Genomic DNA, 460,895 nt, shown 5'->3' on the forward strand with positions numbered 1-460,895 from the left:
GATGCTTTTTCCTCAGTTCAGCATACAGGATGGCTTTCTCCTTCTCAGACATGGATTTCTGAGAGTTCATTTGTAGTTTCAGCCTCTCTAGGCTTATTTTATAACATGTTTGGCATCTAGACCACATTAGACCAGGTCCTGTGAAAAAAACTCTTAAACCTGGACTGAAATATTCTAAACAACATCTAGATTAATGATTGAAACTAGCTGAGGCAAGGCTGTTGGAAGCTGCTTCTTTGTGGCAAAGCCTCTGTGCACAGCTGATACCAGTAGAAGACGTGGTGGTCCATGGAGAAAGGTTCGCTGCTGCGTTGTGTGATGATGAGAACATGGATGTGGGCCACTAAAGAGACAGGGGGAGTAAAAATTTAACTTAAACATAATAAAACAGCTACTTTGTGCTGGAAAACTTGACAAATAAATAACAGCATATAAATGAGTAAGTGAATAATATCTAAATAATAAACCTTTTCAAAGGAACTGTTGTGTCAGTAAACTTTCTTGAATTATTTAACATTATGTAAGGGTTCCTGTTCCTTACAATTGCCTGATTCCAACAACCTAAACATGTAAATGCTGTCTAAACAAGGTAGTGATTTTACAGAAGATGAAGGTATAATTCATAAATACCTTTTACGTGGTAGAGTTTGACACTTTCACTGGCCCACTTGTCAAAATCACCCTAAAAATCACTAAAATCCTCACATCTTGGGGAAAAAGGGAGAAAAGAAACAACAGATTTGATAGAGGAGTAGATTATGCCAATATTATGCCACCAACATGTTTTTTTAAATTAAAGGTACACATTTAAAAATAAGCAAAAAATCATCCATCCATCCATCCATCCATCCATTTTCTGCCTTTTATCCGGAGTTGGGTCGCGGGGGCAGCTGCCTAAGCAGGGAAACCCAGACTTCCCTCTCCCCAGCCACATTCACCAGCTCATCCAGGGGGATCCCGAGGCGTTCCCAGGCCAGCCGAGAGATGCAGTCCCTCCAGCGTGTCCTGGGACTTCCCCGGGGCCTCCTTCCAGTGGGACATGCCCGAAACACCACACCAGGGAAGCGTCCAGGAGGCATTCTGACCAGATGCCCGAGCCACCTCATCTGGCTCCTCTTGATGTGGAGGAGCAGTAAGTCTACTCTGAGCCCCTCCCAAGCCACTGAGCTTCTCACCCTATCTCTAAGGGAGAACCCAGCCACCATGCGGAGAAAACTCATTTCGGTCGCTTGTATTCGCATTCCTGTTCTTTCAGTCACTTCCCACAGCTCGTGACCATATGTGAGGGTAGGAACGTAGATCGACCAGTAAATCGAGATATTTGCCTTTTGGCTCAGCTCCCTCTTCACCACAACAGACTGATGCAGAGTTCACATCACTGCAGACGCCTCACCGATCTGCCTGTCGATCTCCCGCTCCAGTAAAATAAAGGGGTTGACATGGTCCAGTCAACGTTCAGACCTCAACCTGACTGAAATGCTGTGGTGAGACCTTCAGATGCTGCAGGATCCAGTGCTGCAAATCTCAAGGAACTAAACAATGTTAGAAAGAAAAGTGGAACAAAATTCCTCCTCAGCCAGGTACGAAACTGATGGCATCATACAGAAACCTATTACTTTGAGTTAGAACAATAACAGGGAAGAAGTTACTTTTCAACTTGGAAATCTTTAGTTGGGGTACTGATCCAACAATAGCTGCAAGAATTACAAGGAAAAATAAAAGGTTAGCACATCTCAATATCCAAATGAAGGCAAGAAAAATACACCTGAGCCGTGTATTCATCTCAGGTTTATCTGGGTGCAAGCTGATTATTAATTTATTTATTGATTCACTATTTACTTATTTATTGAGATAAATACATTTAGAATATGTCCTGATATGTAAAATATTAAGTTATGATATAGAAATTTATTTAGATAAATATATTAGGAATAAATGAAAAATTAAAATACATGAATAAAATGTAAGTAAATTATTTGTTTTTACTCTTTTTTTTGTATTAGTTTAACTATTTATCCTATTTACATAAGTCTTCTGATGATGAGGATTAACCCTCACACACTGCTGCAGGCTGATGGATGATGAAGGTAGCACCAGTCTGCTGTTTGGTTGTAATATCAGAGCCATCAAGAAAACTCTCACTTACTGGGAGTTTTCCAGGTCAGAGCGTCTTTGTCTTAAATTTTTAACCCACTATGGCAAATGAATTTCTTATGCAGTGCAATATTTCCCAAGAGATATTCCCAGGAATAACAAAAATGTATCCCTTGTAAAAACATGCGCTTAACATGGCATGCCAATTGTTCAAAAATGTGCATACTGGGCATTGACAGTCCACAAGTCTTTGTTCCAGCTTCCTTATTGATGCTGCATCGGGTAAAAGAAAAAAAAACATAAAAAACTTTGTAATGTTCCCCAAGAAACTTAAAGCTCAACAAGGAGCGTGTCTGTACTTTATGATATTTTTATCTCTTGTGTCAGTACTATAGCATTCACACAATATTCCCTCAGGGAGTCGTGCTCCTGTAGTAATCAATATTGAGTTCACTGACAGTATGCAGCACCGGTCTCTGTCGCTTTGTTTTTACCCCCCGACTCTCCTGGGGAGTTCCCTACTAGAGGAGGGGAGGAGTAGGGTACAGAAAGAGCAATATCCCCCAACAAGGATCATATCTGACACAATGTAATTGCAGAAACACATGGCACGCACTTAAAAGCTCCTCTTTTTCCCACAAACACAGACACAAATGAGGGAAAACCATCGTGGGGATATTAACGGAGACAGACATAGATGGAGTCAATTGAGCTTTTAATAGAGCATCAACTCTTCCCCCTGTTTGAATAAATAATACAGCAGTCAGCAAATTTAGATCTAATAGATGATATTGACCTTTTGAAGTTTTTTTCCCCTTCAAGAGAGTGAGTACAAGCAGTGATTGAGAGAAGAGTAAAAAATATGGAGGTGGGAGATATGTGATGCAGAGGAATACGCACAAGTTGTCAATAGAAGCAGACAAAGCATCTTAATCAGAGTGCGACAAAGCGGTGATCGATCAAGGGGGTGAGGATGTAGCAGCAAGTCGCAGAGGCCCTGACCTGAGCTGCACTGCAGATGGAGCAGAGAGGCTGAACATGCTGCACAGATCCTCAGAGACTCTCTTTCCTCACTTTTATCCTGTCTTTGTCTCATCTTTTCTATCTTCATTCGTCCCTGCTGGCTGCATTGTCTTGCTTTATATCTCTGTATCAGCCTCTTTCCATTTTGATTACTGTCTGCTGCTTCATCTTTCTGCCCCCTCCCTCTTCTTTCCCTTCTTCCTATATTTCTGTCTGGTACCCACCATCTGTCATCCGTTGTCTTCCTCCATCACCCCCGCCCATCTCCTCCACTCATTTTCACAACCTCAATCCAATTCAAGGAGCTTTATTGGCATCATAAGATGAATTTTACTGTCTCTCTGTGTCCCTTTCTGGAACATTTGTCTTCCTATTACTAATTCTCCCCTTTTATTGTTGCTCCACAAAACTCCACTGTGAGCTGCACAGGCCATGGTCAGTCTGTACTGAGTCCAGTGCACTCTACAACATCAATATGAAAGTCAGGGAGCTGCATTCTTCATTACCTTCCCCTTGAAATATGCAGGGCGAAACTTCATGCAGCGCTTTCCAATTTAGAGGGATGTAAAAGAACAACCCATCTAATAAAATTACTTAAAAGTTGCAGTACAGTTTGAGGTGGCCTTCATGTGACATTTACGCAGACAGTGACACCATGTGGGGGGAAGCCAGAACAGATTTTAAACATTTGCATGAGGCTTGGCTGCAGAAATATTACGTTTTGTCCTGCAAATTCATACCTCAATAAGCATCCCAAATATAGATTTTAACCACTTCAGTTCTACTCAGAATGGGAACATATGTGTATGACCACAGACAGTTTCATAAACACATCTGTACATAAGAGCTGAGTGAATGAAAAGTGAAGTGGCTCCTCTTATGTTTGTCTGCACTGAATTGTCTGCACTAAATTAAATGGCCTAGCTGGTCTCCAAAAGAGGCCCATAGACCACTAAAGCGTACACCACAGGGATCACGCCACATAAAGAAAACAACTAAACTCTTTATGTACAGTAAATTTCTTGCTCCATGCCATTCAACTCAAATTTACAAAGAGAGATGAAAGGCTAAGATGAGAGAGGAGTGGCGAAAGGGAAATGTGCCATCCAGACTTCTCCAGGATAGAAGTAATCGTTCTTTCAGAGGGATTTTTGTTTGTATCCAGGAAGTGACGGTGAGGGCTCAGTGGGGTCGAAATTAGCCAAGGGAGGTCGTCCCAACCCCAGAGAGAGAGAGAGAGAGAGAGAGAGAGAGAGAGAGAGAGAGAGAGAGAGAAAAGTTGGGTTGCAAGAAAGATTTGTCAAGTTACACATCAACAAATGGAAGTCTAGAGGAAGTTGAAGGATCTGGCCTTCCAAATAATAGAGGTCTGAGCCCAGCGCTGCATTGCTTTACATGTGACCCGAATTGGAAGAAATCTTGGTTGAATATAAAAAGATCCTCTCTTGTCTATTTGTTCCCAAACTTCCAACGAAAGAAAGAAGTATTTAACAGATGGCATCTGTGCCTAACGTGTATAAAGGATATGCAAGTTATTTACATGTATCCTGACCAGTCAGTCTCTCAGGCACCATTGCAAGACTAGATAGACAATCAAATGTATTTATTTTAACTTGCTCTACAAAAACACAACATTGTTATTAATCATAATACAGCATTCATACAGAATTATCTTTCTGCTTGCTTGGATGATTGGAGGAATGCTTCAACTTATACTATCTTTCTGTTATGCAGTATGTTTGAAAAAGCCTCTGACTAAACACACGGTTGTTTTCTGTTGTAAAATCAGCTCCAGATGTGTCAAAAACACAAAGTCAGCCTTTTTCATTTTGGTTCTTGAAAGATAATATGGAGAAAAAACTTCCTGCTAACAGTTTGATGTCCTGAGTACAGATCTTTTCCTTCACCTTGACATGTCCAATTTAAAAAACACCACAGATTCCTTCTGGTTTTTTCTCTGCCTTGCTCTTAATTTAGTTTTTAACTTCTGTGGAATTTGGTTTGTTTTTATTATTGTTGTTACGTCCCTTATTATTTGGTTGTAGATAACTTAATCAGTCTTAACCCTTTGATGCATTGTGTCCTATTTAAAGACTGTTTTCTAGAATATGTGCGGGTATATATATTTGCAAATTAGCCACTTTATTGGACAGTTGTGAGTCTCCCAATATACTACAATTCACTAAAAGATAAATGGTTTTTTTATTTATTTTTTAATTAAGATATGAACTACCTGTTGAAAGGTTTGACTTGTTTTTGTCCATGTGTGTGTATACATTTAAATGACCAATTTTGTCTCAGTGAAGAGCAGGACAAGAAAATTATATAGCTGTATTTCTATAGAATATCTAATCATATGAATATGACAACACATTATATTTTATAGAGTGGATAAAAAATAAACTAAATAAACAATCAAATAAGATTAGAAGACATAAAGGTGTCAATATGCACATACTGTATGTTGAAGTACAAAGCTTGTTTATCAATAATTCATGCATGAAAGAGTTAAATATCACTTTGAATATTGTTGGCTATTTGCTTTACTTTCTTTCTTTTTTTTTCTTTTTTTTTTACATTGGATTACCATTTAAGTTGTAATAATCAGTCCACCCTAAAATTTTAGACCTTTAAAAATTAACTAAATGAATAAATAAATTCTAGGCCGGTACATATTGGATTTAATTTCCTTAAACGTATATTAAAAAAAGAAGAAACTGAGTCGTCCGTTTTAACATGGATTTATTTTGAAGGTGCGCACCGGAAGCTGAGCGTTACATCACGGCTCTTTTTATGTCCCGTGTGTGGGAAGGTGATTCTCCTGGTTGGAAAAACACTGTCCAGAAGAGCGACCGAAAGGGTCAATTTGTGTAATTTTGTATCCTCCATTTACACTTTCAGACATCTCTTAAACAAACGCTTAAACTCCAGAATCCACTCAAAAGTTTGCCCAGAAGGTCCTTGGTGGATTTGACTTGTTTGTCCTCGGGAGGAAAGTCGGGAAATTACGGGGTGAAAATGGAGAGCCCAGCTGAGTGAGAGTGGGGTGAGGAGGCTGGATTTGGCAGAAGTTGGGAGTCCTGCCCTGTTGCTAGCAGGCTAGTTAGCGTGTTAAGACGCTTCGTTGTCTCGGTGAAGTTAACAGGTGAGATTTAAAGTACCTTTTTACACTTTTTGATGGCAAAGTTGTAGCTTGAAAGTTTTCAAAGTTTGTCCAGATGTTGGCTTGAATTAAAAATACTGACGGAAAGGTTTTCAGCTGCGGAAGAAAACTTTAACATGAGTAAGGCCGGGGCTAAAAAAAAAGAAACAAATCATCTCAAATAACTTAAATTGAGCTGCTTATAAAGTTCTCAAAGAAACTGACTAGTTTATTTGTAATGTGTAGTTGTTTAAAAGGGGATTTTTGGATGTTTTAAATCACATTTTTGTTGTAAAACGTGCTTGAAATATTTGTACTATAGATTTTCAACTCAGAAATAAATGAGCCATGTGTGACAGTGCAGTCATTTTACCCATTTATCTTTTCTTTGCCCCTATAAATTGAATTAAACGGAAATAGCTATTTAACGTTGACTTTAAATTTTCCAGTACGTACAGTTTAACATTAGGATGTTGACAGAGTAGCTTTGACCAGATCATCAGGGCCTTCCATCTGTACAATCTGCTGCTTATAAGTGATGAGCTGCTAATCACATGTCATTGTTAACTACAATCAAATTTATTTTTTATTTTGCAGCTTTGCTCCTCTGCCGCCTGCGATTTTCCAGCGTAATCTGTAGGAAAACCACTGCTGACGTTGCCGTTTTTCTTTCCAATGGATCAAAGTATAGTTAATGAATTTATTTTTCATGGAAGTTCTGCATGATTCAGGAGGATCACTGCATTTCTTCTGGAGGGCCCCCCACTCAAACTTGTTTTGGAGAAACTCGATGTTCCTGGCAGCCCACTCCCACATCCCATATCTATCACATTTTGTGCTATAAGTGTCTGTACTTGCAGTTTTCTGAGATGAGGCTCTTGCTGGTTCCTCAAGGGGCTTAAGGTACGTCCTGCCAGTTGACCTTCCAGCCAGGTGTAAGAACACCATCACAAAAGACAAGTTCTTGCCGCAGGATTTGGGGAGACGCGGTGTACAAAATGGATTTGTGAACTTGTGGAAGTTTTATCTGGACTTATTGTGGTTGAAGAACTCTGGCTGCCTCTGCCAGCTCACTGGGACTTGAATGGGTGTAATTGGCTGGATTTACAAACACCTGTCTGAGTGTGGACACAGCCTGGATGTTGCATGTCCTGAGTGTGTTGGATCAGCTATTGCTGGAATGAGGAAGGGTTCCTGGTGGCCTGTGTGGCTGGCTGGCCAGGTGCCCCAGGTGATGTGATGGGGTGCCGGAACAGTAAGGTCCTCCCTGAGCCTCCAGAGGACGTTCAGTTGGACCTCGTCAAAAAGGTAATGGACACTGTTTTATTACTAATAAGAGTTACAGAAACTGATGCTGGACTGTTTGTATAATATCAGCATAGAAATTAAAATAAAATAAAATTGTGCAAAAGCAGAAAGAAGATATTCTGTTTTTAGACCAGGATACCCCCCCCCCTCAGTAAAACTGTTTGTGGTTTCCAAACAACTACACTGGACCTGAAGGATCAGATCCAGAAAACTGGAACTGGACTGAATCAAGTTGGTCCCAATGGCAACCATTTCACAGTTTATTGCTCTTTAATTCACTTTAGTTGGTTTCTGTTGCACCAATACACAACAAAAAGCATCTGAAGGCATTCAGTTAAATAATTTTAACCCAATTTAAATCCAGCTGTGTCTACTAGGATCCTGAGATGTTGTAGTTTGTATTTAAGGCTGTTTAATGGACAAGATATTAAATTAACTTAGAACGGGATCTGTGTGGAGGTGGGTAATTACTCAAATAGAAGTAAAACAAAGTCATCCAAAAAATTACTCAGGTATGACGAAAAGAAAAAGTATTGGGGAAAAGACTACTCAAGTACTGAGTAATTTTGATTTTAACATTTGATGTATTTTTTCAAAAATTATGTAAAGACACAGACATAAATGTAATGTGTAAAGATAAAAACTTTAAAACGTTTTTTAAAAAAAGTTTAAAGAACAATATTTTAATGCACAAAAACCACAAATGTTAAATTTCAGTTTTTCACAAGAACCCTCAGAACCGTCTGAGCTTTAAAACTGCAGTACCAGCTTTGTTTGACAGGTACTAGAACAACGGTTGGGATAAGTAAGCTCTTAAAAGGACCATAGAAGAAGACAGTACACATGTACACAATGTTACCTGTAGTGCAGTCATCACTGCACCTGAGGCTACTGGATCCACGCACAGATGAAAACCTGTTTATAGCTGGAAGAATTTTGGCCACTGATGGCCACCATCTATTCATGGCTGTGCTTGGCATTTAAAGTAATTTCTATGCCCTTCTTCGCCACTAGGTATCAGTAATTCTTACACCCTGTTCCCTTTAAAGTCTGGTTTGTGGTGCTGTACTTATCTAAATCACAGAATTCTGTAAAAACCATTGTGGTTACACATTTCTGTAAATATTTACAAACAGAAACTAAACTTTGATATGACAATGTCTTCCAATAAGTCTCTGACATTTCATACCTGGAGTCAGTTGTAATTTATTCCTCCATTAAAATGAATAGTTGTCTGATTAGCTCTTAGCTAAATGTTTACAAACACCAAAAGTGTTGGTATGAAAGAATGCGATGCTATAACCTAACAAGACTAGCATCCACCGAACCACAGCAAAAGGAACTTAAGTAAAACTTTGTGTGTTTACAAGACGACACATTTTATTGCTGTTCTTTTGAACTGTGTGTAAAGAAAACACACTTTATATGTGAGGGCAGGGCTGTTTGTCCTCCTCAGTTTTAACATTAAAAACACATGTCTCTGATACTATTCATGTGTTTATGTTCTGCTGAGGATGTTGTGTTTGTGCCACTGTGCTACCATGGTTTGGGTGCGTGGTCATGTGGCCATGCCTGACTGGTGAAACAGTCATGTGGGAGATCCACTAGCAGCATCTCTCTTGACAAAGTAAAGCATATCTAACTGAATATACTGAGGGTGGTAGCAAGTCGAGTGTTGCCCAGTGTAATGGAGTAAGAGTTTCCTCATCACAAAATTATTCAAATCTTAAAAACAAAAGATACACAAGCAAATATTTGTTGGTCGTACCCACCACTGGACCTGAGAAGTTGTTTTTGCTGTTTATTACTGTTCTTTGACAAGTATGTCATTTAACTGAGCAAATATTTGAACACATGGAAAAAATATATTTCAGTAGCGATAAATTTAAAAGTTATGCTTAAAAAACATCTATAACTGTAGGTAATAGACGCTAACAAGTCTTTAGCATATCTGATCTTTCTGTTTGTTTTTTTGCATCGGGGATGTTTGTTCATGTTTTCTTTAGGTGGATCCGCCCCAACCTCCTCAGACGGATATTTACAGGCACTTCATAGGAGGGGATGGCACCAGGAGCAAGATGAGTGTGGCAGGTGGAGCGGCAGGTGGAGCGGCAGGTGAAAAGCCAGACTTCACCTCACCGTACCAAGCCCAGGCGCAAGCGGCCACTCCCACCGCTTCAGCTCAGCACCCGAAGGACCCGCTGGAGCTGTCGGACCCTCAGCGGAAGAAGGTAGCAAAGTATCGAGCCAAGTTCGACCCTAGGGTCACAGCAAAGTATGACATCAAAGCTCTGATTGGCCGTGGGAGTTTTAGTCGTGTCGTTCGAGTGGAGCACAAGAGCACCCGGCAGCCGTACGCCATCAAGATGATAGAGACTCGCTACCGGGAGGGGAGGGAGGTGTGCGAGTCGGAGCTGTGCGTTCTGCGGCGTGTCCGCCACACCAACATAATCCAGCTGATGGAAGTGTTTGAGACGGCAGAGCGTGTCTACATGGTGATGGAGCTGGCCACCGGAGGCGAGCTCTTTGATCGGATCATCGCTCGTGGCTCCTTCACGGAGCGAGACGCCACGCGGGTGCTGCAGATGGTGCTGGACGGCGTCAAGTATCTCCACGCTTTGGGGATCACCCATCGAGACCTGAAGCCGGAGAATCTGCTGTACTACCACCCCGGAGCTGATTCCAAGATCATCATCACCGACTTCGGCTTGGCCAGCAGCAGGAAGAAAGGGGACGAGTGTCTGATGAAGACCACCTGCGGTACGCCGGAGTACATCGCCCCTGAAATCCTGGTGAGGAAACCCTATACCAACGCGGTGGACATGTGGGCACTGGGGGTGATATCGTACATCCTGCTGAGCGGAACCATGCCCTTCGAGGACGACAACCGCATGAGGCTGTACCGGCAGATCCTGAAGGGGAAATACAGCTTCTCTGGAGAGGTGAGGAGTGGGATCTGTTGCTTTTCTTCTCTTTTAGCCCAGCAAGACTTCACCCATATTTGGAATACATTCCTGACGCAGCAGGAGGTTTTGTCAACAGATTTCCAAGAAGTTCAGCTTCTCTGGAGATGACACAGTTTCCACACAGCTACACTTTTCTCCTCTCTTACTCCCCATGCCCACTTGTACATACATGTTCTGCACTTTCCTATATTATCTCCTCCAAATCAATATGTTTGCTTACTGAAAGCGCGTGCAGATTATAGATTTATGCTTGATGTGTGCACGTAGTTGGAAAATACGCTGAGTAGCCCGTTCCTTTGTTTCATAGCTTGGGATGTTGATGTTGCCAGTGAGCCTTTCAGAGAGGCCCTTGGTTAATGTTTGCCCCCACATGCAGCCACTCCAACACAAATAAAAACCGAGCAGTTTTGTAATATTTAATGAGAAGCAGTTGAGTCGTCTCAGTTTTCTGGGGTTTTGTCCAGACTTTAACTTTTCTGCCTGACAGGTAAGATAAGCTCAGACCCGAAACATTTAATAACTAAGATCACTTCCAGGGAGTTGATATTTTAGCTGAGGTTTGCAAGGACTGAAGCAGAACTTGTTGTGAGTCCAGAGAGTTTTTTTTTTAGTGTATCAGTGTTGTACATTGTGCATTTTTCAGGATGATGCAGTGTTTATTGAGGATTATGTTTGCAGGCTTTGTTGTGACAAAAACATCTTTGACACTTTAAACATGAACTGCATTGAGATTTATTTTGGGCTGTCTGGATGCACAAACCAAACGAAAATACATAAACATATGGTTCCTGTACTTCCAGCAGATAATAGAGCATCATTATAATTCAGTTTGCATCTCAACTTTCTTTATCTGCCAAATGGTCTCCCGTGCTTATTAGCTTGTTGGTAGATTTGTTGCTACAGGGCATGCAGTGTGTGGCATTTTTATGAATTTAGCTACAAACATCGGCCTCCTGCTGAGCAAAGCTCTGCAATGACATTTTTCATTGTTGTTGAAACAGACTTGATTATCTGTGTTTTAGACAATTCCTGTAGACTTGTACTTTTTTTCCACACTTCATTTTTCTGTTCATAAAGTGGTATGGAATAGTCATTTTTAGCACCTTTCCAGCACAACTGCGACTCAAAGTGCTTCACACTCACAAAAAACTGTTTCAAAAATGCAGTTAAAGATGACAGTAGCCATAAAACAATCAACAGGTAAAAGTTAATACACACAATAAAATATATTAATAAATTAAGTGAAACAATATTAAATCATATTTAAAAGGTAAAAGAATAGAAGGAATAACTAACCGAATACAAAATGCCAACAGGGAAGGTGGGTGGTGAGTCTGATGTCACCACCCAAAGTTTATTTATAGTCAAACTTTCATTACATGAGCTGCAACTTCTGTCTTGTCAAATTCTTACCGATTTCCAACAGTCTTTGTAATCATGGGGTTAGCTAACCTGATATAGTTTAATATATATATATATATATATATATATATATATTAAAGCTTTCAAAAATAACATGTTAACGGCGGTAACTGGTTTATGTAATGCGTTGCATGCACAGCATCTGTCATTTATGACGGCGAGACATGGAGGTGTCTAAAGGCAAGGTCAACTGACTGGCCCTATGGATGGATTTGAGGGTGTCACACCCATGGGGATGAGAATGTTTTAACACCAGCGCTTTTCTGTGTTCTTAAAAAAACTTTTCACGTAGTTTGCACAACTGCCACTGTTCTGGGGCCTCTTTTATCAAACTGTGCGTAGCAAAGCTGACTACAGGTGGCGTACGTAGGGAATAAAGGAAATGTGCTGCATAAAAACTTTCAGATTTATAAAGCCTGTTTCTGTTTATAAATTAGAATCGACTTGCCCCGCCCTTATGGTAGCTATAAGAGGTCAGGTCAACGCCTGCGTCCCTCTCTGCTCGGTCTTAGAATGAATGACCAAAGCTACTTCTCGCATTTTCTTTTATTAACAGGTTCATGCTGGCAGCAGACCATCTCATTTAGCTGAATGTATTTTATAACATGTAAGTTTTGTTTCACAATGACAGAACATATTTTAGAGGTTGAGGTTTGTATTAATATCATCTCCCTTTTCTTGTAAATCCTGTTTTAATTTTTTTTTTCTGAGCGACCACCCTTAGGATTGTTAAATTGAATATGCGTCTTTATTCATTTTTGCAAACAGCTTTCATATAAAACATGTTGTGAAAGATAATATTTGATTGTGCACCAATTTTTTACATTTCACCTCATTTTCTTGTTTTTTTCTGTGCCGTTGGTGTCGCAGTTTCCCATTTTTCCAGATTTTGTGCGTACAGGAGAGTCAGAGTTGCCGTGGAGATAGAAACATTCTCCAGCCAAGTTTGGTTTTTATAAACCCAAAAGTTGACTATAATCCGCGTACTCCAGTTTTTGCACCTATGCCAGCTTTATAAATGAGGCCCCTGGTCGTCTGTTTCTGCCCAGCATAGCAGCCTCCTCCTCCCTCTCCTGTGGTGAATTATGACGACTGCCGGTGATCAGCTGATTGGCTTTTCTGTCGCTAGCACCGTCTCTCTTGTTGCGTTTGTTTATTGTTCAGCTTAGAAGAAGGAAACTAGCGATTCACGATTCACACTGGCACATACTTATCCAAAAAGTATTGTTTTTGGACATGCTTGCTAAAGTAAGCAACATTTATCAGTTTCATGTCAGTCACGTCCATGTCACTGTCGCAGAAACAAGGTGACATCTTCTGTAAATCATCAGTGCTGAGCAGATGTTGGAGACATTTAGAAGCCATGAATGTACTGAGAGAAAATATAAACAGGTTCTGAGATAAAATTAGGGGAGCTCTCCTTTCTAATAAAGTAGTTGACAGGTGGTAGAAAGGATTTATATTTCAGATATGCAGGGGCGGGTCTAGAAAAGTTTGATGGGTGGCCAGGGTGGTGCAAATGAGACCTCTTTTTAAGGTCTTGATTTTATGTAATATTGAATTTATTATTATAACTAAAGTGATCATCTAATGTAAAAACCCAACTGAGCATTTGCTTGCTCTGCCATTTCAGGCATAGATTAGCAATGATTAATTATTTTGTATTATATGTATGTGTGTGTGTATACTGTATAGATATAATGGTGAGGTGTTTCAGGACTTTTTTACAGTGCTGGATGTTTCTTGGCATGTTTATGGATCCAGTGGCGTCTTCAGCTGCTCTCAAATGGATGTTGGGTTGTGGAGTGCCTCAAGAAACTTTCACCCAACTAAAACAACTTTTTATAGATGAACTCTATAAAATATACTTTATGTGCATACATTATGTACAGTTTTGTTTCTTATAATCTTAGAAAAACTCCTAAAGCTATTGTTCATGAAGAATGACTGATAGGAGGAGCCCTGATGGAGTCCGGCCTGAATGTGCTTCCCCCCGGGGACACGAGTCCTAACAGCTGTGATAAATAACGCTCACATTTACAGCTGCAGTCCAGGAACTAGTCACAGCCCAGACATTGCTTTAGGTGGGGAGAAATGTATGTCAAAGTGTTTTATATGTGTCATGTATCTTTAGCCAACCCTGCTGATTTACCTGCTGTGTGAAGACAGGGGTCAGCGGTGTACCGGGAGACTGAAAACACAGCTGGTTGCCAAGCAGGACATTGTGTGCAATCCGTGTGTGTGTGTGTGTGGAAAGACACACAGCACTGATATTCCCAATTCCTGTCTAAGTAGGGGGTAGAGTTTGACTCACTACCAGGCTCTTGTATTGGCCAGAGTTTACATTTCAATTTCTTAGAACATTTGCTTTATGACATTTTAGTTTAGGGAATGCGAGAATTTGTTTGGGCAAAATATACAAGAGGAAATAAATGGAAGGGCTCAAATTCTCTAAATGCATCCAGTTCTGACATTATCAGGGGATCAAGCTCCCACTGAGGTGCATTAACCGAAGATTGGGTGCAACTTGTCAGTTCGGAGCTCGTGTTACAGCCGTACTGGTGCTACACTTTCTGAGCTTTTTGCTTCTGCTGCCATCTTGTGTCCTAAGATCAAACTCTGCTTCAGGATGGTTCCAGATGTTTTATCTAACAAAGCTACAGCTGTTTATGTAGTAATAATTCGTCTTTGTGGTTCTGTTTATTAGAGGCCAAACTTACTTCTTCTACCCTCTTGTGTTTTAGATGAAATTATTGGCTGTTAGAAGCTGCAACCATATATTTCTGGGGGTTTCATATGCCTTTTCTCTGCTTTTAGCTTCTTTAGAAAGAATGTGGTATCCTCAGGTTTCACCGAGCAGCCAAATATTTAAATATTTAATATATTAAAATGGATCAAACGGAGAACTCACTATATATAGCAGGGGTGTTAAACATATGGCCCGGGGCCCGAAACCAGCTCACCAGAGGGTTCTGTCTGGCCCACGGGATGAATTTGGTAAATGTGAAAATGACATAGAAGACATTAACAGCATTTTTTCTGAAGGCTAATAAAATTTTGTGCTCCTTTATTCTCCATTGGGAAATTATGCTCTGCATTTTTCCCATCTCTAGATTTACTAGAGAGCAGTGGGCTGCCATATGCCAGCGTTGGGGAGCAGTTGGGGGGGCTAAGGGCCTTGTTCAGGAGCCCGCAGTGGTTCACCTCTGTTGCCACACCTAAGATTTGAACCCAGGTCCTACAGACTTTAGCCCACCTCCATAATTATCCACCTGAGGTTGCATTTTTTTATGTTTACACACACAATGTGTTGTATCTTTAGAACTTTCTTACTTAAAAGATCTGACTATATTTTGAGGTGAGATAGGTCAGGATTACTACACAGATATGGAGTATTTTTCATTTCCAGACGCCTGTGATTTCTCTTTAAGATCCCATGTTGTAATGCACATTTAGTGAGTGAATATGTAAAATAAGATATATATATATATATATATATATATGTATATGTATATATATATATATATATATATATATATATATATATATATATATATATATATATGTATGTATGTATATATATGTGTATATATATATATATATATATATATATATATATATATATATATATATATATATATATACAGACAAATTTTAAAGATGTGTCTGTCTATATGTATATATATATATATATATATATATATATATATATGTATATATATATATATATGTATGTATATATATATATATATATATATATATATGTATATATATATATATATATATATATATATATATATATATATATATATATATATGTATATATATGTATATATATATATGTATATATATGTATATATATATATGTATATATATGTATATATATATATGTATATATATGTATATATATATATGTATATATATGTATATATATATATGTATATATATGTATATATATGTATATATATGTATATATATATATGTATATATATGTATATATATGTATATATATGTATATATATATATGTATATATATGTATATATATGTATATATATGTATATATATGTATATATATATATATATATATATATGTATATATATGTATATATATGTATATATATATATATATGTATATATGTATATATATATATGTATATATATATATATATATGTATATATATGTATATATATATATATATGTATATATATATATATGTTGAAGTTGAACTTATTTATCAACTTTATAACTTTCATAAAAATGTCAGAAATAGAATAGAAATAAAATTGTATGAATTGAAAATAGAAAATTTTAAAGATGTGTCTGTCTTTATAAATACTTAATAAATATAAAAACATATAGTTACAAACATAGATAAATGAATAAAGTATGTAAATGATAAACTCAATCAAATTTTTTCCCAGAAATTTCAGGTTGTCAAAATCTTATGTTTTCTAAAGGGATTATTCATTAAATGGAAACATTTTTACTTTTTGGAAGTAAAACAAAGGAAATCCTTCTATTATTTTCCTGGTCTGGCTTTGGTTGTAATTAGAGGCGTTGATATGTCAAAAATCAGCAAGAATCGAACTGATCTGATGTCATCAGCATTTTTCATGTAATATCAGCTACTTTCTCTGACCTTTGTGTCCCACTTTATTCTCACTGTCACCCATGTTTAAAACTATTCATTATTTACTGTCAGCATTTCATTTTGAAGAAAAGTAGGGATATTAAACCATTTTACTTCAATTCAGCAGGTTTCCCGTTATGATTAGAAACTTAGTTTAACTTCTGTCTAGATCCTAAGATGAATCAAGATGATGAATTTGGGGGCTATACCTTGAATCTCCTGAATGATGATCGATAGAGGTGTCGATCATCAGATTCGGCTGATGGTTTCCTCAGATCTTTACCTGCGTGACACCTCTATTAAAACATCTGTAAAACTGCTCAGCTTTACTTTTTTAGCTTCTACTTCTGCAGTGTCTCATCAGACTTTGCTTTACTCGTTCCTACATGAATTTGGCAGCTATCTGCTTTTCTTTTAGGAGATAGACATTTAAATTTTCTACTGACAGTAACACATATCTGTCTTCTGACACTTCTGTAGTAATCTCACGTACCTCAGCTTTCTTTTGAGACTAAGATCATACACACAACCCTTGCAGTTGTGACGATGTTCTTCATTTATTTTGTGTGTCATTTTAGACAGGTGGCAGAAAAGATAGGGCTCAACAAGAAGTGGTTAAAATATGATGCAACTCTTATGTTGCCTCAGACTGGAGAAGTAAAAGCTTTTCATATTTTGCATCAGGTCTGAATGGGGTGAATTAACTCTTTGCTGTCTACATGCTTCCTGCTTTACAGTAATGACATTTTGGCTTTTGGTGGCAGAAACATCTTTCCTATACCAGATACATGTTAGATCCAGCAGTTGAAACTGCAGGTGCATACGCTTGTTTTTAGAAAAAACTAATTACCATCATTCTGTTAAACCAGTTTTTATCTGTCAGTGTGATGAATCTTAAATATGTCTTCCTCTCTGCAGCCTTGGCCCAGCGTGTCCAACCTGGCCAAAGACTTTGTGGAGCGCATCCTGACGGTGGACCCGAGTGAGCGTCTGACAGCAGGCCAAGCCTTGAAGCACCCCTGGATCGTCAGCATGGCAGCCTCCTCCTCCATGAAGAACCTGCAGCGCTGTATATCTCAGAACCTCCTGAAGCGAGCCTCCTCGCGCTGCCACAGCACCAAGTCGGCCCAGTCCACGCGCTCCAGCCGCTCCACCAAATCCAACAAAGCTCGCAGGGTGCGAGAGAAGGAGCTGCGCGAGCTGAACCGCCGCTATCAGCAGCAGTATAACGGCTGAAACTGAGACTGGACGCCAGCATCTGCATTCTCTTTCTGGGGGCAAATGACTCAGCAGTGACTAATTTCTTAATAATAAAAAAAAAAAGTCTACCAGCATTCTTGTTGGAGGCCAAAAACACCTTGAAATTATTGCTTTAAAACAAGGACAGTGACTTCAAAAGTAACTGCTGCCATTGAGACTAGAACTAATCAAAGCGAGGATAAATCCATGAGCTGATAAGAACGCAGCACACATTAATCAGTGCTGAGCTCCATCATCTCCAAACATCCTCCCAAACTTATGTTGTCAGCAGGATTTCACTCCTTTCTTTGTGTTCTTTCAATCCCTGTGTTGCTACATATTTATTTATTATTGTTGATTGTTGGTCTTTATTCTAATGGTCACTGGATAATGACCTTCCACAAGGATCTGTTGAACAGAGTTCTGGACACTGATGTTTTTAAGAAGAAAGGATTCTTTAAAGATGGGGGGAAACAAATTCCCCGTCACACATGTGCTGTGAATTTGTTATTGTACTTAATGTTGAAACCTTGTCTTAAGATGTCGGTAACCACGTCACACTGCAGCATAATCTCACTTTTGAAGGACAACATGAAGGCGTGTTTTCATTTGGCTCGAAGCTTATCTAATCTTGCCATCATTGCTCTGTTTGTTCTTTAAATTCTCTTGAACTGTCAGAAGATTGTGAAGCTGTTAGAGCTGAAGCTTAAATGTGTTGTATGAGACTGTAAGAAAGCCCCAAACCTCAGCCCCTCATGATGTTACCGTCCTCTTAAAGAACAAGCCATGAGCCGTTTCTGTCCTGAGCAGTGATAATTGTTCATGATGTAATGTGGCCCGCAAGTGTTTTTTTTTTGTTTTTTTTTTTATTCCCTTTGAATTTATAGATCAAACTTTGCCAAAATTAAGTACTTTCCAACATCCAAACTACCACTTACTGTATGTAGAGATAATACACAATTAAACAAAACAAACTGCTTTCGTTTCTTGGCCACTGTGGTTGAAAACAATTATTTGCATAGAAATCTGTTGGAACATAACTCATCTGATTTGTGCACAGTATACACATTTAATGAGATTATGGATTTGCACTGCTCAGAAGTGGGAATTCAGATGCATTTAATGCACATAATAAAGAAAAACATTGCAATTAACAGCTTGAGCATGGAATAGTTACATAAATCACTTCTCTGGAGAAACAAATGACCTATCAAAAGCTGCCTGAGACGGCATATCTCCACCAAAATCTCTAAGTTGAGCCAGTTGGTAAGATGTTTATGCAAATTAGTTTTTGATTGATTCTGCTAACAGACCAAGAAATAAAGTCAGTCGTACTAAAGGTACTTTCTCCAAAAATCTGACTCTTATCTCTAGTTTGACACTAAAGTAATGGAACGTGTCCATTTATAAGTTTTTATCACATTTGGAGTCAAGTTTGCCATAAATCCTATTTGTTAGAACAGTGTTGCGTTATCACTATAAAACAATTAGCCAGTAGAAGTGAACAATTCCCACAGTTCTGTCCTTTAACGTTAAGAGTTGATGAAGATAAAAGCCAAAATCTTGAAGGCAAACTTTTAAAATGTGAGTTCACAAACCAGCGTCTGATCCTACAGCGGCTACATCCATATAGAAGTATATCAGCATATATGATCAAACTAAGCTGAAATTAAGTCTACGAAATGGATGAAGGTTTAATCTTCTCCCCAAAGTCTTTTGGAAGACGCTCTCGATAATATGAAGCTACACAAAGTCAGTGTGCAATGGAGGTAATCGCAGATGTGAACCGATTTATGTGAAACAGCTGACAAAGTGGAACAAACTGCTTTAACCATTAATGTTGCCTTCGCTCAGCTGATCCCTCAACACCGCTTCACTGAGAGAAAGCACACACTGATGCGGCACTGAGCTTCCTCTGTGTTCATTACTGAAGAGGAACAGCAGAATGGCTGTATGAAGATATTTTTTAATTTTATTTTATTTTTTATTTTACACCAGTAACCTGAAAGGTCTAGTTGTGTAAGTTGTCCCATCTATCTGATAACAGAAACTCGGTTTAAAGACATCTAACTGAGAGAAAAACTTTGCTTAAAGATTGTTACTACTAAAACTTGCAGGTCCCTCTCTGCTGTGCTTCAGCTCTACTTCTGCAGAGGAGTGACAGCTGTAGTAGAGACATTGACTGACACCAGTTAAGCTACATTTAGTTCCAGAGTACTGGTTAGTGGATGAGGAAATTGATAGATTAACATTGCACCAGTTGCCGTTTGTACTGGTCCTTTTGAGGCATGTTGGACTTAAGTTTCTGACCTACTGAGCGCAAGACACGGACATACCCAAGAAATAACAGTTGGAGCATTAAAGGAAATATACCATTCATCTTCAAACACAACTACAGAGTATTAACTAGTTTTATTCCTTTAAAAAAGGATTTTCATGGTTTTTGCCATAATCACAAGTTTCTTGCTGCTCTTCCTGTTTGTTTTTTTTTTTTGTTTGTTTTGGGGTTTTTTTCATAGTTAAAAGAATCAGAAGGTGCACGATCAGATGAAATGACACCAAAACACTGCGTATATGTTTTGCAGCTCACCACTTTAAGAAGGGTGACCATGGATTTAAGACTTGTCGTGGCTCTGACTGGAGTTTCCACCACATCTGTTGGATTCCTGCATCAGGAGCCCCACGACGGGCCAGAGGAATCCAGATTTCTGTCCGTCAAAGATTTACGTGCCCTGGAAATGTGGCAAAAAGCTGTTTTGATTCGAGTCACCAACTTCTGCTTCAAGTTAAACTTGAGTTTAAAACTGGATTATTTTTTTGTGCTTAGATTCAGGAAAAGCTGGTGCAACCCCCATCTCCTCTGTAATGTGCTCCACTCTGTCAGGAACTGAAATCCCTTTAAACTTATCAATTGGAAAATTTTGAAGTCATCTTTAAGTAGTTTGTTTGGTCATATGGCAGATTTTTCTAGCAGTCCTCGCACATCTGGTTCTGAAAATGGAGCGCTTTGGTTGGACAGCACAGAGCTAAACTATCTGAGGTTTGCGAGCAACAATCCTCCATAAAGGATCCTGTGAAATGAGTCACTTCCTATCAGTGAACAAATTTCACAACATTATTTCTTAGAAACCATCAAGTTTTTGATTGCCCTTAATTCTGAATACGTCCTAAAGCTTCACACGGAAATTAAATTAATTTAATATGATCTTTACCAGCAGTAGTAAGAATATTAGTATTTCTCATGTTTGTATTCTGCATGCTCATTTTTTCATGTTTTCAACTGAATCATAAACATCCATCTACAAACTATTACTCTGCTCAGAGCTGAAATAAACAACACTAATGACACAAAGGTGCACAACCACAACTTTTAAATAATTTGTCCTGTTTTTAATTTTATTTTTTCTTTGGCAAATCACTTCATGTGCAGAGCTCAGTAGAATTTTCTTGAATTTTTCACATTTTCGTTGAACTTTTTTCTTGGTTTTCATGTATTTTGTCCCTCCAGAAGACTCCCAGGGTAAATCAGATGTTGTCTGATCACTCCGTCTTTGCTGTGATTTTTCTCCAGAGCTGGAAAAGTTTCCTGAAGTCGTGAACTTAATCGAGCCATGTCAGCTGACCTCAGTTTTTCCTTTCTTTCTCATCTCTTTGCCTTCACGTGTTCCAGGATGCTTTGTCATCTCTATGATGCAACTCTTGCCATTTTCTTTGATCCTTTTTCTGCTTTGACTTACTGCTGTTCTTTTCCCTGATATTTCACATCTTGGGAGTTTTTTTTTTTTTTTTTTTTTTTGAAAACACCTCAAATGAGACAACCAGATATCAGCACAAACTGCTCTACTTAGTCTACACATCAAAGTATTTTTTATATCAGACGCAGGACAAACTAACTCGATATTCGTACTGAGACAGCAGCTGTGGTCGTTTTTAATGATTTTGTGTGGCGGATCTCGTAAAGGTGTCGTACTTCCTGCAGTCAGTTACAGTCTATGTGAAGTAAAACTAAAAATGTCAAAAATAAGAATCACAATTACAAAAAATGTTTAAACTTGAGGGAAATGCTGTTGTTGAGTTGGTGCAGGACAGTGTGGAGAAGCCTGTCGTGTATCAGGCTCAACAGATAATCAATACATTTTTTAAATGTATATCCTGTTTTTACGTCTCTGTGATTTTCTATAAATGCTGTTGTTTTTAATGGAGTAGCCATTTCAACACTGTTAGCTGAAAACAGTTTGTATTTTCTCAGTGTTGAAATGAATGATAACACTATGATTCCTCTATCATTAACTTTTTTTTAAAGAAATGTTTTTAAACGGTGACTTGTGTGTGCCAATAAAACACTCGAACCTGATTCGATTTGAGGGTAGTCATTGATGTTATTGAGGTTATTGTTGATTTTACATGTTTTCTTCTTTTCCAATGTAACTTTTTCATACTATTTTTCCAAATTTCTTTTTTTTATTTTAAGCTTACGATAGGACACAGATCAGTCTGTCAGATTCAAAATGATAAAAAAAAGAAAGAGAAAATATAATTTTTACAAAAAGGGAGGTATTTTAGGTCAATTTACTAAAAATGTATGCAATGTCCTACCGGAGTCCTGGGAGCTTGAGGGTCCTGTTTAGTGTTTTTGCTCCTTGAATTGATCTCTTCTGGACTAAGATGTCTCATGTGTCTCCAGATATCTGTTGGAGCCACTTCTCCAATCTGGGGATCACATACCCCAGTGCTCCGATGATAACAGGTACTACCACTGCCTTCACCTTCCAGACTTCCAACAGCCTTGAGTTCTTGGTATTTCTCCAGTTTCTTGTGTTCCTTTTTCAAGATATTGACGTTATTTGGAATGGCTACATCCATCACATCACCTTTTCTCTACTCCTTATCCATGATTACAATGAAAAACAGGAAAACCGTGTTCCAATGTAATTAAAAATAGAGCTCATAAGGAAAAAAAAATCCTAAAAAGCTAAAATATGCTAAGTTATATTTAGGTATAGTAACAAAGTGTCTAACAATAAAATGATTGATTGGATTAAATTATTTTATTAATGAATTCCTAAGGAGTAAAAAAGCACAAAAACAACTATTGAATGAGACCAATTTAAATGATTACATGATTGCGTTAAATGATTAAATGAATTCAAGAACGCTGGACAGCTTGGAAAGAAAACAAAGTGAGGTCTCAAAAACATTTGCACACAGAAGTAAAATATTCATGACAAACTTTTAGATTTGTGCTGCATTTCATTTTAACTAAATCAGTGCAAAGAGAATAATGATCTTAATAACTATATTTAAAACACAATTTAAACAATAAAACCGAAAATAAAATACATTTTAGTAGAAATATATTTAATATTATTCAAAGGGAGCAAGTTCGTTTGGGCCTTCTTGTAAAACTGTCTCCTGACAGTAAACAGCGACCTCTGCTGGCAGACACGCGACGTCGCCCTGGAGGATGAACTGAAGCGATAGAAACAGGCCTGTTGGGTTGCCAGGTTTGACATAAGGCTTCATTTACCAATATCTGTGATGCCTTTCAACATGACAAAGCAGTGTCGTGTAAGAAACAAAATAATTATATGAATCATGACTAAATATCCACTGGAGAACTCAGTTGCTTCTTCATTGTTAAGAGTGAATAGATGAGTTAATCCGATCTGTGGATTTACGACGACTAGTTGGAGAAACCTGGCACCCCTTAGGAACCAGACGTCAGTTTTCCGCAGCTGTACGGTTTAGAGACTTCGTTGCTAGCCTTTGTTCGCTGGACGTTAAACTACAGACATAACAGCCATAAACACATCAGTAGTTGGTGTTATTGAGGGGATAAATATAAGCTTTGGTTGGTGTTGAGCTCGGTAAGTAAATACAGCACACGAACCACAAAAAGGTACTGCCAAATACCACTAAGCTAGCGAGCTAACGATGTGCATGTGAAAAACTATGGAGCTTAAAATCTTTTAGCATGGCTGTTTGTTTACTAAGCCAAATACTGGAGGCGAAATGAAGCTTTCGAGACATTTATAATGTATAAAACAATTGCTCTTCCTGCAGGTATATTTCTCCTGCTGATTCAGAGAGACATGGTGGTAAAGTCATGATTTTACTGATGAAATCGTTGTTACAAAGCTAGTTTTGTCAATTGGCTTAGTTATTTGATTAATTTGCCTTATTTGGGTTAAATGCTTAGTCTTCTTAATTAAAGATATGTCGCATTTGAAAACGATCAATTGTAATTTAAACGTTTTTGGACGATTAAAACTGACTTAAAATCATGCAAGCACGTTTCTCTCAGGTTTTAAATATGTAAACCATGTGCATTAGAGTGTGTATTTATTAGTGTTAAGTTTATTTAATTAGTGTACCACGATCTCAACATTGCACAAGATCAAGTTAGTTCCACATGGTAAGCGCAAAGATTAAGAATTTGTGTACCCTCCCCTCCTGTGTGACAGATTTTAGTAAACAAGGCAGTTGCAGTTAAACTCGGTTACTTTCTTACTGTTTGCATTTAGTCACACCAGTTGACCTCCTCTTACTTCGGATTGGACTGACGTTTTTGGTGGCTTTTGTGGCTCGGTGTCATGTTGACACAAGTGGTCCCTGGGCTGTTTATTACAGCCCAGCCCTATTCAGAGGGACTATTTTTACAGCCCTGGATCTAAACCAGTAGTCCTCAGATCTCTATTGTTTTCTCTCCCAAGCGTGGATCCGGCTCCAAGCCGGATCTACACACTGATCCTTCTCCTCCTCCTTTCAGAGTAGACCAACCAGGGGTTTTTAATTACATCATCTATACCATTACTACCTATAGTAAGTAGGCACATATCTACAGTAATTATCTACTCTGTGATTAAGAAGAGAGACATGCACACACATGCTTTGGAAGTAAGGATGGAGGTTTGATTTAACATCTAATTAATATGAGCATAAATACTTTTTAGTGTGTACTTTCATGTGTATGATGATTTAAATAAAAGGGAAAGAGAAGGGGAAAGAATTTGTGTGCATGAGTGATTTCTAGTACTAGTGGGCTGATAAAGGTTTGTTGGCTGGCAACACAGATTATTTAGAGAGCAGAGTAGCAGACAGCCACAAATGTTCATTATGAATTACCACCTTCGCTGGGTTTCCATTCAGTAGGGAAGCAAACTTCCCTTCCCTAACTTGGATCTTTCAAAAGGCCACAAAACCAAAGTGTGAATCACTTTTGAATAAACTAAGCTTATTGGCTAAACTTAGCTGAGTAATGTTGGATGAAGGTTGTGTTTTAGTCAATGTTAGTGGTTGTAATTCTCTTAAAGAGGTAGTGGTCTTTACTGGATTTAAAGCCTGAGTAGAAAGAATAAATAAATAATGAGAAACAAATGTGGTGGACATCCACAAGATGGTGTAAAAATATTTTTCTCATTAGTGGAGGTTTTTTTTTTTCTTCAGATTTTTTTTCATTTTCACCTGTCACATGTTTTTTTTTTCTTCTTTTTTGTGTTTTGCTATTTTGTTTCATAAATTAGATTAATTTTCATTTGTTCTTGGTGTCGATTTGATGCTAAGCTTTTAGGTTAGTTATATAGCACATAGCTTAATTTGATGGTTGCTTAATAGTTGCTATATGTGACTTAATGTGACTTTATTTGGGGTTAGGTGATCATAAAATTAGTGTACATTTTTTGCTCATGCTAGGAAGCACCAATCTTAACATGTGGCATAGCAGAATGATGGGGATTTAAAAAACATTTAAATAAAACATAATTCAAACCTCAAGAAAATTATATTGGCATGTAACAGAAACATGAAAACAGACCATGTTCACTTTAGAGCGTCTGGTAATTTCTCCACTTTGAGCAAACCACACAAACAAGGGGAGACACTGAGATCCAAAAACGGCAAATGCCCCGCAACTCTGACTACAGCTGTAGTTGCCGTTCCTGCAGCTGTAGTTGCCGTTCCTGCAGCTGTAGTTTGCCGTTCCTGCAGCGGTAGTTGCCGTTCCTGCAGCGGTAGTTGCCGTTCCTGCAGCTGTAGTTTGCCGTTCCTGCAGCTGTAGTTTGCTGTTCCTGCAGCAGTAGTTGTCGTTCCTGCAGCGGTAGTTTGTCGTTCCTGCAGCTGTAGTTAACGGCCAAATCCACTTCCCACCGGCAGTCACCAATCCCTCAGCTGTTTTCCACTGTGGGCTGGTCGCAGACCTTTAACAATAGCGGCAACTCCTAACGCCTGCGCAGATTTTGTGCCATTCACCCATGTTGACAACTAAAAGTGTGTAGGTTTGCACAGATTAATCTGCACTGTTAACTGGAAATAGAGAACACAAATGAAACAATGTAGGCTACACTTTATGTTCCTCTGCTGTCTGCATGTATGAATGACGCGCACTGACGCAAACACTCGCACGTGACACGAGAATGCGCTGCACTGTTTCAGTTCTGTTTACCGTTTAGCTCAGGCTAATTAAGTAGGGTAAATATGTGAAGATTTTTAGCAGGAGCCGGTAGGGCTGGGCGATTAATCGATAAAATTGATAAATCGAATTTTCCATTTCTGGAGATTAATTTTTTTGAAAATCGGGATTTTTTTCCATAGTTAGCTAGCAGCAGACTTAGCCCTCCCTCCACACCAGAACGGTGTTTGTCTGACAGATTTTCATTAAAGTGACCGTCACTCACGCCTGGGATTTAGCTGTGCGTATAACTGCAGTGAGAAATGCTGCACTCTATGAGATGCAGAAATCAACTTAACCCACAAACCCTAGTAAAGAGACAACCTTCATCAGGGGAATTATTTCTGCAGTGGATCCTGTATGATAAGGATCCAGATGGAAAGAGATCACGGATGCATTGTGTCGCATATTTCAATGTAAGATATGAAGTCGTTTATATGGTGGAAGAGCCATGACAATATATTCTTTATTTTTGCTAACATTCATCTATATAAACAAATGAATTTTTTTAATAAGTTTATTTATGTTTTGTAAAAGAAAAGGAAAAAAAATCGATTAAAATCGGAAATCGGATTTGGTTATAAAAAATCTGAGATTTTATTTTTAGGCCATATCGCCCAGCCCTAGGAGCCGGCCAGCTTTCCAAAAGAAAGCACGGTGAACTGGAGGATAAACCAGCAGAGCTTACAGCCCCAACCAGAAAGTTGGTGAAAAGTGATGGTTTGAATTTAGCGGCGCCTTCTGTCTGCTTTACGGCCCGGTTCCCCTCGCTTCTCACACGCCGACTGTAGGTGGTAACACACCGGTGTGTGTCGCGCTGTCAGCACAGCAGCACTCTGTTGGACCTGATGTTAGCCTATTAGCTTAGCTGAGCTGTTTTCAACCTGAAGGGTGACAACAGCTGCATAACGAGCACGACGTGACTCCGCGAGACTACGAACAGCTGTCAACCGATTAACTTATCAATATAATAATAATGATACATATTGTTATTGTATTGGTCAGTTATAAAGTTCATTATTATTATAAATCAGCTTTTATGGTTATTGATAAGCTATTTATATTCAATAACTGATTTCTTAGAGATACAGATCAATAAGCTTTAAATATATTATCAATTTTTGTTCAGTTTATTTTTTAAACAATAAAATAAAAAGCAAAAATCAAGGAGTATGATCCCACTGAGGCTGTAATGCTGTGGCACAAGGACTGTTAGGAGCAGGAGGCCAGACTTCACGGACTGTGTAAAAGCACGAAGAGTAGAGAGGGAGGAGTCTGATCAGGTTTTAGTTAATGAATTCAGACAATTCAATTTATCAAATAAAACCATTTTTCTTTTTGCCTTTGTTTAATGTTGCTGTGACTTCCACTTTAAGTTTGGATACAACACAACATAGTATTATAAAAAATAACATGTGCGTAGAGGTATGTGTGTGTAAAATAATGTAATAATTTGGCCAGTAAAAAATATGTTTGGCCGGTGGATTTTTCATCTCCCAGCCAACTTGGCCGGTGAGTCAAAAAAGTTCATTTCAGGCACTGAATGGGGGTACACATTCTGATCGCTATAAGAAATGGTGACCCCTGTGATCCTGACTATGTGAGGGTCACATTATATTAAAAGAGTCCAGACTATAAGACGGGTGACCTAAGTCACCATTTCTGATAGCCATCAGAATGTGTGCCTTTATTATTATTTGTAATAAACCCAAAGAAATACAAACCGCAAATGCAGCCTTCAACTGTAATAAATTAACCAGAACATCAGACGTATTATTGGTGTTCTGACATCACTTGGTAAGTAAGCGCCATCCTCTGACAGCAGTGTGTAAATGTGTGTTTGTTTTGGATTCCAGAGTTAGATAGTTAAAAACTTTGATGTTTACCACTGTGTAATATGTACACTATATTAACTCTATTGATAGCTATCAGAAATGGTGACTGAGGTCTCCCCCTCTTACTGTCTGGACTCGTAACATGTGATCCTCACATAATGATCACAGAGGTCACCATTTCTGATTTACTGTACCTGCATTGTAGTGAACTCTGTAATCTAGACTTGAATACAAGTGTTTTCAAGACTTTGTTCATTTTCCAAAGTCTGGTACACACAACAATTTTTGGGCTGTTTATGTCCCGATTTTGCCTCTTCCGGACCTCGGACGGCAAACGCCTGATCATTGTGAGATTTCCCTGTCCAATTATCATTTGCTCTGTGGTGTGTTACGAGTCGATTTGTCCAGATAATCCGCTCCAAAACAGGTCGTAGCCGACAATCAATCAATCAATCAATCAATCAAACTTTATTTATATAGCACCTTTCATACATACAAATAGCAACTCAAGGTGCTTTACAGATGGTAAAATCCCCCAGAACCCCAACCCAATAGCAGGAATTGGGAATATTGAACATGTTTAATATTTCAGAGCCAGTCTGTTATTTTTTTCAGTTCTTTGCTGATAAAATCACAAAGTGCTTTACAATAAAATCTATAAAAACAGAAAAAACAGACCATAAAAATTTGAATATAAAAAGATATAAATTAAACCAAATAAAATATCTATAAAAGGTTTTATATCAGAAATAGTGTCTGTCTTTTAGTTAATTGTCTTTTAAGTAATAAGAGAAATGGGCTTAAAACTGGCTGAGCTTTTAACATTGACTTAATTGTCAGCAGAATGGATATATATCTATATATATATAGATATATATATATATATATATCTCTCGCTAGGGCTGCAACGATTAGTCGACGTTTTCGACAATAGTCGACAGTAAAAATAGTCGACAATGAATTTACCCGCCGACTATTGTCGACAACAACAAAAAAAAACCCTACAGAGTGAGACACCATCTTTTTCTCTGCTGAGAGTTGCACATGCGCGATAAAGTCCCCAAAGTCTGAAAAACTTCACGTTAACTTACAAAATAAATTAAATACATGTGAGATTTGTGAAGCGGACCTTGTGTACCACGGAAGTACTTCTGCAATGCTTGAACATTTAAAGAGGAGGACTTGCATAACAACCTCATGCAAGATTTCTAAGCTGAAAGTGAAATATAATCCATTTAATAATTATGAGAAACATAAACTGATTGGTTGACTAGTCGTTTTAATAGTCGGTGACTAATCGACCATCAGAATAGTCATTAGTTGCACAAATTTCCTGTTGTGTAGTTTGCTATATTAATAAAATGTGCAGTATCAATAAAATAGTCTCAATTAATGGGAATATTCTACACTGTGTTTAGTGACTTTCAACTTTAAAAGACTGTTGCTCCACTCAAGAATAACAAGTGGATTCTTGTTAAGATGGCTTTTTTTGAAGAAATGAGGCATCTTTGGGAGAACCTGGTGCTGCATTATAATCAAGTGATTTGCTAATTACAAGCAGGTCTAAATATTATCACCACAAGCACACAATGATGCAGAACATGAATGAGAGTTGTTTACACCCCTACTGAGTCATGTAAATCTACTTTTTTGTTTTAGTCTTTTTATTCATACAAATCCAACTAACTATATCATCTGCTGTCAGACAGCATGTAAACACAGATTATAATAGTTTGTTTATGGAACAGTCTAGAACGCAGGTGACAGTCTGACAGTAGACAGTTAAAGCTTCCTGCTTTGCTGCCGTGCGGACGCTTCCTGCTCTGCTCTCCTTTCTGCTTGCATTTTTCTTCTTTTTTTCTTCTTTTTTCTTATCTTTACCGGCAAGAAATTTAGGAACAAGGACTCCTGGTCACTTATAAATCACTGGAACGAATATATTTTTTGATAAATTTAGTTGATTTCCATCGGAGAACTAGTGGAACGATGTCTCCTAACCCTGCAGTATCAGTGAGCTGCACTGAGTGTGAGCAACTTTCTTTGAGGATAACACAGCTGGAGAAGAGGATTGAAACACTGCAAGACATTCGTGTGAATGAAGAATTTATTGACTCTGTAGTAGCTTCTGTACAAGCTACTGAGTTGTCAAATGGATTGAGTCACATCTTCATACGCGAAGGCATGTCGAATGTGGAGCCTCCCGCTACAGACCTGGCTGATACACTTCCCTGGATGTGTTCAAATGACATTGGAATAGCTGAGGAAAATCCCAAACCGGACCATCAGACTGATCTCTCCTTCTGGAACACTGTTGGTGCCAGACCAAAGTCCTCAACCCCGGCCAGAATCTGGTCTGATGTTGTTCGTCGCAGAGGTAAATCCAGCAGGAAATTTAAAGCTCCAGCACTCACTCCACCATCTGAAGTCTCACTGCATAATAAATATGATGTGTTGAGTCATATTAAAATGAATGATGATGAATGTAATGCAAGGATTTATCAAAATTCAAGAAATAGCCCTAAAACTCAGCCCAGGGCTAACCAGACCAGGAGGAGAGGCCAAAATCCCACAAACAGGAGGACTCGAGAAGCTATCGGCGCCTCCACACAAAAACAAATAGACACAATTCTGATTGGGGACTCTATAACACAGCATGTGAGGATGGCAAAGACGGAAAATCTAACACTTTTTGATACATCAGTCAGGGAACTGACAGAGATGTTGCCGACCATTCTGTCTTCACATCCAGATGGTATGAAGATTATTGTCCACACAGGGTCTTTTGATATTCTGAGGAGGAAAATTGGCTCTGAGATCCTGAAAAAAGACTTTTCTCTGCTGTTGGAGAGACTGTGTCAGTTTGGAGCACACCATGTTTACATTTCAGGACCCATTCCTACAGCGGGTAAAGGAATTGAACTTTTCAGTAGACTTCTTGGCCTGAACACATGGTTATCAAACGCATGTATCACCCATGGGATGAAGTTCATTGATAACTTCAATATCTTTTGGAACTGTAAGGAGCGATTCAGACCTGATGGTGTGCATCCAAATCTAACTGGATGCAGATTACTTGGTGCACACTTGCGTCATGCTGTTGGGACGGCAAACCCAAACATGAGTGTACAGATAAGAGCGAAGGACACAGCAGAGAAGCGATCAACTGCCAGCTCTCCCCCCTCACCAGACCCTCTTCTCCACATCACCCAAGGTCTTAAAAGGATGTCTCTATCCAGGTCTGAACCCCAGCGACCACCATCTACCAAGAAATACAGGGCTCCCCCCCCTCCCCCTCCTCATCCTCCTATTAGATCATCTGTCCTGACCGAGCAGGGCATGGGAGGAGGTTCCCAGAGCAGCAGAATTCACAACAAAGATAACATGCCATGATGCGTTCAGGGTCCTTGCTGTAGTTTTGCTACTACTGACAGCTGTTCTGAGATCAAGCCTGGACCCAGTAGGATTCCTGTGTTAGTTAGTAAAATAAGGAATCGAACACGGTCAGCTTGTGGGGTGAATCGATCTAATCTGTTAACTGTACCTTGTATAACTCAGAATACAACAGAGACCAGTGCAAACTTCATAAAGCTAGCTGTACTAAATGTTAGATCTCTGTCCAACAAGTCACTGTTAGTTAATGACTTCATCATTTCTCACAGTTTAGATTTTCTTTTTCTGACAGAAACATGGTTAACAGAAGACACAAGTGCTACAGTTCTTAATGAAACAGCACCCCCTCATTTTAGTTTCATGAATAAATGTCGAAACGGGAGGAAAGGGGGAGGAGAAGCTGCCTTATTTAAAGATTCATTCCAGTGTAAAGAAATGTCATTTGGTGATTTTACTTCTTTTGAATATCTTAGTTTTATTTTAAGGGGCATTCCTAAAATCCTATTTCTAATCATCTACAGACGTCCAGGACACTGTGTAAATTTTATTGATGAATTTTCTGAATTATTGTCGGTTATCTCTACTGATTTTAACCATTTCATCTTAACTGGGGATTTTAACATTCACATAGATAACATGACGGATGGTAATGTCAAGGAATTTTGTTCCATATTGGACATGTTTGGTTTATGGCAACATGTAAAAGAACCGACCCACATTCGAGGTCACATTCTGGACCTGGTTATTTCAAAGGGTGTTGATATTTCTTCTGTTGCGGTCACTGACTTGGCCTTGTCTGACCATTTTTGTATTTTGTTTGATTTACTGATCACTCAGAATGTTCAACCAACCTGCTTCTCCGTTAGGAAGAGGTACATTAATGAAAGAACAAGTGCTAAGTTTGTGGAGGCCATAGCTATGTTACCAACAACCAGTGCAGAGTCAGTTGATAGACTCGTGGATAATTTCAATCTGAAAATCTTGAATGTAATGGATGCTGTTGCACCGATAAGAATCAAGAGCAACTTGAGCAAACAGAAAACACCATGGAGAAACACCACTGTGGTTACCAGCCTAAAAAGAGAATGCAGAAAAACTGAGCGGAAATGGCGGAAAAATAAACTTCAAATTTACTATGAGCTGTACAAACAAAGCCTGCGTAACTATAACAATGAGTTGTGCAAGGCCAGAGAGCTGCATTTATCTGAAATGATTAACAGGAATGTCAACAATTCTCGCACTCTGTTTGCTATGATTGAAAAACTTACAAATCCTCCTAAACAGATAAGCCCAGAGCTCCTTTCCACTGAGAAATGCAACCAATTTGCAAACTTTTTTAGCCAAAAAATTAAAACAATTAGGCAAAATATTAATTCCACACAGTCAAACAAGAAAATTAGTCTGTGTCTAAAACCCGGAAATAATTCTGATGTCATGTCGCAATTTAAAATGGTGAATTTAAAAGTCCTACAAGAAACAGTTTGGCATTTGAAATCAACAACATGCACTCTGGACATGATACCATCCGACTTTTTAAAAACAGTTTTTACCTCAGTAGAAAGTGATCTCCTACTGATAGTTAACAGCTCGCTGGCATCAGGCATTTTTCCCAAGTCACTAAAGATAGCTGCTATTAAGCCACTCCTAAAGAAAAGGACTCTAGACGCCTCTATAATGAACAACTATAGACCTGTCTCTAACCTCTCTTTTATTTCCAAGATTATTGAAAAAGTTGTATTTCACCAGCTTCATGACTTTTTAAATGAAAGTGGAAATCTTGATAAATTTCAGTCCGGCTTCCGACCTCATCACAGCACTGAAACAGCTCTGGTCAAAGTGTTAAATGACATTAGGTTGAATACCGATTCTGGTCAAGTATCAGTCCTGGTTCTGTTGGATCTCAGTGCTGCGTTTGATACTGTAGATCACAGAATCCTGTTGCACAGGCTGGAAAACTGGGTTGGACTTTCTGGAGCGGTCCTTAACTGGTTCAGGTCCTATTTAGAAGGCCGGAGTTATTTTGTTACGATCGGCAGCTATGAATCCGAACGAGTGGCCATGACTTGTGGAGTCCCCCAGGGGTCAGTCCTTGGACCTCTTCTGTTCAACTTGTATATGCTCCCTTTGGGTAAAATATTACAAAACTATAGCATTAATTATCAAAGTTATGCAGATGATACACAACTTTATGTGTCTCTGTCACCAGATGACTGCAGTCCAATAGACTTAATGTGTCAGTGTCTGGAGCAAATAAACACCTGGATGAGGGAGAATTTCCTACAATTAAATGAAGACAAAACTGAGATTATTCTGTTTGGTAGCAAAGAGAAGAGGGTCTGCATTGGTAAACACCTGGAGACTCGGGCTCTTAAAATTACCAACCAAGTTCGTAACCTGGGAGTGTTGATAGACTCAGATCTGACTTTCAGCAGCCATATCAAAGCTGTCACTAAGACAGCTTTTTACCAGCTCAGAAACATCAACAGAATTAAAAGTTTAGTCTCCCAGAAAGACCAAGAGAAACTCATCCATGCATTCATCTCCAGTAGACTGGATTACTGTAATGGTCTTTTAACAGGACTTCCTAAAAAGAGCATTAAACATCTGCAGCTCATCCAGAACGCTGCTGCTAGAGTTTTAACCAGGACTAAGAGATCTGAACACATCACACCAGTTTTAAAATCTTTACACTGGCTTCCAGTCAGTCACAGAATAGATTTTAAAACCCTTCTGATCATTTACAAATCCCAGAATGGTTTAGGCCCAGAATACATCTGTGATATGTTCAGAGAATATAAACCTAGCAGAGCTCTTAGATCCAAAGACTCTGGTCAACTAGTCCAGGCCAGAGTCCAGACTAAACATGGAGAAGCAGCATTTAGCTGTTATGCTGCAAACAAATGGAACAAACTGCCAGTGGAGATTAAACTTTCCCCAAATGTAGACATTTTTAAATCCAGGTTAAAAACTTTTCTTTTCTCATGCGCCTATGCATGAAATCTGCACGGTAACTTTTTTTTAACTTATCTTGCTTTTAATCATTTTAATGTAATTTATTATTTTATTGTGATTATGTGTTGATTATGTGTTGATGCCTTTTACTATTCTAAATATCTGTAATGTCTTTGTTTTATGTAAAGCACTTTGAATTGTCCTGTACATGAAATGTGCTATACAAATAAACTGCCTTGCCTTGCCTTGCCTAGAGTCGCTCGCGGCTGTGTAGACGTTCACCTCCTGGGCTTGTTGTACCGTGCTCTGTGCACATGGCAGGTTCTATGGATGTCACCATTACAGATTTTATTAGTACAATTATTGTCAGTGAAATAATCATGATATTACCATTATTCCAATTATTATTTATTAATTCCACAACTTGATGAATTAATGAAGTCGCATGAACACTGTAATAGATATTTAGGTTTTTAGGATCTTTTAAATCCCAACATAAAATAATATACCAACAAAGTGAAGTAACCAAGAAGTCTCATCCCAACTAAATCTCCTCTGCTCTGTAAAGAATAAATAAATACCACATATTAACTCTCAGAGAAAACAAGTGGAAAAGGTTACAGGACCTCAGCCTGGACTTGGGAGGCTCCTTCTGTATAAAAAGGAAAACCATCAACTAGCTTTGACTTCCAGCTGTCCTTTAGCAGAATAACTGCTGTTTGAGACATAAATAATACTGGAACAGTAGAAATACAGAAGATTCTTCTACATGCCGTTGCTCACTGACGAGAAAAAAATACATTGTGTTCACGTTTGAACAACAAAACTATCATCACAGAGTTTGAGACTTGTTTGTTTTTGTGAATCTGTATAATGTTACGTTCGTTGAAAGCTGCTTAACTCATCATGTTGTGCTTCAAGTTGCAAATGAAACTATAATATTCCATTTCAGTGTTATGAGATAAACATTAATGTCATTTAACCCAGTTACTGCATATTTGCCTTTACTTTGGGGTACAAATCCAGGTTTTTACCCTGCAGGTGGTGAAACAGGCTTTTACTGCTTCACAGGCTGTTGGTGAGCCGTCCTTCTCAATGACACCTTGTGCATTTCTTCCTATAACCAATGAAATCCGATCTGCCAAATTTTCCCACTCCGGTGTACCTTTTCTGCAGCTCACAAAAAATGAAAACAAACCTGAACAAAATTTTGTTCTTATTATTTATTATTATTATTTGCTGATACGGATATTGAGGGATTTTTATGATTAATGAATCATGGCGTTTAATACCGTGATTAAATAATCATGACGTCTGAGCCGGTTGTTTTAAAGCTTTTGTAATAAATGTGTTTGCCTCATAATGTCTTTCTAATTTCCTGACTTTTCCTCACATTTTGTGCCTCTACGATAAGAAATTACTCAACCATTTTTTTAACTGTTATTGTATAAATAGTCAATCGGTTCTTTGTTAAATCTTTGGTCTAACATGAATGAAGAGCAGTGAGGATGAAAGTAGTCTAAAACTTTCATTTTCAGACCTTCTGATGAATAAAAAATATTTTGATGGCAAAAGATTTCTTTGACCCCAAAGGACAACAAGGGGATATAAAAAAGATGAGCCAGTGAAACAGCACAGTTTGGTTTTTACTTCATGCTCTGGGATCTTTCTGTCATCAAGGTGTAAGACGGCTACTTCAGGCTCTGCAGGAAAGGAAGCCATTTTATGTAACCCAGTCCCAACCCTCAGTTCCTGCATATGAGTTAGTCTGATGACTGCTTTGTCCAATCCTCAGGCCAGAAGGAAATAATTCCTCCTCAGATTCAGCCCAGGAGCGGACAGGTGTGCATGTGTGTGTGTTCAGGAGTCATATATCACAGGCTGCTTGGTGTTTCTGTGAATCGGCTGCATGTGCCTTCCTGGTAAACAGATGTTGGAGGGGATTCAGAGCAGCTTAACTATGTTTCTGATGAGTCTTTGTGGTTTGAAAGCAGCTTATGGGTATCAGCTAAATGTTGAGTTGCTTCCTGGGTCTGTGGGAGCTAGTTCTGTAAAAACTCTGTGAGCTAGGTCATCTCTGCAGGTCATAATAGCTTTTATCTTGTCTACGTGCTCTATCTAGTAACAAGGGTGTTTCCTTAAGGACAGTACAAACTTCTCAAAGGTAGTTGAATGAAGAGGGAGTGGTTAATAGCTCATTGTACATCTCTCCACACCCAGCACCTCCCTTCCTTTCCCCTTTGCACAGCAAAGGAAACACTCCTCTATAAGATCAGATGGAAATCAAAGCAATGACTACTTCAGTTCGGTTGGTTTGCATATTTTTAAAAAAATATATGAAAGACTTTGCATGAACAGATACACCAAAGATCCAGGAGTGGTTGGGTAGATGAAGCCTGACTGATGTATCAGAGCATTTCTATGCTGGCAGATAAAAATGCACTGAAGTGCATTGAGGACACCTGATTTTCTAAAATGTCCCCATTTTTCCTAAGTGATGAAATTAATGTTGGTGGATGTGAGAGAAAACACTTTTAAACTGTCCACTGTGGGTAGATGTCTAACTGTTCATTATTTTCCTCTTTGCAGGTGAAAACAAAGCATCGAGTAAGAACTCCAGGTCAACTTCGGCTGCTTTCTCCGCCACCGCTTCCTCCAAACCAACCTCTACTCTTGCATGTTTGCCTGCCTCCTCTACTTGTAACCATGGCGACAGTGCTCCTGCTCTGGCCGTGTCGCTGAGCCGCCACCACGGACTACCACCATGGAGAGAAAGCGCAGAAAGAAATTAATCTAGCTGCTCCGGCCATTTGCAGTATGGACTCGTGTTTGGAGCTGTGGACCTGATCCTATAACAGCCGTTAGCTGCTGACACGCTTTCCACTACTTTACAACTCAAGATGCTCCTGTTTTCTGTGTTGGCGTCCACGCTTTTGGGGCTGCTTGCAGGATTCTTGCCTGCAGTGGGGACGGAGCCAGAACAAGGGGCCAAACCCGATTCCAATCACACCCCCAATGTGGAGCCCCTCCTCTCGTCACCTGGGTCCAACTGCTCCCACTTGACCCTTAAACTGGAGTTCTCTTCTGAAGTAGTGGAACACGGTAAGAAGCTGTTCAGATTGATCATGTTTTAATTTAGGTTACAAGATGTGGAAGCTGTTTTCTCATTTATAGTAAAGACAGAAATTTCTGAGTTTTCAGTTAGTTGAAAGATTTTACTTGATCTGTTAAGATCTTTTATCTGTGACGCACCATTCTAGATTATATAAATAAATTCAAAGTAGGTGAAAATAGTAAAATATAAAAACAAGACACAAGACCAGGTCCTGCTGAAAAACTACACTACTCAGATTGTTCAAATCTGGAGTGAATTTTTCTACAGAGCATGAAGATTTGTTAACTTAGTTTCTGATTGATGAAACCTGCATTCTGTTTTAAAAATGCAAATAAGACTTGTTTTTATATTTATGTTTATTTATTTGCTTGTTTCTTTGTTGGAACATCAGACTAAATCAGGTCCCGTTTATTGCATATTGCATTCAGATCTTTAGTCACAAAGGAAACAGTTATTTTAAAAGTTTTATTGCTAAAAATGAGTTTAGTTAGACACATACAATGAGACAGTTTGGTTTCTGGGATGATTCTTCCAGATAATCTCTTTAATTTCATAGTTGTAAACAGTCATTGGAATTTATGCATTGTTAAACTTTTTTTCTTTTTTTCTGTGCAGTTGTTCCACAAACAAACTCTTTTTACTGTAACTGGTATTTTGTGTTGGTTAGAACAGCTGGTTTTTCAAACATGTCGGCTGCTCTGTGTTTATGAAGTTTTCGCCTCACCTGGAACAAATTCAGAATATTTAGGGGCAATTTCTGTTTTTTTACTCTGTACATTATTTTGGCTGTTTTGAGATCAGCCAAATGTTTTAATTTCAGCTTTTTATTTAATAAAGTGTTAATTAGCTCATTCTGTGTTGGAGGTTTGTTTACTATTATTTTGCTAAATGCATATTGAATGGGTGTTTGTTCTGTAGGCGTTTCCCCACATCTCCACTGAAGGATCAGTACAGAGTGTACAAGGATTTTTGATTTATGAAAATAATTAACTTCATATAATATTGTACCAGTCTCAAGAGATTCGATTTCAGTTACTTTTTCTATTTCTATGTTGTTTATCGTCAGTTTCTTATTGGTTGTCGAATGATTTCCCAACATGAATTTGGTCTCACTTAAATTTAGTTTTAATTTATCATGATCAAACCAAGTTTTAATCTTATTTAGTTCATGTCCAGGAAGCTTTTTTTTACAATGCTTAAATGAATCAGTGTTAAGTAGCTTTAAAAAAAAGAAGAAAACATACTTCTGAAAGTGGTCGGGTACAAGGATTGGACTGAAAATGTGTTACAAAAAAAGTAGTCAATATCCAAAAAACTTTTAAAGAGCTTTAGAAAGCTGGAGAACTGTTTCTCTAAACCACTTACGAATAAGAAGAAAGTCTCACTACTTGGAAGCAAAAATAAAGAAATCATAGTGGCAGCTCAGACCCGGTCCAGTTTTTAAAAGAAAATGACAATTGGGTGATAATCAGTGTCACAACGAGCCGGCGTTTCCTCATTGCTGGCATTTGTTTTTATTGACTACAAAGACGAAGGTTGATTGGTAAACCTATTTTAATCTCTTAAGAGGAATGTTGAGTGATTACACAGAGTTTTAATTAATTGGTTTATTGGTTAATGGTGTGTGTGTGTGTGTGTTGTAGCAGAAGCTAGGAGTCTTCCATGTTATACTCACCTGCAAAGACAAGGTAGACTTGATTGGTTTGGCTAAGCAGCTAAGAAAAACAATGCATTCATGTTTTAAGTAAAGAAATAGGAAAATGATCTCATGTTTGTACTCTGGCTGGCAAAATATGTCCCCAGGTGTTCATGCAGCATTTATTGGTTGTGGGGGGAAGGAACTCAAGGTTGGAATTAGGTTAAAGGGGAGTTTGTGGGGAATACCTTTCTATAGTTTTCGTTAATCATTTGTTTGTTTAATTTAGTATGATTACTGGAGTAGTTTGGGTTTGTGTAAATATATGTATAGTATCTGAGAAACTTTAAATGTAAATATTTCCTTTATTTCTTTGTATATAGCTGTTTTGGGGAACATGTGGGAATGGTATGGTTCAGTTAAGCTTTTCTGGTCAGTTTTAGTCATTCTGGTTGGTTGGTGTAGGGCAGGGGTGTCCAAAGTCAGTCCTCCAGGGTTGCTGTCCTGCAGGTTTTTCTATGTTTCCCTGCTCCAACACACCTGACTCAAATTAAATGGATCCAACAGCCTATGAAGTTCTGCACAATAACTCATTAATTTTAGTGAGGTGTGTTGGAGCAGGGAAACGCTGAAAACCTGCAGGATCGTGGCCCTTGAGGACCGGAGCTGGGCACCCCGGTGTAGGGTGTCATGGTGAAAAATGTTGACATTAAAGTATCTTCGACATCATGCCCAGTCGTTTTGCCTCCTTTGTGCTTATCTCCATGATGTTTGCCTCCTAGACTGCGAAATGCAGCTGACACTCAGATATACATCCCTCTGAACTCTCCTCAACTCCCTGGCAGATTGTTTAGAGGACACAAAGTCCTCGATGGCCCTCAGCTTTTTAATCTATATGAAAACAAGGCCGAAGCTGTTGTGTTTATGCCTCCAGACTGCCATACTGCTCAGAAAATTGATTATGGTCTCTTGTATCCTTATAATAAAACTGCCTTGAAGAACTTCAGGGTTAACTTTTGACAAAGCCTTTAAATTTCACAAATATATAAATGCTGTGGTCAGAGACGGCTTTTTTCCGCTGTGAATTTTATGTTAACTCAACCGTTTCCTGATTTTGATGTTATCCATGCTTTCATTTCATCTAGACTTGACTGCTGTAACAGCCTCTGCTCAGGTGTGTCCCTTCTGTCTTGTCTCCAGTTGATCTAAAACGCAGCTGTTTGGATGTTAAGTGGCACTTATAAGAGAGACCAGATCACACCAGTTCTGGCTTCTTTGCACTGTCCAGTCATTTTGCCTCTTATGTGCTTTTCTCCATGATGAAGCTGACATTCAGGTCTTTGTATTAGAGTTGATTTTGAGATTTTATTGTTCGTTTTTAACTGTTAAAATGGGTTAGCTTCCTCTTTTCTCTCTAATATTTCACCTTTTTATGCTTCCTCTACATCGCTCAGATCTGCTAATCAGTTGCTCCTTCTTGTGTCAAGATTCTAGTTTAAACAAAGAGAGGATTGAAACTTTATGTTTTTTTTTTTCTCCAAGTGTTGAACAACCTCCCCCATCACATAACTTTCCCAGCCATCTTTCAGCCTAAGCTCCACTAAGCTCCACTCCTGAAATTTGTCAGATATTCTCACTTTGGCTCCTTTAAAGTGCCAAAAGATTGACGCAAAAGATGGATACAGATAATTTCGTGAAGTGCGGTTTTTCAGCCTTGGGATGTTGCTGGGCACGACTCCCGGAGTGTACATAATAAATGTAACTGTCCTTTCAAAACATGCCAGAAACACATATTTATAAAGTCATAAATAGAGCCTGACGATTGATCAGCCGGCCAATTATAGGTATTTTCAGAATAATCATAATCTTCCGGACTTTTGACGGTTAAATGCCGATATATTCTTAATTTCTGATAAAACAGTAAATGTTGTCAAGCGTCGGAGTCTTTCAAAATGATGTTATTGCCCCGTTTATCCACTAGATGGCGCTCTGGCTCCATTCAATTCTCAGTCCTCACTACTTTCAATAACTGCTGCAGCAGCTAGAGCCAGGCAGCGCTACACTACGGTACTACAACAGGTACATTTATATCAACATTGTAAAATTAAGAATGACTCAACATGTCTCCAGTTTTGGTTTAACTCTGTTTGCCACGTGTCACGATAGTGATCCTTGCGTCATTCATGTTTTTTATTTACGTTGCATTGCTAAAGTTATTTATGTTAGCAATAACATCGCTGTGGTTATGTCCACCTAGCATAGAGTTATCTAACAGCTTCAACCCCAGTAAGTAACTGCAGAAATAACATAAGTGTACAAAATATTAGAGTACAAAACGAGCGTTCATCACTCTGTCAGCTGCGAATTGAGATGCATTTAAGGAGGAACGATGTGAACGCAGAGAGGAGGGGAAAAGTTAAAATGATGAACATTACTGTGTCTACAGCAACTGTCATGATGTCACTCTTAGTTTTACTTTGTCAGAAAATACTAGAACGTGACTGGGACTGTAACAGCACCTTACTGTGTGTGTTGTCGTGGAGTAACATGAGTTCCAGACTATTTGTGACCATTATATGTTTAAAATGCAGCTCTGTTAAAGATGACACGCTTTGACATCTGAGAAAAACATCTCTAGTTTTCATTTTGGTTCATATGAGTCATGACTTCATGGCCTAGAAAATAATGGTGTAAAGAAAATGTGATTTAACATTAAAGGGCGTCAGAGGGTTGCATAAATAATGTTTTGCCAGTAACTTCACTCATTATATTGTTTATACATAGCAAACACCTATGGTCTACATCTAAATATAAATACTTCAGTATAACTGGTAGCTCTTAATGCATGCTCCATAGAAAGAGAAATTCACAGTGCAAATTTAAAATAGTACAAATAAAATATAAGTCATTTTATTCATACATATCTGGCTGATTTAATCAGTTATCAGATTTTTTTCTGCCAAATATTGGAATCGGCATCAATCTTAAAACATCTATATCAGTCGGGCTCTAGTCAAAGTTACATAGTGCTACTTTAATACCCTCACCAACAGTGGACATTTTTAAAAACTGGTTTAAAGAGACTTGTTAATTTTCTAGCCTTCAGATCAGACTGAGCTTTGGCTTTTCTGCTGATGTTTATTTTCATCCTTATCTTTCTACTGTTTGTACTTCTGTACATCTGTTTTAATGCTAATTTGTCCCCCATTTAATTAAGTTTTTATTAGTATTTTTATCTCCTTCATTAAAATTTGACCAGCAGTTTGGTCAGTGCCTGTTGTTTTTAAACACGCTTATAAATAAAGTTGACTTGACTTTTTACGCAGTTCTGTAGATGACTTTTGAATTTGGGTAAAAACCAAAATAACCAGCAGATTGTCAGCAGATTCTTATTGAAATGCAGTCGGTTCGACATTTAATGAGTTAGTGCTGCTGGGTTGCCACGGGATAATGTTATAAGCCAGCAGCAAATATTTAATGGTAGAAAATTCCATTGAAAATAGTGATGAAGGTAGATTTCTGTTAGTTTCATGCATCTGCTTGGATCAAATAGTTGCAGTCTGGAGATAATGTGATAACTGTGACAGGCCTGGCTGTGTCTTTCTTAGTTTAGCCCCCATTAAACACAGAAGAATCTAAATCTGACATTTTATTCAGGTTTGGAGAGCAAATAGACATTTATTTCGCTAAGTAGTAATGTGTTGGTGAAAAATAATTCTTCAGAAACCCCCCAATGCCAAATTATTAGTAATAACAGACACCAGGCACAGTTGCTTTGGCCATAAATCTTCACAGGTTTAAGTATCTCTGACAAAATGTTTTTTTACCCTAATAAACCCTTAAGCTCCCTTTTTCTGTTTTTCCAGAGTACATCGTGGGATTTACAGGGTATTTCTCCGCCAAAGCCCGCAGCCTGTACATCAGCAGCGCCTTGCGGACCGCTGCTGATGGCGGTCTAGAGTGGCACATCGTTCCCAGAGAAAACCCAGCCTCCGACTTCCCCAGTGACTTTGAGCTGGTCCACATCCGTCAAGCTTCCCCCAGCAGCCTGCTGACCTTAGAGGACCACCCTTACATCAAGAGGGTGACGCCGCAACGCAAAGTGTTCCGCACACTAAAATACATTCCCTGTAAGTCTGAGAATATGATGCTACTGTACCAGAATAAGGATCAGAGTCTCCAGGGTTGGCACGTCTACCTGAGAAATATAAAACTCAGGTGAAAAGCTGCTGCAGTTTACAGAATGTGTCTTTGTTTCTGATGTCAATGTGTGTGTTTTTTTCTGTAGCAGACGATTGTGTATCTTCATGTGAAGTGCAGGCCAGCTCAAGCGTGTTGATGCTGGATGGGGTAATAGCATGTGGTGTTCGGGGGGAAGGGAGGAATGACATAGAACTTCTGTGTTTGCTCACCGTGGGTGGAGTAGTGGAGTCAGTATGGTGGGTCCTCCCTGGATGATGGACTAGGGGTTCACGCCCTGAGCCTGGCACTGGATGAAAGACTTCAGTGTGCCCCCAGCCTGCATGCAGCGTCAGAATGGAGGTCGTCTAAACTGTTGTGTATTCATGCTTTACTGAAAAAAAGTTGGTGGCAGCTTTTACATTTGCAAGCCAAAAGGGTTTCTTGTAAAAAATAAACTGAAAAAATAGTTTCCTATTTTCACATGCTTAGATGAGTGATTTTTCATACATATAGCTGCTTCTTGTCGTCATCTTTCTCTGTCACACATACATAAACTGTAAGCATCACCATGTCGACAAAATAGTTCCCTTGGCTGTGGTCGATGTATGCTGGGGGGGGGGGGACTGCTCCTGGCCTGTCCTTCCCTGGGGGGCCTCCCAGGGAACTGGGGGCGACTACTGCCGCCAGCAGCTCACCTTCAGGAAGGAAGTTCGCTTCCTTCTGGACTTCCATCCCCAGACCCCTCTCCTTACCCGCTCTCTCTCATACACATGTAGGATGCTGGGAGACGTGGTGCCTCCCAACATCAAGCTGGGTGGAGGGGGCCTCGTTGGCTGCACCCTGCAGAGACTCGCCTCTCAGTTTTAATTACACTTAGACAACAAAACACGAGAAACACAACACACAAACAACTTTTGGGGGGCATACCATGTAGTGCATGGCGGGCGGGGCTGCTCATGTCGCCTCGTTCACAGCTCGGTGTGGTTACTGCCCTTCAATTTTATATGCAAATAACACACACTTCACAAACAGTCGTGAACAGAGGAGGTGAGGGCAATGGGGTCCTCTCACACCCCTGTTTCCTGATCAAGATCAACAAGTGAGCAGAAAGTTTTATGTGTCTGAAAGAACAAAAGTAACGGTCCTCTATGGCTGGAAAAAAACTAAGAAGATGTTTTTGATTCATGGTGGCGGCAAAAACCAACTGAGCTCAAGTTGGTTTTGTGAGGATAGCAGGTAAATGGTAACATAAATTACTATAAATAGTAAAAAAGAAAAAAACGAAAAAATGGCTTGGAGTTTTATTGGTGGATTCATAATATTTAAAATAAACCTGAGTAATCAGTGGAAATAATGCAGAGGAAGCTCTGCCATGTTTAGCTCAATAAGTTCCTAAATGGTTCATTAATTTATTTAAAGAGCCTCAGTGCATTTTAAAAGTGAGCGCCAGCATTACTGAAACCGCACTGAACTGATGAATCACAATCTATTCTTCAGGCATACACAGATTTCCGTTAATCTGGTGGGAGCTGAATGCTTGATGAACAAATAACCACCCTTTAGTAAGCGCTTTTCTGTAGCATTTCTGACCTAGGTTAAACCTTTTTACACACAACAAACGCAACTTTTTTGGCTAAATAAATGAATTAAAGAGATGGCATTCATTCATCCATACATTACGCACATTCCTGTTAATGTTCCCCACCCTCCATTCACTAAAAACCGTGTGTGAGACAGTCATAGTTTGTGCAAGAAGAAGTACAGCATAATATGGTTTTCCTTATAAAGTCATAGTTTCTCATGAAGTGGGGTGTAAAACAGCAGTAATAGATGGCAGCAGCAGAAAATATCACTTCCACAAGTTTGAGGTTATTAAATGTCTTACATGTTAATTTCACGTTAGGACACTGTCTCCTCATCGTCACTGCTGTACCACTTCATAAATCTCTCCAGGTCCTTTTTGAGTTAGTTTCAGTTGTGCAGTAAGAATTCATGTCAACTAATCAGCTAAACTGAGCTGATTTTATGTCAGATTGATCTGTTTTGAAAATAAAAGGTACGTGTATATATTACGTCATCCAACCTAGAAAGATTTCCATCTCAAAGTGTTACAGAAAGGTGTGGGGGTGTTAATTCAGATAGCACAAATGTGCCACTTTGAACACAATGTAAATAAGTAGTAATATCACAGACACTCACATGGCAGGGAGGGGGTTAATTTAGCATATGATCAGCTTATCAGAGGACTCTGACAGATGAGGTCATTAAGAGAAAGCACCAAGCAAACTTTACTCCTCCATGATTGTATATCTGAGATAATTAACTGCAGCTCTGAGAGCATTTCTCACATCAGCCAAGTCAAATAAACAAAGACAACTTTTGCTTCTGATGTCATAAATATTTTCAACTACTCCCATCCACCACTGGTTTATTTAACTCAATGCAGTGTGTGTGTGTGTGTGTGTGTGTGTTATCGTGATATGATTTTTTATGGTAAAATGTTAAGAAAACACTTGAACTCTGAAAGGATTAACAGAGTTTTACACAAACACTGCAGGTCTGACACAGTAAGATTAATTTTTATGGCAGTATAATGTATAAAACTGCAATCCTGTGAGGATTCTGGTCATTTATTTCACTTTATATGCTGTCCAGTGTCTGAATGATGCTGTGAGAAACATTAACAGAAAAGTTTTTGACTGAATGAGTTTTCCTTTACAGCTGGATGAAGCCTTTTTTTTTTACATGTCTAATATCTGAAAAGGGTTGTCGAGTCCATGATGCCCAGTAAAATAAAGACAGATGGAAAGAAGAATCTACCATCTTGACTGATTACGGCTTTGAAAAGCTGAGCCAGGATGATCATTTACTCCTTCTCATTGGTTTTGTTTGTGAACAGATAGGATTGAATTAAACTGCTGTGATCAGCCTCATCTCTGAGGCTGAAGAAATTACTTACAATGAGGGATCAGAGCTAGATGGGTGCGATTAGCTTAACATGAAGATTGTACTGTCTGCAGAGGGGGCTGGAACAGCACACAGCAATAACAGGATGTGTTAATGAAAGTGGACTTTATTACACATGGCAAAACAGAAGACTGAGAGATTTAATCATAAAGTGAGTTCAGTTGGTAGTTTTTATTTTTATCCTCCGTATTTACGGTTTCTGTGGTTTTGTCTCTGCAGCACCCGAACCTGCTGCTCCCTGCAATGCCACACCTGGGAACCAGAAATGGCAGTCATGGCAATCGTCCCGGCCTTTCAGACGAACCAGCCTGTCACTGGGCTCTGGTTTCTGGCACGCCACCGGTCGCCACTCCAGCCGGCGACTGTTGCGTGCAATTCCCCGCCATGTCGCCCAGATCCTGCAGGCAGATGTGCTCTGGCAGATGGGACACACCGGTACGAAAGTGGCCTCAAGATATCGTCTATAAATTTAATTTTAAGTTCAAGTCAGGCTGCCAGTCTAAACAACAGGTCCATTTTGTTTCGTCTTTTTTTTTTTTTTTAAACATTTTTAACATTTTAAATGAACATCCATTTGCATCGTACGCATGCTTGCATTTGAATCCACAGACACATCTACATTTCTGTATGAATGAAAGTAAATGGTGGTGCATTCAAAGACAAATGTGAAGTAACAGGACAAAGATGTCAGTTAAAGCTATATTATTCTGCTGTTTTCTCTGAGGCAGTTTTTTGTCTGCACTCATCAGCTATCTTTCATTATCATTAGCATGTAAGCCCATTTACACTCACAGTAAACACTAAACCAGACACACACACACACACATATATATATATATACATATATATATTTCATATTTAATTTAATTTAGATATTTGCATATTTACACATTCATTACAACTTCCAGATCACAATGAATCTACAAAACATTAAATCACAGGTATATGGAACTGAAAAATCCAGCATGTCACATCATGATCAGAGTAACCTTTCCAGATCTAGAAGATTTTAAATGTACATACATGCACATTTCCACATGTGTGTAGTAATTCTGACCACCTGAGCTGACTCACCTCATCATACAAACTGAAGTCAGATCTATTAAGTAAGAAAGATACGATAGATACAACAAGCTTTATTTTCTCATGAACCTGGAGTGTGTACAGTGTACACGAGAAACATTTCTCTAAAGCACAGAAAGTATTTTTTTGTCCTCTTGAAGACAGCTTCACCTCAGAGGTAACTAAATAAGACTGGTTCACTCTTGCATGTGCAGGTTCCGGTGTGAAGGTGGCAGTGTTCGACACAGGCCTGAGCGAGAAGCACCCACACTTCAAGAATGTGAAGGAAAGGACCAACTGGACGAATGAAAAGACACTGGATGATGGTGAGAAGGAAGAAAATCATAAAGCTGTTGATTAATTTTGATCTTTCTTGGCCTTCTCTTAATGCACACATTCAGGCTGTTAAAGCACCTAATGTTTTCCAGCCGCCATTACAAACCAGAAAGAACAGATCATTCTGTATTCTTTTAGTCAGTGGGTTTACTTTTTCCATGAACCAACATCCTAAAGATAAATAGTAGTGTAGTGTTAGTACTGAGTTCAGTAATCTCTCTAGAAACTCGCTTCTTACTGCAGCGGGGTTGCAGCATGTAAACTTGCTGCAGCGATAACCGAAGGCAGGGAGACACATCTGGATCTTTGCATCAGCAGGACCTTTGTCTCCTCTTCTGAGACACTGAACACAGTGTACAATTAAGATAACAGTTATCATAGATTGTGGACATTTCCGACATCTAACAACTGATTATGAGTAATCTGATTACCTCTGTCAGGATGTGTTTCTGGGGTGGAACCAGGTTGCGCTCTGCTGCCTTGTCCTAGACCATCAGTCCAAAACTGGCCCCTAATCTCTCTGTTCCACCTCCAAAATGATTAGAGAACCAGTCAAAATATTGGACACTTAGCTGAATGAAGAGGTGTGTTCAGAAATACTCCCAAGGTTACTGGTTACTGTACATTTGTAAATGGGAAATTTGAATTTGTGTTGAAAAGTAATTTTAATTTTAAATCATTACAAATCAGCTTAACTTGACTCCACCAGACTGGATAAAGTGTCAGGTTTAGTGTTTACTGTGAGTGTAAATGTGCGTTCATGTTAACAATAAAGAAAGATAGCTGATGATAAACTGCTTTCTCTTCTTTTTACCCCAGGCCTGGGCCACGGTACATTTGTAGCAGGAGTTATAGCGAGTATGAGGGAGTGTCAGGGCTTTGCACCTGATTCAGAGCTGCACATCTTCAGAGTGTTCACCAACAACCAGGTACATACAGCACATGCTCTGTGTACTGCTACCGTTTGGTCATTTTGGTGGAAAAAGACCAAATTTTCTGAAATTAAGCATCAGATTCTCAGACTTTTATAAATTAACTTATGATTTATGAATTGTGAGATTAACTGTCTCTCTTCCTATCTCCTAGGTTTCATACACCTCATGGTTCCTGGATGCTTTCAACTACGCCATCCTAAAAAAGATCGATGTTCTCAATCTCAGCATCGGGGGACCTGACTTCATGGACCATCCCTTCGTCGATAAGGTGACGTCCACAAATCCTCAGTGTTTCAGATGGTTAATTTTATCACAGATTGCAGATAAATAACCAGAATAATTCTCTAGCTAGCTTTTTGTCCTTCATGTTGCACAGTGTTGCATGCCAAAGTAAACAGAGATCTTTGCTTTTATTGTTGTGGTGTGTTTTCCCAATGAGATGGTGAATCATGACATCAAAAAGTGTAAAAATAATAGTAACGGAATTAGTTGTAGCACTGAAATTGAGCATATTCATTTTTCTGATCTTTGGTCTTAATTATAATAATAATAATGTTTATTTACAGACTACCTTCAGTGCTTTGCAACTCACAGAACAAGAAACTTTACAGTACAAAGTTTGATTAAACGTGTTGCATAAAACTAGTTCCATAGATAAAATACCTTCAACGGTGTAACATGACACAAGATTGATATGCCCTCGTAAAATGTATAAAACCAGCACCAGAATAACTCACAAAGATGTGAATAATAGCTTAAATAAAATCAGGAACTGTGCTCTGAAAAAAATGTTCTGTAAAAAGTCAGCTGACCTGATTTTCCCAGAACAAATCATTCCACAGTGTCAGAACAAAGACTGAGAACGCTTTATTACTTTTAGACGTCAGTCTGGTCGCCGTGACCTTTAAAAGACCTCTGCTCAAGGAACATGCAGAGCCAGAAGGACAGTGGTTTAAAAAGGCCAGTGATAAAGCCTGGGCAAAAAATATTAAGGACTTTAAAAATAATCAATAAACTCTTAAAAGCGACTCTAAAACCATACAGGTAGCCAATACATGGATGATCACGTTCCTAATTCCCATTAAAAGCCTGGCAGCAGCATTTTGCACCACCTGTAGCATGTCAGAGATTTTTGGTTCAGACGGGTAAAAAGGCTGCTGCAGTAATCCAGACAAGAAAAAAAAGGATATAAAATAATCCATGTCTCTTTAAAAGGCAAAAAAGTGAATGTTTAGATTGTTTCAGTAGGATGATAAAAACACAACTAGACAACTTTTGTGACAGTGTGACCAAATACCTGGTGTGTATTTCTTTACATTAAATAAATCCTTTATTCCTGTGACTGACAGGTGTGGGAGCTGACTGCCAACAAAGTCATCATGGTTTCTGCTATCGGCAATGATGGACCTCTTTATGGGTATGTTCAGTCAACAAACAGCTGTTTCAGTGGATGGCAATAACAAATATGCAACCAGTCGACCACTTTCTTAGACAAACATTTAACCTTTTATACTTCATTAGCTCGATTAAGTACATGCCGTACCAGGTTGAGGCCTCAAAGCAGACCAGAACCCACTGGAGAAATTAATGGCTCGGTTAGTTGCCATAGAGAGGATGGCTAGGGGAGAAAGAGGTCTGCTCCTCGCTCAGACAGTTGCACCACTACCCAATCCCACTTTTGTAACAGAAAATTGATGAATGTGATTACTCAGGCCTGGTCTGGTGTGATCTGGCCTGTAGTTTAGAGTGGCTCTGCTATATTTGGGAAAATGTTTCTCCATATTGCAAGTCACACTCTGTTTGTTGCTTTGAAGTCTCTATCCCATCTGTGCTGCTGTTACAGCATGTAGAGTTTAAGTTTAAAGCCAAACAGTGGTGGTACTGTTGCATAAATGGAGTTTGTAGCCACTGGAAAATAGATAATAGCATCTCAATAGATAATAGAGCATCTCCACTGTTTACCCCCCACTACAGCATTTCTAGCTAATCTCTGCTGTGTAGAGGTCTGTTCATGCAGGTTGAAAGAAAGTGGACACCCTTTTATCTTTTCACATAGGTCCTCTGATTTGTAAAGTCAACTGGTAGCCTCTATGTCTGGATGTAAACTCTTACATTGGCTTCCTTATGCTTGTGGTGTAAAAACCTGGCTGTATGATCAGTGGTGGAGCTTGAATTTATACATGGGATGACCAGAGGGTAGGCAAGACTATCAGGGGGCCATACAAAGAACTGTGTTCCTCTCGCTAACACACACTCACATGCACTGCTGTGATAGCTGTGGTCACATGACAGAGACATGAGAAATAAAACATCTTTACATTAATAATCTGGATCACCAAGTGGAAATATTTACAACAAGTTCAAAAAGGTCCATAGAGAGGTACGTTGTTTTTTCGGGATGCTTGATGTGGTAGTATGAGGATTAATGGCTTCTCCACCTGACTCCACCTGTTGGCAGACTGGATCCCAGGGTGAACCTGAATGACTTGTGATGCGTTGGAAACTGTAGGGGCTTCTGACACTGGGACTGGGGTCTGTCTCAACCTGAACTGTGTCCCTTCTCTTTGCAAAAAGTCAGAATATCCCCCTATGCAAAATTAAACTAGTTACAGCCCATATTTCAACATTTTAATGCTGTAACTTGCAGCCTTGATAGCCTCCTGTTTAAATCAAACTGAATCATGTAGCTCTAGCTTAGTCAGCGCTTAGAAACGTAGATACTGAGGTGCTCTTTGAGCATTTTTATGGTTTATTTTCAGCTCCAATGTGAAGATCTCAATTAACTGAGTTGATGTGTAGTCCCTAAATACACTAACTGAAAACTTAATGTGACATGGTTTCTCCACATCAGCTTAAAACTAATCTATAACTACCATATAACTAGATTAGCACTGCCGCGTAGCTTTATGCTAACATCAGGTTATTAGACTTACATAACATTAGTAGTTGTAAAAAATCTCTTCTAGAAATGTGCAGCCAAAAGCAATATATTTAAAGTTAGGAAACCAAGTTAAAATTTACTTCAAACTGGTGTAGTAATACTGGTGATCCAAGCTTGTCTAGAAAGATGCTTTTTTGTCCTCCTACAGTTACATGTCAGTCACCTGAGGTGGCATCAGGGTGTCCATTCAGATTTTAGGGGTGGTCGGCACCACCCCTCTAACTCCGCCTCTGCTTAAGATGAGCTCAAAGATCAGAGCAGTAGACCTGTATGTTGTTTAAAGCTCAATCCAGTTGAGTTTTCTTGTGAAATCTGGTCCCTACACACTGAAATTAACCAAAGGCAATCTAAGTTCCTATTTTGTAGTATAGTAGTGGTTGTAGAGCTGGTGCTTTTGTTTGTCTTAGTTACTTTTACACTTACCATCCGCCAGGTTTATCCCTAAACCAAACGTTTATCCAAATGACCCCCCAGTACGATACGTTTTATGATCCCAGTCTTCACTACAAAACATCTCTGTGCAGATAAAAACAAAGAGATTAAACTGCACTGTGCCTTTAGGACTTATTCAATATATTGTTTTTCATTAGCACCCTGAACAATCCAGCTGATCAGATGGACGTGATCGGAGTTGGGGGGATCGACTTTGAGGACAACATCGCCAGATTTTCCTCTAGAGGCATGACCACTTGGGTGAGTTAGTGCACACAGTCCGATTCACTCCACCACCACAGATTCACATACCTAGCCTTAAAATCAGCCCTCTGCTTTTTGAGCTAGTCAACCGTTTTGTAAGCTCTTGATCCCTCATCCACATCCCATCAGCCAGTTACCAACACACACACCTAAACACACATGTGTACTTTTCTTTTATCAGTCAGCCCTCAGCAGACATCTGTTTTGGGATCTGGTTAAGACTGATTCATTCAATTTCTTCGTCAGCCACCCACACAGCTTCAAACACACATGCATCAAAGCTTGTAAAAATTCAGCTTTTTTACTGTCTCCTCTTTCGATCCCTTTCTGTCTCTGAGATAATTTGGTTTTGTTTCTGTTGTTTGAATTTCTTGTTATTATCACATTTAAATGAGGTCTCACAGGAGCCTCGCATTTTAACCAGTCGTTTAACTCCACACTGTTGTCGTTATGACATGAAGTGAAACAAACATTTAACTCTGTGAATCAGAGGTATATTTGGACATGAAATGAACATTTTCGTCCTTGCTGTCTGGAAAGCAAAAGCTGTGTATAAACCCAGAAGTGGGACGGACAATTTTAAGTTGAACTAAGTGTGCCGTTTGAAAATGGTGTTATATAAACAAAACAGGATCAAAGTACATAAACTTACGTTAATTTGAACCTTCATCTGAAACATTTTAAAGCATGTTTTTCTTTTAATGAAAGGCTCCATGTTACATAAGAAAAAAAAAAGATTCAAACCAAACCTAATAAAAAAGGTCTTTGACTGGGTCTCATTTTGTGGTTATTTTCCAGCTTGTGTGTCTGTATCTCACTTTTCGTCTCTGTGCCTTATCTCTACCCAGGAGCTGCCGGGGGGTTACGGCAGAGTAAAGCCTGATATTGTCACCTACGGTTCTGGGGTTCGCGGTTCGGGGATGAAGGAGGGATGTCGCTCTCTGTCTGGCACCAGCGTGGCCTCTCCTGTGGTGGCAGGTGCTGTCACGCTCCTGGCCAGGTCAGTTTTACAAGCTACGTTAATCTGCTTGCTAAAATGATGAGTATTCTAATATTGTTATACTTCTCCTCAATATGGCTGCTGTTATACTAGAATAAAGTAATACAAATTCACATCAGACTTTTCAAAACTCAATCAACTTCCTCTGTAAAAATTATGAGATGGATTCCTTTACTTTCAGCATTTGTTGGTGTTTGATGCTTTTAAGCCCCTTTCAGAAGATTAATGGCTTTATTCAGACGGGACTGTGAGAGAAACAGAAAGAGGCAGCTCTCAGAAGGGTTTTACCCATGTTGGTGTCCTTCCACCCGTGTGGATTGCACCACTGAAATATGCTGCATTTAATGTCTTGATCATGTATTTTATATGCTTGCTAACTAGGCAGAATGATAAAAAACAAGACTCTGATTTTACACTTCCACTGTCCATCACTATGACTATACTGCAAAAGCAATCTAAGGGTGCTTTCACACTGGTTCTGTTTGGGCCGCTTTAAACAATCCCTGGTCCATCTCCATGGATAGTACAGTTTGTTTGGACCACTGTGAACGTGAAGTCAAACTCTGGCATTATGAAAACTGAGGGTTTCGGTTCACTTGCAAGTGAACTCTGGTGTGAATTGCTTACAGTGTGAAAGCAAATGAACCATCCAAAGAGAGGAAGTGACGTAGACCCTGTCATAGCGCTACATGGTGGATATCTAGCTGCCTCCCCTGCTGCTCATACTGGACAGAGTCTGGTGGAAAGTATATTGGGTTTGAACACTAAAGTAAAAGCAGAAACCCTGAGACCAAATTTCTTGTTGCCCCATTTTTTATTGGCAGTGAATAACCCGCTTTTGTTCCTGGCCAATCAATGAGCTGGATTTTCTTCCTCTTCTTGGTTAGTTGTCATTTTAGGGAATATCGCCCCCTAATAAGCAGTCGTTGTAACTGCATGACTTTGTTTAGGTGGTTTGGTTCAGTTGGGTAAAGTGCAGTGTGAAACAAAAACAAACCAATCGAACTGAGTCCCCCGGAATATCCTGGTGTGGATGAGCCTTAACTTAAATTGTGGTGGAATATGCACCGTGCAAAAAGTCTAGTTGTAATTTAGCCAAGGAATATTTCTCCAGACTTCTTGAAGGACTTTCCAAAGCTCTTTGGATGTTTCTGCCTTTTTTCTGTTCTTCTGGCTTCTTGACAGCCACCCTTCCACAGAGACCTGGTCTGATGAGGCTTAGACCAACAGACCTCTCAGACATCAATATCACAGGTGCATCTTTTACAAGATGACTTGGATTATTATCTATTTATATTATGTTGAGTTTCACTTCTGTTGACAACAGGAATAAAATTCTTTTACTCTTGTTCCCTTTGTAAGAACCTCTCAGGTCAGAGTCTGATAGAAAGCAGCAGCCAGTACAGGTGCAGTGTATTCTCTTCTCAGTGAGTGGGTGATCTAAACTTGAAGTCAGAATCGATTTTTCTGGTAACTTGGTTATGAAAACATGTCCCTCGCTACCTGATGAGTCACTGTAGTGTTTTTTAAGATAAAGTGTGGAGCTGTTTGAGGCCTACCTTATGTGGCTGAAAAGAGCTTTTACTCTCCTGTAGAGGAGTTTGTACTACAGGACACATGCAGTATAATACTGAAGCTTGACAGTTTAATTACCTCCAGTTTTTGTAATCCTGCTTGAGCAGGCAGTGAAATGTTTCCCAGAGGACTGAGGCGTTTCACTGATTAATGTTTGGTGTTATTCTCAGTCTGTCAGTATCCCGTCCTTACACGGTGAAAGCCTCCTCTTTGCAGAGCTGTAACTGAGCTGATTTGTCAGCTCACATTGCTGCGTTAAACATCACACCGCCCTTGTTAACAACAGGCACTTCTTCCTGCTCACAGCACAATCACATAATCACTGGCACATGAAAACCAGCCCAACCCTGTTCTTCCTTCCAGACTGAAGAAACTGACACCAGCACATTCACTGATGTAACTCGACCTGTTTGATTCTGTCCTGCAGCACCGTCCTGAACCGGGAGCTGGTGAACCCCGCCTCCATGAAGCAGGCTCTCATCGCCTCAGCCCGCAGGCTGCCCGGGGTAAACATGTTCGAGCAGGGCCACGGGAAGCTAGATCTAATTAGAGCCTACCAGATCCTCAACAGCTACAGACCTCAGGCCAGGTGAGATGTTCAGCGCAAGTAAAATCCACACAAAGTCATGGATGCAGAACTTGCACACACACAGACTTTGCAAAGAAGTTATGCTGCAGCTGTGAACATACACCCAGCAATGATGTATATGTGAGAGAGACCAACCCAGTGTTTCTCATCGCCCTGACTGGAAGAGAAGGTCAGGAGCCAACTGGCAGAATTACTCATCCCTTAACATCATACTTACTGACAATCCCTCTTTTGAATTCTACACCAACTGTAACAATGAGGCTCTTAACACCATGCAGCTTGGTCCATTATGTAGGGAAGCAGGTAAAATGAGTTTTTATAGCTGTTAAACTGGATCGCAGTGTCCACAGATCCAGAGGAGGACTAAAGATCCTAAATGCTCATCTATGTGAACCAGAGGTGAACTAATACAATAACAACTGTTAAGGGACTTTACCTCCTAAATGTGGTGATGCTTTTATTTCTTTCTTAAATGTATAACAGGGTAAACCCTAAATTAATTATATTTGAGTGTCATTTAAATTCAGATAAATTTCTTTTCTCATAAATATTAAATTTCAAAGCAGGATTTTTGTCTTCTTTCTGATCCTGTTGTATCTGGATACATCAGGGTCTGGGTAATGACATTTCTAAGGATTCATGTCATCTTAGTTATGTCGGTATTATGATACACAAACATGGCACCTTTCTGGTTTCAGTCATTTCCAGATCATTTTTAGTTTTTTCTTTTTTATTATTTTTATTTACCAGTTTATTTGCCAGGGACAGAGCATAATAAAAAAAAAAAGAACAATTCTGTAAATATGCCAGATAAAGCCTAAGGTTTACTAGTAATAGATTTTATTACTGTTACATGGTAAATTGAGCTTGATGTGGTTTGGTCATTACACTTATATTCTGTTTTTGATGGTTTTTTATTAGTGTTGCGCAACAATTCAATTTTTAATTGAAATTAATTGCATGATTACATGCAAAATTCAGTAATGAATTCATAAGTAAACTATTGCACACTTTTAAATTAAAAGCACTGCTACACAAAGTTCAGTATATTTTGGTTCACAGGCACTTTAAACAAATTAGCTGTTTTCTAACAGCACAGAAGCAGTTAAACATTGTAAATTTCAACTCAAACATTATAAAAATTAAATGTATTTGACAAAGAAGGATTTAGGATTTAGCTGTGTGAAGCTGCTCTCCTTTGTTACACAGAGGAAACTATCAGAGTGAATTTCCACCCCTCAGGTGTGTCTCCCTGCTGGAACAGACTACAAGCAGGATTTGATTCTCAGTATTGAAGAAGGAAGGGATTCAAGAGAAAAATAAAGACAATGACGGTAGAAGAGTTATTAACCCTTTAAGCACCAGAGTTTTTAAAGTTTTTAAGGGAACCAGTTTATGATGGCAGTAAAATTACTCATCTGATTTAATATTGTGGCAGCACAACTTGGCAGTGTATAATGTGTGTGTGTGTGTGTGTGTGTGTGTGTGTGTGTGTGTGTGTGTGTGTGTGTGTGTGTGTGTGTAAGTGTAATATATACTTATCGAAAACTGACCTTTAATGCAGTTTAATTTTTTGCATTTTTTTCTCCAGGGTAATTGAGTTTTCAAATGAGGAAATTATTTTATGATGTTTGCTTGTAGAAAATGTTTTCCCTTGAAACAACTATGAAAAGGAAAAATGCATATAGAGCCATAAGAAATAAATGTAACAGATCTGAACAGATTTTTTTCTTCTTATTTCTTTAATGATTATTGTTTTTTTATAGGCAATAACTAATTGGCTCTGTTAGTTCCAGGTTCAATGTGTGCATTAAGGTCATTTTAAAGAAGTTTTTAATGAACATTGAACCAGTCTGGCTCTTAACTGTAGGTCTCTCTAGAACACTTAATTTACCTGCACATCACCTGCAGGTATCATTTAACTTGGACTGCAAAAACATGTTTGGATCCTGCTGCAAAAGTGTTTATATGCCTTGTGTTCTAACCTTGTTACGGGAGGCACATAAAACCACAAAGTCCACAAGCAGAGTTGTGCCTTATTCAGCTCTGTTCTTGTTTCTTCACAGTCTGTCTCCCAGCTACATCGACCTCACAGAGTCTCCATACATGTGGCCTTATTGCTCTCAGCCCATCTATTACGGAGGAATGCCGACCATCGTTAATGTCACCATCCTGAACGGCATGGGAGTCACCGGCAGGATTGTTGACAAGGTGAGAAAAGAAGATGGCGGGAATGGAGACGGCCTGAAATTAACATCTTCTCTCTAAGCCTACTAAATGTTTTGCTCTTCCTTTCAGCCCATCTGGCAGCCTTACCTCCCTCAGAACGGCGACTACATTGATGTCGCCATCTCATACTCACCTGTGCTGTGGCCTTGGGCCGGTTACCTGGCTGTGGCCATCTCTGTGGCCAAGAAAGCTGCATCATGGGAGGGGATTGCTCAGGGTCATGTGATGGTCACGGTGGCATCACCTGCAGAGAACGACGTGAGTGGCTGCAGAAACAACTGAGTCATGTCTTCTAAATGTTGCTTTACTCAAGTAAAACTTGGTTTACTTTATCTGCACACACCTACAGGGGATATTATGTTTCTAGTATTTACTTTTAGTTAACTATTTAGGATATTTAGCTGTTTATTTGTATCAATAAGTTTAGCCCCTGACTTATTACACACCTGTGTATATTCTTGCAACTGTAGCATCACCAAAAGTCACCTTCAGGCTTATTATCTGAGTTTGTGGGGAGCAGAAGAGAGACAGTTGAGATGAGAAAACTGATAAGTTGTCCACAATCTTTAATGTTACACACAGATTTTTAATTTATTTTCTATATTCCTTAGTCTAGTTCATGGTTGCGGGGAAGCTGGAGCCTGTCCCAGCAATTAGCAGGCGAGAGGCAGGTACACCCTGGACTGATCTCCAGTCCATCGCAGGGCCAGCACAGAGTCAAGCAACCACTCACACACACACACACACACTCCTAGGGAGAGTTTAGAGTGACCAAATTACCTAACATGCATGTCTTTGGAGGGTGGATGGTGGGAGGAAGCTGGAGAGAACCCAGGCATACACGGGGAGAACATGCAAACTCTACACAGAAAAGGCCACTGTTCAAACCTCCCACGGGCCAAGACTGGAACCAGCAACCTTGCTGTGAGGCTGCGGTGCTGACCACCACACACCATGCAGCCCACACTTAGATTTTTATAAAATGTAGTAAATTTTCTTCATTCAAACAGACTCTTCCAGCAGACATCCAGGTTACAGCACTTTAATGATTTCAGCTGTTTCTCTTTGTCCTTTTCTGTTTCTTGCTGCTGAGGTAACATTATTCCATCTGTTTTACCTCACGGTCTCTGCTAACTCTGATGTTCTTTTTCATTCACTTTCACTGTAACACAAACATACAGTACTCTGCAAAAGTCTTGATCCAGCCCTCATTTCTTTATATTTTGCTCCTAGGCTTTGTTGTAGTCTTTTGAAGTGGTTTTGATCTGCAGTTCTTCTGCTTTCTGAAGGTCTTTCAGAGTTTTTCTTTGAACATTTTCTGCTTTTTACTCATTTTCAGTCCAGAGGAATGCGTTTTTTAAGCCACTTAATGTTGACCAATAAATCATTCAAGCTTAAAAAGGTTCTTAATGAACCAGTGATGTGTAAACCTGGCTTTTCTCAGCATAGTGTGCAGCATGTCTACTGCAAATGAACAGGATCTTAAGGAAGGGAAACAGGTATATGAGGTATGTCACATGACACAAGAACCGGACTGAAAATCACTGACAGCAGGTCTGATGGAGGGACCAGGATCCCCAGAACCTGGACCTCAACAATGTGGGATTATCTGGACAGAGAACTGAACAAAAAGCAGCTAAAATCCAAAGAAGAGCTTTGAAAAGTCTATTAACAGGCCTGGAGAACTATTTCTGAAGGACTAGTTAAAAAAATAAAAACTCGTCTAAGAGGGTTCAGACTGTGTTGAAGAATAAATCTTCTCGGAGCAAATATTCACTTTTTTCCAACAAATACTGTATTTTTATTTCAAATTGCTCATGATGGGACCTGATTCTTGTTTCCTTGTCGAGAAGAAAAAAGAAATGAAGCTTGGCTCAAGACTTTTGCACAGTTCTTCATTAGTGTGAGATGTGTTCTCTAAGGTCCTTCTATCCTTGTTGTTGTGAGGATATAGATCATCATTACACCACTTTTTATATTTGTGTCTTCAAGTTCCTGTGTGGAGTGTTTTGGATGATTCATCAGCAGAAATAAACCCGTAACGAGGCCCCTACGCTCTCTTTACTTTTCCCTTTTTGCAGTCGGAGGTGGGAGGAGAGCTGACATCCACAGTCAAACTGCCTATCAAGGTAAAGATTGTTCCCACTCCACCTCGCAGTAAGAGGGTGCTGTGGGACCAGTACCACAACCTGCGCTACCCGCCGGGCTACTTTCCCCGAGACAATCTCCGCATGAAGAACGACCCACTAGACTGGTATGTGTGTGTAGAAAAACTTTACATCTTGGGCTTCAGACGTTTCCCTCCTGAATCAACCTGAACAAGCTGTGGAAGGTTTGCGTTTGTCTTTCTATTTACAGGAACGGGGACCACATCCATACTAACTTCAGGGACATGTACCAGCACTTGAGGAGTATGGGGTACTTTGTTGAGGTGCTGGGAGCCCCCATCACATGCTTTGATGCCAGCCAGTACGGTACGACCACAGAGACTAAATCCACCCAGCAGCAAACATCTGAAACGCCGACGGACTCAGAAAATAGACTAACTGATGGACTGTTTGGCTTTTTGTCCCTGCAGGAACGCTGCTGATGGTGGATAGTGAGGAGGAGTATTTTCCTGAGGAGATCACAAAGCTGAGAAGAGACATCGACAACGGGCTGTCGCTCATCATCTTCAGCGACTGGTACAACACTTCTGTGATGAGGAAGGTCAAGTTCTATGACGAAAACACAAGGTATGCAACTCAACAACACTGTGACAGCGACGCTAATACTGTCATTTGTATGTCTGAGCAAAGCAGCTTTCACAATCCGTCAGAGTCACGTCGACAGCGTAAACAGTCGAGGTGTTACCGTATGTTAGTCATTTTCTGTTGAGGCTCCGGTTTTTAAGGGTTAAAGGAAAAGAGCAACAAACCGCAGAAACTGCACAAACATTACAAAGTCAGAAAGCCAAAGCATGAACAAAGCTTTAGAATTCATTGTCCTGGATGAGCAGCTCACCTCCGTTGTGAAAAACGTTCACTGCAAGTCTAATTCCAAGATTTTTTTAATAGAAATTCTTTGATTTTAGTTCCTCTACTCAAATATTTTAAAAGTTCTGTGACAATCTTTGTTTTTATGTGTTAATTGATGTTCCTATAGACACTGAATAATAGTCTATAGTAAATATAATTTATTTAAATGATAAAACTAATAGACTTCTTAATAAAATAACACGGGTATCGGATCGGCACTCGGTATCAGCAGATACCTAGATTGGATCTCTCTAGATACTGAATCGCTGATAGTGAGATTGTGGCAACTGCAGCCATGTTGTGTTTTGCTGCACACACTCATTGCTCATGAAAATATGAGCACAACATCACAATCTCCAGAACGTGCACATGCGTGTTAATCCCTGCACAAATGCAATCAGGTCTGTGCACACACACTTCACAATTGTTACACACCAACGCTTTTTTAACACAAAAATGATTACATCTGTGAGGTCTGCGATCTTCACAACTACAGGGCTGTACATATAGGAGACTGAAAATAAGCAAAATTCATCTAGGAATTGGTGAATTAGTAAAGTAATAAGTAACTGTGTAGAAGGATCTTAAAAAAAGGTGAAGTTGATCAGTTTTACAGATGTTTTAACAAAGGCATGTCCAGGTGGAACCACCAAAGCGATAACTACCCAAATTCACAGTAGAAACACTAACAACAGCCCAGAAAGAAGTCAACCGGAAGCCAGTGTACTGTACTGAGAGCGCACACTTCACCCGTATCTTTGTGATTCATTTCAAACTAACACATTACCAGAGTTTTTACAACTGGAATATAACTCTTTACCATAAACAGCCAAAGTAGGACATGATTTATGGTCTTGTGAAGGGCTTTTTGCGACTCTTTAGCTGTTTTATGGACTGAATCTTTGTTCCACAGTGATAAGATGTAAATATTTTTATGCTTATCTAAACACAAATTTGCAAGTACATGTGCAACTAGTGTTTGTCATTCATGTAATACACATTTATAACTGTAATGAGACTAATTTCACTCAATAAAAAAAAAGTACTAGTATAATAAAACCTTTATAAAGGTCTATGGAAAAATAGTATTATATAGATTTTGATGCATTTCATTCCCTGGTACAACATCTCTGACCTAAATGCTAACAGGTTAACTGTGGGCAGCTGTTACTTTCATTGTTGGCACAACCAATAGTATTGATCTCATTCTTCTCCATTTCTTTCATTCATATGCATAAATAATTCAGCACCAAATTTCATTAACCCTCGAACACCCAATCGGTTGCTGTCGACTCAACATGACGCTTGTCATCCTGTTTCTGGTACAGACCAGGTTAAACCTCAAAGCCCATCTTTACGGTGAATCCAAGCCTTAATTTTTCTCTATAACAGTTTTTTTTGTTGCACTTAGTTTAGATCTTTTCTGTTTGATACAGCCAGACTGCATACATGGATATGATGTGTTTAAACTCTTAAACCACTTTACTAATAGTCTAGTTATTCTTTTCCATTCACAGATTCTTCCATGAAACCCTCAATAGGGAGGCCTATGTCACACTTTCAGAACCACCGCTCTGTAAAATTAAATATTCCTGTGACTCTTAATCATTTGAAGCATCTCACCTTTTTTCATCCTCACATCTCTATATAACTACATGTTTCTACATTATCATATATAAATGCAATCAGTCTGAAACCATCATTTGATGAATCCTAAAAGAAAAAGCTTAATCTTTTCCCAGCATTACTGTAAACATGAACCCAGAGTTCTGGGTGGCAGTTTGGCTGCAGGTAGCAATCAGCGCTTCTGCTGAATAACTTCATTGATCTGTAGCTGAGAAACTTGTCAGAGATTTAATGATCCATTTCTCTCTCTGAGTTGAAGCTCACTGTTAAGTCTTGGCTGATTAGTTGGGCTGGCGGTGTTCCTGAAGGTTGCAGACGTTTGGCTAGCGTAAAAAAAAACAACATGCAAGTTCCACTTCTTTACAAATTGTGCTCATTATTTACTTCCTGCTTTCTGATTATAAAGTCAGATGTGTCCTGATGTCTGTCTGTGAGGCTAAATCACTGGTGGTTGTGTTTTCCTCTGACACATCATCCATCACATGTAGTTTTGGTATCCCATAGCAACTGCCTGTTTACTTTAGATGCATCTAAGAATTTGAGTTTCTTAACTGAGAGGTCATCTAGCTGTCTTTACACCTATGAAAGGAGCAAAAAGTTTGTCTAGATTTCCATCACTCGAGGTGAAAGGCTATTCTGATTAAATCAAAAACGTAATAAACTAGGGTTGTCACGACACTAAATTTCAAACCCGATACCGATACTAATGATGGTGCTCGATACTCAATACTGTTTCCGATAGTTTTTTTGTTTTTTTTATCAACGTCAAAACACCAAAAAAATAACACAATCTAAACAAAACAACAAAAAGTAATAATAAGTATAAGAAAAAGACAAACGATGTAAAATAATGCATTATTTTAAAGCTCTATTAGTTCGTGCAGAGAGTCTTCATACAGTCAAGAGTCAGACTTTTTGCTCACTGTGGTGCAAAAATACTACTACAGATTAGCTTTTAAATATTTTTGTCTACATTAAAAGGTAATAATATCGGACTGTAAGCCAGAGCATGATCAGGCCAGTAGCAGCTTCATGCAGTTTATCTGCAGGTTGATTATGGAGCAGAAGTCTTCTCCTCTTCCTCCTTCATCTCCTGCTCTTCCTGCAGCTCGGAGCTGGGCTGCTGCAGCTCGAGGACGAGACTCTTGCGAGCGCTTCTAGATGGGGGAGGGGCCTCCGGTAGCACTCGCAACTCATTCAGAAGAGCAAACAATAAGTGTTTTCATGTCAGTCTCAAAGTCTCCAGTAACACCAGAAAAAGTTGCTAAATTCAAGAAATGTGATGATGTTTGCACATGCCCATAGCGACAAGTTGCTAAGTTGGCAGCACTGTAAACAATAGATCCTCCAGAGAGAGGAGTGTAGGGGTGGGGCTACCCGCCGCCGTGCCTGTTTGAAATGGGTAGAGACGGGGAGTAACTCAGCCAAATAATTCTATAACTGTCATAAATCTTGTCTTATTTTTGCTGTTTTGTGGTCAAAACTGCTAATGTGTTCTCCTTTGACTCTGCCTTTGTTTGAAATGAATCATGAAGGTCCAGCTAGTTACCATGGAGATGAAGTATTCACTCTTCCTATCATAGACTATCTTGGGCTTCACTTCTTCCTGGATCCTGATTGTCTTTCTAAAGTGAATTTGGGGGCTATCACTGGATTCTAGATATTTACTTGCGTGGCACCTACCTTAAAACATCTGTAAAACTACTCAGGTTCATTTTATTTTATTTTTTTTTTAGCTTCTAGTTTTGCGCAGTTCCTCATCAGACATTACTTTACTAATTCCTAGGTGAAATGGCCTGCTATCCCCTGGTTTAACTGAATTTTATGTGGTTTAAAGTGGTAATCTCTCAAGTGATTTGTTTTGGCTTTCTTTGTAGAAACCAAATTTATACGTACAGTCCGCGTAGTTGTGAAGATATACTCTCATGGGTATGTCATCTTGGACAGGGCCTCAACAAAAAGAGGTTAAAGTTGTGCTAAGTTAAGGGCTAAAAATGTTTCAGTGTTCTGAGTTATTGGAAGTAGATTTCTAAAGGGAGATTGAGCAGATTCCTGCAAAACAACTCTGCAGCGGGAACTGCAGAGCTGTTTTGATTAATTGTCTCTCTAAAGAATGAGCTGTTTTTAGATTAAAAGAGGTTGTTGTGCACTTAGTTCCTCTCTTGCTTTGGTTTTTCTTATTTGTCCACTTCTTTAAAATAATCAGTATGTTCTGTTCCACTGTGCAACACCTGAATGATTAAACATCTATTACCCCATAAATGCTTTCACCAGGTGCATTTATCTTTTTGTAATGATGACAAGATAAAGTGTTACATAGCCCACAGCATCACAGATTTCTCTGACTCCCTCTTTGCAGCTTTATTTATGTGTCCTCGCTTTGTAATAGATGTCTCACATCACGACTTCCCCGATTCAGAGCTCCTCATAGAGCAATATCAATTACTCAGCATGCCTTGGTGCTCCATTCATATCCTGCCCAAGCTGTCGTCCAGTCTCCACAGATTTCACACAATTAAAAATAGTTTAATGGCTTCAAAATGTTATGCTAAGTAATTGAGTTTTAATTGACTGGGGATGGTTCATTTGAGAGCTTTTTAATCAAAGCTGCTTTTTTTTTTTTTTTACAAATCTGCCACATCCTCTACAGGGAAGTCAGTTTGCAGATTTTTTTTTTATCTTTTGAAGTGCATCGCTGTGTTTTTTAAGTTACTGACACAGTGTGAGTATTTTTTCCAGGCAGACTGTGTCGGAGTTTGATTCACTACTCTAAAAAGTTTTTTTTTTCCTAAATCACTCCTTAAATTTTGTATAACCTTCTAACAACAGCAGTAAATTTCTTTAAGTAGATGCTGTTCATTTAATGGATGATATGTGATGATTTCCATGCACCAACCTGCAGGCAGTGGTGGATGCCGGACACAGGGGGCGCTAACATCCCAGCTCTGAACGACCTGATCTCAGTGTGGGGGATGGCTTTCAGTGACGGGTTGTATGAGGGAGACTTCACCCTGGCTGATCATGACAGTAAGACATAAAAGACGTTGATTTCTATTGATTCCTCTGATACCACTAAGTACAACCCTTTTTTTTTTTTTTTTTACACTTCAGAATCTAATGGTTGTTTTGTCTCTTAGTGTATTACGCCTCAGGCTGCAGTATCGCACGTTTCCCAGAGGATGGAATAGTGATTGCAAAGAACCTGAAGGACCAAGGTACCAGCATCTCTGTTAAAGTATTAAAGCCAGCTTAACGTAGCAGAGTGTTGGCCAGCAGCCACCAGGCTGACAAGCAACTTTTTAATCTGTGTGTTGAGTAAAACACACCACTGTTGTGTATGTTCTTATGTGTGTTTTTACAGGTCTAGAGGTCTTAAAACAGGAGACTGCTGTGGTGGAGGAGATTCCCATCCTCGGTCTGTACCAAACGCCATCAGACGGGGGAGGTCGGATCGCTCTGTATGGAGATTCCAACTGTATAGATGACAGTCACAGACAGAAAGGTATCCTCTCCTTTTGCTCGGTTTCATACATCTCACCCAGAACTCAAAGTATTCCCTCACATATCGATTTGTTTTGTTTTCATTTACAGACTGTTTCTGGCTTCTGGACGCTCTTCTGCAGTATACGTCCTACAGTATGACCCCTCCCAGCCTCAGCCACTCCCACAGCAGAGTGGCACCTCCCACAGGTGCAGAGCGCCCACTGCCACAGAGGCTGGAAGGTGAGGAGGGAATTTACTCCCCGAGTCAGATGATTCAGCCTCAGTTTGGCCAAACATCAAAACTGCAGACTAGAAAGAATTTCCAAAACAAAAGTAAATTCTTTATTTTCTAGAGAATATTATTAAAATCCTCCCTCACATAAACATAAGTCGTGACCATCGGCTATCAATGTCACTTCCCATCTGGATGTTTATCTCAGTACACAATCTTCCTGTTGAAAATAAACACCACACACACCTTCGATTGTACAAACTGCATCCAGGCAGCTGTTAGCTCCTTTAAGGTCAGAAAAACGGGGAATTCTGTGTCCTGAAAGGCTTCCGTTTGTGTAACTGATAAATCAGTTTCCCATTCCCATTTTTCCCACTATAAGACTTCATATTAATCTCATCTTAATGATAAAAAGCTCTTTTCCAGGAAAAAAAAATTACCAATGTGAAACCACCATGGCTTCAAAGTTCATTAAAAACTGATCTTGTTTGTAGTTTATGGGTGTTGTAAACATGACTGTCCCAGTAAAGAAATTAGTTTTGGACTCAGGCGTCAGTCTGCTTCCATCTGATTCCCGTTAACATCCAGATATTTTTCTTCCATCCTTCAGGCAACCATCTCTACCGCTACTCTAAGGTCTTGGAGACTCACCTGGGAGACCCTAAGCCCCGCCCCCTACCTGCCTGCCCCCACCTGTCTTGGGCAAAGCCACAGCCGCTCAATGAGACGGCCCCCAGGTAAGTTTATTTTGAACGACCTTTCCCAGAAGTCGCTCAGATAGTAGGAAGCCTTTTTTTTGTGTGTGTGTGACTAAAAATGTCTTACTTGGTTTCTTTCATGGTAGCGTTCTTTATTCACACACACTTCCAACCTGTCATGTTTTGTAACTGGTTCAGAGAAGATCACGGTGTGTTTTCTTCTTTGTGTAACCTGCTCATCAACATTTATCCACACATCGGAGCTCCGTATGTAGTAGAAGTGTCTCTCAGTGGGAGGCGTGACTTATCTTAGTGACTTTAAAGCATCTGATTTTCACCACATGGATTTGGTTGCATTCTTTAACATTTCAAAAGGATGACTGATTCAAAAATGGGTTAAACCTGCAACAAATGCATGTTTCTACACATACACTGCTGACTGCTCATGTTTCTCCTCCCTGTCCTTTTCTCAGTAGCCTGTGGAAACACCAGAAGCTTCTTTCTGTGGATCTGGACAAAGTGGTTCTGCCTAACATGAAGTCGAACCGTCCCCAGGTCAGACCTCTGTCCCCCGGGGAGAGCGGGGCCTGGGACATCCCTGGAGGTAACGGAGGACAAAAACATTTTCCTTAATTTAGTTTTTATTTATATGGCACTTTTCAAACAGAATTGCAACCAGAAGTGTCTTACAGAGCAGAGACAATTCTCAAAAGAAGGGAAAAAATATCCGTACACACAGAGATAAAATACAGAGATAAATCATAAAAAGTCAAAATAATTTTAAAAAAAGAGAGGGGAAAAAGGGTTATAAAAGCATTGTGCAAAAAACTGTAGAAAAGGAATAAAATAGAAGTAACCTGAAGTTTTTTTTTGTAGAATTGATATTAACATTTCTCACCAGTCAGTTACATAAGTAAATGTATAACCATTTATTATTTATTTTTTTATTTATTATTTATTTTTTTTCCTTTTAAAATTTCAGTCAGGCATTGATTTTGTTGCTTAAAAATTATTTGTTTGCATTATATGAAGATATTTTTAGAGTTAGTTCTTTGTTAAATTAAATTGTAATGTTGTAGTAATGTAAGATATTTTTTAGATTTTATTTGATATATGACTTTATATTGTATTATGTATACGTGTATGTATATATATATATATGTGTGTGTGTGTGTGTGTGTGTTACATCATATACATATTTTTATATTAAAGAAATTCACATTATATATATTTAAATATTTATATAGTTTTGTACATAATCTAAATTATGAATTAGATATTTTCTTGTTTTTTTTTTTGTTTTGTTTTTGTTTTTTTTTTAAACAGATTTAACTTTGTTGTGTGTAGTTACCATGGTTACACATAAGGTTCATGGAAAATCTTAAACAGACAGAAAAGTTTTTAAACTGAGCATCTCTCCAGTGTTTCAGCTTTTCTGGTGTTAGCATTAGCATTAGCTGGCAGGAAATACATATTAGGAAAAGTTTTTTAAAAAGTGTATTATTAATGACAAAACACAGATTTATTTTTTTTTAACTAGACAGTGTGTACTCTACCGGCATTTAATAAGTTATTTGGATAAAATAAAGGGCCCCAATGTTTGATAATAAAGTTTCTTGACTTGGATAACCTCTGCCCTGCTCCTCCTCAGGGATAATGCCTGGTCGCTACAACCAAGAAGTGGGTCAGACCATCCCCGTTTTCGCCTTCCTGGGAGCCATGGTAGTCCTGTCTTTCTTCGTGGTTCAGCTCACCAAGGCCAAGAGCAAACCGAAACGCAGAAAACCCCGCATCAAACGGCCCACCTACCTCCAGCAGCAGCAGACAACGACTGGGAAAAACCCCACCGTGTGACTGTCTGACCTGCTGCCGGACCACTGCTTCATCGAGGCAGACATGGGACTGCTTTTAAACCTGCTGGACGTCCACAGACTCTGGGCATCTCCCGGAAACATTTTTCGTGCCTCTTGTGTCTGTTCAAGGCTGCCGTCAGTGTTTGTGTGTGTTTGTGGACCAACAAACAGTATTAAACAAACCCATAACATAAAACACACACCTGGTCTGGAGAATGCCTGTAGGAGTCCATGCAGACGTTTCCCTTCCTTTTCTCTGACCAAACAATTTCTTTATGAACGAAATGTCTTACTTTTATATTTATTATTGAATTTGTTCGTACCCTAAGACTCTAGAAATACATGAAAGCCGTCGCAGAGAGAGAAATCAGGATCAAAATGTTGGCTGAAACATACATGATCATGCAGGTATCTGCTGCATGTAGTCTGAGGTTTTCTAAATCATACCCTTATGTGTCAAAATCAGTCTTTTCATTGTTTTTATATTTTATATAATGAATGAACTTTTTTCAGGCCTGCTGTTAAAATTCTCATGGTCAGCAAAGAAGCATTGGCAGACTTGTTCAGATATATCTCATCAATTAAAAAAGCATAATCAAAGACACTTTAGTTGTTCTTTTTGTTAAATGTTTCATTATTTTGTGTTTCTGAAGTCGCTCCAGGACTGCAGGATTTACTCAGACACACAAAGGTTAGCTTGAGACTAGATCTTCAAAGTTGATGCAGAAACTGATTTCATAATCCAAATATTTTTGCTCTGTGTCAGAATATTCACAATTTTAAAACCCAAGTTCAGCATCCAGCTGTCACTGTCTATTTATTAGAGCCAGAAGGGACGAGAGTTGGATTAGAAAATTCAGCTGGACAAAAATTTTAAAGATACAAATGTTTCATGTGACTTATTTTTTACAAACGTGGTAAATGCACAGACAGGAAATCAGCATAATAGCGCCTTCCATGACTGTAGTCATCAATTTAAAGCAACGTTGTTGAGTTTGCACGAACCACATGAACAAAGTTCCTGTGAATGTGTTGCCTGGTTCGCCGTCTTTACAGCATGTAGACGCTGCCCACTCCAGCGTGGTAGTAGTGTTTAAAAATGGGCAACCAACATAAAATGACACATAAACTGAATTTAAATTAAATAAACAATTAACAGGGGTGGAGCATCTGTCCATCAAACTCCAAAGTAGCTGAACCTGATGGAACCTGATTGAACCACTCAGTGGGTCTGCTCTATTTACCGCCCGGGCAACCAAGCGGCTAGCCGGGTGGGCAGAGTTTTCACTCCATTCAGCAAGGTGACCTACTCTGATCCAGTGGGTTGTTTGGCAAAAAACCATGTGAGGAGGATAAATTAAAGTGGATTTGCAGAAAAACTTGGAAAAATGTTCCAAGCAAAACTATGTCCCAGTAAACTGGATTGTGTTACACTGTACAGACTACAACCTGAAACAAATGTGTGCAAAATTATGACTTTATTATTAACTTTTTATTATTTCTGTTATCAGCTTTGCTTGATTTATGCTTCCTTTGTTTTGGTAAAGCCTCTTTGCACAGGCAAACACTTTCCCCCTCCATTTAAGCAGCAAACTCCTCCTCCCCCGCCCGTCATCACTTCTCCCCAGGTGAACACTCAGCTGACTCAAAAGGAGCGGACCCAGTATTCTGCTCCCAAGTGATTGCTTTTGGGTGTGTGGTGTCACTAGAAGGTGGCAGTATGTGCTACGGTGCTAATAGATGTAATTCAGTAGAAGTCATTGTTTCAACTAGAGCCAAATCTTAAAACCCCACCACTGAACTATGGTAAATTTTCACACTGTGTAAACCCCCTAATGACGACTAATTCAGCATCTGTTTTTATCCTGTCTCTTCTCTGAGCTCTGTCCAGCCAGTAAAAGTCAGTCTGAGATTTGACATCTGATTTCTTGCTGTCTTTTTCTCTTTCTTTCCCTCTCTTCAATTTTTATCAATTCTTAATAATGTCCTCTTGGGTTTCATTGCTGGGTCAGCCGTGGTGCAGATCTGAAATGGCCAATGTGTTGATATCCAGTTGCTGGATTTTGGCGTAGCGCCATAAAGTGAAATGTGGCTGTAATATGAGGCTTCAGGATGGGGGGGAAAAAAGCTCTTAAATGTGGTTTTTCAGTTTTGGGACCCTGCAGGACAGCAATGACTCGAGGAATATACAAAATAAATGTCAGTGTATCATCAAAAAGAGTAAGAAGCAGAGAGTTTTAAGATCAGAAAGTTATGTAGTGCTACTTTTAAAGGTGCAGCGTGTAACAAAATCAAAGGTCAGTGGCAGAAACATTTTATATACCATTAAAACTGTGTTTCTATTACTATCTAAGGCCACTGGATCACCTCACAGATGAAAACATGTTTATGTCTGCAAGACTTCTGGCCACTGACAGCCAACGTCCAGTCATAACTGTGCTTGGCACTTGCAGTCATTGCTATCCCCATCTTTACCACTAGATGTCAGAAATTCTTACACACTGGAGTTAACAACTGTGGTGGACATCCACAAAAGCAAAACGCCAACTGGTTTTAATTACTTTTATCTCTGGGAATATCTGAGTTTTTATTATTTGGGATGATATTGACCAGTCATGAGAGTTTATTGCCCTACAGCGTAACAAGTCACTTTTTTTTTTATTTTAGGGATAGATAGCTGGTAACATGGATCATGAGATTTCAGCATCTTTACCTTTGTTTCTTACTTAATTTATTTTTTAGAAAATAAAATTCATACACTTCATAGATTTATAGTATAATTGGTGGTTCAATGTCTAAGTAACACTGTTTTATACTGTACAATGTATAATACTGTTTGTAGATGTCTTATGTCAATTTCTTTCAAGCAGCAACTGACTTGTCTTGTTTTTTTCTTGTTGATAAAGTTAATCTAAGCGAGAGTCAAACTAAAGTTGGTGACCATCAACACCTAAAACTAAAACCTTGAAAACCAGCATGTCTGTTTGTAGCAAGATAAATGAGATGCTTTTGGTGGAAAATGTTGAATTATCTGAGTTTTCTAGATGAAACAAAGACAAAAAGTTGAATTATGCTGAAGCCAGAAAACCTTTAACATATTTTATCAGCATATGCCCTGAAAATAACATCCCAGTGGGAATGAATGGAAAATGCTAAGCAGTCGCCATCCTACTTGGATCTCACATAAGCTCATTGCTTCAATGTTAGCATCATGAAAAAGCACCAAAACCTCCTGAATATTTGTCTACAGCCCCACAAGTCCTTCAGAGTGAGGTTGAATAAGAAGAGGTCTGACTTGTGCCACAAAGTAATTCATCCTTTTATTAGAACTTACTGAAATGTGTTTTGTCTGTTTTCTTGGCAAAGTGTTGAGAAAAAATTAATTGCATTCCTCTCCAACGAGTGATTACAGATTGGATGGACTAATTCCTTCTCACTCGTGGGTTTAGTATCGGTTGGAGGCTGAATTCAGTGATGCAGGTTGATTTCATCAGAGGTGAAGTGCCTCGGTGTGCTCGGGGGTTTGAGCTTTGGCTCTTTATCTGAGTCTAATTGGCCAGATCAGCCTGTGAATCTGTCACCTGTCCTCTTGGATGATGGCCCCACTCAAGAGCTAATCTCTCTCGGTACCTTGGGAAACTGGGAAATGACCCTGGAGCCAGCTAGCTGTGCTAACAAGATTTGGGAAAGCTGGTGGTGAGTGGAGGTCACATGCCCTCTTTCCCTCCCAGGTTCCCAGATGGAAGGACTTCCTGTTTGCCCAACCAGGTCATCTGGAAGAAACATGGCGGCAATTTTTTTTCTTCTTTTTCTAAGTCCTCCCTCAGCCTTTGTCCCATGAGGCTGTCCTGAACTGCCCTGCATCTGCACTCCTGCTTCCCTTCCAGTTCACATGTCTCCTTGTTGACCTGTAGGGCCAGGGACTGACTGCGTGGCTGGTCAGTTTAAGTTTAGAAAAGCTGCACTGAATGTGTGAAAACTTTATGAAAGGGAGTCGTGTGACCTACAGTCAGGTGACAAAGTAAGTGCCACCTCTTTCAGTTATAAGGTTGTATGTATCAAAGTGTGATAGAAAAGAATTTGGTCCTTAAAGGTCTGTAGATGATGTAAATACAACTTTGGACGAACAACTCATAACGTGTTACATCATGCCTTTATTTAACAAAAACTATAAAAACAGAGATTTTGTCAGTTTGGTGCTTTGGAGCAACCATGTTTCTGTTAACAAGGAGAAAAGACATCAGCAATGACTGTGAAGGAGCAGTTTATACTGCCCATTAATCTGGAAGGGGCTATGACAACATTTCCAAACTATTTTGGTCCATCAAACCACAGAGAGAAAAGTTAATCACAAATGGGAAACATTTTAAAGACAGCTGCCAATCTTCCCCGGAGTGGACGTCCCAGAAAGATCAGACCTTGCAATCAGCTGGACCATGAAATATTCTGGATACAAAGATGTCTGTAGTCATCTAACAGCTAAAGCTTTACTGAAATTGAATCATGCAACAGGGGATGACCACAAACACAGCAGCAGATCTACAATTGAATTAATAGATTTGGGATAGTTTTTGTCAAGTAATCACCCAGTGAAATATAATGTATCATGTTATACATGTAGTTTTATTTATATTATTTACATTTTTTTTTTAAGTTTTTTTTTGTCATGATTTTATAACATTATAACTAGAAGTGTTGTTTATCTTTATATAATAATAGGTAAATTTTGATTAAAACACAGATGTCTTATGGGTAACTTTCAACTAAGACAAAATATAAGACTTGTGTTAAAACGGGGATTCTGTAAGAGCAGTAAAGGAAGACATAAAACAGCTTCAGGGTTCAATAAAAAGAGTAAATCTTTGGTCAAAATTTGATTTGAAACATCCCTGCAGACAACTTTCTGGCAAAATACAATTATTCACAGTTTTTGTGTTTGTACGATATTGCATTTGTGTCAGTTTTGTATTAGATATACGTAGAAATCTGAGACATAAAAGAAAAAAAGACACCCAGTAAACCAGATTATTGTGGCCTACTCAAAGAGAATTTGATAGATTAATTTTCTTTCCCTCCATCTCCCCTTAATTGGGGTTATGCATGCAAATCAACAAATTATGTCTTGCTTCAGTCCTCTTTTCTTTTCCCTCAGAGAGCTGCCTTTAACCTGCAGGCTGCAATCTGTTACCCTGTCACTGAACTACAGAAAATTGATTGGTGTAGGTTTTTTCATTTCCATCTATGAAATTAAAAGTCAGAAATTCATTTCACAAGAGAAATAAAGTGACATTGGTGTGCATATATATATCACATTTTGACATTATCAGATCAAGACAACGACTAACAGATGACAAGTTATTGAGACATTGCCATTTTATCTTGTGGTGTACCCACCACTATTACATTTTGATTCAATAAATTGTTTGAAGGAATTAACATTATTATTCTAATTAAATTACAGTTATTCTACATTCTTGATATAATATCAGTGTAGCATGAACTTTTTTTCATTTTCTGTAAATTTTACTCTAAAGTTGAATATCACTAACTTTTTGTGATGCATAATGATGCCATAAACACTTACATATACATACATATCTATGTACACATACATTATTTTGAAAGTCTATATGTCCACTTGTTTAGACAGATATAATATAGAATATATGTATGGATGCTCATGTCCATACACAACTGTATATCTATCAATGTAATAGCTTGATGTTATGCTTTAAAAGATGCTGCCGTAACGATATGATAAACTCAAGTGTTCTTTTTTTTCTTGCTGTTTGGACATCCTGCCCACAGGTTTTTTCAAAAAGGTCTCAAAGACTCTGGAGCCAGATCTGGTACAGACTGTAAACTTGTCTTTTTTAAAACAGCTGTAATCAAGCCTCTGCTAAAAAAAAGGACAGTCTAGACAAGACACAAATGAACAACTACAGGTGAATCTCAAATCTTCCGTTTCAAAGTAAGATCATAGAAAATGCCGTTTTTCATCAGCTAAATGACTTTTTAACACAAAACAACTGAGGTTCTCATTAGTTGTCAGTAATAATAATCAAAATGAAAAGAAATAAACTTTTGAAATATGTCAGTCTGTGAGGAATAAATGTCTACATTATACAAGTTTTACTTTTTGAATGGAATAACTTAAATAAATCAACTTTTTCACGATATTCTAATTATATGATGAGCACCCATATCACCTTAAGAATATATCAAGGGTAAAAGATCTGATGTCTCAGCAGGACCTGGAAAAACTAGTTCTGCTTTCCTCTTTAGTCGGCTTGATTATTGTAACAGTGTTTTTACAGGTCTACCTAAAAAATCAATTAGACAGCTGTAGCTTATTCAGAACTTAACTGCTCAAGTCCTCACTAAAACCAAGAAAGTGGACCACATCAGTCCAGCTCTGAGGTCTTTACACTGGCTGTCTGTTCGTCAGAGAATAGACTTTAAAGTTCTGCTGCTGGTCTATAAAGCTCTGAATTTAGAAGTCCAGATCTGCATCTAGTTCTGTTAAGCTTGAATTATTAAACGTGATCATGTTTAATACTGAATCTGAATGTGCTAAAGAAAAAGAAAGTTAATATTTTTGTAATTCCATTTATTTAAATATGCTACACTTATCAGTCTTTAAAGTCTTAATCCTAATAATTTTTCTTCCAAGATTTGATTTATTTATCGAAGACGACAGCAAGTCCATTGCTATATTTGTTTTCTTTCTTTTTTCCCAACAAATTCCCACCAAAACTTATTTATTATTGTTTGAATTGTTAATTGTTGTAATTAATACTTTGGTTGTAACTTATACTTCTTGCTGCTTATTAGCAAGAACTCCCTTGCAAAAGAAGTTTTTAATCTCAGTGGAACGTCCTGGTTAAATAAACGTTAAATAAAATAAAATAAATTAAAAATCATTACTCAAAATGTTGCTGATCAGTAGTATAGCTTATTGGTAAACGAATTGATGATCTGACTATTGAATCTGAACGTACATTTTTTTGTTTATTTCAACATCATTACTAGAACTAACAAATGATAAGTTTCGATCTAAATGTGCAAACTTTTACTTTCCGGACAGTCCCTGAATGCAGCAGCGGCAGCCTTTCATCAGACCCACCCCTCCCTCCCTCACTTTGCTCAGCGCGCGGCTGCCATTCAGGCACACGCTGCGTGGTTCTGCTGCCTGTTGAAGCATGGAGGAGTTGGCCAGAGAGAGCATCACTCTGCTGGCTTCAGCCTCAGCCAAGCCGCCGCTGGACGTCGGGCCCCGGCTGGGCTCCATGGGGGCCATTTTCATCATGCTGAAATCCGCTCTGGGCGCTGGGCTCCTCAACTTTCCCTGGGCCTTCGAGAGAGCCGGGGGCATCCGGAACGCGGTCACCGTGGAGCTGGTGAGCAGTCACCTATTTAAAGATTGTGAGAAGACATCTACGGAGCTTCTCTGCAAATACATCTCTAACTTCGTTTAAAAAGATTATTTTTTCTATTTGTTGATAAGGTCAGAGAAGACGCGTCTTCCCTCCTGCGAACTGGTCCTCAGAGATCAATTAAAGTGATTGAGATCTGTTCCAGCTGACAGGAGAGTCCTAGAATTCACTTTCTGCTTATCAGTCTGACTTCTTTCCAGTTTGTTTGTAACTGGGACCACATCACTTCAGCTATGGACATATTGGAATATTTTGTTAACTTCAGCCTCTTGAGTCTGACTGAGTCATTTTCCACTAGGTTTTCAGGCTTCATTCATATTCAGCTGTTCACTTTTGTTAAACCATTTTCATATGTTACTTTTAATCTTTTATTCTGGGGACAAAATAAGGACCAGAGATGCTTAAAATTTCATTCTATATATATGAAACGACACCAGTTCAAAAATATTCCACCGCACGTACTCGACCTAATGTTTTATTGTGTCCTTTTATAGAGGTCAATTATATGTATTATAATAAACTACTATAAAAAGGTGTAAAATATTGCTTCAAAGTAAAATTTCCTTCTCTTATTTCACTCAGCAGAAACCTTCCTCAGGAAAATGACCATTTGATGGAACATTCAGTCTTTCTGAAGTAGCTTAGAAGAGATTTTATTATTTATGGTATTTGGATAAATCTTTGCTGAAAATCATGGTTAAATGGTGTGATATTCGAGCAGTGCTGCTTTAAAACAGTTTCTGTATCCTTCCTACAGTGCAGAGAGAAAAATATTCAGAAATGCCGGCACCCTCTCATGGGCCTGGGCTCGTTTAAGATGAAATGAAGTTTAGTGGAAAACTTTCCCGTGGATTGACCAGAGCTTTAAATCTTGATGGTTATCTCGGCTGCTGTAACCTTCAGGCTAAAAAATCAGAAAAAAGAGAAGAGGAAGCATTCAGCTGATCAGTTCTCAAGATTTGTGATGGTTTGTATGTGCATTAGTGCACGTGGGAGGTGTAACTTGCGTATCTGTGACTGCTTTGTTTTTGCTGACTAATAGCCAGTAAACAGATTTTTGAACAACAGCAGTGCAGCCCTGTCACCACTAAACACATACAGAGCATTATGAAACCCAAAATCAGACAAGAACGGAAACTAAAGGTAAACCTTAAGAAGTTGGTCTCCTAGTGCCTACAGGTGTGTATGTAGGATAATAAAAAACTCCTGACACAACTTTTTTGTGTTAAACTCAAAATAAGAGCATATTATAAGATAAAGTTTACACAATTTGCAAATCAGTACATTCTGTTATAAACTTGTTGGCCACTTTATTAGGTCCACCTTGCTAGTACGCAGGATTTAGCTCCATATTGACATGACAGCATCACACAGTTGCTGCACATCCATGATGAGAATCTCCCGTTCCACCACATCCCAAAGCTGCTCTACTGGACTGAGATCTGGTGACTGTGGCGGCCGTTGGAGGCCAGTGAACTCATGTTCTAGAAAGCAGGTGGAGATGATCTGAGCTTTGTGACATGGTGCATTATCCTGCTGGAAGTAGCATCAGAAGATGCTACACTGTGGTCATAAAGGGATGGGCATGGTCAGCAACAACACTCAGGTAGACTGTGGTGATTAAACCAGGCCACGTTGGTACTAAGGGGCCCAAAGTGGGCCTAGAAAATATCCCCCACACCATTACACCAGCAGCAGCCTGAACTGTTGATCCAAGGCAGGATGCATCCATGTTTTCATGTTGTTTTCACCAAATTCTGAGCCTAGCATCTGAATGCGGAGCTGAAATGAAGACTCATCAGACCAGCAACATTTTTTTAACCAGTTTAACCTGGTGTTTCTCGATCCTGGTCCTTGGGAATCCCCTGTCTTGCTTGTTTTAGATGTTTCCAACTCCAGCACACCTGATTCAGATGAACTAAACTGCTCCATCAAGTTCTTTGCAAGCCTGCTGATGAACCATTCACTTCAGTGAAGTAAAACAGGAGAAGCACTGGTTTAACCTAAACCTAGAGATAGGTGGTTGTGTGTGAAAATCACAGTAGATCAGATCAGAGTCACTTACATCCACTTTCTTCCTCATTCTGATGCTTAGATTGAACTTCACCATGTCTACATGACTAGTTGAGTTACTGCTACGTGATTGGCTGGTTAGTTATTTTAATGTAAGACATCAGTCTTAAAGCTGGACTGATTTATTCTTTAACAAGAGGATGTAGACATAATATCCACACTGATGCATGTGAAGACATATCTCACTTGCTTTTTCATTTCTAGTTTAGTTTGTGATTTAGACTTAATGGAAGCTTTTGTAATCTGTGTTGAGTGAGGGGAAACACTCAGATAAAATAATGTCTTTCTGTCTTCATTTAGTCTGGTTTTCTTCACCTCAGATCTCCCTGGTGTTCCTGATCAGCGGCCTGATCATCCTGGGCTACTCTTCGTCCATCTGTGGTCAGTGCACCTACCAGGCGGTGGTGAAGGAGTTGTGCGGGCCGGCTATCGGCCAGCTGTGCGAGGTCTGCTTCATCTTCAACCTCTTTATGATCTCTGTGGCCTTTCTGGTCATTGTGGACGACCAGCTGGAAAAATGTGAGGTTAAAGGAGTGACTCTGTGAGGTTGTTCTCTTTAAAATGTTTTTTTTTTCTTCCAAAAATACTTTCCATGCCATGAAATAAAATGTCTTTAGATGAGCAGGTTTTAATCTCATGATGCATAAGTCATGTTAGACCGGTTTGGATCATCTTCAGGTTGTTTTGATGTTTGAATGCAGAATAATGTTTTTAGTTTATGTAATGACACATCAGTTTCTTATAGTTGGGAATTACATGTTTCCAGATAAACCTCATGGTGGAATTACTGCTTCTGTATTGCAGACATTAAACACACAATAAGCAATTGTTGAAACGACACATCAGCTTAACCCCAGATGTTCTGACTGATGGAGGAAATCTGATAAAGATGCATTTTCTACCTGAACTACTCAAACACACAAAATTATGTAGATGCTAAATGCAGCTTTTGTTGCTCTGAGGCATCAATATTAGATTTATTTGCACTGGTTTATTTAATAATTTTTCTCACACAACCATCTCTAGGGTTTACAGAGAATGGTCTGAAGAAGAGAAAATATCCAGTGAGCAGCAGCTGTCTGGACCAGAATGTCTGGTTGATGTCAGAGGAGAGTGGGCAGACTGGTTGGAGATGATAGAAAGACAACAGTAACCAAAATAAGCACTGGTTCCAACCAAGGTCTGCAGTCCAACCTTGAAGCAGATGGGCTACAGCAGCAGAAGACCACACCGAGTGCCTCCTGTCAGCTAAGAACAGGAAACTGAGGCCACAATTCACACAGACTCACCAACACTGGACAATAGAAGATGGAGAAACGTTGCTGGTCTGATGAGTCTCCATTTCAGCTCCACATTCAGATGCTAGGCTCAGAATTTGGTGGAAACATCATGAAAACATGGATCCATCCTGCCTTGGATCAACGCTTCAGCCTGCTGCTGGTGGTGTAATGGTGTGGGGGATATTTTCTTCTCTCACATTGGGCCCCTTAGTACCAACCTGACCTGGTTTAACCACCACAGCCTACCTGAGTATTGTTGGTGACCAGATCATCTCCACCTGCTTTCTAGAACATGAGTTCACTGGCGTCCAACGGCCGCCACAGTCACCAGATCTCAATCCAGTAGAGCAGCTTTGGGATGTGGTGGAATAGGAGATTCTCATCATGGATGTGCAGCAACTGTGTGATGCTGTCATGTTAATATGGAGCTAAATCTCTGAGGAATGTTTCCAACACCTTGTTCAATCTATCACACAAGGAATTAAGACAGTTCTGAAGGAAAGTGGGTCCAACCCGGTACTAGCAAGGTGGTCCTGATAAAGATAATGAATGTATATCTTCAGGAATCCATGCACAACAGATGTATTACAAGGTCACTGAGACCCTTTAGGTCAGAACAAACTGACGTGCATCATTATAGTGACCCCTTATTATCTTCAGGTGTGACCCTTCACATCACTCACAGCTGGCAGCTCAATGCTGCGTCACCCGGCAACACTCATTACCCAGCCAACCCATTTTCAAACCACTAGCTCTTATAAACATATTTCCTTCTTTTACAAAGTACATTCTGCCTCTTTGGAAACTCTTCTCTGATTGCTGTTTTGTAAGTGTTTAAAAAAACAAAATGAGACAGATTTAGTTTAGACAACAGTCTGAACTAATGTCTAAATATTACTGAAAACACTTTATTGGTAACACGATTTATACTGCAAGAGAATTAATTTTAGTTCAGGTTCAGCCTTTTTAACTGGAACAAATGCCTCCTGCTGTAAACTGGAACCTACATTTAAGGAATATTTGAGTAGATTCAGGTCAGGTGCACGCAGCTGCAGATCGCTTCCTGTCCGTGCAGATGGTCATATTTTAATGTGCATCATATGAAGCAGATCAGTTGACTGGAAATGTCGAGGATCGGGTCCACTGAGGAAACAGACGGGCCCCTTTCTCTCCATCATGAGCTGAACATTTGTCTCCCTCTTGTGGAATTGACAGACATGTCTAGGACTGCATCATTAAGCTACATCAGTATTGAACCATATTTGTCTTCAGCATTGATTTCTTTCTGTTTAATTAACAAAGTCAAGAAGTGAAGGACTTAAGAACTCTGGGAGTTCTGTTTTTCTTTCTGGAGCATCAGACACTTGGACACTGCCTTGGTTTTTACACAACATTTCTAGTTGCTAAAACACCTTTTATCAGTGTAGTTCCTCCTTTTAAGCTAAGTTAGTCCTCAGGCTCAGTTTGAGGTATTTCCTGTAACGTGATGGAGATTTCAGATGATTTTGTTTCTATTCCACGTCCTTCAGTTTGCTGAATGATCTGTTGTGTCCATCAGTGTGTGACTCCCTGTATGAGGTGTTGACCGGTTTGCCAAAGTCGGAGATGCCGTACCACTTCTACACAGACCAACGCTTCGCCCTCCTGCTGCTCTGCGTCTTCCTCATCCTGCCAATGTCCATCTCCAAAGAGATCAGCATTCAGAAATATATCAGGTTTGATGCTTCACTTTTATTTCTCTTTGTATGTTTTTTTTACCCCACTTCAGTTGATGGAAATAAGATAATTACTCAGTGAGTGCATCTGCAGCTCTGTGTAGACGGCAGACTCATGCGTCTTTAAATCTGCACACCTTGCAGATACATGCAGTCTGAGGCCAACAAGCAGTTGCAGGGTCCTGAATCAAACATCATGCAGCGTGAAGGGAACAGTGTGACAGATTGTTCTGGAAAGGTTTTCATATCACTTATAAACCTTGTGGGGAGGGGGCAGCTGATGCTTGAAACTAACAGTCTGCAAAAAACCTCCGTTTCCTTTGTGAAGGTCATAATGTTCCATTTTTGCTGAATGTGTTTTGGCAGCATTGATTCAGCTTCATGGTAATTTTCCTAGTTGGAGTTTTGCTGACTTTAGTGCACATCATCTTGAAAGTTGTCATCCTGCCATTTTTTGTTTACTTTGAGGATGATAACCTTGATTCCTGCTCTGCATGTGCTTTACTTATTCCAGTAAAGCTTTGAGGGGCTGACCTTTGTATGTTTCTGCTTGTTAAGGTGTCGCAGTCTGAAGCAGCTGTTTTGTCTCTGTCCTCTTGCAGTGTTCTGGGAACTCTGGCTGCAACCTACCTGACCGTTGCCATCATCATCAAGTACCACACCAGGCCGGCTGGTCTGGTTTACAACACCCCACTCTACTCCACTGGGTACGAATGTGTGTGTGAGGGGACAAATGATGGTATCCAGGACTCTGATTAATTAATTTATTCCACTGATATCAGCAGTTGGTTTTGGCTCCATCAAAAGTGTGCAGCAAGTTAGGAATGCTTCCTTTTCAGAGCTTCAGATGGTGGGTAAATATTTTTTTTCTGAACCAGGACTCATAATTCAGTCTTTTTGTTTTCTTTTCTGAGAGGAGCTCCGTAATACAAGCTCACCTCCATTAAAAAAATGACTTTAACCTTCTTGACGAGAGTTCCCTGGACAAGAAGCAGCATGAGATACGTGCAGTACAGAAGATCTTAACTCACCAATCTCAACATGTAGTATACCTAAATAACCAATAATAATAACCACTCTGCTAAAAGACTCTACCAAACATCGGCATCCAAACCAAACACAGTCCAAACCCCAAGAAATTATACAAGAATGCAAGAAAACCATGAGAACAGCACTGTCCACTTTAGAGCTTCTGCTAATTTCTTCACACAAACAAGGAGTCTAATGAAAGCAGAGACTGTGCTGGTTACAAAGATGTCTGTCTCATCACTGTGGGACAGAATGTCTGGAGTTAGCAGCCAGGATCAGAAATCATGTCTTACTTTTGCTGTTTTGTGGGGAAAAGTTTGATTCCAGCTCTAAAAACTTTGCTAATGTTTCTCCTATGACTCTGCCTTTGTTTGAAATGACTCATGAAGGTCCTGCTGGTTTCCATGGAGATGAAGGAGGTTTTATAGTGAAGGGTTTACTCTTCCTATCATAGACTATGTTGGGCTTCACTTCTTTCTGGATCCTTATGGTGTTTCTAAGGTGAATGTGGGGGCTATCCCTGGATCCTCCTGACTCTGACCATTGATAGAGGCGTCCATCATCATCATCGGCCGATGGCTTCCTGAGATATTTACCTGCGTAACACCTCTAATAAAACACCTGGAAACCTGCTCAGGTTTACTTTACCTTTTACTGTAGCAGAGTTCCTCATCAGACATTACTTTACCCATTGCTAGATGCTCCTCTGGTTTTCACTGAAAGTAATCTGGTTTTCTTTTAGGAGTAGATAACATTTACAGTTCCTACTGCGTTCCACGTGAATTTACTCTGACACATTAACACATATCTTGATTCGGACACTTTAATCAATCTCACATGTCTCAGCTTTTTTATTTTTTAGACCTAGATTATATTTATGGCCCTTATAGTTGGGAAGATATATTTCTTTTTGTGTCATTTTAGACAGGAGGCAGAGAAAATAGGCCCCATCAATAAGAGGTTAATGAGTTTTGGCCATGAATCAGTCAATGAATCTAGGACACACCATCCTCTCCTTGAACCCCTGTGCAGCTATTAGGACGTCCTGTCTGGATTATTAACAAATTTTTCTTTCTCCTGTCAGCTGTGTGTGTGACTGACTGATGCTCTCTATGGAGAAGTGTTTCTAAATGCCATGACATTATCAGCGGTGCCCTAATAACAGTTGTGATCTGCAGAAAATGACAGATGAAAATGTGTCTCTGTGTGTGTGTAGGATCAGTTCCTGGGCCTCCATGTTCAGCGTCATCCCGACCATCTGCTTCGGTTTCCAAGTGAGTGCAACATGTACATCCGATCATTTGGGACGAAGTTGAGATGTTTGCAGCATTGTGCTGCTGTAAGGCTGCAGGCCACTGGGAATGCAGCTGCGTGTGGGGGAGGAGTAGGTTTCTGCTTCAGCAGGGAAACTCTGTTAAACTACGACTGGCTGGAAATGCACATGTGGGACAAACATGATAAACAGACCCAGGGCTTCGGTATCTTTTCAGATTTCTGTCATTTTTGCATTAAAAACAATAAAAAGTTAATGTTTTGACAATTTCAGCAGTGAAAATGTTGAGCTGCACAAAACTCCTAAACATTTCATTTTAAGCTTTCAGACGAACACTGTTCTGGTGAAGAGGGAGGGCTGAGTCCACTGCAAACTATGGAAGCCCAAGGAGAGCATTTGCTGTCCATATAAAAGAGGGGGAAAAAAAAATTCAGATTTTCGTAAAGATGTTATCGCTTAATCGCCCAGCCCTAATTCAGCATCATCACATATCTGTGAGGGAGAAGAAAAACAGCATCCATTGTTTTCTGTCCACGCAGAGCCTTCGATATTTACATATTAGAGCAATACAACATCAATCTGCCTTCTTATGAAAGTGTTGGTGCATTTTTTTGTCAGAGATGTTGACGCTGTTAATAGAGACTGGAAACATGCCTGAATAGACCATGTCAAGATGTGCACCCTGGCCATAACGAGAAATGCGAATGCTGTATTTCGCCCGAAAAAAACGCATAACTGAAAAATTTACAGCTGACATCTACGAGCTGATTTACAGAGCCAACATAACAACATCTAGCTAATTTTACAAGCAGTTTTCCTACATCATTAGGGCTGCATGAGAAGTTAAGGCCAGCATCAGAATTAAACATGATTTGGGAAAATATTCCATGTACTGTCATGATTTTTTAAAAAGCTTTTGATCCAGTTAATTTTTATAGATTGATTAAAAGTAGTAAAAGTTAAAATGTTCAATCCCCCTTTAAAGTAATGGTAAGAACATCTTTTTTTTTAGGTTTGTTTCTCCGTACAAAGTTAAACAATAGTTGATCAAGCTGTGAACAGAGATACTTAAAGGGCTACATAAATAAGCAGCTCTAGACATTCCTCCTGCTTTGCTCAGTAAGACTGCCCTGTACGGCCAACCAGCAGTTACATTTCTTTCTCATTTTTTCAGTAGTTGGGAGGAAGTTATTCTTCATGATCTCTTTGGGATTTTTGGAAATGTGGATACCTAAATGTGTTGTGGAGTCTTTAACAGGAATGTTGCACATAGGTTGAGGTAATTTAAGTGTAAAATTTTAGGTTGTAAACCTGATGTTTCAGAGAACTTTGACAATGTGGATACATCACAGGGAATTTCACCTGCACCCTTTATAAAAATGGTGGGTGGTATCATCAGCCAGCTGTGATAAGTTCTTTACCAAAAACAATAAATCCTTTTAAAGGGCTGTGTGATGTAATATTATCTGTAATATTAGGTAGTTTCAAGTTTGAACAACTAGAAGGAAAATATGTGGGGTTGATGGGCAACATTGTCGTACACCTCTATTTAAATTTCAGGGAAGTGTCATAAAGCTGCTTCACTGAGCTGTTCAGTGTTTCAGTAGAAGGTTTGAATTGCTGTAGAGTACAAGCTTCCTAGATTGAAAAGAGGATATTTAACATAAACTCATGTCAGATAGTGTCAAAACCAGGAGTTAGATTTCTGTAATAAACTAAATCTAAGACTAAGCTGAAATTATTGGAGATGTGGCGTCCAGGCATGAAACCACTTTGAGATTCATGAATTATGTCATTCATCCCATCTTTCAAACGTTTGGCTACAATGGAAGCAAAATTTTGTAATCAATGCTTAATGAAGTAATTCCTCGCCAATTATCGATTACCAGGAGGTCTTTGTTGGGCTTTGGAGTGAAAGTGATAAGCCCTTGTTTCACAGAGTGAGGGAGTTGATGGCTTCAGTGTATACAGCAAGAAAAAAATCTGACCTTTCATTGGAAAAAAAAACCAATAAAATTCAGAAGTCAGACCATCATTTCCTGGTGCTTTATTCATTATAAGATGTTTTATACCCCCACTTTATTTCTTCATTTGAAAACTTAATTAAAAATGTCCCTAAAATCAACACTGACTGCTTTAACAGCTTTCTGGTTACAGTTCTCCTCCTTGTAAAGGTTAGCATAAAATTCTGATACATATTTAGAGATCAAATCATAATCATCAGTCACCTTCAATTTAGAGATTTTATTTCAATTATTCTTTTTTTCCATGTTGGAAACATAGTCAATGTTGTTTTTCGTCGTTTTCAGTCCAATTCAGTCTTTAGGGATAAAAGCTCCCTTGGCTCCACCCTCTCAGATATCATCCAGCTTTTGCTGAAGCTTGTTAATATGTGAGAAGTCATCATCATCATCATCCAACATATTTAATGTAAATCAGAAATAGTTTTTAATAACATTAGATTTTCTTTTTGGCTAAATCTTTGCTGTAGTGAATAGCAAATTTTCTGATTTCACATTTGAACAATTCCCAATTTTTTTCCCAAAGTCATTGGATGATTTTCCAGTATTTTTCAATAAGTCTTTCGGCAGACTTAGTAAACATATAATAATTATGAAAACGATTTTATTTAATTTTCCGCTTCAGAATAAACGTAGAAGAGTGTGTTTTCTTGGTAATTTCGGGCTTTCTTGGAAGAGTGTGTTTAAATGCAGTTTAAAGGTCAGCAGGCAGCTCTGGCTGTGCTCAGTGGGAACTGTGCAGAGCTCTTCATTTATAATAGCAGGGCAGAGTAGCCACTCAAAGATCATTCTGCCTGTTTAAAGCAGACCGGACTCGTGTCTAACTTCCCAAGTTGCCAAGGTAACCTTCCTGAAGGCTGCAGGCGGCTGGATCTAATAAAGGAAAAGCCAAGTGCAACAGGATTGATGCATGTCCTCTCACACAAACACACACTTCCCTCAGGGTGAGTAATTGCATTGCAAAGAGTTGAAAAGGGAGCTGATGAGATCTTGAGAGGAGGTGACGGTGGTAGAGGAGAGAGGAGATTTAAAACCAGTGATGGCAGCTGGGATCAAGCTGAGGACAAGAGTCTGTATCCTTAAAATCTGAGCCATTGTGATGCTCAGAGCAGACTTCAGTCCATCACTCTGGCAGATGGATCAGAGGTGACACCAGTTTGATGCTCATCCTGCTCAGCGAGCTCCTAAAAAGGAAAGAAAAGGATGAGAAAAATCCATTGTGAGGCTTTCGGTCTGATCTGCAGCTCCTCCGTGGTTTAATGTCTTTCTGTCAGGAGATGTGCTGTTTGTCTGGATGTGGGGAATGTTACTGTCAGCTTCATCCAGACAGAGAGTTTCTCATCTGTCTTCCAGTGTCACGAGGCGTCCATCGCCATCTACAGTAGCATGGAAAACCAGCGGCTGTCTCACTGGGTCTTCGTCTCTGTGGTGGCCATGATCATCTGCCTTGTCATTTACTCCCTCACAGGTCAGACCACTTTCTGCTCCACTTCCCCTCTGTCTGACCCTGATTACTACACATCTATTTAAAACTCAAATTTCATGTTGTGTTTTCTTAGGAAATAAAACCATCAGCTTCAGATGCACCAGTCATTGTTGAGGGTCAGATAACGTAACCCTTCTGTCTGTGTTGCAGGGGTTTACGGCTACCTGACTTTCGGGAAGGACTTGAAGGCGGACATTTTAATGTCATACAGCAGCAAAGACATCCTGATGCTCATCGCAAGGTTGCTGTTCGGGATTTCCATCATCACCATCTATCCCATCACTGTGCTGCTGGGAAGGTCTGCAACTCAACCTTCAGAGTTTTAAATACAGGGTGTGCAGAATTATTAGGCAAGTTGTATTTTTGAGGATTAATTTTATTATAGAACAACAACTATGTTTGCAATGAACACAAAAGACTCATAAATATAAAAGCTGAATATTTTTGGAAGTTGGAGTGGGGCTTTTTTAGTTTTAGTATCTTAGGAGGATATCTGTGTGTACAGGTGACTATTACTGTGCATAATTATTAGGCAACTTAACAAAAACCAAATATATACCCATTTCACTTATTTATTTTCACCAGGGAAACCAATATAACAACTGAAAATTTACAAATATACATTTCTGGCATTCAAAAACAAAACAAAAACAAATCAGTGACCAATATAACCACCTTTTCTTGCGAGGACACTCAAAAGTCTGCCATCCATAGATTCTGTCAGTGTCTTGATCTGTTCATGATCAACATTGCGTGCAGCAGCAACCACAGCCTCCCAGACTCTGTTCAGAGAGGTGTACTGTTTTCCCTCCCTGTAGATCTCACATTTGATGAGGGACCACAGGTTTCTTTATGGGGTTAAGATCAGGTGAACAAGGAGACCATGTCCTTATTTTTTCTTCTTTTAGACCTTTTCTGGCCAGCCACGCAGTGGAGTACTTGGATGCGTGTGATGGAGCATTGTCCTGCATGAAAATCATGTTTTTCTTGAACGATGCTGACTTCTTCCTGTACCACTGCTTGAAGAAGGTGTCTTCCAGAAACTGGCAGTAGGACTGGGAGTTGAGCTTGACTCCATCCTCAACCCGAAAAGGTCCCACAAGCTCATCTTTGATGAGACCAGCCCATACCAGTATCCCACCTCCACCTTGCTGGCGTCTGAGTCAGAGTGGAGCTCTCTGCCCTGTACTGATCCAGCCATGGGCCCATCCATCTGGCCCATCAAGACTCACTCTCATTTCATCAGTCCATAAAACCTTAGAAAAATCAGTCTTATGATATTTCTTGGCCCAGTCTTGACGTTTTATCTTGTGTGTCTTGTTCAGTGGTGGTCGTTTTTCAGCCTTCCTTACCTTGGCCATGTCCCTGAGTATTGCACACCTTGTGCTTCTTGGCACTCCAGTGATGTTGCAGCTCTGAAATATGGCAAAACTGGTGGCCAATGGCATCTTGGCAGCTTCACGCTTGATTTTCCTCAGTTCATAGGCAGTTATTTTGCGCCTTGTTTTTTCAACACGCTTCTTGCGACCCTGTTGACTATTTTGAATGAAACGCTTGATTGTTCGATGATCACGCCTCAAAAGCTTGGCAATTTTAAGAGTGCTGCATCCCTCTGCAAGACATCTCACTATTTTTGACATTTCAGAGTCTGTCAAATCTCTCTTCTGACCCATTTTGCCAAACGAATGGAAGTTGCCTAATAATTATGCACACCTGATATAGGGTGTTGATGTCATTAGACCACACCCCTTCTCATTACAGAGATGCACATCACCTGATATGCTTAATTGGTAGTAGGCTTTCAAGCCTGTACCGGTTGGAGTAGAACAACATGCATAAAGAGGATGATGTGATCAAAATACTCATTTGCCTAATAATTCTGCACACAGTGTATAAATGAATAAAAAAATAGATAAACATAAAGTTATTAATCTATTATTAATCTATGATAACTAGATATAGTTTAGAAAGGATTTAAGCTCTATTGTCCCAACTTTTTTAGAAAGTGTTGCACACCTGAGATGCAGAATCTGATTTAAATGAACAAATGAAGTTAATTAGAATCTTGGAAGAACTTGTGTTTATACTGACAGCAGTCAGAATCACAGCGTTTCGTTTCTTACATTATAGGGCGGCAGCCCATGAGCATTTAAACAATGTTTACGTTACAAAACACGCTTGTGTGCGATTTTCTGCATGCACACTGATTCTTTATTTAAAATTTTACACCACAGACTTCAGTAACGGCAAAATGTGCAACAACATTTTTAGGAACGCAAAATATGGCTTTTGCTGTTTTTCTCCTTCTCTTCTAACTCTGAGTTTTGCATAAAGCCTCCTCAGCACCTGCACCGTGACTGGCTGTGTGTACAAATAGCGAATAAAATCTCTTGATCTACTCGCCTGCTTCCTTCATCAGATCGGTGATCCAGGACCCTCTGCTGAGCTGGCAGCAGCGGCGCGTTGGCGTGGATCTGGCGGAGTTTGAAAGCCGCAGCCGCTACACGCTGACAGTCCTGTGGATAACGCTAACCCTGCTTATCGCTGTGTTTGTGCCTGACATCAGCAAGGTCATCAGCGTCATCGGAGGGATCAGTGCCTTTTTTATCTTCATCTTCCCAGGTGGATGCTCGTTCTTGGTGCGCATTAGGTGGGATGTTTCCTGTTTCCCCTTAAAGACCGTGTTTGTGTTTGTGCAGGACTCTGTTTGATGTTTGCCATGCAGTCTGAGCCGGTATCCTGGAAAACCAGGTGAGGAAACGCTTAAAGTGTCCATGTGTACATCTGTAGTGTGTCCAAGTCACAGGACAGAAATGATAAATATGGAAGTGAACTCCTTATTGTTGCAAGAATATTCACTATTTTACCATGTTATAATTTCAGTTTTTTTATTTGAGTAGTTATTTGTTGAAATTAAATGGCATTTTATTTATTTTCTGTAAGTAAATAGAATAAATAATTTTAATAAATGTGTTTTACCCAACATGATAAACCATGTTTCTTTTTCTTCTTTAATTATATACACTACCCACTATGTGAAAGTGTACAAACTTTTAACTGGTTCTGTATTTTTTTAATATTTGTATTGTAAAAACTTAACAGTAAGCCCAATTATTATTATTAATATTGATTATTTAAATAAATCAGATTTTTAAAATGTATTTAGTTTATTACTTTATATGTGTAAATAGAATAGAAAATTAAATTAAGTTGTTTTTTGCACTGTAAAAGCTGTTACAGTAACCCACCAGTACACATCTCTGAAAAAGTATTTTTTTTTCAGTCCACTCATCATAGAAGTGCAACCATGTGCAGCATATGTCTGACAACCCAGTCAGGTTTCATTAAAGTTTGATGCTTTGTTTGTTTATGCCTCATTAAAGGTCAGACGATGTCCAGACTTTCTGAGGTCCTCAAACCTGATTAGATTAAGGAATATTGTTCATGTTTTTACTGAATCTCAGGGATGCATGCTTCATTTGCATCACTTCTTCACTGCTCATATCGTCTCCTCTACAGAGTCATCCTCAGCATTTGGGGAGTAGTGACCCTGATCTGTGGAGCCTTTATCTTCGGCCAGAGCACCACCATCGCTGTCATGCAGCTCCTAGGAAAGATCTGACTTTCAACTCAGCAATCCAGACATTTTTAGTCAGAAAACTGTTACTTCTCCTCCTGAGAACCTGTGGTGAGTGAAGGCTTGTAAACAGTGAACAACATGAATAATGAAGCTTCAAAACGAGTCTTCCTCTACAGCCGACTGAAGTCATTTGAACTTCCTGCCTCCTTCAGTGTTGAGGTTACTTTGACTTTGGTAACTCATTCCAGAGTGATGAAGCTCTCTGAAGGCCTCTGGCTGGAATCCTCAGGTATTTTCTGCAGTTTGTTGCAGTTTGTCATCACTTTTATTTATGATTTACATACAGTCTGTCTGCAAGATGAAGAGCTCCAAACTGTTTGGATTTTTATTCCCTCATTTACACCCTTTACATGTTACCACTGGAATATGTGAAGAGGAATGCCTGCCTGGGAATATTTTCAGGATTATTTTCTGCAGGGGAGCCATTATACACTGAAGTTGTGTAAAAGTGTTTACGGGGGGGGGGGTTTCCACCTCGTTTCCACCGGTGGGTCTGGATGGTTAGGGTGCGGATATGTCTTGCAAACTGTAATTTCTTTGTGTTCCCACAGCCGACCATAACCTTACCTGAGACATGGGGTATCAGCCGGATAGCGACAGATGCCTCAGCTACGTAACAGCTCGAAGCCATCGCAGCGCAGCGCCTTCCTTAAAGTAGAACCAAAACACAACTCAGAAACAAAGAAGAATACCGGTCATCCAACAGTTTGTGTTGTTTCTTCTAGGGCTGGGCAATTATTCGATAAAATCGATAAATCGAATTTTCCATTTCTGGAGATTAATTTTTTTGAAAATCGGGATTTTTTTCCATAGTTACTTAGCAGCAGACTTAGCCCTCCCTCCACACCAGAACGGTGTTTGTCTGACAGATTTTCATTAAAGTGACCCTTCACTCACGCCTGGGATTTAGCTGTGCGTATAACTGCAGTGAGAAATGCTGCTCTCTATGAGATGCAGAAATCAACTTAACCCACAAACCCTAGTTGGGAGACAACCTTCATCAGGGGAATTATTTCTGCAGTGGATCCTGTATGATAAGGATCCAGATGGAAAGAGATCACGGATGCATTGTGTCGCATATTTCAATGTAAGATATGAAGTCGTTTATATGGTGGAAGAGCCATGACATTATATGCTTTATTTTTGCTAGCATTCATCTATATAAACAAATGAATTTTTTTAATAAGTTTATTTATGTTTTGTAAAAGAAAAGGAAAAAAAATCGATTAAAATCGGAAATCGGATTTGGTTATAAAAAATCGGAGATTTTATTTTTAGGCCATATCGCCCAGCCCTAGTTTCTTCTTGGCGGTGCTTCGTAACAGCATTTTAAACTGAGATTTAATCAGCAAAAAGGAAACATGTTGCTCTAAACAAGGAGCCATTCCTGCTTTGTTTTTATGCCAGGTCGCATGGGAAGTGACTTTTTTTTCAACCAATCAACGGATTGCAGTGTGTCAAGCTCCACCCTTTTGGGCCGGATCATAGATTGATACCCCAACGGAAAGGTCCCAAAAAAGTAGGCCGGGCCAGGTCGGATAATAGGGTACCCTTCCCGGTTTTAGCATGTGGAACCACAAACAAAATGTGTCCTGACCACACCGACCTGTTGGTGGAAACAGGGCTTTAGATGTTTCTCAAGACCCATTTATGCGCCATTACGTATGTAAATAAATTGGGCAACTGCCCAACACACTCTCACAGCCTTTCTTCAAATGCCGTCTCTACAGTTGTTCTGTCTTTTTTTACTTCCTGTTTCTCTTCTTCTTCTCTGGTTTGCGCCTTTAGCTGATTTCATGTCATATACTGCTCAACACTGCCGCGGTGGTTTCCGGTGGTATTGCTCTGTTTGTTGCGTCAAGTGACAGATCCACAAGGCTTCCACAAAACAGATCAAATACTCGTGTAAATGACGCAGGAGACGGGTGAAAGTGTCCAACTGTCTGCGTAGCCATCTTCTGCGTTGAGCATAAGTGGGCCTTAAGGGGGAGAAGGAGCCTTAGATGTTTCTCTGTGTACAAATGGTCTGTTTTTGATGTTCAAAAGAAAAAAATCTGCATAAGTGATTATTATCATGTTAATGAAACGATAATGAATTAAAACCATTTTTTATAGAACTGTTTTTGTCAAACATGCTTCTGTTTGAGCAGGAAAGTGCTTACATGAATTTTTCCTCGACTTTGAGGAAGGAATGATTCCAGCATGTTGCTTTTAAACTCTATAAAGGTTCATCATGCAATATTTTAAAATTTATTACAGCAACAAAAACTGTCTGATTCCTCATGATCCTTCTCGTCAGTTTTGTGGCAGCAGGTCCGGTTGTGTTTGGATGTTTAAGCACATTTTAATTTTCTTTTTAAGTTTGCCATTTCAAACTAAAATGTCTCCTTAGCTAAGAGACCAGAGGTTGGATGGATGTAAAGATTTAGCATGGAATTTCCTAAAATTCATCCTTAGTTGAGGAAACTGTTTAATCAGCCCTGTGCCTTTTTTGGGCCTCTGCTGGAAAAATTACTCACAATAAAATGAGTATATTTCTTTAACCACAAGGTCTATTTGCATACTTTTGCCGATTGCTGGCAGCTGCGGCTCGTTGCTGCAGTTGATTTCCTGTGTGGAGGCTCTGTCTGGAGTGGCTGGGGCCGCACACCTCCTCCCCCCCCCGATTGGCTTCACTATGGACCAATCAGGCTGCAGCTTGTGACAGACTGAAAAGGCTGCAGCCGAAGCCAGTCGGGGAGGGGGAGAGCCGGAATGGCTCAGGCCGCTTTCCCTCTCACGCTGTGCACTGGGTGTGTGTCGTGGTAATCACCTTAGTGTGTTGTGGTGTTTAAGTTCAGTTGTGATTAGTTCTGTGTTGGGGTAGATTAGAGTGTTTTTGTTTGTGACGATGGTCACATTAGTTTATGGATCTGCTGCTTTTATTTGGTTTTAGGTTTCACCCCGAGTTGCAGTTATGTTGTGGGTTGCACTCGGTGGATTTCTGGGCTATGTTTGGTGTGTTTCTTTCAGCAGGTCCGCTAACCCCAGCACTTGTTTATTTTGTGTATCTTCTGTTACAGGTTTTCACTCACCGTTCACGGGTTTTAATAAAATGTGCTTATTTTTAATTAACCATCTGTCCTCAACGTTATTTTTTGTTGCACCCAACCATACCCCTTATTTTGGGTCGTAACAAATAGTAAAGGGAGATTTGTTAAGATGTGTAAATATCAGTGAAGAATAAATAAAGATGGCACATAGCACAAATGAAACAAGATTCCAGATTACCTAAAATAAAAAAATAAACAAAAACTTTCAGGATGGTTTGAGATGATGCAGCTGTAGCTCTAAACCTCTACTGGCTCACAGGACAATATGTGAACATTTTCTCTGAAAAGGCCAACTCTGATGAAGTGGAGCAGAACAATCTGGAAGATGGCTGCTGTGGTGCAGACAGTATGTGTGTTTACCAAAAAATGATCAGTGTCAGTTTAAAGAAACAATTTTATTCTTATGATTTCAAAGTAGACTGATAAAAGTTTATTCTTTCTGTTAATGAACTGATCCTCATGTTGTACGAACACTTCAGTCGTTACATGCTGTAGGAAAGCAGTGAGCTACCACTGCCCCCTCCACAGTGTTTGACAGTAATGAGCTAGACACACGGTGTTGCTCCTCCATTCGTTTCCTTGCGTAATGAGAAGAAAATTGCTGCCTTCCTCCAGCCAAGCGACAGGCGACATGCGACATTCGTGCATGTGAAAAGTTGCACTCGTTCACATAAGAATGGTACACACATAAGGATTATCGAGCTGTTTTTGTCCTGATTTTGCCTCTTCCCAACCAAGGACAGCAAACGCCCAAATATCTTGAGTTTTATAAGATTTTCCTGTACAATTATAATTTGGTCCGAGGTGTGTTACGAGCAGATTTGTCCCGATAATCCGCTCCAAAACGGGTCATAGCCAAGAGTCAGATATATTAAACATGTTCAATATTTACGGCCCGATATCTTCATATGTGTGAGGAATGCCGACGACTCATGAATTGTGACTGTGTGGATGGTGACGTGGTACAGAGTGTAGCCAATCAGAGAGCGAGCTGGCTGGGGAACAAGGAAGTAAATAAAATCTGTGTTCATGCCGTCTTCAGTCTGTTTTTTTCAGTTCTGGCTGTTCACGTATTTGCATACAATCGTGTCGGGCGAGAGATCACTATCTAACGGTTTCTTTTAAAACCTTCAACGGTCCCCGCAGCGAGTATCCAAATATAAGTTCTGCTGGACTGTATCCAAGTGACTCTTGAGGTGCTTCTCTCGCAGCAAAAACCACAAAAGGGATGCCTTCATCCCAGTTTCTGGTGTTCTCTAAACAATACTTTCTTAACATCGATTTAATTGTCTGATGCCATCTTTCCAGTGCGCCTTGGCTTTCTGGATGATAAGCTGTGCTGGTAACGTGTTTAATCTGCAGGTCTGTTAAGACCTGTTTAAAACAGCCTCGAGGTAAAGTTGCTACCCTGATCGGTCTGCACTAGTCTTGGCAACCCAAAGGTGGAAAAGAATTTCAATAAAGCGTTGGTTACCACTTTGGCAGTTATCCGGCGCAAAGGTATGGCTTCCGGATATCTGGTGGTAGCACACATCAACGTTAGCAGAAAACAGTTAACAGTTTTATACACAAAACAAAAATCTCCCGGACGAGCCCCCACTTTGTTACGACCCCTTTTTGAACCAGGGGTGATCGGGTCGTCAACAAAACAAACAGGACGAAATATAAAATAATAACAATTATTTATTTACAAACAACAAACGGGTTCAACATAAATCAGGGCATCTAAGGCCATCAATTGCAACAAAAGAAACGTAATTAACTCAAGGTGTCCTCAATCGAGGTAAACAATAAACCAATTAATAAACACAAACTCAAAAAGATTCCTATAAACCAAAATACTGCTCTAACAATTGTTCAAACTGGAGCTATGTTTAATCTATAATTAATATACCGTTAATTCAACAACAAAAGATGTCTGCTAAACCAAAATACACAAAGTAAAGAGAGAACGAGCGCAGAATCACAATCAAATCAATTACTCAAATGTCTTAACTAAAGGGAAGAAGAATGCTCTTACAAACCGCTATGGATCAATCAACCAACCACTACTACTGCAAGTCCCAAACTGGCGAACTGTGGGCCTGAAGGAACACAGCTGCCCTGATCACCGTCACCGCCTCCCTTTTAAGGACCGGTACTCCCGCTGGTTGGTCGCCGAGGAGGAAGCAGTGTGGCGGCGCTGTCCTGTAAGATGAATGGGGCGGGGCTCCCCTGAGCAGGTGGAACCGAGGACATCCAATCACCGTACAGGAGGGAACGAAGGAGGTCTCGCAGGCCAGGAGCAGGATTGCAGGATATGCAGCAGACATTCACATACACGTCCAGGCCAGAGGCCAGGGAACGTGACACTGGCTTTTTCTGTTAACAATAGTCCCAAGACCACCATCATTCCCTTGTCCTGTATATCCTCTTCCATGCTGTGTTGTGTTTTCCGGTTGTTACTATGTTTCTTCTTCGTTTTTTTGCCGGTTGTTGCTATGGCTCTTCTTCTACGTTCTTGTTAGATGACACTTGGTCACAGAGATGTCTGGCTCGGAGGACTAGATTGTAGATCAGTTGTGTGTGTGTTGTTCTGTGACGAGATTATCAGAGCACACAGTATGATCAAAACTGTTTAATGCCTGATTTTTGTCTTCCCGTGTGAGGTCTTGACGAGATAAAAAATCGCATAAAATTAAAAAAAAATCCTTATGTGTATACCAGGCTGTAGATGTGCACATGGGGGCTTGTGATGCGACACAACAAAATAGAAAAATGATAAATTTTTGTTGCCAAAACATGGCACTACAACCAACCAGTGAGGGGCTTCATGGACTGACCAGTGAGGGCAGGCTAGACAATGCAGTCTGCAAACACTTTCAACATGGAGGAACAGATCATTTTAGCTGCGTCTGACTTTCCCAACTTTACAATACATCACGCAAAGATTACAGAGATGTAAATAAAAAGACAACGTGTGGCGCCAGGGTGAATTTGTCCCAATGTAGGTCCTGGATTTTTCCGGATCAGCTTTGAGGTCCGCCATCAAATGATATTCACAATGCTGTTTCCTTGTTTGTAAAATGTAATGAACCCAGGGTTGTCTTTCTCTTTTGTACAATAGAGTCAACAGCAAGATTTCTGTCAATTTGAGCAAAATCTTCTGACTCTTCATCCTTCATGACTTGTCTGTCTCGGACTACTTTGAAAATATCAAAATTCCCTCCAATATCATAACCAATGACATTTCTTGGAGAAAAGTGATCTGAGAGCGCGATGTGCGACGCTGGCGCTGCTGCTGTTTATTGTGTCCAGTGTGTTGGGTTTCACCCGGATGACGATGAGTTTCGCCTGTCGCTGTGGTTGGTCGCCTCCCGTGTGTCGAGCCTATGAGACTGATTGACTCTTGGACTGATATTAAAAGCTGAGTGGAGCAACATTACCTGAACTGAACTGACTGAAAGTTCAGAGCTGTGAACAGTAGTTCTGACTGTAGCCAGTTGGAAACATTACATACTGTGAGCAGGTCCATCCTATAATGCAGAAATGTAGTTAAAAAGCAGCAATCAGTCAGATAGATTACTGCTGGATCCCATTCAATGATCCAGTTCCCTCTTTAAATAAGCCTCATTTCCAGAAAGGTTGGTAAATTTTCCAAAAGCCCACAGAAACTCTCTTTGGTGTTGACGACAATATAAAAAACAAAAAATTGGATTCAGAGGTCGGGGTAGATGAGTAGCGGTGCAGTAATCCTCCAAATTGTGGTCAGGAGAAAGCTCCAGTATTGTCATCATCCAGTGATTCACCACCTTATCTCACAAGGTGAGTGTTTTATTTATTGATGCTCAACAGACATTTGTTCAGTTTGACTTCCTCCTTATACCCAGGTGCTTTCAGCATCTTTTCAGAAACTGTGCACTGCGACCTTGCATATAACTGTTAAGCTCAGTAAAAATGTTATTAAGATCTGCAGGTTTGGAGACCCAGATGTGGTCGCTGTGCAGCAGCTTTGTGAGCTTCTGGAGAAGTGAAACTTTCCAGATAGACATGAGTAATTCCAGCCCACATGGCAACCCTATTCCATGTGAAAGCCATCGAAGTGGTTCAGGGGCTCAAGCACTCTTCATGACTATACTGATACCCTTCACCTTCACCTAAGGTGGAGGATATCTTTCTTGTGCTCATATATATTTTTTTTTTCTTTTTGGTTGAGTTATAAAACTTTGTATTTGTAGTTGGTCTGTAGTCTGTAGTTGGCTGTTGTGGATCCGAGCTGCAGGGTTTTAACAGGGATAACTGGATCTGACTGAATAAGATTTCTGAGAAGTAAATAATCTTGTCTTTTCTTTAAATTAATTTGTCTTGTTAATTTATTTTGTAAAGGTATCTTCTTTTCTGACAACACTGGTGTGTCCTGTGTTTTGGATCTTAGACAGCTGGTAACTGAATAAGCTCTCCAGCCAGTATGCAGCATGTGGTCTTGTAAGGCACATACTGGTACATATACCAGCACGTTTCACCTATAAAAGCTGCTTATGAGGAGGGTCATCATTTTTTGGGTGAATACACCATCAATATGTTAAATACAAAGGCATTTTCATTCCAAATGTTTTCTTTTTTTCTGTTAATTTGGTCCGTATTTAACCTTAAGACGGATTTTATAAAGTTAGTGAAAATAAAAAATGTTCCTGATAAAGATAACCTGAATTCTACACATAATTATTTCTGTAGAACAAATGCTTCAAAACTTAAATTCTTTTTCATGTAGGGGTTCAGAAAAAAAACGATTTTATTTTGATGCTAGCATCATCGGCTGGTTTGTTGCAGGTTATGTTTGACTAACATGCCCGAGCGCAGTTCAGTATGAACTGATGCTCTGTATCAGGTGAAGAACATTGTGTTTGGAGGAAAAATTCAGACAATTGATGTCTGGAGTGGGAATCTTTGCAACTGCTGGATAAAACCTGGAGGCTTAACTTAAGGGCTTCTATTATATTCCTCCTAGTAATGGAACAAGCTTCATCTAAAAGATGTAGCAAAAATAAATGGTCTGAATCCATCAATGGAAAAGTACCACCTGACTTTTTATAGTCCCAACTGGTTGTACAGATGATTTTTGTGCAGGCTGAAGAGAACGGTATGACTCAGAGTTCAGAAGCCAGAATCAGAACCACTCTGGATAATTAGAAAAGAAAAACTGCACCGTTTTCAGTTTCATAGATTTATTTAATTGCATCACTCTACATCATCTAGAATTTCAACAAGATATTCTTTTAAGACCAAATATAATACTTGCATCCCTGCAATAAGTCTCTACACTTGGAGAAAGCAGTTTTACTGAAACATACATTAAGAATTAATATTTCATTAAACATTGCCATAAAAGTGAGTGTTCATTCTTGTATACTATTTTTTTCTAGTTATATATATCTATCTATATATATATATAGATAGATATATATAATATTTCATATAATAGATTTTCATCTCTGTCTCCTTTAGAGGAATATTAGAAAAGAAAGAAGGTAAGAAACGCACAAAACCTATTGTAGAGTAGCATGGCCTAATACTACAGCAAAGAAGTTACTGGACATTCAGTTGACATGCACTCATTTGAAGGATAGAAAAGAACACAGCCATAGAAAGGAAGAGTTATGGCCTTGATGTTGGTCTGTTTGGCAAATTCCTGATTGGCTTTTGTATCAACTCACTTTCAATCCATTAGCTTCCCTACGGTTACAGACACAGACGTTCCCTGCAGCAGGCCTGATCAGCTCGCTGCGAGTCCTCAGTTGCTCTGGGAAACATTCAGTCCGGACTGCTGTCAGATACTTTAATGGCATAACTCTTTCGTTATATGACAAATCACAGGTTGCACTGAGGAGCAGGAGGATAGAAAAAGAACACAGTCTGAGGGACATTCAGGAATGTATCAACAGGTAACAGCATTAGCATTTCTGACAGTTCAGTCATTATCTACCTCATACACGACCCAACTGGGTACAATGAATGGAGAACCCTCGATTAGAGCACGTGGGCTGCACACAGCTGGACACTGTAAAGCTATGGCTGTCAGTACGCAACAGGTAAACACTCATCCATGCAGTATGGCGTCAGGCTTTCATTGACACGACAGCAGCTCCAGGTTGAATGCAGACACAAAGTTAAAGGTGCCTTGTGGAGGTTTTTCCTGGAAACATTCAGGATTGTGTGTTGTGCAGATGTGAGATGTCGCTGTTTTATCAGAGGCTAAAGCTGCTGTAAATGTGACAGAGCGTTCTACCTGAAAATGTTGGAGCTGTACAGACCTGACTGACATCTGATCATAGAGCAAGTCAGCGTTAAGTAAGCTAACAAAGAAAGAACATGGTTAGGTTAAAGGACTGGACTGAAATTAAGTGGAAAAAAGCAGAAAATGACCAAAGAAAAACAACAAAAAAAAAAGACCTTTAGAAACCTGGAGAACTGTTCAAATCCACTTTAAAAGATGAAAAATGTGACTGCTTGAGAGCAAAATATGAAGAAATGAGGCCTGGATTAATAGTTTTTGTTTTTTTTTACAGTAATGCATAAGAAATTTTTCTGTATCTTGAATGTATGAACTGAGTTTGGTGACAATAAACTCATGAATATTTGCTTTCTCACTGCTGCTTGAAAAGCTTAAATATGGGGCCTTTTGTCTCCAAAAAGAAGCAGAAAAAAAAAGAAAGAAAATGATTTGAATTTTGTTGACACAACTCAGTATAATCTCCCTCTAAAAGCATGAGCTTGGATAGCTATTGATATAATTATATCACGAAGAACTGGGAGAACATAAAAACACCTAAACTAAATCTTTCTCTGGATTTCTACATTCTTGACACTTTTTTTCTTCTCCTTAATGCACCTCCAACACACTCAGATGGAGCTGCATGCCAGTCGTACAAGCCTACTGTCAGATGTAATTGTGTCATCGGTGTGGTAATATCCACATCTTACAGTCCTGCTCTGCTCGGTGCAGCCTGGAGCTCTAAAAGAAGGCAATGGCGCTGGATCCACATCGGTACGAGTGTTTCTGGATCCCCGCTCTCTACCAAAGCACAGATGAGGTGAGGTGGATGGAAAGTACCGCGATATAAAGAAAGAGTGACTGAACGAGTCTTTAACCAGTTAAACAATAATAACTACCAATTTCTAAATACACTCATCGTATATGGAATCCTTAAGTCACAATATTAACTTTTTACATTGTGCTTTTTGAGTCTGATTGTTTTACAGTGGTGTTTTCATGTTGTGGAGGGGGGTTATTCCTGGTCTCAAGATGCACTGATTTGATCCACTGCAGAGGTTTCAGTCTTGTTAGGATTGCATGTTTGGTCAGTTTTTAACTCTGCACAGGAGGAAAGTTTGTGAAGTTTTCTCTTGTTTTAGAAGGGAATTAACTTCTGTTGAAACACCAGAATAATGTGCTCTGACATGAATGTCTTTAGTTCTTTTCATTACAGAAGAGGGGACTAGTAGTGGCAAGATGCTGTTTACGTGTTGATCTCTGATACAGTGTATTAAGTGTTTTTAGTGATAACTGAATTAGTCTGGTGCACAGAAATCAAGGTTTTGAGTAAATGTAAATGCCACAGAAATGTATGGTGTAGTCTGAAGGGTGTAACATGAAGCAACCTGAATCCAGACAGGCATTCTTTGAGCTTGCTGGCTCAATGGAACATAAAACTTAGTGATGCATGTACTAAGATGTACTAAAACTAAGTATCTGCTCTTGTTTTTGTTAACCCAGGCTTTCATCCTTATGCTCTATGCACGCACAAACAAATATAAGATGTTTTTTCTCTGCACAAAATAAACTTATCGCTCATAAGAAGAGCAGCTGTTTTGGTCAGGTGTCTGGAATTTAAGTATGTAATAAGGCAAAGTGCAACAGAACATTTACATGTTAGAGAAAATAGGATTAATGTGTTAAATTGAATTTTCTCTAAGTTGTAGCATCAAATCGAGGTAAAGCAGTTGGAAGTCAAGTTGCTCCTGCTTGTGTATGTTTAATATAAAACTGGACTAATGTTCAGCACATGCTTCACTGGTTTTTCACCCACAACTAGCTGAAAGCCGACCAGTTGGCAGCCCGACGTGGTCCAAACTGGCTTCAGCTTAATTTGGATCTTTTGATCTGTAATGTAAAATGTCAGAACTCTAATGGGTTGGATGAACTTTGGTGGATCGATTCCGCTCCTGCACTTGTTTACAAGTCTGATTAAATGGCCTAGTCGAGCTGAAACTGTAATCTATAGCAACACAGATTTCTTATCGAAGAGGGATTTTTGGTTTAGATTTAATAATGAAACAATATTGTTTAGTGATTAAAATGCCAACATTTGAACATCTAAATGGGAAATGCTAACAGCCCTGAAGATGGCGGCTGCTGTTGCTGATAACCAAATGCTTCTAGTTTGTGTCAACATAGAATCGATAGTTCTGCAAGTATCTGTGAAAAATGATGATTTTATCTGAAATTGGGAACATAAACTGCTGTGGAGCAGGTTCTATGTTCAGCCTAAGTTACCGTGGAGATTTAACCAGATCGAGAGATGCTGTCACGACTCTGAAACTTTCACCTGGCGTAGTGATTGAAGCTGTTAATCTCCCTTTGCACTGAGAAATTCTGCTCCAACTGAATTTTTATACCACCTAATGGAAAGAAGCAGTTTTCTGAAAACCTTCAAAACCCCCTGAACCATGCGGCGATGTTTAAGGCTTTTATTCACGTCATTCAGATTAATTGATCTGTCACTGATGGTGTCTGTTCTGATTCAGTGCCGAGAGGCCGCGGTGCCTCTAAAGCTACTTCCACTTTCACCAAGGAAAAAACTTGCACCATAGCACTAAAAGATGTCAATAAATACAAATATAATCATGATAGAACATTTTTCATATGTACAACCTCTACTAGACTCACACAGCTAATATAAGCTAGCCATCGCCAGTTCAGATACACAAACAGAAGGTCAAAATGAAACGATGTGTAACTGCATGAAGAGCAGTGAGATGCTGTTTTTTTCTTTAGTCTTTTTATTTTTAAGTCATATGTACTAGTCTTTTGTTAAATAAGCCTGATGTGAAAGTTCAGGGTTCTTCCAACCCCGATGTGTTTAGTGAAAAGAAAAATAAATCGAAGTTTGTGTCAAGCACACAAATCTTTGTAGGCTGTGACACCTGCTGGCCAGCTCCTCTCAGGTTATCTCACCGTGTGATGATGTCCTACTTCACCGAGGTCTAAAACAAATCTTGGTAGACATTACTCCCACAGCAGCCAGGACAAATATTACTGCTTAGTAAAACCTTCCTTCGGTCAGAGGCAGAGGTGGAAATGAGCATTTTAAAGCCAAACTGAAGACAACAACTCTGGTCATATAATGTTGCTCAGACTGAACTTTCAGTCTTTATTTCTCCTCCTAGAGAAGAGCTGAGATGGAGGGAAGTGATTAAATTTCACAAAACTCTGAATAGTTGGTGGATGCAACAGGTGATCAGCGTAGCATAGTAGCGGAAAACACCTGAGCGTTAGAAGGCAGAGTCTGTGCAGAGAATGATGGTTTATTCTGAATCTTTCTGAAGTGCTGAACTCGGGCGAATGTCTGACCTGTTACTGCAGCCAGTAATGAGGATCTTAACAATATTGATGTCTTACATATAACATTAATTCTCCTGTTAATTTAAATGTTATTTAAATAAATGAATAGGTTGGTGCTTTTAGAGGGCTGCCAACCTTTGAATTCAGTAAAGAGCGAATGTTTTCCGGATAAACAGGGTTTCTTTAAATATTTTAAAAGCCATCAAATATGCAGAGGTGACGTCACTGAACAATTAACCAGGATTACTTTAGGAACAGGATATGATTGGGTGGTTTAGAATGGAAAATTGTTATTAAAAATTGCTTTTTCTTATTGAAATGATATTTTATAACATTTTGTAGCCCATAATTGTCATGTTCAGACAATCAACCTATATAAACTTGTAAAACATCATGATTTTGGATCATTAAATGATGTTACACTTCAGAATTTTAATTCTAAAGACTCACAAAACCATCTTTAAAATAAAAAAATGGATGCAAAACATGTGGAAGTTTGGTGAAAGTGATTATTTTGACCATGTATGGAAATCAATGACTGTATATTCACAACTTTGCATGCTGGAAAAATGAAACGACATACCTACAGTTCGATTTGGCAACACAGAGCGTATAAACAAGAGAAATCAATTTTCCTTAACCTCACCAGGAAATACCGTTGGGTGGAGGAGGAATCCCTGATAACTAAACAAAAGCAAAGACACTGCAGGGGAAATTGGAGAAAACTGTGATGTGAAACCGCAGATGTTCAGTTAGTTTTCCTCAAAAAGCCCCTCAGTTTTTTTATCTTGTAATTTTACTGAGGCTGAATCGTATTTTAGGATAAGGTTGTTATCAAAGTTGGTAATTCAAAGAGGGAAAAGCAACAAAAAAGGAAAAACTTTTTCCCATGCAGCTAATGCTGGTGAAGCCATTATTTCCTTTCCTTTAATAAATCATTCTCTGGTGTTTTCCATGTTTTAGATATGACACAGGAAGCTTAAAGCTCCTTGCCTTTGTTGTTAGAGAATTTAATCAGCTCTTATCATGGCTTTCACGTGGATTTATCCAGATACGTCCCCGTGTACATCCTCCTGAAGTCTTCTGCTCCACTTTGTAACTACTTGATGAAACGGATGTGAGCCTTGAGAAGAAGTTTAATGAGAAAGATTCTTGCGCTTGATGCATGAAAGTTGGCAGCCCTTGTTTTTTTTGCATTCATTCACTGCCTGCCAAGCTGTCATTGTCTTCAGCGTATTATTTTTTTCTTTAAATCTCAGCTCTGTTACATGGGGACTATTTAGGCAGCTGTCAGAAATTCACTTTTCTGTTTTCCTGAGATTGCAAGCTGAACTGACAACGAAGTCTGCAGATAGTCCTCATGTACCGAGCCAAGGACGGCTGATGTGAGAGTAATGGGAGCGGCTACGATCTTTTACTTCCTGAAACGTAGAGCAAGCAGTCTACGTGGCTTCCAACCCAAACTTGTGAAAGAAACATAGTTCTTTTATGAATGGATAACCCAAAAACGGTAACCGCTACATGAGAAAGTCAACCTCCGGGTCCTCCGGCTACATGACAAACTTCACCCTGAAGTGGCTCAACGCTACTCGAAACATGAACTAATCCAACATCCTGAACCAGTGAACTACCACAGTAAGATGCAAACATGTTTCTAGTTTTCTTGCTGTAAAATGCACCGTTTGTTTTTACTGCAGTTGACACCATTCATTTGCACTATGTAAACATGTACTTACAAAAAGAGTTGGGGGGGGGGTGTGGGGGTTGGAAGGGGGAGAGGGGGAGGGACAGTATCAGGTTGGATGGGGACGTTAAAGAAGAAATGGGGAGTGTCCAGGAGTCGTGGCGTGTAGTTGAGTGTCTTCATGCTCAGTCTCTGTTCACACTGCACCAGGCGGCTGCAGAAACAAAAAGCAGGAAGAGTACAGGCCACCATGAGAAAATTAAGATGCACATCATCACATCTAAAGCACCTTTTTCCAGGCTAAAGGTTTTGATCTTTATCTCATCCCTTCATCATTCAGCTGCTGGATGTTTTACACTTGGGTTCAAAAACTGACATTTCCCCATGACAAGTAAAATGAATTAAAATGAAACGGTTGAACTTTTGTCTTAAAGTAATGCACATAAACTTTACTTGCAGCCATTTAGTAGCCCTTTTACTAACCTGGTACGGCTACAGACGACACAGCCTCTGGCTGGCACAGTGTGTCCACCTTCACATGCTGAAAGGCTTTGTTGGGAGCCGACTGAAGGTGCCTGGAATCAGAAAATTGGGGTGAGACACACAGATGCACGCACATTTGCACAGCACACTTGGCCTCAAACCTCTTAGCCCGGTGCATAGCTTTACTGTAAGGCCTGAAATATTAATGGCAGCGTGGTGCTGTGAGCAGCAGAGCAGAAAGTCAGATCAGCTGCTGCCACATCAGCAGCCTCTCCACGTCCCCTCCACCATCACTAAATCATAATGACCTGACGCAGATGAAGAATGATGAAGAATGCTAATTAAATGTGGAAGAAGGAATTTTTCCAACAGGCTCCTGACTGTAATGGAAGAGAAGTTAGCGCTCTTTTTATTTATCAGCAATCAATAAAAATGGAGGCAGACAGGAGCAGCACGCTCAGCTGCAAAATCCTTTCAGAGGAGCCTGAATGCTGACTCAAAGGTTTTTCTCTCAAACAATATGAATGTCTTCACTCTGTAATGACTTTTCATACTTCTAAGGTAGATCAGCATTGGGAATCAATCATTTCGCTGCACTGGGCTCTGCTCAATTGCAGATGTTTCATTCTGCCTGTTGCTTTGGATCAATTTTTTATTTAGAGCCCAAGAGTTTCAGGAAATCATTAAACATTTTTTATATTAACGTGAGGGACTGATATCACCCAGAGGGAGTTCTGACTTACTCACCTCTTCCACTCCTCCTCTCCGTCCCAGAACTCATAGACGACGAAGGACAAACCGTCCGGCAGACGCACTGCAGTCACACTGAAGCAGAAAGAGAGGATAAGATGCATATTTACGTTGGTTTGACTTTTGAGGAGGGAGGTAATAACAGAGGCAACAGAGGGGAGTAAATGAGGAGGAGGATGGAGCTGGGTGGATGAGTTGGCTTTATGAGCTAAAAGGAAACAAGTCCCAAGAATTGGACAAATAAAATGCAACAAGACAGAAAACACAAGATGACAGTTATCATGTAAATAAATCTCATCCTGCACACTACTGATGTTACACCAAAAAGTGGAAAATGACTTCTATAAAGGTGAACAGCGTGTGACCAGATGGGTGTTAATGGCAGATGTTTGTGACGGCTTTTATTGAGGCTTTTTTAATAGACCTCTCTTGGCAGGAAAGAACAAACTCCAACTCAGTGCTTCCAAAGGAGTATGTTTGAACCGTGTTTTCAACAAGGTGCTGAATATGATCTAAGTGGGCTCTTTGGTTGAGTGTTTAATAGAGCCACTCAGTTATCTCAGCAAGTGATCTCCCAGCTTCCCCTCCTACCCCACGTCCACCTGTCAAAAGGTCTGATTCCATCACAGCAGAGTTGAAGAGACTGCACCCCAGGAAGCCAGCTGGTCCCAACAGTCCTGAGATCCTGTTCAACGGGAATGAGGGAAACTCTCCAGCAAGTCTACAACCTGAGCCCGTACCCGGGGATGGTTCCTAGGGATAATGGAACCGAAGCCTTGTGAAGCACTGAATCGCGTTGACACATCTGCCGCGAAATCGACTCCCTGCTTCCAAGTGGACCATGTCAACATCTAGATTCTGGATTCCCGACCGTCTTCATTTTCCTCGATCTGAGTAAAGCTTTTGACAAAGTTTTGTGTACCATCCTCATTGACAGATTAGCTGCCATTTGACCATATAACACACCCCTGGAGTAGTTTAAATCATAACTTTCTTGCACTCAAGTTGCCCTTAAGACAAAAAAATAAAAAATAAATAAAATAAAATTGCAACGGCTTGGTGGAGCTCTGCTCTCTCTGAGTGCTTCTAGTTTTTCTTTCATTCAGTTGAATCTGTAGTTAACACCCAGTCATGCATGGCTAAAATATATAATACCACCAAATAGTATAAAACCAGTATAATATGAAAAATACAGCAATATCTTATATTGCTCCTGTTGGCCAGCAGTAGTGGAAGACCTCATGCACCATCCAGCTACCTTAAAAAGAGCAGAGAACTCTGTCTAAGATAGTCCCAGATTAAGACTCTCTGTCTCTGAGTGGCAGGCTGTTGTCATAGAGATGGATGCTCCATAGACAGACTCAGGAAATCATTTGTCCCTCTGAGTCATTAGACTGCACAACACAACTTTGGGAGAATGGGGGAGGAGGAGAGATGACTTGCTGACTGTTTGGATCCTAACATTTGAATCACAGCTTTTTTGCAACATAAATATGCACCTTGATGCCATAATTTACATGACTGTTAAATACCTTCTCACCTTTATATACTGCTTTGTATGGCAGAGCGTGTACATAGTTTTTCTTAATGCCCAATCAGTTTTTACTGTTTCCATTCACATTTCCATTTTTTGGTTGATGGAGAATGAAACTCCACGTTCTGGACCATCTGTAGAGGTTTATCTTTGCACACTGTGAAACCTGTTAGAGCGTTACAGCAGGCGAGGTGAGAGATAACTGTGTCCTGTACCAGAAGCGTGGTATGAAAAGATAATAAGGCACACGTGAGCCTGTTTTTCTAGCTGTAAGTGGGCCACCTGATAGCTGTGTTTATAGAAATAAGGCAGTGCAGTGCAATTTGTGCACCTTTTGAAACCAAACTATCCTTGCCCTTTAACTTCTGAATGCTGCCTCTTCAGACAAAAACAAGTATAATTTCTGATTTTGAAGATTTAATTTTTAAAATTGAAATTTTTACCTGCGATCACAGACTTCTCTAAAAACTTAACAATAGTTTGTTTATTTGTTAGATGAGTTTGATGAATAAACATACATCTAATTTGTATTTATTTATTTTTTCTTGGTGTAGAATCCTCAGGATGGATGATACTCTTTGTGTTAACTTTACTGTGTCAACTGAACTGTTTAGGCTGCAGAGCTTCTCAGGCAGAGTCAGTGTTTTAAATGACTTCATTATTCTGTGACAGGAACATGTTTGTCCTGCGACAAAAAAATCAAAACAAAGCGTGGTAACAGCTGACTGGACTCCTCCAGCCTGATAACCATCTGCTGCTCTGAGGCACAGATGAGGCATGCAGGTGTGATTGACAGTAACCAAAGATCACTCCATCCTCAATCTGCTCATGCCTTTCCTTTAGCTGATAGTTTTCTGTCTTTTTTTGTCACGAACATCCTTGCATGGGGAACTAAACCATGAGGATTAAAGAGTTCAGTTTCCAGTGACTCCATCATTTTATCCAGGCCTTCCTGGATCCAACAACTTTCTCCAGCTCATCCTCGGAGAGGAGAAAAACGAATGTCAGATGTTTGCTTTTGTGATCATGTTTTCTGTCTTAAACTGACAGTAAAAATGTACTAGTAAAAAAGTGGTACAATTTAGGCATTTTCACCCCTTCATTTTTCAGAGGTAAGGTTTTCTTTTGGAAGTTTAAAGAACAGCGACCATCTAACCATCCAAACAACCGCTGAAGCCACCGTTGATCCCTTAGAAGAAATGGGAACCTTCTCTCTGCAGAGCGGAGAGAAAAAGCCTGAAGCATGAACGGAGATTGAGCTGCATCCACTTCATCTCGTAATATGTTTCCTGCCACTTCTAAACAAGATTCCAGTTATGAAACAATCTTTTCTGTTCTTCTTAGTTATTGAAGTTTCATTCAAATAAATAATTTTCTCATAACAGTTTATTTGGTCTACAATTTTTGTTGGTCGTAACCTGCCTGTTCTTTTTGCATCGAGCTGGTTCAAACTTTTTGTTTGTGTGTGCATGCATGTGTGTGTGTGTGACTGTATGTGAAACAGACTATAATGAGTGTGTTTTTGAATTGCTTTGTTATCTATTTTGGTATGTGAAAGCTTGTTTTATTTTAATATGCATGAATTGTTTTTATCATGAAAAGCACTTTGGCATGAAAAGCACTTTATAACTAAAGATTTGATTTGATATAGCTCAGTGAATACTGAACTAAGCAGCTAGCTGCTAATATTGATAATGCACACATGCATCATAGTTATTCAGGCAGCTTTGTGCAGCCTTGTTATAAAGATATTTGGCTTGTGTGTTTTATTATGTTGCCTACAGATGCAGGCAGCTGAATAAGAGGCATTAAAATAGAACTTAGCTATCATAACATTAAAAATGAAAAAAGATTAGTCACCTATAATCGTTTTGATTATTTCACGATCATAATTATGCTTAGTTCATCGCATTAATTATGTTTTAAATATACATTATACTTCTTAAATTATTGCAAAAGTTTCATAATATACACTAAATTGATGATAAATGAAAATGGACAGTCTATGACGGTGACGTATCTGTGCAATTCTTCTCTGAACCTGTAGAGAGCAGTGTGGGCACTGCTACCTGCTTTACATCCCCCCATAGGGATACAGAAGCAATAACTTGGGTTTTGCAAGCTCTGATGCAGCTATAACAAAGTGTTCATGCGTGCAGCATACATGCACCCTAAAGATAATGAAGACAGAAGTAAATATAGAATAAACATAATAAATTACAGGTAGTTTGTAAAAGTTTAAATGAGGGAAGGTATGCAGTGGCATGTGAGAGATCAAGACAGCACAAGTAATGAGCTGGCTTCCTACAACAACACACCCTCTTCCCCTAATGCATTATTTAGTTGAGCTACAAACACTGTGCTGGCACAGATACAACAACAGCTGAGGATTTTAAATCAGTCAAAACCAAGAAAAAAACAACAGCGACGTCACAGCACTGTTGCAGCTGCTTGCCCCGTCCACCTGTGTGTTTTTTATTGACCACCACATTTCATACTTGTTCTCCTCCAGGAATGAAGTGTGAACTTGCTGTGAGTGATTGTGTGACTCAGATCTTAGTTTTTTTTTTTTATCAGTTGGAGCTGCAGATGTTAAAATTCCCACACAGCATGAAATAAAAGAAAGTTTAGCAATGCTAGCATCATCCTGAGTGCTGACAATTCTTCAAATACTCAGCATCATTTATAAATCAATAATTTTAACATGATCTCCCACTAAAATCGGTCTTGAACATAGTTTTATTTCAAACTACAAAAACAAGTCTTCTGCAGCAGCTTCGACTGGGGCTCTGCTTGGTCCAAACAGGTCCTCAGTTCAGGGCTCAAGAGCTGTAGTCCTGCAGGTTTAAGATGTTTCCCTTTCAACACACCTGATTCAAATGAATGAGGCACTGAGCAGAACTTTATAAGCTGATGGATCAATTTAATTTGAATGAGACGTGTTAGAGCAGAGAATCATTGAAAACCTGCAGGACTGCGGCTCTGGAGGACTGAACTTGCCTACCCCTGGACTAAAGAAACAGGACTTTTTTTCCAGGTCTCCCTCAGAACCAAGATTTTATCTCAAAGGACTTCCTGGTAAAATAAAGGTTAATAAATAAATAAGTTGTCAAAATACTTTTCTGCCAAAAGTTCCAGGAACTTTCCCAAAAAACTAAGAGTTGTTTTTTTTTTGTCTCTTTAATCCTGATTCTGCTGGACTCACATGGTAACACAAACTGTTTTGAAGTTGTTTTCTGAAGGAACTTTGGCCAGAAATGATGAAGTCACCAAATTTTTATTGAATGGAGAACTCGTAACTTGCAGAGAACCCAGTGTTTCCAGATTTTTAGATGGCTGCACCCAGTACCACCTGTAGTCCATCTTAATTTAATTTCTTTCTACATTTCGTTTCTTCTGTCTTCAGCTCCAAGTTGTTGTTACTGATAATTACATTGTTACAGTTAGTTGTTCGTGAATATGTAGCTTTTAACTGTTATTACCAAAATTGGCTGATGTCATGGTGTACGTTGGTTTGTGAATTTTTTAGTTTTTTGCAGAAGAATTGTAGATACTCAAAGATTTGTCAGTTTTTTCCAAGTTGGTAAGAGTTTTTGCTTGTAATGACATCATCTATCTCATGCACTTGGAATTACACAACAGTTTTAAAATCCGTCTACTGAACTCAACTCAGCTCTTTAAAACAACCACAGTTGCAACAAAGTGATGTACATAAACAGACAAAGCAACACAGAAAATACAACAATTAACAGGAAAATAAATAATATAATAAAATAATTGTTCATTGTTTTAAACTGTTTAAAAAAATAGACAACTTTAAAAGAATAAACAGATTAAAAAGATATAAAATCAATAAAAAAGACAAACCACAGCCCACTATAACAGAGTGTCATGAATGGGTTTTAAGATGAGTTTTAAATATGGAAATTGAGGAAGATTGTCTAATGTGGAGAGGGAGCTCCTTCCACAGTTTTGGACCGGCAACTGAAAAAGATCTGTTCCCTCTGAGCTTTGGTTTGGTCCTCGGTATGTCCAGGAGCAGCAGGTCAGCTGACCTGAGGCATCAAGCAAGAGCGTAGGAGTGGAGTAGCTCAGAGAGGTAAGCAGGGGCCAGACCATTTAAAGATTTAAAAACAAATAAAATTATCTTAAAATGAACTGTGTAGTGCACTGGCAGCCAGTGGAGGGAGGCCAGGATCGGGGTTACATGCTCCCTCTTACATACTCCAGCTGGAGACGTGCGGGGGAGGAATGGCTAACCCCAAAATTAAGAGAGTTACAGTAAACCAGCTGAAATGCAATGAGGCATGGATTACTGTTTTAAAGTGCCGTGGTTCAAGAAAAGATTTGACCTTAGCTAGCTGCCTAATGTGAAAAAAACTTCACTACAGAGCTGATTTTCAATTCCAATTTAAAATCACTGTCCATCTTAAAACCAAAGTTTGAGACTGCCAACCTGCCAATGGGCTCAAATCAACAGAGGGGTGTTCACAAAAGTCACAGTCTAAACAAAATCTCACAGAAACACTCGCATCCCGTCAGATCTGAGTCGGATTTCATTAAATACTTCCAAACATACCGCGGTTTGCATCTCCTAATCAGAAAAGCTGACTCCTCCGGGCTTGGAGGCATCTGTGATGGACTGTCACACCGTGGAAACATAAATCGTGTTCATTATTCTAAATCTTTTGATTTCATTTTTAGAAGATATAGATGCTGCATGTGCCAGGCTAAAAGACAAAAACTGTCTTACTATTATAAGCAACTGGTCCAAAAGAGGAGGCAAAGGGTTCAGGTGCCGGACTGGACACTCATTTATACACTCATTTATACACTGGTAAGCATGAACTGTTATAAATCACATCTTCCAAAGCTCCATGTTGGCATCCTTCTCTGTGACATCCGTTGAGGAGTCGGAGGGAAATTGCTTGTGCTCCTCCCTGGACTGATGGCTAAGACTGGAAACATTGCTGTTCACTCATTCAAGTTTGATCCACAGTTCTGTATGTGGAGCATTTTATTGATGTGCTTTGCACAAATAAAAGCTAAAAATATGTTTGAAGTACACTTATGAAAGTACAAAAGCAGAAAATAAAAATTCTTCAACAATACTCGGGAACGATAGGAAGCTTTGCTATACAGCAGTGTCATTGCAGATACTGCTTTGTCTAGTCAGACTTCGGTTGAAGATGATGCATCTTGGGTCCAGAGAGGAGACTGCATCCAGCACGGATGCTGTAATCCAGCTCAGTGATGATTGGATGATTGGGAAATGCCCAACATTTCTCCTGTATCACATCATTGACCTAAAACCCACTTGGACGTGCACCAGAATAGTTTTTATGCTGGTAACATCTCTGTAACACAGGTCCCAAATCACACCACAAATTTAATATGATCTCTTTTGGGGAGTGTTTCTGATCGGAAGTCGCTCTCAGATCAGCACGTTATCTGAAGACATGCTCCTGATCAGTGATGATCAGTTCTCATCAAAGGGGTCTTTTGCCTCGGCATAAACACGATTGCTAATTCAGTGATTATTGTTTTGTTTAGACAGAAATATTTGTGGATTTTGAGATGGTTGTGACAGCAGCAAACCTATTTACAGTCTCCCTGTTCTGCCCCTGGACTATGTGTAAGCAGGTCAGAGCTGTTCCAGTATACAAACACATTGCTAAATATACAAGTTACACACTTTGCTTGGAAATGTTTTTCCATGTGTGTAAGCACAGCTGATAAATGAGGGTCCTGATCTGTAGATAATGTTTAGAAAATGATCCTGTACTATAGTGTACTTTATGAGGAGCTAGCAGGAAGAACAGGATGCTTTGTATCCTCATTGCCTCAGTAATGAATGACAACGTTACCAAGAGGTAAAATCATGCCTGTCCCAACTTTTTTAGGATTGTTTTAATAGTTTGAAATACAAAAATGAAAATATATTTACAAATGAAAAATGTCTCCCTTGGATTTTTGATAACATTACAACATTTTCAGATTCTCCATGTGTTCAAATCAAGCTGCCGTTAGCATAAATAAAGCTCAGGAAATTCACTGTCACCAAGGATTTCTGTGTAATATTCTGAGGTCTTGAAGAACAGCCCTGACGTTACCGACAATATGATTTAAAATGTGATTTAGAAACTTTAAACTTCACCTCTCAGTTGTTCTGATCACCATTAAGGACAACTCTTTGCTAATCAATGAGCCATTTTCACTGCAAAGGTAAGAATGTTTCAGTGTTTCATTTACAGCTTTTTTCACTCAATTTTCATTTTGTTGGACCCTGTAATGAAGATTTTTGTGTTTAGTGGCTCTCCAAATCATTATGTATAAAGCATTTTGTTCTGTTAGGATTTATAGCACAGCTTTGTCCTTTCTGGAGACCTTTTACCTCCAGTCCAAACTCCAGTGTAATATAAAAAGTCATGCAGGAGAGCCAAAACCTTATAGTTTTGCCAAGGGCAAAAAAAAACAAAAAACTGAATATGACTCTGGACAATACACGCAGCATATTAAGTCTGGGACTTGGAGAAATCTCTCTGGATATTAGTGTTTCCCAGCATCTCGAGGCTCCGAGTGGGAGGCACAGGAGGTTCCTAATAGTTACAGCATATGTATAGCAGACAGCTTTTATATATTACGTATAGGGTATGCAGCACTGTTTTAGTATTTCAGTGATTTTAACCACCTGGGAGTTGCATCTTCCTCAGGCATAATGATGAAATACCAACTCAAAGCAGACATCACCCTGGTTTTGTTGTATAAGCTGGAGCAAACCTACACACACAAACCTGACAAAACCAGAGACCAGAGGAGGAAATGTGTGATGTAGTACTAAATAAAGTGAGGAACAATGTTCTGACAGAAAAACGGAGCACATGAAATATTCAGGAGGGTTGTAAAAATGTGAGGCATTAATGAGACTTACTGGAAGCAGTCTCTCTGAGCGGACACGTTCTTCAGGTACTGCTTCAGGGCCTCGCAGAACTCTCCGAGCTTCTTCTGGGACACCACCATCTCCTGACGAATCAGCAGCAAGGACTGGAAAGGAAGAGAGACATAGTGGTATGTTTATACTTCATTTTATTCTTCATTGGTTAGATCCAGATTTAAAATGATTGTCACATATGAAACTCTGAGTAACCAAGACATGACCACAGCTTCAGTTATCAGGCCCTTCTCTAATGGAACCAGCTCCTGGTTTTAATCAGGATGAAAACACCCTCTCTGCTTTCAAGATTAGGCCTAAAACTTTCCTTTTAGATATAGCTTATATAAAGGGCTAGTTCAGGTGACCCACAGCCATTCCTGTATTTATGCTGCTACAGTTTCAGGCTACTGGGAGACATCCCATGATGCACTGAACGCCTTTCTGCTGTCTTTACTCTTCAGGTGTAAATATTCTCTCAGCAGCAGGAGCTACAGCAGCAGAAAACAACACCGGGTGCCTCCTTTCAGCGAAGAACAGGAAACTGAGGCTACAATTCACACAGACTCACCAACACTGGACAATAGAAGATGGAGAAATGTTTCTGGTATGATGAGTCTCCATTTTAGTTCCACATTAAGATGCTAGGATCAGAATTTGATGGAAACAACATGAAAACATGGATCCATCCTGCCTTGGATCAACGCTTCAGGCTGCTGCTGCTAATGGTGTGGGGGATGTTTTCTTGGCTCACTTTTTAGTACCAACATGGCCTGGTTCAACCACCACATCCTACCTGAGTATAGTTGCTGACCATGTCCATCCCTTTATGACCACAGTGTAGCATCTTCTGATGCTACTTCCAGCAGGATAATGCACCATGTCACAAAGCTCAGATCATCTCCACCTGCTTTCTAGAACATGACAATGAGTTCACTGGACTCATTGTCCAGTGAACTCATATTCACTGGACTCACTGGACTCACTGGTGAGATCAGTCACCAGATCTCAGTCCAGTAGAGCAGCTTTAGGATGTGGCGGAACTGGAGATTCTCATCATGGATGCAGCAACTGTATGATGCCGTCATGACAAGATGGAGCAAAACCTCTGAGGAAGGTTTCCACCACCTTGTTTAATCTATCACACCAAGAATTAAGGCAGTTCTGAAGCGAAGGGGGTCCAACTTGGTACAAGTAAGATGGACCTAATAAAGTGACCAGAGAGTGTATGACATCACTGCTTTCATCAATTTGTATTTCTGTTTTTCTCCTGCTCAGCAGGTATCTCTGGCTTAGAGTGAGGTGCTTATTGAACCCTCTTTGCTGTCCTCTAAACTCCAACCAGTCCAGGCAGATGGCCGTCCCTCCTGGATCTGCTGGAGTTTTTTTTCCCTGTTAAAAGGGAGTTTTTCCTCTCACCTGTTTCACACTCCTGCGCTCAGGATGGGGGACTGAATCAATGAGAAGATTTGATGCAGTGAAATGGTTTCCTTAACTACACATCTTTTTTAAATTTATTTTTTAATGGATTAGTTTGATGTCTAATGTGAATTACATAAATTTGATATATGAGGTAGAGTTTATCATGAATTGTACTATACAAATACAGCTGAATTGAATTATATTTTACATCAAACATGCTATTAAAAATATTTTTAAAAATGTATTTGCTTATCAATGCCTAATAGTTTTTTCTCTTTACTTTTAAATATAATTTATACTGATGTTTGTAATGTTAATTTCCAACCAGATGTGACTGAGTAGACTATACATAAACATACTTTTGATGTCAAATGAAATGAAGTGTTTTTATGATATAGATCACACTATACATGCTCCACACATCAGAGTCTTTTTGGAAAGAAAGCCAGTAGGTAAACTTCTCCTGTGGTACTTTTTCCTGTGACACTGATGTAAAACTGGACATGTGACAGAGTGCTCCTCCACAGTTCACGTCACACAGCCTATAGAAATGTTTTGATGGGGCTCTCTGGGCAGATGAATGACAGCATCTCCACTGACCTGTAAGTGTGTGTTGTTGTGTGAGAAAATGCACAGCTTCTCTTGCATTCAATAACTGACTTCTTCCACATGGCAATGTGTCCTCGGGCCAGATACTGAACTCTACAGTGACCCTGATGTGTGCGTGTGTGTTAAATAGAGAAATGTGTTCAACGTATGGAAAAAGCCCTGCGTGAATGTTGGTGTGAAGGGGTGAATGCGACCTGTAAAGTGCTTTGAGTGGCCAACAAAGCTGAATGCAGTCCATTTAAATTTACTGTTGAATCCTGGAGGATTATTTGTTATTGCTGTGCATTTAGTTTTTTTTTTTTTAACCACGAAACAAACTCGATCAGATGTGGTAAGCTGTAGCCATCTTCAGCTGTGCATGTGTCATTGTTACTGTGGCTTACTACAGTAAAATTAAAAATTAATTCGCTGTGACCCAGATAACTCAAGCAGTGTCTCACAATAAATACAATACACATGGTCACACACACAGAGATGCCCACAGACAGCATCTATGAGCACAAAAAGACTGTTGGGTCATCATTTCCTCATCTATTATTCATTTTTTTTTATGAAGCTTTTAGTGTTAGCACGACACTCCCACTAAAAAGTAATTTCCAGCAAAATATTGTATGAAGCAGAAGTGACAGAATGTAACAAGCTTAAAATAATAAGATAAATATAAATTAATAATAAATTATAAAAATAAAAAATTAAATTAAAAACCTGGAAACATGCTGAAGTCCTTAATATACTATCAAACATTTGCTCGGCCATCTGTCCCTATAATTGCCAGAGCTATATAATACAATGTGACTTGGGCTTCTCTCAACCCCAGCTCTGTGCTATTTTTAAACTTACTTCACTTTTACCTTGCACCAGCCTTTTTCCAGTTATTCAAGCTCCTCCTCCTCCTCCTCCTCCTCCTCCACCTCCTGCTACAGCCTCTCCTTTGCCCTCATTCTGCTTCTCCATCAAAACACAGACGTGGCAAAACCCCGTTTATTTTAGAAGTTGAACCCTGGGGAAGCTGCTCCGTTTTAATCCACCCCCTTCACCCGGTAATTAAAATCTCTCTAATTGATTTCGGAAGTGCCTAACGCTGCTGTTAAGTTATTAAATATCACATTATGCAACTGTTGTATGCAACTCGTACAATGCATCCACCCATGTGCTAGTGAACATCCAATATTTTGTTTTACTGGCATGTAATGACTGTTTTCCTCTTGACATCACTGTTTATCGGCTGCCATTAACTTAAATTGCTGTCATGAAGCAAAGCACGGCTGCAACATTAAACTGCATGAATGAACACGTGGCTCTCGCTGCAGACTTTTGTTGTGTGTGTATGTAATTTACGAGGCAATGATAGCATGGGCATGTAAGCATGAAGTACCCATAAAGGTGATAAAACCTGGCAGACTTATAACCCATCTACTGCCTACAGTACCTAAAGACATGAACACACACGCACACACACACACACATCCACGAACATCCCACCAACTCAATTAGAAACACTACATTGATCAGGAGTCTGTGTTAATCTAATCACCACCACTCCATTAACCATCCTGCCTCCCTGACCAAATCACTGCGATTACATCTGCTCCCCTCTGACTCTGTGGCCCTGCAGAGGTGATAAATCTGGACCAACTCCCGCTGCGAGTTAATGGTCAACGTCAAACTCATATGGATGTGGATAACAGCCCAGGTAAACCACACTTATCTGAGAATATAACAAAGTCATAGAAAAGCAGACAGATCAGATGCTGCAATCCAAGAATGACTTGACTTACTTCTTGTCTTTCCTCCATAGCATTACTTACATCTATAAACTAATAGATTATCTATGTACTATAAGATAATTTGTCGTTAATTATGCATGAACTAAAAGAGCGTTTTCATGTTTTCAAATAACCATTGTGGTAAAGTTTACTAACCAGCTGTCTTGAGTTAGATTAGAAGAAGAAACCGACTGGTGTGTGTAAAATGAACTTATTTTAGAAAACAGAATAGAAACAGCTTGGTTTGTTGTTTGAGGAGTACAGGAAACAAGTAGAAGCTCCAAGAAGTCACAGTTTTCACCCATGAAATAGTCAGAGCACAAAACTCCCATAAAATCTACAACCTGTGGTTTCGACACTGGGGTTTGTACAGAATGGTTGGATTAAGTTGATTTGAGGTATTTTGAATCTTCTTAAGCTACAGGCTTGTGGTTAGTTGAAATAGGACTTTGTTAGGACTGATGTTGGCTGAAAACAAAAATGTAGTACATTTTGGGACCTTGTCATAAGAGCAGGAGAGGACAAATTAGTAGAAATACTACAAGCAACCGTTATGTTTGTTATCAAACATGTAATAAAACAGTAAAATAGTGACATTTTAGCTAGATTAATGACAAACCTTTTGGATTTCTTTATATATCTGGTACTTATTTTTTTTATTTAACCAGGAAGTCTCTTGAGACTATCACCTTTTTTTTGAGATCTGGCTAAGAAGGCAACACACATAAAACACAGCACACAAGAAAGCAACTCAATAAAACATATGCACATATGCTACTAGCAGCAGGTGATGGACACTGTGTTTAGGTGGTCTACTATGTCGTGAGTCAGTCATTTCATAGTGCTGGTCAAAATGTCAATCATAAATTCTTATCTACTATATATCGTAAGGGATGGAAGCTCAATGCCGAAGAAGCTAATGAAGAAAAGAAGCCAATGCTTGAAACATTTTTTGTTGTTATCTCACAATTAGAAGAAACTATCTCATTACCTCAAGATAACAAGGATTATTTTCTTGTGATAGCAGAATAATTTATTTTGTTACTTTAAAAACAGTTTTGTTTTCTCAAGATAACAGGTTAATTATTTCTTAAAACCTACAATAAAGCCAAGAGGTTGGTATATGAAAGCTGTTGTCAGGAAGCAAACAGAATAACACATTTATGTCTTAACTTACTCTTGTACATTCTGTACTTTTTATAAAAAAGACAGACATATATATGTTATATATATATTTACAATTAATTAAGGCTGGTTTAAAAAAGTTGATTTATCGATTTGAATTGATTAATATTAAATAAATCCGGAGATGAAAACAACAAAATATGTTACCACAGTTATGCTGATGACACACAAATCTACATAACCATCTCACCAGAAGACTACAGTTTGACTGATCACTGATCGACTGCATCAATCAAATTAAAGATGGGATGTGCCAGAACGTCCTTCAGTTAAATGAAGACAAAACTGAAATAATAGTTTTTGGAGTCAAAGAAGAAAGATTAAAAGTCAGTTTTCAGCTTCAAACAGCAAAGTTAAAAACTACCCACCAAGCCAGAAATTTGGGAGTAGTCCTGAACTCAGACCTGAATTTTAGCATAAGACAGTTGTGAAGTCGACCTGTTATCATTTAAAGAACATATCGAGGATTGAAGGACTGATGACTCAGCAGGATTTAGAAAAACTTGTCCATACATTTATCTTTACTAGACTGGACTACTGTAATGCTGTCTTCACAGGTCTCCTTAAAAAGTCCATCAGACAGCTGCTGTTAGTCCAGAACGCTGCTGCTCGAGTTCTGACTAAGACCAAGAAAGTGGATCATATAACTCCAGTTCTCAGATCTTTACACTGGCTTCCTGTCTGTCGAAGAACTGACTGCTGTTAGTTTACAAAGCACTGAATGGTTTAGGACCAAAAGACATTCAGGATCTTCAGGTTTGTCATGAACCAACCAGATCCCTCAGGTCATCAGGGTCAAATCTACCTTCTGTTCCCAGAGTCAGAACTAAACATGGAGTGGCAGCGTTCAGCTTTTATGCTTCTCACATGAGGAACAAACTCCCAGAAAACTGCAGGTCTGCTGAAACTCTCAGCAGTTTTAAATCAGAGTTAAAACTTTTCTATTTGCTGCCTTTTATCAAAACAACTGTTAAATTCCCACCACTGGAACTTTATTTCTTGCATTTTATCTATTTTATTTGAGCTTTTTTTTCTTTCTGTTCTATTTAATTTCTTTAATTTATTTTAAAGCTTGTTTTTAATGCCCTTGTTATTGCTTCCTGCACCCTGCTGCAATGCTTTTAATGTTTTATGTGACGATACCCAGCCCCACAATTAATAACATAATGCATAAAATTAATATTTTAACAATAAAATATAGTATACAACTGGATGAGTCAAGTCATAGAAAAAGGCTGGGTGCCCTTTAAAAAAAAAGCCAACATAGTCAAAAAATGTTTTAATATGGTCTAAACAGAATGAATGGAAGTTCCCTGTAGAAATAAAAAAAAGGTTCCTCTCAGCAGATCTCAGTTTATCACTTTATATCAGGTAAAAACAGCATTGATTTCTCCATATATGTGACATCTGATCTCCATAAGCTATTCCACATGTGTGTAAATGTGTATTGTCAGCAACAGGGTCATGTAATAGTACTTCACCTTGCACTCATTAAAAAAGAAATAAAAATCTGGTCTTTACTGCACACTGTGTGTAAATATGTCTGTTCACAATACTACTGACTCAGAGTCTTGTTTGATTGGAGAAACTGCTGAATGATGAACTGGGTTCATAGACTTGTAAAAATGTTATTGATTTCTCTATTTTCCTGCTTATTTAACCCTCCTTTTTTCCTTCTGCTGCCACCAGCTGCTAGCATTATGCGTTTTTAGCTCTGGCTCATGATTCAAAGAATCCCAGTGGAAGTAGTAAAAACTGTGCAAACTCAGACTGTGCACACTTAGATGCAGAAAATACTGAGATAAGACCTGTGTGTAGATTACCACTGAGAAAAAGTGATTAGCACGTTGTAAATGCATAACAATCTTGCTGAATACCAGATGGACTAGAACATTTCCTCATTCTGTGTACGATCATATGATTATTTAGTGTTCAAGTGATGCTCAGTCTGTTCCTTCTGTTTCTAATTAGTACAGCATGTATTGATTGAATACAAGTTTTTAATTGGTATAAAACCATTGTGCATGCATGCATGCAAAGTCTGGACCATGTTTTATGTGAGTCTGTCCAATAAAATACACCTTTCAGTCTGTTTCCGACTCCAAACTCATGGTTATATTTGAAATTAAGTTTGAGGAACATATGTTTCTACATGCCATTAGATGTGCAGGATTTCTACATATTGCTGGTGACTTCTCAGTCTATAAACTCTTGTGGTGAGTTATTGACTATAAATAAAGAAAGCATAACTAATCTTAGGCATCACAGTGGTGAAGATACTGGAGGTAAAAGAGTGACAAAAGATCTGCCAAGAACTTTATAGAGTTTCAGTGTTTGCCAAGCACACGGGAGTGGATATTAATAATATGCTGTTTACCGTCTTCATCCTGCACATGGAAGGATTCAGAAAAGTGACTCATATGAGATGAAAATTTGGAATTTTATCTTTTTATAGTAAAAGTATTTCTTTTCACATTCGATTAATAGTCCTAAACCTTTTGACATAGTTTAGAATTTAAAAACATGTTTGTTATTTCCCAACAAATTAGATTAATTCAATAACCCCACTATAAAGGCATCTCTCTATTTTTAGTGATTTGTGACCAGCATTGCAACTTTCTTTTTTCACGTAAAGCGTGTTCATCTGAAAAGTATTCAGGTCAAATAAATAAATAAAATAATGCAGCAGATCTGTTTCAAAGTTCAACGTTGAGCTGTGATTTAAGATTTTTTCTTTCTTTTTTAGATTAATTTAATGTGTTTCATGTGCATGACCTCCATAAGATTATCCCTTAAATAGAATGGAATAGAATATTGTTTACTGTTACTGTAAAATAGGCCAGTACAGTGCAACGAAACGGGTTTAGCAGCTCTGTCACATACTCAACAAATATCATTATTTGCAATAATAAAAACAATACAAAGGTATATTACTAACAAAAGTAGTTAAAAGACATATAACATTATGAACATTACTGAATTAGAGAAACAATTTAAAATCAAGGAAATAAAGTTAAAGCTAAAAGTGAGAAACGAGAGCAAAATGACTGCAGATGGGCCCTGAAATATTCCTGGAACCAGTAGCAGCAATAAATAGACATCCAAACAGTAGTAAAAGAAGTTAATTTTGGTACAATATGACTGTATTCCAGGTCTTCCTGAGTTGTGCAGTTCTTGCCTGATGCAGAGTGGACACAGGTCGGGGGATAAAGCTGTTCTTCAGCCTTGTGGCTGGAAAGGAGTGGGAGACATTTAAAGTGATGGTGGCACGGGTGCGTGGGTTAATCACAGCTGGCTGCTTTCGTGAGGCACCGTGTGGTGTAGATTTCTTCCTGGGCTGGGAGTTGAGTCCTTATCTTCTGTATGCTGGAAGAGACACACTGTACAGCAATTCTGTCGGCTGCAGTGTAGCGGCGGTACCACATGGAGTATGTCAGGACGTTCTTTATCCAACAACAGTAGAAAGTTAGAAGGAACTCCTGTGGCAGTCTGGCCCTGTTTAGTGTCCTCGGGAAAAACAACCACTACTGTTGCTTCTTTACCTGTGCAGTGGTGTTTGTTGTCCATTTGAGGGCCTCTGAGATGTGAACTCCCAGAAACCTGATGCTGGACACTCTTCATACTCTCTCTGTTGATAAAGACTGAAGAAGAAGCACTACTGAATTTTTTTCAGAGAGGCACCCCAATGACGGCTAATTCAGCTTCCATCTTGCATCCCACCTCTTCTCTGAACTCTCTCCAGCCAGTAAAATTTAGACTCTTGTCTCATCTCTTGTTTAGTCACTTTCTCTTCTTCTTTTCATCTCTTCCTCCAGCGTAGTCTGACTCTTTGATGAATCAGCCGTGCATTGAAAACAGCCTGTGTTTTAACCTCGTCTGTGATCAAATGCTAAAAACTGTCTGCCTAAACATTTTATGGTAAATTATAATTTAAATCATATAATATTTATTGAAAATATTCAGTAAATATATATAGCTTTGTGTGCTTTTTCTGTATGAGTGTTTGAGAGATAATGAATGATTAGGTGTGAGTTTTAAATTCACTTAGGTTGTATACTTGGGTATGTGAATAATTTTTTAATTTGATGTTGAAATTATCTTAATTTAATAATGAATTATTTCTGTTATGTAAAGCACTTTGTGCTGCTCTTGGTATGAAAAGTGCTGTAACAAAAGAATTTGATTGAATGATTTGATACATAATAAACAAATACAAGACAAACCCCTAGGAAGTTTTTAAAAAATGAGCTTCCAACCTAATTCTTGCAATTGTTCAGCTACAAAGCCTCTCAAGCTGCTTTTGTCAGACCTCAGAAGTGAGATTTTGGAAACTAATTTCATGTTATTTTTAAAACAAAGTGTGAAAAATATCATGACTGCCTCTGGGGTTGCTTTGTTTTTGTTTTTTTTTTATTAGAAAACAAATGTTTGTAGTTCACCTAACAGAAGACAGCAATGAGGTAAAATGCTCTAAAAATATTTCAATAACTTATTTTTACACAAAGAATAATAAGAAATGAAATATTTAACATGTATGGGGTAAGGGACATTTTTAGTAAATGAATAAAAGTGTATGAATCAGGTTTGACCAGAATAACCATCTTGGTAACAATTTGTGCTGTTTTGTCGAATTTGCTTTAGATGGAGTTTGGAAAATCTAAGTTTAATGCGGTCAGTGAATGCATCATCATATGCAGGGACAGCTTAGTCTTCTCCCATTTACATGTTTAACATCTTAACTGGACTACAGGTTGTTTGCTCTTTTACCTCGTGGTGGACATTTCTGTAGAAAAATAAAGTTGATTCACAGATTAAAAAACTCACTAGATTTTCATTAGATTTTTAAGCAGTTTGGTTTAATTTAAATGACCGATTCTACGTTTTTAAGCAGGACAACTGGCTCAAATTAACAAGTTAGCAGCTAACATTGTAAATAATGTCCCCTGCCAGGGAGTGGACTAATAGAAGCTGGATCAGAGCAAGGAAATGTAAAGCCAGTCTAAAATTTCTGTTTGTTTTTCTTACGTCTCATTTGAAACCATTCTGAAGCTTCACACTGAAAACAGTGGAGAAAATATACAAACATCACCATCTATCACTGGAAATATGTGTGTGTGTTTAGAAAGCTGTGGAGTGGGATGTTAAATCCCTCTGGCTGTGAAAATTAGAGCAGCAGAAGTAGTTTTCTTTTTTTTAAACAAGTGTAGGGGATTGGTCTAGTGTTACCATGGGAACTGGGAGATACCTAGTACCCATATACAGGTCTTCCTCCCAGTCCCTCTCTCAGTCTTAACCCTCATCTCTTGACACACTGCATCTTATTTTCCCCTTTCCTCGAGGCTTCCTGCTCTTCATCTTCTCCACTTCCAGTTTTTGACATCTCAAGACTCTGCAGGCTTCTTCCTTCTGCTTTTTCTGCAGCTGCCAATGTCCCTGTCTTTGCTCTCCCACTCATTTGTTCTTTTTCTTCATCACTTTCTCCTGCTGTCTCTCCATCTTGCTCTGAGCGTAAGGAATCCCTCGTTTATTCAAATGAGGAATAATTTGCATCTCTCCTTGGGCTGCGATAATCTGTGGGCCGGTGCCCTGCTGACTGCAGCAGTTACAGATCAACAAAAAGCGCCTTGCAAAGAGCAGCTCAGGTTCCCCGAGAGCAGAGGCTGACATCGTCTCTAAATATGATGCTTTTTGTTTTGCAGCAATTTGATTTACTCAGTGGGACAGCTCGAGAAAAAAGGCACTAAAAGCACAAACTTGATTCCCTAAAAAAGAATGAAGTGTAGATTACAGTAGCGCACAATTTAATAATTTTTAAATCATTCAAATCCCATACATACTTTTTACTTGGTAAGAAAGACAACATATTTCTTTTTATTTCTAATTTCCATATGATTTAATTTAAATATGCTCACTTTTAATTTGATACTAGCAACATGTTTAAAATATTAAATACAAAACAAAATAAATTAATTACTACAGTAACATGAAAATAAAATAAAAATGGAATAAAACATTGTAAAATAAAATAAAAATATGATGAAGTAATAGAATAAAAATTTAAATAAAAAAATAGATATGACTTTTTCATAGATTATTTTATCAGTGACTTCTCTTTGTTATAATTTTTCCTCTTTTATTTAACACAAAATTGGGCGTGTTCATTTGGTTGACTTTCCGTTCTGTTCTTGTTTATTTAAAGCCTCACCTGCTTCATATTTGTAGTTATTTCCATCAGTATAAACAGCTCCAGGTTTCTTTTCTTCAGTGCCAGATCCTCAGCTTTGTGTTAGTCTGTGTTTTTCTTCTATGCCAAGTTTAGTTTAGTTTCTTCAGTTTTCTTTGTGTTCTGCATCTCTGTGCTAGGGACTTTCTGCCTCTGCAGTGCTTTTCATTTTGGTAATAAAACTGCTGCCAGAGGCAGGAAATAAAGTCTGCAGTAAACATGAGGTTGGGGATCACCAACCATCTGAACTTAAAACTGCCAAGATTTCGGGGATCGTTATCATCTACAGCTGATATCATTAAAAGATAGAACAAAATCAGAGAGAATCCTGTACTCAAGGCTTAAAACCACTCTGACTGGTGATCTTCAGAATTACAATAAAAACAGACCCTGCAATAGAAAAAACTGCATGAACTAAAAATAAAATCATGTGTTTCATCCTCTGGAGAAAAGAGATGAGGGGACACCCAGCTATCATCTGTGATGTTGTGCAGGGGTTTCAAATTCAATTTAGTTTGGTGGCCACAAACAGCACCGGACTGGAAAAATAACATATTCTCCTAGAAATGAAGAAAACTCATATTTTTATCCCTTTGTTCTACAGTACAAGTACAGTATAAGCACTAAAGTACATTATCAAGGTCTTCACATTTAATCAACTAGCTTTTTAGAAAACAAAGTATGAAGACAAATATGCTGAAAAGGCCCAGAAATATCAAGTCGCCAAGACTGCAGCTAGAAATGACGAGAATTTAAATAATTTGCTAACAGCATTCTGTCTCCTCTGTTTTAATACACTCAGAGCAACTTTTCATATTTACGTATTTTGTTAATTGAAGCCAATAAATGATGTAATCCAGAGCTTGACATTTCATATTGACTCAGCAAACAGGAACTAATACAAATACTATAGCAAAAGGAGGGCGCTGCAGAGTTTAATATTTTCAATTTGCCAAATGACATTGTAGAATTTGAAGGATTAAACATGACTGTGACTCTGTGGAGCCATGGCCATGGTGGTGTCTGTGTCTGCTTCCTGTCCAAAAAACGAGTCCCAGCTGCATTTTCAGACAAATGATATCTGGAGGAGAATCAGACCTGAGCTTTTCAAATGGAAAACAAAGGCAACAAGAGGACGTATGAATGGAGCCAGGCTCTTGCTACAGGCTGCAGCTCCCAGATGTTATCATGTAGATTAAATATCCATGTCTGAGGCTGCTGCTGTGCTTTTAATTGAGACAACTTGCCTGGTAAAAGTAGGGTGAACAGCTGCATTGAACTATTTGAGGTTTCATAATGTGCTGAACGCTCACTCGCTTACTTTTTGCCCTATGAAATAACAACAAATCTCTTTAGACATGCTTCTATTTAAAGGACACTTGAGAAAACACTAAATGAAATAATAAATTATTATTAAAGAATTCTCCTTTATAGCGTTTAAACTGGCATCATCTAACCGGACAGGAGCGATAGATCACTGCATGTCAGTATTTGTAGTGAGCCCCTGAGTTGTCATCAAATTACCAGACAATTCAACAGGAAGCTGATTTTCTTAATAACACAACAGCAGCTGAAATATTTCCAGGATAAAACTTTTTTCATTTTTTTTGTTTATTGCTGCCACCTTCACTCAATTTTTTTTTTATCTGTCTCCTACCAACGAACACAACACCAACACATCCCATCTAAGCTGCTGGTGTGTCTTTTCCCCTCACATCTAAAGCACATATTTACCAGCATCCTGGCTGTACATGTATCCACTGGGGGTATCTGTGTTCCTGCTTTTTCTCTGTTGTCTTTCTGTACTCCTCCAGACTATGTTACCTAGTTTGTTTTTATGTACTGCTCAGCAGGCTGCATTGTAAGGACCCCCAGGCCGTTATCATGACTAAATAACTAAAAAGTCTTTAAATAAACACATTCAGAATATTCTTATATATTAGAACCCAGACGAAGATTTCTCCCTCCCTCTGCTTATGAATTCTGTGCTTCACTAAATTAATTCTGTTTTGTGTTTTTCCATCTGTCCTCCAAATTATTTCTGTCATCAATATTTACAGATCTTGGGAGTCAGGGACTTCTTTGTATGCATCCCCGGGTTAATTTACAACCAACATGCTCACTGAAATGTGTCTGATGGGTTTTCTCTGGCGTTTGGCCAGGGGAAGCGGGAATAATTTGAATTATAAAATGAAATTAATACCTGAATCTGATGGCTGAGCTAACAAAAATTAAAGTATTCATTCATATAAATCCTAATTATAGAAAGATTTACATGCTTAGAGAAGTATCTTGTGAAAATCATGATTTAAAGTGATCCTCTGTGACAGAGTAGACTTAAAAATATCTTTTATCATAAAGACAGATCAGAAATTTCTATCCCAAATCACTGGGAAATTAGTTCACTGCATATTTTGATGATTTTAAGTCTCAAAGATCACCACAAGAGAGAAAGAAAAAGAGAAAAAAGGTAATCTAAAATACCACAAAATTCCAGTTTTAGGTCATGTTTTACAAAACTTAAAAGATAAAAAACATAAAATGGGATAATAGAGAAGAACAGCTCTGGTTACTGTTACACCAGTACAGAAATATGATCAGTGCATGGCCTCTTAATACATAGTCTATGGGAGGATAACCTAGTCTGCCTACTAGCAGGCGATTTCTATCTTTAAATGGAGCAAACACCAGAAAAGGTTTAACAAACAGTTGTCATGATGAGGACGAAGGGAGGACCGATGCACGAGTTAGAGCAGCGCTTTAACTGGGAGTCCAGTTCAGGAAGAAGCAATTTATTTTATCAGCTTTCTTGTTGTTAATACTTATCTTCTGGTTTCACACACTCTTATGGATAACAACTGCTTGAATAAGGTAAACCAAAAACCAAAACTAGTTAATTTGGAAAAGTCATTACTGAATGTCACCACACTCAGGTGTACACAGGTACCCACAGGTAGGGAGAAATATCCACTGATATGATTAATGGAACGGGTTGATAATGGTAGAAAACAATGTTATGAGCACTTTAGCAGATGCATGTCACTGCAATCAATCAATCAATCAATCAATCAATCAATCAATCAATCAACCAAATCAATCAATAAATAACCCATGCTTCTTCAAAGTGACAATCTGAGCATATTTGTAAAAATATGAACTGATCTTAGAGGATGCAACCAGTCCCTTAACAAGATGGAAAACTAATTAGAATCAGGAAATCATTCCAACCTCAACCTGTTAAAACTGTCGTGATGGAATATAAACACACTGCTACCAGGATTGGTGGGAACTCGGATGTACCAGTACTGACACCAGTATTAGTTTTGGTCTGATACTATGTGCATGTACTCATGCTCAGCATTCATAAAAATGTTTCGATACTACAAATATAAAAAACTAGGGCTTTTAAAAAATGACGCAATGATGATTGTTGAAAATGATGAAAAGTAAAATGTGTAATTGTTGGAGAAAGCCAGGAACAATGGATGCTTCGGCTGGAAAATTACAAGGGCTTTCAGACAATTAGAAAGTTGGCTGGATAAAAGCCTGCAACAAAATAGCCAATGAAGTAAGTTGAAGAGAGAAGGGAGCAATAAAATCTATGTCAGAATATATGGAGTTGAAAGATAGACAGGACCACACATACTGAAATGTGTGTGCGTTAGACGCAGTGAGCAAGCTGTCAGGTTTGCAAGCCGATTGTTCTAAACTGTGTCTGAGCAGATCAGAGGAGGGAGGTAGAGAGGTAGGTGGGAGAAACAGGGAAAGACGGTGTGGGCTGGGATTGATTAATGCATGCAGGAGCAGTTATTGAATTTGCAGAAAAAAATCTACAGTGCCAAGACAAACAGCCACTGGGGAATTAAGGCCATTCAGGGAACAACTGCCACTATTTATACATCAAGACTGGACACAGTGTGACGATCCAGATCTCATAAAACTGTCTAAGAGTGAACCTGTCAGCTATGGCTCCTTTCGATGAGTCTTGTGACCTTGTCAGGTGTTTAAGGTTTCTACAATGTATAAAGACTGTCTGAATATCCCTTTTTACTCTGGTCAAAAACTTACACTTACACCCTTTAACATCTGGATTTTGAGTGCAGTGATGAGGCGTTAAATTAGCAATCAGCACCACGTTAAATGACTCCTGCAGTAGTAGGACGTATTTGTCAGCATCAATGGAAACATAAAGCCTGAGTGGAACCTACACACACTACAAGAGTGGACACAGCTGGCGATTCCTTTATAGAAACACACGTTTACCAGTGTTTGATTTAGAAGCTCTGAAACTGACAGCAACAGATGACATTGATTCATTATACTCATTTTAATACACACTCATCCACAGTCTGGACAAAAATAATAAAAAAGCCTAATTCATGTTAATAATAACTGGTCAGCCCAACTCAGCCTCTCTGATCCCAGGTGAAGCCATCACCTGACGGTGTCCTGGTTACAGGCCAGTCCCCTGGTATTAACTGGTACAAACTGGACTGATTCTCACTTCACTGCACTGAATGTTACTTCTTTTTACATAAAGAGGGAATTTTCATGGAATTGTTTAATGAAGAAATGAAGATTTTAATAAAATGTTCCTTTATTAAACTTCTAATTCTGATATTTCACATCCAGAACAGCTTGATTTGAGATTGGTCCAAATATGGTTTCAAAATAAGCTTTTGTTGAAGAAGTCCTGGTTCATGTTTTTGATCTGACACAGTTTACATTTTTCATCTCATTTGTTTTATTTTAATGATGGATTTCCCTTTGAGAAGCTTGACTCCTTGGTCAGGGAAGTCCTTGTAATAAATTAAAACACACAATTTAAAAAAAAATTAATATTTGTCCACACTAATCTGTGTTATAAAGTGTTTTCTGTATGACTTCAATAATTTTCTATATTTCTTTTAAGTAAAAACTGCTGAATTTGCACACTTCCTGGTGAAATACAGGGCCTGAGGTGCAGAAGTGGCGAGCCTCACCTCACCTCTGAATGCGCGATTCCTTACAAACTATTTTACACCATGACTTTCCACAGTGTGTGTGATGTCTTCAATGTAAGTGTGTGACATAATTATTCTTGCTGATTGGATAATAAACTGCAAAAAAAAAAAAAAAAAGAAGACAGACAGTATTCTGCCTCACCTAGAGACAATAGATGCATGATGTTAAATATTTTAGCTGAAGTCAGCAGGTCAAGTGGTGTTTATTTTCTGCTCTGTTTTGTCTGACCCCCCCACATGGAGGATTATGTATCTAAACTAAGCTGAAAAGACTGAAAACGTACAGTTGGAATAAAACTGATCGAGGACGACTTTTGTCTTGAGACTTTTAAAATGAAAAGAAAATGATCAGAGCTTTTCATGGAGAATGATACGTTCATGGACTTCAAATTAAGGTAAGACCACAAATGGTTTTCAGTTTTGTTTTTTGTTTGTTTGTTTTTATAATAATAAGAGAACAGAGCAAATTTGCTCTATTCATTGTCTCCTGCTGCTATAAAAGAAACGTTTTTTTCTCGGCCAAATATGTTCCTGAGTGAGAGAGAGAAGAACGCTGATGAGATATGAAACATTACCAGTAGTAAACATGCATGCTGCCAGGTGAATAGTGAATAAGATCCTCTTGAGTTCTTAAAATTGTAAATCTGACTTCTAAGTAGTCTGTCCTTCGCCAGCCAGACTTCACCGCACGTCTCTGAGCCAAATCTATGAAGCAACAACAACAAATAGTCTCCATTTATCGGGTGCTTTACCAAAACCAAAAGTTGAAGTATGCTTCATCTTTAGACTTTGCAGGAAGTCTTATATTCAGCCAGAATGCCGTTTTGATGTTGTTTTGTGTGTCATATGCTCAACAAGAGTAGATTGTGTGAGATTATTAATCGTGTTTTGAGAGTATGTCTTTTATTTCGTACTAACAAAATCTTAAAATTGTTCTCACTGAGACAGTTTGAGATCAAATTGTATCTTTCACATCCAAATTTACTGATCATGCATAAGAATAAAACAAGAATTCATGAACTGGTAGTGAGGCGGTGCACGTGGTTTATTTTGTCACAGTGGCTCAGGTGCTGCAGGAGGTTATCCAGCAAATACAAGGTTGGTGGTTCAACGCCCACTTCAGCCTGGTCATTTTGGCCCTTGGCAAAATATAAGGTGCCAGGCATAATGTGATGCTGCCCCTTCAGTAGAGGCTTTGTTAGTTTTTTGTTTAGATATTCTTGAATAGAATCATCTTGTTTAGGATGGAGGAACACAAAAAAAAAGCATTGACAGGCTGGTTTTGAGGGTTTTTTCACTTAATAATGGACTTGAAATGATTCACAACTTCTTTTGATGTGTCTTACTTTTCTAAAGTCTATTTTCTTATTTCAGGAAATGTTATTAATGTTATTATTTCATTTGATCATAGTCACAATTTTCTCAATTTAAGTATTATCCTCAAAGAAACCAAAAACGTCTGGTTGCCCTGCAGCGGGAGGCCAGAAGTCAACTGTCTTTCTTCAGCTCAAGGACACTTCAGCAGGGGAGGAGGTTCTTACTGTGCTCACTATTAACTTCCTGCTTCCTTCAACTTCTGATGTGGTTTGAATCACAGGGAAGAAACTATTTGAGCTAAAGCTGCTCTCTACAATGATATTAACAGCCTTTCTCCAGCAGGGCTTCACCCGTCACCATGTAAATATGACACATGAAAGGTCAAAATAAATATAGTTACAATGACAGATGCAACCCCAGCTTTACCCAACAGTAATATTCTCTGTGTTCTTTGATAATGAAACAGCAATCTCAGTCCAATAAAGGAATCATTTTTTATTCTTTTGTATTTTTCCCTCTACACTTTGATATAACCTTTAGATATTGATGATGGTGCTGTGTCTTATTGAAACTCTGAGTAAAGAATAAGTGACAGACCACTGGGCAGGTGGCCTTTCTGTGGCTCGTACAGTGGATTCATAAAGCTGCTTCCTGTAGAATAATAGCCTGGATATATTCAGGCTGGGGACTAAGTTGGGGGCTGAAAGCAGAAGAAAACAGCCCATGCAGAGCTCCACTTAGCAGTAAAACCTAACTTGTCTGTTGTGTGCTGCTTCATGTGAGAGAAAAGTGGTAACCTGATGTTTGAAGGAGTTGTCGGATGATGTAAATGCAGAAAATGAATGCGAGGAAACCTCTTCACGTAAACACGGTTACCATTGACGTGTCCTTGTGGGAAGCAGCTTAAATCAACTGCTTCACTGGAGCTCATCTGCAGACCTCAGAAAGTCTTATGTAAGACTTTTAAAACCCTTTAATTCTCTATACAACTAAAATTAAGATTAGTGTAAACTCTGAAAACAGTAGACTCAATTAAAATGGAGAAACAGAGGTCTGCTGACAGTTATCTGTTTTATGTTATATGCTAATCTGAATCTGATGCCTGCAACATGGTCTAAAAGACTGAAATAAAGGCAAAAAATGCTTTACTGTTAATCTTCTTAATAGAAAGATTTGCTAGCCCACATCATGATATTTGAAGATAGCAAATTATTTGATTTGTCTAATGGGGAATAAATGTTTTTACAAGCGTGACCAGCTGTTTAAATATCCTGTTTACCTCAGAGCATCCCTTAGATCATCAAGCATATGTTGATCAGCAATGATGGGGTCTTTCTAAGTGTGCAACCCATGCCGTGTGCACTAATCTACCCTGATACCACCACAGGTGCTGGCTTTTGTACAAACAAAAAGATGGCCGATCTCTCTCCTTTCTCTCCCGGAAGATGGAGCATCCATTGTTTTCATAAAGAAGCTCAGATTCCCACTGACCAGGTTTTCAACTTGCCTTAGTCCACGTTAAATGAGCTCAGAGAGGTGTTCAATAAAGCAAGATCAACACAGCCAGGCTTTCTTTGTGTTAGATTACAGAAACTGCTACGATATTTCTGTGTGGATTAAAAAAAAAAAGGCGTTTTATGCTTCTTCTGCAACATGCAGCAGCAGGTTGTATGAATGGAGAGGTGTGAAAAATAGAAACATCTCTACAGAGTTGCTGAAAATTAGTTGTGAAAATAAGTGAATCATTACATGTCTGCTGGCAGCTGCTCACACTGCTCTTAAAATGCATTTAGTAAGTGTTTTTTATCTCTGACACTGACCCATAACAACATGACAATCCGGTGACTCATTCATGACATGACTGAATATTTTCTGATATATACGCCTCGACTAATCAATTTTAATATCTTTCTTAGAACAGAGTAGAACTGACTTCTTGGTAAAAATGAGACAATATATATATATATATAAATATAATATTAAAATACATATTCTAGCTAATTCTGCATCATCAGCTAAGAGGATGGTTTCCATGGTAGACATAGATAAACCCAATTTTTGTGATGCTGTAGCATCAAAGCTTCTTTGACGTCATAATTTCAGGTTTGAAGTTTGGATATTCCACATAAATCCTTAGATGGAAAACTGGATCTGCAGCTGTTATTTCAAGACGAGTCCTGATAAAAAAGGATCATTTTTAGTTGGGATTAAAAGCCATGGTTGATGAAATAGTTAAAAAACAAACACTGGAAAGATGTAGGTGAGACATGTTTTATTTTAGGATGATGGTTGAATTGTTTTATTTCTGTCAACTATTTGACAAACTGACATTTATTCAGTGTGAATTAAGCATCTTCAGTTGTATCAAACTTCCAAAACTGCTGCCTGACAACTTTTAAAAGTTTGCTGTCTAGGATTTGTACAGGACAGGGATTACTAAACGATGATGCTTTTAATGAGTTCATCAGAAACCCTGCTATTGAGCAGCCATTCAGCCTATGTTACCATGTTGATGTAAAGCTAGAAGACAAGAAATCATGAATCATAGTACACCCCTCTGGCCCAGAGAAGGCTACGGTTTATGGATTTTGTTTAACTTTCCTTTCTTTGCATAGAGTTTTATGAACTGCGTTTACCGAGTGGTTTTCAGAACTGGTCCAGAGACCATTTAATTATTCTTCCTGCAGAATCAGGTCTGTTAGGGTGAGAAGATCTCCATCAGTCAATGTTTTCAGCATTAGTCCTTAATTTACAGAGGTTTATGCAGATAAAAAAAAAAAAAAGAAAAAAAAAGATCTGCTGTTCCAGCTTCATTCTTCTCAGCGTGGTGGGGGCTAAAGCTTGTCCTGCTGTGAGAGTGAGAGGCCGGGTGAACCATGAACTGGTCTCAGGTTCATCACAGATGAGCACTGACACAAACCCAACTCATCTTCACATCTTTGCAGTTTTACAGTCAGAAATGTTATTTTTAAAGTTATTGATTCATATTTTGGGACAGCTTTTGGCAGCGTTGTCCACATCATTACTTTTAAAGGCTCAGCTCTCTCTGAGGCTCTTTTCATTCCATATTCTTTCCCTGCACAACATTTTACAATATTTGGATTACTTTTCTAACATTTAAAAAATCTGGAACCATTTTTTTTAAAAGTTAGTTTTCATGTTTTCATCATAGTGTCTTGAATGAACCTGTGAACTTCACTTTCTCCTCTAACCCGGGTGTCTGTTCCATTTATCTTCATAGATAATATTTTTAGGTACTTTATTCATGTCCGTTAATCCCAGTATGACTCAGCTTTCTCTGCTGGCATCTTTTCCATCCTGACCCTCCCTTTAAATTAACTTTCCTTATTTTCTATTCTAAAATACAGACATATTTGTTAAGTATAAAATTATTGTTCTCAGTCTGTTGTTGTTTAGTTTAACTGGTCTGTTCTTCTTCTGTCTTAAAACTTATGTAATAATATATTATGATTTTATTGCAGTATACTCGTGTAAACTTTGTTAAACTTGTTTGAAAATTAATTCAAACTCATTTGTTTCTTTTTTGTTTTTTTTTTGTTTTTTTTTATAAGATTGAGAGTTTAACACTTAACAGAATAATATCTTTAGTAGCACTAATACAACCAATGAGTAAATAATTTGTCCTCCATGGGTTGAAACATTTGAATTTTGGTCTTCTTCTTGCTGATGTCATTGTTAAAGGGACATTGAATTTATTTGACCCAGGCTTGTGTGGAGCACACGTGAGCAGTCAGTGTTTTACTTGCAGTAAACAGCAGAGGACTTTCAGTTTGGAAAATAAAGAAGAATCCTGATGTTGCAGCAAATGTTGCTGCTACTCAGAATGTGGCCACACAGAGCTAATCTAAAGCTGCTGCACATGTGCTGTGCTGTGGTCTACGCTGCACTCGCTGCAGGGGAGGGTGCAGCCATGCAAACTTCTTCCAAGTTTGATGACAGATGTGAAGCAACTGAAAATATATCCAAGTAGCAGCTAGTTTGTTCAGCTACTGATGAAGAGGAGAAAAATGTGCAGCAGATAAGATGTAAAAGTGATGGGGTGCAGGACTTATTCTATGAACCTTAATGATGTTTTAAAGTGAAAACAACATTGATTTTATTGCACCTGACCCCATAACGTGTCTTCTTTCAGACAGGAGGAAAGAATCAGAATACATGCTTGATTTACTGGATTCAGAATATTGAACATTTTTTTAAACCAACAAACAGTATTTGCCTTTCATTATGAAATCTATTGCATCTGTTATCAGTTATATAGAATGGCTGTGTTATTGCACATCTGTAATATCCAGAGGAGCTCTATCATGAACATTTTTTATTCATATGATATCAAACCTGGAAGTCAGACAATAATTTAGGAACTGCAGCTTTCCAAGATGGAAAATGCCAGAGCCTTGGCATAGGTTTGCTTTTTGTGCTGACTGCTTTCTGCTCAGTTATGTGTTTCATTTACATAAAAACAGCTGTGCAAAGACACTACACGCAGCAAAAAAGGGAGAGGAGCAGAATCGGAGCAGCTGATATTTAAAACGGTCTTTTTTTCTTAAAAACTGAAATATCCTCATGTTCCTGTGGTGTGGAAATATTTCTTATTCTCCTTTTTTTTATTGTTTTATAATCTGCCCTTCTATCTCAATTGCCCCTTTATATTAGTTCTTCTTTTTGTTCTCCATCAACCCCAGCTTGTTTTTTATTGATTCTCTTTCCTGACATGCCTCTTAGGGAATAAAAGACAGTTAAGAAACGGTGTGTGATTGATTCACCTACTTCACATGACAAATCACTGTCAGCCACAGTCACTCACTGCTCACAAGTGTCCATGCCAAGCAGAATTCACATGCTAAGTCACATCTACAGCAGCGGTTTAAGAGTGTCTTTGAATCTGTCATGCAGTATTTGATAAATGATCTTATTATGATCCCTTGTGTGGTGATGTGACTCACAGAGGCTGCTTGTGCAAAGAGGAGGGATGATTGCTTTGACAGGGGACTAAAAGGGGAGAGGAGATGATGGGTAATCACATCTGAGTCTTTCTCCTGGTAGAAAATGGAAGGTCAGGAGGACAGACTGCCAGAGGAGAAGAGATGAAATTATGTAAAGGTAAGACAGAGCGAGAGTTTGGAAGAAAGAAATCTGTGTTGGGGATCTGTAAGTGGGGATCCAAGGGCCAAAAAAGTGTTGGTATAGCCAACTGAAGGGTAAAAGGTTGAGATGACGGGGTGAAGAAAGGAGGTAAAAGGCAGAAATTAAGGGCAAAAAATCACTTTGCGACCTACCACATATATACTTGGGTTAAGGAAGCTTTTGAACAGGTGCACAGTTTTGCAAACAAACAATCCAGGCAGGCTAAACCCCCCCTCCTTCAATTTAAAACTGACACACACACATAATAGCAGTCTATACATCTACATATATACAGTACAATTCAAAGGTTTGGGCACACTTTAGAAAGTGTGTCCAAACCTTTCACTGGTACTGTATATTTACTGTACATCCATCCACCTTCTATATATTTGGTCATTTTAACAGGTGTGTGTGGGTGAGGGTTGGAAAGCTGGAGATTGAATTTATTCAGATTTCCAAATACATGGCTGAGATGGGCCAGATAGGCCAGCTAGATCAGGGCTAATATATTATTTTATTTAGCTGCTTTTCCTGCTTGTGGTAACCAAGCAGGTTTTCATCTTAAAAGTTTAATCTTAAAAACTTACTGACACTGACGTGAGGGGGTGTAATGACTCAAGACATTTGCTGGTCTTCATTCTGTCTGCTGACAGAAACATGAAAGTGAAAGAACTCTTATATTTTTCTCATTTCTTCATCTTTCTCTTTGGTGTCTCATCACCATGGAAACGTGGTTTGTTGTTTGTAACCTGCAGAGTCTTTGCAGTGCCTTAATTCTTTTTCTTGATAATTTTTTTGAGCAAAAAACAAATTGGTACATTATCACCACCAACAGGTTTATTACACCCCCCCCCAACACATACACACACACACACATTTCAACCATCCATCCATTCTATACCCTAACTCCAACACAGAGTAGCAGGGAGTCCATCCCAGCCACTATAGGTAAGAGGCAGGTTCACCATGGACAGGTTGCCAGTCCATCACAGTGCCAACACAGAAAAAAAAAAACAATAATTCACACTCAGGGAGAATTCAGAGGCACGTCTTCCAATACTGGAATAACTTTGCTTTTTTTTATCCCAAAGCAATAAATACTCTTAATTATTAATAAAGCAACAAGGCTTTGCTGCTTTGTGGTTGTTTTCAAATATACTTCTACTCTGAGAGTAGAACGTACCTTTATTTCATCTGCTCAAAATAAAGCACATCAATCAATCAATCAATCAATCAATCAATCAATCAATCAATCAATCAATCAATCAAATAATAAACATATATATAGTATAAATATATACATATAGTGTGTATTTTCTGTTGCTGTGCTCTGTGAAAGGTGCTATGAACCTTACTTAGCCTGATCATCATGTAAGCTCTTACTTTGGCGGTAGTAGTAATTTCATGTGCAAATGATTCATTTTACTAAAATTATGTTACTTCGGGAAATTTCTCCTCTTTCAGGATTACGTTAGTTTTAAAGATTTACTTTCTGATCCCACTGTATGCTGAGTCAGGCTGTCGCACGTGTAGTTGCTTTGAAAGGATTTTAATGAAACTTATTTTTAGTCTGACAGAAGTTTACAACTGAAAAGTTGAAAAGATAAGGAAAGAATTTTGACCTGCATATTATTAAAAGCTGGATTCAGGAAATCTATTAACTTTCAAGGTTAGAAAAAGGAGAGCAGAGGCAGGAAACAATACTGTGTGAGTCTGTGGGTGACGACCTTCGTGATGCCTGAGTTATTCACAGGAAAAAGAATATTCCCTGTTGCACCTGTAATGCTGCAGCAGCTCTTTTTCTTATTTGTCTCAGGGTATTTCATCCCAGAAAAAAGAAGGCAGTACCAGATCGAAGGCTTATTCCAGAAAAGATGGAACATAAAGAGCCTTTTCATTAATAATTAAATACTGAAGTAAATGCATTTTCCATTAAATAAATAAATATGCAAACACAATAAATACAAAATAAATGAGTACAATCGTCATTTTCAACTTTTTGAACTTATTTAACACATTTGTTCCATTTATTATTTTTATCACACTTTTCATTTATATATTTACACTTTTATGAAATTCGTTTGTATTGATTGATTTGTTTTGTAAAGCATAAAAAAAATTACTTAACAATCAAATAAATAAATAAATAAACGTAAAAGTGCAGTGTTAGCCTAGCAGCTAATTTGCATCTGACTGCCTCTTGGCAGGTCACAACAATAGAACACAACAAGGAAAAAACAACAAAAGCTAAAGTGCAAACCAGTCAGTAAATATTGTATAAAGTGTATAAATTAAGTACGGGAGGTTGGAGTGTCATATTAGAAATACAAGAGAGAACACTAAAATAACTTACTGTTCACTCACATGGCAATAAAGCATACAAATAATGAGTATGACACATGTATACAAACGTTTATGTAAACATGTCCCATCAGCTGCATGTGTAAATGTATCTGTGCTGCAGAGCATCCATCTAGCTGTGAGAACAGGCTGGTTGGCTAAAAGCCAGTTTTTGAGATGGGATTTAAAAGTGGTGTATGTGTTCCATACACCTCTTATTACAGGTGTTATCTTGTTCCAGATGTTTCTACCCCTCACTGACAGCTCACATTGTCCAATAGTGGTGTGTCTATAGTGGACCTTACAGTCTCCTCTGGTGAGGGGGTCTAGTGGTCCTTCCAGAAAGCAATTGTAGTTTGATAAACTCCTTTATTGGTGGTGGTGAGAGTCAATTTAATATTTTGTTTATGAACAGGCAAACCTAAGAGTGTTTTATATCTCAAAAGCTAAAAACTTATATTTACTGAGGATATGAGGCAATGATATGAATAACTTCCTGTCAAAGATTTTTAGGGCCTTTTTGTGCAGTGATTCTTCAGATTTGAGTACAGTTACACCTGTGAGAGACCAGAGAAAATAATGACATGCAGGAAGGTTCTGGCAGCACTGATGGTCAGCGATGGTCTGAACAGCTTCAGATTCTGCAGGTTGGGTTTGGTTGAGTTAGATTTTTTTCTAATGTAAAAAGTGATTAGATACTAATAGAAATGCAGCTTTTAATAATTTGAAACTTTTTAAATGAAATTTAACTGTCATTAAATTCACTGACCTTTGCTTTTGTGGCACAGCATCTATAATCTTTTCAAATTGGGGGACTTCAAGAAAAGATGGTGTCAAACTGCCAAAATGGACATTTTGGAGATGTTACCTAAACTGTCTGTACCAAAACCTCTCATTTTGTTCTGCTTTACTTAACAGAGATAATGTTATCATGTTGTACTTTTATTTAGTAGAGGTTTAGCGCTACAGTTCACTGATTACAAAGGAATGTTCATACTCATCCTTAAAAGCTATTTATTTCTCTCACACTTTTTCATGTGTGCTAACCTCTCCCCTTACCATAAAGTGTTGAGCTAGGTTGTAGAGGCATTCTCACTTCACATGGGGATGCAATTTAACCCTCAAAAGGTTAAATAAAATAGGAAAAAATTTAAATGAATAATTCTGAGAATATTTTGTGTAAAATGTTTCTTCTTTGAAAGCATGCGTGTTTAAGCATTTTGTTGTCACTGATTAGCAGACACATGTTGACATGGAGAATTTGATCCGATCGATTAGAATAAAAATGCATCATGTATACCATCCGACTGGAATTGATCAGTAAGAGTTTTTAATCCAGTCCAGAGGGATGGCTTAAACCATTTCATGATCGGATCAGCAAGAGAAAATAAACATGTCTACACTCATTCTGATGGTTTCTGTGATGGATGTTGTCTCTGTGCATGGTTAAAGGTTCAAGTGATAAGTGTGGTAATGAGTTTCAGGGAAAACTTGCAAAGCAGCAGCAGCAAATCAGAACTAGACTGTGGTGGATCTGTTTCTGTTGGAAACAGAAATAATTAATGATTATTGAACATCTTGAAGGTTCTTACAAATTAGTACACATTGCACATGTCAAAAGCATTAAAATCGTTTTAAAACTGTCCATCATGTAAACTCACAACTGACCGGATGACTTTTTCTATCGTTCATGTAAACATGTCAGTTGGAACCTCTGATTCAATCAGATAGATGAAATATTTCTCCATGTAAACATAGCTACTGATGCCTGTACTGTATTACCAGTGAAACCATAACAGGATGTTTTCTTACAGTCAAATTCTCTTGAAGTATTTTAATGGGGTGTTTTTTGTTTGTTTATTTTGGAGCCACTAAACTTCAATTGTTTAAAATTCTGTAAATGTTCTTGACTCCCAGGTCTGCCTGAGCGTTTCAGAAGTATTTCTTAGAGATCTGTTTTCATGGAACATGAGACTCTGTAACTTCTCCCTCTCTAAATGAGTCGTCTACAATAATAAGCAGTTTAGTCCAGTGTTTAGTGTGCCTGCCAGATTGGGGAAAATGTTTTCAGCAGTGAGTTCTGTTTTGATTTCTGGCCATTAGGACCTTCACAGTGCGTTATTCTCCCTCTCTGCTACCTGCCCCGCCATATTTTTCTCTCCACTCTCTCTTCTCTAAATGGGAAAAATGGCCAAATAATAAAAACAACCTTTCTGTGTCTGTGTCCATGACAACAGGACAATTTAGTTAGTCTCCCATGGCTTCCTAGCAACACATGTGGAGCTGTAAGTGGCTCAACTGCTGCAGGCAAAAGTGCAAAACTGGTGTCTCATCTTAAAACCTTGACTGTGTGTCCAATGTACAAAAACAGAAAACACTGCACATTTTTATTAGTGTATATGTGGAAGAGTGTGAAAAAAACACACACCTCATGGGTACTTCCGACAAACAAACACACAGTGAAGCTAAAGCTAAAGTTTTGGGGTTGAAGAATTGTACTACCAGGAAGGTGCAAAGATTTCAACTGCACAATATCACAAATACTACAGGAAGAAATCAAGCATCTTCAGGGAGGCTAAAAGAAAACCCTAGAAAGAGCAAGACAATCACCACGAAGAAGCACAAAACTACTTCAATAAAGTGTAAAATGACTGCAGAGCAACTACCAAGAAACACAGAGGAGGTAGTCTTAGATCTGCAGAAGTCAAGACTTTAACAACTACATGCCACCAGTTTTTGAAGCGCAGTGAATTTTTTAGTATTATTAGTATTAACTGATTATTATTGCTTTTCATAGATCAAATCAATTTATCTCATTTATAAATTTCAATTCTGTAATCCTAATGTAAGCATTTTTGATTGAGATAAACTTTGGAAAGTCTGTTTGTGTCATGATGGAACCAAAGGCTGGTTTTCTTTTCAGGTATTTAAGCTCCGTTTCCACCAACGTGTCCAGTTTGGGGCGGTACAGGTGGGTACGCATTTTTTTGTACTTCAATAGGTAAAAACTAGGGAGGTTACCAGAATACCTGACCTGAACCATTCCAACCTATTGAGCCCCTTTTGTTGGTGTCCCATCTTACTGATCCAAACAAAAAGGGCAGAACTCTGCAATCAAGAATCATCATTTCCTGTGTGACCAAGCGACAGCACCATGTTTAAATTTACCGTGCATCTTTTGTTTTTTAAAACCACAAACCAAGAAGAACAAACACAAACTGCCGGACGTGTGGCATTCTCGCCCTTCATTTCTGTGTTGTGCCTTTTTTTGTTATGATTCAAGGAAGACTTTGTGCTGCTATGATGTCACACTATTACGTAGCTGAAGCATCCATCGCTATGTGGCTGCTACGCCGCCTACCGGGTAAGGGTACAATTGACCCAACCAAACTGCACCAAACCATCCCATACAGACCTGGACCTGCTGGTGGAAACGGGGCTTTACAGTATTCATGAGTGGTGCCTTCTTCTTTTTCCAGGAAACCTGGAACAGTGCATGCTTTTCCCTCTTTTAAAATGTCTAAATCAAAGCAATTCATACACATATCTGTTTTTATTCAGTCTCAGAGGGGAATCCCTTCAGAACTGAATGGATTTGACTGGTGTGGAGTGAGATTTCAGTGATAAAAGAGCCTTTTATTGGCTCTGTTGTTGTTATGAAAACAATCTGTAAATTTGTACCAACACCAGTGACATCCCTAAGCTTTTTTTTTTAAAAGGCAAAGCACATCATTAAACACACTGTCACAGATGCACCTGAGCTCCTCTGCAGGACCCTAATCTTATGTCTTCTATTTTACATTTATTACTAATGTCTTCATGAAAAGTACATTAGATCAATAAATACACATTTCTTTGAGGTTCTTCCAGAAACTCTTGCTTACATACAGCTTTTGACTGAATTTATGTCTCTAGCACTCTTTTCTCTTCTTCACTGCAGGCTCACATACATTCTGTTTGTAATAGCATTCCTGACCAGGTTTTTATCTGGAAAAGGTGTCAATGTTTGAGCTTCTGTAACAAAAAAGGCTCATGTAGCTTGAAAATGCTGCATTTGTCTTGGCCTGCTGATCATCCTACTATTTTCTCTATACACGTTTCGTATTGTAATGTAGTGTGAGACTTTCTCTTAATTTCTCCAGGGAAAACTCAGCATCTATAAATTATTCAGGTCTAGACAACAGCAACAAAAAGACAAAATAAAACATATGTTTCCTGGGAAATCATTCAAAATATCACATCTCTGATATGGATACTAAGACTGACATTATTTTAGAACACCGTGGGTCATGCAAAGGGCAAGCTCATGTTAACTGCATCACAAATGCACATCTGGAAGCGACACGTTTTGCAGTGGTGCTTCTTGGCTTTGGTTAGGCAACACTAAGCGATGCTGGACCTGGGGCTACGTGCTGCAGCGTATAGTACAGCATTTACTCATTTAGGGTTTGATCTACTTACTGCGCTGGTGGTGCCATCTGTATCTGTTAGCCTCTGGTGCAGATCAAACCAGACTGTCTGTAAATAGAAGCACAACAACAACAAGAGCAGCAACATGTCAATCAGCAAGACCAGTGACAGCAACCATTACAACAGCAGCTTGAAGCGCACATTAGTCACTCACAATGAAAAGTGTTAGTGGGCACACTGAAGAGGTGAGCAGGAAAGCAGATGGTATTTTTGAGACATTAGAAGAAGTTTGTAGTGTTACCAGTAAGGAGGAAATCACAGAGGAGGTGGATGCATGACAATCAGACAAGCACAGCTCGGTGTTGTCTAGTTTCTCTTAATCTAACCGGTACGTGTACCACTGGTTGTACTCTTATGCAGTCTTTCTTAAATGGGGATTTGGAGACTTCAGGGGGTGCATGAGAAAATAAAAAAAGAGGGATAGCTTCTTCTGTTTTTTTTTATCTTTGCATTTAATAGATCTGACTTCAGTTTCTATTATGAGGTGAGGTTATGTACACATATCAAATTAAAGAGTTATTGCAACCAAACCCATTTGTACTATATTTTATTCCATAACCTGAATAAAAAATAGTAAATAAGAATCGATTAGAGAATTGATAAGTAATCAAATCAATAAGTGATATTGATAATGGAATCAGCATAGCAAAATTTTTATCAATTCCCATCCCTTCATATGTACTTTTATTATAACTTCTAGATCTTATTGTGATTATAGTCTTTGATATGTCAAAGATCAACAAGGGAACTGATTTAATGTCATTCATATTTTTAAATATGCTGATGCCCTTCGTGGCCAAAAGTGTCCCATTGACTTTTATTCAAACTATCTGTTTTAATCTCACTGTCATTACACTTTAAAATCTGAGCACTCACTGCAGGCTTGTGGTTAAGCAAAGATACTGAGGAGGAGATGCTGATTTTGCTGTAAAGATGTATTAAACTGTAGGCCAATTCATTAACATGACCTTTAAGGGAAAAGAGACATGCACCCGGCTCAAACCGGACCTGACCCTATGCCACAGCAGGAAGAAGAAAAAAGAAAAAAAAGCAACATGTTCCAATGAGTGTCTCTCTTCAGCTTTTGATTTTGACCTTGTAGAGCTGTCCTAAAGGGCACCAGAGCTCTTCTATAGCGTTGTGCTTTACCACAGATTACATCAGTATTGAATATACTTGTACTTTGTTTTTTGATTTTTGATAAAAAATCCCAGAGTTTTCAGAGAAATAACCTGATTAACTTTTGAAGGTCCGTGACTCACTTTTTTATAAAGATACTTGAAGGGACTTAGAGGGACTCCCTCTCTCTAGAGCAGGGGTGTCAAACTCCGGTCCTCGAGGGCCGGCATCCTGCAGGTTTTCATTGTCTCCCTGATCTAACACACCTGACTGAAATTAATGGGTTATTGTGAAGAAGTTGACAAGAAGCTGCTGGATCCATTTGATTTTATTCAGGTGTGTTAAATCAGGGAAACAATGAAAACCTGCAGGACACCGGCCCTCGAGGACCGGAGTTTGACACCCCTGCTCTAGAGTGTTGATTCACGCATAAAAAATGAAATTTGGGCAGCAAATAAATACCATTTAGATTTACTTTCTGATTATTTACTGGAGTTAAATAACCAGATGAGTTTCTTTTAAGACCTTGTGTTAGACTTCCAGTAATTAATAAGGGATTTATATATTAAGAAACTACTGTTTCAGGAAGGTAAGATCTACCTTTGGAAAGATAGGTGGTAGTCAAAGGCTCTGAAAGTATGACAACTTAGAAAATATAAATATCATGTATTTAAAGACTATAAAGTATATTTAATATATAGGATGTTAATAACATTAATTTAAAAATACATTAAAATGATCAATACAAAAAATACAAAAAAATGAAGTTTTATAAAAAAAATCTTAAAAATAGTATATATATATATATATATACTATTTTTAAGATTTTTTTTATAAAACTTAATTTTATATGTATATATATATATATATATATATATATATATATATAATCTGTGCACATGTCTGCACATCTATTTGACCCAGCAGTAACAGAAGAAGCAGGTAACAGGAAAGGATAGCGTGCATCCGCTTTCTAAAAAATATAAACATAAGCCGTATTCCAAATACACAGAGGTGGATAGATGTTTAACTCAACATACAACATGGTACCAGCACAACTTTTTGCCAGTTACTTTTTGTCCATGGAGAAACGGGTCAACCAGAGAAGGCCCAAGACTAACAAGCTGTAAGTGGGGATATCATCCCCTATCGCCTACAAGTCGGATATACAGCATTTAAATCAGTTAACTGGTTCTCCTTCCATGCTTGTTAAATAACTGTAATATTTCTGTGGAAGGTTTAGGCAGTAGGTTTGTTCACTGAATGAGATAAAATCAAAGTTAAATCAGATTCTGCTCCTCGGACAAACATTAGTAAAGACTGTGACTGTGTGCAAAGATGACGGGACACTGATTTCCACTTTTCCTCTCTGTTCTCGCCATCTGTGAGCAGAGTTATGGAAACCAGTCGGATCGTGGCTCACAGTGAGCTCTGCAGGTTTCTCTCCCTGAGGTGACTGATGAGAAGCACCGTCTGAACAGTGTCTGTAAGGCTCCGAGGGTAACTTTTACCAAACACTGCAGGCAAAGCCAATAGAAGTCTGACCCAGCAGGCAGGTAATACACACATTATACGTACATACATACAGTAACACACAGCCACAGATTTCAAGGATGAATGAATGGAGCGTACGGTGACACAGCTGACACTCACAGCTGGACTGAAATGAAAGCTGCCGTGTGTTGCTGGTTCATCAGTACAGAGAGGACGCGCAAACATAGTTTGGTGGAACAATGACTCCTTTGTGTGAAACATTACTGTTTTGTTGGGGTGGACATTTTACCCTTTAAGCACCAGTTTGATAATTATAGTTTGAGTTTTGTGCTTTGATGAGACATGTAACACACATGGAAAAACATAAATAAACCCTGATGGGGGAGCTAAGCTAAGTGCTACTCATAAGAGAACCATGAAAAAAGCTAATTACTGCCATCTAAGATAACTCAAACATTTATAGCAGTTCAACTGAACGTGATATTGTGGTTTTTACCTTAGAATTACTTTCAGATCAGACAGCTACATCTACATCAACATGGACTTCATAACATGATACATGCTGCCACGGTCTGGTAAACACATTCCTTTCATTGGAAAAAAGTCAAGTAAACATCTGATTTCTGAGATTTAAACTGTTTAGATCAACCTTTCCCAAACTAGGGATTTCAAGATAATTTTAGAGGGTTGCCAGTGTCAAAAATATATAGCATACATTTATCGAATAAATTGGGGATTTTTTAGGCTGTCTAAATAACCATCTTAACACAAACAGATCAATCAAGAAAATTAATGAGTGTAATACATGAATGCATAAAACAACAAAGTTAATAATTCAAAATTAAAAATCTGACATCTCGGCGAGAGAATCACTGTTCCTCCAACATGAAAAAAGAGTCTACATTGTGTTTCCACCCTGTGATTGTATAGTAGACTATATTATTTCTAAACTGCATTTTCAGTTTGATTAGCGTTTTAGATGATTTCATGTCATTTCTTAAGTTGTTTCATCAATTAACTCTATAGATTGCAGCTTTGTGTACAATTTAGTTTTATTAAGTGTGCAAAATTAAATATTTACTGTGATGTGTTTTCAGGCTCCAGAGCAGTCTGAGACTGCAAGCCTCCCCTAAAGAGAGAAGAGATATTTAGATTATACCAGCTTAAAAAACAACAAGAACAACATCATTTTGGTAACTTAAAAAAAAAAAAAGGAACTTTGCTTTTTTTCCATTTCCTTGGGTCAACTATAGTATAGTATCAATGTTAACTATAGATAATACTATAGTAACAATAGTTGAATAGTCAAAACTTGAAACGGTAATGGGATAAAAAAACATATTTTTCATATTACAGAATCAGATTTAGCTTTATTCACACATACAAATAATTCTTTATTTTCAGACAGATGTGTCTGCAATAAGAAGTAATTAAATAAGTCAAAAATAATAAAATAAGCCAAAGAAATCAAATACGTAAAAAGTGATGTAATAAAAACAGCCTCTTATATAATGGTATCAACTATATTATATATAACAGTAAAAGAGCAACATTGAAAAAAAAACCTCTAACTTCAAAGTGATAATGTGATAATATGGATCGTACAAACAGTCAGTAGTTTAACTGTTCAGTAAAGTGACTGCAGTGGAAAAGAAGCTGCTGGTGCCTGGTGGTCCTGGTCTGCAGGGTTCTGACAGACGGGACCAGTTCAACAGGACTTACATAAAGTCACTAAAAATCTTGCTGCACCAGACAGTAGAGAGGGCATGTAAAAGGTTAAGCTGAAAATAATAGCTTGTATTTGGCCCAAGTATCACCTACATCAGATATGAGGCTACAAAGTCCATCATTCTGAGAGCTTGGCTTTTCACAGCAGAAACGTTTTGTCTGCAGCTCATGGAGAGAAATAAATAAACATAGTTTGCAGACAAAAAACATGAAAGACAGCAAGAGTCTGAAAGTGAGACCTGTAGCAACACACACAACCTGGATTTGCCTCTTTGAGGCGGGTGTGCAAGTAACAGGATTTCTAGTGTGTTATGAGAGCAGTGGCGGCAGCATAAAGAGCTATTTCCATCTTGCCAGCTAAAACATCACTCAGTGTGTGGCTGTCCTATTACTCGTTCAGTAAACAATTCATGATTCACTTTGACACAGTGGGATAAAATTTCCTTTTGCAGACACCTTTGTGATGTCAGTACAGAGATCTATGCAAGAAAAACCTGCATGAACAGAGACAAAGACATTCAAGAGGCTTTATTTAGTTTTCATGTTATTTCTATAATACTCTGTTCTCTGCTAACGTAACCTAGCAGAAATGTGTCTTTTTTTTCTGTAGCTCTTGTTATTCTGAAAGCAAACTGCCAACAGAAAAGTTTGAGAACCTATTTCTTCTTTTATGTCATTTTCTGGTGATATTTGTTGTCACTGAAAAAGTCACTTTCCTTTACTCCTTTCCTTTCTGTTAAATAAAAACTTTGAACATGGAAAGCTTTATAAAAATGCAGCAGCAGGGCCATGACGAAAACAAACAAACAAAAAACTCAGCATACTGAAAAGAAATAAGCCATGTTCCATATTTCAGTCCATAGCTGGATAATAAAGCTAGAAAGTGGAAATATCTACATCATCACTGAGGGTGTGTTTGAAATGAACCATCTCATCAGAATTAAATAAAGTCTATTTATCCGAATGTCTCCACAGTATTTGCATGTTTCTTATAAAAAGTGAGAGAAGCTGCATCCCTCCTAATAGCCTGCTCTCATTGGTCAGCTCACCTGGCCTTAGCAGCTGCCCCTCAGTTCTACATGAGCTCTGCTGAATATAAAACTGTCAAATTTATAAATGTCCCCAAGTGCTGCCTGAGTCAGAACATTTATCATCCAAAATTCAAAATACCTTCAACAAAAATAACGGTTCCTTTGTTTTTGTTGCACCAGACTGTATTAGACATCATTTCAATCTCCCTGGAACTTAAAATTTTTATATGTGAATGAATATTTTAATTTTTTAAAGAAATATTTTATTCACTTATTTAAAAATCTGAAGAAGATGGATGATAGAAAGTTGCAGCTAGCAGCTAGTTATCTTTTCTTAGCTAAGCTTAGCACAGAGTTTGAAACAAGATGAACAGCTAAGTTACAGGTAGCCCAAACAGGTGTGGCTGGAAAGTGGGTGTGCAAAACATTTCTAACACACCTCTGTAGTGAAACTGGATTTTAATGAACCTTTCTAGTATTCATATAAGCAGCTGTCTCAACTGAAGCCTCCAGAGTTCAACAGAACTTCTACTGCTGTAAATTACTATTTCTACATCACATTTTAAACTGAGGAATAGACACGTGTTGCATCTGATTACAGGCATCTTGTACTCAGTGGGCAGCATTTATTTTATAAAGTCAGTAAAAAACAGCTGGTTGAAGTGGCTCCTGTGTGGCTGCTGACGGCTGGTTTAGAGTTTAAGGAATCCAAGTTGTTTGGTATTTGTATTACTTAGACCTTCCTTGAGGTGGTTGTGAAAAAAATAAAAACACTAAGAAAAGTTTCAGAATTAATTAATTAATTAATTTATTTTTTACCCTTCTGCCCTCCTTGTGACATTTTTGTCCATTTTTCTCAACTTCTTTTACTTTAGTTGGTGATCATTTTGTCTGTGTTGTAGCAAATGTCATGTATTTTTGCAATAATTCTACTGTTTTGACAAATATTTTAAATCCAGTTTTGTTTTTCTGTCAAGGGTCAGGTGACTCTTGTGGCAAAAAGTGCCCATGCATAAAAACTATGCTATAAAATTATCATACAACAGAGCCCCCCATTATTCTAATCATAATGTGAAAACTATCTGTTTTAATCTCACTGTCATTACACTTTAAAATCATTCAGTCTTCGTAAAGACAAAAGTAGTGATATTTGTCATGTTTATTTCATTCCACCAAATTCAAATGGTTCCCCATTTACTACTACAAATTATTGTCAATAATATTACAAACCTATCATCAGAGTATCGCTTGCAGCAAGTCTAAACAGCCTTAGCTCAGCTTGGTTCAATAAAATGAGTGCATGAAAAACCCAAGCAGTCATGTCATTACAATCTTATGTGTCTCTCGTATGCCTGCAGGTCATGTAATGTGAAGGGGTAAGACACCTGGCGTGACGAAATAGCACAGCTATAAGATGCCATGTTATGTTGCGTGATACTACATTATGACACTGCCTTGCACTATTTTCCTGATGGTGTAACAGTGTAAAACACTGCACGCAAAGAATGCCCAGAGTGGCTTGCTTTTCATACACATTGCTGTGAGATCAGATTGTGCATCCCCACAAACCAAGATTTAATGCCTGAGTGCAGGAATTTTATATGAGAGCTGGACAGAGAGAAAAAATATAAACTGAAATAAACAAAAATCAATGTGTTGCTGCTTCCATATCTGCTTCTCTCGTTGCACAATTTTCAGTCTTAAGTTATTACATTTATGCAGTTGACAAAAAAAAAGCATAAATTATTCATGACAAGTCTATATTGTTGTCTGAATTTGTAAAAATCCAACATGACTGTGTTCAATCAGAAGTGAAAGGATTTTCTTGGTGCTTTGGCTGCTATACCCAAGTCAGCTTCAGGTTACAGTAACAAGGTCTCTGGAGGGCGTTCAAGTCATGTCACAGTGATTGTAGAAAAATCCTTTAGTTAAAGGTGTTTCAATCATTCCTGTAAAAATTGAGGTCACTCCACTGAGGGAAAGAGTTTTTTTTTTCTTTTAAAGCTGAGGCATATTAGATTCAAAGGTTGGTTCTAATGAGGGATTGGAGCTAGTGATGCAGGTTCTTCCTCCATCCTCTCATCTGACGTGATTTCCCCCTCTCTCCTCACACAGTTTAGTTATTCTTGGCTCTTTCTGCTGTAGTGGCTCATTCTTTTAAAGACAGCTGAGTCTGCTGGGGCTCCATTAGTCTTAACATGTGCAGCACTGGATGAGATGGAGGCAGTGCAGAGGAACGGACAGGAGGAGTCAGGGAGGAAGGTGGTGGCAGATGTAAAAAAGGATGAGGCCATGATGGAGGTGCCTCAAAGACAAAGAAGTGAGGAGGAAGATATTTTGGACATATCTGCTTTCAACCTCTCCCTCTCTCCATCTTTCCCTCTTCATCAAACCTGCTTGCCACCTCACCCCCAGCTTCTCATTAACCACCCGGTGTCTTTCATTTTCTCCTCCTGCTCTGCTTTCCTCTCCCGTCTTCCTCTGTATGCTCCTGTGGTGCTCCCAATTTCACCAGTGTTACATATCGAACTCACAAACTGACAACTTTTTAGTTTTCTTCTTTCTAGTCTTTAATTAAGACTTGTGGAGTCTAAATGATTACTTCAGAGATCAAATAAAGTTTTTTCACAGTCAGCAAGTTTGTTTAAGGGTTGAAGTAAATTTTTATCCTCTGTAATTTACTTTTATTTTAGAAACTGGAGAATATCTAATTCTAATGTATTCCCCTATTTATAGTATTCTTTATTTCCTTTGATCATGACGGTAGAATATACATTATATTGCCAAATGAATTCACTCACCCATCCAAATAATTGTAATCAGGTGTTCCAATCACTTCCATGGGCACAGACGTATAAAGGTCAAGCACCGAGGCATGCAGACTGTTTCTACAAACATTTGGGAAGGAATGCATTGTATGCATTAATCCTTAAAACTCCAAGCAATTTCTTTTTCTGTTTTTTTTTTAACTGTATTTTTTATTTTATTTATCTATTTATTTATTTAAAGGCAAAAATCCATGTAGAACCTCCATCCTAAGCACGGTCAACATACAGACATTATTTGGCTCAGGACAGTCTTAGTTGTCAGATCATAAGAGCTAAAGTCATGTGAGATGAATGCATCAATACATATAGCAAGTCTGGGCTTGAATGTTGAAAAAATATTGCAGTTCAAACAAACACAATAGAAACTATTTACATATTTACACTTTTTCCTCCAGGAGCTTTTTTTTGTCCATTTACAGTTATTTATGCTACTATTTACCTAATGTCCTCACAAAACAAACTCCAAGTCAGCTCATTTTTGATGCCACAGGGTGTCAAAAACACTTCTTAGTTTTATTCTGGCCATAGAGGATCATTATTTTTGGCTGCTCCTGATTAGACATAATATTTAATTTAAACTATCTAACTGGTGCAAGGTTTGACAGGTAGTGGCTTCATTCCAGGTCAAAATTGCAACATAGCAGTGATAATGATCTGTTTTTATAATGGAAATGTGATTAATATTGGTGTTATAATTCACTCATTGTGGATTTACCATGGAGTCTCTGAATAAACACTACAGTTTGCGTCCGGACTGTAAACCTTCTGGATGGGATGTAAATGCCTAGAAAACTTCCATGGATCATTTAAAGTGTAAGCTATTTATCACAATTTACCTCACAGAGTTACACACTACCGTTCCAGAGAAACTGTTGTCAGTATAAGTGATGTAGCACTTGGGGGAGCTGGCAATCTAGCAGAGTTTTAAGGGTTACACACACACACACACACACACACACACACACACACACACACACACACACACACACACACACACACACACACACACACACACACACACACACACACACACGTATCTGGTCCTTTTCAGAGCTGGAGGGACATTTGCATGTTGAAGCTTCATTCATATTGAAGGCAAAAGTAGCCCAAGTCTGACTTTGTTGCCCACATGCAACCCTTTGTTGATGTTTAAAAAAAATGTATGACAGTCTGAACAACACAAATCAGATTTTTACATATTAAACCCAGGTGACCCAAGTAAACACACTGTGTTGAACATGATGTCATGTCTTCAGCTGCACATGTGGGTCATAGAGTGTTTACACTGGAACTGTAATGCCGGTCGCATTTAAATTATAACGTGAACAACCACATCTGAGCATGTGCGAAGGTAGCCTCCCTTGTTGTCATCCCTTTCCAGCTACATGGTTATGAGGGTAGGAGTCAATCATTAACAATGTAAGCGTTTGAGATACTGAATGGCTTCAACTTTACACAGATAGTTTCACAAAAGATAGGAAATAAAAGTGTTAGGACACAGTTTTGCAAAAAATTTCATAGTATTGTTTTCTCAAGATAACGGAATTATTTCTATCACTATACTGTATATTGAGATAATTCAGGTTTCTCAAGGTAGCAGGTTAAAACAACAAAGTTTTTCCTTTGTAAGAGTTCAGGAAAGCTTTCCAAACGAACTAGAATTTGAATCACAAGGGCTGGTGTGAATGCACCCTAAATGCCTATAAAGTGTAATACAGTCCCAATGGTGACTATCTTCTACAAAATAAAACAACAAATAATAATAATGCTTCCCTTCTGGCTGATAAAAGCAAAGAAGAATTTTTGATTGGAAGATACTGACATGCTGTATTAGACTGGAACACTTGGTAGACTATGCGCTGATAAAGGGCCAAGAGCCCAAAAATTTGAGGTGGTCTTGATGATCATGAAAGAGTAAGGACTTGTGGATGTAAGGTGCCCAAACATCACCGCAAAGAAAGAGAATTCATATTCATGTGTCAGGTGACTCCAGAATAGACTTTCTGGCATTTTAAAGGAGACCTATACATGGTAAAAGACAGAAAATAGAACCTATCACAATTTGAGATCATAGCCTGGTCACACTCAAATTGTAGTTAGAATCAGATGAATGCTTCAGTTTACTGGAGACTACAGGGGACTAAATGCCTCGTTACTGACTAATCCCCAGCTTGAGGAAGAAATGCAGAGGGGTCTGATTGGGTATTTGACTCTAAACGATGATGGCCCCATCACTCCCCCTGTAGGGGACTAACAATGTAAAATCATACTTGTTTCCTCAGGCTAAGAAAAAAAGACTTGGAAAAACAAGAGAATTACCACAACAAATTTATGAAATATGAAGAACAGCAGAAAAGAAAAAAAAAAAAAAAAAAAAAAGACAGAAAAGAAACCCAGAGAACACTGAAACTACCGCAAAAAGCCAAACAGGAACTCAATTAGTTGCTCACCTGTAAGGCAAAGGGAGAAGAAATTGTGATGCCTTTGCAGCAGAAAATGCAAACTTGCATCAAACCAAGCACAGCAGCAGAAAAAAAAAAATAAAACGTAAAAAAAAAATTAAAATAACAAGTCTCCTGGAATAGATGATAGAAAATAAATATGTAAATAAACTAACTCTATTTTATGTTAATCATAAGACTATTCATTGCATTAGTTCCTGGTCCAGTGTCATTATATAGGTAATAATGAAAGAGGGGGAAGACCCAAATCTTAACACAGATCCGGTCTTTTGTGTGGATGTAAAGATCTTTAAAAGTATATATATATATTTTTAAAAATGAGATAGAGGTTTAAATCAGATCAAACGGGATTAATTAATGGTCACCAAGGTGCCAATAATATTAGAAGAGTACTAAATTTACAGTCCATAGCCTACACCAAACAGAAAAAAACGTTGCTTTTCAGCGTAGGTCCCCAAAAGCATTAAAATGGCTGGATTGAGTATATTTGCAGCAAACATTGATAAACGTGTATTGGTAAGTAGTTTTGTCAAAATATTGTCTGAAATGTTATTGCCAGGCAGCTCAGCTATTAGCCATATCAGTGGATTTATAATAACCAAGAGACAGGTTGGATTCAAACAGAGGATTTGTCTTATCTTCATCAGCATTTTCTTTCTTGCCTGAAAAACTTTCTGACTAATAAGAGGCTACATGTTAATGATCAAGTTTGAGACCAGGTTTATCTGTAACCCATCACAGACAGGACCTAGGCGGACATGTGCACGAACCTTTGATAAAGGCATCAACAGCAGCCTGTGAAAGGAATTTGACTTTTAGGATTAAAATGAGATTCTTCAGGATTCTCACCACTCTATAAGAGCTCAGTGTTATTCCTCTGCTGAAGGAAATGTGGGATGATGGAAGATCATTTTCATGTCTGGGAATACCTCAGATTATTATAGAAAAAGGACAAGGATGGTTCACATAGTGTTACTGATTTCTAGGAAAATCTAACTGCACTGAAAGAAGCCCTGTGGATCCACAGACTGAAACTGTACAATGGAGTGCATGCCAGTTAGACTCATAATGAATATGGACATTTTTTTCAAAGATGGATGTTCAATACTGGAAAATGAAAAAAGCTATCTGTCAAGATGACATGTAAATAGCAAATAAAATATACAAAAAAAAAAAAAAAAAAAAAGATGCACTTCCTTCTAAGACTTACTGATGTAGTTTAAGATCCTTTAAGACCTTCTGTATGCAGCGGCTCATGGTTATAAGTCCACTGGATTTAACATGAATCAATGCAATCTATCCCATGTTAAAGTTTAAAGGTTGGTATAATTTACCTTATTCTCCAAACGTCCAATCAGTTCTGCCAGGCGATTGATCTGAGCCTCCAGACCTTCTTTCCTCACCTCCACAGCACCTGAAACACACAAACACACGCATTCAGGAAATTCAAATACTTCTACTACACATTAACTTGCAATACATGTCTCTAGTTTGTGATTAGATCACTGTTGCAGCAGGATTAAATTTATTCAAATATATCTTATACATACTGAAATCTCATTCCAGCGAGTCACTTGCTGTTGCAATATTTATGTCCTTTACACCAGAGAATAAAAAGCTCATCAACTAATATGCTGCAATTCCTTTACTCTTCAGCTTTCACACCATGTGAGTGAAATCATTTATATCATCCACAATCATGAAGCATGTTACTTATGTATTGTGATTAGGTATGGCAACTCTTGGTACTGCACGTGTTGACGTTTACTGTGCGTTACTTACAGAACTGTACCACCTACGCTAACCTTCCCATCTCACAGTTTTGTTGCTATTGTTTTATCATGAATATTTCATATAAAGGGGGGCTTTCGTAGAGGTTGATAAATAGTCAATTATGTGTGTTTATGGAAGGAAGCTAGCCTGTTCAAAGATAGTGAAGAAATAAACAGACATGAAGCCAGCTCCTTTGAGGCCTCCCATTTAATTGGCTTAGATTCCAGTATGATTTTAAGACATCCAACCACACAGGGCTCCGCCTAATTAGCTTTCATTTAAAGATGTTTACCTTTGGCACAAAATATTAGCCTTTTGATTAGAAAGTAGGATAATGAGAATGCCCATCATATCCTTTGATTTCTTTTATTATCTCATTATCAATCTCCATAAACAGCCAAGGAACAGAATGGAGGGATGGGACCTGGCATAGTGTCCAGTATACATGTGGGTTGATGGTTAAGATGGTTTAAAAAATAGACAAATTAAGTTTTAGTTGTGGCACATCACTGATGTCAAAATTTCTAAATATAAACACAACAAATAACCATAATCGATATCCATAATCGCTTTATGAATCTTTTACATAGCTTCACTGAAAAATGACATATTTGGAGATAAGTTATAGATTTAATGAATATAAATATCTATAAACTACATTTCCAGAAAGGTTGGGAAGTTTTCTAAAATGCAACAGAAACCTTAATCTGCTATTTGTTTGAACCTTTATCAAACAGGCACAATGCTGCCTGAGGGGTCAAACGTCATCCAACAGTAGTTTCTGTCCTTGATCTTTTCTCACTGAAATTTTCCCAGACTTCCTGAATCTTTGCTATGCTACGCTAAAATGCTAACATTCTTTACAAGCTGTCATTGAGAACATTTTATATATTTTATTTTTTATTATTGGACTAATGATTGTCTGATGGACTTTGCCAGAAAGGGGTGAGAGCATCTTTACACCTTTTATACCCTATCGTGACACCCTCACCAGTCACTGAATAATCTGCGGACAGTAGACCATTCCAGAACATGGTTACTTTTTTAATGAAGAAACTTTGTCTTTGTCTTTGCTGGCATTGTAAGCTGATCAGAGTATGGACATATGAATGTGGTCATTTAGAAAGGCTCACATTTTCATACAGTAGTCTGTTCATGATGAAGCACTGAAAAGTTTACTAAAAATTGTGAGAATAACAGACTAAAAATAAAAAACAAGATAAATCTCAACGGATGATCTGAGATTTGAGCTCTATCTAATAACCTGCTGACAAGTGGTCTAGTAATTATAAGCCATGGATTTGTTTCTGTGTGCTGTGGGTTTGCGTGACGCTTCCCTGCATGCACTCATTTCCTGTTTATGTTTACTAGTTGGAGCATCTGATTTATTCTGGGAGAAGGTTGCAGTAAGGTAAGTGCAGAGGTGATTTTTGTAACTGCAGCACTTGCATATTTATGGTGATCATACAGAGAATTTCTAACTAATATCTGGTGTTAAAATGCGTCACTGAGAAAGTATTTATCAGCTCCTGTAATGACACTCAGGCTGTTTGCTTGTACAACTTTTATTAGTTTGCAATCATTTCCCCTCCATTCTACTTTTCCTAATTTCAGTCTTCCTCCTCGCCTTTCCTCCTTGCTTTACTCTGAGCAGTTGGCCTCTTTTCATCCTCTGATGACCCGCAAACAGCAAATTGGAGTGCAGGCTGCCCACTCTTCATTAAAAGCTTTAACAGCGAGTCAATTAGACCTTCCTTCTTCCACCTTAAACACACATACACACACATATGCAGATATGCTCACAGTCATCAGCGAAACTTTAGTCTGTAACCATGGAAACAGCTTCAGATAAAAGCCCATTGGCCATTTCCATTGACTTAAGGAAATAAGTGGTCCCATCAGTTACAGAAGTGTGTGAGGATTTACAGCCTTCGGATCAGTGTGAGAAGCACGGGAGGAAAATCAGAGCGGGAGCACTGATTTTCTCCTCAATTAAACCAGATTTCAACATTATTCAGCATTTGTCTGCTTTAAATTTCTTTTCTGCATCTGCCAGTATTTGAATGTGTGGGTCATGGAAAATGCTATTAGGGCATTTCTCAAGTTGAGTAGATGAAATAAAAATGTTTGTTCAGTCTTTTGTTAATATGTTAGGGTTAGACATTACTTCTTTTATAAAACACAGACAAACATTGCCAAAATGATTAATCCCTGTTATCTTCTGTCATCTTATTCAGATTTTATTCAGACATTCAGAAATGACATCCAAGAATTCTCCATCTGCATCTGTTGGGTAACCTGCCAGAGCAGTGTTCCCAACCTGGGGTCCCCGAAGGGCACACAGAGTCTTCAAGACGTTGACTGTTCAGAGCCAGTGTGATTTAAATGAAGGCCACAGAGACACGAGTCGAGGTGTGTTTGCTTAAGTTTTTTTTTTTTTTCCATTCGGGTGTTTCATTCACATGGAACTAGTGTTTTGGGATTCGAACACACTAACTTTGCACCATTTCATTAATGAAACAAGTCTGAGATATGCCACTCTGCAGAGACAAGAAGACAGAAGAAACAGCTAATTAAAGCATAAAACCAAGCATGGTTTCAACAAGAGTGCACACAGTGCACATCTTTTGGTAGTTGCATGAAGGTCTTCAGGGAAGATGGCTTGGGAATCACTGTGCCAGAGCACAGAGGGAAAAGCTATCCTGTTAACTTTGCTCCTGCTGGTTCATCAGTAAAAACAACATCAAAGCACATTTTGTGCGCCCATCAAAGATGGGGAGTTATACAAGCATCATTTAGACCTGGGGTCCCAGACCCCTCCGAGGGGGGTCGCTGAGGAGCACCAGGGTCCACGAGGGTTTGGCTGTACATAGTCTGTGCAGTTATTAGGCTTAAAACCATGTCAACATGGAGACAAGCTGAGGCGTATCCACCTAAGTTTTTTACCGTTTGAACATTTCCTTCACATGGAACCAGTGTTTTGGGAGCCTGTAAATGTACATTTTTGTAACTGGGTCCAAACTTGAATACATAGTTGTCAAAAATGCCATTTTAAATTGTAAACATTTTAAAACATATATCCTTAGTCAAATTTTAGTAGTTTTTTTTTTTTTTTTTAAAAAGCTACTTAGTAAGCCACAATGTCTGCATTAAATAGAGTTTATGACATTTCTAATAACTGGAAACTTTCAATGTCTACTGAATGGTACGTAATTTCTGGCCGAGAGTGGAGCAAAAGACAGCTGTAGTCCAGATTACAAAAGACACATTAATAGACTTAATAGTCTCATTATAATATTATAAGACTGCGTTAAATAAAGCTTTTTTCCCCCAGAATATTTATTGAAAATACAGTATGTTGTTTGAGTGGACGGGCTCCTGTTTCTCTTATACTACTTTTCCTTATCCCCATGACATTTATGAAGTTTATTTTGTGCTATTTTATGCTTTACCATGAGACCATGTTGGACAACAACACTGAAGATGGGGAGGAGATTTTAGAGTGGTCAGGATTGTGCTTATAATAGAGGCAGAAATATCTGGATGGAAAAGTTTGGATGAACTCTCCCGCTCCTATTTCGCCTGTGATGAATGTGGTGATTTAAAATTTTTTGGTTTTAGGACCATTAAAATATGAATGTTTTTACTGAGATGTTTTTATGTACACGATACTTCGTCTATATATAATTTCTGACTTATTTACCCTTGCTTGAATCCTTGAATCTCCACACTATTATTAGTTTCTCTAAGGAATTTGGTGATCCTCCATATCTTCAAATTTGCCATGTCCTGCAAAAGATTATCTGATCAATGAAAAGTTTGCATTTGAATGGTTAAATGCTAATAGTCTTCCTATGCTGAAAACCAGCTTTAAAGGTGGGATTTGCTGTGAGCGAAAGCAAATCCAAGCAGTGGACAAAAACACTTGGTACCACCAAGACAAAAACAAGACCAGATTTACATAAACTGTATTGTGAATTAATCTGTCAGCTAAGGGGATATTATTGTTCTGCCCACACATTCCTTGTCAGCTGTACAGTGTGGGCGGTGAAGTATTAGTCTTTGTTTTATCCTCTTGTTGAAATTGGAGTTCCTATAGAAAATGTCCAGTTGTGTAATACTTTAATAATTTAAATCAACCTTCTACAGTAGCAGGGTTTATTTTGTTGTCAGGACGTTCCACACAACAACAATTAATAATGAACAACACTTGATCAGAACTGGAAACAAGCTAAAAATAGAGCAGCAGACTCTAAAAAGCCTAATTAGCTCAAGTCCGAACAAAATAAAGGAGTAATGGGCAAATTTTGGACTGGCACAGGACATTATTATTTTTATTTAAAGTGAAAAAGTAAGTTTTATCACAAAGTGGGAAGTTAAGACGGAATAAACACGATGCACACAGAGCTCTCTGTTTGTGATTAGCTCAGTCTGGTTGGTATATGCAGCTTCAAATATCATATTTTACAGCTAAATTCTTGATTTACTAATTTTTCTGTTTATGTTTGTCACTGAAACCCTGATTTTACAACCACTATGTCTGCTCTTTGCAGATGATGTGGTTCTGTTGGCTTTATCGGGCTGTGACCTTCAGCTCTCACTGAAGCGATTCGCAGCCGAGTGTGAAGCGGCTGGGGTGAGAATCAGCACCTTCAAGTCAGAGACCATGGTCCTCAGCCGGAAAAGGGTGGAGTGCTCTCTCCGGGTCTGCAATAGGGTCCTGCCCCAAGTGGAGGAGTTTACGTATCTCGGGGTCTTGTTCACGAGTGAGGGAAGGATGGAGTGGGAGATCGACATGGGAGATGACTATGGTCATGAGCTGTGGGTAATGACCGAAAGAACGAGATCGCGAATACAAGCGGCAGACATGAGTTTTCTCCGCAGGGCGGCCAGGCTCTCCCTTAGAGATAGGGTGAGAAGCTCGGTGATCCGGGAGGGGCTCAGAGTAGAGCCGCTGCTCCTCCACATCGAGAGAAGCCAGATGAGGTGGCTCAGGCATCTTGTTAGGATGCCTCCTGGACGCCTCCCTGGTGAGGTGTTCCGGGCACGTCCCACCGGAAGGATCCCCGGGGAAGACCTAGGACACGCTGGACGGACTACATCTCTCTGCTGGCCTGGGAACACCTTGGGATCCCTCCCTCCGGATGAGCTGGTGAATGTGGCCGGGGAGAGGGAAGTCTGGGTTTCCCTGCTTAGGCAGCTGCGACCCGACTCCGGATAAGCGGAAGAAAATGGATGGATGGATGGACATGTCGTTTAATACAACTGGCAAATAAGTAGAAAACAACAAATCTGAATTAAATACAGAACTTGAACTGCACGAAGGCTAGTTCAAGTTCACAGGAAAACATTTCTCTGGAGAAAAGGAGAATATCGAGAATTTATCCTTCAAATGCAGAAAAGCTTGGTACAAAATAAAAAATAAATAAATAAATAAACTTAATTCAATGTCTTCCAAAAACTTTTTTTTAACATGATTACTTCTCTGAACACTTTGAAGTAGCTCAATGCAACTTTCTGACCTAGAAAATATGTGTTTCTAACTTGTTTTATCATGTAAATATTTACTGAAAACTTTCAATAAAGATGGTATGATTTAAAATGATAATTTTCCATAAAACATTTTTATTTCAGCATGGAGAAGGTTAAAACGTCCCTTTCCCAATAATTTCTGTGTATGTTGGAAACACCTTTTAAGCTATAAATTCTAATCTAAAGTCTAATAAAGTGTGTTTAGGTCTATATAGATAACTTTAATGTAGCACTATATAGGCCTAACCTTAAAAAATATGTGTTTGTCTTGCTTTGATGGCACAGCGACAATTATTATTCCCGACCTGGACAAGATAAGAGTGTTTGGCTTACTTTCTCTCATTCATTTTGCAAACAACTCTGAAAATACAAAATGCAATAGGGTTGTTGTTTTTTCCAAATTCCACATCACGTTTGCTGCTATTAAAGTAAAATAAATAAAATCTTTATTTGTATAGCACTTTTAAAAACAAGGTTTACAAAGTGCTGAACAGCACACAGCAAAGTAAGTAGTGGTAAGAAGCTTTGCCAAGAACACTGATCCAACTCCATACTATCACATACCATCACAGGCTTTTGGACTTGTTGGTAACAAGTCTGGATTCTCCTTTTGCTCTTTGCTTCAATTTTTCCCAACAAAGATCTGAAATGCTAAATGGTCTGTCTACATGTCCATGGTGGGATGGTCCATCTCAGACGTCTACAAGCCTGACAAGTTGTCAGAGATGACACATGCTTAGTTTAGACTTAACACATTCAAATTCCTCCAGATTACTTGAATTGTTTATTGATGTTCTACAAAGCAAAGGGAGAAATATGCAAAACCATTCCAGTTTTTCTTTGAGGAACATGGCTTTTAAACAGTTAAAAAGATTTTTTCTTATTTGTTGACAAACTGAGGATCCAGACCTTCTGTCTATTCTTGTTCCTCAAAGACTCAGTCTTTCATGCTTTTGTACAAAACCTTAATTATAGTCATCTGGTGGCATCATTATTATTAACTTATCAATGTATTGCTTCATTATTGCTCTAGGTCACTAAGGTCTGAAATGCGGAAATGGACATAAAGAAAATTAAGTTGACAAGACAAAACTTTAAATATCTTGAGTTGTTACTGTCAGCATTGACATAAAAATCTGTGCACATGTAGGAATTTATCTATCCCAATTTTCTCATTCATAGGTTGTACATAAATGTTTTAAATCAGTTAGATCAAACACTCCTTCAGTATCTAAATGAACTGAAACACTCAAGCTTGAGTCTACAAAGACCTGAACTGGATAATAAATCACAGCTCATTCACAATAAAAAAAAAAAAGTTGCTCCAGCGATGAATGCCATCACAGTGGAGAAGCTCTGAGACATTACAACAACAATATAGCTTAACTTAAAGCTGGCTATTTTTAGCTTCTTATTCTCTTTTAACCACTCACAATCATGGGCAAAGAATTGTGTAGGGACATTTCTATCAATGTCAAGCAAGTCCTTATTTGTCTCTACCACGTTCCATCTCACAGACAGCTGAGACGTCACCCTCCACAACAAGGTATTCCTGTTCAAAGTCCCGTCTAATAATCCAATTCACTGTTATGATCAGTGCTCGAATTACACTGGGGCTTTTGGGGGAGACTTATTTTTGCACGTGCACCGTGACTTCACATGTCACGTGCGCGTGCATCGATATCAGTGCATGTAGCACAATAAAAAATATGGTTACTATTAAAAAAACTACTGTATACAGCTTGTTTAATCAGAAACAGCGACAGAGCTTTAAAAAGGAAGAACATCAGGTGGTCGTGTGGATGCTCACAGCACACAACAGCCAAACAATGCTGCTGTCCAAGGTGCTGAAGGAAACAGATCGGATCATCTGCGTCGTTTAGAAGATTTTTAGGGCTCCCTGTCAAGTATCAGCTGAATCTCTTTAGGGGATTTCCTCTGCCTTTCAGGGGAGCCAAGCTCCCCTTAGCTCCACCGTAATTCGAACCCTGGTTATGATTGGTTCTGCTCTTTCATTTCCTGCTAATGTGATTGACTGCCCCACTGTCACTCAGCAGCTAGCTAGCAGTAGATAGCAGCACTAGCGTGGTTGTGTCTTCAGTCAAAATGTCATATAGAAAAGAAAGGAAGACAACAGGAGTTATTCTAGAGTGAGTCAATGTGAAAGTGGAAGTCACAAGAAATTATTTCCTTAATGGCTATAAAGACATTGATATTGGTCGAAGATAACAGTCCCAAGCAAAAATCTTGTTTCTTTAGCATGCATCCATGTGTTGCTTTGGGAGGTGACTGAATCAAAGCTGCCAGGTAGATAGGCAGGGTCACAGCAGCAGGTAAGATTTAGACTTGGGCTACATCAATAATTCAAATTTCACCCATCATTATAATATGGCATACCAAAGAGTTTACCTGGCCTTTACATTATATTTTGCAAACTTTTACATTTGTGTTACAGAGCCCTTCAAATACTGGAACATAACAAATTTAATATGTTTTAAATTAAAATTAGAATAATACTGATGCAAACATTAACATTTCTGCTAATATTACAAATTCTATGCAACTGCAATGAGTCAAAATGGCCATATAAATTTTTCAAAATCATTACAAATATGTCCCTGGACCAGGTGTCTTCAAATTACAACATTACAAAAACCATTAATTGATTCTGTGTTTAGTAGGTAAAAAACCCTGCATGCCAATTCTGATATAGAATGTTTTGAATGAATTAAAAAATGTGAGCTTGTTTAGATTCTTTATCCACCCTAAATTACATGAAACCGCAAATAAACATCTAAGTGGAAAAAAAAGAACAACAACAACAATTAAAATGATTCCAGGGGTCCTCTGTGGGCCACCTTTACATCCCTACCAATGTCAAAATCAAATCCACACGCTTGCTGTGTTCTCTCATTCCCTCACTCTTTCCTCTTTTTACCCACTCAGTTTGTCAATCAGAAACCAGTTTATTAGTTCACAGAAAAAGTCACAATAACAACCTTCAAGAAAGCTTCACATGTCTGAACAAAGCTATGTGAAACACAGGGGAGAGAAGATTTTGGAGTCATTAATCAATCGACTTGTCCTGACTGAAACAAGGTTGACATCAAGGAACTGAGCTGCCTGAGCTGCTCTTACATCCTATGGTATAGAAGAAAAAAACAGAAGTTCAGTAAAAGATTATTTTTAAGTCAGGAAGCATCAGTATAAAAACTGATGTACATGTGTTCCAACAATCATTACCTTCCTACCAAATGATGATAGTCAGTTAATCTATACACGATTTAAAAGATGTTATTTTAATCAAACGTACAAAATATTTCTACATCTTACAGTAATGCTTCATAAAGCTCACAGCAATTTGGTTCAAAATGATTAAATCTCTTCATCAGAATATAGCGGCAGGGCAATAACCAGCATTGCTCCAGCTGGAATTCACCACGAAACTGGGAAACACTGCAATCAAGCAGCATTTCATCCCTCAGCTGCTGCTGTTTACCATTCTGCTGGAGAAAAGCTGGTCATGTGATGAAAACTTGTACTGAAACTAAACTCCAGCTGCTCAGGGCCCCTACATGGTAACTGAAATGAGGACCAAATTAACTTTAAAGCTGAACTTGTTAACCCTCGTGTGATCAGTATCTATCAAACTGCCTTAAAGCAAAGTGCTGTGCATCACCACCATCCACTGGTGTTGCACATAAAAATGGCTCACTGGAAGTATACCAAGTATCCGGAAAAGGTTTATATTTCGATATGAATAACTAACAATAATAATAAGAATGTCTGGTAAGCCTGTGTTTAATGCTCAGCACAAACAGAATGCTGCATCCTCATTAGAGACAATGTTTGTTGAAGGAAATATCTCACCAGTAAACAGTATAATTAGATGAAAAACAGAATGACGATAGAAAAGCACCTCGTCTCGCTGTTGAGTTTTGTTTTGTTTTTTTACAAAATGTTTCAGAAGTATTCTGTTTTTAAAATTGTTTTTCAACCAGATAATAGCAGAGCATTATATATTAAATGCAGTTTGAACAAAACTGTGAACTACCACTTTTTAGGGAGAACAACAGAAGTAAAAAAAAAGCATAACTAAGATAAAACAAACCAAAAAAAGGTTGCAAGTTTTATGCTTTAAGTGCAGATTCTCTTCATTAACTATAATGAGAGTGATCTCAGAGATGGAAGCATAAATAGTAGTTTATTCAACAAATGGGTTTCTGCAGTTGGCTGGTTGAATTTATGTTGTTTATATAAATGTTTTTAATTTGCAGTCCATTTATTATGTCTTTGAACTTGGATATAAATGGGGAAGCAAAGACCATAAATATTTTTCATTTAACTGAAACAATATATTACACACTGGAGGTCATTAAATTACCCAGCAGCTCTGGGATTTTGTTTACTGGGACAATACATCATCAATGTCAAGTTGCGGTTTTTCATCTCTAGCTCAAATTGTTTCCATCAAAACATCTGAAACTGAAGTAGAGCAGAACCTGGAGATTTTATGGCACAGAACAACTAACAAGAGGAATGTTTTTACTGATATGCAGGTTAGTCAGCAATTTATCAGCATAGCAGTGCCAATCAGCCTGCAAGTAAAGTAATCAGCGTTGTTATTGTAGAAAAGAATCAACTTAGGTAACATGGAGAGGCAGTAAGCCTGATCATCCAAAACGTATAGAAACTGGACTTCCACAACCTCACTATCTAACATCATGCATTTTTCCCAAGTTTGTTCTAAAAAACAAAGTGTCAAAAAGTGTTTATTTTTTTTTTTTTATTATTATTTATTTTTAGCTCTTTCAAGATTTCTGGAAGTAATGATCAGGTCCAGCTTTGGCATACATACACACATCTGGCTTGCACTGCTCCATCAGCAGCCTCATCTCATTATTATAAGCTACAGTGAGTTTTCGCATATTGGTTTTTCTGTAGCACCTCCACAAGCAGGCAGCATACACAGGGCACAGGCTTTTAAGAGTAAAGTCTTCACCGGTACAGAGCACATACTCAACATATTTATCAGCATATTAGCTTGTGTGTAGATTAGGCAACACTGTTGATTTCCACATCATCAGTCAGGTCTTTGTTACCTAATGTCTTCAGTATTTAACAACAGTTTACACTTTAACTCTCTGCTACTGTTTTATTCTTTCATGGCTATAATGAATCTTATTAAAATTTTGAGGAAATAAGCCTGCCTGAGCCATCACTACCACCTGGTTTGGGTATGTAATGCCAGAGGTAAGTGTTTGTTATCCCATTACTCCCAATTCATTATTGTTACTATATTCTCAACTATTGTCTCAACCATTTGTTGAAAAACAAACATTATTTTTTATTATTAATGTCCCAAGAAAAGAAAGAATTGTACAGATAAGTTTTTCTTTTGGGTTAAAGCCCCACTATTGAGCTGTGGTGCTCCCTAATGACATCTCATTTAGCATCTGTCTCTTCTCTGAGGTCTCTCCAGCCAGTAAAAGTCAGTCTGCTATCACTTATCTATTGCTCTGTCACTTTCTTTCTTTATATTCTTATCTTCCTGTGTTAAAGTCCCCCTGGGTTTCTTTGCTGAATCAGCCAAAGTGTATGTTCAAAACAGCTAGTGTGTTGCAACCATGTGAACTGGTGTAATTAAGTGAAGGGATGTACCTTGATGGAAAAAGAAAAATAAGTGTGTTTTTTTGTTTTAGCCTCAGGAGGTAGCAGGGCAATGACAGCTCCGGGAATGTGCATATTATTTATTTATTTTTAATCTGTCCTGTCCAGCATTATGACAGCAGATTGATGGTCTGGCTATGTACCGTGCTACAAATTTACTCTGCCAAGAAGAGCCTCTTGGATATGGGCTCCGCCTGAATCTTAAATGTTGTTACCTAATTATTTTAAAATATGTTTTTGCTTATGACCACTAGACGAGACAAACAGCAGGAAGAAAAAAGTAGTGGATAGAGGAGAAATAGGAAGAGAAAGGATTAAAAAAAGAGAGAATAAAACAAAAGGCAGAAAACAAACTACAATAAATGCAATCAAACCTAAACAGAGAAGCTTAAGAGCTGCTACACCTGTAAAGAAACAGTACACATCCTAAAGGCTTCTAAGAGAACACAACATCCATCCATAGGGGCACCTGTGAGAATAAAAACTATAAAAACCACGAACAACAACAAACACAACAGCTACTAGTATGTGTACGTGGGAATGTGGATTAAAAAAAGTCAGTGAACCATCAAAACAAGTCAGAAAGACAGAGTTTAAAGGTTAGAAAGTTATGTGATGCTGCTTTAAGAACAAAGAAACAGGAATTAGTTATTCCTGTTGCTAATTCCTGTTGCTAATTGCTTAATGTAAATTAGCAATGCCGAATTGCTAATTTATTATCCTTCCTATATCTTATAATCAGAATATTACTCTTCTGACTCTAAATCATACTGAGTTGTGGAGCCACTGAAGGCCAGCACTCCATGGACAAAGAAAAAAATAAAAGCAAACAAAAAGAACTTGCAAAATCATCTGCATACACGAGTGGTTATGTATGGTACCGCCAACTAAATATTCAGTTCCACAGTAAAATAGATCATGTTAACATTGCAGGTCTTAATTTTTAAGTTCAATTCTTTTCGCATGGTTGTTCACATTACATTTAGTGTGAACACCGTCAGTGAGAATGGCCCAGAAGTGACTCGCATGCGCAGAGGAACATGTGGCATCACATGCTGCGTCTACTGAGGTAAATATGGCAGCTACACAGGTCGTCATATCAATGAAAGCACATGTGAATTTGTTGAAAGACTGTTATGATTTATGACTTCCCTGACACGGTTCTGTGAGAGGAGTGTCACTAACTTGGTGCATGTAAATCTTTGTTTGCAGCCTCTGTAGAACGCTTTTGTCAGAATATATGGAACATAGCACACATCATTGATTTATCTTTACGACAGACACGTTACTAAGACTGCAACACTGCACAAACAGCTTGTTGTGATTCCCTTCCTTTTTGTTCACCTGGTTGTTGCGGCAAGATTGTCACTTTCTTTTTACTCCTTTGCTCTTTTCAGTCTGTCATTTACTGCACACTGAACACATTTAAGAGACAAACCTATTTCTGCTCAATGATCTGAAAAGACCATATTTTGTTTTTGTTTCTTTTTGTTTTTATTCCTCACCGTTCTTTCCACTGTTTGTTGAATGTTTATTTTTTTGGGGGGGTTTTCCCTAGTGTCTCATCTGAATTCAAAGACTAAAACACCAAAATCCTCACAGAAAATATACTTTATTTTTGACTAGGCCAGCTGAATCACAACAAGCTACTTATACAGTCTTGCAGTCATATTATTGTGTCTGAAATAAAGAGAAATCAGTGATGTGTGCCATGTCCCATATATTCTGACAACTGCGTTCTACATAGGCTGAAAACAGATTTACAGGCACCAAGTTAGCGACACTCCTCTTGCAGAACTGTGTCAGTGAAGTCATAAATCACAAATTCCTTCAAGGCAACAAAGTCACATGTGTAGTTTTAGTTTTATGTTCACATCTCAGCTAAAATAGGTCAAGTCACACAGCTGATGAGGTTTCTGTCATATGACAGTGAGAATGTCTGCATGATGTGACTAATTACAGACTACTGTTGCATGCATACTTTAATTCTACTGGTACAACATGATAAATATAATATCAAAAACTAGAGATTTTGTTATTGTGTAGACATACATTCATTGCAGATGAAAACAGTGATGGATGATTGCAGGATTCTCACCGTGGTAAAAAAAGCACACACCACATTAGATCTTAAAAAGCAGAGCTATTCTGGAAAAGATTTTCCTGGGAAAGATAAAACCAAGATCTACCTGAACCAGGATGGAGCAGTTCATGATCCAAAGCTGCAAAATCTCCTGTAAAACACTTGCAGCCATATCTGTAAAATGTGTAAAATGGAAAGAAAATGAGTGTATGCCTCCTTATCTCTACACCAGCCTGAATGACCCTGCAGGCCACATGTTAATCTGTGCAGATAAAGCAGGGGTTGCAGGTCCTCCTCCTGTACGACAGATGCTGAGCTTGTGAGGAGATAGATTTTTCAGCCTCTGGCTTGTTATCAACATGGTTTTGTTTAACTTTTGCAGAAGGCTTTCTTCTAAAGAAAATGTTTCTGTTACTGGTTGTAATCCCCAAACTGAGATAATCCAATAAAATGAGATTTTCCTGTCTTTGTGTTTCACTGATGAGTCCTCTTTCCTGCTGTACCGTTTACCTAATTAGGTCCACCTTGCTAGTACCAGGTTGGACCCCCTTTGTCATTCAGAACTGCCTTAATTCTTGATGTGATAGATTCAACAAGAAGACAGAGAAACATTCCTCAAAGATTCTGCTTCATATCAACATAACAGCATCACACAGTTGCTGCAAATCCATGATGAGAATCTCCTGCTCCACCACATCCCAAAGCTGCTCCGTTGGATTGAGATCTGGTGGCTGTGGAGGCCATTGGAGTCCAGTGAACTCATTGTCATGTTCTAGAAAGCAGTTGGAGATGATCTGAGCTTTGTGACATGGTGCATTATCCTGCTGGAAGTAGCATCAGAAGATGCTACACTGTGGTCATAAAGGGATGGACATGGTCAGCAACAATACTCAGGTAGGCTGTGGTGGTTAAACCAGGCCATGTTGGTACTAAGGGACCCAAAGTGGGTCAAGAAAATATCCACCACACCATTACACCACCAGCAACCTAAAGTGTTGATCCAAGGCAGGATGGATCCATGTTTTCATGATGTTTCCAGCAAATTCTGAGCCTAGCATATGAATTAGAGCTGAAATTGAGACTCGTCAGACCAGCAACGTTTTTCCAACTTCTATTGTCCAGTGTTGGTGAGTCTGTGAGACTTAGCACAGCCTCAGTTTCCTGTTCTTAGCTGACAGGAGGCACCCGGTATTGTCTTCTGCTGCTGTAGCCCATCTGCTTCAAAGTTGGATGTGTTGTGTGTTCAGAGATGCTGTTCTGCAGACCTTGGTTGGAACCAGAGCTTATTGGACTTCCTGTTGCCTTTCATCATTTCCTACCACTCTGCCCATTTTGGCACCAACAAACATGGCACATTCAAAGTCATTAAATCCCTTTACCCCTCATTCTGGTGTTTGGTTTGAACCTTAACCAGGTTCACATGACCACATGTTTTGAACTGAATTAAAGGAATTATGCTAGCTTTCAGCAAAACAATCAGTCTAAATGAAAAAGAAATTTAAAGTTGACGATATAAAAAACATATAGGCTATAAATAAGTTATTGGATGGCTGAATGGTGGATGAACAGTTTCCAGCCTTCACCACCTTGACACTCTCCTTGAAGAAAATGATACCCTAACCCTGAAACAATGCTCTCCACCATTGACTGACACTTGTCAATAACAACATCTGCCAGCTGAGGCCCTCTTCTCACCCGATTCTTTACTCAATAGAATTATTATTTTTTTTGTTTATTTCACTTGTCTCCTGTCAAGTTTGAGTAGCGATAAAGTGTTACCATATTTCAACAACCTTTGAAGTGTCACTTCCCTGGCGAGCAATTTGCTTGAGGGGGGTGCAGAGTGTCAAGGTGAGCATGTGCTGTAGTGTCGACTATCAGCTGCTAGAGGCTGAGAGAGGGAGAGGAGGACGAGTACAGAGCGGGAGAAGATAAGTGCCAGTCCTTCACATCCTCACAGAGAATAGCCAACCAATCTTTTAATTTGCTTGTGTTTAAGTTGTTATGATACGCACACACAGACACACTCATGTTGTAGAAAAACAACATGTTAGGTGTTAGACTGGATTCATGCACTTTTACAGGTTTAATTTTATAACATTTCTATACCTGGTGTTTCCGCATTTACAATCTATGAATTAGAAAAAATTAATGGAAATCATTTTAGGTGCATCTGCCATATAAGCTTCATATCACGCTTGATGTGCTCTTTGCTCACTTCACAGAAGACTTGATGTGTTTTAGGTGGAATCTGAAGCACATCTGACCTTAGAAAAATTGAAATGATGTGATTCACCAGCTGCTTCTGATCTGAGCTAACACATAAAGGAAGCTCTTGTCACTAAGTGGCATATCTTATGATATTCAGAGATTTCAACTGACACAAATAATACTCTTTCCATTTTCCCATTTTTGGATGTTGCTTTTTTTTTATTGGAGGTTGTTTTTAGTTGTTTTTCAGTTTTCTTTACTGAATTACAACCACCAGTAAAGTAGTCTTTACTCTCACCCTCTGACACTATGCAGCCTTGTTTATTTGCTTCAAATGAGTCACTAGAACTGCATCTAAGCATTTATCGTCATCAGCTCTTTAAAAAACAGCTTAAGATTTTCCTCATTGGCAAACAGAAACTCAGGGATTTGGAGTTTTTATACATTTTCATTATATAGAGTTTGTATAGGTATGACATTTCCCACAATTTGTGAGCCAAACATTAAATGACAGAACTTTTAAAATTGATGTTGGTATGGGATGATGTTACAAAGCACAGCAATATCCTAACTGACACCAACATTTACTCATTCATCTTCTACTCTCAACATACTCATTAGCTACGGTTACACGGACAAATATTTCATCTGTCCGACTGAAATCAGTCTGATCGGAGGTTCTCGCTGACATGTTTACATGGCTGGATAAATTATCCCACCAGTTGTATTTACATAATGGACAAATTCAATTCGATCGTATCGCTTTTGATATGCGCAGTGCTGTCTAGTTCAGAAGAATTAGTGTTTTCTTATTTTTTTTTTAACCTTTTGACTGTCAGAAATCTCAGTAATCCTTAAATCCTTCAGTTTCAAACAAAAACGTTCTGCCTCAGTCCCGTTCGTGTTTGCTGCCATTTTTCAAGTCTTCCCTGAAACCGAATCTAGCACATCAGATTCGAGACCGATCCGATCAGCTGAGGTGTTTACATTTTTATAGTTCTCTATATAAATGTAGCTTTTGTTTACTTATGTGTTATAGGACAGAGAAAGTCTGCATTTCTCCAGCAACTTCCTTTGACTGTTCCTGGCTGAACTCTATGTCTCAATCCAACTGACAAGGTGTCACACCTGCACCAGATCCTGCCACACTCTGCCGAATCCGTTCCCCTGAGTACTGATTGTCTACACCTGTTACCCATCACCAGGATGCCTTCTTAAACCACTGATGCTGGATCACTCACCGTCGGACCTTGTTTAGCTTTGGATGGACGTTCAAGCTTCCCTTTCCTGGTCTAGAAATCTTGGCCGACCCCTGAAACCTGGACTCTGAATCTGTAAGACTGATTCCTGAATATTCCGCTTCTAAGTACTGTTTACGTTGGAGTGAAAAAATCTGCATTCATCACGATCTGTCTCTGTGAGGTCCATTCCATTACACAGGGTCAGTTAAATCCCTCTCCAGGTCCTCCAAACTTAGGACTAATTCATTTAGGGGTCGTCCCCACGACGCCGAATTGCAGTAAAACTGCAAAAGTATTTTACCAATCTACCCTTTCATCCTCACAAAACCAGGGATTCGCCTCCATGAAACCGATCATGTCTGAAACCAGGTACCAAGGTGGATAGGTTTGAGACCTCTACCGTCTGTGGTCCTGTGAGGACAGCGTAACCGCACCACTAGAGAATATGACGTCAGTGTGATCAACCCATGCCAAACACAACAACAATAATGGCGTCCGTGACCAACTGTGTTGCAGTGCTCCTCCTGACAGTCCTGGCTTGTGTACAGCTTTAGCACCAAAATTTGCTGCTTTTACAACACAGTGCTGCGCTGGTGTACCATCAACAGCGGGAGCAAGCTGATATGTCATTATCTGTGCATGAGCTATGTCTTGTTCTAGCTCTGTAGTGTTACTCTTTAATCATCATAGCGCCCCCCACAGCCTTGTAGTGTGTACTACAGCAGTTTCGTGGGGATGTTTAAGCCTTTTTCCTAGTTTTTGCCACCTTTTTCACACCTGAACTGGCTTCGGTGCCGTGTGGGCATAGCCTTAGTCTCACCCACGCTGCAGTGTAAAGTCAGTTGAGCCTCCTTTTTCCACAATTTTGTTGTTTTGGTTGTAACCCAGTTTTTGTTTAATTTAATTAATTTATTTTTTCTTAGGGACTTTGTTCAATTTCAGACATAAATGCTTCCATTTGATGCATTAAACCCGAGTTAGCCTTAGACTAATTTGCATCTGTAGTCCACTGGCAGTTCATTCCTATACTGGGATCTAGTATTTGCAAAGCAGAATCATAAAAAATACTCAATGGAATATTTTAATTCATTATAAATAAAATAATTTGTCTGAGTTGATTATTTTGTTTTCTCATTAACTGTAAACAGCACACAGTTTTTGTTTTTACAGTAATGATAAAATAAAAGCAATACACTATAGAGTAATAATTGTGGTCAATTTGAGCCTTTTGAATATTTTTGATTCCTTCAAAATAAATTATGTGCTTAGGTTCATGCACTTTAGGAGGGTTTTGCTGTTGCAAATACAAGGAAGCAAGTTGTGAGTAGAAAACAGGAAATTCGTACATTTTTGGGAACATTTAGGGATAATTCAACTACATTACTTTGATCTTCCTCCTCCTTTTTATCACCATCTTCCTTCACCCTTTCACTTCCACTACTTAACTTATTCAAATCCAGCTCCTAAAGAATTTATTAACATAGACATTTTCCACGGTGGGGAAACTGCCTCACACTTGTGCAAGTACCTGATTAAGGTGTCTTACAATGGAGAGTAAATCACATATGAATGAGTGTGTGTACGTGCACGTAGTAGTGGTGTAACCATCAGCAAAAACTGCTGAACAGCAGTTTGTGTTTGATTTGTGCTCATCCAGAGTGGTGTGTGCTCACTAAAGGAACGACATATGAAGCTAATCACACAAGCACAGGACCGATGGCATCCACCTGTAACATCAGAGGGTTGGCGTTCATCACCTGAAGCAGTGTTGATGGTCCTGACGGCCTCTCTGGCACTGACTCTGTTGTTTGGGGGATAGTCAGGAACGGTGTTTTGATGGCGCTTCTCTGACATCCGTGGACTTGCTTTGGAAGGCTGATGGCTGGAATGCAGAGAAGCAACATTATTGTGGAGAAGTTAGATTTAAAGAAAGGAATGATAGAGAAAGAGAAGAAAAAAGGATGAAATAATTTGTATTCGAAGAACTGATAGGAGATAGAAAGGGGGAATGAGGGTGAAATACAGGGTGATGAAAATGTTATGAAGGAGGTGAAAATTGGTTTGTGTGTGTGTGAGTAAGAGCGACAGATGTTTTAACCAAAGAAGATTTATGCTTGAAACACTGCCTGATTTCCATTACAGCCGCTGACAATCTGGGTTTTACACATAATACAATGACATGTGCACAGTCATAAACACACGTACACACACATATGCACACACACACACACACTCAATTTCACACATAACAGCCAGAGATACCCTCATCGGCTCACCCTGACTGGCTGTGCTGCTCGTCAATCGCATCCACAGCACTCTCCACAGAGTTCAGGAGAGACTGGATCTGATTGGCCGATTCTTTCAGAAGGAAGCGGGTCACAAATTGCTCCACATTGGTTCCTCTCTCATACACCTGGAGAAAAGATAAAAAGCATGATTGTACATGTCATTTATAATAAGACACTAAAAAGAAGTCATTTTTCATTAAATAAATTCCATGAAAGTCTGTTTTTCTTCATCATGTTTTCATCACAGCATAGCATTGCTCCACAGCCTCACAGATTTACCTCTTTACATTTATTCAATGGTCGAAGAGCTTCTCAATGTGGACAATAACAATAGCTGGATAATAATAATAATAATAATAATAATAATAATAATAATAATAATGAGTATTTAGAAGCAGTTTCTACCCTGAAAGCTGTAAGAACAGTTTAGTCTGTTTAGTAAAGTACAGAGGAGCTGAGAGCTTCAGATAAGGCTGGAGTTCCTGCTCTAACTCCAATGACCTTATCTCTGCAACCTTTTAATTATTTAGGATATAACTGTGTGCTAAAATAGAATCCCAAGGAGCCACAGCAGGCCTGTCAAGCATTTTTACAAGCTGTGTATGCAAGGCTGTGGTCAGGTTGGGTGATGTTCTCTCAAAAGTAGAGTTGCAACATTATTAGAGGAGGATTATTCATTCTGTTGACTGAACCATAAGCTGCCATCATAAACCCATCAGCTAATCTGATTAAATAGTATCTTACAAGTAAAACAAGCACCATATTAAGAATTACAGGCTAACAAAGTACAGATAAATCAAAGCCTTGTTACTACTCCTGCATCCTTTGTGCGGTGTTTTAACACTGAATGAAGCCATAATGAAGTCAGTTTGATCAGATACACAAAATTTACACTTTTGCATAGTGTGTGTATTTTTATGATCCCATATTACCCAATGAAACATAATTCTTTTTTTTATTTATTTATCTATTTGCATGTGTATGTATGTATTTCTTTATCTAGTGACAATGGAACCATATTATGAATCATGAATATTGGCTTATTGAAGTAACTTCTCACTCAGCTTGGATTTCCAGTATCACAAAACTAGTTCACCTTTTACCAGATTGTGTCACCATGGCAAAGTATCTTACAGCAGGTCAGGTTTCCAGAAAGAGGTGAAAGCTCTGCCTGGTGGGTGCAGGGCTGGCTGTCTATAGGACAGTCATGGAATCACAGATCAATACAGAAAGTAGCTTTGAGCATCAGTTTTCAACACACTGTGCAAAGAGCAAAAACAGTAACTTTCTAATTCCACATTCTGGATCAATGTAAAGAAGCAGATTTTTCTAAATCTGACAGATTTTCTTTCCAAACCTAACCACGTAATTCCAAAAATAGTCTTGAATGTCCTGTTTGTAACCTTGATTAAACACTCCAGCATGTCTAATGATGTGATGGTGTGTCAGGGCACCAACACAAAGGACCCTCTGTATTCCAGAAACACCAGTAGCTTTTAACAAACTACAATATTTATTTGCCCTGGAACAAGTTTGTGTTGCATTGACTTGATGTGATGTCTTGAAACTCAAATCCAAATCAGATCACCAACATTTAACAGATATTATTTGAGAAACAAATCTTAGATGCCTGCAGTCTCTACAAAGCCACATATCTGGCCATAATTAACTACACATGTACTCCAGAGAGTGGAGTCAGTCGGTCATGTCAGCTTTTCTGTCAGAAGTCACAGCACAGTGATTCAGGAAGACAATTAAGGTTCCTGTGCAGTCAGCCATTCTCTTCTTCGCTCCAATCAAAGACAAACTGTCCCGTGAGAAGCCAAATCACACAGGCCATACTGACTTCCATTATCACGGTCAATGCCTTTTACACACATGCAAACACACAAACTCATCTGCTTTACCTCAAGTGGGAATAGCTGATTCAGCTCTATTTTAAGAACTTCCAGTGAAACTGGAAAACACACATCTATCAAACACAGCGAAGAGAAGACGATACAGCTGTTCTCCCATTTCTGTTTGATGGTTTAACCCACATGACATTAATAACTACAGTCCTGAGATTAAGTTATCAAAGAGGCATACGCGTCTGAATATACACAAGTGATAAAGGGAAATCTTAGCAGTTTTCTTTAAAGGATTATAAATCCATTATGAGTCCATAATGGACCCTTAGTGATTAAGTAAGGAAATGCTGAGGGATTCTTGAAAAATTATTGAACGTAATGTAATGAGTATACCTTTTCTACAGAGATGAGCAGGATTAGAAAAGCATGGTAAAACACACTGCTAAGTGCTTTGTAAAACAAGCTTAGAAGGTGCAATACAGTATACGACTATTTACAGTTGACTATATATCTTTGATAACATACAACCTACAACATTGCGCTGGGGAAATAATGAACTTAGCTGAGGATAATGTCTAAACAGTGGAAATAAAGCATTCTTATCTTGGGTGGATTAACTGATGGGAGGAAAATAACTTGTTAGCTCCTCTCTTATCTCCTAAAATTCAGACCTCAGAACTTCTGAGTGGTAGGAGCTGGCAACATAAGACAGGGTCAGTTTATATCAGCTAAGATCATATGTTCATATAGTATTTGAATGGTTCATTCATAATATTCAATATATTAGCACTTCCTAAAGACAATTTTAAGTTCAAAGCAAGTTCAGGGATGTGAATGTCAGCATGTTACATATGTCAACAATTATTTCTTAAAACATGTTAGAAAACAGAAAAGCATTGTTCAAAAGAACAATAGAGTTAGACAAGCATGTTTAAAGAATGAATAGTAAATATAAGGCATGCAAAAGCCAACTTTGCTCTTCATACTGTAATGGTATAAACTGGCCTGCCAAGGTATTAGCTTCAGATGAGCCAACCATGACACCAAGCTGTAAACTATATCTGACAACAAACTAGCCAACAGTTCTGCCTTTGCCATCTTCATGCTAAACTTAGGTTGTCTATTTAAACTGCAGAGAAAAAATGACAAGAGCACTGCCACAGACGTTGGAGCAGCTACACTAACACAGAAAATGATTAATACTTGATGGATTTGAGTGGGAAGTTAAAAATCTTGCACCGTTTCCCTATAAAGTGGATACACAAACTTACTACCCACCATGGATCAATTTGGGCCAGTCACTGTAAAAGTTAAAAAAAAAAAAAGCCATAAATTTGGTCAGAAAATCTGAGTTTAGGAAGTAAATGATCAGTGGACACTTGGTGGATTTATTGCTGAGTCATGGTAATAGAGCTGGCGATCCTTGTTAAAACCTGCCTTTTTGTCTGGTAGCTTAAATAGTAATACCTAAAAGAGCTGGTGTCAAATATATTCCCTCAACAGCCAAATTGTGATTGATTGACCCACTGCTGTGAGCTGAATCCTCTGCAGTGTGCTGATAGCAAAGATTTAATCTGCAGAGTTTGTAATTTCTGGCCTCAACATTTTAGTTTTGTTAAAATGAACTAGTGTAGCTTATTTGACCTGATCTAAGGTCTGTTAATCAGGATCTTCAGAGATTCATATGAATTCTTATTCATTATAAACCTAATTTAATAAATTTTATATATCAGTTTTATATATCCACATTTTTCTGGGTGTTTTAAAGCTATATGTTTTGTGTTGTGGCAAAAGAATGCACAGTATGCTTTTTTCTGCTTTGCATTAAAGCTGCAGGTCCATCTGGAATTCGGAAGACTCGCATTTCTCAGGTGATGTTCCTCTTAAAAATATCCAGAAAATCCATAGTGCAAAGCACCAATAAAAAGAAAAAAAAAAAAAATCAAACGTGTGCATTTTGTATGCTCCACAGTTCATCTAATATTTCTTCTTATTCTCTCTGTGTCCTGTGTGTGCATTTCATACTCTTTTCCTCTGCCAAGCATGTCCCACGGGCCTGACTACAAAACCTGGGATAGAAAAGCTGTAATCTATAATTCACACAGATCACTGACCTGAGAGGATAAGATACAGCGTCTATCGCTGCTGGCTCCCTGAACACAGCCTGGTGATTAGCTACAGTGTGCATGATTATATCTGAAAGTGTCTGAGTATGTGTATCTATCTCAACAAATTAGCTGTTTGCACATATAAATGTGTGCAAGCACATTCTGGTTTTCTGTGTTGATTCATATGAGAACTCTCCAGAACTCAGCAGACCTAAAGGCTTAAAACTGTTGTATTTCATATCAGTATTTTTTTATTAAAAATTAAATAAGATCAGAAAAATTACATGGTTGAAGTGGGGTTTTCTCAGGCTTGTTTTTGTGCACTTTAAGAGAGTGTGTAATTGTTTCAGATCCAGTCGCTTTATTATCCACCTACACATATGCATTAGCGGGAAGAACACACACACACACACACACACACACACACACACACACACACACACACACACACACACACACACACACACACACACACACACACATACACACGCACACACACACGCACATGCACACACAGTCTTTTGTGATAAGATGAAGGTGGCTGATTACAGGAGATTGCAGAAAGTGGTAATCATTGATTACAGGGGTTGGTCTCGTTAGGGGAAATTATTCCATCTTCCATGTGTCTCAGATGGAAACATAGACGCTCTGTGGAGGAGGAGCATTGACAGTGATCCAAGCCTCCAGCTCAACCACCAGGTCACCTGATAACACTCCATTGCAATGAATTTCACCTGCAAACACACACACAAATCTCTTCTGGGCTGAGCTTAGTAAAATAAACTGTAATAAAAAAACTCATGAGCATGTAAACAGGCTGTATGTTATTATGCTGCCATCGTATAAAAGAAAGCCCCCACAACAGCTTGAACCACAGAGGAGCAGAGGAACTACTTTGCTTGAGGCCATACAAAACAGAAAAAACAAATGTCAGTCAGTGAAAGAAAGTCTTTCATTTCTTTCTGCATATGGAGCAGTCGCTGCAGAAATCATTGTGGATCGAACCCAGCCAGGCCTGCTGCAGGTGAGAAACAGCTTCACCATGTCCACCGGTGAAACAGATTGCTACCAACTGGAAGCCATCAGATCTGTGTCTTGAAGAAGAGTGCAGGACTCTTTAGAGTCTGCTGATAACCTGTGATTCTTTATTTGTGGCTCAAGTTTTGTTTTGAGACTAAAAATGTTTTAAATAGAAAACAAGAAAACTTTTAAGTGGAGCTGATGCCCTTTAAAAAAAATCTGTACGCACAAGCTAACAGCGCTTGTAAATGTGGAAACGTAAAACCTGACAACACCCTTTGCCGGTTATTAAAAGAACAATTTCTCAGATCAAGTTGGGAAACTGTCTGTGATAATCTCCACCACCTCAAGGTGTCCTGATGCTAAAAATGAAGCTTCAGATTTTGCAACAAGGTGATATGACTCATCTAAAGTTTAGAAAATACCTATGAAATATTTAAAACCACAGTGACGTTCACAGGTTAATAATTAATGCTATCATTGTTTAAACTATGTTCAAACAAAAGCTAAAAAGGCAATATGTGTCGTTAAGGGTATTTACCTGCTCTGATGATGATCATAAAAGACAGCTGAGAGCCTGATGTCCTAGATTCTGTTTGTAACAGTGTGGTTGTCTACAATATGATATTACAAATACTAGCAGCATGTAGTGATGTGGGAAAATATAACATGCAACCAAAAAATGAAGAAAGAAAAAATGAAAATCTACAGTTAATAATAACAATAATGATAGTATTTTAGATCTGTAAATAATTGATTTGGAACTTTAACAGATAAAAGCACAAATAAATCATTTTCAGTGTCTTGATTCAAATTTAAATTTCAAATTTGATGGTAGCAGAACAGTAAAGAAAAAAAAAGCTCCATGCCTTCAGATCAGTCAGTTGTACATAGTTTGTACACACAGCTGAAAGGATGAAGGTCTATTTTAGTTTATCTATATGGTTTATGGAATTGTATAGCTAGTGTGCTTCTAGTACTGTGCACCATTTCAGATACCACTGTTTGCACTAATGTTACCATGGGAACATGGGAAACCAAAGTTATCTACCAGCTAAGTTATCTCAGCTTGCTATGTGGTTTAAACTAGTACAACTCGGGTCCTCAAGGCCCACTATCCTGTAGACTTTCAATATTTCCTTGCTGCAACACACCTGACTCAATAGCTTGTCAGAGATTCATTTCACTCAAATCAGGTGTGTTGCAGCAGTGAAACAAAATACCTGCAGGATAGTGCTTGCAATTGTCCACAGGTTGTGAAAACCCTCATGTGGGCCTATTTGGTCATTTGTTGTTCCTGTGAATGGTCTTAGGCCTCAAGTTTAATTTGTAAAAAGTACTAGCTGTTGTCTGATGCTACCATAGTGCTACTTTTGTGTATTTGATTACCTTTATCTTAAGTGCTCAGGGTGTGTTCTTTTCTTTTTCTTGGGTTTTGATAAACAATAAATATTTTTGCCTTATTCAAATTTCTCTCATCTTTAATGTTAATCCCTGTCCCCTAGCCGAGCCAGGGTAGAAATAACACATGCTGTACTCTGTGTTCATCGATAGCATCAAGTCAATCAAATGGTGCAAATATCAGCTGAAGAGGCTCTGCATTGTACAACTAGTGGACAGCTAAACTGCTGTAAATGCTTCTCCATTAAAAATACTTTATTATGTTTATACTTTTTAATCCCACCCCACCCCCTGAAAAAACCCCAAAAAAACAAAAAACAAGGCACTCAGATATTTTCATTGACTTAAGCTGCAGGTGAATATCCAAATGCCAATTGATCCAACTTCTTTGCCTTATTGGAGTTTCAGTTATCTGCTTCAAACATGCAGCAACAAATATAACTAGAAAAAAACATAATACAAAATATTTTTTTCAAATAAAACATTGTTAGGAACTATTTAGTACAACATTGTCATAATAGGCCTATAATAACAATGGGCACATTTCCTCTGCAAGAGGACAAAAATAATTCATTTATGTCCCAAGCATTGTCATGTACCATACTTTTTCTTATCTATAACCAACTACCTTTAATGATGTCACTAACTTCATGAAAACAACTTAAACTAAAATTAAAAAGCCTTTCTGGACTGCATCACTACCAGTCCACCAGCCTGTTAGATTAAGTATTACAACAGTAGTCTTTCCACTTTCCAGTGTGTCAGGATAAAGAAGGTGCTGAAAGCTGACCATCCCTTAGACAGACGGTTGGTAGAGGAGCTGAAAGTGTTGGTATCGACCCACTGATCGTTTCATATAACCTTCAGCTCAGCGTGAAGAAGCTCGATGAGTCTTGAAAGAGACAAATCGAGTAAAAGCTCTCAGGAAGGAATTGACCGACAGTCAGGTTTCCAATGGAAAATGCAGCTCTGCAGCATACCAGGACAAAAATCAAGTGGCACAACTACATAACCTTATGTTTTTCATAATAAAAAGTAAAAACTATATGTAAAAAAAACTTGCTTTAAAATGTGCATGGACTAAGGAAAAACAAACAAACAAAAAAATGAATTGGCACTGTTATAGGCAAGGTGATCTTATATGACTAAATGTCCACAACATACAAGCAGTGCAAAGTTGCTACAAATAATTTTGCACAGAGTTTTGGTAAATTTATGCAGTATTTATTTACACAAAATAAAGAAAAAAAGTGTTTTTTTTTTGTTTGTTTTTGTTTTCTTTTATTAAATCTAATATGAAATCCATAAAATCTAGTTTTGCCTGACCACACTGATGGCTTCAACATGTCAAAGTGGGTCATACACACAGCTGTGAAGGACGGAAAGGTCACACTTTTTTTCCTTGTCATGCAGCAGTTCAGAGAGGAGAGAGAATGGGGAGAATGGAGGACACGGGAGTGCTCGGCTTCTAGTTTCCACCACGGTAGCTGGGAACAGTTTGCTGCTCCTGCACTTCCTTTCAACTGGTCTTCAGAAAGCTTCAGGATGTAAAACACACTTCTCTCAGCCATGGTGCACTTTCTGAAGACTTCCTGTGCTGATTATTTTTGGAATTTTCATTACTTTCTATATGTTTGATCTTCATTGTCATAGCAACCAATAAAAGTTGTTTATGCTGCAGCAAGTCTGACCTGTCTCCCTTTAGAAATGTTCTTTTCTTTATCCAGTTTCACGGCTTATTTTTCCTCTACAAGTCTTTCTGCAGAGCCAACATGGCCTCACAACAATAGATTTCTATCAGCTTGGAGAAAGGAGGTTTGATGTGCCAGAAGCACAAGTGCAGCTCCCTGGCCGGTCTGCTACCTTTGAAAAACCCCACTACCCTGCTACAGCTTCACACTCTCAACCAATTAAAATGGTAGCCTAGCAACCAGAGTCAATATGTGTCTAAGCAACACCATTTTAGCACTATGCTAATTATATCAGAGCAGCAGACTTCTAACAGAGAAATGCATTCCTTTTAAATGTGTTTCACCTTTTACAGCACTGGCCTACGTCGGGGATCAGAAGCGGCCATGTCTCACAGCTTTGTTAACGGAAATGACTATTTTATCTATACAGCATATTTGGCTACATGTGCGGATCATCAGAGAGAAAGAAAAACAAGCAACATGTAATAGAGTCACATTAACAGACAAACATAAGCACATATGGGACATGTAAGTAGACTTGAAGCAATTATAAAAGCACACGAGGAATCTGGTCAGAAAATGTGTTATAAGTTTGCAATGGTTAGTTTTAGGTTGAGTTAATTTGAATATAGACAAAGTTGTAAAGGCCCTCATGTCAGCAGGCAGTTTATTGCAGAGATAGAGACCATAGAAACTAAAATCTCTTTCAAAAGACTTGAATTTAACTTAAAATAACTAAAAGACCTGACTGGATTAAAGCACCGTAAATTCACACAGAGCCTGCTTGTGTCGGTTGTAACTCCTCTCTGTACCCTTCATTTTTTACTTTGACATCCTAACATCCTCTTGAGATAAAGATACACCAGCCGCAACACTAGCTAACCACAGAGAATTCAACCAAATGGGTAGACTGTGTAGAAGTGAGTGTGCCAGAGTCGGGGTCTGAGCACTAATGGAGGATTAAGATGGCTGGCCACCCGGTAGATGTCCTCTAGGGACCTGAATGTTGGCACAGACACAAATACAAATGCACACAGCACAATCAGCATCTATTTTCAGCTATTTTCTGTGGGCTCCATTTGTACAAAACAGGAACATGTTTATATGGAGTTACGAAAACCATTTAACACAGTGCGTATCATAATTTAATATACAGTTTCTAAGATCTATGGCACATTATTGTGCAAACAATGTGCTCAAAACCCTGTTGTATGTGATACTCATCTTCTGCCCCTTAGATATTTATTGCACTACAATAATAATCACATAAAAATAAATTGTACATATATGCAAATCATTTTAGTTTTTTTTTTTTCACATTTTGTTAAATAGGCTAAAATAATAAAAAAAATTTAAATAAAATGAATAGAACTTCCTGCCCTGTATTTCATGGGTCAAGCATTAAAGGGTTAAACTAGTAAACTCAATCCTCTGCAACAGTGCTGGACTGTGTGGTCTTGAAAGTTTGTGATTTTTTGATGTAAAACGTACAGGTCCAGGAGAATTTTCTCTGCACGATCACTGCCACAAACTGGTGAATGAAGACTAAAAAGTAAGAAATATAAAGCTGCATAACGAAATGAATAATAATTAGTGGAAGCAGGTGTGTATGGTAGAACATTTAAAAATTGAAAACAGAAATTTTAAAAACACCCAGGCACAGGGAGAAATTAGCTAATAAACATTTTAATGTAAACAGAATTTAGTAAATAATTTAATATTAAAAACATCTTGGAATCAGGTAATTTTGTTTTGTGAGTGCAGAGAACCAACAGAGAGGGAGAATAGGAACATATTTTCTCTATCTAGTTCTCATAATTCATTTATGCTAGCTTCTCTTATTTTAGTCCTTCCACCCCCCAGTGCCTAGCTAACTAGTTTACTCCCACACAGTGTGAATTACAGCCATGTAGCACAACAGCTATAATTTTATAGTGTTACAGTTACCACAAAAGAAAGTAAGAAAAAGAAAGACGCCTATTGATGACAAAAACACTGTATGAGTGGCTTGCATGCTATAAGGCTAACGTTAACAGTTCTTACTACCTTCATTGGATTTATCCATGTTTAAATTTCTGTAATGGCATTAATGAACTTCCTCTGATATATGAATTAGTAATGACTTCAGTTAGCAAAGAAATCCTATAAAGGATAAATGATAACAAAAACTTAAATTTACTTTCACTTTTTAACAAAAACATATCCAAAGCACATTTTTGTTTGCAGCTGAGATTGAAAGAAGCTATAAAAAGCCAAAGATAACACAAACATTTGGTTAATTAGAGAGATTTACTTGAAGGAAGTGGCAGTGGAAGTGAGGAGGTGTTAACAGGAGGCAACGTGTCTGAGTTTGTTTCTAAACAGAAGGCTAGCCCAAAAAACAGGCTTCAGAAACACAGAGACTCTTCAGAATGCTCGCCAGCTTCATCAGCCCACAGAGATAGGAAGAGAGGGAAGTGAGGAGGGGATGGAGGCTGAAGGCGGGGAGGAACAGAAGGAGGGAAGGGACAGAGGAGAGAGGACAATAGAAAGAGGGTTGACAAGAGACAAGAGGGAGGTTTTGTAAATTGTGTCGAGTGCTTCATTTGTGTGTTTTACTCTCTCATTCCCTGAAGTCCGTATTAAATCCCTAAGTGGATTCTACTCTCTCTTCTCTCCTTTCACCCAATTATCCATGCATCCCTCCATTCCACCATCCCTCTCATGTGCATGCTCACTCTTTCACACTTCTACAGACTTCTGCATTATTCATGCTTTGGGTGTTACTTCATCAGCCAACACAACACACACTCTGCCAATTAACCCTTTCTCCCTCATCCACAAATCTTTCATGTCCATGCCAGTCAGTCAGCCAGTCGCATCGCTGGTAGATTTGTCAGTCACATGTCAACTCCTCTCTGTACAGAACAGCAGCACTTTGACAGAGAAAAAGAGGAAATCTTTTCAACCCATTCTCATTACCAAGGTGTCAAATGCTGCTAAAATGTCAAAGCCTGAGGCATCTCCAAGGTATGCACAAGGTGTACTTAGGTGTCCTGTCTAGTGATACACTGTCTGTATCACTATTTGACACCAGAGGCAAACTTTAGCAATGTCCGGCTTCATTGGGAAGTAGGAGAGGTGCTGGAAGAAGTTGTGGGACTTTGTCTCATGTGTTAGGGTTCACATCAACTTGATTTATATTATGTTATTATTAACTATGTTCCTAACGGTGCTTAACATCTTGGTACATTGTGTTTGTTAGGGATGTAACATCGATCTAAAAGTACAGATCAAACACCAATACGGTAATCATTTGTAGGACATGCTTAAGAAAGAACATGTGGAATCATTTCCCTTTGCTTTATATTTTTGTAATAAAATGGCATGCATGAACACAGCTATAAACTGGACTAATGTGCTTTACATATGAATAAAAATAAAAAATTAAATTGAACTTAATTGAACCAAAATGTCTTACTCAAATTTGATGATGAAAATGCAGCTTTCCAAAGGTGTGGTGTGCAACTATAATAAAATCAGAATGTACTACCTTGGTTATTAGAAGCCCCATTTCCTCCAGCAGGTCCAGGTCAGTACACTTTTTATTTATTTATTTTTTTATTTTATTTATGTATTTATTTATTTCCATTTCCACAGAAAAAAAACTGGGAATGGTGCCCAAAAATCTGTTGCAACCTACTGTTTTAGGACCGCTCCATTGGATTCCTCATCTTACATATCAGACACTAAAGAGTAAAGCTTGACACACTGCAATCCATTGGTTGGTTGAATCATCACTTTCTGTTGAATCATCACTTTCTGTGTGACTCAGCTAAAAGAACAAAAAGGAACAGCACCACATTTAAATATACGGTGGATTTCTTTCTTGTTTAAAGCCACATGTCAAGGAGACAGAACACAAACTGCTGGATGTCCACCATTCTCCTCCTTTGTTTTTTATTTGTTAATTTAAGGAAGGTGTCACACCATGCTATTACATAGCTGATGCATCTGTCGCAATCAGGCTTATAGCCAGCCTGGTGAGTGTTAGGTTGCATATCATTTGTGATATCGACAAACATGGAATCGCTACAATATCGTATTGTAGTCAAAGTTGTAATTTATACCCCCTTTGTTTTTACAGCATATTGCTTTTAGGTTTAAGATAATGCAAACTAAAATTATACAACTTTTAATTGTAACAAAATTGCCAATGATGCTAAAACGCTAAATGCCATTTTCTTGTCCTATCTTTATGCAAAAATCTTAATTCATTGCTTGCTGGTATGTTTTCTTTTTTTCCCTCCTTACCTATATGTGTTTAATAGAGTATAAAGTAGGGATAGGAAGTTTCAATTTAATTGCCTTTTAAAATATTTTTACTAGCTATAAAACTACATGACGTGATTATAGACAGCTGTTGACTGACAGTGATGAATTTAAGCCAGCGGGGTCACTCAGCAGCTCGGTTATCATAGTTACTACCTATAACTTGCTTTAATACAGTAAACATATGTAATGGTCCACAATCATAAAACTCTCATTACTATTTGAGATTAATCATTTTTAAGATTTAAACTGGAACATTGACAGAATGAGACAAACAGTATAAATGCTGTAAAGATGTTTCTGTAAAATGTCGCCTGCCACAACTCCAGGACAAAAACTCTGCAATACTTGTGTGGGGTGGATAAAACAATACAAAACAAACAAAATACTTTGGTGTCAAGTAAACTCTGTAGTTTCTTTTCAGAGGGCATAGAGTATCAGCTTCCCTGAACACTAAGCTGAACCAGTCAGTGGCAGCTCACACTGTACAAGAGCATGAATGTTGGGAAATGATGCTGGAACGCAGTAGAAAATGTAAATAGTTATCTCCTCCTGAAGAAAAACCTGTTACTTTCAGTTTATAGTTGCCTCGGTTCTAAATTGTTCTCTGTTTGGGTGGCAATGCTTGGTAGAGTCTTTTAGTGGATTTTCTCTCTGACATTTTGGTATGCTAGATGTTAATGCTTCCTAGTGTGTGCAAAGATCTACTGTAGTGCACGTATCTTCCCCCTGTACAGGAAGCTCTAGTCAATAATATAGTGAAGTGATGTACTACTCATGAGTTGAAAGATGAAATGAAACCATGTAATCAGTGTCACTGACAAGGCTGCCAAGCTTCCTCCTCATACGTGTGATGGCAGCCATTGGAAAAAGATGTCAAGACTCATGCTTGACCTCCCTCACCTCTGTCTTTCACACTGTGTGACCTTTACAGGCTAATACTTTACTCTTCTTTAAATAGTTTCTTCACCTCCTCTTAGTCTGTCTTATTGCTTCCACTTCCACCCCCATCACCCTGACTTTTCTTCAACATTAAGTCTATCACTTGTCTCCTTTCCTGAATCACTGATTCTCCCTGTACTTCCTCAACATCAAATAGCATCTGTTGCCTTGGTTACACAGGAAACTATAGTCACCAGGTTCCAAAGGCTGAGGGATGCAGGATGAGGTATTAGGACTGGCATCCCTTAGTGGCAGAAGATATGATATGAAAATGTTTCGTATTTCTTCTATTTTATCATTTATATAATTATTTTATCTTTCCAAACTAAGTCAGCTATAAAAACCTAAAGGTTGTAAAGCAACAACCATGTAAGGATTAGTTTTAATATTTTGTGCTGGACTTTTGAACATCAACAGAAAACACAGTGTATCTTTTTAATAGAAGTTAGTGCTGACTATCAGCTGCCAATGTAAAAAAATAATTTACCTATGAACAAGTTTTAATTTTTGCAGCGCAGTGACAGTAGACGGAGAAGCTACAGTGAGCTCTGACATTAAGGGTTTGTTCACACTTGAGAAGTTCAGTTCGATTAATATCAACTCGGATGCAGCTGTTCCATAAATGCTGATCACATTAAGTAACATGAGCAATGTTGTAAGAGTCCAAACATCAAGAAAGTATACGGAGACTGATAAAGCTTCTCAAAGCTGCTTTAATTAGTACGTGATTACTTAAAATAAAGGATGAAAAACCACGTTTCTGTGGCTTTGGTTCATATTTCAGTGAATACAGACTAGTTTGTGTGGAGATTTATAGACATTTTCAAGTGCCTGTTTGTTGCACATGACATAAAATTGTTTGAGTCTCATTGCACGCCTCACACAAACCCTATACACAAGATTTCAAAAGATTTTTGTTATATGTCTGCTGGTACAAATACAAATACCACCATAAATATGGTGGTATAGTGATGCTTCTGTAATCACACATTCCTTTAAATAAAACATTATTTCTGGATGTTTGTAAGTTATATCAGCATAAAATTAGTTGGAGAAAGAATCCAGTCAGTGCAACCTTGTCCATATTTTATCCATTGTCTGCCCCTTACCCAGAATCAGGTTGCGGGGCCAGCTGCCTAAGCAGGGAAACCCAGACTTCCCTCTCCCCAGCCACATTCATCAGGGGGGATCCCGAGGCGTTACCAGGCCAGCCAAGAGATGTTGTCTGTTCAGCATGTCCTGGGTCTTCCCCGGGGCCTCTTTCCAGCCGGACATGCCCAGAACAGCTCACCAGGGAGGAGTCCAGAAGCATCCAGGGCCTTAAGGAACTCTGGGCGGACCTCATCCACCCCCGGGGCCCTGCCACTAAGGAGCTTTTTAACCACCTCAGCGACCTCAGCCCCAGAAATGGAAGAGCCAACACCAGGGTCCCAATACTCTGCTTCCTCATCGGAAGACGTGTTGGTGGGATTGAGAAGGTCTTCGAAGTATTCCCTCCACTGCCACACAACGTCCCTAGTCGAGGTCAGCAGCCCCCCATCCCCACTGTACACAGCCCGAGTTTTTGCATTAGCGACCACAGAAGCTGCATTCCGCTTAGCCTGCCGATACCCATCAGCTGCCTCTGGAGTCCCACAGGTTCAGCTTGACGGCATCCCTTACTGCTGGTGTCCACCAACGAGGTTACCGCCACGACAGGCACCAACGACCTTGCGGCCACAGCTGCAGCTGGCCACCTCAACAATAGAGGGACGGAACACAGCCCACTCAGACTCAATGTCCTCTGCCTCCCCTGGAAGCTCTGCCAGAGATGGGAGTTGAAACTCTTTCTGACAGGGGACTCCGCCAGATGTTCCCAGCAGAGCTTTACAACACGCTTGGGTCTGCCAGGCCTGACCAGCATCCTCCCCCACCATCTGAGCCAACTCACCGCCAGGTGGTGATCAGTTGACAGCTCCGCCCCTCTCTTCACCCGAGTGTCCAAGACATGCAGCCGCAAGTCAGACGATACGACTACAAAGTCGATCTTCGAACTGCGGCCTAGAGTGTCCTGGTGCCAAGTGCACATGTGGACACTCTTATGCCTGAACAAGGTGTTGGTTATAGACAATCCTGTCATGGGTTTGCCCACATTGGTGCTTCCTTCTCCCTTCTTCCCTATGTATGGATGAGAGGCAGATCTGGTGATTAAGGCTGCACAGCTGGAAGGAATCAGGCTCATCCCTCCACCTGCATATAAGCTCCAGGCTGATTTTCAGTCTTCACTGGATCGTTGCTACATCTTGTGGTATACCAGCCGCAAACACATTCATGTCTATGGTCATTTGCTTGTGTCTAACGCTCCTGTGCTCTCTCTTAAGTACCATGCCTGGAAACCACAGCTGCCTCTCGAGGATTGTCTGTCTGTCTGTCTGTCCCTGCCTCGTCCAACATGGAACCCATCCCACCTGCCTCCTTCAGTTACACAAGGAAGTACTCAGCATTCCTGTTGTTTTACTCTCTTCCTTGGGTCCTCACTCCAGTCGTGACAGAATGGTACAGACAGAAATCATGGGCCCATTGGAACAATCCACCATGGACGCCAGGAAACCAGACACTGGCAGGAAAACCTTCTTGGACAACACTCCCAGGTTCTTCATTCCCTCAGTGATAGTCAACAAGCGTTACAAACCCAGCTGAACGATGTCACCAATGAAATGACAACCATGCCTAACCAGTTATCACAGCTCTCTGCTCCTACAGCCTCACCGCCTGGTTCCATGACACCTCAGCCCACTCCAGTCCGTGAAGTCCATATTCCGGTCCCAAACCATTCACCGGGGACTTGGGTAAATGCAGAGGGTTCAAAGATGTTCTTTCATCTTTGATCAAAAATCATACACGTACGCTACTGGCAGATCCAAGGTTTCCTTCCTTATAGGTCTGCTTGCCTCCAGGGCTCTCACCTGGGCAGAAGCCTATTTGGAAACCACGCCCCTGCACACCCTAACCTACAGGGAATTCACGGAAGAGCTAAAAAAGATTTTTGATGACCCAGTTCGGGCCCGGGAGGCGGCCAAGCGACTCATGACTTTGAGACAAGGTGTTTTGAGTGTGGCTGAGTTTTCTGTGGAGTTCTAGACCCTGGCCGCGGACTCAGAATGGAACTCTGTGGCTTTAATTGATCTGTCTGTCAGGGACCCTGAAGGATGAGCTGGCAACTCTGGACCTCCCAGAGATCCTGGATGAGCTGATCGACTTGACTGTCAGACTGGACAACCTGTGATAGGGCCAAGGAGGGTGCGTGATTTATTTTAATTAAGATATGGTTTGTTTATTTTTTAACTGCATCTTATTTTAATTGTTTATTTATTGTTTTTACTGCATGTTTTACTGGTTTGAGACCTTGGTTTTTATGGTTTAATAATCACCCTCTGGAAGCCAATCAACCCTTTTAATTAGCCCAACGAGAGAGACAGGTGTGGGCAGCTCTCAGAGGATTTAGGCGGAGCCTGCAGTGACAGAGGAGGCAGAAGAGACAGAGACTTAGACAGAGGATCCAGGCCAGATTGGAGGCAGAGGCCGAGGCCATGAGGCGGTCGGGTCCGCAAGGCGGCGGAGAGCGGAAGTGACTGAGAGGAACTGGGAACGAGGGAGGACAACCGGGATTTGGAGTCGGTGTTTGAGGCCACCACGGGACCTCTAGAGGAATGGCGGGCTGGATATATATATATATATATATATTCAAAAACTTTTGTATATTATCATTATATAAATTATTATATATTTTATATATAATGTTGTAATGAACAACATATTTCACACAGTATTAACAAGTAAACCAAAAAGCAGAAACATTGCGCCAAAAATCGTGTACCCTTCCTGTTTGTATAGCAATCAACAGGGTATGTAACAGGCAGGTGTTCTCTACCGAATGTACCTGATTCATTGACCATTTTGGCTCCCAATCTGCCTTGAAAGCACCTTGCAGTCATTGAGTAATTCAGTCATGAATTTCTCTGGATACCAAAGTATTCTAGAGTCAGATGTGAGACCATCTGTCTGACACCTAAAGCTTGGTGAAAGCAAGTGAATGCAACAATTAGCTCAACACATTGTTGCTAAATGTGGTTTAACAAGCTGTTGACTCACACATGGGATCGGCATTTTGGCATAATTTTTTTTTTTTTTTTTTTTTTTTAATAACGATAATGTGGGAATTTTTATTTTTAACTGTTCTTCACCTTAGGTTGCCTATACAAATAAGACCTGGAAAGGACCACATGGTAGTTTTACTACCAGGTCCTAATGTGCAAAACTTAAAATTAAATTTTGTTCATGTCTCTACACAAGCTGCTCCTCTGTTGTACTCCTGAAAAAATAAAAGCTGCTGGAAGGGTATTTGCTGCAAGATTAAACTGCACTTGCTGTTACCAAGGTAACTACAAGTGTCACTACAGTCTGCACGGGAGAGAAAAACCCATTAACCTTTGGTTTACTTATAAACTAATCACTCATAAACAAAGTTATCTACTAAATCTGTCTGAGTTATACTGTTTGATAGGTAATTCTTGTTTTTTTTTTGGTTTGTTTTATACTAACAAACATTATCATGAGTTTATCTTTTGATAATATTCAGTGTGTTTTTGGCTGTGAAAAAAACAATTGAATTCACTTCAAAAGAAAACTTTATGCTTGTCATAACCGCAGTAATTAAACAAAGTTAGCCATTTTAAGTATCCAGATACATTTAGCATGACTTCCCCTTTAATGCGTAGAGGAAATTAACATTGTGATCACTTTCATATACATTTGTTTTCATATTAATACAGTGATTCATATTAATGCAAATGTTAAGTTTAAGCTGCGAGTAGTGGCAGACAGATAGCATTCATATAATATGTTTATTAAGATGAACCCAGTCCTGAAGATTAGTTTATGCTATAGTCCCACTCCAGCTGCAGTCTTATTGAGGTGAGTGTAGTTCAGACTACTTAAAACTGTTTTCATGCATGCACTGTCTACTTGTTCAGCACTGGCAGAGTTTGGCTGAGAGGGGTGTGGGCCGAAACCTTGAGTAAAGACAATCTTGGAGGAAGAATGAGCTGGAAATAATTTCTGCAGACTCTTGTACTCTGTTAAACCTGTTTTTCCTGCTGCAGCATAATAAATGACATAAAAGACAACTGGAGCTTTATGGATTTATTTTTTAGCAGTGGTTTTGTCAAGAATTCTCATGACAGCTGCATTTTGTAAGTTTGGCATTTTGAACTCGAACTTACTTTAACAGTGGAACACTGCACCTTTCTGCACAACACATACACATCTGCATGGAAAAATCCCTTTTAAATCTTAATAAAGAGGAGATAACTGCTGTGAAAAGCCGCCCCAACAAGTATCATATCGTACACTTGTGGCCTGAGTTGAGATGTTTTATGCATTTCATTATTTCATCCTTCCATCCATCTTCAGTTTCTGTTCTTTCTCCTCACATCCTCTGCTGCTTTTCCTCTCCTCACCTGCTTTCTTCCCTGTTACCCTTTCTCCTCTCCTTGATCTCTCCCATCAATCTTCCACTCGTCTTACTTTCCTCATTCACTACAGATGCTATTGTGTACAGACCAAAATGCCTCCCTCTCCTCCATGATCCTCTTCACCTTAATCTTTGGGAAGAAAGGACAAGATGAAGAGGAGGATGTGGAGAAGGCAGCCATGGCTTGTGGGTGTAAGAAGACAATAAGGCACAGATGAAAGAAGAGGAGATGAGAGAAAAGAGAGGAGAATGGAAAAGGAGATGAGGAGGAGCAGTCCGAAGCTCACTGGCACAAAATAATCTCTAGGACATTTTTTTTTTTTTTTTTTTTTTTTTTAGAGGAAAGGCTTAACAAGATTTTATTGAGAGAGAAACTATGTTTGCTTTCAAAGTTGTCATCGCATGTGGTGACTCGCTCAGTGAGGGCCTGAAAAGAGGTGCTAATAAGGGAGGCTCATTAAACTTAGCATTTATACAGGACAGATAGGACAGGAGACTCAATGAATTCTCCCTCTTTTCTTTTGTTCCCTCCTTCAACTCTCATTGTCAGCCACGCTCACACAAATGCCCACTGCCTGAGAGGAGGACGTTACTTATCTCCACCTGCTGGAGAGCCAATTAAAAATGGTTTTCTGAATCCACTTCTGACTTCATAGTACCATAAATAGACTCACAAAAGATAAAAACACCACAAATACTTGGAACAACACCACTTCATATCTATTATATATTTTTGTTTTCTGTTTAAACCTTTCAAAGATAGAATTCTGGGACTTTTCAATAAATAGTTGCACCTATTTCCTTTTTTCCATGACAACATCCCCCAAAGTATCGTGCCTCTATGGCAACTGTCTCTTGTAACTTGTAAGAACTGATAAAGATGCTGACATTGTGCTGTGATGGGATGCTACAGATAAAGTTTACAGTTAAGAAGTGAACAGAACAATTTTAAAGGATATGCATCTGTAAAAATCTGTATTCTCCATTATATAAGTTCTGAAGAAAGAAAATTTTTTTTTGAGTAAACAGATCTACTCACTGACTTTGTGAGACTGCCTTCATCTTTTAAGCGACTGTAGAAATCTTACCAACTAGAGACTCCACTTTAAGATATAGTTATTACCTTGACTGATTTGTTGTGAGGTCAGAGTTGATTTAAGTTCATTAATCACCATTATTGTGTTTATGATGCTTATTTGCAGAAAGTCAAGTGCCTCTTAAGACAGGCAGCAATGACTGCTTCCACTAATTGATACACTGACTGTCAAAGTAATAAATGCCGCATGAAGTGAATGGAAATATCACATTTGCATGAGTTATTAGTGTGTTGGCTGCCCCTTTAGGAGCAGAAGTGAGAGGCTGCTGGAGGATGGTGACACAGTCAGAGAATCAGTATCCCTCTGGTCTCTGACAATCAGTCCAGCTGCAGATAGACATTTTTGCATTGATGATGGGTATTCTTCTGTGAAAATTAATGGGCTAAGACTTCACTAAGACACTATATTAAATATCAAAAGATGTTTTATTCCAGGAGCAGCCTCCAGCCTGCATATATCCTGTCAAACACTGCAAAGACTTGGCAGGGTTTTTAGAGTATGGCAGACCCAACACCGCTGTGGTAAAAATTTCAGCTGAATAATCTGGAGATCCTTTTTTATAATTTATTTTTTGTGCTTTTAATGAGATATTACCTAATGCCTTAAAAAAGAGAAAAAACACTTTTGCACATTGCAGCTGCTAACTGTCTCACACTGTCTTCTTTGCATCTATATTCACTGGGCTGGATGGGGAGCTAATCAATTCTCACTGGATTCTAAACAGGGCCAGGGCTTAGGCTCCAGCCTTCTGCTAAAACTAATATCACGCTTTGTCTTTTAGCTCCACCCACTCAGATTCCTCATATCTGACTCAGTTAGGAGTATTCTCTAGTTTTCTACATAGATGTTGTCTTAAAAAAGGCTTCCTGGGGGTTTCAATTTAATTGTGTTCCAGTTCAAAGTAAATAGTGACTTGATCTTGTCATCTGCAAAAATCTTTGTTATAAACTGTGCAAAAGCCTTGACACGGCCCTAATTTTGAGCAACAGTTCAACACTTTCTTAAGGTCTTTCAAAGTCTGCTTTTCTCATTAAAAAAACACATAAACAAAACAAACAAAATTTCAGTCCCGTCCTTGTACCTAAACTTTTTCAGAAAAATGTTTTATTTTGCAACTTAATACTGACTAATGAAAATTTCAAGCATTATAAAAAGCTCCTACATGCCTAACAATGAACCACTGTTGTCAGGAAATAACTATTTTGTTATATCTAAATAACATGAAAGATGACAGTTTCACAGACAGAAAATTGTATTTTTGCAGAAACAAAATGATTCCCGAAGAGCCATTAGCTGAAAACGTGGTACATCTCAACATGGTGAGCGGTGTCCTAAAGTGTACATGATGAATCCTCCCCAGAGCCCGGAGCTCAACATCCACAAAAGAGCTTTGGAAGGTCCTTCAAGAAGTCCTGAGAACTATTCCTGAAGACCATTTAAAGAAATGACAGCTTGTTTATGATGGTTCAGGCTGTGTTGAAGAATTAAGCTGCTCAGACCAAATATTCACTTTCAAGCCACTTAGAATTCTGCAAACCCTGTTTCTGCCTTATGTACTGTATTTGCATTTGCATGTTTTAAGATATTAGTGCAGCCATTTCTTGGTTCCTGGAAAGATATAAAGAAATGAGAGGTGGCTTAAGACTTGTACAGGGCTGTGTATCTGTTCTAATCCTGATGGAGCATCAGCTAAACAACGAAAGGGAGACTGGTGCTTCTGTAAGCTAAAATTGAAACATATGCAGCTATTACTACCACTCCACTGACTTATAGGCTCTTATCTCCATTTGTGCAGCACTCAGACCAACCACTCAGACTTTTGCAAAAGAGCTGATAAGTCCCAGCTGCCCATTTAAAGCCATAGCTAGCTAAGCACGAAACATTTAGTCTTGTTGAGGAGAGACTGAGTGTAAGATGAAGAAAAAAAAAAGTAGTCATTATCCTGCATTGTTGTTCGTGCATACAGTATAAAAGGGCCAAGCATGTTCTCAAATCATCCTACCATCATTATTAGGTCAAAGCTTTTCTGTAAAGCTCTAGACTCCCTCTCACTGATCTTTTGCAGAATGTGGGGCTTTAGAGACTTCAGAGCTGGATTGAAGAACATTGATCATACAGTTTCAGTGATCTGATGGGACAACATGGGTCCTGGGTTTCATGCTGATGTTATGGTACTCCTTGATGGCAAGACATCCACCTCAGAAACACAATAAATCACATCATAATAACACCAACACACCTGACTCAAATTACATGGATCCAACAACCTATGAAGTTCTACACAATGACTCGTTTAAACATCAAAAACCTGCAGGACTGCAACCCTCATTGGATCAAACTCAATAGCCCTGGTATAAATGATTATATAGATATTATATATAATATTATATAATATATATAAATTATAGAAATTTAAGATGGACCCCTGGCATGAAGATAGTGGCCAATTGGTGCCACTATGTTAATTCAGTGAGACACATTTAATATTACTATTCCGTTTACTTTGTTACTTATGCAGCAAAGGAAGGAGAACCTCTTCAGATTGAAGTTATGTTCAATTTTTGAAATTTTCTTTTTTTCTGATGCCACTACTATTACAAGAAGAAAAGAAGAAATGTGAATAAATCACTAAAGCTTTCATAGAATATCTTTAAAGGTTAAACATTGCTGTACCTTTGAGAGCAGTCCCTTTCTTGACTTATTCCTGACAAGAGCTTCCAGTACAGGTAGCAGCAGATACATGCAGTACAGAAGATCGTTGCACACACTAGGAAGCAGCAATCCTGTGATGTAGCATACCATCATGGGGAAAAACTCAGCCAAAAGAATCTACCAAGCATTATCATCAGCACTGTCTACATTAGAGCTTGTACTAACTTCCTCACTTCAAACAAACTCACAAAAATGTGTCAAATAAAAGCAGAGTCTAGCAATGTGACATTAATACTGGAGCGTGCCCCTGGGACCAAAAGCTGAGCTTTAATTCCAGCAGTTTACTTCAATTTAAAGTTTTTTTAGGGGGGAAATTTTAGCTGAAAGAACTGAGAGGGACAAGAAACTGTGGCTGCAATCAGTCCAAAACTGTAACCCTCACTCCAGTCCCTAATCAGCCCTTAACACGTCTTAACACTCAAAAAGCATTTTGTAACTGTGAGGAAAAATCTTCCATTCCCATGTTTCCATAAGGTCAAGCTATGACTCCGCTTCAGTTTGGCTATTTGAATCTGAACTGACCAACCACTCTTAGAAAAAAATCCAAACAAAAACAATATATCAAGAGTGTGTGTTTGTGTGTGTTCAAGGGATGAGCGTGAGAGGAAGAAAAGAGCGCAAGCGATACAGCAGAACAAGAGAGACAGTCGGCTGATTGATTAAACAATGGCTGCTCATTAGAGAGAGACTAGCTGCAGGTTGTGTGTCAGGAGAAGTGTGTGCTTGTGTGTGTGTGTGTGTGTGTGTGTGTGTGTGTGTGTGTGTGTGTGTGTGTGTGTGTGTGTGTGTGTGTGTGTGTGTGTGTGTGTGTGTGTGTGTGTGAGTGCTGCTGAATGGCCTGCAGCTGAAAGGCAGATAAAGACAGAGCTGGCAGGTAGAGATATACACACAAACACAAACACACACACACCCACTTGTAGAAGCCATGAACATGAAGACAGGAGCATGGCCGTGGACCAGCTGCTATATATAGCACACTGGAAAAACTAGGATAACACTGTTCCCCAGCTGACACACATGCACACACACACACATGCACACACACACACACACACACACACACACACACACACACACACACACACACACACACACACACACACACACACACACACACACACACACACACAATCTGAAGCATTGGGCTGAGGATTCAATGGCTCCATATATGAGAAACTTGACAAACCATTATTTTGCAGCACTACTTAACCCCTACACACACACACACAAAAACACTGTAAGATCCAAAGATTCCACTCAACAGACAAACATTATTACACCTAACCTGTGGGAAACACTGCATATACTGTACTGTGTGTGGCAGTGGACACACCGTTTCTGCCCATGCATGAATCCCATTCATACACTCATTCAGTGTGGACAGCTGGTGAGGATCTGGACCTCAACCAACCCAGTCAGGAATGTTTGTCTTCACCTTCTGCCAGAAGCATCTTACACTTCATATTTGAGCTAAAGTGTAAGTGCATGGTGCACAGCAGCTCTGCACTCGCTTCACTTAAAGGAAATGAATGCTTTATTCATTCAGTCTGGTATTATTCCCATAAATCCGGCTTTTGCTGCTTTTTCAGCTTCACCAACTTCATGCAGACTTTTCTTATTGTGGTGTTTTTAATAATGTCACAATGAAGGCTCAGAAACATTGATATGGTAATGTTGTTCAGTACCTCTTCTTTTGTACAAGAAAATGCTTAGGTGATGTGATACAAACCCATAACCACACTAAGTGTGTCTGATAACATAAGAACTAAATCAGCTATAGAAATTATAGACACTATGAACTTTATTGGATTATTTATGAACATGTTAGAGTTGTGCAAAACTGCATCTGTGACTATTTCACATACTGCAAAAAAAAGTGATGTATGTAACATTTTTAGAGCCTTTGAAATGTAGTGAGAAGTTAATGTGTGAAAGCCCCACCAACATCCCAGTGTTTGAGCTTTTCTGTAAAGTGAAACTAGCTAAAATGTCTCTAAGCTTATGAATGAATTATGCAGGTACACCTGCACAAGGAAGTCACACTGCATACCCAAAATGATGGTTCATATTTATTTAAGGCTTATAGAAATATAAATTTTTTGAGTGAGCCTGATTTTTTTTTACAAATATATAAAATAAATACAGGAAAAAAATCAAGAAAAAAACACAAGAAATAGACTAGAATGAAAGAAAATATAGTGAAATGGTCGAAAAATGAATGACAATAAGGATAAATGATAAAAATTCATGTAAATGCAAAAACAAGAGTGAGTAAAAGCAAATATGTAGATAAAATACATCATTTTGATAAAAAGAAATAAAATAAACAAAGCCCAGAAGAGATTTGTTGCAAAATTGTGACAACAGGCATCAAGGGGTTACCCTCCTTTTTCACAATTTTGTGAAAAGTTAATGTTTTAAGCAAAAATAAAGGGAAAAAATGTTAAAGCTAGTGATGCATATAAAGACAGGACTTCCATTCTGTTGCGTAATCAGGTCCTTTAGTATATTTTCCAGTTAGACAGATTCTTTTAAAAGTAGTTTTAGCATTTAGTGAAGTGTTTTTGCACTCGTATCTCCACTTTTACTAAGAACAGAGATGTGTTTTTATAGTAGGCCACCATCATTTTCTTGTTCTTCCACCCCTGAAAATCTTTTGTCGGGCGTGAAATAATTGTTTGTCTTCAAAAATTTTATTTTAGGTTTACGAAGTACATGAGGCAGAATAAAAGTATAATTAGTTGATGGAACCATATAATTTTCATTCCTACCTTTTTAGTGAAGTCCATGGCTTTGAGGATGGAAAGGTTGAGTGTTTCCAATGAAGCCAGAACTCCTTCATAGTCTCCCATGTGCTTGGCAAAGTAATCTGTTTTACACACGTACACATAAAACACACATCAGGATTTCCATGCCTTCTTGTTAAAAAAATACTAAGATTATTCCAAAGTAGCAGAATTAATAAATGTCAAAGTAAAATAATTGCATTTCAGTTTCATTTCAGAAGTAATTTTTGATATTAGAAAGGAGAGGGAATAAGGGCAGCGGTAGAAAGTGTTGGAGTGTGTGCACTGTGTACTTACCACAGAGTTCCTTAGTGTCTACATTACTATCACAGCAAGCAGAGGAGCAACAGAAGGAAAGAAAATGATGGAGAAGAGCAGGGTCAGAAACAAAGGTGAGGTTTTTAGCATGCAATCTTGCACATATATACAAATACACACACGAAGTAGTGTCAGAATTAGGCAGGCATGAAAAGATTTAACAAGACCCTCTGACAGGAGTCTAAATCAATCCAGTTCATGCTTAGTTCATGTGGTTGGGACTCATTTGGCAGCAAATTCTTCACTGCTATGATCCAGACTTTCCCTGGTGACCGATGTGTTTGGAGTGAAAGGCAAAGAAGAAGGGTGGAGATAACAGAAAGAGGGTGGGCCACCCAAAAGATAGATGAAATGTAAGTGCTGAGCGCTGTGGGCCAAGGGAGGAGACAGGCAGGAGCACTCCATATGTCCATCTCTTTACCATAAAATAAACTACTACTCAGTGATGCTGCACACATGGAAGCCGGAATGCCAACACAAACATCTGAATATAAAGTCATAAGGGCCTAAGATAATAACGTTTTGTTTTTTTTTGTTATTATTTTATTAAACATTTTTGGATAGCAGAATTACTCTTGATCTATAGCTGTGACAGATAACATGTGAAATTTAAGGTTGTCCACATGTCCAAAACACAGAAGTGCCACCATCTAGGATTGTAAACTGAGGAGGCAACTTTTTCCTAGACTGCTGAAATCGGATGGGCAGCGTTCATGTGGCGTGATGGAACTCACATTTAATAAATAGTTAATTGCGTCAACTAGCTTATCAAACTAGCTGCCGAGTTGGGTCCAAGACAGAGGGATGATCCAAGGTTTCATGACGAGGTTTAAAACATATATCTGAAAAAGCTTTCTGTTCATTTAATGCTTATTGCACTTTGGTATTTACATACTTGGTAGACTGATACTTCTAATTGCTGTGTCCTTTTTGCTCTGTGAAGAACTTTTTTTTTGAAAAAGTGTGATATAAATAAAACTGAGTTGAGTTATAGAAACATATGATGTTGACATCCTGATGAATCAAAAGTGAAGGTGCATCTGTGTATTAAACATGTAAATAAAAATGTACTTCTAAACATTTTTAGCATTTGTTGTTTTAAAGGCCAGAACACTGATCCATCCTTTTGTGTGTTAAAGGCCACCTGCTTCATTAAAATATGCTAGTGCTTTTGCAGTCTGCTGTTATCTCTCAATGAAACAGACAAGATGGCGGGAAACAAACACAGAACCATTCACTGATATTGGGGAGTTGTAATGTTTTTAATTAGGTGAGGAACATATGAGCTGTGTGTATATTATCCCAACTACTTAATGGTTAAGAGTATAACAGAAAAACACAGTGACAGACTATGTCAATACGCTAATTAACCACATGCTTACACCAAACAACAGTCACCATGACGGTCGGTCTGTGGACTTTTGCTCCTAAGAACAAAAATGGATGGCCACAGTTCAGCACAATCCTGAAAAAACATGCCACACTGTTGATTTGTCTGACGAAAGCTGAGGTACACTTCTTTCTCTTGACTGTACTTTTATTCCTTTGTCTGTATAGACTAATCCAGCGGCCATTTTGTATGTTGCGCCATCTTGCAGTGCCACCATTACTGAGGTGGCATGCCTTAATTACCATGTATCTGAAGCGTGGGGTTTGATTTTTTTTTATTTTTATAGATCCTCTTTTCTGATGAAGTGACCTTATGCTTGTGTGACTTATCTATTACGACTTTAAATGGATCCAGTGTTGTTTGTAGTTTTTATTAACATCAACACATTATCTGAAATCTGAATTTTAATAATATTTAGAGCGACTCCACTGAATGAAGCGGTTTCATCAGGACATTTCCGAAGTGTTTCTCTCTCTCTCTCTCTCTCTCTCTCTCTCTCTCTCTTTCTCTCTCTCTCTTTTTCCATCACAGCATTTCTGGCTGTGAATCTGTGGAAATACTGTATTGTTATGGTACTTCAGAAATGCATGTAGATATATCAGATGTATCAGATCATATTATTACAGTAATCTGATTACTCCCAGACTGGGCTTTCCCAACTGATTTTGATTGTCACGTAAATATATTTAGTGTTTTTATAAAAATACATATCTAAGAATGTCTTTAATATTCAAGAAAAAATAGGTGGTTTACACAATTAGCTGTAAATTAATCAATATTAAATCAAACTGAATTTAATTGAAATCGAATCGAAAAAGGCTGCTGTGAATCAAATCGATGCAGGAAATTAGTGACGATGCCCGACCCCAGTATCTGCAGTGATGGACAGCAGATGTGATATGAAGACATAAGACAGGGGTCTACATTTGTTGATAAGTTTATCTTATCTGGAGATCTCAAAGTTTTTTTTTTTTTTTTTTTTTTTTAGTTAGACATCATTGCATCAATGTAGAACATGATGTACCTGTCCAAAACTGCTTTTGATAACTGACAATCCAAATCTTGTTATAAGTCATTAAAAGTTGGTTAAGAAATAGTTTCAAACTTTTGTAAAAGCTGTTAATTTTCTTTTTTGTCAGATATCTGGCAAAGTTATGTTATAGCTAGTTTAGGCTGCAGGACACTGACTGAATGATTTTTGTTTTCTGGTCAAAACATTGCTCTGATAAGCCCAAATAACGTTGCATTTCACAATATCTCCCAAATTAGACATTAACTTTCTACAACACCTTAGCCCCTTGTCTCTCAGTTAATTTAAATCCAAGTTAAAGAACTACCTGTTCTCTGCTGCATTTCAATAGTTTTTATTTAAAAAAAGTCTAACAGTCATCTGTTTCTTTAAAGCTTGAATTTTTTAAACTTGATCATGTTTTAATACTGTTTTATCCAGTGTTATTACTTTTTTCCTTCTCTTTTGTTTTAAATGTTAAATTATGCTTCTTGTATTCTGTAAAGCAATTTGAATTGTGTCTGTTAGCATTAACTAGCATAACAAACATTAAGCTGGTCGGCAACGTGGGTAAGTAGAATCCGTGTTGTTCGTTCACCAATATTGACCATGTTATTGCTAATGTTGTTCAGTGTTTCCTCTGCCATGACATATGGTCATTCCTCCTCTGCTCTCTAATGTGAATACGCTGCTAACAGTGGACAATGTCAACCACTGGAACCTCTCAGTGTCAGACAGTTGTAATCTTCATGAAATAAATGTCTGTGATCTTTGCATTCACTTTTTGTTTCTTAACCACAATTAAAGTTTTCCACTTCTGTTCGAACAGCCAATAAATGTGCAAGTCCTTCCAGATTTCTTTGTCAATAAGAAAATAGTCTGAGACTTATCTGTTCTGCTCTTACGTGCACAGAAATGCCATCTCAGCAATGGCACAGTGTCTACTTATGGTGTTCCCCAGGTTAGTCTATACAGCCGACCCACTCCTGACACAGCTGTGTAGCAATGGGTCAGTAAATTTGTTTGCATAATTAAACTAATCTTTTCGACCTCATCTTATGTGCTGAAATCCTAAGTTTGAAGGAATGTTTTTCAGTTCTTTGAAAAATGTTCATGTGGATAACAGTAGATTAGAATTAGTACAACTGAAGATAAGGGTTTGGCTCGTAATAAGCTGAAACCCAGCTTATAAAATTTGGGTGCTTGGATATGATCAGAAGTGACAATATCTCATATCTTATGACTCTGTCATGCCTACAGGCCATGCAGTTGCATTAACCTACATTATTGTTAATCAGTTATGGCTTTTTTCACATTAGAATGGCACTCCACTACCTTGAAAACCTTTAATGAAAACCAGTTTAATCCTCAGGAGAAATTTAGGGAAACCTCATCTTGAGTTTACTACAGACTGTGTTACAGATGATGTCTAAAAGGTATTCAAAACAGGTAGGACCTAAAGATAAGCTGCATGTTAGAAAAATGCTAACTTTTTGGAACTTGGCCTACACATGAGACTGCAAATTCTCTCAAGCAAGTTTCCATTTAGCTTTGAGTGATTGTACATTTTATCATGTGACACTGTGCATGCAGGTGGATTTGCAGCTGCATTTTTAATCCTTATCTGTGGCTAAATTAAGCAACAGTGGTTGGGAAAATCTAAAACACAGCTCCCACTCTATAGCTCAAATAACTATGTGGAGGAAAATACAGACAGACGTGCAGGAGATATTTGAGGCCAAACATGGGAATGTCAGATGACAGATGGAGAGATGATGAGAAGAGTAGGGTGGCAGGCAGAGTGATGGCTGGATAAAAGCTTGAAGGGGCATGGCAGAAAAATAGACAGAAAACCCAGACAATGGCCTGAAAATGTAAGAAAACTTAGGGAGATGGCAGAAACAGATGAATGACTGGTAGCAGGACTATACATCAACTTCCTGCTTCAAGGAAGAAATGCTTACAACCTCATTTTTGCTTTTACGCTGCTTAATCAATAACTTTATCTGCTGTCAAATGATTATTCTGAGGCCTGGCATGCAGCTGCCAAGTCTACTTTACTTTATAAGCTTCTGAACTTTTTGCCTGCATCCACTGCAGTGAAGGTTTATAAAGTGAGACCATCTCCAAGAGGCAAGATGACCAACATCAAAGAGGTGGCAGCAGCTGAATGATTCACTTATTGCACTGACTTAAAGAGGTGTGAAAAACTAGACAAAGAGCTGAGCTGGGTGGAGGATTTATACACTGAACCTGATTCTATTCTACAACAACTATGTGATGGTCAGCTTTTGTTCTGCTTGGTTTCATTTTATTCAAGACCCTGCAGGATTCAGAGGTTGCGTAAATTAACAGAGATGGGCTTTTGATTATACAGATCCCACTGTGTCAGCACACTCCTCTTGATTGCACAGTAGATAAGCTGATTATTAAAGGGTCAATAAATTGATTTAATGAGTGTCAGTCAAAACAAATTGTCGAAGGGAGAAGCATTCAGACATTTAATGTCCTAGAGGGTGAATGAATAATGAAAGGGTTAAAAAGACATAAATAAAGGTAACTATGATAAATGTTGTACCATTTTTTGCCCCACTGTCTTTTCATCTCCTGGATGGATTTTGAAATGTTCACATTAAAAGTGGAATAATTACACCATGATGAAACATGCTCATGCTTATTAAGTTTAAAAAAGAAAGAACCCAAAATCCAAGTTGTCAATAGTTTACTCTAAGACTCTAAAACTCATGACTGTACAGTTGGAAAAAGATTAGACTGAAAAGGTATGTTTTATTGAAATGACTGCCAGTATACCATTTTCTCTCTAAAAACAATATGGCGGCATGGTTTACGTTTACACAGCTGCACAGCAGGATGTTGAGCACAAACATCTCATATCAACTGTAAAACATGGTGGTGGAGGGCTGATGATTTGGGCTTTCTTTGCAGCCACAGAAAGTTGTTTTACATGTATCTATTTAGTGATATATAAAGTAATCAAAATTATCTCAATAATAACAACAATAATAATAATAATAATAAAACATGTTTGTCTGAAATGTTCCTTTCTACCTTGTCAGTCTACTTAGTTTTTTCTATAGTTAACATAATTTTAGCAAGCCTGCTGAATTTTACTTGTTAAAAGACCATGTTTACACTGTAGCATTGATATTTTGTAATGCTTCTCCCATCACTAACTGAACAATGTGTGCTTAGAGAAGTTAACAGTGATATTTTTCATTCAATCACTGATTTATTCTGCACTGCAATTGGCCACATTTCTTTCTAAATTGATCAAATGCCTCATCTTTCAGAGAAGTCGATCAGTTTGCTTGCTTCTGAGCTTCTATTTATAACTCAGTTACTTCTTTGGGATTTATTTTCATAGATCTCTTCACTCCCAGTCCTTTGCCTCTCTTGCATTTTTCAGTTTTGGGGTGGGTGGAAATGGTCTCAGTACTAGGGGTGAAATTATACTTTAATGTGAAGAGCTTGGGGCAAAAGGTTCATCACAGCTGAGCTGTGAAATTCCCTCAATGCACATTATATTACACACATTTTTCCAAAGCATGCACACACAAATATACCCAAATGTACACAAAATCTCAAAGAGCAGCAGAGAAACATCATGCATCAGTCATTAGTTTTCAGAACTGATTAGGAAAGAACAAAACGGCTGAATTTCAGTGAGTGCATAAACACATATTTCTAAATGTCCTGCATAGAGATTAATGTCATGCAGCCACTCAGGAATGTTGCATGCTGCAGGCAAACACACACATGCAGGAATGCTGCAGTAGCGCTGACCTGGTGTTATCCGAGTCAATGGTGTGAAACAGCTTCTCCAATTCCTCCTCATTCAGCGTGCCATCAGAGAAGAAAGCCTGGAACTCATCCAGAGACAGCTTCCCATCATCTGCAGATGGACACACAAACACATCACTAAAATCATTTGGAGAAAGAAACATCTTCTGGCGTGGGTGTTGTGTTGGTGATATATTAAGCATTGGTTATTAACTGACTTCACCACTGACTGTGGGGAATTTATTTACACCAATTTATGCATCATCCTAGCGACAATGTCTTTATAAAATAAAAAAACAAGTCGTTGGGAAAAAAAAATATTCTTTTAAACTTTATCTGACTGCATTGACTTAACAGTGTTAAATGCAAGGAAAAATTAAATTAATGTAAATGAAACACTAAAGAAGAAAAAATAGAGCAATGTTTCTATTCAAGAATCAAAGATCATGTCATAAATGTTCTGCCTTCATGAGTGGATCTTCATACTTCCTCAGATGATTAAATCCAAGACTACTGACTGTTTTTTCTAAGCTAATAGCTTGATCTTTCAGTGGATGATATCTACTAACAGGCAACGTGTTTCTTATAGAACCAGTGCTCTTTTCAGTTTTTTTTACTGAAAGATAAGGTTGAAACAGAAACGACAGAGGCCAGCCCTTTCCAGAAAATCCCAGTCTGCTCAGATGAATCAGTTATACTAGAAAACATTTGATTGGATGTAAAATCGGCACATAACCAAGAGTGCAGAATGAATGGGTTCATCATGGACTTCAAAGAATACACAAACTTATAATGCACAAAGTTGTGTTTTATCAAGACAGAAAATATTATGGTGAATTTGATTTCACACACTCAAAATCACTGGAGGTTGCTTTGCTAACAGCAGCACTTAAATTCTCTCTTGGAGTGATTGCATGTGTGAATGGTTCTTTCTGTGTTGGCCCTGTGATGGACTGGTGACCTGTCCAGGGTGTACCCTGCTTCTCACCTACTAAAATGCTAGGAAAGGCTCCAGCTTATGGACAAAGCATTACATACAATGAATGAATAATGACATCTAAATCCAGACTTTAAAGTAAAGAATGTTTAGCCAATCCTCCAGACTACAACCATTTTTTGGCTTTTCAAATGTTACCATGAACTGCATGGTAGAGCAGCAGCAGGGGAGTGGTTATTTATGGAATTGTCTTCATTCTGTATCTGTCTGCTATACTGTAAACCTGTTTTTCTCTCCACATGATGCAGAGCGAGATATCAAATATTAATTCCCCTGCCCTCAGAGTGCGTTTGTCCTTGAGTGCGGCTGACTGGATGCAGCAGGTTGAGCTATGGGACCGCTGCAGAGCACTGGGAAACCACAGGGGCAGGAGGACTGCAGTCTTAAGAGTTTAATTCAAATGCACTGCTCTCTGCTGCTGCTCTTAAGTCTGCCTTATATATTCCCTCTGCTCTTTCCTGGTTTTGTAGGGTTTATGAAACATATGAATATCTCATTTTAATATCAAGAATCTGTTTTTTGTTTTATCATTTTATTCTGCTGCCTGCAATCTGTCTGTCCAAATCTGCTCTCTGGCACTACTTTGACTAACACTCATGAGAGAAGGTTTCACATGATTTTCTTTTTAAAACAGACCTTTAGGAACTCTTTTTGGCCTTTTGCCTGTCTCAATTTTGCCTCACTTATACTTTATACTGCCAGCATCGTTTATCCCTCCTCTCTTCTCACACTGTGTTAAAGCAACACAGAATAGAAGCTGTGTTTTAGATGTTGTGCCATGTCGATTTCTGCTGCAGTGATGTCGACTCAGAAATGCCTTCAAAAACAGCTTTCTTTTATTGTTGCTTGGCATAACCTTTCCATGACAGAAGGTGTGTTTGTTTGAGGTGGATTTCTGAAATGCAGTTCTTATGTTCACAGTATATTTTCTTCTGCGTCTGTATGCCTGGGCTTGCCTGCGTATTCAGACTGTGTGACCATATCTATTTCCAACCTTCCCCTCTTTGGTGCAGCAATGAAGCAGTACTAAAAGAACTGGTGTTTAATGCAGCACTGACCCACTTTACTGCATTCAGACAGCCAGCCTGGTTAGACCCACTTAGGAATCCTCCACTAACACACCACTCAAGCAAAATAGATAGCATGTTAACCCCATTTCCAAAATCATTAAACACTACTAAATTACATGTCTAACAAAAACTACTTCTTTCCTTTCTTTTCCTTAACCTACATTCTTGGGGCTGTATTTCCTTACTCCCCACTTTCAAACTCTTTGTTATAACAGCTGCTCACATGTAATGTGCCACTTCCTTGCTCTGTGTTGGGAAATTCTTTTTTGTTATCTTTTAATAGGACAGTCAGGCTTCACAGTCTCTTACTGAACAGCAAATGTGGATCATTTCAGCTGTTTCATCTTTACTGAGTACTGCTGCTGCAGCCAGCATTCATCCTGCACCCCCCCCATAAATAATGTACAACTCAGATATGCACTCTTCTCGCCGACAGAGGAGGTGACGCAACAGCCAACAGCATCCTGTCTCCATTGAATGAGACATGTCAGATTGAAACTATTTGCAGAAACGATCTTTATCTTACCGTCCAAAGGGGAAATCATTTTGATGGAAAGGAAATGACCCACTCTAGACTATGTATTCCAAAGCAGCAGAGAGGACATGAGATGCAGGCTGGATTATTGAAAGTAAATCCAGAATGTGAAAAAAAATTATATTTATCCACTTATTGAAATCAAACTTGCATGCTGTGAGAAAATGCTCTAGATTTTACTTTGAATATTTGCTCGAAAAAAAAAAAAAAAAGAGTTATTTTTTTAAGGCTCAGTGCCATTCTTAGTTTTCATTTCTTCAAAAAAAAATTAAATATGGGGATAGTAGTTCTCAATATTCCATTATGACATGAGTTATACCTTCAAAAAGTCAATACCATCCAATAACACTATATCATTTACACACAAAAAAGACACTACAGTGATTATTCAAATTATTCATTATGAGATCAATATAGAATCTTCTACAGACTGCAAACCAACTGTGTTGTAACTTAGGAACTTGGTTGTTAGCATGTATTGCTAAGACTTCTGTTCATGTTAAATTAATTTATCCAAATTAATGGGACTATCAATTTCAAACGTCCTTTTAAACGTTGGGAAACTGAATGTGGGCAGCCTGTTGAAATTAAAAAAAAAAAAAAAGACAATGCTTCAGACCAAAGGTTGTATCACATCATTAACAGTAGTTACATTATGATCCAGCAGAGGGTATTGTGTTTTCAGCTTGATTTCATGCATGCCATGGTGCCTATTCAGTAAAAGAAGCAACATTTGCTAAGTTGCCACAAAAAATTATTACTGGATTTTACATAAAAATACAAGGACTACATATGAGCAATAGGTGTTCAACATCATCTGATTCTCTGCTATTCAGCACAATTAGCTACAGAAAGTACCTTGTTAGAGACTCGTAAAAATGTCATTGCCAAAACTAAATGGGAAGATTTATATACAAAGGTAAGCAACTGATCAGCATCAACAGCCACACACTGCACTAAAGGATAAGATACTTGCTGTAAGCACAGGCAAATGGACATCGATTGCCACACATGCTCGTGTGACAGTAACTACTCAATGTCTTTTAGACTTATGGAAACTTGACAGCTCCAGCCTGTAAGCTGAGAAGCAAAGACAAAGCCGCACAGCTGTTCGGGTTGCAGAAAGAAATAAAATCATAGTTTCAAAAACATCTTTAACACATTAGAAATGTAAGAACGGAGAAAGTGCCTGTGCTTCAGTCATGCATTTCCATTTTCCATCACACTTGTTTTCTAATGAATAATTTTTTTTAATACAAACCAATAGGGGTGCCAGGAACAATCGATTTATGTCGGGATTCTTGTTTTTTTAAGATTATGAATCGATCCAAAATTTCCTAATTACATTATTTAAAAAGGCATTTTTCAAACATTTCCTAGATAACGCCCTGTGCATACTATCAGGAATTGGCCTCCACAGTGCGTTGTTCTAGCAATATATATATATATATATATATATATATATATATATACTGCTGCCGCTTACATAGTGATCTAGCCTGCTCTAACAGCTTGGCAGATCAGAGGCTGAATCCGTTTTGAAACATTCACTTAGGAAAACTGTAAAACCAAGCAAACATACAGAAAATGCATCAATACACCAATCATCTCAGTGAAGACATAAGATTATACATGTATAAAAAAAAACAAAAAACCTATAAGTTAGCTAAAAGCTAACGTCTATAGAAAATTCTATTGGTTAGCTAACGGTTAGCATGCACAAACAGACTAAAAGGATTAAAACAACTTTGTCCATCAACAAATGTTTACCTCAACAATATTCTCTGTGTTCCATTACAAACTGAATAGTATACTTACAGGCAAATGATTTCTGGCCATAAAGGAAACATGAAAAACATCTTATTAATTTCCATATTCTGTGTGAAGTGACTGTAAAGACTGAAGGGAAAAAACACACTGCTTTACTGCAAAAAATATAATAATTTTTCTTGATTTTCCGGCAATGAAACAGTCAAGTTCAATGATGAGTTGAAAATAACATAACTGTTTAGATGTTTATAATGTTTGTCAGTATCAGGACATTCAGATTGATTTCTAAAATAATTAAAAATAAACAGGGAGTTCATAATGATCTGACTGCTTGTATTCATTGATTAAGACAGTAGCAATGTGCAGTGTTAAAGAAAACTGAAGATGCAACAAATCGTGATGTATCGCTGAATCGAATCATAGACAAGATAATCGTAATCAAATTGATTAGGGAGGCCAGTGAAGATGTACAGCTCTAGTAATAACACAAATAATACTTTGTATTTTTGCTTTTGTTTAGCAATGAAACAAACTGCAATACATTCTTATTAAAATAGAAAAAAGCTATAAATGAATACCTAAATAAAGACAGACACAACCAATTGTCATACCCTGCACAGCCCATATTATTCATGTGATGAGCAAGTTTCCATAATTTTTTCCATCATATTGTGTCAAAATCCCCTAAATTAAAAAAGGGAGCTATATCAGTACAAAATTTAAAAAGCCCCAAATGTATCTATATAAACAAGGACTATGGTTGAGGGCTCAAAAGTAATTAACAGGATGAACACTGTCAAAGCTGAACTGGGCGGATTGTATGTGCCGTCCCAATTTTGACTGAAAAGACACAAAAAGCATGAGCAGCTGCATTTTTCTTTATCTTCTTTTTGTTTGTGTGTTTGTTCTATTAAGTTGAGATTAATTTGCCTTTCACCCAGAGATTTTTGGCACCAACTGCATTTTGAACCTGAAGGATGAGACACAAAAATGAGGCATTATGATGTAGCACAGCAAAAAAAATTGTTAATTCCTTAAGTACTGTGCTGTCTAGTCAGAAAAATGTCTTCCAACAATGTGCAGCTTTGTAGACAAACTATTTTAGCTGACTGCAGCCCAGTCAGCTGACGTATTTAAACAAATATTGCTTTTGTGCGTATGAAGAAGTCATTCTTCTTCAAATGTACCACATTATTAACATGAATCTTATCATAACAGGTGCCGCATTTACCTAACATTTTGCTGAAAGATTCTTCTTATAATCGTTGAATCCTTACAGCAGTCATATCAGTTCAGCGGAAGAAAAATCTGAGAAATGTTTGTCAGCATCTGCAAGAGTTGCTTCATAACCTATGGTTGCATTAACGAAATGCTAACATATCCCAAGTCTTCTGTCAGGCAGTTATCATGTATCGTGATAGAAAAAGGAACACTGCACTATCAAAATGTTTAAGCCAGGGTTCTCAAACGCTGGTCTTCGAAGGTCCTGCAGGTTTAAGATGTTTTATTTAACACACCTGATTAAAACTGGTAGGTCATTGTGCAGAACTTGACGGAGGTTGTGCAGATTTGACTGAGGTAGAAAGTATCTAAAACCTGCACGACAGTGGCCCTCAAGGACCAGAGTTTGAGATCCCTGGTGTAAGCCATAATACAGTAGATTTTTGTAACCATCTCACCATGTGAAATGTAGCCTTAAACATGTAGCTTAATTCTGACTAGAATGAGCTGTGAGTGGGAGGAAAACTGAAAACTGCTGAAAACGTCATGTCAACATGGAATTTCAAACCATCAATTGTCACTTCATTGTCAGTGGATGGGTTTTGCATTTCTTAAAAAAAAAAAAAAAAAAAGTTGTTCTGGGTATTACAAAAAACTTGAAAATATGTTTTTAATATATCTTGACACACTCTACTCACATTGTGTTTTTAGTAGTTGTGAAAATATAAACTAATAAAAACAGGAACCTGATTTTACCATAAAAGATATAATTACATCAGTACATAGACCCTTGATAAAATTATATGCATGATGGCTTGATTCTATTATAATGTAATAGGATTAAATTTTGCTGCAGATCTTACACAGAATTAAACAAAATATCTGTTTTGACATCAGGTTGATACTAAACAGTGGGGATGCAGCATTTTCATACTGAAGCTTGCTGATTGGGTGGAATCTGCACCACAAAACAACAACAAACAACTAAATAAAGCCACAGCTACCAAAGCCTTTCCCAGTCACAACATAACCCCAACTTTGCAAAGCCAAACAAAATTACAGCTTTAATTTTCTGATTTATTGCTTAAGATTTACAACCTAACAGTGCAATTGTGAGTGATAGCATTTGTTTTTTCCTGTGCTATGAAATAGTCCAAATATTTGCTAAACAGCTGAATGGAACTGTATCAGTATGATTCAATCAGATCACCCGTAGACTGTGCCTTAACCCAAGGATCTAGATATGTATTGAGTTATAAAGATACACACCACTGTTACGCAGCCTGCTGCTCACCAGGTGCAGAGCTAGAGGGGCAACCAGGGTGGCACTGGCCACCTCTGAAGTCTGATTGGACACCTCAGGTGCCACTTCAGGCGATTAAAAGGTCACTGGATGAGGAGGACAGAAAAGTCTTTTCAGACAAACTTGGATCACCAGCGTTACTACATCAGTTTGAAGTAAACTTTAAAGTAATTTTTAAAATAGTCATCTTTTAAGGATATTTACATTAGGTTGCACATTTCTAAAACAGATTTTGTCCCTGAGCAAGTAAAACTACTACTTTACTTGTGTAACTGATGTTAACATGACGCTATATAGCAGTGCTAATCTAGTTATGCTAGCACTAGATTAGATTTCAAATAATGTGGGAAAACCATATCAGATTTAGTTTTCAGTGAGTGTATTAGGCACTGTATATCAATTCAGGCAAGATTTTCATAAGATTAAACTATAAAGATGTCCAAAGAGTGCTTTGGTATCTAAGTTACTTAGCACTGACTAAGCTAGAGTTAAATGATCTAGTTTATTTTGTAGTGTATAATTATTAGCATTATGTAGGTAGTATAATCACATTTAGATATAAGAGCACATTTAGGCATTTGAGTATGTTTCTGTGAGTATTACATGGATTCAGCTAACACAACGACCTTCAGTAGTAGAAAGTATCACTTGAACTCAGCAAAGACAATTATCGATTAACCATAGGAAATGCTCCACAAGTTTAGGTTAGCCTCAGGGGGGTGTCAGAGGTGAACTTAGGAATGTCTTTCTTTGTTAACATATATAAGTCCACTGGTTTGAATGTTCAGTAGGATTCTCAAGATTGGCAGTGATCTCACAGATTCTGCAAATCTGTTTAAGATGTCACTTTTTGTAATAAATCATAATTTTTTACTATACATCAAGCTGACGTCTGGAGCTCTTCTTTTACCTGACACTATTTTTGTCACATCACCTGCTTCCACGAATAAACGACAAAATGGCATCATGGTCCAGAGATGAAGGTCACAACAATTTAAACAAGAGGCTAGCAAGCGTGCTAGTTGATTTTAAGGTAAAAATGTGGACAAACATAGCCTGGAATCAGTCTAATTTTTTTTATACCAAATAATAAGAATGAAAAAGTATGTGATCATATTGAGCCCAGACAGTTCCCAATGGGAGCTAGCCTAGTCATTGGGGTCAGGGATCCAGTTTATCAGCACCACCAGACAGTAAGCTAGAACTGCTAGGAGGAGAAGCCATTGATCCCCCTACTACCACATCAAGCTCCACATACTGCATCCCAAAACAATAAACTTACAGTACCTCAATGGATCATTTTTAACTTCTTGTTAATATTTCCACTTGGTGATCCAGATTATTATTGTAGTTATTGTATTGTTTTATTTATCATGTCTCTCTAATGTGACCACAGTTATCACAGCAGTGTATGTGAGTGTTTAATTATTAATTGAAATGCACGTTAGTTATTATCCGAAAACAAACTATATGAAACATGGATATAGTCAATAGCAGCTAGACGTCGAGTGGTCCTTAAAGTGCAATACCCCTGAGAGCAGCTGGAAGCTGGAGAATAATCATCTCTGCACACTCCATGATTTCACGTGTCAGTTAGATGCAAACAAACAAATCAGATAGGAAAACATGGAATATGCTAAATGGAAATATAGCCGTTTCAAGAACACATTCAGTTTGAAATATTAATATTAAAACAAATTACTCTTGAAGTTTGTTTCAGTTAGCATAAAGTGCCCTCTGACATTAAGCTAACTTACCCTGAGTAAATGTTAAATGAGTGAAATAATCCCATTATGCAGATTGAAATCTGCTTAATTTCCACGGTTTGCCATCAGAGCGTCACTGCAGCCCTGAGGAGGGTGCATAAACAGAGTGGCATTTACCTCCCACTTCTTTTAATCAAAGTTATTCATTTAGAAAATATCACAAAAGGTAAAAACCCTCTTTGTTCAGCAAATCGTGGTAAAAGTCAGATCTACATAATACCTGTAAAGGTCCAAATTACAGGTGATGAAAATGGCACCAGTGCACCTCATCATTGCACGGCTGTCTAATAGCAGTGTAAAAATCCAAGAGTAATTTAGACATGATTCGCCTTTGTAAACATCATGACATGCTTTGAAAGACTGACTGATTCTTTTATTTATAACTGAACAGCATAAAAGTGGCTGTCAAATGTGGGTCTGCTTGATGGCTCACCCTTTCTTTACTTTTCTTTCTTTATGTCTGAATGAAGTTGTGATTGGCCATTCAAACCAAAACTATTAAACTAATGCAGCCTTGGTGTTCTATTCACATGAACAAATAATTATCAAATGAATAATCAAGTGACTGTCTTTTTGTTACACTCTTTGATTACGTGAATTTTGCTGTTTGACTGACATATTTTGTTCCACTGCCAAAACAGCTTAAACCCAGTGTAAATAAATAAATAAATAAAAAGAGCCCTTGAGGAGTCTGGTTGAGGTGCAGCAGATTGTAAACAGCAAGACTTCAGTAAAGTGAAAAACGGCCAAATCTGAAGTCTTGCTCATCTACTTTTAGCAACAAAATGCAGCCAAATCCTCATGCAACATGTTGTTAGGCTATTATCGTTGTTCTGCCACCAAATCTGTCAGGATAGAAAAAATAACTGGTCAAGTCTATTTCATCTAATATTAAAAGTGAACTTTCTGGGCTTAATTAAATGTGTTAAGTTTGGTTTACAAATACAAGAGGCATGTATAAGGCTGTAACCACATTAATTCCAGTCTCCTAACACCACGTCACTAGTTTCTTTTCCACTAGGCAAACGGTTAAAAAATAGAACTATAAACTAGATTAAAAAGATGGAAAATATTTCAGACCTTTTTCTTTATTTCTGCTACTTTAAAAATTAAAATTAAAATAAAAAAAAATCTCAAACCTGCTCAGCGGTAACTCCTTTGTGTCTGTTTGAACACAAATGAAGATAACCTGTTATATACATCCCTGGAGCCATAGTTGTCCAGCAGCATCCAGAGGTTGAGAAACCACACTTCTCAAATACGTACTTTTAGATTTTCTCTCTCCTTTCTACATGGCTGTCTCAATACTCCTTTTTAGGTAACAAAATTTGCACAAAAATGATCATTTCTTTTCTCCCTGCAGTCACAGGTTCACCCAATAAAACAACCCTCTCACATTGTCAGACACAGCACGGTTGCGTTTTGTCCTGCAGACCACTATAACAGGAAGGGATGGCAGCTGACCAGACAGCAGTGGACCATATTTTTGGGCAAGCAAGACTTTGAGAAATTTTTGCTTTAGCACACTGAGTGCATCCACACAGGTGTCATGTTTCCATCCCTGCTGATCTGAGCTATAGCCAATAAATATCTGCAGCTTCTGCAGTGTTATTTGACCCTGCACTGAATACTGAACATGCCCTTTCTTATTAAAAACAAAAGCTAAGCTTGTTTCAGGTTTTTTTTCTCCAGTGGGAATGGGGTTTAATGAAGTGGATTGACATTTCTGGGGCTTTTTTTTGACTAACCCAGTGGAAGTTTACATCTTCTTGACCATAAGGATGCCACAAAAGACTTGTGGTGGTTGAACACAAGGGTGAAGACATCAGGATTTCCCAGACAACTCATTCCCTGCAACAGATCCCAGGTGCATGCTGGATGTGAGAGGAAAGAAAATGTAATACAGGGGGAGAGGGAGGGTACGGTCAGGGCGGTGGACCTACTGTGCTAACTGCTCTACCTTTTCTCAGTGCAGATTACAGAGAAGCAATTAACATTTCCTTCTCCCTGCTGGGCTCCACATCTACAGCAGAAACTGAGGAGGGAGAGAGAATACCTTCACCACACAGCTCATTCACACACACACACACACACACACACACACACACACACACACACACACACACACACACACACACACACACACACACACACAGCCAGTCTGCTACTTACACTCTGATTTAATTAAGCGCATTTTAAAAGACATTTGATCTTAGTTTCCTCCCTGCAGTCTTTTCTCCTTCTGTCTTTCTCTTTTTCTGTTTATCATTATTTTTGGGGTGCTCCATGATTGGTTGTCATGGGAACAAGATGTGGGGAATTGATCCTCCTAGGCTCAGGATATTTTTATTGCTTTCTCTGCCTGTAAACCAGTGGCACACAAACATGTACTTCTTCCAGATTTCTCTGCCTTCTAATCTTACTATCCTGTTCACATAACTTCTGTGCCTCCTGAATTTCTTTCACTTCTGTTCACTCAAATTTCATCTGCGACGTCAGTGAGAGTAAGAGATTCATTTTTATGAGCTGGTATTCCCCCTTTATCTAAATTATCAGCCAGGGAGAGGACCGAGTGTTTGTGATGGTGTGTACAGCTGGCCGTGTGTGTATGTGAATGAGTAACTGCTATAGATCAGTTTCGTCTGATATATGAGGAGCAGGACAGATTCTTACTGGGCTGTCAGTTCCTGTTCTTCCTCCCTATCCATCACTGCAGCACACCTGACAGACACACACACAAACACACACATAGTTTGGCATTCCCTCAAATTTTACAGTGGTGTCTTACTTTCTAACCAATCAGCCTTTTCTGCTGTTGCAGAATCCTCCTGTTAGTATTGACTATGCTGGTAAAGTAAAGTCATTTGGCTACAATCAAGAATTAACTGAGCATCCTAACAGGCAGCTGTTGGACTCTTTTCTAGTTTGTTGAGTATGTTGTTTGTTTGGGGGTCTTTTATTTTGTAAATAGTATTATCTAATTGTTGTGTTTTTAGCTTATAGGCCAGTAGTTTAGCTGATTTGCCTCCTGCCTCATAATACCTTTGCTGTAGAAATACCAGGTTCTTCTTTATTTCACTTGAGTAAATGTCGTTAATTTTCATTCTTCGTCTTTTGTATTTCAGTCTTCAGATTCTTGTTTGTATCAATTTTATGTGCATCTTCCAGAGCTTGTAATTCTGACTGGAGTGTCTTCAATTGCTCATTTCTTTTCTTCTTTCAGTTGGTGCTATAGCCTATTAGCTTCCCTCGTAGGACTGCTTTTAAAGCATCCCATAAAATAATTGGGGAGACTTCTTCGTTATCATTTTCAGTTAAATAGTTTGTTATATCTTCTCTAATTTGCTCTCTCAAGGGATGTAAAATACTCGTATTTAGTTTCCAAGATGTGTCTCTCTTTACATTTCAAAATATCATTTCTAAGTACACTGTGGTGTGATCCGACAAGTCCATCACTCCTATCTCACAGTTAACCACTCTGTTGAAGTCCTTCTGAAACACAAAAAATTGTCCAATCTAGAATAGGATGAATGTGGGTGGGAGAAGAATGTATAGTCTTTTTTTGTTGGGTTTATCTCTCTCCAAACATCTAGGAGCCCAAAGTCCTTTAGAATTAATTTAATATTTATCTTTGTGGCCATCCAAGCTAGTTTTAGATTGGGGAAAATTCCTTGCATCTGGTAACACAAGCAGAGGATCAAAATGCCACTGCTCTGCAAACAGGGTCATCAACCCTCCCTGGACAGCGGAGACAAACTGAAGGTTCAGCCAGCTGTAAGTCTCCTCATAATCATCTTCTTTTTAACCTGGATGGTGCTGCACTGTACATGAAAAGCCTTGAAATTCATTCTTGAAATAAAAAATGTGCTTTATTAAATTTACAGCAAAACCTTACAGGAAAACATGTCATGTCTGAAGTACCAGTCAAATGTTTGGAGACATATACCCATTAATTTTAAATGAGGAGATGTGTTCAAATTTTTAACTGGTACTTTACATTTGTTTTCATGTCCAACCCGTACTAATCCATGGTTGTATACTGTGAAATGGCAACAAATACCTAAGTTGTCTTTGTCCATTGGATGGCATTCACTTGACAGGATCATGAAAAGCACAGAATTTAAACCATAACCTGTCAGGATCTAATGAACATTAATTCAAAGTGTTTAATACTTATCATTCCTTATAAGTCAAAAATGGGTTGGGAAGTATAAAAGAAAAGCCTCAAAAGCTTTAAATCATCAGTCGGTTGCATGAAGCAGCCTTTTCTCCATCACCTCCCTGTGAGAGCGTGTAGCCAAATGAAAAGCTAGTTGAATTGTACATATTTATGTAGGTACATGTATGTTGATGATAAATGTCAATATGTTTACTTGCTGGAACTCAAGCTGCATGTATATGGGAGATTTATTTTACCCTTTATTTAACATGAGTCTGCACTACGCTCCAACATGCTTCAACTTTGAAGAGTCTCAGCACAAAAATATGTATTATACAATATGTACAAATGTTCCTCTGTTTTTTTTTTTATATAAAAACAAGATGTGGGCCATAATTTGTCTTAATGAGAATAAAATAATCCTCTCTGCATCTCCACTGTGACAGATGTTTCCCCTATGGAAACCCAGTTTGTCTGTGAGGATGAAGAGATGAGCCACACTAGATGATAATCAGTCTTAGTCATTTTCTGTCTCAGAAGAGAGGGATATGATGTGTAATCATCATCAATCTGCTGGATGAACATAATAATGTTATTATTAGAGGAGTGTGGCTGTGCACAATACAATGCGTGTCACGTTGTGGAGATGATGTGTTTGTGTGTAAAGTTCAGGAACGACGGTGTCTGGGTCTATCCTAATGATCCCAGGTGACTGCAGATAATAGCAGCATGTAAGTGCTCCAGTGAGGATGATGCATTCAGGTTCCTACCACCTCTGCAAATCCCACCATCTAAAACCCAGTGCCAGCCTCTCCTGCTTTGGGTAGACCTCATTTGCACAAATGGCATTTTATGTTCTTGTTAATGCCAGATTTGCTACATTATGCTATTTTATCAGGCAGTAATTGACTACCATTGCCCATAATACAGCTTTTATTAATGCAGCGTGATGGTGTTTAATGGGAGATAATAGAATGTCAATGCACTAAACAAGGTCATGTTGCATGTTAAACCGGCCCTCTTTGCTGTTAATGTTATTATGCCTTGCACTGATGTCTTGGTGAATCAACAGCCCTGCTGGGGGGGTGCCCATAATTTGTTAAGTTACAACTATCAAAGTGTTTTTAATTTATTAAAAAAATGTCCTGCCATTCTTAGATAGATACAGTAATTGTACTACTAAGCTGTAAAAACTCAGCCATGCAAATGACAGCGTTGGAAATTTTTTTAAAAATGTAAGTAATGGAAAGTAGCATTAAAAAGGCTATTTTTCCAATAAAAGTTTTAAATAAAATTTAAAAAAAACCCTGACAGGCTGTCAAGTTTTCTTAAAGTTTAACAACATGTATTTCTGTGTCAACAGTATTTTCATATGTAATAAAACAGGCTTTACAGCACTGAGTGAATTTAGAGCCATTTTCTGTAATCAGATGGAAAATATTGTCTCTGAGAGGCATTTCTGTTGGACAACATCTTGCAGGGTTGGCTGACTATAAACACGGCAGGTTGTTAAAATAATATGCTGTTTTGATTTAAAACCAAGAGTTAGTGCAAACTGAAATGAGGAAACCAAATAACTGAGAATAAACCAACAACTAAATGAAGCCAAGAAGCATAGCCAGTTCCACTAAAGCCATCCTCCTCTTCATAGATTACCTGCATATTTAGCATACTTTTAAAGGAGATATCTAGAGTAAAAAAAAAAAAAAAAAAAAAATCCATCCATTTTCCATACCCACTTAATCCAGGATGGGTGGAGCCTATGCAGAGGAGGTGGGGTACATTCTGGATGGGTCACTAGTCCATCACAGGTCCAAATCATAGACAACATACAATAATATTTTGCCACAGAACAGTAAGTTTTACAACGTAGACCACTGGCTGACCACGGCAGGAGGCAGCTACGACTGACACCACACAAAGAAGACCACTTTGTTTTTTTTTTAAAATCATATCAAATCAAATTTTTTTAGAAAGCACTTTGCATGCAAGTAGCACAAGGTGCTTTCCATGACAAACAAATTTTGAAAGTTAAAAACACAAGCCATCACACACTCAAGGTAGAAAAATTCAGGAAACACATGCTGGGGTGTCAAAACTGTATCCGTCCCTTCAAAAGACTGTTTGAACTGATCTTGTGCACATGATGGTTTCTCATGCAGTTCTGCATGAGCGGTGGAAAGTCACAACTATCCATCAGTGGTTTTTGTTGTTTGTCTTTACACACCAAGATTTCTCCAGAAACTGTAGAAGACCAAAATGCTATAATATCTTTCATTATTTATTTATTTATTTAAAGGATTAGTGAGGAATGGATGACATCCATTTCTTGGTATTTACTCATCCTTACACCACTACCCACAACCAACTAATCTAATCATGGAATCCTGTTACCTGTAAATTTAATAAACATTTTTTTCATTCTTTTCCATTTTTTAAGTTTGCTGTTAGCATTAAAATGGATATTTATCAAATAAAGGGCTGAAAATGATTAACAAATTACAGATTGAACTTTAGTAAACTTCCCAAATTCTCTGAAAGTAAAATGTGTGTTTCTGTTTCTAACTGAAAACAATCATGTCCCTTGTTGAGACATGCAATACAGTTAACGTCATAAAGTGATTGCAATGCAGCCTTGATTTATTCTAAATTTCACTGACGGTCTGTTTGGTACTTAATCAAGACAGAGTGGCTGATAAATGGTCTGAATCCATCTGTGATGCTTGTGCTCTGAGCAGGTTTGTAAGATCAGTCAGCCTTGTGGTGTTTGTGTGTATGCAACTGTTAGCTATAAATTATACTGACCTTCAATAATAAGGGTAATTTTTCAAACAAGATTTCAGATCTTGCTCTGACACAAGGAAGACTAAGCCATATATCAAAATCGCTGCTTGTAACCTTTCAGCAAGTTGCATGAACACTAACAAAAATAAGCTTCTGTCATTTATAAAACTTTTAGTCATTTACAGATGTCAAAATTACTTAAACTCTTTCTCTTGTGGTTTATTTAATCTGTAAGAGCTCGTCTCTTTGCAACAGCATTACACATCAAGGTTTATTTAAATGAAAACAATCCATTTAATCCTTACATAAACTACATGTAACTCCACAGCTCTGCCTCATGTAATATTTGCGTAGCTATAAAGGTATAAATTAGCTCCACCTTCAGTAGATGAAACTGCCTTCTCTGCAATGACCCTCATCCATTCCACTCCCTGTCTTTGCATCCATTTTACACATGCATTGCAGCATTAAATTATTTGCAAATCTTAAAATCTGCCAGCAAAGCCGCCGTCGCATGGAATTTATCCTGGCTACTGCCTGGCACAACGTGTGGGTAAAACATGAGAACAGAACAGATGGTTACACATAAAAAAATCTTAACTGTTGGCTGGTATATGGCCTCCTACTCTTTTGAAAATACTGGCAATGCATCCATTTACAAGTACAATACTACTAATTTCAAAGAGAAAACAGTCATGATAAAATCAGCAGTCTGCAACCTGAACGTACTAATACTTTGCAGGTAGAACTTTGAGTTCTGGCTCCTGATTTGGTAAATGTGTGAACAGTCATCTCTAGACAGTGTATGGACCTGAATCTGCTGACGCGGGTTTTATTAAGAACCTTTACGATTCTTTTTAAATGTCTCCCCTATAAAACATTCTGTCAGCAGCTTTACTGGTATCATAATGAGAGTTCATCAGTGCAGTCACTGGTGAAGATGAATGAAAAGAGCTGCTCAAAAAACCTTTCTTTGGGAGTTTTCTCTCAAGTCCATTTAGATTACTAAGCCCTATAATAAACTTAAACACATGTTTTAATGTGTTTTTATTTAACTTTTTAGATTAGTTTGACTGGGTTATGGACAATACAACCAATAATGACTTTGTTATGCTTTCATGCCACCACTGGTGCTAACTGAATGCTTGTCTATGGTTCCTCATGTTACTGCAGAGGTCTGTTGTGTGTATTTTGGATCTTTGGCATGCACCAGAGGCTCAAGAAACCAACATATTCCCTTTCTTATAGCTGTTCTAGCTAATAAAGTTTATTGGTTTCAGGAAAATATCAAGTTCCAGATGGAGTGTTTTTTCTAACACAACTTAAAAACAGGACTCTTGGTCTGATGGGGAAAGTGACTACTTCAGGGACTCTTATGGCTGGGATAAACCTGCTGCTAGAAACATATCCATGTACGTTTCCTGGCTGCCATGAGTTCCTAGCATTAGTTTGGCACATAGGCCGCTCGTGTTGATGTGAGGTAACGTGTCTCGTACGTGAGTTGAAATATTGACATGAATGCTAGAGGCGCTTATGCAAACAAGTGCAAGAACATGACAGATACCCCTGAAATACAACGTGACAGGTAGATTGGACTTTTCACTATTTCAAAGTCCTGTGTGCTGTGTGCCGCTCCTAGCAGTGACCTCCAGTATTGAGCATTTTGGTCACATTGTGCTTCCGTTGTTTGTGTATACACAGACGTAGCGGAACAGTGACGTGTACGCTTGCATTCACAGCAAGTATCCCAGCTCTTAGCAGACTTCAGAGACCCAAGGGTGACAAGTTAAAGTAGTAGAGATTTTTGGCTCAAGCGAATGACCCTAAATTATTTCTTGTTCTTCCACTCAAAAACTAATTTCAACAATTCAACTCTGGCAATGGTTAACACAGTGCAGCTATTTCAGGGGACATCATCTTCCTGTGGGATTAGTTTAATCACTACAAACCAGGAAGACAACAGGGGAACTTTTACAAGTACATGAATTCTCCAGTGTGACTCAAAATGTCTTAATCTTTGTTATGGATCAGTCAAAGATGTTTACAGATCCTGGAACTGCTTGGTATGTAGGACTGTAATATTGTTATTTTTGGTTTCATCCAACAAATCTGTTCTAAAGGGGAACAAACTGGAACACAGAGGAGTTCTGTGCCGAGTCAATCCAGCGTCTTTAGGAGTGTTTTAGCTCCACAGACTGCATCCCCATTACAGAATAGAGAGACAGAGAAAAAGAGGCTAAAGAAGTTCCAATGAATGAGAGGATAAATGGACTAAAAAATAAAACATGAAGAGTGAGATCATGTAAAATAGAAAACAGAGTGAGTTAGAGGGATTGAAAAAGGATTTGGAACCAATGTTTTTTCTTCTTAAGGTTTTATTCTCCCCCTGTTCTTCTCCGATAGCCTTATTTATTTTCCCTTGCTTCTTCCTTCTTGGCACCGGCTTCTCTATCCCTTCTCCATCACAAAAACCTACTAATAAAACACTCTTTCAGTTCTTTTAAGTTATACCTCCACCGCCCTTTCCCTCTCTTTCTCTGATGAATTTTTATTAAAGATGTGTATGGAGAAAAGGAAAAATTTCCCTTAATTCACAATCACTCAGTGTGGAAAGCCGATGAGCTGAAGGGGTGGTTAACAGGCAAACACACACGCACACACACAAAATATTAATAGTGTGGATGACACTAAAAGTCTGCAGTAAATCCATCAACCGTTTCAGAGAAGCACAGACTTATGAACAAGATTAATTTTAAATTCACAGCTACTTGTCTATGTATCAGACACAGTGACACCACAAGTCGTTTAAATGTGAAACTAAACACTTCACATTGTTACTCCGACTTTTACCGCTCTGTCACCGTTCTCACAGTACATCTAATTACCCTCTGTGCCACTTGGTCCATTTGTTAAACCACAAAGAAATTGAAGCTGGAGAAACCCCTGTGCTCTGTCACATCTTCACCACTGATCGCCTCCACACAGTCACGTTTGGTCTTGACCTGACATTTCAAATTTTGGGACCTAAGCCTGAAATATGTGTTGTTGAGACTGAATTTTAAAGTGCGGATGAGATCTATTAGATGAGGTAGAATATCTGGATTCTAGTCTTTCATGACATCAGCACAGTACAGTGATGCCCCGATACCCAGTTTTGAAATGAATGTTGGTATTAACAGTAATTTGAAATTTATTACTGACGTTAATCCCCTTTTTCCACAGATAGGAACAAATTGGGTTAGTCTTTGAATGTCTAACCTGCCAAAAAATACATTATAATCAACCACATACACAACCACACACGTACCTCAACAAAATTTTCTACATTTTTTCATTAGCAAATAGAAAATTGTCATTTCTAATTATTATAATAAGATAAAGTTTTTATGATACAGTTTTTATCTTATTTCTTCTATTTTTTGCATCTTGAACAAATATTGTATTTTTTGTAAGGTTTTGCTGCCTCTAGTGGTCTTTGATGGTAGTGCACGAAGGACAGGAAAGCAGGAAGTCAGAGGGGGAGGACATTCAACAAAGCGGGACCTGAAATTGGACCACGTGAGACAAGGACTCACTGCCTGCATGGTGAGTCCACTCAAACAAAAGAGGTACGTGCCACCTCAGATTTTTTTTTTACTTATCTGAAAACTTGCACATACACAAAGGGTTCTGAAATTATATTTTAATCATTAACTTTTACTCTTTTTTCTTAAAAAAAAAAAAAAAAGATTTTAATGTATTTTTAATTATTCCAAAGATTGGATTGTTTGTCTCTTTGTATACTAAATAATTTTGGTCATATACATACATATATATATATATATATATATATATATATATATATATATAACAATGCAGTAGTTTATTAATGGTGCAAATATTCAGCAGAATAAACCAAAATTAAACAATCTGTGGTTGTAGCTCACTGTAAACAAACAGGATAAGATATTAAGGCAGTTATGTTTCCTCTTGTACTGTGAATCCTGTGCGCCTGTGCCCTTTAAAAATAGTGCTATAGCCCATTAAAGGCACACTAAGCTAGCTTTTTTCCTGGTTCCAGCCATCAAACAATATTGCTTTGTTTGAAAGGTATAATTTAGTTTATTGTCATTTCACTGCACATTTTGGCCTGTCAGATATAACAATCAGCTGGCCACTGGCTAACTGATCAAATTATTCACCTTTCATCACTGCCAACACAGAAATTAAACCCCAGATGCCACAGTTATGCTTTTGAGAAGAAACTTGTGAGGCCAAAAGGCATTGTGAGCTGCAGAACAATTGTTTGGACATGGTGCCATGATGATGGGGGTGCGTTTTTGTAGGTAACAGATGTTTTACTAGATGCCAGCTGTGAGTTGAATATAAAATGTAAGTCGACAGTAAATCAGTGAAGTGTTGCCAGTAATATGGGAGCAGCTGGGACGAGAAGACTCAGGTAAGGCTGCATGTGTGGAGGAAGGGAAATAAGAAAATAAAAATCTATATCACAGGGAGTTGTGACAGTAATAGCTAATAAGAGGCAGATGGCTTTATGAAATACACAAGAGATTTGTGTGCAGATCAGAGTCATATGGTTATATATTTGTCAGAAGGCACGCTGTGTGTGCAGAGAAGCGTCAGAAACTGAAAAATGCCACATAGCATAAACTAGAGCTCAGATTAATTATAGAAATATTTTAGAAATACCATTTATTAGAGCCCTTAATATTTAAATTGTATACTGTATTTGACAAGCTATGAATAAAATAGTTTTTACGACCATCTACATGGTGGGCTAAAAACAAAGGAATAGTAACCTAAATAAAATATGGGCTAAATAACTGACATCGTTAGTCTCATTTTGTGGTTGTATGTTTGATAAGTGCTGAGATATCCAAGTCTCAACTCAAAATGAAGCAACTAACATCTTTCACTGAACTCAGTGTGTCCTCAGCTGGTGGGCGACACCTGAGCGCAAATTAGAAACTGAAGGAAACGGCTGTAGAGGAATGTTTGTTGGAGGAGTGGTGGTGGGGGTAACTTTGCTGTCATGGCAACAGCAGGTCATAAAGCCTCTTGGGAGGAGAACAGAGGGATGCTGTAACCAGGGGCAACTGAGTGATAACTGGGGTTGCTGTATCTGATCTAAACCAAGGAAAACCCCATGTTACCACCCTTAGTTCTGAATTCTGACAGAAAAACTTCTCATTTTACCACAGTAAAGAAAAGTTAAGCAAAGATTAAGTGAAATATAGCTAGGCTCCTGCTAGCTGAATTTGGATCCAAATTTTGGTGTACAAGGCTCTATATCTGAGCGATAAACCACCTAAAGACCTGCAGGTTTAGTGGATAACACACTAAACAAAAAAAGGGTAGTATAAAGCCATACGTTTGGTAAATGCAGTCACTGACACCAGGTTGTTATCTTTAAGAGACCTTTCAGCAGAGTTATTATGCACATGACACACACATATTCAGACACACCCAGCAAGGCCATGTTAATTATGTGGCGTGTAAATGTCATGTGTTAAGTGCCCCTGTTGCTTTTAGGCTCACAACAGAAGACCCCCACTCTTTCGATAAAACACACACAGATGGTGTGTTCAGATACTAACCAGAGTACACACATCTGAGTGGCAGCTTCCAACCGCTGCTCATTAAGAGAAAAAACTTAGGAATTAACAGTCGCTGATTGATTCTCTCCCAATATGAAGAGAACCTTGTGGAGGAACAAACACCTAGCAGCTTTTCTTCTAATGATCAGCGCTGCCAATCACACACTGAAGCTGTGTTCACCATGGTAACCCCACTGTTTTCTGATAGTTAGGTGCCTCACTTTTCAAGTGCTGTGGTGGCCGCTTCCTCTGTTTTTAATGGTGTAATCCATGTTTCACAGAGAGATAATGGATGCTTTTTCTGAAAACTGCACTGTCAAGACTTTGTCTTATTAGTTCCTCTGCCAGGATCCACACAGTCAGAGTGGTATGATATTCCCACTTTTGAAAAGTTTTTCACTGGCTAAGAACCAGCATTTAATGGAATTACTTTATAGATTTTGTTCTTAAGAGTTTTTTTGTTTAATTATTTCAAACAGACTTAGATGCATTTAATTTAATTACCCAGATTTCTAAAAGGATTTTCCAAAGTTCTTCTTTGGATGTTTCTGCCTATTGTTCCGTTCTCTGTCAAGACAATCCCACACTGCTTCAGTGTTGAGGTCCAGAGTTCTGGGGAGGATCCATCCCTCCATCAGACCTGTTGCCATTGATTTTTAGTCCCGTTCTTGTGTCATGTGACCTACTTTAGCCTTTTCTCCCCATGTCCCTTCCTTTAGAATAGCTTCTTGACAGCCTCCTATCCATGGAGATCATTACTGATGAGGCTTCTATCCAATTCCAAATTAGTATTTCAGTGAGTTGCCTGTTATAAGTCAGCAGAACTGGTTAATCCCTTGAGTTAGGAGACTATTTTATGCTTCAGTCATTCATAGATCATTTAATTGCCTTTAACAAACACATTCTTCTGCAAATAGTCAGGTACTAGGACTGGACTGAAAAAGTAAAAACACAAACAGAAAAGGTAAAAAAAAAATAAATAAAACCTTTTAAAGACCTTCAAATATTCTGGAGAACTGTTAGCTGAAACTGAATTTATATAAACAAAGTAAGGATGTAAACAATAAAAACAACAAAAAAAGACTTACAAATATATCCTTAACCTTTTGGAAGCCTAAAACTGGAATGATATTGATTAAATATTGGAAAGAAAAACTCCCTTGAGTAAACATTCTTCACTATTTGCCCGTGTTGTTGAAACAACATGAGGAACTATTTTTGTTAATATTTGTTGACTGACATATTAAATTTTTATAGCTGCCAACGTGTTCATTCAACACAGATACGCAGGCTTCTCATGGTGAACAAGTAAAATATTCAGCAGTTTACAACCATAAGACACAACATTAAAACCACGGACATTTTCTGCTGGGAGAAGCATCCTGCTATTCACATGGACGTTACTTTGAGACTAATAGGGCATGAGAACGTGGTGTCGTGACTCTAGCCCTGCGTGGCTAATGGGAAAAACAGCCATTGTTGGAGGCCACTTGTAAGGCTCCGTGATCAACAAGGGGAGAAGTTGTTGCACAGTGATTTGCAATGTCCGCAGACACGATCAACAGGGAAAAAAATTGCACTGACTCTCTTTTTATGCTTTTCCTATATGGAAAAAAAAAAATCAAGGGAGTCTTGTGTCTGAAACAACAAGGAGGTGGTGGATGGCGTGGATATTCACCGTGAGGTGCACAGATCTCACTGATTTTCCAAGGTGGATGAAAGTGTGCTCAAGGCATTTTCATTCTGGTAAGTGTGAACATTTCAGTTACTGAGACGACTGTGTGTTTATTTTGTTGCTTACTGAGAAAATTAACAGTAGGTTCCTCTACATGTTTTTAACTTAGCACCAGTCGACAAAGCGAGCTAGCAGGCTAAGGAAGGCTAGGTCAAACATTGTGCAATGACTGAACGGGACACAAACTGCACTCAACTGAGCTATTCTGAGAAACTAGATGTAACCCAGCCAGAACGAGGGCTATTTTAGAGCTTTTTTTTTTTTTTTAAATCACAGTGTCTGTGAATGAAGCCTGACAAATTCTCCTAATAATCCCTGAAAGGGTGTTTGCCATATTTGATCAGGTAGAGTGACAAGTAGTGGGTTGGTAAACTGTACATGAGCTTCCAAAGATTTAAAATTGTCCCTGTAGTGCACATTTCATTGGTTTCTAACTTTTAACATTATGGATAAATACTTATCGATCTGCAATAGTCAAGTTTTTCTCTGTGGCCTCAGAAAATGACTCCAGCGTATTGTTTACGTTCCAGAACGCACTGTGCAGTGATGTCGGTTCTCATGGCCTATAGAAACATTTTTTACTAACCTAAAGAAAGGCTAATATCTTAAAGATGCTTCAATGAAATTCAGTCATTGTGATACATAATTAGTTTATATATATATATATATATATATATATATATAAATATATATATATATATATAAATATATATATAAACAAGTATTATATATTAAACATTTTAGGTTCTGAGACTTCACACATGCTTCCAACCAATTGTCATTCTCCAATTTTACAGGTATCAACTAAGAAAATATCAAGATTGATCCCTTAATAAGCAGTTTTCTGTGGATTTAAGAAGATGTATCCTGAGTTGGGTTTTTCGTTTTTGTTATGCAAACTTCTTGTTTTTACACCAACAGAATCCATATCATATCCAACTGGATTAAAATGGAAATCGAATCAAAATGTTATAAATAAGTATCAAACTGATATTGGACATTCTTCTCTGTCATCTTTTCCATCATGTCATTTCTCAAATATAAACTTCATAATACTTTATTCCATGTTTCCTATGCCTTGTGTTCCCCGGGGCACGCACACACACACACACACACACACACACAAACACACTCCCACACAATAACCGAAACACGCACAGTAACTGGGTGTAATCTGTTCAGGACACAATGACGGCCTGATCTCATCGCTGCTTGTTTGTTCAGATTCTCAGGAGGTTTTATTAGTGTGTGTGCATTTGAGGGGGAGAGTGGTTGAAAAGGTCACATCACTGAATCAGTGATTGCCTCTCATACTTCCAGCACTTAAGCAGTGAATCAGTCTGGACTGATTAAAGGCTTTGCCTTCTTCCTGATTACTTGTTTAGACTCATAATTTCTTTGGCCTTCGGTGACAGTCTTCTTTTATACTTTCTCCAACATAAATCAATAGTTTGAGTGGTTCTGGAAACCTTTGTTCGGGTTCAGCAAAGGTAACTGAAGGGTAAAAAGTAATGGAGAAAGGCAGGATTTCATTGTGCACCATCAACCTGATATCAAAGCTTTCTGATTCACATAGTTTAAACACACTTTTGGGAATATTTCAAAATACAGTCCCTGATTTAGAAAATCTGTCCTTCCTTCCTTTGGGGTGTTATCACTCTGTCACACACTGCGAGCATGATCTGCTTTAGTGTGGCGATCAGGATGATGAAGGGAGGATGGAGAGTGGAAAGTGAGGGTAGAACAGACATGACTACACAGCCAAAGACAGGAACTAGAGGATAAGTTAGAATAAGGGAAAGTATATGGAAGCACAGTGAGAGGTAGGTAGGGACAGCAAAGGGAAGAGGAGGAAGAGAAGTGAGCCGGACAAGCCAAATGCCCGCTCATCTCACAAGCAGCTCAGCTTTGTTTAAGGAGCCATGCCAAGCCTTTGCTCGGCCATGGAGGCCTGCCACAGGAATGCAGAGTCCCTGTTTAAAAATCCTCAGTGCAGCTGAAACTGCAGATGTCTTTATATCTGTACAGCTGGAGATGTGGAGGGGAACTCATTTGAATGGAGAAAGAAAGGCAGGGGTTAAAGGGGCTGATCACAAAGATGAAGAATAACCTCTGATTCTGAAGAAGGAAAGGGCTATGAGTGAGTGATAAGAAGCTTAAATTGAAATAATTATGTACCTGAGGTTGACATGGCACAAGGGCTGTGAGTGAGGAAAGACGACATAAGACGCTTTATCTCAATATTATAATTATTTTTATATTTATCTTCAGGTATGCCAATTCCACCAGAGGTTTAAAAAGAAACTTTGTAGTTACTTTGAAATATACATGACTGACATTCATGCTAAAACACAATTAGTCTGGAGTCAAAAGAGTGATTGGAAAAGCTAAAATGCTGTTAAACTCTACTGATTGGCAGGAAAACATGGCTCCAACATGAGAGCGCTATCAGCTCAAAAAGTAGAAAGGATTCTAATGCACCTTCAACAAGTCTATTCAACACATGTTAACAAGGAAGTGGATAGTTAGTTGCAGTCAGTTAGATCCAGTACAAACATAATGAGAAGTTTGTGAAAACTGAGGGCAGAAAACCTAAACCAATATGAAAACAGAAAAATGAACAATAAATTAACGGAATAGGAGTAAATATTTGCAACTGAATAGTTATAAACCAGTTAAATGGGAATGGAATTTGCATGTAGGGAAACCACACATAAACCTTCACTAATATCTGAACGGAAAAAACAACAAGGGTGCAGTGAGAAGACTGGATCAGAGCGATATTCAACAATAAATCACCAACCTGCTTTGAAAAATTACCTGATGCTGGCAGAAGAAAACAAGAACATTTCTAAAATCATTGATGGGGATTTTCAGATGTGAGATGGCCGTTGAAACTTCTACAGTAAATGTACAAGTTGACTTTTTTTTCTTATTTTGAAAGACTTTTCTCATTTTAACAATTGAAAGGAGTTTTGATGATTAAGTCATTTGTCATCCTCCATGTTGTTTTCAGGGGTTGCACATGCTCTCTGGGACCAACTGAAGGGGTTTCCTTTGTGGTGATGGATTTAAGAAAACCTTGAAGAGTGAATCAAACTTAACTAGGATTCACATGCCACCAGGGCTTTTAAATGCAAATATCTGCTTATTTTCCATCACTGGGAAAACCAACACAGACCAGAGAGTCCAAAGGCTGTGTATTGTGAAAAAAAAAAAAAAAAAGAAAGAAAGAAAAATCAATGAAACAGAAGAAAACTCATGTTTGGCAACATTTTATAGCTCCCTTTACAGGTGAAAGAATGAGTGCCAGTTTAAGGATTAGACAAATGCTCCCTTTTGACTGCTTTTTTATTAAAAAATATTTCCTGTTTTTCATAACTTTTCTGTGCCAGTAATTCAAACTGGACAGAGAAAAAATACAAATGGTAAAAAAAAATTTAAATGTGTTGAAATCCATTCACTCTCCCCACTCATTTTCACCTTTGTGTTCTTGTGCAAAGATTTTAAGTCAATGACCTAAAAAAAAAAAAAGGGGGGAGGGGATGGAGGTGATCCCAACCCAGCACAGGGCAGAAACTATCAGGTGAGGAAAAATTCTTCAAAGAGCATCTTAACGCTCAGCCTTTGATCCAATTCCAGACGACCAAGATGGTGAATAAAGAGACTTTAATCCCTTCCTTGGTTCTTTTTTCTCTGGGCCACCGAGGGAACCTGCACAGAATCCTTTTTATTTTTCACTCTGGAGTTTCCATCACATCCTTCCCGCACCACATTAACTCATTCAGATCAGTCCAAGTCAGATGCTGATGTAACTGAAACCATGCTGTAGTAAGGAGGATGCAGTTTTCTGCATCCATTATCCACACATCGAGACTCCTGATCGATTCAAAGACAGACAGCAAATAAAAAAATATTATTTTGTTTAATTGAAAAATGATATATTATTTAGGGGGAAATAAAAATGCTCCCTTCTAATGTTGGGGGAGTGGAGGGCTTCTAATGCAAGTGAGAGCTGTTTGACAGTAACCACTGACGTTAAAAAGAAGAAATCTATCCAAACGTTGTGAACCTGTGTGACAGTATCATATGCAATTTGAGTACAAATCCAACACCAACTAGCCAAGTCACATTTTATGTACAGCACATTTAAAAAACAGCCAAGGTTGACCAAAGGGCTTGGCAGAATATGGACAACAATAAAACAGAAATATTAGAAGACCATAAAAACAACAGGAAGATCTGCCAGGAAGACACATGAATTAGAAGACACTGGAAAGGAAGGCTACAAAAAAGACAAATTCCTCAGCAGTGGGAGCAGATTTGATATAAAGAGGCAAACTTCTCTGCCATTAAGGAGCAGTCACTAAAAAACTCATCTTTTGTTTGCTATGGTTCTAGGCTCATAGAAGTATTTGATATTTTCGGACGGCAGATTTCTAATGGGCATGCTAGAGCTTCAGTAAGTAAGGTTGAACCTGTCTATGAAGTCATTACACCGGCTTCAGATCAAATAGATCCAACAAATTATCAAGTTCTGCTCAGTGACTCATACATTTGAATTAGGTTGAAACAGGGAAGCATCTAAAACAGGACTACTAAATTTGGTACTACAAGGGCTGCCGTCCTTCAGGTTTACTATGTTTCCCTGCTCCAACACACCTGACTCAAATCAATGAGTCATTGTTCAGAACTTCATAAACTATTGGATCCTTTTGATTTAAGTCAGTTATGTTGGAGCAGAGAAACAGAGAAAACCTGCAGGATAGCGGCCCTCGTAGGACCAATCTGAGTAGCCCTGATGTAAACCTTGCAGGACTGTGGCTCTTTAGGACTGCAGTTGCCTACCACTGACCTAACCTAATGACTAAGAAAATATTATGGTCAGCTGAGTCGACACTTGCAAAATTCGCTCAGTCATTTGAATATATCGTTTATTTTGGAAATCCGCAGGTAATAATGGAGACCATTGATTTGTCAACTCTCAGGACCAAATCTAAAAGATGTTTATATTTACTTCCTGCAGACCAAAGTCCCACTTTGGTTCTTGTTAACCCGGTGTCAAACGTGGGTCAGCTCACCAGAAAGCACCGAAGTTCTGACACTCCAGAACAGAGTTGAAACCAGAACCAGAACGATGTCTGTCTGAAAACACTAATAGATACACACTCAAGCGTCATTCACTTGACAAAAGGGAGAAATGCTGCGCTCTACAAGATGCAGAAGACAGCAGCAGCCCACAAACTCCTGCTAAGCTGGTCTGACAACAACACCTGGGGGAGTCGTTCAGTATGATGAGAAAGGATCCCTGTGGAAAGAGATCATGGATGTGGTTCAGATGCATGTCTCTAAAGATATAGTTAATTTTTGAACAGGAGAAAAGCCCAACTTTATTCAAATGTTACTTTCGTTTTATTTTCTACAAGAGGCACATTTGCATGAAAAACATTAAACGTTTTTCAAATAAGTCGAATAAATTTTAAAAAGGAAAAGAAATAAAAATTTATTAACGTTTTTTAAAAAAATGGTGTGAATAATCTGAGATTTTTTTTAGCTATACTGCCCAGTGCTAGGATGCACCCACATAAAAAAGTCAATCTAGTTGTTAATTTTAATATATCAATGGTCTACAAGGTCACAACAGCAGCTGTTTAAGTAAGAGGAATCTGCAAGAACTGAAGACACCAGTTTCTTGAAGGTTTGTCCAATTCCACATGGGAATATTTCAAACAAAGCCTCAGGAACTCGGTTTTTACTAATTTGCAAGCTAGCTAATTTAACATTAGCCTCATAGCTCATCTGCATGCAATAGATAAGATGAGACGTAATAAAACTTATCCACCAGTAAAATTACAACAGATTAATGCAAAAGTTGAGGAAGTAGGGCATGGTGCAGAAATCAGTGGGTTTTTTTTTTAAAGAACACAGATTTGAAGATGGAAGATCAGCTTTGAGCAACATGGTGGGTATGTACGGAAGCGTGGAGCTGTCACCCAAATAAAAAAAAAATCGGACCATATCACGTTAAAACGTGATAAGTTTATTGTAATAACGTAAAACGTATCACGTTATAACGTGATAAGGTCCGATTTTTTTTTTTATTTGGGTGACAGCTCCACGCTTCTGTAGGTATGAGTTCATTGTTTGAGCATTATTAAGTTTGAGTAATCTCAGTGAAGTGCTCCACCTGTCCTGCAGCCAACAAAAGAAAGAGGTTTCTGTCACCTCAGAAGTCACTTATTTGAAATAAACAACCAGCAATAAAACTCTTTAGTGATTATGTGTTTTTATTAAATGTCCGTTCGTTGAATCAACTAACAGTAGTTTCTGTTAGTTGGTTTAAAAAGGGAGTTTTGTTATCTTGAAACAAGGCAGAAGTTCAGTGGAGCCGACTGTAAAAACAAAAGCAAACTTGGTGGCTCAACCTTTCAGTCACTGGTTTTCTTTAAATGGTCTTTAACTATAGAAAGTTTTCCACAGGAAAACAGTTGGAGTCTTCCTCTTCCAGTCCTGTCACTATGACAGAGCATCCCCTCCACTCTCTCATCTCCCTCGACACTCTGGGGCTCGTTAGCAACACTGTCAGTGATAAAAGACTGCAGTTAATTAGATACACAAGACACCATCCTGAATGACTGAGGAACTGCAAGGATCCACCAGCAGAGGAAGCAACTGTTTCTGCTCACTGATGCTTTGTAACTGCTAAGTTTCATGATTGAAGTGCTAAGCAAAGAGAGATTCATCAAAAGTTATTCCCACCAGAGACTAATTAGACAGTTTTGTTTTTTTTTTGTATTTTTTTTCCAATTTACCAAAACATTGAACAACCAGTAAAAAAACTATAGAAATTGTCAGAGTGATTAGTTCATATGGATCACTAGCTCCTGAATGAAATCTAATCAAAATTGTACCGGAATTAGTAATATCTGAAAACACTAAATTGTTATCCATTGATTTGATACAATATCACCACATTTATTTACATTAATAAATAAAGTGACTTGTGATTCTCTCCCTCACCTGCTACAGTATAGTAAGATTCCACAGCCTGGGGTGCGGATATGGTTTGCATCTCATTGCGTTTCTGCAGCCAACCTTACCTAAGAGGCTGAGAATCAGTCGAATAGTAATAAATGCCTCAGCTACGTAATAGCAAGATGCCATCGCATTTCTGTTTTAAAACAATGATGGCGTCCAGTATGGTTCAGTGTCTTTACTAGCTTGTGGAATAAAAGAAAGAAATGATTTGATCAGCCTCTCATCAACTTGATCCTTTGGGTATTGTTTTGAAAAATGGCGGTTACTACACAAATTCAACAAGAAGATCCAGACAACCGGAAACTTCTAATCCCAAGTTGACCAATCATAAGGGAGAACATCCGCATAACCGGCTGTTTAGCAGGGGTGCACGTCTGGTCTGGAAAAGGTGAACGTCGGGCCTCCGTGGAGCTATGCAGCGCCTATGGCGGTGACGCAGCCGCGAGTATAAATCCGCCTTTAGATTATCGACTATTCTCAGTTTTTGTCACCAATCACGTGACTTGCATGTGGGCAACATTCATGGGTGTTAAAAAGATAAATAAAGCAGCTTGGCTGCTACAGCCAGTTTTTCGCATCATAATAAATAATGGTAAATCCGTGTTGTGCCTTTGGATGTTCCAATCGACATCCAAAGAATGGGATTTTATTTTACAGACTGCCTGCTGCCCCTGAATGATGGGCTAAACGTGGTGCTGCCGTACTAGAAACTGTCTGAGAGCTCTCAGCTGTGTAGCAAGAACTTGGTGAGTTTGGTAAGTTTATCGAATATTTTGTTTCGTACGCTTTCCAAGTCTATTTATGGTGGGCTGCTCTAATTTTGAATAGATGAAAAATTAAGGTAATGCATTACTAAAATGCAACAAACTGCAGTGGTTTAACATTATTGCGTCCTGGGACCAGACACTTCTAGTAGTCTATTGTTAATGGACATATAATTGAAGCTAATTTTGTCTTCCCTTAAGTGCAACAACCCGTTGTCCCCAGTCTATGTCCCATCCATCTTTGTGTTTGTCTGCACTCCTGAGAAAAGAAGGCAAAAGGATGATCTGGAAAAGTTTGAAAGATGACAGGCAGCAAAAAAGAGAAGCGTACAAATTACATTGAAGTTTATTTTAAAAAGGCCTTGTTAATTCATTTAATACTAGAAAGATTTTCTTGTTTGTGCAACAAGAAATACAAAAACGTTCATGTGTAACTGGGAGGACAGTCAGATAATAAGTCAAATTATAAGCAAGTGATGTTTTATGTGAAGAAGTAAATGAACAAAACATATTCAAGTTTCTCACAGAGTAAATGTGACCGCGGTGAAACTGGTTGGATGTTCAACCTTCACCGCAGTTTTCAGTGTAAATGAAAAGTTGAACATGTATTTTCTTGTGTAGTCTCAATAAACATACTAGTCTTTAAACAGCAATGTTTACTCACAGTAATTGTTAGTAACGTAAACTTCTAAATATATCACAGAGACATTCCTCATTTTTACATCGCATTAACGTTATCTCCAGAGGTTGTTTTCTTGCTCGGCTTTGACATGAAGAAGAAATACTTTGTTTGGGGAACTTTCCACAGCTGAAGGTCTGATACCCATCCTGCCACAAAATATTTATAAGCCTCTAATCTGACTTAAATGCTTTTAATTCTGCCCCTGTGAAGTACGACTGTTGATTGACTTGGTAGTTGTATGTCAAGATGAGTTAAATCGGTAGTAATAACTCTGTCAGTTGGATGTTTTGGAGGAATTTGGAAATCAAATGGCTTTTGAGCACCAACAAGTGCACGTTGTTTTTTTTTTATCCCCAAAAAAATATCGCTGTCTGACCTGACCACTAAAGTGCTGAACTGGTTTGGAAAATGTTCAGTCCGCTAGCACCGTGCTTGATGAGAAACAGTTAATAGTTACTATAGCAGGAGCGGGTCCCAGTTAGCCTTTTGCCACCCAATGTGGCAGCATAAACGAACAGTGTGACGTCAGTGAGAATGGTCCATAACCAAAATGAACTCAAAAACAAAGGAGGAGAATGGTGGGCATCCAACAGTTTGTGTTCTTTCTTCTTGGAGGTGCTTCGTAACTCCATTTTAAATAGAGATTTAATAAACAATAATAAAATATGTTGCTAAACAAGGATCCATTTGTGTTTTGTTTTTTTTTTGTTTGTTTGTTTTTTTTATGCCAGGTCACACATGAAGTGATTTTTTATTTATTTTTTTTTCAACCAATCAACGGATTGCAGTGTGTCAAACTCCACCCTTTCGGGTCAGGCTGGTTAGATTGGTACCAACAAAGGACGGGTTGGGTCAGATATTAGGGTACCCTTCCCAGTTTTCAGTGTGCAGAAACACAAAGAAATGTGCCCCGGCCCCTGACCTGCACCAGCTGGTGGAAACGGGTCTTTACAGACAACATTTTTATAGATTTAGGGGAGTGCAACTCATGGTTCTGTCCACTTGCTCACAGTGATTTCATGCTAGTTCTCAGTAAGCATTTTTCTTGGGTTATTAGTGTAACATGAGTGTTACAAGAAGCAAATGACATGACAAACTGAGGAAGCAACTGGCTGATATAAAGTCCGTCTGTCTGCAAAGCCCACTAACAGCCTCACTTACTTGTTAATGACTGGCTGAATGTCTGTTTGCAACTTTAAAATGATGGCATTTCACTCTAAATGATTCATCTCACATTTCAGGAAACATCTTTTAATTCTGGTAGAAAATTAGATGAAATGATCATCATTTTGAAGTATTTAATAGTCTCAGAATATCTGATTGACCCATTTGCCAAAACTACTTCTGCAGTCCATCAGTCCCATCCTGGCTGTCAGAGTTTTACACCAGATATAATTTTCCTCCAAATGTCAAAACTTTCTATTAAGCTTCATAAGCTCTGCCATTTTTGAGACAGTTAATAGATGTAAACCATCTTACGTATCTTAAGATCTGTACACCAGTTGATCTGTTGACCTCTGTTGAATAAATCATGAACTAAACACTTCATATAGACTGATCATACTGTCTGCATCGCCTCACCCTCATTCCTCTTGTCAGTTTGTTTTTCCTCATGAGTAAATGTCTTGTTCTTCCATTTTTTTGGTGACTCTTTATCTAAAATATTATCATTCCCTTCTGTTACACATATAATCTTGCTCCTTCAACATATGCTCAGACTATGGTCCAATCATCACAGCATCTTTTATTTATCATTTCAGACTTCTCCTTCCTGCTCCTACTTTAATCTGATCATTACTTCTTATTAATTTTCCTTCAGTCTCGCCCACGTTTTTCTGTCTGTTGCTTTCATCTCTGTGCTCCTTTAAAGTGTTTCAATTTTGGAACAAATGTGAGCTACAAGAGAGCTTCACTGTGGAGAAAATCATACATACAGATACTTTAATCTTCTGAACCAATGAAGGCCTAGTTAATAATTTCGTAAAATATAACTGCCTTCTGATTTAAAATATATATATATATATATATATATATATATATATATACACACACACATACAAATGCTTTTGTGATTTTCTTTTTATTAATAAACTTAAAAAAAAAAAGCTATCTAAAGTATAGATTAGTTGGTTGAAAATGTCCTAATTTGTCCACCTACACCAACACTGAGACCACCTTTGAGCACATTGTAGAAATTATTTCCACTTTTTTGAAAACTCCTCAAACTTTTACCAATTGCAGTTTTGCATGGCCAAATTCACCAAGCTGAAAAGCAGATCAACAGAACAGAGCACACAAGTCCATTCTTCAGTCACAAGATAATTATAAATGATGGGACAACCACAAAGCTCCGCAGCACACAACAGAGAACCCAAAGTGTGAAGAAAGAGAAAAGCTGAGTAAGTGTTGATGACTAACTGCTGTAGAAAGAGGAGCCAAGCTTTCAAACTAAACTTAGGGAAGATTAGACACGGCAATGACATCTATGACTGTACTAGCCATGACTGCGTACACACGTATTTTAAAGATTCATATTTTAAAGATAGTGGAACGGCTTCATCATAAATTTGATTCTTTGATATTACAGAGAGAGATGGTAATTCAGCACATACTTTGTTTTGCTAAAAGTAGAATTAGTATCACTAAAAAGGAAACAAACAGAAAAAGAAAAAAAGCTCACAATTTAAAGCTGGAAAAAAGATAAATAAATAAAAAAACATGACAAATCATCAGATGGTGTGACAAGCCAGCAAGTCACCCCCCACACCCTCCCCCCAGCCAAATCTGAATCAAAATGGTGGTCAGTTTAATTAATGTAACAGTTTGGCCGTGCAGAACGGAAGCAGCTGCTCCTCATGTCTGTTTAAAGCTGTTACGTTGTAATTCTGTATTGACAGTGAGGACAAACAAGCCTTCCTAAACGCCGTCTGCTTTCTGCCTGTACGTCAAACAGTGTGATGGAAATTACCAGATGGCTGGTGATCCACATGCAAGAAGAACAGAATATTAAAAACCTATCCGGTAAGGTCCTCGTTGTGCCATGAGAGGGCATTTCCTTAATCCAACCAGGGGGCACACCCAAGCTTCAGCACAGGTGTTTTCACTTATTGTCTAATCAGAGCAATGCCTTCATTCAGTTACTGCAACTGATATTTAAGAGAGAAAATGCCAAATTTCATTTCACTTTACAAAGCAAGTGAAGCGTGTTAATAAAATTACCTTTGTGATATTAAGGTATTCCTGTGTTTTCATCTACCTGCCTCTATGCATATTTATTACAGAGAAAACAAAAACTTCGAGGAAATTTAGAGAAAAAAAGCTTAGGGCCAGGGGCCAGGACCAAAACGGGCAACTGACAAAATATCAGATCATGAGTGTTAAGTGGACTATAATAATCTTCAAATTCCACATTTCCACAATATAAAGTTGGTCTGATGTTCTTTTTTGTTGCATTCAGGCGGGCGTGCTATCTTATTGAGCTTCCTCCGAAAGTTGTGTAGAAACATGCATTAATCTTAATTAGACTTTTCAGATTTTTAATAAAGTTTGAAATTTGGATGGAACCTTAAGACTTCACTTGTATTTAAATTAAATTAAAATTATAATAGACTAAATTCAGTGGTGGTACCACTGGACAGCCAAGGTCTTTGTGAATTGGTTTTACATTTTTGGGGGCTTTTTGGTGTTCCAGCTTCCATCAGCAGTGTAAATGTGTGGAATGTGATCACGTATGCCTATCTGTGTGTTATCATTGTGACGGACTGGCAATCTATCAACAGTGTAACACACTTTTTGTTATGTGAGCCTGTTTTACATGAAGTACAAAACTCTGATGGATAATATTGGAGAAAGAAAATTACTAACAATGAAATCCACTGGGCATGGGCGTTTGCTCAACCAGTCAATATGTGCTTTGTGGACTTGGAGAAGGTGTTCGACCATGTCCTCGGAGATTCCTGTGGGGGGTATTTCGGAACTTTGAAGTGCCGGAACCCCCTTGTACGAGCTGTCCGGTCCCTGTACGACCGGTGTCAGAGCTTGGTCCACATTGCCAGCAGTAAATCAGCAGAGTGTGAAGTGGCTGGGATGAGAATCAGCACCTCCAAATCCGAGATCACAATCCTCAGCCAAAAAAGGGTGGAGTGTGCAGGGTGCAAGGGTGCAGGTTGGGAACGAGGTCCTGCCCCAATTGGAGGAGTTCAAGTATCTCAGGCTCTTGTTCACGAGTGAGGAAAGAATGGAGCATGAGGGTGAGAAGCCGGTGATCTGGGAGGGGCTCAGTAGAGTCGCTGTTCCTCTGCATTAAGAGAAACCATATGAGGAGGCTCGGGAATCTGGTCAGGATGCCCTCCCTGGTGAGGTGTTCTGGGCACATCCCACCGGAAGGAGGCCCAGGGAAAGACCCAGTACGTGCTGGAGGGACTACATCTCTTGGCTGGCCTGGGAACGCCTCGCGAGCCGGGGAACGAGCTGGTGAATGTGGCCTGGGAGAGGGAAGTCTGGGCATCCCTGCTTAGACAGTTGCCCCCGCGACCCAAGCAGAAGAAAAGAAATGGATGGATGGATGTATGGATGTATGGAAACCCACTGTTTCAGCTTAATAGCACCTATATAATGGACCAATACTTTAAATACTGAGCCATTCTGTTGACAGTTTATTTTACTCAAAAATACTGTGAACTCTTGATTGACAGCCTGGTGTAAACACTGTGTCACATTTAGAGCATAAGAATTTCAAACTTGGCACCCACAGCTCATTAGACTCAGCAACATGACCTCTGGTTACATTCGACAGGGGTTTGGAGGTGATTCTGCAACCACTCTACTTTGGAGTCTCTTAAATACATTTCTACATGTTTCAATGTTGCCAATTACAGAAATCTGTGAAAAAAAATCTGAGCTGCAGGCTGCTTTAGGTTGTGTTGGTGCTGTTATTGTTCTTTAGATTTGCTTTGCTGTGGAAACAAGAAGTCAAAGTGAACAAAGATCTGCTTTGTGATGTAGTAAAATCCATTTCTAAATTAATTCAAATAATCCAATGCAGTTTTTTCAGGTCTTTTCTTCATTCATTTTTGTTGCTGTCTTCTGATGAATTTACTTGTTCTCAGCCCCCTTCCTGCTCAAGCTAAGCTTTAATGAGTTTGCATCATCTCGGCTGTGGACTAATGCATAAAAGTCTTTCTGCATTGTTTGAGGACCCCAAATCCTTCATGCTGCGTGTTATTAAATTGATGCAGATGAATATCTAAATGCTACTATAAACATGCCTTAACATGCAAACCTATCCAGACCAATTACTGAAACAAAACAGAGGAACTTGATTTATGATACTAACAGAGGGAGAGCAAATCGACCTGCATCTTCACACGATGTTTGCTGCTGCATTGAGGTTTAACACACAATATAATTACCTTTATATCAACAAATCAACAATCTATCTAAGAAAAAACGACTTTGTGTATCACTATTAATCCATTACTGCTCAGCATCATTAAATGTATCAGATAAATTTAACGAGCAAGTAAACCATTGCACAACAATTTTTTTCACCCTTTTTTTAATCTCATGCAGGTAAATGGTTCCCCTAAAACAAACAAAAAAAAAATGTTTGGGACACAAGCATTCATGATACAAATTTTAAAGTTTAATCAGATTCATATTGAATGGGAAATTTGTGAAGCGTAACCGAAATGCAACAAACTGTAATTTCATTTTCCCAGCAATGTAATATTTCTATTTCTCTTGAAAAGATTACTTCTAAAATTACAGCAGCCTGATAGGTTCTGAGGTGCAGGTGCAAACATTGAATCAAGTGCTTTTAAATGATGCAACTACTTCAGAGACTTATTAACTCTCCACTGGCTGCATAGCAATGTCTGCAAAACACAAATATACATATAAAATGAAAGCTCAACAAATGTTTAACACAAACATAGACTGCTCATCAATGCATGCTCTTTGTACTTGATAGAAATGGACAGAATGGATGCACAACATCCTGCTTGATTTGCTGTTTCAGCAGCCCTGAAATCTGCTCCGTCAATGCAGCAACAAAATTTGGCCAAGTAAATCTTAATTACTGCCCTGATGTCAGATATGCAATGCTCTTATTCTCCTACTCCTCTTGCTCTACTTTTTGCTCCTCTTCTGTTCCTAACCTCTCCTCCTTTTCAGACTTGGCCACCCTCTGTGCCAACTTCTTTTCTTTTTAACAATCCTCCCCTAGCATCTCCCTTCTACCGCTCTCATTAAAACAGTTCCCCAGCTTTCTCCCAAGAGAGAGGAGTATGGGTGTAAAAATAGCTCTCCTTCAGCTCACGCTCACTGGTTCTTTCTCCAGCCTGCATTCTGTACATCAAAAAACAATGTTTTTCCATAATAAGCATCTTTTTTTTTCCCAGAGTCTAATTTTTTTCTCCGGTGCAGCAGCAAGTCACCCAAATACACACATGTCTGCTTCTTGTTTGCAACTGTTTGCAGCTGGAATGGAGCGATTTAAACACCCCAAGAGACTGTTATCAAAAGTTTTACACAATCCAACAGTCTGTTTGTCAAGGAGGTGCTTATGCGGTCTGTGCTCAAAATACAATCAGTGAAAATGTAAATTTGTTGTAACTGACGGCCTGTATCAGAGCAGTTGGTAATTAGGTGGTGCACGCATTCAAAATGCTGTCAGATGATGCCACAGTCAGCTGTAGAGGCACAATCATTTCTAACCCCATGCTAAACAGGAATGTCATTAACTGCAAGTTGAATCTTCTGTGAAAACTGTTTATGTTCAAACTGCAGTGTATTTCTGCTCAGGCAGATGACTAAGTAATGACCAATTATACCCACAGGTAATGCACAGATATCTTATTTACATAGATAAATGTTGGGACTCTAGCTATGCTGGAGAGAAAGCAAAGGAGTTATCAGTTTGGATAAAAGAGAAATCCCTTTAACACACACACACACACACAAATACTTCAAGAGCAAATGACCATCTGGCTGCAATGAAAGCAAAGCTTTTTATGTTCTTTCCTCATTAGAGAAATTATTTGTCACAGTGAAAGGAGAGAATAGGGGGAAAGAAAGGATGAGCAAAGACTGACAGAGGAGGAAAAGAGACAGAACTGAAGACAAAGTGAGAACGGGAGATGCCAGATTGGAATACACGAATACACAAGCTGCTCCCAGACAAAACTGCACAGAAACATAAACTTTACTCTCTGAAAACACTTCACTGTCCCAACAAACTAAAGAATACATTGCAACACCAGCTCCGACAGCAGATCAGCAGGTTTCAGAGACTGCATTCTCACACCTGTATCAAAGCACTATCACCTGGCTGAAGACAACACGGCCAAAATAGGAAAGGAGCAGGATGAGGGAATGATGATGGTCTTGGGACTATTGTTAACAGAAAAAGCCAGAACTGAAGAAAATAACAGACTGGAGACGGTGTGAATACAGACTTTATTTACTTCCTTGTTCACCAGCCAGCTCGCTCTCTGATTGGCTACATTCTGGCCCACGTCACCATCCACGCAGTCACAATGCATGAGTCATTGCGTTCCTCAGAAATCGGCTCTGAAATATTGTACATGTTCAATATTCCCGATTGTCGGCTACGACCAGTTTCAGAGCGGATTATTGGGCCAAACCGCCTCGTAACACACCACAGACCAAATGATAATTGGACAGGGAAATCTCACGATGAGGACAAAAACAGCTCAAAAATCATTATGCGTGTACCAGGCCTTATTCAAGCGGACCAAACCACCTGGACAGCATCCCGCAGTTACAGCAACTGCTCGCTAGGGGTGATATTTTCCAAAATGAACCAGCAAGTAAAAAGCAAGAGGGAAAAAGAAAATGTGATTCATCAACAGGCCAGGACAGAAAACTAAACCCTTCCCCTTTAGTCAGCTTGTGCGCTGCAAGTAAACAATGGAACAACTCCAAGTTTTTGCAGTCTTGGTTTTTTTGTTTTTACTTTGATGTTGAAACACAATATAGTTTTCAGAAGAGTCTGGCTAGGATGAGCAAGAGGAGAGGCAGTGAGCTACATGTTACACTACAATGCACGCGATGCCATTTCCTCTCTCTGGTTCACTGGATGGTCCGTTTACTTCATGCTGTAAGTGAACCACAGCAGGGCTGAAAAAGTGTCAATGTGTCCTCCAGGTCCTACCACAGCATTTCAGTCAGGTACAGTTCTGGACTTTGACTGGATTGTTCCAACACACGTACTGTAAATGCTCCAGACCAGAAAGTGGCAATCTTTCTGTTGTGTTTTACAACTACAACTTTAACAAAAAGTATGTTTTTTTTAAAATTATTATTATTATTATTATGTGTTGAAATTAAGATGTTACAATAAAAAAAATGGTGCAACTTGTTGTACATGACCATAGATGTTCCCAATACCTGAACTGTAAGACCGATGTAATTCTAATCTATTTAGATAAAAAATGCAAATAGAGATGAAAAACAATAGTCAACTTTTCATCTGGGTTGAGAACTTTATGAAAAAATGTTCTTTAGAACTCTACCTTTGACAACAAAGACAATAAAATTGCAAACAAAGACAAAATGTAACCTTAAAACAATCTTTAGTCTTTGTTTACACAAATAAAATGTAAGTGCCCAAGGCGTGCAACAATATTTTACTGTAAACTAATTTAAAAATGTTTTATGTAATTTATCCATGAAATGTATTTTTGCATATCCTGTTATATGTTCCAAACGTTGCTTCCTTAACGGAAAACAGTTTATGTGTGCAGAAAACAGAATGTGCAATTGAATACGGAGCAACACACTCAGATAAATATATCATGGAAGCTGCCACATTGTATTGCATGTCTGGACTTTCTTTATAATATCCAATATCATCCAGTGTGTTTTAATTTGTCTTTATGTCTGTGGAGACCAGTTAATATAGAGTAAAACTTCACTTACCATCTTTGTCAGCTCTTCTGAATATCTGTGAATATGAAGCAAGAAAATGTAGTTAGAAAGAGTAAAAGTATCTTCTGTTAAATCTACCAACAGGAAACATTCACAGCCAATGTTACATTTTGTATTGAAAACAATGCAATGTCATACTGACATATGCAAAACCTAACATTGATTAAAATGTATTAATGTTATCACTTAGTATTTTGATACCAACCCTGCTTAAGTTTGTTGATTTTTTAGTGATGATGGGAGAGTTGCAAAATGAAGTTCATGCTTCCTAAACTACTCTTTCACAATTTGAGCCCCATGAATCCTGGCAGGTGAACCTAGACCTGTGCAGCAATCCAGATCCCAGATTGTCCCCACAGGCTTGTAGAGTAGGCACTAGGCATGATGGTTGCATCACTTCAACTGCCTCTCTTCTTACTCTGATGCTCCCATCACTCTGGAACAGGGTGAATCTGGACTCATCAGACCGCATTACCTTCTTCCATTGCTCCAGAGTCCAAACTTTATGCTCCCTAGCAAATTTAAGCATTTTTTCTGATTATCCTCATTGTGGTTTTCTTAAAATTACACAGTTGTTTAGGCCCAATTCTTTGAGTTTCCTTCACACTGTGTGTGTACAAATGCTTTTACTTTCATTATTAAACATAGCCCTGAATTCTACTGTGTTTTTTTTAAAGATTTGATTTAATTAATTACTTAAATAATCACAAATTCTGATCAAGATCAGTTATTTTTGTTTTTTTCCAAACACATTTCTTCCTGGAAGACGATGGTTCCACACTATCCTTCTAGTTTTTAAGAGTGCATCAAACCCAGTTTTAGTAGATTCGGCATCTACTTAAGGCCCATTTATGCTCGACACAGAAGGCAGATATGCAGACAGATTGACAGTTTTGTTCGTCTCCTGCGTCAGTTATTATCATAATTTGGTCTGTTTTCAGGGAGCTTAGACCTGGTACACACATAACAATTATGGGCTGTTTTTGTCCCGATTTTGCCTCTTCCCAAACACCCAATTACCTTGAGTCTTATAAGATTTTCCTGTAAAATTATCATTTGGTCTGAGGTGTGTTAAGCACAAATTCATCCCAACAATCGGCTCCAAAACGGGTCGTGGCTGACAATCGGAAGGATTGAACATGGTCAGTATATACAACCAAAAATCTTTGTGTGTGAGGAAAGCCAATGACTCCTGAGTTGTGAGTGCATGGATGGTGACGTGGAACGGAATGTAGCCAATCAGAGAGCGAGCTGACTGAAGAGCAAGGAAGGATATAAAGTCCGTGTTCATGCTATCTCCAGTCTGTTATTTTTTCAGTTCTGGATTTTTCAGTTAAAAATAGTCCCAAGACCACCATCATTCCCTCATCTTGTATACCCTCTTCCATGCTGGGTGTTGTGTTTTCCGGTTTGTGCTATGTTTATATTTCGTTTTTTTTTAGATCACGCTTGATCACAACAGATTTTTGGCTTGGAGGACTAGATTGTAGATCGGTTGCGGGACAGCATCATTATGTGTATGTTGTTCTGCGATGAGATTATCAGAGCCACCACACACAGTATGATCAAAACTGTTAAATGTCAGAATTTTTATCTTCACGTGTGAGGTCTCGAACAGATAAAAAATCTCATAAGATTAAAAAAATTCTTATGTATGTATAAGGCCTTAGCTATCCGTTGCTTGACGCCGAAGACGGAGCAATACCACCGGAAATCATGGGGGCAGTGCTGAGCAGAATAGCTGACCAGGGAAAAAAACAAACCAGAGAAGAAGAAGAGGATCAGGAACAAAATGCAGGAGAAGAATGAAGACTAGGACAACAACTGTAGAAATTGTGCAAGCTTTTGAAGAAAGACAATATGCGAATGTTTAGGGCGTGTTGGGTGGTTGGAAACAACTTTATAGCGATGTGTTACTGATGCTAAACGGTGTCTGAAACTGACGTCAGGTTGTGGGAATGAACTCTGAACAACCATGGCAATGCAAAAGATGCATGGACGTATGAGGACGTACGTATATTACAAATATTTATGTACGTAAGGGAGCATAAATGGGCCTTTTTATGTTTTCTTTGCTTGATGCCAATAATTTGACCCTTCTGAAAAAGATGAACATCTTGTCCATGAACACAGGATGTGTCTTCTGATATGGTTGTTTAAAAAATGAGAAGTTACTTACTAGATCATTTAGGATTAAATAACTTGTTTCCAGCTGAAACGTCATCATCCACGTAATAATTATCCAGTAGGAGGCTTTTATTTATTTGCTTAGTTAAATCTGGTGGTGACGTTTTTTTAGTTTGTAATAGTCAAGCGTTAGATACACACTTTTTAGGGGGACTATTTTGACCGATAAATTGATTATCTTATAGATCTGTTTTGGCTTTGAGTGTGGAATTAGCTATTTAAAATGTTTATTTACAAGAAAACCTGACTAAATTGAATTAATGTGTGGTTTAGTCATGTTATATTCTTCAGACAGAGTTTTAAATGTTGGGCTGTGGTAACACACCTGCCCACCTGGTTGTCATGTGGATTATGACTTTGATTCTGGTACGTTGTCGTGTAGGTCTGTGTTTGAGTCGGGACACTGTCCTGCTATTGATATGTGGAAATGTCACATGCAGCAGTTTTAGTCATTTGTTGAAGAATGCTGAGAAAAGTTGTCATGTGGTACTGTTCATATCTCATGTGCTTGTATACTGGATTTCATAATCTGCAACTACTAACTGCAAAAATTAGTTTAAACCACCAAGATGCTAGAAATATAGTAAGACCTTGTGTTAACTAAAATGTCCCTGTGTTGTTCCCAATAATATGTAAACAACAATAAACTAAATAGACTAAACCAGTTAAAATTTATAAATCACAAAATATGCTATGGAAATTAAAGAAAAGGCAGTAATCAAAGACTCAAAAAGATGAACACTTCAGACTAGAAGGTTATCAGTGCTCATTCTACTTGTGCGTTGGACTTAAAGGTCATAGTAGGTTCACACCCCATTGCTGATCTGTGGCAGGGGGGTCAGACACTACCAGATTTTTCAACTGACTGAACTTTATAAAGCAGTTCTCATAATTAAATAGAATACACATCGTATTAATACCTATTGGTGATTCAGTATGTTTTGTTCACCTGACTGTTAGAGAAAGTGTCACTTTGTCATTTGTAATGACACTGTTTGAGGAAGGGCAGGACTCAGCCAGAATACATTATTTATGGTGATAATCTCACTTTTGAAAGCAGTGGGGGTCCACGACATTTTAGTATATGCATGAAGGGGGTCCCAGAGGAAAATAGGCTGGGAATAACCGTTCTAGACAATGAGTCTTTCACCAAATTCTGTATTTCCTTATCAGTTCACAGTATCTTTACCATGCTATCCATCTCGTTCTAAGTTTCTTTCGCTTTTCCAGGTTTCATCCTGTTGTGTCACCCGATCGTGGCTCTTGTGTTCTCATTAGCTGTAGCTAATTCCACTGAAGACTGGAGCATCACCAATATTTTCACCAATATAGCACATCAATTTTTAAAAATTTTAAAATTAAAACCTATTTCTAAATTTAAAATTCATTCTACAAGATTGCTGTTGGTAAAACTATAAATTGAGGGGAATTCTTTCAACAACCGCAGCCATCTGAAAAGGGCAAAATGAAAATCATTACTGCCGAGTGGAGCCACGTTCCAAATGACATGTCGCTCTGCATTGTTCTGCTTTCCGGCTGCACTCTGGGGCGTACTCAGCTTTGCAGAAAAGAAACAGCTCTGGAGCTGCCAGAGACCAGAAGCTTGAAGAGGAGAGAAAGTGAGCAGGCTGTGTGTGTGTGTGTGTATGTCTATGTGTGTACTGGTAAAGACGTACAACAAAAAACGGTCACAAGTTACAACACCAAAGAAAAATAGAATCAGAAGACAAGAGGCAAAGGGTGAGAGGGAGAGTTCCTTCCATCTCTTAACCTTATTAGGAATGGATGCTTCTGAAGAGAGGGATGCGAGCCTTGAGGGATAAGAAGGAAGTAAGTAGAGGACAAAAGATGAAAGAAGTTTAAAGAGCAGTGAGAAAGGTGTAGAGAGGTTAAAATGAAAGAGTAGATAGCAGCAGCAGAGGAAGAGAAACAAGCAAGCAGAGCGCCTAATGAGGAAAATGCTGCATGGAGGTGTGTGTGTGCGCACACACACATACACACACACACACCAATAAATCCCTTTAGTGTAGACTTCTCCACCATGATAATAACGACAGGGTCAGTAGTATTTGAAAATGGCAAAACCATTAACATTTCAAAGGTGGAGATGACACTGAAAGCAGCCGAGAAAATGCCAGAATAATTTCAAAGCTGATGTCTGAGCATTGGTTGAACAGAAGGGTTTTTGACCTGGGGTGTAAAAATAAAAAAAATAACCAATTGTCATACTCTGAATGCTGAATAAATAAAATAAATAAATAAAAGAAAATTGAGTAAAAACTTTGTAGCCAATGATGATCTTCAATATGTTGTCATATTGAAGACAAAACAGATGATAAACAGATAAACAGAAGTGGCTCAACGGTAAACTGGACTACACCTCACACACAAACACACACACACACACACACACACACACACACACACACACACACACACACACACACACACACAGAGAGAGAGAATTAGTTTACTGAGGTACTTTGATACATTAGCCAGTGTTTAATGGGATTGTGGGGTTTCTCTCCTTGTAAGGAACCTCAAAATGACTTTTATTGTTTAAATCAATTTGAAATATTCCACTGATCACAAGGTCATCAGGTTCTGCTGAAACTGGCTTACTTTTATTATTTCTTTTCTTAAGGTACCATCAGTTAATCTCCAGAATGAAAAACTGAAAAGGTCAGCAAGGAAAAACGATCCAGTAGTACTTCCAGATTGGAAGGCTATATGATAACCAAAATAAATTATATGCAAAGATTGAGATGTAGGCGTAACACGGGAATAAGTAACAAGGCATTTCATGAAATGGTTAAATTTCTGTAAGAAAAGTGAATGTTGGTTCTCTGCGTTAGACTTTATTTGGACTGACGTTTAAATATCTCAGATGTGTGTCATACACGAAAAATTAATAAAGAATTATTTATACAAAAACAAGTTAGCAAAAAAAGTCTCTGGAGTGGTCATAGTACACGCTTTTATTTCGGAAAGGGCTGTAAGGGAAGAATAAAATGCAGCAGAAAGTCTCCGCTTTTATCCCGGACACCCACCCTATGAAAGTGTGGAATGTTCATACAAGTTTCCATCCAAGTCTGCAGTCACGGGCTACAAACCCCAAATAATTTGTGCTTCACCGTGCGTAAGTGCGCACTGCACCGGTCGGTACGCACAGTTCTTTGGATGTCTTTATCCCCCACCCCGACCCACCCAAACCCGCCTTGAGTGACTGTTGCCTAGTTCTTTACTCACATCTAAAATGACCGAGATTCCTCTCCGCGGTTCGGGGGCGAAGAACTGCTCCTGGGCCACGGCCACCTCCTCTTTGCTGGAGGCGTACTCCCGGCTGGAGATGTTCTTGTTGTCGCTCATTTTGGTGACGATCCAGCGGACGAGCCCGTCGATTCCACCGGGCTGGGCGCCGCTGTTTCCGGACTGCGCTGCCGTCGCGGACTCGCTGTCCTGACCGGCTACGGGTTTCGGCTGTTCGCGGCTTTCTTGAGCTCGAAGTTTGGCTTGCTCTTTGTTCAGCAGTTTGTGGACTCCGTCCCTACAGTAGCGCGCTGCCTGCTCACACATCCTTTTGCTGCGGAGCGCTCATGCTGCGCTCTATAGGGGAGAGAGAGAAGCTCCCACCCCCCAGCTTCCCTTCTTACATCACATCATCCACCCCAAAACACACCCACCCATCCTAAAAATCCAGCATACTTACTGTTGAGCTAGAAAATGTATTATCAGTCCCTGTGGGGATTACATTTCTGAGGATGGGATCTTACAACTGAATAACATCAATTCATCTTGTTAAAAAGTTTGGACCATTTACAGCCATCTGAACTTAAGACGCTCATTCATCTGGGCTTATTGTCATGAAGCACCAAGAGCTGTAAAACAGTAGACTGATAACATCCAATATGAAAAAAAACTTAATTTTCTTTCTTTCTTTCTTTCTTTAAAAAGGCCACAGCAATACAACCTTGTGAGGCTTCCTGCCAAAACGTAAGATCTGGGGGTTTTGTTTGGTTCTTTTTGGGGGTTTTTTCTAATGGAGCAAAAAAAATGTCTTCCCTGAATTGCCACTCTAGCTCCTCATTAGAGGTTTATGTGTGTGTGCATGGGATGTGACAGAACTAACCTTTGTAATGAGGGACTCCCCCAGCTCTGCCCTTTCCACAGGGTAGTAAATCTTTCCTTCAATGTGCTGCATGTTTAACAGCACATAGTGTTTTATTTTTGACTAATAAAATCATGGCAGAAAGTTGACAGGATGACCATAAAAGCAGTAGGCCCTATAGTTAAGTAAATCATGTAGCTTGCCCCATCAATGGCGCACAAGAAGTCTAATCAAATCACTTGACATGATTGCCCCCATGTGGAAATGAGCCTGCAATGACAGGAAGGTTTTCTCTGCAGAATTTATTAAAGTAGGAAATATTTTCAAACAAGCTAGTACAAACTGCTAGACAAATAATGAAACACATTGCCAATAGTTTTGGCATTGGCATTACAATAAGGATAAATGAACTTTCAAAATATAAAACCAAATTAATAAAAATTAAATGACCTACAAAAGAAAACAACAAAACAAAAAAACAAAGGTGTACATCTGAACAAATATCCGTGCTTTGTAATCTGTGCTATTTGGTGTGTTTATACTGATCTAAGATGACTCAGGTCGGTGACCCTTCAAGTAATATATCCATGTGCAGGGTTTGTTGTTGCCCCATGAGCGCTGGCTTGATATGGCCAGCTTGCCAAACCATGGCCCTGGAGATTCTCCTGAAGGAGCTTCAAAGGACACCAGGATGTTAATGTTTTTTTTGGAGGGGATGTTGTCCGTCCCTTTTACAGTAAAGCAGGGGTTGTCAACCTATAAGCAGCAGAAATACTGTAAATCTCAGGGTGCATCATTTACACATGTATGATGAAGAGCCTTACTTAATCTAAGCAGTTTATAGATGCTCATGACAAAAAAGTTCATTTCAGGAAATACAACAGTAAAATCAATCAAATTATGAGAATATTAAACATGAAGTCAGGTCTCACTGTTCGGCAAACTACTCCATTCTAATTTTAAACCAGTTTGATTATGATTCAGCTCAACATGAGTATTTCTGTTTAATCACCAAACCAGCTCTGACTCATCAAGGTACAGGCTCAACTCTGATGGGATGCTGTGGTACCTGGCACCAAGCAGAAAATTCTAATTTGATTTAATCTGAACGCTTTCGTTGGCCCTTTGGGTTAAGTCCAGTTAGTTCAGAGATGAGACCTTCATGGAACAGACTTGTCTGTCCTACTCATCCATCAGACCGGCTGAAATGTGGAGTATATGGAATACAAGTAAAAACCTCAGACTTTTATTTCTAAAACTATAGAACTTCATTTGGAACATGTTAGTGTGGAAAGAGCCAGCTGCAATCAAGGAAGACTGCATCCATGGTTGCCATATGTTGCTGTTTACCATATTTCACCTATGAGATAATCAGCAGTGGATGCTTTTAAATAGTAGGTAGTATCTGTCAGTTTAACATCAACATTATGTTGCCCAAAGCATGCCACTTTCCTATTAGCTTGGCTTTTTCTTGTAGTACATGTTGCTTTCATCATGTCTTCCTCAGCTGAACAACATGCACATTAGACACCCGGACTGGTTTGAGTCTACACAGCCCCATATACAACAAATTATAATACACTGGGTTTCGACTCTTTTCTAAAAGAACTGGTGTTACACTTTTAGCAATCAGTGAGCTCTTCTGTTGGATCATATAGTGGTCAGCTTTATTAGTGACATGCATCAGTGAACCTCGGCCAGCCATGACCCTGTCGTCGGCTCACTGGACAGGCAGGTTCTAACTAAAGTGGACCTTTAGTCTTTAGAAACATGCTGCAACAGCTGTAGTTGCTTAGAGCCTTTGACCCAGCCTTCAAGTCATCACAATTTGGTCTTTGTCAGCGTCGCTCAAATCATTACAGTTGTCTTTTTCAACACATTAACTTCAGGGACAGAATGCTCTCTTACTGCCTAATATAGCTGATCCTTAGAGTAATCAGTGGGTTTTGTCTTCACCTGTAAGTGGTCACTATGTTATGGCTGACCGGTAAATAGCAAAAGGTTCATCAAGGAAACACTTTATGACTGAATTCAAGTTCATGGTGACTTAAATAATGGATTTGTACAAGGTCTGTTGTTGATTCAGTACCTCGCTGAGTCACTTTACCATTTCTACCTGCTGTTTACCTGAAAAGAAAAAGTGGTGGTCTGTAGGAACACATTCTTGAAGGGAATGGTCATGTTGCGTCCTGCCTTGATGATGAATGGACCCTGAGCTTTGGGGGGTAGGCAGACCCCGTGTAAGGGAAAAATGTATTCCCCACCATGTCCTGAAGACAGCCGGAGCTGGCCTCTTACTTCCCCCAGCTCATGAGGTTCAAAGCAAACCTCCACACTGGCCTCGGATCCCGATGGGAAACCTGGAGAAGCACTAACACTTCTGTCCACAATGAAATCAGGACAACCAGTCTGGAAGAGACACAAGAAAAAACAAACAAACAAAAAATAAACATACAAAATACATACACATTATGGCAATGATTTATTTAAAAAAAATGCCACTTTAAAAACAGTAAATTTTATATGTATAGAGTCAATTTCTAACAATTTATATAAAGCTGAATTACAAAGAAATAAAATGATTTTTGGTTCCCTGATGAGGACATTAATGAGCTTGCATAATCCATATAATTACTTCTGGAAATTGAAAGAAAAAAATGTTCACTATTTATATATTTGTCTAATATTTCTTGACCTTTCTTAAATTCCAAAACATTCCTATCTTATTTAGAACAGAACAGAACTAGCACAGAAAAGAAGAGGAGGAGGACCTGACTTGATATTTCTTACCTTACATAAGTACTCTGTTTTGAAATGGGAGTAATTGATGAATTTAACAAAGACAGACTGGCTGCTACCCAGTGAAGCATTGAGGTGGACGGTTTTCTCTGGTGGTGGGGGCAGAGCTTTGAGAAGCAGGTCATAGTTGAAGTGGCCCAGATCATTGCTGAACAGAGACATCCGTGCTGTAGACTTGCCTTCTTGCAAAGGATGGTACTCAAAGCTCAAAACACCCTAAAGAGAGGAACCAGACCTGAATAAATGGTGTTAATTTAAGGCAGTGGTGTTTCTTTTATTTTCAAAGATGTTCTTTGTCTCTACCATGGACAGTCCTGGTACTGTGTGCTGAGGTGGGGCACTGATATCAGGGCATTTACACTCAGTGGTGAGGCAGGTAGCTGTAGTCAAGGGGTTTTCCACTTGTATAGTTGCCGAGGCTGTCCGTCGAACAGTTGTCACCAGCTCAATGATGGAAAAGACTCCTGGGGATGTGACTTTGAAGGTGACCAGGTAGTACAAGTACTCACCTGTCGCCTCATTAAGAAAAGTCACCTAGGGAGAAGGATTAAATGGTGGTGTGACAACAGAAATATTTAAAAAAATATCCAGATGGACACACAGAAATGAGCATGATCAAACCTTGCTGTTGTACTGTCCTTCTTTGTATGCAAAAAATGACAAATTGTAGTCCTTCTTGGCTAGAGCAGGAACATCAATATGCTTGAGACCCTTGAGGGACACCGTAGCATCCGCTTTATCAGGTTTCAATATTTCAATCAGCACATGGAATCTGAGAACACAGAAAATCTCCTGACTCTTTGCACCAACTAACCCCAAATGTAATTTATGATATAATTCATTACTCCCAGATGTCTACAGGGGTAGAAACATAGTCGATATCAATGTTTTGGGAACAGCCTGCTTCCATGAGCCTTTTACTTACTAAATAATAAATAAACAAATAAACAAACAACATAAAAAAAACTTGTAGGTTTAGGAAAGTATGAAGAGTTTACAAACAGCTCCAGAGACTGGCAGGTTTTAAGTGTGTGCATGTTTTACCGCTGCTGCCTAGAGAACCAGTTGTTTACAGAGAGCAGCTCCGAGTGGTGAGTTTTGGCAGGCAGCTCATGGACAATGTTGTCCTCTGCTTTGGGAGGAACAGCAGTTCCTTGAAGGGAATATAACATGCCCCTTCCATCAGGGAAGGAGAAAAAGACTGATCCCTAGAAACATAAGATTTAGGTGAGATATTAAGTTAATTTTAGATGTGAAGTGAAATGCCATCCTTATTTCTTTTTTCTTTATCTATTTCAGCAGACCTTGCTGCATTAAATATACAGTATTGTTCAAAAGTCTTGAGCCACTCCTCATTTTTATACATTGTCAACAAAACAGGAAATAGGTGCAGAAGTTTATTAAAATTAGCAAACATAAATAGAAATGCAGGCATCCCTTGAGTTTAGTGCCTCTTTATGCTTAAATGGTTTATAAGCCAGTATTTTGTGGTTTAACAAAAAACAAACACATTCCTCTGAAAATGGTCAGGTACAAGGACTGTGCCAAAAATGGGTGGAAAAGCTGCCAATTTCTAAAGACAGTTTGGCTACTTGAAAGGAGAAACATTAAGAAATGCAGGGTGGGGAAGGGAAGTCTTTTGGGGACATAAAGCCTTTTACAGAGTAGTATTTCTACAAGATTCCTATTTAAAAGTAATTTCCCTCTACCTGGTGTTTCCTTCCATCAGCTGTCATGGTCAGTGGTTGGTAGGTGATATTGAATGTCTTGTTTTGATGAGGTTCAAAGGTCACAACTACTGCAGTCCTCCACTGGTCACCCTCAATGACAGGTCTGATGCTGCAATGCTGGTTTGTGGGGTTGAGCACAGACAAGGTCTGGATGTGACAGCTGCGCACTGGGCAAGTAAAATTCACCACCTAGATAAAGGAAAAGAGCAGGAGGAGATAAGAATTACACAATAACACAACACACATTATAAATTATATTCAGTAATCTATTAGCTGTAGTTTTGTTGTATGAATTCATCTCTGAGGCAAACAAAGACACTTATCCAGATTTTATGTCAAAATGATTGCAGTACATCTGTAACTTATTGTGACTGCAGCACAGCATCACAATGCTTCAAAAGTCTTTTCTTTTACCTCTGGACCTCTGCCGAAAAACTGCAGTGAAAATTGAACACATTCACATTCATCTGCTTCCCAGGCTATAAGACTTCAAGGGTACTCAGCTAATTGAAACTTACAGAAAGTTTTTATAAATCTTTAAATCTGTCAAAAGCTGCTGACCCCTTTAAATGAGCCAAATAAGCATCTCACATTATCTGGTGCTGATCTTTAACCATTCCTACAACGAGCAGAAAAACAGGCCATCTTTTAGATTTTATGGCCATAGGAAGAGACTCACAATCAATACCAAAACAGCTAATTTTCCACTTTTTACATTTTAGAAACCTTTTACTTGTACTGCTGCATCAATGGGATAAATAAATGCTATTATAGTTAATAGATTAAAAATTAAAGCATATAATGACAGTAGTTATGATAAAGATGTACAACAGCTCTGTGATAATTTATCTCAACAAATCAGTTTAATCCCTTCTGCTGAGACTTCACATCTAAATAAGGTCAAACATCTTTCTAATTCAAATTTCTCTCCCCCTTTTCAAGTTTAAAACGTATGTATCAGAACAGCTGCCTCTGAATTTTTTCTTTGTCTTTGGAAAATATCTAGTAACGCATATGTCATCTTTTGTTCTTCATCTGAGGTTGTTTTCACTGACTTCAAGATCTTGTAAGAACCACATGATTTTTTTTCTTTTGTTTTTCCTTTTTTTCTTTCATAAAAGCAAGACTTAGAAGCTGAAGAAGAAATACTTTAGCACTCGGGACTGTAAACACAGAGGATATAATGCATAATTATTGGCATTGTGCTTAGAAACCCATCAGTGGCACAAGGTAACAAATATCCAAGATCAATGAAACATATACTTCATTGCTGAGTGTATTTTTCCTTTTTTCATAAAAAATACAAGTGGACAAAAAGGAGCTTCAGTCAAACCTCTTTGCTTGTGGAGGCTGTGATGCAAGAGCCTGTGACAGTGAGCATGACAGCTGAGGAGGAGCCCTCCACAAAACAAGACAGCTTCTCATATCTGATGTCATTACTGAGCTCCAGAGGGGCAAAAGTGAATTCAAAGGGACTCTCCATCCCTGGACAGATATATCCTTTTGTTGGTGAGATGGACAAGTCTGAAGGGAAATGTTCAGTTTTCCAGTGGAACCTGGTAACAAGGAGGACAGATAATAAAAGCAGAAAGCAGGATATAAACCCAGCCAGAATATATGAGGGATTCTGTGACTGCTACATCTTACAGCTGGTTGACAGTCCCTGCAGTGCAGCTGTTTTTCTACAAAAGTCTACAAAGGCTTTTATCTTACAAACAGAAAAGGATATAATATGTAACCTAACCTGGCACCAATGTCACTAGTGTTTATCATGACAATCCTCTTCTTGGCCTGGCAGCCCTGGACCACAGCGCCAAATGACAGGTGGTTCGGGTCTAGGTGCACCTCCACGCCCTGTTAAATTAACCTTATATTATTAATTTTAGAGATTATAGAGTTTTAAATGACCAGATGCACTTTAAAGCCTACCTGGCAGCAGCCTTGAATAGTCAGCAGGGGGTGTAAGAAGCCTGCAAACACCGCCTGCAGCTCAGTGGTGAAGGGAGGAGTATGCTGACGAGGTGAGAACTGGATCTCCACCTTACATGAACCGCCACTAGATTTCAGTTTCAGTTGACCTGCTGGGCTGATAGACAGATCCTGGTGGAAGACAGGGTGGCATTTAGTGTTTGATTGCTCTTTGTTGTTGCTCATGTATGTGGGTGTGTGTGTATGTGTGTTGGTGGAGGCATCTTCTCCTTACCTTTGGATCCAGAGGTGTATTTCTGCTGTGTATCAGTGTGAAAGAAAGGTCTACACTGCTCCGATTGACTAGAACGATGTGTTTCTTCACCTTCTGACCCAATGTCAGAGATCCCAGTTTCACCTGCTTCTGTCGTGGATCCTCCACTTCCAACTAAGACACAATGAGATTCAGGATTTAAAGATTTATTTGTCAGATGTATTATACAAGTAAGTCAGCAGTGAAATGAAACTGCAACCAAAATAAAAAAAAATCAATGCTTACTTACAGGTAATGTGACCATTTCTAACATTAAACTAGGAAAATTGGTGCATGTAAGAGAAATTACCTTAAAACACAATAAAAATATTATTTGGATAATCCAACCAGTCTAAACAGTGCTAATCCAGGGGATTGTTATTCTCAGATTTCACAAGGCCTACGTTCAAAGTCTGACCGCTACAACTAATTTGAATAAATTAACTATCCTTTCTAAAGACTATTTAATTAACCTCTTTGATAGTTAACAATTTATGTATATGCTTAAAGTCGCTATAATAAATAGTATGTAACATTCTCATATATAATTCTTACACCTGCATGATCTAATATCAAGCAATATTTTACTGCACAAGTCTGATGGTCAAGTTTCAGAGTAGCAGACACAGAGCTGTAACCTGTTACACGAGGGAGGGATGCTGCTGCATGCTCGGTCTGTCTTTATGATGTCTGCTTTTTCTCTTTAACAATTGTGTGAGTCTCACTGTCAGTGTGTAGAGCTGGCAGCTGCAAACTGGCAAATAGATTTAGAAAAGCTGTGTGATTTAGAAACTCTGTAGAAGGCTCATCTCCACAGCTCCATAGCTAAATAATAACAAATCAGCAAGTTAACATGCAGCAGTATGACTTAGTACACATTACCTAATCAGTTATGCATTTCAGTAACAATTCAAGCTCTTTGTACTAATTTAAAAATTTTCAGGAGTCAGTGGACCCAGACACAGTTCAGTAAACATATGCTCATCTACTGTGATCTACTTTTAGACAGTTGTGCTAAATAGCTTGTGTTTTACCTTCATTCACACCTCTGTGCACAATAAAGGGCTTGATAGCTATATCACATGATATTCTGACACCTAAATAATTTATTAATGATATAGGCTTCTGTATGGGGTGGGGTGGGGGGGTAAACAAAAATAAGTGGTTTGTATCAAAATAAATGCATAAAAGGAGGCAAATATAAGGCTTCTTGTAAAAATGCTTAACACAAAAGAGTTTTCAAAACACAATTCATTAATTTTTGAGAGTTAAGGTAAATTATGGGGCTAAAAAAGATGCTAAATAAAGAGCTGTTTGGGAGCCAAAAAGCCGGCTCTTCTTTGGGAGCTGAGCCAAAAGAGCCGGCTCTCTGAAAAGAGCCGAACATCCCATCACTAAAACCTAGGGAGAAGCAGGAGGGCATCTTCTTGCATTGTGAAGGTTTTTGAAAACTTGATATCACTGTAGTTATTATATGTCAGTATTTTCTTTTCATTTCAGCACCTGTTCAGGTAATGCCTCCAAAACTGGGCATGTCTGACAAATATAATAATAATAATAATAATAATAATAATAATAATAATAATAATAACTTTATTTGTATAGCACTTTTCGAAACAAAGTTACAAAGTGCTTCACAGCATTTAAGAACACATACACAAAGGTAAAACAATAAAACATGAATTCAAAAGAGACAATAAAATTAATAAAAACAAATTCACAATAAGAAAGCCATTCTATAAAAGTAAGTTTTTAATTTAGTTTTAAAAGTGCTTAAAGTGTTGGCTACCCTGAGCTCCTCAGGCAGAGAGTTCCACAATTTAGGAGCTCTGACTGAGAAGGCCCGGTCTCCTCTAGTGAGGAGACGGGAGGGGGGCACAGTCAGGAGGCTCTGACCTGAGGAGCGCAGGCACCGACCCGGGACATAGGGGGAGAGCATGTCACAAATATAGGTGGGGGCTACACCATGGAGGGCTTTAAAAGTAATTAATAAGATTTTAAAATCAATTCTAAAATTGACCGGTAACCAATGTAGGGAAGCTAAGATAGGGGTGATGTGTTCATGTTTTTTAGTGCCTGTTAAAAGTCTTGCTGCAGAGTTTTGGACCAGCTGGAGACGACTGAGCAACTTCAGACCTAAACCTGCGTATAGTGCATTGCAATAGTCCAACCGGGAAGAAATTAGTGCGTGTATCATCTTTTCCAGGTCAGACTGGGAAATAAAATGTTTGATCTTGGCTATGTTACGAATCTGATAAAAACAAGATTGGACAACCTTTGTAATCTGAGGGCTAAAATCAAATTGTGAATCTAAAATAACCCCCAGGTTACGGGCAGATGGTTTTACCAGATTGGATAAACTATCAAGAGAAGAGAGATTTTGAGTGACTTGAGGTGGACCGAATAGAATTATTTCTGTTTTTGATGAATGAATGAATGAATGAATGAAAAATACTTTATTAATCCCAAAGGGAAATTCAATATTGTAGTAGTATTAATTTTTTTTTTTTTTTTTTTTTTAGTAAAACAATCACATTAATTAATTAAGGGCTTTGTTCTTCAGCCTGATAGCTGCTGGAAGGAAGGATCTTCTGTATCTCTCTGTCTTGCATCGGACTTGAACAAGCCTCCCACTGAACACACTCTGTTGTTTCGTCACGGCGTTGTGTAGAGGGTGTGAAGGATCTTCCATTATCTTCATCAGCTTGTACAGAATTCTTTTTTTGATGATCAACTCCAGCGGCTCCAGAGTTACTCCAAGCACAGAACCGGCTTTCTTGATCAGTTTGTTAATTCTTTTCAAGTCTCTGGTTCTGATGCCGCTGCCCCAGCAGATTGCTGCAAAGCTGATTGCACTTTCAACAACAGACCTGTAGAACATTTGCAACATTTTGGTGCAGACGTTAAAAGATCTCAGCTTCCTTAAGAAGTAGAGTCTGCTCTGACCTTTCTTGTAAATGTACTCAGTGTTGCTTTTCCACTCAAGTCTGTTGTCCAGCTGAACTCCAAGGTACTTGTATTCCTGATTCATTGAGTTCTAAAAAATTTTGGGACATCCAGACCTTTATGTCGGAAAGACAGTTAAAAATGTGAGTGAATGATTCAGGGTCGTTCATAGCCAGCGGGACGTATAGTTGTGTGTCGTCTGCATATAGGTGGAAATTTATATTGTGGTTTTGAATGATTTGACCTATGGGAAGCATGTAAATGGAAAATAAAATAGGTCCAAGGATGGAACCTTGTGGAACACCATATGATAGGGGGGCCGAGGAAGATGAAAACTCTCCAAGTACTACAGAGAATGACCGGGATGAGAGGTAAGAGGAAAACCAAGATAATGCAGAGTCAGTAATGCCAATAAAATTTCTGAGACGCTTTAACAGAGTGGCGTGGTCAACTGTATCGAATGCTGAACTTAAATCAAGTAAAATTAAAATTGAACATAGACCAGTATCAGCGGCTAAGACCAGGTCATTGGTGACTTTTATAAGGGCAGTTTCGGTACTGTGGTGTGAGCGAAAGCCGGATTGAAACTTTTCAAACATGTTGTTATTTTGCATGTGCTCGGTCAGCTGCCAGGGGACAACACACATGTATGTTAAAATCACCAACAATGATCACCCTATCATATTTGGCAATAGTGCACACATGGATTAAGATGGTGTTTACAAACAAGCCCTCCTTCACTCATAAAAAGCTTATATTCCTTATGTTAATAATGATGCAGTATTCTGAGGGTAGTCTTAGCTCATAAATCTGGTTAAGAGTGTCAAATCTAAAAAAGCATTCAGACACATGTGTGCATACACACTTATCTTTCTCACCTTCAGCTCAATGCCTTGTCCCAGTATATCCACCTGCTTTGTGATGCAGCTGTTCAGGATGAAGGTGAGCTTTTCATGGTAACAACATTCTTCATGAGGATAAAAGGTGACTGGTACCTTAATCACACAACCAGGGGACAAAACATCTGGTTGGAAGTCCACCTCAAAATATTTAGTGTTGTTGAACTGGCTGTGGATACTGTAGAAGGAAAATTAAAATTAGAGAGAAGGTGGTTTCTTTAAAGTCAACTCAAAGTTTTTTTAACTCTTGATTATTACTGAATAAAATTATATACATTTTTACTGGGGTTTTTGCTCATTTTGATATCTTTACTGTCCACTGAAAACTGAAAAAAAATAGAATAACACACACCTGATGTCTCGTTTGCCTTTATTAGTGATCATTAGTGTCTGGGAGGGTGGCTCCATGCCAGGGCAGCACAGGAAGCACTTGCCAAAGTTGAACTTGTTGAAGGAGAATTCAAGGTTAGGTGCTACAGCCTGTCCTTTAATGGAAAAGGTAAATGTTGGTCCAAGCTTCACCTAATGGGACAAATCAAGAAAATGAAATACAAGAAAGAAGAGACAAGTGCAGTCAGAGAGAATTCATTAAGAATTAATTAAAAAGGATGCTTGTATAGTCACAAGCTTACATTAGCTTACAGACTCAATACAGTATTTTCCCTGAGTCAGTCTGTTGTTAACTGTAATTGCACACCCTAAATAATGCTAAGTCACTTGCAAAAATAAAAGGCTTTGAAGGATTTAAGTCCAGTCCAATAATGTCACACTTTACCATATTTATCATGTCACTTTGTCAGATCTTGTCAACCATTTTCGTTCTACTCTCTAGTATGTTTCAGCAGCAGCATGAGTTGGAGGAAAGCACTTGTCACTGTTTTTTACTAACTTTTATTTCAGAGTAACAGTCCTTTAAAGTGTGGTTACATCTCTTAAAACCATCATTAGCTTCTCACCTTCACATTTAGTTTCACATCCTGGAGGTTACAAATGCTCTGAGGACAGAAGGAGAGTGACAAATCCATCTGCTTCCCAACCTCAATAGTAGCAGTTTGAGGCTTTGTCTCTAAATGCTGGAGCAGCTCTCTGGGACCCATTAATTCAAAGTTTACTCCCAGGATGAATCTTGCAAGATTGGACACTAGCAAATTTATTGTGGACTTCTCTGAAATCCCAACCTGTGAGTGGTGTACATGCAAACAAAGAAAGGTGGATGCCATGTTAAAGGTCCACACAAAAAGTGGATGATTTTTTTGCTTTTGAGCTGTTGCAATTGTGGTGTCAAAGTGTTCTGACCTTTTCAAAGTCTAGAGTATCTTGGCAGTCAGAGGGTATATCTCTTAGACCCCCACTTGGTTCTTCAACTTGAACTACAGCAGTCATTGCAAAACAATCAGCCTTAACGGTTAGCATGAGTGGCTCTGACTTCCTCTTCACCTTCAGATTCAGTCTAAAACTCACATCTCCTTCCAAGGTAGGTGTGAAGGATACTGATAATGACAGCCTGCAACAAAGAGTTCACAACTATAGAAATAAACTGTTTCTTGTGACTAAAATATTCTGTGCTTTTTAGACTGTTTTGACCCTAAAAAATAAAGTATAGCATTTTTTTACAGAGATATTTGCAGTTACAACTAATGAGGTATTAACCTGTCTTTGGGTGCCACTGTGCCAGTTATGGGCTGTAAAATTAGGTTTGACTGATGCTCTTCAGAGAGAAGAGATGACTGCATGACTGAGAAGTGAACAGGCTCCTCTTCTCCATTCACCAGATTCACTTTCTGCTCTGCTTTACGACCTGTGCTCAAAAACACATACCTTGTATTAAAAACAATCGTATTGCAGTGGAACAGAAAATGCATAATTCTTAAAATCCAGCCTGATGCCATAACACAAAAGAAAGGAGAGTTGTTTGATATAAGACTATTAGCTGAGGGCTACGTGATGTCTGACTTCCCTGTTTGTCTGTTTGGGTGTAAAGAAGTATAATATTAGAACTACTGCTAATAAAAAAATAAAATAAAAAATAATAATAATAATTTTCTCTTTGTTTGTTTGTTTGTTTGTTTGTTTGTTTCTTTCTCTTTCTTTCTTTTCTTTCTTTCTTTCTTTTTACAAAACCAAGAATTGCCCCACAAAAGCCATTAATTTATTTGGCACCATCAGTACACTGCATTATACAACAATTACATACCAACAAGTAGTTCTCCAAAATCGAGGTGAGGTCTGTCGAGATAAACCATTGGTTGTCTAGCAGTGCCCACAAACAGGAACGGAATAGTCAATGAAAGAGTCTCAATCTCAAAGCTCCAGAGTGACTCTACTGGGTCCTGCTGTTCAGGTAGATATTCAAACGACATCTGTAGGCACGAGTACAGCAGAGAATCAGATCAACTCAAGCAAAACAGTAGCTGGATTTTTACATCTAAAATGAATTTATGAAAAGTCAAGTTACACAAGTTTCCATTATTTGAAACAAATAAACTGGGTTCCATTGAGTCATTAGGCTGTGGCGATATAAGCTATGATGCTCATGGTTGAAGGCAAGTCAAGGCCAGTTTAATTGTATAGCACATGTTATGTACAAGAAAATTAACAGCATTACAGTGGGCTGCAGGAAGCAATGAAAGTGCATTAAAAATAAACTTTAAAAAGAAATAAAAGAAATTAAATAATGGGAAAAAGCTAAAATAAGTTAAAATGCAAGAAGCAGACGTTCCAGTGTAAAGAATTAGCAGTTGTTAAGGGCAGCAGGGATTAACCCTGATTTAAAACTGCTAAGAGTTTCAGCAGACCTGCAGTTTTCTTGGAGTTTGTTCCACATGTGAGGAACATAAAAGCTGAAGACTGCCTCTCCATGTTTAGTTCTGACTCTGGGAACAGAAAGTAGACCTGACTCTGATGACCTGAGGGATCTGGTTGGTTCATAATGAACCAGAAGATCCTGAATGTATTTTGGTCCTAAACCATTCAGTGCTTTGTAAACTAACAGCAGGATTTTGAAGACAATTCTTTGCCAGACAGGAAACCAGTATAAAGATCTGAGGACAGGACTTATATGATCTACTTTCTTGGTCTTAGTGAGGACTCAAGCAGCAGTGTTCTGGACTAACTGCATCTGTCTGATGGATGTTTATAGGGCAACCTGTGAAGACAGCATTACAGTAGTCCAGTCTAGTAAAGATAGTCTACTTTTACCAAGTCTGGCGTAATTCACCAAGTTTTTTCTGTTCTGCCAAATGTGCATCAATTCTTATTCAAAACAGGCAACAACCAACTTCATTGAGCATAAAAATCTCTCTCACATTTGTGAATGTATTTTTTTCAGATTTTTAATATTTTCATTAACTTTTATTTATTTGCAACTTTCAAATGTGAATCAAAAACAAAACCCAGCTTGAAAAACAGCTATTGAGGCTGACAAGGCCAAAGTGACAGTCTGTGTTTCTTTTCCATTCTTACTTCCACTTTCTTTCCTGGTTGGATGGTGCCACATAGGGTGAGACAGTGGAAGAGACAGGCATTTTTGTCTTCACAACTCCATTTGAAGGAGTAGGTCTTACTGGTCGGGTTCAACGCACCAAAACATCTGTTGAATAAACAAGAATACAGAATTTAAGCCCTTTTACTAATGGAAAAAAAGAGCCCCCAGGCTTTCCTTTATTACCTTGTTGATGGCACTGAAAAGCCAACAGCTTTGAACTCCAAAACTCTGGTGTTTTCAGACACCAGACGATTTCTGAACTGAGGGTTGCAGCGGTTGGAACTGATGTAGTCTGAGTCTTCCAAGTCAAAGTGGCAATGTGGCAACAAACTGCGGCCACACATAGAAATGCATGGAGCGTGATTCCCATCCTGTAAGTTGGGGATACTGGAAGAAATGTGTTCACATAAAGAATGAAATAACAATTAGTTTTTTCTCGCTTTTCTTTAAATGTCACAGTATATGGTGTAATGGTAACACTGTATGTACATGTAGGTAATTTGCAACAAATACTTGCTTAATGTTACTTAAACCTTTTGGAGTTATGAATCAAATTTAAGATGTCTAATAATAGTACCAATTTTTACATTTACCTGCAGATCAGCCGGCCCTCAAACAGAGCCACTTCCATAGGTGAAAACCAAACGCTGAAGGTCTGTGTGACACCAGGATCTATGATTCCAATGCTAGGTTCCACACTGAAAGGAGGCAACTCAGGGTTCCCCATCAGGAGGCTCATCACACTGGCCAGAGCACTGGAAGGACGAGCTCCGTGCAGTGATCCTGCTGACCTGCTCCCAGGCCGAGGGGTGAAGGTTGTATCTGTTATGAGTGACACATTTTATTTTGCATTATCAATGCCATCTTTAAAGCAATAAAATCTAAGTTGGTACAACATATCTAATATTGAAACACTCAAGTGCAGCAAGAACAGTAAAAGCAGATGTCTAAAATGTAATCATTCACAATGACAATATTTTTGCTTATTTTCTATACCTCTTTTATCACAGTGAGCATTGCTACTGCTTGGATCCATGAAGACTTGCCAGGAGAATTCCACTTTGACACGGCCTACATTCACTATCTGCAGTCTATATGTGCAAAAGCACACACCCACACACACACACACACACACACACACACACACACACACACAAACATCAAAACATACATTGTTTAAATTTAGTGTTTAAAACGTGGCATCCACAGTATATATCATGTAGTACATAGTGGGATTATATTATATGCAGTGTGAGGAAAAGATTCAGATAATATCATTTTGATGAACAGTACTTTAATTAATTTTAAGCATTAAATTAATGTTTAGTCTGTTATACGTTTAATCACCACTCTCTTGTGCCCAGAGCCTGACTTACTGGTGGAGCCTGGTTTGAAAAAGCATGGTATCTTTAAACTGGATGGTGTTTGTGCTGCAGCTGAACTTCACATAGTCACAAACTGCATTGACCAGCAAATCCAACTCCCACTCAGAGCCGTCAACCACAGAGCAGCTAGGCTCAGGATCTGTCTTTACCACCTGCATGCAAACGTACATATGAATGAATGGCTGAGAGTGTACTTATTAATGCATTATCAACTTGGCTTTGATTGTGTGATCAAATACTTTGTTGGTCCAAGGCTGCTGAGATGCTTCTACATCAACAAGCTTCAAAAGACTCTGCCACTGCACCGTTCTCTGTCGATCATCCCAGTCAGCAACCTGCTCTATTGGCTGCTGGAACTCCACCTCACAAACTTTACATTTCATCAGCTGGCTCGACAGAGTAACTGGTTGACTGGACTTAAAGGTGACAGTCACTTCCTTAGAACAACCAGCATGAAGATGCCCCACCTGGAGAGAAAAAGGGTGATTTGTAACATTTACAAGTGGTAATAAGTTATTGGAAATAGGTGGTTGGTGTAATAAAATGATTTTTTAGGAGACTTTGTGAGAAGGCACTAAGACTGCAATAAAAAAATAGATGTATATTAACAAAAGATAAATTAAAAAGCAAAGCAAAATAATCAGACAAACACCAAAAAACAAACAAAAAAAGAAAGTGGAACTAAAACAACTACAAAAACAAAGAAATTAGGAAGGAAAAGATGCAAATTAGAGAAGAAGACTCACAAAAGATATCAGATGTTAAACTATTTAAAGTAGTTAGACGGCCACTTGTTTAATACATTAGGTAAATTTCATAGCTTTCATTAATGCAAAGTTTATCACAAACTACTATTTTCATTATCTAGTTACATGACATTTTTACACCCATTTCTTCCTTTAGTGTTTCACCTGTGGTGAAAAGACAACATGGGGTCCACTGGAAGGCCACTCAAACCTCACCACCTGGTTGCTACTGTGGTTGGTCATGGTGAAACTCTCTTGGTATGGGCAGCGGACATGACAGTCACCAAAATGCAGGACCTCATAATTACCTTTGACAGAGAAATAAGCCTTTTAGGTCATTTCAGAGAAGAATCCTGTAATTAACAAGGCTATTAAATACACAGCGCATCTTACAATCAGGGAGCAACCAGTACTTGTTAATAATACACTTTTTACATATGTCACTATACTTTGTCTCCATCTTTCTTTCCACTCACTCTAATGCTCAGGCTTCTTCTCATACCTTCTCTTTCATCTTCTTGATCCACCTCCAGCAATGACCTGCTGATTTTATTCAGAGTGATGATTTTTTGGTAAGCCTCTCCTGTCACTTGTATGGTGGAATTGCTGTACTGGTTGTCCTTCACTTGCACCGAAATATTTGCCTTAACACTCAGAGGTTTGTCAGAGCAGAAGACGACTTCAAATTGCCCCAGCTCATTAACATTTAGTGTGACAGTGGCTCTGTGCACCAGCTGATGCTCTGCTGAAGAAGAAAAAACTGTACCAGTGAAAGTGACAGAAACATTACACAACATCATGAAATCAAATATGTTTATATGGCGTACAATGATGTACAATAAACTGAATATGTGTATTCCATTTTCAAAGTAATATTCAATATTAGAAGCAAAGCAATATGCCAAACTTCCAATAATCTTTATTTAGCCAAATTAATGTTTTTTTTATTCAAAAGTTGAAACTTATTTTCAAGTTAGACTGTGAAACTGTTTTACTTTCAGAAACTGCGGCAAATTTCAAAAGCTGAGAAATAACCTGTGAGGATAGTTCTAGAGGCAAGCAAAGAGAAGCTTGCGCCTTATCTCTGTTTGCAGCTTACGGCTACATTTACCTTTAATTATGAAGTTGTTCTTAGACTTTTGTACTGTTCTGTATTACTTACATTCCCACCTGATCAATCTAACTCATTCCTCGACTTTTACATTAGTACATGTCCACATTCTACAAGGCAGTCAGACACTGTGTGTGTTCTTTAAAATTTATTGTATTATCACTATTATTATTATTATTATTATTATTATTATTATTATTATTATTATTTATATTATTATTATGTTGTTGTTGTTATTTTGCCATTCAGATAATCTTTCATATAACCCAGCTCCTCTGTATCTCCACATCAGCCTGGGTGCCTGTGGTGTCTCAGGCTGAATTCTCAGTGAGTTGCTTTGTGGGAATTTCAAATATTACAGCAATTTTGCTTCTTATGGTTATTGAAACATTTGCAGTCTGGCAATTTCTGTATGCACTGAAAAAATATTTAACCTAAAATTTAGATTAACAACAGTATGCAAGTCTATGTGAGACACAGTTTAAAGATTAATGTGAAAAACTATGCTAGTTTAGTCTACAAGTGGACACAGGATAATAGTGAGAAAAAAATTCTCCGATACATTAATTAAGTTGACCTGTTATTTTGAACAGAAAAAAGTTAAAATGATTAATGTATAATTTCACATGTTTGGCATATGTTTGACAAGTTTGACATATATTTGATTAGGTGATGCACTTTACTGTAGAGACAATTGTTTGGATGTAAGTATTACCTGAGGTAGCGGGGTTCTTCAACTGTGTGGAGTGGATTGAGCTGCAGATGTTGCCAGGAGCACCTTTGAGGGCAAAGACTCCATGTTTATCCAACATGTCAATCTGGACCTGCAGAACAAAGCCAAAAAGCTTTATTCACAAAATTCTGCCTTAATTTGTCAACTCTTGGTCTTTATATTAACATTATAAATGTTTTATGTTTAGGTTTTTATACTTTTTTCATAATAATAAAAATTGATTTGTCCACTCTTACCTGAGCTGGAACATTTCCATCATTTAGCAGCACCAGTGGTAGAGTATATTGCCGCCCTACCAAAACTCGTCTAAACATCAGCACTGGGCTTCCTTCACTGCTTCTCAGAGCTGGACGCACCACACATACACTAGGCAGAGTGCCCTCTCCTACTAAGTCAAACTCCAGCACTTTGTTCTTAAATGTTGGCGTCATTCTGGATACAGTAGCAGAAAAAAAGCATTTTACAATAATGCAAAACAAGTTCTTAACTATTTAAAATGCAGTATATGCAGAAAGAAATGGATAAGCAAATAAAAACAGTGCACACAGTCATTCATTTATTTACCTGTCGAGCCCTTCCATTGTGGCTTCAAACACAGCACTATACTGCTGGATTGTCTGAGGTGTGAAGGTAACTATGGCAAAAGCATGCGACTGGCTGGATATGTTTAGTGTTGTTGCAGACAATGCAAACACCTCCACGGTTCGAGATGTCTATAAGATATACAACAACTTCATTTTTATATTTTCTGATGCATTATTGCATTATTCCATGTAGGATTAAAAGTCTCACCTTGGCCCCAACATATCTGATAGCAAAGTTTAGAACACATGGGACCTTGTTCTTGTTGGTGAGTCTGAAGCGGGCCTGAGCAGTTCGCCCAACCAGGACTTTATTAAAAATAAATTTGTTCTCATCCAGGACATAAATGCTTTCAGCATGATAAAATTGCTCAGAGGAGAGTTGGCTGCTGTTGTGGCACAGATGGTGCTCCTCAAAGATGGAGGCCATGTCTAACACTATGCCTGAGAAACATAAAAAGGAAAACGGGGGGTAAGGGAATGGCACTGGAAAACAAAAACATCCCTAAGGGGACTGAAAAAAATAAACTTTATCCTTCATTTTTTTCCATAACTGATCTATGAACCACAGTCATCAACAGTTTAGGGCTTCCCTTGTATTGTCACCAGCCCTGCAGTCCAGACCTGGTGACAAGTTATTCTAAAACTTGTATATAACTTAGTGTTGATTTTTTTTGCCTTGTGCACTAAATGAAGAGATTTATCTAATTCAGTGAGTCTTCGTGATGTAACAAACCACAGAGAATATCCCCAAATCAAATTCTATGTAATTTTATGCTCAGAGATAAAACTTTAATATCTTTCACTATGGGCCTGATTTACGAAAGGTTTATGTGTGTAAAAACATGTGCAAACTTGATTGCACATGCAAAAACATGTTGCAGTTGATTTACTAACTGGGCACACCGAGGATTAAGACTTATTAAAAAATAATGTGTGAAGTGCATTTAGTGCATTTGCTCTTGATGAATATACAACATGTGCGTCTCTGCCTGAAAGCACAAAATTTTGGGAGGAGCAGATGCAAATAGATCAACTTAGTACATGCAATGTAATTTAACTAACATAAAAACTGACTGCAGCAGCAAGCAGGTGCAAACTGGCACAACTTCATACACAATTGGCTACAGTTATTGTCGCAAGGAAGAGCCAAAGACACCACGAAAGAAGACACAGAGAGCGCATCTTTGCCACTTGTGTAAAAGTTTTTGGAATGCCAGAGGCAAAGATTATTGAAACATATGGTTGTGTTGCTGTGTTGAATGCTATGTTACGAATGATGGGCTGTTGCTGCTGTGCTCTGGGTCTGCTGGCATCGTGAACACTCACTACCGCCTGTACCCCATCTTTGATTCCTCTCTTAAGGACATTAATGGCCATTGTCAGTATAAATACAGCACTGAAAAGCTGCCAAGTGTGTGCTTCAGTGCACACAGTGTGCACGACATGCATAATACAAGGTTCCACAGGAGTCACATTTATTTAATTAAAATTTCTTGGGGTAAAAGTTTTATTTTGTCAATTAAAAGTAATGTTTTGTCACATACCTTGCTCAATCAGCTCTAGTGCGTCATACCCGTTATTCCAGTCATCAGATCCTCACAGTAAGTGAGCTGCACCTATTGCTGAATACTGGTCAGACACATCTCATGTGCCAGCCTCCACCTGTCTTATTTGCTGAGGTTTTATTATATTTCATTTCTTTTGAAACTTAGGTTTATATCTTGTCACCTCTTAACCTGGACTTTATGTGGTTTTGCCAATTGCATTTTCTGTTTCGCATATATTCTTCCATACTGAAGTCATTCTTGATACGTTTAGATTTCCTTGCTGGAGCTCAACCATATTTTTAATTTGCCTCGTCCACTAATATCTCCATCAGGTCGAATTTCATTTTGCATTTGCGATCTTCCTGCTCTGCTCCTAAACTCTCCATGTTGAAACCATAACACAGGCTAAATCCTCGTTTGAATACTGCTGTTTGCGCCTGTTATCAATTATGACAACATTTTTAGTCAATCACCCAAAAATCACAAAAAAAACAACACATGCAATCTATTTATGTGCACTGGCAATTTTGTGCACTTTATCAGGAATCCTAGTAAATCAGGCCCTATTTGTTTACCATGAAGACCCCTCCTGATTTTATTTTATAAGACTCAAACTTATTTTTATATTCTACTTATTTTTCAGTAAATATAAAAGTCTCCAAAATGAAAAACCAAGCCATTGAAGTCACAATATGGTCAGTTTCACTGATTATTTCTGACTAACACTACTCTCACCTGGTTTGCACACCTCAGCCAGCAATCTGTATGGTATGCCGTCAGGGTGATCTGATGGGTTGCATCCACTGAGATCAATAAGCAAACTCTTGTTCCAGATGCCGAGCTGCTCAGCTACACAGTCCACGGTCACCAGCTGCCGAGAGCCTGGCTGCAAGCTTCCAGTACAGGGAAACACTGAGAACACACCGATGGTGAGGCGATTCTGGATGTGACACACAGAAGAAGCGATAGAAAAACCAGGAAAAATTCAACTTCTCCATATAAAAACTCCTGACCAGAACCATGTATAACAACCATGTATAACCTTTTTTTTCTGTGCTCTTTTTAGGACTGTCAGTTATTCAAAATATTGTTACTATGGTTACTACATTTATCCACTTGAAGTTGAATGACTTCATATACATACAGACATGCACACACGCATACCACTTCTAACATCCTCACCTACATTTAGAAACAAACATACTATAAACTGTAGTAAATTGCCTTGCAGCGCTCTGGCCCTGTTTTTAACTTGTTTAATTTATCCAGATCAGCTTTTGGTTAGTGGGTGCTTTCAGAATGATCAGGATGTCTCTGCTGAAAGCTCCATTATGGGAGGAGAGCTCTGAATTAGCTGTGTGCTGTACAGCAGGTGGTATTTAAAATGCAATGTACTGGCAGTGAGTCAGTTCATATTGACAGTAGATAAAAATGATCTTAATCTTGTCCAGAGAACCATCTTTCAGAGCTTCAAAGCTAAACTATCCATGTGGGTCTCGGGACACTTCACTCTGGCCTCCCTGGATGGCTGGTGCCTGTGCTCTGTGACCACAGGGGTCTGGCTGGGGTATTCCTTTGCCACCCTCAGGGTGAGTCCGGGGTAGTCTTTGTGGTAGGGTGGCTTGGGTTCGAGATTGCCCAGGTCACTGGGCTGCCCCAGTCTGCCTCTAGTCTCCGTGGTCACATTTGCACGATCACACTCATCTCTGCTCACTCTTGACTCCTCATACTCTGCTGACACAGTCACTGAGTTGTCCAGTGGGTTTATATACAAGCTATTTTTTTTGTTCTTTCTTTTTTTATGTGTGTGTCTTTGGTACTTCGGTTGCTGTTGTGACACATCTTGTTGTTGGTCTTGGTTATTTATTTTAGGAACTTCCAATGACTGTCAGCTTAGCTTATCTGTAAAAGCTGTAAGAAATTCTCTGTTCTGTTTCTGTACAGGTGTAGCAGTTGGTTATCCAGTGTTAGGTTGAATTGAAGGGTCGTTGCCTCTATCTACTGTATCTTTGTCAACTCTTCCTTTTTCCGGTTTCCTGTTTGCTTCTCTCCATTACTGTCCTTTTCCTTTTCTGTCCCCTCTGGTCAGGTCCAGCAATATTGCATAAATTCCATAATACTAAATAAATAAGATAAAATATATTTAAAAAAAAATAAAGAATAATTATGAAGAGGAGCCTTATACCCATTAAGCTCCTCTTTGCAAAGCAAATTTATTCAGCACAACACAGCAGCAAGATCATCATTCTGTGTACTACAATGCTGGACAGGACAAGTAATAACAATAAAACAACAACAACAACAACAAAAAAAAAGAGTGACATCTCAGTAAAAAGAAAAAAGTTGTGTAAATGTCCACCAGCAGTCGCTCACCTGCTGAGTACTGGACGTCCTCTGAAAGGTCTCTCGTCTGGCTTTGAGACTATTACAACTGGGCTTTGCAGAAAGGTTTTCTTTGGGTGCCGTCTTACCTGGACCCCTTAGACCAGAATACAAGGACAAAAACTACAGTTAACTTAAAACACTTGCCAATAATTTAGGAGTAGAAACTTGCCCTAATTTTGAGGTGGCTAAAGGTATATTTTATTGTGTTCAGGGAGGACAAATTGTTCTTATCAAATGTAGCTGATGTTTCAGGTCCAAAGTGGATGTTCTTACAGGTTTTCTATTAAAAAAAAAGATCACTACAGCTTTAATCAGTGAAATAATTCTAAGAACTAAAAGCTCAAACATCATACTAATGTGATATAATTCATGCAAAGAATGCTAACATGATGAATTTGTTTCAGTGGTCTATTCTCTGTGTATCTGCACTTCTGATTCCCATATTGCATTGTAAAAATCTAAACTCCAAAGCATCCAAATACAATTAAAACAATGATAATTTTCGGAGTTGATGCTTGAAATTGACCAGTATGAACACAGAGAGGAAAAGTCAAAGGAATCTTTGGTCTGCTCCATGTCTGAAGGTTTGCCTTGTAAACTGACCTGTGTTTAAAAATCTGCTCTGATTAATAAACTTTTCCTTTTTGGAGTTTGTCACTCCATCCCCTGCATTTGAGTCATCTGCTTCAAGCAACCATGATATTTATGAGTGTGCTTTGCTCTCCTACCCTGGTCTCGCTAGGAGTGTATGATCTGTGTTCATGCAACTGATGTCAAAACACAGCTCAAAAAGTCCTGTGTTTTCGATGGTGAGGCTCTCGCTTTTCTTGCAGCCACAGACCAGTGGACCAAAGTTGATGTCATATGCAGGTGTGATCTTGTATCTAAATAGTAGCACATATGCATTTATCACAAATTGTAGATAAAAAAAAAACTGTTTCTCTACCACAAATGAATATAATATCAAAGATAACAGTAACCTGGAGAACAGAGACTGGACTGAAACCTTGATGTTTAAAGTGCCTATGGTTTCTCCTCCTTTCCCAATGCTGGGTTCAACCACCTGTAGAAAGTATTTATGTTTAGTCACATTTACAAGCATCTTCATCTAAAACATGTAAGCTATTACTAAAGGAATGATCTGTATTTTCCAATTTTAGATAAATCCACTTATAAAATTAATCAATGTTATGATTGTGTTTCTATAAATTTATAAATTTCTATAATATAATAACAATACAATAACTAATAATTACCATTGTTACTGTGTCAAATTGTTTTCAAGAAACGTGTAAGAACATGTATGATGCATCTCAGGGCAACAGCAGGGTTAACAGAAACTCAGTTCAACAGAAGAATTTTATTAGTTTAGTCAGTTCTTTCGTGGTTTTTGGGATAGACTCAATCTTTCAGTATCAAAGGCTATGTTGCTTAATGTTTCAGTTCAGAACATAATGAGAATCAGACCACATACTTTTTTTAATTAAACTTTTTCATGATTTTGGCAATGTGCTTAGAGTGGCTACCATGCAGGAACAATCCTCCCCTGCCAAGCTTCTGGAGACTGGGATTCATCATGACTGCCAGTACTTGTCACAGCCTTTGGTTGTAGACTCATGGATTTGTTTGTTTTGCTCTGTTGTTTTATTTAACCAAACCTCCCACTTGAATCACTCACAACCACTTTCATAATAACTCCCAGTCAGTATTCAGTTATTATTTTTTTCAAGTGTTTGTCAGATCCTCTGTGAGCTTCTTCACTCAGTCTCTTACTTCTCTGCTCCTAATTTCATTTAATGTTTTTATCCTTTTTGCCAGCCAGACACATATCTTTGACTTTTTGGGTGCTGTTTTGATATTAAAACACACACAATTAGTTATATCCACATTACTTACTGGTGTCATCTATAAATTTCATATTGGCATCCTTAGCACTTACACAGCTGATGTTAAAGCATTTGCCCCTCTGTGTTTGATGAATATTCACTCAATGGCCTGGTCCACATTCACGTTTTATCAAAAACAGTCTGCTGCAGAATAACATTTAAGCTTCTATAAAACAATTCACTACCTAAAGTTAATTTTGTGCAGCGTCCTTTACACTGTCTGAGCAATTACAGCCACTTTCATATTCACTGATAAGCCTGGTATCATGTCTTTTTTTCATTTAACTTGTAGTATGAATAGGGCACAGTTCAAGGCACCATTTTAAGATGACCACAACTGTTCTAATTAGTGTCACTCTTAATTACTCTGAATTTCTTTCTTCCACTGATTCTTAGCTAATGACCAATCTTCCTCTAAATTTTCCATCATTGTGTGAGTTTACAATCATGTGGGTCCAGGATGCTGACAGATTTTTTTCTGTGGGTGTTCACAGGTCATCTTATTACAACTTTCATGCAGTTGTGTTAATTGGAAAACAAATTTATCTGACTATCTAGGCTCATATTCATGAGTAATATGATTTCTGTCTAGTTTGTGGAACAGTACACCAGATTTTTGCCCTTGCAGAGGGGCTCATGGGAACTTAAACATGTAGTCTACATGCATTTTGTGAACCTAGAGAATGTTTATGATCCCTTGATGGATTCTGTAGGACATGCTGTGGCAGTATAGGTGCCATAGTAATTTTTGCCCAGTATAATCTCTGGTACAAAGTCAAGCTTATTTACAGTTCATGTTGGTTTTGCTACAGCTACCACTTCTGTTTGATCCAGAAGCTCTTCCTCTCCCCATCAATAAGAGTCAGCTGAGGTGGTTTGGGCATCTAGTTAGAGGCCTCCTGGTTGATTCTCTTTAGGGGTTTTATTGGCATTTGCGACTGAAAGAAGACCCAGGGTAAAACCTAGTATATGCTAGAGGCATTATATATCCCTTATGACCTTAGGATCCCCCAGGAAGAACTGAAGAGCATTGTTTGGGAAAGAGATGTCTGGGTTTTCCTCCCAGACCTCTATGAATATAGTGATGGCTGAAAAACAGGTAGTCTTCATCTTGTTTGAATGATTACATATTTTCTAACTTGTGCAAGTGATTGCAGATGTATTCACTTCTTTTGCAGTGAGTTTCTGTTTCAGGCTTGTATTGTGTTTTGTGGAATTATTCTGAGGTGAAACCTATACCTATAGCTATATTCTCACCCATGGTGTATTCTGGATCTTACGCTTCACAGATAAATATCTCTGCTGTCTTAGTATTTTGTTAAGATTTTACTGATATTCACTCAGTGTTTTTGTACATACTGTATGCTGACATATAAAGAAAATATTTAACAAAGGAAAAAATAACAGTGGAGGATTGTTATAGTTATGTGACTTCAGCTACTAGGTTTGTACATCTGATTTAATGTATTGCAGTAAAAGGTGGAAATGAAGGTTGCATTTCTTTGGCCAAAGAGAGGCAGTGAGGAAGTAAAACTTAGGGTGCCAAAAACAAGTTAACAAGTTTAGAAAACCCTGTTGAATCATTGCATGGCTCATACCTGGCAAGAAAGGATGGGTTGCTCTTTAATTGTAACTTCCTTGTCAGGTCTGCAGATGATGGAAACTACTGCGGGCTTCTCTTGGGGTAGTAGAGATCCACTCTGTGGCGACACCATGAAAATGGAGTCTAGGTTTGGCAGAGGCGGATCAGTCTGTTTAAAAGAAAACCTTGAGAAAAGAACACACAAAAGTGAAAGAGAGTCCGTCTCCGTGGGGGAAAAAAAATTAATAAGTAAAAAACAAAAAAACACAGTTCAAACTTACTTGAAGGCCAAATCATATTTTCCTTTGTTTTTCAGTTTGAGAGAAAGTTTGGCCTCTTCAAAAACTTTAATGCTTCCAAAGTTCAGACTGTAATCTGTCACAGAAACAAAAGTGTGTTTTTTTTTACTAAACAAAATTTAATTAAATTAAATTAAAATACTTTATTAATCCCAGAGGGAAACTGCAATACTGAATTATTATTTTTAAAAATTAAACATTCAGATTAAACCACAAAGCAGCATTTGTCAAGCTGTAATGTTATCCAAGTCAACGAATTGAAAATTTATTATATAGGAGAATATTTGAACTGTTAGTTTAAATATTTTTGGTTTATTTCTTTAGATTTGACGTTTTTCTGTCTTTTAGTTATTTCTATATCATCCTCACTACCTTCCCATTCTTATTAGATATACAAATTCAGCACCCAAATAGAGAGCAGTGTTTCTGCAGATAGACCATCACCACACAGTTCCAGCAGGAGTTAGAAGACATTTGGAGGGAATATTTTAAAACAGTTTGTACCTGGTGTGATTTCCAGGTCTATATCATAGGCTTCAGCAACAACCTGTATAGTTTCAGTTTGCACAATTCCAAGAATCTTCTCCACGTCAGAAACCTGAAGCAAAAATTACACTTTGCATATGTGGGGAAAAATTTAGTCAGTGCTTCCAAAACATGAAGCATAGACACATTTTCCACACTATTTAATACTGATTATTCATTTCAGAGTAAGCACCTGTATTTTTGTACTTTACCTCGAGACGTAAGATCTTCTTTACATGGACTGGTTTTGTGGGCCTGAAGATAATGCTGAAAAGAAATGAGGAGTACGGTGGAATGATGTCCTGATCTTTTGGCACCACAAACTCATCACCCAGGTCCTCCACACCCTGTAGTCTCCAGGATACTGGCAGAGCTGTCTTATTATGCATTGTCACACTACGACTGTCCCTCCTAAGGAGCAGGATCAAAGAAGGGAGATTGAAAAAAAGAACAACAAAACAAAACAAAACAAAACACCCTAATGGGATAGATAGATGGATGTGAAATGAAAGATACTGTCCATATACAGTCACAGTCTCTTCAGAATAGCAGTGGCAATACCATTGCTACTCAATGATATGACCAGCATCTTTGTAATCAGCAGTTTTTGCTTTCATATGACACCTTGTTTGTGTTGTTAAAGTGGAGAAATTAGCAGAAGCTCTAAAGAGCATAGTCCTATTTACATGTTGTTGTTGTTACATTCCCACACTTGTTTGGGGTTTTGAATTGTATTTCTTTTTGGGTAGCAATGCTTGGTAGAATATTTCTCTACTGAGGTTCTCCTTGTCATTTTGGTATGCTATATGTTTGCATTGGTGCTTCCTAGCATGTGCAAAGATTTTCTGTACCCAAATTTCCCTGAGGACTCTCCAAAGGGATTAATAAAGTATTTCTATTCTATGTATCTCATGCTGCCCATTGTACAGTAGACTGTAGTCAAGAAGAGGTTAAAACACAAAACAAAGGATCTGAGCTATTCAGATGGGCCTCCAAGAAAAACCAACCTGAAGAGATCTGGTTTCATCTGTGGGAAGTAAAGTCAATCAACAGAGGCCCCACAACCTACAGGGCCCAAATGAGCTAGTGCTAAAGAAACCCAATACCAGACACTCCAGGACTCTCTAGGTGTTCTTTATCCATGCCCTCACTGATCAACATTATGAAAACATACTTAACATTAGCCAGGTATACTTAATGTTCATGAGTTTTTTTTTTGTTTGGTTTTTTATTTGTGTGTTTTCTTTTTCTTTTGTTTTCATACCTGTGCAACAGAACCCTGCCAAAGTTCAAATGCCTGCTTTCCAGCTCTATCTCTGGTCGGACACCCCAGCATGACAGGTTAATGATCACAGGCTCAGGATTGTTCTTGATGTGGCAAATAACACAGTCCTTTATTTGTCCCTGTTTTGTTGGGTAGGCCCACAATGTCAGCTCCTAGTAGGGTGTAAGAATATTCACAGGTATTAATACAAATATAGGCAACTCTTTTACTAGCTAAGTTCATGTTTGTGAAATGGCACCTGTTTTTGGTCAGGACTGAGGGTCATGGTTGGGGGGTCCAGCAGGTATGTAGTGGCCTGGGTGTCATGCCGGAAACTAAACTGGACCTCTGCCTCCAGACCTGAGTTGTTATGAATCACCAGCTTCTCTGTGTTCTCTGGATACCTACTTTCCTTGTACCTGAACACAAAAATAAAATGAATGAATGAATGAATGAATGAATGAATGAATGAATGAATGAATGAATGAATGAATGAATGAATAACTATTTACATTAAGATAATGTCAAGTCAGAATGCTTTCCATCATTAAAAAAAAAACACATCACAACCACACCATTTCGCCAATCCACAAAAGCACCATCTTTAACCCTCACTGATAGTAAATATTAGTTCTCTATTAGAAATGAAATTATATTCAATTAAAAGCTTTACTAAAATGGTAAGTCTTAGTTATTTTCAATACTCCCAGCTGGAAACATTTAAACCTGTAAGTCACATTGAACCCTTCACCTCCATTGTACTTCTACTCACCTGTCTCTGGTCTTGCTGCAAATTAAAGGTCCAAACTCAAAGTATTCTGTTTTGATCACATAGGATTTCTGGGGTCTTTCCTTCATTTGTGTCACCTTCTTACTGTGAGCAAAAAGAGTCCTGTGGAAACATTTAGAATAGTGGTGGTATTAAAGTGTGGACTAAGAAGACACTAGCAGTGTACTTTTCCATGTTTTCATTGATGACCTCGCTGACTAAATAAAAGATTTTTAAATTTACACAAATGTATTTTTTAACCAATAAAACATCCTTTTTCTCAATTTCTTGATTTTCTTAGAAATTATATCCCTACATGACTTTATCAAACCATGCATACTGACCTGTAGTCTTTACAGATTGAAGGATAGGTGCAAATCCCTCTGCAGGTGAGTTGGTAGAGTTTCCTGGTCCCTGCTAGCTCAAAGTTGAAGACTTGTTCAAACTCTCCAGGTGATTCTGAATAGAACCAGATCTTCAGAACTACCTCACCATTGGCCGGCACAACCCAGCGAAATGTGGTCAGGCTACACACAATTAAAAGCAGACAAAAGTAAGTCAAACAACAAAAAAAGATACTAAATAAGTTTGTAGAATGATTGTGTGTTAGTGTTCCTTGCCTTTGGCTGCGTTTCACTTCTAAGTTTCCTTGATGGTGGTCTTGGTCAGTGACATCAGAGGTGGAGGTAGTGTGTAAAGGAGTGAGGGGCTCATCTGCGATCTTTTTTTCTGTCTTCCTGGGAGTTCTTATCTTGCCTTTATGACTTTCTTTACCTTTTTTCTCCTTGTCTTTTGACACTGAACTTTCCTTACTCCTTTCCTTGCTGTGACTTTTAGAGGGCATCAACACCGATTCCTTTTTTGTGCACAAAAAAAAGAAGATTTTATCTGTTCCACTTAGTTGCAGCTCTTTATATCACAATGACTGTTGTGATGTAAACTTGGGCAATCACAGTGAAAAAGACTGTTCACTTATTTTCAATATAATCAAGCAAGTTTTTTTTTTTTATTTAGGCATTTCTTACATGTGAACATGCTGGTGAGGGAAATTACTATTACCTTTGAAAACGATTCTTGTGTGTCTTTCTCTAAATCTTTATTTTCCTTATCCATATCCTTGTCCAGTCCTGAAGGAACAAGGAAGGTGAAACAAGTCTGTTGAGCATTAGCTTGTACTCTAGGTGTGGGAAAAGAAACAACAGAGAAGCTAATGGGAGGAGGGATTGGTGGGCCACTAGGTCCCAACCCCAAGTCATCTAACACCTACAGAAAACAAAAAGAGAATGACATTGATTAGGAAAATATCATAAGTTATTATTGTTATTAATAATAACAATAACAACAACAACAACAACAACAATAATAATAATAACAAATCGTGAGATAACACAATTTAAAATATCTGGCAAATGTAAGCCATACCTCATCCAGTGGAGGTAGGGAGCTGTCACTGAGCAGCACTGTGAGACTCCCATTATCTTTCTCTGTTTGATTTAAGACAATGTGGGGGATGATATCTGGTGGAGAAACATTGTCTCCTGCCTTGTGGATGGTTTCGACTGATGCTGCTGTCTCACTGGGCAATGGAGAAAAGGTCTTGCTATTGCCTTTCTTATTCTTCTTTACAGCAGGGAACTGTGCACATGAGATGGTGATTGATAAATGATAAATGGCTTCTGTTGTGCTCCTACTAATTATTGGCAAATATGTTCCAGTTCTCTAAGAATGAATCCATGTTACACTAAAACCTAAAATGAGAGTACACAGTTTATGACTTGAAATAAAGCTGAAATAAAGAATATCTTGTCTGTTTTAATTTCAACTTAGCTGTAAAGCCACCCACGTTTTACTAGGAAATCTCCAATATTTGTAAGATTTATTCAATGAAGGATAAAAAGGTTTAGGGTAGTTTCTCATTTTTTTAAGCACTCTTGAATTAAATTACAGAAATGAGTGAAAGTCACCTGTTGCTCTGCAGAAGCATCATCAGAGGTTTCTTCACTGGGGAAAGGGACCAGCAGTATTCCGTGGACCCGGTCCCATTGCTGTAGGATATGCTCCACCTGGACCTGGATCTCCTTATATTCATTGAACTTAGTCTGTAGTTCATCCACAATGCACTAGAAAAGAGGAAAAGGGTGAATCAGAGAAATGCAAGTAGATTTAAGTTACATCATGACTTTTTAATTTTTTTACTGAATTTTTGCACAATGGTAGAGACACATTCTCTGCCAGGGTTTCCATGGTTGTTGGACATGCCTAAAACACCTCACTGGTAAGGGGTCTACTCTGAACTGATCCTGAATGACTTGAACGCCTCACTCTACGAGTGAGCTTAAAACCCCTTTTAGAGGGAGCTAGTTGTTACTGTTTGTATCAGCAGCCATGTCTTTTGGTCTCTACCCATAGTTCAAGACTCAGGATGAGGGTAGGATTCTGCAGCTTTGGACGGCTCTGGCTTTTTTTGTCAGCTTTCTCTTCACAACCAGTTTGATACTGCGTTTACCTGCCAACCTCACATTACATTTTTAAAGCAGCACACTGGTAGCTGCTTAAAGTATTTTAAAGGGCCAAGAATTGTGCTTTGCTGAATTATGGAATTTTACAGTTTATTTTTATCAATCTCAAATCCATGGTGCAGGGGATTGTGTATATAAGGTGAGCAAAAGCGATCCCAATCCTATGTTCCTAAGAAAAAAACATGTGTTCAGGTATATAACCCTAACATCAGAAAACATTTAATATGATGGGGTATAATGTACCCTCTGTTTTTGTTTGACAACAAACGTACCTTTTCCTTGTCTAGTTTATCTGTGGATTCAAGAGGTTCTGTAGTTAATGCTTTGGATTCTTCTGACTGGTCCTGTGAATTATCAGCCTTGTTGCCATGATGCACTGTGTAAAAAAAGAAGAATGCATGTAAGCATATAAATTTATTTTAATATTTAAAAATGTGCCAATCATATCCTCCAGAAAGTTAAAATTATTGAATGAAAATGGCACTCTTGTTTACACTTGCTCATACCTTCATTTAAATTATGTGGTTCTCTTGAATCCATATGCAACTCTTTGGAGTTGCTACAGACAGATATTTTCTGAAAATTCTGTGTTGTCTAGAAATTAAAATAAACAAATGAATTAAGAGTGTTTTTAATATGTGCTTCACAAAGAATTAGCTAAATCAGAATTCAAATACAGACCTGCTTTCCCTCCAGTAAGTTTTCCTTCTTTGATGGTTCTTTAGTATCTTTCTTTCCTCCCTTTTTATTCTTCTTCTTTAAGTCTTCTTTCAACTTATTTGCCTCCTCCTCCTCTTGTCTCTTTTGTTCCTGCTCTTTCTCCATCTGCTCAAGTTCCCTTATAAAACAGATGAACAAGTGTACAAATAATTTCTTGGATACTGTCTTCTAAGGACTTGAAAAGCTTAAGAACCATTTTTGAAAAATAATCTTCAGACTCTAGTGTAGCCCAGGGGAACTAAGCTTCCTGATTTAAGTTTTTTTCTTTCTCCCTTTCTGCAGAATTTATTTTTGTATATTCCATTGTCATTTTTTTGCTCCGGTTTACGAAGCCATTTTTCTTATTTGCTTATTCACCTGTCTGTCTTTTGCCATTCTTTCACTTATTGGTTAAAAACTACGGGCACTTTCATCCAATTGGATGGGGGAGTGGATCCCTCCTCACATGCAGCAGATCGGGTGAACAAGCACACGATTGATGAGAAAAAAGTTGTCCAGAGGAAAATAGTGTGTCCTGTAACCGAGGATTTGGTTCAGGAGGAGAAAAGGGGTATGTGCAAGACGACCAGGGATCATAAAGTCCTGAGTTTTCTTACATCTGAGCATCCTGGCTGGGTATTTTTAGTTAGATATTTTTATTTTTCATAGATGAAACAAAAACACCCACAACCCTAACAACACTTCCACACATCCATGACAAGACCCCGGCAAAAAAAAATAAAAAAAATAAATAAATAGCTGAAATATGCAGCCTCATGACATGTCATGTTACCTATATGTACAGACACATACACAAATAATAGGAACAGATAGATAAAATAAAAACAATGAATGCACTGCAATTCTGGCTTTAGCTGGATCCAGTCGGAAGTCTTTTAAAATAATCCAAGAATGGTTTCCATATTTTGTAAAATTTCTTAGCAGAACCTTGTGTAGTATGTCTTAAATGTTCAACTTTGAGATGCGAGTGCAAATCCTCCGTCCATCGTTTATGTGAAGGGGGCAGTGTTTTTTTCCAAGATAAGAGGATCAGGTCAAGAGTGTAGAGAAAGCCAGAGCCGAAGCCTGCCAGGCAAAGATTCTGCAGTTCAAAGGAACCACTCCGAATACAGCTGTAAGAGGGTTTGGCGAAATCTTTATATTCCATGCCTTTGACAGGACGTCAAAAACTGTCCCCCAAAAGGCCTGCAATCCATGACATCCCCAGAACATATGACCGAGGGTGCCTATCTCAGGCTTGCATCTAGGGCAAGTCTCTCCTGGGAACATTTTTGCCAGCTTACTGTTTGATAAGTGGAGTCTGTGGGCAACCTTGAATTGTATCAACCCATGTCTAATACATATTGATGATGTATGTATAAGCTTCATTGTCTGTTGCCATTGCGTCTCTGTTATTTGTAATCCCAGTTCCAGTTGCCACCGTTCCCTGATGCTGTCCGAAGAGGGCGCTGCTGCTTTATGGATTAAGTTATACAAGGAAGATATAGCTCCTCTCTGTGAAGGATCAACGGTCAGGCAATCATCTATCCAGCTAGCAGCAGGGGTCTGAAGTGTTGGAGAGAAGTACTTTTTAACAAAACTTCGCAGCTGCAAGTATCTAAAGACGTTTGAGTGGGGCAACCCAAATTCTGCCTGCAGCTGCTGAAAGGACATAAAATGACCTACCCTGAAAAGATCTTTTACCGTACTAATACCTTTATTCGCCCAGGCCTGGAATGCAGAGTCAATTAAGGAAGGGGGGAATAGTATATTTGCTAATATAGGGGCCGCCAGGAGGCCACATTTGTGTTTAAAATGGATTCTGAATTGTTCCCAGATCCTAATTGTTCCTAGTGAAACAGGGTTATTAGTAATTAATCTTTTGTCAAGCGACAATGGTGAGCAGACAACCGAGGCCAGTGAGCCAGACATGCAGGAGCTCCGTTCCATATTTGCCCAAATGGGCAACTTGTCATCCTCCCTAGTCATGAACCAGAAGGCGAGTTTATAAAAATTAGCTGCCCAGTAAAAATACATATAGTTAGGCATAGCTAGACCGCCCTCTTCTATCTGCCCCTCCAAAAACTCCTTTCTGACCCGAGGTATTTTCTTATTCCAAACGTACATAGACGTAATCTTTTCTAATTCTTTAAAGAATGATTTGGGAATAAATATTGGTATCGTCTGAAAAAGGAACAAAAATTTTGGCAGTATAACCATCTGAACAGAATTTATTCTTCCTGCTAGAAAGAGGGGACGAGATGACCATCGCTCCATATCCTGTCTAGCCTGGGAGAGAAGGGTTTTAAAATTGTATTTGAACAGGTCGTTATACTCCTTGGACACTGTCACTCCCAGATAGGTAAATTTTTCTTTGGTAACTGTGAACGGAAAAGAGCCGAGGGATATTCCATTCGCTTTGTCATTAATTGGGAAAATAAGGCTCTTTGACATATTTATCATGTATCCTGATACCCTGCCAAATTCCTTGATGCATTGTAATGCTAGTGGAATAGATCTGCATGGGTCTGAGAGAAAGAGGAGGAGGTCATCAGCGTACAATGAGACAGTGTGAGTTTGTCCTGCTCTGTTAATCCCCCTCACATCTGGATCACGTCTGAGTGCTACAGCCAAGGGTTCTATAGCAACATTAAAAAGCAAAGGCGACAAAGGGCGTCTCTGTCTTGTCCCTCTAAAGAGGGGGAAATAATCAGACACTATGTTATTAGTACGGATAGCAGCCTGTGGACTGTTATAGAGAATGTCAACCCACGAACAGAAAGATGACCCAAAACCAAAACCCTTAAGGGCCCTAAGCAGATATTTATGCTCGATTCTGTCAAATGCTTTGTGAGCATCTAATGCTATAATTACCTCTGGCTCAATATCACCATTTGGCAGATAAATTACATTAAAGACACTGGCTGGGTATTTTTAAACCCCCTCTTCCAGTTGGTATTGATTCGGATGTACTTCATGATTTTGGAATCTCTCCTCTTTGAGGAGATGGCAAGCCACCCCAGACTCTAGGAATTATCTGCCAAGAAGGGAAAGACCTCACCTTTCTCTCAAGATCCACGGTGTGGTAGGACCTCCCTAGACCACACAAACACTGACTGTAGGAAAATTAAGAGTGCACCCGAGATATTTTTTTTCTCTCGTGGAAAGCAAGCTATTTGATAAGAGGTTGTTTTTGACTTTTGGACTAGAGACACTTGAACAATTGACTTGATTTAAAATATAGTGAACACAGGTTATCTGTGATGGTATACCATTTACCATTTAGGATCTTGATTTTTTTTTTTTTTTTTTGCCGGCTACTGTCTGTTATCAAAATTGTTATAGTTTTGTATTTTAATTTTATTAATACACAGCGTTATGTTCAAGTCTTCTGTCTCCCACCAGTTATTTACAACTCATTATAGTGCCTCATGAATCTAGAGTTGGTCCACCAAGAGGCTACATTGAGGCCCCGGTTACACTAGATTCATGAAGGAATGGCACTTAGTTGTAGGTATTGTTAATTAACAATTCAAGGCATATTTGAAACTTTTATAAGTTTAATTTACTTCAGCATGGTGGTAGTCAGATAGAAATCATCTGCTTCCAGCCAAGAGCTTGTATTTTTTTTCTGTCAACAAGATACCACAAAAGCTGCCAAGCCTTCTTTTATGAAAATTAGTAGAGAGATAGAGCTTGGGATAAAGAACACTTTAATGGGACCCTATTATGCTATTTCAACTTTTTTAGTGTTATAGTGCTGAATAGTCATTAGACAATTGAGCGACGTCATTTTATATCACATAAAGGCATGTTTGAGTTTTCCAGTGTGTATTCAGTTTCCATGGCGCTGAAAAACATTGGTTTTTTTCTACTGTGATATTTCAGCAATGTCCGGCGGGACAAAGTTATTGGTTATCTTTTCCAGATTGTGCAAGTTCATGAGAAGAACGACACACCCATCTTCACTGCTCAATATAATGGGCTCGACACACGGGAGGCGACCAATGACAGCGACAGGCGAAACTCATCGCCACCCAGGTGAAATCAAACACATGGGACGCGACAAACAGCAGCGATGTATGGCAAGCCATAGCGATGGCGGCACTGTCGCGCATCACGCTCTCAGGTCGCTTTTCTCGAAGAAATTTGATTGGTTATGATATTGAAGGGAATTTTGACATTTTCAAAGCAGTCCGTGACAGACAAGGCATAAAGGATGAAGAGTCAGAAGATTTTGCTCAAACTGATAGAAATCTTACTGTTGACTCTATTGTACAAAAGAGAAAGACAACCCTGGGTTCATCCAGTTTTACAAACATGGAAACAGCATCATGTATATCATTTGATGGCGGACCTCAGAGGTGATCCAGATAAATCCAGGACCTACATCTGGAAAAATTCACCCTGGTGCCACAGCTTCCTTTTCATTTGCATCTCTATAATATTTGTGTGAAGTATTGTAAACCATAGCTACTATAGCTGGTAAGCAGAGTATTTGCCAAACGGATACTCCTGCTGCATTTGTTGATGCGGGTCGCTGAGTATTTCACTCTCATTTTTGTGGTCTGAGTCAGGCTCGAACATGTACAGCTGTATGTTTTGTGTTGACATTGTGTACTGAGTATTTTTATTTCTTCGGTTTGTTTACTAATTCTGCCGCTATTTCTATGATGAAAACTGCGCACTCCCAACAACTACTCCTGGCAGCTGACCAATCAGAGGCAGCTCGCATCAAGGGGAGGCGGGGCTCAGGGCGGAAGAGTCATTCTGCTTGTTTCTGGCAGAGGCTGATCTGAGAGGATCGATATAAAACAAATAAAGGGGTAAAAACGCTGGATTGACTCCTGCAGTTGTGGACTCAAATATTAAAATAAATTAGCCTGAAATGAGCATAACAGAGCCACTTTAAATCCTGTTGTAGGTATAACATCAAGTTAATAAATAAAAAATCCTCTGCAAATGCCCCCTTTTTGTTTCTTTATCAAGTTAGGCCATAAAACAGAAATAACTGTTGGTTGTCAGCAAAATAAAATTCAAACTAAAAAACTAATGATGAAATCTGATGAAACTAGGTAGATATGTGACTTGTGCAATGACTGCCTTGGTCACTGTGCAAGTAAATGCAGCGTCAACATAGTGCAATGTCATCATAATTTAATATATAGTAAAAATAAATGTCACACATATGATTTAGACTGTGTTTCAAAAAGACACTTGGCTGTATCTCAAAGTTCACTGTCTCAACATTATGAGATCTTGACAGTTTTCATTTTGTCATATTTAAGACAACCAGACCACTGCCAAAGGATCTTCATGCAAGTCAACCTCTTAGTTGCAAACACATGGCTTATCATGGCTTTTGTTTCTATGATACATCATTGACAAATAGTTATTAATGTTTTTTTGTTGTTTTTCTTTTTTTCTTCTTTTTTATGCTTTTGGCCTTCAAACATCCCTGCTGGCTCTAAATATGTTGATTTCCTGCATCTTTATGAAGTTTTTGTATCACACCCTAAATGTTAATGAGGACATTTTCTGAAAATGTACCCTCCCAAACACATTGCATTCATTAAACTCTAAACCTCTAAGTTTAGATTGTTCCAATCTGACATAAAACTAAATTCACAGAACTTTTTTATATATGGATCCAGTTTCATGTCAGATGTGTGTGTAAATGATTTAAACAAATAAGGTCCAGTCAGTACCTGAGTTTTTGCTGTCTGCAGGTCTCTAAGTGCCACTGGATTACATGCGCCTTCTCCTCTGCTGACAGAGTGTCATATCCACTGTCATCCAGATCCTGCAGCCACATCTTCTCCCTATCAGCTGCCTCCCTCTGCAGAGCCTCTGGACACATATGGTTGCACACAATGTAATCCGCCTCACTAAGAATTTATTATGTGACAACCTTGCTATACAAGCTAGTGAATGTGTGCAAACTGGTACATATTTTACCTTTAGCTTCTCTTTGCACCCTTTTCCGTGCTTTCAGGGCTGTATATGAGTCAGATAAGTTGACTACATAGATGTGTTTGCGGTTCCTAAGTGCCTTGAGAACAACTTGTAGTGTATTCGATGCAAACGGAGTATAAACTGACTCCAGATCATCAATCACTACTCCACGGTGACAATCACTTAACTGTTATCACAAATATGACAACATAGCAGCAATTACAATGAAAAGACAAAGAGAGAAAACAGAAAAAGCATGGATGAAAGTTAACAAAATACATACACCAAACACAAAATATCTGGCAAGTTATATATATATATACTTATAGCTGGTCTTGACTTGCGAAAGGTCTTATTATTTAGCAACATAAAGTACTTCACCTGAAATCTTTCAGCCAGAATATCAACAAGAAGCGGTTCAGGCAGGAGACTGCAGAGTGTAGGGACATCTCCCTGAAAAAAAGTTTGTGCAATACTGTTACCAATATAATGTTGTCCAAAATGTCCTGAGCAACCTCTCTTTTGTTTCTATTTTTGCTTTATTATTTATTTATTGTTTATATATTTTCTGTAGACTCTCTTTTAATCTTTTAAGTGGTCCTCATTTTTAGCAGCAACAAGATGATTCCCAGAGTTATTAGCTGAAAACCTGGTCTATCTCAGCACTGTGTGCAGTGTGTCCTTAAAATATTTGAGGAAACTGGACACGTGGAGAACAGAAGAAGTGTCAGGACTAAAAAATATATCAGATAAACAGAACTGGACTGAAATTCAGTGGCAGTAGGTCTGAACCCAGACCTCTGCATTATTGGTCAAGTGTGTGATCATCTAGAAAGAGAATGAAAAAAAAGTGCAGACAACATCCAAAGAAATTTAGAAAGTCCTTCAGGAAGCCTGCAAAACTGTTCCTGAAGACGACAGAAAGAAAGAAAGAAAGAAAGAAAGAAAGAAAGAAAAGAAAGAAAGAAAGAAAGAAAGAAAGAAAGAAAGAAAGAAAGAAAGAAAGAAAGAAAGAAAGAAAGAAAGAATCTAATAGATTACCTCACTCAATTTCAAAACCTGTACAAAAATTGATTAAGATCAATTTGAAACTCAAGCAGTATAATCTACCAGGCAGCGGTTGTGTTGGTTTTCCGTCTCCAGATTAGATTTCTCCCTGCCGGTGGTCTCGTGTTTTGCAGGAACTTCCACAGAATCGACTGAAGCAGGAACTAAATTTGGATCCAAACCTTTAAGTGGTGCTGCAGGTCCTCGATCTGTGGTATCTTCACCTGTCTGAGCTGAAAGTGTGGATACATTGATAGTATATGTTTTAAGGGTATGATCTGGTCTCAATATTAAGAATTTATAAAATTTTATTCCCAACACAGTTGTTTATTTAAGTTATGGTATTTTAATGCTAACCACCCCAAGCTGCATAATAACTGGACTGTATGTGCATATATTATATTTACCAGTTTCTGCAGCTCTTTTCTGAGCATATTCTGCAGCTGCAGAATGATAGAGTTGTTTTGCTGACAGGCTAACAGGTGAAGAACCATTTTGAAGCACATCTGTTACCACAGCATCAATATTCAGGCACGCTGCCCCATAATGACATGCCAGAGATGCTGCTGTGCTGCTCTTATCTGGAAAGAGTAGAGGATTAAGACAAACTTATAATCTTATAAATTACTAATTTTACCACAAAGAGTGGTGCTTTGTGCTTTTACCTGTCAGAGGTGCTCCATATACAATGATAGCGATGCCTCTGCCATTGCGTGCAGCCAGTCCCTCTGGTGAAAGGTCAACTCCCATATGGCGGGCAATCACTTTGAAGACAGGAGTCATCTCTAACTCTCCCAGTCTCCCACTGAATGCCTCTTTAGTCAACTCTGAAACAACTGAATACAAAAGAAACCAGCTTTAGAGATACATTTTCTTTTAACATACTAAAAGGTTCAAATGAAAGCAATCATTTTTAGGTTTAAATCAGACTTTACAACTATCTGAATGCTTTCACAAACAGTCTCTTTCCTGAAAAGGTTTGAACTTACATTCAGCTTGTTTCACACTTTTTGTACTAATCTTGATGTTGGCATCATTTTGGTTTGACTTCTTGTCTTCTTCTTGAGCGTCACCTTTTTTAACTTCACTATTATCCAAGCCTACATTTAGTTCTAATTGGCACAGAAAGGTTGAAGCAGACATTATGATAAAAACAGATATGCATTGACATGTGTGGGGGTACAACACAGCAATGATGTCTGCCTGAAGCTACCATCATCTTTCTGCTTGGAAAAGGAGTCCTTGTAGTAGTCCAACAGCTCTGTGGGTAGACCCTCTCCAGGTACTCGTGGAGGAAGCAGCAACATGTTGTTGTCATCATATCCCTGAATCAGACGAAGGATCTGAAGAAGGGAAAGAAGAGAAGAAAAAAAACAACCATGGTAAAGAAGTACAGGTTTTAGTTTAGTTTATCGTGTTTTATGCTCTGTTTTATGTTGAAAAAGTTATTTGTTTGGTATCCTCATCTGTTCTTCTGCATCTTAGTAGTCCCTGTATGTTTATAACGTACTTGTGTATTAATTTGTGACCCTGTCCTGTATTCCTTGTGTTTGTTCTTCTTGTTTATTTTATATTACAGCCATCAGCCATTTTTTCTCTTAAGTATTTCTAATACAAGTTTATCTTTGTTTTCTTGCAACTGTCTGTCTAAATATATATGCTTGTCGGCTAATTGTGGAAAAAATATTATTGTCATTCTTTCTCCAAAACAAATTCCTTATCAGCAAAATCAGGACAAAATGTATGTTATTGGATAAACTAGTAATTATATGAATTGTGATGACAAAACAGATTTAAAATAGTGACAACATTTTAAAACCATATGATTTCATAACAGTGTTGTGTTAGTATCCTTTTTTTTTGTGCATCGTTTAGATAAAACGTTCTTGTAACTGTGCTCCTGCATAGTAATGAATGGTTTTTAATTTTTTGTGAACATCACACAGCAGAAGATCATCCTTTTGTAAATTCTGATTTAGCCTATATCTTCATCATGAAGGTCACACAAGTGAGACCACAGTAATTTCTGACAAATCAACATTAACAAATTAGCAATCATCATGGTAACTGAAGCAATGACCTAATATTATCACATAACTCTAAAATGTCACTCCACAGTCCAGTCCTCTTCGCAACCTTGACTTGTAAATATTTCAAAGTAAATTCTTTTGAATGAATATCAGCACAATCTCCTAAACATGAGAAAAAAAGCTACCTTGTCTTCTTCGAGGTACTGTGTGTCAAACTCCAGAGAGTAGAACTCGATGGGGAAGGAGCATGGGTTTTTGACTGTGACTTTAGCTTCAGTCGCAGTGCTAAGAGGTAAACAGGGTCCCAGCACCAGTACAGATGAGCAGAACTCCAGTTGTGGTTCTTCACCATGACCCTGAGCTGTAATAAACACCTTCTGAGTGTTGTCAGCCACACAGACCTCCAGCTGTCTGTTGTATGCACACTGAGAGAAACACAGATCAACAGTCTTGTCTTAATTTTGGTAAAAGTTGTTAAAGATACAATTTATGCTACAAATACACAATTGTGCTTATTTACTAAAATTTCATGTCTTAAAATAAAATAAAATAAAAGTAAGAACCTAATTTATATCCATAATGCTCTTCTGTACATTATAGCAATTAACTTGTTTTAAAATGATTAAAGCTTCTACCTCCTTATCAGGGCTGAACTTGATGTGGACATTGACTCGCTCACCAGGGAACAGCACACCAGAACAGGGAACCATCTCAAACACTGCTGCAGGGGACTGCTGGTCCTGTAAGAGCTTTTTACGCTCGTACATAGGAATGAACTTATCAACCTGCATAATTGCAAGAGCAGAGGGATAACTATCCCGATTCACAAATGTTTTAATCTAAACACAAAATTTTTATTGCAGAATATGTTAAATACCAAGCTCGACATTATATCAGAAAGTTTGAGACACAGATGAATTTTCAATCAAATTACAAACGTTCTACCTTTTTAAAAGGCTTCACCTCCTCGGCTATGCTCCAGTAACAAGGCACAGACCCATGGTTCAGCAGCTGTATTGTCTTTATCTGACAGGAGAAGTTAGAAAACATAATAATCAAGTTTTGGTTAACAACCTGAATACAGTTTATTTTGAATATCAAAACAAACTGGAGAAAGTCTAGGGTAAAACACAGTCTTTAGAACAGTGGTATGGCTGTCAGTTAGAGATTTGCAAATGCTTTAGGACTTTTAAGGTCCAAGGACATTGGTCTGACAGGCATCTTAAACATATTTCGGGACATTGTTTTTCACATGGAAGCAGGAAGTTTTGTCTGTAGATGTTATGCCTGTTATGACAGTAATTTCCTCTGTAACCTGCATTTACTGATGATGTGCTGTTGTCTTTTTCGTTTGTTGTTGTTGTCATTGTAGTATGTGCTAAATTGCTGTATGTACATAATTTCTGCACTGCAGTGTGAGAAGCACAGATAAGGCTACTGACTGTTTCTCCCAACAGTCTCATAACAGAGATTTAAAATTTACAGACGTCCATTTTTTCAGGTTAAAGAACAAAAATAAAAAGAAAAACAAATCAACTGCTAACCAATCCCTAACTCAAACTGTTTTTACAGTAAATAATCGCAAGATGGCACCACAGTCGGGTAGGTGGAGATCTCTCATTAGTGTCCCTCATTAGTATGACATGCACAGATTTAACCTTTAGAACTTTCAACAACTTTCTAGTTCTTTCACTTATACATGAAAATTACATTGAAGTCTATAGAATGTATAAATATAAAATGTATTATATGACCAGTCAGTCCTCGACGTATCACATAGAAGCTGAAATTAAATCTCATGATGCAAATCTCCTGATACAATTTTAATATCATCATATCTTTTCATCCTCAAGACATAACGAGTAAGCTGTAGGTCTAATAATACTGCATTACCTGACACATGCCACACTGCACTTTGTCAAACTCCACTGTATCCGTAGAGACAGTGATAACCGGCATGGTAACCACTGCACACAGCCGGACCTGAACCACCGGACCACCTGCAACCTGTAAAGAAAATAAAGAAAAGAAAAGAAAAGAAAAGAAAAGAAAAGAAAAGAAAAGAAAAGAAAAGAAAAGAAAGCATCATATTAACAAAGTCATCATGGCTTTATTAGCAGTGTCGAATTTAAACTTTACACTAACTCAAAAACTAAAACTTAAATGGGTATTAATTTACATGTTTGTATGTACCTGTACTGGCAGTACAATGCTTGTGTCCCCCATCTTCAGGTTGTCTCCTCGAGGATCAAATTTAATTAACAAAGGCTGAGTCTCACCACATGGCAGGTTCTTCACTTTTTCCAATTCCACTGTGAAACCTTTAAAAGACAGTGTGAATTAATAAATTCTTATTCTTATGTAATAAATTATTGTTATGTAATAAATTATTTGTTCTTATATATTCAAAGTGGGAGATGCTGATGAAAAGAGACATCATAAATAATATTAGATTTAAAAATCTATATTAAAATATCTATATTACAGATATATAATACTAGAAGCACTCAGAGAGTGCAGACCCCCACCAAGCCACAGGGTCACTTACCTGAGAAAAAACCCAAAAGGCCCAACAGCCCACCCAGTACCCCTATATTTTGAACCTTCTGAATCGCCAGATCCAGAATATCAATATGATCTAGGTCAAACAATGTTGGATTATAAAATCTACCAAATTGTCAACTTGTAATTATTATATCATTTTGCCAGTGATTCTGTACATTATCTGATGAGTTAGAAGCTGTATTGGCAAAATGATTCATATCTCGCCATAGTAAAGAACTTTAAATTTTAAACACATCTTTAGAAATAATAGAGATTATAATTGATGATGCAACATGACAAATGCAGTTTTTTTTGTTACCTGTGCCCACTAGATGTTTGCAGTTGGCATGGAAGGACACAGGTATTGATCCACTATTGATGACATTTACAGTCTTACTGCTAACTTTGCCAGGAATGACAAAACCAAAATCCAAAACATACTCTGGGAGCTCAAACCTGGGGAAATAAAAGATATTGATTAATTCCTATAGCATATTATGAAATATCTGTTTAATAAATTAGTGATCAATCGATTCATTGTAAGATCATTTTCACTATTTATCATAAACTCATTACATTTTGCACTAACATGACATTAAAATGACCATCACAATCTAAACTATTTACCATATGAGGAAAGTTTACTTCAACAGATATTTTTCCAGTCTGTATCAACTTCACTGCTTTTATTTATAGTTCATTATTGTATATGTTTGTGCAATATTCATAAAAAGAAAACAACCAACGCACACCATGCAAATAGCACAAAACACACCCAGCCAGACAGCATTCATTAACCAATAATCTTTGAATTGCACAGCACAGTTTCAAGCAGTTCTCACTTCAGTCAATTAAGTGAACCATCTGTTAACCAAAGAGTGTGTGTTTGTATGTGTATTTGTACATACTTGCTTAGTTTGTGCCACTGTGAGTCACTTTGTTCCAGCAGGCTACCAGACACAGCAAGTGCATTTTCTTTGACCAACAGTCTCTCAATCTCCATGTGAAGCAACTCTGCATACTGCACCCAGCAGGCAAAACAGACAAAAGAGAATGTTAAAGGGGACGACAAGAAGTGTAAATAAAATCTCAAAAGTTACTATAAAAGTATTTAGGAGTTATGTAAAAAAAAGTCAGAACAGCCTGACAGACAAGACCAATAATTTAAGACATGCTCAAATATCTTTTCCATAGCTGATTCTGATCTTAAACTTGTAACAAAGAACATGCTGCCTGACAAAGGCCTTTGAGGATCTTAAAATAGCTATGATTATGGAAAACTAACATCTGCATTCTTGTTAAAATCAAGAAATATAGTGTTCTGTAACCATGGACTTTTTACCATTTTTAAGTTTCATCTGTGTAGGGAACAAACTGAATAAAAAATTTAAATTACCACACTTTGGAGCTCTTAGTGTTCCCCGTAGTGGGAATTGCATTTGTGGCTTTATATCTTCAACAGCGAACGAGTCAGAATAACCATTGAGGATAACTAATTAAGGACCTAAAAATAATTCTTATCAAATTAATGTTTCAAACTTTATTTCACAGCTTTAGTTCTACAGTACAGCATTTCAAGACTTCAAGAACTTCATTGCTATATATACATGTACAAAAAAGAAAAAGAAGGAAAAAGAAAGAAAGAAAGAAAGAACAAGAAAGAAAGTACAAGAAAATAGAATAAGAATATGAGAAAATACATGAAGATGAGAGCTTTGTAGCTGTGTAATGGCATGATGTCTTTTTTTTACACCCAAAACAAACAGATACATTGTGTTAAAATAAGTGACGGAGTCTTTGATTGGCGACTACAGGCACAGTACTTAAAAAAACATCAAGATGCTTCTCTTGATGTATTACATCAGCAGGTAGTACACAATACGTAGACTTTGCAGTTACTAATTATAGATAACCTATTAACCTAATATAGTGAGAAATACCTGTTTTATGTATCAGACAACTTAGTGTAACAGTAGATCTTTTCACTGAAGAAATTAAAGTTGAATTATACTGCTAAATTGTGACTACACACATCTTACATTTTTGTTTCATCTGCTCACAATGCATGCTTGAAAAAGGTGTATAAATGTAATAAAAGGAAATTAGTAAGCTACCCTACTCCCTTGACTTCACCGCATAAAAACTGAAAAGATCCAGAGTCACTGCAGTCAGATTGATTCCTTGGTGCAGAGGTAATGTTGGCACTTTGTCAGATTATTGACAACATATTGGAGATTGTATCGAGGACCACAGACATTCTTCTGATCTCCATGAAAATGATTGTCATTTCATTTCAGGAGGAAAGAGAGATGTCAGGGATGTCACTGGAACAACACTTAACACCATAAGGGACAAACAGAAAATAGCTATTTCCAAAGTAATAGATCTTGTCCTGGCAAACAGGACAACCTAGAAAATCAATATACAGATAAGAAGCACGAACAGCTCTGCAGAATGAGCTTGTTACTAACAGCAGAGATTCAGCTGCACAACTTCAACTACATGCACTGAAAGAAAACATACTTTGAATATGAGGGCATACAGGCTGACCACAAGGGCACAGTGACGTCTTTATGAAGATACAAAATATTCTTTGTGTTTAGAAAGAAAAATGAACCACTGTTCTCCGAGGCAGACAGAGAAGAATACTAAAAACATAGACTCATAGAAAAGAATGTAAATCATGCCTAGATACTGGTGTGTATGGAGGTACATTTCTCTGCAGGGACAGTGCCGTCTTCATTTTTTGTACTGTCTGGAATATTTTTAAACATGTTTACCTCATACTGAACCTTATATAAATAATAATATTAATAATCTGGACTACTCCTCTGAACACTTCAAGACTTAATTATAAAACCATAACTTTTTAATATGTCCTACACTTATCAGACACATTATCTTTGCCACATCTATGCTGATTACACTCAGCTCTTTTGTCTCATTCATTTAATTTTTTACTTCTTCCCCTTGCAATAGTTCCTAAATGCTTTTTTATATTTCTACATTTTTTTAAAATCACTTGCAAAGCAATTTAAGTTGAGTATGATTTGTTTGAAAATCACACTAGAAAAAAGCTTTCATTGATGGATTTTAATTTATTGTGAGTTTTTCTTCAGTATTATTCAGAAACTTCATTTAGTTTTGGTCACACGTGCTTTTTTGTGTCTTACATTACCACAATTTTAAGTTAAAACTCTTAATCTTATTAGAGCTCCCTAAAGAACAGAATATATGCTTAATTTTCTAATCCTTTAAAACAATATTTTGGAAAATACACAGGTTTCTGAACTTAATCTATGTTTATATTTTATTTACTGACCGTGAGTAAGCAGGTAGCCTCTGTTGTCCGTCCATCAATAGTGATATCGTCCATAAGCTCCTCTTTGACTCTATCTGCCTCCACAGCTGCTTTGGCCTGTTGAACCATATCACTGTGGCAATCTTCTGCTTCCAGAGAATCACAGTGTTACACCATGAAATTATTAAGGAGACACATTCTTTTACCAAAAGATTAGAGTTTATGTTTTTACAGAAGTGGTTGGAAAGCAAAACAAGAAAGCACAAGTAACCTACAGTAGGAGGGGAAAAATTCATTTCCCAAAAATTCTAGGATACATTACAATGAACAGATACCATTGCACTGCTATGGGCTTGTGTTTTTGCAATTGGTAACATCTTAGCAAACAATTAAAATGAATGGAAAAATAGGCAGTCAATGTTGATAGATTATGTCATTTTGATTAAAATAACTTTGTACTGATACTTTAAATCCAGGTAAATCCAGGTTAGAGTATATCTGTACATACCCAAGTCTCGTGGCAAATTCAGGCTGATTCTTGGGAACACTCCCACCCCAGCCAGTGTGATCTCCTGCACTGGTAGGAAAGCCACCTGCAGTTGGAAGTGCTTCTCAAACACCTCAGGGATACCCGGCAGGTAAAGTACACGCAGACATTGCTCTGAACCAGCATCAATGTAACCCTGAAAGGCACACATAAAAACTAGAACTAGTCAACTCAATCTTTATATTACAATGAAGCATCCTCATTCCCATGCGCTCACTCCTGGGTAGATGTCCCAGGAGTCCACCCAGTCATTCCTATAAATAAAACTCACCACAGCTGGGATTACCATGGGCCATCCAGGTCTGATATTCTGTCCCTCCTCATGTTTTTCATTGACTCCCTGTTGCTGTGCATCTGGAAGCTGTCCATTCTTTTCCAAGGCCATGATCTGTACCCCTTCTTCTTCCCCAAGCTTCTCCTCCTCTCTTTGAGGGTATAAAATGCTGAATTTGAAGCCCACCTTGCCAGTGTTTCTCAGAGTTACCGCAACTTCTTTTACACTATAAAAAAGCTGAAAGAAAAAGAAAGAGATAGAGGCAATAATGTTCTGCTTTTAAAACTGCCAGCATGTTTGTTCTCAATGAATGTCATGTCAAACAGCCCTGCAGCATATGGCCAAACTACTCCACCTAGTGTCTTTTAAATCAGACATAGAAAAAAAATATTATTAAAGCCATGCAAGAATTAGATTAAACACATTGTGCATCTTGGAAAGACAGAAAAAAAGCCCCTCTTTCGCATTAGAGTTTTCTGCGCACAAAGAAACAAAGCAAAGTAAAGGCAAATACTAAATGATAAATGATTGAAAAACACTTCAAAATGGTTGCTTGTGCATTGACAACCTGGCCTGTTTGAAGACCTCCTAACTTATACGGATAATTCTAATCTTTGACTAAAAGAGAACACCATGATTAAAACAGAGAAAGGCAGCAAGAGAGGGAAGAATGCCGAATAGACAGAAAGGTCGGAGGAAAGTTCTGCTGAATCACTATTTTACCTAAATCAAAAATCAATGTGTCCTTGCTTTGAATATCAATGATAACTGATCCCAATGGCTTGAATACTTAAATAGAGGTTGGAAGTGAAAAAGGCCAAAGTGTGGAAATTAAGGCAGTGACATTCAGAATTACTGTGAATCCTTTTTTCTTGTCTTATTTTTCTAATATAAAATCTCACATGATATCACATGATATATCTATGTCTATCAATTACATGTCATGAAACAATCTGCTCAAACTCTGTAAAAACACAATCTACAATCTTAGATTTGCCAAAGCTTAATGTACGTCAGTGTTATTTCCAATATTGCACAATGCGTCATTCCATCAAGTGTTTAAAAAAGCTAATTATCTTTGTCTGAGAAACCATGTGATGCATGGAAGAGATGACAGATGGCTAAATAACAACAAGGACTAGACAACCAATTTAGCACAAAATAATTGAAAGTAGCTCAAATATAAATCCAGTTCCTCCAAATCCTGTGACTACCAGCAGTCCAACTCCAGTCATGTGCTCTACCTCAGTTGTAATTTAAACAGAACAATATCAATATAAACATACAGAATTATAAGAATGGTACCTTCTCAACATAAAGTAAACAGAGGTGTAGATGTTTAAAATTCAACAGCAAAGATGCACAAGACTTCAAGCAACTTGTCATATTTACTAATATTTTGTTGATATCCTTTAATGCTCCTTCCTCATCCTTGTCTTTACTGCAGCCACACTCAGTTCAATCTTTAGCAGAGGTCTTAACAGCTGATGTTCCATCTGACATATGAAATGATATTTTTTTAATCAAGAATTGTCACTATTTAGCGTTGTTGATGTGTTTTTACCAATCTTAATATGTCATAATGACTCTATCTCTGTTTATATAGCAACTTTTTTTTAAAAAAATTTAACCAATGTGATCTGGTAATCTGATTCTGACTTGGCTTAAAAGTTAACAAAAAGCTACCTAAAACAACTTTAGGACCAGAATGCCAAAATTACTACTGAATCTCTAAACTTTGATAACTTCATATTAAAAACAGATGTACTATCACAGGACCCTAAAGAAAAACATTGAAAAACACATGAAAAATTGTGCCAGGAGAAGTATACTGGTTGCCCTTTATTCAGAATGCTGATGGATCAGTCTCCTGCTTTCCTAATTAATATAAGCCAAATGTATAATTGTCTCTGGTAACATACTGAATGAATCCTTGTTTTTTAAATGAAAGTAATAAAAAAGCACTCATATTTGACAGGTGGAACTTTGGACTAAAAAAACAAACAAACAAACAAAACAAACAAACAACAACAACAACAAAAAAAAAAAACACAGGAAGCTAAATTCACAGTGTTCAGGGAATGTACCTGCAGTCCGAAGTCAAGATGGGTTGATTCAAGGCTATAACTGATTACTGAAGCTTCCCCTTTCAGCTTGATTTCATATAAAGGGCCTTCTTCCACGTAGCATTGTGCGACCACCTCTCTGCTGACATTTTCATGACCGAAGAACAAGAATGTGACGAGCTGCTGGTCACCTGGTTGTAGAAGACCGTATATTGGCCAGATATCAAATACCTGCACATAGAGAATATAAAAACAGTAGGACATACATAATTAATTCTAATTTCAGTTTAGGGCAAACACAATTGGCAAATCAAGAAATAATTCTACGACTACTGGACAGCCTTGCCTTCTGGAATACTGCTTGGTTATCAAAACTGATGTTTTTTATTTTTCTTTTTTGTTTTCTTTTCTTTTTAATACAATTTTGATGTTTAAAAACTAGTAATATGTTATTAAGTAATGAAAATATTTAAAGCTGCTAACCTAAAAACATTGCATATGGTTACATATGACCAGTGTGTTTTCTGCTTACTTTTATCAGAAAAGATAGACCAGGCTGTTATGGCATCATGAAGGTTACATCAAGTTATTAAGGATAATTCTGTTAATGAAACCATAAACATGTAGAAAGGTAGACTGCACACCAACAACAGAGGGAAAAAAAGAGTGCACAGTTGTGGAGTGTGAATTTGTTTTTACCTCCACAGTAATACTACTGTAATTCAGACACAAGGTTTGAGTTAACCATTAGCTGTTGGCTTCCTTCTGGAAAACTCAGGGAAACCCTGATTTGTTTTCAACTACACATTTGCCTACCTCCTCCATATGCACCAGGGATGGCAAGCAGCTTTGCTCATTTGCATTGGACCTCAGGCTGGGAGGAAGTGAAAAGGCAGGAGAGAGCGCTGAGGAGGGACGTGCCCATTCTTTAGTGTGACTCTCCAGATTCATCTGGTCCTTCTCTATTTCTACAATCGTTGTGTCTCTGAGAGATCAGAAGGTTAAAAAAACATCAGACAAATATTTTAGTTTTATCCAACAATGTAAGATTCTTTTTTTTTTTTATGTAGCAAATGCCATTTAGGGAAATCCTCTCACAGTGATTCCAGTCTTCTATATTAAAGAAAACAGTCACATAAAAAAAGCCATTTGGAAGCAGAGTAACATTTTTATACAGAAAATGCAGCCAACGGTAGATTACAAGCTTATATTTTATAGTCAGTGCATCATTGACAAATAATGTGATGCCCAAGTGAAAGGGAAATCTTCAGCACCCACAGCCCAAAGAACTCAGACTCTCGTTTTCTCTCTCTACTCTTCTCTCTCCTTCCCTGTGGGATCACACTGGGTGCATCCATCAACTTAATTAAACAGAGTGTTCTATAATTAAGAGGAATTTTAATAGGCAAGCAGCAGGAAACAGGTCGGGATAGATTGCAGTGAAGTGCTGAATAAACATGAAAAAGAATGAAAGAGATTTAATGAGTGAAACCATCTCAAAGCTGGGCAGAGAAAGTTGTATATTAAATCACAAAGCAACGGCTACATTGTTGCTATAGAGTATGTCTGTGTAGTGGAGTGTGCATCTATGAAAACCTCTGGGTCTGCATACGTATAAGACTGCACATACAGTTGCTGAGGATGGTGACGTTACTGTTCTGAATGGTAGGGAAGCAACCACCAGGGGGCACTGCTGTATGGTGATGAATGCTCTTTTAGGGGAAGAGCTTAAAAACATACAAATTAGTACGCCTAATGATATAAAGATATAACACTATAAGCAAATAAATTTCAAAAAATACAAAATTTTCTGAATAACGATTTAATAGGGGCTTGCACAAGAATTTGGGAGCTCTTGGGGTAGAAAAGACAGCTTTTAAGATGTGGGTTTCCTAAGAAGAGACCTGCTGGTTTGGACAGAGGAACAGATGGTGAGACAGCACATGATGACTCTGCAAGAGTTTTACTCAAAATGGAAATAGCCCCCTCTGACATCCTCATATATGTCTACTTTCTTCCACCTTTTCTTCCTGTTATGCGCACCATGGGTGTGATTGTTTTCCTGTATTCACACTAAAATATCTGCACAACACTGAACCGCAAACATCTAAGCTCCAACAGTCTGTCAGCAAAAAGGGAATGATGAGAAAAACGTACAGGTATGATGCTGGAAAAATTACTTGGACTGGTGCAGACAATGGATGCTGGGACATTTGTAAACCAGTGTGTGCCTGTGTGAGTGATTAAAAAACTGAATTTAAATCCTTTTTTTCGTTTTACTGTTTGATTTTTAAATTTCCAGCTAGCTTAAGTTATATATTCTAATATCATAAAACACCCACCAACAGGGACGGGCAATTTAAAAAATTTCTAATGTAAATAATCTTTTTTTGTTAAATAGTTTCACATTATAATCTGAATTCAGGTCCATATACAATGGTACTGTCAGCCAGTCTACACTAAGAAAATAAAGATTTTCATGAACATAGTTATTTTTAATGTAATTTCGCAGTTTTGTTGTTACTCAGGCACATGAACCTGATCACTATAATATGATGGCTAAATGTGACTCCTGCACAGCAGTGTCATAATGGAGTATAGCAAGATCCTTACATGTTCAAATTATGTAAAGTGTAAAACGAGTATGTGGTTGGAAGCTAAACATTGGTTCCATGTCTTTCCTGTTATTACCTTATGTAATGACAAAGCTGAACCAATCTAATCTACAGCATGCAAACTAATGCAAATAATTTACTCTCGTATTCTCAGTAATTATTGGTGAAAATACAAATCACATTGTATTAACGCTGTAATAGTTTCTACACCAAATGTACTGTGCTCAAACAGCTTTTCTTCCTTTCTTTTCTGTTTTAGTAACAGAGATGTACTCTCTAAAACAAGCCAATTAAATAATTTCCCAATGCCAGTTCTGGGGGCAAGAATTTAGTTTGCAAATTCTTCTAAATCAGTCCAGTAACTATCTCTCCTTCCCAGAGGAAATACATGTATCTATGATAATATTCAGGTGTAGTATTGTAATGCATCCTGTAGGCTATGTTGGACCACAGTTTCTGATAATCACCATTCTATGAGATGGGCTAATTAGGTTAGTTATCATCTTAGATTGGACTGCAGCCATCATCCAAACAGCAGGACTAAAAGTCAGCAAGCTGTCTTGCAGACAGTAATAATTGTGCCATGCCAATTAGTGCCACGCCAAGTCTGAGCCAACAAGAACTCATGACTACTGTAGACTTATTGGATGTGATATTGAAAACTGATGCTTCTTCTTTGCACTCAAAGGCCAGATGTTTCTAAGTGTTGATGGTATTTTTGATCAGTGTAAAATGAGTATAAGTTGTCATTTCCCTCTTAAGGGATCCATAAATTTGACCTCAGCCACTTTGGAAACTCAGAGCAGAAAGTATTACATTTTATAAGACTTCAATTCCCACAATTTTCATCACAAGCTCAGAAGGAAAATACATCTTCAAAGATAAGCATCACATTGGTCTACAGTGGATTCTTTTGGTAAAAACAAAAAGCAGACAGCTTGCAGTTAAACACACAAGTTAAATTAGACACAAAACTAAATACTTTTTCTGTTTGGAAGTGTGGGTTTATCAGTCCAGGAAACAAGATGTTGTTAAAGAATGTTTTCACCATTTTATACTTTGTGTACCTTAAGTTTAACTCAGGGATTTCAAACTCTGGTTCTCGAGAGTCACTGTCCTGCAGGTTTTAGATGCTTCCTGTGCTGCAACACCTGATCTGCACAATGACCATTAATTTGATTCAGGTGTGTTAAAGACCCATGTGACTTTTTGACCCTAAAACTTTGTATTCCGGACTCGTTTGATGGCACAGTGACATCTATTATGTTCATTTCTGAAGCCATCGCTGCCTAGCAGCGTCCTGGCTGAGAATGCTGCATGACTTTGCAGCTGAGTTTCGCTTTGCACACATATCACATGCTAGCAAGCAGTTGTAAACAAACTGGCCATTATGAACGCGCACTGTGGCTGATTCAGAAAAGAAACGTTAGAAGGCAATATCTGAGGAATAGAGGAAACCAAAAAGAGACAGAGCAAGAAATAAAACAAGAGTCAACATAAGATGTTTTTTTTTACTATCAGGAAGGAGCTCTCACTAAAGGTAGGATGCAAAATAGATGACAAATTAGCCGTTGATAGGGGTGCCACTGTCTTGCACTGAGAAAATGGCAAAAGTCAAGTAGTGCATCTTTAAAGCAGGGAAATATCTAAAACCTGCAGGGCAGTGGCCCTTGAGGACTAGAACTTCAGTTAGTGCCTCTTAATTGTGGTCCAAGTCAAGTGCCACTGTTTCACATGTTTTCACACAACTGGCTGCAATGAATGGCTCATTAACAGGTTTGCAAAGAACTTAATGAGGATGTCCATTAATCTGACTTAGGTGTGTTGGTGTAGGAAAACATAGAAAAAAAAAACAAAAAAAAAAACATGCAGGCCAGTAGTACTTGAGGACCATAACTGAAAAACCCTGCCTTGAGTTAACAAATTCAGGGTGCCTGTCATTATTAATTTTGATCAGTTAATTATTTATGACACAGTCATCTACTCCTTTATGTATTTATTAAGCTAAAGAGCAATTAAAATGTTGGAATAAGCTTATGCTTTTAATTTCCATCTTGCTGAAACAGAGTTGTAACAGACATTGCAGTATCTACAGAAATTCTACTGCCTCTATCTATGAAAAGGATAAATGCATAGAAAAGAGTTTGCTCTATTGAAAATCCCATCTCCAAGGGCTGTGGTGTAATTACTGATAGGGATGTAATTAGCTGAACATGGGTAGATAGTGCAGGTTTTGTGTGGGAGAAAGAGACTTTAGAGGAAGCATGTGCACGCTGAGTGAATTCTCCATTTAATTAGCACGGTGGCCTATGAGATGGATTGTTAGGAGAGGTCACAATCTAAGAAGGAAAGGGTGAAGAAAAGAGGAGCTTGATAAGGATTAGCCAGGAACCAGAAGCAGAGGAGTATTCAGAGAGAGTGGAGCAAAATGAAAAGAAAAAAATAAGCAAAGTAAAACTTACAGATGACAAGACGAAGGAGAGAGAGACCAAAAAGACAAATACCAATAGATGAAAGAGGCTGAGAGGAAAAAGCTGATTGAGGACGAACAAATCTTGCACAGCTACTGCAGTTGTTTCGTTCAGGGCTTGAAAAAGGTTCACTGTAAAGTTAATAAAGTACACAATCAGTAAATGTGTCTTCCCCAGAGAATTTATAATGGATTTGGCTTTCAACTGAGAGTTAAATGTATAGCTGCCGTACAGAAGCTTCCCAGTTGGCAGATTTAATGAATTGCATAGATCCATTCTGTTTCCCAGAGAGCAAAAAATGTTTGGCCCAAATGCGGCCCACATCTGCAGTTTTGGTTTGGCTCAAATTCAGCCTTGAATGATGCCGTTGACGCTATGTGAGTGAGGCAGCCAAAACTTAGCCACATCTCCACCTGATGTGGGCCGCTGTGAAATGTTTTTTTTTTATTGTTTTTTTTCCCCCCATATTTGGCATTGACTTACAGCGCTGATGTTATACCAGTGTGGCCGCCAAAATTATATCCCAGCAGGCCTTACAGTGCACCACAAGCTCATTAACTTCCTTTAGTAGTGCACCACATTGAGAATAATGATAGATAGCTTGTCTTTGACAAGAGGCAAGCTTTGTTGGGAAATTTTCATCATCTATGCTTGTAAACTTTTTTTGCACAATTTTCTTAAAATCTTAAATATTCATACCGTTATACATTTTCTGTTGTTGGGGCAAGCAGAAATGCATGAAAGCATACAGTGTATTTATTTACTTTTAATGGATCTTAAAAGGCAATGGCAACTGCTCACTGACAAGAAGAAATAACATGTAAGGATATTTTTAATGTTTAAACCACTGACTCACAATCAAAAAAGCAACTGGTACCAGTTCTCCTTTGTCACATTACAGAGCCAACTGTCTACACAGGCCAAGTAACAGCCTATAAAAATTATTTATGCTTCCCTTCATTCACCCCCCCCCGCCTTCTTTTTTTTAACCCTGTCCTGTCCAGCATCCTAACATACATAACGGTGGTCTGTGTGCCATATTTTGCTTGACAGATTTGCTCTACCAAGGGAGACATGTTATATACATGGTTGCCCTTGATATGTTTATTATTTTTATTGTAATCCTATTTTCTTTAGTCTTTATATGTCAGTGCCGAACCTGACAGGGAGATAGAGGAAGAGGGAAAAAAAAGGGAGAAAAGACAGGATTAAAATGTGGAGATAACAGTTGTCTAGGCTGCCTAAAACACACCACAAAAAAACAATATAAACTATAACAGTACTACATGATACATAAAGAAAATAGGATAATTCAACTTAATTCAACCCTTACTAAAACAGGAACTAGGCTTTGGATTAAAATATATATATTTTTCCTAGCCAAAATAGGTAATAGCTCAAGCAGTGGTTAAAAGAATACTCACACAATATACAATCTGTCACGGTTATTGCAAATTAGAACATGCAGTATATGCTTAATTATTACCTTTCCAGGAATTCTTGTTACCCTCTATTATGTGTGCGATTTCGGTGATTTTGTAGTCAATTTTGTTTTATCATATTTTACAAATGCATCCTGTATTATTTATTATTAACTGTACTAAAGACAACTACCATGATATACTTTTATTATGTAAATGTTAAAATGATCAGTGTAAACAAACCTGATATCAGTGTGTTTGTGGTCGACCAGAAAAGACCAACGGTAGAACACAGGCAGCGGGGAGCAGTTGGTGATTGTGATAACTTTCTGAGTCTCTGTGTTGTTGGACACACAGCCAAAGTTCACCATGGAGGAGGAGAAGTGGAGGTTTGGGTAGTAGACCTCAGCATGCAGCTCCACAAGGTCTTTTTGTGTGTGTCCCAAGTAACGGATTTCAAGAGGCTAGAGAAAAATATCAGTGATGGAAAAGAATCCAGTTGGTTTAGCAATTGACTGAGTATAGTAAATATATATAGCTTTTAATCCCAGTAGCTCCCAATCTTTTGCTTATTGCAAGTAAGAGTTTCTAGAAAGTGCCAATCACCACCATTTTATATATTTTTGTTGTTTTTAGTTAGTAAAGCACTTTGGGCGGCATGAGCTGTTGGAAATGTGCTATATCAGTAAACTTAAACTTAAACTTAAACCAGTTTCTGCAGGGAGGTACTTTGGAGGCAGAACCAAAGCACAGCAGATTCCATCCTCTAATTTTTATCCTCTTCACCATGTTTAGCCTTTCACTTACCTCATCCACAATTCGTGACACCCGATCCTGATAGAACGCTGCATCAAAGCAAACCCACAACTCAGCCTTCATTCTGTCACCTAAAACAATAGACTGGAAAAAGACAAATAACATTTATAGAATGCAAGGCCTAAATTGTACATTTTAGTCTTGCAGCTTGGTGAAAAATTTTGTTACTATTATTTTAGCTAATGGCTTGCAAATCCCAAAGTTCACGAGTCTTTTATAACTTCTCACAAATTAATGACAGAATTATTGTAATCCTGCCATGGGACCCAGACTTATCAAAATGCCACCACTCAAAGACTTGGAGGAGACCGGAAAGACATTTTAATCTAGATTCTAAATGTTGGAGTTTAATTTTCACAAAGAGCTACTATCTGAGCTGTGAAAGAATTAAACATCGATTAAAGATTACAGTTTACTTAAAAAAAAATTGTGAATTAAAAGATGTCCATTTACACTTTACCTGCACATGTAAAACTGCAAAATGTAAAGCAGGTTTAATAAACTGCACCTATTACTTGTAGGGAGTTGAAGACGACAAGTAAATTTACTGAAGCACACAGTTTTGTACAGTGTTTGTGTTAATTTTGATTCTGTGATGTGCATACTTGCATCTCATCAATTTTTACTCCTTGTCACTCCTTTTTAGATAAGACGGAACAGGCTACTGCAAGCATTAATGATTTAGCACCGTGAAAGTCCTCCATGCAAGATGCATGCATTTCAGATATAAGCAAAAAGTCAGCCCATTCTAACTTATCAACTTACAAAGTAATCATCCCTCACAAACTCACAAAAAAAAGCTAAACATGCTAACTAATGCAATTATGAAAAATAATGCAAGACAATAGCATTAATTTAAAGTGAAGTTGATCTTCAGGTTTGTAAAAATCCATCCTTGGGTTGTGATATTGTATGGACTAATTAATGAGAAATCCTTTTTCCTTTAGTTTTACTATATGGGAACATACTAAATATCTGAGAGCCACCAAAATTAACAACACTCTTTTTCCTTGATCTTAAAAAGAAAAGAAACAAACAAACAAGCAAATCTCTCTCTCTCTCTCTCTCTATATATATATATATACTGTATATATATATATATATATATATATATATATATAAAAGAAAAGATTTAAGTGAAAACGAGATGTATAAATAAACACCTTAGTTGTGGCTGAGCTGTGGTCACCAGGGGCCTCACACACAAAGAAAGGCTCCACAAGAGACAGCTCCATGGATAAAGACAGAGATGACTCATTCTTTAATATCAACTTCTCATATTGGGGCAGCAGACTCTCCCCTTTGACCTGTAATTCAAAGATGCACAGCAGAGGGACAGGAGTCTTATATGAATTGATGAGAATTTATCTGATCCTTCAGTCTTTCTAATTCTAATTCTATAATTCAATCTCTGTTGTTGTCTTTTGCAAGCTAAAATCCACATATTTAAAGACATAATGTTGTAGTTTAGAAATTTCTTTTTAAAGAGCACAAATGTCTAACACAAGCATTTGAATAAATGTTATTTCAATCCTGCATAGAACACAATTTTCATGGTTATGTGTAACCTAGATAAAGTTTTCAAAATATTCATATAATCCATTAAACTCATTTTGCATTTAACAACATAAAAGATCCTCAAACTGAAAATGCATTAAAAGTAATTACTATGAATGGTAAATTTATTTGTAAATATTTGTGATGATATGCAGTGTCTACACATCAGCAAAAGGCTACAATTACCTTACATCCATAATTTCAATAGTGAGAAAAAAGCACACACAGTGATATTTGTCAATGGATGTAAACGCAGATTCAAGTGAAAGTCCTTTTCACATAGCAAACCTATTGATTTAGGACTTTCAGATGGTCCTTTTAGTATAACCTGTATGCAACCATAAGCCATATTATAATTACTTATTTTTGTATATTTGTTGTAGAACAATAAGCTATAATTTTATATCCACCCGCTTAATATAGAGTAGCTCTTCCCTTGTTGAGCTCCGACCAGGCAGGATTTGGAAAAAGACATCTGAAAGTATCTGAGCATGTCTGATGTCAGTTTGCCAGAAATAGATTCTTTTGGCCCTGTGGATTTTAAAGTGGCGCTTTTCTAGATATGGCTTGCTTCCCACAGATTTGAATACATCCCATCAGACTGGTTTGGGGAGTTTGGAAAACAAATAAATGTCTGACTCTTAGAGGTATTCTGTTAACCCCATTTAAGCATATAGGGGCATGTCCCAGTCTTTAGTCTTCCCATTTTGCTCATTTGTAGCAGATTGTCCACTTACTAAATTGCTGTAAACTTTGGTATTTGTGATTCTTGAGTAAGATAAGATAACTCTCTATTGTCATCACACACTCATGTGCAACCAAATTTAAGGTGTTCAGATCAATACAGTGTGCAAAAGACTGGACAAATACCCCCACAAACACAGTTTGTTTTGTTGAGTGTTACTTTACCAGTCAGTGGTTTTAATTATGGCTGATTGGTGTAAGCCAGCAGTGTGCATTAAACATGTCCATTTAGCTAAATAGGTTAAATACCTGGTTAGCGAGATATATAGAGACTGAGCATATTTTCCATTTTAAGAATGTACTTGAAAAAATTTTTTTTATTGGAGTTTCACTTTTTATAGTCATTATTAGACACCTAATAACCATCTCAAAAACATTTTTAGACATTGAATTACTCTGTGAAAATCAACAATCTTCAATAAACTTTTTAAATTCATGACATATTATTCCAAAACTGAATTTGATAAATGAACGGTGTTCCATGTAACATAATATGTTCTGGAAGAAATATTGTTTATTCATGTTTTCAGGACCAACCTTCTCTATGTAGAAGTTTAGCTGCTTTGAGGAAATACTGAGCACTGGAGTCACAAACCGACAAGTCACATCTACTGACATGATGGTCTCTTGGCAACCCTGGGGGCCAATAATGCCATGGCACACAAGATGCTCATGTACAACCTGGAAACACAGGAAATTACATTCTTAACATGTACTCTAAAGTACATACTCTGCCTATGATCACAAAATTCTAAGCATTTATTCATTTTAAAGCTTGCAACCAAACATAATTACCTCAGGAGAGTCAGAAGATACTGTCAGCACCATGTCAACAGATGAGCCTGGTGGAAGCTCGGCCCGAGATGGACTTAGGGAGAACACAGGCTTCTCTCTGCTGGAGGGGGGTAAAGATCCACGCCTTAAAATATCTTTTTGCCTGGAAGTGGAAATGGGGGGTAGAACGGTTCTTCCAGACAAGCTGCCCCCTTTACGTTTTGTTGTGGAGGACAGAAAGCCATCAATCTTCCAGTATAACCGGTGTATCCGTTTGCCATGGTTGGTCAGTCTGAAGCAGTAATGGCATGAACTGTGGCTTATAAGACATCAATATCATAAATTAGAATTGAGACAATTATAACAGCTACATTTCCAGTTCTAAAATACAAAATTATTCTGGCAACTTCAATTCATGAGTTCATTTCTACCTGAAGTGTGTGCCTAAGTCAAGGCTGGGCCCAAAAGGCCTATCACTGACAATTGTTGTGCCAGTGCCTATGGCTGACAGAGAAACAGTGTGTGTTTGACTGTCCTGTATGGATACTGCCAGCTCGTCCTGGAAGTGAAGTGTGTCCTTGAGGCGAGCCACCACCTTTAGCTCCAGCTGGCTCTCTGGTGGTATTTTTCCCTCTCTGGGCTCAACTCGCCAAGAAGAACGTCTATGGCTCTGAGGAAAGAGAAATCCAATCTGTATTTGATGAGCTGAAGTGTTATAATGTAATGCCTGCCTTTGAAAACAGGGGTGTTCCAGTAGCTACTTTCATGACTGAAATGCGATGCATTAAAATATCTCCCTTGAGGGGGTACTTTCCTCTAACTGCTCCACACAGGCCTGGAGACTTAAGCATTGCATGGACCTTGAAAGATAGATGCGTATATCGAATACCTGTATAATCACATCAGTATTTTAGCACAGCATAAGATCTGGGAGTTAACAGAAAAGTGGTGGCTCTCTGTCTGATTTAAGTAAGACTAAATGCATCATTATTATGAGCAGCATCATGTGTCAAGTTACACCACATGGATGTGAAGAGTTAAGTGTAGCCTATATAATGACATATTTTAAAATTCATAAAAGCATAACACACACTTTATTTTTTTAGTTCAGTTTTTTTAAGTGTATTTTCTATTTTAATTAGGAGTCTGGAACATCACAACACATAACTTTTTTTGTCCACACTCTTCATTAATAGACATTACTCTGACAGTAAGCCAGCGCAGGATCCTCCAGCAGCAGCTTTGTACGTTTCATTTTCAGCCTGGTCATAAACAGAGGTGAACATCATCTGCACTGAATGCAGCTGCTGCTGCTCCAAGAAGACCAAGCCTCCTGTGAGAGGGGTCTGCACAGCACCTGCTCCTCATTGGGACGAGTAAACTACGTTCATTCACTGTCAAGTCTCAAAAAATCTCCAATAAATACCAGAAAAAGTCACTAGATTTGTAAAACTAGTCGCTTTAAAAAGAAACCACTAGGGGGGTCTGAAAACTCACTAACTATAGCGACAAAGTCGCTAAGTTGGCAACACTGAGGAATAATAAATTCCCCCAAGACCCACCTCTTTTCACACATAAGCCAATCACAGTGCTAGTTGTCCCCTGCTCACACGCACATTGGCTGCTGTCTTCTTCATTGGTGTTCATCTCCTTTTCTCATATTGAAGTTAGTTAGTTAGTAGAGATGAGATTTATGGCTCTTTGAAGGGAGCCGGATAATGAGGAGCCGTTCCTTTCAAAGAGCCATTCAAAAGACTGGCTCGTTCTCACAATATCTTACAAAATTTCACAATATATAAGAATGACAAACAGCCAAAATATGCACCTATATAAAATCTACTATACAGGATTAAATAATTATAGGAAACATATAGATAAAAAGGGATAAACCTGAGCAGTCAGTGCAAATTCCAGTAAATGTTTTGGATAGAACTCACAGTATTTGTTTTCAAACAATACTCTCTGCCCATAAATGCTTCACATGAATGGAGCGTGTTGGACATCAGACTTCTATGATGTCACACATGTTATTTATTTTATTTTAATTTTACTCAAACTACTACTTATTCATTTATTCATTCAGTCAGTCATTTTCAGCTGGAAGGGGGGATTGGGCTTGGCGTGTGTGTATACGTATGAATGTGTGAAAGATTTCATTGAGTGTTTTTATTTTTATGTTTATAATCATGTAAAGAACTTTGTGTTGCCTATAGCATAAGAAGCGCTTTATAAATAAAATTTGATTTGATCTGATTTGATGAAGGCAGTGTCAAAAATTTGTATATAAAAAGAATGGCTCACAAATGAACGGCTCACAGCTGTAAATCGGTTCCCATCGTTCATTTAAAAGAGTCGTTCAAAAGAATGGATTCGTTCATGAACGTGACATCTCTACAAACCAGCAGCTAATCTGCACCTTACTGTGAACTACTGGGCTGAGGAGGGGAGCAGAAGTTTGTTAGCGACAAAATAAATTCAGCTGTAACTACTACAAGATAGAGACCGGCAAATGTATTGGTAGCCATTGCGCAAGTAGATGAAAAATCCACTCGCACTGTCTCACATTTTAGTCGCAAAATGCAACCATTTGGTTACAGTGTGGAGCCCTGTCAAGGCAGGTGAGCCAATACTTTTGGCAATATAGTGTTGATAGATAGATGTTACTTTGGAAGTCATATGTTACTTTCTCAAGACAAGAGAGCTGATGCAACATGAACTGGGAGTGGGTCGATATATGGGTGATCACCGTAAAGGAGTGGGTGGAGTCTTAAGAACAAAAAGAGCACAGGGGTTGGTGGACTCCCAAGAGTGAGGAGGAAGATGAGTGGAATCTTAATAATCACATCAAACCTGCTGTGTCCCGCAGCTTGATTTACATTGATTGAATGCAGCACTAGTCTCAACACTGTAAAATTCTAGTTTGTGCTGTAGCCCTTTACAGCTATCATGTAAAATATAATACAGAATAATACAATCAATAAATAATGGCGTGATTGTAAGGTGTAAGGTGTCTCTGTGTGAATTTTTTATCATGAGACAAAACAGCTTTTGTCAGCTCTATTTATATAGGTACTTCACTTACATGGTTTATAACAACCAAACAAAGGTTACCAAAACTCTGTCCAGGTAAAGGGTTCTTCATGTAAACAATTATGATCATGACCTGACTTAAGAGCTCTGTTCTGTTCCTAATATTTAGCTGAGTAGTTATTTTTTACTATGATAATAATTAATACAAGTTCAAACTGGATTAGGGGAGGATTCATTCTCACTGATGCACACTTAAAACAGCTATCCAGTGTGGATACCTTTTGCAGTCTCCCCACAATCTTCTGTCAGCAAGTCTATTTCTGTGGCTCTTTGCCAGCCTATTGAGTGAGATGTAATTCGAGCAGAATCTGCATCGATTGACGCCTGAGAATGCAGAGGAGAAACTCCTTCCCTCAACACTGCCTTAGAGGAGAGGACAGGGTCACATAACTGCAGTTACACTGGGCTTGCCTGTGTGTGTTTTATTTTGTGTATGTGCATAGCTCTGTCTATGCCAGCTTTAGAGGTATTGAGGAATGGGTTCAGTCACAAGTTTGTGACTGTGGATATCAGGCAACGCTGATAAGACAATGCAGCTTGAGAGAAGCTTTTAGGAGGGAAATGAAACACTGAATATGAGGCAGTGTAGCTTTCAGGTTTCGGCATATTTCTGTATTTCTTTTACAACGAGTAAGTACATAAAATAAAAACAAGTAAAGAATAAAAATTTGTTAAAGTCTTTCAAGACAAACAAGAAATAGCAGTTCCCATTATAAAAACTATTTAAAATAAGTTAAAAGGCTTAAATTATTTTAGCTATTGTAAAAAAATTTTTTTTTTGTATCTATACTATCTGCTTGTGTCTTGCTAAAGCCACTCATGCAGTATTGAGCTTCATTTATGCTATAGATGGATATGCAGACGGACTGAGTTTTGTCCATCTTCTGTGTAGGCTACGCAAGTAATTTGGTCCACTTTCAGGAAGCTTAACTTTCCGTTGCTTGACGCAGAAAACAGAGCAATACCACTGGAAATCACGGGGGCAGTGCTGAGCAGAATAGCTGACATGCAACCAGGGAAAGAATTAAACCAGTGGAGAAGAAGAGAATCAGCAAGGGAACAAAAAAGCAGAAGAATGAAGACGAGCACAACAGCTGTAGAAATGGTGTGAGCTTTTGAAGTAAGACTATATGCAAATATTTTGGGTGTGTTGGGCAGTTGCAAACAACTTTATAGTGGCGCATTACTGCTGCCAAATGGTGTCTGAAACTGACGTTGGCTCGCAGGATTGAACTCTGAACTTAGCACTTCCTGCTAGTGGAGGAATTGACTTAACAACCATGGCAACGCAAAACACGCATGCAAGTATGAGGACGGCAACACATGCCAACGTTTGAAATGGACGTTATTTACGCACATAAGGGATCATAAATGGGCCTTTAGTTGTGATAGGGGTTTGGTGTTGTGTAAGTGTTGATGTTTGTACCATGCATGTGGTAAAGTGGGCTGGAATGGGTGATTGGTTGATCAGGTGCAGGGCTCTAGAAATGTCCATCAAAACTGGAATTTGGCCAAAGTTCAGTTGTGTGTTCTGAACATGAACTACAGGCCCCTGCCCAAAGCATGACAGGATCACCTCCTGGAACAGAACATAAGAAAGCAGAATTAGTTGAAAGAACACTAATTCATAGAAAAAGCACACTCATCAAATTAGACCAAATTTTATTTATAAAGCAGTTTTCATGCAAATCATAAGGGCTCATAATTTAAAAGCCGGGTAGAATAATAAGAAGGCCAAATGCAATAAGAAATTTATAAACTACTAAAAGAACCTTAAACGCAATCCTGAAAAGAATGGGGAGCTCATGCAGTGATTTGGTTCTAATCAACACATGTGCAGCACATGTGCAACAGAATAATGAAGTAACTGTAGGTTTTAATTAATTTATTTATTTTTTAATGTACTTTTTAATGTTTCCTGTGAACTCCACAGTAATGCTTTTGATTTTAAATAATGTTCACTGGCTCTTTATCATCAGCGCAACATAAAATCAATCCTGTGCCTCTTGATGATAACAAGTAGAAGCATGTGCAGACTAAAAAGGATTTGGGCTTAAAATTGATTTCTGGGGCATCCCACATTTGATTTATAATAACCACCACACCATCATACTTTCGAAAAATCATAAAACTGTTAGAAGTGGTTTTTGGTGGATTATCTTAATAGACAAGTTATATGAATACAGGCACTGTTTGGTTGTTATTTAGCTGTGGACACTTAACCAGCAATAACAGAAGCCTTCCTACTCAAATTCACTGACCAAGGGTTGCTGAGGGCTGCCAAATACTGCAATATGTAGATTGTGTTGGAGCCTCCCAACAGCATTAGCCACCAAAGACACAGGAAGCTCCACTGAACTTCCTGGAAGAAGAACTCCTCTGGGCACAGAACTCCCAAAAACCAGTGATGGACTCTGCTCACTTTCCTGAAAAAGTGACGGGGTAGAAATAATGTTTTTAAATGCAGGATTACAATTCCAACATCTGTGGTACATATGGAATTTTAATAACAGGTATGCAGGACCAAAATCTGCTAATCTGAAAATAAAATCACAGAATGTTAAATATAGTCTGTCACTTAAATTTTTTTATAAGTCAGTTAAAGTGATGAATGATTTAAAACATTAAATGTTGCAAAAATTATCATCAATTCTTGCTATGATTGCATCTTCTAACCTTTATTCTTAGCATTTTATTTTATTATAGTCTTTTTCTATTTGTTTTTATTTACTTTTTTGATAGATTTTTTATATATACTGTGACAGAACAATATCAACAAACTGGGAGGGAAGTTTAAAACCACTCTTACTATTATACAGTAAATGCAGGTCTTTAAAAAATAAATAAATAAATAAATTTATATATACACTACCGTTCAAAAGTTTGGGGTCACTTTGCCATGGGATTCAATAGGGAAGTGACCCTAAACTTTTGAACGGTAGTGTATATATAAATATATATATATATATATATATATATATATATATATATATATATATATATATATATATATATATATATATATATATATTATGTTTAAGGCTTTAAATTAATCTGATTTATTTAATCAGTTTACACACAACATTCATTTACATACGTAGTCAAACCCTTTAGCAGCCACTTGGTTTAAGCATAATTTACAGTAGTGGCAGTCTGCAGTATTTTGGTAATAAACATGACCTGCAGGTTTTAGTTTGTTTAGTTTAGTTTGTTTGGTTTTTTTGCTGTCTTTCTTCCTACTTTATTTTGTAGTGTTTTTCTCCTTGTGTGGTTTGTTAGCTTTACTTTGCTTTTGAAGGAAGAAAAGCTGCTTCTAGTCATCTGCTTCTCATTTGGTAATCAATTCCTCTGCATATGTGCTCCAGGTTTTCCTTTATACTTAGCTAGTTCATTGTATGTGTTATGTTAGTTGTGGTTTCTGTCATCGGTCTCCCAGTGTCTTCCTCAACTTTCTTTGTTTTTCTCTTAGTTTTGTTTTTATTAGCTTTTTTGTTACTTTTGGATATCCTGCCTGTGCAACTCTTATATAAACGTTATCCCTATGTCCTCCTGACTCCTGTGTCCTACTCTACATTTGGGTCCTACTCCTTACACAAATTGTGACACAAACTTAAGAGAATAAACGTGACAGAAAATGGTTTCAGGTTCAGACAGGCTGGGTCACTCAACTTTATCATACCCTGATATTTTATAAATTTTGGAAAAGATTTATGACAAGGACTGATTTCAAGTTATCCTTCCTTCTATTTGGTCTGGTCTTCTACATGAGCTTTTTATGTAGTTCAGTAAGGGAGTTCTATTCTTTGCCACCTGCACTAACTCTGTGGTGTCTGGGCTTTCTATCCTGGAATACTCTTTAACTTAAATGTTCTTATGCTGTCAACATCACCTCATTCTAATACCATTCTTTATTTTATATATATTTATTGCTATTTTCTGTCATTTTCCCTCCCTCCTGACTTCAATGCAAACCAACTCCTCCAAGTCCTAAGCTAAGTTAAGATTGGCTTCTGGTTCAAGTTGCACATTGAAAGGGCAAAAATAATATCAAATATTCCACCGCCTTGCATATATATATATATATATATATATATATATATATATATATATTATAATATTATTTATTATTTTTTATGATGCTGATCTCTAACACGTCGTCTTGCACATTTTAGCTGTTCTCCACTTTCTTACATATCAAAGTATCAACCGATACGTTTTTTCATTGATCCAATTATAACATCTTTTTCTGCCACATAAATGCATGATTTGCATACAAACACAGTATACAGGGATTGATTTAACCTCAGCAAGCAAGCCATAGCAGGCAGGCAGATTGCTGGGGTTGGTCAGGAGCACTTGATGTTCATAGGTGTGACCAAGGAAACACCTTTGGAAGTTTAGAACTGGAGGCTCCACCATAATCTTCGGTACAACACATCTATCAGTAAAGAACAAAAGGCACAGGCAAGAACCGAAGAAGAAAAACAGAGAGAGGAGGGGAAAAGAGGAGAAGTTCATTCATAATTCAACATTAATTGTATTACCAGGCAAAATAAAGTATAAAGTCTATCAATTACAACCTAGTCACAAATAGGTCAGAGAGGTCAGATTACTATTGCCATATTCTAAGCTATGATGCAGGTGACATTTTATGGTATTATCATGTAAAGTAGTTTGTGAGTGTTTAAATGCATCCTTTGCTCATTTTGCAGCACCTGTGTGCAAGTTCAATGGGCCACAACCACAGCTTGTTAAAGCATGTCACTCCATGAGTTCAGTTGAAATTACTGCCAAAAAACAGTGTACCTCATGTAAGGAACACTGAAGTTAGATGACCGTTTCTTTTGTTTGTTGTCTGTTTTTTGTGGGAGTGTATAGATAGATTGTCCAGCAGCTATAATCTGCAACCTTTGTATACCAATCAAACAAAACATTATGATCACTTGCTAAATATTGGAAGGGGTTTCTTTTCTCCAAATTTAGGATCATTATGTTGCCAGGCTGGGGTGGTAAATGCAGGGTACAGGTATTCCAACAGAACATTGCTTTATAACAACATGAGTAGTGTAATAAACTTAACCCATCCAAGTTTGTCCAATAATGGGCTGCAATCTCAAGGGCAATCCGCGTCAAGCTTGTTCAGACTGTCCCCAATCAATGTGGCATTATGTTGTACACATGAAGTACAGCATCTCAACAAATTAAATATGTGGTAAACTACATTACTCTATATTCATCTAAGAAGACATCTCACAGAGTTGTCTATGAAAACATTATTTTCATATCCAACTTGAATTTTACAGAGAGAGATTATGTTCAATCTTACAGACAAAGGACAGAAGTATGCTAATTCAGTAGCATCCATACATTTTTATACAGTATATTTTCAGTATCTTTTATAAAGTGTCTTTAAGATGTCTTATGTTTTTGAGTATGTTCGTACACTAAAGTAAGTCTAGTTCATATCTGTTAATATGTCCAACCTGGCATTGATAGGCAGAGTCATAATTTCCTCTCCAACACCTTCAACATCCACCACCATTGCCAACCTGTATCTCCCAACTGTGTTGGAACAAAGTGTCACCTGTTCACATATAAGACAAAGGTTCAACACATTAGACATCAAATGAAGTGAGTAAAATTACCTTTTTACTGTGTAATCTTTTCTAATGTTTAGCATAAGTGGTAGCACAATACAATGAACAAACAGCATGTCTGCTTTGCAACATAGACATTCTTAGGTTAAGAAACTGGTGACACTAAAAAAACTCTGATACAAAAGTGATGGTATGTTATCCACCATTTAAAGTGTTTGGTTAACCTTGTTAAGGTTTGAGATCCAAGTAGTATCCAATATGTTCAATATATATTCACAAAATAGTGTACTACTGCTCTATGTTTTAAGACAGAAAAGAAATTATTTATGAATGGCCTGTATGGAAAAATCTGTGTGATCTGGGAAAATTTCCACTTGAAAGTCATCAAAGATCCTCTGTCTAAATTAAACCTGCAATTAAGAATCCACAGTATGCAGTACTAGGAATAGAAATCGAAAACTCGTTTTACTCAGAAGCCGGTTACCAATTTTTCAAAGCACTGGAATCATGCACCACTGGGCTTATCAATATCTCTATCGGTCCCTCATAGAAAACTGGGTCAGGAATTGATGAGGAAACCAATAAAGAACCAGATCAATAAGCAGAATTGATAATGGCATTGATATCAACAACATCTTATCATATCTCTATGACTAAAATTTGTGTGATTTTTACTGTGCTCTATATAAATAATGACGGGAAAGAAAATGTCCATGACAGAAAGCGGGACTACCTTGATACTGTTATTTTACACTAAAGATTTATTGTAAAGTTATCATTACAACAGAACAGCTGACTACCTTATGTTTGTGATGAATTTATCATTAAATCTACCTTAATTGTCTCATCAGACATTGCACGCACAGAACCAACAGCCGGACTGATAGTGAACTCCACAGGCCGTGTGTGCAGGTCTCGAAAAGCATGCCCTTGCCAGTTCTTCCGTGACAAATCAGACACCTGTTCCGCACTGCTAACACTCGGAGACCCCAGCCCATCACCAAGGATACGCAGAGCAAAAGTCATAGGCACATAGGATGTGTTAAAGAGGGTACAAATCGATGTAGATGAGAAACCTGCTCAGAGAGACAGAGGCAGAAAATAAAGATGAACAAAGATGAAACCTAAAAAAGGCAGATTACAGGCATTGTAATGTTGTCATTTTTAGCATGAAAACACATCTCATGCACCATCATGAAAATGAAATCAGGCAGTATGCAGTAACTCACCAAAGGCTACATCTCCAAAATCAAGTCCACAGACATTGAAGTGGAATGTGGGACCAATAACACACCCCCTGAAAGAAAAGATAAATGCATAAGACCTGAGAAAAAGTAGCAAGTCAACTGATTTTAAAATACTAAGGATAGTAGAAAGTTGTTTTAATGATTTATAACACTGACACAGCCTTTAAGGTTGAGGCTCTGTGTACTTATAAACATCTAAATGCTGACTTCACCTGAAGGTCAAGGTAAGGGGTTGAGGCTGTCCTGTGACAGTTAGTAGCAAGTCCTCAGAGAAAGTTCCTAAAATACAACTGTGAAAGGTGACTTCCACAATCTGGCAGCCCCCAGGGGGAACAACACCTTCCTCAGGACTGAAGGAGAAACAGTGGCCAAATGTGGTGTCAGGGCTTGAAAACCTGAAAGGGGCATCAATCAGGCCTTTGTTCGACATCTGCACCTGGACCAAAAGACATACACACTGATATAACACTCAGATTTTCCAATGATACAGTAAACATCTACTGATGACACAGTATATGTAGATCTCTCAAGTATTTAGATTTCATGTTAATGGGGCACTAACAATGCCAACAGTGTTCAAGGAGCCTCATTTTGTTTAACAGAAAACCTTTTATGTGTAGATTCTAATACTAAAAGTATATGTGTATGAGCCGATATAAAAGGAATTACAGCTTTTTAGTTCGCAGCTATAGTTAGGTCAAAGTAATCAGAACAATCACCCAAAAAAGATCATACAGACAGAAAATGTGTCCTATGGAGTTTTTTTGCTCATTGTTGTAATTTAATATTCAGAGATAAACTGGTTTTATTTATTTATTTTTTACATTGTACCCAAGATAGGGATATATAATTTTGTTCAGCACTAGAAACATTAACATGAACATTTCGTAATATGAAATTATAGAGTGCTGACATGACTTCAGGCATGAAAGTTAAGCAAATTTATGGCATGGCAGCTAAATTTCAGTACCCACAGCACAACTGACAAAGCTTAGCCGTTCATTTTGGCTTAATCTTTCTTACCTCATAAATATCTTTGTCACCTATAAAAACATTTTTCATGTCCATTAGTTGATAGTTGAGCTCTAGTTGAGGTCCCAGGCCTTCACCCTTGATTGTGAGAGGTAACCTCGACTCACGGCCTAAGGCCAGACATAGACAAAATGTGCACAACAAAAATAGAGACAGAAATAAAAAAATTTTCTTACATGACAGAATAACAAGATTTAACAAAGAAAACATAAAACAGGACCACTTTATAATTAGATCCTATACGTTGAAATATTTCAGCTAAATTTGACGAACTACCAAAATAGATACAGATATTTGATCATCGAAGCATCTTTTGTTTAGTATGTAAAGAACTGACAAATTGCCGTTCTTACTGTAATGGCCAAATTTAATGGTGACAATGGTGGGAAAAAAGAAACAACTATAATTTACATTTTTAGTATTCCCTATGTTGTATATTCATTTAAGATTTTTAATAAAAAATTCTAGCCTTCATCTGTCTTCAACAAGCTTGGAAGATTCTCTGACAATTAGGTACAATTATGCCAAATCTCCCCTAATCTGAATGTCAATGGTGATCTTTGGCTGACATCAACTGAGACATTCAGAAAATTATTCTGCATCCCTAATTAGAGACAGACATAGACATACTTTGCAATGACTTTATGCAGGCTAGTTATAAAGGTTTCCTTCATGTTGCTGCAAAGTCCTGAATCACACATTAGTTTTAGTTTTCTCCTTTTCTCTTAGTGAACATACTGAAAGGCACAAGAGGTCCAACATAGTGGGTATTGTATTGTTACTTTCATAGTTAGTTTTTTAAGTTTTTTTCCTAAGTCTGGAACCAGTGCATGGTGCTTTATAAAGGTTGGTCATGTCTTTGTGTGCCTTACAGTCATGGAAATTAATGTAAATCTGGCCTCCGGCTCAAGACACACATGTAGGCCACATGCAAATTTACCAACAGCCATTTACTGCCAGTGAGTTGAGAAAATAAAATAGGACACCACGAGTGAATTGACTGCATGGGAACTGTTTCCACATGCTCACTCTCTGGATATTATTTTATTTTTTATATAATGTTGAAAGGATTTCTTCAGTGTTTAGAGAGATTCAGTTGGTCCATTTGTGGTGTTTTACCAGTGTAATTAAGGATATGATGCACTGAAGGAGAGGGAAATATAAAAAAGAATGTCTAGCATTCATCTGTACCAGCCCACAGGGGGTAGTGAAGTCTTTGTGAGAAAACCAAATTTATTGATTTATAGAACAGGAGAAGTGTGCTGTATGCCTGAACCTGATAAAACAATCCACTGCATGGTGCGGAAAAACAAAAAAGTAAAAAAAAACTATCCCTTGGTCCTCAGTGATTTCAGTATTAAGAAAGTACCCGTAGCTTCAGACTGCCGAAATTGTGTAAATCTCATTTTCATTCTGACATTAAAATATTTTAACAGAAAAAATGCAGACATGCTTTAGTTTAGCAGAAATAACCATGTGAATACATGATTATGGCAACATGTTAATTTGCACTCAGGATAAACTTAGGTAAGGCTCATGAAGGTTTCATGTCAAATCCAAATCTTCTGGTGTTATTACAGTGCTTTCATTTAAAAAAAAAAAAAAAAAAAAAAAACAGCTTACAGCTGCAGTATTCCATTAAAAAGTTGATCGTTAAACATGGGTTAAAATGTTAGGCATCCAGACAAACAATGCAAACTCCACAGTATGAGCAAATATTAAACTTTTTTTTTGTTTAATATGAAAATACATGTATTATTGTGCTTTTCTATTTGACATCTGAATGAGTGTTTTCATCAAACTGGACACTAACCTGTGACATCACAGTATATATTATATTGCGTAAAGTTATAGCCTCATCAGGCTTAAAACGATGCTGGAACTTAGCTGTGGTGTTTGGCCATATCTCACCCTCCTAAACCACAAAGAAAGAAGAATGATTACGTTAGTGAAAAAATGATATGCAAACAGCAGATGAAAAAAAAGGTGAAGAAGTGAAATGGCTGTTGACTGACTCTTTATGTAGGTCTAAGGTTACACACACACTTATATAAAATGGTGTATGGTTTTGTGGATGTGTGTACACTGCTGACCATTGCCCTTAAATGCCCTCTCTAAGTTTGTGCTACAACTGGCCAAGAGACTGTACTCTCCCCTCCTCCACACTTTCTCTCTGCCACCCAATCGTTGTCTTTCATCTGTCTACTATCTCCTTCATGTCCAGCGGAACCTGACCCAGCTGAGAATTAGTATGAATAATATGAATATGAATTAAATCATGTAGCAAGGGATGATATAACCAAACATCTACCAAGTTTAGCATCTGGACAAGCTACTGATACCTGTCAAATAAGAGAATGATTGACAGTGGTATGAATAAAAGTTCCACATATGCAGCCATTTTTATACCGTCAGTGCAAAAAAAGTAGAGACAATTAATGTGTTGAGGAGAAGACAGAGAAATAATATAGAAAGACTGAAATACAAACACACCTCTGGCTCCAAAGTTATGGAGCTGAGTGAGAGGTAGTCTTTTGATGGCTTGCACTCCTGCTGGGATCTGGACAGCAGTGGGGGGTAATGGATCACTGTGGGGTCATGCTCACATTGAAAACGCCACTGCCCCTTCTTCTGCTCCTCCTCCCCCTGCTGGATAACTGAGCTCTCTCTAGAGAGAGGCACACCGGGAATGCAGGTGAATAGTAAAACAAAGGTTAAATAGAGACAGCCCAGAAGAAAAACGAACAAGGTAAAGAGAAAAAAGTTGTTTACAGAAACAAGGTGATGGACACCTAAACACCTGAATTATAGATAGATAGATGGATAGATAGATAGACAGACAGACAGACAGACAGACAGACAGACAGACAGACAGACAGACAGACAGACAGACAGACAGACAGACAGACAGATAGATAGATAGATAGATAGATAGATAGATAGATAGATAGATAGATAGATAGATAGATAGATAGATAGATAGATTTTTCTAGAAAAACGAATCTGACTCTGCCTGTGTACCTCAATAAGCTCTGATCCTCTTCTTGCTGGCTAGGCCATACTGTCCAACAGTACTTAAGAGGAATATCACTTCTATTGGTGAGGGAGACAATATGAACATTGGCCAGTGTGACATAAGTCTTCTTCAGCAACATATAGTCAGGTTCAAGATGGATGTTGAGTTCTTCACTAGATCCATACAAGCTGATATACACATCATCACCTGAGAAGAAGACATAAAGAATAAGAAAACAACTGCGGAAACACATGTACAGTTTAGGCCAGCAGTTTTCAGATTTTTTTTTTATAATAACTCTCAGAAGATAGGTGGCATATGAATGAGTGATTATGTCATTCTGTAATAATTACAAATAAATTTTCTACAGAAAATAAGTCAAGATACATATTTTTCCTCACTTTTAAGATATTATAGTCAGAAATGGCATTTTTTGGGATACTAGTAATTAAAGCAAATTACATAAATAATATTTCTAAAGACATTTAGAGTGGAATTAAATATAATAATTGACTTATCATTAATCTAATAGATCTATAGAAGTAACATGGCAACATCATGGGCTCACTTCAACAGAGAGACAAAGAACAACAATAACCAAAAACAGAAATTAGATGCAAAACTAGGTTTGGTATAAAGCCACTAAGAATGAGGTCTCATGTAAATTTGACAAGTGTTTGTTTACATTCAAATCAGTGGGACTGGAGTTTCAGAGTGCAGGAACACTCTAATTGTCCTTAGATTGCTCATATTTGTTTACCTGCACTGGTTAGAATTTCTAAAACAAGGGTAAAATTCCAGCATCAGCAGATCTGAACACACACATGGAGAACTCGCTTTTGTTTTTGCAAAATACAAACAAATCTCTGAATTCTGAACACTGAGTTTGGTTTTGGCCTCAGCTTAATGCTATTCTCCATTTAGTTCTTTTGTTTGTAATTCCTTCATATAACATTTCTCCAGCGGAGTAAAATCATAGATGCCTCAGCCAATAAAATGGTTAAAAATGAAACCTGAGATCAAAGTGACATGGAGGAATTTCTTGTTTGGAAGTAGTTCAGCTCAATAGGCCCAATGGGTATTGCATTTTATTGTGACTGAGTTTTTAAAGCCAAAACAACCATGGAGGCTTGCCATTTATTAGTTTTTCTATCACAATTTTTGTGTCCAATTCAGTCAGTCAAGTTCAAATAAACGAAATATACTATTCATTGTGACAGAAAATCAGAGACAGAAAATCATACATACACATCCACAGACACACACACACACATATTTTATATATATATATATATATATATATATATACTTAAAAGTGTGTTTTTTAAAAATTAACTTGAGTTATTAGTTTTCTTCATTCAATCTGTATTCAGGAAGAAGCAAGGATCTTTGTTTTTCAGGAAACTAGCAAGTAACACTATGCCCTTTAAAAAACAAACTAGAGGACAATTAGACTAAGGATACAATTTTTGCATCAGCTGGTTGTTTAAAGAAATAGCAGGGTTAAAGCCCACTGATCAATCAACCAAATCCAACATATTAATCTTTTCCAATGACAGGCAAAACTATAGCATTTTAAAAGGTGGGCCATCTTATTAGGTTGTAAGACTTGCTAGGTGGGAGGTCTTGCCTGGGCTTTCAGAAGTGATTAATTAGAAACTGAAATACCTTATTTTTGAGTAACACAAATGCCTAAAAAACTCTTTTAATGTGACTTATTTGGTTTTTAAATATGTTAACAAACTGACCACAGTTATGATGGCAGAAACAAACAAATTTGAAATTTTCAAATTTGAAATGTTGGCTGGTAACATTTATACAATAACTGTGTATGTCTTACAGTAAATACACATATTAGAATTCAGGGAGTGCTTGAGCTTGCTTCCAACGGCCAATTATCAGAGAGGTTTCCATCACTTACCTAGAGGCAGTGAGAGTGAATATAAAAAAGCCTGGCACAGTGCCAGAGGAAGGCCAGTTTATTTCTACCACTAGAAAATCTATAAAATCATGAGATATCATCACATGGAGTACAAATAAGGAAAAAAAAATGTGAGATGAAGAATGAGTGACAGAAGGAAATGAGGGGGACAAAATGAAGAATTGTGGGATCTGGAGAAAAAAGTAATTATCTCACAGCATTCTGATGCTATGACAGCAGCTGACAAGCAGGGAAAGCTGCAGCTTATTGCTCAGCTTTCATCATGGCTGTCCACCATCTCATCCTACCCCCACTCACTTTCTTCTCCCATAATTTCTCTATGAACACAGCAATAGAACTTCTCAACTCCCTCAGCTACCTTTGATTACAGCACTGACAGCAGATCTGCAGAATGCGTGAGACCATGAATGCACATAAGCCTGAATTTAAGCATGTGTGTTTGTTGATGTGCAGCTGCTTACTGTTTGTGTGTATGCTGTTTTTCTAAAAAGGCTGCTATGCTCAAGTCCCCTTGGTGCTGTAGCCTTGTCAAAGCAGATGCCTCAGTGCTCCCTCAGAGCTGTCCATCTTTTGCTTTAAATCAGCAGCAGTGACAGAGAAGGGGGGAGGTGTGTTGGTGGGTGGCAGTTTACTGGAGCAGCAGAGTCTCAGATTTTTAAGATGCAGCAAGAATTTTCTAACAAACCATGATGAAAAACAAGTGAGCTGTGTAAGTTATTCTTCCTTAAAACTGCATTTTCTTTAAAGCAGGAAACAAGAAGTACTGTGTTCTGTCATTAGGCAGAAGTTGTGATGTGCATGCAGCTAAAGACCCAAACATGCACACAAAGGCTTCGTTCACATTTCAGGTTCTAATGCTCAAAAAGATTTTTTCCCGAAATCCAATTTTTTCATGTGGCCGTTCACATTATCATTTCAATGCAACCTTCATCACACTCAAGTGTGAATGGTACATGGCTGTGCAGTGACACATGCACAAAGGAAAACACAATGTCAGGCAGTGCATATTGTTTACGGAAGTAAATATGGATGCTTCACATGCTTGTGTATCAATTTGTAGGCCTATAATCAATTCTCTCTTTAGCAGTTATATTAAGATAGTTGTGAAGTCAGCCTATTCATATCGAGGATTAAAGGACTGATGTCGCAGCAGGATTTAGAAAAACTTGTCCATGCATTTCTCTTTAGTATACTAGCCAACTGTAACACTGTCCTTACAGGTCTCCCTAAAAAGTCCATCAGACAGCTGCTGTTAGTCCAGAACTAAGACCAAGAAAGTGGATCATATAACTCCAGTCCTCAGATCTTTACATTGGCTTCCTGTCTGTCAAAGAACTGACGTTAGTTTACAAAGCATTAAATGGTAAATACGTTCATGATCTTCTTGTTCGTGATGAACCAACCAGATCCCTCAGGTCTTCAGTGTCAAATCTACTTTCTGTTTCTAGAGTCAGAACTAAACATGGAGAGGCAGCGTTCAACTTTTATGTGGAACAAACTCCCAGAAAACTGCAGGTCTGCTGAAACTCTCAGATGTTTTAAATCAGGGTTAAAAACAACTGTTAATTTCTCACACTGGAACTTTTATTTCTTGCATTTTACCTATTTTATTTAAACTTTTTCTTTTTATTTAATTTCTTTTATTTATTTTTAAAGTTTGTTTGTAATGCACTTTTTATTGCTTCCCCTTTTTTATTGCTGCACCCCATTGTAATACTTTCAATGTTTTATGTACAGCACTTTGAATTGTCTAGTACATGTGCTATACAAATAATTTGGCCTTGCCTTGCTTTCATAACACTTGTACAAGTAGAATTGAAATAATTATGCCCAGTTGATGAATAAAATGATTTGATATTGCCACAAGTCGGTATTGCTGTGATCTTCTTCCACTGGCACAGAATTTTGACATTTGTCTCTCTTCTGTGACGTCAAAGTCTGATGACATGCAGCATGACCGTTCAGATTAAGGTCGCTTTGACACAGATTGGCTCTGTATCCAATCTAGGACCACACATAAAAGTGGCCTGGGTCGGATTTAAAAAAAAATCTGATTTGTGCCATTCAGACTGTAATTAAAAAATCTGATATGAGTCACATATAGGCAAAAAATCAGAATTGAGCTGCAGTGTGAACCAAGCCAAAAGCTGTATCAACTAGCCTATGCTGAAATCTCTATACCCCCTCCCCCAAGTAAGGTCTTGTGCTGCATGATAACCTGAAACATACATGAGAGTGAGGAAAATGTGCTAAATTTAGAATGATATTCTCCTGATAGGTTGTAAGTGGTGCTCTGGAACTGGGGTGGCCCTCCTATTATTAAAGCTTAATGCTACTCAGTGCCACTACAGCTACAGTTTTTCTGCTGCCCCACCTACTATCTAAGTAGCCACACAGAATCCCTGGTCAGTTAAAGAGCAGAAATTGGGGGGTGTATTACCATGGGTGTCTAAATTGCCACAAACTCAAAACTCTACCTTGATCTGGAAATAAGTCATTCAATAGGCTGTTCAGCAAACTGTTACGTCGCAGAACCAGCAGAGTAGAATTCTGAAAATTCTGAGTTCTGATTTGTCACTGAATGTCGCTTCAACAGCATCAGCACCAGAAAGCAACACTGCAAAAAACTAAGTTGTATGAGTATTCATATGAGTAGAATGTTGTCTAAGTGCAATATGAGTATTTGAAAAAAAAAATGCTATTGCTAATGTAAAGCTATACTGCTTGGCCAAAAGAAAAGTTGCCACCAAAACAAATGGTCACACACACATATTTGTTTGGACCACCTTTATCACTGCTCTCTTGTGTAGATTGACCTGCTTTACAAAAACATAAATACTTCTTTCTTCTTCTTCTTCTTATGTGTTATTATTACTCACTGTAACTTAATGGGACAAAAGAAAAAAATAATCTGAGGGGCCACAAATTGAAATGATGACAGATCTGCTCAGGTAATCAATATTACATTTGGAATTTAGGAGAATGCACATTCACTGCATCACTACACAGTATCTTAACTCATCATGTGAAGTACTGACTAAACTATGAAAAACTCACCAGCTTTAGGGCCCAAGACCGGACCCTCTGAGTACAGTTTGTGTAGTAGTACTCCAGTACTATGCAATGAGAGTCAGAGTCTCAGACAGTCTCAGACTAAGTGTAATTGAAAAATCCCATGAATTCAAATGTGAGAGGAAAGAATAGGAAGTTGGAATGGAAAGGAGAAGAGAGGAGAGACAAGGAGGGACTAACAGAGATAACATTTCCTCAGAGAAAGCTACACTGAGCAGTAAATACACTATACAGCAGCCACAATGGGTTTAATCTACACGCTCACAGTTCCCTGAGGATGTTATGAATCCTCATCTTATTATATTCACTTAAATCACCTTTGACTTTATGGCCCCATGCAGACACACACAAACCCACACTCTTTTTTAAAGTGCCTTCTTGGTATCAACTCATTTGCTCCATCCAAGGTTGAAGGACCCTCAAATAATCATTTTTATAAATGTCTTTGATTCAACTGAACAGATAAAAACAGACACTTAGAAATGACACAATGATGCATTTTAAAGATCTTCATTACATTTTTTTTCTATCATGGACAAACACTTTTGCTAACTTTTGGAAAACTCTCATTCATATCCTACAACACACCCTTTTTAAACTCTTAAAAAACATTCAAAGCAAAATAATGGCTTTTCTGCAATACCTATATTAGAATAAATCTGTATAGAAAATCTTACAGAAATCTTTTATGATAAAATGTAAATTAATTTTTTATCCACTATTTTGTAATTTACTATCATATTATTTTATATGCTAATTTGCTTGTAGTTTCTTTCAATGTTTATACTATATATTTATTAGGGACTGCCAGTGAAGTTTAGTCTGAATGGTTAAATATGCTGCTTTTACAGACTGAAGCAGTCATGTTAATTAATGTGCATTGCCCCTATTTAGATAAATGAACATAAACATACTTAATGGCATTCATTTATCTGAAAATATAAATTCATGGTGGTAATACAACATTTTGCAGGTAGTGTATTGTGTGTTTAACATAAAAACTTATTGCACTGTTATCCAAACCATGAACAGTCTTCAGACTGGGTTAAGGTTAGAAAAAAGTATGACATTCTCAATAATATATGATTAGAATGAATTTCTCTGAATCGCAATGAATTCAATAAAATTCCTGTAATTCCAATTCAAGTTCAATTCAGCATCATGTGGGGTGGAGTCAATTCAAATTCAAATTTATTTAGTGAATTGAATTAAATTCTTAAAGTCTGAATTTTGTACAAACCTGATTAAATGCATGTTATAATCCAAAGTGTACTGGGACTTTTCTAAAAAAAAGAACCTGCTTGAATCTTGTTAACAACTGAAAAAAAAATGCTACTAGATGAGCAAATAGAGGCTATTTGTGCAGAAAGATACAAATCTATCTAGATTGAAAACCCCGAAAAGGCAGCGTTGATGAAAGAGAAAATCACAAACCTGTTGTACAAATGTACACCATGAGAACAGTAGCCAATTTGGTGATAATAATTAATAAACCACACATACTGACCCGAATTTTCACGAACAAACCCACCATAAGTAATTATCAATAACAACAACTCACTGTTGTTTATACTAGAAACTTAACAGACACAAAATATATTACAAAGAATTTTAATCAAGACAACGGACTACAAGTGGTACTGAGCACAGCCATCGGGAATCTCAGGGTCCTCTGAAACTTAAAAGTTCGCATGCTCAGAAAAAACAAGATCATTTCGTCATTTCCCGCCAAACGTTCCTTGGAATTTCAAGTTCCAAGGACAATTGTAAGACACCATTATTACCACACCTGGACAATGGGACTGAATTTTTTGTTTCTTTAGGGTCCTGTTTTTCATCTGGGTTCACCACTGCTGTTGACAGAAATCCTAATCACGGAGTGAACTCATTCATTCATTTGACATGTCAGATTCTAAAAACGTTTTTGCAGCTTCAAAAACTTTGCTTCCATCTATGTGTCTCAAATGTACCTATGTAATCCGATATGTATTTCAGATGATGAGACAACATACATTATAAATATTGTTTTAATCATAACACCACTTTCAGCATTCACTTTTAATACAGATTATTCTAATTAACTAACAAGCTCTGTGTGAAACAATGTGTAACTCTTAGATCCCAATAGTCCTTTTGGGGTTTCTGCTCAAAAATGAAATACCCAAAACACAAAATGACTTTTCATCTGCATTGAAAGACTCTTTGAAAACCAAAATAAAGTGTTCAAGTAAACCCTTGTAAGATTTTATCAGAGGTGGAAGCTTCCTGCAGATGCCACTGTGTAAAAGTAATCGAGGATGGTCTGAATTCATCTCACCGGTATGATGGTGCAAAACCAGGTCTTGCTGATGGTCTCCTATACTCATTGGTTGGAAATCCACAGTCACTTGCATGCTCTCACCCACGTCAAGGGTCCCAGAGGATGGGGTCACAGAGAAAGAAGGCCTGGAATAGACAGTTATTAAAAAAATTGGCGAGAAGTCTTTTAACTTTTGATTAAGTAGTTTAACTGTAGTTCTTGAAAAGTTGCTACAACAAAGCCTTTGTTACATCTGATTCTGAGTGACTGCAATGATGTATGTCTCAACTTAATTACCTCTTTGTATGTAACTTGAACTTGGCTTTTGCTTTTCCCTATGTTTCGGACAAGGGTGAGTTTTCTTGTGGAAGATTTCACAGCACAGAGGGGTAGAAAAATCTCATCCCGAAGAGTCAAGAAATGGCGCGTGGTCCAATGGCATGAATTGGATCTCAAACGCCTCTCTCTCTGTCACACAAACCAGTCTATGGTTGTAGTCCTGGATGTAAAAAATATTCTTTAAAAATGGTTGCAAACAGCCAAACTCATAAAACATAACTGATTCTAGACTATTTGTTCCTCTGAGCTAAAGACACATGACAGATATTTTTAATTTTAGGTTCTAAAAGAAACCTGTAGCAAGCGGGCCATTTTGATACAAGACTATACAGTCATACTGTAGCTAGTGGCCCTGAGACTGTACTCAGGAACAGTGATACCACCAAGTAAAAGCTAAAATCACCTTTCTAAAAGCCTCACAGTGACACTATTTGCCATGCAAGGCGCTCAACCACGACCCATCAGGAGGAATTTGGGGTTCAGTGTCTTGCTCAGGGAGAGCTTGACATGAGCTCGACAGGCTGAGAATCAAACGGGCAACCCTCAGGCTACAAGACGACCACTCTACTCCCCTGAGCTACGCCGCCACCAAAATTCATAAGCCATCGACTACTTTTGATAAAACAGAACCATCAAATCAAAGCTGAGAGCCTGTACTAAAGTCATTATATAAATAATCTTTTATATATATGTTTTGGTAAACAATTCATTCATTCATTATCTTGACCGCTTGTTCCATTACGGGTCGCGGGTGAGCTGGAGCCTATCCCAGCATTTTAACAGGTGAGAGGCAGGGTACACCCTGGACAGGTCACCAGTCTGTCGCAGGGCCAACACAGATAGACAAACCACCATTCACACACACACTCTCTCATAGGGAGAATTTAGAATAACCAATTAACCTATCATGCATGTCTTGGACGTGGGACGGCAGCCGGAGAACCCGGAGAGAACCCACGCATACACGGGGGGAGAACATGCAAACTCCACACAGAAAGGCCACCGCCCTCAAGGTTCAAACAATTATAACAATTACAACAAAAAAACAATCATCACAATCCGAATTTTTCGTCACCTTCCCAGAAGCATACAAACATCATTCTCATTGTGCCATCCAACTGTAGACTTTACATGTGCATATTTTTGGAGGCAGTACCTTGTTCTCCTGTGGTGTGAAAATTACTGTAAAAGTGGTAAACATTCCAGGTGCAACCTTGCTAACAGCCTCCTCTGGACCCACCCACATGAAACTGCTCTGAATCCTGCTGTTCAAGTTTCAACTTGCTGGGAAACCTTAAAAAAATAAATAAATACAGAAAATGAAATACAGAAAACTTCAAAACAGCACAGCAACAAATGTGGTGCCACAACACCTACAAGTGAATGTTTTTTTTTCATTACTACTTGATGGTGTCTTCTACAGTCCCCAATCTACCATGACCTTTTTCAATCACTCTCCACTCCTTACACACAACCCACAAAAACATGACTCACAAATATGTTTCTTTTTTTTTCTTCTTCTTTTTCTTCTTTTATGTCAGAGTGGCGTGAAAACTTGTATGTTTTTGCCTACTGTCCCATAACTAGTTTTGACTAAAAGACTAGCTTAGCATCCATCCATCTATCCTCTATCCATTCATTTCTTTAAAATGGTTTATCTTACTCAGGTGAGGTGCTGACAGGTCACCAGTCCATCACCATGTTCATTAGTCATGTGCTTTTTAATATAAATTTCCTATCATCTAATCACTATCATTAACGCACCTTGTCATTGTTGAGAAGAAGCAAAGTAACTTGTAGGTCTGTGAGGGAAGGAAAGTTCTGGAAGATCAGCTCAGATGGGTAAGGCTGAAAAAGTGGCTGGTCCCTTTGTACAGACGACAACTGGCAAAAATACAGACAACAGTATAGACATGTGTTTATGTTTCTAATTTTATGTTTGGAATCTTAATGAAATGCTAAGCAACTGGCTAATAGTATCAATTTCCATGTTTGATACTCAGCAAGACAAAAAAGTATAAAGTACACATCTTTTTATGTTATTTTATGCATCTTTAGACTTTGCAATCTACCTATATAGTAGGGCTGCAACGATTAGTCGACTTTGTCGACAATAAAAATAGTCGACAACGAATTTAGCCGACAACGAAAAAAAAAAAAAATACAGAGTCAGACATCGTCTTCTAATCCTATCTCTGCTGAGAGTTGCACAATGCACATGCGCAAAGAGGGGAAAAAATTATAGAGTGAGACATTGTCTTCTTTTTTTATCTCTGCTGATAGTTGCACATGCGCCATAAAGTCCGCCAGGGGAAAAATATGGTGGCGGACCAGGGAGGAAAACCGCGGCGGAGAACGTTAAAAGTCTGGGATAACTTCACGTTAAACTTACAAAATAAATTAAATACATGTGAGATTTGCAAAGCGGACCTTGTGTACCACGGAAGTACGTCTGCAATGCTTGAACATTTAAAGAGGAGGCACGTCGGACTTACCTCATGCAAGATTTCAAAGCTGAAAGTGAAATAAGATCCTTTTATAATAATCGTGAGATACATAATCCGATTGGTCGACTAGTCGTTTTAATAGTGGGTGACTAATTGACCATCAGAGTAGTCATTAGTTGCAGCCCTACTATATAGGATGCAGTATCTTCTCAAAGTTAATCTAAATTATTTTTATATATCTCATATGATAATATTAGTGCCCTCAGGATTGATACAAGTCCAGCTGGAGATTGCCCCTAGTTATCACCAGAGGTTGCTTGGATTGGAGTTTGGTCATTTTCACATTTGCATATTTGAAAAGTCAACAAAAAAGTATACAAGGTGAGATGCAGAAAGTATTCCTATCAAATGTGATGAGGGGGCATTTCTTAACTTCAAAGACGTTTCATGAACTTTTGATGGCATTTCTGCTGCAAACCTTCTTTTAAATTCTGCCCCTAAATGTAATGAGCATTGAGTCACATTGTTTGCCCTCTGTCTATCAAACAGAACTTGCTGACTCAAGTGGAACTAACTTTGGTATGGTGAAGATGCCCTTAGTAGACAGCACATTATCTGCATTCAGGATATAAAAGATTAAATAATGAGAAACTATATATACATATGTGTGTGTGTGTGTGTGTGTGTGTGTGTGTATTAAGGTTGTAAAAAATGCAGTAACAGCAGTAACTAATTTCTGTAATTAATTGCTTTAAAATTGTTAGCGCATTTAATACAATGCGTCATTTATGAGGTGCCTGCAGGCAAGATGGAAAAAGATGACTGGCTCTGTGGATGAATTTGAGGGCATCACACCTGTGGGGGATAAGGGTGTTTTACCACTCACACTTTTGCCGGGGAGAGGGTTCAACACTCTAACTTTTCACACTTTTTTAAAGAATAAAAACTTTTCAGTAGTTTTTCTTCTCTGTGTTTACGGCAACCTCCTTCTCTCCCCCTCCCTCTCCTGTGGTGAATCATGACAGCTGTCGGTGATCAGCTGATCTGCTTTTCTGTTGCTAGCACCGTTTCTTTTGTTGTGTTTGTTTATTGTTCAGCTGAGAAGGAGGAAACTAGCAGTTCATGGTTCACACCAACACATAATTACCCAAAAAGTATTGTTTTTTGGCGCTAGCAATAGTAAGCTATATAATAGTCTAATATCTATATACATCAAATCCATGTCACTATGTGAAGCTGAAGAATGATATGTTGATACATCAGCCTATTTCAGTTAGATATTGTTTGCCTTTATTTCATATAACCTTGCAGTATTAATAAGGTTTGCTAGTGACACAGCTGTAAAATTTAAGACAGCCAAGCACACATCGATGAAGATAGACGGATTTGTACTTCAGATATGCAGGTGTGGGTCTACAAAAGTTTTGATGGAGGGCCAGGTGGGGGGACTGACCAGGAAAAGGGTGGCACAAATGAGAAATATTTTTTTGAGGTCTTGATTTTATTAAATATTGAACTGATTATTACAACTAAACTGAATCTCTAATGTTAAAAGAAATGGAAGAAAAACCCAAGTGAGTATTACCTTGCTCTTTCTGTTGATGCAATACAATAAAAACATATTTAGGTCATAGTTGCGAATGCTGATTAAAGATGATTAATTCATTTATAAGCCTAGATTAATCTGATTAAAATTTTTAATCATTTGAAAGCCCTAGGATATATATATATATATATATATATATATATGTATATATACAGCAAACCCTGAACCAACCTTGACTGTTTGTAGTTATCATTATTTATCATATTTTACAACTATCTTTTAGCTCAAGTTTCAAGTTGTTTTTTTTTTTATATAGGACTTTTCAAGGCACTCTAAGCAAATTACACTGAATTCATTATAACCCATTAGGTCAAGGTCCAAAGTACATAATTTGCCACCTTAACCAGCAATTCTATTCTCTGAGGCTCGCCCTCAGACACTACATGTGTAGCTAGATTTGCCCTGTGGCAGACTGACAAAAATGTGGCTGTTAATTCACACCAAAAGTGTCTCTAACCAACACTAAATATTCATATACCAGTGTTGTTACTCAGCAATTATAACATTTGCTAGCCTTTACTTTGTGATGCGCGGTGTTGCTCATGTGGCGCTGCTCCAGGATGTGAGGCGGGTGCACCTCAATGGTATTACTGAGACGCTCGTCTGTGGACTGCAGCATCTCCTGGGTGAAAACTGATGGGGTCACCTGCAACCAAACAGCAATACACAGGTCTTTATGCACCAATAGCCCCTTTACTATCTTTAAAACTTAAACAGCAATGACTGTCCCCACTGATGGCTGAAATGTGGTAAAAGATAATTAGCTTAAGAGCTGTAGGCTATCGAGTCAAAGTTTGACAGTTTACAGCTATGACACGTATGCAAAGACAGCACCATTAGGTGCATATATATGAGCTGATTTCATGTACTGTGGGAATTGTAAGACTTTCCTGCTGTAGTAAGGACCAACAGCAGCATTTTATAGTTAATATACATTCTACAAAATCCACTAACACCTTTTTATCAGTGTACCAGAGAGAAAGAAACATCCAACTGCACTTAGCCTATTTCAAGGATAGGTCAGGAAAGGATTCTACCTAAATATCTGAATTAATAATGTAGCTGGGGATAACTACGTGTGCAATATTTAAAAAGCTGCCAGTTATCCTCGTAATAAGCTTTATGTATATTTAGAGACAACAAATCTGTTTGTTTAATTATTATACTATAAGAAGGCAGTTGCGAAACCTGAAAATGTTCATAAGAAACCAATGTCTTATTTATAGTTTCTCATAGCTGTAACATGTACAGTTCTTTTTATTTTGGTAACTCTTACATACATACAGAGGCATAACTGCAAAGAAGGTGTTTTCATGTAGTACTTGATCAAATGAAATTTGCAGCTATTATTTAAAACATTAACATTATATTCTGTATATATATATATATATATGTGTGTGTGTGTGTGTGTGTGTGTGTGTGTGTGTGTGTGTGTGTGTGTGTGTGTGTGTGTGTGTGTAAATGCATTGTTTTAACATTTTTAGACGTTTGGGGGGGATTCCTTTTTACTCTAAAGCACAAATAGAATCTGACTGACTGTTAAATAAAACAGAAGATTTTACATGCCACCTCAGATCTATGAGCACATGGGCAACCCACTGCAGGACATCACTATTGGTTGTGTGGGGTAAGCCATAAGGGTGGCTACATCTCCAATGGCGATGGTTGTAGTCACCATTTTACTCTGCCCTTGTAGGATGACAAGTCATGAAATTATGTGGCTGGTCTTTAAATGCTGAATTCAAATTAGGATAATGGAAAAGTGCACATCAGTAACCTGAAACACTGTACATATAGTTAGATCCAGTTTACTTATATACTAGCACCAATTCACAACAAATATTATTTCAAAGCAATTTAAAGATATTAAAAAGTAATGGTAGCAATAACAAAAACTATACTGACCTAAAGTAACAATTTTAATATAATACAGTTAGACACGAGCCAATTCTTTGCAAATGTAATCCAATTCAATCAAATTAAATTGAATCAAATTATATACCACTGGAATCGAATCAATTATAATCCAAATAATTCAATTTGATTATAGTCTAATTCTATTCATGTTATACCAATTGATAAAAACTTGACTAACAAAGAAAATCATTGCATCACATTAAATCTAAATTTCAATTCAATTAATCCTATGTAACATCACTAGAACTGAGAAAAGGCCCTCCAGAAAGTACAGGAGAATGAAATTAAATTCTGATTTTTGTGCTAATTAATTGGTAGCTTTTCACATTCTGCAGTTATTAACTTTAAAAAGATTTTTGAGTAATTAAAGAGTTATTGTTTCATTATCATCTAACAATAACTCAAAACGTAATCAACTTTAAAGACAGATGTTTAGTTTAATGATCTGAGAACTGTCATTGAGGTGGGAGAAAGCATAGACCTAAAATAGCTGAGTTGAGGTCACTCTAACTAAACACTGCAGTAAGATATTGATTTTTGTTCCCTATAAGAAGCCAATGTAATTATGGGGGCAATCTGTCATTTGAAGAAGGTTCTTAAAAAGCATGGGACAATGTTCAAAATGAGGAAAACCTGGTTCCAACATCTGCAGAATACTTTATATAAAACTATACAAGATGTCATATTGGATATAACCTTTCACTAAGTTCAAACAGAAGTGGCAAAATGTAGATCTCAGAAAAAAAGGTAAAAATCGATATGGTAAACTCACCCTTTTCTGTTTGTTTTCCTTCACAACAAGTTTATTTCTGCAAAGCAGAGCTGTCTTGTGAACCTGACTGGCTCTCATTCTGATTGCATTGAAGCAAAATTATCTGCAACGAGACCACACAGGGAAAAACTTGTGAAGATATACACGTAAATGGTAATAAAGTACACATTTTATTTCTAACCTGGTGAGATCAAATGATATCTATGTAAATTAAATCTTCCTTGAACTTACATTCTACTGTATAAAAGTCGTGGTTTTCATTGTATACACAGTATGTGGTGTTGAAACTATGTGATACTGGTTTCTATAAAAAGAGTGCATTTTAGTGTGTCTTTTTATGACTTAGGTAGGTGAATCAGATCAGCAAGAAATAGCTTAATAGTAACATGATACTATTTTAACTGTTTGGCTCAAGTGTCCAAAGTGTCCACCTAAGTGTATTTTAATCTAGTCAAGAGAAAAAACAGACAGACAGACAGACAGACAGACAGACAGATAGATAGATGTTTCAACAGGCCTCACTCAGATCAATGAGTGATTAACAGGCTTTACCACAACTTGACGGTTAATGACCGTTAGCACAGCTAATTAAAAAGCGTAGGTTATTCACCCAGTAAACGTACACGCATTTCAAGCCTTCAAGTGAACCCCGTTTTGATGTTTTTGTTTATTTGTTTTTGTTAGATATTCAGTTTCCACCTGCAACAGAACTAATATACAAAAAATAATTGACAGTAAAGAGACAGTAGGCTACTATTTTTTAGTGAAACGGTTATTAAAAATATGTCTTCTCAAAGTTTTGAAACGTCCCGTCAAATGGTAACCTGTTTACTGTGTTAACGTGTCACCAAAAACTAACACGTAATTAAATTTAACAATATATTCAATTAAATTCAATTGGTCTTGGTAAAAAGAAAAAAACAAACAAAGAAAACCTTAAATCATTATTAAAAATAATAAATTCTTAAACTCTTACCACTGTTCTGTTGTCAAGAAACGCTGGGACAAGCTTCTGAGTCCATTTCGTTGTGGCTTGTAGTCAGGGCAACGACTCCAAAGAGCCCGCAATAAACTGCCTTCTGATTGGCTAGTAGCCGCAGCGCTTAAAAACGGAAGAAAATATGGAAAAATATTGTCCACAAAGAAAGATCATTCAAACAGCTTGTGGATTCATATAAAAGACAAAGTCTCAGATTAATCGAACCTTTATTTTGTTTGTGAAAATAAGAGATTATATAATATATATATATATATACATATATATATATATATATACATATATATATATATATATATATATATATATATATATATATATATATATATGTAATATATATACACATAGACAGGTCACCAGTCCATTGCAGGGCCAGCACAGATAGGTATAAACAACCATTCACACACACACTCTGTTAAGGTTTGCAGGAAGACAGGCTGGAACCACGAAGGAGCAGACAGTAGATTCAGTAAAGCGGTAACAGGTTTATTTTAGTGAATCCAGAATGCTTAGATAGAAACTGAGGCAGGGGTGGTGGCAGGGCAGCAGGCCAGAATGAGAGCTTGTGGCACTCTTCTGTAAAGGTAGGTAGACAGGACAAAAATGTTACAAGTCAGACTGTACACAAAAACTCAAAAGAATCTCTTAATGGCCAGTGTTGTATCACTAGGGTAAGGCAACGATCTGGTGATGAGTGGACTGCAGACTGGCTCTTATGTAGGCTGGCAAAGCCAAACAGCAGCAGGTGAGTGGCATCTCCCATTACCACCAGGTGAGGAGAATCTCCAATTAGCACCACCACCACCATGCCCAGTAGGATCTCTGAATCACAAGTAGCAGAAACAGAACATGACAAAATAACATTAAAATATAATCCTGACACACTCACTCCTAGGGAGAATTTAGAGTGACCAATTAACCCAACATGGGTGGAAGGAAGCCAGAAAACCCATGCATACACAGGGAGAACATGTGCACAGAAAGGCCACCTCCCCCTAGATTCGAACCTCCCACCAGCCAAGGCTCAAACCAGCGACCCTCTTGCTGTGAAGCCGCAGTGCTAACCACCACACCACTGTGCAGCCCACTTTTTTTCACATTCACCCATTCATACACACATTCACACACTGATGATGGAAGCTGCAATGCAAGACACTCAGTCACGACCCATCAGGAGCATTTCGGGGGTCGGTGTCTTGATCAGGGACACCTCGACATGAGCTCGACAGGCCAAGGATCAAACCTCAGGCCATAAGATGACCACTCTATTACTATATATATATATATATATATATATATATATAATTTATATAGTAAAATGAGTTGAGAAACCAGCTCCACAGGCCACTTCTCTTGTCACCACCAGTTCCAGGGCTCAAGTCTCCTGTGTCATCTCCAGCGCTTCAGAATCCCACACCGCTGCCCAGGTCCCGTACATGCCACTGACACCGCCCATGCCAAGCCTTGCTCCTGTGTCCAAGGGGTCCTGGGATGGGACACTGCTCATCCAGCTCAAGTCCTTGTTTCTGAGGGGGTCCCTGAAAGGGACACTTATCATCATGCTCAAATTCCTGTTTCCCTGGAATGGGATGCTGCTCCTCCTCCCAAGGTTCCTGTTACCAAGGGAGTCCCGGAATGGGACGCTGCTCTATCTCCTGAGGTTCCTGTTTCTGAGAGGGTCCCTGATTAGGGCCCTTCTCCACCCTCCTGTCTCCGAGGAGACTGCTCCTCCTTCGCCTCTGGTTCCTGCTCGTGTGCCTGAGAGAATTGCTGCTCACTGGGTGTCCTTTGGCTTGCCAGAGATGTCCCTGCTCCTCTGTCGCCTGGTCTCTAGCTGTTCAACAATGAGGTCCTTAGCTCGCCGGCCCTCATTGGCCCAGGTCCCAGGCCACCCTCCAGAGATCCGTTTCCAGTCGTCACAGCCTCCCAGCTGTCCTCCAGAGCCATGTCACTAGGACACTTTGTCTTGGCCTGTTAATGAACTGTTTCTGTGTTCCGTCTGTCTCCTGCCTTGTCAGCCTGTATTTGGGTCCTCACCTCCGCCACACCATGACACAGGGCATCAGTCAACACCTGGACAGTGTGTGGTGTGGAGTGGCAGTGGTGGATGAAACAAGACATGATGTGAGGGCTGGATTGGATTCAGGTCTGGTGAACGGGCAGGCCAGTCCATAGCATCAATGCCTTCTCTCCAGCCATATATGCATGAATAATATAATATTAATCTAACAAGCATTTGGGTTTATATGATTTTGGTTAGATCATATAAACAGAAATTTTGATTGGGTCAAAATCTTCACATTTTTCATAACTGCAAATGTACTTCAGATTCAGATCCTTTTTTTTTCTTAATTATCTTAGGACTTACAAATGTAACTGTTTCAAAACTTGAATGTCAGTTTATTTAAACATTTTTGTTTTTGCCTCTTTCACTGAATATAACAATGTAAAAGCTAAATCCATAGTTAATAAAAGTAATGAATCACAACTGAATTAAGCAACAAAGCATTTTTCAAATAAGTAAATGTGCCCAGTGTTGAAATCAATAATTGCATATTTTACTTCATTCTCTTATATACCAGCTGAACAAGGCATGCATTCATTCAAAACCAACATCAACTGGGTTGTGTGAATGAGAGTTCAAGAGGGTCATCATGAGGCCAAGTGTAACAACAAAAGGGATTTGAATACCCAGGAAACAAAGTGACAGAGCAGAATTTTCCAGTTTATTCTTTAAATAAACAACTCCATTAATTCAACTTATACTGTTCATGACGCTTTTTAACTGACAGTGCATTGTATGTTGATTTGGAGACATTCTTAACCTTGTAAATTCAGACAGACTAAACAATTATTATCAGACACCTTTATTACATCACCATTGGGCTATTTTAATAATTTCAGGTCAATTTTAAACAAAATAACAAATAACTATGCAGAATATTGTTGCATAGGTCTGTATCTGAATAGAAACTTTTCCTTATTACTTATTTATAAAAGTGAAAACGTTGTTTTTTAGTCATTTCGGTAATGATAATAATTAATACTAATTGAGTTTATTATATCTTGTGTCTTATACCACGATTGTTATGTCTGTCTTGTTTTTCTTTCTTTTTTTCATTCTCATTTTCATGAGTCAGCACTTTTAATTGTTGTAGGCTGTGTGAGAGACAGAAAAGGGAGGGTGCAGTACGACCATTTGCAAAGGCATATATGCACAGCTCTCTGGGATTTTTGATGTATAGCCTTATGACTTACTCTATTTTGGCATTTATTTATGAATGTTTACGAGCATCTTTAGTTGTTGGCTACTCATACAAGAGATATTCACTCCCTGTGTTCCCCTCTGTTTCCCTCTCACAGTTTTATCCCCTCTCAGTTCCCAAACCTGTCACTTCCAGTGAACGGATCAGTGAGTTGCCCAGCCTGGTAGAAAATTGGATTTAGCATTCTTCAAAGAGACCGGCAGTCTGTGTAGGACCCGCCTCTTCGCCCTACAGTATGTGCCGTGACGTCAGCGCGTAGCATGACCTCCGCTGCTCTGTCCATCTCAGTAGAACGTCTGTCATCCGCTTAGTAACCACCGTGGTAACCACCGTGAACTCCGTACGGGAAGGGCCTGTCAAAAACAACATAAACGGCGCCTTATCAGCAGATCACCATCCGATATGGAAACGGCCGTCTCGTCCTCCAGCCAGTGCGGGTAAGACTGGATGTTGTTTGAGGGGAGGGGGGTGGGGGCTGAATGGAGCGTCGTGGATGACATCGTACATAGTATCACATGTGGTGCGTAAAGGTAATTTGTGACATTAGCTAAATACAAATTATGATCTGTCCTCAGATACCAGGCAGTTAAGATAGAACTGTTTATTCTAAGGATTATAGCAGCCTATGAGGGCTTTCCTTCTACCTCTGACGTCAGCTTGTCGTAAAGGTTACAGGTGGTCTGTGGTATATGCTCATAGCAAAGATGATACACTCCTTTCCCTTTAATTAACGCGCTGAATTCCATTCGTTCTCGTCAATTCACTTAACAGGCGAGTCTTGTATGTTTCTGCTTTAGAACCAGGAAGCTTAGCAACAGCCCGGTCTGGTCAAACTCGCTTTTTTCCGGGACGAATTAGTTGAGGTGTGTCTGCCAAAAAGTGTGTGGCATGCAGCCCAGAGGCCATTCCATTCCGCTGTGTGCTCCGGGAGCGTTGCTAGCAGGTTTCCACAGCACCACGGACAGCTCCTCGAGGAATTCGCTGCCCCCGCAAGAAACCTCGCGAGCTCACTTCCTCCATGCTGTTACATAACACAGTTCTCAAGGCTAGTGTGCATCAAATGCACATGTAAGGTATGACTGGAGATCAATGAAGTTATATGTAGCTTCAAATTAAGTGGAAAAAGCAAACATCATTACAAAGATCAGAAATACAAAGCTGCCCCCCCCCCCCCCCCCCCCCAAAAAAAAAAACACTTAAAATAAAGAACAACATCCACTTAGAATAAACTACCCATCACTTCAGTTGTGGACTGAAAACTGGAATAAATCTGTTGAATCGAAGTCTTTGAGACTAGTTTATCTTGAACTTAATATTTCTCAGTCACAACAATAGTTAGTAACTAAAATTTATAACCAAATGCCATCATGCTGTAAAGAAGAAGATTTGTACTTTCACTTTTGCAGAGTTAAAGTTTTGTGCTGTCTTCTTTCATTATCATAAAATTACAATTACATCTAGTCACTGAATGTAGTTTTACATTTACCTTCATTCTTCTTTATAGAGGAGTTTTATAGCTAGACTGCATGTTGCACATGACTGCTGATGTTTCCATCTTTCAGTTTTATGGGTTTATACATCACTGATTTTAAAAATATGTCCCCAGATTATATAAATTTCTGTCATTCATTCCCAGCAATGGCACTAATCAAGCGAACGTGTCTTTGTAGGTGTTTATAGGCAGCTCTGTTGTCACTACCTGTAGAAACACAACCATGCAAAACAGAAGGTATACACTTTTAATTCTGAGATTTGATGGATCAGGACACAATTAAAAATAATTATCTAGTTATTACGTGCTTTTAAAATTAGGTAAGCCTAAGATGAACAATGACACATGAGATGTTACCTCAAAAGGTAAAACAACCTGATTATTCATGTTCTTTTTCAATAGAAGCTTTTTCCTGCAACCCTTCCAAACAAGTCGAACACTCTTTCAATCTTATTGTACACTGCCCTGAATGTTAACATTTAACATGCTAACTGAAGCCCGTAGATTCTTGGGTTGCTCTTGGGTGTTTGGTGCTTTCGAATTTTCTGATCTGGGGGGGAACTTGCTAGGATATCCACTCCTGAAGACTGTCAACTTCGCTGAATTCAATTCAGTTCAGTTTAGTTTTGTATAAGTAGCAGTTTACAACAAAGTCATCCCAAGGCACTTTACAGACATAATTAATTCAATCATTTTATTGTGATCCAATTAAAACAAATCCATATTAGTCCTACACTGTACAATGGACATTGTGCTTTGCCACATGATATAAGGCTTTGTTTAGGCTATGTTTTAAAGGTGCATTAATTCAGAGAAAAAAAAATCATTGTTTAGTTATTTTCACACACTGTTTCTGCACTTTGGCTCGTGTGTTGCAATTGATCAGAGATTGTACTTAGATAAATTTAAAGCTTGGTAAAGAACAGAGGATATTTTTAATTATCATTTCCAGCCCAAGTGCAAAAACACCTACTGTTTGATAAAATATTTGCATATTAATTTTGAATTAACTTTAAAAATGGGCACAAAGGGAAAACTAGGAAAAACAGAGGCTGGTTAGATGATAGGTCTAAATTGGGTTTGAAGTCATAAGGCTCTTTCCTTCCTCAGATTGGTGAGGTGAAGTCTGCAGCGTGAAGTGTCACTCTGTATTAATAACAAAGCTGCAGGCACTGAGACAACATAACAAGGCGATAGTTTTACAGACAGATTGACGACTCAATTTACAGACTAATTCAGACGTCGTTCAATGCAGCACCTTGAGAGAAGTCAAATCAAATTAACCTGATAATATGACTTACAGCCTTAAAGATACATTATGTAACTTTCCAACCTTAAAACTCCACTTTCTGGACTCATTTGATAGTACAGTGACATCTATTATGTGCATTTCTGGAGGCTGAGAAACCACAATATAGAAAGTTTTTCTTCCAGGACGCAGCGTCCCATTGCTATGTTTTGCTTTACACACACACTCTAGCAAGTGGATATCAACACACCACACACACAGCCATGGTGTGTGGCCATTTTGAACACACACCATGGCTTATTCAGCAAAGAAATGCAAAAAGACATTATCAAGAAGAGAAGAAAAGAAAGGGAGAGAGGGACAGATAATTAATACGACAAGAGTCAAGATAAGACCGACTTTTTCTGGTTGGATAGGGCTCACAGTACAAGTAAGATGCAAGATAGATGCTGAGTTAGCAATCACAACACAAAAGGAACACAACTGAACTTTGGCAGATTCTCCGTGAGGCACCACCTAATGATGGCTAATTATTACATCCGTCCTGCATCCTACCACTACTCTGTCCTCTCTCACACCAGTAAAAGTCAGTCTGGTGTTGACATTTGTCGTCTCTCTTCTTCTGTCACTTCTGTCTCTTTCTTTTCCTCGCTTCCTTTAATAATGCCCTCCCATGTTTCTTTGAAGAATCAGCCACGGTGTGTGTTCCATTTGCTGCTGTGTGATGCAGTAAAGTGAAGTAGTGTCCAAGATAAAATAGTTGTGAAGTGTGGTTTCCCAGCCTAGAGATGCTGAGAGGTAACAACAGTTCCACAAATATACATAATAAATGTCCCTGAGCCATCAAAACAAGTCAGAAATATATATTTTCAAAGTCAGAAAAGTTACATAGTGATAATTTAAAACGTGAAATGAAAACCAAGGATGTTTCTATTCAGTTGCTGTGTATTGCTGTGTAATATTTTGGTAGGTTATAATCATGTCTCAGTGTCTTCTGTTTTAACATTATATAAAGAGAGTACAGTATATTCACTTTTTTGTTTTGCTTATTTCTGAAGCACCAATCATATTCATGTCAGAAGAGATGTTGCAGGTATTCTTTCTATTGCTTGACACACCTTGAACCATTACATTGTACACCTTAGCACTAATGTAATTTATAGTCTTGAGATCTATTTTTAGACATGAATGACTCGAATTTCTTAGGATAAATCTCAATTTTTCATGGCGTTTAAACTTTTTTTCTATTTATTAATATCACAATGTTTTTAAATGTTTTTCATAATTTCAGGTACAGTTATGAAGAGTACAAGGAGACAGCAGACTGGCTGTTGGCCCACACTGAGAAGCGTCCTAAAGTGGCAATCATCTGTGGTTCAGGTCTGGGCGGTTTGGCTGAACTGCTGGAAGACAAGAATGTGTTCCAGTATGAGGATATTCCACGTTTCCCCACCAGCACTGGTAATTTGTTTCTTTCATTCACAGTGGAGCTTGAAAGTTTGTGGAAATAATGCATTTCTGAATAAGTATGACCACAAATGTCAGCATAGTTTCACACAAGTTCTTAAATCAGATGGACTTGTGAGGTGTCTTTAAGTTGCAGAACTTTTTCAGCATGCAACCACAGATACACAAATGTCATATTAAACAGCAATAGCTGTAGCTGTTCTGTTAAAAGTTCTGCATATTAATGTTGAGGAATTTTTGTAAATTCTATTTCGGCAGTGAATGTGAGTGACTTACTTTAGGTTCTTCCACAATGTTTGTAACAGATAAAAGTATGATCTTTGACTTAGGTGTTCTAAATCACTATATTCATTTTTCTTTAACCACTCATCTAGCATTCACTGATATGGAATTAACTGTTTAATGATTTGTGCCATGATGCACTTACATAAACATTTTGTAAGTGACCAATTACTCAAGTAAAACAGAAAACTTAGTAACACCTGATTGTTGTAATACAAACTGAGAACATCACTGTAATTTAGGACTAGTGGTTTACTCGCTTCCTTTCAACTGAACAGATGCATGAATGAATTGATGAATAATTTCTTTCAATAAATAAATGACCAAGAGTAATAATTTTATTTAATTTGTTCAGTTCACTTTGAGGACTTGTGTGAAACTGATGAAGTTTTCAAGTTCAAATTTAAAGGCTGAAATGTTGACTGTTCTTAGGGTTTCACAAACTTTGAAGTGAAATGATCTATGCTGCTTCAATACTGCACATAAGCATGCTTGCAGCTGTTCAAATTGTGCATTGCTGTGCAGTCCCGGGACATGCAGGTCGGTTGGTGTTTGGGAGACTACAGGGCTGCGAGTGTGTTTGCATGCAAGGGCGTTTCCACTTCTACGAGGGCTACAACATGCACATGGTAAACACTGTGTAATGAATATTAATCACTGTTTTGGAACATTTTTTATGCAATACACTAATATCTGGTAAATGACGATTAACTGGCTTTACTTAATGAAAAACTAACTTCTGTGCTATTGGCTGTGAGAGGCTTTTTTATTGCTAAGCTGTGCTGTCAAAGGAATGCTAACTTGCTAAGTTTAGCTATGTAATTTAGTGTATTAACATACTAATGTTTTCTCTCTGACACTAATCACCAAGTACAGGTAAGGAGAATGACAATTGTTTTAGTGTTCAAATAGCTACGTTGCTTTATTGTAGGTGTTTTTATCGCCCATTCAACTGACAGTTAAATATTTATCTAGATACAGTATCCAGTTAGGGATGACACTTTATTAAACAATAGGCTACCATTTTATTTTAATTAATGCAAATACATATTTTTAAAAAATGTCTTACAAAATTTTTGCATTCTCATCTTTAATTAAAAAAGCAAGATATTTCTATAAATGTGATATTTATCACCTAACCTCAAATATATATATTCATTAAAAAACAGTCACAAACATTTTTTGTACTTCATAGCACAAAACAAAAGTAATTTGATGGTTCGTGTTGGACATATTTCATTCTGGCTCACATTTGTTAGTAAAAAATTTTTGAGTTGGTATTTTTAGGCAGTAGATGCAGCAGTTACTATTGACTTTGCCTAGTTATAACAGTAGTGGTCAAGATCTGGTTGTAAAAAGTTTATAGAAGGATGGCACATTAGGAACTGCCAGCAGTGATGGTCAGATATATATTCATTCTTGCCTCTGTTTTCACTGGAGCAGGTTATTGTTGATATTTTATTCTGACAGTAGCACTGCTTTCCATCTTTAATCATGTTTAGTATCTTTAGGAAAACATTTAGAAAAAAAGTAAATATGGAATTGATCCATTGACTAGTTTAAGACACATTTGATTGTTTTTAACATTAAAATCAGGTTTTGGTTTGAATCACAATCAATTTGACACCCTTAATAAGACATTGTTCACGCATATTACATCAGCTTTTCTTGCCTTTTTGATTGTTCGATATGCTTCTCACTGACACAGTTTGCCTTGTCCTAAGTCAGCTCTCTTCTATCCTTTTAGTCTACACAGGGTAACTGAACTAAATCTGGTGGTTTAAACTTTGTCTTTGTCAGTGAAATTAAGGAAATATTCACAGGCTCTGCAGGTGTGACCTAATCTTTAAGCCTTGGGTGTGTTGAAAAGCTAACTCAGTTATGTTGTCCCAGAGGGAGTGTCATTTGAAGATACATGATTGATTTTGTGTAAAGTCCCTTTCAAAAAGACACTGACATTGGTGAAAGAATTAAGGTTATTACTCCTCAAATTTATTGGCTCAAACTGGACTTTATCATACACAGTTGATGTATCCAATCAGAGAAAACTGCTCTCTGAAACACATAAGATTTTATCACATCATTAGTCTGCATATAAATTAATGCCCTAATGACTTCTGACCATCACTTAAAAGAGGATGAATAACTATTTTGGCTAACGATTTACTTTGTTAAATGATCAGCAATGATGACAGTGCGGAATGACCAGTAGTGGGACTGGTCGTTGACCTTTGCAGACTCTGCATTCTGGTTTTATTTTATTACCAGCTGTGACGTGACATCCTCACGCAGAAGGATCACATGACTCCACAGAATCATAATATCCAGGTTCATGCATGAAGTAAGAGCAGGACAACTGTATTTCTATTGTATTTAAGTCACTGTTTACTTTTGTTTTAATTCCCTTGTATCACACGTGCATGACATGTTTGTTTCCCTTTTCTGTCTTGTCCCATCTGTAAAAGACAATCATACTATGTTTCACTAAGTTCCTTATAGATGTGAACAAAAGAGAAAAAAAAATGTTCCATCAACAGAAGCTACAGTCATTTTTGTTGTGAATGTTATGCCAGAGTTGCCAGACTGTGCTAGTATTAACAGTCTGTAAAAAGCAGACTTCCTTTACTAGGTTAGCCAATGTAAGTAATATAAGTTGATTATAGTGATTATACAGTATATTGCACAAATACAAACACCATGGAGATATAGTCACTGTTAGAGATCGGGCACTATTGTGAGGTGACAAAATTGAAAAGATACTAAAAAAATAAATGTGCTGACTAACATAATTGTACTGCAAATAGCAACGTGTTGAATATTAATGTAAATGCAGCATAAATACCTGCAAAATTATTAAGTTAGCTGGGATTGGCTATACTGTATGGTTTATGCAAATGTTATTGTAAAAGTTTCATTTCAAACTTTTAACAGGAAGTTTGTGAAATGTTAAGCAAAACTTTATTAGCATTCTATAACATTCTGATGTTAGCATTTAGTTCTTGCACCATGCCGCTAACATGGCTTTAAACCTTTTATAAGTGCAGTTATGTGTGATTTAGTTTTCTTATTTGTCACCTAATGGAGGGAGAATAAATTATAAATCAGCCCAAGACTGGAGGCACTCTGTAAATATACAAGCAAGTATACTCTCATGTTTCATCAGGTCTCAATGGATTAGTGACTGAAACCTTCATGCAGGCAGGTACTGTCATCTGTGAGCTTTTTGGAAAATAATTTAATAAGGTCAGCTGAGCATTAACAACTCTCCTCCAGTTTAACCACTGACAGTCTTGTTAATACATAGCTTGCTGTGTCACATTTTATCCCTTAAAAGGGCACAACTCAAGTTGCATCACACTGCCCTTGTAAAATGCAAAACTTAAATCTAACAGGACAACATTGCAAAGTGTCAACAATGACCTTATCAGGATACCAGAGTTCTTGAAAATATTTCTGCTCTAACTAACAATATACTTTAATTCTATCTCTTGAAAAATGTTAAATAAAAAAGACAATTTTCAAATGTGACTTTATTAAAAAAGGAGAAACTAGGACAGCAGCTGTTCTGTAAAGCTTAGCCCAGTCCCAGATGTGTACAAAAGCCTATAATAATTTAAAAAATCCTACAGTCTAATGACAATATTACATTAAACATTAAATTCTCATGGGATGTGTTCCTAGGTTACCTCCATCTTATTCTGTGAAAACAATAAAAGTATGACTGCCTGTTCTGCATATCATGTTTGTCTCTCCAGGTGACATATCCAGTGCGAGTCTTCTTCCTGTTGGGTGTGGAAACTCTGATTGTGACAAATGCAGCAGGAGGGCTCAATGGCACTTATAGTGTGGGAGACATTATGCTCATTAAGGATCATATCAACATGCTAGGCTTTGCTGGGCAAAACCCTCTCTGTGGGCACAATGATAAGAGGTAAGACACAAATCCCTTTTACTATAAGCTTGAATATGCATCATGTACAATGCTGTAAGGCCAATTCATGCATATAATGTTGTTGCAGGTTTGGAGTGCGTTTCCCTTGCATGTCTGATGCGTATGACCGAGATCTGAGAGCCCTGACCAAGCAGACAGCAAAGGAGCAGGGCTGCGACAACTTCCTGCAGGAAGGCATTTACTGTATGCTGGCTGGACCAACATATGAGACCATTGCAGAGTGCAGAGTCCTGCAGACACTCGGGGCTGATGCCGTAGGTTAGTACAGCTCAGTCTCGTTCAGTTAGTAAAAAAACTGTAGGAACTACTGGCCACAACAAATTAGAAAGGCCTCAATATTTTGTTATCTCTTGTCAGACTCACTGTGTTATGCAGATAAAAGCATATCTGCTGGTGCAATGGTGGTTTTTTTTGTCTTTGAAGCCTAACATGAATTGACAATACATAAACTCATGAGCTTAGTAAAATTAAAACCATCTTAAAAGTTTTTGCAGAATGACCTAGGGAGATTTTCTCTTTCTTTTTTCAAGGATACTTTATTTCAACTAGATTTCTTCACACTAAGCTATTGTGATCCATTATTAGTCAACAATTCTGTAACCTTTTAAACCATACACACTTCAAAGCAACTCCACAAGCTGTAACTTACAAAGAAGCAGATCACAAAGCAGATCATATTTATTTCCCAATCCCTGAACAATCCAACTTTTTTTTTTTTTCATTTACTTCCTCCCACATATATGGGTAACCCATCTTTAGGTTAATCTGTAATTTTCTCTTTGGAAGTTGGAGTTCACGCATAAATAATCCTATATCACATGTTTATACCATGGTCAGGGTGAATAGCTCCAGGCAGTCTCCACTGCTGTAAATTAATATGCCAGATAATTCTTTGTCATTTGCACTGGGTTGCTGCGGACACGTCAACATTAGAGGTTCATTAGGGAAATATTAGGAATATGACAAAGTTCTTCCGTGCCTCATAGTCTGAACACCATAAAATGGGGATGTAACACCTTGAGGAAGTACACTGTCCCTCTGAACAATAGAGTAAATAAAATATGAACATGGCCACTGGGCTTCAGATGTGAAGCCAGTGAGGGAGGACTTTAAAGTGCTCTACCACTGAAAATAGTGAGCTTATTATTTTTTCCCACAAGTCATCATGCTTTCATAAACTGAATTCATTCATCCTCCTTCTTGTGCTTTAGGTCATCTTTAAAACAACTCCACCATTTAATAATTAGTTGAATAAAAACGTTTTTGTTTTGACTAGTAAGGTATTATTTTTTTCAGCTCTACCTTATCATCTATCTCGTTTCGACGAGAAAGTGCAAAGAACCAAAATGACATCGGAAAAATACAGAATTTAATGCTTCAAAACAGCAGTTCACTTGATTATGGTGACTAATGTTTCTAACATACAGTGTATTCGCTGTCTTTTGGTGTACATTAGCAATCATCACACATCCTGTTTGTTTTTGTTTCACTGGGCTGCTGCAGCACAGAGCCTATAATTTGTTTGTGAAGGTGCTGATATGGATTTGGGGGCAATGACACGGTTGGTTATCTACCCAGTCTTTTTAAACATAGTGTCAGATTATATTCAGTGTTTATCAAGCTCATATAATGTCACTTGGTTTGACCTGATCGCGTTCCAATTGTTAAATCATATTTATGGCTATATTTACTGGAGTAGTAGAACAACAATGCATTTGTAATGAAATCCTGTTGCATGGGGCCAGGGAGAGACAGCAGAAAGCCATGACAACTTATTTTAAGGCTGTGCGTAAGCCATCAGTAATACAACAATGAAAATGCAAGCAACCGATAATATAATATGTGCCAATAATATATGCAAAGAGCCCAAAAGAATAAGCACAGAAAAACAAACAAATAAATAAATTTGTATGTGCACAGAAGCATCATTACATGTGCATCTATTCATGCAGAATCATGTAAATAAGAAAGTACATCCTCTTTCAGTTCAAAGTTTTTACATATAAGGTGGACTAAAAACATCTTGCCTTTCCCAAAAATTATGTATTAGATAATTAACTAAAATAATTAGAAAATTATGTAAATACAATCTCAGATTAACAACACATAACATATGACACTATATCACTTTTGTTCTGAATAATATTATCAGTCTTTCACATCCTTGTGAATTAAATATGAAAATAAATCATTAAAGCGTAATTGAATATGAACTCACCTTTGTCTTCTGCCCAGGTATGAGCACAGTCCCAGAGGTGGTGGTGGCCCGTCACTGTGGCATTCGTGTCCTGGGTTTATCCCTCATCACCAACAAGGTTGTAACAGATTATGAGAGCAATGAGAGGGCGAACCATGAGGAAGTGCTGAAGACCACTGAGCGCCGGACCCAGGACCTTCAGAGGCTTGTCAGTCACCTGATCAATAAACTGTAGCAACTTCATCTAAGATCTGTTTGTAAAGTTTCCAGTCCTACTTTGTTTTCTCTAGTGATTGGATAATTTTAGCTTTGAACAAAAGTTGAGAAGTATGTGCAGATGGTGAGTGGTTAATGTTGAAGGGATAGGTTATTATAAAAAATAAGGTAACGTGGTGAACTACAAAGCTATAAGATACCGAGTATAAAGAGAAAAATATGATGAATTTAACTTAGAAGCATTCATAGTGGATGAGTTTTGTTGCTGGTTTAGGACTCAGTCATGGACCCTCAGCTATAGCTTAACACAGCTTTAAAACTTAAAGTACAAAATATAGCCGTTAGCCACTGCTCTGAATTATTTTGGGTTCTTAGTAATTGTTTTTATGCATTTTGATTTTGGTACTTGTTGACTTAACACAGCCCAAAACTTTTGGACTGATAATAATAATAGTTATTAGAGCCTATAAGACACTTATTAAGAGTAACACCAGACTGACAACCTATATTTTTTCTGTCATTCCTGTTTAAAGGTTTCAAGAACATTTTATTGTCAAACCAACAGGCTGTATATAAAAACTTGTTTCCACTCCAGTGGCTTCATATTCTGCAGTTTCATCAGAACTCCTCTATTCACAAATGAGCACGGCAGCTTTTAGTATCAGTTCTCAATATGCTGGTAAACAGTAAAAAAAAGGGCTTTTCCAGCTAAATAGCTACAAAGAAGGCAAATATTTTTAACCAAATTACAATCTTTTCCTAAAACTCACAAAATATTTTTTATTATCCTAAAGAATTATTTTATGATACCTAAAACAAAGTAGTTGTAGTACTTCACTCTAACCAAATATCAAAGCAAAATTAAAGAACAAGAATGAAAACAAGGAAATTAAAGTACAGTTGTGCCGATTTATTGTCAGTGAGAGGGCTTATATTTGTGAGTCCACTGACTTTTCCCTACCTCCCCTCCAGCTGCCTTAAATAATGATTTTTGCAGCATTTCCCAGTGGTGTCTAATATTGCTTCAACTTGCATGTCAGGAGCCCAAAATATACACTGGTTTGAATCTCAAAGACAAGATAAATTTGATTAAAAAAACAACTGAATTTGACTCGTTTGGAATGAGAAAAATTTAGCATTGCCCATGGGTTCAAGAACTGCTGATTTGAAATGTAAATTTCAGCATTTCACTCCACTCTCCTCATCTTTGTTTTTTATTTGGTTTTATAGAATTTAGAATGGATAGTACCACAATGATCAAAAAGTGTGCATTTAACTAATGACACCATTAAAAAAATACATAGAATTGTGCTTTAATGCACTTTCTCAGGATTTATGTCTAAGGACTAGTGACTACATCTATCTTTTATAATCAGTTAATTTCATTTTCAGGTGACATTGGTGTTGTCTGCCACCATATTCAATAGTGATGTCATAGGACACTAACACACCCTGCAGTATTAATCTACCTCATTACTGCGAGGTTACTTAACACATAGAGTGTAGATAGAACAGGATTTTCTCTAATAACAAGTAGTGCATGTCAAATATTTCTGTAACACTGGTTTAGGGCATGTGGAGAAAGCAGATCTTTTTTCATAATGACAGTTACTGAGCATGACTAAATACTGAGGATGACCTACTGATTTTTGTGTTTTTGTTTGAATTTTAATCAGGTATTATCAGAGTTCAGATCATGATGTACAATACTAGTATACCATTCCATTATTCTATTTACTCCTCTCTCAGAGACTCCATGTCAAGTTTCAATAACAGTGATAAGAATATAGTTGTAGCTATTTCACCTTCACTGCTATATATTTCTATCCTGACGCTTGTGCTGCAGGGTGGTTTTAGTGGTGTCTTAGTTGATCAGCAGGGAAAATGTTAGACATCTCTGGCTTAATCTGCATATCTGAGTATATGCAAACGTTATAATGAATGTAAGAAGATTTTATACTACTGATGCTAATGAACACACACTTTTACATGATTATGATGTGATGAGCAGCATGTTTCTCTTTCTGATGTAGACTCACCAAGCCATTTAATCTCACATTAAGATCATAGTCTGTCACTGAGCTTCATTTTCTGTACTGACTGTATTGTATGCTATATAGGTTGGGCAACTTTCATAACTAAATGCATCATCTACATCTTTGAAATGTATTTAGAACACATTAGCCTAAACCCAGTAATTCCCCTTAGTCCTTGGTCCTGCTGCTTTGTATCACGTGCAGACACTTAAGTTATATAGAGTCCCTTCTGTTTTGGGGCTCAAGCCATATTTGTCATGTCATTCAATTCATGTCATCCCCCTACACCCCTGGTGAATTATTAGATGATCACAGCAACTTGTGCCCAAGCTCAGTTTCAACCCATGGCCTCATCATTTGGCCCTATCTCTAAATTATGCAGAAGTAAGGTGGCCCTTTCCTTTGAGTAATCCTGGAGTAATGTTCATCTACATCCTCAATTGTGATATTAGGAAACATTTGGATGGCTAGATAACCATGACTCCTTGATATGGAAAAGAGAGAGGACACTATACTCTGTACTATCTGTATAAATGAAAAGAAGAATAGTAGTCCCAAGTGGCATGGCCAAGGAGGTAACTGGGGTTTGGCTAAGGTGGAAAACTAGGATTGGAACACTGTGTGCTTACGGACAGACCATAACATGTTTCTTGAGAAGGAAATGCATTACTGCCAACTCAGACCAATAATTATGATAGCTGCTATTTACAGAGAATATAGTGCTTGCTATTAAAACTGCACAAAAAAAGAATTATTTTCCTATTAATTGATGTTGCTTTCCACTTAGATTAGAAAAGAGTTTATATGTAGAAAACAATATATATTATTTATTTATTAGTGAAAAAGTAACTAATTTAATTATTTTAAATCTAATCCTAAAAGCTTGTCCAATAATAAAGGATAAAGCTCCTAATTTTACTGGACTCACAAATCAACACAAATCAACAGATGTTTATTAATCTAGTTAATCACTAAAGACATAATCTGATTTGGCACGAATACCTGAAGTCAAAAGCTAATTTTAGTCAAACAGTTGTGATTTATGCCAGTTTAGCTGCGGCATTTGGTTGAGTTTTACCCTAAGAGACCACAACACTGCAATATCAGGCAGAGATATAATACCTGGACCTGCAGTTTTCAATCTGCTCTGCACTGAACCACTTGCCAGATTCCCTTGGCCGACTCATTCATTAAAGTAGAAAAGGTCAGATAAATCTAAGATCAGCAGTCCACTTCATTGGCCATTTGCATCAGTCAGAGAGTCAAGATGCTAATGGAAGACTTAAGGCCTAATTCTGCTTCATTCCATTTGTTTGTTTTATCTTCTCCCAAAATTTTCATTTCCAAAAGGCCTAAAAGTATGTATGACTTACATGGGTGCTATTTTCTGTACACAAATGACTCTGTTGTCTAATCTTCCTAATGTTTGTACTACTTTTTGCCTGAATAAGGATTGATTTTCATATCCAGTTTAATCATACTTACTGTATCTAGGTCTCAGGTTGAAACCAAGTACACTTATATAATAACGTACATAATAAAGCAATTAATTTTCATGCCAAATGTTGCTGCTGTTAAATAAAAAAAACTACAGATGACATCTGGACACCGGTATTTTCTGCCACAGATGAGTGCACATATTTGTGTTTGGGTATTTGTGTGTGTGAGTGTACAGCACACAATAAGTCAATATGAAACTTGTGTTCAAGGTGAAAAGGAGATTCTTCCACTTTCAGTGATAATGAGGATAGGAGAACAGGCAAACACCTTCCTGCCAACAAAATACACACCTCATCTACACACCCACGCACTGTCTGTATCTCCCTCAATCTTTCACTTTAAACACACCTCAAATAAATGACGGTGCTGTAAGATTGAGATGAAATGGAAATGGCTGTACCGTGCCGTTCTCTTACATAATTCATTCAGCATGTAGCAGAGCAGCCTACTGTGGAGCTGAAATATTAATACAAATGAAGCAAGCAGTTAAAAAAATAACACCTATACTAGTCTCTGCTGTGTTTACACCTCACAACTAAACAGCACAAGGCAAGCCAACCAAGATGTACATGTTGATGCCAATATCAGACTCCCAGCTTTGGAAGGAGTGGAAAACTGAAGACACACATAAGTACAGATGCTTGAAGTGTGTTCTTACTCCACAGTCCCACAGGCTGACGACATGCCTCATCTGTAATGTAATGTTGATCTATCTATTGTCGCTATGCCAAGTGAGCATATAGGTTCTTCTATTGATTCTTACAGGGTGCAAAGAGTAGCTGAGGAAATAGAGCAGGACAGCTATGCTGAGTTTACATTCTTAAACACCATTACACACTTTTTCTTTTTGTCATTTCACAAAGACACACAATGCTTTTCAGTACTGTCATGTACCTGTGCTCATAGTCTCTGTGAGACAGCAGTGATACTGTCCTGTTCTGTCACTCATACAAGCAACAACATCAGTGAAAGAACGTCTCTGCTGACTTTCACAGGCTGCCTCCAAAACCAGCTGGCTGCCAGTTTCTTGTCAGCATTGTACCAATGTGTAGGGTGGAGCTGGAAAATTACTGCTCCACCTCTATGGAAATGTGACAGGTCAAGTTCAACAATACATCATTTGGAGCGATAGTGCCTAATTGTTTTCACTAGATCATTTAAATTTTTTGACAACATTTTCAGTTGGAACTCATAGCTTGATTCATGACACCAGAAACATAAAATGCAAACAGTCACCATAAACTGCAGTCTATACTATAGCTTGGAGCTACCATAGAAATATAAACTACATTACACTCTGTACAATCAATAACTCTCATACAGCACATTAGTACCATACAAGAGACCCATGGTCTTGCTAGCTTGAGAGCTAACACTGGCATACAGCAAACCAAGCTCAGACTACCACACACCAAACTAAACCAAAGTAACATAACAGTCATTCACATTGGCATTCTTCCATTATTTATTGTCTAAATTAACCCCAGTCCTCTGGGTTTATACTGGCAGAGAGTGGTGCATTTGATAACAAATGGGAAAACAGAATTTATAGATTCAAATTCAAGATCACAAAAGACTGCTGGAGTGGAATCAGCGGTAGACTGTAGAGCTTTTACATGTACTGTAGACTTTAAATAGAAAGATAATCACAGGTGCATTAATCAGGGCTCCATTCCATCTAGAAGAAGTCCTGCTTTTGTTCATAATCTACAACTTACAAGCATGCACATTTACATTGCAGTCCTCATTATTCAATATGAAATTAACATCACATTCTGAAGCATTTGTTTATATACAAAAGGCTACGTTGTCCTTGCAGTATTCAGCTACAATTCTACATATTGCATGTTTTCCTAATATTGTGGAAGTAGTTGCAATGTATTCTGAGATAAAAAAAAAAAAAACACAAAATAATAATGATAATTATAATTTTTTTTTCTTTTTTTTTTTTTGGATTAAGTCCCCTTTATGTAAGCTTGGTATGTTTGTAGAAGTGGATCCATCCTGAAGTAGTCCATCCTGCTTTTGCAGCTTTTCATCCTTTCCTGACATGACCACACAGAGCCTCTTTAACTAACTTATTTACTTATTTAGAAAAGAGCAAGCATTTTGACATGCTATGACAAGAAAAGCTAAATAATTAAATTAACAAACTAATACACACTACACTTCACAAAATGAACCATGTAGCAGGACTTTGTAGGCTTTGTAGACATGAGTCAGTGACCAGTAAAATTAATATTATCAGTAAGCGAAGAATTAATATGTCTGTTAAAGTGTCTATAAGTTTTAAACACACAGTTATTTTGATAAGATTTCATACAAGAGTCAAAATATGATTTAATTTGAATGCAAAAACTGTCTTTTGGTTGTTCTCACCCAAAAGAAGGATGATGCCTCCAGGGACACTTGCCCTCCTGCTTTTTGCAGTATTACTACCTCATCTTAAAAATAATGACCTCTTCCTGTAAATGAGTTGTATGAACCTTTGCCTTCCCTTCTGCACAAAAGACATGGGCATTAATGAACCCCCGCCCCCTATCACCCCCCCATTTTTTTTATTTTTTTATAATTTACATTTGTTATGTGGGCTAATCACTGCTGGCTGGAGGCTGTGTGGGAAATGTGATTAGTGCGTGAGTTCTAATTAAGTCTGTGAAGCCTCACACACACGGGTAGACAAGCTGTACGCTTACACGTGTAACAGGAAGGCTTAAGACACACGCATACTTTTATGTGCACACAGAAATAGGAGAACTCGCATTCACGCACGTGCAGTGGATCAAACAGATATTACTCTGGGGAGGCTACAGTAAAGAAGAATGATGCAACAGAACCGTTGATCCATCTGCATCTCGCGCATCCTTCCCCACACACACATCGTCCCGTCCACTGCAGTGCCTAAGACGTCCTATCACACAGCCACCTCAAGCTTCAGCATTCACACGAACGCACACACGCACAGAGACGCTGACTCAGATGCACGCAGTTGGTGTTCGCGCGCCCCCAGCGGCAATGCAGCGGCGCTGCTGCTCGTGCGCCGGCGTTAAAAAGCAGCGGGCGGCGCGCTGGGGCCACAGTGTGGGGTGTGTGTGGAGCAAGAGACACTGAAAAGTTAGTAGCGGATTTTTTTCTTGCGTCTGACCTGCAGCAGCATCAGTTGAGAGCATCATCATGGCAAACAAAGCACAGCAGCCTCCTCACCTGCACCTGGCCGAGGTCACCGCGTCCCAGTTCCTCGACATTTGGAAACATTTCGACGTAGACGGTAGGAGTTTGTTTAAAAGTTTATTCAAAACCATTTTAAAACACTCATTTATATAAAAAAAAAATGTCAGTTTTAGTAAACATCGGATTAAATGAGGATTAACGGTAATGATTCGGAAAAATGTGAGGAAATGCACAATTTAATAAATAAAAAGAAGACGTGTCATTTTTGGATATTGAAACGTGTCTTTGGTAGACTTACAGATAAGGGAAAACGTTGATGTATATAATAACTATTTAAAAATATATATAAAATGTCACTTTTCCAGTCATAACAGAAACTTTCCTAGAAGATTTTAGGACTATAAGTGAACTATTTTTGTCGACAAATCTGAATCAGTTTCTTGTTGGAATAAAGTAGTTTACAAAAGACATTTTCGTAGAACAAATTGTTCAACCTCTTGCTTTAGAACATGATGTCTTGCCATCGAGAATTTTTTACAGTCCCAGGAGAATTTTTGATGTATTTCTAATCAACTTAATTTATCATAAATGGCACAAATGACTGAATTCGTGTTACATGTGTTATATATCAGTCTGAATGTTGTATGAACTGTGAAATGTAAACGAAACAGTGACTGGAGCGGAGTTTTGTGCGCAATCTGCTGCGCGCACATTGCGCACCTGTCATGGTACATGGAGTACTTTTTAATGTTGCGGTCTTTACACATTGATTTATTTTGAATTTTAGTCCAACTTTGCATTCACTTTTTCATTAGAGTTTTGTTACAAGATGATTCAGTGGTCTACATTAATGATAGTTATCTTTAATGAGTAGTGATACCTTCATGGTCAAGTTTCCAAATACAGACAGGGTTTTTGAAGTTTTATCTTCAAGTGCGATGTGTCTGGTCGTTGTGCCTTTGTAAAGATTGACTTGCTTAAAAATTGATCAAGTGATTTGACGTCTGGAAACAGAAAAATTGATCTGTGGCACTAATTTATCAGCGTCCCATCACTATAGTGACACACATCTTTCTTATCAACAAATCTCACTCCTGATGGCTCAGAGCTTCTTGTCCGGTATCTCAGTTTAGTCTTTTTATCTCAATCTACAAATGTTTCTATATATAGTCCCAATCTGATGTTTTCATTTCTTAGAGCCTATAGGCTCCTCCGTTTTAAGAGTCCGTACAAAGTGGTCAGTCTAAAATCAGGGATCAGCAACTCCGGTCCTTGAGGGCCAGTGTCCTGCAGGTTTTAGATGCCTCAAATGAAATGATTCTCCAACAGCTTGTTACCAAGTTTTGCAGATATCTGTCAATGATCCATTCATTTGAATCAGTTGTGTTGGAGCAGGGAAACATCTAAAACCTGCAAGACACTGGCCCACGAGGGCCAGAGTTGCTGATCCAACAATCAGTCTGAGATTAAACAATTTTGTGTTCTTTGAAATTTATTGAATTGTTAAGTAAGTTTTTATCAAAATGCCAGGACAAGTCAGACATAATCCCAATCAAGTTCAATTAATTAATCTCAGAATTCTTGCATAAAATGTGATGGATAAGTGTGATTCATAGCAAGTTTTCAGTCCTGTTTCCCTAAGGTAACTTTGTTAACTTGTCCAAATCCCACCTGCAGATGAGGCAAGAGTGTTTCACCTATTTGCTTTACGCTCCTGGGAAATCGTTGTCAGCGTGATCTGTTTTGACACCAGCACACAAGCTGAAACATTTTCCTCTGGGAAATCAAGGTGCGATGAGGTGCTGGGTGGGGCAAAAGGCTCAGCAGCTGAGCTCCTCTAAATTAGTCAGTGTGCAAAGAAAGGTGACGTATCTGTCACCCAGGTGTTTTCTGTCCCCAGTGCTGAGCTATTTTCCATACTGTGGTTTGCAATGAACCACTTTGCAAAATAAATTCTACCAGTGAGCATCCACAGATTTGGCTACAGTGTTTGGTTTCTCCTCTAATTACTAGGAGCATTGCCTGACTCGTCTGAAAGAAAGGAGAGCTAATTTGTTTTCTCAAATTGAGTAAACATCTTTGAGTTGCAGATAAAAATACACAGGAGGCGATACACCCAGAGATGATGAAACCATATATTCCCTTGTTGGCCCAGGATCAAATCTCAGCTGGATTGCATCACTCTGAAGCTCTTCTTCTCCACTCCTGTCTTATCTCTTTCTTCTGTCTCCATCAAGCCTTCTAGTTCCTCCCTTTCAAAGGAATAAAAAGAAACTATTGCAAATTCTGGGGCTAATTATAGAGCATTTACTGTCAGTTATTTCCCAATGACTTGCAAGTGGAAGTTTAAAACACCATTGTAAACCTGCCTCCTGAACTCACCCAGCAGTGATTGCTACACAAAATATTTAAATAGACAAGGCAGCACTCTCTTTTGAAAGGCAAATGCACTTTATGTACACTTCAAATATGCACTCACTGTGCACAACTGCCCACTTTTAGAGTTTTGGCATACAGGGGTCAAAATTTTGCATCAAAACCAGAAATAAAGTTTTTTTTTGTTTGTTTGTTTGTTTGTTTGTTTTTGAGTCTCCTGAGATTGTAGTGACGCAAAAGCCCAGGTTGTGTGTGTGTGTGTGTATGTATGTATATATATATATATATATATATATATATATATATATATATATATTTCAACCAACTGTGGTTTTATGAACTTTTATCTTAGTGTTTGGTGCATGTTTGGAGCACATGTGCAGAAAGGTCACCGTATATGATATGATATGAAGTCGGTGCTAAAGAATCCCTCTCATGATGATTTATAAAACTGTTCATTTCTCTCTATAACAACATAATAAGCTGGAAAATGCTGCAAATGTGCTCACTGCATAGATTTGGCGCAGTTTGGTGCAACATGGACACACTCCAATTAGACTGCAGTACTTTATACATTTAATTACAAAGGAAAAAAAAGAATATATTTTCATGGTTTTAGAGGCTGGGAAGAGAAAGCTCTTTTGAAAAAAAGTAGTGCAATCACCAACAGATGCTGTCTTGCACAAATGTAATGGGTATATGGATCCATTGCTGCATGCATTAAATGTATGACAGCAGTCCAGAATAATCTTCTTCAGAATCTATTTCTATTGTCAGTTGTTTTAATTTGCTTTGTAGTTCATCACATCTCACTTTGTTTAATTATCAAGCAAGCCGTTTCCTTTCAGAATGCCAAATGTCAATAAGACCCACAGGAGAGAGGCTTGATTGTAATGAGGCATTTCACTGTCCCACTTACTAAAACAGCAGAGTTTTTATTCATGAGTTTTGATAAGATCACTGAGAAATGCATATGTGTATGCACAAACACACACACATTTCCATGGACAGAACAAAGAAGACTAAGATGTTGGTTGGATAAAGAAAAGGAGTTAAATCAAAAATGGCAGAAAGAGATGGCGCGTTAAGAGGAAGAAGAGAGGAAGTGGAAGGCATAATAATCTTTGTTAGAGTTTAATGAGGCAGCTCTGCCTTCCAGGGTTTTATTGAAGCAGCTAGTCACATTGTTTGGAGCCATCTGTCCAGCCATTCAGCATGGTTCTTGATAGAATATTGGCACAGGCGTGCATACTACCTGGGTGAAGCATGCACACTCATTTATTGTCTGAATGTGCTCTCGGGGCAACAGAACACCAGGAATAAAAATAAAACAAGATAAGGGAAGAAGAAAATCAACTTTACAGCCATACCAGATAAATTTGCCATGACAGAATCTAAGACATATGATTTAATTCATTTTAAGATAAAGACCAACTGATTGAGTCGAAGGCTCTCATTCTTCTTGAAAAACTTATATTCAGGTTGAATTCGTGCTGATGGCTTTGTATCTCAGGAGGTTGTATATCTTGATAAGATAGCCGTTAAATGCACTATTGATCTCTGCACACATGATAGAAGCTCTGTGAGAATCACCACTTCGAAAATCTAAGAAAAGACCATTTTCTATTTAATGTCTGTTCGGGCTTGCAGTCCTGTGAATACAGTCTTTAAGGAGTGATCAGTTTGCATTGTGTCAGTCAATAGTGTAATCTATTAGAAGGACAGGAGGAGACACAAGGAAAGGAGCTCGTGTTTGAATCAATAGCACAAGAAAATCGAGCCACGATGCAATCTTTTTGACACTGTGAGCAGATCTGCACGTGTCGCTTTTATTATCAGCATCATTTCTTTGACACAATATAATGACGTTCGGGTGTTATTTGTCTGTGCCCAAAGGTAATGGCTACATTGAAGGAAAGGAGCTGGAGAACTTCTTCAGGGAGCTGGAGACTGCCCGGAGAGGAGCTGGGGTGGTGAGTTCAGGGACAATCAGTTCATCATAAATCACTGCTGACTTTGGTTTTACTCATTGTTTTTACACATGTTTTTAGGACCCTTCAAACCCCATTTTCAGAGAAAAGATGAAGGAGTTCATGCAGAAGTTTGACAAGAACAAAGATGGACGCATTGAGATGTCAGAGGTAAGGTCATGATTGAAAAAGATACCACTCTCATATGTGTTGAAACTCTCATAACCTTAAAACCAGCTAGATAAGCCTTGTTTAAAGAATGGAAATAATGGAACAAAACATTAAAAGCCTCATTAATCTATTAAAGTGACATCCTTGCCATTCAAATTTAGAATATTTCTAGGCTTTATTCCAACATATGACTTATAGTGATGGAGAAAACCACAGTACATGAAGTTAGGTATAATGCCAAATCCAGAGTTACAGTTTTCTTACGGATGTGTTGACAGTGGGTGAAAGCAGCTGAAAATACAGATTTGCTTTCATTTCTGACCTCTGGATATTTGTCGGGCAAAAGAGAAAGGCTGCAACCAGAAACTGGAGCAAAACACAATTTAGAGCAATGAGACATGACACATCTATCCATCGCTGTCATCAGTAAATATCGACCAATCAGGTCAACAAAACAAAGTTGCCAGTAATGACTTAAAAATAAAAAAAACTTCCATGTTAATTTGTACTATATTTTTTGGCCACAATGGAATCATTTGTAGCTTGGCAAGATAGATTATCTAATGACTTTGACTTTGCTAGAATTTAAATGTCAGTCAAGTTCTGGTGTTGAGAGCAAAAGACAGGAAGCAAAGGGAAGTTTGCATAATGCTGCTATTTGTTTAAAAATGCCAGTTCTTGAAATGAAATCAGTGTGAGATCAAAACAACCATTCCTATTTATTGTTTCCTATCCATTAAAGCAACTTTAGAATAAGTTTTTCTACTGTGTTTGCTTTAAGAAAATTGTGAAAAAGAAGACAAAAATAATTTACACAGCCAAATGTACAGTCTCAAAGGCTTCAGATACAATCGATTTCCATGATGGTCTCTCTAAAGTATCACTGGGATTCCCCAATTTTCCATTTTCAGAATGGAATCGGAGAAAGACGTGAGAAGGGGTTTCTGCTGGATCAGTTTTCTGCTGCTGGCTTGGAAAATTAGATAACAGTTCAATGTATTGGATGAATATCCAACATTTGAGTCTTTGTCCAAACCACCGTAATATTCAATAAATATTTTTAACTTTAGCATGGCCCAGCTTCTGAGGTTATGGCTCTGTATTATTTATGTCTTAGTTGCCCATTTTGAAGCTTTGCAGACAAAAAGCTCCCCATCTTTTCTCTCCCAGAACATCAACTTCACCATCTCGTTCTCACCACTTCCATTTTCCTGTCATTTCTCCCTGCAGCTGGCCCAGATTCTCCCAACTGAAGAGAACTTCTTGCTCTGCTTCAGACAGTTTGTCAGCTCCAGCGCTGAGTTTATGGCGGTAAGATTTTATTTTAAAATTTTCATGGAGTATTTTTATTTATCTGTCTATTGAGTTATGCTAGACAGCTGCTATCAGTGACCCTTTTGTTTGGGTCTGGTTTGGACACTTCCTTTTTGCAGAAGTGTCTTTTTCGCAATAAATTATCATTAACCAGAGTTAGTCAACTGTGGACTGCCTGTATGTTTTCACTCCTACCTACTAGCTAATTTCATGGGTTAATTCCCTCTGGATTGTTGAAGGTGCAGCAATTAGTGACATGTGCACATGGCTGCACATGTCTGATGCTGAGATTTGGAAAAAGCCATATGCTAGTTTGAGTGTAAACTGTGAGTTGTGCTACAAATCATGTGACCACAGAGCCATCAGTGACTAGTTAGTTTGCTGAGCACGTACAGAGGCCGATAAATAATGTATGACAATTAACTAAGGACAAGAAAGATACTTTTCTTGAAAAGTACAAATTTGCATGTAAAAAAAAAACAGCTAATTGTTTGCAGTGTTGCAGCCATGATATTCGTTGCAACTACCGCAAAATACAAGTAAGGCTTTGGAGGATTCAGCTAATTTTATGTGAACTGTTGGCTTTGCTGTTTCACGATCAGTAACTGATCAATGTTAATTACTTAGGATGTAAATGCTACTCCAATGATAAAATGTCAGTATTCTGGACTCATCTGAGTTGTGGGAATGTAGTATAGGGATTTGTACACTTGCACATGCACAATAAAAATGTCAATCTGAGGGTGGAAGAAAATGAATGATTCAGCTTTAAAAGTTAAAAACAGAAATAAAACCTTGCCATTAATGTGGTTTATAGTCGTTTTGTGTGTGCTGATAGCCTGTAAAGTAACATAGCTTGAACACACTCTCCCATTAAATCTAATAGGGGTGTGTCCAAACTTTTGACTGGTAATGTATATCCATAAAATGTTTTCTGCTAACTAACTTTAATTTGCTTTTGGCATAAATTACAACATATGAAAAACTAACTGTTAAAGAAACATCGTGATGGTTCACTCAAAAGAAAACCACATCAATCCCACGTTAATCTATTTGATGTCATGGTAAATGACAAAAAAAATGCTTTTAAAAAATATATATGGGCAACTTTTATTCTAAACAAGTTATACAGCTGCTGAGATACAGCTGAGGAAGGGTATCATAAGGGCATCATGTGCAAATTACCGACGTTCAACCACATCCTTCTAGCAAAAAGAGACGCCACAGTACAGTGGGCAGTACTTCCGGTTTAAATACAATTATTTTGCTTGAAATGTAAACGACAGGGTGAAACAAGCCAACAGTAATGCTAAAATGTAAACTGTGAACATTTTTAATGGAAAAAGAAAACAAAAACAAAAAAGGAACACGGACATGTAGACTAGGGACAGTATAAGAAAAAAAAAGAATCTAACTGCAAACTGAAACAGAAACTCGCTAGCCATAATACTGCTATCACAATAAAAGTTGTCTGCCCCCTGGTGGTCACAGGAGATAATTACATGTATGGTCAAGTTAGACATGTTACCTGTGTGTTTTACTTCCTGTGAACTTCCTATGAATCAAATGTGTCTCCCTTTTGTGGTCATATGTTGCAATAACATCCTAAGTGAACTAAATTTGGTAGCGAAATGATTGAAAATTATGTACGACATAAATTTTTTTCTGTACTCAAGGACGACATTAATTCTAATCGTGTTAACCAGTTGCTGAAATTAATGAGAAAGAACAAGAGATAGTGTTCTATCCCTCTAGGAGTTGGAGTGGGTATTTCCGGTTTAAATGCCGTTATGCTTGAAATGTAAAGACGGTGAAACAAACTAGAAGGGGTTCTGAAATGTAAACCTCGCAAATTTCTTATTGGGGAAAAAAACAAAACAAAAAACCGAAATCGGGGAATGAAACTGTAGCTAGCTATAATCACAGTGGGACTTGTCTGCCCTCTGGTGGTCAAAAGAGGTAATTACAAATAAAGTCAAGTTAGAGAAGTTGTATGTTATACATCCTACGATTGCTTGCAAAAGCCACAATAAAAGTCTTACAAAAGCGACTTTTAAAAAACCCGCTTGTAAATACAAAACTCAGTCTTACCATTTTAGAAACCAATAGCTCACATGTAGAATTGAGGCAAGTTTTCTCTTAAAAAAAAAAAAAAAAGTTATGATAATGGATGTATTTATTGGACTGATTTTATAAACAGAACAAAACGGAAATAATTGGCAAGCGTTTCATCAATTTCATCAAGGTTTGGCTAGTGATTTAGCCAACTTCAAGAATTTCGTATCTTGAACAAATCCTTAACTTGTGGGAACTTAGACATAGGAAGCAGAGTGTGTACAAATTAAATTAAAACCAGAGTTAGCTTCTAGCTAGTTTATTTCCATTCTTCTGACTCCTAATTTCTTTGTTTTGTTTTGTTATGGCAGTATAATGCAGTCACCAGTCATGCGGGAGTTTTGTCATCAAAGCTACTTATAAAGCATTGGGTAAATGAATAGACTTCAAGTACTTCAAGTTAAAAAGTTACTTTATTGAAACATAAATGACAGGTGAAATAAGCTAGGAGTGCTAAAATGTAAACCACAGAAAATATTATAAAACAGAGAAAGCATCAAAGGCATATATTTGAGACTTATAGTTTTTCTATGAGGTTCTGTTTGGCACGATAAAATATAATTAAATTGCAAACTGGAACAGAAATTCGCTAGCTACAGTGCTACAAACTGTACCTAGTAGCTATAACCAATGCTGACTACAACCACCATCAAGGTGGGTACATTGCTTATATGTAGTACTTCCGGTCAATTTGTCAAAAACAAAATAAAAGCCCCGCAAAGACGTGTAAAGGCCAACTTTCAAACAAATAAACAGCTTCCGTAAACCTATCATTTGAAAAAAAAAATAAATAAATAAGGACGTGCTTAAAGAGACAGCAGTGTGTTGTACATGTGGCAATGTACAAAATGAGAAGCAGTGCTTTTTGTTTTAATGAGCAAAACTGAATAGTTTATGTTATCATAGGCAGATTTTAGGAAATTATGCAGCTCCGGCTAGAAACAACAGATATTATTTTGATGTAATATGAGAGACCATTTGTGGAAGTATAAAGCGACTTTACAGTTTTTACTAAGGTTTGTTAAAATGATTAAACAGCTATATGAAAGAAAACACTAACATAGAAAACAAAGAACATTTAACACAGTGTCTGGGGAAACAGTATAAAAATTATTTTTATAGATGGCACCTTAAATCATCCATAAGTGACAGTTCATTTACAGGTCTTCCTGTTTCTTCTGCTGTTAAGCACTCAAGTTGGATTCTTTAGAAACCACTGATATGAAGTTTGAGTGCTGCTGTGAATTGTGAATAATAAATGACTGGAGAAGTAAGAAGAATACCTTCTAAGAAGATTGTGGAAAAAGGAAATAATTTATTTCACCAAATACCACTGGGGAACACAGTAAGAGAAAATGGCAGATTTCAAGTCAGATTTGCTGCATTGGGAGAATGGAGGTAACTGCTGCTGGCATTTCCTGAGGATCTCCTCAGTGTTAGAGGAAAAGCTAAGCAACCAGCCGAAGATAGTGCCCAAGTATCCATACTCCTTCACAATCCCCACAAGCCTCCCATGAATGATGCTGGTAACTGCTGCAGCTAGATGCTGCTGCTTGTTGGAGAATGTCACCACCATCTCCTTGGTCTTATTCATGTTCAGCTGCAGACAGGAGCTGTCACACCAGTCCACAATGTCCTGAGCCATTGTGCTGCACTGGTCCTGAGAGCAGAGACAGAAGAAGTGTGTCATCTGTAAACTTTACCAGGTGGCAGTTTGGCTGGAGGCTCAGCAGTCATCTGTGTAAAGGATCAAGAGCAGCAGTGAGAAGACCCAGTCCTGCAGGGAGCTAGTTGAAGCATGAAGAAGACCAGAGAATTTGTTATTAACCAGGACCTTATGCAACCAGTTAGTGAAGAAGTGTGGAGGATTTACAATACATGTGAGGAAGAAACTCTTCCCGTGTCATATTGGGATGGAATAACAAAACAGCAGGAGGAAAACAAATGAAAGGGAAGGTGTGGAGAGACCGAAGAATACTAAGGGCAAAGGGAGACAGCGGTAATAGAGATGCTGTAAATGAAACGTCAATGAAGAGTTGAGGGCCAGGGTTTGAGAACATAAAAGAGGGAGGGGGGGTAATCAGTCTTTGTTGAAAGGGGAGCTGGGAGAGAAGTTGTTAAAGGGTTAGAATGAGGAAGCAGAAACTTCTATTTTCAGAGTCATATATAATGGATAACACCACTGTAGCTCCTCTCTGCAAAGCCCAGAGGAGGAGCAGGAGAAGAAGGGGAGGAGGCCATCCATCTTTGATAAGGAGCCCTTCTTTGGACAGGGACAGCTGCTAGATTAAAACATTCATTAAAATGACTTTCTTTTTCTCCCTCATCCCTCTCTGCCTCTCGTCACCCGGCGCTCTGTATGTGGGCGGATGGGATTGTATTGAAAGCTGTGTGATTACAGGGATAGTCCAGGCTTTTCAGGTCGTCCCTCTGCAACGATTTCTGCTCTGCAGCAGAAGAAAGTCAAAGTCTTTGCGCAGTCTAAAGAGCGAACAGGGGGTCGATCAGAGATTTGTTTGTGGGGAAGAAATGTAAATCACGGTAGTTGTATCTGTGCTGAAAAAGAGCTTTAAACTTAATATCTCTTTTTTTTATTTCTGTCAGGCATGGCGGCGATATGATACAGATCGCAGTGGCTACATTGAAGCAAATGAACTGAAGGTAACAAAAGGGTGATTGTAATCAATCCATTCACACAAATCATTGGAAAAATAGCTTTTATTTAATATTTAATCTTCATCTCATGAGATAACCATGTCAAAGCCTTTTTTTTTTTAAACTGTAACATTTATTTATTTATTTGTTTATTTATTTATTTATACACCTGCTTATAATGTCATACTTAATATATTTTATCTTCTTTTTCTCCTTTTCCCTTTTTCATTTGCACATCAACACTCACACTCACTAACAGACTACAAACCCTAAACTGTAATCATCAGATGCTCTGACATGTGTTTAATTCCCCTGATTTTTCAAGTGTATTCACTATGCTTTCACTTGTGTGTATGTTTACATTTATATCTATGTTACTCCCTTTTTGCATGTTATTTTGTTTACACCAATAAAAAAAGAGGAAGAAAAGTGAAAATAATCCTTTACATGTTTTTGTGTTGTGCTCAGTAACTACTTTTCTTACTGGAAACCATTCTGAATTTATGTGCTAAAAACAGAAGTCTTTTGTTAAAGGTGTGAGTTTTATATCCAGGAGTGAGGTGAGAAGACTAAATATGGAGGTAGATTTTGGTGAAACATTAGCAGTAAGGGAGCGTGCCTCTTTTGTGTGCAAAAAATGCCCTGAAATCATAGTTTTGTTCACTCACATTATAGATATATTTCCCCACTGTTACTCAGTGATACTGGTCCAACCTTGTATCACCTTTAAGTGTTTGTTTTTACAGGCGCAGGTTTTAAAAATTAATTAAATGGCACAGCAGATCAAGCAAAACATTTGTTTAGTTCAATATAAAGACAGGAAGCATTGCGTAAACAGAAAGCATGGTTGTGCTCCACCAAGAACAAAAATGCAACATAGAGGACAAATTTAGGTTTGTTCCTTTAGCAACATTTAGAATATGAGTTATTGATCATGGAAGTCTGAGTCTGTCTGTAAATGTCTTAAAGGTGGTATACTGCTAACACACACTCTCTCTCTCTTTATATAAACATATATATAAATTCATTTTGGAGCAAACTGTGACCTTCTGTGTGACTTTTAGTCAATCCATTGGCAGCAAAAAAATGTAATTCTCTTAATTCTTAATTATGATATCAGATGTTCTGCACACATTAAGATAAGATTCAAATGGTATTCAAGTGAGCATTTGTTTTTAATCTGCAGATGGTCCTCTTCAACCTAAACTTAAAAAAGAAGATGAAAGTAAAAGTATAGTGTAATGGAAACTTTTTACCAGGGAATATCTTGGTCAAACATCTTCCACTGTGTTTCTGGCCCAACAAAGCAATTCTCTGTTTAGGTTTTATGTATTTATTTGTTTTCAGAAGCTTTTATTGTCTTTGTTATCTTTGACATATTTGATCATGTTGTTTTACTATTGTGTGATTGGTCAGGAATTTGAAAAACTTAATGCTGGTTATTGCTGAAAAAAGTGAAGCTGAAAGTTGACATATCTGCTTTTCTGCTGGTGTTAAAGATTCAGGAAGGTTAAACAGATAGTTTTAAGGTACAGCTGGTCGGGGCAATGTGGATGAACAAAAATTTATACACCACATATTGAATTTAAAGACAAAGATTGCTCTGTGCAATAACCTGCCCCACCTCAAGAACAAGAACACATTTCTCTATTCTTGTGGAGTATATAACATCCTTTATGTGTATAACATCAGCTAGCACAGACAACTAGTCATGGCCGATAGGCTGAAAACCAGATCTGTTGATGATGATCAATAGTTGCTCAAACAATTTTGTGCCCCCTTGTGAATAGAGATACAATCATCCTCAAGGGGCTTCCTCCCATCATGATAGCAACACTTATTGATTTGCAGTGACCCGAGCCATCCCAGCATAATGCCTTTACAGCATAACAGAACTGCATCCCTTCACTGTGGGGGTAAAGCATTCAGGCCTGGACCAATCTGTTCATGTATGCCACACATGTAGTTAACCATGAAACAAGAAGATGGTCCTCTGATCAGACTGCTTTTTCCACATCTCTATTTCTCATCTAGATGTGTGCCTGTGACTTTTCATCACCAATCTCTCAAATTTCCATTGTCTTTGTAAAAAGAGGTTTATGTACTTCAAGCCCACCATTAATAACCCCCTCCTGTGTAACATGCTGATGGCCTGTTCTAGCAGACAGTTCCATCACATCCTGTACTGACAGTCACTCGAGGAAGAGATTCCCTTCTTACTTACATTTTGCACTGATGCAAAGTATCCATCACCAAATGTGTACAGTCAACTAAAAATTCTAACCCAGTTCACAGATGTTTCCCCACAGATCTACATGCAGATGCCACTGCAGGAAACAGCCAACCGAGAGTTTTTGAGACTGAAACTCACTTATAGAGTTTTATATTATTTTGTTGTCCTGTACGATTCAGCACGGGTTGATATGTGTAGAAGGTATTTCACTTTCCCAAAAGTTTTACTTGTACCTTCTCAGGAACTGGCTTCCCATGTAGATAAAAGATAGAACCTGAGATCAAATTACCAGCCATGTAAATTGCAAGTTTGATCATGATACTATCATATCAATTCAATTCATAATGATTTGATATTCACCAGTATCACAAACTCTGCCTTGATATGATTTTGATTTGATTCAGGGTCCAGGAATCGATACGAGACAATATCACTTTCAAATTTAATATGATCTCTTCCATCCATATTACATCTAAATCAAAGTAACTAAAATATCAAAATCTAATTTTCCTCTTGAGCTCAGTCAGGCATTTAAATGAAAAACAATCTGTTCTTTGAACAAATATAGACTGTACCAGGCTCTGTATATTGAACTTTAAAATGTTGTAAAATCATGTAGAAGAAAACCTAAAGAATACATTTTTGTATAAATTAAGGACACAGACATTTTTGTTCTTAGAACAAAGACAATGGAAATAATTTATTATTTTCTTGCTTAAGCACATCTTACAGATAATGATTGTATTGGTGTTTGATCCATATTTTCCTTTTAAATTGATGCTATTAGATCATTGATAGTTGAAATGATGCATAGATGTATACCAATGTAATATTATACTCATATGTACTAGACTGTATATAACCGGTGAGGATTCCTGTGGCGATTCTTGATCTAATCAGTAGTTAGCCTTGTCTTCATGTCATAACTGTTTTCTGTTCAGCTAGACTTGAACCTTCACTGAGGCAAAAACATAAATAGTTAGCATCAATTATGTGGTCCTACCTACAGCATAAAAGAAAACCAAGCCATACTGCACTGTGCAGTTAGCTTAAAATTTTATTCAAAATCAAAATGAACTGGCCTGTTTAGCATTTTCATAAAGCCACACAGCACGATTGGATGTAAACTGTGAAATGTGCTTTTTGGAAGCTTCAGCATTTGCAGTGTTTCTTCTAACCATATTCAGACAGTCACAAGAGCGACATAAACTGTAAAATTTAAATCGCCTGAATCTGCCCAAGAAGCCTTTTTTTCCACTGAATTGAATTGAACTGCAAAACATAAATATCATTGTGAATTTGCTGTGCCCCGCTTTATACATGTGAGCATATGTGTGAACCCAGCCAAGAGCGTTAAGTGACTGACTCAGGAGAATAAAGTGGCTGCTCCACAGGAAATTCCCTAAAGTTTACATGTGGGTTTTTTGGTCAGGTGAGGATCTGGATGCAAAAACCTTCACAGATTACACAAATGTTTTCCACTCCAACATTTCTTGGATATTCCGTGTCATTCCGTTAAAGGAGGTTCTTTCCACTGGGGAGCTGAGTGATAATGCGGTCAGCTATTGTGAATCATGTGCAGATTAGGCTGCTCTGATTGTTTTGGGAATCACATTTTTCCCAACTGACCAGATGTGAGATGATACTCAGGTGTAGCTTTTCGGAAGCACTGGAAAAATGCAGATGAGATTTCAGATGCCAGACGTGCGTCTCGCCACATAATTGTAAGCAGATGTGGAAACACTGACTCAAGTAGCTGACAGGTGATATAATACATTTGATGTATGGCTACTTCACCTCTCATATTTCAAAGAGGCTATAAATTTGCTATATGGTGCTGGGTTGTTTTTCTTTTATTTTTCATAAAAAACACAACATGATATAACAAACTGGAAAATAATCAAATACTTCTGTCTTCCTATCCTTAGTTTTTATCCTAGGTTTGTTCCCTCCTCTCTCTCTTTCTTTTTTTACTTGAAGATTTCCTTTATTCATACAGTCTCCTAATTTATTTCCTTTCTTTCCTTTGGATGCTGCAGTATGTGTATTTCAAAACTACCTTTATTTAAGCATTTTAATTATTCTTTTATCTTTTCTGACTTTGTAGAAAAACTTTAAGTTTGATATTGTAGTTTAGAAGTCAACAAACTCATAAATATTATGTGAATACACCTATACAAGCCAGCATCTGTAATTCTTGTATCATATATAGTATATTTGATAATCATACAGATCAATTTCCCTTTTTTCTTCTAATCAGCCTGTGTATACCTCCATCCTCAGGGCTTTCTGTCAGACCTGCTGGAGAAGGCTAACAGACACTACGATGATCAAAAGCTGCAGGAGTACACACAGACCATTGTAAGACTGTTTTCTCACACACTGAAGCACCCAAAGCATGCTGCATGTTGGACAGGTTTTATGCTCCGTACATTAAGGACACAAATGTCAGAATTTTATCAAAAATATTTCTCTTTTTTGACAGGAAAACAGAAGTTAGGTTCTAATAATGCATCAAACTCTTTACAACTAGATAAACTAAAATAAAAACTAAAACATTGGGAGGATCAGTGAGTGTAACACTAACAGTAACACTGAGAACCATTGGAGCCTTACAGAAAGCTGCAAATATTAAATCCACTAGTCTGCAGGACCTCAGAGGTCTGCCATGTTGGTGGCAACAGCACTGTGTGGTTGTGCTCCATCAAGTCCTGCAGGTCATCTGACCAAAGCCCAGATGCACAAACATCTGTTTCTTTCTGGAAACCCTGGAGTTGAGCTGACCTGATTTTCTGAGGCAGTTTCCTCAAAGAGTGTCCAAAAATAGAGCTATTGTTTCTTTGCAGTTGCTTCATTGAATGAAATCAACTGAAGATTTCTCCACTTATCTCCCCAGCTCAGTATCTATCAGACATTGTTGGTTTAACCTTGTTTCGCAGCTGTCTTTTTTAAATTCAAATATTTAAGGCTGCTGTAAAGAGAGAAAATGCACAATGTTAGTAATTATAATGTTGAGACAGAGACATATGTCTGGTGTTTGTGTTGATGCAATTTACACTAATAACAACCAGTATGATGGCCTATGTTCACAACTGACACGCACTACATAACAACAAAAACAAGCAAAAGGTCCACTCAACAGTTACATACACGGTTAAGTTATGGTCATTACATGGACCAGACCAGACCAAGATTGCTATCTGTCCCAGCATGCAAGCACTGGAGGGAAATGGACTTACAAACCAACATATACTTGATTTATTCAGACAGACAGCTTTACAGCTCTGTACATTTTGTACACGATGTCAGTTGTTTTGTGATTATAATCATTCTGCTGTTGTGATCCTTCTTCTTCTTCTTCCTTTTTGTGTTATTGAAACACAACTGAAATGATGTGTTTCAGCAAAATGAATGCACGCACTGTGGTGTGTGGATTCATGCACCTGAAGCTGACCAATGACAGTAGACTAAGCTTTTTGGGGTGTGGTCAATCTCCCTAACTTAAGTTTTTAAAGAAAATGTGTGAATTTGCAAAGGCTAATGACACTTTTCTTTTACTTGATGTGAAGTTCAGCATATTGGAAGGTTTATGTACAGAAATAAAAAAGTTGTAAATATAATACAAAGAAAGCAACTTATGTCTATCCATTCTAATATTCTGTCAATAAAATTCTGGACAGCGTGGACATGTAAAACACTTTTCCTTCTTTTTCCTCTCTTTATCTTTCCATCGCTGTCTTGTTTCCTGCTCTGTAGCTCAGGATGTTTGATCTGAATGGAGATGGGAAACTGGGCCTTTCAGAGATGGCAAGGTAATATGCAATATTATTCACTTCTGTTCACAGTATAAACGTTAAAGCATATTTCCTTTTGATGGTTATTCATTGTCAGTGGATTTGAATAATTTAACAACTATCATGCCTTCTGCTAATGAAGTAAATCTCTTCCACAGGCTTCTCCCTGTTCAGGAGAATTTCCTTCTCAAATTCCAGGTACATAATGCTTATGTGTGTAACATATTTGTTTGTTTCTTTAAGAGGATCCCCATTAGCTGACATCAAGACGTCAGCTAGTCTTCCTGGGGTCCAGACTATAAACTATCAAAAACAAGTATTACAATAAATATCTCTGACATGCATTTTGCAATATTTGTAACAGACCTTTGTTCTTGGCATATTGTATCCTGATAATAATCTCATATCTGTTCCTTACAGGGTGTCAAGTTGACTTCTGAGCAATTCAATTCCATCTTCACATACTATGACAAGGTCAGTGTTATTCTTTTCAAACAAGGAATTCATATCTTCTGCATATTCCCAAACACAGCTCTTATCAGCTTTTCATCCACTGGATTTTAGCTGTCAGTGTATTTTGGCAGGAATGCTTCCTTTTATCATTCATCTCGAAAAGCTTGAGTTCTCCTGGTTTTTCTCTTCACATATTCTTATATCTACAACAAAGCTTGATGGTCACTTTTGTGAATACGAGTGTTTGCAGTAACCACCTCCCCTAGTTTCAGCCATGAAAGCACTGCTGTTGAGTACCAGTGAAATCCCATCTTTGACTTTGTTTAAATATCCATCAGTCAGGAATATGTTTTTAATTTAGCTAAACAAAATAGAAATGCAGCTTATCAGTGTTTTGTGTCTGAAAGTTGAACTGCTTCTGCAGTGACAGTGTAAAGAAAACAAATGTTGCCATCTGGATGACTCTGAGGTGTTTGGTTAAGAGCTGCCCTTTTGTTAAAGTCATGCAAATGCAAATTTTTGTTTTTTCAACTGATGGTGCTCATCGTCGATCAAGGCAAATGAGTTTGGCTTGGCACACCTGTCCCTGAGTAAACAGCTCATAGTGGTGGAGCTGTGGTTCAGTTAATGGCCATATTTTCCACATTAGCAGCAAACTGGTTGGGAGTGACTAAAGGGAGCAATATGATACAAGACAAAGAGGAAGAGAGCTGTGCAGTACATCTGCTAAGTCGTTTTTTTTTTCTTTTGTTTTTTTTTTTATGATGTGTTATGAGCTTTGTGAGCCTGAGGGATATGCTATGATCTAGGTGGCTTTAGGAATGCTGACTCAGTTTTAAATGGGCTGTTAGCTCTGCTATCACGCTGTTCCTTCTTATTTCCTTGTGAGTGTTGCAAAACTTATGTTAGTTCAGCAGCAGTGATTTCACCAAGTCATTGAATATTTTATCATTTGTTTCAAAAACATCCATAATGTGTCCTGATTCATTCACCCAGTGCACTCACAGTGGGATAATTACAAAATACACTCAGTGTTGGGAAAATGACTTTTGTTTAAAACGACTATTTATCGTATAAAAAAAACCTCATAAATTATTTACCTATTTCATCATGGCCGCATCATATAAGGATTATAACTTATTACTTTTAATTATATTTTTCTCTTGTAAAGTAAATGTCTGCGCTGGAAAATAAAGAGGCTGTCGGTGGTCTTTTAAGGTTTGACATATAACATTTTGAATGTTATATTATCTTTTCTTATGTTAAAATACCCAGTAATATACAAAATATTTTCACAATACAGGAGAGTTTTAATAAATTTAGAGGACATGGAGATTTCACATTACCTAAATTTCAAACTACCTGTAGGCGCTTTTGTGTGTCTGTATGTGGAGTAAAATATTGGACCAGGCTGGATTCCCAACACAAGGAATGCCCAAATATCTATAGATTTAAACTGTTAAATAAACGTATGATTTGGTCACAGTATAAAGATGGACCTGTTCTTTCACGTTAGTGGTATTGTCATTTTTTCCCTTGTTGGTATGTAATTATCATTTAATGTAAATGATCTTCTTCCCACTCCTATTTCAGCATGAAGGATTTGCATTTATTCTATTGAGTGAAATTGGACTGTCAAATGTTGTTGTACGTCGGTTTTTTGTGTCACAAGTGCTCAAAAAAAAGGAATGAAAAACAAATGAATGAAAATGAAAATATTGTTGAATTTCTAGCTCTGAAAGGCGACACAGCAACATTTATAGTGTGGTCAACTGACTTCTACATCTGCAGCTGCTATTTAAACTCAGACATACAGGCTTATACTTCCTCTCAACCATTGTGCTCTTCTCAGGAATTTAATCTGGTTCTGATTTTTTTCTGGTTCTGGGCCATCAAGCATGACTCGAGTGAATGTATTTCAGTAGGTAATCTAGTTTGTGTTTCTAACATGTTTAGTGTGCTTAGCTGAATGGGCAGGACTTGTACCTAGTTATCTAAGAAAATGATCATTTGATGCTCTTTAAGTGTCTGCTTTAAAGTAAGACATTATGTTTACTTCATGTTAACTATAGTTTTTATGCATATAATTGTATAATTATGCATATAATTTTAATGCCTAACTTCAACTAAGTGTTTAGTAATGTGTAAAACTGTAATGAAACAATAACTGAGGAACTCATAATAACCACATAACTTTGTACCATATGCTTACAATGTTTTTCTAGCTGTTTTAAATGTTGTTAAAAACATCAGCAGATTAGTGTGCAATATGTAGTAATACCTAACAAGGTGCTCAGGAGCAAGTCTGTTTTTTTCCCTTTCTTTCTTTTCTGTACTACTTTGCAATGTTTAGACAACAACTGCATCATACTTGGAGATAATTTGGATGTAGGGCTCATTATAAGGTAGTAAAAACACAGTGATTCTTATTTAAACATGATTCTACTCTAAAATAAATGCAAAATTAAATAGCTTCCTCCCAGAATCCCCTTAAATGTTACACACTGGAATTTTATTGCCTCTATCCAGGACTTGATTAAGATCCCTATTAAACTGAATTTGAAGTATTTTCTATTGAACCAACTTGCATTTTTTGACACAAGTAAGCTCTGTAAGCTATTCACAATAAAATTTAAATCTTTTTCACAAAAGCTTACAAGCATGGAGTTAGAGAGCAGTCCAGCACATCACAGGAGATGAGGGCATTGGGAAGGTTGCGTGCATGTTCATGTCTTGCATTTGACTGAAAACTTGCACTCTGGCTCTCTTGCTTACTTGCAGAGGACAGGGTTGAATGTTCAATCATACATGAGCCACTGCGGTCCATTCATGTGGATACTCTCTGTGAATGGAATGCTTCAATTTATATGTGTAATTAGCTTCATCATTTTGTTATGAGCTCAGCCCCTGCAGTGGTAAGACAGGCAGCTGCTGTCACTGGTGCTGAGAGATCACGCGCAGGGCAAAGTTTGGCCAGTCAGCTGAACACTAACATGGCTCACAGGGCCACAGCCCCAAACTGTGCAGGGACTTAAAATGACTGAAAAGCAAGATGGCACGCAGCTTAGAGAGATTCAACCTAATGTTTCTCTGCTTTCCACATAATTCTTTCATCCTCAAAGGGAAAATAAATAGAATTCACACTTTATTCCCAGGATCTGGGACACTTCAATCTGGCTATGTAAACATCAAAGGACATCTTTCAAAATTAAAAAAATTAGACTGGCAAGACACACAGCTAAGTCATCTTGATACTGAGCCCAGATGAACAGATCGCAGTCTTATTCCACTTGCCAAAGGCAAATTTCCAATAAGTTGGACTTGTCTTATGGCCCAAAACTTTATAAACACTGAGATGACACATAGCTCAATAATTAGAAAAGAGGATCCACACTGACTTCACAGCTAACCCTTTTCTTAGAGTTGTGAATGGAAAGTTTTTTTTAATAATTTGGCTAATACATTCATGACTGCTGCCATGAAATACTGAATGAAGTTGAGCAGTGGAGCAGGAGGAAACAATCATACACCAATCCGTCACAACATTTAAAACAACACGTCCACTTATTGCCACAAAAACAGCTCTGACTCTTCAGGGTATAGAAGGGGACGTCCCTGGCTGTTCACCGATGTTTGACACCAAGATGTGACTGTTATTCCTCATCTGTCAGGCTTGTTTGGGCCAACACTTCATGGTCTGTAACAGTGTTCAGTAGGTGGCAGGTGTTGGACCTGAGGCTCCACAGCAAAACGTTGCAGTGTAACAAAGTCATCCAAGCCACCTCTTCTGTTAGAGGTTTGCTATCAAGCAATAGATTCACTCTAGAAAGAAAAGTAACATAATCTTATCACCCTGTTTTCTTTTTCAGACTGTTCTAAATGTTTGCTAATGAAAAAACAAAGAAATATTCTTGTACTTTGTTGGTCTTTTCCAGGATGGGAACGGTTACATTGATGAGCATGAGCTGGAGGCTCTCCTACGAGATCTTTACCAGACAAACAAGAAGGTGAGGAAGGCATAAGCTGGCTTTACTGGAATTACTTTACACACCTTATGTGTGTAGATGCATACAATGCCTCTGCACCATCCAGCACTTAATGCAAGTTTGGTTGAGACATTTGGGACGTAATCCAATTTCTATGCCGTCACTTCTGCTCATAATAAGCTTGAAAGTATTTTAAAGCTAGCATTCCAATACCACATGCTATCCTGTATGACTGAGCATGCTGCATGTGTTACATAAGTATGACTGCTCTGGTTCTCAGTACTACAAAAGCTTAGATCAAAAGCTTTACTGATACCAGCAACAGATCCAAGCTGATTAACTGTTTGTCATTTTGGTTCCAGGATGTGTTTATTAGGCCCAAGAGAAATCAATATTTACTTCTGTTTGGAGAGCACAGCAAAAGGGAGAGCAAGAATTTTAAATCAAAGCACAAACACATCATAGAATTCACAATAATGTCAATTTAAATTAATTATTATCCTTGTATAGATAAGGCAGAGAAAACAGTTCAGATGCACAAATAATAGAGTTAACTCTGAATTAAACAATCACCCCTCATGAATAATATTGCTGGTTATTTTGCTTTTGCCTACATGCTTTTGATACTTTAACAATGTCTGACTTTATTTTCAAAACGTTGGTGGTTATTTAGTTTATGGTTTTGATGTTTCAGATACTGAGTAATGCTTTTAATAACATTAACCATCACAATTTGATGTGGATTTACAGGTTTGTTCCTCAAGATTTGTAGTTAAAGCTGAGTTTTATTTTATTTTATTTTGCTAATCTTTTTATAACTATGAAATAATAATTTGATCCGTAAGTGACGAGCACAGCCATTTTTTTTTACAAGGGTTACAAGGGTGATGATTTCTGCCCCCAAAATGGTGCTAGGTAGAGCATTTTTTCCCTCCAAGCAGCCATATCTTCTCTATCCTTATAACGAGCAGTTTCCCCAGAGGTGTTAACCCCACAAGGGTACAGTAAAAGCAAGATCCCGTATAGGTAACTAAAACATAAGCATGGTGGATAAAATTATTTTTGCTTCAACCAATATGCTGACCTCTCATTCTTTTGTTTAGGAGATGGATGCAAAGAGCCTGCAGGGCTACAAGGAGAGCATCATGAGCCTCTCCGATGGAGGAAAGCTTTACCGTGGCGAGCTGGAAATTGTCCTCTGCAGAGAACCAATTGTGTGACTCTTCTTCCTCTCCTCTTGCATATCTTTGTTTCTCTGCCTGCTTTGCCCTCTTCTCCTGAGACCACACCTACATTCAGCTGAGCAACATATACCAGGTGCATGTGCCAGACACCCCCTTCCCCATTCATTTCCCAAATTACTCCCCTTCATAATATGACAATTTCTGATTGAAAGATAAGTGCACTGTCAGCACGCAGCAGCTCTTGTTCCTCAAACCCTTATTTTGTGAAAACTGACCTTCCAAACCACCTAACCACCTTGATTTTTACCCTCAGACTCTCCTCTCAGTTCTCAGCTCATCCCCATCCATGCTGTGCCTGACTTGCAAATCCTGACCAAATGTTCAAACCCCTAACTCCACAGGAATAATAATCCTTGACCCTGTCTTCATTTCCCTTAATTCCCTGTCAACTTTGCATTAGATATACAGTCAAACAAAACTGCAGACAGATGTGTTTGATTGGTTGTGACTATAATCTGTGATTTTTCCATCTCTCCTCCTGAAACTATCTTCCATTAAAACTATTATGTATCATTTCCAGGATATGATTTTTCATATTCCATGTTTGTTTTTGCTGATACTGTCAACTGAAAAATATTAATAAAACATCTTCAGATAAAATCGCCTTGAACATGATATGAATGGGATCTTGTTTGAGTAATTGCTTTGCTGACCTTTTGTTTGTTTGGCCACGTTATCAAGGGTTCCTGACGTTACCTGCTTGCTTGCACGCAGGGTGACTCAGCTAAGAGAGATTAACAAATGTTGCAAATCCCAACTAAAACTAAACTGTTTGCCTTTAAATATAATATATTAAATCACCTGATTTTAGTCGACAGTGTTGCTTAACTTAACACGCACAGCCTTAATTGCTTTTTAAATTGGAATTAGCATAAATGACCCAGTAATGGAGATATCCTGATCTGACATATTCCAAAAGGAAAGCAATGGTGTGTCGATATATTGAACTTCAATAAAGATTTGGCTGCACACTCTATGTTATATTAGCTCGGTAATGAAATATATCTACAGACCTGAACATTATCAATGACCCAAAATGACAATCCTAAAGAATTTGACTGAATTCGGTTTGGGCACTGGAAGTCTTCAACTTCTCCAATTGAATCCAGGATGAGAGGTTTTCCCTGCAGCCGAGCTGAGATGTTACTCCTAAGATAGTAGGACAGGACATGATTTTTCTAGTAAAGCCTCTGTAATTGAGTTGACATGCTTTTAAAGCAACTTGAATAATTGAGAAAGCACACAAGCTCCCATCTCACTCAGAAGCTGGTGCAAACCCACATCAATAAATCAGAGGCATTTAAATCTTTATGGTACACCTAGCTGCACAAGAAGAGCATACAGATCAGTACAGGGGAATTCAGCTTATAAATCCTATTTGGTGAAAAAAGAGTTTTTTCTGTGAAAATGTTCTCTGTTACTTATGAAAGTCATAAAATATCATTTTATGTAAGAATATGAAACAGGCCATTCTAAAAGACAAAGACAAAGACTACAGGGTCCTCCTTGGATTATATAAGAATTAAAGGGCTCGAGTTTATGCGCAGTGGTGATTCAAATCACCAAAACCATAAAGATACCCAGGAAGTCTGTGGCTTTTATTTCCCTTCACTGTAACCCAGACTTGGATTATTTTTTGTCACTGATGAAAAGCAGCCATCAACTTGCACATGCTAATTCAGCTCATAAAATTAGGAAAAGTGCATTTGTCTCTCAAATTCATGTTCCCGCCAACCACCTGTTTGGTGGAAAAGAATGAGATGACTAAGCTGTTGTCATCAGACACTCAGCTGGGGGGAAGTTGGGCACGCTGATAAGAAAATGCTTCAGGGAGTGGCTACATTGGTATTGGAATAACTAGAAGTCCACATCATTAAAAAAAAGACTTGCTGATTAAACATTTTGCTGAAGAGGTAGACAGTGATAGATTGGACAACTGAAGATATCTCCCCACACCCCCAACGATAATGCATCAATCATCTGTAAAGAAGCCATCATCACACATTGTGCACTTTTCCATCTATTCTTTCTTGCTGATAGTTTAAACAGTTCTCACTCTCAAATCTCCTGAAGAGGATGATCATCAAGTGTGAGGTTGAACCTCTAGGAAAAATGTGATCTGAAAGCAGTACAGAAGGCAAGATTTATGCAGAATCCCTGGAAAAAGTCTGCCTTCTGCTGCCATCTGGAAGAAAATTTTAAGAAAAGCAAATGCAAAATTAACTTTATGCTTTAGCCATAAATCTGCTCAAGAGAAAAACGAAAAGGCAAATATATAAATTTTAACAGATAATTCTTCTTTTTACCCACTCATAAAAGTTAAACTGAAACTTATTTTTGTTGAACATATGAGCTTATGTTTTTATTTAAAATGTTATAATTCATGCTGCCAACAGTTCGTTCTTCATAACATTATTAGTTTTTACCAGTGTTTTCAGCAGCGTTGATCTGTCTGTTTGTTAGCAACATAACTCAAAGTAATTTACAGATTTTGATTAAATTTTCAGGAAATATCAAAAATTGAAGCTAGAACAAGTGATTAGATTTGGGGGGGTGATTCTTTACTGTTGGGAGATAGGGATAATTTTCCCATTAGAGCTTCTAGCTCACAAACAATGCCCACAATAAAAAAAATTACAATGGCTTGATGGAGGTCTGCGCTCTCTGAATGCATCTACTTCTTCATTATTTGATGTTTTCACAGACTAAATTGAGATTTTAGATTTTTTCTATATTGCATGTTTAAGACTAATCAATCCATATCCTTGTCCTTCCTCCTTGATAGGACTTTGTCATTTGTTATAGGGAAGATTTTAGAATGATGTTCACTGTGTTGTGGAATACTTATCTGGCTTCCCTACAGGTTGCATATAAGATGGGGCAGATGTGTTTATAAGTTCCATCATTCCCTTCCTAATAACACTGTAAATATTTGGGAACTGAGGACCCCCAATGCAGTACTTCAAGGAACAAAATGTTCTCCCTCTCTTGCTTGATATGGGATATAAGTTATTTTTTGTTTAATAAAACTCAAATGTTTTCAGTGAGTGGCATGTCTAGACGGCAGAAAGGTCCGATATGCAGCAATGTTCTGTTCCTACAGAAGCATGTTGTCCATAATAAGTGCAAAATGAGGTTTGGGACTGTTTTGCTGAGAAATGCAAGGTCTCCTCCTGTATGTATTTTCTTGTAGGCCACATGTGGTGGTCATGTGGCTGAGTTTTAGCAGCCACTCATAGGGAGTCAACACTGTAAATCTAGACCAATATGGGCCAAACAAAAGTGAATTTGTTGAAAAAAGTGAAAATTTTGCAATCTGGGCACTGTGTTACAACACATTTCTCTTAATAAACTTTATGTTGTACTTTTTACCTCTTAAACAACATTAACTCTGCACCTGCTTTAACATAATTGAATACTAGTTGCTATATAGCTGTGAAGGAACCAGCCATCGTAGAGGAAACATCATATGACCTCACAACTCTGTCTGAACTGACACTTTAGTTCAGTCACAAAACACACTGCTGTCAGCTGATTTTAAATTTAGTGCTGATAGGAGACTTTACTGATCCATTCATTTTTCACATAAATCTATCCAAAATTATAAATGATATCATGAATAGTTTATTTCTTAAATACTCTATTGTGGGGAAAGATAAATTTTATGATGAAAATGAGGGCTTACTTTCATTTCAGGGCGATAATGTGCTTTTCACCCCCTTGCATTATTTTCTGTTTCACTCTGGCAAACTGGAGTTCCCTCAGGATACTAAACAGAGCTGAATCTTGCATCACATTTAGAGTTATATGACAGGAGAATGGCACTTATTCACATTCTTTCCACGAACAAACTCATTTGGTGAATAGCTGAGTAGACCAAATCATGACAGGCTACTGAAGAGTATGTAAACACACAATCATACATCTATCCAGCTGTGATAAACTATTGTAATAAAGACCGTAGGCAGCCTAATACACTGTGCTGAGCAGACAGAAGGAGGCGTGTATGAACATAAGATGATAACACTTATGATTTATTCATTGGTGAAAGGAACCCTGGTGTTTTATTCATGATTTCTTTAAATATAGCTCATGTGAATTGAAAACGTGAAATGGATGTTCCAACCTAGATTCTTGCATACCCCACAAACCCAAGTGCATGCACACATTTAATCATACGTCAGTTCACAATACAAGGATGCATTCACAAAGAGAATACATGTAGATCAACTTTTAACCATAACATTTAACACAAAAACTAAACTACAGCTGGCTTGAGTGACACAATCAAACATTGTATAGATCTGTTATGATTCATAACAGGTCTTTATGATTAAAAAGCACTAATCAAGGGGTCTAGTAGTTATAAATAGCAGGTTTGTCTATTAAAGTCTATGTATCACCAGAAGGGTATCCCCTTGCAGCTCCTTTCTTGCTTCAACATACAAAGTCTACGATAGTTCTCTGTTCAGCTGGCATGGCTTTGTGAAACTCACTGGGAGCTTTCTAAAGGTTGTGTGTAAGTCATGGAAAAAACGTAATCTTAGGTTACAGTTTAACCAACATTTTACCAGTTTAAAAAAAAATCCTGTTCTTAAAACTAAGTGCATTTAAGCATTTAATGCAAACAACAGCTGAAGTAGAAGAGCAAATTATGCAAGGTGGCAGGCCCGAGTCAGAAATCACACAACAACAACAACATCATCCATCCATCCATGATCCATCCATCCATCCATCCATGATCCATTCATCCATCCATCCATCCATCCATCCATCCATGATCCATCCATCCATTCATCCATCCATCCATCCATCCATCCATCCATCCATGATCCATCCATCCATTCATCCATCCATCCATCCATCCATTCATCCATCCATCCATCCATCCATCCATCCATGATCCATCCATCCATTCATCCATCCATCCATCCATCCATCCATGATCCATCCATCCATTCATCCATCCATCCATCCATCCATCCATCCATCCATCCATCCATGATCCATCCATCCATTCATCCATCCATCCATGATCCATCCATCCATCCATCCATGATCCATCCATCCATCCATCCATGATCCATTCATCCATCCATCCATCCATCCATCCATCCATTTGCTATCATCCTCTTCAGACTTCTTCCTGGTGGCTGTATGCACCGGCCTCCTGACTGAGCTGCAAATGCAAACCTGCAATAACATTTTTTCAGTTGTATGAGTCGAGCTGAAGTTCTGAAATCAGCACTGACATATCACCTTTTTCGTGGCTGCACTGAATTATCCATTGAAATATCCAATTCACTGCATTTTAGTTTTTTATTTGTGTATGATGTGTGTGATTGTGTCTACCAGCATCAAAAGACAATATCAGCCTCCTGAGCTAATAGTGTGTGTTTGCTGCTTGGTGCTAGGCAGCTACCAGTAGTATACAGTAGTAGTTTCTGAACCTTTTCCCATTCAGAATTCATCTAGAGAAATCTAACAAGTCTGCAAAACTGAAGGGGCTTTAAAATAGCTTTTTAATAAAAATAATGATAATTAAATAAATAAAAATAGTCAGTTTACATGTTCATTATAGCAAGACACTGTAATGAATATGGAGAATATTGCACTTTTGTTTAATAATTAATGCATAAAAAGGTTAAACCAGTTTAGTAAAACAGTTTAGGGGTGACAGACAAATTTCTCCTGAGTTCCATAGAACAGAGTCATAGTAACCTGCTTACCTACATGAATGCACAGTATTTTCTTCAAGATCACTGTAATGGAAATCCAGAAGGTTAACTTCTGGCAGAAATAAGTACTTTTTTCAGTTGGCTTGTAAGCATCTTTGTGCAAGTTTTTATCATGTTCCCAGTCCTTTTGACAGAGTCCGTATGGGTCGGTCATGTTTATTTCTAGCTAGAATGCCAATACAACATGATTCAGGAAGACCACATGAAAGCAGATTCTTAAGGGCTGCAGGTAAGGAAAGTTAAATGATCAATATTTCTATTTTTATTTGCAGAGAAACCTCCTGTGAACATTCAATTTTCTTTTCTTTGTTTCTGACTTACATTACCACAGAGATTGTGTAATATCCAGTGAGTCATGTGTTCAATATTTTGATTCTGCTTGACTTCGATTATCATTCATCCAGACAGAAACATGAAGGAATGTATGAGCGGCTGTCAGGAAAATCTTTTAAGAAAGTAATTTAAACTGCTTGTAAAAAGAGTTTAAACATACCATGTCAGTCAAAAGAGCAACCATCTCTGAATTCTAAGAACAGAATAAAGACTAATGAAATTATAAAATTATTTGGAATAACCAGAATATTTTTGGAAAAAATGTCCAGTTTTATATAAACATAATCAAAAATAAAGGGAATGACTAAACGTGAATTGTATTCTCAGCACAGCTATTGGCTCCATTTTGAAATATTTGAATTTACTCCTGAAAAAAAATAAAAAATAAATGTAAGACTTGTCAGAGTTCATTTTCAGTGTCCATAAGACCTGCATTAACCAGTAAAAGATGGTTTACTTTATTAACTGCTTCGCTGTATCTGGACCTGAATGAATGAAGGAATATATGGCCAATCTTTTAGAAGTTAACATTTATTTGCACACAGACTTTCTTATAAAGGTGATGGAATATTTTTTTAAGTGCATCTGAGCTTTCAAAAATTCAAAATCACCAGCTGTTTCTGATCTGACCCGTCGAACAATGAACTTATTTAAGCACCTTCCTAGATAAAATGCTACAGACATTCTCAGAGATTCAAGTATTTTCCTAGTAAAGAGCTCTCTCTATATTTTTCTGTGTCAAATGTAGACGGTTTTTTTTTTCCTAAAGGTTTGTTTCTGGTTAGGACAACTGATTTTAATGTGGCTGTAGCAGTATACCCGGTGGCAACATTATTCAGTCTATTTTATTTATATTTACTCAAAGCAATCAATGGGAACATGCCTCATACATATTATATTTATTTTTAGTTAGTCATTTTGGGGGGTGGGGGGGCTTAGAATGATCACTTGAGATTTACTTTGTTAGTGAGTGGACACTGAAAGATATTTTTAAAAAAAACAAAGAAACTAGGTTAAACATAGCAGTGTGTGTTTTATGATCATGTTATATATAGCTAGTCTCTGCTGATTATCAGTTGATCATGAGTCTTTTCTCTCCAAATGTCGTGATTCTATAAGTGATGCTGAAGATTGTGTGACATATTTAGTTAGCTGTTAGCTTTCTGTGGTCACTGTCATCTAACTTCATGTGTATTATTTTGCTAAACAGAACAGCCAAACTTGTTCTCTTGACAAGATAACAAGTTGAATTGGATGGGGAAAAAAGTGCACACACAAAAAATGCAAGAGACAGATGTTCACCAATGCTCCAGAAGTGCCCGTTGGCTGATTGTCAGTTTGGGTTTGTAGGAGCCATTACAGATTTTGTCAGAACAGAACAATGTTAATACATAAAAGCTACACATATAGGTCAAAGTAATTTCACTTAAGCTTTACACTAAAAAAAAAGAAAGAAAAGAAAGAAAAATAAAAATTAAATTTGCAAACACTAGCTTTTATATGTGATGGAAAACTGCAGTTATGGGTATTTATCAGGTCCAGACCTGACTGCCATTCATAAGAAGACTATTTTATATGTGTCATTCTCTTTTTTGAGTCTGCAAATGTTTCATGTTGCAGAGAAACTACCAAAACATAAACAGCAAGTCCTGCATGTCCCTCTGTGCTGGTGACTGGACACATCAACTGCTATCTAAGCCATTACCTGAAACTTGAATTTTCCCTTGAGACAATGCTCTGCTGACACAATACCACATTATTGTGTCCGCTTAGGCAAGACAAAGAACACTGTCCAGCTCCACAAGCACATCTCTGCATCACTCATTATACTAGCTCATCATCTGCACTGTGTATTTGGCGCCAAATGTGCCTGTGTGGAGGCACAGCAGCCAAATTCCAAATTAAGTGACCTGGAGCAGACCTGGGATATCTGCTGCTCCCAGGCACCAGGCGCTTTAAAAAAATCTGGATTTACAGTGCTGCCAGAAAAACCATCTGTGCGCTGTAACTGCATAAGCTCCATCGGCTGTGCTGTCACCCTTATCTCTGCACATCCATCTTCACTTCAGCATTTGAAAACTGACTTAATGTGAACAGTAAATCTCTTTTTCTTAGCATTCTCTTAATAGAAAACGTGACACGACTGCAGCTTTGTCCTGCATTTCGGGGGAACCCGGCAACTGTTTACGTCTGCATTTCCAGGTTTCTCATTAAGAAACTATGTCAAAAACATTAAACACAGTAAAAGAAACACCGTTACCGGGATAAGCTCACAGGAGTAAAGAATAACTTAGATTGTTTAAAATCTGCTGAACAATGAATGAAGTTAAGGTTTAGATTTGTTACCACCTGTTTCAGGCCCAGATGTTTGTGTTTACCTGGTTTTTGGTGGAAGTTCCTACCTCTGTCATGAATTCAAAAGCTAGCAATCATTAAATGTTTCTAGCCATTTTACAAATGGATGGATTGAAACTTGCTAGTATACAAACTGTTGGATGCAGTTACACCATCATACTGATTATTTATATGTTAATTATTGTTCTGATATTTTTATTCTGAACTAAAATATATATTATCTGTTCATCTGTGAAGAGTACTTTCTGATAAATTAATATATCCTGGCTATTATAAAATGAAAAGACAGATGTTTAAATATACAGGACTAATTAATTTAATACATCTTGTTTAAGCAAAAAAAAAGTTAAAACATTGAATCAAGCAAAAGCAATTAGGAAGTTTATTCATTTATCACTTCAGATGTCAGTTCCAGTCTGAAACAACTGAATGTTGGACAGAACATCACTGGGACTCATGTTAATCAGAGAACAACAAACATCACAATGTGGTGGAGGAAAGTGATGTTCTCATCTGTACATGGGAGTTTCATCCAGATCGGTACGGTTTAATTTATAATCACATTGTGTCTGCAGTCAGTAACTTTTTGTTTGTGAATTCCCAGGTGTACCACCTCCCCGGTTTGTTCATCATCCCGTTTATAAAACTGACACTATGTAAAAGCCATCTTTCTGCACACATTAAGCCCAAACTACCCTTTATATTCAGACCTACTTTCAGCCAAAACCACTTCACCAGGCAAGGTTTCTACAAATAATTCACATTAACAATCAATGATTTTACTGTTAAACACATTCAAGACAACATTCAAATATATTACATTGACTTAATATTTATAATATACTCTATATTGCATTCAGTAGCTTTGTGCTGGCCCTCTATGCTGTATATTCACTTTTATGACAGAAGTTATTGGACTGTAAATACTAAGTGAATGCATTATGAAAAGGCTGCTATTAAGTTAAGATTTTTATTCAAGAGCCTGCCTCATTAGGGGGATTCTTGAATCAGTTTTCTTATTCTCTTTCATATCATGGCACACATCTTAGAGAATGCAGACTATTTTATAATCCAGCCAAATAAACAGCCCAAAGCATAATTAGTTGGTCAGTTGTTTTTTACAGCCAGGCAGAAGATGGATGGATGGGTAGATAGATAAAACTGTTTTATAATTCAGGTTTTATAGTCCTATGTGTCATCACATTAAAATTGCTGTAAAATAACAGATGCATTAAAGTGCCAAGTCTCAGTTTTAATTTTATTGGGTTTAGATTAATATAGGAAGAACCGTGTGTGAACAAAAGCCTTTTCATTACAGGTGTGTAATTTCACCCATGGTTGCTTCCTGTAGTTTTAGTGTTAGTTCATTCACCCAACTGTTTATATATGGTTAGAGCTGTCAAAATAAAGATGGAAATTAGACATGTGCATGAAAGTGGAAGAGAAGATGATAATAATGAGGATTTAAAAAGAAGAAACAGATCTGCACATTTAGAAAAGTAGGCCCTCTATGGAAAATGACAAAATGCCAGTCAATAAAATTATTTGTATTAAGATTAAGTCTGACTGACTATAGAGCAAATCAAGAACATGTATGGAGGATTTGCAACAAGATCTGAACCCTTAACAAAACTCAAAAATAGAAAAGTTCTCCAATTTACACAAGGAAACCCTTGGGTTTCTGAACACAGTTCTATGGATTGATATGCTTAGATTCAGCTAAAGGATTGAAAAAAGACATGTTATAAAAAAAAATACCCTACCTGATTTTATTGAAACTGAGTCCCTGAGATATCATAGGGTGATAAAATTTAAGCTGTTTCTGGCTGCAAATGATTTCTCATGCAACAGAATATTTCATGTAATTAATTTGCTTTAGGTTTTGTGTCACAATCATTTAAAATTTTTACCTGCATAAATCTTCCCCCTTTGTTGGACCTTATCACATTAATGCAAACGGGGAGTGGGTCATTTGGCTGATGCCCAGGCTTAAATGTGGTGAAAACTCCGCCCACCCGACTGGCCATTCGGTCGCCCGGGTAATAAATGGTGCGGACCCACAACACCCGGGAAGTTGGTTTGTGCTCAATGAATTGTGGGAAAGTTGAACTAATTTAACGCAGCGAGGTCGTTCATGTTTAAATATTTTCATGTTTCTTGTTAACTCTGGTCACTTTTGCTGTCTCATCTTAAAATTTCCCACTTTATTTGCCTGATTAAATGTTAAGGAGCTGTGTTTTTTGATCGCTTTGTCAGTGCCCGGTCTCTGTTGTTGAAGACGTACTCTACTGACCCATCTCCATCGGGTAGCATCTCTAGCTCTATTTCAGGGAGCAATCCCTCGTTACCCTGCTGGTGGTGTCGCGAATAGTCGCTGCAGCGGATTAGGGAAAAGATCCTTCACGGCCCGACAGAAAGCTTACACACACCGAACTTTCGACCTTAAGCTACAGATAGCTTAAACGATGAGTGGAGCCACGAATTTCAAAAACTGCGGCTCTGTGTTGATAACGGGAGCCAGCCGTGGGCTGGGGCTGCAGATTGTCGACAGTCTGGCGAGGGGAAGTTTCTCACCCGGCAAGATTATAGCCACGGCCAGAAACCCAGACGCTGCGCAGGTAAAGGTCGACACCGTGAAATAGTTCACTGTACCTGCAATATATACATTTATTAATTATATATTTATATATATTTATTTTCATTGCAGAGGTAATTTAACTGCGCTATTCCAAATTGACCTAAAAACCAGATGGAGTGTTTCCTAGTGGCACAAATTTAATGTTCGCCAGCAGAGGGCGACATTCTCATGATATCTGTTTGTAACCTGCAGAAACTTCAGGAACTGGCAGAGAAGCATCCCAACATCCGCATTGTAGCTTTAGGTAAGACAGTAAAGCAGTATTAGGTATTTAATAGCAAATTATAGCCCCTCATATTCCAGTAAAACATTTCAGAGACATTGAAATATATTAAATATTGTACGCTAAAAACACCACGAGGACTTAAAAAATAACATAGAGACAGAGAAATGTTTAATATAATTTATTTAACCTTTATTTTACTAGGCAACACATTAGGAACAAATTTTTATTTACAATGTTGGCCTGGCAAGTGCCAGAAAGCACTTGTAAATAGCAACAAAGACATGGACAGGTGTTTTAAACGTGAAAACAGGGTGATATTAAAAAAATGCCACTTAAGAACAGTCATCTCAAGGCACTTTACAGACGTAGTTCAAGTCTGTTTAAAGACAAAATGACAACTATGTGAGACAAAAGTATGATGAACATTTGTAGTTGTTTTGTGTCTCTATGCCAAACAACAATTAAGACAAAAAGAGGATACAATAAAGATTCATATCATGGCTACAGTAATTTGGATTAAAAATGTCCTTAATGTTGCCAAAAAGATACAAAACAACAAGGATGTGACTTGAAGGTACACAAATTTGGCATATAATTAACTGAGAGAGAGACCGACTGGTCACACAGATAAATAAAATTATTATAAAGATACATGGAACAATTAGTAAAACAAACAAAAGTGGGGTGCAAAACCACCCAAAATAGATGGTGTAAAACCATGCATAAAAAGATCCAAAATGACTGCCAGAGGTACTTGAGACAAACAACAACCACAAATTCTATCTGCATGGTGGTTGTATTTTCTTTTTAAGTATAGCTGGTTTTTAACCAATTTCATTTCCCTTTTATAAATGTGTGTCCAGTGGCATATAGTTTCATTACCTGGAAATATTTGTACTTGTGATTGAAGGCATTTCACCATTGATTAGTTTTATCTTGGTTTTGATGACTTGCAGTTTTGTTGTGCTTCTTGTTTAGATGTCGTGAGTCAGGAGAGTATAGACAAGTGTGCAGAGGAGGTGGGACAGCTGGTACAAGAAGATGGTCTGAACTGTCTGATCAACAATGCAGGGATCAACGTGGTGGCTGACTTCCATTCTGTTACTGCAGAGAAGATGATAGAAAACTTCCACACAAATTCTGTTGCTCCTCTAATGATCACCAAGGTAATCTATTGTTGTAATGGTTTGTGTGTTCAGCTAACTTGGGCCTGATAGAGCAGAATCCTGGGCCCTTTTCCTGAACAGAGAAATGAAAAAAAAATAGTAGCCAGACTTTTGTTTTTCTTTTCTTCTTTTTCAGTCATTTAGAGCAGGACACTGAGTTGTGTATTTCCATGAAACTAACTTGAAAAAGTGACCTTGAAACAAAGACATAACAAAATCCCAGAGCTTTGAGCAAACTGCATGTCATAAATATTAATTAGGACTTTTGGTTTTGGTTGGCCTCAGAGTGCGGGAGGGTACAGAGCAGCACTGTGTGCTGTTAGAAATATCAGCACTAATCAAAAGCTTGTCAGCAGGACCGATTCTTGCTGACACAAAGTTTGAAGGACAGTTTTAGTAACTGCAAGGTCACTCCGCTGCCCAAAGCCCCCCGCAATAACTGTGGGAAGTAAATCACATGGAGCAGAAAGCTCCATGTAAGCTTAAAAGCATATTTTAGTTCATGATCAATGTTAGAGCTTATTTAAACATAACAGAGAAATGACAGAAAACTGAAAACAGCTGAGATCATTTTTCAAAACAAAAGCAAGTATTTCCAGCCTCAAATTTGATGCTTTTCTTCATCATTTGTAGAGTGCAGTAAGTATTTATCTAATGTGAACAATAAAACTTTTTTTTATCATTCACTGAATAATTATTCAGAAAATAACTAGGCTTTGATAGCCCCCCCGCCCCCCCTCATAACCAATATTGTCAGACAGGCAAGAAGAAGAAATTGCACCCTTTATCAGTTGTAAGGTTTTGTGTATCTGGACATAATCAGTATCATTTGGTTCTTCCCAACTCTTAATAGTAGGTAAATATAGCTTCAGCACAACAATACATGCCATATTACATTATGTTTGTATCTATTTAACAAAAACTAAGTCCCATCTGTCAGGGATCAAGCAGTAAAGCAACAAGGGAAAATCCAGAAGAACAAATAAACATACACATACAAAGAAAACAAAATGGCTAACAATAACTAGACAAAGACTCAAAACTAGCTAAACTTGAAACCAACCCCATGATCCAGTGGCACATGGTAGAGCCCGAAGAGCCGGCGCCCAGATTTAAGGCTCCTCAGCCCTTTGCCACACCTTTCCTGAACAGGGAAGGAAGCTTCCCCACCATGGTAACACAAGAGAAACATGTTAAAGTACATAACCTTCCATTGTTGCTACGTGTGCACTCCAAACCACCAATGCAAGGTAAACATGAAAACAAAATGAATAATGTTTATTATTCGTCTGCAAAGAAATGTGTAAAACAAACATGACAAACATTAACCTTGTGGGGTTTGCGCCATCCCACCATCTTTATGGGTTCAGCAGGGATTAATTGTTGGTGCTAATCAATCTAGGAAGGGCTGTGAGGGCTTTATACGCCTCTTCTCTTTCTACAGTGAAAAAAAATATTTTTAAGCAGAAAACATTTAAGATAAGTGGACGTCCCATTAAGTTCAGCCTAAGGTTAGACCGTGCAGTGCTCAGAGCATCAGCAAAAAACCCAGGAGCTACATTCCAGACTGCACAGGCCTCGGTTAGCATGTTAAAGTTCATTACAGTACAGTTAAAAAAACATTAAAGAAGTATGGCTTGTTTGTAAGAGTTGAAGCGAGACACTGATAACTTCAGACAGAAAACCATTACCTTAGCTTACTCATGCCAAAGCTGGCTCTACAAACTGCTGAGTCATCAGACAGACTTTTTTGTGGGGTGTTGTTTTTATTCATTGCTGTTGTATTTTGGCTTAGTTTTTATTAAGTAGATTTAAACACAGTGTAATATGTCCTGTATTCTTTTTCATCTGATTTTGTATTTCTTTAAATTTTAAGACTTGATAAAAACCACGTTAATTTTATTGTGGCCTACCAAATAAAACCTTCAAACTAAATAAGGATATATGCTCTTTTTGACATTGACTTAAAGGAAAAAAAACACTGTTTTCTTTAACTAATTAAGCTTTGCTAGTTTTTTCTGGGGAGATTTAAAGAAAAACTAATTTAGCATATTTCAAATGTTTATATTATATTTTCCCAATAATTCATGTCTGCTTGTATATGTATTAAGACACGGACAAAAAACTAAAAATAAAGGATCTGGATTGAATCTGAGGGTATTTATTGCCTTTTTAGATAAATTTGTATGAAGCACCCAAGTCATTTTAATGTAAGATGCACCTGCAGCCACCAGAGGGCAGCACTAACACTAGACTGGTTTTGCTCCAGATTCTATCACAAATGTACATGTAATGGCTGTTTTGTTTTTTCTGCCCATCAGACGTTTCTGCCGCTGCTGAAGCAAGCTGCATCCAGAGGAGGAAGTGGCTCAGGTGCTATGGGAATCCGGAGGGCAGCAGTCATTAATATGACCTCCCTGCTGGGCTCTGTGGAGCTCACCTGGGGTGAGAGGGCCAACAACTTCAAGTGGTACCCCTACAGGACATCCAAGGTATGTATGTATGTATTTATGTATTTATTTATCTTTTACATGTATTAAAATTTTAACTTTAAGAGCAATTGCAGCTTGTAGTGATGCTAGTTCGGCTTTAAGGGTAATATTTATTTTACACTATCAACTTCTGCTGGTAAATTCTGGTGAAATGGACAGTCGCACAAAACAGCGGCCAGTTATTTATTTATACACTGACTATAAATTTTCCACTTTTTTCAGTGTTAGTACACATTTTAGCTACATGGAAACAAGCACGCTGCTAATTTTGGGATCTCGGTACAGCAGACCTTATCTACATATTCATGTTCATAGTCTCGTTTGTTGACGTGTATCAAGCTGATGGACTGTTCTCAGGACAAATGTCTGTCTTTTCAGACTGGTGATTGGCTGTATTATTTGAGAGAAAAATATACAGGAAACAGAATTACCACAAAACCACTGGTGCTGTGGAGGAAACTCAGCTGTCCGAGGATATAAACAATTGTTTAACTACTAAAGATCTATTTAGAGCTAATATTATAACTGTCATGGTTTAATTGATAATTTAGTGTCATAAAGTTAGTCATTATAAATATTTAATTATGTCTGTTCCTTTTAAGGACACAAATGTAGTATAAACCACCTGGGGAAATTTTTACCAAGCTCATGAAGAATAACAGCTATTTATTGGCAACTGAAACTAAAATATGAATAGAAAATATTGATTTGTTTGCCTTATAGTCATAGAAAACCCTAATTCTCCCTAGTTGTGTTTACGGGCGTGAATGAAAGGTGATTATGCACAATGATCACGACTATCTTAAATCTTAGTAAGCCTTGTATTGAAGGACATTTAAGGACATTAAGCAGCAGGACGTGTCAGCTCCTCATACAGTAAAAAAAACCAGTAACAATAAAGAATTCATGTCATGTTCTGAATATCTGGTTTAAAAAAAAACAAATATGAACACAATCTAAGCGCAAAATTATTTTCAAATTTGCAGAAACAAATATGAAAGCTGACAGTTTTTTTATAGAGGTCCCTTATGGTGTTGACAAATTTACAAATTCAAGCTGCTAAAGTTTCTAGTAAGCTTCAGTCAGACTCAAAAACAAATATTAAAACAGCTGTTGTGCTGTCTTATGCATCTCCTCCTTTTCCAGTTCTTCACAGCAGAGTTGGTAAGTTCAAAGACTACGTTCATACTGGTTGTTCACCTTATTATTTAAACGGGCCCTCCATCACATTGAAGTGTGAACGGTACACGACCCTAAAGTTACCCACAAGCGCAGAAGAAGACACGTCACATGCATTGAGTTAATATAGGTGCTACATGTGTTTGTGCATTAATTTGAAAGTTCTTGTCCAGTTGGAATGGACTAAATTATGACCAACTGAAAAGGGAAAGTAGGAGATTGGAAAAAATAAAAGAGCACTAATCTTAATAACTGGTTTTTGTGCAGCAGTGGCTGCTACCTCTGTACCTTTGTCGATTTGGAGTCGGGACCCGGTGCAGATTTCTGGCGCCTTTGTCAGTTCAATGAAAAAAAGTTGGATGAAATGCAATATGACCATTTAGACTAAGGTTGCTTTGAAAAAAGATCTGATCTGACTTAGTACCACATGTGAAAGTGGCCTGGGTCAGATTTGAAAAAGTGGACCAGCTGTAATAAAAAGATCTGATATGGGTTACATATAGACAAAAAAGTCAGATTTGAGTCATCTGCAGTGTGAACAGAGCCAAAGTTTACATGAACCATGAACACACAATAGACACAATTAACTATCCATGTTCAAGATAGACATAAAATGAGAGTTTTCTTTAATGTACATTTTTGAATATTTCAATGGGTTGAATGGAAGGTAAAGTTCATAATGGTGTTTTTGCTCTGTGGAAACCTGCTGTGGCTCCTCATTCAGAGTGCCCTGAACATGGTTAGTCGCTGTATGGCAGTGGACCTGGAACCTGATGGGATTCTCTGTATGGCTATCCACCCTGGGTGGGTCCGCACTGACATGGGGGGTTCAGAGGTAAGGACTTACTCACTGTCTCAGTCTTTCTGGGGTACCTGTAGTCTGGGGTGTAGTAACCTTTTCAGAAGTATGTGTGGTGGTAGGGGGAGGTCAGCGACTTCTGTTATGATCACACTACTGAACATAGTCAGGTTTTTTTCTGAACCATAACTGTGACTTTGGGGTAGCAAACTAACAAAATATCAATTTCACCATCAGAGGGCTGTGTATCTGCATAGAAAAGCATGCTTGGGGGTAATGAATTGCTAAGTGTAAACTAACCTTCACTTAGGTAAACTTCAGATGTCCCCAGTGTCAGTGAATGCAGCATGCAATGCACTTCCATTTGTTCTACATGAGCACTGAAAACTATCAACTTGTTGTTTTTCCAAATTTAACATTTGATGACATCTTAAGTTCTAATAAGCAGCTAATAATTTACTAAAATCTAGGCCTTAAAAAACTCTCATTTGTGCCGCCTTTTCCTGGTGTGTGTCCCAACCTGGTCCCCTTATCAAAACTTTTCTATACCTGTCCCTGTATATTAATCCTTTCTATTACCTGTCAACCACCTCCTTAGAGAATTGTCCTGCTCTGATTTGGATTTCAGAGCCTGTTCATAATTTCCCTTTCACCACATTCATGGCTCCTAAAAGGTAAACTTACTTATTCAACATCTGCACAGCACCAATTATTCAGAGAAGACACCCCTTGTTTAATCTTGGGTTTATTTAGATATCTGAACCTGATTCATCTGACTGTATTATGACCAGCTATGTCACCTCATTAAAAATGCAAACAAAAGGGTCTCTAATTGAAACGGTTTACCGGTTTTCACAAACAGCTTGCTAGTTTCCTCCTCCTCAGCATGAGCTGAATGATAAACAACGCCCATGCCTCTAGTGACACAGTGCTGCAATGCAGTTATACTAGAAGTGAGAAAATCTACTCTTTGTATGAATACATGTTCCAGAGAATATATTTACCTAAAATGCCTGCTATGACCCCTGGGTATGTTGTCCAGATTTTCCAAGTATTGAAGAATCCTGACCGCTGTATATAGAGATCATTGTGTTAAAATGTCAGTGAATTATGTGATTTTGGTTCTCTGTTTCTTTCCAGGCTCCACTGAGTGCTGATGAGAGCATTTCTTCTGTCTTATCCGTTATTGGTGGACTGACTGAAAAGGATCATGGGTCATTTCTGAACTTTACAGGGGAGCAGTTGCCATGGTGACCTGGTCATCATCGCAGTAATAAGTAAGATGCCCAAGGCTGTTCATATGAATGTGTCAGCCAGAGGTTAACTTATTTTACCTAAATAACTTGTTCTTAAGAAATTACTTTAAATTAAGTAGATAAACAACGGGGTGCAGCTTATTTATACAAACTAAATAGGAAGCACTTTTAGTTCTTCAGTTCCATTATGTTTGCCTTCTGCTGCTTAAAGCCAGAGAAAAGGCTTTAAACGCAATGTTAGTAATCAGCATTTGAGGTATTAAAGTGTTAAAAGGTTTCTGTCCATCACTGGAATGACTTAAAGAGATATTTTGGTTCAGTCTGCTGTTAAAAAAGCCTTGATCGTTTATTGCTGAAGCTTTTGCGTATTAGTTGAGGAAGGAACATGTTGTGTTTTTAAACCTCATTCTTTCCTGTACATTTCAAAGAAACTTTAAAATGCATTCACATTTTTATTCTCATGTTTCTGAGGACAAAAATCAGATTTATATCATTCAAAATGACCTCAAACTGACAATTATTAGAGCTAAGAAACATCACAGATGTTTTTTTTTAACTCTTAAGCCAGTTTGAATGTTGAGTGCAGTGAACTGAATGTAGTGATGCTCTGATATCTGCATTTCTGGAATTTTACAATGTAAACCACAAATTATGATTATAATATAATCTGTTCACAGTGTATAAAATGTACTGGTTTATTATAGCTGTTTATTTATTGGTTGCTGTTTAAATAATTGCTTTTAGCAATGTTGTTGTGAAGCATTAATAAAGGTTTAAATGTAAAAACTAAAGGTGTATCAGTGTTAGTGTATAAATCAAAGCACAACTGATTTTAAGACCTAATTTTATGTTTTGAAAGGACATGAAAAACATGATGTAGACATTGTGTTGGAAACTTTTTGTTCTTCCTTTCTTTTACTCCATTTCAAGCAGTCAGCTAGGATTTTTAAATTGGCCAACTAGAACTGGTAAAGCGGTGGTAGGAGATTAAGCCATGACATTAGCATTTTAGATTTCTCTTTTTTTGTGGCATCTTATGAAGGACAGATGTGTGGTGGAGCTTAATATTCTCTCATTCCTAAAATAGCTTTTTTTTCCCTCCCCAAGCAGTTAATTATCACTTAGCCATGCAAAGAGAAAACAGTAAAACGAATTCAGTGATGTTTGAGTAGTTAAGACTGTATGGAGTAAATGCAAATAACCCACAACTAAAGTGTATACTTCCCAAGTTTGATTTACAAAGTTAAACAAGAAGAATTCCAGACATTTTCTGTATAACTGCAAGTAAAAAGACTCAGTATAATTGGACAGATTAATTTTATTTTGAATTTAAAGGCCTTTTAGGTATGGAACCCATTCACGTCACTCAAAATAGAGTGCCTCCCTTTGGATGCTTTGCCAGGCTTTTACTGCTGATGTCATGAATTACTTCTTTCTGGGCTTTTCAATAAATTAAAAGCACGCTCAGCTGAGTTGAGGTCAGAGGACTGACTTGGCTGTGCCAGTTGAATTGCCTTCACACTCTGCTCTGGCTCATAATTCATCTGTATTGTGATGTCAGTTTAGCAGAATTTTCTGAAAGAAAATACAGCTCTGTGCCCTTTAGAGTTCATGCTGATTCCACCTCTATCAACAGTCATGGATTAAACAGCAGTGGTCCAGCTCCATTGTGCAAGTTACTGCATCACTGCTTCCCCACCATGAACTTTTCCTTTCCTCCTATGCATTTCTCTTCCCATCGCCATCTTCAGTGGTTTACACTTAAACATGTTAATGAAACTGTTGTTTGTACAGGGACATTTTAAATTCTAAGTGAACCAAGAAGTTGGACATGTTTTTCTTCATACCTGGAATGACTTAGTGAACTAATAACTTTTAGTTTTTTTGTCAAGGTGTGTTGACCTTCTGCTGATATTGTTGAGGTCCCATTTTAAGTATGTTTCCTCTTATGCATTGCATGCCTTGTTGTCAGCAGACTTCCCTTAAAAAACAATTGTGAGAAGTCTGCACTGTAGTGAGAAGGATAATCTTATACAGCATAGGTCATTTAAGGTCATGATCATGTCTTGTTAGCTCTAAACTTGCTTCACTTTGTTGTCACTGTTGGTTTACATTACCAGTAGCTACAGCTGGTTTGGACACAACTGATAAAACAGCTGAAAATGTTCTTGCAACTTAGCAAATTAGCATTAAATTAAATTTTTTTATCAGCTTAAAAATAATTATCAATAAAATGAATACTTTAATAAATAGACTTTATTTAGCAGAAGGCTACATCTTATGTTCTTTTTTTTTTTTTTAATCTCTGTTCTGACTATTTTGCAAGAAAAACCTGAAGCTACACTACCGTTCAAAAGTTTGGGGTCACTTCCCTATTGAATCTCATGGCAAAGTGACCCCAAACTTTTGAACGGTAGTGTAAGTCTTGAAGAGGATGAAAGCAGGGCATCACATCAAGATAAGCTCCCTGAAATGTTGTGTAAATCTAATCAAACCTGTTTGCCCAGAATAGTGTGCAGGAAGCTGTGTGTTAAGTGTGTGTGGAGGGAGAGAGAAGAAAGAGAGAGTGTTATCTATCGTGTGCAAAGCAGGAGGAACAGTTGCATGATAAATTGCTAGTTTAAACTTCTCTTCCAGACAAGTTCTTTTGGCTCTTTGGCAACTGAAGAGCTCACAGCTTGGACTCGTAGCCGAGGAAGATGCTTCAATTCCTAAAGGAAAAAAAGAGCTGAGCTTTTATCACCTATTCCAGGTAAATGTTCACCCATTCTGTTTTTCTTATACAAAAAGAAGCAGGTACAGATTTGAACACATATTGAAATAAATTTCCACTTGCTTTCAACACTGTTTTAGAAAAGGTTTTTGAGCACATTTATACATTTCTACAAAAACAAAGGTGCTTGTTCTGTTGTAATTAAAATATTAGATACACGAAGGTCCTTGTAGCTTTCATGGTGATTTGCGTAAAGAGACAGAAGGTCAAGTGTTATTTGACTAAAGTGTATCTAATAGGACATTATCATGTCTTTACAACCAAGAAGCAGCTACATTATTACCTTTTTCGTTTCTGAAAAACATGTCTGGGCTCTTTGCTGAGAATACATGGTTGTAACTTCATACCTAATGTTTCTTGTAGAAATGAAAAGAAGCTGAGTTGACACACCAGTTGCATTTTTTTTTTAACTCATGTACTGTACGCCATAGTTCAGTGGTTAAAAAAGTAAAATATCAGACAGTGTATATTTCTTTGGTTCGATCAGTTATGGAGTACCTGACGTATTTAAGATACCGGCACAGAGTATATCTTTCCTGCTAATGCTGTCACAATCTGCCAGTACTGCTAGTGTCAGCTCTTGTTTGTTGTTGTCTTCATTTGAATTGAGCTTAATCAGATTAAGACCATGTGATTGTTTCAGACAGCCAAGAGTTCCCTGTATTCAGCCTCAAAAGGTCTTTTGTTGATTTATTTGTGTGCTGAGTCAGTGTCTGACAGAATGATGAGATATCCATTTACTTTTCCCACCATGTAAATGTTTTTTTCTATCACTTCATTGAACTGTGAACATTCTGGTGAGGATCTGTGAGTTTCGTTGCTCAATGGAAGTGTTAAGAAGGCTTTTTCTCAAACACAGTCCTTTTTAAGCTAATAATAACTTTATGAAAAAGTTAAAGAAATGTGTAACATGAGGGGGGGGGGGGGGTTTGTTTTGTTTTGTTGTTGTTGTTGTTTTTTAGTTTTTCCACCAAAGCCTCAAAAACACATTTGTTGTGTTTGTTTGTTGAATTTTTAGTTTGTCCACTTTTTTACATGAGGCTCAAAATGATCTCCATTAAAACCATTACATTCCTAGTGTAACATGCCAGAAAATAATTAGTGACAAGTGACTAACTTTGAAATAATTTCTGAAATTAACAAAACTGATCTCTCTGGGAGAGTTTAAGTCAGTTATAATGGCTTGAGAGGGAATCTCCCATGGTCAGTGTAACTGCTTTCAAACATATGGTGTATTTCATGTACTTAATGATGGCTGTTATATCTGTTTTAATTGTTGTGTTTTATTATTAATGTCTTTTTGTTTTGTGGCATTTTACGACTTTTGATTTTGCTGCCTTCCTGGCCACATCATTCTTTGAAAAGAGATTTCTAATCTCCATGAGAGTTTATCTGGTTAAATAAATGAGACAAAAATAATTTCTAAACCTTGATTTTGTATTTTGTCTAGTTTTCTCAATAGCTATACATTAATTTGAACACCTTATATTTGAAGAAGAAAATCTAAGAATCTAAAGATTCATTTATTGTTAATTTACAAATATGGCTTAACAACTGATCATTTAAGCAGTTAAAGTTGGGATGAATGTGTTTACTTTTCTGATCACCAACTTATTCTTGTAAAAAAAAAAATGTGTGTCCAGAAACTACTACACATACAATAGTGATCAAATGCGGTAATACTGAAATTAAAAAAAGTAGAAATCAAGTATTATCAATATAGCAGCTGTTTGTATAATGGTCGGACCTCTAATGTGGCTGGTCCATGCACAGGTCCCTATGACCCTTACATGGTCTGTATTCCTGCATTGCAGAGCGTGTAGAGGCCACATGGAGGCAGGGAATCATGGTGACTTTTGTAGACCACCCAGCCTACATGGGTCTGTTGTCAGCTGGTGGCGAGCTAAGGATGCAATTCTCAGATGCAGTCAAGTACAGCATACTGGCCGTTTCTGTTATTCTTCTTCTGCTGGCACTGAGTATCTTGGCCTGGCAAATCTTCAGATGCTTCTCACAGACGTACACTACGTACACTGAACAAGAGACAGGTGAGTAAACATTATATTACACTTCTAAAGCATAAAGTAATGTCCAACTTTTACCATCCTTCATTTTCTTTATATCGTTTTTTTGTTTTTGTTTTGTTATTTAAGTTGTCTACTCTAAAGCAATAGTTCTTCTTCTTACATTTAGTATTTTTATCATCAGATGTCTAGAGACAAAGTTTATGGGCTCTATTTTAAAAATCTGAAGTTTGGCCCCATCTTGGTTATAATAGTTGATTTTGGACATATGGATGGTTTTCTAAAGTGGTGAACCAAATCAACCAAAAACCACTTTATCCTCCTTTTTTATGACGTTTCTGACAATTTTCAAGTTTTACATTTATAAGATGACCCATTTCATATATTATATTGCACAATTAACCACTCAGTCATAACCCGGCGGGAAGAGCAGGGGGTTGCGAACACCAACGTACATCATCTTGGGGATCGTGGCTCAGAAAGTTTGGGAACTGCTGCTCTGGAGCCACTGTCCTGTAGGTTTAGGATGTTTCCCTGCTTCAACACACCGGTTTCAAGTTATTGGGTCATTGTGCAGAACTTTACAACAACATTTTGGATCCGTTTGATTTGAATCGGTTGTGTTGGAGCAAGGACTCATCTACAACCTACATAACTTTGACCCTCAAGGGCTGGAGCTGAAGCTCCCTGCCTGTGATGTTCTTAAGAAATAGGAACAAATCCAGCAAAGACCTGACATAGGACCTGATAGATGCATCTGAACCTTCAGTTGATCCATCTACTGTTGGCTAAATTTTCATTGCTTTAGCCAACAGTAGATTCATTTAGCCTGAACTTTAACATTATTAAAGCAGTGTGAGATCATCTTGACAAAGAATGGAACAAAAGACAGCCACCATCCAAAGAAAATCTTTCAAAAGTTCTTCAAAAAGAACTATTCCTGCAGAGTACTAAAGAAATTACAAGAAACCTTATCGTAGAGGACTCAGGCTGTGTTAAAAAAAAACCTGCTCTAACCAAATATTGACTTTTAAACTTGTTTGAATTGTGCACACTGTTTTTGCCTTATGCACTGTACTTACATTCACAAGGCTGGATATTTGATCAGCAGACATGATCAAATGTAATACTGTGTCTGATTTGTAATGTGTCTTATTCCTCCAGTAAACAGTGGTCCAATGTACTCAGATGAGAAGCCAACAACAGCAGGAAGCTACTCGGCACCTCCAAATACTACGGTGGGAAGAAATTTTGTGATAAAGGGACATTTACATTAAATGACATTGGCTTTGACAAGATTTTCATGGCTAAAATATATTTTGAGAAAAAATGGGAACAAGGTTTTCCCTCAGTTTCAAGGCATACAGTAGGTGTGTGTCTCAAGGAGGTGATCTTGATTTTGGTAACACTGCATAACTTTGAAAAACTGAGTTTGGATATACTTAATATAAGGCTTTTTAATTTGGCAGCTCATTGAAGCTTGAAATTGTGAAGTGTGCTAGATGTAGGTGAAGTGTAATTTATAATAATCTTTTACATTTCCTCAAGGGTGGCTGTTATGATATAAGGACTTTAGACCTGATGTTGGTTAATAACAAAGCAGCATTTTTAAGTAATGAATTTTGAGATATCACTGGGAAAACTTTAAGTACATGTATGTATGTTGACATGGATTCATTCAGCAGCACTTAGATGACGTACGAGATCAGTCTGGTAAGTAAACCACATCATGGGTGTGGTATTTGTGTTAGAACTTTCTGACATGTGAGATGTATTTGAGAATGCTGGCATAATTTATTTAGATAGTTTCCCGCTGTGTTAAAAACATAACATAGTTTTTTTTACAGTTGACAAAGCCCAAAAGTTGTGGCTACATTAAAAATATTTGCTTAGTTTAATCTTGCTGTTTAAGTTTTTGTTAATTTTTTAAATAGTAAAATATTTAATTATTTTAACAGTTGTGCACTTTTCATGGCCTAGACAGTAGGTAGCCATTGGTGTGCATCAATATTCTTGAGCACATTTGTTCAGATAAAGGAAAAGCTGGACTTTGGATTCAGACAACAAATAAAAGCCACTGGTATATTCTGTATAGGTGGAGGATGTCAGTGCCGAAGCCCAAAGATTAAGTCGCTGTTTGTCTGAGGCTTCATTTCCATCTTCAGAATGCATTCTGGCAGATGGGGAAATAGGAGAACAGGAAACAATGAAAAAGGTACAAGACACTGAATATTCCTGCTGTAACTGAGTATCACTTTCATATGCTTTGATGAGTCTCTTCACTGAAGCACAAAATACCCCTTGTCTAATTCTTTTACATAAAGACATCTTTTTTTTTTCCCTAAATCATCATCCTCACCAGGTCTTAATAATAGGTAAATACAACAAACACAAGAAAAAAAAAACACACATGACACATTACTTTGTTATCTTGTATTTCACACAAAGTCAAAATGCAAAACCATTATGTAAAAAAAAAGTCAATCCCAGGATTCAACAGCTTTTACAACCACTTTATGTAACAATATCTTAAAGAAATCTGTAACATGAAGTTTTCTCTAAGATATTAATAAAATTAGCTGTTTATGAACAGCTTCATTATAGTCCCACCAAAGCATTTCTATCAGGTTTAGGTCTGGACTTTAACTGGATCTAACTGGATTTAACTTTGGTATCCAGAGTTCATGGTCCACTCAGTGACTGCAAGGTGTCCAGGTCTTGTGGCTGCAGAACAAGCTTAAATAGACATCTCTTCACCAATGACAGTTGGTGTGAGGCGTTTGTTCTGAAATGCTGTGGTTGGTTTTCACCAATCGTGCTGTTGTGCATTATGACTAAACCTCTCCTCTCTGGACTCATCTGTCTGAAAGACATTGTTCCAGAAGTTTTGCAGTATGTTCAAATGCAGATTTTCAAACCAAAGCCATGCTGCCATGTTCTTTTTAGAGAGAAGATGCTTTCTTCTGCAACCTTCCAAACAAGCCCCACTTTTTCTGTCTTTTTCAAGTTGTAATGCCATCAACTTAAACATTTAGCATACTAACTAAGACCTGTGGAGAAATGTGGCTTTGGGGTTTTTTTTGTCTCTGAGCTTGCTGGGACATTCACCCCTGGGAAGATTGGCAGCTGTCTTGAATGATTAGTACTTTTAGGGGCTGAGTTATGACGAGGGCAAAACTGCTGCGCTATTTAACATTTGCTGCGCAGTTTTGCTCTGGTTATGTTTCTACGATTAGCGCCTGATCTATTAAGACTGCTCCTGTTATCATTTGCGGAGCAAACAGCAGTATTTAAATGAGGATTTAGCGGCGCTGTTTGCTCTGTCATGTAAGGTTCTGGAGAGCAAGGAAACCGCAAACGCAAAATTAACTTTCATCCGATAGAAGTTGAGACAAATAAAGGAGACAAATAAAAATATTGCGGAAGTCGAGGAAAAAAATCTAAATGTCACCAGAAATGCTGCAATATAGTTTCATATTCAAGTTCAATTTATTTATAAGGCACACTAACAACAACCTTTAGGAACCAAGGTATTGTACATATAAAAACATGCAAGGAACAAATAAGAAATAATAAAGGTTTAAAAGCTATAAAGAAATAATAATAATAATAATAATAATAATAATAATAATAAAAGACAGGCATGATAAAGTCTTTAAACTTATCCAGCAATTCTAATATTGCAACGCTGGATCGTCTCCACAATCCTCTTCTCTGGCATTCTAAATATATTAATAAAATAGAAAAAAATGCATTATCTTAGTCGCCTTTCATGGTGTCTGTGCCTCCTCCTTAAAATTATTACTGCAGCCATTGCGCGTATACTGTTGTGCCAATTAGCACCTGCTTTTCAGAAACGCTATTTTTAGAGCAAACATAAACACCGCAAACTATTTGCGGGCTACATGAATCCCACTGCTGCGCAAACCAGATTTATTTGCATAGTCTCCTCCCACTAATGTGCACTTTCTGGCCGGAACGCCCATAATGCATATGCAGTAGCTTCAGAAACGCAAAGTGAAGAGCGGCGCAGTTTTGCCAGGATAACTGACGCAGTTCCATGTTTGCGGCTTTGATAGATAAGCTTGGGCCGATTTTAGCGGAGCAAAGCCGTCTGCACCTGTTTTAGTACACGCAAAGCGTTAATAGATCAGGGCCTTAGTTTTTTCCACTAGTAAATGGTGGACTCTAGATAGTTTGTGAATGACATTAAAATTCTTTCCCATATTGATGGGCAGCAACAGTTTATTCTCTAAGATCATTTCTGATGTCTTTCTTCCTTAGCATTGTGTTGATACACACCTGAATGCTTCAGAACAGCAACTTGATAAGAGTTCTCACACTTTCTGAGGAGTAACTGATCAAGTCATTTGGTTGGCAGCACCTAGCTTTAACTTACCTTTTAATTTCCCAGGAAAGCAGTAAGGGTGTGCTAACTTTTCAAAAACTGCTTCTAATATTTTTTGTTTGTTTGTTTACTTTTGGTTTGCTTTTAAGATAATGACACAGAGTAATGTGCCCTGTGTTGTTTTTCATATGAGGTTGTATTTACCTAATTTCAAGACCTGAGAGGAAGCCAAATCCTTCAAATGGAAATATGTTAATCTTAATTTAATATTACTCATTATTTAATAACATATTGTCTTGTATCAGGTTAATGGCTCACTACGTTTCTCAGTCTACTATGACCAGCTGCAGTCGCGCCTGGTGGTGACCGTGTTGCAAGTGGAGGGGCTTTTGGTCCACAGCCAGACCACAAGCCTCCAGCCATTTGTTAAGATACGACTCATGTGGACTGGATCAGAGGGAGTAGAAGTGGAGGGCTCAAAGGAAGATGAGGTAATGTAATGCTTTCTTATGCTTTTAAGACCAACATCTGATTAAGATGAAATGATTGGGCCTATTCACATTTACCAAGTTTCATTTATTTATTTATTTTTAAGGTTGTGAGTTAAAGATTTGTTTAGAGGTGATCCCAATTATTCATCCTTAATAAAGAATATATAAAACTCTCAGATGGACAGTGTCTGTTATGGGTTATTGCTGTGGTCCTGTCAGGGTGAAGTGGCGCCACCTGTTCTGTGGACAGTGCTGCAGGAGTGGCACACACGCGTTGTGAAAGGCAGCTGTAACCCTCTATATGGTGACCAGTTTAGCTGCATTCTGGAAGAGGACAAGGATGCGCTTCGTCACATCAACCTCAGGATGGAGGTCTTGCAGCACCTAAATATGTATCTCACTTTAAATTAACACTGACTCTGTCATAAGTTTACCTGCAGTAATAAAATCATCCCAAGGTTAGATTGTGCCTGCAGGTTATATGTCAGGTGTCATATGATATGATGAAAACAATTTAAAATGATGAAAACATCAATGTACACAGTACATGTTAAGATGTTTTACATACAGTAGACTCTATAGTGGGTCAGTGAAAGAAAAATTATTTTGTTTTGCTTTTGAAGTATTTGGCTGACATGTGTCTATATCATCTCAGGTAAGGGACTTTGATAAATACTCCAGAGACGCTGTGTTAGGAGAGGTGAGGGTTCCTCTGGGACAGCTAAACATTTCCTACCCTTTAGAGCTACAAGAGGATCTACAGATACCCCAAAAGGTACTTCATCACATTATGTATACAAACACATGGTATGTATTTAAATAGTTTTCCACTCCATATTATTTTTAGTGACAGGGAACTTTTTTAATAAGGAGGCCAATTTACCAATCATATTTAGGATTAATGAAAACTTTCTCTAATGCAAACTGCATTTAAAATATTTGATTTTATAGAAACTTTGTCAGAGGGTCTCTTAATGCAAATAAATAAAAATTTAACTGAAAATAAAAAGCAGTTGACAAGCTGTTGAAAAGCTGGACGAGTCGCAGAGACTCTAAAGAAATCTCTAAAGAACGACACAAATGCATTCAGTGGTTATTGTATTAGCTTTGCTTGGCCTTTACACAGTTTTGGCATGTAAAAATGCTGTTACAGTAACCCAGACAAAATAGAAAAGCATTCAAATAGTTTAATATTAAGTAAAATTCAAGCTTTTTAAGATAATATGACACTGTCATTGTGATTACTGCAGGTTAACTGCATAGTAGTGAAAGAGAATGATTTCTCCAATATTTTATCTGAAAAAATGGGTCCTAAAATTGACCCTTGAGATATTCCATACCTAAAATGAAGACATGATTATGAACGAACATCCTTTTCTTTCAGTTCGAGAGACAGATAGACAGATAGACAGATAAGTTACCTCTTTCATGCTGTGCACAGGATCTTGTTGGAGAGTTGCTGCTGTCATTAAGGTTTCTTCCCACCTCCCAGAGGCTTGAGGTTGGCTTGTTGAAGATCAAAATGGCTCTTACTGAGATTTCCTTAGATGCAGGTAATGCACAAATAAAGCCACAAGATACAATGTACTTATGTTATAAAGTTATAAACTAATCTTATTTGTCCATCTATGCTATACAGCGCTGAATGCCAGGATTAGTGTCCAGTGCAATCAGAGCAAGTTGAGGTACCAGAAAACCTCTGCAGTGGCCCTCTGTCCAGTGACTGTCTTCAATGAAGTCTTTATGTTCTCCCTGCCAGAGTTTCCTCTGGAGCAGTGTAAGATTTTGGTTTCTGTGTACAAGATTCACACAACTACTAAATCTAAATCAAGCAAACATCTGATGGGACAGTTGAGTGTGGGGAAGGAGAGGGATTCAGAAGATGAACACTGGACCTTGATGTTGCTTTCAATCCGCCAGCCTGTTGCAAAGTGGCATGGTCTGATGATTTAACTAACAATTCATAAACCCCTTTGTGAGAGCTAATTTTGTGTTGGTGTTATATTCTACTGAAAGCTGGGGCATTGGTGTGTATATAGGTATCTGCTTTAATTCCTTTCCCTTTTAATTCAACAATAAGGAAGCCTTCATGCTTCCAGCAGGAAAGTGAAGTGACTACTCAACATTGACTTTATTGTACCTAGCTTCGTATGCATCTTGTCCATCTATGTTTTAGCTCCAAATCTTATTACAAAAATTGTTTTTGATCTGAACATATTGTACTTACTGTTTATGGTACCATTGAAATTGTTTTAAAGTTCTCTGGAAATAAAATTTGTTGTTCCATCGTTTGTATATGTGTCTTACCATTTTATACCTATACATTAGTAACTGGCCAACCAATAAAATAAGACAGGATCAGGAAAGCTTAGGGCAACCTCTCAGAAATAGACTGAAAGTAAGAATTACAAACCAAACTAAATAGGTGAGTAAAGGTTTTATAAAACAGAACAAGAAACCAAGCAAATATTAACTATAACAGAGGACATGAAGCAAAAGTAACACAAAAAATGGCTTGTAAGACAGCAGGTCACACTTGAACATTTAGAACTTGAAATCAAAATAACAAAAACCAACACCAAACCCAATAACCTTACAGTTTTTCATCTTATTAGTGATTAGATTTTATCTTTAATTCATCGTTTGACATTAGCATTGAATTAAAATCTTTTTCCTAATTACAAATTTCAGCACAGCTGATGTGAATGATAGACAGTGCAAGCTCAACCCAGAGGAACCAACAAGCTAATTTAAGCAGATGGACTGGGCATTTGTGGCCTTCCTAGTTTGTTTATTTATGAAACACATATTTGAATTTGGCCCTGCAACCTGCCAGGGTTTACCCTGTCTCTCACCTGGTAACTGCTGAAATAGGCTCCAGCTGCCCCTGCAAAAGCTGGTATAGAAAATAGATCGATAGATGAATATTGAATTTTTAGAGATTGACAAATGGCACCTTGCTTTGCATGTCAAAAAAGCTAGAAGCTTTGCTGTCCTTTCCTTTTATGTTGGCTTGACTGCAATTGTACTAATGCAACCTTGAGTATTGTTGGCATTTATCACATCTTTGAGAATGGAGAGGTGCAAAAATATTTAATTAATTCAATTTGAGAAGATAGTTAAAATTGCATGTGCCTTTTTTGTTTAAAGAAGCTAAATCAAACAAAACCATCTTTCTGTCTACAGCCAGGAGCCTTGTATATATTGCCCGTATTCCCAATTATTAATTACTTGTGGTAGTTGTTAGTATTGGTTAATTTCTCAAGTTTGCTCAGAATGGCTTTGCTTGAAATCTTTTCAGCACCAGTCATCTCCAGTGTTACTTTTTAACTGATCTCTGCTGCCATCTGTTGGTATAGGTGTTCATTTGTTTAAAAAAAGAAATAAAAGAAGAAGAAAAAAAGAAAACTAATTTATATACATAAATTTCATTTATGTAACTCATTGAGAACTTGTACTGATTATCAAAAAATTGTGTGATCTTTCTGTGGATCTTTTTTAAAAATTATATAATTTAATGCATTTGAAAAATAATGTAATCAATCTTGGACAGTTTCACCACAGGCAGACTAGAGCCCTTAAACAATCACACCAGGCAATATTCAAAGAAAACAGGGAACTTTATTAATTTTTCAAAAGTCCATTAAAAGAAGGGAGGATCCAACCCTGGGAAGCCTTCTGCACCCCAGGGCAGTTAAGATTAAGAACAGTCTAGATTTTAAGATTTTAAGCATTGTAGTTTTTTATCTGGATCTGTTCTAATTTGGTCTGAGGTGCTAAAAATTCAGTGGAATCATCCTTTACACGCGATAATCTGAGATCCCATTTGTGCCATGCAGTGTTTATTTCCTCAGGCGAAATTACTTGAAATTGCCCATGAAATTATATTGTTTGTGATGCTCTCTCTCGCTCTCTCGCTCTCTCTCTCTCTCTCTCTCTCTCTCTCTCTCTCTCTCTCTCTCTCTCTCTCATTTATTTCTTCTTCTTCTTCTTCTTCTTCTTACTCGTATTGACGATACCGCTCTAGTGACTTCTGAGTAAGATGTCCCCTCAGAGTTGCCGTTATGTAGGCAGTCCGGAGAATAAATAAATAAATAAATAAAATAAATAAATGACCACGATCTCGATGTCTCGTCCCTGTTTATTATTTTATCATTAACTATTAGGTGAACCCCAGGAAGCTCGGTTACAGAAGTTTTGTCAGAAATAGTTATATCTACGTTTATTATTATTATTATTATTATTGAAAACCATCTGTTTCAAAATGCTCTTGTAGGGACAAGATTTACGTAGTCCAAATAAAAGTAGCTCTATTCCTAACCCAGGAAACTGGCAACCAGACCGCATGTTGGAGAGATATCTGCTCAGCGCGTGCGCAACGGTTACATAAAACTTTTTTTCATATTCACAAATGAAATGTAAAACATGGGTAAGTTGCACTAATTGTTTGAATACAACCAGTTATTTTTCGTTATTATCATTGCTTTAATTTTACTTTAGAGTTCCCTTTGAAATGATTTTCCCGTTGATTGTTGTTAGCTTGCTAATGTACAGCTACACAAAACGTATTTAAGAAAAAAAAACGTATTTTGAGGAACAGCGTAACTTAAAAAATATTTAAAAATCCACCGTAATACTCAGAAATAATATTACTGAGTGCATAGAAAACATTTGCTAATTTACTATAAGTTTGCCTTTATTTAATAATTAAACTTATACGCCTTCTTTCTACTTTCTTGAAACTATTACTCTACTTATACACAGGATGGCAGTATAGCTATCAAGTTTTTTAACTACAAAGGCAAAATAGCTGTTGTACAGTTAAGTACAATATAAGATAGCACAGAGTGATGTTTTTATTCTATATGTTTGGGTTTTCATTGAGTTTAAATTTGAGTAATTTGACATTTTGTGCTCACTTTCATAGAGAAATTTTAGGACCTTTTTGTTGTTTTTCCACAACCAGGAACTGAAAATGTTTGTTTAGCCTGCTTTTTTCTTGAAGACTTTATACTTAATTGTCCATAACAGTAAATAACAAAGTAGCTAGTTGTTGAAAAGATTTATATAGCATTTATCTAATGGGGGAAAAAACTTTATTATTATTTATTATTCATTTATTTATCAATCAATCAATCAGTTTGTTAGGCTATTTTAAGCTCATTTAGATAGAATAACTGGCTTCACATTTTTTGGACTTCTCCTCAAGGCTTCTTTTTGCCATTAGATGGTAGCCCTAATACCCATTAAATAAAACATGAGACTGGAATTACCATGGCAGAACTGAGGAATAGTGTTGATGAGATGGTACCCAGTGACTGGTTTCCCTTAAATATGCAAATTATGACTAATTCTTCTAATGGTTTGAGAGCAAATTAATTGCATTTTGGGACATTTCCAGCAGACTCTATCTTGTAGCAATAAATGGCTGTTGGAGTTTCTCTATCATTAAGGGCTTATTGATGAAGTGCTGCAGTGACGTATTGTATTGTCTAATCACTACAAAGTAACGATGGGTCTTCACATTAAAAATGTTAATTTGATAATTTTTTTATGTCTATCAAATCAAATTAAGGGACGACAAGATGGATTTAAAGGTCCCATGTTATACATTTTTTTCAACAATTTCATATGGGTGTCAGAGGTCCAACAACATTGTTTTCAAATTATATTACCCCAAATTTGGCCTTGGTCCTTAGTTTCAGCCATTCCAAAAGTAGCTCTAGTGAGCTCTACTGAGAACGGGCTCTTTCTGTGTATTGCGGCGCACCAACTTAAATTTGAACTAAAATGCCACAGCAGGCTGAGACATGAGGATTTGCATCAAAGACGCGTCACGCTTAACCAGTGCACATGTCACAGAGTTTTATTATTCCATATCCAATATCACTGTCAGTGCATTTAGATGATGGTCAATAGAAAATTTCTCCCCAAGCTCACCCTGCCCCCATGCTCCAGGCTCAAAACCGACACAGGTGAGCGTGCCTATTAATGAAGCCATCACACCCACGGTGCCACCCACAATCACTGGTGATGTCACACATACATTATATGGGGAAATAAATAACCCAACATATGGCTCCTACATTCCAGCCCCAAATTATTACACTAAAATAATTTCATCACCACCATTACCTTGTAGGAGACATACACAAACCAAAAATAAAACCCTCACCAATAGTCCTTCAAACAGGCCTTTTATCAAAACCAGTCCAATACAGTCCAATCAGTAGACTCTTTGTTTTTTCTTCTTCCAGTTTATCGTCCTCCTCAGATGCCCGACCTGAATCTGAGTTCATGTCTTCAACTGCTTCCAACACCTCCATCAAATCTTTGATGGCAAAGGGAGTCTGATCTATGTTGGTGCTGAAGATGCTGGTACAGATGGATCCGAAAAGAGTCTGATTCTTTGTCTTGGCTGCTGTTCTGCAGAATGGCTAGATAAACGTGAGGTTCTGATCTGCAGTGAGCTGTGCAGAACCCACAGCTGCCAGTTCGGTCATGTAGATGTCAAGGATGTGTGGCTACAATTCGATGGGTGCCTCAGCGCTGCTTTGCAGGAGATGGAAACTCAGCAGCCCCAGAAACCTGCTGACAGCACTGTTCTCACAGTCTTTCCTCTCCAGCATCACAAATGTTTGTCTGAACATGAAGCGAATCAGCTGGAAGAATTTGTCCGTTCGCAGCATGTTGATGTCAGCCCACTCTCTCTCGAAGGTTTGCAGGAAGCTCTCCAGGTACAGCAGCTGTCCAACGATTCCATGGAAGCTGTGGATCAGTGTGGAGAACTTTTTCGATTTCTTGTTGGAAGCTAATCTTTGAGCCAGCTGGACCTCTGGCTCCTGAACTGAAGCCATCTCACCAGCTTCACATGTAGTCTTTTTCCTCTTCTTCCTCCTCCTCCTCTTCTTCTTGAACTTGTCCTCTGTGGTTCTGACTGGATGCCGAGTTTGATGGCTGGTTCCGTCTCGTTCACAGATGATGTGGAGATTTGAGGATGGACCTCCACTCCTAAATCTTGTGTAGATTCACTGTGTCCCTGGTCCAGGTTCTCCTGCTTTCCCTTGGCTTTCTCTGAGACAAAATCCATGAAGCATTTGTCCTCCTCTGTTAGACCAATTTGTTCTTCGTGTAAAGTTTCTGGGAAATCTGCTTTGACTGCTGTTCCCAAAGCTCATCAAACTTCAACACTGAAATTGGATTCACTGTGACGTCCAGTGATGCCACAGATTACTTGAAAAAGTAATCTGACCACTGATTACTGATTACTTCTTTAAAAAGTAATCTAGTTACTTTACTGATTACTAAGGTTTAGAAGTAACTAAGTTAGATTACTAGTTACTTTATTAGTTAAAACCCCCCAAACAAAAAAATGACAATCGATTTTTTTTCGCATATACTTTACTGAAAGTGCATTAGTTACGAATGGTGACTTTACAATGTTTTGCAACTTGTAACTTAATTGTTTTTCACCTTCTATGAACATAGTCAGTCTCTTATTAACTTTGTAAATCATTCAGTGCTTCTTCCCTACCATCATAAGTAAATACATGAGTTCATGTCACGTTCTCCGATAACCGGACTTTAACGTCCACCTCAGTTCCAGAGGCAGCTTGCAAGTTTTGAAAATTACGGGGGAAAAAAAAACGAAAAAAAAAAAAAAAAAAAAAAGCATAAGACAAATCTGCATTATGTTTTACGTTTACACATGAGAAAATAATGAAATAGTAACGGACTTATTAAAAAAAAAAATCAATTCGGTTTGGAATAGGTTCTGATGAGGAAAGTGGAGAGGCGGACCTCCCATCATGCACCAGGGTAATAAGTTTCTATATCATATTTTTTTCTAAAGTCATGTGCAGTGAATGATTTGTGTTTGTCGATTTAAAAAAGGTCAAGTTTCAGCGAAGAAAGGTAACTGCATGCTTACGAGTACATAAAATTTCTGTACCACCGTTAATGAGAAGGTGTGTTGAGTTAGATAAATACACTTTCGTCCACGGCGCTTGATTTCTAATCATATGTGAAAGGAGTGGGGAGTGCCGAAGTAACGCAGGACGAATATGAAGAGTAACGGTAATTTGATTACATTGTAGGACATCCTAACGCGTTAGATTATATTTTGTTAAAATATGTAGTCAGATTACTGTAACGCGTTACTTTGTAACGCGTTACTGGCATCTCTGGTGACGTCTGGCTGCAAACACTGATCACTGATCTGGCATTCTCCTCGGAGAGAAGCATTCACCATGCAGCCAAGGAGGGTCCTCATTGCTTAAGGGCCACCATCTACAGAACGAACTACCTCCCACGGCTCTAGTGCTTGAGGTACGTTGATGCCAATCAAAAGTTCCACATCTGCATTTACTTCCTACAAATTTGTGTGTCACAGGTGTGGCCATTTTTGAATGTCTTTTGTTTGTGGAATATTCCCTCAAAGAACAGTCATGCTCTTCTGTGTGAAAATCTCAGGTAAGTCACAAAAGTTATCTGAATCCAATCCATCTACTTCCAAATCAGACAACATGTAGATACACACCTTCTTCTCTTGTCCCATGGTTCTAAGGAATGGATATATTGGTTGAGTAAATTGGTGTCCTATTAGTTTACAACAACAAATGTAATGATGTTTTGGCCAAGTGAATAATGTGTTTGTCCTTATAAACTTATCAATTTGTATCATTTTAATTTATTAAGTGAGACTAAGGGAAAGCAGCCGCGCGTGGCATTTGTTGATTAATTTGTCTTTTGTTTACACTATTTTCTGCTAACGTAAATTAGTTTGAAACACTATGTTGCGGCTTCCAAAAACATACCTTTTTGGCCACTGAGAGTATGAGGTTGGGTCCTTGTGTTTGCAGCTTTGTGACGCGCCAGAGGGCTATATTAACAGATACGCTGAGATCCAGGATGCGTTTAGTGTCTTTATTATAAAAAACAGAGCCATCACAGCGCAGCAAAAATGGATGGATAGAAAAATGAAAACCAGTGATTTAAACAGATAATGAAATGATGAATGAATGAGCGAGTAGCTGTCAACAAAACATGGCTACTGCCCAACCCTGACTCTCATCTGTGTCACAGGTGAGTGCGCACCTTTACACCTATATGTGTACACGGCCACTCCCATGTGAACCACCTTCCGGAGCAGTTGTGGCAAAACTACTGCTTCTAGGTTTTGAACCAATTTGAGACTTGACCATTTTCAGTTCTTTTCTTCTCATTCCAGGTTCATCTATGTCTCTAGAAGGGGGTCCCTTCCTATCTTGACTTGTCTCTCCACAAACTCCACAATATCCTGAAACGTGACTCTATGGCAAAACTTCTCCTGAATATCACAAACTGTGCCTCTCCATGACCGCAGCAAGGGAAGATTTTTATAATGGTTTGCATATTTGATGGCACGTTCAAGTCACTAAAAGAATTTCCCATGGAATTGCGACATTCTTGTAACAATAAGCTGTAGGCGTGTAAAGCTTTGATGTCTCCTGCCTTAACCATTTGCCCAGAAAACACCTTATCCATGTAGGCAGAAGCTATTTTGAATGGATCACAAAAATGTTTTTGAAGTAGTGACTTTACCTTTTAATATCCCTGAGAAATAGGCAAATGCTGGCAACTTCGGACAAAATCTCTGGGTTGACCCTTTGTATACTGCTCAAGTTAATACAAACAATTCTTCTGACTTTGAGTTCTTCCTTCGATGTTATGTTCAAAAGCTCTTATGAATGTTTGGTATTGGTATTGTATTGTATTGTATTGGTATTTGGTGGATCACCATCAAAAACCTGTAGATCTCATTTAGATAATAGAAAAAGCAACTGTTGTTCAACCAATAAAAATGTTATTTCTTTCTGCTTGCAGAACTGTGAGGAAACGTTGATCTGTGTCACTCTCTATTGCAGGTACAGATGAGTCAGAAGAACTATATGCAGCTGTTTGATGTAAAGAACCATTTGATGTTATAGGCCGAACAGCCCTAGTCATAGAAGCGGGAAGCCCAACGTTTTTTGTCTTTGGCTTCACAGCAGCGTAACTGAGAGAAAGGACATCATCTACAGCCTCTGCAGTCAACGGTTGCATGTTAAACTCAGGCACAAATGTTGCAGCATTAGCATTCAACAAGTGAGCAAGGTGACATTTTTGGGTCTCATACACAGGCTATGAGGACATATATGACTATTAGAAAACCTTTAGAAAGTGAGTTTTGCATAATATGGGACCTTTAAGCCAGGGGTCTCCAACGCCTTTCCTCGTGAGCTACTGTAGTGCAGGTTTTAGGTGTCTCCTACTACAACACACCTCTGCACAAGCCTATAAATGACCCAGTGATTTGAGTCAGGTGTGTTACATCAGGGTAGAATCCAAAACCTGCAGGACAGTAGCTCACGAGGACCGGAGTTGGAGATCACTGCTTTAAGCAAAGCTGTAAGACAACTGACAAATGTGGGTTGCACCAGAATTCTGGTGCAAGCTCCATTGCAAAAAGAGAATATTTATTACCAACTGGCCATGATATTAAAACTAACTGGTTAATAATAAATGGATCCCTTTGAAACTGCCAAGAGAACTCTAATATGTCCAAGAGCAGGGATCTCCTACTCCAGTTTTCGTGAGCTACTATTGTGCAGGTTGTAGATGTTCCCCTGCTGTAACACACCTGATTCAGATCAATAGGTTACTAACAGGCTTGTGCAGAACTTTTCATGTTGAGTAAGGTATGTTGTAGTAGGGAAGTATCTACAAACTGCAGGGTAGTGGCTCTCCAGAACTGAAGTTGGAGATCCCTGTCCTAAAGAGTCTTGTACTGTATGGAGATATTGATAAGAGACTGCTGTGGACTTATGCCATCAGATCGCATCAAATTGGAGAGTTCTGAGGTCTGGTCTTTGTTATGTTTATATGTTCACGGTCAGCCCTCCCTAAGCAGTTTTGCAGGATTTAGTTAAGCTTTGTTTAGTTACACTTGTAAAAGACACAGTCAACAAATTGATGGTCAAAAATAAAATTTTATTGTTGAGTATTTCAAATCATATTATATGATTAGAAACAGACTGTTGGCTAGGGTGCTTTACTCAGCTGAGTCTTTTCCCTGGAGAAGAAAAAGAATGATAATCAAATTTAAGTTTAAGATGTAATTTACAATCAATAATATTAATTTTTAATCAGTTCTATGAAACAATTTTAACATTTTCATAATTAAGTGTGCATTTAAAGCCAAAGCTGTAAAGACATTTACCTTGCCAGAGTCACGGCTTTTTGCCCTCAGCTTGTTGACCTGAGACTCTGCAATGTCAGCACGCTCCTCAGCCTCCTCCAGCTCATGCTGGATCTTCCTGCACTTGGAAAGATGAACATTGGCCTGCTCCTCCTGGAATACACAGCAAAATAAAAAAATAATCAAATGTAATAGAAGTTACAAAGACTCACCATATATGAAATACATCAAATAATTGCACAAAGTAAATGTTTTTTTGTTTTTCCCCTTACCGCCTCCTCAGCCTGTCTCTTGTAGGCCTTCACTTTGAGCTGCAACTTGTCAACCAGATCCTGCAGCCTGGCAACGTTCTTCTTGTCCTCCTCAGTCTGTAATACAATGTGTGAATTTTTATGTTAAATATGGGTAAAGGCAAGAACAATATTAGAATAATTTATACTATATATGTTAAGTGTCAAGGTTGTTGTACCTGGTAGGTGAGCTCCTTCACTCTCCTCTCATATTTGCGGACACCCTTAACGGCATCAACACCACGTCTCTGCTCAGCTTCAACCTCTGTCTCCAGCTCACGAACCTTGAAAAAGATTAAAAAAATGTATGAATTAGAAACTGTGGTTTAGTATGTTATACATTTCCCGAGGTACAGAAATCTGACATATTCATCCTTACCCTAGACTCAAGTTTCTGGAGCTGCTTCTTGCCACCCTTCATGGCCAGGTTCTCAGCCTCATCCAGGCGGTGCTGCAGGTCCTTAACAGCAACCTCAAGGTTCTTCTTCATCCTCTCCAGGTGAGCACTAGTGTCCTGCTCCTTCTTCAACTCCTCAGCCATCATAGCAGCCTAGAAAGAAATAACATTTAAAGTTGAAATATTTTACAGTTCAGTTGCAATAAAAAAATTTAAATGAGTAAAAACCAATGAAATTTTAACTTACATCAGTGATAGCCTTCTTGGCCTTCTCCTCTGCATTTCTTGCTTCCTGAACAGTGTCATCCACTTCACTCTGGACCTGAACCAGGTCAGCCTCAAGCTTCTTCTTGGTGTTCAGGAGACTTGTGTTCTAAACAATGAGATCTAGTTATATCTGGCCTGATTTCATGGTTGTAGATTTGTGAAGTTTCAAAGAAGTTAGCAGATTAGTTACCTGAGAGTGCAGAAGTCCAACACGTTCGCTGGCATCCACCAGCTCCTGCTCAGCGATCTTGCGGCTTCTCTCTGTCTGTTCCAGAGCAGCTCTGAGTTCCTCAATTTCCGCCACCATGAGACCGTTCCTGCGATCCACCATAGCAGCCTGTTCCTTGAGGTCATCCTGGGCTCTGACAGCATCATCAAGGTGCAGTTGAGCATCCTAAAGAAAAGCACAGCTCATGTACAGTAAGTTACATAAATAGCAGAATAAAGATGTGCTCCCTGACAATACCTTCAGCTGGGCCTGCACGTTCCTCAGCTGTTTCTGGGACTCAGCAGCCTGGCGATTGGCATGGCTCAGCTGAATCTCCATCTCATTCAGGTCTCCCTCCATCTTCTTCTTGATTCTCAGGGCGTCGTTCCTGCTCCTGACCTCAGCGTCCAGAGTGCTCTGCATGGAGTCAGTCACCCTCTGGCTGTTCCTCTTGATCTGCTCCATCTCTTCATCTTTCTCTGCAAGCTTCCTGTCCACCTCACCCTTAATCTGGTTGAGCTCCAGCTGAACACGCAGGATCTTAGACTCTTCGTGCTCCAGGGTTCCCTGTTGGTATCAAAAATTAAATTATGTTCTTATTTATTCAGAAGTGGAATTGTCTTATAAAAATTATTCCTCAGACAAAGATTTACCTCAGCCTCCTCAAGAGCTGTCTGGATTTCAGCCTTCTCTGTCTCAACCTGCTTCTTGGCCTTCTCCAGCTCGTGGATGCTCTTACCAGTCTCACCAATCTGTTCAGTCAGATCTGAGATCTCCTCTGCAAGGATATATTTAATTAATATTTAGACCTAAGATGCAAAAGATAGATTTCAGCTTTTGCTAACAGAGTTGGGTAGAAACTTACGCTGCAGGTTCTTGTTTTCACGCTTCATTGTCTCCAGCTGATCCAGGGCTTCTTCATAAGAGTTCTTCATCTTGAACAGTTCAGTGCTCAGAGAACGAGCCTCCTTTTGAGCTCCCTCGAGTTCTGCCTGACCCTCCTCATACTTCTGCTTCCACTCTGCCAGCACCTAAATAAAAACAGTTTATACCTCTGAGTTATTCATCCATACAGAAAAAAGTTAATTAATATCTTGGTCACCCAAATTAAAAGATGGTACCTTGTCAAAGTTCCTCTGCTTCTTGTCCAGGTTGGCAGCCAGGCCGTTAGCTCTCTCCACATCAATCATAAGGTCCTCCACTTCACTCTGAAGCCTCTGTTTGGTCTTCTCCAGAGATGCACACTTGGAGTTCACAGCCTCAATCTGCTCTTCAGCCTCCTGAAGACGCTGGGCCAGCTTTTTCCTTTAATGGAAATCAGTGAGATTTATCTCAGTAAGCTACACATTTCTATTGTATTTTTACAGGAATTTTTTTACCATAATCAAATTGTAATTCTAACATAAGACTTGAAATGAACACATGACAGCTGTTTTTTAAATGCATATTAATAACTAAAGCCATTTTAATTACACCAAAATGACACAATGGTGCATTAAAAGGCTCTTATTTGTTTGAGTGTTACTTACTTGGATTCCTCAAGCTCCTCAGTGCGCTGGATAGCATCAGTTTCATACTTAGTTCTCCACTGAGCCACCTCGCTGTTGGCCTTGGACATACCACGCTGCAGTTCAGCCTTGGCCTCCTGCTCCTCCTCAAACTGCTCCCTCAACAGATCACAGTCATGGCGGGCTGATTGCAGTCCATGGGCAAGAGCATTCTTAGCCTGGTTAAAACATGCGGAAAAATGAGCACATCTTTTCAATCATAAACAAGCTTTATTAATATACATCTCATCTAAAGGTTTCGTACCTTGACCTCCTCTTCAATCTGCCTCTTGAGTTCCTCAATCTGCTGTGTGAAGGCCTGTTTGCCTCTTGTCAGCTGAGAGACCAGAGCTTCTTTCTCCTCAATTTGACGGCCAAACTCACCTTTTGTGAAAATGTTCATCAAATTAGTTTGAGTACACTTTCATGGTCATACACTGGATAAGTCTGCAGTAAAATCCTGTGTCATATGTACCATTTTCTGTGAGGAGACGTGCTTTCTGTGCACCCAAATCATTGATCTGGCGATTGTTCTCATCATTCTTGGTCTTAAGTTCACTAAGTTGGTCCTCAAGAGTACGGCACATCTTTTCAAGGTTGCCCTAATGTGGAGAAGAGACATGGAATCAGTACGATTTTAATTCAAACTTATTACTGTCTTATTTCCTTTTAATTAGTAAAATACATATTGGTGTGTTTTGTACCTTTGCTTTAGCAACAGCCTCCATGTTGCTAGAGAGGTCATCAATCTCCATCTTGTATTCACTCTTTTCTTTCTCAAGCTTCTGCTTGACGCGCTGTAGGTTGTCGATCTGCTCTCCCAGCTCAGCAACGCTGTCAGCCTGCTTCTTGCGCAGAGCTGCAGCAGTGGCTTCATGCTGCAGAGTAGCCTCCTCAAGATCACGACGGAGCTTCTGGAACTCAGCCTCACGCTTCTTGTTCATCTCAATCTGAGCTGCTGTGGCACCACCAGCCTCTTCCAGCCTCTCGCTGATCTCCTCAAGTTCCCTGGAGAGGTCAGCCCTCTGCTTCTCAACCTTGGCACGAGCAGCACGTTCAGCCTCAATCTCCTCCTCCAGCTCCTCAATACGAGCCTGTTGGGTGTGGGATATGTCAGCCTTGAGGAAACTTTCAAATGATGGAGTATTGTGTGATTGCATATAATAATCCAGTCACCTGAAGCTCCTTGATCTTCTTCTGGAGCTGAGCACCCATTGACTGCTCATCCTCAATCTTGCTGAGGAGTTGGCTGATTTCAAAGTCCTTCCTGTGAGAATTATAATGTGAGATGTGAGATATAGTACATGTTTAGAACCAGAATGAATGTTGAAAAAAGAAGATAAAAACATCTCAGTTACTTTTTCAGTTTCTCGTCAGACTGCTGCTTGTCATTCTCCAGATCCATGATGGATTCCTGAGCCAGTTTCAGATCACCCTCCAGCTTCCTCTTTGCTCTCTCAAGGTCCATGCGAAGTTTCTTCTCTTGCTCCAGGGAACCCTCAAGCTGACAATTAATAAGGAATCATTGTCATGTTTTAGAAAGTATATGATCATTTTTGTAATCAGTTCACAAGACTTTATAAACTTACATCATCAACTTGCTGCTCAAGCTTGGTCTTAGACTTGGTGAGAGTGTTGACTTTGTCTTCCTCAGCCTGCAGGTCATCCAGAGTCTGCTGATGAGCCTCCTGAAGGGCTTTCTTCTCCTTTGTCAGTTTGGCAATGCTCTCATCCTGAGAGGCCATCTCCTCAGTCAGGTTCTTCACCTACATCAGCCAGAAAAGTGTTATCACACAATGTTCTTAAATGTTATCTGATCTGCAGAAACCATCTGACTTTTACAAACCTTGTTCTCAGTGGCATGTTTCTCCTTTTCCACCTTGGCCAAGGTAAGCTCCAGGTCATCAATATCCTTTTTGAGCTCAGAGCATTCATCCTCCAGCTTTCTCTTCTTGGCAGTAAGTTCAGCATTGATTTCCTCTTCATCCTCCAGTCTCTCAGTTGTCTCTTTGAGTTTGGCCTCCAGCTGAATCTTGCTTTTGATGAGTCCCTCACATCTCTCCTCAGCATCTGATAGATTATCTGATTCCTAGTTTACATTTGAAAAATTTTGATTGCACATTCACATTTCACATATAAAGGAAATGACATATATGACATATAAAGACATATAAAGGTACAACTCTTCACAGATATGTACTTACAGATGCCACTTGGAGCTGCAGATCATTCTTCTCCTGCAGAAGAGACACCATCTTCTCCTCCAGTTCCTTCTTCTTGGCCAAAGCAGCAGCCAAGTCTGTTGTCATCTTTTCATAGTTCTCCTTCATCTGGGCCAGCTCCTTCTCAGTCTCAGCACTCTTCAGGAGAGGCTTGATCTTATAGTAAACCTTCATCCATGGCCAGTGTTTGACATTCATGAATGAGCGGACGTTGTACTGGATGGTATAGATGGCTTCCCTGTGGAAATTAAGTTTTTGTTATTGAAAAGAGCAATCTTCATTACTCCTGACATGATTAATCGTTTTCTGTTCTCTACATGCCTCCTCTCCGTCATCTTAACAAACTCCTTCCTCATGAGGTAACCACGGCAGAGAGCCTGAGTCATTGTGACCAAAGCTGCCAACTTTTCATCTCTCATCTCCTCAAGGGTACCCAGCAGACCAGCCTTGAAGAACACCTGAACAAATACAACATAGAAACATTACTTTTGCAGTATATGTCAAACAACAATAAAAGATAGTAGTGTAAGTAGTAGGTAGTGTAAAAGTGAGAAGAGACTCAAAGAACCACACAAACTGTCAAGACAACATATTCACAGATTTTTCACCACATGTACCAGTCTCAAATTTATTTTCTAAACTAACAAGCAGTTACAGCAAATGATTGGTGCTGCTTTAAGAGAAACTGTGGTCCTGCATGGGACATCAGACAATGATGAACCATGGGACACTACTTCATGGCAAAATAAACTGGCACAGGTTAAAATAAAAAAGTGTTTTGACATATCCTCAAATAAAAAAACAGAGTATATCTATCATGGGCAAAATATTAATTGAAAATCCTATCATTCACTTTATTACACCAGAGCTTCTAAAATCAATCAAAGCACTAACCTTGGTGTGTCCAAATCTGTACTGGTCATGATCAACATCAATTGATCCAAGCAGCTTCTCTGAGGCCTTCTTGTTGTCAATGAACTGGCCCTCAGGGATGACACTGGCGTTCAGTACCTTGTATCTTTTATTAGAGATTTGATGGTCAGAGTCATTGTTTTATGATCATACTTGTTCAAGAGCATAATGTAACTAGTATAGAAATTTCACCTCTGTTTAAAGTCACCATAGAGGATTCTGCTGGGGAAACCTTTCCTGCAGATTCTGATACCCTCCAGCACACCGTTACACCTGAGCTGGTGGATGACCAGGAAGTTCTCCATCAGACCTGTAGAGTAAATCTTTCTTAATTATTACTAAAAGTATTATAAAGAAAATAAATAAAGAATTAATCATTGAGTCAACAAAATGACAATTAAATAATGTGTCTTTTGTACCTGGAGTCTTGGACTCATTGGGAATCAGGCAGCGCACAAAGTGAGGATGGGTGCTCCTCAAGTTTGTCATCAGCTTGCCCAAGTTCTCCTGTAGGTACAAAGAAGCGAATATTTGTCACACCGGGGATAACGTGATTTTAAACACTCAAAGGGCATTTGATATCTTTTTTAAAGCTTACCCTGAACTGTGAAGACACAGTCTGCATGGAACCACCCTTCTTCTTGCCTCCCTTCTTGCTGGTGTCTGTTTTTCAGAATGTGATTTAAATAGAAATGTATTTGACAGAGACTTTAAATTGTTTTTTCATTGTCCTCAAAAAATTACACTAAGAAGAACTCATAAAATGCAGTTTACTTGTCAACACTCTTACCCTCAGCGGGAGCAGGGGGATAAATCAGGGCCAGCAGTTTACATGAGGACTTCTGGTAAAGCTGCAAGACGGACTCATTCAGTGGGTCCTTGTTCTTGTCCAGCCAACCACTGATGTTGTAATCCACTGTACCGGCATAGTGCACCAGGGAGAAGTGGGCCTCAGCCTTGCCCTTGGCAGGCTTTGGCTTCTCAAAGGCTTTGTTCTTGCCAAGATGCTGGTCATACAGCTTGTTCTTGAAGGAAGTGTCAGTGGCCTTGGGGAACATGCACTCCTCTTCAAGGATGGAGAAGATGCCCATGGGCTTTATTAACACAGAAAGAGGTGAGAGGGGGTAATGAATCGTCAGTGCTCTAAAGTCATACTCCAGTTGTTTTTGCATCATTGAGATTTCTGAGATTATTGTTTACCTTTTCAATCAGCTCAATGCAGGCAGCCAAGTCCATACCAAAGTCAATGAACTCCCAGATAATACCCTCCTTCTTGTACTCCTCTTGCTCCAGGACAAACATGTGGTGGTTGAAGAACTGTTGCAGTTTCTCATTGGTGAAGTTAATGCACAGCTGCTCCAAAGTGTTGAACTGTAAATGGACAAATAATTAGAGTAGAAAACAGACATGAAAAGAACTGAAATTTTGGAAATGAAGCCTACATCAAAGATTTCAAAGCCAGCAATGTCCAGGACACCAATGAAGAAATTCCTCTGCTGCTTGGTGTCCAACATCTGGTTGATACGGATGACCATCCACAAGAACATCCTTTCATAGATTGACTTGGCCAGAGCAGTGACAGAGTTCAGCACCTAAAGAAAAACAAGGGCATGACTTGATGAATGTCAGTCATCTGTTTTCTAAAGGGCTAGGTCCCTCAACGTGCTGTTGCATTTACTAAATGGCCAACACAAATTGTTTCTTTAAAAATAATTTTAAAAAGATTATGTGATGGCCACTGATTTGTAGTGCATGCAGAATTCAGTGGAAAACTAATAAGACTACTAACCTTCAGTTTTGTATTAATTATATGGAAGTAAATGGTGTTTCATTTTCTCTAAAGTAGCTAATTTGATATTAATGGCTCCTGTTTACCTGAGGCACAGTCTGTCCCTTGGTGACAAACTCATTTCCGACCTTCACTCTGGGATAGCACAGAGCCTTCAGCATGTCAGCAGAGTTCAGACCCAACAAGTAAGCAACCTTGTCAGCATCTAAAAACAGTCATTTAAAATTAATGCATGCAGGATGAGACAGTAATTGTTCATTATGGACAAATTGGGCTTAAAACTTCTGCAAATATTTCAGTGTATATGTACTCACCCTCTGTGCCATCGGGCTCAGCCTGCTCCTCTCGCTGCTTTTGCTTGAACTTCATGTTACCATGGTGAAGAACAGCACCAGTCATCTTGTAGATGCTCATCTTCTCCTCACCACTGAAGCCCAGGATGTCAATGGCATTCTGTTGAAAATATGAAATCACATGAAATGTAATTATTTAAGGATGTGCTTTTAAAAGCTACTTCAATGCATATGTATATATATATATATATATATATATATATATATATATAGACAGAGAGAGAGAGAGAGAGATAGAGATATGCACTCACACCCAACCAGTCAAAAGTTTGAACACACATACCCATTAAATCTAATGGGAAATTGTGTCCAGACTTTTGACTGGTAATGATAAAGTTCACTCACATCAGTGGCTTCCAGCTCAACTTTGTCATCAATGCTGGCCACAGTGATCTGACCCATGCTACACATGGGGAAGTCATAGGGGTTGGTTGTGATCAGTGACATTTCTGAAAATCAAAGAGTAAAATGTTTAGCTCATTTTTAAAAATATGACATTTTATCTGACACATTGCAAGAGCTCAGTCTGCTTACCAATCAGCTCAGGCTTGTGGTTTGTCATCATCTGGTAGAAGATGTGGTAGCCTCTCTCATCAGGAAGCTGGAATGTCACTCTAGACTTCTCCAGCAGATCTGTAAATTTTGTCCATTAGTCTCAGTTTTTTTCACTTTGAAACAGCATTACATGGATTCTCCTTGAGAATTACTTGAACATGACTTACATGTCTCAATATCAGCACTAGCCAGTTTGCCAGTTGTGCCAAAGTGAATTCTGATGAATTTACCCTGTTTGGAACAATCAAATATTTAAGTTCTACCCACATGGTCAATGTTTAGCAAGATTTTTACCATGTAAAAATGATTCCATACTTACAAAACGGGAGGAGTTGTCATTCCTCACAGTTTTGGCATTACCGTAAGCCTCCAGCAGGGGATTGGCAGCAATGATCTGATCCTCCAGTGACCCCTATAATCCAAGTTTAGAACTTGTATTAGAAAAGGACTTTATTCTGTAAGTATTCTGTAATTTCACAGATGTTGTCATAACTTACCTGCATCTTGCTACTTTGTTCCTTCTTCTTATCTCCTCCAACAGAGATAGTTGCAAAGTACTGGATGACACGCTTGGTGTTCACAGTCTTTCCAGCACCAGATTCTCCACTGGGTACAGATATAGACTTGTAAGTATTTGATCACAAAATTAATTTGATTTGAACAAAGTTAATGAATGTGATACTCACGTAATCAGGACAGACTGGTTCTCCCTATCTGTTAATGTGAAAAACAGCATTTACTAAGTATATAAGCCATAAACATCCAAATATAAATCATATGAAACAAACTATTCGTCGTTAAGGACCTACCAGTAAGCATGAACTGATAAGCGTTGTCAGAGACAGAGAAGATGTGGGGTGGAGCCTCCATACGCTTCTTGCCTCTGTAGGCAGATACAACTTCAGAATCGTACACTGGGAGCCACTTGTAGGGGTTCACAGTTGCACAGAACAACCCAGAGTAGGTCTGCAAGAAGTTATAGAGATTTTATGTTAATACCATTAAGAGGCAACTGTAGTAATTCTCAGTCTTTCTGTTTGGGCTTTAGTGAGATTGTCTTACGTAGATCATCCAGGCTGCATAACGCTCTTTGAGATTATACAGCACAGAGGCTTCATTGAGATGGGTCATCATGACCATGTCCTCAATTTTGTCGAACTTGGGAGGGTTCATGGGAGAGACGTCATCTTCTTTAACTGTCCTCTCCTGCAACCGGACATTCCCCACAGTTAGAACTAATCACACTTAATTCCCAGGCAAATGTGACTTTGCTGTACTGACCTCCTCAGTGGTCAAGACTTTGACAGTGACTTTGCCACCATCTTTCTTGATGATTGTTGCCTTCAAGTACAGCTCCTTGGCATCTGCCACGTAGCAGGCAGCCTTGGCATCGAATGGCTTGTTTTGAGCCTCAATTCTCTCTTTCTCCGGCTTACGGAGGTAAATGGCAGCTTTGCCATAAACGGCCATTTCTGCGTCCGTACTCATGGTGGCAGCTTATGTCTGTGAGAAACAAAATTTGTCAAAATTCATTTAAATGTTAAATTTAAACTGTTGCACTCATACATGTGAAACGAAACCTAATTAACATAACATACAATCCTTATGCATGTTTATCTTCACAATAACATTAGGGGGGGTAGCCTAGTGGTTACAGAGTTGGACCTGGGTCTGGAGAACCTTGTTTCAAGTCCCCAGCCTGACAACTAAGGTAAAAGGCCACTGTGGGTCCCTGAGCAAGGCCCCCAACCCCCAACTATTCCCTGGGCGCTGAAATCTGGCAGCCCACTGCCCCCAGCAAACAGGATGGTTGCAGAGAAGAATTTGCCATCTTGGGATTAATAAAATATAATAATAAAAATAAATAAATAATTCTAGCATGTTTTCTCACAACAGGGATGAATGGAAACAGCTTAACACATTTTCTAGATAAATTATTTTAAAAAATTAAACATGACAGGAAGTTGTTCATACCTGACCCTGCCTCTGATACAGTCTGTTTAATCCGCAATCCTGTTGAAAGCATATAATTTTGGTACATTAGTTATTGAAGGAAAGTAAATATTTTTCCTAGGGATACCAACTAAACTAATTTGCTAAGTGTCTCAAATAATGAGAACATAAATATTTAGAATAGACAGGTGACACCTACCACAAGCTGGAGTCTTCAAGGGTCCTCTACCACACGCTGCTGTGTTGTCTTGGACGCCTTATATTGAATCCAGCCCGCCTACTCAGCAGCAGTTAAATACGGGACCCATGCCAAATGTGGTGTGGATAACCGTCAGAGCAGGACTCCACTGAAACACAGTGTGCATCAAATGTATTAGATTTCAGTCAGAAGAGTTTTTTCCTTTTTCAGTTTGAAAATGTTTTCATTAGTTTACTACCTGTTTTAAAAGAAAAATGTATCCAAAGTCACAACAACCCAGTAAATCTATTAAAAAAAGAAAAAATTGGGAGAGGCAAAACTTAAAATTGTTCAGCTGATTTTGAAGGAATTTATTAACTTTCCTCTGCCAATCTTATGTCTGGTTTTGTAATCCTTCATCACTAATTGCTTTTGTGCTGCATGTTTTGATGGTTTGACTAATACAAGGTTGAAGTAATATGTATGCTTCTGTTCAAATTAATTCAGCTGTCTACACAGACTGCTAAACTACTCGTATTTCACTGCGTGTCACCACAACCCCAACTATTTTTAAAGAGTTAAAGTTAATGCTTTGCGTGTGTAAGAGCATATCTTTTACATTTTAGTGATACTTTACATTTAGCATTTTCATTATTCACGCCTCTTTTTTAGTTATAGATAAATAGTTTAAGAAAATAACATTATTTTATTTATTTAGTTTGTTGTTTAGTTAATAGTTAACTAAACAATTAAGTTAATATTAGTAAGCTAGTTAAAATTGGACATATACTTTTCAATCAAAGTCTTCCAGGATTTGTCCAGTGGTTAAAAAAAAAGATAAATAGCTGCTTACTTCTCATATTGATTGTTTGACTCACCAGGACATATCCTTTGTGTAAAAGATAACATCAAAAGTTATCTGGACCTCAAAATATACATTGTTAGAAAGCTTAAAGTACTGCATTCAATTTTCTTTTAAACTGTAAGATAAAAGGTTCTCCACTATCTTATGTGCAAACTTGAAAAGCTTGAATTAAATGCTACTTAGTTAATTTCATGGGGCTGTGGAGATTCAGTGGAAATAAATCAAATTAATTCAAACACATTCACTTAAAACATTTTATTTCTGTTTCCACAAAGTAATTTAGGGCCACATATTATTCAAATGTTTAGAAATACAGATCACCACAGATACTTATTATTTTTTTTTAATATACACTATGGCATGATAAGTTTATTAACACAATGAATATTTGATATACTGCATGTTTCAACATGTGTGGACTTTTTTCAGTTTGATTTGGAGCTGTAAAGAGTCAAAGCAGCATGTACATGTCATTTTATTTTACAAGTGAGTAAGTTAACATTTTTTGAATAGCTACAGTCAAGCCTGTAAGTGAATGTAGTGTAATGTAGTGTTGAACTGTTTAAACCTTTAAATGCGTATTCACCAGGACCTTTCCCCTTTGGTACCAGTGCCACAGATGTTAGAGTTGCAAGGTCAAGTTTTTTTTATTGCAGGTTAATGTGGGTTAATGCTTCTGTCTAAACTGTCTAAGGAATAAATGTCTTTTCTGCTATTTGATGAGCACTATAAAGTCTGCTATTTCTACACGTCTTACACAAAACAGTATCGGTTTTTCATGTTGTAGACAGCATTAATTTAAACAGTGTAAATCAATAAAGGAAATTAACTCCTTGATGCCTGTTGTTGCAAATTTGCGACAAACCACCTCTGGCTTTTGTTTATTTTATTTATTTTCTTTGATTATTTTTATTTATTTACTTTCATTTATGTATTTATTCTATATAATTTATTTATTATCTGTCACGAAGCGTAGAGTATGTGGACCCACATGTAAGCTTACGAGGCAGATGGAATGCAGGAACAAAGTTTATTAACAAGCCTTATAAAGACGACCCCTGTGGAGATAAGACGAGTACATGACAATGAACTGGCAAGGGGAAACTGGAACCAAAGGGTTTAAATACATTGAGGACAACTACCTACAGGTAAAGTGAGTTAGCTAAATCAAACCAAGTGCACTTGGAAGGAAGCAGAAAGTGAAACATTACACAAGGGAAAACCTACATAATAAGACAATAAAAAAGAGCTTAAGATTACAAAAACCAAAACCCAGAGAGCATGACATCAACTGTTTTTTTTGTTTGTTTTTTTCAGTCTGATTTTCTTTGTTCTGTTTCCCCCTTTTTTCCCCACAGTATTTATTTAGTTTTTTTTATATATATATTTTATTCAGTAATTTATTTATAATAAATTCAGGTGTTAAGTAGTTAAAAAATAAGTAGTCCTTACGCCAGAGTGGCAGAGTTGCTTGTTTATTGTTTAGTTTTATCGGGGTTTTTTTGTTTTGTTTTGTTTTTTGTTTTTTGTTTTTTGGCCCACATTTCACAAACCATGTGGCTTCAAATCAGCCAAGTCTGGTAATGCTTTTCATAAAATTTGTGGCATAAAGTAAATATACTAGAATAAACATACTAGATACTTGATATATTAGACTATATCCTGATGTTATTACGATAACTGGGTTTGAATTTTAAGCTTTAAATGAATTTCAAATTGTCATTGCATACTCCTTTCACATTGACTGCCAACTTTTTTTTCATTCTGTTTTAATAAAGGTCTTAACCTCACAAAGAAAAACTAAGTAGTTCCTTAATATATGTATTACATTCCTATATTTCTCAGCCTTGCACAAATTATGCTGGGCCACCACTACAACTTCCAGCTTTTTATTTGTCCTCAGTCATGTTTCATGTCAAACATCATCGTAATCTTGTCGCTCCCTAATAGCCCTCTTGACCTTCCTTGCATGCCTTGCATCTTGCATGCTGTCATCTACTTCATTCAATCCTCTTTGTATTGAAGGGGCATTACTTGTTCTTGATATAATTATTTATATATTTATATTTATGACCATCACATTTCTGAGAAGAGTTTGCTACTTAAATGGTCAGATGGTGAGTGTGTAGAAATCCATCGTGTCTGTTGTATCACCAGCTGTTTAAGTTCTTTGCACCCTGTTTGTCTATTTTAGATCTTCCCTCTGATCCTCAATTTCTCCCACCTGTTGACTACATGCAAACTTAGCAGAGGATTACTTATGCATGTTTATTGAAATGTTATCCTTAGTTAATGTTCCTTAGTTTTGTCTCAACAGGAAGCAGACTTAGATGACAATGCATTTCCCACACATTATTTAGATTTTTTAGAAGCCTTTCAGAATCAGTTATCAATGAATGAAAGAATACAAAAATTATAAGGAGTAGTAATTTGTACCGAACATGTTTACTCTGGAGAATATTTGAAGTGATCACTGAATAATCGTTAAAATCTTGTACATGTTTACCATTTTAAGAAATGTAGTTTTAAGATTCATTATGATCGATTAAGTTAAACTGTCATCATGGATGTCACACAGTACAACATAGCCAGACTTTTCATTTAGGCTGCTCAAGTAGTTAATGTCAACATAAACATAAGCTTTACATTTTCCACTTAGTCGCCATCTTAGTCCTTAGGTTGCTTACAATGCAGAAGCTAAGTATGGTACACATGCCAAATATAGTCAGGATGACAGCTGATGTTATATGACTTTAGAATTTGACGCTAGTACATACATCTCACATTTCATCTTTCCATCAGCAAATGTAGATATTAAATTGGCAATGATCTCCACTTAAAAAGCAATTTCTTTCTTTTTTTTTTTACAATGAGCCTTTTGACTGATTTTAATTACTTAAATGATTTATTGATACACACCAGTATCATCAAAGTACATATTCTAATCCATATAGCTGAATTTGCTTGAATAAAGAAGTACAAATTGGAGCAAATACTTAACAGAATAAATATTATAATTCTAATTTAATAATCATGATTAATTTATTTGAGCGATATTAATCTTTGGCATTCACACTCACATGTCAAGCTATTAACATGTCAACTGACTCTACACAGATGGCTGCAAGGCCATTTTTGGCCCTTTGCACATTAGTGCTGCTTGAATGTCAACCTCACTGCATGTTGAGCAGAGTAATGTTTAGAATGCCACAGAGTCTAGTGAGTTACAAACACTTATAATTTCCACATTAAAGAAAACAGCATGTTTTTTATTTGCAGAAAGAATTATTTGCTTTTTATTATTTGTTTTCACACCTCAAAACACTCAATAACTCTTCTTTAAACACACACACAAGCTTGCACTCAGTATTTCTCAGTATTTCTCTCCATCTCAAGACAGCAGTAACAGGACAGCTGACACTTTCTCCTTTCTGAGTAACTCCTTCATTCTGTGGTACAAATGTGTAGTCAGTCACTCACATCAAGCTTTGAGATGTTTTGGAAATGACATTATTTCTAATGATCATCAAACAGCTGTAATTAACAGACTGAAATTTAAACCCATTTTCACAAATAATTAGTCACACTTGCAATAATCATGCAATGATTAATCAAGGCTTAACAAGGTGCAATTATGTACGCCCAAAATGTTTGTGCATAATCTAAGTTAAACAAGCTGTCTGTGTTGCTATTGGGTTACTACTATTTGTCCTTATACTTTGGATATTTTCATTGTTTGTATATTTATTGTTTGAAGCACTATTATTATTTTTATATCTCTTTTATTTATTTATTTATTTTACAGTAATCGAGAGTGATAATAGAGAAACAGTCATCAACTAAACGTAAAAAACATCCTAGTCTACACAAATTGAGGAGGGCAAGAGAACAAACAACTATCAAACTGAAGGAACAAAGAAAAAGGGGCAAAAAAAAAAAAAAATCTAAATACATAAATAACTCAATCCTGCTACATCAACATGGGTATGTGAGTATATATGTATGTGTATCCAATTTTAAATTTGATCAGTGCAGTTGATCAGTGTTTGGATTGGACTATAGTCTCCCGGTTAGATGGTTATGTAGATTTGTGTGTCATCGGCATAGTTATGGTAACATATTTAATTGTTTTACATAATTTGAGCGAGTGGGAGCATTTAGTTTTTGAACAGCAGTGGCCCCAGGATGGAGCCTTGGGGAACCCCACAGGTTATTTTGGTTCACTCAGATTTGTAGTTACCTATAGACACAAAGTTGTTCTTGTCTTTTAAATAGGACTCAAACCAATTAATTAAAGCACCAGAAAGTCCTACCCAGTTTTTCAGATGGTATGATGTTATGATCGACCGTGTCAAATGCAGCACTGAGATCCAGTAGTACCAGGACTGAAATGTTTCCGTCATCTGTCCTCAAGTGGATACCGTTAAAGACCTTAACTAAAGCAGTCACAGTTCTGTGGTGTGGCTGAAAACCTGACTGGTAGACATCAAAACAGTTTTTTACTGTCAGGAAGTTGTGTAGCTATTGATGATTGTTCTAGAACTATTTTGTCATGTGAAAGGGTCATGTTGTAAATCATATGGTTATGTCATTTTGTTTTTAGAGTAACTTCTTTTCCATTCATTCATCCATTATCTATCCCTGCTTATCCCAGTGCAGGGTCATGGGAGAGCTGGGGCCTATCCCTGCAGCTACTAGGCGAGAGGCAGGGTATACCCTGTGCAGGTCACCAGTCTATCACACGTAGGTGGTGTTTCTCCACACAAATCAGTCTGTGTTAATGACTAGAAATTTAGTCATGTAATCTAAATGATATGGAATCTTTTTGTCATGTGTTAGGAACTTATGAATGGAAAAAAAAGTGAAAGTAGTACAGACAGCAATGTAAAAGCAGCAGTAATCTTTATTGTTTCAGAGTCAACTAAATCATATTATATGATTCAACATGGTGAGATAGAATGTCCTTTACTCAGCAGCTTCCTTTCCCTGTTAAAAAAAGGATAGGTGGTGAATGAGTTTCTTTTATTTATATATTTATATTTTATTATTATATTTTATTATATACATATAATTCACTTAGACTATTTATACATAAGGCGAACAGTATAAAGAATATAACGGAAAACTCTATGTATGAATGTATTCCTTAAACAAACTTGAGGATGTAATTAAAAAATAAAAGAATAAGAGAGAATTCTCTTTTAGCTTTTAACATATATTTACCTTTCCAGAGTCACGGCTTTTTGCCCTCAGCTTGTTGACCTGAGACTCTGCAATGTCAGCACGCTCCTCAGCCTCCTCCAGCTCATGCTGGATCTTCCTGCACTTGGAAAGATGAACATTGGCCTGCTCCTCCTGGAATACACAGCAAAAAAAAAAAAATACTCAAATGCAATAGAAGTTACAAAGACTCACCATATATGAAATACATCAAATAATTGTTCAAAGTAAATGTTTTTTTATTTGTTTTTCCCCTTACCGCCTCCTCAGCCTGCCTCTTGTAGGCCTTCACTTTGAGCTGCAACTTGTCAACCAGATCCTGCAGCCTGGCAACGTTCTTCTTGTCCTCCTCAGTCTGTAATACAATGTGTGAATTTTTATGTTAAATATGGGTAAAGGCCAGAACAATATTAGAATAATTTATACTATATATGTTAAGTGTCAAGGTTGTTGTACCTGGTAGGTGAGCTCCTTCACTCTCCTCTCATATTTGCGGACACCCTTAACGGCATCAACACCACGTCTCTGCTCAGCTTCAACCTCTGTCTCCAGCTCACGAACCTTGAAAAAGATTAAATAAATGTATGAATTAGAAACTGTGGGTTTAGTATGTTATACATTTCCCGAGGTACAGAAATCTGACATATTCATCCTTACCCTAGACTCAAGTTTCTGGAGCTGCTTCTTGCCACCCTTCATGGCCAGGTTCTCAGCCTCATCCAGGCGGTGCTGCAGGTCCTTAACAGCAACCTCAAGGTTCTTCTTCATCCTCTCCAGGTGAGCACTAGTGTCCTGCTCCTTCTTCAACTCCTCAGCCATCATAGCAGCCTAGAAAGAAATAACATTTAAAGTTGAAATATTTTACAGTTCAGTTGCAATAAAAAAATTTAAACAAGTAAAAACCAATGAAATTTAAACTTACATCAGTGATAGCCTTCTTGGCCTTCTCCTCTGCATTTCTTGCTTCCTGAACAGTGTCATCCACTTCACTCTGGACCTGAACCAGGTCAGCCTCAAGCTTCTTCTTGGTGTTCAGGAGACTTGTGTTCTAAACAATGAGATCTAGTTATATCTGGCCTGATTTCATGGTTGTAGATTTGTGAAGTTTCAAAGAAGTTAGCAGATTAGTTACCTGAGAGTGCAGAAGTCCAACACGTTCGCTGGCATCCACCAGCTCCTGCTCAGCGATCTTGCGGCTTCTCTCTGTCTGTTCCAGAGCAGCTCTGAGTTCCTCAATTTCCGCCACCATGAGACCGTTCCTGCGATCCACCATAGCAGCCTGTTCCTTGAGGTCATCCTGGGCTCTGACAGCATCATCAAGGTGCAGTTGAGCATCCTAAAGAAAAGCACAGCTCATTTACAGTAAGTTACATAAATAGCAGAATAAAGATGTGCTCCCTGACAATACCTTCAGCTGTGCCTGCACGTTCCTCAGCTGTTTCTGGGACTCAGCAGCCTGGCGATTGGCATGGCTCAGCTGAATCTCCATCTCATTCAGGTCTCCCTCCATCTTCTTCTTGATTCTCAGGGCGTCGTTCCTGCTCCTGACCTCAGCGTCCAGAGTGCTCTGCATGGAGTCAGTCACCCTCTGGCTGTTCCTCTTGATCTGCTCCATCTCTTCATCTTTCTCTGCAAGCTTCCTGTCCACCTCACCCTTAATCTGGTTGAGCTCCAGCTGAACACGCAGGATCTTAGACTCTTCGTGCTCCAGGGTTCCCTGTTGGTATCAAAAATTAAATTATGTTCATATTCATTAATGGAATTGTCTTATAAAAATAATTCCTCAGACAAAGATTTACCTCAGCCTCCTCAAGAGCTGTCTGGATTTCAGCCTTCTCTGTCTCAACCTGCTTCTTGGCCTTCTCCAGCTCGTGGATGCTCTTACCAGTCTCACCAATCTGTTCAGTCAGATCTGAGATCTCCTCTGCAAGGATATATTTAATTAATATTTAGACCTAAGATGCAAAAGATAGATTTCAGCTTTTGCTAACAGAGTTGGGTAGAAACTTACGCTGCAGGTTCTTGTTTTCACGCTTCATTGTCTCCAGCTGATCCAGGGCTTCCTCATAAGAGTTCTTCATCTTGAACAGTTCAGTGCTCAGAGAACGAGCCTCCTTTTGAGCTCCCTCGAGTTCTGCCTGACCCTCCTCATACTTCTGCTTCCACTCTGCCAGCACCTAAATAAAAACAGTTTATACCTCTGAGTTATTCATCCATACAGAAAAAAGTTAATTAATATCTTGGTCACCCAAATTAAAAGATGGTACCTTGTCAAAGTTCCTCTGCTTCTTGTCCAGGTTGGCAGCCAGGCCGTTAGCTCTCTCCACATCAATCATAAGGTCCTCCACTTCACTCTGAAGCCTCTGTTTGGTCTTCTCCAGAGATGCACACTTGGAGTTCACAGCCTCAATCTGCTCTTCAGCCTCCTGAAGACGCTGGGCCAGCTTTTTCCTTTAATGGAAATCAGTGAGATTTATCTCAGTAAGCTACACATTTCTATTGTATTTTTACAGGAATTTTTTTACCATAATCAAATTGTAATTCTAACATAAGACTTGAAATGAACACATGACAGCTGTTTTTTAAATGCATATTAATAACTAAAGCCATTTTAATTACACCAAAATGACACAATGGTGCATTAAAAGGCTCTTATTTGTTTGAGTGTTACTTACTTGGATTCCTCAAGCTCCTCAGTGCGCTGGATAGCATCAGTTTCATACTTAGTTCTCCACTGAGCCACCTCGCTGTTGGCCTTGGACATACCACGCTGCAGTTCAGCCTTGGCCTCCTGCTCCTCCTCAAACTGCTCCCTCAACAGATCACAGTCATGGCGGGCTGATTGCAGTCCATGGGCAAGAGCATTCTTAGCCTGGTTAAAACATGCGGAAAAATGAGCACATCTTTTCAATCATAAACAAGCTTTATTAATATACATCTCATCTAAAGGTTTCGTACCTTGACCTCCTCTTCAATCTGCCTCTTGAGTTCCTCAATCTGCTGTGTGAAGGCCTGTTTGCCTCTTGTCAGCTGAGAGACCAGAGCTTCTTTCTCCTCAATTTGACGGCCAAACTCACCTTTTGTGAAAATGTTCATCAAATTAGTTTGAGTACACTTTCATGGTCATACACTGGATAAGTCTGCAGTAAAATCCTGTGTCATATGTACCATTTTCTGTGAGGAGACGTGCTTTCTGTGCACCCAAATCATTGATCTGGCGATTGTTCTCATCATTCTTGGTCTTAAGTTCACTAAGTTGGTCCTCAAGAGTACGGCACAACTTTTCAAGGTTGCCCTAATGTGGAGAAGAGACATGGAATCAGTACGATTTTAATTCAAACTTATTACTGTCTTATTTCCTTTTAAATAGTAAAATACATATGGATGTGTTTTGTACCTTTGCTTTAGCAACAGCCTCCATGTTGCTAGAGAGGTCATCAATCTCCATCTTGTATTCACTCTTTTCTTTCTCAAGCTTCTGCTTGACGCGCTGTAGGTTGTCGATCTGCTCTCCCAGCTCAGCAACGCTGTCAGCCTGCTTCTTGCGCAGAGCTGCAGCAGTGGCTTCATGCTGCAGAGTAGCCTCCTCAAGATCACGACGGAGCTTCTGGAACTCAGCCTCACGCTTCTTGTTCATCTCAATCTGAGCTGCTGTGGCACCACCAGCCTCTTCCAGCCTCTCGCTGATCTCCTCAAGTTCCCTGGAGAGGTCAGCCCTCTGCTTCTCAACCTTGGCACGAGCAGCACGTTCAGCCTCAATCTCCTCCTCCAGCTCCTCAATACGAGCCTGTTGGGTGTGGGATATGTCAGCCTTGACGAAACTTTCAAATGTAAAAGATGGAGTACTGTGTGATTCCACATAATGATCCAGTCACCTGAAGCTCCTTGATCTTCTTCTGGAGCTGAGCACCCATTGACTGCTCATCCTCAATCTTGCTGAGGAGTTGGCTGATTTCAAAGTCCTTCCTGTGAGAATTATAATGTGAGATGTGAGATATAGTACATGTTTAGAACCAGAATGAATTTTGAAAAAAGAAGATAAAAACATCTCAGTTACTTTTTCAGTTTCTCGTCAGACTGCTGCTTGTCATTCTCCAGATCCATGATGGATTCCTGAGCCAGTTTCAGATCACCCTCCAGCTTCCTCTTTGCTCTCTCAAGGTCCATGCGAAGCTTCTTCTCTTGCTCCAGGGAACCCTCAAGCTGACAATTAATAAGGAATCATTGTCATGTTTTAGAAAGTATATGGTCATTTTTGTAATCAGTTCACAAGACTTTATAAACTTACATCATCAACTTGCTGCTCAAGCTTGGTCTTAGACTTGGTGAGAGTGTTGACTTTGTCTTCCTCAGCCTGCAGGTCATCCAGAGTCTGCTGATGAGCCTCCTGAAGGGCTTTCTTCTCCTTTGTCAGTTTGGCAATGCTCTCATCCTGAGAGGCCATCTCCTCAGTCAGGTTCTTCACCTACATCAGCCAGAAAAGTGTTATCACACAATGTTCTTAAATGTTATCTGATCTGCAGAAACCATCTGACTTTTACAAACCTTGTTCTCAGTGGCATGTTTCTCCTTTTCCACCTTGGCCAAGGTAAGCTCCAGGTCATCAATATCCTTTTTGAGCTCAGAGCATTCATCCTCCAGCTTTCTCTTCTTGGCAGTAAGTTCAGCATTGATTTCCTCTTCATCCTCCAGTCTCTCAGTTGTCTCTTTGAGTTTGGCCTCCAGCTGAATCTTGCTCTTGATGAGTCCCTCACATCTCTCCTCAGCATCTGATAGATTCTCTGATTCCTAGTTTACATTTGAAAAAGTTTGATTGCACATTCACATTTCACATATAAAGGACATGACATATTTGACATATAAAGACATATAAAGGTACAACTCTTCACAGATATGTACTTACAGATGCCACTTGGAGCTGCAGATCATTCTTCTCCTGCAGAAGAGACACCATCTTCTCCTCCAGTTCCTTCTTCTTGGCCAAAGCAGCAGCCAAGTCTGTTGTCATCTTCTCATAGTTCTCCTTCATCTGGGCCAGCTCCTTCTCAGTCTCAGCACTCTTCAGGAGAGGCTTGATCTTATAGTAAACCTTCATCCATGGCCAGTGTTTGACATTCATGAATGAGCGGACGTTGTACTGGATAGTATAGATGGCTTCCCTGTGGACATTAAGTTTTTGTTATTGAAAAGAGCAATCTTCATTACTCCTGACATGATTAATCGTTTTCTGTTCTCTACATGCCTCCTCTCCATCATCTTAACAAACTCCTTCCTCATGAGGTAACCACGGCAGAGAGCCTGAGTCATTGTGACCAAAGCTGCCAACTTTTCATCTCTCATCTCCTCAAGGGTACCTAGCAGACCAGCCTTGAAGAACACCTGAACAAATACAACATAGAAACATTACTTTTGCAGTATATGTCAAACAGCAATAAAAGATAGTAGTGTAAGTAGTAGGTAGTGTAAAAGTGAGAAGAGACTCAAAGAACCACACAAACTGTCAAGACAACATATTCACAGATTTTTCACCACATGTACCAGTCTCAAATTTATTTTCTAAACTAACAAGCAGTTACGGCAAATGATTGGTGCTGCTTTAAGAGAAACTGTGGTCCTGCATGGGACATCAGACAATGATGAACCATGGGACACTACTTCATGGCAAAATAAACTAGCACAGGTTAAAATAAAAAAGTGTTTTGACATATCCTCAAATAAAAAAACAGAGTATATCTATCATGGGCAAAATATTAATTGAAAATCCTATCATTCATTTTATTACATCAGAGCTTCTAAAATCAATCAAAGCACTAACCTTGGTGTGTCCAAATCTGTACTGGTCATGATCAACATCAATTGATCCAAGCAGCTTCTCTGAGGCCTTCTTGTTGTCAATGAACTGGCCCTCAGGGATGACACTGGCGTTCAGTACCTTGTATCTTTTATTAGAGATTTGATGGTCAGAGTCATTGTTTTATGATCATACTTGTTCAAGAGCATAATGTAACTAGTATAGAAATTTCACCGCTGTTTGAAGTCACCATAGAGGATTCTGCTGGGGAAACCTTTCCTGCAGATTCTGATACCCTCCAGCACACCGTTACACCTGAGCTGGTGGATGACCAGGAAGTTCTCCATCAGACCTGTAGAGTAAATCTTTCTTAATTATTATTAAAAGTATTATAAAGAAAATAAATAAAGAATTAATCATTGAGTCAACAAAATGACAATTAAATAATGTGTCTTTTGTACCTGGAGTCTTGGACTCATTGGGAATCAGGCAGCGCACAAAGTGAGGATGGGTGCTCCTCAAGTTTGTCATCAGCTTGCCCAAGTTCTCCTGTAGGTACAAAGAAGCGAATATTTGTCACACCGGGGATAACGTGATTTTAAACACTCAAAGGGCATTTGATATCTTTTTTAAAGCTTACCCTGAACTGTGAAGACACAGTCTGCATGGAACCACCCTTCTTCTTGCCTCCCTTCTTGCTGGTGTCTGTTTTTCAGAATGTGATTTAAATAGAAATGCATTTGACAGAGACTTTAAATTGTTTTTTCATTGTCCTCAAAAAATTACACTGAGAAGAATTCATAAAATGCAGTTTACTTGTCAAAACTCTTACCTTCAGCGGGAGCAGGAGGATAAATCAGGGCCACCAGTTTACATGAGGACTTCTGGTAAAGCTGCAAGACGGACTCGTTCAGTGGGTCCTTGTTCTTGTCCAGCCAACCACTGATGTTGTAATCCACTGTACCGGCATAGTGCACCAGGGAGAAGTGGGCCTCAGCCTTGCCCTTGGCAGGCTTTGGCTTCTCAAAGGCTTTGTTCTTGCCAAGATGCTGGTCATACAGCTTGTTCTTGAAGGAAGTGTCAGTGGCCTTGGGGAACATGCACTCCTCTTCAAGGATGGAGAAGATGCCCATGGGCTTTATTAACACAGAAAGAGGTGAGAGGGGGTAATGAATCGTCAGTGCTCTAAAGTCATACTCCAGTCATTTTTGCATCATTGAGATTTCTGAGATTATTGTTTACCTTTTCAATCAGCTCAATGCAGGCAGCCAAGTCCATACCAAAGTCAATGAACTCCCAGATAATACCCTCCTTCTTGTACTCCTCTTGCTCCAGGACAAACATGTGGTGGTTGAAGAACTGTTGCAGTTTCTCATTGGTGAAGTTAATGCACAGCTGCTCCAAAGTGTTGAACTGTAAATGGACAAATAATTAGAGTAGAAAACAGACATGAAAAGAACTGAAATTTTGGAAATGAAGCCTACATCAAAGATTTCAAAGCCAGCAATGTCCAGGACACCAATGAAGAAATTCCTCTGCTGCTTGGTGTCCAACATCTGGTTGATACGGATGACCATCCACAAGAACATCCTTTCATAGATTGACTTGGCCAGAGCAGTGACAGAGTTCAGCACCTAAAGAAGAACAAGGGCATGACTTGATGAATGTCAGTCATCTGTTTTCTAAAGGGCTAGGTCCCTCAACGTACTGTTGCATTTACTAAATGGCCAACACAAATTGTTTCTTTAAAAATAATTTTAAAAAGATTATGTGATGGCCACTGATTTGTAGTGCATGCAGAATTCAGTGGAAAACTAATAAGACTACTAACCTTCAGTTTTGTATTAATTATATGGAAGTAAATGGTGTTTCATTTTCTCTAAAGTAGCAAATTTGATATTAATGGCTCCTGTTTACCTGAGGCACAGTCTGTCCCTTGGTGACAAACTCATTTCCGACCTTCACTCTGGGATAGCACAGAGCCTTCAGCATGTCAGCAGAGTTCAGACCCAACAAGTAAGCAACCTTGTCAGCATCTAAAAACAGTCATTTAAAATTAATGCATGCAGGATGAGACAGTAATTGTCCATTATGGACAAATTGGGCTTAAAACTTCTGCAAATATTTCAGTGTATATGTACTCACCCTCTGTGCCATCAGGCTCAGCCTGCTCCTCTCGCTGCTTTTGCTTGAACTTCATGTTACCATGGTGAAGAACAGCACCAGTCAGCTTGTAGATGCTCATCTTCTCCTCAGCAGTGAAGCCCAGGATGTCAATGGCATTCTGTTGAAAATATGAAATCACGTGAAATGTAATAGTTTCAGGATGTGTTTTTAAAAGCTACTTTAACGTATGTCTAAATATCCACTATATATATATATATATATACACACACAACCAGTCAAAAGTTTGAACAAACATACCCATTAAATCTAATGGGAAATTGTGTCCAGACTTTTGACTGGTAATGATAAAGTTCACTCACATCAGTGGCTTCCAGCTCAACTTTGTCATCAATGCTGGCCACAGTGATCTGACCCATGCTGCACATGGGGAAGTCATAGGGGTTGGTTGTGATCAGTGACATTTCTGAAAATCAAAGAGTAAAATGTTTAGCTCATTTTTAAAAATATGACATTTTATCTGACACATTGCAAGAGCTCAGTCTGCTTACCAATCAGCTCAGGCTTGTGGTTTGTCATCATCTGGTAGAAGATGTGGTAGCCTCTCTCATCAGGAAGCTGGAATGTCACTCTAGACTTCTCCAGCAGATCTGTAAATTTTGTCCATTAGTCTCAGTTTTTTTCACTTTGAAACAGCATTACATGGATTCTCCTTGAGAATTACTTGAACATGACTTACATGTCTCAATATCAGCACTAGCCAGTTTGCCAGTTGTGCCAAAGTGAATTCTGATGAATTTACCCTGTTTGGAACAATCAAATATTTAAGTTCTACCCACATGGTCAATGTTTAGCAAGATTTTTACCATGTAAAAATGATTCCATACTTACAAAACGGGAGGAGTTGTCATTCCTCACAGTTTTGGCATTACCGTAAGCCTCCAGCAGGGGATTGGCAGCAATGATCTGATCCTCCAGTGACCCCTATAATCCAAATTTAGAACTTGTATTAGAAAAGGACTTTATTCTGTAAGTATTCTGTAATTTCACAGATGTTGTCATAACTTACCTGCATCTTGCTACTTTGTTCCTTCTTCTTATCTCCTCCAACAGCGATAGTTGCAAAGTACTGGATGACACGCTTGGTGTTCACAGTCTTTCCAGCACCAGATTCTCCACTGGGTACAGATATAGACTTGTAAGTATTTGATCACAAAATTAATTTGATTTGAACAAAGTCAATGAATGTGATACTCACGTAATCAGGACAGACTGGTTCTCCCTATCTGTTAATGTGAAAAACAGCATTTACTAAGTATATAAGCCATAAACATCCAAATATAAATCATATGAAACAAACTATTCTTCGTTAAGGACCTACCAGTAAGCATGAACTGATAAGCGTTGTCAGAGACAGAGAAGATGTGGGGTGGAGCCTCCATACGCTTCTTGCCTCTGTAGGCAGATACAACTTCAGAATCGTACACTGGGAGCCACTTGTAGGGGTTCACAGTTGCACAGAACAACCCAGAGTAGGTCTGCAAGAAGTTATAGAGATTTTATGTTAATACCATTAAGAGGCAACTGTAGTAATTCTCAGTCTTTCTGTTTGGGCTTTAGTGAGATTGTCTTACGTAGATCATCCAGGCTGCATAACGCTCTTTGAGATTATACAGCACAGAGGCTTCATTGAGATGGGTCATCATGGCCATGTCCTCAATTTTGTCGAACTTGGGAGGGTTCATGGGAAAGACGTCATCTTCTTTAACTGTCCTCTCCTGCAACCGGACATTCCCCACGGTTAGAACTAATCACACTTAATTCCCAGGCAAATGTGACTTTGCTGTACTGACCTCCTCAGTGGTCAAGACTTTGACAGTGACTTTGCCACCATCTTTCTTGATGATTGTTGCCTTCAAGTACAGCTCCTTGGCATCTGCCACGTAGCAGGCAGCCTTGGCATCGAATGGCATGTTTTGAGCCTCAATTCTCTCTTTCTCCGGCTTACGGAGGTAAATGGCAGCTTTGCCATAAACGGCCATTTCTGCGTCCGTACTCATGGTGGCGGCTTATGTCTGTGAATCAATTCACACAATACCAGAATCAGAAGTTTTCCACTCAAAGAAATGTTGTGGTATTGCAAATGACTATGTACCTACAGTTTACTACTGTTAACTTATGTGGAACAGTCCCCTTCTGCTTAGGTTAATAAAGAAGAGACCAGCCTTGTGTTTACCCTTTTATGTGCTGCTATTTTATTTTTGTGTAAATTGGAGATCTACACCTAAGTGCTATGACTGAATATCCATGTTTTGTTTTTTTAAAAAAGGAGAATATCCATTGTTGTACATACCTTACCCTTTCTCTATGTATAAGGAAAATTTTTGCTCCACAACCCTGTGAAAAAACATGATTTAGTTAGTGAGCCAACCAAACCAAAACTTAATTAAAACTCAGCTTATGCTTACTGTACAGTATATAGAGTAGCAAGAAATAAAGAAATTTTAAGTTCTATGAAAACACTGGATTTAATCAATTACAGTATGTTAATGTGATTGTTATTCTTAAATTACAATTCTTTAACTTATTCATTGAATTTAGAATGCAAATCAATGTTAGAAGCCTTAATAGTGCATAACCTCACCACAAGCAGGAACTTCACTGGTCTTCTACCACACTCTGAAGCTTCTCCTCCACTCCTTATATATGATCTTGTTTGCTTACGTGGCAAAGATTCAAGCATTCTAACAGGCCAAGTAAGGTTAGAATGACTACTGATTTATGACACTAAATTTAGCCAAATCCCTGCGTAATCTAAATAGCTTTCAAATATTTTCATACACTGTTATTGGAAACATGTAAATGGACTAATATTAATGTAAGATGTAAACACAATCATTGCATCAAACACGACACAGTTGTATTATCACAAACATGTCAGGGTACAAATGGCTTTAAAATTAACTTTATGAGTAATGTTGCTTCACTTCACAGGATGCTCTTACAACCATTATATCTTATAGCCACAATGATATTCAGAATGTCTGCTGAGTTGGCTCTCACAGTTTTTAACAGCCAACTTGAGCCAGGCAAAAACTCTTGGGAATTCTTTGAACTTTTATTTACTTAAGTGGGTCATAAATAGTTCTGAGTCGCTTAAAAGTTAAAAAGTATATTCTTTATTTTTGTTTTACTTATTTTATTCATATTAGTATTCTTTAGTATTTAAAACAAGAGCAATTCTTTGTCATTTTTAAGCCACAATTTTATACAGCAAACACATGTTGTAAATAGTTCACACTTCATATAATGGTCCTTATATGTACTGAAGTAGGGACTCTGTACAAGTAAATCACTTTTATGGCTTGCTCTAAAGGGAAATGTTAGGAGCAGCTTACTCTATTTTCATGTATAGAAAGATGACAGTGATTTAAGCTCCTGTTTTGACACGTTGCACAAAGTTTAGAGCCATGTTCCTTATTTTAAAAAAATCTCAGCTCAGTAATCAACCTATCATTCAAGTTTGGTTATGGTGAGGTCCTTGCTTATGATATTAAACATATCCATAGCTTATATTTGTGATCATTAATTTAGAAACCTAGTTTATATAGACATTTAAAAGTATACAAGCTTCCCTAAAGTAAGAAACCCTGGCATAAGCAGGAAGGATTTAAAATATTTTAAAGCTATAAAATGAGCAACTGCCATAGCTTACCATACAGTAATTGAAGAAAATGTCCATACAAACACTTAATTTAATCTAAGTAGTATTAATTAATAGTGTGTGACTTTGGTTTGTCCTCTGATCCCAACCTATGTGAGGAGTTCCAGCGTTTGGTGTGAGACACTTCTCAATGTCTCTCCGTGGAGCACTTGTTGGGGGCCTGCCATACTGCATCATGTAATTTAAGACGTTTTAAAGGGTACTTTGTGATAGTGGCATTTGAAGTGGGGGTGTCTTGAATTAGAGAGATGTTTGACCTTCTTTAGTGGACTGTACATTGGTCATATAATAAGACTATTATGAATGTAACTGATTTCAGGATTATAAAACATGACATTCTGAAAGATTTATATTTTTTTTATTCATTTGATTGTTATAATCAGAAACTTTGGTTTAGTTGCATATTACAGTATACTAGCATATTCTAATATTCAGACTTGTTTTTTTCTTTGCGTTTATGTCATACTGGTGGTAATTACCTTGACTAACTTCAGACTAGTTATCTTTTAAACCGTAGATGTACTGACACACTCTTTTAAGAGAGAAGAAGCTTTCTTTTGGCAGTCTTTCCAAACAAGCACTACTTGTTCTGCCTTTTTCTAACTGTACTGTCATAAACTTTAAACATGTAAACTAAGGCCTAGAGAGTCTGAGATTTAGCTCTTGTTGTTGTTTTTTTTTTTGTTTTTTTTTTTGTTTTTTGTTTGTTTGTGTGTTTGTTGTTTGGTTGTTGTTTTTTCTTTTGCAGTTTCTCTGAGCTTTATACAGTCTGACAATGGTCTGAACTTGCTTGGACATCTGAATCAAATTGCCTTTATTGCCATTGCATGTGTCTTATAGTTTATTTCCCTAAGGAAGAGGTTGTAATGAGAACACTATTCAGAGTTTGCACACCTCATCTCTAACCTCATTTCCATTTGAGATAGCAAATTTTATAATAAATTTTGCCGGGCATTGTGGTAAGCAGTCATGAGTGTACAGGCTGTAGAGGAACAGACTGAGCACACAGCCCTGTGTTGCTTGAGTGTCAGGGTCATTGAGGTAAAGGGACCACGTCTCACACTCACTGAGAAAGTCCAGGATCCACCCACAAAGGTGATTGCTGAGGCCAAGGTCCAGCATTTTTGTGGTCAGCTTGCTGGATAAGATGTTATTAAAAGCTGAACTATAGTCCACAAAAAGCATCCTAGCGTACTACCCTTTCTCCTCCAGGTGTGACAGTACAGCATGCAGGACAGTATTGATGGCATCCTCTGTCGATCTGTTATGAATCTATGGGTACTGGTGGGGGTCAAGATACAGAGGAAATACACTTTAGGGTGCCCTAGGACACTGCTTCACACAGAGAGCAGTTCTTCGGCCGTGCCTGACCCTCACTATGCACACTCAGGAACTCAACATGCATGTGTGAGGCCATTTCACACGCATAGTGAAGCTTGCACATGCTGGATAGTCTATGGAGAATAGAAATTCATCACAATTTTTAAAGCCCTTAACCACAATTTTTCCATGTATGCAAAAAGCAGATGCTCATCATTTTCCACTTGTGGACTATCGATGTAATCATTAAGCGTTTTTCAGTCTACTTCGATTTTTCTTGGTTTCCCTGTACTCTAAGTTCAGATTTAACTCTTATCACCACTACTTCCTTCTATCTGTTCAAACACCTGTACTGAAATGGGGAAAGTCAGATTCATTCAAGCTGCTCCATATGTTTCCTTATGTTTGACATCAAATGGTAAATTAGCTGAACTTAAGAGAGTTGGTCTCAATTAATTTAGTTAAAATAACGTGGAGGAAAATACATCTGCTTGTAGATTTTTCTACAGATTCAAACTGCCCTTGTTTAATCTGTGGTATTAATGATCTGTAATTAATACAGTCAGTAGTGGAAAAAAAGAAGGTAATGAACACTTACTAAAATATTTTTTTCAGTTCATGTTTTTAATTTCCTAAACAGGCAGTCCTTACAGAAACCTATTTAACTTCCTACATGGAGAGATAAAATGCTGAAAACTGGCTGGAAATTAATAAACTTCTTCCAGGAAATCTGAACACCTGACTCTAAGCTCATAATGATTAACAGTAGAAATCACTGTTAAAAACACCTTTAGAATGAAAATGTATTTGAACGCTTTTGGTGTCAGTATATGCAATCTCCACGCCACCAGTAATACCAGTATGTTAAATATTGGGTGAGGCTATTTAACTGATAACACCTTACTGTAAAAATACTGTAGCATGAGTTAAAGTAATGTATTCTAAAAGTCATACAATATACACAAGTGCAGTCTTAACAGTATAATTAGCAATTTGAGTGTTAAAAGCATTTATATCATAGTATAGTGAAATTATCCTTGTAATTTTTTCTGATACAGAAAAAACTGAGTGGAAATGGCAGAAAAATAAACTTGAAATTCACTGAGATGTACAAACAAAGCTGCGTAACTATAACAATGAGCTGTGCAAGGCCAGAGAACTGCATTTATCTAAAATGATTAACAAGACCGTCAACAATTCACACACTCTATTTGCTATGATTGAAAAACTTGCAAATCCTCCTATAAAGATAAGCCCAGAGCTCCTTTCCACTGAGAAATGCAACCAATTTGCCAACTTTTTTGCCAAAAAATTAAAACAATTAGACAAAATATTAATTCCACACAGTCACACAAGATAACTAGTGTGTGTCTAAAACCCAGAAATAATTCTGATGTTTTGTACCAATTTAATATGGTCGATTTAAAAATCCTACAAGAAACAGTTTGGCATTTGAAATCAACAACATGCCCTCTGGACATGATACCATCTGACTTTTTAAAAACAGTTTTTACCTCAGTAGAAAGTGATCTCCTACTGATAGTTAACAGCTCACTGGCATCAGGCATTTTTCCCAAGTCACTAAAGATAGCTGCTATTAAGCCACTCCTAAAGAAAAGGACTCTAGACGCCTCTATAATGAACAACTATAGACCTGTCTCTAACCTCTCTTTTATATCCAAGATTATTGAAAAAGTTGTGTTTCACCAGCTTAATGACTTTTTAAATGAAAGTGGAAATCTTGATAAATTTCAGTCCGGCTTCCGACCTCATCACAGCACTGAAACAGCTCTGGTCAAAGTGTTAAATGACATTAGGTTGAATGCTGATTCTGGTCAAGTATCAGTGCTGGTTCTGCTGGATCTCAGTGCTGCGTTTGATACTGTAGATCACAGAATCCTGTTGCACAGGCTGGAAAACTGGGTTGGACTTTCTGGAGCAGACCTTAACTGGTTCAGGTCCTATTTAGAAGGCCGGAGTTATTTTGTTACGATCGACAGCTATGAATCCGAGCAAGTGGCCATGACTTGTGGAGTCCCCCGGGGGTCAACTGTTCAACTTGTATATGCTCCCTTTGGGTCAAATATTACAGAACTTTAGCATTAATTAACAAAATTATGCAGATGATACCCAACTTTGTGTCTTTGTCACCAGACAACTGCAGCCCAATAGACTTACTGTGTCAGTGTCTGCAGCAAATAAACACCTGGATGAGAGAGAATTTTCTACAATTAAATGAAGACAAAACTGAGATTATTCTGTTTGGTAGCAAAGAGAAGAGGGTCAGCATTGGTAAACACCTGGAGACTCGGGCTCTGAAAATCACTGGCACCAAGTCTGTAACCTTGGAGTGTTGATAGACTCAGACCTGACTTTCAGCAGCCACATCAAAGCTGTCACTAAGAAGCTTTTACTGACTCAGAAACATCAACAGAATTAAAAGTTTAGTCTCCCAGAAAGACCAAGAGAAACTCATCCATGCATTCATCTCCAGTAGACTGGATTACTGTAATGGTCTTTTAACAGGACTTCCTAAAAAGAGCATTAAACATCTGCAGCTCATCGAAAACGCTGCTGCTAGAGTTTTAACCAGGACTAAGAGATCTGAACACATCACACCAGTTTTTAAATCTTTACACTGGCTTCCAGTCAGTCACAGAATAGATTTTAAAACCTTTCTGATTGTTTACAAATCCCAGAACAGTTTAGGCCCAGAATTCATTTGTGATACGTTCAAAGAATTTAAAACTAGCAGAGCTCTTAGATCCAAAGACTCTGGTCAACTAGTCCAGACCAGAGTCCAGACTAAACATGGAGAAGCAGCTTTTAGCTGTTTTGCTGCAAACAAATGGAACACTTTGCCAGTGAAGATTAAACTTTTACCAAATGTAGACATTTTTAAATCCAGGTTGAAAACATTTCTTTTCTCATGCGCCTATGCATGAATTCTGCACGGTAACTTTTTAATTTATCTTGCTTTTAATTATTTTAATGTAATTTATGATTTGCTACTTGTTGTTGCCTTTTACTGTTTCTTAATATCTGTAATGCTTTTGTTTTATGTAAAGCACTTTGAATTGCCTGTACATGAAATGTGCTATACAAATAAACTGCCTTGCCTTGATTGCCTTAATCCATATGAAGATTTATATAAGTTCATATATTAGTGCTGAATTATAATAATGAGCTTGTGTATATTAATAAATAATAATAATAAAAAAACATTAAACACAGTTAATTTTACAGGTCCAAAATGTCGCATACATGGATGGATGGATGGATGGGTAGTTATTGCGTTGAGAGATCGCTATGCTTCCATAAAGATATGAACAGGAAAAAAAAATTGGCTCAAGTCAGCAGAAACAATCTCAGAGAAATATTAACATTTTCTGTTTAACAGAGAACTTTGTGCTGTGAGTTTTTTACCCCAGATGTAAACATTGTAGTTTTGAGTTCAACATGTTTTACTGTCAATATCAGACTGACGTCAGATTGTGACTTTTGCTGGTAAATTATGAAAAATGTGTTACGCGACAGAGAGACTTTGTAGACTTTGTAGACAGACTTTGTAGTGCTTGATAACTCATTTCTACAACATTGTATTAAATAAAAATATTACAGAGCTTTTCAGTTTTATAGGGGAATTGTATTAACATTAGTGTCTATGAGTTAACCTGATAAGACTAGATAAGAAAAGTGAATTTTTTTAACTGACATCTACAAAAACTACACAGGCTGCACGGTGGTGTGGTGGTTAGCACCACGGTCTCACAGCAGGAAGGGCACTGTTTTGAGCCTCGGCTGGCCCCTAGTTGTTGAGGGAGCTGATGTTCCTCTGCTTCAGGATCGGGATAATAGTAGTGGTTTTAAGGCAGGCTAGTACATTGGTGTTTGCAAGGAACAGACTGAAAATGTCAGTGAAAACACCAGCAAGTTGCGAGCGCAGTCTCTAAGAACCCTGCATGGTATCTCATCTGAAGCAGCTGCCTTACCAGCCTTGACAGCTCTCAGGGCCTGTATGGTTTGGCCTGGAGGACAACAGGCTGCTCAGCAGGGTCCAGTTGGAGAAAGGTTCCGCTTTGCTGATCTCTCTCAAATTTTGCAAAAACCAATTATCTTTTCTGTTAGCAATGAGTTAGCAGCAATTAGTGGGCCCCTCCTGCCCTTGGAGTTTGTTAGGTGCTGTATTCCCTGACACATGCATGCTGTGTCCCTGGACATAAAGTGGTCCTCAGTCTTCTTCTTATAGGACATTTTGGCTGCTTTAAAGCTCTGCTTAAGATTGTGCCTGGGAGTGCTGTACCATATTGGGCTTCCAGACCTATGGGCCATGCCCCGTTCTTTACAAAGATGCTGTACTTCCAGGACATCCACTCCTGAGAAGATTGTTAGCTGTATTTTTGTTTTGTTTTTTTTTTTTTACGTTCATTTAATCTTTTGCATTATCGTTTTTACTGTACAATGATGGACTCCAAATATAATCCTTCCCAGACTGATTGGCAACAATAGTTACTTTGTTGTTGGTGGTGTGTAAGCAGAGGCGAAATGCAAGGAGGAGGTAGGAGGCAGGCAGATGTGGGAATTGATAGTTTATTGTAAAGTAACAGAAGACACTGCCATAGCAGGATCAAAGACATGGATTGCCAAAAATAACACAATGTAACACAAAAATATGAGGCACACAAGAGAAAAATGAGACTGAGAAAATGAGGAAAAACAACAATGACAATCTGGCATATCACTGAGTACAACTAAACAAGGAGCAGGTATAGTAATCAACTAATTAAGACCTGGTTTGTAAGAACATGAAGTAAAGAGAATACAACATACAAGGGGGTGGACTTAAAAACAACCAATACCGGGAACAAACTGGAACAGAGATAAAAGAACTGAAGCAAGAACTAAACTATGTCATGATATGTTTTGGTGCTGTTGTTCATCATAGGTTGTATTTATCTAATTTTCTGACTTAGAAAAGGCCAGATTTTGTGTGTGTGTGTGTGTGTGCCTTGATGCATATAATCTTATTTTTGAACGAAGGTGTACTTTCTTTTTCAAGAGCGTGCAAGTCTGTCAAGCTAGAATTCATCTGATGTAATTTTTATTTATTTATTTAATTTTTTCATTCAATTTGTCCACTGTTTACCTCATA

At 38.1% G+C, this 460,895-nt stretch overlaps 10 protein-coding genes, 1 long non-coding RNA gene and 1 pseudogene across 16 annotated transcripts; 8 read left to right on the forward strand and 4 right to left on the reverse strand.

Moving 5' to 3' along the window:
• Positions 1-5,894: 5,894 nt before the first annotated feature.
• Positions 5,895-22,177, forward strand: pskh1 (protein serine kinase H1). The gene is made up of 4 exons (XM_041997331.1): positions 5,895-6,262; positions 6,857-7,567; positions 9,574-10,509; positions 17,506-22,177. Exons 2-4 carry the CDS (start codon positions 7,499-7,501, stop codon positions 17,821-17,823), a joined length of 1,323 nt encoding a protein of 440 aa, XP_041853265.1. The 5' UTR covers positions 5,895-6,262; positions 6,857-7,498; the 3' UTR covers positions 17,824-22,177.
• A 1,361-nt stretch (positions 22,178-23,538) lies between these two features.
• Positions 23,539-69,221, forward strand: mbtps1 (membrane-bound transcription factor peptidase, site 1). Of its 2 annotated transcripts, none has more exons than XM_041997229.1 (23): positions 23,539-23,693; positions 37,039-37,551; positions 43,067-43,330; positions 46,569-46,784; positions 47,627-47,737; positions 48,567-48,676; positions 48,834-48,950; positions 50,032-50,099; positions 52,214-52,316; positions 53,168-53,319; positions 55,322-55,483; positions 57,550-57,694; positions 57,782-57,970; positions 59,794-59,966; positions 60,071-60,186; positions 60,291-60,447; positions 65,258-65,382; positions 65,493-65,570; positions 65,717-65,857; positions 65,947-66,078; positions 66,681-66,807; positions 67,242-67,372; positions 68,420-69,221. In XM_041997229.1, the coding sequence occupies exons 2-23, from the start codon at positions 37,350-37,352 to the stop codon at positions 68,620-68,622; spliced, it is 3,222 nt and encodes a 1,073-aa protein (XP_041853163.1). In that variant the 5' UTR covers positions 23,539-23,693; positions 37,039-37,349; the 3' UTR covers positions 68,623-69,221. The 2 variants fall into 2 exon arrangements, with proteins under 2 accessions (XP_041853163.1, XP_041853164.1); XM_041997230.1 differs by having other exon boundaries at positions 67,245-67,372.
• A 6,561-nt stretch (positions 69,222-75,782) lies between these two features.
• On the forward strand, positions 75,783-91,290 carry slc38a8a (solute carrier family 38 member 8a). 3 transcript variants are annotated; one of them, XR_006011877.1, is made up of 11 exons: positions 75,783-76,021; positions 78,451-78,649; positions 80,969-81,125; positions 81,728-81,832; positions 83,371-83,428; positions 86,802-86,916; positions 87,085-87,232; positions 89,354-89,556; positions 89,634-89,685; positions 90,454-90,803; positions 91,126-91,290. XR_006011877.1 is itself a non-coding variant. In XM_041997353.1 (10 exons), the coding sequence occupies exons 1-10, from the start codon at positions 75,824-75,826 to the stop codon at positions 90,554-90,556; spliced, it is 1,338 nt and encodes a 445-aa protein (XP_041853287.1). In that variant the 5' UTR covers positions 75,783-75,823; the 3' UTR covers positions 90,557-91,290. The 3 variants fall into 3 exon arrangements, 1 of the variants encoding a protein (XP_041853287.1); XR_006011878.1 differs by having other exon boundaries at positions 90,454-90,622; XM_041997353.1 differs by having other exon boundaries at positions 90,454-91,290.
• Positions 91,291-105,033: 13,743 nt separating this feature from the next.
• On the reverse strand, positions 105,034-253,685 carry necab2 (N-terminal EF-hand calcium binding protein 2). 2 transcript variants are annotated; one of them, XM_041996216.1, is made up of 13 exons: positions 253,347-253,685; positions 247,902-247,926; positions 207,541-207,649; positions 201,317-201,342; positions 201,005-201,102; positions 175,578-175,714; positions 175,059-175,183; positions 156,126-156,205; positions 144,121-144,177; positions 114,650-114,762; positions 106,182-106,259; positions 105,435-105,526; positions 105,034-105,165 (listed from the first exon to the last, which is right to left on the reverse strand). In XM_041996216.1, the coding sequence occupies exons 1-13, from the start codon at positions 253,671-253,673 to the stop codon at positions 105,137-105,139; spliced, it is 1,296 nt and encodes a 431-aa protein (XP_041852150.1). In that variant the 5' UTR covers positions 253,674-253,685; the 3' UTR covers positions 105,034-105,136. The 2 variants fall into 2 exon arrangements, with proteins under 2 accessions (XP_041852150.1, XP_041852151.1); XM_041996217.1 differs by lacking the exon at positions 144,121-144,177.
• Positions 249,970-253,254, forward strand: LOC121647067. The gene is made up of 3 exons (XR_006011775.1): positions 249,970-250,080; positions 252,869-252,870; positions 253,242-253,254. It is a non-coding gene; the product is annotated as an uncharacterized LOC121647067 (long non-coding RNA).
• Positions 253,686-254,488: 803 nt separating the features above from the next.
• Positions 254,489-343,895, reverse strand: hydin (HYDIN axonemal central pair apparatus protein). Its single transcript, XM_041997011.1, is given in 97 exon segments — positions 254,489-254,961; positions 256,333-256,614; positions 256,996-257,220; positions 257,308-257,538; positions 257,626-257,776; positions 258,049-258,212; positions 258,714-258,923; positions 260,068-260,290; positions 260,479-260,588; positions 260,664-260,834; positions 260,938-261,090; positions 264,780-264,978; positions 265,153-265,322; positions 265,757-265,978; positions 266,097-266,304; positions 266,451-266,598; positions 266,995-267,160; positions 268,263-268,389; positions 268,468-268,671; positions 268,878-269,106; positions 269,281-269,375; positions 269,661-269,821; positions 269,909-270,136; positions 270,581-270,723; positions 270,918-271,157; positions 272,242-272,350; positions 272,496-272,691; positions 272,824-272,972; positions 273,052-273,284; positions 275,126-275,330; positions 276,764-276,869; positions 277,504-277,659; positions 277,756-277,838; positions 280,260-280,428; positions 280,525-280,618; positions 281,047-281,140; positions 281,280-281,478; positions 282,332-282,504; positions 282,591-282,750; positions 283,104-283,223; positions 283,445-283,956; positions 284,160-284,363; positions 284,523-284,735; positions 285,065-285,220; positions 285,892-285,995; positions 286,126-286,213; positions 286,301-286,457; positions 292,027-292,168; positions 292,277-292,460; positions 292,655-292,726; positions 293,384-293,553; positions 293,728-293,901; positions 293,986-294,156; positions 294,310-294,432; positions 294,534-294,663; positions 295,536-295,775; positions 295,986-296,135; positions 296,296-296,376; positions 297,244-297,357; positions 297,544-297,671; positions 298,214-298,350; positions 298,803-298,915; positions 301,217-301,344; positions 301,704-301,878; positions 302,014-302,253; positions 304,104-304,313; positions 304,899-305,067; positions 310,833-311,053; positions 311,397-311,489; positions 312,569-312,712; positions 314,244-314,387; positions 314,502-314,799; positions 314,912-315,150; positions 317,164-317,246; positions 318,924-319,149; positions 319,832-319,996; positions 321,873-322,008; positions 323,054-323,154; positions 324,002-324,243; positions 324,397-324,464; positions 324,627-324,850; positions 325,438-325,556; positions 327,260-327,296; positions 327,299-327,361; positions 327,940-328,114; positions 328,468-328,669; positions 335,794-335,921; positions 336,073-336,101; positions 336,103-336,192; positions 336,195-336,226; positions 336,229-336,274; positions 337,271-337,351; positions 337,353-337,398; positions 337,865-337,998; positions 340,688-340,813; positions 342,857-342,959; positions 343,833-343,895. Coding segments are annotated over 96 exon segments (15,171 nt in total). The 5' UTR covers positions 342,935-342,959; positions 343,833-343,895; the 3' UTR covers positions 254,489-254,751.
• A 2,967-nt stretch (positions 343,896-346,862) lies between these two features.
• On the forward strand, positions 346,863-361,608 carry pnp6 (purine nucleoside phosphorylase 6). Its single transcript, XM_041997363.1, has 6 exons — positions 346,863-347,556; positions 351,152-351,321; positions 352,135-352,238; positions 355,365-355,540; positions 355,629-355,819; positions 357,797-361,608. Exons 1-6 carry the CDS (start codon positions 347,522-347,524, stop codon positions 357,991-357,993), a joined length of 873 nt encoding a protein of 290 aa, XP_041853297.1. The 5' UTR covers positions 346,863-347,521; the 3' UTR covers positions 357,994-361,608.
• Positions 361,609-364,529: 2,921 nt separating this feature from the next.
• Positions 364,530-387,596, forward strand: calb2a (calbindin 2a). The gene is made up of 11 exons (XM_041998158.1): positions 364,530-364,778; positions 368,954-369,030; positions 369,109-369,198; positions 370,429-370,509; positions 375,232-375,288; positions 379,799-379,876; positions 381,272-381,327; positions 381,468-381,507; positions 381,730-381,783; positions 385,698-385,769; positions 386,852-387,596. Exons 1-11 carry the CDS (start codon positions 364,685-364,687, stop codon positions 386,966-386,968), a joined length of 816 nt encoding a protein of 271 aa, XP_041854092.1. The 5' UTR covers positions 364,530-364,684; the 3' UTR covers positions 386,969-387,596.
• Positions 387,597-397,775: 10,179 nt separating this feature from the next.
• Positions 397,776-405,942, forward strand: si:dkey-12e7.4 (uncharacterized protein LOC558132 homolog). The gene is made up of 6 exons (XM_041995999.1): positions 397,776-398,036; positions 398,249-398,300; positions 399,261-399,448; positions 401,770-401,940; positions 403,844-403,954; positions 405,059-405,942. Exons 1-6 carry the CDS (start codon positions 397,884-397,886, stop codon positions 405,170-405,172), a joined length of 789 nt encoding a protein of 262 aa, XP_041851933.1. The 5' UTR covers positions 397,776-397,883; the 3' UTR covers positions 405,173-405,942.
• A 1,748-nt stretch (positions 405,943-407,690) lies between these two features.
• On the forward strand, positions 407,691-417,101 carry syt19 (synaptotagmin XIX). Its single transcript, XM_041996001.1, has 9 exons — positions 407,691-407,926; positions 409,762-409,995; positions 411,136-411,209; positions 412,067-412,186; positions 414,625-414,810; positions 415,030-415,182; positions 415,466-415,585; positions 416,252-416,363; positions 416,450-417,101. The coding sequence occupies exons 2-9, from the start codon at positions 409,794-409,796 to the stop codon at positions 416,761-416,763; spliced, it is 1,281 nt and encodes a 426-aa protein (XP_041851935.1). The 5' UTR covers positions 407,691-407,926; positions 409,762-409,793; the 3' UTR covers positions 416,764-417,101.
• Positions 417,102-425,870: 8,769 nt separating this feature from the next.
• LOC121647978 (myosin heavy chain, fast skeletal muscle-like) lies at positions 425,871-436,056 on the reverse strand. Of its 2 annotated transcripts, none has more exons than XM_041997838.1 (39): positions 435,850-436,056; positions 435,631-435,774; positions 435,378-435,534; positions 435,255-435,282; positions 435,066-435,174; positions 434,888-434,980; positions 434,736-434,799; positions 434,548-434,646; positions 434,359-434,462; positions 433,975-434,113; positions 433,747-433,865; positions 433,314-433,463; positions 433,072-433,242; positions 432,656-432,965; positions 432,470-432,534; positions 432,291-432,378; positions 432,064-432,181; positions 431,854-431,977; positions 431,281-431,417; positions 430,942-431,197; positions 430,584-430,826; positions 430,327-430,503; positions 430,096-430,241; positions 429,914-430,004; positions 429,442-429,831; positions 429,213-429,339; positions 429,003-429,121; positions 428,720-428,916; positions 428,312-428,495; positions 428,056-428,221; positions 427,844-427,968; positions 427,449-427,757; positions 427,173-427,376; positions 426,963-427,088; positions 426,698-426,868; positions 426,498-426,602; positions 426,301-426,396; positions 426,050-426,181; positions 425,871-425,902 (listed from the first exon to the last, which is right to left on the reverse strand). In XM_041997838.1, the coding sequence occupies exons 1-39, from the start codon at positions 436,054-436,056 to the stop codon at positions 425,882-425,884; spliced, it is 5,811 nt and encodes a 1,936-aa protein (XP_041853772.1). In that variant the 3' UTR covers positions 425,871-425,881. The 2 variants fall into 2 exon arrangements, with proteins under 2 accessions (XP_041853772.1, XP_041853773.1); XM_041997839.1 differs by having other exon boundaries at positions 432,470-432,520; positions 432,654-432,965.
• A 6,456-nt stretch (positions 436,057-442,512) lies between these two features.
• LOC121647979 lies at positions 442,513-452,759 on the reverse strand (annotated as a pseudogene).
• Between the last annotated feature and the right edge of the window lie 8,136 nt (positions 452,760-460,895).

The sequence above is a fragment of the Melanotaenia boesemani genome, chromosome 10 (assembly GCF_017639745.1).
Source record: "Melanotaenia boesemani isolate fMelBoe1 chromosome 10, fMelBoe1.pri, whole genome shotgun sequence".
Lineage (NCBI taxonomy): Eukaryota > Metazoa > Chordata > Actinopteri > Atheriniformes > Melanotaeniidae > Melanotaenia > Melanotaenia boesemani.

Bases quoted from the DNA above. Each gene is read 5' to 3' on its own strand.
- syt19 (XM_041996001.1), top strand. From the start codon at position 409,794: ATGGTGACTTTTGTAGACCACCCAGCCTACATGGGTCTGTTGTCAGCT. The intron at 411,210-412,066 runs GTGGGAAGAAAT...TATTCTGTATAG, and splicing joins CGGCACCTCCAAATACTACG to GTGGAGGATGTCAGTGCCGA. The intron at 412,187-414,624 runs GTACAAGACACT...GTCTTGTATCAG, and splicing joins AACAGGAAACAATGAAAAAG to GTTAATGGCTCACTACGTTT.
- pskh1 (XM_041997331.1), top strand. From the start codon at position 7,499: ATGGGGTGCCGGAACAGTAAGGTCCTCCCTGAGCCTCCAGAGGACGTT. The intron at 7,568-9,573 runs GTAATGGACACT...TGTTTTCTTTAG, and splicing joins AGTTGGACCTCGTCAAAAAG to GTGGATCCGCCCCAACCTCC. The intron at 10,510-17,505 runs GTGAGGAGTGGG...TCCTCTCTGCAG, and splicing joins AATACAGCTTCTCTGGAGAG to CCTTGGCCCAGCGTGTCCAA.
- necab2 (XM_041996216.1), bottom strand. From the start codon at position 253,673: ATGTGTGAGCAGGCAGCGCGCTACTGTAGGGACGGAGTCCACAAACTG. The intron at 156,206-175,058 runs GTGATGAACGCC...TGTGTGTTTCAG, and splicing joins GACCATCAACACTGCTTCAG to GTGCTGTGGAGGTGAGGAAA. The intron at 144,178-156,125 runs GTAAATTATACC...TTCTATTTACAG, and splicing joins TTGGACGTTTGGAGAATAAG to ACAGTCTGGTTTGATCTGCA.
- calb2a (XM_041998158.1), top strand. From the start codon at position 364,685: ATGGCAAACAAAGCACAGCAGCCTCCTCACCTGCACCTGGCCGAGGTC. The intron at 364,779-368,953 runs GTAGGAGTTTGT...CTGTGCCCAAAG, and splicing joins GAAACATTTCGACGTAGACG to GTAATGGCTACATTGAAGGA. The intron at 379,877-381,271 runs GTAAGACTGTTT...CCTGCTCTGTAG, and splicing joins AGGAGTACACACAGACCATT to CTCAGGATGTTTGATCTGAA.
- mbtps1 (XM_041997229.1), top strand. From the start codon at position 37,350: ATGCTCCTGTTTTCTGTGTTGGCGTCCACGCTTTTGGGGCTGCTTGCA. The intron at 46,785-47,626 runs GTACGAAAGTGG...TTGCATGTGCAG, and splicing joins CTGGCAGATGGGACACACCG to GTTCCGGTGTGAAGGTGGCA. The intron at 60,187-60,290 runs GTACGACCACAG...TTGTCCCTGCAG, and splicing joins CTTTGATGCCAGCCAGTACG to GAACGCTGCTGATGGTGGAT.
- pnp6 (XM_041997363.1), top strand. From the start codon at position 347,522: ATGGAAACGGCCGTCTCGTCCTCCAGCCAGTGCGG. The intron at 347,557-351,151 runs GTAAGACTGGAT...TCATAATTTCAG, and splicing joins TCGTCCTCCAGCCAGTGCGG to GTACAGTTATGAAGAGTACA. The intron at 355,541-355,628 runs GTAAGACACAAA...ATGTTGTTGCAG, and splicing joins TGTGGGCACAATGATAAGAG to GTTTGGAGTGCGTTTCCCTT.
- LOC121647978 (XM_041997838.1), bottom strand. From the start codon at position 436,056: ATGAGTACGGACGCAGAAATGGCCGTTTATGGCAAAGCTGCCATTTAC. The intron at 432,535-432,655 runs GTGTTGACAAGT...TCTGAAAAACAG, and splicing joins TGCTCCCGCTGAGGGTAAGA to ACACCAGCAAGAAGGGAGGC. The intron at 431,418-431,853 runs GTTAGTGCTTTG...GTATTTGTTCAG, and splicing joins ACAGATTTGGACACACCAAG to GTGTTCTTCAAGGCTGGTCT.
- si:dkey-12e7.4 (XM_041995999.1), top strand. From the start codon at position 397,884: ATGAGTGGAGCCACGAATTTCAAAAACTGCGGCTCTGTGTTGATAACG. The intron at 399,449-401,769 runs GTAATCTATTGT...TCTGCCCATCAG, and splicing joins CTCCTCTAATGATCACCAAG to ACGTTTCTGCCGCTGCTGAA. The intron at 403,955-405,058 runs GTAAGGACTTAC...GTTTCTTTCCAG, and splicing joins CTGACATGGGGGGTTCAGAG to GCTCCACTGAGTGCTGATGA.
- slc38a8a (XM_041997353.1), top strand. From the start codon at position 75,824: ATGGAGGAGTTGGCCAGAGAGAGCATCACTCTGCTGGCTTCAGCCTCA. The intron at 78,650-80,968 runs GTGAGGTTAAAG...TGTGTCCATCAG, and splicing joins GGACGACCAGCTGGAAAAAT to TGTGTGACTCCCTGTATGAG. The intron at 83,429-86,801 runs GTGAGTGCAACA...TCTGTCTTCCAG, and splicing joins CCATCTGCTTCGGTTTCCAA to TGTCACGAGGCGTCCATCGC.